The 506,795-nt window shown below is 45.3% G+C and overlaps 5 protein-coding genes across 10 annotated transcripts; 3 read left to right on the forward strand and 2 right to left on the reverse strand.

Moving 5' to 3' along the window:
• Positions 1-32,721: 32,721 nt before the first annotated feature.
• On the forward strand, positions 32,722-165,886 carry SUZ12 (SUZ12 polycomb repressive complex 2 subunit). Of its 3 annotated transcripts, XM_030208390.1 has the most exons (18): positions 32,722-33,357; positions 35,048-35,094; positions 35,219-35,283; positions 60,186-60,254; positions 63,851-63,900; positions 78,764-78,849; positions 84,101-84,193; positions 85,264-85,495; positions 103,677-103,779; positions 116,102-116,207; positions 117,629-117,806; positions 135,478-135,569; positions 135,667-135,810; positions 146,034-146,191; positions 161,537-161,735; positions 162,914-162,993; positions 163,440-163,794; positions 164,863-165,886. In XM_030208390.1, the coding sequence occupies exons 1-17, from the start codon at positions 33,153-33,155 to the stop codon at positions 163,783-163,785; spliced, it is 2,253 nt and encodes a 750-aa protein (XP_030064250.1). In that variant the 5' UTR covers positions 32,722-33,152; the 3' UTR covers positions 163,786-163,794; positions 164,863-165,886. The 3 variants fall into 3 exon arrangements, with proteins under 3 accessions (XP_030064250.1, XP_030064249.1, XP_030064251.1); XM_030208389.1 differs by lacking the exon at positions 164,863-165,886 and having other exon boundaries at positions 32,723-33,357; positions 163,440-164,371; XM_030208391.1 differs by lacking the exons at positions 84,101-84,193; positions 164,863-165,886 and having other exon boundaries at positions 32,725-33,357; positions 163,440-164,371.
• Positions 165,887-181,215: 15,329 nt separating this feature from the next.
• CRLF3 (cytokine receptor like factor 3) lies at positions 181,216-254,206 on the reverse strand. Its single transcript, XM_030208394.1, has 8 exons — positions 253,594-254,206; positions 211,449-211,656; positions 208,176-208,257; positions 201,896-202,073; positions 196,855-197,077; positions 192,204-192,336; positions 183,987-184,099; positions 181,216-181,735 (listed from the first exon to the last, which is right to left on the reverse strand). Exons 1-8 carry the CDS (start codon positions 253,717-253,719, stop codon positions 181,479-181,481), a joined length of 1,320 nt encoding a protein of 439 aa, XP_030064254.1. The 5' UTR covers positions 253,720-254,206; the 3' UTR covers positions 181,216-181,478.
• A 7,013-nt stretch (positions 254,207-261,219) lies between these two features.
• Positions 261,220-432,054, forward strand: ATAD5 (ATPase family AAA domain containing 5). 2 transcript variants are annotated; one of them, XM_030208395.1, is made up of 21 exons: positions 261,220-261,486; positions 262,998-264,793; positions 276,352-276,439; positions 298,884-299,051; positions 299,774-299,891; positions 304,955-305,039; positions 324,717-324,898; positions 325,131-325,288; positions 327,884-328,040; positions 328,500-328,874; positions 363,728-363,824; positions 372,477-372,559; positions 372,784-372,929; positions 373,026-373,176; positions 379,495-379,668; positions 393,106-393,239; positions 393,556-393,649; positions 393,747-393,811; positions 411,652-411,832; positions 429,675-429,850; positions 430,142-430,232. In XM_030208395.1, exons 1-20 carry the CDS (start codon positions 261,436-261,438, stop codon positions 429,806-429,808), a joined length of 4,437 nt encoding a protein of 1,478 aa, XP_030064255.1. In that variant the 5' UTR covers positions 261,220-261,435; the 3' UTR covers positions 429,809-429,850; positions 430,142-430,232. The 2 variants fall into 2 exon arrangements, with proteins under 2 accessions (XP_030064255.1, XP_030064256.1); XM_030208396.1 differs by lacking the exons at positions 429,675-429,850; positions 430,142-430,232 and adding an exon at positions 431,929-432,054.
• Positions 432,055-436,671: 4,617 nt separating this feature from the next.
• On the reverse strand, positions 436,672-447,886 carry TEFM (transcription elongation factor, mitochondrial). 2 transcript variants are annotated; one of them, XM_030208399.1, is made up of 4 exons: positions 447,805-447,886; positions 441,870-442,339; positions 439,192-439,341; positions 436,672-437,896 (listed from the first exon to the last, which is right to left on the reverse strand). In XM_030208399.1, the coding sequence occupies exons 1-4, from the start codon at positions 447,842-447,844 to the stop codon at positions 437,474-437,476; spliced, it is 1,083 nt and encodes a 360-aa protein (XP_030064259.1). In that variant the 5' UTR covers positions 447,845-447,886; the 3' UTR covers positions 436,672-437,473. The 2 variants fall into 2 exon arrangements, with proteins under 2 accessions (XP_030064259.1, XP_030064257.1); XM_030208397.1 differs by lacking the exon at positions 447,805-447,886 and adding an exon at positions 447,690-447,786.
• Positions 447,887-457,197: 9,311 nt separating this feature from the next.
• ADAP2 (ArfGAP with dual PH domains 2) lies at positions 457,198-498,164 on the forward strand. 2 transcript variants are annotated; one of them, XM_030206478.1, is made up of 11 exons: positions 457,198-457,543; positions 466,925-467,055; positions 468,809-468,900; positions 471,979-472,064; positions 477,408-477,520; positions 482,388-482,534; positions 485,896-485,979; positions 492,522-492,584; positions 494,274-494,351; positions 494,437-494,665; positions 498,029-498,164. In XM_030206478.1, the coding sequence occupies exons 1-11, from the start codon at positions 457,456-457,458 to the stop codon at positions 498,055-498,057; spliced, it is 1,140 nt and encodes a 379-aa protein (XP_030062338.1). In that variant the 5' UTR covers positions 457,198-457,455; the 3' UTR covers positions 498,058-498,164. The 2 variants fall into 2 exon arrangements, with proteins under 2 accessions (XP_030062338.1, XP_030062339.1); XM_030206479.1 differs by having other exon boundaries at positions 466,979-467,055.
• The last annotated feature ends 8,631 nt before the right edge of the window (positions 498,165-506,795 follow it).

Genomic DNA, 506,795 nt, shown 5'->3' on the forward strand with positions numbered 1-506,795 from the left:
CCATCCACAGGAGACCCCCGAAGCAGGCTTTTAAGCCGAAGATCGGTCCCGTGTTGGGTCCTGTTTTTCAGTGCTTTTGAGAACCTGTCAGTGCATGAGTGTCTAGTGTTGGAAGACTCATCCTTCAACCCTACATTTCTATTGACTGTACTCTGTAAAAGGTTTTTTTTTTTTGTTCTTCCACCACGGTGGTTATTTCCCTGTGTGTAACTCTGTGCTCTTTTTATCAACTGCCCCTCCTCCTCTTGTAGATGAGGTTATTTTCTGGCCCCATCTCCTGTAAGGAGAGCCTTTACCAAGGGCAGGTAAAAGCTCCAACGCTGGTTAGAAAATAATCCTTGTGATATTTTGGCTTCAGGAGAATTACTGGGGAAATTAAATTGTGCTCTGATTGTTCACTGAAGAGATATAGCATGATATGATACATAAGGCTTCTGGGTGTCTGTGTGACAACATTTTTTTTTTTTTTTCCATTTTGCTCACACCTTTTTCAGCAGTAGCTCAAGGTGAGTTACATTCAGGTGCACTGGATATTTCTCTGTCCCAGGAGGGTTCACAATCTTAGTTTGTAAGGGAGGCAATGGAAGGTTAAGTCAGTGACTTTCCCAAGATCACAAGGAGCAGCAGTGGGATTTGAACCAGCCACCTCTGGATTGCAAGACCAGTGCTCTAACCACTAGGCCACTCCTCCACTCCATTGTCCACTACATCGCTACAGGGTGGCAAGCAAGGGGAGGGCAAGTGCCACCCCAGTTCAGTGCATATACTCCAGAAACAGCAGATTTAAATCTTGCAGTCTGGAGTCCATCTGCCACTTCCTCTCCTGTATCCATCTCTGACTAATCTTTTCCTTTCAGCTTTCCTCCATTTATTTTTCTGCTTCTGTATGTTTCTACTTGCAGCTTTCCATCTCCCTCATCTTTATTCTCCAGGTTTGGGGTGTTTTTTTTTTTTTGTGCTAACTCTCTCCTCCAGCATTTTATCTTTTTAAAATTCAGTAAGCAAACTTAGTACTTACTGCAGCTTAGTAAAAGGACCCCTTAAAGATCTTGCACCTTTGTCTAGAAATACACAAAATAAAAATTACTGTAATTGCTTTTCTGCCTCTTTTGGCCAGGTCCCACAATACACTGCATCATCACCTGGGCAACCAGTTCAGTTCCAGGAAAAGGAGACAGAAAGGCAAACAAAGTAAGCCCTGAAAGGATAGAATCCCAGATTAAATCACCCGTATTAAAAATAATCAAAAGTAGAAGAGTAATAATGGCTAAGTAGTTGATTAAAAAAAATACGTAGAGAGCACACGTTAATTAAAGAGTGGTTTGATTACTGTTGTTGGAAAGTCACGTGTGTAAATGTTGGAAGTTTTGTTAACAAAATCGCCACAGTTTAGAGAATGGTTACAAAAGATAAAAGGCCTCCAACAGCAATCCTACAAAGAAAGGCTTAAAACATCAGACACAGATTTAAGGTGTTGACACCCATAGGCAGCATGAGAGCAGCAGAGAAGGGTGGTTTCTCCCTCAGAGATTGTACAGCTGGATCCTAAAGCAAGCAGAATGAAGCTCCTGTTCAGTCCAGGTTTTTTCCTCCCCAAAATGTGGCACTGTAGGCAGTTGCTATGCACAAATCTGGGCATGTAAAACACCCACAGTGTCCATTACCTAAGGACAAATGGGTTGAGAGGGGAGTTCTTCTAAGGTGGAACCCCCTACTCTGGGGGCCCTTCACTTATGTAGTAAATGATGGCAGATAAAGACCTGAACGGTGTATCCAGTCTGCCCATAAACTTTTTTTTTTTTTTTGCATTTGTACCCCACGCTTTCCCACTTTTGGCAGGCTCAATGCAGCTTACATGGGGCAATGGAGGGTTAAGTGACTTGCCCAGAGTCACAAGGAGCTGCCTGTGCCTGAAGTGGGAATCAAACTCAGTTCCCCAGGACCAAAGTCCACCACCCTAACCACTAGGCCACTCCACTGTTGCTACTATTTGAGATTCTACATGGAATGTTGCTATTACACTAGCAACATTCCATGTAGAAGTCAGCCCTTGCAGATCACCAATGTGGCCGCGCAGGCTTCTGCTTCTGTGAGTCTGACGTCCTGCACGTACGTGCAGGACGTCAGACTCACAGAAACAGAAGCCTGCGCAGCCTTCTACATGGAATGTTGCTAGTGGAATAGCAACATTCCATGTAGAATCTCCAAGAGTAGCAACATTCCATGTAGAATCTCCAGTAGTATCTATTTTATTTTTGTTACATTTGTACCCTGCGCTTTCCCACTCATGGCAGGCTCAATGCGGCTTACATGGGGCAATGGAGGGTTAAGTGACTTGCCCAGAGTCACAAGGAGCTGCCTGTGCCTGAAGTGGGAATCCAACTCAGTTCCTCAGGACCAAAGTCCACCACCCTAACCAATAGGCCACTCCTCCACTCATTTCACATGGTATGTGATACTTTATATGTATACTCGAGATTGATTGGTCCCTGCCTTTCTCAGGGCACAGACCGTAAAAGTCTGCCCAGCACTGTTCCTGTACTTGAACTTCTGCCACCAAATTTAAACATATTGGGGCACTGTAGAAGGTGCTGGTTGTGGAACAGGGTTGATTGAGAAACTGAGTGAATTGAATGGGAATGATGAGGAAGCTGGTGCAGAATTAAGTATGGGAATTTTTACACTGATTTTCCCCAGCAAGGTAGACTAATTAGTCTATCTTCTGTCATCTGATTCTGTGATTCTAAACCTTTGGGATGGGTTTATTGGGGGATGGGACTGTTCATGAGAATACAAGCCCATACAATGAAGGTCAGATTTATAGTTAGTAAAAGTTGGAATATAGGACTATGATTATTTGACCCATTTCTACAATACTTGTGGCCTTCTTATTTCTCAATCCAGCCCTCGGAACAAATCCAGCCAGACAGGCTATGCCCACAGTAAATATGCATGAGATAGATTTGCATGCAATACAGGGAGTGAATGCAATTTTATCTCATGCATACTTATTGTGGGTATCTGAAAAACCAGACTGGTGTGGTGTGTCCCAAGGAATAAGAACATAAGGTTATTCATACTAGGTGTCAAGGCTGCAGTCATGATCTGTGAAGTGGCCTACATGCTGCTGGCAATGGGCCTCAGGGGCAGGCCCTGTGGTTTGTATTGGGGCTTCGGACTACTCCTGTGCAGCGGACCGCTGGTACTCTGGCCTTTTGGTGCGTCACGCTTCCCCACTGCCAGGCAGACTGTTCCCGTGCTGCTTCCCCCGTGCTGGGTTCCCTTAGATGCAAGACCACACTGTGGGGCACCGTTTAAAGGGCCCATGGTGAGAAGATCTCCAGAGAACCTTGTTGGTGACATAATTGCTGGGGCCCATATAAAAATTCCTGGGACTCTACTAAGATGCTTTTGCAACAGGTCACCTAGCCTGGTCTAGAGTCAGTTCCAGCCTTGTTTTGTTCCTGTCTGTGTCTTCCACCCTATTCCAGTTTGTGGCTTTAACCTGATTCCTGCTGTGTTCAAACCTGGTCATATGGCCCTCAGGCATTCAGCTGCCTCGAGCCCCAGGTCTTTGGATCTCCTGGTCTTCAGGTTCTAGCTACTCCCTGAGCTCGACTCTGTTAAGCCAGCCCCAAAGGGCTCTCTTAAGAGCCACTCTTCACCCTGACTTGTCAGGGCACCCCCAAGTTCTCCTTTAAGAGTCTTCCGTGATGTGACTCGCTTACCATCAGCCAGGGCCAGACTAGCCTTCAGGTTGAGTAAGCAGCATAAACTGACTGCGGCCCAAGGGCTCACCTACCCTGAGTTGAGACTAGGTTTGACCAATGGGACATCTAGCCCAGTATCCTGTTTCCAACAGTGGCCAATCTAGGTCACAAGTACCTGATAGAATCCCAAATAGTAGCAAAATTCCATGCTGCCAATCCCAGGGCAAGTAGTGGCTTGCCCATGTCTATCTCAATTGCAGTAACTTGTCCAAACCTTTTTTTAAGCCCAGACATGCTAACTGCTGTTACCGCATCCTCCAGCAACAAGTTTCAGAGCTTAACTATTTGTTCAGTGAAAAAAAATCATAACTTCATTGCATGTCCCCTAGTCTTTGTACTATTTTAAAGAGTGAAAAAATCAATTCCCTTTTACCCATTCTACACCACTCAGGATTTTGTAGACCATAATCATATCCCCCCTCAGCTGTCTCTTTTCCAAAATGGAGAGTCCATCATATGAGAGGAATTCCATCCACTTCATCATTTTGGTCACCCTCCTTTGAACCTTTTCTCATTTTGCTATATCGTTTTGAGATATGGTGACTAGAACTGAATGCAATACTCAAGGTGAAGTCGCACCATGGATCAAATATAGAGGCATAATATTCGTCATCTTATTTTCCATCCCTTTCCTAATAATTCCTAGCAGCCTGTTTGCTTTTTCTTTTGGTTGCCATCACACATTGGGCAGAAGATTTCAGCGTGTTGTCTACGATGAAATGTAGATCTGTTTCTTGGGTGCCAGTGCCTAAAGTAGACCCATCTCACTCGTCTTTGACTGGAGTGTACACAAATTACCTCCAAGTTCTGGCAAAGCCTCAGTCGCTCCCTACAGGTAAAACTGGAATTCTCCTCAGGATACCAACCACAAACTAACGAGCAAACTGAGAGAATGGATCGGAGTCTGAAGGCCTTCTTGTGAGCCTGTATCTGTGTCCTACAGGACAACTGGTCTCAGCTGTTATCATGGGGCAGAGTTCTGTCATAATAATCAGGTCAGTGTATCCACCGGGGCATCTCCTTTTTGGATTGTCTTTGGCCAACACCCCCAGGTACCTATGCCTGTACCCCAGGCCCCAAAAGTCCCTGTGGGTGCAAAGACTATCACCTTGCTTTCTCAGCTCTGGAAGACCACACTGGACCTCCTACTTCAGAAGACCCAGAGATTCAAGCAACAGGCCAACAAAAGGAGATGCCCTGTGCCCTATTTCCAGATAGGGGACCTGGTATGGCTTTCCACACAGAATCTATATCTTAAAACGCCTTCATCCCAGTTTACCCCTTGGTTCATAGGGCCGTACCCTGTGACCCATCAGATGGGCCCTGTCACGTACCAACTAAATCTCCCAGTTAACCTGTGGAGTCACAAAATCTTTCAGAGTTGTGACTTACAAGCCCCCTCCTTGCTCAATATATTTACTGGGGGGGGGGCAAGCAATTAAATAGATTTTATTAGTATCACTGACACCTAGATAAAGGGGTCCACATACTGTGTCGACTGATACTCCTGCTACCAGTGTAACCAAAAGAGATGCAGATATATTATATGCAGGTACTTTGATACAAGTGTCCAAAATGAGCCTGATAGCATGCAGTTATTGCTGCCATACAGTGTGGCCAGACTAGAAAGCTCAGTTATGGGTATAGAATCCAGAGACACAGCAAGATTTCTCCTCACCACATGCACAGAGGTGTGGCAGAGAGAACAAACAGCACTTGCTACTACTACTACTTATCATTTCTATAGCGCTACTAGACGTACGCAGCACTGTACACTTGAACATGAAGAAACAGTCCCTGCTCGACAGAGCCTACAATCTAATCAAGACAGACAAACAGGACAAACAAGGGATAAGGAAATATTAAAGTGAGGATGATAAAATAAGGGTTCTGAACAAGTGAACAAGGGTTAGGAGTTAAAAGCAGCATCAAAAAGGTAGGCCTTTAGCTTAGATTTTGAAAACGGCCAGAGATGGAGCTTGACGTACCGGCTCAGGAAGTCTATTCCAGGCATATGGTGCGGCAAGATAAAATGAACGGAGTCTGGAGTTAGCAGTGGAGGAGAAGGGTGCAGATAAGAGAGATTTACCCAGTGAACGGAGTTCCTGGGGAATGGCGCCTGCATACAACACAATTGCATGAGCTTCAAATATATCACAATAGCCAGGCTTTAAGTGGCAAGAGTATAGTGGGTCTCTCTTCATTAGTTTAGAAACCTGTTTACTTCTATGCTCTTTTTCGACTCCCACTATGTGCAAATGTGTGTGTTGTGTTATACTATAGTAGTGCTCAGTGTCTGGTGTTCTAGTTTTCAAACTAACGGGTAGCTTATACAGGTACACCAGTGGCCGCCATCGTTGCACTCCAACTCCTTTCCTCCCTCCTTGTCCGTTAAATGTTCTAAAATGCTGTACAGGATGGAATTCCCGGCTGTATTTCAAGGTGTAATTCACTGAAGCGCTATATAAGATGTCATTACCAACTGTTTAAGTCATATATGAATGGTACGTTGACTGGACCCGTTACTTATCTTTTAAGAGGCGGCTATCTTGTTCTTTGTGTACTGAATACACTGGCGTGCGTGTAGCTGTCCTTTACGTTGTTATCCTAAGTTCCTTTTTTTTCATCTACTTGTGTCGTGCTCCCCTTAACCTCTTGTGACGTCCTCAACATGCCAGCATATTTCGCCAGGTGGCGTCTTCAGGAGAACGTATGATCAAACCTAAAATATATATACACAGTTATAACCACTATTATGTATAACGTGCTCATTCTAATCTCTTTCTTATTTTTATATATGGCCATGAAAACTCACATTTTCTGGAGACTGTGCGGTGAGCTCAGTATAGTATAGTGGGGGCCAGAAGCAGGTTATGTCCCCTAGGAGCTACAGAGCAATTCTAAGTGCCACCACATGGGGTCATCCTGAGTTATGACAGCACAGAAAACACAGCAGCAGAGGAAGTAGGAAATAAGAGGCATTCTCATTGCTCTGATCTGCTGATCAATGCAATGCTTCAGAACCCAGTCCTTGGTGGGCAACAGTGTACATGGTCTTTCACAATATCCCAAATAACTTACCTTACACTGGCTACTGAGTATGCAAGTATTTGTACATCACAGTCATTGTGTATGTCATTCTAAGCAAAGTTCCTGCAGTTGCCCTATGGACTAGGTTTAGAAACTCTGCATGCCAAGATAGTAAACAGGTGGAGGGAGAATCCACTGACATCTGTAGCCCGAGGTGGGGCTGGTGCGTCCCCTTTAATGTTTATTTTTTGGCAGCAGGCACCTCACCAGGACAAAGATATCATTTGTGACCTTTTTCAGTGAGCAAATCTCACAGAGACCAAGGCCAGGTCCATAGGCACAGGACTAGTTGGGCTGTGGTATTGGCATCTGGGCCTGTACAACTGGAGACATGCTGCCTCTCAACCTGCAAATAGAAATCTACATGCCCCATATAAAGCTGATGCCTTAAAACACTGCCAAGGCATATGTGGCCATTACTCACTAACAGTACCCCTGGAGGAAGTATATGCCTTAACCCAGGGGTGTGCTGGTAAATTTTTAACAACAGGCTCTTTCGCCGGACATAGCCAGCTCTGCAGTTGGAAGGGCCAGGGGTGGCCGAGGGGGGGGAGCAACACTTGCGTCTCTCTCCTCCCTCCCTTCGTGCGGGCACGCTAGGCATACCTTTGCTGGCAGCCAATAAATGGACTGCCACCACTCCCAACATCTTGCTCTGAGCAGCATGCTGAAACTTCTCACACATGCTGGAGAAGTCCCAGCCTGCTGCTCAGAGCTGGAAGCAAGGAGTGGGGAGCAGCAGCAGTCTATTTACTTGGCTGGCAGGGCTCAGCATCCCACCAGCAAAGTAAAAGAGAATTCAGCAGGGGGCCCAAGCCCACATTTTGGGAGCCAGTTGTTAAAGTAGCCATGGAGGGCCCTACTTTAACAACCAGCTCCCAAAATTCTTAAAAACTTAACAACTGGTTCTTGCGAGCCTGTGAGAGCCTGCTCCAGCACACCACTGCCTTAACCTATATAGAATCCAAAACTAATCAGAAGTATTCAGTCAAAATATATTCATATCACTTGCTTAGATACACTACTTCTCTAGCCCACAAAAGATTCTTTATATTCATTAGATCACATTTCATTCCTTCTCTTTTCTTTTAAATGACCTCAGCGATGTTCGTTGCCATCCAACAATTGTTTTTTATGGCAACGTTATCAACATCCACATCTTCATAGGTCAACTATATTGACTATTGCAATTTTTCAAAATTTTAATAAAGCCTTTAAACAGTTAACTTATCTTTTTGAATCCATTTATCATTCGGACCCAGGGGTAAAAATGTCCGACATATGTTTCGCCTGAGACCGAGCTGTCTCAAGGACAATCCCCCTGAGGATTTTTAGCGCCAGGTCAGCTAAAAGTTCTGTTGTTTTGTTTTTTTTTCAAACTGGCCATTTTTTAAGTATTAACCTATATAGTCACACTATCTAGACATGAGTTTACAGTTATGTGTTCCTGTACACCTACCTCTCTGGGGAAGGATGCTACATGATTATAATACTTGTTGACCTTTTCTCACTTGAGAGTATACCTCTCCAGCTCATAATTTGCAGAGGACATAGTAACATAGTAGATGACGGCAGAAAAAGACCTGCACGGTCCATCCAGTCTGCCCAACAAGATAAACTCATATGTGCTACTTTTTGTGTATACCTTACCTTGATATGTATCTGTCCTTTTCAGGGCACAGACCGTAAGTCTGCCCAGCACTATCCCCACCTCCCAACCACTAGCCCCGCCTCCCACCACCGGTTCTGGCACAGACCGTATAAGTCTGCCCAGCACCATCCCCGCTTCCCGCCACCGGCTCTGCCACCCAATCTCGGCTAAGCTCCTTAGGATCCATTCCTTCTGAACAGGATTCCTTTATGTTTATCCCACGCATGTTTGAATTCCGTTACCGTTTTCATTTCCACCACCTCCTGCGGGAGGGCATTCCAAGCATCCACCACTCTCTCTGTGAAAAAATACTTCCTGACATTTTTCTTGAGTCTGCCCCCCTTCAGTCTCATTTAATGTCCTCTCGTTCTACCGCCTTCGCATCTCCGGAAAAGGTTCGTTTGCGGATTAGTACCTTTCAAATATTTGAACATCTGTATCATATCACCCCTGTTTCTCCTTTCTTCCAGAGTATAAATGTTCAGGTCAGCAAGTCTCTCCTCATACGTCTTGTAACGCAAATCCCTTACCATTCTCGTAGCTTTTCTTTGCACCGCTTCAATTCTTTTTACATTCTTAGCAAGATACGGCCTCCAAAACTGAACACAATACTCCAGGTGGGGCCTCACCAACTATTTATACAGGGGCATCAACACCCCCTTTCTTCTGCTGGTCACACCTCTCTCTATACAGCCTAACAACCTTCTAGCTACGGCCACCGCCTTGTCACACTGTTTCGTCGCCTTCAAATCCTCAGATACTATCACCCCAAGATCCCTCTCCCCGTCCGTACTTATCAGACTCTCCCCGCCTAACACATACGTCTCCCGTGGATTTCTATTCCCTAAGTGCATCACTTTGCATTTCTTCGCATTGAATTCTAATTGCTAAACCTTAGACCATTCTTCTAGCTTCCGTAGGTCCTTTTTCATGTTTTCCACCTGGTGCCGAGCTGTGAGCCTAGGCAGAAGACGCAGATTCTCCTTGCTGAAGTGAGGCTTCCTGCTCTTTCCTGGCATCTTAGCAGTATGGCACTTTGTAAGGCAGGATGTGTGGGTGGTGTCATTAACGTGCATGCACAGCTGGTATACATGCGTACATGTCACGGCTACATGTGTGTGCATACACTGAGATGGCCATGATTTTTTTTACCACAAACCCACCTATATTCCAGGCACTAACACAGACTTGGTGAAATGAACAGTGAGGTTGTCATACCAATCATCTTGACCCTTCCTCACCTAAAAGCTTGGATAGCCAGAGATCTTGTGTTGTGTGACAATGTTACATCTTGGCAGCTATATTCAGATCTCTGGGCACATGCAAAACCACTTGATGTAATGTTCAGGACCAAGGGAGTATCACAACTAATAGATTCAGCTGACGGGGCCACCTGTGTCATTAGACCAAAGTGGGTACCTTTAAACACAAAGTAGGAATGGTCAATATATCCATACTAAAGTTAAGGCCCTTTCCCCTTATGCACCTTCACATTTCATCTTGCCCTGCCAAGCATCTACTCATCCACAAAGGCTCCAACCACTTTTTCAATTGATGTGCCCCTTCCCCCTCAATATCTTTACAGTGTTCAAGGAGCAGTGTCACACATCTTATGAACATGTTGATGTGATTATTTATTTATTGCATTTGTATCCCACATTTTCCCACCTATTTGCAGGCTCAATGTGGCTTACACTATTCCGTCATGGCAATCGCCATTTCCAGAGTGAGAGATACACGTGGTATTGCATTAGAACATGATTGGCATAGGAGATTAAACAGTCAGTTACAAAAGAGTTCATTATCGGAATTAGAGATAGGGTGGTATTATTATTATTATTACATTTGTACCCCGCGCTTTCCCACATAATGCAGGCTCAATGCAGCTTACATAGTAATTTGAAATACAAAGTTAATAGAATTTTAATAGAACAGTAGTAAAACAATGTAAAGTTGGGCTTAGTAGTGTATGATAAGTTGAGCTAGATAATATATGACTAGGATAAAAGAGGGTAGACAGGATAGAATAGTGTAATTTGGGAGAAAGGGTAAGGAGGGATTGCATTAAAGTTCATTTGTGGTAGAGTAGTCTTTGGTAGTCCAGTATAGTGAGTTGGGTTTTATCTAGTTCAGGCTTGAGTTTCGTTGACTGGTAGTTAGGCTGTATCGTTGTGGTATGCCTTTTTGAACAGGTTGGTCTTCAGTAATCTCCGAAAGTTAGTTAGGTCGTGGATTTTTCTCACGGCTAGTGGTAAGGCATTCCATAGCTGCGTGCTTATGTAGGGGAAGCTGGATGCATGTGTTAATTTATATTTTAGACCTTTGCAGCTAGGATAGTGGAGATTCAGGAATGTGCGTGCTGATCTGTTAGTGTTCCTGGGTGGTAAGTCTATGAGGTCTGACATGTAGACTGGCGCCTCTCCGTAAATGATGTTATGAACCAGAGTGCAGATTTTGAACGTAATACGTTCTTTTATTGGGAGCCAGTGTAATCTTTCTCTTAGGGGTTTGGCACTTTCGTATTTTTTTTTTTTTCAAATATGAGTCTGGCTGCTGTGTTTTGGGCTGTTTGGAGCTTCTTGATGATTTGTTCTTTACATCCGGTATATAGTGAATTGCAGTAATCTAGGTGACTTAGCACCATTGATAGTACCAGGTTGCGAAATATTTCCCTTGGGAAGAAAGGTTTTACTCTTTTGAGTTTCCACATTGCTTGGAACATTATGTAATGCTGGCTGTGATAACACACCTCTCTGTATGTTGAAACATGAATCTGGATGTTACTACTTACTACTACTACTTAACATTTCTATAGCGCTGCTAGGGTTACGCAGTGCTGTACAATTTAACATAAAACGACAGGCCCTGCTCAAAGAGCTTACAATCTAAAGGACAAGTGAGTAGACGATACGATGGGGGCAGTCAATTTGGGCAGTCCAGATATCCTGAAGGTAAGAGTTAGGTGCCGAAGGCAGCATTGAAGAGGTGGGTTTTAAGGTACTCTCTGTGTACATACTGGGTACACCAGTAGCTTGTGTGCTACAAGGTGCCATCATTGCTACCCAATGTTACATCACACTACTGGCCGGATTGCATGCATAGAAGTGTGTGCTCCAAGTGTCACACTAGTCCATCTCTTCATCTCCCCAAACAACCTAACACAGCAATGTGTATGACCGATTGTTTAGTCAGCTAATATTCATGTGCCCCCTCCACAGAATTTTATTCCCAGCTCACTTGTACACCACCTCCAAATCACGTACTTCTTCTCTGGCCATGAACCCCATTAATGAAGTGATTTACTTATGTTAGAATTGCTGAGGCCCTAGGCTCACATGAAGTGGTCAGTCTATGCAAGGATTTCGAGTCCGGTGTTGTTGGACCCTTCATAGAAGTCTTTATTACCTATTTACCCTATGCCCTCGTGAAGATTGGTGTGACTGACAATATCCTCCTTGTATCGCCCTTGTGCCCAAAATGGATGTTTACATTTTAATTGTCCATTGACTGACACCTTTTCCAGTTTCGACTCACAAATGAATCACATTTAGGAACACCTGAGATTTTGCTGTCTGCATCCTTATGTTTGGTTAACCGAGGCCATGGAGGGTTCAGTGATCTGATCAAGATCAGAAGGCGCTGCAGTGGGATTTGAACCACCCACTGCTGGATATCAAAGCTGGTACTCTAACCACAGGTCCACTCTTCCACTCTATTCTAGTCCTGGCCAAACAGACTTGTGGCCTTATTCTGACACAGAAAAGGCAATGGCTGTGGTGATTCAACTACTCTTAAACTGTCATTGCTTACGGTATTCCAATCAGCAAATAAATATGGAAAATAAGCCTGGTTTGGAAGTGTCATTTCTACTGGCTGATACTGACCATGCAAATCCGTGCTGCAGGGCCCATAATGCACCCAAACAAGGAAGTCAGACTGCGACTATAAACTACCTTTCCCATTATAAGAAACATAAGAATAGTCATACTGGATCACACCAATGGTCCACCTAGCCCAGTAGCCTGCATCCAACAGTGGCCAGTCCAGGTCACAAGTACCTGGCAGTAGCAACATTCCATGCTACCAATCCCGGGGCAAGCAGTGGCTTCCCCCCTGTCCAGCTCAATAACAGACCATGGACTTTTCCTCCAGGAACTCCCTTTTTAAACCCAGATACACCAAACACTATTACCACAGCCTCTGGCAATGTGTTCTACAGCTTAACTGTTCTTTGAGTGAAAAAATGTTTCCTCCTATTTGTTTTAAAAATATGTCCATGTGATCTCAGTGTCCTCTGGTCTTTGTAGTTTTTGAAAGAATGAAAAATCAATTCATTTTTATGCGTTGTATACCACTCAGGATTTTATAGACCCCCCCCCCCCCCCCCCCACTCAGCTGTCTCTCTTTAGCCTTTCCTCGTATAGGAAGAGTTCCAGCCCCTTTATCATTTTGGTTGCCCTTCTTTTCTAATTCCACTATATGCCAGAGGATGTGGTAACTGTTAATGTATCTGGGTTTGGACAAGTTCCTAGAGGGAAAACTCCATAGTTTGTATTGAGATGGACTTGAGGGAAGCAACTGTTTGCCCTAGGATTGGTAGCATGGAATGTTTTTACTAATTGGGTTTCGGCCAGATGACCTGGATTGGCCACTGCTGGAAGCAGGATACTGAGCTAGATTGAGCATTGGTCTAATCCAATATGGGTATTCTTATAGGACAGTTATCAACCACCGGTATGAAAAACAGATATCTCTACAGAAGGAATAGCCTGCATATTTCTCACCATCACTTCTCTGTGGCACGTCCAAACATTTTACTACTTGCAGAAAAGTCATTTCTTTATCCGTAGCTGACTCACAATCCATCAGTGGGTATGTAGGTCAAAGGAAAGTTTATAGTTATTGCGGGTCAACAAAAGCAGCAGTGGGAATTGAACCATATGAAGGCCACTGCACTAACCATTACATCATCTAGGCACGGGCAAACATTTGCCCACATGTGACACTCTGGACCTTACATTAAGCCTGCAGTAAAACAGTGCTTTAAGACCCTAAGCAAGCTTCTCAACAGACTTGTGTGCCTATGGATGAGGACCTTCCTACCAGGGCAACATCCCAAACAATTTCTCTCTGTACCACCAGCATCACTGAAGCACCTCACACACTGCAATTCCAGACCTCCAGTGCTCCACCTCCTTAATAAGAACAGGCACAGGTTTTGCGCAGGAGAATATTACCGCACCAGAATAGATGTGTTTAGCACGCAGAATTGACTGAAGCACTCTGTAGCAAAGGCTTAAACGAAGGCAGTAAATTCTATACTGTGAACACGCCCCTCCACGAGCTACATGTAGAAATGCTGATTTTGCGATTAGCAAGCGCCGATTTCACTGTACGTGCACTCTTAGGGTAGTATTTTTACTGCACTTTAGTAAAAAGAAACTTAAATGTCTGCTAGCCTATACATTAGCGTGCTAAGTTGATTAGCACGCATTACAAATGGTTATTAAAACGGGCTGACAAAAGTCCAAAAATTAGGGAAAAATCCTAAACTAAAATTATTTTGTGCACATCCCTGTCAGATTCAATGAATATGAACATAACCATTTATCAGCATCTTGCTTCACTTCTCGTGGACATGCAACTCAGAAGCTAGCACTTCACAAAACACAAGTAATGGATTATAAATAAATCTAAATGTGGTCCCTCAATTCTCTTTCTACCATTTCATTTGGACCTTCTACTTTTGTTTATATTTGCAATTGTCATTAAATCCCCTGGCTTCATTCCTTTCACTCATCATAGAACTTAAGGGTCTAGTTTAGTCATCCACACAGAGGATTTGTTATTAACATCAGCTTCTTTCCTCTGTCCCACCAGGCCCACTCTCCTGAGAAATCGAGTATAATGCATGGGTTTAGGTTTACACTAATCACACTAGACTCTGCTCAGACCGTACCTTCTGTCCTCTAACCCCCTTACAACCTGCTGCATTCTAATTGTCTTTTAGCCAACATGTAGTATTTCATATCAGAATGGCTCCTAAAATATATAAACTCAAAAGAACTAACATCCACACAAAATTAGCAAAACTAAGCAAAAAAGTGGATAATATAATTCAAAAACCTCTGCACATACAATTGTGCCGTTGTGCATGAAGTATCATTTGTATGTTTTTCTTTTATAATAAAAAATGGAGGAAAAAATGCCTCAACAGTCAAGGCTAAAAGTTACAGCGGTGATAAGCACTAGAGAATGACACGGGACAAAGTTTATCCTCATGGGTTCTGTCTCCATCCCCATGGGCTCTCTCCTGTTGCGTGTCTTGAGGTCAGTGAAGGGGATCTTGGGGGTGGAGCTGGGGGGCGATGTGATTAAAACCCTTGCATTTGCTGATAACATTGGTGGTGTTAACTGATCCCACAAGATCATTGCTCAATTACGCTTAATTCATCATTTTCAGGCTTTACCTACATACAGAAGTCTCAGGCTCTTCCAGTGTTACAGGGTATGCAGCACCAAATGAGGGGGTCCTTCTCATTAGTGTGGGTGGAAGCCTCCCTTAAATGTTTAGGAGTTTATATCACCTGTGACCTGTCTCAATTTTATATGATAAATGTTACTAGATTATTTAATGATACTCGCACAAGGCTGCAAGCCTAGCGGGCTTTCCCTGTCACTGTTAGGACACATACGGGCATATTTTCAAAGCACTTAGCCTTCCAAAGTTCCATAGGTTTCTATAAAAATGATACAATATGCCTTATAGTATTGTTTAATATGTGTTGGTTGTATGCATTTCAAGTTCTAACTTTGTACCTAAAAAAAAATGGAAAAAGTTGAATCAATACTTCCGTTTCCTTTGGCAGGGGAAGAGAGCACGGTTGCCACTGTCTATCTTGCAGATACCTGTAGAATATGGAGGCCTTGGACTCTCAAGCTTGCACCAAATTACCATTGTCAGTGGTATAAGACATATTAATGACTGGTTTCGTTCAACACAGAATTTCTCTGCCACAGACATAGAAAAGAAACTGTCTTCAGAAGTTCATTTCAGCTGTTTACTCCACTCGGCAGAGGGAAGTATCTCACCGGTGCTGCACTACTCCTCTCTTTTTCCAACAGCTAGAGCAGTATGGTAGTGGATGTGTCGACATCATCACTTCTCTGCTAAAGTGACTCCCTACCTGGCTATACATGGTAACTTGGCCTTCGCTCTGCGGAGCCTTTAAGCTGTATTTTGTAGATCACAAAAATTATCACTGAGTGTGTATGGATGAGTAACCATAAAACAAGAGCTGTTGAAATAACTAGGTGGATTAGAGTCTCATATATTGCACACGATTATTCACATCTCGCCCAATGGTGGATCACTTGTACGTGTCTGTTTGCTAATCATTGACTCCACCTCCACCGCCCTACGGCTACCAATTCATTCAGCCCCGTTAGTACAAAATTATTGAGGCTGAATGATACAAGAAACTTGTGACTTTTAAAGCACTCGATACAAAATATACTCAGCGCTTAACTTGTGCAGGCTGGCGAACTCTTGCACCCCAGCCTGCACAAGTTAAGTGCTGAGTATATTTTGTATCGAGTGCTTTAAAAGTCACAAGTTTCTTGTATCATCCAGCCTCAATAATTTTGTACTAACGGGCTGAATGAATTGGTAGCCATAGGGCGGTGGAGGTTGAGTCAATGATTAGCAAACAGACCCGTACAAGTGATCCACCATTGGGTGAGATGTGAATAATCATGTGCAATATATGAGACTCTAATCCACCTAGTTATTTCAACAGCTCTTGTTTTATGGTTACTCATCCATACACACTCAGTGATAATTTTTGTGATATAAGTCTGTAACTGAGTGAGGTCACTATTATATTGCCAATAGTATTTTGTAGATGGCAGCGTTTGGGTGTGGTTTACCTGCTACACGTGGTGACCGAAGAGGGTCGGAGTAAGTCGTTTTCGGATTTGCAACAAGAATTTTCAATACCTTCAACAGACATTTTTTATTATTACCAGTTGCGACACTATGTTACCAGCCTGCCTTGTGCAGACCTAGCCGAGGATGTCCAAGAACTTGCCGCAGCATATACCCTTGGTGCGCAACAAAAAGTGCCCCTGTCATTTCACCATTGCCACATTCGAGACACTATATCAGAACTTAATTTTACTCGACTGGTCAATCTTTGGAATGTGGATCTGGGCATCTGGCTCACGTGCTGTCAATGCGTGGGAAATCGGTAATAACATCTCATTGGAAACGTCAACATAAGTTTGCCTTGCGATTGTATGAGATTGTCTTCAATGGGCGACTGTTTGAAATGTAATGGAGAAGGCGCAATGTTGGGTCATGTTTTCTGGTCCTGCCTTGGATTGCACCTTTTTGGAAAATTTCTTCTGCATCAGACCTCGCAGAGTTGGGCAGCTGGATGGCATTATGATCCCATGCTGCCCTTTGGCCACCTGTGCCTGGGACCCCTGGGGCCTCGGAGAATTTGTGCCACGTGCCACCATAATGGCTAAGGAGCGGAGATTGGGGAAGGAGACTGCTACACTGTGAGCAGCATTGGATACACCGACTGCAGTCCATGGAACCAAAAAGGTTTGAATGAAGCCATTCAGTGGTCAAGTGTCTCTATAATTTCCCCCCCCCCTTTTTTTTTTTTTAAGTAAAACGATTTTGGACTTTGTGTACAATTGTCAGTATTTCCTTACATACAGCTGTTTGTGATTTTAGTGTCAGTAAATTTTTTTGAAATTCTGATGATGTCATTGTTGGTCTCTTAAATAAATTCAGGCCCCATTTTGTTACTCTGTTCCTGCCTAACAGTGTGGTGTGAGTCATTATGAGAAGCATATAAGTAAGACTCTGCGTTTTTGTCAAAACACTCTTTTTGTCACTGTTGGTTTTTCATACATGTCTTTTTTTCATGCAAATTGGATTGTGGGTTATTCCCCTGATGAAGCCTGTGGTATGATGAAATGGGTCCCCATTGGGATCTTCTGTAAAACAAAGCGAGAATTAAATGCTTCTATTTTCTTGCTGCATATCATTTTCCAAAGGCAGTATCCAATTCTTACTCATCAGTGGCTATTTTGAAAAGGATAGTTTTGCAAATGTAATCATTGCATGTAGTCCAAAGTGCTTATCACCGCTGTAGCTTTTAGCCTTGACTGCTGAGGCTTTTTTTCCCCCTCCATTTCTTTTTTAATTATAAAAGAAAAACATATAAAAATGATACAATTGTGCCTCTTTTCCTAAAATATATAAAAATTTGTAACTATTATACTACAAATGGCCAGGCCCAGACTGAAGAATAGGCAGCTTCCTCTGGGACCAACTTTTCATTTACACAGGTGTACGGCCCACTGCCACTGTTTATAGAGCAGCTCCTTTCAGAAAATTCAGCTTAGGTCTGCAAGTCCCCAACAGAGCTACGGAGTCGGTACACTAACCTTTCGACTCCTTTATTTTTCTACTGTCCAACACCAACTCCTACTAAGTTTAGTAAATCTAAGAGAAATTTGATTAGAGAAACATAGGGTATTGTTTTATGTACATATTTAGGCCAAATAGGCCACAAAATATATTTATTTTTAAGTTTCAACAAAGAACCTGAACAAAAAAAAGTGCTATCAAATGAAAATATGCAATACACTGTCATTCATTTAATATTTTTAACAAATCATTGAAGAATTTGTCCTCAGAAAAAGATTCACCTCAGTCAGACCCTCCTTCATGGATGCCCTCACATCGGATCCAATTATTCTCAGAGCAGAGAACAACCTCTCGTCACTACCTTGGGTCAGTGGCAATTAGGATATAATCACCAGATCCAGGGCAAAAAATATGTAAGTATAAAATGATAAATTTACCATATATTATAATGTTGTAAGTTTTTACTTTGAAGCTAGAATCGGAGTCGGTACATTTTTTTTTTAACAGACTTCGGATCCAAGTACTGACACTGGCAGCCCAGTCCCTCGCATAAGGGCCCTTTTATAGTGTTTATAGTGGAGTCCGCAGCAAAAAATACCTTACCACAGGGTGCGCTCAGACATCCCACAGTAATTTTGAGATCAGCGCATGCTACCCTCACACTTAAAAATAAAATTTATTCTTTAGCCCTGGGGGCAGAGAGAGAGAGCGAGCATGTTGTGTGCTAATCAGTTAGCTTGGGGGCACCTGATTAGTGCAGGCTTAGCACATCAGTCCCTACTGCCTACAAAATAGGTGGTAGCAGGGGCTCACGCACTAAGTACATATAAGTACATAAGTATTGCCACACTGGGACAGACCAAAGGTCCATCAAGCCCAGCATCCTGTTTCCAACAGTGGCCAATCCAGGTCTCAAGTACCTGGCAGAAACCTAAATAGTACCAACATTCCATGTAGAACCCCAAAGAGTAGCAAGATTCTAGAATTCTAAAGAATAACAAGATTCCATGCAGAATTTCAAAGTGTATAGCAACATTCCATTTACAACCCTAAAGAGTAGCAAGATTCCATTCAGAATCCCAAGTACATAAGTATTGCCATAATGTGACAGACCAAAGGTCCATCAAGCCCAGCATCCTGTTTCCAACAGTGGCCAATCCAGGTCACAAATACTATTATTACTATTTATCATTTCTATAGCGCTACAAGGCATACGCAGCGCTGTACACCAGACACAAAAAGACAGTCCCTGCTCAAAGAGCTTACAATCTAGATAAATACCTGGCAAAATCCCAAAAAAGTTCAATACATTTTATGCTGCTTATCCCAGAAATAAGCAGTGGATTTTCCTCCAAGTCATTTTAATAATGGTCTATTTATTTATTTGTTACATTTGTATCCCACCTTTTTGCAGGCTCAATGTGGCTTACATATAACTGTTAACGGCATTAGCCGATTCCGGTCTGAACAAATACATGGTATGAATGAATACAAAGTGATATTGTAGTCGAATGAGGTACAGTTGGGGGGGAACAAGAGAGGGAAAGGGGGAAGAAGAGTCAGGTAATGTCCGTTATGGTCTTTGGTTACATTGTGTCACACTTGACCAGGTATTTTTATGTTGGGTCTATGGACTTTTCCTTTAGGAAGCTGTCCAAACCTTTTTTTTAAACCTCACTAAGCTAACCACCTTTACCACATTCTCTGGCAATGAATTCCAGAGTTTAATTACACATTGAGTGAAGAAAAATGTTCTCCAATTCGTTTTAAATTTACTACTTTGTAGCTTCATTGCATGCCGCCTAGTACTAGTATTTTGGGAAGAGTAAACAAACGATTCACGTCTATCCATTCCACTCCACTCATTATTTTATAGACCTCTATCATATCTCCCTCCAGGCATCTTTTCTCCAAGCTGAAGAGCCCTAGCTGCTCACCATCAAGTTTGTGTCACTGCTGATTGAGGTGGAGGGGAGGGAGGAAGGAAGGGAAAAGATAGAGAATGGACCCCAGGAAAGAAAGAGATAATGGATCTGGGAAAAGAGGAGAGGGAAGGAAGAGAAAGGGAGAGATGTTGGATATGGGGGTGGGAGGGAGAGAGATTATCAGTCTTTTAGGGAAGAGAAGGGTGATGGGATTTGATATACCACCTTTCTGTGGTTACAGTCAAAGCAGTTTACATATTATATATAGGTACTTATTTTGTACCTGGGGCAATATGGGGGAGGGTTGTGACTTGCCCAGAGTCACACGGAGATGCAGTGGGAAATAAATAAGTACATACAATTATTTTAATTGTGCACTTAAATCACGATTAAACCCTTAATTGCGATTAAAAAAACGTTATCAAAATGCAGCCCTAAAAATAACAGATGTGAAATAAATGAAGGTAATAAAACTCCAATTAACACCGAAAGAGAATGTTTTGTCTTAGATACTTTACCACAGTCCCTGCTAGCAATCTCCCCCTAAAATCTACTTATTTTTTACCATCTTGTAAAAAGATCTTCCCCTAGGAGAGTAAGATGCTGCTATGCAGTCAATGTTTCATGAGTTCCCTGATGTAAACATTTGTTTCATTTTTCTTACAACCTATATCAGCATAGACAGACAAAATTCAGACTGGAAAATCAAAATGGTCCTTTTCAATAGTGCCTCCTTTTAAAAAGCAAGTCGCCACCATCTGCTCTACCCTATAATTAGACATGCAAAGATAACAATCCCAAGATTATTTGCTATTCTCTTTCACTCACTAATTAGCAAAAGTGCTTTACCTGAAAAAGCAAATTTTATTTGTGGCAAGAGTTTAAAATGACATTCACAAATCTAAAAACAATGAAGGAGAGTTAAGGTAGCTTTTCTTTTTGTAAACCTGTTCCCTTCCACTCCACTACTCCTGGGATTAATTCTCCTGTGATCCCATACCCCTAAGGACAAGCCCTCTGAAACTGAGCCAATCAGCACCAGGCTCAATAAGTGGAGCTCACCTCATCGGTTTCCACTGTCCTGGTCTGTAGTGCATCACTTATGTAAGGACCCCAACCTCTCCTCATGGGGGTGGGGGCGGGGGGGGGGGGAGGACTGAGAAGATTTCCTAATCTCTAGTCAGGTGACTTTCATCACCTTAATTTACAAAAGATTTGCCACAGGCATAGACTAATAGAACCATTTCAACAAAAGGAGCCTTTGGGATGAAGGAGGTGAAAATAAAGCAAAGCTGCCTATCTGTACCACCTATTCTCTGAAGACAGCACACAAGCGGGTCAAATGACTGAATGTTGCTGCCTGATGTAATACCATCCACCATCACAGGTTTATAGTTGTAGTTTATTTAAATTTGATATACCGCTTATCCACAAAAGCAATCACATCAGTTTACATACAATATTTAAAATTAAGAAAAAAAAAGAAAGAAGAGAACTCTATTAAATAGGATCCCACAATCACAATAGACCGTTCAGTCCCACTCAAAGACTCAAATTAAAAAGTTAAAATATATATAAAAAAAAAAAACCCTAAACTAACTCCTCTGGGAGAACAACCTAAAAAGCCTGAGGAAAAAAGTATGATTTAAGGTGACGCTTAAAATGCGGTAACGATGCCTCGCGCATCACAATTGTTCGATCAATTTAAGCTCTCAATGAGGGGTGTAAAAGGGCTAAAACCCTTCTTGCAGCGGGCGGTTCTTATGGGGAAAAAGGTAATTTTGCATCAATGGATGGGGGGGAGCTGCCTACTTTTCAACAATGGAGATCGAGGATGATTTTTCTGTGTGCTCTGGAGCGTAAGGGGGTGGGAGACCTCTCCTCATCTAAGGGGGATGCATACTGTCAAAGGTGGTCACCCTTTTGGGATTCTCTAACTTCAGTAGCACGTAGTAGAATCTTAAATTCATAATAAGTATGTCATGGTATTGAGGTGGAGGGGGAGGGGTGGGGGGAGAAAGAATGGCATTTTTTGACGATAGTATTGTAGGTTGTTGGTCTGGTTACGTGGCGTAAGACTTTCATGTTTATTTTTTCCTATTTTCCTGTTTGCATATGTATACAGCAGCCTTACTAAAGCTGTTGAAATACCAGAGGATTCTCATTCATTGTCCCGGGGGGGTCATCAGAGCCTAGACCTACCGGGGCATGGATGGGGTGAGGGCGTTGGTTGTAGGTGATGAGGGGGGTGTGATTATAGCACTCTGGCCGGCTTGTGGTCAGAGATCTGGTAATGTTCGTTGGGAATAAGGAGAGGGGGGAGGGTTATGTGAGAGGTAAGGGGAGAAAATGTTGATTCCATTTCTCGAAGAACTCACGGAAGAGCATTCCATAACGCTGGAGCTAAATAGAAAAATGCTCCTTTTCGGGTGAATTCCAATCTGGAGTTCATCAACCTCAGAATCCTCAGCAAACAGCCTTCCTCAGAACACAACCCTACAAGGAACATAATAGATCTGCTAAAATTGAAGGCATCTTACTATAGTATGCGCTATGCATGAATACTTGAAATACAAGATGGTACACGCGTTAACCTTTTCTTACATGAGCACGCAGTTCTGGAATACACTGCCACGCAACCTGAGAACGATCTACAAGCAAGCCACCTTCCGCAAATCATTGAAGACCCATCTTTCTGAAAAAATTTACGGAAAGAACCAAAATACATAAAGTCCACAATCACTGTTCATTAATGCATCAATACATCCACTTCTGAACTCTCATCCCCCGTAATCTCACCTCACCCATACCTTTACTCACAGAAATATGTATACCATATGTCTTCGTGTCTTAATATCGCCCTTTTAGCTTCCCGCTTTCTCCTTCCAATGTTATATTCCTTAACGATACTTTGATTGTCTTGCATAACTCTTCACAATGTAATCCATAACCAAGTTGTAACAAATTGTATTTCCATTATTCATAATATATTGTAAGCCACACTGAGCCCGCAAATAGGTGGGAAAATGTGGGATACAAATGCAATAAATAAATAAATAAAAATAAATAAATACCAAACTCTTACCCTATAATATACTGGTAACCAATGATGTATATGATACAAAGGTGTTACATGCTCATATCTATGCACCCACCCCAAAAGATAAAAATCGCAGAATATTGAAGGATCTGCAATTTATTCAAGTCAAACTGGACAAGATCGCGTTAGCATAATCTAAGTCATAAATAAAGCAAGCACCAAAATAAAAAATGCATCATAATCCACCAATCCACAAACTGCTCTTAATTTATAAAGCATCATATAACCTTGCCGAACCTATAATTATAGTTTATTCCACTGCATAAACTTAATGTGAGTTGGCATGTGATAATATGTGATAGAATGCTAAGGAGAAATTAGGTCTAACTTGATAATTGTCCTTCCCACTATTCCAGACCCTGTGGGATAGTTGTGACCATCAACCAGCAGGTGGAGACAGAGAACTGAAAACTGAGCCGAGACATCTATCTCTTGGCATCCATTTCAGCTCCTCAGTATTTACGTAGACAAGCAGTAAGGAGAAAGAAAACTCAGAATAAACACAACAACCTTAAACAACTTGCTAATCTAACACTAACAGATGAGCAAACATATGTGGACATCTCATCTCTAGACAACAGAACAAGAGATATGCAGGAAGCACCATGAAAGGTGACAGTCATTATTTGACCCATTACTTTTCACCAACTAAACATCTCAGAAACCCTTGGGTGGGCCTCTACAATAGTGGGAAGGACTAATGGATATAAAACCATCAGGTTAAGACCTAATTTCTCCTTCCATTTAACACATCCATTTAACACATTTCAATTTTATATGTCTCCAATCTCGTTTCTATTCCCCTCCTCCCCCCTCTTCCCTCCCCTTCTCATGTGCCTAATGGAATGCCCACTCGGTCTGCAACAAACTGCCCTTCACCCACGATCTCTTCATCTCTAGTTCCCTTCAACTACTTGCCCTAACTGAAACCTGGCTCTCCCCTGACAACTCTGCCTCAGTCGTGGTCCTTTGTCACGGAGGTTATCTCTTCTCCCACACTCCCCGCCCAGCTGGCCGCGGTGGAGGCGTCGGGCTACTACTCTCGCCCTCCTGTAGGTTCCAACCCCTCCTCCTACCGCAGTCTCACTGCTTCTCATAATTTGAAGCACACTCCATCCAGCTATTCTACCCATTGCCACTCAGAGTGGCAGTCATTTACCGCCCCCTAATAAATCCCTCTCTTCCTTCCTCACCGACTTCGATGCCTGGCTTTCCGTTTTTCTTGAACCCTTATCTCCGTCCCTCATTCTCGGAGACTTTAACATACACGTTGATGACCAATCCGACCCTCACGCTTCTCAGTTCCTCACTCTAGCATCCTCCTTCAACCTCCAGCTATGCTCCACCACCCCTACTCACCGAGACGGCCATTGTCTTGACCTCGTCCTCTCCTCTTCCGGCTCTCCCTCCAATTTCCTCACTTCAGCCCTTCCTCTCTCCGATTATCACCTAATCACCTTCACACTTCTTCACCCCCCCCCCAGCCCCGTCCAACCTTAGCCACTACCTCCAGGAATCTCCAGGCTATTGACCCTCCCACCCTATCCTCTAGTATTTCTAATCTCCTCCCCTCCATCATGTCCTCCGAGTCTGTTGACAAGGCTGTCTCCGCTTACAATGCCACTCTCTTCTCTGCTCTGGACACCCTCGCACCATCCACTTCCCGTCCCACAAAGCGTACTAATCCCCAGCCTTGGCTGACCCCTTGCATCCGTTACCTTCGCTCCTGCGCCCGATCTGCTGAACGCCTCTGGAGGAAAGCTCGCACCCATTCAGACTTCCTTCACTACAAATTCATACTATCCTCCTTCCAGTCCTCCCTATTCCTTGCCAAACAGGACTATTACACCCAATTGACCAATTCTCTCAGCTCCAACCCCCGTCGTCTCTTCGCCACCCTTAACTCCCTCCTCAAAGTGCCCTCCGCTCCCACCCCCCCCCCTTGCTCTCTCCTCAATCACTGGCTGATTACTTCCGCGACAAGGTGCAAAAGATCAACCTTGAGTTCTCTACCAAGCCATCTCCTCCTCTTCACCCTTCAACCCTCTCCCTCAACCAACCAACCCAGGCCTCTTTCTCCTCCTTTCCTGTCATCACCGAAGAGGAAACCGCTCGCCTTCTTTCCTCCTCGAAATGCACCACCTGCTCTTCTGATCCCATCCCCACCAACTTACTTAACATCATCTCTCATACTGTCACCCCTCCATCTGTAATATCCTCAACCTCTCTCTCTCCACTGCAACTGTCCCTGACACCTTCAAGCACGCCGTAGTCACACCTCTCCTCAAAAAACCATCACTTGACCCTACCTGTCCCTCCAGCTACCGCCCCATCTCCCTCCTACTCTTCCTCTCCAAAATACTTGAGCGTGCCGTTCACAGTCGCTGCCTTGATTTTCTCTCCTCTCATGCCATCCTCGATCCACTTCAATCTGGTTTTCGCCCTCTACACTCGACAGAAATAGCACTCTCTAAAGTCTGTAATGACCTGTTCCTTGCCAAATCCAGAGGCCACTACTCCATCCTCATCCTCCTCGATCTATCCGCCGCTTTTGACACTGTCAATCATGACTTACTTCTTGCCACACTGTCCTCATTTGGGTTCCAGGGCTCTGTCCTCTCCTGGTTCTCCTCCTATCTCTCCCACTGCACCTTCAGAGTTCATTCTCATGGATCTTCCTCCACCCCCATCCCCCTATCTGTTGGTGTTCCCCAGGGATCTGTCCTTGGACCCCTTCTCTTCTCAATCTACACCTCTTCCCTGGGCTCCCTGATCTCATCTCATGGTTTCCAGTATCATCTCTATGCTGATGACACCCAGCTGTATCTCTCCACACCAGACATCACCCGCGGCGACCCAGGCAAAGTTATCAGCCTGCTTACACGACATTGCTGCCTGGATGTCCAACCGCCACCTGAAACTGAACATGTCCAAGACCAAGCTCATCGTCTTTCCACCGAAACCCACTTCTCCTCTTCCTCCACTTTCTATCTCAGTCGATAACACCCTCATCCTCCCCGTCTCATCTGCCCGCAACCTCGGAGTCATCTTTGACTCCTCCCTCTCCTTCTCTGCGCATATCCAGCAGATAGCCAAGACCTGTCGCTTCTTCCTCTTTAACATCAGCAAAATTCGCCCTTTCCTCTCTGAGCACACCACCCGAACTCTCGTCCACGCTCTCATTACCTCTCGCCTTGACTACTGCAACTTACTCCTCACCGGCCTCCCACTTAGCCATCTATCCCCCCTTCAATCTGTTCAGAACTCTGCTGCACGTCTTATATTCCGACAGAACCGATATACTCATATCACCCCTCTCCTCAGGTCACTTCACTGGCTTCCAATCAGATACCGCATTCACTTCAAGCTTCTCCTTCTTACCTACAAATGCACTCAGTCTGCTGCCCCTCACTACCTTTCTACCCTCATCTCCCCTTACGTTCCCGCCCGAAACCTCCGTTCACAGGACAAATCCCTCCTCTCAGTACCCTTCTCCACCACCGCCAACTCCAGGCTCCGCTCATTCTGCCTCACCTCACCCTATGCTTGGAACAACCTTCCTGAGCCCATACGCCAAGCCCCCTCCCTGCCCATCTTCAAGTCTTTACTTAAAACCCACCTCTTCAATGCTGCGTTCGGCACCTAACTCCTACCGTTCAGTAAATCCAGACGGCCCCAATTTGACTGACCTATCGGACTGACCGTTCACTTGTCTTTTAGATTGTAAGCTCTTTGAGCAGAGACTGTCCCTCTATGTTAAATTGTACAGCGCTGCGTAACCCTAGTAGTGCTTTAGAAATGTTAAGTAGTAGTAGTAGTATCTGCAAAATTGATCACTTCACTCTTCATTCCCATTTTCAGATCATTTATAAATATGTTAACAAGCACCAGTCTCAGTACAGAACCCTATGGTACTCCACTAGTTACATTCCATTGAGAGTGTTAATTACCTATCAAATTTATATCCCACAATATTAAAAATGTATCTAAGTCGGTTACAAAACAACATACATAAATCAAATAAACAAAATAACTTACATCATAAAATATAATATATGATCATTATCTGTTTACAACATATCATATATTTACATTAGTCAATGTCATAAAAAATGCCTCATGGAACAAATATGTTTTTACCTGCTCTTAAACACAGACAAATAAGTTATCTGACATAATTTCAGAGGGAGTTCATTTCACATTGTTGGTCCTGCTATAAAAACCATTTGTGAACCATCTTCCTCTAGACCCGGCTTGCCCAACCTGTGGCCTGCCAATATCATTTTTCTGGCCCCCAGAAGCTCAGTAGAAATACAGATTCCGGTATTTCCCGGGGCATGGCAAGATGGTGGACCGAGAGTACCTGGTGCGTGGTTGCTCCACTGCTGGATGGAAAAAGTTTCTTCTTGTTTGAACTTTGAAATGCCGCATTCTAAACGTAAAGAGGCTGCTTCCAGTCTGGACCTCCTCCCCAGCCTCAGCAAACATTGATCCGTTACGCCCACAGAACCTCACAAGTTGAGATTGAAGGTAAGAGTCCGGCTGAAGGGACAGATGAAGGTGCATTTGCGACTCTTGGATTTGACACTTTGTTGTCGCTTCTACTCATCGTTCCACCGCTGTGTCCAGCCGAGCAAAGGATCAAAGATAAGCTCCTACCTACTGCGGAAGTCACAAGTGAGGGAAGCTCTGGTGGTGGTCTTAGACCTGATAAGCTGCAGGTTGAGATTGGAGCATTGCAAGAACTTGCTTCTTCGATGGCGTCGTCACTGGAGAATATCTGGAAGGCTGTACAGCTTCTGACTACAAGGGTTTGGAAAACTAACCAAGAAACATCAATTGTGAGTAAAATGGATAAACTGACAATTTGTGATTAAATAGACAAGGATATCTAAAGTCCTTGGAACAGAATAATAAATATAACAACTTAATCTTCAGTTGCAACAGTTATAAAGACAATACCAGATTTTTAGAAAAGGTGGAACAAATCAAGAATTATAATAGAAGATTAAGCCTTTGAGTATTACATTTTCCTAGGTCACCCATATGTCACTGGTGGAGTTCAAGAAATATTTAAGAAATATTACATTACTAGTAAAACATGCCCGTTTCTGGAGCAAATGAAACGGGCGCTAGCAAGGTTTTCCTCCCGAACCCCCCCTCTGGCGTTGTGAAGCCACTGACCGCCATTGCTCCGCACCTCGTCAACACACGCCACCTTCATCTCCTGAGTCGTGAAACCACTGACGCCATTGTTCCGCCCTCGCTCTGTGACGCCATTGCTCCGCCCTCGACGTCATCACGTTTGACGCGAGGGCGGGGCCCAGAGACTGATTTCGGTGGCTTCACCACCACGAACCCGAAGGAAGTGACACTGACGTCAGTGTCCTCAGAACGTTGAGGGTGAGTTTTATTATATAGGATTCCTCATCCACGATTCCTCCATTGAATAAACTATATCACATACCATCATTGTTAAAAAAAAATCCACCTGAGCTACCAGACCAGTTTAACCAGATTCCTCAACAGGGTCTGGAAGTAATACATACATACATAGAGAGTAGGTGACGGCAGAAAAAGACCTGTACGGTCCATCCAATCTGCCCAACAAGATAAACTCATATGTGCTACTTTTTGTGTATATCTTACCTTGATTTGTATAATACAGAATATATCAGCTATCCTGGAGGATTCTCTTTCTAAAGCAGTAGATCGTGCCACACTCCTGCTATCTTTCGTATTTGAACAGGACCTGAACGTTGTTATGAGATTGTTTTGTAATTCTCAGTCTTTATTTTGTGGACACAATCTGAATATATCCAGATGTGACTAAGAACACTCAAGATAAAAGGAAATTATTCGTGGCTATGAGATCAGAAGTAGAGGCTTTGGGGGCATCTTATTTATTAGCATAACCTTGTAAACGTGTGATACGATATTTAGGTGTTAAATATGCTTTTTTGAACCTCAACAGACGAGATCCTTCTTGGATTTAAAAAAAGATCACCGGTGGTACAACAACTAATGGTAACAATATTTAGTTAAATGGGATATTAGACCAGACTAAAGCTTTCTTCATTTTATTTATTTTCTTCTTTTCATCTCCTTTGATTCATGCTGCCCCCCCCCCCCCCCCCCCCCCCCCCTGGTATTAGTGGTCTAAGAAAGAGTGAATATTTTTTATGCTTTTGGTAGATCTTTATGTGATTATTGTCTCTGTGTTTGTATTGCAAGTGTATACTTATTAAAATGTTATAAATGCTATATATATATATATATACACACAAAAACAAAAAGAAGCACAGATTCCTCCAGTGGGATCCCTGCTTTCCTGCTGTGACTCATCTAACCACGAGCTTTAGCCATGAAGCACCAGAAGTTCGGGTTGGTTCCATTCAAGTCTTGCGAGGCTTCCCTCAACTGGTATCTGTACTCTAGACTGACGTTATGCCAACTTTTAAAATGCAACCTAAAATACTAAACTAGAGTCCAATACTTTTTATATAAATCCCTAATAGAAACTTAAAAGGGTACACTATTGTCTAAACAGACTCTTATCTAAGTAGAAGAATTTAACAGAAAAAGACAAGGAAATGACTTATTCAACCCCAAGTTTACCTTTTCCCAAGTTTGAATACAATTTCCAGGAGATAAGATACACCAGTGAAGTTTTCCTTCCCTCCTCTGGCCCTCTCTGAGCACCTCTTCATCAGGACTAGAAAACACACATCAGCATGAATAATTGCTTCACTCAAAAAATAAAAAAAAAGTTGAGTTGGGGTATTTTGCATGCATCTGTCAATCAGGACCCAATTACTGAATTCTACAAATTTATTTTGTATAGCCCTTGGCGCTGAAAGCCCAAAATACCAACTCAGTGGATCTGGGTAGCTGCACAGAATAAGTTTTAAGGAAAAATCAAGGATAGCGGACCATTTTTGTGGTTGGTGCGCCCCCAACAAAATAACCTCCATAAGGCTGAACCCAAGCTTCCTTATTTCTGATGGTGTGTAGAGGAAATGTTAGGCCATGACCCACAAAAGATCCAGGGAGGCCACCTCAAAAAGAAATGTCATATAGAATATTTTTCAGTAAAAAGGTGATGGACACACAGACTTCCAGCAGGATTTTATAGAAGCCAGACCAGAGGTAGAATTCAAATACTAGACAGACCACAAATGGACTTTCCTAAAAGATCACTGACAAAAGCAAGACCAGGTAAGCACAAACGGCATCATATTATATCAGGTGGTACTGCTGGTAAACCATCAAAATATTTACAATGATTTATTTATTACATTTGTATCCTGCTCTTTCCCACATACAGCAGGTCCAGTGCGGCTTACATAGTAAAAGAAAGCATCTTACATGGTAAAGAATACAGTAAAACAAGGAAATGCAAAAAGAATATAATGAACTGTGGCAACAGTGTCCCGGAATATATGATTTAGAATAGGGAAGGTAGACAAGGATACGATAGGTGAAAGGGAAGGAGAATGGGAGGGAAATGGTAAAGGTAGAGGGAGGAGTGGCCTATTGGTTAGGGTGGTGGACTCTGGTCCTGAGGAACTGAGTTCGATTCCCACTTCAGGCACAGGCAGCTCCTTGCAACTCTGGGCAAGTCACTTAACCCTCCATTGCCCCAGGTACAAATAAGTACCTGTATATGTAAGCTGCATGAGTGGGAAAGCGCGGGGTACAAATGTAACAAAAATAAAATACTCTTGGAGATTCTACATGGAATGTTGCTATTCCACTAGCAACATTCCATGTAGAAGGCTGCGCAGGCTTCCGTTTCTGTGAGACTGATGTCCTGCACGGCCACATTGGTGATCTGCAAGGGCTGACTTCTACATGGAATGTTGGAATAGCAACATTCCATGTAGAATCTCAAATAGTAGCAACAGTGGAGGAGTGGCCTAGTGGTTAGGGTGGTGGACTTTGGTCCTGGGGAACTGAGTTCGATTCCCCACTTCAGGCACAGGCAAATCACTTAAACCCTCCATTGCCCCATGTAAACCGCATTGAGCCTGCCATGAGTGGGAAAGCGCGGGGTACAAATGTAACAAAAATAAAATAGATACTATTGGAGATTCTACATGGAATGTTGCTATTCCACTAGCAGCATTCCATGTAGAAGGCTGTGCAGGCTTCTGCTTCTGTGAGTCTGACGTCCTGCACATACGTGCAGGACGTCAGACTCACAGAAGCAGAAGCCTGCGTGGCCACATTGGTGATCTGCAAGGGCCGACTTCTACATAGAATGTTGCTAGTGGAATAACAACATTCCATGTAGAATCTCAAATAGTAGCAACAGTGGAGGAGTGGCCTAGTGGTTAGGGTGGTGGACTTTGGTCCTGGGGAACTGAGTTCGATTCCCCACTTCAGGCACAGGCAAATCACTTAAACCCTCCATTGCCCCATGTAAACCGCATTGAGCCTGCCATGAGTGGGAAAGCGCGGGGTACAAATGTAACAAAAATAAAATAGATACTATTGGAGATTCTACATGGAATGTTGCTATTCCACTAGCAGCATTCCATGTAGAAGGCTGTGCAGGCTTCTGCTTCTGTGAGTCTGACGTCCTGCACATATGTGCAGGACGTCAGACTCACAGAAGCAGAAGCCTGCGTGGCCACATTGGTGATCTGCAAGGGCCGACTTCTACATAGAATGTTGCTAGTGGAATAACAACATTCCATGTAGAATCTCAAATAGTAGCAACAGTGGAGGAGTGGCCTAGTGGTTAGGGTGGTGGACTTTGGTCCTGGGGAACTGAGTTCGATTCCCCACTTCAGGCACAGGCAGCTCCTTACGACTCTGGGCAAATCACTTAACCCTCCATTGCGCCATGTAAACCGCATTGAGCCTGCCATGAGTGGGAAAGCATGGGGGTACAAATGTAACTAAACTAAATAAAGGATGGAAGGATTAGATGAGGGATTGAGTATAAGGGATTAGTGAAAAAGGTCAAATGTAACAGTGGGGTCAAAGTGAGCGTGGACATCTTATAGCAGGAGTATCGTAGGTGATCTGGTGGAATTAAGCTGGTCCATTAGGGTAAACTTGCTTGGAAAAAAATGGGACTTTAACATTTTCCTGAAAAGTAATGATGAAGTGAATGGTTATATAAAACAGTGTTGCATAAAGACCACTTAACATAACAACTCAGTCAGAATATATAAAACAGCGCTAGGGCAGCTACAGAGCCAACCTGCGCAGGTGTAGGAACCAACTCCAGTCACGTGCTCCAATTGTCGTAAATCGCCCTCCTTCTCTACCGTTAAAAGCTGTTTGCTCTTAATTCAAAGTTGGTTAACCCTGGACAGCTATAGGAGCAGACGATCCACATTTAACAACAGCAGGGGGTCATAGAGAAGTTTAGAGCAGGCTACGTGACGTACAGCTGCGCAAAAAACGAAAGCCGCGCCTTTCCAGCCTGTACAGTACCCAGCGTGCACCCCACTGCTCTCTTCCCGCGAATTCACAGTTCAAAGACGACCAAGGCGCGCGAGCGGCGGCGCGCGTACCTCCACCAAACTTTTCCGAACCGTCGCGTCTAAGCGTCGGCTCCCCGGACCAGTCACGTCCGCCGAACCTCTCTTGCCCGCGCTCTGAGTGGGCCAACCAGACCGGGTGGGCGTGGCCGGAGGCGTGGTCGCGGAGAGCCGTGGGATTAGGTTGTACGAGAGAGAGGGAGAGGGGGGAACGGCCCCCTCCTCGTCCTCCTCCTCCTCTCTCGGAGTTTTGTGTCTGGTCGGGGCACACAAACGGCCTCTCGGTGTTATCCCCCTCCCCACCCCGCCCCCCTCAAAAAAAAGAAACACATCCTCTTCCTGTGCGGGCTGCTGGGGTTCCAAGGCAGTGGCACTCGTCAGTTATTTTTTTTTATGTTCCCCCCCCCCCTTTTTTTTATTTTTAATTAATCCCATGGAATCTGTGTGGTGGTTGGAAACGCTGAGGTAGCGGGCGAAATCCGGGGTTATCTTCCAGGCCGAAAACTCCCCGCCGTTACGAGCCCCCTAAGATTTTTGACTTAAAAAAAAAAAAAAGCCAAAACAAAACCTAACGAGGTCAGGCGGGTGATTGCGCGTCGCGACTGCGCGAGACTGCCTGGTGGTGTGGCACGCGCGCGTGCTGCCGAGGCGGTTCGGTTCCACCAGAACGGATGGCGCCTCAGAAGCATGGCGGCGGCGGTGGGAGCGGTAGTTCCACCTCAGGACCCAGTTCGGGCTCGGCCGGGTTCGGCGGCTCGTCGGCTGGGAAATGCAACAACGCTGCTTACGCCGCCTCGGCCGCCGTGCTGCCCGTGAAGAAGCCGAAAATGGAGCAGATTCAGGCGGACCACGAGCTCTTCCTGCAGGCCTTCGAAAGTGAGTGTCCGGGGATTGGTGGGTGGGGGGGAAGGCGGCTCTCCGGGGTTGTGAATTGCTTTAGCTCCACTTTCATTCCTCTGCCCCCCCCCCCCCCCCACGAGCTCTTCCTGCAGGCCTTTGAAAGGGGGGGGGGGGAACGCGACCCTGCTCTTCCGAGCGCTGGGGGAACGCGGCTCTCCGAGGTTGTAATTTGTGAATTGCTTTAGCTCCACTTTTATTCCTCTTCCCCACCCCCCACGAGCTCTTCCTGCAGGCCTTTGAAAGTGAGTGGCCGGGATTGGTGGGTGGGGGGGAACGCAACCCTGCTGTTCCGAGCGCTGGGGGAACGCAACCCTGCTGTTCCGAGCGCTGGGGGAACGCGGCTTTCGGGGTTGTGAATTGCTTTAACTCCACTTTTATTCCTCTGCCCCCCCCCCCGGGAATAATTTATGTTCTCCCCGCACCATCCTTCATGACCTGGGTTGGAATATGTCCCGTATCGAGATTTGTTCAAAAATATTAATAAAATTTGAATTGATACACGCAGCCCTTTTTATTCCGCTTCATTGAGCTCATAAATAGTTGTACAAGAGTGTTCACAAATACTGTTGTTCTTCGTACAAAGGTAGTGTGTTGTCCTGTTTGAATATGCAGATCCAATGTCTCGCCGTTAAGTTAAAACTTAATATCGCATTTATTGTTATGTTGGTTCTATGGCTGGATTATAGTTTTTTTTGTGTGTGTGATATAGTATAGTTACTGATTTGTCATATTCATATAAATCATTGATTTTAGTTTGTAATAATTTAAAGCATCAAAAACGTATATTAAAACAGCAATATATGTACTTTAAATCTGTTTAATAAGCAGATACATTTTTTCTGCAATGTGCATGCTTTCCAGAGCACGTGTAAATATGTTAGATTCGTTGACCAGAGAGGTTGCCTGATATTAGTGTTTCTTAAATGTATCATCTGTTTTATTGGCTAGCTTAGTATTTTACAGTACAAATGTATGTGTATCATTATTAACTATCTTGTTACAAATTACCAGTGGTTGTTTGCATGTTTTGGAAAACGAGTTCTACTGTAAGTGTGTGATATAAATGCACCCTAGTCTAAAAATCGGACGTTTGTCATCTTTATGAAAGGCAAGCATTTGTAATGAAAAATGTAGTCTTGTTTTAAATATCGGCTTCCAACAGATAAAACAGCAGTAGTGTGTGCTAGATTTCTATTAAGATTCTACAGTTAGCAATACAGTTAAGTGCATACTTATTTGGATGCAATGCCATATTTTAAATGTTTTGTGGAGGCTTCTCTTGTATGCTTGTTAATACACATTTGAGTTCCGAGTTTCCTCTTTGATTCTGGAGTTGTAATCAGTTTGAATAGTATATGAAATTAATGATCATTTGAAAATTGGAATCACACTGTTTGTATGCACATCACAGAAGTATGCACCTTAGATTCCAAAATTTAAAAACTTATGGAATGAAACTAGTTTGATACCTGCATGCAAGAGCCATGGATAAGATTGAGCGATTTAAGTAGAGAGAAGCAAATGTATTCAAGCATAATTTTTGATATACATTTTAACAGTGGCTACAAAATTGAAAATGTATGAAAATTCACAACAAGTATTGTAGTTTTGATGGATTTGTATTTATAAACAGCTGATTGAATAACACACACATTTTATTTTACAGAACCAACACAGATCTACAGATTTTTGCGCACTCGAAATCTTATAGCAGTAAGTAACTTAAGTCAAATAGTTGTCATGTTTATGTAAGCAGAAATTTAGATTTTGATCTTTTCTTCTGTTATTGCTTTTGAATTATAAAAATCCTTAATTTGTGTCTCTTGTTTGCTTTTAGCCAATATTTTTGCACAGAACTCTCACCTACATGTCCCACAGAAACTCCAGAAGCAATGCCAAAAGGTAACTTAATTTATTAGCATGCTTATCTGTTTAGAATTCTTACAAACAAAAGTAGCAATGGATTGCTGGGTAAAGTAAGGTTTAAAAAAAAAACCTTTAATCAATATAATTTGTATCAAGCATTGCATCCTTTGAAGTGTTTTGTTGTATTTACCTTTTGAAAAGGCTATATTTAAATGAATAAAGTGGAGAATTAAATGCATTTGTATTTGGTTAAATGTAACTTTTCTATTTGATGTTTAGGTGTAAAAATAGTATGAACTTCCTTAGAAAATCAAGAAGTGTCAGCAAAACTCAATTGCAGAATTTTTAATTTACCTGTAATGGGTATTCTCCGTGAACAACAGAATAAGGCATCCACACATTGGTGACGACGTCATCTGTCAAAATCACACTCCTAAAACTCAGAAAAACTTTTTTTTTTAAAAAGGTCCTTTTGAGCATGTGCTTGTAGCCCCTGCCACTGACTCAGCACACTTCCTTAGGGAGTCCCCCAGCCTTAGCATCAGAAATGGGGCAAAAGTGTAGGCTTATGCAGCTGACTTATACTTCTGTCAGCAGAGAACATGCATTATAAGTAAGTAACCTCACTTTATCCTTGAGCAAGCAGGATGATTCAGCCATGTGTTCATGACCCCTTAGCTGAAGGATAAAAAGGGTTGTTGCAGTGGTTTTTGATAACTGTCTCTGACCTTGTTGCTGAAGAGATTCTCACCAGAGCTGGGAGCATGGGCCATGTCTTCATGGATGCCATGCACCTGGTTGTGAATGTGCCAGCTGTGTGAGATGTAGTCTCAAAGGCATCAAAAACGCCAAATATATAAGGTGTTTTGTACATTCCTTCATATCGTGGAAGATGGGTGACGAGAGATTTATGGTGTCTGGGGGAAGGGATACCTGAACATTTCTGGCCTTTTCCAAGTAGTGATTCATGGTAGAGGATAAGCTGGAATTGAGAGTTCAGCATGACACTTCGGAATACCTTTTCACTCATTACATCTAGGGTCTTTTTTCTTTTTCAGGGAATGTGTTGGCATGGGCATGAGAGCTCTTGGACTTCTTCATAGCTGACTTGATGATGAATTGATTTGGTAGTTGAGTTTTGTCATATCCAAGGACAGTCTGAACTTGGTATTGACTTTTGTAGGTGGGTGAGTTGGAGAAGAGTGTCTACCAGATTTTGTCCCTGAAGTCCAGGAGAATTGTATGCACAGGAACAGCTACAATAGGTTTTGGAGTATCCAAATATTTGAGGATACTGAGCACCTCATTCCAAGAGTCGTGTGTTGTTGGGTGATAAAGATGGGAATCCAGCTTCTGTAGGAACTTGGGGTAGGTCAGATCCTCTAAATATACCACCTTAACCACTCTGCTTTGCATTAGGTGGAATACCCAGACAATTGTTCAAAGCTGGTGGAGGGTAGAAGTGAGAACATGTTAAAGAGATGAGGCTTCCAGATTCACAAATCTCACCTTCCTTGTCAGATTCCAGAGAGGATATGGGGAAGGAGGTGGGAGAATGACAGCCACATTTGCTGTCTAGGTGTTTGGGATCCCCATGACTGGCTCTCTAGGTTCCATCTGCTGGAGAGGGAGTGTGGGAGTCTGTACAGGGAGATGCTGTGCCGTGAACCTGCTGATGAGGAGGGATGCCTGATCCACTCTTGCTAGTCATACCAGCAACCATGGAAGTCTGTACAGCATGTTCTGTTTGTGGTGGTTAAAGGAGAGGTGGTTGCTGCCTTGCCTATCTCTTGGAGAAACAGAGTAGTAGTGGTGTCTTGAAGACCCAGATATGCTGTGCATCCTGGGCCGATTGTATAAGGAGGAATAGCTGGAAGGGTATTTGTGGTGTTTGGAGCTAGTGGACTTGTTGCTTCTGTTTCCTTGATCCTGAGCATAATAGGGTGTGTGGAGCTGCAAGTCATCCAAGAAATACATGCTGTGAAGGCAGAACAGAGGAATCCCTAGCGTTGTTGGGGATGGCTGGAGTTGAATAGGCAGCACAGGTGTTGATAGAAGCAGCTCTGGGAGATTCCCTACCTGGAGGGGATGAGTTGAAAGTTGTGTGCTAGAATAGACACCATGGCCTGTCTGGGGCAGCACCAAGGAGACTGGGAGGAGGGGCAAAGTTCAGTTGCACCAAGGTAGGTTGCGTCCAGAGCAAGGCTGGATGGGGGATGGGCAGCAGGAAATGTTGGTCAATTTAGAGCCTCTGTAGCTGGGGCAAGGAGCTAGAATGCTTTTAAAGTGTGTTTGTCTCTGGGGCGGTTTCTCCAAGTGAGTTAATTGTGATTCCTGGCATGTGGGGGACATTCTTTTACAGTACAGGCAAGTATCACATGAGTGGGTGCAAGGCAGCGGACAGCTTCCTTGTGGGTGTCCATGACATCCATCTTTTTACTGCAGACCTGGGTGTTTTTTTTTTTTTTTTTTTTAAGCTTGGCTTGGGTTCTGCCACAGTGGAGCAAAGCAGAAGGAGCACTGGATCTTATGTGGCCTGTAAGTTTGTTAGAGAGTCTCCTTTGTAGTAAGAGAGGAGATCAGGGAAATCATCCATTGGGCAGGTTGGATATAGTAGACTGAGGGAAAAAAATGTGCAGTCTCAGTAGCGGGGGTTACTAAGTTTTGTGTGTACATGGGGGAGAGGGATTTGAGTTGTCAGCTATTCAGTCCCTGCAATGTCAGATGATGTCACCAGTGTACGGCTGACTCATCATGCTTGGGAGAATTTTATTTTACGTCTTAAATGATAGCTCTAGCGTTCATTTGTGTACTGAATGATGTGTGGTAGCTCTGAAAGTGAGCAAGTATCATATTACTAGCCATTGTTTCTTAACCATTTCTTTCCTGGGGAGAGATTTTCTTTAAGGGTAAATGAGGATTTTCAAATCATTTAATTTTGCTTTTTGTTGTACAGTGGAGTGGAGGAGTTTGTTAGATCCCTGGGCTGAGACCCAGGGAAGCCAGGTTCTTATTTGGCTGCCATTTGTTGTGATCTTGGGCAAGTCACTTAACCCTCCACTGCCTCAGGCAATCTAGGCACAAAAAATCACTACTACACCTGACTAATTCACCTTGAGCTACTGAGAAGAATGTGACTAAAAAAAATGTGTAGAGTTAGACATTTTAGGCAAGTGTGAGAACAAACAACATAGATGATCACAATATAATTTTAGCCATAGTTACGTTGCCAAGGCATGTTGTCATGACCTAGTGGTTAGTGCAGTGGACTGAGTTCGATTCCCACTGCTGCTCGTTGTGACTCTGGGCAAGTCACTTAACCTCCATTGCCCCTGGTACAAAATAAGTACCTGAATATATGTAAACCGCTTTGAATGTAGTTGCAAAAACCTCAGAAAGGTGGTATATCAAGTCCCGTTTCCCTTTCCCCTTTCTTTGAATATTGGCCTTGTCTCAAAAAACATCCATTGCTATCTTTTAATAGTTGAGAACAAAATTAGTTTTCTGATACTTTTTTTTTTAATCTTAGTTTCTTGGGATAACTAAACTGTAGAAGTGATATTTTACATTTTTTTTCCAAAATTGAGACACAATGTACAGTGGGGATTTCTTGATTGCATGAGCAAAATTATTTATGGTGTTATACTAAATAATTAATTTTAAGAAATTAAACTTTTAAATATAAGTTTTTTTTCTCTGAGGACAAGCAGGCCTTCGTATTTCCTCAGCTGGATGATCTTATTCAATGGAGCTCGAGGCAGATGCTTAACGAGATTAAAAACTTTCAAGTAGTGTCCCACTGTGCATGCGCGTGTCCCTCAGTCTCGTTTTTCCTGTGGAGTAGGGAGGACAAGTGTGTTCTCAGTGGGTGTATCTCTTTCTCAGTGCCTTCCCATGTGGGTAGTTTTCCTTTTCTCAGCTATTTTTTATTTTTTTTAATTTCCCTTTTTTTTCACTAGTTTTTTTTTGGCTCTTAATGTTTCCTTTATTTTACGTGAGCTGCTAAGCCCGTTTAGGCTAGAGCACCGACTTCAATTTTGATGGCTGCCCCTTTTCTGGCTTGCAGCTGAGGAGTTCAGTTTGGCCACAATTTCTTTTTTTGATGGCCAAGGAGACCCCAGTCTCTTCAAGAGGTGCGCCCAATGTAATATGGTGATTTCTATGATGAACCAGCACTCTTGGTGCATTGGGTTCCTTGGGCCTGACCATGAGCCTTACTCTAGTTCTCTCTCTTTAAAAATGCAGTTGCGGACACAGAGGGCGTGGCAGGTCCAACAGGAGAAATTTTAGGCCCCTTGAAGGCTGGTACTTCAGCACTGGAAGCATTAACCTCGATGGCTGCCAAGACTTCAAGGGAAGCCAAAAAGCACAAGCATTGGTCCTCATTGACGCATGGTGCTGGGAGCACCGAGGCATCGACTTTGCCAGTACTCTAGAAGCACTGACACTGGGAGGAGCACTCCCCCTCCTCAGAAGAGGGGAGTCTCCGGGCATCCAGGTCCCTGCTACGGTTCAGCACCGACACTTTCTCAGGCTGCCTCCAACCCAACTCCCCCGCTTTTGCTGATACCTTCCTTTGATGAGCAGTTCGAACCATGCTCAGGGAGAAGCTGGCACAGATGCTGCAGTTGCAAACCGCTCAGGCATCGAGGGCTCTTGCACCAGCTGCAGATTCTTCCTGAGGCTCAGCCTATGCCTGTGCAGAGATCCTCTGTGCTGGCACCTCAAAAGATGTTGACATTGGGAGAGGAAGCTTCCCTGGAGTCAAATGGTAGGGTTGTACCTCAGTGCTCTTCAAGGCATGGACATGGTTCCACTAAGCCGAAGCAGACACGGACTTATTCAGCAAGGTCTGAGTATGGTGAAGAATCTGAGGGGGGGGGGGGAGCGTTCATGGGACTCAGAGGAGAAGTCTTATGGGATACCTTCTGATCCCTCCCCACCAAAATAGAAATGTAAATCTCCACCAGAGGGTGTCTTTTTCATTGGTTTTGTTAGGGAAATGGCTTGGACCATTCCATTTAAGTTGGAGATGGAGGAATTGCCTAGGGCAGAAGTATCAACTGTCCTAGACTGCGAGTCTCCTCCAAAAGAAGGGGTCCCAGTACCATTGCACCATATCCTTAAAAGATGCACTGTCGAAGAACTGGGAATCTTCCCTCAGTGCAGACTGCACCTAAGAAGGTGGATGCTCAGTGGTCAAATCCACCCTCAAACCAGCTAAGAGACTTATGCCTTTGCACCTCCAGGTAAAGAGGCTTGGATACTGGTCTCATTTGGGAGGAAAGCTCTACTCTACATGAGGCTTTGGTCCACAGCACACTTGCGGATTCTCTCCCACAGGATCAGGTCGCAGAGCTTTGCCAGTTGGCAAATAAACATCTGGAGTATTGGAAATATCTGGCCAGGGTGCATACGATTCTTTTGCTACAGCGTACAGACTCTCCACCATGGGTGTGGGGATGCGCAGACTCTCATGGCTCCCTGTCTCTGACCTAGAACCAGCAGTTCAGGAGAGATTGGTGGATGTTCCTTGCTTAGGTGACAACCTGTTTGGAGATAAGGTAGAAGAGATCATAGACTTCATCAAGAAATTTACAGATACCATCCAAACTGTCTCAGCAATTTATGGCTACAGCCTCCTTTTCAATGAGGTTTTCGAGTAGGCCTAGGCGGCAACTCTACTATTCTCAGAGGGTTAGGTTTCCACCACATCTACCCAGAACCCCCAGGCCCAGCATGCATGGGCTGACTGGCCCTGCCCTCAAAGCCCAAGCCAGCACCATGTTCAAAGCAAGGAATGAACTTTTGACTGGCTCCAGGAGAGCATAGCTACTGTCAAAGTAGCTATCCCGGACAGCTTACTGATAGGGGAAAGGCTGAATTTTTACCAATACAGATGGTCCCTTGTAACTTCTAACTGGTGGGTTCTTCAAATAGTCCATCTCGGTTATGCCCTACATGAGCTCTGAGCACAAGCAGGTACTTGTAGAGGGGGAATCTCCGCCCTTCTAAAGGCTAATGAGCTTGAACCCATATCACCAGAGCAAGAAGGGAAGGGATTCTATTCCAGGCATCTTATTGTGCCGAAAACAGATGAGAATTTCATCCATAACCTACGCTCTGAACAAATTTCTGCTCAAAGAAGTTCAGGATGATTTCTCTGAGCACCCTTCTTCCCATGATTCAGGAAAACAATTGGCTATGCTCTCTGGAAAAGGATGCCTATACCCACATTTCGATACTTCTCAGAGGAGGTATCTCCAGATTTTGGATAGGGAAACACCACTATCAGTACTATGTTCTGCCATTTGGCCTTACATTAGCTCCTATGGTATTCACCAAGTGTCTAGCGGTATAGCAGTGTATTTACACAGACTTGGAGTATATGTTCTTCCCTATCTGGACAACTGGCTGGTTAAAAGCACATTGCTGGATGGGGCGTCAGTCATTTTGCTGGCTTCCACTAAGAGATATTACTCTTAAGTAGAGGAAGTTTGATGTCTGGTGTGAGGGTAGAGCCTTAGATCTCCTCACCTGCCCTACACAAAAACTGTTTGAATACCTCCTGCACCTTTCTGAGTCTGGTTTGAAAGCCATCTCTATAAGGGTTCATCTAAGTGCAATTAGTACTTATCATGACCCTGTGGGAGATAAGGCCATTTCTGTACAGTTTCTAGTTGTTCACTTCATGAAAGGTTTGTTAACCAACAAAGCCCCCCGCCAAGCCTCCAGTGTGTCATGGGATCTCAGTGTTGTCCTCACTCAGTTGCTGAAGGCTCCTTTTGATCTACTTGATGCCAGTCATCTGAAGTATTTGACCTGAAGAATTTGTTCAATGTGTAAAATGCAACTCCCCCCCTTCCCAGCCCAGTTTTGTTTAGTTCAGTTCCAGGCTGCACCTAAACAGTTGATATGAGCATATTTTCAGGTTAATTGAATTCAGACCTCGACTTTTCGAATCCCTGTTCTCCTAGCATTGTTGTTTTCAGTAAGCCTGATAGCTAGAGATCCCTGGCTGTGAGAATATAAAGACCTGCTTGTCCTCTGAGAAAGCAAAGTTTCTCTTGCAGGTGTTCTCCAAGGACAGCAGGCCAAGTGTTCTCACACACAGTCCCACCTCCCCTTGGAGTTTTTATAACTGAGGGACCCAAGCTCGTGGGCTGGGCAGGAAAGCATCACAGTATACATGGTGGGACGTTGCTAGAAAGTTCTTAGTCTTGCTAGTCAGCATCTGCACTGAGCTCTGTGGGTTGATGTCATCCAACTGTGAAAATACTTGGCCTGCTGTCCTCGGAGATCATCTGCTACAGGTGAGTAACTTTGCTTTACTAGCAAACCTTATCATTTTTATTTTTTATTTATATCAATTTATATACCGTATCTTATTGCAATTGCAAACCAGAACGGTTTACATATATAAAAAATACAATTTGTATATACAAATAAACAGACAAGGAACTCCATGACAAGAAAGCACAGCAAATCAGAATTAACTACATAGTACAAACCAAGATGGATTATATTTAATAAACAGTGAGGTTACCCTTTTATTTGACCTTATCTCTTATTCTAAGTTCTGTTCTACATAATTTATAAAGATCACATAGTATTTGTAAGAATGGAAAAACCTATATATCTGTTATCTGAAACGAAATATGTTATAGCACTATTCTTGAAACCACTTAGAAAGATCAACAGGAGCAACTTACAGGCATAAGCAGGTATGATGCTTCTTTCACCACAATTAACCAGCTTTGGTCTTTACAATATTCAGACATTCTCTTGATAGATTTTTTTATTACAGTTCTTTGTATCTTCAGATTTACTGTAGAAGGTAAATATAAATAACAAGGTGCCTAAGACTTTGCAATTGGGGTGTCTGGAGAGGGTCCAAACTAGAGAGTGACACGGGGACAGTTTGGCCCTGTCCCCGCGGGTTCTGTCCTCATCAACAGAAGCCTTGAACACTTATGATTTTATATTTAAACTAGTAAAAAAGGCCCGTTTCTGGAACAAATGAAACGGGCACTAGCAAGGTTTTCCTGGGAGTGTGTATGTTTGAGAGAGAGCCAGAGTGAATGTACGGGTGTGTGACATAGAGTGAGACTGTGTGACAGTGTGTGTGTGAGAATGAGAGTGTGCGGCAGGGCCCCCCCCCCCTCTCCTGTTCCTTACGCCCCTCACCCCCTTCCTCCCAGTTCCAGCGTGGCCCCCCCTCCCTCCACCTTTCAGGTTCGTGCCCCTCCCTCTCACCTTCAGGGGCTCTCCCTCCCTCCTTGCCCGTTTCTGTTTGAAAGGAAACGGGCGCTAGCAGACCCACCTCCAAGCCGAAGGAGCCACTGTCCCAGGCACATTAGAACATTGGTGGTGAGTTTTATTATATAGGATATCACAGAAAGCAAGAAGTGCACTATTGAATAGGTTCCAGAGTTGGTTATTTGTTCTCTGCTGGGTTGGGGAGGGGGATTAGGAATAATGGTAGCTCTGGGACCACAGCGGCATGCAGTGAGATAGTGTATGTGTGAGTGTGACAGGAAACTGTGTGTGTGTGTGAGAGTGTGTGTGACAGTGAGACACAGAGTGAAAGACTGGTTGCGTGTGAGAGAGAGCGTATGTGTGTGTGACACAGAGATAGTGTGTGACAGACTATGTGTGTGGGTGTCTCCATATTCTTCTCCTTCCAGCAAGCCCTTGCAGCAGCACAGGGGTGGGCAGTGAAACAGAGTGTATGTGTGACTGACAGTGTGTGTGTGTTTGAGAGAGTGTGTGTCACAGTGACACAGAGTGAAAGAGTGTGTGTGTGAGAGTGTGTCTGTGCATGACCCCTTCTGTCCAAGGTGCAGGGTCGTCCCCCCCCTTTTTTTTAATCCCGCGATTGTACTCTTTTCCCATGCCCTCCATCCATCCATGTGCAACATTTGTCCTCTCCCCTTCCCTCCCGTTCTCTTCTGTCCCCCCCTCTCCATGTGTCTTTGTCTGCCATGTCTCCCCTTCAAGTTCCAGGCCCTCCCTCCCCTCCCCTCCTCTCCTCTCCCTCAAGTTCCTGCCCCCTCCTCCCTTAAGTGTACCTGCTGTTAACCAAGTTTGTCAGTCAGCTTCGTGCAGAGGAGTCTGCAGTTTGCTGTAGCTTCAGGCGCACCCTGCTTAAAGCTTGCGTTATGGTCGACTCCCCCTGGTGAGGCGCCGGGAGGGCGGCTGTGTCTTCACTTTTTTTTTTTTTTTGTTAGTGCGATGGGACGGCGGTATTCGTGTCAGCTGGGCGGCAGGTTCGGGAGTGCGGCAGTGTCTGGGCGGGCGGTCCAGGAGGGCGGCAATATTCTTGTTAGCTGGGCGGCAAGGCATGCTGGCTCCCTCCGTCGTTCATGCAGGCTGGTTCCCTCGTCCCGTCTGTTGAGCGGTTTTGTTGTTTTTCTTTTAAAGGCGGTTAGTGTGCGCACGGGAGGGTCCGTTACGCGGAGGGGGCGGAGTGTTGAACTCAGTGGGAGGGGCGTGAGGTGTAATGTCACTGATGGTGCCTAGCAGACCACGGAGCACGGTCTCAGGCACAGAACGTTGGAGGTGAGAATTATATATATATAGATCTTTTTATTCAAGTATAAAAAGGAACAATATTTTATGCAACTGTTTATATATCACAAATAGAAAACAATAACAAGCAACTATAACCCCCTCACCACCATCCTCTACCCTTCCAACCCCAACAATAGCTGACTTTTACCCCAAGGAACTTTGATCCACCCTGTTTAAAATGTCCAGGGTGCAAAATACAGCCCACTCTGTATTCCCTAGCATGGGAGAAATATGCCCTACAAAGCACTGTTATGAGTTTTTAATCTGTGGATGAATAAGTCCAACAATCTCGGGATTGTCTAACTCTCCTGTCTTCCGCAGTCCTTCCTGCAATAAAAAATGTCTTCTCAGAAGACATGCTGGTAGCAGGAATGCACAGGATCCTCCATTCAAATTGTTCCAGGTGTGGCTAGCACTTGCTTGTTTTTTTAAAAAAATGAAAACATTGTCGTCTGCATCACTCAAACATAACTGTCCAATTCATCAACAGCCTTTGAAGTAGAGAATGACACACGGCCAGAGTTTGGCCCTGCCCTGTCCCCACAGGCTCTGTCCCTGCGGTTACTACAGGGTCCCCATGTCATTCTGTAGTCCAAACATCATCTAGACCACACATTTTGCCAGCAGTGGATTTTTGGAACCGTCCAGAGCCTCTCCGTGGAATTGTGATTTAACTATTCTATGGGGAGCATAACTTCTTTGCAGGTGTGAATACTCTGGCAGTGCTGCTGTTTGGAGATTTGCAGTGGACTCCATCAAACTGTCAACATAAAGGATGGTCTTATAAGGAACTAGAATCAATTTATATTCAATATTTGGTTCAGGTTGGCAAAGTTATTCATTCGAGGCCTGCTTTATCTGTAGGAGAGAATGCTATGTAGTGTACTATAATAAAAAGCACCTCCAATGTTCTGAAGCTGACTCTGTGGCTTCAGTGAAGGGTTTGTAACATTCGTAGTCTGTCAGATCTCTCTCTGCCCCGCCCTCGCGTCAAAACATGATGACGCGAGGGCGGGTAATCAGAGGCAGGACTGAGGGGAACGAACTCACCTCCAACGTTCTGAAGTTGACTCCGTGGGACGCCAGGGCTTTCAATAACACCAGCCGCTTTGACGTACTAATCTGGGATACAGTACAATCGCTGGGTGGCTGGAGGGGGGGGCAGGGAACAGAGCAGAATCGCTGGGTGGCTGGAGGGGGCAGTGGAGAGGAGAATTGCTGCATGGCGTCGAGGGGGGGCAGGGGAGACAGGAGAATCGCTGGAGGGGGGCAGGGAGACAGGAAAATAGCTGGGTGGCTGGAGGGGGGGGCAGGGGAGATTAGAATTCTGGGTGGGTGGAGGGGGGGCCAGCGTACAGAGGAGAATCGCTGGGTGGCTGGAGGGGGGCAGGGGAGAGAGGACAATCACACACACTCTCTCTCACAGACACACTCGCACCCAGTCTCACTCTCTCTCTGTCACACACTTGCACGGTGCTGCCAACCACGCAGAGGGGGGGAGAGGCAGGGGGTCCTGAGACAGCAGGGGAGGGGAGGGAAATGCAGAGGGGGTCCTCAGACCTCAGAGGGGGGAAGGGATCCTGACACCAGAGGGGAGGGGATCCTGAGACCCGGGGGGGAGGGGGTCCTCAGACCACAGGAGGGAGGGGGGGAGGTATCTCACACATACACACTCTCACAGTCATATCTTCTCTCACTCTCACACTATGTTTCACACTGTCACATTCACTGTGTCACACAGGCACTCACACACTCTGTCTCATACACTCTCTCGGTCTCACAGAGGGTCTATGTATTGCACACATACTCTCACACAGTGTATCTGTGTGAAAAAACACTCTCTTTCACAGTCACTGTGTCTCACATACGGACATCGCACACATTCTCATTCAAACACACACATTCTCATTCTCACACACACACTCTCACCCAGACTCACTCTGTCACACACACTCACACATTCACCTCTCTCTCACACAGTCTCTCTCAAACATACACACTCCCAGGAAAACCTTGCTAGCGCCTGTTACATTTGTGTCAGAAATGGGCCTTATTTACTAGTATCTTAATATTTAACACCAAAAGTAACAATAGACCTAATTGAATCTTGGGGGAAAAAAGAAACAATTCAGATATTGTTAGGAGCTAAAGGGAAAGAACTAACCAGTGGTCAAAGAAGTGAGGAAAGCACACTGTAATTAAACTTTTTTTTGCTTGCATGCCTCCCAAAAAATCAATATTTATGTTCCTTACATACTGTGCATAACAAGGTGACAGTTTCTTATAGTAAAGTATCTTGATGTTTGATAAGAAAAGATGGTATGAAAATCTCTTGTCTGACCTTTGTGTGTGCGTGCACTCACTTTATTTTAAGTTAAAACATTTTAAAGATCAATTTGAGACACAATTAATGAAAAGTTAGTCATTGGATCTCCAAGAGAAACTACAAAAGAGGGTATGGGTTCCAAAAGTAGTGTTGTGGTACTGGGTTCTGTGACGAGAGAATATGTTATTGGAAGCCGCTTCTAAGCATTAGATAAGTCTTGTGCTAAAGTAATGGAAACGGTTACACTGGAACATGCAGAGAACGGCCTTAATCTGCTGTACAGTAAATCTGTTTTAATTTCCTTGGATAATGCCAAATGATGGGAGCACTTGTGGCTCATTGACATTTTGCTTGAATAGATCAGATGTCATTAGTACTGCTCCTTTCTGATAAACAAGAACAGATGAACAGTAAATCACTGAATAAACCGTGTTCTAAGGCACTCAGGGAAAATAGATATTTGCTGCATATGTAATTTAGTTAAGCATTGTAGTCAAATAAGACTAACACACAGAATGCATCTGATAATTTGATGTGATTCACTTTTCTTGAAAGGTGAAATTATCAAGGCAAGGCTCCTTTTACCCACCTGAAACTGATGCCTGTATGTCCATGCTTTAAAGCCCCTCTTGCTCTGACATACCTTTTACTAGTTGCCAGGCAACCACAATTGCATATGTTATCCACTGTTGTACCTTCAGGCGGCTTTAGGAAGACTTAAATAGAATTCTTCCTTCTTATCTGTACAGTTAATGCCCTCACCAGTCTGTAGAAATGTAATGTATGGGACGAAGGCAAAAGTATTCATGAATCCAGCTAACAGGCAAATTATAAGATGTATTTGTGTGTGTCCCCCCCCCCCCCCCCCAAAAAAAAAAAAATTACGCGTATTAGGTAACATACAAATAATTGAATTATCGCAAGTTTAAAACTTAGGCAGTAACACAAAATTAATGCTATTGTATACAACCCTTAGGCGAGTGAGAGAGTGGTGTTAATGTGTTTTGGGGAAAAGGATAGCAATGAAGTAATCTTTATTTTATTTTTATTTTTTTCCTCAAAAGAGAGTGCAGCATTTTTCTAAATGGAAAATCATTGTTCTAATAAAGTGATTATATTGGAGAGTGATGCTTCCTTAAGTGTAAGACTGTATCATGTACGCATCAAAAATGTTGAGAATTCTGTAGGAATATTTTTGTAAAAATGTTTAAAAGCCCCATGAAAAAGTTATACATTCAAGGCTATATTTACTAAGCCACGTTATCCCTATAGACGCCTACATGGTTAGCCCATTTGCTAATTGTAGGCGCATTAAAAACGTTAACGCGCCTTAGGAAACAGGACCCTTAATTTGTGTACATGGCTTTGGCTTATTTTGCTTTGTGTTCCAGAGTTATTGAAGTGTGTATTTGATTTCACTTATATGTACAGTCTTTCTATAAAGAGGTCCTAAGATACTAAATTTGAATCTGTGATACATCATATTAGATGTACAGTAAAACTTGGAGTAAATGTTTGCTTAACTCAGATTTAAAGCCTTTTTTATCCTGTATTCCACCTTTTCCGTTTTGCAGTATGAGAGATAACAAATAGTTTCATGTAATTGCTATATGTATTGGGGTGTTTTTTTGTTTGTTTTTCCATTTGGTTTAAGACTTAAATGAGTAAGGTTAATTGGAAAAATCAAATGAGTAATGGAAGGTATGAGGCCACCAAACCAAGAACACTACTAAAATAGAATGTATTCTTGGGGATTTTGGAAGTGAGAGTCCACATTACACAACAGTTTGAGTAGTTTATTATATTTGGATATTGAAATTTATACACTTTTTTGAAATTCTTTATTTATAATTTTAAATTATATACATTCAAGGATAACCTTTGTACAGAAATTCAGGTAGAAATGGAAAACTTATTATTAAAAAAAAAAAAATTGACATTGACTAGCTTTCACTGAAAATTATTTTAAGAATGGAATAATTAAAGAAAATATACACATAAGATAATTATAACCTTTCTTAGACCCCAATAATAAACAGAGGGGAAAAAGAATTAGAGAAGATTAGATACAAGCAATTTTCAAAATAGAAATTCTGGCTACATTTTCCTCCAGGTACTTTCACTTCACTTGTTTCATCTCTACAAACGATTTTAGTTGTTCCGGTGTAAAAAAGATGTATTTAGTTTGCCCTAGCCTCACCACACACTTGCATGGGTAGGCAAGAAAAAAAGAAGCCCCTATATCTATAGTCTTTTGTTTTAATGTCAGAAATAATTTCCTTTTTTGTTGTGTAGCCTTGGTGATGTCTGGATAAATCCATATTTTAGAACCATAGAAATGAGCATTCATATTTCTAAAATAAAGCTTTAAAATAGCATTATAGTCCTGCTCAAATACCAAAGATACGATCGTTGTGACTCTGTTAGTTATAATCTGAGGATTGTTCCAATATATCAGAAATATTTTGTAAGTTTAGGTTATCTTCTTCAGGGCCTTGCACACCTTCTCTATTTTTAGGAATATAGTATATTTTGTTTAGCGGGGGTACACCCTCTGAAGGAAAATGGAGAGTTTCTATCAGGTATTTCTTAAAGGTATCAACCAGAGGTACCCCTGCTATCAATGGAAAATTTAAGAGTCGGAGATTGAGGCGCCGATTAAAATTTTCAATTTGCTCAATTTTTTGCCTCATATTTGTAGAGTCCTTCATAGTCGTGATCTTAAAGGCATTCAAGGCATCAACCTCCTGTATCGATTTCACTTGTGTAGTTATATCATCTTTAACAGAGTCTACTGTCTTTTTTAAGTCCTCAAACTTAGCATTCAGTATAAGTACATCACCTGAGGTCTTCTGAAGTGTAGTGGTCTAATATCACCTTAAATGTTTGCAGCGTCACCTCCGAAGTCTGTGCCATAGGGGAAATATTCCCCCGGCTCCCCGAGTCGTTGCCTGCGCCTCTGGGTCCTCACTGGAAACTCCCTTCCGGGTCGTCAGGGTTTCCCACCAGGGCCGCTCTCGACATCGGGCTTGGAGGGATCAGTGAGAACGATGGTAGCGATAGGGAGACTTCCTCTCCCAGTGGGGCTTCCGCTTCTCCGACCTCCCCACAGCGGGATCCTCTCCCCGAATCCTGGGAGCACCGGGGAAATAACGCTCCAGCGATGTTTGAACCGAAGAGGGAGTTGAGGTAGGTGGAGGCACTATACTCAGAGCTCCCTTACGTTTATGGGGCATTTCACAGGAAAAAGGAGCTATTCAGCTTAGTTCTCACAGAGCGTTTTCCACGTCCACGTCGGTGCGGCAGCCATCTTCGTCCACCCGGTGCGGCAGCCATCTTCGAAATTTATACACTTCTCATTCTTTTTTGAGAGATGGTGACCTGGCCAAGCTCACAAGGACTATCAGTGGGTGAAGTTGCATTCGAACTCTGGTTTCCAGCCCTTTGTTCCAACCAACAGGCCATGCCTCCACATTTATAAAGCATGTAACTTTTAACAGTAACAGCTTTTTCATCAAAAGGGCGGATCTTAAAGCATAAAGTTATATCGGATTCTAAAAGATTGTACTGGATGTCTGCTTAGCAGTCCAAAAGCTTATAAGTACATAAGTAATGCCACACTGGGAAAAGACCAAGAGTCCATCAAGCCCAGCATCCTGTCCCCAACAGCGGCCAATCCAGGCCAAGGGCACCTGGCAAGCTTCCCAAACGTACAAACATTCTATACATGTTATTCCTGGAATTGTGGATTTTTCCCAAGTCCATTTAGTAGTGGTTTATGGACTTGTCCTTTAGGAAACCGTCTAACCCCTTTTTAAACTCTGCCAAGCTAACCGCCTTCACCACGTTCTCCGGCAACGAATTCCAGAGTTTAATTATTGCATTTGTATCCCACCTTATCCCACCTATTTGCAGGCTCAAAGTGGCTTACATAGTATTGATAACATAGTTATTCCAGTGTATCAAGTATAGTTAGTAATGTGTAGAGATTAGTTAAGGGAAGGAAGAAGAAGGAAGGGATTTATTAGGGTATTTATAGAAGGTGGGCTTTCATACCTGAATGGGTTGGTGAAGAAAAAGTTTCTCCGATTTGTTTTAAATTTACTACACTGTAGTTTTCTGCTTTGTTAAGGATTTACTGACTGCTTGGGGGTTGGCTGCTAGCTTATACTGGTTTAAGTTTTAGTGTTCTCAGTCTCCCTCTGCTGGTAGGCGTGCATAACCCAAGCGTCTTGACCGGTCTGGAGGGTCTAGAGGAAAGAAAATTAGCAGGTAAGACCTAATTTCACCTTTTTGTGGTTGCAGGCCAAAACAATTTTTGATAACGAAATGTGGTGAAATTTACCCTTACTGTGCTGCTTAATTAATATTAAAGAATTAGGAAACTATATTCAATACATTGCAAACAATTGTGACTATAAATGAACAGATGATCTTTTTCTTTCCAGTAGACCTTTGAGATCTGTTGTTTTCTCATTGTAAGAACTGAAAACATCAGCTGAGAGATGTTATGTGTTTTCAGAGGCCAGAAACAAATAGATGGTTTTATTCCTTCTAATCTTTTAAGGCCTCTTTTTCTGACCTGTGCGAGTGATACCCTTGCTTCAAATGTGGTGCATTTGCTGCATTGGGAATCACTAGCATGGTTTAGTTAAAAAAAAAAAAAAAAAAAAGCCCTTAGACACTAAAATATTTAATGTCCTCAAATTACAAAAGGTGAAAACTTGAAAGACTACAGCTAAAATTAACATAGAGAAGAGTTTACCTATTCTTGTATTAATAAACTTAATTTTTTGTCTAGGAAACAGCTTCAGTTTTATTGGTGGATGTCAATCAATTGCTTGTGTAATGAGAGATCTGATATTTGCTAACATTTCTTGTCAGCTTCCGTTTTCAGTTCCCTCCAACTATTAGGGTTTCCTTAGCATCTCTCCGGATCGGCCCAGATTGTGACTGATGGGTTGTGCATGCCTTCCAGCAGGTGGAGACTGAGAAAACTGACTCTTCAAAGAGAGCCCTGTAAGAGCCCTTGCTAGACAGAGAAATATCCAGTAATCTCAGTTTCCAGCAGGTGGAAGGTGGTGAGCCCTTCAGTCTCTGTCTTTTTTTTATATATTTTTCTCTTTTGTGGCGGGGGGGGGGGGGGTTCTCTCTTGCAGTAGTAGGCTATGTTTCAGGTAGTTCTTCTAAGTGCATCTGGTGGTGTTTAAACCTGCTTAGCTGAGGCTGAGGTCCATGGGGATCTACTGCAGCCTCAGGGGTGTTACACCCGGATGGCCGAGTTCACCCTCTCCTCCCTATTTGCAGCATTCCATCTGCTGCTTGTATAGCGCCTAGGTCTCTTCAAGGGAAGAGCAGCTAGGCTGGGAGAGGCAGCTATTTTATTTTTTTTAAACCCAGCTTTTTTGCCAGCTTTACACGGCTTTGTAATCATAAGTTAAAGTCTGTTTCTGCCCATTGCGAACCGCGGCTGTCCTCCCTGTTATTCCCCCAGAGCGCAGAACCAAAAACAAAAACCCGCCGGTACTGCGCCGCGTTTGCCTCTTTTTGGTGGCATGGCTGAAAAGTTACAACGCTGCTCCGTGTGTCAGTGCTGTGGCTTGGGTTCTGGATGAGGAGCTTGGCTCTAACCTGGACCTGGAGATGCCATCCCTGGAGGAACAGGAATTTTCTCAGGAGGAATCCATGGAAGGAAGGCCCTGACCAGGGAGAATCAGGGTCCGAACCCTTTGTTCCAGGGGAGGATCCTTCTGTCCTTTGTATTTTTCATAAGGATGATTTGCAAGAATTGATTTATTTGGTGTCCTCCACCCTGCAGTTTGAGGAGGAGGTTTCTCAGGCAACAGAGCCCCGAAAAGCGGATCTACTGATAAAAGGGGTCCGTAAGCCAGGTAAGACTTTTCCTATGCATCAGGACATCAGGGATGTCATTCAAGCGCAGTGGGACATCCCAGATTCAGCCTTTCAACTTCAGCTCTCAGCACAAGCAGGTAGTTGCAGAGGAACTCTTCACCCTTCTAAAGGCCCATGCGGTCAAACCCATTCTACCAGGGGAAGAAGGGATTCTATTCCAGTTACTTCCTTGTTCTGAAGAAAAGGGGGGGGGGGGGGGTGCATCCCATTCAAGACCTAAGGGCCCTGAACAGATTCCTGGTAAAAAAAAAAAGTTCAGGATGGTTTCCCTAGGCACCCTTCTCCCCATGATTCAAGAAAGTGATTTGCTATGCGCACGTTCAGTGAAGGTGCTTAGGAGTCCATCCAGAGAACTATTTGGATGTTGGCGCTGCTAGGGTTTGTTTTAAACTACCCCATCTCCATCCCAGTCAACAATTGGCGTTCATAGGCAGACATGGGCTTTTCTCCCTGTGCCAAGGATGGACACTTGTTGGTCTTGCCACTCAGGTCCAAGCCAGCCAGCAGGTCACAGCTGGTTGAGGTTGTTAGGCCACATTGCCTTCACTCTCCGTGTCACGCCCATGGCATGTCTTCGCATGAGAACTGCTCAGTGGGCCCTAGCTTCCCAGTGGTGCCAAGCCTCGGAGAATGTAGTGGATGTCATCCAGTAACACCAGAGTTGGTTCAGTCTCTACTTTGGTGGACAGTTCAGTCCATTTGACTGGAGGGCTTCTATTCCTTTCAGCCCCTGAAATTGCTGAAGACAGATGCATTCAACCTGGGTTGGGGAGCTCGTATGGATAGGCTTCACACCCAGGGTGCTTGGTCAGCTCAAGAATCAGATCAACTTCCTAGAGCTACGAGCAATCTGGAACGCTCTATAGGCTTTCAGAGATCAGCTCTCCAACCAAGTTACACTCATTCAAACATTCGGGTTGCAGGGTACTACACCAAAGCAGGGGTTATTGGATCACTTCCACTGTGTCAGGAGTCCGGATGTGACACTGAGCACACCAGCATGGGATGCTTCTCAAGGCCACTTACCTGGCAGGCAAATCCAACAGCCTAGCTGACAGACTGTGCAGGGTCATTCAACCACATGAGTGGCCACTCAGCCTGGGCATTGCCCATAAGATCTTCTGAGTGTGGGGCACCCCCTTGGTGGATCTCTTTGCTACTTAATCAGTGTCCCTCAGTTCTTCTCCAGGCCAACAACAGACTAGCGGATGCCTTCCTCACTGGCATCCGGAGGGAGTGGAAAACATGAAAAAGGACCTACGGAAGCTAGAAGAATGGTCTAAGGTTTGGCAATTAAAATTCAATGCTAAGAAATGCAAAGTGATGCACTTAGGGAGTAGAAATCCACAGGAGACGTATGTGTTAGGCGGGGAGAGTCTGATAGGTACGGATGGGGAGAGGGATCTTGGGGTGATAGTATCTGAGGATTTGAAGGCGACGAAACAGTGTGACAAGGCGGTGGCCCTAGCTAGAAGGTTGTTAGGCTGTATAGAGAGAGGTGTGACCAGCAGAAGAAAGGGGTTGTTGGTGAGGCCCCACCTGGAGTATTGTGTTCTGGAGGCCGTATCTTAAGGATGTAAAAAGAATTGAAACGGTGCAAAGAAAAGCTACGAGAATGGTATGGGATTTGCGTTACAAGACGTATGAGGAGAGACTTGCGGACCTGAACATGTACACTCTGGAGGAAAGGAGAAACAGGGGTGATATGATACAGACGTTCAAATATTTGAAAGGTATTAATCTGCAAACGAACCTTTTCCGGAGATGCGAAGGCAGTAGAACGAGAGGACATGAAATGAGATTGAAGGGGGCAGACTCAAGAAAAATGTCAGGAAGTATTTTTTCACAGAGAGAGTAGTGGATGCTTGGAATGCCCTCCCGCGGGAGGTGGTGGAGACGAAAACGGTAACGGAATTCAAACATGCATGGGATATGCATAAAGGAATTCTGCTCAGAAGGAATGGATCCTAAGGAGCTTAGACGAGATTGTGTGGCAAAGCCGGTGGCGGGGAGACGGAGATGGTGCTGGGCAGACTTATACGGTCCTGTGCCAGAAGCCGATGTGGAGGCGGGACTGGTGGTTTGGAGGCGGGGATAGTGCTGGGCAACTTATACGGTCTGTGCCAGAACCGGTGGTGGGAGGCGGGGGCTGGTGGTTGGGAGGCGGGGATAGTGCTGGGCAGACTATATACTGTCTGTGCCCTGAAAAGGACAGGTACAAATCAAGGTAAGGTATACACAAAAAGTAGCACATGTTGAGTTTATCTTGTTGGGCAACTGGATGGACCGCGCAGGTCTTTTTCTGCCGTCATCTACTATGTTACTATGTTACTGTGTATTCATCTCACCCATCTTGTGGGGAAGACTTTGCTGAAACTGAAGCATGATCAAGGAACCATGATCGATTGCGCCATTCTGGCCTAGGAAGATCTGGTTCCTTCTTGTTCCGTAGTTGTCCTCCGAAGAACCTTGGCGATTGGATTGTTTTCCAACCCTCAGCACGCAGAACGAGGGATCTCTACTACATTCCAATCTCTGACCCTCACAGCTTGGATATTGAGATCTTAGAATTTTGCTTCCTTGCATCTTTCTGAGGGTGTCTCCAGGGTCTTGCTGACTTCCAGGAAAGATTCCACTAAAAGGTGTTACTCTTTCCAATGGAGGGGGTTTGCTGTCTGGGTGTAAGGACAAGACCCTAGATCCCTTTTCTCGCCCTACACAGACCCTGCTTGAGTACCTTCTACACCTTTCTGAATCTTGTCTCAAGACCAACTCTGTAAGGGTTCACTTTAGAGTGATTGTGCTTACCATCGTCATGTAGAAGGGTAGGCTCATCTCTGGACAGCCTCTAGTTTGCTTTCATGAGAGGTCTGCTTTGACAAAGCTCCCTGTTAGACCTTCGCCTGTGTTCATGGGATCTCAATGTCGTCCTCATCCCAGCTGATGAAAGCTCCTTTGAGCCACTGGATTCCTGTCATCTGAAGTACTTAACCTGGAAGGTCCGCTTTTCATGGCTGTTAATTCAGCTTGCAGGGTCAGTGAGCTTCAGACCCTAGTGGCGGACCCACCTTACACTAAATTTTATCATAACAGAATAGTTTTTCCGGACACAACCCCAAGTTCCTGCCTAAGGTTAGGTCCGAGTTCCATCTGAACCAGTGATTTTTCTTCCAACATTCTTTCCCAAACCTCATGCTTATCCTGATGAAAGGCCCTATACAGCTGTGGACTGCAAGCAAGCATTGGCATTTTACTTGGAGCTGACTAGGCACTACAGACAGTCTACCCAGCTTTTGGTTTCTTTTGATCCCACAGAATGGGAGTTGCCATTAGGAAATACACAATCCTCCATTGCTGGCAGATTGCTTCATTCACTTATCCCAGGCTGGCTGACTCTTGAGGGTCATGTCAAGGCTCGTAATGTCAGAGAAGCGGCCGGGGTACCCATTTGCAGTCGGCCTCTGTAGAAGACGTTGCAAGGCTGCAACGTGGTCGACATCCACATATTTACATCGCACTTACTGCCTTGAGCAGGGTACCCCACACAATAGTCAGTTTGGACAGACAGTTTTACAGAATTTGTTTGGGTTCTAGAATCCTACTGTAGCGCCCCCCCCCCCCCCCCCCCCCCCCCCCGGCCTGTTTTTTGTTCTGTTCCAGGGTGCACTTTCACACAGCTTTATATAGTTTCACTTTAATTACTATTTTGCCCTCACCGTTGTGAGGTCCAATTGACCTATGGTGGTGTTTTTCGGTGAGCCTGGTAGCTACGGATTCCCACATGTGAGAATATGACCTGCTTGTCTTTGGAGAAAGCGAAGATACTTACCTATAGCAGGTGTTGGCCATTCATTCTTACATAACCTCCCACCTCTCCTTGGAGTTGTTTCCATGCTTTGTTATTGTACTGCTGGTCCTGTGTTCTCTTGGCAGGCAGGAAGGCACTTGCACATGTGCGGTGGGCATGCTGTGTGTGCTCTTAAAGCTGTATTAGGTTATTAAAGCTCTTCACCGGGCGGTGTGGATGATGTCAACCACATGTGAGAATGAATGGCATGCTGTCCTCGGAGAATACCTGCTAGGTGAGTATCTTTGCATTTTTCCCTTTCTGTTTCTGGGTGCAGGGGAGAGGAGAAAGAAACGTTAAAAATAAAAATAAAAAACAGTAAACTTTGATTTACTTTGGTCTGGCAATGAAATATCACAGTAAATTAACTGTTGTATGCACAAAATACCTCAGACCAGTTGTAACTGTATCCATTAGAACCTTAGAAACTTGTTAATTTTGTTACAATGCCTCTTTATTAACCTGTGGTAAAGTGTTTTGTGAGAATTTACTGCCAGATTTGCTGACCCACAATAGTACCATTGCAACTATTGCAACTAGTAATATTGTACGTTCTCTGCTGTAAAAATGCAAGGATATTGAGCTCATGTTAGGTCTTTTATCTTTACAAGGTCCTGGCTGTACTTTCCAAGAAAGGTTATGCTCCCACTGCTCTGATCTGTTCAAGTATCTCCCTTTGTTTGACAGCCTGAACCCCTAGCGATAAGGGACTTTGGTGACCATTTTGAGATAGGTAGCACAGTGGGAGGAACGTGTGCAGATACTACTCCAGATTCCCTAGTATCCACCATAGAACCTGATGGCAGAAAAAGATCATATAGCCTATCCAGTTTGCCCATCCATACCAAATGCTCAGCTTCTGCAATCCCTTTCTTTCCTCTATGGATTTATTTTAAACATTCCTTTTATTTTGTTTTGATGTATTTTATTTTATGTATATTTGGGTGTAATCCATCTACTTGGTACAATGCATAAACTTTAAATCCTTTTAAATAAATTATTGATATTTAATATGTAATGCAAGCTCCATTATTGTCAGTGGGGCTTGTTTACCCACACAGCAAAGATTTAGGAGACATAAATTTCTTTGTTTGATATTACCATACTGACTTGAATAATACTCTTCATGTGACTGAACTGACATACCCTGCACTGTGGGGCCCTTTTACTAAGCTGCAGGTTAAAAACCACTACAGGGTGCACTGAAGCATCCAATAGTAGTTTTGGCATCTACATGCATTTCCCATGTGCTTAAAAAAATACCTTTTACTTTTTAGCACAGGGAGGCAGAGAGTAGGCGTGCTAACCGATTAACACATGAGCCCTATTCGCCTAGAAAATAGGTGTAGTTAAGGGCTCACACGCAAATTCGGGAAATTAGTGCAAGGCCATTATTGCAAAAATGGAAAATGCAGCCACTTTACAGCTGTGCTAAAAGTGGCCTTAGTGCACAGGAAACCCATGCGCTAGTCATAGCATAGATCACTTTTTAGCGCAGCTTAGTTAAAGGGCCCTTATGTGATTGATATAGCATTCTTCACCATATAAGTATAATGTATGTTTACTTTTCTTCAGCATCAAATATTTTGAGGCCTATATTTTCTTTTTCTTTTTTTTTTTTCTTTGAGTATCAGTCAACCAGTTTTTCAGTAATTGACTAACCAGCAGCTGAAAATCATAATTCTTTAGTTATGGGGTATGAATAGAGAAAATACAACCGTCAAGGAAACCAAAACATTAGGAAAGTAATATACAGGAAGATGGGTAATGAAATAGAAACACCTTGAGTGAATAGATATTTATTTTGCCTGATATCTAGAAGATGGTGTGAAAACAGGAACCAGAGGAGGCAATGAAGAGCAAAGCTGAATAGTGATCATGGTGTGAATAAATGGTGATTGGCAGTAATTTTTAAGTCACATTCAAAGTGCAACCAAGAAGGCTAGTTAGTGGTCACCTTTTGCATAAAATAAATGGGAGTATGTGTGAAAAATAATTGGTTTGTAGTTGCAGTTAACTTGAAATGTGGAGATGTGGCAAAGGTTTATGTTCAGAAGGACATCGTGGTTTTGCAGTTGATAGTGAGGTTTGATCGTTCTGTATCGGAGTACACCAAGATTATGGGCTAAACTTGAAGATAAAAGGCAATTAAAGAGGATTAGGAAAGTAGAAGGTTGAGTAGCTGTTTATTGTAGGTTTAATAAAACAAAATAAAAAGCACTAAGAGCCTCGAAAAATGAGACAGATTCCTTAATTCCACAGCAAGGATCAAAATGGTACATCAATCTCCTACAGCGTAGACCCAACACGGGCCATGTTTTGGCACACAGCGCCTGCCTCAGGAATTGTTGGATGTGTGGTTTCTAATGATAAAGAACCAGCTGGAAAGATTAGGTTCATCAATAAAGAGGAATTTGTCCCAGCTTAACTGAAGCCGAATAGGGCCAGGAATCCGCAAGTGTAGGTTTAATGAAACAAGTTGACTAATGTTGAGCTTGGAGACTTAGGGGGAAGTTGTCAAGATAATTGGAGTGAATGACGGGACCAAAAAAATGAGGGCTTGGACATATAAATAGAATTGGTTCTAAATTAACTGCACTTGAAGAAAAAGAGCACAAGACTAAAGGATAGCATGACTTAAAACCAGAATTGTCTTCAGGAAGAAGTGAAGAGTGAATATTACGTGCTTTATATGGTCAAATGCTCTTGAGACAGAGAAGGATTTTTAGCAAGGATGCTAAGAAACCTATTTACTAAGCTGCATTAGCTGATAATGTGGTTCTTTAGCGGTTGATATACAGTAATTTCTGTTTTAACAGGTAATGTAGAATGGGGCAGAGAAAGGGCAGGAATTGCAACCTTCGGTCCACGCAGACACTGTTGCACGCTGTTAATGCAGTTATTGCAATACAGTTTATACTGCTTTAGTAGATATAGCCAACAGCACATTGTTATCGGTAATGCACGTTAATGCTGATGTTACTGCTTTTATGCAAGACCTGCATAAAGGTAAAGAATTTTCTTTTATGTTTGTATGTCATAATCCAGGGAATACTCCTAACCTTTATCAAGTTGATTGATATTAATTTTGGCAATTCCTGCATAGTAACTCTAAAGAGGTTACAACAGTTCAGTAAATAGGCTTCTAAGTGTAAATTGTCTGCAATATAATTTCATCAGTATCAAACATTTCTTATTGACTGTAAATATTTAGAATTCCATGTATTTCAAATTGTTTCCTTGCTCTGCATACCTAATAAATTACTTTCATTCCAACAGGAAAATATTCAGAGTTGATGATATGTTGTCGAAGGTAGAAAAAATGAAAGGAGAGCAAGAGTCACAAAGGTAACACAACCTCTTGTTTCCTGAAATATAGTGATAGCTTTCTGTAGTGCTACATTGTAAAGCATGTTTGGATCCTTTATTTTGTTTAATTTAAATCTTTTAATGGAATTTGGATCCTGTAAAAATGGGAAGTCTCTCCATTATTTAAGCAATAATTTTATTGCTGTGAAAAGACTGGAACAATAAAAGAACAGGGTTGCAGGATTAACTATTTCCAGTTTATGTAAAATATGAGCTTATAAGCAAAATCATGATGCATTGAGAAATTAGATGTAAGCAGTTGAAATCAGCGAAAATGTTCATATATGAAGTTGTTACTTACCCCTCTATTTACTAACCCGCTTGGCAATGCTGACACAGCCCATTTAGAGTGAATGGCTTGTTTTAGTGGCAAACTGGACGGTTCCTTTTTAGCAGCTCCCTCTGATGTGGTCTGTTTCCTACGCGGGGCTCTTCGGCTTCTTCCTCCTCTGCGTCATTCGTGCCCGGCGTGGCATTTGAATGTGGTACTGCGAGCCCTCCAAGCCCCACCGTTTGAGCCATTGAATAAGGTTTCTGAGAAGGATCTAACAAGACAGTGTTTTTGGTGGCCATTGCTTCGGCTAGGAGGATTTCTGAAATTCAGGCTTTGTCTTCCAGAGATCCTTTTTTGCAGTTTTCTGAAGCAGGGGTGTCAATCCGGACGGTGCCATCGTTTCTACTTAAAGTGGTTTCGGCTTTCCATGTCAATAAGGTGGTTTATCTTCCATCTTTTTGAAGAGAAGATTATCCGGGGAGTTTGCCTTGCTACGTTTCCTGGACGTGTGGAGAGCCTTGTTTCGGTACTTGCAGATCTCTAACGAGTTTTGACGCTCGGATCATATCTTTGTGCTCTTGTCTGGATCGAAAAGAGATGAGGTGGCTTCTAAGGCTTCCGTTGCTCGCTGGATTAGGGAAGCCATGGGAGTGGTGTATCTGCTACAAGGGCGGGCGACTCCAGTGGCCCTGAAGGCGCATTCTACTCGGGCACAGGCGGCTTCTTGGGCGGAGGCGTTGGCCTTATCTCTGGAAGAGATTTGTCGGGTGGCTACTTGGGCGTCCTGTCATACTTTTGCGAAGCATTACAGGCTAGATGTGTCTGCTCGGGAGGATGTGCGTTTTGGGGCGGAAGTGTTGGCACGGGGAGCGTCGGCTTCCCACCCTACTTAAGGAATGCTTTGGTACATCCCACTAGTTCCTGGATTCATCTGCTGCAGATGAATCCAGGATACCTCCCTAGTTCAGCCGACGGTTTTTTCATTTTCTGCACAGTGTGGCTATTTTTTCCTTCCATGTTCTCTTTTGCAGAGTTCAGACAGATATGGGAACACTGAAAGGATTCTGATTTCTGGATCAAGTTGCAGTTATTTCGAAGTAATTATTTGGTTCTCTGTTTTTCATAGTGAGGATGGTTTCTGGTTGTTATTGGTTTCATATTTTTGGTCTTGGCAAATGCTTACAAAGGACATACTAACTGAGGAAGGAGCTGGCCGTCTGGCATCACTGCCTTTAGTTTGTTTATCTCTATCTCCACCTGCTGGTAGGTGGACTTAACCCACTAGTTCCTGGATTCATCTATGGGTTGGCTCCTGAGTACATGCTCCCATTGATCGGCCTTCCACCCAGGAATGCCACGCCTGCTGCACAGACATATCTCCATCTACACTTCCCAAATTGTAAGGGTGTCAAGTACAAAACGATTTTCACTTCTTCATTCCGCTACTGGTGCCCTAAATCCTAGAACGCTCTCCCACAGCACATTAAAGCACAAATGGACCACAGCCTTTTCAAGAAGCTGCTGAAAACCCACTTCTTTAGCAAAAGCTACACCCCTAGTTACTCCGCAAATTGATAACCCCCTCCTGCTCCCCACCCTTCTCAGCTTTCTGTTGCTAGTTATTTTTTCCCACCGTCTATCCTCTGTCTCCTCTGCACTGTATTTCTGCTTGGTTGTATATTTGCCTAATTTTTGTAAGCCACATTGTGCCTGCATGAGTGGGAAAATGTGGGATATAAATGAACAATAAATAATAAATTCATCTGCTGCGTTAAAGGAAAGAAAATTATCAGGTAAGACATAATTTTACCTTACACATTGCTAAAATGGCACAGGTTCTCATTCTAAAAATTGGTAGACTAATGAACTAAATTGTCAAAATCTAATAATTTAATCTTGAAATATTTATTTTTACCTAAACATATTTTGATAAAGCCCATGGGACATACTACTTTATCCTTGGATTTACTTGACTCTGTTTTTAAAACAAAAGGACTAAATTCTATATATGGCGCCCAAAAAATGCTCAGCACTGTTCTATAAGCTGCACTTAGGCACGTTTTATAGAATGGCACTTCAGCCCTGGAACCACAGCTACATTTAGGCACAGCCATCTATAATTACATGCGTAACTGAAAGGAGTGCCCCCAATGCACCTGTGACCTTCCCATTTCCATTCCTGTTTTTGACTTGCGTTCACATTTTAATTCTAATTAGTTCTAATTGTTAAAGCCTATTAGTGTTAATTAGCTTGATTGGGCATGTGCCCAAATTTGCATATGTAATTTTTAGGGCTTTTATAGAATTTGGGGGGTAGCGAACAGGTTAGTGGCCTGTTTCTCGTGAAAATTTATTAAATATAAAAAGAAGCTCTGCAACCCGTTTTCACCAGAAATATCACCAGTCTGGCCGTCTCAATGCACCAATTTTTGATGGCTTGTAAATTAATGAGCTGCTTTGCATGATATTGCATAACAACAGCTTATTTAGAAGTTTATTAAACATTTGTATATAGTGGAATGTTTGGGGTAAGATTTTACTATTTGTGAAGAGGAAATTGGCAATTAATTTATTTTGCAAATGGTCCATTTTGGCATTTTTTTGCATGCTTTTTCATAAGACACTTTTTACCAAAAACGGAAAAAAAACATATTGGCTTCATCAAAAGCTGCAGATTTCCCTGGGATGCCTTATGCAGATATAAAGTAATGAGCTCCCACAAATAACTGAAGGTTATCAATTTGCACTGGAATCAACCAAGAGGTATTGGTCTTCCAAAAATGTTTTAGTATGAAGTGATAAATGCAAGAAAACAGAATGAGCTGTTCCCCTTACTTCCATAATCTAATACCACGATACTGGTGAACAGCAAAAAATAAACCCAAAGGGTAAAATAATTTAAAGTTCTTAATCTATGGGTATAGCCCTCAGAGACCAAGGATTAACCAAGGTCTGACCTGCAAGACTCCAATATCTACATAAGATTATAGTGTCCGCAGACACTATAATCTTATGTAGATATTGGAGTCTTGCAGGTCAGACCTTGGTTAATCCTTGGTCTCTGAGGGCTATACCCATAGATTAAGAACTTTAAATTATTTTACCCTTTGGGTTTATTTTTTGCTGTTCACCAGTATCGTGGTCTTCCAAAAATGTTTCTCACTATAGCTGCACATAAATTTACTTGTATATTGGTAGTGTCACTTGAATGAGTTTATGCACATTAGATATTTTTTCACTTTAGCTGCAGCACAGTTATTAATACTGTTCTTTTTTTTTTTTTTTTTTTTTTTTTTTTCAGCTTGTCTGCCCATCTACAACTTACTTTTACTGGTTTCTTCCATAAAAATGGTAAGCATATCCCTTGAAATTCTCTTCATGGAGGATGACGTACACTGTTACTTTTGTACAGAATGTTCATATAGTTAGGCTTTATGGCTTAGGTCCCTGTTTGGTAATAGTGTGCTAAACGCTAAAGACACCCATATACTCCTATGGGCGTCTCTAGCATTTAGCGCGCGCTAAAAACGCTAACGTGGCTTAGAAAACAGAGCCCTTAGTAAATAGGAGGACACACATTGGGGAAAGGGAAATGGGACTTGATATACCACCTTTCTGAGGTTTTTTGGAACTACATTCAAAGCGGTTTACAGTGCACTCCATTTAAGTGCACGTCGGATAAGCGCATGCTGTGTTTAAATGCATGCCGTACTTCAGTCCCATTTTTGGCACCATCAATTTCTATGGGGACAAACGTTGTGCATGGTTCAAGACCGCTTCTCTACAGGAAAGACTCCGCATAAGCGCGCGCATGGAATATGGAAGTCGATTGGCGCGTGACAACCAACGAGATTTCAAATTTACTGCCTCTTTAACTGCCACAGGCAGAATAAGCGAAAGAATGTTGGTAGGGCGTACACCGGGGTCATCGTCGCGGCGGAACTGTAAGACTTCAACACTGGCTGAACGAATAGAATTCTTAAATTAGAAAACAAAGTAAAGCATCTATTGCTAAAGAATATGGTGTCAATCCCAGTCAAATTTCACGTGTCTTGAAGCAGAAAGACCAGCTTCTGGAAGACTGGCAAAACAGCACAAATCCACAATGGAAACGAAAACGGGCAGGAAAAGCTGAGAAGGTAGAAGATGCTCTTCTTCGGTGGTTTTTTCGAGTCAGGAGCAGACAGTTTCCTGTCAGTGGTCCACTGCTTATGGAAAAAGCTAACCAAGGTAGCAGAAAGTCTTGGGCTGACTAAATTCAAAGCCACTGTTGGATGGTTGGAAAGATGGAAGGAGAGGAACAGCATAAAATTCAAGAAGCAGCATGGTGAGAAACAAGACGCTGATGACTTTGGTGCTGAAAATTGGGTTGTTTCAGTTCTTCCTACCATCTTGAACGAGTTTGCACCTCGTGACATTTTCAATGCTGACAAAAATGGTCTCTACTGGCGAGCGATTCCTGATGGAACGCTTGCATTCAAACATGCCGAAACAACTGGCGGTAAAACATCCAAAGACCAACTGACAATCCTCCTTTGCTGCAATATGGGTGGGAGTGAGAAGTTGGAACCCCTCGTCATTGGAAAGGGCAAACAGCCCCGTTGCTTCAAGAAAGTTAAGCAACTTCTTGTGTCATATGAGGCTAACGCAAATTCATGGATGACTGGGGAAATTTGGAAGCAGTAGCTATAGAAGTTAGACACTAGAATGCGGGCACAAAAGCGTCAGATTTTGCTGTTTGGTGATAATTGTGCTGCACACAGGGACAATGTCAGGCTGTCTAACGTCAGGGTGGTCTTCCTGCCACCAAACACTACCTCTCTGATCCAACCTATGGATCAGGGCATAATAGCCAATTTCAAACAACATTATCGGGCTCTTGTGCTACGTCGTCTGATGAGCATTATGGAAGACCAGACTGCCAAGGATAAACGTGCTGTTGAACTGGCTCGTAATCTATCACTGTTGGATTCCCTACATATACAGAAAGAAGCCTGGAATCATGTTACACAGGCAAACATTGTGAACTGCTACAAGCGGGCAAGCTTTGTTAAGGATGTGGAGAGGAAAGAAACAGATGCAGCTGTTGCAAACGCGTCAGATGAAGAGGTTATTGACATCCTAGCCGGTGTTACTGAAGAGGAGTTCCATCGCTACGTAGCTCTTGATTACAATCTACAAACAGCTGAAGACAGCACTGATGTCGAGATATGCGCCTACACGCAGGCAACAACGGCTGATGATGGAACAGATGAAGAAATGAGCAGCGAGGCACATGCTGACGAAATACAACAACCTCCTGTCACTTTTGCAAGAGTGCTGGAGAGTCTCAACACTGTGCAGGCCTATCTGGAGGCCACTGGATGTCAGTGCTATGACAGTTTTTTACCGTCTGGCAGACGTAGTCTATGGAACTCACAGACCCAAGAGTGTACAGAGGACTATAACTGATTACTTCAAGCCAGCCTTATGTCAGTTAACTGAGACTGTATACTGTACGTATAATAATAGAGTACTGTATATACGTTTATCAGATGTCAAGCTTCTTTGGGTCACAACGGTTAAGTGCACGCTCTGGTTAACTGCATGCATTTCTTTGGTCCCAGACCCTTGCACTTAAGCGGATTGCACTGTATTCAGGTACTTATTTTGTATCAGGGGCAATGGAGGGTTAAGTGACTTGCCCAGAGTCATAAGGAGCTGCAGTGGGAATCGAACTCAGTTCCCCAGGATCAAAGTCCACTGCACTAACCACTAGGCTACTCCTCCACTCCACATTGTTGTTTTATGGTAGAAGTATGTCATAGTTACCCTATATAATGGAATATTGCTCCCCCCCCCCCAAAAAAAAAAAAAACACCCTGTATATTGCACTGAGATTGCACTCAGCATTTGAAACTTCTAAATTTTGTTCAAAATATTGGGAGAATTAGTGATTTTATATTTCATAATTTTCTTGTTGAATTTTGCAATTAGTTTTTTGAGGTCCTTTTACTGAGCTGCAATGAAAGTGGCCTTACCACGTCTTTATGCGAGTCTTTCTGCACACCATGGCCATTTTTACCACAGATGGAAAATGGCTGATTTTCTGTGTTTTGAATTAATGGCCATGTGCTAATTTTCCCTTACCATGTGACCATTATCATATGAGCACTTACTGCTACCTATTTTGTAGATGGTAAGGGCTTGCACGCTAATACTGTGCTCAGTTAGTGTGCGGTATTATAAACGCATTACTGATTAGTGCTGAAACACCCACACTCTGCTCCAGAAAATCCCACCCTGTGCACGCAAATCCAAATATTACCGCAGGACGCCTGAGCGCTAGCGTTTCTGCAGCTTAGTAAAAGAACCCTTTAATGATGTGATTATTGGCAAGCAACTTTCCTACCATAGCAGTTGATCTACAAACTTTACACAGTAAGGTGGTCTATAGTTATATTTTAAATACCATACTTTGTTTAATGTCTAATCTCATGCTCTTTCACAGAGCTGAATTGGTTTTACACATTGCTCCTACCTTCACAAATAGTGAAAAACACAGTGGAGCTAGTTAGGCTCAGTATGCTGATGCTTTAGTTGGATAACAATTAAAGCGTTGGCACTACATAAAATGTAGATTCTTTTGTTTTAAATGACTGAGATGATACACTTGAATTTTTTTTTTTTTTTAAGTAGCTTTTGGCTAATCACATTCTGATTTGGAATTAAATTGGGATACTACTTTCTCTTGAGGACGAGCATGCCTTCCTGTTCTCATATCTGGGTGATGTGATCCAACAGAGCCTGGTGCGGACCCCAATTAGCTAGTAAGGTATAAAGTTCTAGCAGCATTCCACCGCATATGTGCTTGTGCCTTCTCACCCAACACACAAGCGCAGGTCCTTCATTTTTCCATGGAGCTGAGAGGACGTGTTTCATGTTCTCTGTCTCACACTGTGCTACTTGTTTTCTTGTGAGTTCCTTCCAGAGCCGGATATTTCATATTTTTATCTTATTATTATCCTCTTCACTTTTGTCTTTCCCTTTTTTTTTTAAGCTCTTTTTCAGCATTTTAGTTTTCTTTATTTTCGCATTTGACTGCGCATTTAGGTCACATTCCGGTCCTAACACTGCCCCTTTTTACCAGTTCAAGATTGAGGAATTTAATTTAGCCAAAATGTATTTATTTATTTACATGGCTTGACATACCACTGTATGCCAGTATAGATCTTTTTTTTCACGTCCCAGAAGACCCTCAGTGGCTTCAAGAGGTGTGGCAAGTGTAGGTGCATGATTTCTGCCACAGAACCGTACAATTGGTGCTTTGGGTGCCTTGGGCCACCCCTCTGTTTGTGAACCATTCCACAGAAATGTCTCATAACATTTGCTTGCTATACTAATATCATGCTTTTTGACTATCATGCTACCCAAAATCCTCTGTAATACTAAATGTTTATTTCTTATACTTCTCCACCATTCATGATGTATTGTAAGCCACATTGAGCCTGCAAAGAGGTGGGAAAATGTGGGATACAAATGCAATAAATAAATCTCTGTTTACAAATACAGGTGAGAACTCAGTGGGTGCAACTGGCTGAAATGGAGCATCATTTTGGCTCTTTGAAGGCCGGACCATCGACTTCGGCACTAGCGGCATTGACTTCCGTGGCTGCTCCAACTTCGGCATCCACTGGGAGTGCACTGGCATCGAGTGGGTCTTCACCTGCTTCGACACTGAACGCTGTTAGCAGACCCCAGGACCGGTCAGCATCAGACCCAACACTGATACACAGGATCCATACAGATTCGGCAGCATCGGGGGGGAAGCCCAAGAATCAAAAGCATTGATCTTCCTCGACACATGGTGCCAGGACATCGGTACCTCTGATACCTGAGAAGCGCCAGCACCAAGAGGAGCACGCCCCCTCCTTACAAGAGGTGGGCCAGTGCGTAAGTCACCGAGCGGCCCGATCCCTGCTACTGGTTCTACTCCAGTTCCCATACCTTTACTGATGGTCACTTTTGATGAGCTGTTTCGCAGCATGTTCCCGGAGGAACTGGCACAGTTACTGCAGGGGGCTCCCACTTTGGCATTGAGGGTGCTTGCGCCACTGCTGGAACAGCCCCAGGCCCTCTCCAAGGTTCCATTGATGCCTGTGCCCAGATCTTCGACGCCAGTACCTCGCCGGTTGTCGATGTCCAGACAGGCAGTACCACCTTCAACATCGGAGGAAAAAGCTTCCAGGGCTGCCCCTTGAAGTTCCTCATATTGTGGACATCATTCCACCAGAGCAAGGTCAACAAAGACTCATTCACCTCCTGAGTATGGTGAAGAGTCAGATTGGTACCGCTCATGGGAGTAAGATGAGGATCCACATTAATTGTCTGAGGAGGAGTCCTATGGAATTCCATCTGATCCCTCTCCTCAAGAGAGTCGGAAAGCTCCACCAGAGATGCTCTCTTTCACCAGTTTTGTGAAGGAGATGGTGAAGGTCGTTCCATTGAAGTTGGAGACGGAGGAGGATCACAGAGCAGAGAAGATGTCTGTTCTGGGCTATAAATATCTCCTAAAGAAGGGGTCACAATACTGTTGCACCTTATCCTTAAGGACGAACTGTTGAAGAACTGGGAGTCTCCTCTCACAGTACAGGTCGCACCCAAGAAGGCTCCCAGATTCGAGAAGATACAGTTGCCCCACAACTCCATGGTGGTCTAATCTGCTGTCAAATGGGCCAAGATTCCTTGGGTCTCATGCCTCAGCACCCTGGGGCGGGATACTAGAACTTTGGATTCATTTAGGCGGAAGACTTTTCATGCCTCGATGCTGGTTACCCACATTCAGTCCTACCCAGCTCTACACGAGCCTTTGCATGGAGTTTCTGGTGAACAGTACATTGACTTTGATGGACTCTCTCCCTTCGGAGCAGGCCACAGAACTTTGCCAGCTGGCCAACAAGCAGATGAAGTGTAAGCATTATCTGGCCAGGGGTCACCTATAATATTTTTGATGTTGTATCCAGGCTGTTTGGAATGGGTATGGGTTTGCACAGTCTGTCATGGCTGCGTGTCTCTCACTTGGAACCAGTGGTTCAAGGGAGGTTGTTGGCCATGCCAAGGGGACAACTTGTTTGGAGAGAAAGTGGAGGAGGTCACTGACCTTATTAAAAAGCATACAAATACTGTCCACACTCTTTTTCTATGTACTCCTCCATCTGCATCTTCTTCAGCAAAAAGATTTTTCTCAGGGTCTAGGCAGGGTTCCTGCTACTCTCAATGGTGTGGGTACCCGCCGCCTCCTTGTTCCATTCAGGTGACTCGGGCCCATCATCCCAGGCCTTACCAGCTCCGTCCTCAGAAGTACCAGCCAGCTCCCCAGTCAAAGCAGGGCATGGGTTTTTCACCAATTCCAGCAGAGCATAGCTGCTCAAAATGTGTCTGTCCCGGATGACCTTCCAGTCGGAGAGAGGTTCATTTTTTACCAACACAGATGGCTCCTTTTAACCTCTGCCTGGTGTGTTCTTCAAATAATCCATCTCGGGTACGCACTGAATAGGCGTCAGAGACTTCAAAATTGCCCACAGAGCGCATTGTTCATCAGCTCTCGGCACAAGCAGGTACTTGCAGAGGAAATCACCACCCTTCTACAAGCCTGAGCGGCCGAACCCCACAGGGATTCTATTCCAGGTACTTTCTTGTGACCAAAAAAATGTTGGGATTCCAATCCATCCTAGACCTAAGGGACCTAAACAAATTCCTAGTCAAAGAAAAATTCAGGATGCTTTCCTTGGGCAGCCTTCTTCCTCTAATTCAGGAAAACAACTGACTATGCTTTCTGGACTTAAAGGATGCCTATACCCACGTTTCAGTATTTGCAAGTCACAGAAAGTATCTCAGATTTCGAGTGGCGAAATGCCAGTACCAGTATCGCGTTCTGCCTTTTGGCCTGGCATCTGCACCCATGTTTTCACCAAGTGTCTGGTAGTGGTCACAAGCGTATATGTGGAAAGTGGATGTATTTCCCTACTTGGATGATGTCTGGTCAAGAGCACATCTCAGGAAGGAGTCAATGAGGATGACTGTTTAGGTGTTGGAAACAGGATGCTGGGCTTGATGGACCTTTGGTCTGTCCCAGTATGGCAATAATGTTCTTATGGGGTTTGTCATCAATTACCCCAAATCCCACCTACAACCAGTTCGTCAATTGGAATACATAACCCTTCAAGATACAGTGCGGGTTCGGGCCTTCCTTTCTTAAGCAAGATCGAATACCCAGCTTTTCATTTCTTTTGACCCCAACTAGTTGGGGTTGGCCATTGGACGCACCCTTTCAAATTGGATAGCAGATTGCATCTCCTTTGCTTAAACCCAGGCTGGGCTGATCTTGAGGGTCATGTCACGGCTCACAATGTCAGAGCCATGGCTGTTCCAATAGCCCATTTGAGATCAGCCTCCATAGAGGAGATTTACAAGTCTGCAACGTGGTCTTCAATCCACATATTCGCTTCTCACTACTGTTTGGATCAGGACATCCAATGAGACAAGTCGGTTTGGTCAGGCAGCTCTGCAGAATTTGTTCAGTGTCTAGAATCCAACTCCACCCTCCTAGGCCCTGTTTTGTTCTGTTCCAGGCTGCACATACACAGCTAGTATGCATATAGTTTAAGGTTGATGAACTTTTAGTCTTGATGTTTTGAGACTCAATTATCCTTGCTTTCATTTTTGTGAGCCTGGTAGCTAGGGATTCCCAGATATGAGAATATGAAGGCCTGCTTGTCCTCTGAGAAAGCTAAGATACTTACCTGTAGCTGGTGTTCTCCGAAGACAACAAGCCAATTATTCTCACATACCCTCTCACTGGTTGGATTTTTGCTTTTTCACCTGAATGGAGGACCCGCGCTCGCGTGTCTCATGCGGGAAGGGACGCTGCTAAAACTTTCTACCTTACTAGTTAATCAGTGTCTACACCGGCTCCATCGGATGACGTCACCCAGAGGTGAGAATAATTGATCTGCTGTCCTCGGAGAACACCAGCTTTATTAGCCCTTATCTGAACCTCATGCAAGTGGCACGCTAATTTATGTCTCACATAAATGTAGCATCAACAGCTCAGGAACAAATGAACTTTAAGAAAGAGGGGTCCCATTAATGGTGGTTTGGTCATCAGTTTAAACAAATTTTACTTTAGCTTCCTGAAGAGACCTCATTCAAAATGGTTTACTGCTATTTCATTAATAGAGGAGGGGGGAAAAAATCTAAAATCCACAGTTCCCATTATCCCGTTCCCCACTAACTCTTCACCTAACCACCCTTGCTACATCCAGCCTCACACATATTCCTCTACCAAGGGAAAAGAGTCTTTTAGTTTATTACGGAACATGAGCAAATCCATCAATCACTGCAGTTCACTGGATAACTCATTCTATTCTTCCATTTGACTCTTAACTTTCTTCATAGTAGGCAATGTCGATTAAATTATCCTGAGCTGAACATAGTCTCCTCCTTGGCATATGTACCTTTACAACCACCTAAGCAAATAACTGGGACCCTGAGTTTGAAATATCTTAAGTCATCACATTTAAAGTGCTGCCTTTCCTGAATAGGGATCCAATACGTTATGGCCATTGATTACATGGTGCTCTCACATCTCTTAGGCCTCACAATATTTTATGCTTCTCTTTTTATTCCAAAATTTGTGAAAATAATGGAAATTTTATATTAAAGCAAAAGTAACAATAGCCATGAAGGCAAGGAAAAATGTTAAATTTTAAAATAGCTGGTCTTTAAACTATTAGCTAATGAACATTAGGCATAATTTTGGTGGAGATTTTCTTTGTTGACCTTTAGGTAAATAGACTATTTTTGGAGCAGCTGTGTGATGATGCAGATCTTAGTTCATTTCCCAGCTTAGGTTATCTAGGTTGGCCAGGGTTGGAGAAGCTGTGGAGGCAGTGTTCACAGTTCCTGTAGGTAGAGAGCTATAGTCACCATGCCAGGGCAGCACCTAATGTCTGGGTAAGGGCCCATGGTTGCATGGTTCTGGAAGAGAGGTCCATCATTGCAGTTTGTGGATTGGGAACACAGACTCATAACACCACGGGGAAATTCATCAAGGCAGGGTTAATGCCTTAAATCACATTATTTGACCCTTAACACAACTTAGCCCTAATGCCACCTGGCAGAAAATTTTGTGGTGATTTCGCCGCAGGTTAAGTTGTAATGAGAAGTAAATTCTGCTTAGGGGGATCAGCAAGGAGGATGCTACTTGAGGGAAGGGGGCATTACTTGCACATCAGGCCTAGAAGCACTGGGCTACAACTTTTGTGGCTCTTGGGCACATAGAATAATGCTGCCTTGTAGGTGGCTCGTCCAGTGCTATTCTTTTTTCCAAGGACAAGTAGGCCCAGACGTATTCTCACATGTAGGTGACGTCACAACGGAGCCCGGTGTGGACGCTGACTAGCATGTAAATGTGTCAAGAAAATTCTAGCAGCGTTCCACCGTGCTTGCACGGGTGCCTTCCCACCTGACAAGCACAGGTCCCTCAGTCTTCGTTTTTCCACAGAGCAGGGAGGACATGTTTTTGCCTTCTCTTCATTATTTTCTCTGTTTTCACTTTTGGTTTATTTTCCTTTTACTTCTTAGTGTTTTCAGCCCTTCCAAGTTTTTTTTTCTTTTGTGCAGCTTCATAGGCCTAAACACCAACCTCAATTTGGACTCTGTCCCTTTTTTGTAGTTCAAAATTGAGGAATTTAATTTAGCTGCAATTCTTTTCTTGATGTCCAAGAAGACCCGCCATGTCTTCAAGAGGTGCACCGTATCTAATGGGGTGATTTCAGTGTCAGACCCGCACATGTAATGCATCGTGTGCCTTGGGCCTAACCATAACCCTAACTCTGCACTCTCTCATTAAACTACATCGCGTCCGCTCTTGGCCCAGGAGAACCGATCGCAGCCTCCTCACACGAGGGACAACAACAACATATCGATTCGGTGATCCTAGAAACCCATGCGGAACCGGTGAACTGCATCGTGGCCTAGGAGAACCGATCGCAGCCTCCTCACACGAGGGACAACACGAGGCCCATGAAATAACGGCCGTGTGCCTGGCTCTTCTTCCCTGCCCATCAACACCCAGGATCCAAGCAGACTCACCCGAGAGAGCTCCGGGCTTCAAGAATAGTGGAAGCAGACAGCGTTAGCGAACGACGTCCTGGGAGCCACAAGACAAACGGAAACAGGCAGCGTATCGATTCGGCGATCCTAGAAACCCGTGCGGAACCGGTGAAGTACATCGCGGCCGCTCTTGGCCCAGGAGAACAGATCACAGCCTCCTCACACGAGGGACAACACGAGGCCCATGAAAGAACGGCCGCATGCCTGGCTCTACTTCCCTGCCCGGCAACACCCAGGATTGAAGCAGACAGCCAACCCTCCCCCGCACAGACTGTCACACAGGACGTGCCGTTGGCGATCGCGCTCCCGGAGTTCTCCCACCACCCGCTTGTGCCAAATCCAGAGCGGAACAGCATCCAGGGAGCTATCACAGGAATATAGAGCGACGGTGGCCGAACACGCGGAGTGGCAGCGTTCGAGGCGTTATTAGTGGCGAGAGGTGTGGGAGCTGTACGAGTGCAGCGCCGCGGTGGCACAGAGCAAAGTTGGTTGAGTCTGCTGCCTCTCATCTGATATCTACCTTCATCCGCTAACACAGCTCCCAAGACCGTGGAGCCTCGATGCCCTGGGCAGCACTACTTCGTTGAGCACCAGCATGAATATATTCTGAGGGAGTATTACCTCCGGACCTCTATACTCAACAAGCTTGACCTTCACCCTTACAAAACATGAGCGGTGTACCGCTGGTGTCCCAGAGAAGAGCTTCATGGGATCCAACACATACTAACTGCGGTAACTAGGCTGTCACTTGTCCCCAATTCCTCCCTCCAACCACTGGAAGCTGGCACAGCCTCCTCTTGTGCTACCCTGCAGCACTCCCACCGGTTGGCACCTTTTGGCGTTGCTGTGAGTGGACCAGTCGGATGCCCACCGAGGCGACAAGGTGAGGGGACAAACGGGGAGTGCAGTGCACAAGGTACAAAGCAGGGGAGGACGGGTGGGAGAGATACCATCCCTTGTCGGATGCTAAAAATCCTATCTCTACCTGATCATCGTGACTCACTGAAGCCGGCACAGCCTCCTCCAGACCCAAGCTGCACCACTTCCCACCGACCTCCCTATTGAATACGGCCCACTAACAGCCCAACTGTATTGATCCCAAGATGAATACCGTCAAATCACTCCTAATCATCTACTCTTTATCACTGATTCACCTAATGCTTACCTCCCCACCCACAGAAAACAACATAATACCCATACTACACAGCAATCTAAAACTGTCCAGTTACTCCATACCTCATCAAACTGCCAACAGCCAAAATATAAGAACACCAACACACAGACATCATCATCTGAACGGAAAGAAAGGTCATAATAAACACATCAAGACACGACAACTAACAAAAATCCACACAACAACAAAAAATGAAACCCTATACCAAACAATTCAAGTGGGTTATATCAATGCCAGATCTGTTGTAAACAAAACTACAGCAGTAACAGACTGGATCACGTCAGAAAACCTTGATTTAATCTTCATAAACGAAACCTGGATCCATGATCTAAAAGACCCCATAATCCTTGACCTTTGCTCCCCAGGATACAAAATCATTCACTGGACCAGAAAGGAAAAGAGAGGCGGAGGGATAGCATTAATCTACCGATCCCAAGGAAAATGGCAACATCCTACTCACCCCAATACCAAAAGATACCCAAAAAACCCCAAATGAAATCACCAATTACCGCCCAGTAGCATCTATTCAACTAGTAGTCAAGCCGATGGAAAGTATGGTAACCAAACAGCTTACCGATTACATAAATTCTCTATACTACATGAATCACAATCGGGATTTCGCCCCCGCCACAGCACCGAAACAGTGTTAACCACCCTTCTGGCCAAATTCAGGCAGGAAATAGCAATAGGCAATAGCATACTTCTCCAATTCGACATGTCTAGTGCATTCGATATGGTTAACCATATTATACAACTAAGACTCCTAGATTACTTCGGGATTTGTGGAAATACACTCAGTTGGATCAAGGGTTTCCTAACTACCAGAACATACCAAGTGAAATCAAATTCAAATATATCATCCCCGTGGAAAGCAGACTATGGAGTACCTCAAGGATCACCACTATCACCAGTCCTTTTCAACCTAATGATGACTCCATTAGCCAAATCCTTATCCATCCAGGGCCTCAACCCATTCATCTATGCTGACGACGTTACAATATACATCCCTTTCAAACATGATTTGACAGAAATCACCAACGAAATCAACCTCGGCTTGCATACTATGAACTCATGGACAAATGCATTCCAACTAAAAATACAGAAAAAAAAAACACACTGCCTCATCCTCTCATCCTGATACAATACAAACATACCCACAAACTTAATCACCCCAGACTACACCCTCCCTATTTCAGATAACCTGAAAATCCTCGGTGTCACAATCGACAGGTACCTTACACTCTAGAGCCAAGTTAACTCTACAATCCAGAAAATGTTCCACTCAATGTGGAAACTTAAATGAGTGAAACCATTCTTCCAGAGGGCAACATTCTGCAACCTGATATAGTCAGTGGTACTAAGCCATGCCGACTACTGCAATGGAATTGCAATGGAATATGCGGGATGTAAAGAGAATCTTATAAAGAAGCTTCAGACCGCTCAAAACACAGCAACCAGGCTTATATTCGGAAAATCACGATTCAAAAGCATCAGATCCCTTCGTGAAAAACTGCATTGGCTCCCAAGAACGCATTACTGGTCCACAAAATTATTTATGGCGATGCCCCGGGATATATGACTGACCTCATAGACCTGCCAATCAGAAACTTAACCAGATCATCACAAACATACTTAAATCTTCGCCACCCTAGTTGCAGAGGACTCAATTACAAATCCGTTTATGGATCCAGCTTCACCTATATAAGCACGCAACTCTGGAATGCACTCCCTAAAGCTGTAAAAACTATGTATGACCACCTCAACTTCCGGAAATCACTAAAGACCAACCTATTCAAAAAGGCATACTCCACTGACCCAACTTAAGTGCCTGAACCCAGCAACACAAAGAAACCTAAACTTGTAATGAACACTATATAACTTCCCTCTACGATTTCAAATGTGTCTGTAACATATTTATCTCATTGACAATTGCATCACTTTCTATTTGTTTCATCACCGGAGGAGGCTATCGCCTCACGGTACTATGTAAGCCACATTGAGCCTGCAAATAGGTGGGAACATGTGGGGTACAAATGTAACAAATAAAAATGCAGTTGAAGACACAGAGGCTGAGTCGGGTCCAACTGGAGAGACTTTTTGGCTCTTTAAATGTCGATCCATCTCAGCACATGTAATTAAACTCTGGAATTTGTTGCCAGAGAATGTAGTAAACACAGTTAGCTTAGTGGGGTTAAAAAAAAAAGTCCATAAGCCATTATTAAAATGGACTTTGGGGGAAATCTACTGCTTATAAGCAGCATAAAATGTACTGTTTTGGGATCTTGCCAGTTACTTGTAACCTGGATTGTCCACTGTTTGAAACAGGATGTCTGGCTTGATGGACCTTCGGTCTTTCCCAATATGGCAATACTTGTGTTCTTATGGAAGCATTGACCTTGATGGCTGCCCTGGCATCATCTACCACTGGGAGTGCACTGGCATCGAGGACGTCGCCACCTCCCTTGACATTAGACTCTGACCGGGCCTGAGACCAGTCAGCATTGGACTCAACACCGAGGACACTTAGGGATTCCACGTCATCCTCATTGGCACCAAAGGACTTCAGTGTCAGGGGAAGCCCAAGAACCACAAGCATTGGTCCTCTTCGATGCATGGTGCCAGAAACGCTGAGTCATCAGCATTGCTGGTACTCAAAAAGTGCCAGCAGCAGAAGTGCTCCCCCTCCATGGTGGAGGTGCTGATGCCCATTAACAGATAGTTATTGTCAAATGCACGCTCTCCAGTTGGCTAGCAGAGTACATCTCCTTCAATTAAGCCCAGGCTGGGCTTACTCTTGTAGGGTCATGTCAAGGCTCATAATGTCTGAGCCTTGGCTACATTGGTAGTCCACTTGAGATCAGCCTTCATTGAGGAAATTTGCAAAACTGCGATGTTGTCTTCAGGTCACACGTTCACATCCCATTACTGGTTTGAGCAGGAAACCAATCTTGACATCCAGTTCGATCAGACAATCCTTCAGAATCTGGTGTCTAGAATCCAACTCCACCCTCCTAGGCCCAGTTTTATTGTGTTCCAGGTTGCACCTTCACAATTAATATATTTATAGTTTGGGGTTAATTGACTTTGAGGTCTCGATGTTTTGAGTCCCTATTGTCCTAGCATTGTTGTTCTCGGTGAGCCTGGTAGCTAAGGATTCCCATATGTGAGAATACAACTGGACCTGCTTGTCCTCTTAGAAAATGAAGTTACCTGTAGCAGATGTTCTCCAAGGACAGCAGGCCAGGTAATCTCACATACCCTCCCACCTCTCTCCTAGGAGTTGTATGCCTTTAGCTGCATTACCTGACAGAGAGGCCAGTGCTCATATGTCAGGCGGGAAGGCACGTGCGGATGTGCTGTGGGACATAGGTAGAATTTGCTCAAAATACCTACGTGCTAGTTAGTGTCTGCACTGGGCTCATTGGATGACGTCACCCAGATGTGAGAACACCTGCTTTACCACCGGATTCAGCAGCCTGCAGTACCAGGATCCTGCAGGTTGCTGAATCCTGCAGGGAACTGAGGTGCAATAAAAGATGAAATTCTGCCTTGCCATGGTTCTGATTGAGCTGAGAACCAAAAGGAGCAGAAGTAAATTGCCGAGTCAAAAAAAACACCATTTTTTTGTTCCATTTATGCACAGGTGCCCGGCTCATAATTATATTGTCTGCTTTAGGAGTACTTTTCAAAATGGTATATTTTTAAATTTTACCAAAGGAAATTAACACAACTTTTTGAATTTGACTCCAGTGGTAAGTTTAGAAAGTTGCCTGTGCCTCCAATTAATTTCTAATAAAACCAGTGGGTGACAATTACATTTTTCTTATACATTGTTCATGTTTTGCTACTGTTTGTAAATTTATTTATTGCTTTTTAAATGTTTAGATAAGCCATCTCAAAATTCTGAGAATGAACAAAATTCTGTAACATTGGAAGTGCTCCTTGTAAAAGTCTGCCACAAGAAACGGAAGGTAACCTGCAGCATATACTTTAATATTATAACTTTTAGAGTGAAATCTGTACTGTTTGACATGGCTTAAATGATGTGTTTTACAAAAAAAAATGGAAGTATCTTTAAAAGGCAATATCAGATTGTGGTTTGAGGTATTACTGAGGATGGTTGTCTGTGGAGTGAAAAAGTCCATACAGGTGTTGATTTTATCCTTTTTCTGTTCAGTATTGTTGCACATTTATTTTGGCATGTTTAGCAGAGAAGGCACTTATACTGATAATTCCTTTAGAATCACACAAATTGTTGACTCCTGATGCAGGCAGCAGCACCAAAACACGGCACCATGTTAATTCCTTCTTCTGAACTCCTATTATTTTGGGGGATTTGGCCTTTTTTTTTTATTTTTTAAATAATAAACTTTGTCATTCTTTGACTCCAGTGTTTCCTTTTTCTACTTTTTGCTGGTCCTCCCCTATTTCCTTTTCTTGGTTTCTGGTACTTGTCATACAGCATGCTACTGTTAATCATTCCATTGCTTCTAATGCTAAGTCTAAAACAAAGTAGAAGAGAAGTTAACTGTTCTTTCAAAATTGAAAACAAGAGTTGATCAATTGCAATACTTTTTCAAGGCTCATAAATGTTTGACCCAAGTTTTTTGGGTCTGTCGTGGTTCTTCTTCAGGCAATGTCCTTTAATGTTAGAAAACCAGATAAGCTTCCCCTGTACCAGTATAAAAAAGAGGATAAAAACTATAGAAGTAGCAGTTCCAAGTGACTATTTTGTAGCATACAGTACAAGTTCAGAAATCCAGACCCTTTAAAATTGCAACATCTAGACAAAAGTGCTGCACACCTTCTCCCTCCCTTCCACATGGTGCAGCATCTGTTCACTCTCGGCCCTGCCTGCGGCATGCTCTCACTCCCCTCCCCCCCCCCCCCCCCCCCCCCCCCCGGTGTACCTTTTCATAAGTAAGCAAGTCTTTCCCACTGACCCATCCTGCCCTTCATAGAGCAGGAAGTTGCATCGGAGGGAAAAGGCTGGGTGCAGCCAGAGGCAGCCTGTGAGTAATCTGCCACTGGTGCTTCAGCACAGAAGACTTGCTTACATCTGAAAAGATACACTAGTGAGAGGGAGAGATGCCAGACATTGCAGGGGGAGGGAAGGAGGACTTAGCCACAAGAAGGGGGGGGCCTTGTGGATCTGGACCCCCTTCTTTGGGCTCGGGCCCCCCTCCTTTGGATGCTGGATGGGGAGAGAGAGATGGTGGATGGGGAAGAGAGACACTGGATGGGAAGATGAAGATGGCGTGATGCTGGATGGGGGGATTAGAGACAGATGGGGGTGATGCTGGATGGGGAAGAGACATGCAGAGAGAGAGACATTGGAAGAAGCATTTGTATTTGTTAATGAATAAATCATCAAAATTTGCCTGTTCATCTCTTTATTCTATTATTTTAAAAGTACTGCATAAAAATACAGAAAATCTGAAAATCCAGATTGACTCAATCCCCAAGCAGTTTGGATTTTTGGACTTGTACTGTATATATGGAGAGAGAGAGCGCAAAATCAGAAGCCAAATTTTAAGGATAGGGCAAGTAAATAAAAGTTGTTTTACTTACACAGTTTTGTAGTAGTATTTCTTTCAGGGCTGTGGAGTCAGTACACCAAACTTTCAACTCTGACTCCTATTTATCTACTCTCCGATTCCTACTGATATTAGGCTTTAACTTTTTTGTTCTGGATCTAAAGTAGGTTAAATATAACTTTTGATCCAGTATAAAGGTATATGTATGTAAGTATAAAATGATAAATTTACCATATGTTATAATGCTTTTTTTTTTTTTTTTTAAAGCTGAAGTCAGTACATTTTTACAGACTCCAGCTGCAGGCAAGATTGCTTCCAATTCCACAAAGGAAAAATATTATGTAAACAGACATTATAAAAAAAAAAAAAAAAGTAATAGAGGATATTTACACAGTCCTTAAAATTTAGCTTGTATAGGCAGAAGTCTTTTAGCATTTGTCTATACACATTTTTGCCTGCACACTTTATTCATTGTATTTTTTTTTCTTCCAGAAGTTATAGAATAAAATAATTAGATGAGAGATGCTGTTTCAAAATGGTACAAGCAGACTGAACCTGCATGCTTTGTACTTTTTTGCTGAATCCCTTAAACTTGACCCCCAGTTATCCAAATTTGGCAAAGTTGTTAAGTGTCTAACTGCTCAAAAGAAAAATGCCTATGAGCCATAGGGGAAGCTACTTTTAGCGTAAGGGTAACTATTAAATATATCTATTCTACTGAGAAAACTGTTATGCTATACTCAACACACACTGACCTAGGAATAAAGTTCATTCCATAGCGTCCCACAGATCATTCCAGAGACTTGTGGTTTATGTCCCTATGCCAGCAGGTGGAGATAGAGAACTTCAAAGGTTTACTATATATGGTCATGTGCAGCTACCTTAACCTAGTATTCTCTCTAACAGGTGGATGGTCATAACCGTGCAGTTCTGGATTGCTTAGCTCCTGGCCTGGTCCCCCAGGTCCAGTAGAGCTTTTTGGGGTCGAGGCAGCCCAGGCTGAGAGTCTAGGTGTACACCTGGTGGCGCCAGGTCCCCCCCTTCCTCCCCCTATCTGTCCCCTCCTAGTCTACCTTTGAGGTACCTTGACTGAGATTTGCCCCAGCTCCCTATCCTGCCTCTTATTAAAAAAAAAAAAAAGTTATAATCTCACAGCCTACCCACATTAGCACAGTAGGATTGTACCAGTTTATAGTCCTGGCTGTGCTGTGAGGGGGTCAAACTTGCCTCCAGTAGCAGATTCCCGAAGGGGTGGGGGGGTGAGGATTTTTATGATGGCAGCACCGGCAGCGTCTTGTCAGAACGGCTCCCGGTGTGGAAACTGGAGAGCGGCATTGGGCGTTTGCTCCTATTGTTCCTGCACAAGCCTGTTGACCACTGTCACTGGATGCCCCTGGGCGGCTTGAAACTGGGAAGTGGAGTTTTGGTTGAGGATCTGTTGCTCCGTGAAGAGTTAGGTTTGACTGCGATGCTAGCAGTTTTGAGTGCTGGCCATTCTGAAGCTGTTGCTGGAGGAGCAGGGGTAAATCGCACCCCCCCCCCCCCCCCCCCCCCCAATCATTTGTTCTTGATTGAGTGTATTTTTTTTTTTTTTCTAGTTGCTTCAGTTTCAACAGGTTCCTTCATTTGATTTTGGCTACAACTCAAAAAAAAAAAAAACCCCAAATCAAACAAAAAGGAAAAACCCTCCTGCAGGAGCAGTTGAGGAGCTAACATGGACTTTATTCAAACAGGAGAGGGCTTACTTTTGGATTTCCTCTTCCTTCTTCCACTGCTTTGGTATCAACAATATTGAGGTTAAGGTAGCTGCACATGACCACATATAGTAAGCCTCTGAATTTCTCTATCTCCACGTGCTGGCAAAGGGACATAACCCACAAGTCTCTGGATTGATCTGTTGGAAAGGGAAGGCCATTTCCAATCTCTGGAAAGGGAAATGGAAAGAAAATTATCAGGTAAGGACTAATTTTACCTTACTTATCACACTGTGTGAAAAAATAAAAAACTTTTGACATTGCCTGAAGATGACTTGTTTGTAATCCCAGAAGCTTTCTTCAAAAATGTTTTTGCTTAATAATGTATCACTTTTCTTCAGCTCTAGTTTTCCTTCAACATAAGCTAAAACAAAGTTTGAAAATTTCACATTTATCTTAAAGCATCCGTCTGCCGTAACTTTGCTCCTTTTTACCTTAAAATCAATAGGTAAAAGGGGATGCAGGGAACGTAGACTTGACATTGTTATAACTGTTGAAAGAGCAGTGATGCACAGGAGTCAGCCCTGTGATTTTCCTGGGAAGAGGCTTTAAACCATTGGAAGGAGAATTGACCATGATATGCTTTTGGTGTGGCATTGCTTTTGCAGCAGACTTAAAAAAAAAATTGCAATTAAAAATTCAGGGGGTGTTCTGTATTTAACTGGGGAGGGAGGGGTTAAAGTTTTGAGTTTGTATTTCTTTGATTCTCTTATGTCCTTTGGTTCCTTTGAAATTGAGGTTGAAGGGTAAGTTATAGCAGAGGCCAGCTTTAAATTGGAATCTGTTTCAACTGAACACCAAACACCGTAAGATGAAAATCTTCCCAAAAGCGAGAGTAGTAAATAATCATGGCAGTATCTTCTGTGCATTTTCAACATTTATTTCCTCAAAGTTGTTTACCTTCCTTCTGATATCTGCCACGGCCTGTGAAGAACAGCTTGGTAGCTCAGAAGTCTGTTCTGACTTCATGTGGGACACTGTGTTGTATTAGCTTCAAGCACTTTACAAGTATTAATGTTCCTATTGCAGTCCTTTGCCAGTTGAGTAGAATTATTCCTTTATTAAGATTGTTTTAGTTTTGAATATATATTTTTAACAGTTTATTTTATAAATATTTTTTTAATACAACCCTGGTCCTTAATGGATTTCCTGAGGATGTTTACACATGTAATTTCTGCATGGTACATAGATGTACAACAAACTTCTGTTTAATGATTTTATTCCTTCGTAGCCTAAAAGCATTGCTTTAACAGTACTATAGTGATGCTCTCCATTTTATCAAAAAACTGTTAGCTTTTCCCTCTAAAAGCTTACCGTAAAGGGTTTTTGGTTGTATTGCAAACTTAATTCTTTTTATTGAAAACAAGTAAAAAGTTGATAATTCAATGGAAAAGTAATAGTTACCGTTGTATTTGTTGTTAACTTGTGGAAAGATGTGTTAGCTTCACTTTCCCTTACCTTTTTCTTTACAATTTTTTAAAAATTATATATATTGTCTTTATTTTATTTTTTTAAAAGCAAAGTCCTGAGGTCATACCCTATTAACCTTAGTACATATAATTTGGGAAAGAGACATTTCATATACCAATTTTTTTATTAGGCTTTTAAAATGTATTGCATCCTGTTCAGAAAGAGCCTTTCTGTAGCAGAAATCCTTTAGAACCTATTCCAGACAGACATTTTTAGTTACAGTGAATACTTTTTGTGCAAGAAAAGTTTAGCAGTCAGTATGGCCAATTTCATGCTTTCATATTTGTAATTCATTAAGTGATAGAAAATGGTTGTCTGGATTGACTTCTAAGGAAATAGGACTTACAGTGGGTTTTGCTTCGCATATATAATTTTTTTTAAAATGTGACTATTTGCTACTTAAGGAAAAAGGGGCGAGCATCAATAGAAACTGAAGTCATGTTTTGTTTTTAAATCCACAGGCCAGGTACAATCAGTCAGTTGCAGTGCGAGATTCCCCACGCTGCCCCGGTAATGACCTCAACCCTGACCTGGAGGGACCACCCTCTCTAGGGGTGAGAAGTAGTTCAGTCTCTATAGCAGCTCAGTATTGGGCATTTCTTGAGCAGAGACTGAGAACTGTGCCACATATGTACTGTAATTTTGCAAATTTGGACTCCTGTTAATGGGGGGCTAAGCTAGAACCACCAAATTTTCTGTTCAGACATTCATGCTGAATGTGAGCCTCTGACTCCAGAGGTTTATGGACAATTCTTTATCCACCAAACAACCCATCTTCTCGCCCCCTCAGTATATTTTTAATCATGCAAACTCTTAGAGCCTTTTGCAGTGCATCACTTTCCATGATCTGTGGATTTAATCGCTATCTTCCCACTCATGTCCTTGAATGAGCTTACTTTCTGCCTGGCAGTCTACATTCTTTTTACAGTGATTTTTACTACTTTTCCTTTGCTATGTGTGTTTTTCATTCTCCCCGGATTTCATTTGTCTTTTATCTTTGGAAATGCATCTTATTGATTTAGAGAGAGAATTTGCTTTCTCTTAACCTTGCTGTGTAGCCTGTGTGTTGGAATGTTACACATGATTATGCTGTAGAGCTTTGGTTGAATTTTTCCGTATTTCTTTATCTGTTTTAATCTGGGGGTAGTGAAATTGATCTCCCTCCAGATTTTTCCCACTCTTGAGCTGCTCTGCTCTCTGTTTTGGTGTTCCCGTTTCCTACTGATCACTTCTTATAGTTAAAAACGGACCAAAGCCATATTCAGTACGCTAAGTTTACTTTCTCCTAGTGAAGTACGCGTTGCCTCAATCACAGTTAGAATAAGAATTTTAGCACAAAACCCTTACCTTGTTTGATCTGGTGTACAGAAATGATTCTATTAGTAATGCACTGGTTTTATCTTGCTTTCTGGTATTGAAAAAAATAGTAAGTCTATGAGAGTGTGCTTTCCTTTCCTTTAGTATTGGTGTAATAAAAAAATATGTACTTTTTTTTTTCCATGGTGATGGTGATGCTTTAAGATAAAATATAAACTGTTAGGATTAGAAATTTCAAAATGTGAACATGCTTTAAACATTTTTACTTAGGAGCTATAAAACATTATTTACTTTTTTCATCCTGTAGGATGTCAGTTGTCCAATAAGGCAGGTTCCTACAGGTAAAAAGCAGGTGCCTTTAAATCCAGACGTCAACCCAACAAAACCAGGAAACTTCCCATCACTTGCAGTTTCCAGTAATGAATTTGAACCCAGCAACAGCCATATGGTGAAATCGTATTCACTACTATTCAGAGTGACTCGATCTGGAAGAAGGGAATTTAATGGACTAATCAATGGAGAAACAAATGAAAACATTGGTAATTGATACTTTAGAACATCTGCCTTTTGTGTGTGTGTGTGTTATTCTGTTTAAGTTTTTAAAAAAAGGGGGGGGGGGGGTTGTTAAAGACACATTATTGTAAATGAGTCTAGCCACTTAGGCTGTGATTTTTGGCAATCAAATTTTTTTTTAAATGTTTTAAATTGCAGGCATTCTTCATTAACATCACAAGCCCAATTCAAGTTGTCGCAATTCTGTAGGTCAGATCTAAACACTGTGTTAAGAGAACTGGGGTGTGCCTTGTGACTCAGGCTGCAGTACTCGAATCCTCTGTCAGGGATCACTTTTGCTTGGATATGCTGCCAGGGTGGCTTACTCGAGTGCAGCGAGGGATGGTGAACTTCAGAGACCGAGTGCCCAAACAGCAACCCAAAATCTAATTATTCATCACGAAGTGCCGGTACTCATTATGAGCGGGGTCACCACATAGGACTCAGCCCCTATGATAGCCACACCCCTTACACCAGCCATGGCGCATATAAACAGACATCATTGAAAATATTATACTAGTATAGGAGAAAAAAATAACATGATTTTCTTTCATTATAAATCATTTCTGTAAGTTGTAACAGCTCCAGTATACCCAGTGCAAAATAAGACAGCAGATGTTGGACATATTCCAAACACTAAAATGAAAAAAAAATGATTTTTTTTTCTACCTTTGTTGTCTGGTGATTTTGTTTTTCTATCCATATTGGCCCTAGTCGCTGATTCTGCTGCTCTCTATCTGTTCTCTTAACTCCGTTTCCAGGGCTTCCTTTCCATTTATTTCTTTACTTTCCTCCTTTCTGCTTCATTTCTTGTCCTCCATCCATGTCCAGCCGCCCTCCTCTCCCCTCCAGCCGCCCATGTTCAGCCACCCTCCTCTCTCCCCTGCCCTCCCCTCCAGCCTCCCTCCCACCCAGCACCAGGCCACCAAGCACCAGGCCTGCCACCCAGCACCAGGCCTCCCTCCCTCCCACCCAAGCACCAGGCCATGCACCCACCCAGCACTCCCACCCAAGCACCCAAGCCTCCCTTCTTCCCACCCAGCCCCAGGCCATCCACCCACCCAGCACTCTCACCCAAGCACCAGGACACCCACCCAAGCACCCAAGCCTCCCTTCTTCCCACCCAGGCCATCCACCCACCCAGGACACCCACCCAAGCACCAGGCCTCCCTCCCTCCCACCCAGCACCAGGCCATCCACCCACCCAGCACTCCCACCCAAGCACCAGGCCTCCCTTCCTCCCACCCACCCGGTATCAAGCATTCCTCCCTCCCACCCGGCACCAGCCTGCCCGGCCTCCATCCCTCCCTCCGAGCACGAAATTTAAAAGTTTTCCCTTGGCCGAGTTAAGGCGGCGTCAGCAGTAGCAACGAAAAGCGTGCTGCTGGCTCGGCGCGCCTCCTTCAGCCTTCCCTCTCTCAAGCTGTGGTCCCGCCCTAACAGGAAATGAGGGCGGGACCTAGAGCTTGAGAGACGGAAGGCTGAAGGAGGCGCGCCGAGCCAGCAGCACGCTTTTCGCTGCTACTGCTGACGCCGCCTTAACTCAGACAAGGGAAAACTTTTAAATTTCGTGCTCGGAGGGATGGAGGCCGGGCGGGCTGGTGCCGGGTGGGAGGGAGGAAGGAATGCTTGACGCCGGGTGGGAGGGACGGCGGAGGGCTGGAACGGGCTGAGACGACCGGCACCGCACGTGCCCTCTCTGCCACGTGTGCCATAGGTTCGCCATCACTGACCTAGGGTGTTCTTGCTAGAGAAAGCAGGACACAAGTAGATTGGCAGGGAAGAGGGAAGCTTGAATTGGGTTTAAGGTGAGGAAGACATGGAAACTAGAAGTTTATATTTTGTCTTTTCTTCCAAAGTTATAACATTATTTGATGATACGGCAGGGTTCATTTACTGTGATGACATTGACATATCAACTGTAAAGCAGTGTTTTATATTTCTTGTAGAATCAAGAATGTAGTGTGCTTTCTTTGTAATCTAAATTTCCTTGTTATCAGCAGCAGATGAATCCATTACGAATGGGTTGTGTCCACCTACCAGCAGGGGGAGATAGAGAACACTGAAAACCATAGTGCCTCTAGGACGGCTAGCTCCATCTGCCTCTCAGTATTTCTGTATCTCCCAGCAGGGTTGGACGCAGCCTGTTCAGCTCCTTGAAGATTCTGCCTGGGGTGGCTCCTGTGCTTTTGCCAGTTGTAGCAGGGGTGTTGTGGCTAAGTGGAGCCCACTTTAAAGGCACATAGGTTTGCCCTTTTCCTGCCTTACCTTTCCCCCTGTGTGGATGCAGGCATATAGGTTCGCCCTTTCCCTGCCTTTCCCACCCTCTTCTGCCTCCGGAGTACCTCTGTATCTGTTTGCCTCCAACTTTCCTCACAGTGTAAAAAAAAAAAAAATTTGCACTTTCACAGCGCTGCTATTTCTGAGGCTTTTCCTGACTCTGCAGTGTGACCGGAGCTCGTGGACTCGGTCCTTTGAGGTAAGAGCGGTACTCAGCTCCTCCGGGGAGGGCCCGCGGATGGCGTTTCAATCGGGATGATTTTGGTGCGAAGCCGCCATTTTGAATTTTATTCCGCCGTTTTTCGGCAATGGCTGCTGAGGGAGTTAAGCGCTGTTTCTGTTGTGGCAAGCGCAGATCACCAGCGGGGCTCTGTAAAACTTGCTGTTTAGACAGTAGAGCCAGTATGAGCATGGCGAGCGATGATTCTTCCCGCTCGATGGAGCTGGCAGCAGGTGCCATCTTGGAAACGCTGCATGGCTCGACCCCCGTGGTTACGGAGGAGTCTGGGAGCAGAGGGGCGCCTCGGGCCGAGGCTACCAGAGGAGCTCCGTTCCCCATGGCTCCTAATTCGGAGACGGGAGGTCAGGGTGAGTTTTTCTCTCCCGAGTTTGTGCTTATTTTACATAAAGCCTTCATGCTGAAAAGAGCTCTGCCACAGGTGTCTCACACTGCGTTGCTACATGGTTCCCCTCCAACTGATGATGGCCCGGGGCTGATGCCAGACGTGGATGCCTCTGAGCGTTGGATGCACGCTAAGCATAGACGGGTAAATTCCCCATCAGAGAGTGCCCCCCCCCCCCTGTGGTCGGACTGTGGGGACTCTGAGGGATCTGGCATGCCTTCGTGGTCTGAAGAGCCAGAGGAAGGGGCCGGTTTGCCACTGGATCTGGATGGATCCCACTGCGGTTCTGATTTTCCAACGCGATGCTGCCAGCACTTATCTCTTCTATTGATGACCCTGTTCAAGGCGAGGCCTCCTCTGGCAATCCGAGGATGGCGAGTACTAAGAAGCCTGCTCGTGCCTTTCCTTTGCATGACTCTATCCAAGAGCTTATTTCTGCTCAATGGGCTGACCCCGAGGGGCCCTTGAAAGTGGCCAGGGGGATGGGGCATCTTTACCCTCTGAGTGAGGAGCACTTGGCCCGTTTTGGGATGCCTAAAGGGGATGCCTTAGTCACGGCGGTGACAAAAAAGACCACCCTCCCAGTAGAGGGAGGGGTCGCCCTGAAGGACATTCAGGACCGGTGGCTGGGATCAGCACTAAAATGGTCCTTTGAGATTTCGGGCCTAGCCTTAAGGGCGTCTGTTTGCAGTTCTTATGCTGCTTGAGCCTGCCTCTCTTGGTTACAACAGGCAGTGGAACAGCCCGTGGATGGTGCGGAGTCCCTCACTGAGGTTGCACCGCGCATGGACTCGGCCTTGTCATTTTTAGCTGACGCCCTCTATGATCTGGTCAGACCTTCAGCTAAACAGATGTCTGTGGCGGTGTCTGTCCGCCCGCCGCCTTCTATGGCTACGGCATTGGGCAGCTGACATGGCCTCTAAGCAAAGGCTGGTGAAGTTGCCCTTTCGGGGCCTTCTGTTATTTGGAGAGGAGTTGGAGAAGATTGATAAAGACCTGGGGGATGCTAAACCCCAGCGGTTACCTGAGGATAGGCCGCAGCCTTCTTCCAAGGGTCAAGTGGTTCCCTCCTCCTCCAGACCTCACTTCCGTGAAGCTAGAAGGTATCGCCCGGAGCGCTCTGCTGGGTTTACTCAACGTGCCCGCTTTCAGCAGAGGAACTCCTTTCACTCGGACAGGCCAGGAGTTCAGGGCCATCCTCCACAATGATGGGATGCTGGTCCACTCCTCCTTTACAGCTGTAGGAGGACGCCTTTCCCTCTTTCTCGAAGAGTGGACCAAGATTACCTCAGATCAGTGGGTCCTGGACCTGATCAGAGAAGGTTACCGATTGGAATTTGGTGCCCCAGTGAGAGACGTGTTTGTGGAGTCCCGATGCGGTACTGCCGTCAGATGGGCGGCGGTAGAGGAGACCTTACAAGTCTTGTTGCACCTCCCGCCGAACACGGCTGCGGTTGTTACTCCATTTATTTTGTGGTGCTGCGAAAAGGCGGGTCTTTTTGGCCCATTCTCAACTTAAAGAAAGTCAACGAGTCACTAAGAGTGCGGCATTATCACATGGAAACCCTGCGCTCTGTCATTGCGGCGGTACAGCCAGGAGAATTCCTCACGTCTCTGGACCTAAAAGAAGCTTACTTGCACGTTCCTATATGGCCCCCGCACCAACAGTTCCTCCGGTCGGGCCTTGCCTTTTGGCCTCGCCACAGCTCCCCGAACCTTTTCCAAGGTAATGGATGTAGTAGCTGCTTTTCTCAGTTGAGAGGGTATCCAGGTTCACCCGTACCTCGACGACTGGCTCATCAGAGCGACCTCTGCAGAAGAGAGTCGTCATGTAACAGCCAGAGTGGTCTCAGTACTGCAATCTCTGGGCTGGGTCGTCAATATACCCAAAAGTCACCTGACCCCCTCTCAATCTCTAGAATATTTGGGAGTCCGGTTTGACACGGCCTTGGGGTTTGTCTTTCTTCCCGACCAAAGGCGGTGCAGGCTTCAGATTCAGGTCCGTCTGCTCCTGAGGATGCCTCGCCCGCAAGCTTGGGACTTTGTCCAGCTGTTGGGGGCCGATGACGGCCACCTTGGAAGTGGTGCCATGGGCAAGAGCGCACATGAGACCTCTGCAGATTGCCCTGCTTCAACGATGGTCTCCTATGTCCCAGGATTATCAACGCAGACTCACGTGGCTCCCTGCGGCCCGACAGTATGGAGTGGTGGCTCTCAGACAGCATGCTGAATACCGCTAGCCCTTCCCGATTGGTGCCTGGTGGTAACGGATGCCAGCCTGAAGGGCTGGGGAGCACATTGCCAGGGAAGCTGTGCCCAGGGTCTGTGGACACTTGAGGAAACCGGGTGGTCCATCAGTCGCTTGGAACTGAGAGCGATATTCCAGGCTCTTCTGGCCTTTCACATGATTCTGGAGGGACTGGCTGTCAGAGTTCTGTCAGACAACACGACAGCAGTGGCCTACATAAATCGACAAGGCGGCACTCAGTGTCAAACACAGGCCGCTCAGATATGGGATGCAATAAATAAATAAAATATGCCACTGGGCCGAGCTACATCTGCAGCTTCTGTCAGCAGCTCACATAGCAGATCAGAGCAACGTGCAAGCCGACTTTCTAAGCAGGTATCAAATCGACCCTGAAGAGCGGGAACTGGCAGACGAAGTGTTCCTTCAGATCTGTGTCAAATGGGGAACGCCCGTAGGGGATCTTATGGCCTCAAGCACAAATGCCAAAGTCCCGTCCTTTTTCAGCAGACGGAGATATCCTCGCTCGGCAGGGTTGGATGCCTTGGCTCAACCCTAGCCCCCGGGCCTCCTGTATGTGTTCCCTCCTTGGCCCTTATTAGGGCGACTCCTCCTGCGAATTCAGCTGCATCAAGGAGTGGAAATCCTCATTGCCCCGGATTGGCCCAGGCGGCCGTGGTATGCGGACCTCCGGCGGATGCTGGTAGAGGCTCTCCTTCCTTTGCCTCTGGTACGGAACCTGTTGACGCAGGGTCCGGTGACCATGGAGGATTCATGCTGCTTTGGTCTTACGGCATGGCTATTGAGAGGGCACAATTGAGAGACAAGGGCTATTCTAACAAGGTCATCTTCACTCTCTTGCAGGCCCGCAAGCTTTCCACTTCCGTTGCCTATTCTCGGATCTGGCGCCAGTTTGAGGCTTGGTGTGTTTCTAAAGCAATCACACCCATGCGGGCTTCTGTCTCGCTGATACTTGACTTTTTGCAGGATGGTATACAAAAAGGCTTGGCCTATAATTCCCTGCGTGTTCAAGTGGCAGCCTTGGCATGTTTTCAGGAGAAGGTCGCTGGCCACTCTCTGGCTGCGCATCCGACATTGCAGGGTTTCTTAGAAGGGTGCTTCGGCTCTGGCCTCCCGTGCGGGCCCCTTGTCTGGCTTGGAACCTGGGGCTAGTATTAAAGGCTCTTGTGTTCGCCCTTCGAGCCGCTGAGGTGAGCTTCGGAAAAGGATGTGACTCTAAAGACAGTCTTTTTGGTGGCCATTACATCAGCGAGACGGGTGTCTGAGCTCCAGGCGCTGTCCTGTCGAGACCCATTTCTGCAATTCTCAGAGTCCGGAGTAACGGTACGTACTGTGCCTTCCTTCCTGCCCAAGGTGGTTTCAGCGTTTCACCTAAATCAGCCTATTTATCTGCCCTCCTTTACTAGGGAGGAGTTTCCAGAATCTTTTGGGCAGTTGCACCTTCTGGATGTGCGCAGAGCTCTGTTGCAGTATCTGCGCATGTCTAATGTTTTCAGGACCTCTGATCACCTTTTTGTATTGTTGTCAGGTCCTCGCAGAGGGTCTCCAGCGTCTAAAGCCACTATAGCCCGTTGGCTTAAGGAAGCCATTTTTTCTGCATATCTGCTATCTGGCCGGCCTCCGCCTGACGCCTTTAAGGCACATTCCACAAGAGCGATTTCTTCCTCTTGGGCTGAAACGGGAGCACACTCTCTTCAAGAGATATGTAGTGCAGCTACTTGGGCTTCTAAGCTCTTTTTTGCCGTCATTACAGGCTGGATGTGGCTGCCAGGAGGGACGCGCGTTTTGGAGCACAAGTGCTTGCGTGTGATGTGGCTTGTTCCCGCCCTATCTAGGGATTGCTTTGATACATCCCATAGGTAATGGATTCATCTGCTGCTGATGACAAGGAAGGGAGAATTAGGTTCTTACCTTGGCAATTTTCTTTCATTTAGTCACAGCAGATGAAACCATGATCCCTCCCTGATTGACTCTGTTTTGTGTTGTTTTTCCTGCAGACATGTTCCCTCATTGGGAGAAGTTGGAAAACAGTCTTCAGAATTTCTGTTCTACTACAGGAGATTGAGTTAGTCCCTCCTTTGTGTTATTGCTCCTGTTCTGGGGCGTTCGTTCGCTGTGAGGAAAGTTCATGTTAAGCTACTTTGCGGTTTAACACTGCTTTGTAAGCTTCAAAATACTGAGAGGCAGATGGAGCTAGCCTTCCTAGAGGCACTATGGTTTTCAGTGTTCTCTATCTCCCCCTGCTGGTAGGTGGACACAACCCATTCGTAATGGATTCATCTGCTGTGACTAAAGGAAAGAAAATTACCAAGGTAAGAACCTAATTTTCCCATGTAGTGACTTTCTCCTTAACAGTATATTATGTTGTGTAGCTTTAATCTCACAATTTATGAAATGTAAAATATAGATGGACAAAAATAAGATAGTTGACCCTTTTGGTGTCAATTACCCAGAGTCTGCAGTGGGACTCTTCATTATCAGTACAAGGTCTTACCATTTGGCTTGGCTTTTAAATATGAGCTTTCCACAGATTGTTTGCAGTAACTAGGAAATTCTATATATGGTGTCTAGCGTTATGCGCTATTTCTGTGACAATTTTCAGCACAGAAAAGTGTTATAATGTAAGCAAGTTGCTGAAATATCCCAAAAACAGCAGATTCAAACACCTAAGTGCCTAAGTGTTTCGGTGCAGGTCTGAAAAGGGGGGGTATAACGATGGGAGGGATATGGGCGGGTCGGGACATTACTTTAAAATGTGCTGAGGGGATCTGCGCCCAGCTTGTGTACCAGGATTTACACCTGGTTTCAACTGGTGTAAATGCTCATGTTCTTGTGCATGGATTCCGGTGATGCGTGCTGTTCTATAAAGAGCACCCATTCCAGAGTGCCCTTTATAGAATACCATTCAGTGCCATTTAACTGAATTTAGCCCTAAATCTTTGAAAAGCTCATATTCTCTGAGGACAAGCAGGCTGAATTATTCTCACACATGGGTCGCCGATGCGCGTCGGCCTGGGAATTGGCATAAAATATAGCAAAAATAAAAGTTTGCTAGAGGGCCTCACTGCGCATGCATGGAGTGACTTCCCGCCCGTCCGCGCTCTTCAGTTATTTTCTTCCGCGTGAGGAGCGACAGCTATTTCTGTGACTCCTCTGTGTGTGCCCGGGAAAGAGCTTTCAAATTTTGAAGTTTTTTCCTTCCATTTTTTTTTCATCTTGTTTAAAAAGAAAACTAAAGTTCCATATCATCATGCTGATCAATCCATAGACTGGTGGGTTGTGTCCATCTACCAGCAGGTGGAGATAGAGAGCAATCCTTTTGCCTCCCTATATGTGGTCATGTGCTGCCGGAAACTCCTCAGTATGTTCTCTATCTCAGCAGGTGGTGGTCACACACAGCAGCAGCTCTGGCTAGGTCTCCAAGCCTAATCTTTAGGTTTTGTTGAGTACCTTGGGTAGAGGGCTCTTCTTGAGCAAGTGCAAACCTGCTGGTGCCAGGTCCCTCCTTTTCTCCCCCCTCCCGCTGGCTCCGTTTAAAAAAAAAAAATTTGGACGTCCTTTAAGGACGTTTATATCAGCGTTCATTGCAGCTGCTCACTGGGACACTAGTTCGTTACAGCTTGGAGCGAAAAGCAGGTAATTTTTTTACCTTTTGTAGCGGGCAGGGGGTTACCCGATCGGTCTCCACGTGGCCTATGGTGTCGGAGGGCGAGGGTGTGAAGAATTGCTCCCCGGACCGCGTGTGCGCATCTAGCGGGGATGCGGGGGTTTCAAAACCTGAATCGCCTTTTTTGGGCGTCAGTTGGGAGGCTGGTCAGTGTCCCGTTCTTCCTCCGGTGCGGCGGTTTTTCCCGCCATAAGCACCCATCCCCCGCTGATGGCCCCCCCCCCCCCCCCCCCCATTTTGGCCGGCCACACTGCTCGGACGGCTTTTTCTGGGGCCGCCCTCGAGGTGGGAGACGTTAATGCTATGGTTGCCCTTGATTCGGGCGACGGCAAAAAAGCAGCCAAAGTTAAGCGCCGTTCTTCCCGCGCGGCTCCTTCTCGGAGTTTCGCACCGGACGCCATTTTGGATGCGCAGCATGTTTCTCCCCCGCTCTCGTGAGCGCCGGTTGAGGGTACGTCTAGGGCCGTGGCCCAGGCTGCTGAAGTGCACAGTCTGGGGGGTTTCTCCCCTGAGTTCATTTTGCTGCTGCATCAGGCTTTCCTTATGCAAAACGCTGCCCCTGCTCCCTTGTCCGATAAAGGGATTGAGGCCTCCGGAAGCAAACGCCCTCGGGTGGATTTCCAGGCCTAGAGGACTCTGTCTCCTCTGATGTAGATGAGGGCAGCGTATCTGAGTTCTCCCAACGGTCCTTTGGGGATTCCTTGGAGGAGACGGATTCCGGCTCGGATGGAGCGGATGACCCCTCTGCAGCGCGGATCTTTCGCTCAGAGGATTTGCCCAACCTGTTAGTGCAGGTCATGAGCATTTTGAAGATTTCCTCTCTGGAGGACGTCTCTCCCTCAGCCTCTGTTGGCTCCGCCATTATGCTGGGGATGAAGCGCCCGCCTAGAACCTTCCACGTGCATGAGGCCATGCGCACCTTGATTTCGGCTCAATGGGATGTCCCAGAAGCGAGCCTCAACGTGGCTAGGGCTATGTCCCGCCTCTATCCTCTGCCTGAAGGTGAACGGGAGGCCTTTCTTTGGCCTACCGTGGATTCTTTAATCACTGCGGTGACTAAGAAAACGGCGTTGCCGGTGGAAGGTGGCACGGCCCTAAAGGACGCCCAAGACAGAAGATTGGAGGCGGCCTTAAGGTCGTCCTTCGAGGCGGCTGCTTTAAGTTTGCAGGCCTCAGTTTGCGGCTCCTATGTGGCCAGGGCGTGCCTGACGATTGTGCAGCGGGCTTCCCCCTCGGATCCTTCCTTGAGGGCTGATTGGCCGGCCCTGGAATCGGGCTTGGCTCAGACAGTCTCTGCACGGCATTGGCTTTGGCTGAAGCATTGGTCTGCTGACCATGCCTCTAAGTCTCGCCTGGCTAAGTTGCCTTTTAAAGGAAAGCTGTTCTTTGGGGTCGAGCTGGACAAAATTGTGACCGATCTCGGCACGTCTAAGGGCAAGAGGTTACCAGAGGTCAGGGCTCGGGCCAATGGTGCTCGCCCCGGTTCCTCCAAAGGACGGTTTCAGGAAGCCCGTCGGTATCGCCCGGGCAAGTCTGGCTCCTCTGCCCCTTCTTCCTTCAAGAGGAACTTCTCCCCCAAGCAGCATTCCTTTCGCAGAGACCGCCGTCCCGGAGGTGCGTCCTCCGGTCCTCCCCCAGGGTCTCGTACCCAATGACGGGGCCCTGGTCCATGGCCCAGTGCAGATTGGAGGACGCCTGTCCTCGTTTCTGGGCGAGTGGACCAGGGTAATTTCAGACGCTTGGGTGCTGGAAGTCATCAGAGACGGCTATAAGCTAGAGTTCTGCCGACCCTTAAGAGACGGGTTTGTGCACTCTCCCTGCAAGTCTCCGGTCAAAGCTGTGGCAGTGCAGCAGACTTTGGACAATCTGATCCGCCTGGGTGCGGTCGTTCCGGTGCCAGAAGATCAGCTTGGCAAGGGACGTTACTCCATTTACTTTGTGGTACCAAAGAAAGGAGGTTCTGTACGGCCTATCCTCGACCTCAAAGGGGTCAATCGGGCCTTGAACGTTCGGCACTTCCGAATGGAGACTCTCCACTCTGTTATAGTGGCAGTGAAGGCAGGGGAATTCCTGTCATCCTTGGACATCAAGGAAGCTTACTTGCATATTCCCATCTGGCCTCCTCATCAACGCTTTCTGCGTTTTGCAGTCCTGGGCCGACACTTCCAGTTCAGAGCCCTCCCGTTCGGGTTGGCTACTGCTCCGCGGACCTTCTCCAAAGTAATGGTGGTCATCGCAGGCTTCCTACGAAAGGAAGGAGTACAAGTCCATCCTTATCTGGACGACAGGTTGATCCGAGCCCCCTCTTATGCAGAGTGCAGCAGAGCTGTAGACCGGGTGATTGCTCTTTTGAGCTCCCTGGGGTGGATCATCAACTGGGAGAAAAGCCAGCTGCGCCAGACTCAGTCCCTGGAGTATCTGGGAGTTTCGACACCCAAGTGGGCAGAGTGTTCCTGCCGGACGATCGGATTGTCAAGCTTCAGGCTCAGGTGGACCAGTTCCTAGTAGCCTCTCCTCTTCGGGCTTGGGACTATGTGCAGCTGTTGGGCTCTATGACGGCCACGATGGAAGTAGTGCCCTGGGCCAGGGCTCATATGAGACCATTACAACTCTCTGCTGCAGCGCTGCACTCCAGTGTCGGAGGATTACGCTGTGCGCCTTCCCTTGGACCCAGCGGTGCGCAAGGCACTGAGCTGGTGGCTAAGGACAGACAAGTTGTCCGCAGGGATGCCTCTTTTGACCCCGGAGTGGGTTGTCGTCACGACGGACGCCTCTTTGACAGGCTGGGGAGCCCACTGCTTGGGAAGGACAGTGCAGGGGCTCTGGTCTCCTGCAGAGGCAAAGTGGTTTATCAACCTCCTGGAACTCAGAGCCATTCGGTTGGCGCTTTTGGAGTTTCTCCCGGTACTGGCGTTGAAGCCAGTACGGGTTCTGTCGGACAATGCCATGGCTGTGGCCTATGTCAATCGCCAGGGAGGTACCAAGAGCGCCCCTCTAGCCAAGGAGGCCATGAATCTATGCCAGTGGGCGGAAGCGAACCTGGAACAGCTGTCGACGGCCCACATTGCCAGAGTCATGAATGTCAAGGCGGACTTTCTCAGTCGCCATACCTTGGATCCCGGAGAGTGGCAGCTATCGGCTCAGGCGTTCTTGGACATCACGAAGCGCTGGGGCCAGCCGAGCCTAGATCTGATGGCGTCATCGGCCAATTGCCAAGTGCCGCGCTTTTTCAGCAGAGGACGGGACCCTCGATCTCCGGGAGTAGATGCTCTTCTCCAACAGTGGCCGACACAGGAGCTTCTCTATGTGTTCCCGCCCTGGCCCATGTTGGGCAGGGTGCTAGACCGGGTGGCAAAGCATCTGGGCCGGATAATCCTGGTGGGTCCGGACTGGCCCAGACGTCCCTGGTATGCGGACTTGATCAGGCTCTCAGTGGACGGCCCTCTGCGGCTGCCAGAGGGGCCGGGCCTGTTGCATCAGGGTCCCGTGGTGATGGAGGATCCCTCCCCTTTTGGTCTTACGGCCTGGCTATTGAGCGGCAGCGTCTGAGGAAGAAGAGCTTCTCAGACAAGGTCATCGCCACTATGCTGAGAGCGAGGAAGCGCTCTACTTCTACTGCTTACGCCAGGGTTTGGCGTACCTTTGCATCGTGGTGTGAGGCAGGCTCACTTTCTCCCTTCACTGCTCCAATTTCTTCAGTGCTAGTGTTCCTGCAAGAAGGTCTGGAGAAAGGCCTGTCGCTCAGTTCCCTGAAAGTCCAGGTAGCGGCTCTGGCTTGCTTCAGGGGTCGCCTGAAGGGTGCTTCCCTGGCCTCGCAGCCAGATGTGGTGCGCTTTCTCAAGGGAGTTAATCACCTACGCCCTCCTCTGCGCTCGGTGGTGCCTGCGTGGAATCTCAATTTGATGCTAAGAGCCTTGCAGAAGCCGCCTTTTGAACCCTTGTCTAGGGCATCTCTGAAAGACCTGACGTTGAAAGCAGTCTTTTTGGTGGCTATCACTTCAGCCAGACGAGTTTCCGAGCTCCAGGCGCTATCATGTCGGGAACCCTTCCTGCAGTTCACTGAGGCAGGAGTGTCTATTCGCACGGTGCCTTCCTTCCTGCCCAAGATTGTTTCTTGCTTCCATGTGAATCAGCAGCTCTGCCTACCCTCCTTTCGTAGGGAGGACTACCCAGAGGAGTACTCTGCTCTCAAATATCTAGATGTGAGACGAGTCATCATCAGATACTTGGAAGTGACCAATGATTTCCGGAAGTCGGATCATCTGTTTGTGCTGTTCGCAGGTCCTCGTAAGGGTCTGCAGGCTGCCAAGCCTACAGTAGCACGATGGGTCAAGGAAACCATTGCAGCGGCTTATGTGGCCGCGGGGAAGATGCCGCCTATCCAGCTGAAGGCTCACTCCACTACAGCGCAGGCGGCCTCGATGGCAGAGGCCGGGTCCGTCTCCTTGGAAGAGATTTGCAAGGCGGCAACTTGGGCATCGGCTCATACCTTCTCCAGGCATTACCGCTTGACTGTGGCTGCTCGGGCGGAGGCCCGGTTTGGAGCTTCAGTGTTGCGGTCAGGGATTTCTATGTCCCGTCCTGGGTGAGTACTGCTTCGGTACATCCCACCAGTCTATGGATTGATCAGCATGATGATATGGAAGGTAAAATTATGTATCATACCTGATAATTTTCTTTCCATTAATCATAGCTGATCAATCCATAGCCCCTCCCAGATATCTGTACTATTTATATTCTGGTTGCATTTCAGGTTCAAGTTTAGTCTTCAGTTCCTGTTCAGGAGAACTTCGTGTTCAAGTTTTTTCAATTGGATTCTTCAAGAGTTGAGACGAGTTTGTGTTACAGTGAGCTGCTGCATTCCTCTCCCCTCCGTTTTACGGGGCTGGATTGAGACCTAAATTCTGCCGGCGCTCCCTCTCGCTTCGTGCGGCTGTAGGGCAGCTTTGTACCCCTCCTGCTTTGGCGGTGTTAGGGTCAGTCAGCTCCTCCTGCAGTTGCGGTTGCAGGATAAGCCAGATCCCCCCGCATCGGCGGGTGTGGTGTCCCTCCCCCGCTCCGCGGGGATGAGCTGGACGGATTCCCCTCCCCCACTTGTGTGGGGATGAGCTGGGTTAATTCCCCTCCCCCGTTTCGGCGGTGGTGAGCTGGGCAGAGTAGAGTGTCCCTTTGTGGGTGTAATTCTCTTAAGTGCTGAGTCCTGCGGATGGATCTTGGATATCGACATACTGAGGAGTTTCCGGCAGCACATGACCACATACAGGGAGGCAAAAGGATTGCTCTCTATCTCTACCTGCTGGTAGATGGACACAACCCACCAGTCTATGGATTGATCAGCTATGATTAATGGAAAGAAAATTATCAGGTATGATACATAATTTTACCTTTTCCCCCTTATTTTCTTTAGTTTTGGTTTTGCCTGTTTCATTTATTTTCAACCGCGTGGTTGGGTCTCTCCCTTTTTGTGCCTCTTTTTTTCTCGGCACAATCGAGCCATTTGATTTCGTCAGTGCGGTCTTCCCTTCCATGTCATCGAGAACTCCCATTGACTTGAAACGTACTCTGTGCAACCGGTCCGTCTTGGGCAGAGATACCCATTCGTGGTGTATCCAGTGCCTTGGGCCAGACCATAGCCCAGTTCGTTGTGTCCTTTGTCTTCATATGAAGAAAAGGACTCAACTTGCTCAAGAATCCCAGAGAGAGAAACTTTTTTGGGGCATGTCATGATGAATCGGTTTGTGCAAAGAGAGTATCCAATGGGGTTTCTTAGAAAGGCATACAAGCGAGCGCTGTATGCTCATAGATCATGGCTGTTCTTGTCTAGGCAAAAACCTGCACATAGGTCTTTAGCCTGTGTGCTTCTGTTTTCTCAACATGCCCCTAAAATAGGACATTTAATACACAAATATTGGCATGTTCTAGCTGTGCATTCAGAATTCAGTGAGCACCCCAAGATTGCTTACCGTCGGAAAGTGAACCTGGGGGAACTGTAAAGAGATCTACTCCTGATAAATCAGCCAACATTCCCCTTGTGGGAAATGTGTTTATTGCAAATATTCAGTTACCACCAAGTGGGTTTTAATACCAGGGTCTACCAAAAATTTTTACCTGCAAGGTATTACATCATGTAACAGTGAAAGAAAGAGTGATGTATTGCATTATGTGTCCGTGCTTGCTATATTACATTGGTCATACTAAGCAACAATTAAAACACAGACTGGCCGAACACATTAGTAATCTTAGAACTCATAAAAAAGCAGCACCCTTGATAACCCATTGGACCATACAAAACCGTGCGATAGAGGATTTAAAGTGTTTAGTATTAGTGCAGGTCGCCCCTTCTAGGGGTGGTGATGTCAGTGCACAATTGCTGGCTATAGAACAGTGCTATATTTTCACATGGGATACGGTGGCCCCCAAGGGTCTTAATCTGGAAGTAGAATGGTTATAACCTTTGGAAATGTTTTCTGAGGGGCATTTCAAACGGGGGGTATTTAATGCCTGGAACAGGAAGGTATGGTTGTAAAGTTTGGGGGTGGACCTTTGGATCCCTTGCCTGCAGAGTAGCCCGAATGGTAAGCAGTCACTAAGCGTATTTACAATTGATACATGGTTAACATTTAGATAGGTTCTTGAGATTTCGAGATGATTTGGAGTGGATATGTATTATTGAATTGTTACGGGGAGTGGTTTCTCCTGATGAAGTAAACCACGAAATGCGGTCTCGCATTGAAGAACTAAAGAGGAATTGAAGTTTAGTCATTTAGGTGACCTTATCAACGGTTTTTCATGGACGCCTTCTAGATGCCGCGCAGTGGAGCCACCAAGATGGCCAAACATGATAACCCAGTTGTGGGTGGTATAACTGTGGTTTGAGTACACATAAAGACTCATCATCATGCTATGCTTTTGGAGTCACTTTGACTTTGAATTTGGGATTACAAAAACAAGGGCCGAGAAGCAAGAGGGGCCCGTGTCAGCCATTTTGGAACTGTTGGATCTAAATGAATGCAGGGAACATTTTTTAATATCTTCAAAAGCCAAGGGAATACATCAGAGTTGAACTCTGAGTGCAAGTATTATAATGCAATTTCTGTGGATTGTAGTATGTGGTGAGCAATATATGAGATTGGTTTAATTGTGTGGATGGCGCTGCGAAAGGCATGTGAAAGTGAGTTACATGGGAACCGAGGGTTATTGTGAACAATGTATGCATATACATGGGTAACAATAAATGTTTTCATGTTTGTTTGAATTTTTCAGTGGAGTACTTTTTGACTAACAATAGGTATTGATCGTACTCTTAATATAAAACCATATACCCCTGTGTGAGTAGGAGTTAAAATTTAATGCCAAGAAGTGTAGAGTGATGCACTTGGAATTCTGAAACCCAAAAGAGAGATACCGAATAGGAGGGGAGAGATTAGTAAACTCGACTCAGGAGAGGGACTTTGGGTTGTTGGTGTCGAAGGATCTAAAGGTGAAGAAATAATGCGACAAGGCGACGGCCGTGGTCAGAAGGATGCTAGGCTGCATAGAGAGGGGTATAACCAGCAGAAGAAAGGTGGTGTTGATGCCCCTCTACAAGTCATTGGTGAGGCCCCACTTGGAGTACTGTGTTCAGTTTTGGAGGCCGTATCTTGCTAAAGATGTAAAAAGACTGGAAGCGGTGCAAAGAAAATGGTATGGGATTTTCGTTGCAAACCATACGAGGAGAGACTTGCTGACCTGAACATGTATACCTTGGAGGAAAGGAGAAACAGGAATGGCATGATACAGATGTTCAAATATTTGAAAGGTATTAATCCGCAAACATCTTTTTCAGAGACGGGAAGGCAGTAGAACTAGAGGACATGAATTGAGGTTGAAGGGGGGCAGACTCAGGAGTAAATGTCAGGAAGTATTTTTTCACAGAGAGGGTGGTGGATATGTGGAATGCCCTCCTGCGGGAGGTGGTAGAAATGAAAACGGTAGTGGAATTCAAAAATGCGTGGGATAAACACAAAGGAATCCTATTTAGTAAGAATGGATCCACGGAATCTTAGCGGAGATAAGGTGGCAACGCTGGTAATTGGGAAGTAAAACTGGTGCTGGGCAGACTTCTGCGGTCTACGCCCTGATTGTGACTGAATAGATATGAATGGGCTGGAGTGTAAATTTTAAGGGGTTTCGACGTTAGCTTCAGAACTTAGTACAAGAACAGTGTTGGGCAGACTTCTATGGTCTGTGCACTGAGAATGGCAAGGACAAATCAAACAAAGTATCACATACCATGTAAAATGAGTTTATCATGTTGGGCAGACTGGATGGATCGTAAAGGTCTTTATCTGCCGTCATTTACTATGTGCTATGTTACTAAGTTTATCAGCAGTGAGGAGCGCCCCTTAGGTGAGCACTTTGAGCAAGATCCATTCCTAGGTGGTATTTGTTGGTCTGTATGTATTGTGAATAGATTAATATGTGTTGCCAAATATCTATTGGGATATACGTTTCAGAATAACAGATTGTTGGAGATGTTCGAAGATTGGACAAGAAAGGACTTCTTGTAGGAGGTGTTAGGGCAGGAACAACTATGATTCAGCTTTCAGATTGAAACTGCTAATCTCACTTGCATTTGAGTTCTGTGTGCTGTGGGAGTTACTACAATAAGTATTGATAGTAAGGAAAAATCCTATTTCACCTTATCCTACACATTTTTACAAGACTTCACATGTAAGATAGTGTCCTAAGTGTATATAGGGGAATCCACTAGTGTACATTGTAATTCCTAACTTTTGCTGTTGGAGGAATGAATGTTTTTGCATGCCATAGCTCTAATTCAGGATGCCATTAACTTATTTTCAGGGGAAAACTGAAAATATCCTGCTGCTTCTACTTATTGGTGATACAAGTAAATATAATATGTATTATTGCACTTGTATTCCACATTTTCCCACCTATTTGCAGGCTCAATGTGGCTTACACAGGTCTGTTATGGCATTGCCATTCCAGGGTAAAAGATACAATTGGTGTTACAAAAGATCATGGATAACAAAAAATATTTGATCAGATAGTTATAGCAAGAAGGCTTTCAGGGAAGGTTGGAGTGATAAGTGATGTAGCTGCATGCTTTAAACATATCACCAGCAATAACTGAAGTCCAATATCTAATTGTATCTTCAGTAAACTTAAATACACTGTGCTGTACCAAATAGGAATATATTTTTCTAGCCTGGATACTTAAGACAACAATTAGAACTTTCTTAAGGATTTATGAAATGTCAGTCTGATGTGTAGATGTTAACCTTCCTTCTACCGACATATTGTTGATAGTCTGAAATATTTTCATTTAGATGTCACTGAGGAGCTTCCAGCAAGAAGAAAACGAAATTCATCAAATCGTGATGATGGTGAAAAAATTTTTGTAGCACAGATGACTGTGTTTGACAAAAACAGGTAAAATTATTCAGACATCTAGACACCCATAGTAAGAGATCATAACACCTAACCTGAATAGGAGAGCCTTCACTGGGCAAACTCGTTTGCTATAAATTGGTTGTGTGTGTGTGTATATATATATATATATATATATATATATATATATATATATATATATATATAGTTTTAAAGTTTTTTTATCTTATTTTGCAAACCAATACAGACTTTAGACTTGCACAACCGTACAAAATAGCATAATCATTATTCTTTTTTGCAATTAACATTTTTATTGAAATTTTTGCGAAAGTAAGATTGAATGCAAATATATCCCATTGATTCTGCACCTGCTGCTTTTTATTCAGCCAAAGAGCAGTAAGGGTTCCTTGAGTATCATATCCCTAAGGTAGGCCTGTCTCACATGGATTGAGGGAATCTCTGATATCTTCCAGTATTTAGCCATGGCCCATCTCCCTGCTACCCAACACATCAGCACTGGTCTATTGGATGATATTGAATCCCCTTCCAGGCTCAGCAGGCAAGGTCCAAAGCAAAAGAAATCCTAAATATCTGTTGCATTTTGTGTTATCCTGTCCCAAAATGCTGAGCTATGGGACATTACCACCGCAAATGGAAAAATGTACCCCGCCTCCCACACCCTCTCCAACAAGCAGGAGAGCTATGAGGAAACATCTTGTGCAAACGTACCACGGTCAAATGCCAGTTCATCAGCACTTTCAGGTTCGCATCTTTAATAGTGGCGGATATTGAGAATTTATAAACTCTTAAGAAGAATATAGGACCATTGGAAGTCAGAAAAAGTAACACCACGGTCACTTTCCCATACCAGCATATAGGGCAACTTTTGAAACCCAGAGGATTTTAGCAAGGAATACAAAGCAGAAATTAAGCCTTTCCTTAGCATCCCTCTGGACCGGCCCAGGATTGGACTGATGGGTTATGCTCGCCTACCAGCAGGTTGGAGACTGAGAAAAAAACTCTGACTCTAGCGAGCCAATAGGAGCCCTGGTCATGTGACCATGGCCTGCTTATAAAAATATTGTCCTTCCATTCTGATGCGTAAGTAAGTGATGTGCAAGATGGACAGTTTCTTCTGTCGTTGCCGAAGCTGTTTAGCAAGGAGCCTGCCTGGTTTATTCTCAAATTCAAAGTGCGTTTGTTGGGCTCTCTGTAACTTACGAGTAAGGTCATCTAACCATAACTGCTGAAGTTCAGTTCTTTTCTGCTGCAACTTCTGTAAAATATTACGTGACCCGTCCTGTTTGTTCTGGCTTTGCAGAAATTTCCGCACTTTAGTCACCCTCCTAATTGCTCACCATTTAATGAACACCCCCCCCCCCCCCCCCCCCGAATAACAGCCTTCAAAACCTCCCAGACCATCCCATCCTGCACATCCCCCTTATCGTTAAACTCCAAATACTCCACTATCTGTCATCTGACATCCACCACCACCTGAGCAACAGACACTCACTCATTCGCCAAATGCCCCTCCTACCCAGATCATTACCCACATTGAAAGTGACCCAGATTGGAGCATGGTCAGGACAGGTCTGGGACTTGATCTTAGCATCCAAAAGACACTGAGACCAATATGGATCCCCCAAAAGAAGATCAATATGGGAATAACTACTATGGTGTGCTAAAAAAATAGGAATAGTCTTTACCTAATGGGTGCTGACTATTCCACAAATCTGCTAAATGATACTCATGGAGAACTGCCAACAACTGCTTATGTGAGAGCTGAGCCCCATCTGTTCCCTGAGAAGTCCTATCCCAAAGGGGATCCAATACCACACTGCATTCCTCCTCACACACAAGTAGATGTCCCCTATCTTGATCTCCCAGGAATGTTCGCAAGGCCACCCAAAATATAGCAGGTGGGTCACAAGGGGCATATACATTTAAGATAGCCACCTGCTTGTCACCTAACTCCCATTACAGCAACAACATTCTGCCCTCCAAACCTCTTTTCACGGCAAATCTTTTTTTCAGCAAAATAGCCATTGTCACAGTCTTCTGAGCCCAACTATTTGAGTCAAAAATATCTGAAGGAAATGCCTATCGATCAGTAGACATTCACATCTCTGGCGAAGATGAGTTCCTTGAAATTTAATGTGGACAAGTGCAAGGTGATGCGCATTGGAAAGAGTAATCTGAATCATAGTTACCAGATGCTAGGGTCCACCTTGGGGGTCATTACTCAAGAAATAGATCTGTGTGTCATTGTAGATAATACGCTGAAATCTTGCTCAGTGTGCAGCGAAAGCCAAAAAAGCAAACAGGATGCTAGGAATTATTAGGAAAGGGACGGTGAATAAGACCAAAAATACTATAATGCCTTTGTATCGCTCCATGGTGCGTCCGCACCTTGAGCATTGTGTTCAGTTCTGGTGGTCGCGGTATCAAAAAAGATATAGTGGAATTAGAAAAGGTTCAAAGAAGAGCGACCAGAATGATAAAGGCGATGGAACTCCTGTCGTATGAGGAAAGGCTAGGGCTCTTCAGCTTGGAAAATTGACAGATGAAGGGAGATATGATTGAGTGGTGTAGAATGAGTAAAAAAAAATCCTGAGTGGTGTAGAATGAGTAAAAGTAAATCAACTTTTTTACTCATTCCAAAAGTACAAAAACTAGGGGACACTCGAGGAAGTTACATGGAAATACTTTTAAAACAAATAGGAGGAAATATTTTTTCACTCAGCAAATAGTTAAACTCTGGAACTCTTTACCGGAGGATGTGATAACAGCAGTTTAAAAAGTTTTAAAAAGGTTTGGACAAATTCCTGGAGGAAAAGTCCATAGTCTGCTATTGAGACAGACATGGGAAGCAACTGCTTGCCCTGGGATTTGGGTTTCTGCCAGGTACTTGTGACCTGGCTTGGCCGCTGTTTGGAAAACAGGATACTGAGCTAGATGGACCATTGGTCTGTCCCAGTATAGCTACTTTTATGTTCTTACTAGTAAAACATGCCCGTTTCACACACAAATGAAACGGGTGCTAGCAAGGTTATCCTCAGAGTTCCAGTTTGGCCCCCTCATCCGAGTTCCAGGCTCCCCTCTCCTCTGAGTTCCAGGCCTCCCTCCCTCTCTCTCGTCCCAGGCCTCCCTCCCTCCCTCTCTCTCGTCCCAGGCCTCCCTCCCTCCCTCTCTCGTCCCAGGCCTCCTTCCCTCCCTCTCGTCCGAGTTCCAGGCCTCCCTCCCTCCCTAACCTCCGAGTTCCAGTTCCCCGCCCTCCCTCCCTCCCTCCCTGACATCTGAGATCCAGTCCCCCTCTTCGTTCCATGTCCCCCTCCCTTTCCTCCAAGTTCCAGGCCCCCCTCTCCGAGTTCCATGCCCCCTTCCTCCCTCTCCTCCGAGTTCCATGCCCCCTCCCCTCCGAGTTCCATGCTCCCCTCCCTCTCTCTCTCTCTCCCTCCCTCCCTCTCTCTTCCCTCCAAGTGGCAGCCCGACCTGCGTTGCTGGCCCTCTTCTCCCAGTCCTCCGCCTGCCTCTCGCCTTCCTGCGTGCCGGCCTGAATTTAAAAGTTTTTACCTTGGGGTTTGGCGGCAGCAGTGAAAGGCAAGCAGGCACGGCGCTTCATCCTGCCTTCCCTTGTGTCTCAGCTCTGCCTCTGGTCCTGCCCTCATTTTTTGTTTCTGGAAGGGCAGGACCAGAGGCAGAGCTGAGACAAGGGAAGGCAGGCTGAGGTGCCGTGCCTGCTCGCCTTTCACTGCTGCCGAGGTAAAAGTTTTTAAATTCAGGCCGGCACACAGGAAGGCGAGGGGCAGGCGGAGGACTGGGAGAAGAGGGCAGGTAACGCAGGTCAGGCTGCCAGTCGGAGGGGGGAGAGGGAGGGAGGCTTGGGGGTCTGGAACTAAGAGGAGAGGGGGGCATGGAACTCGGAGGGGAGGAGAGGGAGGGGGCGGGCCTGGAACTCGGAGGGGAGGAGAGGGAGGGGGCGGGCCTGGAACTCAGAGGACGGGGGGGGAGGGGGCGATTCTCCCACAATTGTATCCTCACCTCCAACATTCTGTGGCTGGCAACGCAGGTCGGGCTGCCACTCGGAGGGGAGAGAGAGGGAGGCGCGGGGGTCTGGAACTCAGAGGAGAGGGGGCATGGAACTCAGAAGGGAGGGAGGGGGCGGGCCTGGAACTCAGAGGAGAGGGGGGCCTGGAACTCTGAGGACGGGGGGGGGGGGGGGAGGGAGGGGGCAATTCTCCCGCGATTGTATCCTCACCTCCAATGTTCTGTGGCTGGCTGGTTTCCCTTCCCTCTCATTGATCCACCTTCTGATGTCATCACGTTCAGACGCGAGGGTGGACCAATGGGAATTGTATTACGAACTCAGGCATCCAGACGTAGAACTTTAGAGGTGCAAATTATTATATAGGATGATGAGCGCTGTATCATAATTAAATCTCCTCAGTTTCTTAATAATCCCCTCACGTGGTGAGTTTAAACCCCTTTACATTGATAGATACCACTTTACAATTATAATCCGCTATCCCTTGAACCCCCCCCCCCGCTGCAGATCAAACTCCTCCTCGCTTCTTCCCTGCATTCCCTGACTGAGACATGTACAGTCATGCACACCCAGGAGAAGTGAGCACCCGAAACAGTATTGCCATGCTTACGCAGTGCTCCACACCTACCCTCCCCCTGTCCCAAAACTAAACCCACACCCCCTCTACACCACTACCAACCCACCTAAAACGCACACCTCTCAAAGACCCAACACACACACAACCCCAACTGTGTTTAACCCCAACAAAAAGCCCAATACCAGCAATACATCCCCAACAAGACAAAGTCCCAAATACTGCAGCTGCAGTCTTCGTGCTGCATGACCATCAGCACTTGAACCAGTTGCTCGTCACTGTCTCGAAGTGCCCTTAACCCTCTGCCACCGGGGGAGGGGGGGTGCTTGGAAGTGTCCTGGGTCGCAACTGGCTGGTTAGCCCCCTCTGGAGGATTCTCTGCCTTCAATGCTACCAAAGCAGCCCAAGCCTCCTCCGGCTCTTTCAGTCGTTTAATTGTACTGCCCATGCTGATCGCAAGGGCAAAGGGAAATACCTGTTTGTACCGATATCCCGCCTCTCACAGGTACCGAGTAACACCTTGAAGCTCTCTCTGTCTCTTAAGTATCACAGGGGAAAGGTCCTCATAGATTTCCACAAGGATTCCCTTTTACCAATAGTCATTCTGCTTGCAGGCATACTGGAACAACTCGTCCTTAACTGCATAGCTAGCAAAGCCAGTCACAGTGTCCTGGGACTTATTCTCTGCTGGTCGGCCCAGTACCCAGTGAGCACTGCAGCAACTGGAACATTCCCCCCCCCCCCCCCCCCCCCCCCCCCCCAATGCTCTCTGCAGCAAGTCTTGACATTCTTGCGCCATCTGTTTAGCTTCCTGGAAAGCAGTTTCCTCAGGGATACCTCTCAGCCGCAAATTACCTCGTCTCGAGCAGTTCTCTAGGTCCTTTATTTATCTCAAAGATCCATGTCGACTTGCTATAGCAAACTGATCTTTTGATGGGACTCCTTAACCTGTCCTTCTACCCTCTCCATCCAGGATTCAACCTCATCTTGACCTCAAATCAGAGAGGTCCTGCCAAATTTCATCTACTGCACTGTGAATATCTGTGTGAATGGACCGGACCTCCTCCTGTAGAGCTTCCAGCACAGCCAGTAAATCCCCAGAAACTGAAGCAAGTAGTACCAAACTCACGCTCCTGCTGGTTTCTTCAGCCATCAAGTTCCGCGGGCTAGTCTTTGCAACTGCCACTGTCTTGTCAGTGCTTCCTCGGCTTGCATGTTTCGAAGTTCCCAAAGTTGCTCTGCTACCGGTGAATTTAAAACTCTCCAATTTTTGCCGGGAATCCATTTCACTTCTTAGCACAGGAATACAGCATTTTCACAGCAAAAGGCACACTGCAAGAGGGTATTATCTCTAAAACACAGCATGGCCCCAACGAAGCTGTACACTAGAGCAACCATCCACTCTGGTGATGTCACTTCCTCCCTTCCATATTTATTTATTTATTTGTTGCATTTGTATCCCACCTTATCTCACCTCTTTGCAGGCTCAAAGTGGCTTACAATACATCATGAGTAGTGGAAGAGTGTTAGTAATATAAACATTTAGTATTGCATGATTTTGGTTAGTATGATGATAAAAACAAGGTAGTAGTATACAAGCAGATTTTAAGAAACAGTTCTGAAATTAAATAGGCGAGTTGTGTAGTGTATATTCACTTGGGTTGGTCTTTTTGGTATGCTCTTTCAAAGAGATGGGTCTTCAGTAATATGCAGAAGTTCGTTCTTTCATAGATCGATTTCAAGTTGCACGGCAGTTCGTTCCATAACTGTGTGCTCAAGTAGGTGAAGTTTGACGCGTGCATTGATTTGTATTTCATTCTTTTACAACTGGGGAAGTGCAGATCGAGGAATGTGCGGGATGATCTTCTGGCGTTCCTAGGCGGTAAGTCTATTAGGTCAGACATATAAGCTGGTGCGTCTCCATGGATAATTTTGTGAACTAGTGAACATATTTTGAACGTGATTCGTTCCTTAAGTGGAAGCCAGTGTAATTTTTCTCTTAAGGGCTTGGCACTTTCAAATTTTGGTTTGCCAAATATGAGTCTAGCTGCCGTGTTCTGGGCTGTCTGGAGTTTCTTGATAATTTGTTCTTTGCAGCCGGCATATAGTGCATTGCAATAGTCTAGATGACTGAGCACTAATGATTGTACCAGGTTACGGAAAACATTCCTTGGGAAGAAAGGTCTTATTCTTTTTAATTTCCACATTCAGTGGAACATCTTCTTGGTTGTTCTAACCTAACTCCTCACATGTAACCATAATCGAGTTGTAACAGATTGTATTTCCATCAACACAATGTATTGTAAGCCACACTGAGCCCGCAAATAGGTGGGAAAATGTGGGATACAAATGCAATAAATAATAATAATAATAATAATGATCAATGGTGACTCCAAGAATTTTTAGGGTTTTTGAAATAGGAAGGTTTAGAGTTGGTGTGTTGATGGCGGTGTATACTTTCTTGTTGTGTTGGGAGGTTAGTATTAGGCATTGGGTCTTTTCTACATTGAGTTTCAGCCGAAATGCATCCGCCCATGAATGCATGATTTTGAGGCTTTGGTTGATATCATTAGAAATTTCTTTTAGGTCTTGTTTGAATGGGATGTAGATCGTTAGTCATCCGCATAGATGTATGGATTGAGGTTTTGATTTGATAGTAATTTTGCCAGGGGTATCATCATTAAGTTGAATAGAGTCGGCGAGAGGGGGGATCCTTGTGGTACTCCGCATTCAGGTACCCAAGCGGCTGAAGTAGTTGAGTTAGATGTTACTTGGTATGACCTTGCGGTTAGGAATCCCTTGAACCACTGGAGGACGTTGCCTCCGATTCTGAAGTAATCAAGGATGTGTAGTAAGATTCCGTGGTCTACCATGTCGAAAGCGCTTGACATGTCAAATTGTAGATGTAATCGATTGAATCGGTACTGTGGTTAGACCTAAACCCTGATTGGGAATCGTGGAGTATAGAAAATGTATCTAGATAGTTTGTAAGTTGCGTAGTCACTAACCCTTCGGTTAATTTGGTTATTAAGGGAATAGATGCTACCGGTCTATAGTTAGTTAGTTCACTAGCGCTGTTCTTTGTGTCTTTGGGTATGGGGGTGAGTAGGATGTTTCCTTTTTCCTTCGGGAAGAATCCATTTTGTAGCATGTAGTTCAGGTGTTTCGTTATGTCGTTTATGAATTGTTGAGGGGCAGATGTCATCAGGTTGTTTGGACATAGGACTAGTTTGCAATGGGATTTGGCAAATCTTTTGAGCGTTTGGGAGATGATGTTCTCTGATAGTATCTCGAAGTTGGTCCATGTCCTGTCCGTTGGATGAATGCCAGGGGCTGGGTCTAGGCAATTAAGGAGTTCAGTATAGTCGGTGGTGCTGACAGGTATTTTAAGTCGTAGTTGTACTATTTTTTTCGTTGTATTTCGCAAGATTGTCTGCTCCAGGAGTGTCTTTGCTGTTGGTTGTGACTGGTGTGGTGTCTATTAGTTTGCTCACGAGTTGGAAAAGTTTGTGTGTGTCCTTGTAGTTTGGTCCGATTAAGGTTTTGTAGTGTAGTCTTTTGGTTTGTCTTAGGGTGTATTTGTATTTTCCTTGGAGTTGTTTCCAGGCGTTTAGTGTGGTGTCGTCTTTCTTTTTAGTCCATGCTCGTTCTAACCTTCTGACTTGTGTTTTAAGTTTTTTCAATTCTTCATTGAACCATGGTGTTGAATTCTTTCTGTGTGAAGATCTCGTTTGGATTGGAGCAATGCTGTCTAGTATAGATCTACATCTGTTGTCCCATTCTGAGAGGAATTGGATTGTGTCTGTTTTTGTTGTCCATTCATTGTGGTAAATCTGTTGCCAAAATTCTATCGGGTCTATTTTTCCTCTCGTGGAGTAAGTTTTCCGTTCTTGTTTAATCGGTGGTCCTTTTGTTCTCCAGTGGAGGGAGATGTTTGCTTTGTAGTGGTCCGACCATGGTGCGGGTGTTCTGATAGATCAACATACCTTTACAAGGGAACTTAAAAAAAAAATCTAGCACCAAGGGCTAATAACTCTAGACTACAAAGTTAAAAAGCTTTCTTCCAAAGTTGAGTTGCCTGTGCCACATCTGGAAATAGCATCACCTTACATCCTTAAGCTATTTGTACTAAAGAAGTACTTTTATAGTTCTCGTAGGCAGAGGTCATCAGGAGAGTGGATCTTACATAAGGATGGAGTGGAGGAGTGGCCTAGTGGTTAGAGTGGTGGACTTTGGTTCTGGGGAACTGGGTTCGATTCCCACTGCAGGCACAGGCAGCTCCTTGTGACTCTGGGCAAGTCACTTAACCCTCCATTGCCCCAGGTACAAATAAGTACCTAAGCCGCATTGAGCCTGCCATGAGTGGGAAAGCGTGGGGTACAAATAAAAAAACCATAAGAGTAACCATGCTGGATCAGACCAATGGTCCATCTAGCCCAGTATCTTCACGTGAGGCGCGCTCTTCACTAGTTTTGTGAGTGACATGGCTGCGGCAATCCCATTTAAGTTGGAAACGGAGGAGGAGCCAAGAGTGGACATGTCTGTCCTGGGTTATAAGTCTCCTCCTAAGAAAGGGGTCACTGTACCTTTGCACCCTGTGTTTAAGTTCACACTGTTGAACTAGGAATCTCCCCTCACAGTACAGGTTGATCCCAAGAAGGTGAATATGCAGTGTTGTATCCAGAAGGCTCCTGTATTCGAGAAGGTACAACTGCCACACAACTCCATGGTGGTCGAATCCGCTCTCAAATGGGCCAAGAGTTCTCAGTGCCCCTGGGATGAGAGGCCAGATCTTTAGATTCATTTGAGAGAGAGACTTTTCAGGCCTCTATGTTCGTTGCCCGCATCCAGTCCTACCAGCTCTAAATGAACCTTTACTTGGAGTCTTTGGTGAGCAGTACACTGAGTCTGGCAGACTCCTCTTCGGCGCAAGCCTCAGAACTTCGCCAACTGGCCAACAAACAGATGGAGTGTAGGCATTATTTGGCCAGAGGCACCAATGATCCTTTTGATGTTGCATCTAGACTCTGGCATTGGTGTGGGGATGCGCAGAGTCTCCTGGCTGCATGTTTCTGACATAGAACCAAGGGTTCAAGAGAGGTTGGCAGACGTGCAGTGCGGAGGGGACAATTTGGGGAGAAAGGTGAAGGTCGTTAACCTCTTAAGAATCATATGGATACTATCCACACTCTCAGCATCCTCCATCTTCATCTTCAACATGATGATTTTCGACAAAATCAAGGTGGCGTTCCTACTACTCTTAAAGGTGGTGTAGGTTCCCGCCTCCCAATTGCTCCAATCAGGCCCAGCGTCTCAGGCCTCGCCAGCCCCGTCCTCAGAAGTCCCAGCTGGCTCCCTAGTCAAAGCAGGGCATGGCTTTTATTTGTCTCCAGAAGAGCATAACCACTCAAAGAGCATCTGTCCCGGATGGCCTACCAGTCGGAGGGAGGCTCATTTTTCACCAACACAGATGCTCCCTTGTAACCTCCAATCAGTAGTCTGTCTTGGGTACGCACTCAATTGGCATTGGAGACCTCCAGATTGCCCACCGAGAGCGTCTTGCATGAGCTCCCAGCACAATCAGATACTTGTAGAGGAAATCTCTGCCCATTTAAAGGTCTACAGGCCCAAGAGGTCGAACCCATACCACCAAGGGAAGAAGGGAAGGGATTCTATTCTAGGTACTTTCTTGTGACCAGCAAACTGGAGGATACCGACCCATCCTAGACCTAAGGGCCCAGAACAAATTTGTAGTCAACAAAAAGTTCAGGATGCTTTCCCTGGGCACCCTTCTTTTTCTAATTCAGGAAAACAACTGGCTATGCTTTCTGGACTTGAAGGATGCCCATTCCCACATTTTGATACTTCCAAGTCACAGGAAGTAATCTCTGATTTTGAGTGGAAAACTCCACTTCCAGTATTGTGTTCTGACGTTTGGACTGGTGTCTGCCTCCAGAGTTTTCACCAAGTGTCTGGTGGTAGTCACAGCATATATATGTAAACTGGAGGTGTATGTGTTTTCCTACCTACACGGTTTGCTGGTCAAGAGCGCATTTCAGGATGGAACCAAGGAGTCATTGTGGATGACTGTTCAGGTGTTGGAGCTACTGGGGTTTGTCATCAACTACCCCAAGTCCCACCTATGTACTCATTGGAGTACATAGGAGCCCTGCTAGATACACGCTGGCTCGGGCCTTCCTTCCTCAAGAGAGAGCAGATACCACTGTGTGGGAGATGAGTCCACCTCTGTACAGCCTTTAGTTGTTCGCTTCATGAGAGGTTTGTTGTTAATGAAGCCCCCTACCAAACCTCCCACTGTGTCATGGGATCTCAATGTAGTCCTCACCCAGCAGATGAAAGCTCCTATTGAGCCTCTGGATACTTGTGATCTGAAGTTTTTGGACTGGAAAGTTGTGTTTCTGGTGGCAGTGACTTTGGATCGCAGAGTCCAGGCCCTGGTAGCTCAACCACCATATATTAAATTTCTTCACCACAGAGTAGTCCTCTGCTCACATCCTATACTGGCAAAAATGTACTATATACTCTAGACTGCAAGTGAGTCTTAGGTGGAGTGGACTCAAGCCCATAGTCCACCCAGCTTTTCATTTCTTTTGACCCCAACAGATTGGGGTGGCCATTGGCAAATGCACACTTTCAAATTGGATAGCAGATTGCATCTCCTTTGCTTAGGCCCAGACTGGGCTGACTTTTGAAGGTCATGTCATGGTTCACAATGTCAGAGCCATGACTGTGTCAGTAGCCTATGAGATCAGCCTCCATAGAGGAGATGTGCAAGGCTACGACATGGTCTTCAGTCCACACATTCACATCCCATTATTGTCTGGATCAGGATACCCAACGTGACAGTCGGTTTGGACAGGCAGTTCTGCAGATTGTGTTCAGGCCCTGTTTTATTCTGTTTCAGGCTGCACCTACACAGCTAGTATGTATATAGTTTCAGGTTAATTTGAAGTTTGTCTTGTCATTTCAAGACTCAATTATCCTAGCATTCTTGTTTTCAGTGAGCCTGGTAGTTAGGGATTCCCAGATGTGCTTGTCTTCGGAGAAAGCAAAGATACTTTAGCTGGTGTTCTGTGAGGACAGCAGGCCGATTATTCTTACATACCCTCCCACTTCCCCTAGGAGTTGAATTTTTAGTTATAGGCTTTTTGCTTTTTTCACCTGACTGGAGGGCCCGCACTTGTGTGTCGGGCGGGAAGGCACCAGCGCATACTTCACTTGCTAGTCAGCATCAGCATTGGGCTCTGTCAGATGATGTCACCCAGATGTGAGAATAATTGGCCTGCTGTTCTCTGAGAACACCAGCTACAGGTAAGTATCTTTGCTTTTCAGTTTGTGAGCTATATATCTGTGACTAGTCAGTGATCCCAGCATTTTTTGTATGTATTTGGTCTGTAGTTAAAACTTCTAGACCTGTTTGACCCTTCCTAGTTTGTGGGGCAGGGTACTTACCCAGAGACAGTTGAAACGCTGCTGGCAGGTTGGCGGTACCAGTGTAGTAGGGAAAAGGCACAGGTCCAGGCAGAACCCTCAGTATCCACAGGGTTAACCTGATATTAGGGGTAGCTCTGAGGCATTACATCACAGTACTTTTTACCCAAATGGGAATATACTTTGAAAGACTGCTTGCAATGTCCGCTTCTTGAGTGTACTAACAGTTGTTTAAAGGTAGCTTTAATTTTCAGATCATCAGTTGTGAATATCCTATTTGTGTTCACATACAGGCGTTTGCAGTTACTTGATGGAGAGTATGAAGTGGCAATGCAGGAAATGGAAGAGTGTCCTGTTAGCAAGAAAAGAGCAACCTGGGAGACTATTCTGGATGGGAAGGTATGGACTATCACTGTATGTCAGTGTCAAACTATACAGCCAAGAGCATAGATCCCATTTTCTATCAACAAGCAGGATTGAATCAGGCATCAGACTCTTGAGGGTCATGTCACGGCTCCATAGTGTTAGAGCCATGGCGGTGTCGGTGGCTCACTTGAAATCAGCCACTATAGAAGAGATTTGCAAGGCTGCGACGTGGTCATCAATTCACACATTCACATCTCACTACTGCCTTCAGCAGGATATCCGACACGATAGTTGGTTTGGGCAGTCGGTGCTACAGAATCTGTTCGGGGTTTAGAATCCAACTCCACCCCCCTAGTCCCATTTTTATTCTGTTCCAGGCTGCACTCTCAGTTAGATGTTCTGGTTTTTAGGTCAATCCTTGTTATGTCCTCGCCGTTGCGAGGCCCAATTGACCTTTTTGTTGTTTTGAGTGAGCCTGGGTGCTAGGGATTCCCCAAGTGTGAGAACAAGCAGCCTGCTTGTCCTCGGAGAAAGCGAAGATACATACCTGTGGCAGGTATTCTCCAAGGACAGCAGGCTGATTGTTCTCACAAACCCGCCCACCTCCCTTTTGGAGTTGTGCTTCTTGTTATTTTTTACTTTTGGATATAACTAAGTGGGAGCACTCATGCGACGGGCGGGAAGACAGCCGCGCATGCACGGTGCACGTGCCCCGCGTGCCAGAAGGCTCTGGCAAAGCTTGATGATTTTTGCTTTGAAAAATTGCCATTCCTGGGGCCGCCGTGGACGTCGACCCAAGTATGTGAGCAATCAGCCTGCTGTCCTCGGAGAATACCTGCTATACAGGTATGTATCTTCGTTTTACTGGGCTATAGATGGGCCTTTGGTCTGACCCAGTTATCAATTCTTATGTACAGAATGAGGTTAGTGTGTTAATAAGTGATAGTCTGAGATAATCAATCCTCTGCAAAATTGACGACAATCTAGCAACTAAAATAAGTGAGTGTAAATCTTTATTTGAATTATATTTGTATTTTCAGAATTCTATTGCATTATTTCCTCCTCATAAGTATGTACTGTACCATAATAATAAGACAAATGGACATTTTAATTGTTATATTTACAGTGAATTTTGTAGTATCTATACTTCAGCATGAATGGTTTTAGAAAATATTGAAAATTGATGTGTGAAAATTTTTTTAAATATAAAACACTTTTATTATGAGATGCAATTCCCCCCCCTCCCCCTCGAACACACACAAATATAAAATGCAGTTTTGCAGGTCCTTTTCAGCAACTTCCTACATCATTGAGTCTTGTTAGAATAGCATCTGCCTCATGATGTGCTGGGAGAATGTAACTGAGTCTTATCTCACATAGATCAGAAGTGAGCTGTGCTTAATTTGAAGCATGTCTTTTTTTTTTTTGTTTTGTTTTGTTTTTATTCCTTGCAGAGGCTTCCTCCATTTGAAACATTTTCTCAGGGACCTACACTTCAGTTCACCCTGCGGTGGACAGGAGAGATGAATGAAAAATCTACAGCGCCTGTGGCCAAGCCCCTTGCAACTCGAAATTCCGAAAGTCTCCCCCATGAAAACAAACCCAGTTCAGTCAAACCTGCACAAACAATAAGTAAATAGACTTTTTAAACATTTTAATCTCGTATTAAAGAATTTGTCGTGCTCTACTGTGATGATTTCACGTTCTGCTAGAAGACCAAATTCAAGAGTGTCTTGCTGAGGATATGAGAAATATAATACATTTTGCTCTGTTAAGACTCCTTAGTTCCAAATATTTTTGAGTCTTGGTGTGTGATGAAGTATTGCCACACTGGGACAGACCAATGGTCCATCAAGCCCAGCATCCTATTTCCAACAGTGGCCAATCCAGGTTACAAATACCTGGCAAGTCCCCCCCCCCCCCCCCCCCCCCCCCAAGAAGTTCAATACATTTTATGCAGCTTATTCCAGAAATAAGCAGTGGATTTTCCCCAAGTTATTTTAATAATGGTCTATGGACTTTTCCTTTAGGAAGCAGTCCAAACCTTTTTTAAACTGCTAAGCTAACAGCCTTTGCCACATTCTGTGGCAACAAATTCCAGAGATTAATTACACGTTGAGTGGAGGAGTGGCCTAGTGGTTAGGGTGGTGGATTTTGGTCCTGGGGAACTGAGGAACTGAGTTTGATTCCCGGCACAGGCAGCTCCTTGTGACTCTGGGCAAGTCACTTAACCCTCCATTGTGCCATGTAAGCCGCATTGAGCCTGCCATGAGTGGGAAAGCGCGGGGTACAAATATAACAAAAATAAATAAAATAAATTTACTACTTTGTAGCTTCATCGCATGCCTCCTAGTCCTAGTATTTTTGGAAAGAGTAAACAAACGATTCACATCTACTCATTCCACTCCACTCATTATTTTATAGACCTCATTTATATCTCCCCTCGGCTGTCTTTTCTCCAAGCTGAAGAGCCCTGACATATGACACTAGACAGACCATGAAAGGGATTGATGAATAGCACAACATATGTATTCCTATTAAGACTAAAAACATATAACTGATAGGTAAAAGGGGGGAGGAAGTTTAAAGACAGCCTGACAGTGGTCCCCGAGGACCACCCTAGTGTGGTGTATAAGCGAGCCACTGCAAGTAAGGATATAAGAATGTTATTGCCTCCCTCCCCTGTATGCCTTAATTGCCTCCTGCAGCCACCACTGTAGTGATGCTTTAATTTGCATGCACTTCAGGTTTGCACCATGCTCTCAGGCCACTCCCTAGTACTTAGCACTATAGCAGGAGCTTGGAGTGCTTCTGCATCTTCAGTGGCTGGGGGGGGGAGGGGGCAGTAGTGTACACCACAGTGTGTGAATGGAGTTCGTAGTAGGCTCTGGCATGGAGCCATGATATAGTGCCCCTTGGTCTATGCGAGAAACTGAGATGTGTGTGCCACAGACCATACTGATTTGAGACACTGCAGCAACTAGGGAAGATTTCACAATTCTCTTCAAATTTGTGGTGCTCCAGCTCTGTCTATGTTGAAGTCTGGAAAAAGAAAGGAGGAATATGTCATTGGCTTGCGTCGGTCCATAGTGTTCTGGCTCCTGTAGAAAGTTTGTGGGAGGGGGGGTTAACTTTGCTTTCCCGCGACTTCTTTAGTTCCAAACTGGTCTCCAATTAGTGCAGACCATTTTAAAGCAGTGTTTTCTGAAGCCCATCCTTAAATACCTCTTAGCCAGTCTGTTTTTTACCATATCTGCAATGAATGTGCATGAGCAATCCTGAAAGCCAGACTGTCTAGGAGGTATTCCAGGACCAGCTTGAGAAACACTGGTATAAGGGGTTAATGTCACCCAATGATAAAAAGTAAAGGAATGAGCTTTTCCATAGTGTCCCTCCAGACCGGCACAGATGGGTTGTGCACGCCTATCAGCAGATGGAGATTGAGAACCACTGAGTTTCAAGTAAGCCTATAAGTGAACTATGCAGTCCCCTGAAAGTCAGTTTGTTCTTTTTTTTTTTTTTTTTAAATCATTTATTTATAATTTTTTCATTTTACAAGGATCACTTGCAAAACAGTAAAACAGAGATGATTGTACATTAAAACAATAATTGAAGAAAACAATCTCAACAAGATAAATGGATTTTGTACAATCTTTCTCTTTCTTAGACCACAAAATAAATAGGGAGAGTGAAACAAGACAAGGAGATCAATTTAAGCAACAGCAAACAAAGAAAACGTGGTATTAACCCGATTATCCCCAGTTATTATTTATCTAAATCATTTTTCCACATTGATCATCTGGTTGGTTTCTTCAAGACCATAACGGTGCATAGTCCATCAATTTCATTGGAAACATACTTATTGTCCAATATTAGTGAAAGTAATACACCTGATTTCATTTTTTTTCCCTTTTAAAACCAGAAATTGTTTAACAATACAAACCCTTGAATCTTCAATCCAATTCCCACTGATTAAAGTAATCCCAGTTTCACAGGCTTCACTCCTTTTGAATTAATATATTAAGAGGAATCATTTCAGAGGAAAAAAAAACATTAGGAGTCATACCTGGAACTCTGGGAAAACAACAATCTCGATATTAATCATCTACAACAATATTCATTTTGTTCAAATTTTTTCTGGTCTTATTATCATTTTCAAATCTTAACCGTTTCCTACTTCAGTAGAACTTCATTTGCTGTATATTCTCAAATGATTCGATTAGATTATCCATGTGGCTCATTAACAAGACTATATCTGAAGCAAAGTCATTCTCTACCACCGTCAGGTCCTGGAGCACCCTCCAGATGACATTCAATGCAACCTCCACGGGAGCCAAAAACTCCAAGCTGATAACTCTTAAGGGTTTAGGAGTAGCACCGCCGGCACGGGTTCAGCTGTAAACGACTTCCGTTTCAGCATACACTCCTGACTCACTCCTCCACCCCTTTGGGCATGGTGGTTAAATGATTTTGAGCGATGAAGTTGTTTCCAGGTCCAAGAGCATCGACGCTCCTTCGTCGGCGCTAATCAAAGGACTCATCAACCCAGTCATCTATGGGCAGCTCGTCATACAGCGGTCCCACACTTGCTGCACAGGGGACAAAACGCTGGTCATCGGCGGCTGACCCCCCATTGTCCCCTTCCTCTGTTAAGGCAACTGCAATGCAGAGAGGAAATTTCAAGTGAACAAAAACTGAACTTCAGAGGACAGCTGGGCCGTTGAGTGTACGAGCTTCAGGTCACCATCTTTCCCCTCTCCCTAATTTGGGACACTCTTTGTCTGGTTTCTCCTCAGAGGCCTGTCTGATATGGGTAACCCTTCAGCATAGCCCTCTGAGTCATTGAAACACGGAAGCCCCTCCACCACCAAGGTGGTGTCCCTTCGGAGGGGAAGTCAGTTTGTTCTCAGTCTCCAGCAGACGGTAGAAGTTGTAAGTCTGTGCAGTCCTAGTCTGGTTAGGCCTTAGGGGGATTTTTTTGCCTGTGGGTTCCTTAGAGCCTATGTTTCTTATTTCTGGAAAGTGAGCCTTCTTGAATGAATAAATAGCTTTTTAAAAATAAACTCAAAAAATTGTTGTTCCCTCTTGGTGCCCGAGTCTTTCACTGTTAGAGTGGGACAGAGACCTGCAGAGATATAGCACCTGGTCAGCTGGGTTCTCTTCCCCCCACCTCCAGTGTCCCCATTTAGGGCTACTGTTCTGTGCATGGATTGACTTTCTCTGCCTTGCAGCACATAAGGCAGTCTAGAGTGCCTTGAGGGTCTGCCATGGTGCATATTTGAAGGAAAAAAAAGGAAGCGGAATGAGACTTTCAGTATTCCTTCATCTTGCAGCCCTTTCTCTTATTTTCCTTTGCAGCATTGTGTTTTTTCGTCAGACTTTTCTGCTTGCCTGGGGAAGCTGTGGTTTCTTCTGCTTTGACCTTGTGCTTTGCCACGATGAACACAGAAAATCTCAAGTGCAGCTCCAAATTCCAGTGGAAAGGTTTAGATGTGGCAGGAATATGCAAGATTTATCCAACCTGTGCAAGTTCTGAGGCCTCCAAGGCAGCAGCAGCTCGCGGTGCTCCCAAGGCCAAGACTCCCCAAGAGGATGTGCCTGAGACAGCTAGTACTGAGGTTCCAGGGTTGGTGGTGGCTCCAATTTCAGCAGGAAACGCTACCATGTTGTCTGCAGAGTCTGCCCCAGAGCAGCCCTCTGCGCTTAGAGCCAGTGTCTCTTATTCTCATGTTGTAGGGTCCAGATGTGCCACAGGAAACTCCTGTCATTTTGGCCATGTATGAGGCCTTTTGTCTGCAGTACTCGGGAGATCAGGTTGCACAGTAGCAAGAAGCTTGTCTGGAGGATGGTTCTCCTCCTCCTCCTCCCAAGCAATAGTGTGGGAATTGGGAGGTGTAAGAAATCCTGAAGGCTCACTCCCTTCTCTCAGAAGAGGAGTGGAATGTGGAGAACTCTTTGGAATAGGAACAGTTGACTGGTGCAGAGAATTGGATGGAAGAGTTGCCTCCAGAGGAGGGACTCCTGTGGTTTGTATTTTCCACTGGGAAGAGTGGGGGACCTTTATTTCACAGCTGACCTGAAATTTGAGAAGGATACCAGTGAGGCATTTCACACTGTGTACCCCTTGTTGATGAGGGGATCAGGAAGGCCTCCAGATCCTTTCCCATGCATCAGGATATACGGGTTGTGTGAAGAAACAGTGTGTTTTATGCCTGTAAAATGTATTGGATATTTTCCTGTTTTAATTGTCTGAAGTGTATTTGGCCAGCAAATGGTGCATGTTTATGCTTAAAACTGTTATTTCTGTTATAGAGAACTGAGTGTTCTTTTTCTTTTAACACAAGCAGGAAGCAAGCAGCAGTATACGTTTAAAACTTGTTGACTGGGCTCTGATTGGCCTGGAGTTTGAAATTACCCAGTAGTGCTGACTGTTGCGTCAGTCTTAGCCTGGAAGTAGAAAGAGACAGATCTTTTTGCTAAGGCTCTGTGAATAATTATATGACCTGGTTTTCCCAGGTACTGTTTAGACAATATGCAAATGTTTGTTAGTTTTCTAATTGATCCATTTTTCAGTTACTTGTTACTGTTTGCCAATTACACATTTTTGTCCACTGTTCCTAGAATAAACACATTTGTTTGTTCGTTCTGCCTGTCTAGACTGATAAAGAATCCTGGTGATTTGTGTGTTGGGTCTATGAATGCTTTCTGGGAACTATGGGACCACTGGGAATGTGGCCCAGTTACTTAGAAATCACTGGGGATAAATTGAACGTGGGAGACTTGCTCAGAGGCAGTTGTGACCCAGTCATTGGGAGGAGAGTGCTAGTGTAGAGCACAAGCGGCAGGTGCTGGGGATAGACCCTCTAAGTGGCCGTGGGGTAACCCCAGGAGGGTGGTTAGGCGTTTCGTGACAGGATGTAATTCAGACTCGGCAGAACTCTCCTGATACTGCTTTTAGAATTGCCAGTATCCTATTCCTGAGGACGACTGGGAGTTCTTACGGCCCTTTGGTTGACGTTATGGGCTCAGCAGTGACCAAGAAGAATACTGTATGTCCTTGAAGGATCCTCAGGGCCATCAAGTGGAAGTTCTCCTCAAGCAGAGCTTTGACCTGGTGGCCCTGGCTGTGCAGGTAGCCATCAATGGGGGCCTGGGCAGATAAAGGTACTAGATAGTGACAGATGGTCCGTGGTAGATCAGGATATGCTAAGATTGAGATGGGGTCCTCCTTTTGGTTGGGGTGCCCTGTATGACCTCATCCATACCTCTACTAAGTCCATGGTGTTCAGTGTGGCAGCTCGGAGGTCCTTGTGGCTTTGAGGATGGTCAGCTGATATGGTCTCTAACTGTAAGCTCTGCAAGCTTCCCTTTTGGGGGTTGATGTTTCGTGAGGACTGGAAGAAATTGGTCAAGAGTTTGGGAGTCAAACAAAAGGAAGAAGTAGGGATGAACTGGTAGGCTTCACTGTGGATAAAAATAGCCAGGAGTCGAAGTAGCAATCATTTATTATATGCAGAGGTTAGGTGTAATAAAACAGATGACACAGAACCGTTCAGCAAATTAATGCCTGCCTCAGGAGTCATTTTCTCTGTCTGGTACTTGGTGAGAAATACAGTTTACACCTGTGTGTCAAAACCACATCACTGGAGGTTAAGAGATGAGAAATTGTACTTATTGTGAGCCTGCGTAATATCTGGCATAGGAAACAGAAAAATAGAGTTTGGGAGACATGAAGGTCCCTCGACTTCTGGAAGATAGTCCGAAGGCGGCTGGTAGAGGTTTTTCTGGCAGAGGTCGTTTCCATGAAGCTTGTCGTTATAGGCCTGACAGATTGAGTGGAGCTTAGCAGAGCTGTCATTTCCAAATGACGCAGCCCTTTTGGGGGGGGGGGGGGGGGGCTCTGGCCCTTGATAGTGGTGCCCAATGAAGGTATGGGGGTATATCCTCTGGTTCTGAGTTCTATTGGAGGTGGATCCAAATTACTTTGGATCAGTGGTGCTCGAGTTTGTTCAAGATGGTTACGCTCTGGAGTTCACGCATCCTATGTCAGATGCCTTTCTGGAGTCTCCCTGTTGGTCCCTATGGAAGGTGAGGACCATCAGGGATAGTTTGGAACGACTCATTGCGCTATGAGCTGTGGTTCCGATACTGAGCAACAAATGTCTGTCATTCCATTTATTTCGTAGTTTCAAAGAAGGAAAGTGGTCCTTCAGGCCAATTTTGGATTTGAAGGGGGTAAATTGAGCCCCCCCCCCCCCCCAACGAGTTCCCACCTTTCACAGGGAGACCTTGAGGGATGATCATTGTAGCAGTGTGGCCTGGGGAATTCACTACTTTGTATCTCACAGAGGTATAGCTACATAATCCAATTAAGAGTCACCAGAGATACCTTCGCTTCATGATTTGGGTATGGCTTTTTTTTTTTTTTTTTGGTTACATTTGTACTCCGTGCTTTCCCACTCATGGCAGGCTCAATGTGGCTTACATGGGGCAATGGAGGGTTAAGTGACTTGCCCAGAGTCACAAGGAGCTGCCTGTGCCTGAAGTGGGAATCAAACTCAGTTCCCCAAGACCAAAGTCCACCACCCTGGCCACTCCACTCCAATTATCAATTCTGAGCACTCCCTTTTGGTTTGGCGACTCCTCCCTGCGCTTTTTCAAAAGTAATGGTGGTGCAGCTCTTCAGAAGGGAGGGCATTGTGGTTCAACCTTACCTGGATAATTGGCTTATTAGCAAAAAATCCCATCAAGAGAGTGTTGCAGTCATGTCTAGAATTGTGCAGGTGCTGCAATTGTTGGGCTAGGTAGTGAGCCTGGCCAAGAGTTGTTTGTAGCTGTCACAGAGCTTGGAATATTTGGGAGTGCAATTCAACACCAAATTAGGCAGGGTATTTCTGTTGGTGGCAAGAATAATCAGGCCAAGGATCATCTTCATGTTCTAGTCTCTGCAAGTGGTGCAGTGCGTCAGCATATTTGCTCAACGGGAAGCCGATTCCGCCATTTGAGAAGACGTCTTCTTGGGTGGAGATGTCCTTGGTGCTTACCCTTGAAATCTATAATGTGGTGGTGGTGGTGTCTTCGGTGCATTTTTTCTGCATCATTATCAGTTGGATGTGCATGCCATCAGAGCAAGAGTCTTGGAGGCATGGCTTCGAGGGTACTTTTCCATCTGTGCCAGTCTGGAGGGACATGTAAGGAGAAATTAGGTCTCTCCTGCGAATTTGCTTTCCTTTAGTCTTTTGAGACCAGCACAGAGCCCGCCCGTCTTTCATCTGATCAATGACATGTTGATTTTCATTATTTGTCTCCTCTTGGAGATCTGCTTGGCTATTCAGAGACTGACTTTCAGGGGACTGCACAGCTCACTTATAGGCCTACTTGAAACTCAGTAGTTTTCATTCTCCATCTGCTGGTAAGAGTGCATAAGTTGTATTAGTTCTTTTGTTTCCTTTTAAAGTGTGGAGCCCACCCTCCCCCACCTGGTTATAAAGCATAGGTGTGGACTAAGCATCTGCTGGTGAGAGCATTCCTTGAGGTCTCAGTTTCTGCCTGAGGAGTGGGACGCACACAGATAAGACTTAAGTCTGACATTTCTATGGTTTGGGGCTTATCTGGTGCATTTCAATACAACTCTAGAGATAGGTTACAGCAAACACACTCCACAGGTCTTAAGCTTTCATACATACACTACTTATCACTAATTAACTCCACCCTAATTACAACCCTATCATAGTACACCTGTTCATACCCAGTTCAACCAACCAATCAAGATTACTTTTATTCTCTGTAATAATTGTTGTGCTTTGGTTTCAAGGCCAATCATCTGGAGACTTAAAGCTTGACCTATGTGTCTTCAGCTTGCTAGTTTAAAACAGGAGCTCAGTAAAGTAAAGCAGGAATTGTATGCACTTAAGCAGCTTCTAGGACTGCACAGAATCATACCAAATTCTCACCACTGCCTCAAAGGATAAAACCACCTAAGAACAGATGGTTCACGGTAGGCTCAGGCAGACTTCGTTATGTGACACAGAAGCATCCGCCCTCACAAGTGTTGCCCCTTCAGAATTCTTTTGCTCCATTACAGCACTGTGATGTTCCTGAAATTAGAACTGAGGCGGAAGAAAAAGCAATGAAGGTGGAACAAAAAGATATGAAGGTACCCAAAGAGAAAAGATACCCCCAAATCACAAATGTTGAAACACATACCAGGAAATGTAGATGGAAAGCGATGACCACAAATGCTTGCAGTCTAAGAAATAAAGTTCATGACCTTCAAGCCTTGATGTTGGAGGCAGACTTGGACGTTGTGGCAATCACGGAGACGTGGCTCAATGGTTCCCATGAATGGGATGCAGACATACCAGGCTATAATCTAAAGGATAGAGATGGTCGTAAAGGTGGAGGAATAGCTCTGTATGTGAGAAATGATATCGCAGCTACTGAAATGACAGGGACCTGGGGAAAGGAAGAAGCGATATGGATCACCTTAAAAAGAGATGATAGGTTGAATGTTAGGGGGGTTGGAGTTGTGGAATAATGTAAAATCTATAAAGGTTGAAGTTCTGTCTGTATATTCTGATCTGGCTATTATACGCCTTGAGTAGTAAGAAGTGTTCAGGTTGTTTGAGTTGAGAGTAGCACCACGTACTGTACTAGTGGCTAGCCATACTCCTAAAGTTGTGTTTATATGGACTGTACTATGACCTGTATGATGTGCTATGTATCAGATTCTCTGTATTATTTTTCAATAAAGACTTCATAAAAATTTAAAAAAATTTAATAAAAGAGATGATAGAACCTCTGTCCACATGGGTGTTGTCTACAGACCCCCGACACAATTGGAGGAACTAGATAAAGATCTGTTCCTCAGCAACCCTCCAGACCGGTCAAGACGCTTGGGTTATGCATGCCTACCAGCAGAGGGAGACTGAGAACACTAACTTCAAACTGAGTACATATAACCTGTGCTAGCCCTCTATCTCCAGTATTTTCTCAGTCTCAGCAGAGGGTAGACATGCAGCCTGTGCAGCTTGTCCGGTCTGGTAGGATTTAGGTCCTTGTTGTGAGATTAGTTAATCTTCAGTTGTGGGATAGATTGATGGAAGAACAGTGTTAATCCCTGTGCCTGGAATAGCTGTGGTGTGCAAGGGGTTGGTAGGTCCGGTGGGGCCTGCCATTGTCCCCTCTGGGGTGTCACACCCGGGTGGCCGGGTCCCTCCCCCCGACTGGCTCTCCCGTTTTGGGCAGCGTTGTGCCTCGGCTGCAGTGTTAATCCTGCAGCCTTGAGTGCCATACAGATAATAGCAGCAGGGCTCAAATAAAGTTTAAAAAAAAAAAAAAAAAAAAAAAAAAAAAAAAGAGCACACCTCGTGTGGAGAGCTGCAGGAGCTGCACTCCGGTGTTTCTGGAGGTGTTCAGCTGGTCTGGGAGAGCTGAGCCACTAATTAAGCGCCGGTGAGTGCTTTTTCTTTTATTTGCTGTTCGCCGGTTGTTGTAATCAGCTGTTTTCTGAGGCGCGAGTATGTCAGGAAAGTTGCTTCGTTGCCGGCTGTGTGCGCGTCGGGGTGTAGACGCGGCTGGCGGTTCCTGCCGGTTCTGTGGAGAGCCCAAGGCCCTATCCCCCGCGCCACCGGTGTTAGCAGCGGAGGTTCCTTCGGCGGGATCGCAGGAGGTTGCGGCGGCTCAGTTTGGCGCTTCAGCGGCGGTTCCGATTTTGGCGGGAACCGCCGCCATCTTGGATTCGGGCCTTTTGGGCGCTGAGACGGTCGTGGGGCCTCAGTCTCTCCCGATTTCGAGTCCCGCTGGGGGGGAGGCCTCGGGCAGCACGGGGTTCCCTCCAGAGTTTGTTTGGAGTTTATTTCAGGCTTGGAAGGCGGGACCATCGGGTGCGGAGTCCCTTAGTCCTAGATTGGGGGGGGCTACCGCTAAAAGACCTCGAGTGGAGTGCTCGGAAGAGGTAGAGGTCTTTTCCCCTCCGGATTCTGAGGGTGATTTTAGCCCCCTGGAAGAGGAGGAGGGGTCGGTGGCAGGGCAGGATGGGGACCTGTCTTTGCCTGGGGAAGACCCCTCTGTGGTTAGGATTTTTCACAGGGATGAATTATCTGACCTCATTGAGCAGGTGTCCGCCACTTTAAGGTTTGATCCTGCGGCGGCTCCCATTGGGGATGGGAAGCAGGTGGATCCTTTGGTTAAGGGGATCAGGCGGGTCTCTCGTTCTTTCCCTATGAATGCGGACTTGAGAGACATGATCACGCAGGAGTGGCATTCGCCGGAGGCTCAGTGTAAGGTGGCTCGGGCTATGACCAAGCTCTATCCTATTCCTCAGGAGGACAGAGAGTCTCTCAGGCCCCCGACGGTGGATGCCGTGGTGACGGCAGTGACTAAGGCTACTGCTATTCCAGTGGATGGGGGGGCCGCGTTGCGGGACCCTCAGGATAGGAAATTGGAGACCTTTCTAAAGCGGAGTTTTGATCTGTCTGCCTTGGCGCTTCAAGCGTCTGTTTGTGGAGGTCTGGTGGCTCGGGCCTGTTTTCGCTGGGCGGAGAGGCTCCTGGATAGCCCGCAGGCTGATAGGGCTTCTCTTGTTCAAGATCTGGCCAAGTTGGAGATGGGGTCGTCGTTCTTGGCGGATGCGCTGTACGATTTGTTGAGGGCATCTGCTAAGAACATGACCTTTGCGGTGGCAGCTAGGCGGGCCCTGTGGTTGCGGGGCTGGGTGGCCGATGCCGCCTCCAAGACTAAACTTTGTTCCCTCCCTTTTAGGGGCTCTCTGCTCTTCGGGGAGGAATTGGATAAGTTGGTGAGGGGTCTGGGTGATGCTAAGGCCCCCCGGCTTCCTGAGCTTCGTCCCAAGGTGTCTAAGGGGGCAGCAGGGCGGGGGCGTTTTCAGGAGGCTAGACGTTATCGGCCCGGTAGGTCTTCTGGGGGGACTAGGGGTCGGTTTTTCCAGAGAACCCAGCCCTTTCGAGGTGGCCGTCGCGGGGGGCGAGGCTTCTCGTCGGGAGCGTCTGGTACGTCCCGTGGGTCTCAATGATGGTTTGGGGACCCAGCCTCTGGTTCGCGTGGGGGCTCGCTTGCGCTTGTTTTACCAGAGGTGGGTCCAGATTACGTCAGACCAGTGGGTCCTACAGATAGTGCGAGACGGGTACGCCCTAGAATTCGACAGTCCCCTCTCCGATTTCTTTCTCGTGTCTCCCTGTCATTCAAGATACAAGGCAAGAGCAGTACGGACCACTCTGTCGCGTCTAATCGATTTAGGGGCGGTGGTACCTGTCCCAAGGTTAGAAAGGGGTACGGGCTGTTACTCCATTTACTTCGTGGTGCCCAAGAAGGAAGAGGGTGCCTTCCGGCCCATTTTAGACCTCAAGAAGGTCAATGCTGCTCTAAAGGTTCCCTCCTTTCGGATGGAGACATTGCGCTCAGTTATTGTAGCGGTGCAAGAAGGAGAGTTTCTGACGTCTCTAGACCTGACAGAGGCTTACTTACACATTCCCATTCTAGAGGCGCACCAGCGTTTTCTTCGCTTTGTGGTCTTAGGGAGACATTTTCAGTTTTGTGCGCTTCCATTCGGTCTGGCGACTGCGCCTCGCACCTTCTCCAAGGTGATGGTGGTGGTGGCGGCGGCGCTACGCTTGCAGGGCATTTTGGTTCATCCGTATCTGGACGACTGGTTGATTCGGGCCAAATCAAGGTCAGAGAGCGAGGAGGCCACCGGCCGTGTGGTGACCTTCTTACAGTCGCTCGGTTGGGTGGTCAATCTGGCAAAGTGTCACCTGGTGCCTTCCCAGTCCCTAGAGTATCTGGGAGTTCGCTTCGACACGAAGAAGGGCCGGGTGTTTTTGACAGCTCCTCGCATTTCCAAGCTGCAGGGACAGATCCGTCTGCTCCGAGCGCAGAGGGCGCCTTCGGCTCGGGCGTATCTTCAGGTGTTGGGGCTGATGGCAGCAACAATAGAGGTGGTTCCTTGGGCCAGGGCCCATATGAGAGACTTACAGAGAGCCTTGTTGTCTCGTTGGTCCCCGCAGTCTCAGGACCTGGAGGAGAGTTTCCCTCTGTCGGGGGTTGCCCGTCGCAGCCTCCGCTGGTGGCTCCACTCGCCGAATCTAGCGAAGGGCATGTCGCTGGACGCTCCCAATTGGACAGTGCTGACCACGGATGCGAGTCTCTCGGGCTGGGGAGCGCATTGCCTGGGTCAGGTAGCCCAGGGCCGATGGACGTTGGAGGAAGCATCTTGGTCCATCAATCGCCTGGAGACTCGAGCAATTCGGTTGGCTCTTCGGTCCTTTCACAGCCTGTTAGAAGGCAAGGCAGTCAGGGTTCTTTCCGACAATGCCACGGCCGTCGCATATGTAAATCGGCAGGGGGGAACGAAGAGCCAAGCGTTAGCTGTGGAGGCAGCGGAGTTAATGTTGTGGGCAGAAGCTCATCTTCAGGGTCTCTCGGCGGGACACGTGGCAGGGGTGGACAACGTGAGCGCGGATTTTCTAAGCAGGCACACGTTAGACCCCGGGGAGTGGTCCCTCCATCCCTCAGTGTTCAATCGTCTGGTGTTGGCATGGGGTCGGCCGGTGCTGGATCTCATGGCATCGGCCGACAATGCTCAGGTCGCTCGCTTCTTCAGTCGTCGAAGAGATCCTCGGGCCGAGGGCATCGACGCGTTAGTGCTCCCGTGGCCGACTCAACAGTTGCTCTATGTATTCCCGCCGTGGCCGCTGGTGGGCCGCGTGGTGCAGCGGATCGGGCGCCATGCAGGTCTAGTGGTTCTGATTGCGCCCAATTGGCCTCGACGTCCGTGGTACGGAGACCTGGTTCGGTTATTAGTGCAGGCTCCGATTCCGTTGGGGCCCAGGGTGAGATTGGTTCAGGGGCCGATCGAGATGGCCGACCCTGCTCCATTCTCGCTTACGGCCTGGCTCTTGAGAGGCTCAGATTAAGGAAGAAAGGTTTTTCGGCCAGGGTAATTGATACCATGTTGCGCTCTCGTAAGACGTCTACTTCTTTGGCTTATGTGCGGGTGTGGCGCATTTTTGAGAACTGGTGTCAAGAGCGGGATTATGTTCCTCTACGTGTTTCGGTCGCGGAAGTTTTGGAGTTCCTGCAGGACGGTCTTGACAGGGGGCTCTCGCTCTCCTCCCTGAAAGTACAGGTTTCAGCGTTGTCTTGTTTCCGGGGAAAGATTCAGGGGTTTTCCTTGGCGGCTTCGCCGGACGTGGGCCGGTTCTTGAAAGCTGTCAAGTTGCTTCGTCCGCCTCGTCGGCCGACGGTTCCGCCTTGGGATTTGAATTTGGTCTTGGAGGCTCTGGTAGGCCCTCCGTTTGAACCGTTGGCTTCCATCTCGTGTAAAGATCTTACTTTAAAGACAGTGTTTCTGGTGGCCATTACGTCGGCGCGTAGAATTTCGGAGCTACAGGCTTTGTCTTGTAGAGAGCCTTTTCTCTCCTTGGCTAAGGAGAAAGTGACTTTGCGGACAGTTCCTTCGTTTGTTCCTAAGGTGGTATCCTCCTTTCATGTAAATCAGGTGATCTCGTTACCAGTGTTGGGGGATAGGTCTGGTGATCTCTCTCAACGTCGTCTGGCTAAGTTGGACGTTCGACGCATCTTGCGGTCGTATTTGAGCAGAACGCAGGCCTTCCGAGCGTCGGATCGTTTGTTCATTTTGTTTGGAGGTCCCAGAAAGGGGGAAGCGGCTTCCAAGGCTACTCTGGCTAGATGGTTGAAGGAGACTATTGCCTCGGCGTATTTGTTGAAGCGTCGGGCAGTTCCCTCGGTACTGAAGGCACACTCTACTCGGGGGGTAGCCGCTTCTTGGGCGGAAAGTAGTTTTATTCCTCCGCAGGACATTTGTAAGGCGGCGGCGTGGTCGTCCATTCATTCTTTTGTAAAGCATTATAGGATTGATGTGCAGGCAAAAGAGGATGCTCGGTTTGGAGCGGCTGTGTTGTCTTCTGCTTTTCGTGGGTCCCACCCTTAATGTGTCTACTGCTTTGGTACTTCCCAAGCGTCTTGACCGGTCTGGAGGGTTGCTGAGGAAGGTGAAATTAGGCCTTACCTGCTAATTTTCTTTCCTCTAGACCCTCCAGACCGGTCAAGAGCCCGCCCTGTCTCTTATCAGAAGTATTTTTCAGCCGTGTCAATTATCAGAAGTATTTTGAGCCGTGTTCTGCTATGTCTGTTCATTTATATTCAGTATGGTCGGAGAATTTTCTTTGACTCTAATATTCTGCAGAGTGGGACGCCTGGGCGTTTCATCTGTTTAAGCACACTGTTGGTGTTTAACTGTTAGTTTTCCAGGTACAGGGGTTTCATTAGTTTCAGAGTTACTGTTCCAGGGATTTGTTTCTCTGCTTTGCTAAGTGTATACTGGAGATAGAGGGCTAGCACAGGTTATATGTACTCAGTTTGAAGTTAGTGTTCTCAGTCTCCCTCTGCTGGTAGGCATGCATAACCCAAGCGTCTTGACCGGTCTGGAGGGTCTAGAGGAAAGAAAATTAGCAGGTAAGGCCTAATTTCACCATCGCAGATATTCAAAAGTTGAGAAAGAAGAGAGAGGTACTGTTGCTGAGAGATTTCAGTCTGCCGAATGTAGATTGGAAGTTTCCATCTGCGGAATCGGAAAGAAGTAGAGAGATCGTGGATGCTTTTGAAAGTGCTTTGCTCAGACAAATGGTGACGGAACCCACGAGGGAGGGAGTGACGCTGGATCTGGTGCTCACAAATGGGGATAGTGTGTCAAATGTCCGAGTGGGTGCCCACCTGGGCAGCAGTGACCATCAAACAGTTTGGTTTGATATGACAGCTGAAGTGGAGGGCGGCCACTCAAAACTCAAAGTCCTTGATTTCAAGCATGCTGACTTTAGTAAAATGGGGGAATATCTGAGGAAGGAGCTGATGGGCTGGGAGGGCAAACGAGAAGTGGAAGGACAGTGGTCCAGGCTGAAAGAAGCTATAAATATGGCCACAAACCTTTATGTAAGGAAAGTAAATAAAAGCAAGAGAAAAAGGAAACTGATATGGTTCTCCAAGCAAGTGGCTGAGAAAATAAAGGCTAAAGAGTTGGCATTCCTGAAATACAGAAAAACTCAAGAAGAGGAAGGGTATTACCTTGAAAATGGTTGCCTTAGTCGCCATCTCTTCGCTCAAAGGATCTTGGAGTTGCAGGCCTTGTATTTGGAGCCTTAGTGTTTTCCAGTGAAAAGGTGATCTTGTGGCTGGTTTCTTCCTTTTTTTCCCAAAATAATTTTGGCTTTTTGCGTGAATCAGTCTGTTTCCCTGCTGGTCTTAAGGCACGCAAGAGGCAATAAGGGGCAGAGGTGGTTGTTGATGTGAGAACTAGAAGAGTCCTTTTAGAGTATTTGAGAAGAATGGAGGAGTTTAGGCACTCTGATTAATTGTTTGTGCTTTTCGGTGGTTAGAACAAAGGAGCAGTGGCATATAGGGAGACTATAGCTTGATGGCTTAAAGAGGCCATCGCGTCAGCATATCATCTCATGGGGGCATCCAGTTCCGCAAGCTCTTAAACTAGCAGTACACAGTGGGAAATACCAGACAAATGAGTGAATGGTCCAAATGTAGCAGCTCTTTATTATAGAACTTGTAAAACGGACTGGACACAAGTCGTGTTTCAGCACAACTGCCTTCCTCAGAAATCCATACACTAGACAATATTATAATGCTGTATAGAAATGGAGAACTGTATCAGATAACAAAATAACGCGCATTCAGCGTATTTTTTTTTCATTGCATCAGTTGTACTGAATGCTGAACGTGTATTCATTTTGTTATCTGGTACCAGCTTGTCCATTTGTTACTTTTTACAGTTCCATTTCTATACATCATTATAATACTATATGGTTTATAGACTCCTCAGGAAGGCAGTTGTGCGAAAAAATGACTCTTGTTGAATCCTTTTAAGTTTCTACAATAGAGAGCTGCTACATTTGGACTATAGTATTTGCTCATTTGTCTGGATAAAATGTTTTGTACTTTTTTGGGATCTTGCCAGGTATTTGTGACCTGGATTGGCCACTGTTGGAAACAGGATGCTGAGCTTGATGAACCTTTGGTCTGTCCCAGTATGGCAGTACTTATGATTTCCCACTGTGTACTGCTGCTGCTTGTATTTTGTGCACTTCCTTTTATTTTTCTCAACTTGTATTTTGGCAAGCTCTTAAAGCACATTTCACGAGAGGGGGTTGCAACCTTGTGGGTGGAGAGCAGTCCTGTTCTGCTGCAAGATATCTGTCGGGTGGTGGTGGTGGTGTAGTTGTCCTTGCACTCATTTTTAAAGCATTATCAGTTCGATGTGCAAGTGAGGCAGGATGTGACCTTTGGCTCTGGAGTGTTGACTTCTGGCCTTTAAGGGTCGCACCCTTCTGCTGCTTTGGTACTTTCCAAGCATCTAGACTGGTCTGGAGGGCTGATGAGGAGAAATTAGTTTTTAACCTGCTAATTTTCTTTCCTTTAGTCCCTTCAGACCAGTCTAGAGCCCACCCTTCTATTATATTTGATAGGAGGGCATGGAAGTGCAGTCGTCTATACCAGGTTAGATCAAGGGGGACACTTAGTACAGCTGGCTGCAATGTGTATAGTTTACTAGTTTATTCTCAGCGTATGTTGCTGTGGTTGTCCAAAAAAAAAGGGAACATTTCACGAGTCAAGGGAACAGCCACTGTTAGTCTTGTTTTATATGGTTTTGTTATTAATATAATAACCTCCATATTACCCACATATCTCTCACGCCTGAAATGAACTGTTTATCTAACTTACTTTATAATTTATTTCAACATTTATGAACCTAATTTCTCCATTTCATGCAATTGTAGAGACTGGCAGTGATGCTAGACCACTAGAAAGTGGGAGGAGGTTATATAGAAATATGTGGCTTAAGTGTTTTGATATATACCTCCTGCAAACATTAAGAAGTGGGTACTAGAGGGGAAGGTATTTAGCAGTTTTGAGTTCTTTGGGGAAGAGGATGGGGATAGTTCTAGCTAAAGGCTTAGTTTGGGAAGTAGGATGGGGGGTGACTGCATGAGAGTGCAGGGAACAGAGAATATTTATTTAAAATACTTAGTCCTGGAGAACCTTTAGTACTTATTAATGGCATGGTTGTGAATGCTGTTGTGTGGTTACTGTAAACTGTATGCTCTGTTACTGTTGTTACTAATTGCCTTCTATTGTGACACACCATATTTCCTCTGTTCAACTGAGACAACTTTGAAAATGCTACCTTCAGTCCCTGTGTAACAATACTGTAGTGTAAAAAAAACATAATACCTTATTGATGATTTTTTTTTTTTTAAAGCTGTAAAAGAACCTTTGTCAAGAGATCTACAAGCACGAAAAGAAAAAGAGATTTGTAATGAACCTCGACAGAAGTTACGGATATTTTATCAGGTATAAGTGCTGATGCACATTTAGACGCAAAAATGCTAACAGCTTAATAATACAATGTAATATGGATATGTAAATATTTTTTGCTTTCTTATACCAGTTCCTTTACAACAACAACACAAGACAGCAGACAGAAGCCAGGGATGACTTGCATTGCCCATGGTGTACACTGAACTGCCGCAAGCTCTATAGTTTACTCAAGCATCTTAAACTTTGCCACAGTCGATTTATCTTCAACTATGTAGTAAGTTTTTATTATATAACATGAAACCTAAGCCTAGAAAATATATTTTCATAAGTAGAAGAGCTTAAATTCAAGACCTTTAAGATCATATAAAGTGTCATACTAGATTAGACTCCTGGTCTATTGAGCCCAGCATCATGTCTCCGCAGGTGGCCAGTTCAGGTTACTTGGAAGTACCTGGAAATCTTAATGGGAAGTACCCCTTCTTCCGTATTGTCCCACCAGAGAAGTCCAAATGGTTGGGTTTGTGCTGTCCTGTCAGCAGATGGAGACTGAAAACTACTGTACAGCCTGGTGTGATAGGGCTTTATTTCTTTCTCCTGGGTTAGCCATATATAAAATAGAGAAGGTATAACACCTGGGTCCCTCCCTCCTTCCCCCAACCAACCCTTTTCCTAAGAGGTTAGGTTTTCATGTGCATTGGACCTTTCCCTTGGGAGAAAACCCTTGAGTTGCTCAAACTTAAATTGCTGCTCAACAGATAGTTTGGCAAGCAGCTGCGTGTATTAGTGCTTCTTTGGTCTTTATTTACTCACTGTCTGTGGTTTACTTTTGGGGGGAGGGGGGACTTTTGTTTTTGACTGTTGGTTTTCTTTGTCAGACTAGTCTTCATGCAGGGTCGCTGGGGTGTTTTCACCATGGTGATGCTGTAGAATAAAAACAAGTGCTGTTTTTGGAGCATGATGTTTGGCTACCACAGGGGCTGCAAAAAGGCCAACAATCTGAAAACTGGTTTCCTTTTCGCTCGAAGCCAAAGGATTGTTGGATGAGCAGTACTCTGGTTCTTGCTGAGCAGAACTGGCAGCTAACATGGCTGAAGCAGCAGCAGACCTAATTTTGGTGGGAACTGCTGCAAAGTTTGCAGTGCCTTGTGGTGGTTGCAGCCAGAGATAAGCCGTCTCAGTTGTCTCCCTCCTCTCTGGCAGCAACAGATCCTCCTTTTGCCAATCCTCAATCTCAAAGCAGTCAACATATTTCTCATGGTTCTAAGTGTTCAGATGGAAACTTTAAGATCAGTGATTGTGGCGTTGCAGCAAGAAGAGTCTCTTACTTTAGATTTAACATCCCCCATAAGGAAGTCTTATCAACATTATTAGAAGTTCACAAGCTTGGGACAAACATTTTCAGTTTTGTGCTCTTTTGGATTGGCCACAGCATGCTGACTTTTCACAAGTGTGATGGTGGTGGTGGCAGCCACCTTAAGCAAAGAGGGAATTTTGGTCCACTTTTATTTAGACGATTGCCTAATAAGAGCAAGGTTTTTCCAAGAATGCGAAAGTGACATAATGAGTAGTGCACTTCTTATAAGAGTTGGGATGGATTGTCAATTTCTGCAAGAACAAACTTACCCCATCCCAAACATTGGAATATTCTGGGGCAAAGTGTTTCTCCCTGCGGCGAGAAGGGAAAAGCTATAGTCTCAGATCTGAAACCACACTCTTTGCAAAACAACAGTTTGGCATTACCTTCAAGTGTTGGAATCAATGGGTGCAACCCTAGAGCAGGGGCGAAGGCAGACCTGCCATTTTGGGTGGGCCCAAAGTTAACCTGGGTGGGCCCTTCCCACCCCCACCCCTACCCCTGTGCATACATACAATATAGTTGTTATTTTTAATGACCCAACGTCTGCCCGTTTCTCTCTGAACCCTCTCCCCCAGTTCTACCTCAGAGCCATTGCAATTCCTATAGTCAAACTGCGCCGGCCCTGTAGGCTTCTCTCTACCATGTCCCCCACCAAAGAAACAAGAGGTGACATCACTGAGTGCAGGACATGATAGAGAGTTGCCTGCAGGGCCAGCACAGGATGCATATAGGAATTGCCGCCAGCAGTAGCTCTGAGGTAGACCAAGGAGGGTGGGGGGTTTCAGAGAGAGACGGGCAGATGCCAGTCCACGAGTGGAGAAGAGGGCGAGAGAGTAGTGAGGTGCCGCCACTGAAGAGTTTTGGGGGCCTCATGGGCTGCTGACTGGTGGGCCTGAGGCAAGAATGGCTGGGCCTGTGCCCACCAAGGCCCAGCCTTAGCTATGCCACTGCCCTAGAGTTAGTGCCATGGGTCAGGATGCACATGAGACATTTAAAGAAGTCTCTTCTCAATTTTTTCCACAGTCAAGAATTCTGCCTTGTACTACCACTTGCTCCAGAGGTCAGAATCTCAACTGGTGGCTGCACAGCAATAAGCAGTCCAAAGAAAAGAGTTTGGAAAACTCAAATTAGATCCTTGTTAGTGCAGTGACCTGAGATCCAGGGGAACAGGGTTTGATTCCCATTGCAACTCTTTGTGACTCTGGGCAAGTCACTTAGCCCTCCATTGCCCCAGATACAAAATAAGTATCTTTATATAATGTAAACCGCTTTGATTGTAACCACAGGAAGGCAGAATATCCCTTTCCCTTGTGATGATGCATGCAAATTTCACAGGTTGGAAGGGCACATTTTCAACAGTGAGCACAAGGTAGATGGTCCTTGGAAGCTCAGTGGTTGATCAAATGTCTGGAAGCATGGGCTATCCATGTAGTCCTCTTGGAGTTTCATCGGCTAAAAACAGCAAGAATTCTATCCGACAATGCGATGGCAGTAGCCTGTGTCGTCAAACAAGTAGGAACAAGAAGTCTGTGAATAGAGGATCTATCTCTGGCAAACATGGAGAATCTGTTGGTTCAAGGTCCAATCAGCATTCCAGACACATTTCACTTTTGTCTTGAGAAGGCAAAGTGCAAGAAGAAAGGCTTTTCGAGTAAGGTGATGGCTATCTTATTACATTCTAGAAAATGGTGTACCTTATTAGTTACATAAGAGTTAGAGGATTTTTGAGAATCGGTGTAAAGATAAGTGTTTTTCATCTGCATTCTTCTGTTCCAGATATTGGATTTCTTGCAGGATGGTTTGGACAAGAGGATGGTGTTTGAAGGTACAGCTAGCTGCTTTGTCCTGTTGTGGAGATCTAGTGAAGGGAAAGAGCTATTTTGCATGGGGTTAAACTTTTCAGTCTGCCAAGTCCATTGATTTCATCGTGATATTAAAACTTGGTCATGTCTACCTTAGTTCAGCCTCATTTTTAACCTCTGGACTCTGCAACTTTAAAAGATATCATGCTTAAGACAGTTTTTCTTATTTGTTCAGCTCGGTGAATTTCAGAATTACAGGTCTCGTCCTGTAGAGAAACTTTTTTAGTCTTTAGAAAAGACCTTCCTTCCCTCCCAAGGAGCTGTCATCTTGCCATCTGAATCTACCTTTCTTTTTTTTCTTTTTTCTTTTTTTTTTGGGGGGGGGGGGGGGGGGGGGGGGGGTTGGATCTTAAAAACAAAGGTAGTATAGATTGAATGTGGGGCACACATTGAAGTACCTGAAGAGTACAGAGGCAATAAGGGAAATCAGATAAATTCTTTATTCTGTGTGGTGGAACCCGTAAAGGGGCAGCCGCATCAAAAGTGATAATTGCTATGTTAGAGGCCATTGCTTGGGTGTATCCATAGTCATCTAATTCTAGAAGTTTTGAAAGCTCATTTTACAAGGGGTCAGTCTTCTTGGACCGTGCACTCTTTAGCTCCTTCTCGAAATTTGAACAGAGCAACCTGGAAATATGTTCATTCCTTTATCCATCACTACAGATTAGGCATTCAGGCTTGAAATGATGTGGCTCTTGAAGAAAGCTGCTGTTTCCTTTCTGTCAGTGCTATAGGACCATCGGATGAGCAATGCTCTGATTCTTCTGGCTGAGCACAGCCGACTGAAGCAGCAGGGATTTCAGGGTCCCACCCTCAGTAAATACAGCTTTGGTGCATCCTAAGCATCTGTGCTGATCTGGTAGGACGATAAGGATGGGTAAATTAGTTCTTACCTTCTAATTTTCTTTCCTTGAGTCACCTCCAGACAGTCCAGAAGCCATCCATGGTTCTTAGCATCTGTCTGTTTTCTATCTCCTGAAGTGTAAAGATTTTTTTGTTTTAATTTTATCTAGTCCGTTTTTCTTTTGTCTCTTTGATGGTGCCCAGAACCTACTCATGGTATAGTTGTACCAGGGATTTATACAGAGGCACTATATTCTCAGTTTTGTCTATTCCTTTGTGAATAGTTCCTAATATTGTATTTGCTGTGTGATCACTGCTGCACACTGAGCTGAAAATTTCAGTGCATTATCTACAGTAAGGCTTTCCATCATAGCCAGTCAAGTTTTCAGGATAGCTATATTTTATTTCTCATTTCGAAGACTCCTATTATCTAGGCAGGTTACAATAAAACACATAATTTTAAAAGAAATCTAACATCGCACACATTCTGCTTTATCTACATCCTAAAATGACTTTAGCTCGATCTTAAATTGTAAGTACTTGTGAAAACAAATATGCTTTTAACTGCTTTTTGAATCTAGAGAATCCTACAACTAAGATTTTGGTACTAACTTAGATTTTGGCTATTTATTTAGTACCAAAATAAAAAGATAAATTTTCAGTCCCATGCGGAATTGTAAACAACTAGAAATCACACAAACTTATTCAGGTATGGAATTCTACAACTTACTAGCCTGAAAAGAAAAAGAATCGTCGTGGATTCTTTTATAACAAATGTTCCTAACAGATGGAAACCCCAACAACAAAGTAGAATAGAAATGAGAGCTCCTTTGCAATGCTGGATAAGCTATCAACTGCGGAAGGAGAGAGGAACACTTCCCCTGCAGTATGTTAAAAGCAATCTTAAAAACTATCTGAGCAGAAACTGGTAATCAAATGTCACATGGTTGTAACCATATTTATTTATTTATTTATTTGTTGCTTATATCCCACATTTTCCCACTTGTGCAGGCTCAATGTGGCTTACAGTAAGTTAAATAAGAGTACAAACTCAATTTAGCTTCGGTATTTTGCAATAATTGCAACTTCTTAATTAGTTGTGAATTTATTCCACCATATAAAGCACTGCAATAATCTAGCAGAGTGGCAATATTATAGCCTGGACCAGTTGATGAATTTCCTGGACCTTGTCATATACAGCCAGAACTTTATGAATAAGGATTAACAGTTTAAACCAGATCCTTTAATAAATAGGTAGTCAATTTAATGAGATAAAAGCAGGGGTAGCATAACCAAACTGACCTATCCCAACCACCAACCTCACTGCTGCAGTTTGTATAATTGCACGCCTTACATTGCACTTGCATCAAACCCATATACAGAAAGAATAGTCTAATTTTGATAACACTAAACTGTGTACCGCTATCTGAAAACCGGTCCTGGAGATCAGTTTTATTTTGCTTAACACCTGAAGCTGATTGAACAATGATGGCAAATCTTACACATCCACAAGACTCAATATCTGATCCTTCACAGGAAGGGACACTTGTTGAAATATTAGATTCTTGATATACTGCTTTCTGAGGTATAGCCAAAGCTTTTTGCATATTACATACAGGTATTTTTTCTGTTCCTAGTGAGCTTACAATCTTTTGTACTTGGAGGGTTATGTGATTTGCCCAGGGTCACAAGGAGCCACAATGAGAATTGAACCCACTTCACCTGATTCTCAGCCCACTGTGCTAACCATTTGGCTACTCTTCCACTCTCCTCCTAGAACAGGTTTGGGAAGTCGTGGTCTGTAGTGGTCCCATGGTCCTTTCCTTGGCTAATAAATGCCTAATATGGAACCCATCATTGTAGACCTATAGTTAGGATTATTTTTCCCTATGTGCACCACTTTGCACTTGAACAGCAGAAATGGAAAGAAAACGACACAATATAGAAAAATGCATGTTGAAGTATATGACGTTGCGATAGCAACGTCCTCAACTTTGTCCCTATTTCTAGGGCCTTATATGCCAGCGATGAAAAACCAACCCTACTTTTTTAAGGGGTTTGAAACATGCTCTTTCTAATGAAAATGATTAAAAAGAGTTTCCAGAAGGTCTTTTTTTTGTAAAAGTGGGCTAAAAATACCCTATTTTTGGCATTTTTGCAAAAATCAACTTTACATTCAATTTGTGAACTAATGGAAAATATTAGGAGAATGAAATTTTATATTCGAAAACCTTGTGTTGTTTGCAAAGTTTCACGTTTTCACACCTTTAATTCCAGAGATATAAAAAGGCAAACTTTACAATTTTTTCGTGCCGCAAATTTTTCGGACCAAGTTTGCGCCAAGGTTTCTTCATGGAAATCGCTCTTGAAGATTTTTTTTATTATTTTGTTTAATAGAGCGCAAAAAGTTGTACAAGATGGCCAAGTTTTGTTTCTCTCAACAAAATATAACCCATATACAACATGCCTATCAACCACGATCACCATCAACAGAAAAGAATGAAAGGACTTAACAAACGTATACATCCAGAAGACAGACAACTGATAAAAATTAACACTACCTCAAATCCAACTGATCACTACCAGCAAATACAAATAGGATACATCAGCGCCAGATCGGCAGTCAATAAAACCATGACACTAACCGACTGGATCACAGATGGCCATCTCGACCTCCTTGTCAGCGAAACCTGGATCCATGACCCCAAAGACCCAATAATCTTAGAGCTCTGTCCTCCAGGATACAAAATTATCCACTGGACAAGAGAAGGAAAAAGAGGAGGAGGTATAGCAATAATCTATAAATCTCAATTCTCAGTCACAACAACAGCAGAATCTATTCGCCCCCAACTCGAAATAGCCTCAGTCAGAATTAACCACCCCAACCTACATGAACACCTAAACCTAATCCTATTCTACAGACCCCCGGGCAATTGGCAAGACTCACAAATGCACTTTCAAGATTTCATATTGAATACTTGCTTGTCCACCCAGAACCTTATCGTAGCAGGTGACATCAACCTTCACCTTGAAGATACTAACTCAAGCAATGTACGCGAATGCATAGACTTCCTCCAACTATGGGAGCTCCACTGGCCAAACACACAACCCACCCATAAAAAAGGACATACACTAGACATCACCCACAAATTCTCATCAGATCCAAATCTCACAATAACAGACACAAAATTGGCAGCCAGACCATGGTCTGACCACTACAGTGTTAACCTCTCCCTCCACTGGAGAACAAAAAAGACAACAAAAACAACAAACCTACACTACGAGAGGCAAAATAGACCCACTAATATTCTGGCAACAACTTTACACCGAGGAATGGACAACACCTACAGGCTCACCTCAATTTCTTCAAGAATGGGATAACAAATGCAGAACAATACTAGACAATATAGCACCACTTCAAACCAGAACCTCACACAGAAAAAACTCAATACCATGGTTTAACGAAGAATTGAAAGAACTAAAAACTCAGGTCAGAAGACTAGAAAGAGCATGGAACAAGAAAAAAGACGAAAACACACTCAAAGACTGGAAACAACTACAAAGAAAATACTAATACGCTATCAGACAAACTAAAAGAACATATTACAAAACCAAAATAGGACCAAACTACAAAGATATACACAAACTCTTCTCATTCATAAACAATCTCCGAAACACCACTACAGCCACCTCCAACAACACAGAAACCCCATCAGCAATCAATCTCGCAAATTACTTCAAGGAAAAAATCATAAAGCTCAGACGCATGATACCTACAAATACAACGGACTACACAAACATACTTGAATGTCTAGACCCGAAACCCGGGGAATGCCCAGCAAGACCGATCATGGACCAACTTTGACAAGCTCTCATCAAAGGAAATCTCACATTGGCTCGGAAAATACGCCAAATCACAATGCAAATTAGACATATGCCCTAATAGTCTAATAAGATCTGCACCCAAACAATTCAAAACAGACCTCACGAACCACATAAATCACAGGCTTCAAAATGGGCTCTTCCCCACGGATAAAGGAAACATCCTACTAACTCCGCTACCGAAAGATGCTAAGAAGAACACAATGGACTTAACCAACTACCGCCCAGTAGCATCTATCCCACTCTTAACCAAACTCATGGAAGGCATAGTGACGAAACAACTCACTGAATACCTAAATAAACACTCAATCCTGCACAAATCTAAATCAAGATTTCGGACAAACCACAGCACAGAAACTGTTCTAGTAGCCGTAATGAATTCATTCAAACAAGCAATCGCAACTGGTAACAACATACTCGTCCTACAATTCGACATGTCCAGTGCCTTCGACATGGTTAATCATGAAATACTATTACATATACTAGAATACTTCGGAGTAGGAGGCACAGTAATCAAATGGTTTAAAGGATTTCTAACCACAAGATCATACCAAGTAATAACGAACGTGGACAGATCCCCCCTATCACCAACCTTATTCAACCTAATGATGATACCGTTAGCCAAACTGCTAGCCAATCAAAACCTCAATCCTTACATATATGCAGACGATGTCACTATCTACATCCCGTTCAAACATGATCTAAATGAAATCACCAACGAGATCAACCAAAGCCTCCAAATCATGCACACCTGGGCGGATGCATTCCAACTAAAACTTAACGCAGAAAAAAACACAATGTCTTGTACTCACCTCCCAACATAACACAAAAAACTTCTCTACCATAATCACACCATACTGCTCTCTTCCAGTCTCACAAAACCTGAAAAATCTCGGAGTTACTATTACTGAAGCTTAATTTGTCCAATCACTTAATGCCTTATCTCCTATCACCTTGTATTTGTCTCTTTACCGGACTTGGCGAATGCCGTTATTCAACCACACTATCACCTTGTATTTGTTTCTCTACCGGACTAGGCAAAAGCCTTTACGGTACTATGTAAGCCACATTGAGCCTGCAAATAGGTGGAAAAATGTGGGATACAAGTGCAACAAAAATAAATAAATTATATTTTGTCTCTTATCTGGTATTCAACTCTGACCTCTAAGGTCACCTTCACATAATTCTGCTTCTTTGGTATTTTTCCCAAGGTTTGGCAATTAAAATTCAATGCGAAGAAATTCAAAGTGATGCACTTAGGGAATAGAAACCCTCGGGAGATGTATGTGTTAGGCGGGGAGAATCTGATAGGTACGGACGGGGAGAGGGATCTTGGGGTGATAGTATCTGAGGATCTGAAGGCGACGAAACAGTGTGACAAGGCGGTGGCCGTAGCTAGAAGGTTGTTAGGCTGTATAGAGAGAGGTGTGACCAGCAGAAGAAAGGAGGTGTTGATGCCCCTGTATAAGCCGTTGGTGAGGCCCCACCTAGAGTACTGTGTTCAGTTTTGGAGGCCGTACCTTGCGAAGGATGTAAAAAGAATTGAAGCGGTGCAAAGAAAAGCTACGAGAATGGTAAGGGATTTGCGTTACAAGATGTATGAGGAGAGACTTGATGACCTGAACATGTATACTCTGGAAGAAAGGAGAAACAGGGGTGATATGATACAGACGTTCAAATATTTGAAAAGTATTAATCCGCAAACGAACCTTTTCCGGAGGTGCGAAGGCAGTAGAATGAGAGGACATGAAATGAGATTGAAGGGGGGCAGACTCAAGAAAAATGTCAGGAAGTATTTTTTCACGGAGAGAGTAGTGGATGCTTGGAATGCCCTCCCGCGGGAGGTGGTGGAAATGAAAACGGTAACAGAATTCAAACACGCGTGGGATAAACATAAAGGAATCCTATTCAGAAGGAATGGATCCTAAGGAGCTTAGCCGAGATTGGGTGGCAGAGCCAGCCGGTGGTGGGAGGTGAGGATAGTGCTGGGCAGACTTATATGGTCTGTGCCAGAGCCAGTGGTGGGAGGTGGGGCTGGTGGTTGGGAGGCGGGGATAGTGCTGGACAGACTTATACGGTCTGTGCCCTGAAGAGGACAGGTACAAATCAAAGTAGGGTATACACAAAAAGTAGCACATATGAGTTTGTCTTGTTGGGCAGACTGGATGGACCATGCAGGTCTTTTTCTGCCGTCATTTACTGTGTTACTATGTATTCATCATTTGCCCTTTGTAACCTCAAATCTCCCTTAATATCACTCATATTTGTCCTTCACTGAAAGTGTGTCTCTGCATTATGTTCAGAGCCTGTTTGAAACAAACGGAGGTTTGTTAAAGTTTATGGCCCATTACTTAGGCCAAGCAAGCCTGTCTGTTAACTTGTCCTTGAAAAGGCCAAGAAGACACAGGTTAGCTGTAGATCATAGATAAGGGAATAAGTTATATATACTAAGCTGGCTGATCTCTGCAAAACCAGGCAGCTCTATACTGCTAAACTCTGATCATCTTTCATCTTTTAACCAATGGTATAACAGTCTTATCTTTCTTATTCTAGTATCATCCAAAAGGTGCTAGGATAGATGTTTCCATCAATGAGTGCTATGATGGCTCCTATGCAGGAAACCCTCAGGATATTCACCGACAGCCAGGATTTGCCTTCAGTCGCAATGGACCAGTCAAGAGAACTCCTATCACGCACATCCTTGTATGCAGGTAGCACAATCAATATCAGCTGCTTATCTCTGAACATATAGTTGTAAAGGCGTAAATCTCAAATGTATTTAGAGACAAAATCCTAACACAAAAATGCCTAGCTGAGTACATTCAAATAGGACAAAAAAGTTTTCACGTGCAGGGGCAATCAAAACTTCATAGAAAAAATCTCCCAGCAACACAAACATTTATCTGTCACCAAGCATTCAATACATTTAAATAAATTCTTATGTATGTAGGATCTTCAGATATGACACAGATGCTGCAGTTCATAACTTAAGCTGCACCGTGCAAATCCTCATTGATCCATATTTTAAATATTTTGTGAATTGAATTGCAAATTTTAAGTAAAAAAGTGAATAGAGCTACTTAGCTTCCACACACAAACAGAACCTCTGCCGACATGGCCAGGTTTAGATTTCGTCAGGGAAGAGGTACGATTTATTACATCCGAAAACCTTTTTAGCTTAGGGAAAGATACTGAAAAGGTTTTCGGATGTAATAAATCAGACCTCTTCCCTGATGATGAAGAAAACTAAACCTGGCCATGTCGGCAGAGGTTCTGTTTGTGTGTGGAAGCTAAGTAGATCTATTCACTTTTTTACTTTAAATTTGCAATTCAATTCACAAAATATTTAAAATATGGATCAATGAGGATTTGCACAGTGCCGCTTAAGTTATGAACTACAGCATCTGTGTCATTTCTGAAGATCCTACATAAATTTGTTCAAATTTATTGAATGCTTGGTGACAGATAAATGTTTGTGTTGCTGAGAGATTTTTTGTATGTAGCTTGAGCACATCGACATGTTAAACGTACAGAGAACTGCAGAAAAAATTCCAGAGATCTGCTTATTCTTTTATTAGAACAGTAATTCAGCTTTAGACTACTTTTGTTTTCTGTACAGGCCTGTTTTCTCTTAGGAAATGGAGAATCATTTTTTTTTAAAGATAAGCGAGATCTGTGCTTATTTTAGTGTGGTGCAAAAATAAACTAATGGTAGTTCTTTAAAAATCTACTTAGGACATGTGGAAAGTATGTTGCAGAATTTAAGCCAGCAGTCCAAAGATGAGAGTTAGACCAGGTGCTTCCAGATTTTAAAACATGTAGTGCATAGATTCACATTTAAACTGACAGTAGTGTTCACAAAACACAGTTGGGTTAGTTTGTTAGGAATGCTTACTTAGTCTAATGGCTTTTCCTTATTGTCAGCAACAGATGAATCCATATACAAGTGACTGTGTTCATCTTACCAGCAGATGGCGATAGAGATCACTGACTTTCACATAGTTATATAGCATGGCTAGCTTCTCAGTGAGTCAAGCAGGACAAGCAGGCTGCTTGTTCTCACGACTGGGTGACGTCCGCGGCAGCCCCCACCAACCAGAAAAAAGCTTCGCGGGACGGTCGGCACGCAGGGCACGCCCACCGCGCATGCGCGACCGCTCCCGCCAGTTCCTTTTTTTCCGCGTCTGGAGAGAGTCGTGCTTTGCCGCTCTCTCTGTTTTCAGCCGCCGGAAAGCCGTTCGCGTTTACGCGAATCGTTTATCTTTTTCTATTTTAGTTTGATACACCGCCCGGTTTCTTTTTGTTAAAAAAAAAAAAAAAAACCTGAGCGTGTGGAGCACGCGCTCCCCTTTTCCCTCGCTTCTAGCGGGGACGCCACGTTGCGGCCTAGTGGCCGCACGGTCGTTTTTCCCTTTTTCGAGGTGTGATTTCCGCCACCATCGACGACTTTAACTTCGCCGACGCGATTTTTCCGTCGATGTCCTCGAAGGTCCCGAGTGGATTTAAAAAGTGTGGTCGGTGCGGCCGGCCGATCTCGCAGACCGACACCCACGCTTGGTGCCTCCAGTGCCTCGGGCCGGAGCACAATCTCAAGTCGTGTCCCCTGTGTCTCGGTCTCCGGAAACGGACTCAGGTTGCGAGGCAAGTTCTACGGGACCGTCTTTTTGGAACTTGCGCCGGCCCCTTGACGTCGACCTCGACGGCATCGGTTTCGACGCCCGGTCCTTCGGTACCGGTATCGATGCCCGAGACATCGGCACCGATGGCATCGACCCCAGGAGAACAGGTCCCGTCGGCCCGCCGGTCCTCCGGTGAGAGTGGAGGTGAGAGGCCACGTGGGCAGTCGGCCCCGGTCACTCCCTCGGCTCGTGGCCCACGGGACCGAACCCTGTCTGACCCGGTCCCTCGAGACCGAGGGGGATCGACCTCCTCCTCCTCCATGCCTTCCGGCGCCGGTGACGGGCATCGTAAGAAAGATAAGAAGCGTCGTCACCGGTCGCCCTCGGTGCATCCGGACATCGGAGAGGAGGCGACGCCGAAGCGTCTACGTCGAGAGGAGAGGTCCCCGTCGGTTGTGGAGGTACCGACGCGTCGGGGTTCCGGCACCTCGGTGCCGTCTCCTGGCTCCCACCAGCTTCTGACGCCGACACCCCTACCGGCCCCACCGCCTTTCCCGGCAGCGGGCCTGGACGAGTGCCTCAGAGCCATCCTTCCGGGGATCCTGGAAGGGCTGATGCGCCAGGCTGTGCCGGCGCCGGGGGTGCTTGCGCCCTCGGCGCCGATGTCTGTGGCGCCGGCGAGCTCTAGCCCGGCGCCGGGGCCATCGACACCGCCGCCGCTTGCGGCGCCGGTCTCGACCGCCACGCAGGTGGAGTCCCCGTCGACGTCGATGGAGGGAGCTCCGTCCCCGCCGGCGCGGGAGTCCACCGCTCGACGACACCGAGGCCTCGGTGCCTCGACGTCGAGCCGGGCCCGGTTCAGGACTCAGCTGCATGAGCTTATGTCCGATACCGAGGAAGAGGACTCGTGGGGGGGAAGAGGAGGACCCTAGATATTTCTCCTCAGAGGAGTCTACGGGCCTTCCCTCGGACCCCACGCCTTCACCGGAGAGGAAGCTCTCACCTCCCGAGAGTCTCTCCTTTGCCTCCTTTGTGCGGGATATGTCTATTAGCATTCCCTTTCCCGTGGTCTCTGTGGAAGAGCCGAGGGCCGAGATGCTCGAGGTCCTCGACTATCCATCACCACCTAGAGAGTCCTCCACGGTGCCGCTGCACAATGTCCTCAAGGAGACACTGCTTCGGAACTGGGTGCGACCATTAACTAACCCCACCATTCCCAAGAAAGCAGAGTCCCAGTACAGGATCCACTCCGACCCAGAGTTAATGCGGCCCCAATTGCCCCATGACTCAGCGGTCGTGGATTCTGCTCTCAAGAGGGCACAGAGTTCGAGGGATACCGCCTCGGCGCCCCCGGGGCGGGAGTCTCGCACTCTGGACTCGTTTGGGAGGAAGGCCTACCAATCCTCCATGCTCGTGACCCGCATCCAGTCATACCTGCTCTATATGAGCATTCACATGCGGACCAATGTGCAACAACTGGCGGACCTGGTCGAGAAGCTCCCGCCGGAGCAGTCCAGGCCTTATCAGGAGGTGGTCAGGCAGCTGAAGGCGTGCAGAAAGTTCCTGTCCAGGGGTATCTTTGACACCTGTGACGTGGCATCTCGTGCTGCGGCCCAAGGCATAGTGATGCGCAGGCTCTCATGGCTGCGTGCCTCTGACCTGGACAACCGCACCCAGCAGAGACTGGCCGACGTCCCTTGCCGGGGGGATAACATTTTTGGTGAGAAGGTCGAGCAGATGGTGGACCAACTGCACCAGCGGGAAACCGCTCTCGTCAAGCTCTCCCACCGGGCGCCTTCAGCATCCACCTCAACAGGTGGACGTTTTTCCCGGGCCCGGCAGGCTGCACCCTATTCTTTTGCAAAGCGTAGGTACAACCAGCCGGCCCGAAGGCCTCGTCAGGCACAGGGACAGCCCCAGCGCGCTCGTTCTCGTCAACAGCGTGCGCCTAAGCAGCCCCCTGCGCCTCCACAGCAAAAGCCAGGGACGGGCTTTTGACTGGATCCATGGGAACATAGCCGCCCTAAAAGTGTCCGTACCGGACGATCTGCCGGTCGGGGGGAGGTTAAAATTTTTTCACCAAAGGTGGCCTCTCATAACCTCCGACCAGTGGGTTCTCCAAATAGTGCGGTGCGGATACGCCCTGAATTTGGCCTCCCTGCCTCCAAATTGTCCTCCGGGAGCTCAGTCTTTCTGCTCCCATCACAAGCAGGTACTTGCAGAGGAACTCTCCGCCCTTCTCAGCGCCAATGCGGTCGAGCCCGTACCACCCGGGCAGGAAGGGCAGGGATTCTATTCCAGGTACTTCCTTGTGGAAAAGAAAACAGGGGGGATGCGTCCCATCCTAGACCTGAGAGGCCTGAACAAATTCCTGGTCAAAGAAAAGTTCAGGATGCTTTCCTTGGGCACCCTTCTGCCAATGATTCAGAAAAACGATTGGCTATGTTCCCTGGATTTAAAGGACGCATACACTCACATCCCGATACTGCCAGCTCACAGACAGTATCTCAGATTCCGCCTGGGCGCACGGCACTTTCAGTATTGTGTGCTGCCCTTTGGGCTCGCCTCTGCCCCACGAGTGTTTACAAAGTGCCTCGTGGTGGTAGCGGCCTACCTACGCAAGCTGGGAGTGCACGTGTTCCCATATCTCGACGATTGGCTGGTCAAGAACACCTCGGAGGCGGGAGCCCTCCGGTCTATGCAGTGCACTACTCGACTTCTGGAGCTGCTGGGGTTTGTGATAAATTACCCAAAGTCCCATCTCCAGCCAACACAGTCTCTGGAATTCATAGGAGCTCTGCTGAATGCCCAGACGGCTCAGGCCTACCTTCCCGAAGCGAGGGCCACCAATCTCCTGGCCCTGGCTTCGCAGACCAGAGCGTCTCAGCAGGTCACAGCTCGGCAGATGTTGAGACTTCTGGGTCATATGGCCTCCACAGTTCATGTGACTCCCATGGCTCGTCTTCACATGAGATCTGCTCAATGGACCCTAGCTTCCCAGTGGTTCCAAGCCACCGGGAATCTAGAAGATGTCATCCACATCTCCACCGGTTGCCGCACTTCACTGCTCTGGTGGACCATTCGGACCAATTTGACCCTGGGACGTCCATTCCAAATCCCGCAGCCCACGAAAGTGCTGACGACGGATGCATCTCGCCTGGGGTGGGGAGCTCATGTCAACGGGCTTCACACCCAGGGTCTGTGGTCCCCCCAGGAAAAGGATCTGCAGATCAACCTCCTGGAGCTCCGAGCGATCTGGAACGCACTGAAGGCTTTCAGAGATCGGCTGTCCTACCAAATCATCCAAATTCGGACAGACAATCAGGTTGCAATGTATTACACCAACAAGCAGGGGGGCACCGGATCTCGCCCCTTGTGTCAGGAAGCCGTGGGGATGTGGCGTTGGGCTTGCCAGTTCGGCATGCTTCTCCAAGCCACATACCTGGCAGGTGTAAACAACAGTCTGGCCGACAGACTGAGCAGAGTCATGCAACCGCACGAGTGGTCGCTTCATTCCAGAGTGGTACGCAAGATCTTCCGAGAGTGGGGCACCCCCTCGGTGGACCTTTTCGCCTCTCAGACCAACCACAAGCTGCCTCTGTTCTGTTCCAGACTACAGGCACACGGCAGGCTAGCGTCGGATGCCTTTCTCCTCCATTGGGGGACCGGCCTCCTGTATGCTTATCCTCCCATACCTTTGGTGGGGAAGACCTTACTGAAGCTCAAGCAAGACCGCGGCACCATGATTCTGATAGCGCCCTTTTGGCCCCGTCAGATCTGGTTCCCTCTTCTTCTGGAGTTGTCCTCAGAAGAACCGTGGAGATTGGAGTGTTTTCCGACTCTCATTTCGCAGAACGACGGAGCGTTGCTGCACCCCAACCTTCAGTCCCTGGCTCTCACAGCCTGGATGTTGAGGGCGTAGACTTCACTGCGTTGGGTCTGTCTGAGGGTGTCTCCCGGGTCTTGCTTGCCTCTAGGAAGGATTCCACTAAAAAGAGTTACTTTTTTAAGTGGAGGAGGTTTGTCGTCTGGTGTGAGAGCAAGGCCCTAGAACCTCGTTCTTGCCCTGCACAGAACCTGCTTGAATACCTTCTGCACTTATCAGAGTCTGGTCTCAAGACCAACTCAGTAAGGAATCACCTTAGTGCGATTAGTGCTTACCATTATCGTGTGGAAGGTAAAGCCATCTCTGGAGAGCCTTTAGTAGTTCGATTCATGAGAGGCTTGCTCTTGTCAAAGCCCCCTATCAAGCCTCCTACAGTGTCATGGGATCTCAACGTCGTCCTCACCCAGCTGATGAAACCTCCTTTTGAGCCACTGAATACCTGCCATCTGAAGTACTTGACCTGGAAGGTCATTTTCTTGGTGGCAGTTACTTCAGCTCGTAGGGTCAGTGAGCTTCAAGCCCTAGTAGCTCATGCTCCATATACCAAATTTCATCACAACAGAGTAGTGCTCCGCACCCACCCAAAGTTCCTGCCGAAGGTGGTGTCGGAGTTCCATCTTAACCAGTCAATTGTCTTGCCAACATTCTTCCCCAGGCCGCATACCCGCCCTGCTGAACGTCAGTTGCACACATTGGACTGCAAGAGAGCATTGGCCTTCTACTTGGAGCGGACACAGCCCCACAGACAGTCCGCCCAATTGTTTATTTCTTTCGACCCTAACAGGCTAGGGGTCGCTGTCGGGAAACGCACCATCTCCAATTGGCTAGCAGATTGCATTTCCTTCACTTACGCCCAGGCTGGGCTGGCTCTTGAGGGTCATGTCACGGCTCATAGTGTTAGAGCCATGGCAGCGTCAGTGGCCCACTTGAAGTCAGCCACTATTGAAGAGATTTGCAAGGCTGCGACGTGGTCATCTGTCCACACATTCACATCACATTACTGCCTCCAGCAGGATACCCGACGCGACAGTCGGTTCGGGCAGTCGGTGCTGCAGAATCTGTTTGGGGTGTAAATCCAACTCCACCCTCCAGGACCCGAATTTATTCTGGTCAGGCTGCACTCTCAGTTAGTTGTTCTTCGTAGGTCAATTTTCTGTTGTACCCTCGCCGTTGCGAGGTTCAATTGACCTGGGTTCTTGTTTTGAGTGAGCCTGAGAGCTAGGGATACCCCAGTCGTGAGAACAAGCAGCCTGCTTGTCCTCGGAGAAAGTGAATGATACATACCTGTAGCAGGTGTTCTCCGAGGACAGCAGGCTGATTGTTCTCACCTACCCTCCCTCCTCCCCTTTGGAGTTGTGTTTCATATTTTATTGCTTGTCATTCAACTGGCGGGAGCGGTCGCGCACGGGCGGGAAGACGGCCGCGCATGCGCGGTGGGCGTGCCCTGCGTGCCGACCGTCCCGCGAAGCTTTTTTCCGGTTGGTGGGGGCTGCCGCGGACGTCACCCAGTCGTGAGAACAATCAGCCTGCTGTCCTCGGAGAACACCTGCTTACAGGTATGTATCATTCACTATATCTCCAGCATGTGGATGGACGGATCTCACTAACTCCTGGATTCCTCTGTTGGAGTGCTCATGGCCTGGGTCTCCAGGGCAATTGAGCGTGGGAGTGCACAGCGCCAGCTTTTGGGGGAGGGGGGGCATATACCTGGTCACCCCAGGCGTCTCCCTGCCTATTTTTATCACCATGGCCACTCATCTCTGCCACCTTTTTCCTCCAACCCCTTTGTTTTTTTTCTTGGTGGGGATTCTGTCAGGAGATGGCCTGAGTATGTTTTGTTCCCTGTGTGAGCTTTTGGCTGGCTGGGCTATAAGGAGCTGCCTGGCCCTTTATTTAAAAAAGAAAGGCACATTTTTCAATCCAGCAGCAGTGCACCTTGGTAGGGCAAGAGCTGAGAGAGTGCACAGGAGGACTCGTGCTGTTTGGTGTGTACAGAGCATGTGGCTGCTGGGTGTTTCTTTGCTTCTTTCACCTCGCAGATCTGGTGGTAGAGCCCAGGCAGCGCTGCAGTAAGCGACAGGCAGCACCCTGGTGACTGTGGGAGCGGTTGCACAGATTCCACCATGGTGGATACCACAGTGAGGATGGCGGAAAACATGGCACTGGTAAGAGTGGGATTTCCCGCATGCACTCTCCTCCTCTGTAGGGCAATGTAGCACCCTCCATGGCCATTTTGTCTGCGGACACCCCCACCCCCGCTTCAGGGCATTTACCCTCTGGGAGGGATGTGGATTTGACTGTTCCCAGATCCTTTGTGGTCTCTGATGCAAGGATGGGGAGTTTGGGGGCTCCATTTTCCACGATTTTTGTCCTATTGCTTCATCAGGTGTTCCTGATGAAGCAGGCTCAGCAGCAAACAGGGATTCTTGGGCAGGATACCCTCGTGGTCCCTGCACAGCCTTTGCCACTGGACCCCTCCCCCTGCGAAAAAAAGTGGCGGCTGGGTTCTCTTGCGTCTGAGGTGGGGTCATTGGGGCCTCCCCCAGTTCAGAATTTGCACTGTGGCCAGTCTCTGCGGGGGGGGGGGGGGGGGGGGGGGGGGGAAGACTTGAATGAGGATGAACTGCCTGTGGAGCTTGACTACCCCTTGACAGAATTGCCCTGTTTTATTGTCCGCACCCTTCAAACCTTTAATATTGCAGTGGATGACTCCCCCTGCACTGGCCGCAGCGAACCCTAAGATGGCAAGCACTTGGCTAAGTCTTTTCCGTACATGAGGTTTCGAGGAACTCATTGTGGCACAGTAGGTCACACCAGATGCAGGGCTCATGGTGGCAAAGGCCATGGCACACCTGTATCCGGTGCCCCAGACCTATTTGGAGAAGTTACAGCTCCCATGGGTGGACACCTTGGTGGCGGCAGTAACTAAGAAGAAGATACATTGCCCTAAAGGATGTGCAGGACCGGAAACTGGAGGCATCCCTGAAGCAAGCCTTTGAGTTCTCGGCTCTCTCTTTCCAGACTGCCATCTGCAGTTCCTATGCGATGAGAACTTGTCTCTTCTGGATGCAGCAGGCGGTGGGACTTTAGCTTCCGAGTAGGAGTAGTCAGGGATGGACATACTGTCCCTGGAATTGAGCGTAGCCTGTTTCGCAGATATGCTGTACGACCTCATGCATTTGTCCACTTAGCAGATGGCATTGGCAGTTATGGTCCAGCGGCTGTTGTGGCTTTGGCATTTGTCAGCTGACACTTCCAAGAAGTAGCTTACCAAGCTCCCTTTCGGGGCCGTTTGTTTGGGGAAGACCTGGAAAAGCTGGTCAAGGGTTTGGGTGATTCCAAGACACAGCAATTGCTGGAGGACCAGAGGAAGCTGGTCTTCACAGCAAGGGCAGCGCAGCCTCACTTTAAAGCAGTCAGGAAGTATCAGCCGGGCCAGGGGACTCTGGCTTCGGCTCCCTCGGGGGGGCTTTCATTGGCCCCAGTTTCAGCAGTGGTCCTCCTTTCGTGGTGACGAGGGGTTCGAGGACTGGATCCCGGACTGCCTCTCTGACACGGTCTGTTGAGCCTCTGTTCAATTCTGTGTGTAGAGCATTGGCTGACACTCTTCTTTGAGCAGTGGGCCCACATTACGTCAGACAAATGGGTTCTCAACATTATCAGAGAAGGCGGCAAGTTAAGAGTTCTCAGGTCAGAGATTTTTTTCTTGGACTCCCTGTGCAGAGGGCCTTCTAAGCTCTTGGTGGTTCTCGCCATGCTGGCAACCTTGTGGAACCTTGGGAACGGGGTAAAGGATGCTATTTCATCTAATTTGTGGTGCCCAAAAAAGGAGGGTCCCACCGGCTTGTGGTGGACCTAAAGCACAAGAACAGCACGTTTTCTCAAGGTACAGCATTTTCCGATGAAGACTCTTTGCTCCATGCTGGCAATTGTACAGCCAGGGGAGTTTCTCATGGCTCTGGATCTCAAGGAAGCATACTTGCACATTCCTATCTGGCTCCTGCATCAGCGTTACCTGCAGTTTGCAGTGTTGGGCCACCAGTTCTAGGACTTTCTCTTTGGCTTGGCGACTGTGCCTAGGACATTTTCCAAGGAAGCATGGCAAGATGGTGGCATGTTTCTGACTGCGACTGAGAGCTCTCTCTTTGGCAGCTCTGTGTTTTTTTTCTTGTATATTCATTTGCCGTATACCAAACGTAAGGGGATGGATAAGGCTGGTTCCTCGATGGCCAGGACCTCCTCACCGCAGCAGCTATCCATTGAGAGGTTCACCACTAGAACCCCTGTTCAAACTGTGAGGAGCCCAGCTGCTGCTCCGGGAGGAGGATACCCCAGAGACTTGGGGCTAGATGTCACTCTTTCTCCCCCGGGTCTCAATCCACTCTCCCCGAAGGATTAGCATCTCAGCAGAGGTCTGCTGAATCGGAAGACGTTGAGGGTAGGCCTTTGGTTCGAGGAACAAAGAAGGTAGGTCCTGACAGAGGATTGAGTGCTGTGGGAGTTCCAGTTGAGCGTGCTGCTCCAATACAGGTCCAAGATGGCACAGTTTTACACTCTGGGTTGTGAGCTCGGATCTGAGGATTTGGATGCGCTGCTGCAGCTCTGGCCGGCGGAGGACCTCCTGTACATCTTCCCCCTATGGCCGATCATAGTCAAAGGGAGAGTACTGCACGGGACCGGGTGATTCTAGTGGCTCTGGATTGTCCCATACAGCCGTGGTATGCGGATCTCATCTGGCTGCTAATGGATTAGCCCTTCCGGCTGCCAGTAGTTCTGGATCTCGTGTGTCAGGGCCTAGTCCTCATGGAGGAGACCTTCTGCTCCTGCTTTGGTCTTACAGCCTGGCTCTTGAGCGGTCGTGCTTGAGGAGAAAAGGCTATGTGGAGGTGTCATCACCACTCTCTTCTGCAAGTGCATAAGCGCTAGACCACGGCGGCTTACGCTAGGGCCTGAAGGATGTTCGAGGCCTGGTGCGTCAGGCAGGGAGTGTTACCTATGATAGATTCTTTGCTTTGCATTCTGGCCTTTTTGTAGGAGGGGCTGAAGAAAGGTTTGGTGTGTAGCTCGCTCCGGGTGCAGATGGTGGCTCTGGCTTGTTTTCTGGGCCAGGTGGAACATGCTTTGCTGGCCTGTCATGCAGATGTGGGTTTTCTGAACGGGATTGGTCATCTCAAGCCTCCTCTGCGCCTGCCTTGTCTGAACTGGAAGCTTAATCTGGTACTCCGCGTGTAGCAGTAGGCTCCTTTCAAGCCATTGAAGGCCATTTCTCTCAAAGATCTGACTCTTCATGCTTCCTTTCTGGTGGCCATGGCTTTGGCACGTCACATGTCGGAGTTTATAGGCACTCTCTTGTAGGGACCCTTTTTACTGAACATACGGACGGTGCCTTCTTTTTTTGTCAAAGGTGGTGTCTGCATTCCATCTCAACAAGCTTCTGTTTCTTCCTACATGGAAAAGGATTATCTGCAGGATTTTGCAGCTCTGTGGGGTTTGGACATATGCCAAGTTCTGCTCCGGTATCTCCAGGTGACGAATGAGTTTCATAGGTCTGATTACTTGTATGTATTGATGGCGGATCCCAGGAAGGGTCTGGCTGCCTCCAAGGCAACAGTGACGCGAAGGATCAAGGAGGTGATTGTCAGCTTATATGCTGGTGGATCGGCAGGCCCCAAGAGGCTTGTAGGCACACTCCACGCATTCCATGGCTTCCTCCTGGGCTAAGTCATGACTTTTTTTTCTCTGTAGGATATCTGTCAGGTGGCCACCTGGGCCTCTGTACACTTTCTGTAAACATTATAGATTGGATGTGGCAGCGCCGCATGAGGCTTGTTTCAGAGCGACGATCCTGTCTGCGGGGTCTTCGGATTCCTCCCCTTTTAGGGACTACTTTACTACATCCCACTTGTTCCTGGATTCATCTGCTGCTGATGGTAAGGAAGGGAAAATTGTCATACCTGATAATTTTCTTTGCTTTAGTCACAGCAGATGAATCCAGCATCCCTCCCTATCTGATGGTTTTCCTTTTCTGGTTTTGGGTGTAGGTTTCTGTCATGCAAGATGACACCGCTTTCACAATTTACTACCAAAAAAAACACAGAACACATGACCAGTCAAGACAAAATGGACAAGGGTAAATTCCGCTTGTGCCTTCTCATGTACAAATAACTGGGAAGTTGTTTATCATTCAGCTTTGGTCCAATGGGCCCAGGTGATGATGTGGTGTGGCTGGATCAGAAGATTGTAGCATTGATCATGGGCCGAGTAGGCCATCCCAGTGAATGCGGGGGACTTTAGGACCTGGTTTGGTGGGCTGCTTTGGAAGATAACATACTGATTCACTGAGAAACTAGCCATGCTATATCACTGTGTGAAAGTCAGTGATCTTTATCTCCCCTGCTGTTAGATGGACACAATACTTCTTCATGAATTCATCTGTTGTGACTAAAGGAAAGAAAATTATCAGGTAAGACATAATTTTCCCTTACATGACATACTGGGGTGATCTCCAAACAACCACTGATCACTGGTTTAGTACCAGCTTGTGATTTCGCTGTATAACATAGCATAGTTTTTCTGGGGTTTCTGAAACATAGAAAATGACAGCAGATAAAGACTATACAGCCTATCCAGTCTGCTCATCTGTACCATCTACTATCCATTCCTGTCCCTTAAAGATCCTATGTGTGTTCCGTGAATTCTTGAATGATGGTCTTTGTAGCACACCACTGGTAACATCCCTTTCCTCAGAGTTAACACTGTTTACCACTATCCTTTGTCACCTTCTGCTTAACTAGTTTGTAACCCAGTCGGTCACTTTAAGGGCCATACCGAGGGCAGTTAGTTTATTCATAAGTTGCCTAGGTGGACGCATGAAAGAGGCTTTGCTAAATGTAAGTACACTACATCTAGAGTTCTCCCACGATCCAGCTCTCTAATCACCCAAATAAATTAATCAGATTTGTCTGACAAAGACCTACCTCTAATAAAACCATACTTCCTTGGGTCCCACAATCCATTGGATTCCATAAACCTCATTATCCTCTGTTAGAAGTATTTCTGTTAGTTTACTCATCACAGAGTTCAGACTAGGCCTGTAGTTCCCAACTATCTCCTGCTTTGGTGGAAAAGGACCACATCAGCCCTTCTCCAGGACCACTCCCAACTCTAAAGAAGCATTGAAAGCTGCCAGAACTTTCCTAATTTCCTTCAGTACCCTTGGATGTATCCCATCTGACCCTATTGCTTTGTGTACCTTTAGGTAGCTCCTCATGAACACAGTCCTCTGAAAATCATTCAAGATCTATCACACTTCTACTCCTACAGTTTCTCTTCTGCAGTCCTAACTCCCAGCCCTTCATCTGAACACAGAACAGAAATATTTGTTAAGGAATTCTGCTTTATCCTTACCAGCTTCTTCATATTCCTCCCCTTCACCATTGAGCCTCACAATGCTTCTTTTGCACTTCTCCTATCACTAAAGGGTCAAGAATGTCTTGTCTTCCAGTTTTACTGTATAGGTTATTTTTCTGCATCTTTGCTTTCCTATCTACTTTACCAACTTCATGGTTTTTCCAGATATTGTCGCCTGACTTCCTCTTTCTGCGATCTCTTGTAGTTTATAAAAGCTAATCTCTCTCTCCTTACCTTTTCAGCTACTACTTTTGAGAACCAAAGTGGCTGCTTGTTTTCTCTTACTTTTATTTACTTTTCTATCAAAAAGGTTTGTTGCCTTTTAAATTGTTCCTTTCAGTTTTGCCCAATGCTATGCTACTTTCCTCAGGTATTCCCATCCAGCTAACTACTCCTTGAGGTATTTCCCTATCTTGACAGTTTTGTCGGAGGAGGGGTGTTTGGGTTTTTTTTGTTTTGAGTTCTCTTTAAGTCTAGAATCTTCACTTTTGATTAGACCCTCTCCATGAGTGTCTTAATATTGAATCACACCATCTGATCTCTGGATGTCAAATGATCAGACTATCCAAATAGTAGGGGTGGACCAAGAATTCTTCACAGCCAAGTAAACTTTAACAAGCTTTTCTTTGCAAATGTTGTATTTCTCTTGATCTTGTGAATTATATTTTTTTTACTCCCAAAAAATTGCTAGAATTTATTGAAAAGGTTGCTTCCACCATGGAGGCACTCCCCTAGATAAAAATGCTGTATAAAATCAGCTGTGAACATCCGTTAATCCCCTCAGTTGTAAATTAGTTTAATTTACAATTTATTTCCATTTGAAAATATTTCTTAGTTTCTTGACTCAGATTATGTTGTACAAAATAAGTTTTTAGTCTTATATTGTTATGATATATATTGCTTTATTATATTTCTGATATTTCCAATACATTTATGTTTGTGGATGTAAATGTGAAAAATTTAATACATTTTTTTTTTTTTAAACCAAGCTTTTATTTTTTATTTATGGTCAAATACACGAGTGATGCTGAATAAAAGCTTGTTAAAGTTTACCTGGCTGTGAAGATTTCTTGGTCCACCCCTACTACTTGAATTTTTACTTGGACTACACGTAGTGGGGTTTATCACCTTTACCTTTGGGTTGGTTTTTAGATGATCAGACTATAACTTCAGAAACTCTTCCTATTCATAAGCACTAGTCCAATGGAATAGTTCTCCACGTAGAGAATCCAGGATCTCTTTACTTTTCCCCTTTCATACTTATATTGTGAATATCTTCAATTAAATCTCTATCCGCTGCTTCTGCCTATGAAGACGGCCTGAATATCACACCAGTGTAAATAGATTTTCTATTCCCTCATACCTCTGCCTTACCCTGTAAGTCCTGCAATTCTGTCTCTTTCATATTATCTTTAACATATTATTCCACTCCTTCCTTTCTTCTTACCCTGCCCTTCCTGAATAAATTATAGCCTAATATAAATATATACCAGTCTTGGTTCTTCATGAACTACGCTTCTGTGACTGCCACTGAATCCAAGTCAGCCATTTCCATCGCAGCCTGTAGATCCAAAAACCTTCTTTCCCATACCACAGACATTAGTATACACATTTTCCAGATGTTTCCCTTTTCTTCCATTTCCATACAAGTATTTAATGATTAACTTACCTGGGAGCTTTGTTCACCCATCTTCACTGATTCTAGTTTAAAGCCCTTTTCAGTGGGTTAGCTAGACTGCTGCAGAAGATACTTAGTCCCTTCTTTAATAGATAGACACATCCTAAGTTCCAGAAAGCCAAAACCCTCTCAGTGACACCATCCACACAGCCATTCATTTACCTCTGGGATGTGAGTTTCTCTGCTTTGGCCTATACCCTCGACAAGTAGGATTGGCAAGAACACCACTTGTGCACCTATCTGCTTCACCCTGTCTCCCAGAGTCATGAAGTCCCTTTTGATATGTTCAGTGGGATACCAATCAGTATCATTCATGCAAATATGGATGAGCAGCAATGAATACTTGTTTTGTATATAAACTTAAAACAAATATTTGTATTTTTCAGTTTTCTTTTGTATATAAATTAAAATAAAAGTTTTTAATATTAACATGTAGGGTATTTCCTTTTGCTTGTTCTTTTAGGCCAAAGCGCACAAAAGCCAGCATGTCAGAATTTTTGGAGTCGGAAGATGGAGAAGTAGAACAGCAGAGGACGTACAGCAGTGGTCACAATCGATTGTATTTTCATAGTGACACTTGTCTACCTCTCAGGCCACAGGAGATGGAAGTAGACAGTGAAGACGAAAAGGATCCTGAGTGGTTAAGAGAGAAAACCATTACTGTAACTATTAATCTCCCAAAATTATATTTGAGTCCCTATACCTTTGAGTTATATAACCTTGCAAGCAATTTAATGCTTGGCCTGCCCCTTTCCCTTGTCGTCCAGCTCAGTCAGAACTAGCCTGTATTAAGCCTGCAGCACAGTGGCATTTTAACCAAGTTGCATTAGGTGCTAACATGTGCCTAATGCAGCTCAAAATGGCATTCTGTGATACCTGCCAAATGTGTGTGTGCTAAGCACATATTACAAAAAAAATTTTTTTTTGAGGGGATGTCTGGTCAGAGTGGGGCTTTTTTCTCTAACCAGTTAGTGCAGCTATATTACTGCGAGCTAACTGATTAGTGCATGGATACGGCATGAGCCCTTATCACCTACATAATGGATATGGCCATTAATACAAAAAAATAGGGGAAAGCCATTTTTATAGCTGTGTTAAAAACCAGCATATGGGTGAACTAAGGCTACTTTTTACTGTAGCGTAATTAAAGGACCCCTAAATTTGCAATTAGTTGAGGGTGGAGGTTCCCTCTTGCCCTTTTAATTTATGTAATTTTTTTGTAATGACGCTGACAACACTGTTTCCCCACCCCCCCCCCCCCCCCCCCCCCGATTTCAGCCCAGCTATTACCTGGGTCATGATTCCAAAACTGCAGCTGTGAGCACTGCCTCTGTAGTGCCCTGGGTCTTTTGTATAGCACTGCATACCACTTAGCACTTGCTGCTGAGCCACCACACTGCCCTGAGTTGGCCCATTAGCAATTTGTCTTGACAAACTAGCAGCTATAGTTCCCAAACTTCCCAAACAGTGGATTTTTTTCATTTTATTTAATCATCACCAAGTTGCATCAAAATTTATATTCTGTTTGGATTTATTTCAAAGATTAAACCCATCAAAGGGTTTTGTGTTTGTGTATTTTGTAGAGGTGAGGAGGGTACAGGTCTGTTTATTATGTCCATATTTTCTGCAGACATTTGGTACTATGGGCTGCTGGGTATGAGTGTCTGAATGGAACACTGTATTTTAGCTTAATTTGTGCTTGGATTGCCATTTGTTAGAATGCCAACCTACTCTTCTTTCTGACACTTGGATCATTAGTATATAGTACCTAAAGCTTCTGGGCACAAGTGAACAACAGCATCTGATTTCTTAAGGCTATTTCAAATGCATTTCATTACAGCAAATTGAAGAATTTTCTGATGTTAACGAAGGTGAGAAAGAAGTAATGAAGCTGTGGAACCTTCACGTTATGAAGCATGGGTATGCAGCTAAACTTGTTGAAATGTCATTTCCAGTGCTCCTAGAAGACGAAATAAGGAATTCTAGAAAGCAAATGAGTAGGGATTATGTTTGTGCTGTCTTCTGTAGCTGTAACTTAACATGCAAGTATAATCTGCATTATTAATTGCAAAATAGCCTATAAAATATTCATACACGCATTTAATATGTATGTGTATGGTTCATACTGAGAGATGGTCAGCAGTGTTCTTTTGGCAGTTTCAGAATGTAGATAGTTTAGTTCTCCCTTTCTTGATCAGATAACACCATGTTTATTTGCGGTTCTAACATACTCTTTATTTCAAACTGAGTTATAGCACCTTCTACACTGTATCCTGAAGGCAACATATGCACACTTCACTAATGTAGTAGATATATATGCTTGTAAAAGAGTTTCAAACAAGTTTGTTGTTTTTCTTTTGTGCTAGGTTCATCGCTGATAATCAGATGAATTATGCCTGTATGCTTTTTGTGGAAAACTATGGACTGAAAATAATCAAGAAGAACCTGTGTCGAAACTTCATGCTTCATCTAGTCAGCATGCATGACTTTAACCTTATTAGCATAACGACAATAGACAAAGCAGTGTCTAAACTTCGGGAAATGCAGCAGAAAGTTGAAAAAGATGAAACTGTTGGCCCAACAAGCAAAGAGGTTGCTGAGGAACAGAATGGGACAGTGAATGGTTATAGCGATACCAATGGAAAAGAGAAAATTCTAGAACCAGAATGTGTCTCAGCAGCTCCAAAACAGAGCAAGAGGCAAAAGCTCTAAAACAAAATGGTAAAATGTATGGACAAACACTGAAATAGCCAATGGGCAGCAACTAGCTCTAGAGAAGAAAAGGGTTCCAAACAGGCACAAGAAGGTGGCATGTATGAGCTCTGCAAGGATATCAGTGGCAGGGTTCCTATATTCAGTCCATTGTACAAGTACCACATTCTTAGCAGTTTTGGTGATGTGATAAAATATTATGGTGTTGAAGCATGGAGCAATACAGTAGACTTTTTATAAATTTGTTGAACTTATCAATATAATAATTTAAGTACTTGTAAAAGAGATTTTGATAAAGTTTTTCATCTGTCAACTGATTTCTTATAATGGAGTTATGAACTTTTTGGTTTATTTTTGAATCTGTAATTGGAAACTGAGGTTTAAGTATATTTATCCTTGGGAGACTTTTTTTTGTTTCTCCCCCTTCAATCTTGATCTTTCAAGAAATTAATTTTTATCCTGAAACAACAAATTGAGAATTTGTTTTTGTACTGAATACACTTTTTAATACCTTAGAAAATAAAAAAAAAGCACTTTGTCTTGTGCCTGTTTGGAATTTCCTTGGCTTTTTCACATTGCCGACAAAGAAATAACATTAGCTTTTTGAGGTTAGTGGCAATGTTTGTGGCAATGTTTTTGTGAATTAATCTGATTCATACTCATTGTGCTCATTTGAACTTGAATATTGCTGTACATTCTATATTTTTTATTGCTGAATTTACATAATGGCCACATACACCAAGGATTTTTCCCATGAGCACAAAATAGATAAAAAGTGTTTGGACCAGAGCCTAGAAAGTTTTCAAGTGTCTAACACTTATTTTTATTCGGGTTGCATCCTGATCTCATGGGCTAAATTTTTTTTTTTTTAGCTTGGGGTTGTTGAGTTGCCATTGAGAGGAAAAATGCACTGTAAAACTGGACCAGAAAATGTGTTGCACTTTTTATACAAGTATTCTGTGATGTAGTGTATCCTTTGTGTAGGATATGTAATACAGACACTAAGAAAGATGACAAAATGTTTTGTGAGCAGTATTGGACTGCAGCTGAGAACACATTTTATGCATATGTTTACAGGTTTTTCCAGTGGAAAGTACTTTCACTACTGGCACAATACCAGCAACGGAGGCTTTATTCCAGCAAGCACTGTGGTCATGTGACATCACCTCAATATCTAGTTTCCTTTTTTTTTTTTTTTGTAAACTATCCTTTAAAATGTTGCTTTTTCATATTTTTTTTATTTATAAAGAAACAATGCTGCTCTAAATACAGGTATTTTAATTTTTTAATTTCATTCCACCACCGTAAGATACAGTACCCTGTTTGTTTGAGGGATATTTTATCTTTGGTGTCTTCAGACATTTATATACTGTAAATAATGATTTGGATGGTCTTTAAGACTTGTGTATAACTGTGAGGCTATTTAACTAATGGTGTGGATGTGATTGGTCATCCAGTATTAAGTTTATAGTCACTGAATCTGTGTAAGAATAGGAAAGAGGAAAGCAATAGCTTTTCTTTAGGCTCCTGGATTTGCCAGCTCACTAAATGGGTTTCAGTAAACCCTTTAATTATGCCTCTGAAGGACAGTTCATGAAGCATTTCTCTATGGCTTTAATTTGCTAAAGCTCTGCACATATGTAAAAAAAATAGATTATTTTAGGGAGCTCTAGTTCTAGATATATTGCTTTTTGTCATTTCTTAAGCAATTATGCTCTTAATGCTTAAAGGAAGGCTGGCATTGTTTGCACATAAAGTTGGTGATGGCCCCCTCCCAAAAAGTAATTAAATTACTTATGTCCAGTTAAACTTGTCATGTTAATTTCTAATAAAAGCTAGAAAAAAAAGTCTTGTTTATCTTTATAATAAGCCTTTTTCTAGGTGCTGGGGGAATTTTTTTTTTTTTTTTTAAGAAATCATGTAAGCTGGTAAATGGTACAGAAGTTGTAAGAAAACAAGTCCAGTTTAAATGAACTTTGTTTTTATATTAAATGTTATATTTGGAAAGTTTGTACATACAAATCAGTAATATAAAAATCTGTCTTGATAGTCCAGTCCTTTTGTCTGAATTAAAGCAAGAAGCCAGTACTGTATACAGATCCTAACAAGAGTGTGATTCATTTTCTCTTGTGATTAATTTTACCAGGTACATGCATTAAAAAAATGGTTTATAAAATGGCCACTGTAGAGAAAAGTTTATAAACCAATGTTTTTATAAGTGTGGGATAAGTCCTGTTGCAGTGCCTTCTCTGAGTAGTGCTTGGAGATTTTAAGAGCTATAGCTGGGTTAAGTATATAAATAGAGTCCACAGAAAGAGTAAGCTACTTTAATCCTCTTCTGGCAGTGGTAATTGCATCATCATTCCCTTGGCGTTTGGATATTAATCCCTATTTCCTTAGCGTCCCTCCAGACCATAATGCGACTGATGGGTTGTACACACCTACCAGCAGGTGGAAACTGAGAACTCTTGACTCTAGAGAGCCAATAAGAGCCCTGGCTAACTGGAGATAGGTGGTGAGCCCTTGAGTATCTTTCTTTTTTGGTTAGTTGTAATAAATAGATAAGATTACTTAGGGTAAAGAGTATCTTTATTACAATTTTCTTTTGATTTTATCATCTCGGGCTCTGGCAGAGGAACGGCCAGCTGCTCCTCCGCTGCAGTCTCCTGAGCAGTCAGACTTAGCTTTGCCCATGTAATCAGGACTGTCACTGGGAGGTTTCCCTCCTGAGTTTGTTTTACAGATGTACAAGGCCTTCATGTTACAGAAGTCAGAACCTCTTTGAGCTTCTTTGGGAGGGGGCTTGGAGAGACAAATGGTCTCTGCCAAGCGTCTCAGGGGGTCCTGGGATCTTGAGGAGGATATGGTTTAAGAACCAGATCAGGAGATGCCCTCTTTGGAGGGAGATGATTATTTAGGGCAAGGTCTGGTGGAGCCAGGTGCAGAATTTTTACTCCAAGGTGAGGATCCTTTAGTAGTTAGAATTTTTCACAAGATTTACAGGCGCTTATTTCGTTGATGGCATGCATTTTGAGGATGAGGAGTCCACAGCCGTGGAGGGCCGTAAGGTGGATCTTTTAGTAAAAGGTATCAGAAGACCATGTAAGACCTTTCCTATGCACCAGGATATTAGAGCTATCATTCAGGCTTAGTGGGATGTTCCAGATTATCCTTTTTGGCTTCCAAGGTCAATGGTTCATCTCTATCCAGTTCAGGATTCTGATAAGTCCCTTCTTCAGCCTCCAGAAGTGGATGCGGTGTTATCGGCTGTTACTAAGAGAAATACTGTTCCTGTGGGTGGAGGCACAACTCTTAAAGATGGAGACCCTTTTGAAGAGCTGTTTTGATGTCTCCGCTTTCGCGGTCCAGGCAGCTATCCAAGTGGTGGCGGATACGATGGACGATTTGCTGATAGCCTGTTCTAAGTCCATAACTTTAGGCATAGCCATGGGGTTGGTCCTTGGATGCAGATTCTAAATCTAAGTTGAGTAAGTACCTGTTTTGGGGATCCTTTCTGTTTGGAAAAGACTTGACAAGTTGGTCCGCAGCCTGGGTGATACTAAGGTACCTCGACTTCCTGAAAACTGGCCTAGGGCGTCGGGTGGTGTTCCACTTGTTAGTTGAGCCTGGGGACAAGACTTTTGTTGATATAGAGCAGGTAGAATGGCTCTGGTTCAGTGGTTCCACTTCCTTCAGAGAAATCATTCCATTTGAGGGGAAGCAGGAGCTTCTTTCCAATCCGCAGCCCGTCCTGCCCAATGAAGGTTTCCAGGTCCAGGCTCTGATTCCTGTGGGAGCTCATTTGACACAGTTCTATTGGAGGTGGACCCAGATTACCTCCAATCAGTGGGTGCTAGAGGTTATTCAAGACGGGTACATAAGTATTGCCCTACTGGGAAAGACCAAAGGTCCATCCAGCCCAGCATCCTAACAATGGCCAAGCCAGGTCACAAATACCTGGCAAGTTCCCAAAAAAGTACAAAACATTCTATACTGCTTATCCCAGAAATAGTGGATTTTCCTCGAGTCCATTTAATAATGGTCTATGGACGTTTTCTTTAGGAAGCCGTCCAAACCTTTTTTAAGCTCTGCTAAGCTTAACCACCTTTAACACATCTTCCAGACACCGTTTGGAGTCTCCCTGTCGTTCTCACCTCAATGCGGGCATGGTCTGAGATACTCTGAAAAGACTTCTCAATCTACAGGCTATTGGTCCAGTTCCCTCAGCAGAAATCAGACAGGGTCGCTTTTCCATTTACTTTGTCATCCCAAAGAAAGGAGGATATTTCCGACCAATTTTGGATCTCAAGGCTGTCAATCGGGCCCTCAAGGTCACCAGTTTTCATTATGGAGGCTCTTTGGTTATAGTGGTGATCCAGGGAGTTTTTGTCCACACTGGACTTAATGGAGGCCTATCTGCACATTTTGATTTGGCCCATGTACCAGTGTTTTCTTCGCTTTGCGGTTTGGGCAAGCATTATCAGTTCTGGGCTCTACTTTTTGGGCTCGCTACAGCTCCTTGCACGTTCACAAAGGTTATGGTAGTGGTAGCAGCGGCTTTCAGGAAAGACTGTATTCTGGTTCATCCATATCTGGACAATTGGCTAATCAGGGCAAAGTCGTATCAGGAAAGCCCACAGGTCATAGCTCAAGTGGTTCAGTTCCTTCAGTCCCTTGGTTCAGTGGTAATCTCTCAAAGGTTGTCTAGTTCCATCTCAGTCCCTTGACTACCAAAGGGTCTCCATCGATATTATTCAGGGAGGAGTGTTTCTTCCCCAGGCCAGGATTCACAAGTTGCAGGTTCAAGTTCAAGCATAAGTTCAAGCATTTCTGCACAGGGCAGTGCTGTGTGCAAAGGATTATCTTCAAATTTTGGGCTCCATGGTGGCATCGACGATAGAGACGGTGCCTTTGGGCAGGGCATACATATGAGATCTCTGCCAAAGTCCCTTCTATCCAGATGGTCACCGCAGAGGGATTTCCTGCAGGTGAAGTGGCCACTGCAAGCTCGGGAGTGCGGCAGCCTCAGTTGGTGGCTGCGGACAACTAACCTGACAAAGGGGGATGCCTGCGGATCCACCACTGGATTGTTCTCACAATGGCTGCCAGCCTCAGGGACTGGGGAGCTCACTATCAAAGACGGTATGCACAGGGTCTGTGGTCTCAGCCGGAGACTTCCTGCATGATCAACCTCTTGAAAACCAGAGCAGTTTGGTTGGCGCTGGAAGCATTTTGTCCTCTGCTAGTAGGTAAATCAATTCACATCCTTTCAGACAACGCCACAGTGGTAGCTTATGTCAGTCGACTGGGGGGGGGGGGGGGGGGGGGGACGATGATGAGTAGCCAGTTGGAACAGGAAACAGCGCAACACATGAGTTGGACGGAGCTTCATCGGACCGTGACGAACTTCCAGGCGGACTTCTTCAGTCGCAATGTTCTAGACCCGGGAGAATGGGCTCTCGGTGTAACAGCGTTTCAAGCAATAGTCGATCACAGGGCTGGGCTTCCAGTCATGGATCTCTTGGCCACAAATCTCAGTGCAAAACTGCTGCAATACTTCAGTCGCAGAAGAGATCTCAAAGCTCAGGGCATAGATGCTTTTCTCCAACCTTGGCCATCGGGAGTTCTGTATGCATTTCCTCTGTGGCCCCTTCTAGGGTACCTAATTCAAAGGATCAAGGTGCATAGGGGTCTTGTAATCTTGGTAACACTGGATTAGCCTCACAGGCCTTGGTATGCCTACCTCATGCGCCTTCTTGTCAGCTCTCCGCTCAAATTGCCGGAGTCTCACGGTCTCCTAGTCCAATGTAGAGAGTTGCACGGGGACAGAAATCTGACCCACCCATCCCCACTGGAATCCCATCCCCATAAGAATTTATTGGTACGTAAAAGAAATTTTCGGTCAGCTCACTCAGTCTCTCTCTGGATTTGAGCCACAGCACTGTAGGCAAGGAAGGAATGGAAGTTGAAACTTGGAACACTCTGATGTGTACATCTAAGATTTGTCTCTGATTTACTGGCACTGTGTGCTGAGAGGTCACCACATGCAAGCACCAGTAGGTCAGGTGACATCCGATACCTATGTCAGAGCTGAGGTCTACACATCAGCCCGGGAGCAAAGAGGATTAATTGTAACATAGTAAGTGACAGCAAATAAAGACCTGAATGGTCCATCCAGTCTGACCAATAGTCACACTTATTATCAATTCATGATTAAATCAACGTGTGATATACTTGATTATAGTCTTTCGTGTTTCTGGAACATAGACCATAGAAGTCTATCTGGCCTTATCCTTATGTTCCAACTGCTGGAGTTGCCGTTGAAACCCACTCCACTCTATTCATCATCTCAGTTGTGGGACATAGACTAAATCTGTCTAGCACTGTCGTTGCTGTCTAAGGCCTTTCCAGTCCACCCTAAACCAGATTGTCAAGTATGAGACAGACCATATAAGTCTGCCTGGTATCAGCCCTAGTTCACCACAGCCAGAGTCGCCGTCTAAGCATCACTTGACACATCCACACACATGCAGCCATTTAAGGTTAGGTATTTTTTATAACTTCCATTTTCGAATTAGAGATCCTCTGTGTTCATCCCATTACTTTTTGAATTCCGTCATCATTTGTGTCTCTACCACCTCCTTATTTCAATATCTGTTTATTGTGAGTCATGCAATCATTCACATCATATCAAATAGAGCAGCGAACTGAAATACAGTGTACAAAATTGAGATAACATCAACAGCTATTGGAACATGAAATGTAAACACTGTTTTCTCCCACATGGCTACACACTCTACAAAGTGCAAGAAAAGTGCTCACAATTTTCTCCCTCCCTAACTCCCCCCTTCCCTTGATCAGATACACGGGGACCATACATTACTCTTGGTATCTCACTGGGACTCGCATGTTCATTAAGTGTCCTTTCCCCGCCGGGGTAAGCGTGTGCCAAAAAGGTGTCCAGACACGAAAAAAGGCTAATTCCGAAGCCTTCGAATCAGACCCAGCCACTCTCCACTCAAACTTCATATATTTTATCATTTTGCTGCGCCATTGTGGGACTTTTGGGGGTTATCCATTCTTTCAAAATGACTGTTTTAGCTATTGTTGTTGATCTGCAGATAAATCCTTTATATTCTGCTGGGAGAGGAGCAATCAATAATGGTTGGCCAAACAATAGAAGAGGGGTATGCCTCCACGTAGAGTGCCACAATGTCGAAATATAATGAGTAAGGGTACTCCAGAATTCTGTTATCTTAGGACAAGACCAGTACATATGGTCCCAAAGTAGCACCCTGGGCCAGACACTTAGGACATGCACCATCTGGGGACACTCCTACATAGAATGCTCATTTAGGCGACATGTGCATCTGCATTGCAAACTTGTAGTCCATCTCTTGAAGCGACACCAATTTTGAAGAGTTCCTGATACTGAGAACAAAGCCCTGAAAAGTTGACCTGGACACTGACACAGCCAGTTCCTCACTCCAGGATGCCGCCAGTGCAGTGTAGTTGGGCTCTTGAACTGAGTCTCTAATATGTCTGTGGTGCATTCGCATTGGAACTTTTGTTTGTCATTGCAAAGAAAAGGCAGAAGACAGTTCCTCTTGTACATCTTCCGTGAGCGTCACCCAGGGGATACTATGGATATAATGTCTCAGCTGGTAATAATGGAAGCAATCAAAGGGCTGAAACCAAAACTGGGCTTGTAACTCCTCAAACGATCGCATCTGGCCTTCCTCCGTTTGAACTTGAACCAGATAAAGTAATCCATTCCTCCGCCATCTGACAAAGGCAGGATAAATGTCCCCTGGAGGAAATTTGGGGTTACCACAAATCGCCATGAACGGAGTCATTCTTGCGGAAAACTGATGGTGTCGACAAATCCACTTCCATGTTGTTTTTGCAGTGGGGAGAATATGCAAATCAGTCAAAATGGGGGGGGGGGGGGGGGAGAGGGCCCCCTCCCACATGCAGCAGGCAACTAAAATGGGTGTTATGAGTGAGTGCTGTCTCTATTGTGGTAGCAGAAAAGGTGGATGTTGATCGGAACCAGTCTGATATATGCCTCATGCTGCTAGCTATAGTAAGGTAACGAATGCTCAGCAGACCCAGCTCTCAATGCTCCACTGGGACACATAGAGACTTGATAGAGAGGCGGGCCCGTTTCCGTCTCCACAGAAAGCATTGTAAATGTTTATTCAATTTCTTCTTGTCTTCTGGTCTGAGGTAGAGTGGCAATGTCTAAAAAATATAAATCCACCTCGGCACCAGCAGGATATTGTACAGCGCTATTCTGCCTAACAGGGACAAGGGGTAATCAGTCCACAACCTCAACTTTTGACAGGTCATCTCCATCAAGGGAGTTACATTCTCCTGATACAATCCCGACATATCCTGGGTTATATACGTGCCCAGATATTTAATTCTATTCTCTTCCAAGGTCAGAGGAGTACCCCATTCCCTTGTGCCCTCATCTGTAGGAAAAACCCTCATGCCTATGGATTTATGCACATTTAGAGTAAAACCTGACATTCTCCCAAATACTTGAATCATGTCTAGCAGCCTTCCCAAAGAAGACTGCGGCTGGGCAGTGATAATCAGAAGATCGTCTGCAAAAGACTGGACCTTAATCAGTTCACCCCCTACTCGAACCCCTGGGACTTCCTCCGATCGCTTAATATCTCGCAGGGGTTCCATGGCCAAAATAAAGAGCGATGGTGAAAGGGGACATTCCTGTCTAGTGCCCTTTTGTATTTTGATTGGTTGAGATTGTACTCCATTAATGATCACCGATGCCTCTGGACCCTTGGAGCCATAAGAGCCCTATATTCATGCCCACCCACCGATTCCCATGTGGACTAACACTGTGAACATGTATTCCCATTCTATCTTATCGAATGCTTGTTCAGCGTCGAGGGAATACAGGCAGGTTGGAATTTGTTGTTGAGTAAATGCCATGGCCAGTAGCAATCTGCGAACATTACTCGCCGCTTGTCTAGTTTTAACAAAGCCCACCTGCTCCTCCCCAACCAATCGGGGCAGTATATTGGACAGTCGATTCGCTATGACTTTAGCCAAGATCTTGATTGACATTTATCAAAGAGATAGGTCTATAAGAGTTAGCCTGATCTTCCGGTCGGCCTTGCTTGTGAATTAACGAGATGAATGGTGGAAATGTGCCCTCCATAATGGTCTGTTCATAAAAGTCATGTAGACAGGGGTAAAATGAGGGCAGCAGCTTATAAAACTCCCCTGAGAATCCATCTAGCCCAGGAGCTGATCCCAGGGGTAGCGATTTAACTACTACTTGCAATTCTTTAAGATTTAAGGGGAGATCAAGGGCACTCTGTTCCTGTTCTGTCAATTGAGGCAGGCCCACTCGTTCTAAAAATTTGCTCGTCTCTTTAGACCCTGATGTTGGGGACGACTCATAGAGCAAGCTGAAAAAATTCTTGAAAATCTCAGCTATCTTCTCACTCTTATTGTGGAATTTCCCTTTGTGATCTCTAAGGGTGGCAATTAACCTCTGCGTTCCCCCTAACTTAACCAATCTCGACAAAAGGTCCCCGACCTATCCCCATACTATTGGGATACCCAGGCGAACTAGCTGGGCTAAAAATTGAGGGTCATAAGTATTTGGGCCATATAATCCCAATATCATAAGTTCCCTATCTTGCACCCACAACCGGATCAAGACATAGCGCCCACACTGGTCCTCTTCAACTACCTCTGACTTAAATGCCAACCCTTTCCTAATTAATATGGCCACCCCTCCCTTACGATCACTGGATGCAGATAAGTGGACCTCCCCCACCCATTGGCGTTTTAACATTACATGCTTCACCTCCGAGAGTTTGGTTTCCTGTAGGCAACCAATATCCGTCTTATGCCTATTCAAAGCTGCCAGTATTTTCGCTCTTTTAATCGGAGTTGTGATGCCCCCCACGTGGTGAAACGAATGGGCTTAACCGTTAAATTTTATACAAGTTAGCTGACGCGAATGATGAAATATTAATACCATTCCTCAGGCACCCAGCCTCACCTAAGGAATCTTGTGGCCTAATTCATCCCCCCGTATCCATAAAGCCCCATTGCACATGTGCGACCCATGTAGACCCAATCAATCCCAGAAAGTGTACAATGATCATGTATCTTAACCTAACTCCCATCCCAACCCTCCCCCCCCCCCCCGACCCAAACCCTTATCGAACTTAGTGCTACCCATGAACCAAACTTTAACCAGTAATCAATGATGGTGGCCTCCCCTCTCCCCGCAACCCAAAACAGCAAGATATTTAAACTGTTCGTTATGCCAGCCAGCTCCATTAACATACTCACAATGCCAACATTAAGTCTCTTTATCACCCCAGATCTCTCTGACTGTTAAGATCAGTCCTCACGGTGGAGGGGACTTAATTAAGTCCGCTGGAACCTCCTGTGGTGCTCTGTAAGACTGCCATTTCTCCTGGTAATATACTTTTAATATCGCAGGGTATGTTAAAGCAAATCGTTGTTTAGTGAGAGCCAAAGATTTGCATACAGACCCAAATGCTCGATGACGTTCTTGCAGCGCAGCAGAGACGTCCTGGAATATTTTAATAGGGTTACTCTCAAAAGATAAGGTGTCTCTCTTCTGCCGCATCCCACGTAGAATTTCCACTTTGTGGATATAGTTATGGACTTTTATCATAATTGCTCTCAGTCGCTGCGCTGGGCCTGATTTGCGTCCAACTCGATGCGCTCGTTCAAGGCATAATGGCTCTACACTGTCTGACAAAGCGAATTCCAGTTTCAGCCATTTCTCCAACACCTCTGATAAATGATGTTCCGGGGTGGATTCCGGGAACCCGATGATCCGTAGGTTGTCCCGCCGCGACCGATTTTCCAGATCATCCACAAGCTGGGTATGTTTCTGCACCAGATCTGTGAGTTCCATCAGTCGCAACGCCATTCCGGCCTCTTCGTCCTCCACCGCCGACATCCGCTGCTCTAACTCACCTGTTCGCTTTACAGTTTCTGCCAGTAGCGATCCAAAAGAGGTGAGTTGGCTTGAGAGTTGCTGAAGTTGTTGGAGTTGGGGTTCCATTGCGGACTTCACCACTGCAGTCAGCTGTTGAAGTTGCACGTCTGTGAACTCCACAGAATTTTTCTCGAGAGCTGGGCTTGCGGCCATCTTGTTAAGAGGTCGCGTCTTCTCGTTTTTTTTCCCGCTTTTTGGAGGCATATTTAACTCTGAACGAGTGACAAATTGGTCCATAAAGACCCCTTCACTCTCCTCCGCTTGGGGTGGTGATTAGGGACCATGGCCTTCTATGCGGGGCGCGGGTGAGAGGGCTAGGCCGTAGAGAAGAGCTGTTCCACGTCCGCTCCCCTCAGCTCATCACGTGATCTCTCTACCACCTCCTTAATGGAAGACTTTACACATTTGTGCTGTCAAAGCAAGGGAGACAGCACTCAAAGAACTTGGTACTCGGTAGATGAGAAGCTGGTGCAGCTTACACTTCCTCGGGAACCCTGCAGAACTGCTTCCGTCCCTGTGGGTTCTGCGGGATTCCTGCAAATCCCATTCCAGTGCAACTGTCTAGTCCAGTGGTTTATCCAGCCCCGGCTCAATTTTTGCCTTGCAGCTTGTCTCTTGGGCAGGTTAGGTTGACTAATAAGGGTTACTGAGGCAATGTGATGATTGCCACGATGCTTTGGTCGCGTCATTGTTTGACTTCTGAATTATGTCAGGACTTGGTGGATTTTTGAGGCCTGGTGTTCAGATCAGGACATTTCTCCATTTTGTGCTTCAGTGGCAGAGGTTTTTAATTTTTTTACAGCGAGGTAAGGGCCTGACGCTCGCTTCTCTTAAAGTCCAAATTGTGACACTGTCTTGTTTTGGGGGTCAAAGTCAAGGAAAGGCCTTAGCTAGTCATCGGGATATTTCTTGGTTCCTTCTCAGAGCAGGCCTCATTCGTCCTACTCATAGGGCTATCTTTCCAGCTTGGGACCTTAATCTGGTTCTCTGTTCTTACTAGGTCTTTCTTTGAGCCCTTGGCGTCCTGTTCTCTGAAAGATTTGATGCTCAAGACCATATTTTTGGTAGCCATTGCTTCAGCTAGGAGAGTATCAGTTGCAGGTGTTTTTCTGTCTGTCTCCCTCCATTGTTGGAGTTTTCTAAGAAGCGGGTGGTTTTATGCCCTGTCCCTTCCTTTCTCCCTAAGGTCTTGTTGCAATTTCATTTGTCCTAATCAGTCATTTTGCCTGTTAGATTCTTCCTCTGGTTTGGAGGATCAGCGACGCTTGCAGAACTTAGACATTGGAAGAGTTCTAACACTATTTGAAGACTACGGAGGAATTTAGATGGGACTAATCATCTGTTTCTGCTAATTGGTGGTTCCAGTAAAGTGTTGGTGGCATCTAAACCCACCATTTCTCGGTAGCTTAGAGAGATGATTGCTTTCACTTACCTTCTGTCGAGGAAACCTATACCAGAAGAGGAGAAAGCCCATTCTACCAGAGGCCAAGCTGCATCTTGGGCAAAGCGTTTTTTGGTGCCTCAGAAAGTTGTAAAGCAGCTACTTGGTCGTCCTTGCATTCGTTTTCTAAGCATTACAGACTGGATGTTCAGTGTTGTCAGGATGCTGTTTTTGGTGAGGACATTCTCACGGCGGGTTTACTAGGGTCCCTCCCATGAGGATACTGCTTTGTTACTTCCCATCATTCACATTCTGGGTCGGTCCGGAGGGATGCTAAGGAAGGAGAAATTAGTTCTTATCTGCTAATTTGCTTTCCTTTAGTCCCTCTGGACCGGATCGCTCCCTCTAATTTCAGGTGATGAAGTTTGTATTGTTTTCGGTTTGTGCATTTGCAGTTTTATTTACAAAGGTTATCAATAGAAATCAAACAAAATAAGATACCTTTTTTATTGGACATAATACATTTCTTGATTAGCTTTTGAAGGTTGTTGTTCTTCGTCAGATCGGAAATCGTTATTTACAAAAAAACCAAACACACTCAGAAAAATGTGCACAATGTACTCATTTCAGGCACATTACACAAGAGACACATGCTGGTTTATGTCCTGACTAGTTGCACAGAATATGGCTCGCTCTTTCTGCTTTATGTTAATACTGAATCTACCTCTAGTTAGCCAGGGCTTTTATTGGCTATCTCTAGTCAGAGTTCTCAGTCTCCACCTGCTGGTAGGTGTACACAACCTAGCAATCACATTCTGGGCCAGTCCGGAGGGACTAAAGCAAATTAGCAGATAAGAACTAATTTCTCCATTGCACATGTTCTTAATCTTAGCTAAGAAAGGGACTATCCTCACATCCAGACTCCATGCTTGGACTTCATTCAGAAAAGGCTGAGCTGCACCAATGCAAACTTAAGCTTGTGCTTTTAGCCTAGCGCTTAAGAGGTTTGATTACACATTTTAACACACTTGAACCCTCAAATACTGCAACACAGAATCTAGCAGGCCTCTTCTTCACAGTAAGATAATAGTGCTGCCAGGCTTCTAAATAACAAAGGACTAATTCATAATGTAGCACATTGCAACATCTTTAATAGAGAAAATATTAATATACAAACAATCTCCTGAAGGAAAGTATAGGAAAGCTAAAGTGCTCCTCTCTTAAAACAGACCTATCTTACAGGAAGAGATATTCAAGCAGTCTTTTACCAAGTCCAGTTCTATTGTTTCCTGCTGGTGCCCATCTGAATTTTGCCACAGCTTAAATATGTAAGTGGGAATCACTGCTTTTCAGAAGAGTTGGCTTATATACAGGGCCAGCGTTGCCTTCAGTCACTGTGCTGCTCCCTACTACCTCTCCACTCTTGTCGCTCCCTACGCCCCCCCCCCCCCCCCCAAAAGGTTACTCTGTTCTGTAGATAAATCTCTCATCTGTCACCTTCTACTCTACTGCTAATTCTAGACTCTGTTACTTTTGTCTTGCTGCACCTCACGCCTGGAATAGACTCCCCGAACCTGTGTGTCTAGCCCTGTCTTTGGCTGTTTTCAAGTCCAAACTTAAAGCCCACCTCTTTACCACTGCTTTTCACTCCCAACCATTACTCACTTGCCCTGTCCTTATCCTTACCTATTTATTCCCTTACCCTTATTTGTTCTGTCTGTTTACCTGTCTTATCTAGATTGTAAGCTCTTTTGAGCAGGGACTGTCTTTTTGTGTATGGTGTACAGCACTGTGTATAAATAGTAGTAGTAGAAAGGTTTGAAAGTCAAATCACTCCTTTAAAAATATGGTGCTTGGGCTGAGAATAGGTGGCACCCTGCTGCTGTTGTGCAGTTTAAACATAGTAACATATTAGATGATGGCAGAAAAAGACCTACATGGTCCATCTAGTCTGCCCAACAAGATAAACTCATATGTGCTAATTCTTGTGTATACCTTACCTTGATTTGTATCTGCCATTTTCAGGACACAGACCGTAGAAGTTTTGCCCATTAGACACCCACATTAGGCAGGTAAATCCTAAGCCACTGATGGTCAGTAGTGGGTTGAGAGCCTGGGGAACCAGGTTAAATTCCCTCTGCAGCTCCTTGTGACCCTGGGCAAGTCACTTAACCCTCCATTGCCCCAGGTAAAAATAAGTACCTCTATATACTATAAAAAAAAAAAAAAAAAAAACACTTTGAATGTAGTTGCAAAAACCACAGAAAGGTGGTATATCAAGTCCCATTTCCCTTTTTGAGATTCTAGCAGGAATGTTGCAAGTGGAGGAGTAACCTAGTGGTTAGTGCAGTGCACTTTGATCCTGGGGAACTGGGTTCAATTACCACTGCAGCTCCTTGTGACTCTGGGCAAGTCACTTAACCTCTGTTGCCCCAGGTACAACTGTGGTACATTATACTACTAAGATTGTGAGCCCACTAGGGACAGATCCAGTACCTGTAAAATGCAACTGTGAATCGTTTAAAGTCTAAGGGAGTCCTGTGTGTGCGATTCCCTTGCCTGGTTCCTAATGTACACAACCATTGTGTAACACTATGAGACTGCACACCTACCAGGGTTGAGGAAGAAGGTAGAGGCTACCTGGAAGGAGAGTAATAAAAATGAAAACTCTGTGTAACCCCCCCCCCCCCCCCCCCCCAAAAAAAAAAAAAACCCCCAACACTAACCATGGGAAAGCAATATATTTCCCTCTATGAATGTGTTAATAGACAAATACCTGAGCTCATCAAAATTCATTCTATATATAATTGCAAAAAAAGTATTTTTATACAAAAATATCAATAAAAACACATTAGCAAGTCAAAAATTGCATGCTACTACTCTGTCAGCATTTATATCTGGATAACCAACAGGTCAGCAGACATAAGTAAACTACATGATTGCAACTTACACAGAAGATAGTTTAATAAGATTTGATAGAACATTCGTAACTTTAAGAAATGATAGTCTAATCATCTAAAGCAAATAGTTTTATATAAGCTGTGTTGAATAGCAAAAGCTCTTTTTCTAAAGAGAAAAGAATTCACATTGGCTGTTCCCTTCAGGGATGAGCTCACCAGTCATTTCTCTTGAATTATTTTAACCCCCCCCCCCCCCTTTTTTTTTTTTTGTTTGGATTAGGATATAATAAATATGTTCCCTTCTGTCCCTAGAACAGTGGTTTTCATGATACCCAAGATGAATGAAATAGATTTGCATGCAAGTCTCTCATGCATATTCCTATCCTGAAAGCCTGATTGGTTGAGTATACCATGAGGACTAGTTAGAGAACCAGTGCCCTAGAACCTTTTATGCACAGACTTTCTGGACTCAGCTCATCTTCCTTGAATGATGGTATATAAGTCATATGGGGGTCTTGTGGCAGTGAGTGTTTTGCTGACTGCTGCCCAAATTATTCCTGGCTATTCAGCACTGAATATCCAGTTTATGTGGAGCTGGTTAATGCACAGCTAAATAAGGTGATGTTCAGAATTTAAGCAGTTATGGGTTAGCACATAATTGATGTGGTCCCATTTATGCTGTTACCCCCAAACTAGCCCGTTTTCACTTAGGCACTAACAAACTGGCACCAGCTGGTTAATCATTTTGAATGTTAAGCCCCCTTGTTTTTTTTTTTTGTCTTGTCTAGCACCTGTTAAACTTTCACTAATGGAGAAAGGTGTGGTGATTGGCTCTCTTCCGCGAGCTATGAGTACTGAAGCCCCTGCTGCCACGCCTCAGTGCAGTTCCAGATCTAGGATTAGCCCATTTAAAAATAAGGCTGCATAAGACTTCATCAAGAATGATGTGCTCTGCAGGTGGCATGCTGTTGGCTATAGTGCATCCTGGTTTCAAATTTTAAGGGTTGCCCCTAAGACTTCTAAAATAGCTCTTGCCGTTAAGATACAAGTTTGATGTGGACAGAACAAGTGCCTTTCTGAAATCAAATCAGTTGTGTGTGGTAACTGCTGGTGGTAGAGAGGAATTACTGATAGCTGACTTAGCCCAAGTACTGTATTGTAGAAGCTTATAACAGACTCGTATATACTCTCAGGAAAAAAAATGCATGCTGATGGCATGAAGGCAGTTGCATCTGTTCTTAAAGCACTACAGTAAGGCCTTTATTAAGCAGGCAGAGGCCCCCTACCATTTTCTGACAATACAGCTGGGTTGCAAACCTTGAACTGGTGGCAGTAATAGCAAGCAACCTAGGTGCTGCACCTGAGACTAAGTGATTCTAGCAGCAGTATGAGCCCTGCTGCAGTCAGCTATTTTGAGAAGGGGGGAGAGAGTGAGAGAAGTGGCTCCCTATCACTCTGCTGCAAGCTTAAATTAATGGACACGATAGATCAATAAATGGCCCCTTAAATTGTGTGGTTGAGCTGGCTTCAGTAAACACTGCTTACGTTCATCCAGATCCTATTCCATCCATAAAGTAACCTTTCCTGGTATTTTCAGTAGTGAGTTTTGCTATTTAGCAATGTTCTGTGTATAATATTTTACTACCTGGCAATGTGGTTGTAGCCTAGTGTAGCAAACTGGTTTATTAACACGAGGTACTAGTTTTAATCCCTAAAGCTGACCAGGCACTTTACCCTGACTGCTGTAAAGCAATGGTAGACAAACCTGAAGTCCCTTTTCAAGCAGCAAAATTTGCAGGCTCTACATCAATACTTATAAACTAACACTTTAATACCATATGTGAAAATAATTTTCCCTACCTAACCCACTTCCCTTTATGCCCTGTTTTTAGGGAACTAGCATTTGTACAAAGTAACACTGTAGTTGGCAGATAGAACAGTAATCCTACTGCCAGTATAATTTTAGCATTTTATACTAACCACTTCTGTGGGTTTAGAGACAATACTTAAGCACTATTATTCTGTACCAGGGGCATAGGAGTTTTTGCTTGCTTTTTTACAAGACCAGCTGGAAGTACCCCCCCCCCCCCCCCCAAAAAAAAAAAAAGAGTAAGGATAGTGACAAAGTAAAGTTTTCTCTCCCACAGTCTTAGGTGCAGCTGCTAAAAATAAAGGTCCTTACAGGAGGAGACAAAAAGACAATGGGGGGGGGGGGGGGGGGAGGGAAGCAGCAATATTTGTCCAAGTTATCACCTCAGTTCCAAATAACCAAATTGTACTTAGTACAATACAAAGAAGGTTCAAACAGTTCCATCCCAAAGAGTCTAACAGGTGTACAGTACTTTGTTAAATATGTTAACATTTTTGCTAACAGATGAACACTTTCATTTTAGAATACTAGCACTTTCCACCCAGGATTGGTGAACGAACATCCAAAGTAGAGTTTGTCACATAACTGATTAAGTACCCAGTCAAACACAACTTCTCTGTTGTTAGAGCTGACGGTGACTCGGAGTTTGAAGGCTCCTCCATTGCTGTTAATAGCAGGACCTAGATATACAGCTTCTACATCAAAAGTGACTGTGGATCCCGCAGAAACAGGAGGCAGTTGGTTGGTCATCTCTTTTCCATTTACGAATACTGCACCTGCAAGGATCAGGGTGGATAAACATGGTCAAGGTCTTCTAGGCGTAACCTGCACTGATGATTTAAAGTTTCAACCTCAAGTAAAAGTAGCAGCACTTAATTCAACTTTCCAAGCTGTGCTTTTTAAGAACTGTCATATCTGCTTTTTCTGAAGGCTAATCACAGCCCTATACCTTACAAGAAAAACACCATTTTAAAGTCTTTCTGGAAAGTGAAGTAGAAGAATGCTCCTAATCTTTTTGTGTTGTACCAAATCATCAACGTCTCCCACCCCTCTGGGAAATGGCATGTACTCGTTATCACAGCAGCAATTACTCCCCGACTAAGATGAGAAGTCAGGATTTTGCCACCAGCAGCTTCAGCTGTATTTTTTTTTCTCTACATGCAACAACAATCCTTTGGCACAGCAGCTGGGACTCTGATCTAGAAGGTGCAATGTCACTAAGGTCCTAGTAGATTCATGCCATCCTATGATACAACAGAACTTTGAATCAGCATTGTGTCTGGAGCTGCCATCCAAACACTCTGCAATTTAGTACTGATAAAGATACCTCCTGCAGTACATGGATAGGAGCTAAAACCAAGAACCGAGGAGAGCAAACATTAGAGCAGTTTTCTAGCTTCGCAATACTGACCAGATGTATACTACCCCATTCCACTACAGACGCGAAGACGGAAAAAAAGAATAGGTAGATCTAAGGCTTTCTTTTTCCCTTCCCTTCTATATTTTGAAACTGTACTACTAAACCACCTAGCTATGCCACTGTAGGTAGTATATCAACTGTTAAATAAATAAATCTGGCCCTATGAAAAAAAAAAAAACTACCGTATTTTTCGGACTATAAGACGCACAGGACCATAAGACGCACCTAGGTTTTAGAGGAGGGAAATAGGAAAAAAAAATTTTCCTCTTTCCCTCCTCTAAAACCTAGGTGCGTCTTGTCCGGGTTTTGGACCTCCGTCCTGTACTTACATGATTCCATGTTCCCTGGTGGTCTAGTGACGTCGGGGCAGGAAAGAGCCCCCTCTTTCCTGCCCATCGCGCTGCTCTCCGTGCTTCTCAATGCTTTCTGATGGTCTCGGCGAGATTCAAAATGGCCGCCGAGAATCTCGCCAAGACCGTCAGGAAGCAGTCAGGAGCACGGAGAGCAGCGCGATGGGCAGGAAAGAGGGGGCTCTTTCCTGCCCCGACGTCACTAGCCCACCAGGGAACATGGAATCATGTAAGTACGGAACGGAGGTCCAAAAACGCTACCTTCGGACTATAAGACGCACCCCCCATTTTCCTCCCAAATTTTTTGGGGAAAAAAGTGCGTCTTATAGTCCGAAAAATACGGAGAATTTCATTCTTTACATCTCTGCAACTGGCCTTGGCCTAGGATAAGTTGTTATGATTTAATCCTATACCAAGTCGCCATCTCAAAAAGCAAATGGCCCCAGTGTAAATAAAGGGGTTTCACAGTACAGCACTAAGAACCATGGGCATAGCTAGACCTTGACAGGAGGGGGGGGGGTGGGAAGAGGCCAAAGGTGGGGGAGCACATTTTGGCCTGCCTTCCCACTGCTGCCCTCCTGCTACCACTTCTGTCCCCACTGCCATCCCCCTGCCCCCCCCCCCCCCCCCACTGGAAGGTACCTTAGCTGGTGGGAGTCCCCAACCCCCGCCAGCTAAAGCATTTGGCCCTCGCTGGTCTCACATTGCCTGGCGCCCAGGCCCCTGTGGCCCCCCCATAGCTATTCCACTGCTAAGAACAGCAAACTCTCCATCTATGCTGCTCTCTGCCACACCCACCCACCCCCCTTTCCATGGAAGGATACTAAAAGATCACTCTCCAAAAAACCCATGGGCATAGCTAGACCTTGACAGGAGGGGGGGGGGGGGGGGGGGAAGAGGCCAAAGGTGGGGGAGCACATTTTGGCCTGCCTTCCCACTGCTGCCCTCCCGCTGCCACTTCTGTCCCCACTGCCATCCCCCTGCCCCCCCCCCCCCCCCCACTGGAAGGTACCTTGGCTGGTGGGAGTCCCCAACCCCCGCCAGCTAAAGCATTTGGCCCTCGCTGGTCTCACATTGCCTGGCGCCCAGGCCCCTGTGGCCCCCCCATAGCTATTCCACTGCTAAGAACAGCAAACTCTCCATCTATGCTGCTCTCTGCCACACCCACCCACCCCCCTTTCCATGGAAGGATACTAAAAGATCACTCTCCAAAAAAAAAAAAACAACAACAAAAATTTTGATGACATTTTCTCTTACCATTTGTACTTATGCACACTGCTTTGTCCCTCTGTAAAGATTCATGTCCATTCTGCTGTTCTACACAAACGCCTAAACTGTCCTGTTTATCTGGCTGTCCAATAGAGTCAATTCTAGAAAGAAAGAAAAATAATGTTTGTACGTTGAGTGCAATCAATCGCTTTAAAATGAAGCAGATGATTTTGCCATATTTCAAAGCACTGATACGTTGCCTCTGTTCACGGGACTCAAAGCATCTAATTGCGGGGCCTTCTGGCACTGTGCTGGTATCCTCGGAGCCCAGCTTAGACAAGGAGTAGTTTAAGGGTTTCATTGATCAGTTGACCTTTTCTGGGCTCCAAGAAAGCACAAAGGCAGACGGTCTGCAAGCTCCAAGATGGAAAAGGCACAAAGCAGATCGTTAGGAACGTAATTTATTAACACAATTCAAATAAAAATATATACACACACATATATAAATAGCCCATTCCATCAACTTACTGATGACGATATTAATGATGCCATTCAATGTATGATAGCCAACAAGGCTCCAGGACCAGATGGCCTCCCTATAGAATTTTATTCCTCTTTCAAAACATTATCTCCTATCCTATGTGATTATTATAATCATATCCTGTTGCCTGATACACACCTACCTCATCAGACCACATTACAACCTGTATTTGTTATCAACCGAACTGGCGAATGCCATTCCGGTACTATGTAAGCCACATGGAGCTTGCAAATAGGTGGGAAAATGTGAGGTACAAATGTAACAAATAAATAAATTCCATTTCTTTAATAAAAGGCAGTGTTTACCAGCTAATGTTTGTACTCGACACTAGAAAATGGTGCAGGAACAACTAGTGTTGAATACTGGTAAATCTATACAAAACATCACTGTTACACCAGTCTAAATAGCTATCCAAAGATAACAAATATTTATGTAGGAGGAAAACCCCTCAGAACCTATCAGACTTTACGTCCTAGGTATACAACAAGCCAAGAAAAATTGACCGTTGATAGTTTCTATCGTGGGGGTGGGGTTTAAATTCCTCCGATTTTTTTCTTTTGCTTCTTTATTCTAACAATGTGCTTTTTACGTGCCTCTATCGTGCCTCTACTATGCTTTAAAAATCACTGTTTTAAACTGACAATCAAATCCTTGTTTTAGAAAAAGCACCCATGGCAGCGAACAATATTCTATTGTGTCTTAAAGAGTAGCACTTAAATTATTAGCAAAAGAACACTTCTTATAGATCAGTCAGACGTTAGTAAATTCAATTTTTAGAAGATTCTGAAAGTTGGGATTAGGGTATTAATGAAGGGTTGTGTTAGGTCTAACATAAGTACATAAGTACATAAGTAGTGCCATACTGGGAAAGACCAAAGGTCCATCTAGCCCAGCATCCTGTCACCGACAGTGGCCAATCCAGGTCAAGGGCACCTGGCACGCTCCCCAAACGTAAAAACATTCCAGACAAGTTATACCTAAAAATGCGGAATTTTTCCAAGTCCATTTAATAGCGGTCTATGGACTTGTCCTTTAGGAATCTATCTAACCCCTTTTTAAACTCCGTCAAGCTAACCGCCCGTACCACGTTCTCCGGCAACGAATTCCAGAGTCTAATTACACGTTGGGTGAAGAAAAATTTTCTCCGATTCGTTTTAAATTTACCACACTGTAGCTTCAACTCATGCCCTCTAGTCCTAGTATTTTTGGATAGCGTGAACAGTCGCTTCACATCCACCCGATCCATTCCACTCATTATTTTATACACTTCTATCATATCTCCCCTCAGCCGTCTCTTCTCCAAGCTGAAAAGCCCTAGCCTTCTCAGCCTCTCTTCGTAGGAAAGTCGTCCCATCCCCACTATCATTTTCGTCGCCCTTCGCTGTACCTTTTCTAATTCTACTATAGATAGAAACCTTGTTACTAAAATTTTTTTTTGTTATTTTTTGTTACATTTGTACCCTGCGCTTTCCCACTCATGGCAGGCTCAATGCGGCTTACATGGGGCAATGGAGGGTTAAGTGACTTGCCCAGAGTCACAAGGAGCTACCTGTGCCTGAAGTGGGAATCAAACTCAGTTCCTCAGTTCCCCAGGACCAGAGTCCACCACTCTAACCACTAGGCCACTCCTCCACTGTTGCTACTATTTGAGATTCTACATGGAATGTTGCTATTCCACTAGCAACATTCCATGTAGAAGTCGGCCCTTGCAGATCACCAATGTGGCCGCGCAGGCTTCTGCTTCTGTAAGTCTGACGTACTCACAGAAACAGAAGCCTGCGCAGCCTTCTACATGGAATGTGGCTAGTGGAATAGCAACATTCCATGTAGAATCTCCAATAGTAGCAACATTCCATGTAGAATCTCCAATAGTATCTATTTTATTTTTGTTACATTTGTACCCTGCGCTTTCCCACTCATGGCAGGCTCAATGCGGCTTGCATGGGGCAATGGAGGGTTAAGTGACTTGCCCAGCTGCCTGTGCCTGAAGTGGGAATCAAACTCAGTTCCTCAGTTCCCCAGGACCAAAGTCCACCACCCTAACCACTAGGCCACTCCTCCAATCTAACTGTAAAACCACAATCACTACCCTTTTTACAGCAGCATTAATCATGTTGGCAGGTAAGAATGACACTCATAGTTGTGTGAACAGGCAGAACAGAGGGAAACTGCAACACAAACAAGACATCACTACTACTACAAATCATTTCTATAGCGCTACCAGTTGTACGCAGCGCTTCACAATTGAACATGAAGAAAAGACATTCCCTGCTCAAAAGAGCTTGCCATCTAAATCAGGACAGACAGGACCAATAAGAATAAGGGTAGGACAGACAGAAGGACACATAGGGAAAGGGACTATGGAACAGAGGAAGACAAGATAAAGGTTACGAGCAAGTGACAAGTTAGTAGTCAAAAGCAGCATCAAACAGGTAGGCCTTTAGCCCGGATTTGAAGGCGGCCAGGGATGGAGTTAGACGTAATGGCTCAGGAAGCTCATTCCAGGCATAAGGTGCGGCAAGACAAAAGCAACGGAGTCTGGAGTTAGCGATGGAGGAGAAGGGTGCAACTAGGAGAGATTTGCCTAGTGAACGGAGTTCCTGGGAAGGAGTGTAGGGAGAGATGAGGGTGGAGAGGTAGTGAGGGGCAGCAGAGTGAATGCACTTATAGGTTAATAAGAGGAGCTTGAATTTTATAAGGAAACGGATGGGGAGCCAGTGAAGTGACTTCAGGAGAGGGCTGATATGGGCATAACGACTTTGGCGAAATATTAGTCGTGCAGCAGAATTTTGAACAGATTGAAGAGGAGAGAGATGGCTGGGTGAAAGACCTGTGAGAAGCAAGTTGCAGTAATCTAAGCGAGAGGTGGGTCACAAATGGGACAAAAACTGATTTGATAACTCTCTTGATTCACTTGGAACACACTTACTATTAAATTGTACAGGAATAATTTTGTGCAGACACTACCATATAATCTCTGACGCAGGCATTTCGCCAAAACCCAAGCTGCGTCAGGTCCCTCAAATACTGCTTCCTCTACATGAAAGCCTTTGGCTTCTTTGTCCCATTTGTGCCCCAGTGAATTTCTGCGACCCATAGTTGAATGCACAAATAAGTCAAATTAAAAAAAAAAAAATGGTCCCAGCTTCCATGAAGTGTCATAGTGCCAACACTATGCTCGATGCAAAGCGCTCCTACCTCTCAGAGAATGAGTCCATTCTCTTGAGGCTACAGTAGCCGACTTGGAGGAGCTACGGGAGACAGAGATACAGAGGAGGCCTACAGGGATGTTGTAGTGAAATCCCACCTCCAGTCTTGGCAACCCCTGTGCTGCCTTGGAGAGGGGAGATCTAAAAGGAGCACATCACCCTGTTGCAACTGGAAATAATCCTGTAGCCAGGAACAGACCACCAGGGGATGCAATATCCTCTCGCACCGAGGACGCATCTCCAAGATTCTGCCCAGGAGGGAAGGGTTAGGACGGCTGTTGTAGTTGGTGATTCGATTAGGCATGTAGATAGCTGGGTGGCTGGTGGACGTAAAGATCGCCTGGTCACTTGCCTGCCTGGTGCGAAGGTGGCGGAGCTCACGCATCACCTCGATAGGATTTTAGATAGCGCTGGAAGGGACCTGACTGTCTTGATACATGTGGGTACCAATGACATAGGAGAATGTGGGAGAGAGGTTCTGGAAACCAAATTTAGGCTCTTAGGTAGAAACCTCAAAACCAGAACCTCTAGGGTAGCATTTTCCAAAGTGCTCCCCATTCCACCCGCACGCTGACGAGGAAGTCAGAGCTCCGGAGTCTCAATGCATGGATGAGGCGATGGTGCATGGAGAGGGTTTTAGATTTGTAAGGAACTGGGCAACATTCTGGGGAAGGGAGGGGTGCTATTCCAGAGTGATGGGCTCCACCTTAACCAGGGTGGGCAAGGAGATAGAGCAGCTTTTAAACTAGAACCTGGGGGGAAGGCTGACAGTCACTCAAAAATGCAAGGTTCAGAACAAGGTATCTTTCAAAGATAACACCAAAACAGGGAAGATAGGATATCCAGACAGTGGGTTTGCAAAAGAGACCATAGTAGATCAGGTGTCTTTAAATAAAAATCTGACAAAAGTTTGCAAATTAACACTGTCAACTGCTGAGCAAGATGTAAATAGGAACAACAAACAGTTTGAAATGTCTATATGCGAATGCCAGAAGCCTAAGAAATAAGATGAGAGAGTTAGAATATACTGCACTAAATGAAGAATTAGATATAATAGGCATTTCTGACCAGTGGGACACTGTCATACCAGGGTACAAATTATATCATAGTGATAGGGTGGATCGAATTGGTGGCGGGGTAGCATTGTATGTTAAGGAGGGCCTTGAAAATTCTGCAGGAAACAGATCTTGGAATCCCTATGGATTGAAATTCCATGTGTAAAGGGGAAAAGGATAGTGATAGGAGTGTACTATCGTCCACCTGGCCAGGATGAAAAGACACATGTAGAAATGTTATCAGAAATTAGGGAGGCTAACAAACTGGGCAACACAATAATAATGAGTAACATCAGGGCAAGCTAGGGAGGAAAACTTCCTTGACAAAATCAAGGAGTGCTTTATGGAGCAGCTGGTACAGGAGCTAACAAGAGGAGGAAAACTTCTAGACCTAGTCCTTAGTGGAGCGCATGATCTGGTGCAGGAGGTACTGGGGCCGCTTGATAACAGTGATCATAAAATGATCAGATTTGATGTCAGCTTTGGAGTAAGTACACACAGGAAATCCAATACGTTAGCATTTAGTTTTCAAAAAGGAGACGTAAAATGAAAAAGTACAGTGAAAAAAAAAAATACTTAAGAAGAGCAGCTGAGAAGGTCAAAAATTTACATCTAGCTTGGATGCTATTCAAAAATACTATCCTGGAATCCCAGGCCAAATATATTCCGTTATTTTAAAAAGGAGGCAGAAAGACGTGTAATGAAACTCTGGAATTCATTGCCGGAAAATGTGGTGAAGACGGTTAACTTAGCAGAGTTTAAAAAGGGGTTGGACGGTTTCCTAAAGGACAAGTCCATAAACCGCTACTAAACGGACTTGGAAAAATCCAAAATCCCAGGAATAACATGTATAGAATGTTTGTACGTTTGGGAAGCTTGCCAGGTGCCCTTGGCCTGGATTGGCCGCTGTCATGGACAAGATGCTGGGCTCGATGGACCCTTAGTCTTTTCCCAGTATGGCATTACTTATGTACTTATGTACTTATGACCAAACAATAGCTGGCATGGTTAAAAGGTGAGTTGAAGGATGCTATTAGAGCTAAAAGAAAATCCTTCAGAAAATGGAAGAAAGATTTGACTGAAAACAATAAGAAACAGCATAAGGAATGGCAAGTCAAATGCAAAGCGCTAGTAAGGAAGGTGAAGAGGGCCTTTGGGGGGAAAAAAAAAAAAAAAAAGATTGCATTGGAGGCAAACACACATAGCAAAAAAAATGTTTTCAGTATTTTAAATGCAAGAAGCCAGCAAAGAATTAGTTGTACCGCTAGATGACTAAGGGGTAAAAGGGGCACTCAGGGAAGACAAAGCCATAGCGGAGAGATTAAATTAATTATTTGCTTCCGTCTTCACCGAGGAAGATTTGGGAGAGATACCGGTGCAAGAAATGGTATTCAAAGCAGACAAGTCAGAGAAACTAAATGAAATCTCTATAAACCCGAAGGATGTAATGGCGCAATTTAACAAATTGAAGAGTAGCAAATTGCCTGGACCGGATGGTATTCATCCCAGAGTACTGATAGAATTGAAAAATTAACTTGCAGAACTATTGTTAATAATATGTAATTTATCTTTAAAATCAAGCATGGTACCAGAAGATTGGAGGGCGGCCAATATATCGCCCATTTTTTAAAAAGGTTCCAGAGGTGATCCGGGAAATTATAGAGCCTGATGTTGGGGCCAGGCAAAATGGTAGAGACTATTATAAAGAACAAAATTACAGAGCATATTCAAAAGAATGGATTTAGTGAAGAGATATCTTGCCTCATCACTCTATTCTATTACTTTGAAGGGGTGAACAAACGTAGATAAAGGTGAGCCGGTCGATACCATGTATCTGGATTGTCAAAAGGCACTTGACAAAGTACCGCATGAAAGACTCCAAAGGAAACTGGAGAGTCATGGGATAGGAGGTAGTGTTCTATTGTGGATTAAAAACTGGTTACAAGATAGAAAACAGAGAGTAGGGTTAAATGGCCAGTATTCTCAATGGAGAAGTGTTGATAATGGGGTTCCCCAGGGGTCTGTGCTGGGACTGCTGTTTTTTTTAGCATATATATATATAAATGATATAGAGATGGGAATAACTAGTGAGGTAATTACATTTGCTGACTACACAAAGTTAATCAAAGTTGTTAAATCGCAAGAGAATTGTGAAAAATTACAAGAGGACCTTGGGAGACTAGGCATACGACGTTTAATGTGAGCAAGTTAAAAGTGATGCATGTGGGAAAGAGGAACAGAAATTATAGCTACGTCATTCAAGGTTCCACATTAGGAGTCACCGACCAGGAAAGGGATCTAGGCGTTATCGTTGATGATACATTGAAACCCTCTGCGCAGTGTGCAGCGGCGGCTAAGAAAGCAAATAGAATGTTAGGTATTATTAGGAAAGGACTGGAAAACAAAAATGAGGATGTTATAATGTGGTACGACAGCACTTCAAATAGTGTGCAATTCTGGTCACCGCATCTCAAAAAAGATATAGTGGAATTAGAAAAGGTACAGAGAAGGGTGATGAAAATGATAAAGGGGATGGGACAACTTCCCTATGAGGAAAAGCTAAAGCAGCTAGGGCTTTTCAGCTTGGAGAAAATACGGCTGAGGGGAGCTCTCGATAGAGGTCTATAAAATAATGAGTGGAGTGGAATGGGTAGACATGAATCGCTTGTTTACTCTTTCAAAAAAATACTAGGACTAGGGGGCATGCAATGAAGCTACAAAGTAGTAAATTTAAAACAAATTGGAGAAAATATTTCTTCACTCAACATGTAATTAAACTCTGGAATTCGGATAAGGGGGAGGAGGGAGTAGCTGTAATGAAAGATGAACAACTTGCTAAAGAATATGGCTGTAATGTTTTATTGCATGTTCAATAAAAATTGTTTAAACATAAACTCTGGAATTCATTGCCAGAGAATGTAGTAAAAGCAGTTAGCTTAGCGGGGTTTAAAAAAAAAGGTTTGGACAGCTTCCTAAACGAAAAGTCCATAAGCCATTCTTAAAATAGACTTGGGGAAAATCCACTGCTTATTTCTAGGATAAGCAGCATAAAATGTATTGTACTGTTTTGGGATCTTGCCAGGTACTTGTAACCTGGATTGGCCACCTTGATGGACCTTCGGTCTGTCCCAGTATGGTAATACTTATGTAACACCAAATACTGTGCTACTGACACAATCTTTATCAATACCACACCACTGCAATTGCTCCTCCCTCGCAGGAGCTAACTGAATACCCTGGTAGAAAAAAAAAGCAACGTGTCAACTGTTAAAACCAGACAGATTACACATCTCTCTCCAAAACACAACCTTAATTCTACATCACAACTACAGAAAAGACAAGATGAGTAAAGACAGCTTTGCATGGGTGGAGGAGGCTGGATGATATTATTATGTGCGCTGAAACAAGGAATGTGCAGTTGGAGTGTGAATCCTGCATGTGTCATGCCTTGAGTACTTGCCTGAATGTTAAGGTCTGCCCACAGTAGTATGTGGGAGCTTTGGAGTAGAGAACACCGCAGTAGGGAGAGTCATTTCGAAGTGCGATATTTCTTCGGCTGCTCAGGCTGTACCCTTCCAAGCCAGTTGTCCATTCTATTAAAAAAAAAAACACATATGACATACCGCACTCCGATTTTTACTTACATTTACAGATGCAACATCTGTTACAGGATAAATTGATAGCACCCCACTTGTGTGGCCCTCTCACCCCTTTTTGAAGAATTTGTTCAATTTGCAGCGACTCGGAGAAAGTTGATGTCCACATTGTATAATCTAATGATAGGGGGAGAATCTTTGAAACTTAAATACCGGACAATGTGGGAGCAGGATATAGGGGTACAATTGTCTGAACAAGAATAGTCTTATACACATCAAAACACATACAAATCATCTATTTCAACTAACTTATTTTTTATTATTGCTACATTTGTACCCCGCGCTTTCCCACTCATGGCAGGCTCAAGGAGCTGCCTGTGCCTGAAGTGGGAATCAAACTCAGTTCCTCAGTTCCCCAGGACCAAAGTCCACCACCCTAACCACTAGACCACTCCTCCACTCCAATGCCCCCATCACCAATGTGGCCGCGCAGGCTTCAGACTCACAGAAACAGAAGCCTGCGCAGCCTTCCACATGGAATGTTGCTAGTGGAATAGCGAGTCTGACGTTCTGCAGAAACAGAAGCCTGCACAGCCTTCTACATGGAATGTTGCTAGTGGAATAGCAACATTCCATGTAGAATCTCCAGTAGTAGCAACATTCCATGTAGAATCTCCAATAGTATCTATTTTATTTTTGTTACATTTGTACCCTGCGCTTTCCCACTCATGGCAGGCTCAATGCGGCTTACATGGGGCAATGGAGGGTTAAGTGACTTGCCCAGAGTCACAAGGAGCTGCCTGTGCCTGAACTCATGTCCCCAGGACCAAAGTCCACCACCCTAACCACTAGGCCACTCCTCCACTGTTGCTACTATTTGAGATTCTACATGGAATGTTGCTATTCCACTAGCAACATTCCATGTAGAAGTCGGCCCTTGCAGATCACTAATGTGGCCGTGCAGGACGTCAGACTCACAGAACCAGAAGCCTGCGCAGCCTTCTACATGGAATGTTGCTAGTGGAATAGCAACATTCCATGTAGAATCTCAAAAAGGGAAAGGGAAATGGGACTTGATATACCGCCTTTCTGAGGTTTTTGTAACTACATTGAAAGCGGTTTGCATATATTCAGGTACTTATTTTGTACCTGGGGCAATGGAGGGTTAAGTGTAAGTGACTTGCCCACAGTCACAAAGAGCTGCCTGTGCCTGAAGTGGGAATCGAACTCAGTTCCTCAGTTCCCCAGGACCAAAGTCCACCACCCTAACCACTAGGCCACTCCTCCACTCCACTTTGAACCCCAACAAAACCTTGTTCTCTGTTTAAATGTATCCTTAATGTATTTGGGCTTTGGGCGTGCTTTTCAGTAACGTTGGTCTGCTGACACTTTGAAGTCCAAACATGAGTTTTGCTATTATGTTTAAATTATATACATATATATTTTTTTTTTGCTTTAAATTTTATTGATAGAAACTTCTAAGCATACAATTTCAATACAAGTGTTCAACATTACAAACAGAGCTCAAAAGGTTTTTGTGAATGAAAAACTGCTAAACCCCCTACATTCCCTCCACCCCCCAGGAACACCATGAAAACCCCATTCTGTAGCACTTAAAAGTGAGTCAAGCTTTCAGAATGCACCATAGCCATTTCTGAACAGGTGAGAAGCCCTTTTGGTGGTGGTGGGGGGGGGGGGGCAGGGTGTATGAGACTGGGCTGTGCCTATTGAAGCTCAAAAGAAACTGGAGGAATTCATAAGCCTAAGCAAAAGGAGACCTTCATATAGCACTGGTAAAGTTTACCCTTCTGAAGGACAGGGGCAGCCTATCGATAGCCAGAGTACTTATGGCCTCTATGGCAGATCATTGTAATTAACTCATACCATTCCAGCTTTCTCAATGTTCAGTGAGGGGAATAAAGACATATCGTTTCTTGTTATAAGGGCTGGGCAAGCATTTTCTCAGGACTAGATTACGGCAAACTTTGTTGCCGTAATCTCATGCACCCCTACCAGCTGGCATCATCAGGAATACTACTTGCATTGGAAAAAGACCGGAGTGCACAGTCAGTGAGCTCAGCTCCAGCCAATCAGAGAAACTGTGCCTGGGATTCAGTCCTGTCAACAGCACTGATAACAGAGAGGCAACCCCCTCGAATCCGCCAAAGTCCTCTGCTGGTACAGCGAGTATTTCATTGCCTCTCTTCCAGGACCTTTGGGTTTTTTTTTCTGTTACGTTATCTCCGTTGGGATTCTGCACAACAGAATGACCGTGTACGGTTTTTCTTTCCCTGAAACTGGACTGTGCAGACACCATTCGGCACAAAGAATGTAAGTCTGCATCACCTGTTCATTCTTGTTTGGAAGTGGCGAAGTAAATTTTCTGGAATGTGAGCCGGAGCTGCGCCACTGCAGTTGCCACGCATTCTACTAATTATAGGATTTTGTCATTTTCTTTCCAGGAAATATTTATAATTCTACTGATTGCTTGTTCTGTCTTGAAATATTTGCTATAGTTTTGCAGTTTTCAGTCAGTGGCGTAGCGAGGGGGGCTGCCAACCGGGGCGGGGCACCGTTGCACCCCCCCCCCCCCCGGGTGCAGCACGATGACATACCCCCTCCCCCCTCGGTGCATCGACACCCCCCCCCAGTGCCCACCCTCCTCCGTCCAACCAGCTCCCTCTACCTTAAAAAAAATATATCGGAATCCTCGCGCCTGCACGTAAAAGAAATGTGCAGTGTCTCATCGGGCCTTCCCTCGCTCTGTCTGTCCCGCCCTCCGCTGACGCAACTTCCTATTTCCGCAAGGGCAGGACAGACAGAGCGATGGAAGGCCCGATGAGACGCTGCACATTTCTTTTACGTGCAGGCGCGAGGATTCAGATATTTTTTTAAAGGTAGGGGGAGCTGGTTGGACGGAGGAGGGTGGGCACTGGGGGTGGGGGGTGTCTATGCGCCGAGGGGGGGGGAGCTGGCAGGGAGCACCCCCCCCCCCCCGTCTGAGCTGACACCCGGGGCGGACCGCCCATCCCCCCCCTTGCTACGCCACTGGAGCCAGTCCTTCTTACCAATACACCGAGAACTGCGGGGGCAGGGGAGGAGGTGTAGTTTTACCTAGCTGACCCATGAAAGACTGTAGAGAGCATAGCACTACCTGAACCAGCGTAAACCTACAAGCATGCATGGTCGATCATGCAAAATTGAAAGACCTACAAGCCAGGAATGGCCTGTTGTCTTTCAACAATTTTTTAGTGTTGTTGAGTTTGTAGTTTGTTTGTAGTTCCCAAACCTGGTCCTGGAGGCACCCCAGCCAGTCAGGTTTTCAGGATACCCACCATAGTTTAACCCCAAATTTGTTTTGAACATGTTGACCAGGAATCCGGATTCTAGCAGCGTATGGAAATCAAGCGTACACTTTGTAGCGCTCTAGAAATGTTAAATAGTAGTAGTAGTAGTAAGTTACTTGCCCAAGATCTCACAGAGTGTGACAAATAGGGGCCTTTCTCACAAACTGTAGGCCATGTAGTATAAGGCAGCAGCTTAAAACCTCATACATATCACAGATTTTAAAGCACCAAACCAAGCTGGTTATTGGCACAGCTCTTAAAACATGGCAGAATTTTTCCCCCTAAACCCTCCTCCCCTCTTCCCCCATTCTCTATCTCTGTTAATGGCTCTCATATCCTCCCTGTCTCCTCGGCTCGTAACCTTGGAGTCATCTTCGACTCCTCTCTCTCCTTCTCTGCTCATATTCAACAAATCGCCAAAACCTGTCGCTTCTTTTATCTTCAACATTAGCAAACTTCGCCCCTTCCTTTCTGAACACGCCACCAAAACCCTTATTCACACCCTTGTTACTTCTCACTGGTCTTCCGCTCAGCCATCTCTCTCCTCTCCAATCTGTCCAGAATTCTGCAGCTCGACTTTATTTTCCGCCAGAATCGTTATGCCCACACTAGCCCACTCCTCAAGTCACTTCACTGGCTCCCTGTCCGCTTCCGTAAACAGTTCAAACTCCTCTTACTGACCTTTAAATGCATCCACTCTATGATCCCTCACTACCTCTTCCTCTCTCATCTCTCCCTACATTCCTCCCCGTTAACTCCACTCTCTGAACAAATCTCTCTTGTCGTCCCCCTTCTCCTCCACCGCTAACTCCAGACTTCGTTCCTTTCATCTTGTGGCACCTTATGCCTGGAACCGTCTTCCCGAACCCATACTTCTAGCTCCATCTCTACCTGTCTTCAAATCTATGCTGAAAGCTCACCTTTTCACTACTGCCTTTGGTTCCTAACCGCTACTCATTTGCCCTCCTCCCCTGTTCCTCTTTACCCTGTAATTTCCTTGCCCGTAATGTCTTGTCTGTTTGTGTTACCTAGATTGTAAGCTCTTTGAGCAGGGACTGTCTCTCTATGTCAAATGTACAGCGCTGCGAGCGTCTGGTAGCGCTATATAAATGCTATTAGTAGTAGTAGAATTCAAGGGAAGCACTGGCTTCCAAAGCCTGGCACGTACCATGAGGAACCAACGTAGTGTGTCCCAGCTGAGGAACACTCCAGGGGCTCCACTCCTGCCGGCCATCTCCACGGGCGCACACGCGAAATTGATAATCCACTTGAGGGTCAATCTGCAATACGAGGAATTCTGTTTCAGAGCCAACGTACACGTCTTCAAAGTGATCAGCAGTGCTTTTACGGTATTGAAGGCGGTAATCTTGAGGTACAAAGTCGTCATCAACCTAAAAATAACAAAATCCAAAGAACATCTGAGTAGGTCAGCAAAAAAAAAAAAAAAAAAAAAAACCCTGTGCTTTTATTGGCTAACAAGGAGAAACCAGCAAAGAGAGCCACTGCAAGGGTTGGGGCAAGCAAGTTGAAGCCCAGGGTGGCAAGGTAGGAGGAAGGAGGATACCTAACACTCTCCCGAACATTACTAAAAACCAACCTGTTCAAAAAGACATACCACAATGATCCATCCTAAATTCCAGACAACGAAACTCTTCCAGAACTAGACAAAACCGAACTCTCTATACCTGACTCTATCACTAACGAACGTTAACACACTATCACCTTATTTCTCACGCCGAAATGAACTGAATTATCTAATTTAATCTATAATTTACCATCTATGTACTTAATGCAATACCACTTTGTATTTCTCAATCCGGAAATGGCGATCGCCATTACGGCGTACTGTAAGCAACATTGAGCCTGCAAAAAAGGTGGGAAAATTTGGGATACAAATGCAACAAATAAATATTTCCTTTTCAAGTTAGTCTAAGCCTACAGAGCACACAAACCCACAAATGATGGAAGGCACCCAAATTAATCCTTGCGTGATTACCATTTTGTCCTGAGACTGCACCAACAGCGAGAGTAAAAAAGCTTCATGATTTCGTCCCATCAACAAGACAGAGAATGTAACAATGATTAATGTGGAGTCTTCTCATAGCCAGCTGAGTTTTCAGGATATGCCCAAGGAATAAATCTATAATATATGCAAATCTGGCTCATGCATATTCCTTGGGCATATACTGAACAATTTATTATAGGGTCACCAACCCAGGTCTGTGAAGCCCTGCACTAATGAATTCTTGCCATTTATATTCTTGGAAGGGGGTATTCTAATTTAAAGGACAAAATTTCAGTTCACTGCAACACCAAAGTCTATTATTACACATCTAACCCTATAAAAGACCAATTGCTGTTCAGAATCCCTTTTGAGTTAGACCGACCACAAAATGAGGTTTTAATGCGCACGTCCAGTTGATCAAATGGAAGCCTTCAGTTATCCACATAAAAGGTACAGCAGGATATAAGCACTAGGTCAGCCACTTCACATTAGATTTTTATTTATTTTTTTTATTTTTGTTACATTTGTACCCTGCACTTTCCCACTCATGGCAGGCTCAATGCGGCTTACATGGAGCAATGGAGGGTTAAATGACTTGCCCAGAGTCACAAGGAGCTGCCTGTGCCTGAAGTGGGAATTGAACTCAGTTCCTCGGTTCCCCAGGACCAAAGTCCACCACCCTAACCACTAGGCCACTCCTCCAGTCCAGGCACTTTCTGTACTATTATGCCAAAAAGTGTACCCTGTAGTCAAAACAGCCCTTGGGATTGACTTTTTATGGAAATGCTTATGCTCCAACCTTAAGGTGAGGTTAGGACAAATGCAGTCAAGTTTTTAATTAGCCAAAACAAATACAACAAGGGAAACAGATTTTGCCCTTGTGGATACACATTCCTGCATCTCGGACATTAAAGCCAGAGAAAAGACAAATGTGCAACCACCTCAGGGATGGCATCAAGGTGGCATCCATTCCAATCCCCTCCATGGCAGGGAGGATACAAAAAAACAAACAAACCCAGAAGCCTGGAATGCAGGACAGTTAAGCAGTAGTTGGAAAGTGGGACCGGTGCCGGGCAGACTTTTAGATCTGTGCCCCAAAATTGGCAGAGAGAGATCTTAAACATACCAGCGTTTAATCATGAAAAAGTGTAAACCCAGTGGCGTAGCTATAAGTGGGCACAGACCTGCCTATCCTTGACTCAGGCCAACCCAGAATAGCCCACCCAAAAAAGTTCAGCCCCGGATCGGCCATTCCTCTCCTGTAGCCTGTCAACTCCTCCTCCCCCCCCCCCCCCGCCCTCTCTGATCTACCTCAGCATCTCCACTGCCTGTGTCAGCCCTGCGGGATTCCTTCTGCCGCGTCCAGCCCTCGCTAATGTCATTTCCTGTTTCCTGGATGCTGCAGAGGGAAGCTTGCGAAGCCAACACAGGCAAGATTAACCCGGGGGGGGGGGAGGCGCTGGGCTAATGCTAGATCCGGGTTTGGTGAAGAAGCAGAGAGAGATGCAGGACAAAGGAAAAGGGAGAGGGGTAGGGTTACCATATGTCCGGATTTACCCGGACATGTCCGGGCAACCGGGCGGGTTATGCCAATCTGCCCATTTGTCCGGATTTCTGGACAAACGGGCAGGCTGGTGGGCGGGCCGTCCCGCCAGCCTGCCCGTTTGTCCAGAAATCCGGATAAACAGGCAGATTGCTGGCCTCCCTTCCCCTTACTTACTACCGCCCTGGTGGTCTAGTGACCTCTTCCGCCTTCGGGGCAGGAAAGAGCCCCCTCTTTCCTGCCCGGAGCACTGCCCTGCATGCTTCCTTCCTGTTGCTGATCTCGGCGCCGATTCAAAATGGCCGCCGAGAGTTGACGTGACCTCGCGAGACTTCAACTCTCGGCGGCCATTTTGAATCGGCGCCGAGATCAGCAACAGGAAGGAAGCATGCAGGGCAGTGCTCCGGGCAGGAAAGAGGGGGCTCTTTCCTGCCCCGAAGAGGTCACTAGACCACCAAGGCAGTAGTAAGGTAAGGGGAGGGGGGAGGGAAACATGTGACGGGGGCTGAGTGAGTGAAAGGGGGTAGGGCAGGTGTGTGATAGGGGCGGGGCATGTGTCCTCCTTTTGGGGGGACAAAATATGGTAACCCTAGAGAGGAGGGAAGTTTTGGAAGGCCCAGCTATCACCCAAAATGATCCCTGGCTATGCCACACTAAGTGCCAGACACAACTCTGGCTACCTGTTGGATGGACTGTGCGGGTTTTTAAATCTGTCGACATTTACTATGTTACTATGCTGAATCAGGAAGAGACAGAGCATCTTCAGAGCTATTATAGGGCTGATTTCAATGACTATACCAGTGGTTCCCAAACCTGGTCCTGGAGGCACCCCAGCCAGTCAGGACTTCCGTATATCCACAATGAATATTCATGAGATAGATCTGTACGAAGGAGGCAGTGCATGCAAATCTTGCTCATGAATATTCATTGTGGGTATACTGAAAACCTGACTGGCTGGAGTGCCTCCAGGACCAGGTTTGGGAACCACTGGACTATACTGAAAGGTACAGCAGAATATTAATATAGACAGACTCTCTCTCGGGGAAATACAGCGGCACTTCAATCATTGAGTGGAGGAGTGGCCTAGTGGTTAGGGTGGTGGACTTTGGGCCTAGGGAACTGAGGAACTGAGTTCGATTCCCACTTCAGGCACAGGCAGCTCCTTGTGACTCTGGGCAAGTCACTTAACCCTCCATTGCCCCATGTAAGCCGCACTGAGCCTGCCATGAGTGGGAAAGCGCAGGGTACAAATGTAACAAAAATAAAATAGATACTATTGGAGATTCTACATGGAATGTTGCTACTATTGGAGATTCTACATGGAATGTTGCTATTCCACTAGCAACATTCCATGTAGAAGGCTGCGCAGGCTTCTGTTTCTGTGAGTCTGACGTCCTGCACATACGTGCAGGACGTCAGACTCACAGAAGCAGAAGCCTGCGCGGCCACATTGGTGATCTGCAAGGGCCGACTTCTGCATGGAATGTTGCTAGTGGAATAGCAACATTCCATGTAGAATCTCCAATAGTAGCAACATTCCATGTAGAATCTCCAATAGTAGCAACAGTGGAGGAGGAGTGGCCTAGTGGTTAGTGCAGTGGACTTTGATCCTGGGGAACTGAGTTCAATTCCCACTTCAGGCACAGGCAGCTCCTTGTGACTCTGGGCAAGTCACTTAACCCTCCATTGCCCCATGTAAGCCGCATTGAGCCTGCCATGAGTGGGAAAGCGCGGGGTAGAAATGTAACAAAAATAAAATAAATGGGATTGAAATAGTGGTTTTCCAGCCTTACATTAAAAGCACCACTTAACTGTATGCATTGAATATTTAGAAATGATCATGGAATAAACGCATCACACAATCTACTGTTTGTAACTGAAATACAAAAGGCTAACTTAAAAGAAAACAGTGTTATGTTGTTGAGACAAGAATGCTTGTTCTACAGTTTTGTTTTGTTTTTAAGTTCTCCTGCAAATGTTTGTTCTCATATCAGAGGAGGAAATTAGCCTGGATGCCAAACATTTGGAAACATTTATTTTGGATGGGGAAGGTTTAATTTGGAATCTTAGGATTTGTGGACAGAGGTGAAGGGAGTGGTTTAGAAGAATATTCATTGGGGGGGGGGGGGGCACATTAGGGTCTGCCTCCTCGCTGCCAGCCCCCTCCGCTGCCACAAATACCTTAGCTGGCGGGGGGTCCCCAGCCCCCACCAGCTGAAGCCTTTGTCCAGCACCGGTCTCCAGCGCTTCCGCATTGCCTGTCCTGCTCTCTCTTCCCCTCACGTTCTCGTCCTGCACGCTCCTTTTAGTGAAATCGAGCAAGCTTAGTTTCACTAAAAGAAGCGTGACGGACGTGAGGGGAAGAGAGAGCAGGGTAGGCAATGCGGCAGCGCTGGAGACTGGTGCTGGACAAAGGCTTCAGCTGGTGGAGGTTGGGGACCCCCCTGCCAGCAAAACCAGAGGCCCAGAGGAAATTTGGGGGGGGCCCAGGTCCCCATGGTCCCACGTACCTACGTCACTGACACAGACTAGACTTTAATGGAGAAAGGGCACTTTAAAACGTCAAGGGGAAAAATGTATGCATAAGAAGTTTGGTTTTGTTTTAAAGGGCTTCCCTTTTATTATCAAAGTCTCCAGAAATTAAAATTATGATGTACCAACCTTACACCAGCGCACCAGAATGCCTCCAGGCCTCTCCACGAGTTCCTCTATCTGCACGGGCGGCTGAGATGCAATCGTACCATGGATGAGGATTCGATCTTTTACAACAGTAAGTAAAGAGTCGTCCAGCTGTGCCGACAGACAAGGCACTTCCACCAGCGAAGGGACTTCTGGTAAACTAAAAAGACACAGGTCTGCAAGTTCATTCTGACCTACATACAAACTTCCTAAAGGCCTGCTGAAGCCCAAGTGTTACAATAAGGAACACTCACTTCTGTATTTTCCAAAATCCGATCAAAGGCTTATTTAAAACAAAAAGAAGACAGGAGCATGGGCATTTTCTGAATGTGCAATGACGGGGCAAACAATAATAGAGAAAAACTTGCCCAATTCCTAGGCTGGGTACTTAGGGATATGTGCATTTGCCGTGTTAACATACCTTAATGAATTAACGTACCGTAAGTCAATTAGAGCACATTAAAAAGTTCCAACATGCAGTTTAAACATTTGTTTATTAAAATGCACGTGTGAATTAGGCCAGGTCTCAATTTCCTGGTTTCGTAAGGAATTAACTAGACGCTCTCAGGGCTTGGATTTCCAGGGACTGGTGGTGAAGTGGAACAGGATCCGGGACGACCTTCTCGTGTTGTGCTCATGTCAGCTGCCCTTTGTGGACTCCGAGACTAATTCATAGTGCAGAGTTTGCAGGAATGCCATTTTCGAATACTTCATAGCAAGCCTAGTATGTAGGGAGTGCGGAGTCTCCCCCCCCGTCTGAAATGTGAGCTGGAAGATAATTCCTTTCCTCGTGGTCTGTGGCCACATAGGAAAATTCAAACCTTCTGGGAAGCTCCATTCACCTTTCTCCAAACTGTTCTGGGCCGGCATCCTGGGGTCACCTTTGAGGTGGTATTATTTGGTTCAGTGGCTGCCATGGGAGTGTGAACACCTAGTGAAAAATTGTTTGTGGGAAAGTCCTGGGGAAGAAATGCATTCTCAATCATTGGTTATTGACTGATCTGCCCTCTGTATGGTATTAGAGAAACAAGCTTCATGAGCTCACGTTTGTGAATCCTATAGGGCTCATACGACTCCAAAAAGACAAAAGAGATTCTTGGCTGTTTGGGGAGCATAATTACAGATGAGGTCTCCTTAAAGCTCATAGTCAGGTGCTGAATAGGTTTTCTGTAACCCACTAATATACATTCTCATTCCCTAGCTTCTCAGGTGGGGGAGGGGATTCTTTATCTAGCAAGGGGGTAGTCTGGGGTTCTCAGAATCACGGATCTAGACACTGGATTAGAGAGTTGCACGGGGACAGAAATCTTACCCATCCCCGCCCGTCCCCACTGGAATCTTACCCATCCCCACCCATCCCCGCAAAAATTTAAACCATCCCAACCCGTCCCCGCAAGAATTTAACCCATCCCCACCCATCCCCGTAAGAATTTAATAGTACATAAAAGAAAGTTCCAGTCAGCTCCCTCAGTCTCTCTCTGGATTTGAGCCACAGCACTGTAGGCAAGGAAGGAACGGAAGTTGGAACACTCTGGTGCGCACATGTAAGACTTGTCTCCAATTCACTTGCACTCTGTGCTGAGAGGTCGCCACATGCACGCGCCAGTAGGTCAGGTGACATCTGATTCTCGTGCCTGTGTCAGAGCTGAGGTCTGTGCACCAGACTGGTAGCAAAGAGGATTAATAGTAACATAGTAAGTGACAGCAAATAGACCTGAACGGTCCATCCACTCTGCCAATAGTCACACTCATGATCAATTCATCATTAAATCAACGAGTGTGATATTATATACTTGATTATGGTCTTTCTTTCGTGTGTCTGGAACAAAGACCACAGAAGTCTATCTGGCCCCATCCTTATGTTCCAACTGCTGGAGTTGCCATCGAAGCCCACTCCAGCCTATTCATGTTCTCATTTGTGGGACACAGACCATAAAAGTCTGTCCAGCACTGTCCTCATGTTCCAGCCACTGAAGTTGCTGTCTAAGCCCTTTCCAGCCCATCCTACACCAGATTGCCATGTATGAGACACAGAACATACAAGTCTGCCAGGTATCAGCTCTAGTTCATCACAGCCAGAGTCCCCATCTAAGCGTCACTTGACACATCCACACACATGCAGCCATTTAAGGTTAGCTTTTATATAACTTCCATTTTCTAATTAGAGATCCTCTGTGTTCATCCCATGCCTTTTTCAATTCCGTCATCATTTGTGACTCTACCACCTCCTTAATGGAAGACTTTCCACATTTATGCTGTTAAAGCAAGGAAGAAGAGGAGGAGGAGGAGGAGGAGGAGACAGCACTCAAAGAAATTGGTATTCGGTAGATGAGAGGCTGGTGCAGGTGGAGCTTACAATTCCACGGGAAGCCCACAGAACTGGTTCCATCCCCGCGGGAACCCCGCAGGAACTGACTCCGTCCCCGCGGGAACCCCGCAGAACGGCTTCCATCCCCGCGGGAACCCCGCAGGAACTGCCTCCGTCCCTGCGGGAATCCCGCGGGTTCCGCGGGATTCCCGCGGGGACGGAAGCCGTGCAGCTCTCTACACTGGATCTGCTTTTTCAAGTGTATTGTATAGCCATTTTGTATTATTTAGACGTTGGGAGGGGGTAACAGTGGAAACAGGGTTTCAGTTATATAAAGTTCTCATGTTATATGTTTAACCTTCAATAAAAAGATGTGAAAAATAAATAAAATGCATGTGTGAAATGAGCTGGAAAATGTCTGAAAACAAACAAAAAAAAGACATGAAAAACTGTGGATGGGGCAGGATGCATTTTAAATCAGGGGTATTCAATATGTCCTCGAGGTTCACAACTCAGTCGGGTTTTCAGGATTTCCCCAATGAATATGAATGAGATCTATTTGCATGCACTGCCTCCACTGTATGCAAATAGACCTCATGCATATATATTGGGAGAAATCCTGAAAACCCAACTGGGTTGCAGACCTTGAGGACCGACATGGACTACTCCTGTTTGAAATAAAAATTACGTTCTTATTGCATAAGTGATTCATATTATGATGCTGTAGAGACTGTTCCTCACTTAGAGTATTATGAACTTCACAAGTAATAAACTGTTTAAATAATGTTTTCACATAAAAACCATGACTGTTCGAGATGAATATGAAGTGTGATGGAACTGATCAATGTGTTCTGTCAGGTACTTGTGGCCTGGATTGACCACCATTGGAAGCAGGACCAGTGGCATAGGAAGGGGGGCGGTGGGGCGGTCCACCCCAGGTGCACGCCGCTGGGGGGGGTGTCGGCTCCACTGGGTCCCTGCCCTCTGCCCCGGAACAGGTTACTTCCTGTTCTGCGGCAGAGAGCAGGGAATCAGCGGAGCCGACGCAGCTCCCAGCGACGTGCACTCGGAGGCGGATTTTTTTTTTTTTTTTTTGTTACATTTGTACCCCGCGCTTTCCCACTCATGGCAGGCTCAATGCGGCTTACATGGGGCAATGGAGGGTTAAGTGACTTGCCCAGAGTCACAAGGAGCTGCCTGTGCCTGAAGTGGGAATCAAACTCAGTTCCTCAGGACCAAAGTCCACCACCCTAACCACTAGGCCACTCCTCCACTGTTGCTACTATTGGAGATTCTACATGGAATGTTGCTATTCCACTAGCAACATTCCATGTAGAAGTCGGCCCTTGCAGATCACCAATGTGGCTGCGCAGGCTTCTGCTTCTGTGAGTCTGACGTCAGACTCACAGAAACAGAGGCCTGCGCAGCCTTCTACATGGAATGTTGCTAGTGGAATAGCAACATTCCATGTAGAATCTCCAATAGTATCTATTTTATTTTTGTTACATTTGTACCCCGCGCTTTCCCACTCATGGCAGGCTCAATGCGGCTTACATGGGGCAATGGAGGGTTAAGTGACTTGCCCAGAGTCCCAAGGAGCTGCCTGTGCCTGAAGTGGGAATCGAACTCAGGTCCTCAGTTCCCCAGGACCAAAGTCCACCACCCTAACCACTAGGCCACTCTCGCCCGCCCCTCGCTTCCTAATTCAATGTAAGAATGCGCTCCGGGGGGGGGGGGGGGTGCGCAGCGGCGACCCGCCCTCGCTACGGCACTGAGCGAATGCCTTCTCGGTACTATGTAAGCCACATTGAGCCTGCAAATAGGTGGGAAAATGTGGGGTACAAATGTAACAAATAAATAAAAACCATGACCGAGTTGAATATCAAGTGTGATGGAACTGATCAATGTGTTCTGTCAAGTACTTGTGGCCTGCATTGGCCACTGTTGGTCCATCCAGCCCAGTGTCCTGCTCAGTGGACACTGGGCTGGATGGACCAACAGTGGCCAATGCAGGCCACAAGTACTTGACAGAACACATTGATCAGTTCCATCACACTTGATATTCAACTCGGTCATGGTTTTTATTTATTTGTTACATTTGTACCCCACATTTTCCCACCTATTTGCAGGCTCAATGTGGCTTACATAGTACCGAGAAGGCATTCGCCATTTCGGTTGATAACAAATACAAGGTTATATTGTGGTCGAATGAGATTGGTGTGAATCAGGCACCATGATGGTCGGAGGGAATGAAGATTGTATATTGTCCAGTACGATCATTAGTTATGTGGTGTTACATAGTAACATAGTAGATGACGGCAGAAAAAGACCTGCATGGTCCCATCCAGTCTGCCCAACAAGATAACTCATATTTGCTGCTTTTTGTGTATACCCTACTTTGATTTGTACCTGTGCTCTTCAGGGCACAGACCGTATAAGTCTGCCCCGCACTATCCCCGCCTCCCAATCACCAGCCCCACCTCCCAACCACCGGCTCTGGCACAGACCGTACAAGTCTGTCCAGCACTATCCCCGCCTCCCAACCACCAGTCCCGCTTCCCACCACCGGCTCTGGCACAGACCGTATAAGTCTGCCCAGCCCTATCCCCGCCTCCCAACCACCAGCCCCGCCTCCCGATCTTGACTAAGCTCCTGAGGATCCTTAGTGAAGATCGGTTGCTGGGTGTGGGGAATTACGGTGGGCCAGTGGGGTAAGCTTTTTTTGAAGAGGTTGGTTTTTAGTGATTTCCTGAAGTTTAGATGGTTGTGGATTGTTTTCACAGCTTTTGGGAGTCCATTCCATAGTTGTGCGCTTATGTAGGAGAAGCAGGATGCGTAAGTGGTTTTGTATTTAAGACCTTTGCAATTCGGGTAACGTAGGTTTAGGTATGATCGTGATGATCCGATTCTGTTTCTGGTTGGTAGGTCTATGAGGTCTATCATATAGCCTGGGACTACACCGTAGATACTTTTGTGGACCAAGGTGCAGATTTTGAAGAAGATCCGTTCTTTGATTGGGAGCCAGTGCAGCTTTTCTCGGAGGGGTTTTGCACTTTCGAATCGTGTTTTACCAAATATCAGTCTGGCTGCTGTGTTTTGGGCGGTTTGGAGTATTTTTTGTGAGTTGTTCTTTGCATCCCGATTAAATTCTGTTGCAGTAATCTGCATAGCTTAGGACCATTGACTGTATTAGGTTTCGGAAGATTTCTCTCGGGGAAGAAAGGTTTTACTCATTTAAGTTTCCACATTGAATAGAACATTTTCTTTATTACGGAGTTTACTTGGATCTCAAGGGTAAGGTTGCGGTGGATTGTGACGCCGAGTATTTTTAGGCTGTCTGAGGTAGGGAGGGTGTGTCCTGGGGTGTTTATGGTTGTGGGTATGTGAAAACATTATTTAAACAGTTTATTACTTGTGAAGTTCATAATACTCTAAGTGAGGAACAGTCTACAGCATCATAATATGAAATCACTTATGCAATAAGAACGTAATTTTTTTTTCAAACAGGAGCAGTCAATGTCAGTCCTGGACACTGCGCTGGACGGACCATCGGTCTGACCCAGTATGGCTATTCTTATGTTCTAAGCCAACATCAACAGAAGGTGACCACTCTCCACCAAAAAGTGAATGCCAAGAAAAGTGGATCCAAAAAAACCTCTCTCAGATGGTGTTCTGAAACAAGGTCTTTATTCAATGCGATAAAATAACGACCCGACACAAGTCGTGTTTCGGCCTTACCGGCCTGCATCAGGGGTCGAAGTAAATTTTTGATACAGTATGCTTTCCTAGAACGATGTGTTTTTCAGTCAGTTTCCTATGATGTGTATAACATCACACACGAACCTCCAAACAACGAAGCTCGAAGGCTGCGAGATTTGTTGTTTGGAGGTTCGTGTGTGATGTTATGTTCTTATGCTTTTAAATTACAAACCAGCAGCATCTGCAGGCTCTGACCTGTCCAGCTGAATGTGCAGGGCCTTCTTAGTAAAGCTGCAGAGCTTCTCATTCTCTTCTCCACCACCTATGGCAATCTCTCCTGTAATCACACAGAAAGAGGTACATCACCTGCTAGAAATGCCCAGCTCATCCCCCAAAACACAGCAACATGCTCATACCCAGCCCAAAGCAACAGGCAGATCACCCCGTTACTGGAATTCACAGAATCCAGGGCCGGTCTTAGGGCGAGGCGACCGAGGCAGCCGCATAGGGCCCCGCGCTCAAGGGGGCCCCGCGCGGTGCGCCTGGGGTCGCCCTGCCCGCCGCTCCCCCCCGACGATCGATTGCTGTTCCGTAAAAAATTTGAGAAGCGCCGAGTAGCAGGCAGCGCCTCGCGTCTGCCTTGCTAGTAAAAATCTCCTGCACGTCGTCGGGCCGGCCTTCCCGCATTAAGTCCCGCCCTCCTCTGAGGTAATAGGCTATTACCTCAGAGGAGGGTGGGACTTAATGCAGGAAGAGCCTATTACCTCAGAGGAGGGCGGGACTTAATGCGGGAAGGCCGGCCCGACGACGTGCAGGAGATTTTTACTAGCAGGGCAGACGCGAGGCGCTGCCTGCTACTCAGCAATTCTCAATTTTTTTTAAAAAGTTAGTGGGTGCAGCAGGAGTTGGTAGGTGGGTCGGGTCGGGGGGGGGACTCAGATGGGAGAAGGGTGTGGGATGGGGGTTCTCAGTTGGGGGGAGGGGGTAAGGGGGACAGATGGGAGAAGGGTGTGGGATGGGGGTTCTCAGTTGGGGGAAGGGGGTAAGGGGGACTCAGATGGGAGAAGGTTGCAGGGTGGGGGTTCTCAGATGGGGGGAGGGCTAAGGGGGACTCAGATGGGAGAAGGTTGCAGGGTGGGGGTTCTCAGATGGGGGGAGGGGGGAAGGGGGACTCAGATGGGAGAAGGGTGTGGGATGGGGGTTCTCAGATGGGAGAAGGGGGCTGGAACTGGGGTTTGAGAAGGGGCCATATGGGAAATGGGGGCCATGCATGGGGCTGGTGGGAAAATAGGGCATGCGTGGGTCAGGTGGGAGAATGGTTCTGGGCTGAAAAGGGGGGCTCTAATACAAGGCATTTGGATGAAGGGGGCTGGAACTGGGGGCTGAAAAGGAGGGTAGGTGGGATAAGGGGGCTAGTACTGGGACTGGAGGCTGAAAAGGGGCAGGGGCTGAAACTGTGGGTACTGGGGGCTGAAAAGGAGATAGGGAGAAGTGGCTGGGGCTGAAGCTTGGGACTGGTGAGAGAAAAGGGCTGGGGCTGAAACGGGGGACTGGTGGGATAGTGGGGATGGAACTGGGGGCTGAAAAAAAGGGGCAGAGAGAGGGGCAGATCCTGGATGGAAGGGGGAGCGAGAGGGAGGGCAGACCCGGATGGATGGGAGAGGGAGGGCAAATGGTGGATTGAAGGGGCAGAGAGAAAGGGCAGACAGTGGATGGAAGGGATAGAAAGGGCAGACAGTGAATGGAAGGGGCAGAGATAGAGGGCAGATGTGCACGAAAGGGGCAGGGAGAGAGGGCAGACATTGGATGGAGGGGACAGCAGAGAGGGCAGACACTGGATGGCAGAGAGAGGGCGAAGACAGATGCTGGATGGAAGGAAGACAGTGAAAAGAAGATGAGGAAAGCAGAAACCAGAGACGACAAACTGTAAATAAAATATATATTTTTCTTTTTTTGCTTTAGGATATAGTATTGTAGCTATGTTAATAAATGTTTATAATAGAACATGCAAACAAGGTAATCTTTTTATTGGACTAATTTTAATACATTTTGACAAACTTTCGGAGAACAAAGCCCCCTTCCTCAGGTCAGGATAGGATACTGTAACAGCTCTATACTGTTGACCTGAGGACGGAGGTTTTGGCCTCTGAAAGCTAAATGTATTAGTCCAATAAAATGGTATTATTTTATTTTCTATATTTGTTTTGTTTCTATTTGTTAATTTGTAAAGTGGTGATTGGTATTTGTTAGTTTTTTTTCAAATTTACATCTGTTGTTTTTATATTTTGCACAGTACTAGGGGACATTTTCTGTTTCTGTGGTGTTGCATTGTATGCAGAATCTGGCATCTTGGGGGTTCAGTTTAATTTTTGTCTAAATAGAAAGTTTAAATATTACTACTTATTCTATAGTGGATTAGGGTGTATCTGTGTTTGTGAAAAAGACATGGTTTTCAGTTGGCATTGACTGTGCAGGATCGACAAGCCCTGGAGCTGGGGGCCTTGGAGCTTGGAGGGAGGGGTGGCCGGCTCTGGAGTTAGGGTGGGTGTGGAGCTAGGGTGGGGGCGGAGCTAGGGTGGGGCCCCGTCAAATTGGTCTGCATAGGGCCCCGCACTTGCTAAGACCGGCCCTGACAGAATCGATGCTCTGATCTCCCACTGTACTTAGCTGATCCATCTTTTCATTTGTTTCCAAAGTTAAAGAATCTTACGTGATGCTGATGTACAGTACTTTATGTATGTACCTCTCTTTGCGAAGCTATGAGAAAGGTGTGTTATCATACTGAGGGGCCCTTTTACTAAGCCGCGGTAAAAAGTGGCCTGCGTTAGTAGGCACGCGCAAGGCCAGTTTTTACAGCATCTGCAAAAAACCCCGAGGGTTTTGTAATGTGAAGGGAAAAGGGAATGCGGTAAAACTGAAACTAGCGCGCGTCTAAAACCATCCTGAGCCCTTAACGCCATCCATTGATCTAAGCGGTAAGGGCCCAAGCGCTACACGCTGATTACCACTGGAAATGACGCATGTGGCAGTAAATAAATAAATAATTCATCCAGGTGTTATGGGCGCGCACCAAATCTGAAATTACCACCGGGGGTGTGCCGGCCTGGCGGTAGTCTCATTTGGGTGCGTGCTGCACGTGCGTAGAGCCTACCAACAGTGGCGTACCAAGGGGGGGCGGTGCCGCTGGGGGGTGCCGCTGCGCGCACCTGTCAGCTGAGTTCGATAACTTCGCTAACTTCACTGCAGCTCCCTCTGCCCAGGAACAGAGGGAGCTGCTGCGAAGTTAGTGAACTCAGCTGACAGGCACGCGCCGCAGCACCCCCCCCCCCCAGCGGCGTGCACCAGGGGGGGGTGCCGCGCTGCACCCCGGGGGGGGGGGGCGCATCGGCGATCCGCCCCGAGTGTCATGCAGGCTAGGATCGCCACTGCCTACCAAGGCTTGGTAAAAGTGCCCCTGAATTAAATAAAGCAGCAATCAAGCAAGCCTTGTGATTCTTAATCGCCATTACTCTCTGTCTCCCGTCCCACCTTCACGAACGAGGTCTTCCGCCGTGCTGACTCCATGTTCTATCAGCTTCTGGCAATCGTCCAGCGGTTTAATGTTCTCCTGTTCGATGGAGTCCACCTGCTGCAGCAGGGAAGCCAAGCGCTCGTCCAGCAGCTTCAGCAGCGCCCCCTTCAGATGACAGAAGTGCTGCTGCACCACATGCCTGCTCTGGGCAGCGCTCTCTCTGATCTACAAGAGAACGAACAGAGGTTCACCCACAAGCAGAAAACAAAACAAAAAATAGATATAAGTAACCATTGAGAGCAATGCAGTTACACCACCACACTACATCAACAAATCATAGTTTACAGATACAGTTTATTTATCATTTCATATACCGTTATTAGAAACAGCAGCTGTCAAAACACAGCGCCAAGTACACCAGTAAGTATGTTTTACCCAATGGCATGACTTATACATTTTACACCCCTTACAAAGTCCTCCTTGTCCCAAGATCAGAAAGTCATCTTGTCACCATCAACTGCAGGTTAGAGAGACACATTTTATAACTACTACTACTACTACTACTAATCACTTCTATCAGGGCAGGTCTTAGGCAGAGGCGACCGAGGCGGCCACATAGGGCCCCGCGCGGTGCGCCTCAACTCCGCCTCGCCCTTGCTCCGACCGCATGCATGATGCGGCATCATCATCACATCATCAACCGTGATCTTCCTGCTCATGCCAATTCGCTCCGCTGCCTCCCGCCGCCACCGTGCCCACACAGCCCCCCCCCCCCGCTCAGCCCGCCGTCAGCTCCCACCTCCCAGACAGTCCCAGCCGCAGCACAACGCAACAGAAGTGCAGAACTCAACGGCCCCGCCCCGACGCAGACAGACAGTTGCAGCACAGCAGGCACAATGAACGGCTCACCCCAGCTTTTCCCTTCCGCCTTCCCGCTCAACGTCCTGCCTCCTTCTGATGGTATTTCCTGTTTCCGCGAGGGAGGGCGGGAGACAGTCACTGAGCGGGAAGGGAAACGGAAAAGGTCAAAAGGAGCTGGAGCATGGCGGTCGGACTCGGAGCCTCGGTGAGCCATCGTCGATTCGCTGGTGAGTCTTGAAGTGATGTCTGTGCCGAAGTGCAAGTGCGACTAGTCAAGAAGAACTAAAGAAAGTCTCAAGTGGAGCAACCCACACCCACTGACCAGACCCACCGCCGCCGCCTGGAGCAAGTCTGCCCAGTGATTCGGGCAAGGAAGGTATGAACGATTGATGATGCTAGTTGCTAGACTTTTGGTTGAGACATCAAGTTCCTTCTGGAACCCTGCGTGCTTAGGTGTGTTAGAAGCTTAGCTCTGGTCTCTGGAGTCAAACCCAGGTCTTCTACATAGCAGATCAACTGTCTGGGCTGGCCTCTAAACCAAACTTTTTAATGCATAAAGAGGTTCAAGACAGTGATTATTTATTTATTTATTTAAAATAAAAAACCAAACCAAGTTAAGGAGTGGCCTAGTGGTTAGGGTGGTGGACTTTGGTCCTGGGGAACTGAGGAACTGAGTTCGATTCCCGGCACAGGCGGCTCCTTGTGACTCTGGGCAAGTCACTTAACCCTCCATTGCCCCATGTAAGCCGCATTGAGCCTGCCATGAGTGGGAAAGCGCAGGGTACAATGTAACAAAAATAAAATAGATACTATTGGAGATTCTACATGGAATGTTGCTACTATTGGAGATTCTACATGGAATGTTGCTATTCCACTAGCAACATTCCATGTAGAAGGCTGCGCAGGCTTCAGTTTCTATGAGTCTGACGTCCTGCACGTACAGACTCACAGAAGCAGAAGCCTGCGCGGCCACATTGGTGATCTGCAAGGGCCGACTTCTACATGGAATGTTGCTAGTGGAATAGCAACATTCCATGTAGAATCTCAAATAGTAGCAACAGTGGAGGGGTGGCCTAGTGGTTAGGGTGGTGGACTTTGGTCCTGGGAAACTGAGGAACTGAGTTGGATTCCCGGCACAGGCAGCTCCTTGTGACTCTGGGCAAGTCACTTAACCCTCAATTGCCCACTGCATTGAGCCTGCCATGAGTGGGAAAGCGCGGGGTACAAATGTAACAAAAAAAAAAAAAAAAAAATCTAGCATGGAACCAGATTTTTGTTGGTGGCAAGTTTCTAAGTCACAAGACAACTAACAATAGAAAATGTTTTTTGCTTGTGCGATTGTAATAACTGCTTTGAGTTTTTGTGAAAGAAAGCAACAGTTTATTTAAAGGCAAAGTGCTGTGTGGTGTACCACTCCGGTAAGAGGAAGCAGAGTAAAAATTTTGATAGAAATCAGAGGGTTTTTTTTTTAATATTGTGAAATGTATTGTATTACATATGAAGTATACTGTTATTAAACTGTGGTGAAAAATCGTGGACTGTTTGTTGTATGGGGCTTATAAAACCAACACTTGGAGTCCTGTCGGAAAACTAATGTTATTAAAATTGAGATGCCTTTAATCCACCAAACTCCAGCTACGCTAGGTGAATGTGATTTTCACATTGGTAAACCTCAAAGATTTCAGCTGTCAGCTATGGCCCTTGTTTTGAAGGTCTATATAACAATCATGATCCCGCTCGCGCCGATTCGCTCTGCTGCCTCCCGCTGCCTCCTATCTGTAATATAGCTGATTTATGGAAACACTAGTAAAAAAGGTCCGTTTCTGGCTGAAATGAAACGGGCGCTAGCAAGGTTTTGCGCGGAGTGTGTATGTTTGAGAGAGTGTCTGTGAGAGTGACTGTGTGAGAGTGAGAATGTGCAAGTGTGTGTGTGTAACAGACAGTGGGTGTGAGTGTGTCTGTGAGAGTGCGCGTGTGTATGTGAGAATGAGTGTGTGCGAGTGTGTATGTGAGACAGTGAGTGTCCTTCCCTGTCCCCCCTGTCAGGTGTCAGGACTGGGGGGACTGTGGACGGTCATGAAGGCAGCCCCTACCAAAATAATGAAAGCAAGACCATTTGTATAATAATCACTGCATTCCAGAGAACAAAATGGAGCAAGTTCCCACATGCTAATCTTTTGCTTTCTGTATTCAGTAGCTGACAGGCTTGCTAGACTTACCTAAGTGGCCGCAGCTGCAATACACTGAAATGAAAGCAAGGAAACCTATGAGATGTAGATACGGGCGTCCCCTTGGCCTCTGACGCTCCTCCCTTCTTCTATTTGACTTCCCTCTGATAGGTCCGTTATTCGGTGTGACGCTCCTCCCTTTTCCTGTTTCAGTTCCCTTTGATAGGTCAGAGCGGTGCAGCTGTGACACTCCTCCCTTCTCTGATAGGTCAGGGCGGGGCAGAGATGTAGTGTGCTTAAAAATGGTTACAGAGCTTCGAACATACGAACTGTTGAAGCCTCAGAGTGTGCTTTAGAACGCTGAGGGTGCTTTTTATGTGCAGATGGGACATGGCCTACGGCCCAGATGGGCGTGGCTGAGACTGAGGGTGAGTAGTCCGAATAGCCTAGCCTACCAGGAGGACAGGAGTTCAGGACAGATGGAGTGAGCTTCAGAACATCTGAGGGGGGATTTTATTTATATAGATTTGGTACTGTAAATGTGTTGTAAATGTAGATTTGGTACTGTAAATGTCTTGACTACTGCAACCTACTCCTCACCGGCCTCCCACTTAGCCATCTATCCCCCCTTCAGTCCATTCAGAACTCTGCCGCACGTCTTATCTTCCGCCTTAACCGATATACTCATATCACCCCTCTCCTCAAGTCACTTCACTGGCTTCCGATCAGATACCGAATACAGTTCAAGCTTCTCCTACTCACCTACAAATGTACTCGATCTGCAGCCCCTCATTACCTCTCTACCCTCATCTCCCCTTACGTCCCTACCCGTAACCTCCGCTCTCAAGACAAATCCCTCCTTTCAGTACCCTTCTCAACCACCGCCAACTCTAGGCTTCGCCCTTTCTGCCTCGCCTCACCCCATGCTTGGAACAAACTCCCTGAGCCCATACGCCGGGCCCCCTCCCTACCCATCTTCAAATCATTGCTCAAAGCCCACCTCTTCAATGTCGCCTTCGGCACCTAATCACTTCATCTCTTCTCAGGAAATCTCATCTACCCCAACTTGACATTTCGTCTTTTAGATTGTAAGCTCTTCTGAGCAGGGACCGTCCTTATTCGTTAATTTGTACAGCGCTGCGTAACCCTAGTAGCGCTCTAGAAATGTTAAGTAGTAGTAGTAGTAGTAGAATAGCCTAGCCTACCAGGAGGACAGGAGTTCAGGACAGATGGAGTGAGCTTCAGAACGTCTGAGGGGGGATTTTATTTATATAGATTTGGTACTGTAAATGTGTTGTGGTTGTGGTTTTGTCTTTAATGGGAACCTTGCACTTACCTCTTTTTTTTTGGCTACTTGCCTCTCTGGTTTGATGGGTTACAGAGTAATAGGGGAATTTGAAAGTACTGAATCTTTTCTTAATATTTTTCCTTTATTCTCCTTTGTTATGAGAATTGGAACTACTAATTGTAGTGGACTTGAACTGAATAATTTCTGGGGAGGGGAGGTTTCATGATAGCATTGTGCTTATTATTTCAATCAGTTTTTTTGTACAAGTTTAGCTTCATTTGTCTTTAGTTGAAATTTCATAAATAAAAAAATTTTCTAAAAATGGAATAATCTTATCAATGGGGTGGAGCTCGGGTGGGGGTGGGGCTATGGCAGGGCGGGGCTAGGATGGGCCCCCACCAAATTGGTCTGCATAGGGCCCCGCACTTGCTAAGACCGGCCCTGACTTCTATAGCGCTACAAGGCATACGCAGCGCTGTATACCATACATGAAAGACAGTCCCTGCTCAAAGAGCTCTCAATCTAAATAGGACAGACAAACAGACAGAACAGCTAAGGGAATTAAAGAGGTGGGGATAAAAGGGTACAGGGCAAGTGAGTAGTGGTTACTACTACTACTTGACATTTCTAAAGCGCTACTAGGGTTACGCAGCGCTGTACAGTTTAACATAGGACAGTCCCTGCTCAAGGAGCTTACAATCTAAAGGACAAATGTACAGTCAGTCAAATTGGGGCAGTCTAGATTTCCTGAATAGGTTAGGTGCCAAGTTAGGAGTCAAAAGCAGCGTTAAAGAGGTGGGCTTTTAGCCTGGATTTGAAAACGGCCAAAGACGGGGCTAGACGTACAGGCTCGGGAAGTCTATTCCAGGCGTGAGGTGCAGCGAGATAAAAGGTACGGAGTCTGGAATTAGCAGTAGAGGAGAAGGTTTTCATACCAGATCAGTCATGTGCTACACAAGTAAAAACGGTAATACAGAAAATGTTCTACTCAATGTGGAAACTCAAACGAATAAAACCTTTCTTCCCAAGGGATACCTTTCGTAAACTAGTACAATCAACGGTCCTAAGCCACGCAGACTACTGCAACGGTATCTATGCGGGTTGCAAAGAACTCACTAAAAAAAACTCCAAGCCGCCCAAAACACAGCAGCCAGACTGATATATGGTAAAACACGATTCGACAGCGCCAAACCCTTTCAAGAAAAGCTGCACTGGCTCCCAATCAAAGAACGGATCTTCTTCAAAATCTGCACCTTTGTCCACAAAATCATCGACGGCATAGCCCCAGGTTACATGACAGACCTCACTGATCTACCAACTAGAAACTGACTCGGATCAGCACGATTGTACCTAAACTTACATTACCCAAACTGTAAAGGGCTAAAATACAAAACAACTCACGCATCTAGCTTCTCCTACATGAGCGCACAACTATGGAGTGGACTCCCGTATGCAGTGAAAACAATACATGACCACCTAAACTTCAGGAAATCATTGAAAACCCACCTCTTCAAAAAAGCTAGGCCACCAGGGCTTCTAAGGTAGGCACAGGGATGGCGGCTTTTTGTTTGGGGGGGGGGGGGAGGGTGGCATGTTGCCTTGGTTTCAGCCAACATTGTGTGTTGAATTTCAGCGACAGATTCAGTGTTTCAGTTGCACTTAAACTCAGTGGCATTCCTGGGGGGGATGGCACCTGGGGCGGCTCGCCGATGCGCCCCGCCCCCCGGGTGCAGCGCCCCCCCCCCAATGAAAGGACACCCCCGCACGCCGCTGGGGGGGGGGGGGGGGGTGCCGCGTGCACCTGCCCTCCGTTGGACCATGCTTCTTCTCTGCCCCAGAACAGGAAGTAACCTGTTCCGGGGAAGAAAAGAAGCTTGGACCAACGGAGGACAGGCGCGTGGCACCCCCCCCTCCCCCCCCCAGCGGCGTGCACCCGGGGCGGACCCCCCCCCCCCCCAGGAACGCCACTGCTTAAACTACACCAATATTGTACACACTGGGGAAAAATAAGTTCAACACAATCAGCTTTCAAATGAGCTACACCAAAAGATCCACTTCAGATAAATTACACCTGCATCCTGCTGACCATTGTCAGACACATGGATTAAAGTTTATTTCAGATTAACTTGTTGCTCAGTGTGTGTCAGGATCACAATTTAACTAGAAAAACTACTTTCAAAAGTATGGATTTTCTCTTTAAACTGAAACAGAAATCAACAGAAAAAGGTGTATCAGTTTTTTTAGTCCAACAGCAACAATTGTATTGCTCAGTTTTCAGAAAATAAACTCCCATTGTCAGGTAAAATACACAATGGGAGTGTAAGAGCAAACAGCCATGATGCTCAGTGTCACGAAACACCTAGTAACCTGCCTGGGGTTACCCTGCGGCCACTTAGAGCGTCTATCCCCAGCTCAGGTCAGCCTGCACCTGCCACTTGTGCTCTACACTAGCACCCTCCTCCCACCGACTGGGTCACAACCACCTCTGGGCGAGTCTTCCGCTCTTCAATTATCCCCAGATCTGTCTCTTTTTTTCTCCCGGGCTAAGACTGAAACAGCAACCAGCAACAACTGCTGGGTAATTTCAAACTCCAGGCCAATCAGAGCCCAGTCAACAAGTTTTAAAAGTATACTGCTCACAGTACTGTAGATTCACTTCTTCACTAAGTGAAACTAAAAGAGGGCATGTACTTTTCTATAACAGCTTTAACATAAAATATGCCCCACCTGCTGGCCAAACTAGAGAAATGCACTTCAAGAGTTAAAGGCAATTTTACAGGTTTCAAACACGCCGTTCTGTTACACTCAGGTACAGAAATGAGGCATAATGTTTGTTGTGTGTTGACCTGGGAAATGACTAATATCCAAAAGTCTGTCAAGAAAATTATTAAGTTAGAGGCATATTTTCAAAGCACTTAGCCTTCCAAAGTTCCATAGGTTTCTATGGAACTTTGAAAGGCTAAGTGCTTTGAAAATATGCCTCTGACTTAGTCAACTAAAAATACCTTACTACTCCTTAAACAAATGTCTTTATGCAGGCTCTAAATTCAGTTTATCACATGAGAGACAAAACATGTGATAAATTGTGACAATAAAAGTCCTGAACCTACATAGGAAATGTTGGGGCTTTTTTTTTTTTTTTTGGAGGGGAGTGTTTTCAACTTATATGTGCTTAAGGGAAATGATGAAAGGTCGTCACACTCCAGAAAGGATGCTCATCTCTCGACCAGCAACGGCTGCAACCAACACAGGAAATTCTCTGGTTAAGTTAAGTAAATTTCCTTTTCAAGTCATAAATGTGAGCCTCCGAACCACTCTCACAGCTTCCAGCCCCTCCTCCTCTTTTAATCTAATGAAGAGAAGCAGGGCAGTACCATTTCCTGAAACGTCTTCCTTCACACTAATCAGCTCCAACTGTTCCAAGTGAACATCAACGATTTGTCTCCATTACAGTTTCCCAAACTGGGGGGGGGGGGGGGGGTCGTGAAACTTTGGGGTTGTAACCATGGCAGGTGCTCCACAGGACGTCACTGTCCTGTACTGCCCACTCAGATACAGTGGGGGAAATAAGTATTTGATCCCTTGCTGATTTTGTAAGTTTGCCCACTGACAAAGACATGAGCAGCCCATAATTGAAGGGTAGGTTATTGGTAACAGTGAGAGATAGCACATCACAAATTAAATCCGGAAAATCACATTTTGGAAAGTATATGAATTTATTTGCATTCTGCAGAGGGAAATAAGTATTTGATCCCTCTGGCAAACAAGACCTAATACTTGGGGGCAAAACCCTTGTTGGCAAGCACAGCGGTCAGACGTCTTCTGTAGTTGATGATGAGGTTTGCACACATGTCAGGAGGAATTTTGGTCCACTCCTCTTTGCAGATCATCTCTAAATCATTAAGAGTTCTGGGCTGTCGCTTGGCAACTCGCAGCTTCAGCTCCCTCCATAAGTTTTCAATGGGATTAAGGTCTGGTGACTGGCTAGGCCACTCCATGACCCTAATGTGCTTCTTCCTGAGCCACTCCTTTGTTGCCTTGGCTGTATGTTTTGGGTCATTGTCGTGCTGGAAGACCCAGCCACGACCCATTTTTAAGGCCCTGGCGGAGGGAAGGAGGTTGTCACTCAGAATTGTACGGTACATGGCCCCATCCATTCTCCCATTGATGCGGTGAAGTAGTCCTGTGCCCTTAGCAGAGAAACACCCCCAAAACATAACATTTCCACCTCCATGCTTGACAGTGGGGACGGTGTTCTTTGGGTCATAGGCAGCATTTCTCTTCCTCCAAACACGGCGAGTTGAGTTCATGCCAAAGAGCTCAATTTTTGTCTCATCTGACCACAGCACCTTCTCCCAATCACTCTCGGCATCATCCAGGTGTTCACTGGCAAACTTCAGACGGGCCGTCACATGTGCCTTCCGGAGCAGGGGGACCTTGCGGGCACTGCAGGATTGCAATCCGTTATGTCGTAATGTGTTACCAATGGTTTTCGTGGTGACAGTGGTCCCAGCTGCCTTGAGATCATTGACAAGTTCCCCCCTTGTAGTTGTAGGCTGATTTCTAACCTTCCTCATGATCAAGGATACCCCACGAGGTGAGATTTTGCGTGGAGCCCCAGATCTTTGTCGATTGACAGTCATTTTGTACTTCTTCCATTTTCTTACTATGGCACCAACAGTTGTCTCCTTCTCGCCCAGCGTCTTACTGATGGTTTTGTAGCCCATTCCAGCCTTGTGCAGGTGTATGATCTTGTCCCTGACATCCTTAGACAGCTCCTTGCTCTTGGCCATTTTGTAGAGGTTAGAGTCTGACTGATTCACTGAGTCTGTGGACAGGTGTCTTTCATACAGGTGACCATTGCCGACAGCTGTCTGTCATGCAGGTAACGAGTTGATTTGGAGCATCTACCTGGTCTGTAGGGGCCAGATCTCTTACTGGTTGGTGGGGGATCAAATACTTATTTCCCTCTGCAGAATGCAAATAAATTCATATACTTTCCACAATGTGATTTTCCGGATTTAATTTGTGATGTGCTATCTCTCACTGTTACCAATAACCTACCCTTCAATTATGGGCTGCTCATGTCTTTGTCAGTGGGCAAACTTACAAAATCAGCAAGGGATCAAATACTTATTTCCCCCACTGTATGTTCTATGATGATTGACAATATAATTTAATTTTATTTCTTCATATAATTTAAATTCTTTATTGATTTAAAGTTATATATTCATATTTTTATTATATATACCTTTCATTTTTCATTCTGATGTTTTAATGGTTTAAATTTGTATAAGAAAGTTTAGATGTATGTTCATGTTTTTATTTATGTTTTTAATTATATTTGTATTTTTATGCATGTTTATGTATATTATATTATTTCATAGACCCCTGACGCAGGCCTCATGGCCGAAACACGTCACGTGTCGGGTCAATTCTGCTACTGTTAATAAAGACCTTATTCAGGAAGACACTCATTGTGAGAGGACTTTTTTGGATCCACTGTGTGTTTTGACAATATATCACGCTATCACAGATACTCTACAATCAATACAGATAAACTCAATGTGTGTAAAGCAGAGTTGTTTGACTATGAGGGAAAAGTCTCAACCGCTACAGCTATATTGTATACACCTAAGTGTTCATTTTATAGCCTGTAGAAAAAGTCATCATAGACTTGAAAAAACCCTCAATTTTTTACTTATATAGAATTTTTTTTATTTGCTTTGTTTGCTTGATCAAAAAAGTAAAATCATCACTTATCTTGCCAAAATATTTCTTTTGAAAAGGCGCTTAGTCCGGTTAAATAATGAAAATGCAATGGTTCCTACGGTCCCGTTTCGAGTGTCTTCGTCAGGGAACCTCCTTGCACCTTTGTTCAAATTGCACCTTTGTTCAAATTGCACCTTTGTTCAAAATCTTTGTTCAAAATCTGAATTAGTTTTTCTCTGAGGAAGACACGATCTTCCTCAGAGAAAAACTAATTCAGATTTTGAACAAAGATTTTGAACAAAGGTGCAATTTGAACAAAGGTGCAAGGAGGTTCCCTGACGAAGACACTCGAAACGGGACCGTAGGAACCATTGCATTTTCATTATTTAACCGGACTAAGCGCCTTTTCAAAAGAAATATTTTGGCAAGATAAGTGATGATTTTACTTTTTTGATCAAGCAAACAAAGCAAATAAAAAAAATTCTATATAAGTAAAAAATTGAGGGTTTTTTCAAGTCTATGATGACTTTTTCTACAGGCTATAAAATGAACACTTAGGTGTATACAATATAGCTGTAGCGGTTGAGACTTTTCCCTCATAGTCAAACAACTCTGCTTTACACACATTGACAATATATCAAGCATTAAACAAACTTGGAAATTTGAGTTGTGGCTGCAGAAAGATTGGCGAGCGCTGGCCTTGATGGACTCTTTTCTGTGCATCACAAAATGACATTGCAGAGGAACCTAGTAAAATGCTAAAGCAGTCCAAAAGCACAACGTTACATTAAAAAAAAAACATGTTGTCCTATGAAGCACCACAAATGAAGAAGTGGGAAAACGGCATCAGTTTTAACAGCTCAGACGATCTTAAATAGAAACAGAGGAAAATAAAGGCAGATAAAGACCATATGGCCTATCCAGTCTGCCATCCACGTCATCTGCTATCCCTTCCTCATCCTTAGAGATCCCATGTACTTGTCCCAAACTCTCTTGAATTCAGATACTGTTTCCATCTCCACCACTTTCACCAGGAGGCGGTTCCACTAATTCACCAATCTTTCTGTGAATAAGTATTTTCTCAGGTTACTTCTCAGTCTGCTCCCTTTCAATTGAAAGAGACTCGCTATGCGCTATTCTATAATAATAAGAACATAAGCATTTCCATACTAGGACAGACCGAAGGTCCATCAAGCCCAGTATCCTGTTTCCAACAGTCGCCAATCCAGGTCACAAGTACCTGGCAGAAACCCAAACAATAGCAACATTCCATGTAGAACCCCAAAGAGCAGAAAATTCTAGAATTCTAAAGAATAACAAGATTCCATGCACAATTTCAAAGTGTATGGCAACATTCCATTTAGAACCCTAACGAGTAGCAAGATTCCATTCAGAATCCTAAGTACATAAGTGTTGCTATACTGGGACAGACCAAAGGCCCATCAAGCCCAGCATCTTGTTTCCAACAGTGGCCAATCCAGGTCACAAGTACCTGGCAAGATCCCAAAACAGCACAATACATTTTATGCTGCTTATTCTAGAAATAAGAAGTGGATTTTCCCCAATTTCATTTTAATAATGGTCTTATGGACTTTTCCTTTAGGAAGCTAGCCAAACCTTTTTAAAACCTCGCTAAGCTAACTGCTTTTATTATATTCTCTGGCAACGAATTCCAGAGTTTAATCACACGTTCAGCGAAGAAATATTTTCTCCGATTCATTTTAAATTTACTACTTTGTAGCTTCATTGACTGCCCCCTAGTCCTAGTATTTTTGGAAAGAGTAAACAAGCGATTCACATCTACCCGTTCCACTCAAATCCTCCCAAATCTCATAGTGCACAACCCAAAGGGGGGCATGGCCATGAGGGGTGCATGGGCGGGTCAGGGGCATTCCTAAAATTTGGGCCAAGTGTTGTAGAGTACTGGGGATGTGAGCCCAAATTGTGCCCCGGGAATTACACCTGGTTTCAGCAGGCAGAAGTCCTGGCACTCAAAAGATGAGATCTATTGTGGAACAGCGTCGAGTGCTGATCCGGATGCCAGGACTTACAGCTACCGAAACTGGGTGTAATTCCCGGTGCCGAAATTGGCATTCAGTACTACTCTACAATGGGTCTCATTTGACGATTTTTTCGGTGCCAATTTTGAGCACCTTTTACTGAATTTATTTGGAGACATTGCCCTAGAGGTAAACCTGTATTAACCTCTTTTCAGTGGTCACTTGCTAATGATAACATTAGCACATGGCCATAAATAAAACAAATAGAAAAGAGGCCATTTTATGGCTACGCACATTTTTTTTAATGTAACATAACATAGTAACATAGTAGATGACGGCAGAAAAAGACCTGCACAGTCCATCCAGTCTGCCCAACAAGATAATGTACATCACTGGTAAATACCGAATATCACTATATCAAATTTTACATAAACTTGGAACTTGGTAAGGTGCACAAAGCCCATTTCGTAGCACAGCTTAGTAAAAGAGGCCCTTAGTTTGCTTATTAACCTAAATACACTGAATACAGTCAAAGACACGGAAAAGCTCACATAAGATCAGAAAACACTCAGATTGCAATAGACCCCAAAACTCTTCTCAGAATGTCACTTTCAGGTGTTCTCTAATTTTGCGCAGACGGCAGCATCCTTCACAAACTAGGGATCAAAAATGCCGATTTATTTGATATTTGATATATCACTTTTTGTACGAATATCAAGGCAGTTTACAAAATCCATCACAAAATATAGCCCGAAATAAAAAGAACAAAAACCAGAGACAAACAGACGTAAGACAACAACCTGAAGACATGAGGAATGGGGAAAGCACCTAGCAGGACAAAAAGCAGAGATGGCTAACCATCACGAATAGCTGCTGGGGGAAATTAACAGAAGCATGGATACAAAGGTTAATTATAGCAAGACTTGAAAGACTGAAGAGAGCATTTGCTTTCAAGCTGCAGTCTCCTGCAGTGCTGAAGGTTTTGCTCAAATTTATCATATCTCCACAAACACTCACCTGTGGCTTAATGACTCAAAGGCTTTGAGCTCTGAAGTATACCAGGGACAATTATGGCAATTGTGCCTTGAAAGGACAAGAGTGGATAATAAGCACAAATTGGATACTTTATCTAGAGGAAAATCAGGTGGCAGAAGCAGAGACAGAAAAGACAAGCATTTAGAACAGAAAAGCTCTTTGTGTAAAGCAAAAGTTCTCAACCCAGTCCTCGGGACTGGCTAGATAGCCAGTCAGGTTTTCAGGGTACCCATAATGAATATGCGTGAGATAAAGTTGCATATACTGCCTCCTTGGTATGCAAATCTACCTTATGCATATTCATTGTGAGCATCCTGACTGGCTAGGTATGTCCCGAGGACTGTGTTGAGAACCGTTGGTCTAAGGTATGCAACTGGTGAATGTAGCAAACGGAAGTAGGGGCAGGAGAACAAAGGTTAGAAAGGAAGCAGCTGAAGGCAATCAGGTAGCGATCAGAGCAGGATAAAGGGACTGTAAGAGAGGACTCAAACTGAGAAGGAAAGTCCCTCATGGCCACCAGATCTAAGCAATGACCTGCTCTTTTAAGTTGGGGCCATGGATAATGAAATGAACTTTAGATCACTCAGAAACTACAAAAACTCGAATTATAGCTGAGAAGCAGGTTTATCCACATGAACATTAAAATCCCTACATAGAAGTAGGGGTCCTAGATGGACAGCAAAATCAGCTATATGGAATTAAGGTCATCCAAGATACAGGAACATAAGGGAAGTGACGATAGACTAAGACAGTGAATAACAGGCATGGAGTGGAGTTAAAATAAAAGGAAGTCCACAGAGGAAGAGGAACAGGAGCAAAGTTCTTTAGGTTATAAGGAGCACAGACAATAAAGGCTACACCACCACCACCACCACAGCAGAACATGAACCAGAGAAGATGCCCACTCAAGACATCCACCTGATGGTCTTAAGGATTTGCCCACTTCATCTGCTTCCAGTATCAGTTGGCTTACTTGAGTGACAAGTACATGCTAAGTGGAGGAGTGTCCGGTTAGTACAGCGAGTTGCGGACCCGGGGAACCGGGTTCTATTCCCGCTGCAGCTCCGTGTGACCCTGGGAAAGTCATTTAGCCCTTCATTGCTCCAGGTACAATATAATACTACACTGTGAGCCTATTAGGGACAGTGCAAAGTACCTGAAAAAGAAAAATTGTAAACCGCTTAGATCTAGGTGGTACCTAAAGACTGAAAATAATACAGTCTCTCTATTTCTAATTAATACTCTAGAGATTTTACTTGGTCCCTATATTTGGGAATTGTCAACAAAGCATCTGACATGTTCTGAGTCTGGTACAATGCAACATTTACCTAAAGTTTTCTTCAGCTTACAAAAAAAAAAATAAAATCACAAGGTGTGCTAGGATTGCCACCAGGCTCCAACTTTGCGCAATAGGGTCGATCAGGTGCTGAGACTAACACCCGCATGTAATGGGATCAGGACTGGATTCACCTTCATAGGTAAATCTGGAGCCCAACTAGCAAGCTTAAGCACTTACAAGACTGGGAGACTGGGCATCGAAATGGGAGATGACGTTTAATGTGAGCAAGTGCTAAGTGATGCATGTGGGAAAAAGGAACCCAAATTACAGCAATGTCATGCAAGGTCCCATGTTAGGAGTCACCAACCAGGAAATGGATCTAAGCGCCATCGTTGATGATACATTAAAACCCTCTGCTCAGTGTGCGGCTGCGGTTAAGAAAGCAAATAGAATGTTAGATATTATTAGGAAACGAATGGAAAACAAAAATGAGGACATTATAATGCCTTTGTATCGCTCCATGCACCTTGAATAGTGTGTTCAATTTTGGCCACCGCATCTCGAAAAAGATATAGTAGAATCAGAAAAGGTACAAAGGGTAGTGAAGGTGTGGAATGACCTCCCGGTGGAGGTGGTGGAGTCTAGGACTGTTCCAGAATTTAAAAAGGCATGGGATAAGCATTTGGGATCGCTCAGGAACAGGAAGAATTAGGGGTTACAGAGGATGGGCAGACTGGATAGGTCATATGGCCTTTATCTGCCGTCATGTTTCTATGTTTCTACAGAGAAGGGTGACAAAAATGATAAAGGGGATGGGATGACTTCCCCATGAAGAAAAGCTAAAGCAACTAGGGCTCTTCAGCTTGGAGAAAAGACAGCTGAGAGGCGATATGACAGAGATCTATAAAATAATGAGTGGAGTGGAACAGGTAGAAGTGAATCGCTTGTTTACTCTTCCCAAAAATACTAGGACTAGGCGGAACACAATGAAGATACAAAGTAGTACATTTAAAATTAATTGGAAAATAATATTTCTTCACTCAATGTGTAATTAAGCTCTGGAGAATGTAGTAAAAGCAGTTAGCTTAGCGAGGTTTAAAAAGGTTTGGATGGCTTCCTAAAGGAAAAATCCATAGACCATTATTAAAATGGACTTGGGGAAAATCCATTGCTTATTTCTAGAATAAGCAGCCTAAAATGTATTCTACTGTTTTGGGATCTTGCCAGGTACTTGTGACCTGGATTGACCACTGTTGGCAACAAAATACTGGGCTTGAAGGACCTTTGGTCTGTCCCAGTATGGCAATACTTATGTACACAATTTCATGACCACAAACACAGATGACAAAATACTTTTTAAACAAGGCTTCTCTCTCTTTTTATTTTTTTTTTCAACCTTCTCAATTGACATTACTTTGAGAGACAAGATCTCTGTTGATCTCCAACATCCCTATCTGTATAGTCAAATCTTTATAAACCGTTTAAATATTAATGATTTGCCTTGTATCAGGATCATAGTTTTCTGATTACTTCTTTTTTTCTTCTTCTTTCTTCTCCCTTTATTAAATCTCCACTTCTCAATTGTGGACTTTAGATTTCACAGCGGACAACGTACAATAATTTTAGCCCAATGGTTCTGTAATTAATCAGCTTCAAGAGAACAGGTATTAAGATTCTCCAGTAACTCTTCTAGCTGTTAAAAAGTCTGTGAGTTGGCAAGGTTCGAAGAAAACATACTTTACCGACCGAAATTTAACAACACACTTACAAGGGTATCTTAGAAAGAAAGTTGCCCCTAATTGAAGGACCCCTGGCTTCATGAGAAGAACTCTCAGCTACAAGTCAGGCACTAGAAAATTTAAAAATATTTTCTAGCGCCAGGAATTGGCGTGGAGCGGGAGTCAGACCTCCCACCGGGTTCCCCCAGGAGCCGCGTGGTAGGGCAAAATCACCACACACCAAGCTAGCGCTAAACCTACTGCCTTTTTGTAAAATGGCCCCTAACCTAGCAGACAATTCCCACTGCCCCCCCCCCCCCAGGGGATCCCCATCTAATTTGGGGTCCTGTATTCTTCTCTTTTTTTTGAGAGAGAGAGGAGTAAGGAGGAATGTTTCTATTGTTCAAATTTACAGCTGCTGACAAACCAGGAAATTCTGAATTTTAGGCCCAGGCCAGTGCCTGCAATCTAATATTTTTTGGGTTGCAGCCACTCCTCTGTGATTATAGAGGTACTATATACACCAAGTAACACTCAGTGGTTAAGAGCAGTGGTGTGCTGGAGCAGGCTCTCACAGGCTCGCAAGAGCCGGTTGTTAAGTTTTTAAGAATTTTGGGAGCCGGTTGTTAAAGTAGGGCCCTCCGTGGCTACTTTAACAACTGGCTCCCAAAATGTGGGCTTGGGCCCCCTGCTGAATTCTCTTTTACTTTGCTGGTGGGGATGCTGAGCCCTGCCAGCCAAGTACATAGACTGCTGCTGCTCCCAGCTATTTGTTTCCAGCTCTGAGCAGCAGGCTGGGACTTCTCCAGCATGTGTGAGAAGTTTCAGCATGCTGCTCACAGCAAGACGTTGGGAGTGGTGGAGATCCATTTATTGGCTACCAGCAAAGGTATGCCTAGCGTGCCCACACGAAGGGAGGGAGGAGAGAGAGGCAAGTGTTGCTCTCCCACACCCCGGCCACCCCTGTCCCTTCCAACTGCAGAGCTGGCTACGTCCGGAGAAAGAGCCTGTTAAAAATTTACCAGCACACCCCTGGTTAAGAGTCAAAACGGGCAAGATTGAATTGTAAGCAAAATGGGCAACGTAAGCAGTTCAGAATCATGTTTCCTCCACTAGTGGCCTACTGATATAGAGAAGAATTTGTTCTCAAAATATAATAGAAATCATCCCACAGCAAAATTATATATGAACTGGCAGGAAAGGAAGAAGCCTTTAAGAGCTTCTAGGGACCATCTCCCCTTTCAGGCTATAGCGCCTTCTATTGGCTCAAATCATTCATCATCAGCTTCTCCTACTAACCTACAAATGCACTCAATCTGCAGCCCCCCATTACTATTTACTATTTAACATTTCTAGAGCGCTACAAAGTGTACGCAGCGCTGTACAAACACAGAAGAAAGACAGTCCCTGCTCAAAGAGCTTACAATCTAATAGACAAAAAGTAAAGCATTTAAATTTAAAATATTTAAGCAGTCAAGCACAAGAGAACAGTCACAGAAGGCCAGAAGATGTTGAAGGGTGGTCAGTGTGATTAGGTGTAACTCTGGTTGGAGTAGTGCGAGAAGGTGATAGAAGAATAGAAATGGGTGAGGTAAAGTAATGAGTGGGTTGATAGGGAGGTTATATAAGACATGTCACTCTAGGGGTGGGTGGGTAGAGGGGTAGGGTGGGTAGGATTAAGTCTAAAGCAGGAGAAGGTATTCTCTGCAGCCTATCTGTGAGATGGAAAATGCTCTCTGAAGCTGCTGCTATAAGTTGTTAGTTTTCTCTCCCTGAAAGAGATCCAAGCCACACCCACGAAGTTCAAACTGTCAAACTGTCATTACCTCTCTACCCTCATCTCCCCCTTCGCCCCTACCCGTAACCTCCGCTCACAGGACAAATCCCTCCTATCAGTACCCTTTCTCCACCACCGCCAACTCCAGGCTCCGCCCTTTCTGCCTCGCCTCACCCTATGCTTGGAATAAACTCCCTGAACCCATACGCCAGGCCCATCTTCAAATCCTTGCTCAAAGCCCACCTCGTCAATGTTGCTTTCGGCACCTAACCATCGACCTCTATCCAGGAAATCCAGATTGCCCCAATTTGATTGACTGCATTTTTGTCCTTTAGATTGTAAGCTCCTTTGAGCAGGGACTGTCCTTCTTTGTTAGACTGAACAGCGCTGCGTAACCCTAGCAGCGCTTTAGAAATGTTAAATAGTAGTAGTAGCATTAAAAAAAAAAAAAACCTTCCTCCGTCAGTCAATTGAATTAAATGCAAAAAAGAAGCAGCATAGCAGTCAATCCTGCAAAACTTTTTCTACCTAGCTTTAAGTTACTTCAGACTGCTTTTTACTTAAGATTTTAGTTGCTTTAGACTGCTCTATGTCAAAGCTTGCTTGCTGTGAGATGATTTCTATTATATTTTGAGAACAAGTTCTTCTCTATATCAGTAGGTAGCTATAACTTCTCACCTCATTCCACTAGTGGCTCATTCCTTAAAGAAATATGTCATCCGCAAAGGATCAAACTTGGTTCAGGCTCTGAGGACAGCTAAAAGGCAACCAGTGGTACCAGTGGAGGAGTGGCCTAGTGGTTAGGGTGGTGGACTTTGGTCCTGGGGAACTGAGTTCGATTCCCACTTCAGCCACAGGCAGCTCCTTGTGACTCTGGGCAAGTCACTTAACCCTCCATTGCCCCATGTAAGCCGCATTGAGCCTGCCATGAGTGGGAAAGCGCGGGGTACAAATGTAACAAAAATAAAATAGATACTATTGGAGATTCTACATGGAATGTTGCTACTATTGGAGATTCTACATGGAATGTTGCTATTCCACTAGCAACATTCCATGTAGAAGGCTGCGCAGGCTTCTGTTTCTGTGAGTCTGACGTCCTGACTCACAGAAGCAGAAGCCTGCGCGGCCACATTGGTGATCTGCAAGGGCCGACTTCTACATGGAATGTTGCTAGTGGAATAGCAACATTCCATGTAGAATCTCAAATAGTAGCAACAGTGGAGGAGTGGCCTAGTGGTTAGGGTGGTGGACTTTGGTCCTGAGGAACTGAGTTCGATTTCCCACTTCAGCCACAGGCAGCTCCTTGTGACTCTGGGCAAGTCACTTAACCCTCCATTGCCCCATGTAAGCCGCATTGAGCCTGCCATGAGTGGGAAAGCGCAGGGTACAAATGTAACAAAAAGAAAATAGATACTATTGGAGATTCTACATGGAATGTTGCTACTATTGGAGATTCTACATGGAATGTTGCTACTATTGGAGATTCTACATGGAATGTTGCTATTCCACTAGCAACATTCCATGTAGAAGGCTGCGCAGGCTTCTGTTTCTGTGAGTCTGACGTCCTGCACGTATGTGCAGGACGTCAGACTCACAGAAGCAGAAGCCTGCGCGGCCACATTGGTGATCTGCAAGGGCCGACTTCTACATGGAATGTTGCTAGTGGAATAGCAACATTCCATGTAGAATCTCAAATAGAAGCAACAGTGGAGGAGTGGCCTAGTGGTTAGGGTGGTGGACTTTGGTCCTGAGGAACTGAGTTCGATTTCCCACTTCAGCCACAGGCAGCTCCTTGTGACTCTGGGCAAGTCACTTAACCCTCCATTGCCCCATGTAAGCCGCATTGAGCCTGCCATGAGTGGGAAAGCGCAGGGTACAAATGTAACAAAAAGAAAATAGATACTATTGGAGATTCTACATGGAATGTTGCTACTATTGGAGATTCTACATGGAATGTTGCTATTCCACTAGCCAACATTCCATGTAGAAGGCTGCACAGGCTTCTGTTTCTGTGAGTCTGACGTCCTGCACGTTTGGATACAGAAAGTGAAAGTGCCTTGGTGCTTTGTAGCTTTTACTATATGAGACGTGGGGTAAGGAATAATATATTTTAGAGGAATATATTTGAGTTATTCCCCAAGTTTTCCACGTCATCACTGTGACCCCTGACGCAGGTGCTAGTCACCGAAACACGGCCCGTGTCGGGTCTTTTTGTCAAGGCTCATTCATTAAAGAACCGTGTTCCATTTTTAAAGGCCCGTAGTGCTGTTTGTTTTTGTTTGGTCTTTATCTGCTGTCATTTACTGTGTCACTATGACTAAACTGCTAAATATTTTTGACACTCCTGCAGCAGCCCTTAGGCATGTGGACAGCTGGCTGCTCTTTCCCCCTCCCTTTCCAGTTTTAAACAAGAGGCCCAAGGCACAGCTGATTATGTAAATAAGAGACACAAGTGTTGCACCCCTTCCAGCAACTGGGCAAAGACATTTGTCTACTCTACCTAGAGGTAAATCTGCCCCTGTCTGAGAGAAGATATTGCATGTTATTTGTTTTATTTCATACATTTAGGAGCTATTTTCCAAAACAACAACAAAAAAAAGAAAGTTTAAAAAATGTCATAAGGTGAAAGGAGGGCATTTTTCTCTCAAAAATATCAAGATTCAATTTTTGACACCTGGATGCATAGGCACCGACTCCATGGGTGCTGTGGGTGCTCGAGCACCCCCAATATTTCACCCACCGGAAGTTCCCTTCGTCCCTCCTCCCTTCGAGTTCCAGGCCCCCTCCCTCCGAATTTTAAAAGTCATCATCTTACCTTGTCGGGGTTATGGCGGCAGCAGCGGTGAAAAGCGTGCAGGCTCGGCGCTTAGTTCAATCTTCCTTTCTCTCTCTCTCAGCTCTGGTCCCGCTCGAGAGAGAAGGGAAGACTGAGCAAAGCGCAGCCTGCACACTTTTCACCGCTGCTGCCACCGTAACCCTGACGAGGTAAGATGATAACTTTTAAAATTCGGAGGGAGGGGGCCTGGAACTCGGAGGGACCCTGGAACTCGAAGGGAGGGAGGGAGGGAAAGGAGAGAGAGAGAGAGAAAGACCAGTTGCGGGGTTTGGAGAGCAGGAGAGACACAGGACCCAGGGAGGGAGAGATGCCAGCAGACCATGAAGAGGGGGGTGAACAGGAGAGAGACAAGGAGAGATCCTGGTCCCAGGGTGGCCTCTTTGGGAGGAAGGGAAGAGAGAGGGGAGGGGGAGGGACAGAGAAAAGAGACACTGGGACAGTTGCTTGTAGAGGGGTGGGTTTTTCCTCTGTCAAAAAGTTGGCAACCCTACCCTGGAGCAGAAATTCTGTTCTTAAAATGTACATGACTGCAAAAGATACATCTGGACCTGAAGTGAATGAGTGAATTACCCAAGAAGTTTTGACTGGTGAATGTTGGTCTTTTCATCAACGAACAGTATATCTGACTTTGATTTATGGAAGAACATTACAACATCTTTTCGGGAAAATAAGATAAGTTTAAGACTATATATATAACATGCAAAATTCTGGAAGATGTGACTTGGAAAGTACTGTTGTATGTCATAGTTGATAATTATCCTGCTTCGGTGGGAGTGTTGAATCTCCATTACCAATTTTAGAATTTGTGTTTAATGTTAATAAAGGTATAGTTTTGATATATTAGTAGTGGTTGAAAATTGTTTTGTAAATTGTAAATTTAGGTTATAATAGAGAATGCATAGTCATTGGGGATATCCTGAAAACCTGACAAGGGGGTAAAACTCCAGAACCGAATTAGGGAAACACTGGATTATCACATCAATACCCAGCCAGTGTCCGTCGCAAGTAAGACCCAGACATTCCATGCTGGGTCCTATCAAGGAACCAGCACTGAATAGCGGGTCTTTGGTGACGCCTGGCAGTTATACATTTTGTGCAGTCCTGTGGAGGAGTGGCCTAATGGTTAGAGCGCTCGTCTTGACATCCAGAGGTGGCCGGTTCAAATCCCACTGCTGCTCCTTGTGAATCTTAGGCAAGTCACTTAACTTGCCATTGTATCAGGTACAAAATTAGGTTGTGAGCCTGTAGGGATCCTAGAGGTACTTATATCAGAGAACACTGCAAGGTAACAATACTCTGGACTCGTGTCTAGGGGGTGTACCTCTTATAGCCCATATGACAAGCTAGCCGTTGTGATAGGAAATGAACAATGCCGCAGATTAAATATATTATTTTTATTAAAGAAAAAATATATATAAATAGTTCTGAAGCGAAGTGCCAAGCAAAATACAAAATAACTAGCTATAAAATTAGATTATCACCAAAATATATTACCATCTGATTATCCTAATGCACTAACTAAAGGAGTGATTACACAACACGGTACAATCATGAATTCCTAATGATTGATATAAGAACTTATCACACGTCTTATGCAAAACGCAGTGATCAGCTGACTACACAGACCAAAAGTCCTGCCATAAACCTATCTGTCTCAGACAACCTAAGGCCTAGTTTCCCCCGACTATAGGTAATAAATCCTGAATCTCACCTTGCCGTCTGTGAAAGACTCCCGATGGTGGAGAAGCAGATTTTTCCTCTGACTGGAGCTGAAGTCTCAGCGAGTCAGTCCGGGAACAGGTCCAAGAATTGTATCTCTGAATGCAGATTACACAGTCTTCAGTAGGGCCTTGTGGTGACAGCTGAGCTGGCCTTGTCAGTTTGTTACAGCAGTTCACTGGGATTAGGAAAACAGTCTCTTGCTCTCTTTAATCCTTTTTGTTCACCTGCAAATCTTCCGGTGTGTCGTTCTTCTGGGCTTCTTCCAACTTCTCCTTCCTGGTAGTCTCCGACTAACTCTGGTGGTCTCACCCAGCTGTTCTTCCTCCGACCACCTCTCTAACCGAACTTTCTTCAGTCCAAACCTCTGGTATCCATACCGTCAGATGATACCTGTGGACCAATTCCAGACGAGGACAAAATGCCCAGCCAGCGTCATGGTCAAGAAGAGAGCCTTCGTTATAGATGGCATGCAAACTCCCTCTCTCCTGATACTTTTGGCCATGGGTGTTTTTCTCCTCCAAGCTTCCCAGGAAGATAACGGGGCTAGTTTGAAACAATGAATGCGTCCTTGGCTGAAGTAATCTTGCAATGCTTCAGCGGTATTTTTTCCTTTCTGTAACCAAGCTGGTTTCTGATAGTTACAGAGGTATTCCGGTCACATGCTGTAGAATCCATATTGTTATGAAAGAATGGTTCAGGCTTGTATAGGCCAAGACCAGCAAAGGTGAGATCTCAGGTAAATACCCCTACAAGCCCTCCAGGGACAGAGAAATACCCAGTGTACCTGAATGTAACTCACCTTGAGCTACTACTGAAAAAGGTATGAGCAAATTTAAAGTAACTAAATAAATAAATGTCTGGTTAGCTTGCAGGCACTAGGACCACGTATCAGCAGTATCCACATATCTCCCAGCTCCTCCCCGACTTCAGCTGTGGACTGCCCAGGCTGTGCAATCAGATACTCTCCTCAAGACCCTTCACTGGCTCCCTATCCGTTTTCGCATCCTGTTCAAACTTCTTCTACTAACCTATAAATGTATTCACTCTGCTGCTCCCCAGTATCTCTCCACACTCGTCCTTCCCTACACCCCTTCCCGTGCACTCCGCTCCATGGATAAATCCTTCTTATCTGTTCCCTTCTCCACTACTGCCAACTCCAGACTTCGCGCCTTCTGTCTCGCTGCACCCTACGCCTGGAATAAACTTCTTGAGCCCCTACGTCTTGCCCCATCCTTGGCCACCTTTAAATCTAGACTGAAAGCCCACCTCTTTAACATTGCTTTTGACTCGTAACCACTCACCTCCTCCTTCCTGTACACATTAATTGATTTGATTTGCTTACTTTATTTTTTGTCTATTAGATTGTAAGCTCTTTGAGCAGGGACTGTCTTTCTTCTATGTTTGTGCAGCGCTGCGTATGCCTTGTAGCGCTATAGAAATGCTAAATAGTAGTAGTAATACTCAGTGGTACTGACCAGTTAAAATGCTGCTGGGTATTACTTCTGGGCCACCCAGCATGATTTAACCAGGTCAAAACCTCTCTGGCCTGGTTAAATCACTTTGAATATCAGCTCCTGAGCTTTTTCTCCTATAGGCAGAGAATGGGAGAAAAGCCTCAGTAAATCTGACCCGCATTTGTGAGGAGGCGTGAAATACTTCTTTCCATGCTACCAAGAGCACCATCTTGCTTACTGTGTTCCCTAGCAGAAAAGCAACAGAAAGTAACATATATGTGAGGTTATATATAGAGTTAGAAAAGGGGAAGTAAAAACTGGAGTCATGAAATGCAGCAGCACAGCCCTTGACAGCTGCTGCGTGTAAAGTTCATGAGCTAGTCTCAAGTGTATTGGAAAAAAAAAAAATCTTATTTTTGGCAAAACACTGATGATCACAACACAGGAAAGTTTTAGTGAAGAGATCCTGTATTTCAGAATAAGTCTTCCACCGATTTAAAAGTAAAAGTCTGACTTTCAAACATTTGCAACTAGCTTTTGAACGTTAACACCCAGGGCAATTTTCTTTAAAAAGATATCAGGTTGGAACTAGCCCTGGCCTTCATCATCCACTGTAAGGAGTTGAAGGAAGCAAATTCCGGGTCGGTGAAGTGGCAAAATAAATAATTAAATACATCACTACAGATCGAGACACACTTCCCCAGCCAGGTCAGTACATTACTTAAATTGAGAAAGTGAATCTGTGTTACACTGCTAAGCATTCTTTTACCTCCACTTTCCATAACCCTTGAGTCAAACACCCACCAACCTGTTATCTCCTAGGAGCAATAAAGCCAAACACCCTTTACAGCAGGCTGGATTCTTTGCCTATTACAGAACCAACAGGTACCTTCTTCAGATCGAGAGCCTCAAACGCTAATCTGACTGCTGGCACCAAAGAAGATTTGGCATGAGCTAAATCAGCTCCACCCTTTGCTTTGGTTTTCTGACTGATGTGGTGCCACTAATCCACCGAGACACACAGGGTTAGATTTACTAGCCTGTGCTTTTACACACGCTATTAGTGAATAGTCTGTTCCCACTGAAATTAACGAGAGCCGTGTTAAACAATGCATTAATACAGGTAGGTAAACCTAGCCCACACAGACTGCAAGTGATAATCCAGGAAAAAAAAGGGAAAGGGAAATGGGACTTGATATACCGCCTTTCTGAGGTTTTTGCAACTACATTCAAAGCGGTTTACATATATTCAGGTACTTATTTTGTACCAGGGGCAATGGAGGTTTAAGTGACTTGACCACAGTCACAAACAGCTGCAGTGGGAATCAAACTCAGTTCCTCAGGATCAAAGTCCGCTGCGCTAACCACTAGGCTACTCCTCCACTAGCAACATTCCATGTAGAAGCCTGCTCTTACAGATCAGCAATGTGGCCGCGCAGGCTTCTGTTTCTGTGAGTCTGTACGTGCAGGACGTCAGACTCACAGAAACAGAAGCCTGCGCGGCCGCATTGCTGATCTGCAAGGGCAGGCTTCTACATGGAATGTTGCTAGTGGAATAGCAACATTAACATTCCATGTAGAATCTCAAATAGTAGCAACAGAATCTCCAATAGTAGCAACATTCCATGTAGAATCTCAAATAGTAGCAACATTCCATGTAGAATCTCAAATAGTAGCAACATTCTATGTTCCACTACACTGAAAAAGGTCTTCATCATCTGCAACTTGCATGTCAATCATTATTCCTTGGGGTCCAGACTAAAATGTGCGTGCAATAAAAGATCAAAACAAATCACCTTTAATTTATTTCTAGCTAAGCAGACCAACAAAAAAAAAAAAAAAAGTGACCCCCCCCTGACCACAAATCACACAATGTATGAAAATGAGGGGGGTGGGTAGACCAAATGTGTATCCAAAAAGCAGACTTCTTCTCACATGAAAAATATATCAAACACTTGACACACTTCTGTGTTTTGGCGCTAACCACGCCTGCCTCAGAGTCAGTCAGTGTCAATTATCTCAGCCACTGACCAGAACAACACATAAATGGGGTTGAGAGTTCAATAATACAGAATTCAGTGAAAACACATCACAGCAACAAATGCGAGTCAACCATTACTGGACTCTCAAGCCCATTTATCTGTTGTTCTCGTCAGTGGCTGAGGTACAACGATTCCTGAGGGAGGCGCGGTTAGCGCCAAAACCCAAGACTGCATCGAGTCTTTTGATTGATATACATAGTAACATATATAGTAACATAGTAGATGACGGCAGAAAAAGACCTGCATGGTCCATCCAGTCTGCCCAACAAGATAAACTCATATGTGTATACCTTACCTTGATTTGTACCTGCCTTATTCAGGGCACAGACCGTACAAGTCTGCCCAGCAGTACTTCCCGCCTCCCAACCACCAGTCCCGCCTCCCATCACCGGCTCTGGCACAGACCTTATAAGTCAGCCCTCCACTATCCTCGCCTCCCAACCACCAACCTCTCTTCCCCCACCTGCTCCGCCACCCAATTTTGGCTAAGCTTCTGATATATTTTTTATTGACATCTCCCCTTACATACACACTGTAAGTAAAGTGTTTCAGGCACTCAAGAGGCCCTTTTAATAAAGCTGAGTGCACGTTTTTTTTTTGTTACATTTGTACCCCGCGCTTTCCCACTCATGGCAGGCTCAATGCGGCAGGCAATGGAGGGTTAAATGACTTGCCCAGAGTCACAAGGAGCTGCCTGTGCCTGAAGTGGGAATCAAACTCAGTTCCCCAAAGTCCACCACCCTAACCACTAGGCCACTCCTCCACTGTTGCTACTATTTGAGATTCTACTATTCCACTAGCAACATTCCATGTAGAAGTCGGCCCTTGCAGATCACCAATGGACATCAGACTCACAGAAACAGAAGCCTGCGCAGCCTTCTACATGGAATGTTGCTAGTGGAATAGCAACATTCCATGTAGAATCTCCAATAGTATCTATTTTATTTTTGTTACATTTGTACCCTGCGCTTTCCCACTCATGGCAGGCTCAATGCGGCAGGCGATGGAGGGTTAAGTGACTTGCCCAGAGTCACACGGAGCTGCCTGTGCCGGGAATCTAACTCAGTTCCTCAGTTCCCCAGGACCAAAGTCCACCACCCTAAACACTAGGCCACTCCTCCACTCACGTTAATGAAATTAACACACGCTAAATGCTAACAAGCCCATTTTGGGCCAGATTCTGTATAAGGCACGACGAACAGCACATGTTAAATTGTACGCATGGCCAATTTACGCACGCAACTCGACTGGCAATAATTGGAATTTACGTGCCCTTCTTTTTAGGCATATTCTAAAAAGAGGTCGCAGCCGTGGGAGGAGTGTGGGAACGTCAGGCGCATTACTCAAATTTAGATGCGTCGTTATATAATGTAGGGGAACACGTTTAAAATTTGGCACAGGTGCTTTTAAAAACCACATTCTCTGGCAATGAATTCCAGAGTTTAATTACGTGTTGAGTGAAGAAATATTTTCTCCGATTTGTTTTATGGTTTAATGGTTTTTATTCAGGATCAAACAAAGTCAACATCGAACAATTAAACAACAAGTCCAGATAAAGACAACAAGTGATTACAAAACAGTGGGCAAGCATAACAGAATAATAAGCAAAGACATCTTACTGCAAAAACTGTGAAACGCATGATCGCTTTTTTTTTTTTCATTAAGTTTTACGAAAAACCTCCCGCCGCCCTCCACCCTCACTACCCTGGTTTCCGTACAAATATATTCAAGAGCACCCCCTCCCCCCAACCCTACCATAACTCAATGATTTGTTTTAAATTTACTACTTTCTAGCTTCATTGCTGCCCCCTAGTCCTAGTATTTTTGGAAAGAATAAACAAGTGATTCACGTCTACCCATTCTCACTCCACTCATTATTTTATAGACCTCTATCATATCTCCCCTCAGCTGAACAGCCCAAGCCATTTCAGTCTTTCCTCATAGGGAAGTCGTCCTATATTACTACTACTAATCATTTCTATAGCGCTACTAGACGTACGCAGCGCTGTACACTTGAACATGAAGAGAGAGTCCCTGCTCGACAGAGCTTACAATCTAATCAAGACACAAACAGGACAAATAAAGGATAAGGACAAAGGGTAGCAAGATTCCGGAATCCCAAACAGAAGCAACATTCCATGCAACATTCCATGCTTATTATTTCTATAGTGATACTAGATGTACACTGAACATGAAGAGACAGTCCCTGCTCGACAGAGCTTACAATCTAATCCCCTTTATCATTTTCGTCACCTTTCTCTGTCCACTATATCTTTTTTTAGATGCGGCGACCAGAATTGAACACAGTATTCAAGGTACGGTCGAAGCTACTCCAGCTCCTTCCCCAGGGATGGTAAGTCCATCACCGCTACAGAACCACAACTAATGACTGACCTGAGGACATACTTGTATCAGGTTTCTGATGCAAACTACAGCCTGTGGCTGCTGGCCAAGGAGCAATGGTGCAACAAACTGTTAGGCGAGGGACCAGAGGAAAAGGAGGTAAAGAAACACATTAACTATGAGTGAAGGTTTGTGGCACTGTGGCCCTAAATAAGCTGGAAGCCCAAAACCAACATTTTTAACAATTACAAAATAAAGTTCAACCATTTTTACCAACATAACACGAGCAAATTCAACACCATAAACACTTCAAACCTGTCCCTTCCCATCTCGGACACCCTGAAAATTCTTGGAGTTACCATTGATCGACATCTTACACTTGAAAATCACGTGAAAAATACAACCAAAAAGATGTTCCATTCAATGTGGAAATCCCAAGGACCATTTTTCGCAGCCTAGTACAGTCAATAGTGCTCAGTCACCTAGATTACTGCAATGCACTATATACGCTGGCTGTAAAGAGTACATCATCAACAAACTTCAAACCGCCCAGAACACCGCAGCCGGACTCATATTCGGAAAAACAAAATATGAAAGTGCTACAGTGGCGTACCAAGGGGGGGGGGGGAGGCGGTCCGCCCCGGGTGCACGCCGCTGGGGGGTGCCGCGCGCACCTGTCCTTCGTTCGTTCCGGGGCAGAGGGAGCATGGAACAAACGAAGGACAGGCGCGTGCGGCACCCCCCCAGCGGTGTGCATCCGGGGGGGGGGGGGTGCATCTGCGATCCGCCCCAGGTGTCAGCCCCCCTAGGAACGCCACTGAAGTGCTAAACCCCTAAGGGAAAATTTACACTGGCTTCCACTTAAAGAAGGAATCGCGTTCAAGATTTGTACCTTAGTTCATAAAATCATTCACGGAGATGCCCCAACCTACATGTCCGACCTAGTAGACTTACCACCCAGGAACGCTAAAAGATCATCCCGCAAGTTCCTCAATCTTCACTTCCCCAGTTGCAAAGGTCTAAAATACAAACTAATGCATGCGTCAAACTTTTCCTATCTGAGCACACAGTTATGGAATGCGTTACAGCGCAACTTAAAAACTATCTATGAACTAACTAACTTTCGTAAATCTCTGAAGACCCACCTCTTCAACAAGGCATACCATAAAGATCAACACATGTAAAAGTAACGCACCTCCACCTTACCTACATTCAGAACTGCTTTTTCATATATCTGCTTGCTTAATTTTCTATTATGTTATTCACGCTCTTTATGTAACACTAACTTTCTACCTTCTAATCTATTATCCACCAAGACCGACACATTGTAAGCCATATTGAGCCTGCAAAAAGGTGGGAAAATGTGGGATACAAATGCAATCAATAAAATAAACATTGCATTTTAAACACTAGTGGTTTTGTTTCATGAATAAGGTGTTATATTGTCAAGGATATCTTAGTTCCACAATGTTCTAGAATGTTTCAGTATTTAAAAGAGCCACAGAGGAGATTAAAGCAGCAGTTTTCATTCCTGTGAGAACTGCTGTTTTAATCTCCTCTTGTGGCTTTTTTTCAATACTGCACTCGTTTCAAGGGACTTTAATACGATTTTGGTTTAAGACAGTTTGATGACTCACTGTGGTGACTGCCTAAGGAATTTTTATTTGTAAATCTTGTTATTAAATTCCAACACGTTAACAATTGAAGTACAATAACAAAACCCCTCAGCAACCCCTCCCCCTATGCAATTTCCAAACACTCCAGCAAGATGAAATACACGGCACTGAAAGCAACTGCAGCGGTTGGGGGTCTTGGCTCTTACAACCCCAACCCGTCGGAAATTAGAAGACACAAACACCCTCTCCCCCACCTCACCGTGCCCGAGACCCACGGATCATTGACGCTAGTTAGTGGCCTAGTGAGAACAGATTTAAAACCTATGTGCTATAGGGGAAATCTTCTGCAGATAGGCATTCCATATAGCAAGAAATGTCTTTGGCCTCTTCGGCAATAAATGGACCCTCTGTGATTCCCATAAGTTCATGGAGTTTATTCCTCCAATACCAAAAGGACGGTGGGTCATTCTATTACCAATGGATGAGGATGCATTTTTCGCCTAGGATACACGACTTCTCCAAAAATAACTTCTCACCAGGGGTTCCAACTCTCAGAGTAGCCTTCGAGCTAAAACAGGTGCCCTCAAATGTGAAGACCAAAAGACACTCAAGGACAGACTGAAGAAACGAAAATACAGATTCCAAAATGACTGAATTTGTCCACCACACCTAGGTGATATGCTTGCTTTTGAGAAAAAAAGACTCTATGCACAGTTCTAAAATGACACCTCTGGAGTCCCACAAATAGTGGCCGATATAATCATAGTACAAACTGGTCTACCCAAGTCTTGCCCCCCCACCTCTCTTCAACTCCCTGAAGGTCCAGAATTGGGGAACATCGAATGATCTCCCTACGGAGCCAAGAAATTGAAATTTGGCCCAAAACATCCCCTTCTAAAAATTCCCTAAGTTGAACCCCAAATGTCAGGGATACACTCCGGGTGGGCGGAGACGCCAGATAACGGGACAGCTGAAAATATGCAGAGGTGGCGGCCGGGCTAAGGGTACACCGTTGCAGTAATAGCTGGTAAGTAAGAAAAGGTCCTGTCTTCTTTAACCAAGTGTTCCAATAAGGAAACACCTTGCTCCCCCAGCTGCCAGAACACCGTGTTGTCTCTACCTGGCAAAAAGTCCACATTATCCCCCAGCAGCAGCAAGACACTACAAGAAGGATCCTGCTTCCACAACGGAAGCAAGTCTCTCCATAATAACCAGAGGGACCTAAATAGAATGCTATGGCAGACTTGAACCAGTAGTTTTGCCAACGGGGAATGCAGAAGGTAATTCAGATGAAAACAGGCCCTCTCCAGGGCTACGTCCCTAAGGAATTTTTTTGTTAGCAAATACAGGGAGTGTATCTGTCTCTGAATTATGCACTGGACTATACCAAATATCTCCCGTTAAAGGTTTTGAATCATTGTGCACTCACTGGAGTACGGACCTCGGAATAACGCCAGATGCACTCAATTTTTACTAATTAATCAAAAGAGGATCCCTGAACATTCATTGAATGCAGAATCGTGAGAAGGCCAATTTCAGGTGTTGTTCCGAGCTTAATTTTACCCAGCAGCAGGGAAAGTAGCCACACCGAAATGTTTGAAATGCGTGGTGCAGGTTAACTCCTTTTTCCATGCTCTGTGGGTTTGCCTCAAAATGAAATACCTTGGGGGAGTCACTAATAAGATATCTTGAAAAACATACAAATCAAAATTCCCTTTTTTTCCAGCTGGACGGGTATGGGATAAATATGAATCTTTAATAATACAGAGAAGAGGAACTTACCTATGTATCTGAAAGGCATTGATAGGGGGTAAAATTTATTCTGAATATGTGGGATAATGAAGCACCTCCATCATTTTGGGAATTACATAATTGTCTCCATGCTATGATGATGCCGGAGAGACATTCTGTGAGAACGTCCCCAAGAAAAGAAAAAAAAAACTATTTTTGGATGAGGAGTGACATAGTAACATAGTAGATGACGGCAGAAAAAGACCTGCATGGTCCATCCAGTCTGCCCAACAAGATAAACTCATATGTGTATACCTTACCTTGATTTGTACCTGCCTTTTTCAGGGCCGTACAAGTCTGCCCAGCAGTATTTCCCGCCTCCCAACCACCAGTCCCGCCTCCCATCACCGGCTCTGGCACAGACCATATAAGTCTGCCCTCCACTATCCTCGCCTCCCAACCACCAACCCCTCTTCCCCCCACCTGCTCCGCCATGGGCTACACATACTGCGGCAAGGCATGTTGGCATGTTTATCCACTCCTACCCTAGCTGAGATAATATTTAATCACCTCTCTGACCTCATGTGCAACTTTCTTTAAATTAGTCCCCTTATTTTCTGACTCCACTTACTCTCTTACCTATCTATATGTCCCATCTTTGCTTATACCCTACGCTGTCTATTAAAATGTTTTATTACATATTGTGTTAGCATTGTAAGTATGGATAACAAAGCAATTGCGTATCCTCCTGAGTTTTCTCATCAGTGAAACTGGTGTACTTTTATTATGGGAAGATACAGAACAAATTACATTTTTGGATGCTAAAGAGGCGTATTTTCAAAGCACTTAGGCTTACAAAGTTCCATAGTAACCTATGGAACTTTGTAAGTCTAAGTGCTTTGAAAATGAGCCCCAAAGTCAACAAAAATGATACCGGTTTAAAATCTTCGGTGTTTTCAAACCCAGCTGACAGGAAATTAAAAATAGTCTTCCTGTCTCTCAATTTCCATGATATAGAAAGATTTGTTCAACATTATGAACATTTAAGGAAAGTGCAAAGATCTAATGATTAACTTTAAAACACACAGTTATCCGTTTCCATAATCAGAAAAGCTTACAAAACAGATTCTTTTGTAGTAATCAAGATTTCCTAAAATGAAAATTCACTGGTATGTTTTGTGATCAGGGACATAACCAGAACTTGATTTTTTTTTTTAAGATGTAAGGGGGCCAAGCATTTCCTCTCAGTCACCAACCCCCCCCCCCCCCCAACACAATCACCCAGGTCCCGACAGGAGCGGGAGAGAGACAGACCCCAGTGCCAGGCCCTCCTTAGAGGCTAAGGAGCAGACACGGTTAAAATCGGGGCCCCTGGTTTGGCTGGCAGGGTCCCCAAGCCCCACCAGAAGCCTGCCCCACCTCCGCTCACATCACACATGCTCGGTGTTGATGAAACTGAGCATGCGCAAGGTGAGGAGAAGCAGCCGCACTGGGCAGGCAATACAGCGGAGAACAACACTGGAGGGAAGGCTGCTGCTGACAGAGCTTGGGAACCCCCATCAGTCAAGGTATGTAGAGGTGGAGTTGAAGTGGGGGTCAGGGAGATGGGGCAAAATGTCCCCCCCCCCAATCTGGCCTAGCTACGTGGCATCTGGGGAGTGGGCAGCAGTAGCTGCAGTGGCGTCCTGGGAGGGTGGTGTCTTGAAGAGGGTTTCAGCATCCTGGGGGGCGGTGTCAAGGAGGGCTGTGGCAGCGGCAGTCCTGCCCCGGGCCCGGCTCAGTCTCTCGGCGGCCCTGAACACTGAAAAGTTACCGCCAACTGCGGAGCTGCACTGGAGAGAGTTCAGGGCTTATTTGAAGAGGTCTTCAGCTAGCGGGGATTGGGAATCCCTGCCAGCTGCAGCAAGAGTACACCACTGTTGGGTGGGCCCTTGCCCTCCTGGGCCTATCCATGGCTAGGCTGCCTGCTGCTAACAGTTGCTGTAGTACTTGGCATCATGCCACAGAGAGCTTTCTTCAGGAGATCAAGAAGTGCAACATGTATAGGCAACCTTGCAAGAGTGCTTGAAAATTACTGTCATCAAGTCTGTGGCTCCCATACAATGGGAAATATTTCTTTATTTTTTTCTGATGATACATTTTCTTGGTCTCTGACTGCATTTCTTGTTATTTAAGGATCTTCGCCCTCTCCGCAGAATAATTATTTGGAACCGACACCTCTACAATTAATGCTATTCTGATGTTTTTCTTCTTCACCATGATGTCTGGTGGGGGGTTTTTCCCAAATTTTTTTTTTTTTTGCAACAACCTTTTTGTTCCATGGAATGGGAACATTCCAGGTGATCATAACTTCTACATCTTCTATAATTCTTTTGGGGCTGTGACTCCAATGCTTTTTGTGGTATACCGCTGGTGTAAGGTTTACAAAGCTTTCAACGGATAAGATTTGAGGCCTTCCGCTTGTTGGAATACTGGTTCAAATTTAATGATAGAGATGGATTCTGGACATTTACTTTCGTACTTCAATACTTCTTGCACATTTATATCTGCTGAAACTGTTAAGTGGGTTAGGAGGCTATCAAACATATAAACGGCAAGTGACCGACTCACCTGCAAATGCGCAGTAGAGACGTCCCTCTCTGTCCCATCCTCGCGTCAAGACGTGATGACGTCAGAGGGCGGAACAGAGAGGGAAACGGAGTCGGAGTCACTATCGGACGCTGCCGCCTGGAAATGAACATCGCACGCACCAACCTCCACCCCGCCGCTTCCGCCCTCCTCCGTATCGGGCCCCCTGCACTGACCTGACACCTCTCACCTCCGTGTGGAAGTGCTGCAGGCAGCAGCAGAGTGATCTGCTGCTGCCTGCAGCGCTTTCACACGGAGGTGAGAGGCACTGTCAGGTCAGTGCAGGGGGCCCGGCACGGAAGGAGGAGGGAGCGGTGGCGAGGAGGGTAGCTGGAAATCTCGCCCGTTTTAACGGGCTTAAAGGCTAGTAATAGTAGATTCTAGATGTATAATTTCTATGAGGACCCTGAGCTGCATATATACATTGCCTTGAGTGAATTCCTGCAAAAAGGCGGTAAATAAATCCTAATAAATCAATCATAATATTGTATATTTAAAAGGTGAAATCTCAAAAACCTCAAGGGTAGGTAAACAAATCTTATGAGACCAGCGCAACCCTTAATTAGAGTCCAATACTATCACAGATTTCTGTGTGTACCTGGAAAAATGGGAAGTCACAAAAAACACCAGAGAAAAAGTGACTGCCCCAAAAAAATACAGTCGCACACACATACAAACCCAGAAATCTGTGATAGTACTGGACTCTAATTATGGGTTGAGCTGGCCTCGTAAGGTTTGTTTACCTAGCCTTGGAATTTTTGAGGTTTCATTCTTTAAATATACAATATTATAAGGTCACGTGATGCTAGGCGAGGGGAAGGTCGCCGCTTGAGAGAGCTCCAAGACCCCTCGTAAAACAACATCCCCTAGCGCTGACCACAGCGGCAGAGAGCCCACAAAATCGAGCTGGAAAAGCGTGGGAAACTCCCTTGGTGCAAACGACGGCGAGTAAACAGCGATTCGGGTCGGAATGGCCACAAAAATCAGCCGGAAAGACAGCACAAGGAGCCGCACGGGTGAAAACAAAATGGCGGAGGTCGGCGCGTCGAGCGAGGCGGTGAGTTCCGCCTGGGCGGCAGAGATAGCCGCGGAGGTTTCCGCTTTGCTGGAGGCATCTGTCGACAAAAAACTACAGAAAATCTCAGATCAAATAGTGCAAATGGACGGCAAATTAGAAAGCTTACGCACAGATTTGACTGGGTTTCAGCAGAGACTGTCGGACGTGGAAGATCAGTGCCAGCAGAGAGATAAGAAACAAGAACAAATGAGGGAGCAATTGAATAAACTGGAAGCCAAAATAGAAGATCTCGAAAACAGATCGCGCCGGAACAACCTCAGACTGGTGGGGCTCCCGGAGTCAATACGCGAGGTAGAGTTGAGGGACTTTCTCGAAACATGGCTGCCTAAGGTCCTGAACCTACCAGAATTGGAGAAGGAGTTCAAAATTGAGCGAGCGCACCGGTTGGGCCGTGCGGGACAGAACTTGGAAAGACCTCGTGTGATAATATGTAAAATCCTCAACTACACTCACAAGCAAGAAATATTGCGGGCATGGAGAGGGAGAGGCAAGGTGCAGTACGAGGCCCGCAATGTCCTATGTTTTCAAGACTTCTCAACAGCAGTAGCAGCCCAGCGCAGGCAATTTGTAGAAGTGTGCAAGAGCCTGCATGAAAAGAGAGCGAATTTCGCTCTAATGTACCCTGCCAAACTAAGAGTTCAGTATAAGGGCAAACAACACCTTTTCAGTTCACATGTGGAAGCCCTGCATTTTGCCAACAAAATGGAGCAGAGACCGGAGGAAGGGAGTGAGGCCGCAAGGAACAACAGCCCAGGAGATTAGGGATAAGGCGGTGATAAAGGCTTGATTGGAGTAAGCCCGGACACTAAATCTCTGCTAAGCTGACAGGACTGTAAGGTCTGTGCAGAAAGGTAGAATGCTTGAATAACTGCAGGTATTATCTAGGCCTTAGCAGGGACATACACCGTAGATTTTTGTATTAAAGGCTGTGTCTAAGTTCACATAGAAAGGATGTAAATCTAAGGCTAATACTATGTATAAGAAAATGCAGGTCTGCATAAAAGTTAGAAGTTTATAATTAACAAAGGGTGAAATATAACATTTGGGGGTCAGCGCTGGGGGGAAAAGGGGGGGGCGTGACTCGTTCTCTAGCGAGAACAACAGGACAGGAAAGAAGGAAGACAGAGGAGGGGGGAGGGAGGGTTAAGGGGCAGATGGGGAAGGGGAAAGGGGAACTACGGAAAGGAGCAATGAGTGTAAAGGGTTTTTTTTTTTTTTTTATTATTATTGGTTTGGACAGCCGTACATGGATACAATTGCAGGTCAAAGAAAGGAGGGTGCCCTGGGGCTGGGGGGGTGCTCTTCAGAATACGAAAGTTATCAGATATAGTAATGATTGTAAAACAAGAAGATGACCCCAATTAGGTTAATATCCTGGAATGTGGGGGGGATCTCCTCTCCGGTGAAACGTTCTAAAGTACTGCAGGCGCTGCAGAGACACAGAGCTGACATGGCATTCCTTCAGGAGACCCATCTCTCAACTACAGAGCATAAAAAATTTCAGAAGGGCTGGGTAGAACAGGCAGTAGGATCACCAGCACAAGGGAAAAAAGGAGGAGTGTTGATACTAATAAGGAGGGGCCTGCAAATGCGAACAAAAAGAATAAGACGAGATGAGGAAGGCCGAATAGTGATAATGGAAATAGAAATAGGCACGACTTCATATATTCTGTGTAACATATACGCACCCAATGTGTATGACAAGAAATTCTATAGCAAATTATTGGAACTGCTGGGCCCCTATCAGGGGGGCAATGTAATACTCGGAGGGGACTTTAATATGGTGTTGGACCCTGAAATGGATAGAAGTGGTACACTGGGACTACTGCATAGATTTCAATCAAGGGGTGTGCCTTTCCTCTGCTCCGCCCTCAACCTGATAGATGTGTGGAGGATATTACACCCTTCGCAGAGGGACTATACACATACCTCTAGGGCGCACTTGACCCAGTCCCGTATAGACTACTTTCTCATATCCCCAACATTGTTTTCCCAAGTGCCAAAAGCAGAGATAGGCCCATGCGAGATATCGGATCACGCGATGGTATGGTTTGAATTACAAGTTACGGGAAGGGGGCATGGGAGGGGAGGATGGAGATTTCCGTTTGAATTGTATAGAGACCCAAATTTCAAGCCCTTTATCAGTGAAAAATGGCAGGACTTCCAGCAATTTAACGAGGGCCATAGGCAGGAGGTGGCACTATACTGGGAAACAGCCAAAGCTGTAATGAGGGGGGAGGTGATAGCCTACAGAGCCAGAGCTAGGAGACTGAGGGATAAAGAGATTCTCCGCTTGGAAAGGGAGGTTCGGACAAGAAGGAAGAGACTAGGGGAGGAAGTAACGGACGAGAACAAGAAGGAACTGCTCATAACTCAGAAAAACCTAAACGAGCTCCTCCATCAAAGAGCACAAAAAACGCAAATGTACTATAAATATCAATTATTTCAATACGGAAATAAAGCAGGTACACTTTTAGGCAGGTTAGTGCAAGGGAAGAAAGGGCCCTCAAGGATCTTGCAAGTGAAGGATGGAGGAGGGAACCTTATAAAAGAAACTGGAGGTATTATAGGGAGGTTTAGGGACTATTTTAGGGCCCTATATGTAAAACCTACTGATATTATAGAAGACAGTAACCTATATTTAATAAACCAAAATTTGCCCAAGATTACTGAGGTGCAGAGGGAGACTTTGAACAAACCTATTGAGGAAGGGGAATTGATGCTGGCCTTACAACAAAGTGATTTGCACAAAGCGCCAGGGCCAGACGGGTTTAGTGTAGCATTTTACAAGATCCTACAAGAACAGGTTACACCTCCTCTGCTAGATTTATATAATCACATGATCACAACTGGGACAACGCCAGACTCCATTAACATAGCAAAAATCATACTATTACGAAAGCCAGGGAAGGATGATACTGACGTAAGTTCATATAGACCAATCTCCCTTTTAAATAGTGATCTAAAACTATATGCAAAGATCCTAGCCAATCGACTGGCAAAGCTTTTGCCTGGGTTAATAGCATCCCCTCAAGCTGGGTTTGTGCGAGGGAGAACAGTGGCAAAAAATGTGCGGGCCCTGTTGGCATCCTTGGAGACAGTGGATAGACAGAAAAGGCCTTCTCTGGTGGTCAGTTTTGATGCAGAGAAGGCCTTTGATAAGGTGGTGTGGGGCTTTCTGTTTGCGGTGCTGACAAAGATGGGCATTGAAGGGGCTTTCCAGGACGCGATAGGAGCACTATATGTAAACCCTCAGGCATATTTATGGATCAATGGGGAACAATCGCCCTTGTTTCCGATAGAGAGGGGCACGAGACAGGGGTGTCCTCTCTCGCCCCTGCTATTTGTCTTGGCCTTAGACCCGCTGATTAGGGAAATTATGGACCATCCAGAAATAGAGGGGGTAAAATGGGGACCTGAAGGGTTTAAGATATCCGCATTTGCGGACGACCTGTTGGTTCATTTAACGCAACCAAAGAGCTCATTGGAGGCCCTATTAGAACTCTTTAGGGAATATGGGGATTTCGCCGGCTTTAAAATAAATTTTTCAAAATCATTAGCACTGGCCACAGATAATAAGGTAAGGCAGCTGTGGGGAACAGAGTTCCCGCTGCGATGGGCATCAGAGTCACTTAAATACTTGGGAGTACAGATTCCTAAAAAAACATCGGAAATACATCTGATGAATATTGGTCATAGGATTGCAGCTTTGAAGGATCGATTAGACGGATGGGGAGCCCTGCCACTTAATCTGCATGGGAGAGTGCATCTATTTCGTATGGTGGAATTTCCACGATGGTTATATCTATTTCAGGTACTCCCTATACGATTACGGGCTAAAGACATAAATCAAATCGGTAAATATGTCAGGAAATTTATCTGGAGAGGAGCAAAGCCAAAACTCCCCTTGAAGTTAATGATGGGGTCATGGAGAGAGGGAGGCATTGGGCTACCAAACCTCCGCCGTTACAATCAGGCAAGTTTACTAAGGCACCTGGGTGATTGGTTACTAGACAGGCAAGACTACACTCCCCGTAACTTGGAGCAGGAATGTTTTAAACCATACCATTTATATTTCATGTTACAATGCCCAAGCCGACAACTCCCGCCATGGGCAAGCAATAGCATATTGGTAAGACCTCTGAGACAAATGTGGAGAGAGTTAAATGAGATCTGGGGGCTAGCAGCGGATGGGACAGACCTTCTACCGCTGCAGGGCAACCCACAGTTTTTACCAGGTACGGAGAACAAAGTAATATGTAGGTGGGCAATGATGGGGATCACCAGATTAGAACATGTACTGGATTCTAAGGGACGACTATTGGAGCTTGGAGCCTTGGGGGTGGGTATAACTCAAAGCCATCAATTTGCGTATTACCAGATAGCACATTATGTCAGATCTCTAGAACAAGGGAAATTGAGTAGTGGGCATGGGCGCCAGATAAGGGCATTCTTTAGTTCTATACGAGGGGAGCGTTTATCGGTCTCTGGTTTACAAAAAGCATTGGGAGAGACGAACAGGAGTAAAGATACAGGCTATATTCTAGGGAAATGGGCCCAAGATCTAAAGCGTCCAAACCTGAAACTAGACTTTCAGAAACTATCTGCTAGGATTCCCACCATATCGAGAAATGCGGCTATGAGGGAATGTCAATACAGGATCTTACATAGGGCTTACATGTCCAAGCAGCAACTATCCAAATTCGGAGGAGGAGCTGATCCTTTGTGCACTAAGTGTGGGCAGAGGGAAGGCACATTATATCATTACCTTTGGGAGTGTTACAAGATCCAGAATTATTGGAGGCAAATTGTGGGATTTTTAGAGCGGATATTAAAGAATAAGATTCCACTTACTCCGCAGGGTCTCCTTTTGGATCAGTATGAGCTCTTTGTCTCGCACAGGGGGGGAACCCGGCAATTCATCAGGAAAGCCAGCCTGGTAGGCAAGAAACTGATCATGCAGGCCTGGGTACACTCTGATCCGCCGGAGTATTGGCATTGGAGAAATAGATTGTATGAATTACTGTTGATGGAGAGAAGAGAGGTGGGATCCTCCCCCAAGGGGAAGAAGGCATTCTTGAGGATCTGGGAACCCTATATCCAGTCCCTGGCACCCAGGGCGAGGAGTTATATTCTGAATCGACTATAAGCGGCTATGTCCTCCTTTTTTTTTTTTTTTTTTTTTATTTGGCATCAAGTCGTATCATAAGGTTGTAACAGAGTTTTCTTTAATATGCTGTAGTGCTGTATAAGCACTAGAGGAACATTGTTTGCTTCGCAGGATCACCAAGAAAATCTGTTGATCTTTATAATTATAAGGACGGGAGGGTGGGGGGAGGGGGGGGTCTAGGGATAAAAGAAGAAAATGAGTTGAAGTATGCGGAAGGATCACAAGTGTCCGTGGTATCAGAAAGGCCATCTGTCGAACATTAAGTAACAGGTTTCATACAATGAGACAATGAATAGATGAAACTTAATGACTTTCAAAGGAGACAAGATATGTGATCGTATATAACATGTTTATTGAGAATTCAACATTTGTAGCATATATTGTGTTTTTCAAATGTCATTGGTTCTTTGTTGTATTCTTTATACACTTCAATAAAAAAGATTTAAAATAAAAATACCATAAATAAGTAAATAAATATACACTTTTAACGTTGAGCACCTGATTCTCAAAGTGGACATATTCCAAACACTATAATGAAAATAAAATGATTTTTTCTACCAAAAAAAAAAAAAAAAAAAAAAAATATACAATATTATGGTTGAATGCAGCTCGAGTTCCACTAGACTGATTTTTAACAAATTATATATGATTGATATTTTTTTTAATTGCTTTCTTTTTTTTTTTTTGGTGTGTAATCTCTATGAGGTCCATTCCTCCTTGGTGTGGAGGAAGGAAGATATAATTTTGGCATTCACCGATTCTTATAAATTACTTCAAGGATATGGAGTTTTCTGGTTCATGTATTCACTCTCTGTTGTATAAAACTTTTGCTCACTTTCAATTCAAGAAAGTGGTTCTAGAACACTGGAGGTTCCCCACACCCAATCTGATTTACAGGATCTCCACAAGAAAAACCCATGAGATAAACTGGGGTCTTCAGCGCCTGCCAAATGTATCTGGATACTCTGAAAGCCACAGTGACTGTAGGGTCAGCACAGTAGGTCTAGAAATCACTGTTCTTGGAGGGAAACTCTTCAAAACTGTTATATGGCCCTTTGTCACCAAATCATTAAACTGTTCCATCATTCTGAGTAATTTCATTCATTCCATAACCTGTTTGGAGTTTCTAAGAGCGTCTCCTCCTTTAAGTGCATGTAGGAATAATAGTCAGAACTGTTTCAGCAATAGAGAAAACGAACACTTTAAAAGTGGGGATCGGTTCTTTAAACGCTGCACCCCTTTAATTCCTCCACGGCACTTAGAGGACAGATGAGAAATACGACCAAATACGGAAGCAGCAGGACATTTTGAGCACTCTCATTAGCAATTATTCTGCCATTCCTCCAAAAAGCCCTCCACGCATGCAAAGTTTTCCAATTTCGAGATCTAATACTTCTTGTAACCACTCACTGACTGTGCTCTTCTGTCCTGTCAGTGCGGGACGATCCTGCTGTATCCGTCTTTTACCTTAACCTACTCCCCCCCCTCCCCCCTCCAAAACAGCCGGTTTCAAAGAACGGATTCGGCAGCAACCGAATGCGCTGGCCGAAAAGCTCGTGGCAAGAGTTGCCGGACGCTGCGCGCGTGTCCCAGTTTCCCGGACTCCACCACGCGCCACTGAGCCGCCCGCTGGAGCTCCCGAGCGCTGCGCATGCCCCAGCCCCAGGATTCCGTCTCTCCCTCCGCCACGCGCCACTGACTGACCTGTCCGCGCGCCTGCTGCAGCCCCTGGAGGCGCTGCCGCAGCTCGCGCCCGTAGTTCCGCGCTGCTTCGATGCTTTCCTTGGCTTCCTGCAGCAGTGTTTCCGCTTCTTTTTCCATCCCCCGCATGGAGCCGTCCGCTAGCCCAGCTTCCGAAACGGGACACCCGCCTGGCCTCTCTGCTACAAGACCCGCCCTCCCGGTCACTGGCGGCGGAGGCGGAAGAGCTGCGCCTTCACAGGATCTCGCCTCGCTGCAGACGGCTGGAACGTTAGCAGCGTTCACTGACACGAGGCAATCCGTGCCCTGCCTGAGGCTGTCTGCAAAAGCTGCTAAAAAAATCAGGGAAATTGAGCAAGACTACGAGGAGGATGCATGCATCTCTTTTCTGCAGAGCTTCTGAAGATGCGTCTGTTGTGCCGTTAACTCCAGGACAGTTAGGCAAAGATAAGTTCACTAGCTTGTTGGAAAACTTCCTAATAAGGGAAAGGAACGGATTTTGCGCACGCCTCTTTGAGTAGCAGCTCAGGTACCTTATATTCAGGTGTTGACAAAATGGGCCAGAGTACTTAAAGAACAAGTTAGTCCTTTACACGCATCTAAGGTCCTCTCAAGGATCATCACTATTTGTACCCTCACCCAGTGGCGTAGGAAGGGGGGGGGGGCGGTGGGGGGGTCCGCCCGGGTACACGCCGCTGGGGGGGGGGGGGGTGTCGGCTCCGCGGGTTCACTGCTTTCTCTACCCCGGAACAGGTTACTTCCTGTTCCGGGGCAGAGAGAGCAGAGAACCCGCGGAGCCGACGCAGCTCCCAGCGACGTGCACTCGGGGCGGAGCGGCCCTCCCACCCTCTTTGGTAAGAATGTGCTCCGAGGGGGGGTGGGTGCGTGCTGCACCGGGGGGGGGGGGGGGGGGGGGTGCGCAGTGGCAAACCGCCCCGGGTGTTAGCCGCCCTCACTACGGCAGTGGCGTACCAAGGGGGGGTCGGTCCACCCCGGGTGCACGCCGCTGGGGGGGTGCTGCGGCGCGCGCCTGTTGCCCTGTCTCAGTCCGAGAAAGTTCGCAATTCGTATGTGTTCACTACTCCCTCTGAGTCTGCCCCGGAACAGGTTACTTCCTGTTCCGGGGCAGACTCAGAGGGAGCAGTGAACACATGCAAATTGCGAACTTTCTCGGAGACAGGGCAACAGGCGCGCGCCGCAGCACCCCCCCCCCCCCAGCGGCATGCACCCGGGGGGGTGTCATTTCGCCGGGGGGGGGGGAAGAGGTGTCATTTCGCCGGGGGGGGGCACATCGGCGATCTGCCCCGGGTGTCAGCTAGGGTCGGAACGCCACTGCACTACGGCACTGCCCTCACCCAGGGTAATGCTTGGATATTTCACTTATATATACTACCTGCTACCACATTTGCTTATTTCCGATCTGACGAAGAAGGGCAACCTTCGAAAGCTAATCAAGAAATGTATTAAGTTATGTCCAATAAAAAAGGTATCATCTTATTTTCTTTTCCATGTTTTATTTTGATTGATTTCTATTGATAACCTTAAGAGTGGACTACACGGCTACCACACCTCTCTACCCTCACCCAGAAACGTAGCCAGGTTGAGGTGGGGAGGAGGGAGCAGAAAGCGGACTGCTGACGGTGCCAGCGCCTATTTTTCATGCAACAGATTGCGTGAAAAATAGGCGACAGTGCTGTCAGAAGTCTGTTTGGGGAGCAGTCGCTCCCCTGGTGACCCACCTAGCTACGCCTCTGCTCTCATCAAAAGAAATTGTACGATGTGATGCCTGCCAGGGAGCCTTCTCAGGAGTAACTGCAACACTCTGGAATTTACGCACACAGGAGCGCTTCTGCAAATAATGTGCCCCTGCCCGCTCATGCTGCTGCCACCTCACCCAGTTCAGTATCTCTCCTGTCTTTCCCTCCTCCCCTCAACAGTGCTCCTGCAGGCTACTGGCAGTATCAAAAAAGAAGCAAGCTGCCTTTGGCTGTAGAGAATGACATGGGGACGGGTAACCGCGGGGATAGGGACGGGGACAGACCTCGCGGGGACAGATCCCACGAGGATGGGTTGGAGATGGGGGACGGAGCCCACAGGGCTTTGTCCCCATGTCATTTTCTACTTTGAAGCCTATGAATGAACTGGACTGTTATTTATGTTTAAGTGATGCCTACAAAGATATTTTGATTTTTTGGAAAAAAAAAAAAACAAGCAAACATACTGGCCACAACTAGCAAAATTTGCATGGGGGATCCTGTACATCCTGCCACCAGCACATCTTCTAAGAAGACAACTTCTAGTCCAGAAAGGACTGTGGAAGACAGGAGAGCTAGACTGAATCCTGAGATTGTTGATGACTTCTTATTTATCCACAGTTTAAACAAAAAAAAAAGGAACAGTGCCTTATAGGGTATATTTTTCTCCTCTAGGACATATAGAACGGGTTGTATTTTATACCCCTGGCCATTTTAACAGTGTGAATTAAGATTCCTTGGTGCAGTAGAAATCACCTATTGTTGGGGTTGGAAGGGTAGAAGGTTGTGGTGAGAAGGAGGATTATCATAGCTGCTCATTGTTATTATTGTTCTCTGTTTGTAATTTACATAGTAACATAGTAGATGACGGCAGAAAAAGACCTGCACGGTCCATCCAGTCTGCCCAAGATAAACTCATGTGTATACCTTACCTTGATTTGTACCTGTCTTTCTCAGGGCACAGACCGTACAAGTCTAACCAGCAGTTTTTCCTGCCTCCCAACCACCTGTCCCACCTTCCATCACCGGCTCTGGCACAGACCGTATAAAAGTGTGCCCTCCCCTATCCTCGCCTCCCAACCACCAACCCCTCTTCCCCCCACCTGCTCTGCCACCCAATTGTAGCTAAGCTTCTGAGGATCCATTCCTTCTGAAGCTTAGCTACAATTGGCGTAATTTATACACAACAGTTGCACAGCAAATTGTTCCTTTTTATACTTTAATAAAAAAGATTTAAATATAAAATCATAAGTGTTCAAGGCTTCTGCAGATGAGGACAGAACCCACGGGGCGGGAACGGAGACAGGGCATGCGAGGACAGAACCTGCGGGGAGGGGGTGGGGACGGAAACAAAATCTGCGGGGATGGAGACAAACTTTGTCCCCGTGTCATTCTCTATTTGGCTGGCTTCCAAAGTAGTATTTCCTCTGCTAGTGTCCTGCCTGTGCAGACACAGGAAGTTGTGTCAGAGGAGGCGGGACAAAGCAGAGGAAACACTTTGGATGCCAGACAGAGACAAGTTGCTTTCTTTTTGTTGCTGCCAGTAGCCTGCGGCATCACTGCCAAGAGGAGGAGGGACCAGAGCTGAGAGAGAAGGGAAGGCTGAAGCTGAGCATGCTCGCCTTTCACTGCTGCTGGGACCCGAGGTAAGATGAGTTTTAAATTCAGGGCGGCAGGAAGGCGAGGATGGAGGACTGTTGAGGGAGAAGAGGGCAGGCAGGTCGGGCGGGCGGGTTAAAATATTGGAGATGCTCCAGCACCCACGGAGTCGGTGCCTATGCTTCACTCAATGTGCAATTAAACTCTGGAATCATTGCCAGAGAATGTGGTAGAAGCAGTTAGCTTAGTAGGTTTTAAAAAACGTTTAGATAACTTTCTAAAAGAAAAGTCAATAAGCCATTATTAAGATGGATGGGGGAATCCGCTGCTTATTTCTAGAATACTGCCTAACAATTTACGGCCTCACTCAGTATCAAACAAAATTACAAAAACTGCTAACAGAGTGTGTTCAACAAGTCAGCTATATAGTATTACGTGAGGTAGAGTCTCATATGCACTGACACGGCTGTTTTCATTTCACTCTGAGGTGAATCACTTGCTCGTGTTCTCTTCTTAATCATAGACTCATCCCCCACCTCCTAATATATTCGCTATTTAAATTATGTGTCAATTCACTTCTAGCAATTCAAAATCTTGACCATAGCCATTCTTATAACTATGCACACAGCACTTAACTTATTTACATTGGTGTACTCTTGCACCCCGACAGGTCCCCGTTTCGTAGCACTTTCTCACGGGGGAGTATCACCACATCTGTCAAAAAAATAAAAAAGAACAGCATAGGTTCTATTCTTATGACTACCGCTCGCTGCCTCATTGCATTTTACAAAACAAGCTCCCAGCTTACCAAGTTCTTTACCACAGCGTCTGTGTGTGCCTCATCTCTCTCATTGCAAAATGGCGCGCTCTTTTCACTCACTCAGTACCGGAAACAGCTGACTCACGTTTCCGTTGCTAATAAACACTTGATCTCTGATTTCACTTTGCTTCTTTTATTATTTGTTATATTAAACTGAATGCACGTTATTTGTATTCGGCATTCGTATTCAGCTGAATAATATTTTTCATTATTCATATTCAGCCGAATAGTAAAACATTCTGAACAGCTCTAGAACAGTGCAGAGAGCTTATCAGAAAGGGGTTTGTTAAAAATCCTGAGAAGAGAAGACGGAATTACTTGATAGACATATTGAACATAAGAACAGCCATACTGGGTCAAACCAATGGTCCATCTAGCCCAATATCCTGCTTCCAATAGTGGCCAATCTAGGTCACGAGTACCTAGCAGAAACCCAAATAGTAGCAAGGTTCCATGTAGAACCCCAAAAAGCAGCAACATTCCATTCAGAATCCCAAATAGTAGCAACATTCCATGTAGAACAAATGCTTATCCTACCACACCTACACTACTGTAATGTCCTATTTCTCGGCATTAAGAGCAAATATCAAAGAAAACTACAGATCATACAGAACACTGCAGCAAGATTATAATTTACAAACTGAATAAATATACTAGTGTTTAATCTTACCTTACAAGACTACACTAGTTACCAATAGCTGAAAGAACTAAGTTCAAGGTCACTTGCCTAATCTTTCAGATTCTTCAAAGTACCACCTCAGAACTGCTGATTAACATCTCTTCCATCTATACTGTCCACTCCAACAGACTGAAAGAGCAACTGATTTTAGCCACCCCGTTTCACAAAGGAATCCGATCAAAGAAGACCTATAACTTGCTCTTCTCGGTATCAGGGATTGCAATATGGAACTCACTCCCTACGGCTATTAGATCAGAGAACAATTACCTCAGTTCCTGGGAAAAAAATTAAAAACTTTCTTCTTTCCAATGTCCAATACATAACAATCACCGATCTTGATCCCCTAACAAACTCTAGAATTATTATACATAACACAACTACATGACAACCACCAATCATGGTTCCCCTAACGAACTCTAGAAACACCAGACATCAGTCTGATAATAGTCACAACTTTAATGCCATACTTCCATAGTACTCAACCAATGCCCTACTTATAATATTGTTCCAATAATGATGTAAACCGCACTGAACCCTAAATAGGGGATATTAACAGTATAGAAGACATAAATTGAATTGAACTCCAAAGAGTAACAAGATTCCATTCAGAATCCCAAATAGTAGCAATATTCCATGCTACCAATCCCAGGGTAAGCAGTGGCTTCCCCACGTCTATTTAAATACTGAAATACAGAATTAGGGTTATAAAGTAGATGATCATTGATCACATGTTCCTCATTTCTATAGGACAGTGGAGGAGTGGCCTGGTAGTTAGGGTGGTGGACTTTGGTCCTGAGGAACTGAGTTCAGTTCCCACTTCCCACTCCTTGTGACTCTGGGCAAGTCACTTAACCCTCCATTGCCCCATGTAAGCCACATTGAGCCTGCCATGAGTGGGAAAGCACAGGGTACAAATGTAACAAAAATAAATTATTAATTTGCAGCAGGGGAGGTTTAAGTTTATTTATTTAAGTTAAAACATTAGGAAACATGACCTGTATGGTCGTTCAATTGGTCAATTACTGTGGTAGAAGCTGTGTGCTAAGTCCTTCGGCATGCAGCTCTACTGTGTTGCTTTCTGTACCAGCCCACATGTAGTACAGTAACTTGGGTTTAGCCAGGTAAAGTGGACTCTGCTTGGGGGGCAGGGAGATCAGCTTTTCTCAAATGCAGCCTCAGATGAAGTAAACTAAAGTTAGCTGAATATTTGGAGTAAAAACATAAATTAGAGCTAGCGGACTGCACCCCTGAGACAATAGGAGGTCTCTCTCATATGACTAAGTGTTAGTGTAACCCTTTGCTATATTGGAGCCCCCTGGGTGGGAGGAGTCATGAGTCCATCTAACACTTGAGAGTGCCCTGTGGAATCTCAGCGTAGGGGTGGAACTGATAATTATTATATAAGGGAGGACAATATTATAGAATTTGTCCTTGGTTACCTGCATTTGAGAACTTCTAAACCCCTGCTAAGTGACCTAGTGGAAAAGAGAGAGAGAGAGAGAGGGTACCTGCTGAGCCAATCATGACATTGAAGTGGAATCAGGGTCATTGCTGTTAATCTCCTTAGCCAACAGAGGAGCTGACCTGCGGGCTGAGATTGGGGAGTCTTGCTGGTTATCAATAGAAATCAAACAAAATTAAACATGGAAAAGAAAATAAGATGATACCTTTTTTATTGGACATAACTTAATACATTTCTTGATTAGCTTTCGAAGGTTGCCCTTCTTGGTCAGATCGGAAATAAGCAAATGTGGTAGCAGATAGTATATATAAGAGAAACATCAAAGCATTACTTTGACAGTCTGACAGAGTGGGAGGGTGGGGGTATGCATGGGGACATCAAAGCATTTCATTAATATTCTAACAGAATGGGTGTTGGTAGGTGAGAGGAGGGTGATAAACAGAGAAATACAACTTTATAGTTTATAATGGGTTAGAAAACCCAGATCCTTGCTGCAAACCGGGTTTAAGGGTAGGATGCTGTCTGCCCGCGGCTAGTGATTTCTTTGGTTTGGACAGTTAATGCTGGATCCAAATCTCCTACATCGGAGAAATTAATGTGAGGTACCATCTGGCTACAGGGCAGGCAAATGGGGTTTTGCACATGTGCATATCCCAAGAAGGAAAAGTTATCTATTCTTGTGACTCTATAAGACCAAGCTTGAGATGCCATCAAAACTGTATGCTTGCTGGGGACTATCATGTCAACAGTTACTTGGTTTTAATTTGTTAAATAAAGTTCAGTTGATTTTCTGAGTCTCATAACACGTGGTTCCTGGGCTGGATTCGGAGAGAACCTGAAGTGAGCAGTGTGCACACCCAGTCTCCAAAACGCCAAGGTCAGCTCTGGGAGGAAAAACTAGAGAGCCTAACCCGGTTAACACACTAGGAAGGAGCGTGAACGCTTGACAGGTTTGTTGGAACTTCTTCAGTGGGTGGGGTTCAGTTCAGACATTTCCCCAAAGCCCATGGAGATCATTTCAAGAGCTCCGCTGGGGATAACAAGCACGCCTGGCCCAAGAAGCAAAACACACAAGTTTGTCTCCTTTAGCCTCCCGTCCGACTCCTTGCGTCACCGCTGTCGGGCGCTTCCCCCGCGTCCCTCACGTCACAACAAACTACCACAGAGAGCGCGCGGCGCCCCTCCCCCTCCGCTCTGGCGCGAAAACCCAACTGACAACCAACCGACGGCTTCTGTCGGTTTCTAGGCCGAGGAGCGGGAACGGTTCCTGCGACGCTCTTATATAGTTTTCGCGTCCCCACCCCGGCCTCGACGGTGTTTTAATGTATTTTTATAGTCCATATCTTGGTTATTTTTTTTTTAACAGGGCGGGTTATTGTTTGTTTCTTGTAATTCTTCTGTAGCTGAGAGAAAAAGGAGCCCGGTCTTGTTCCCAAAATGAAAGCAAAGTAACCCCGGATATATTGTGCTTGGCTTCATCGCGCGGGGCATGAGGGCGGCCGCGCTCCCCAGGGTGCTGTAAGCTGCGGATATGGTCGGGATCCTGGCCATGGCCGCTGTCGTGGAGGACTACGAGGTGCAGGTGAGGCTGCTCTCGCTTCTGTCTTCTTGAGCTGGTTCACTTTTGATCATTATTATTGTTGTGGTTGAGGGAGGGGAAGCAGGAGAGAGCAATCTTTCTGACTAGGCTGTTTGCTTCCTTTTATCATTTGCCTCTAGTGTTTTTAGCCATTAAAGTACACATTGTTGTAGGTTGTTCATCTCCCCCTCAGGAAAGCAATCTTGTGTTCCATCAGGTTGAACGGTGCATGTGGAAGTGGATCGTTGGCAAGCTCGTCAGCCCGAGTTTCAATGTACTTGAGAGATTTGGAGGCAAATAGACTTACAAAGTTACGTAGGTGACTTTTAGGCATATTTTCAAAGCACTTAGCCTTCCAAAGTTCCATAGGTTTCTATGCAACTTTGCAAGTCTAAGTGCTTTGAAAATGAGCCTCTGTGTAACTTGATAAGTCATAGGGCTTTGAAAATGAGCACCTTTATCAATCTACTTAAAGGTGCTATTTAGCAAGCATGCCCCCCCCCCCCCCCCCAAGACCTAGAGTGGGATAAGAATCTCAATAAATCAAGCCCTAGTTGGTAGTTAAAACAAAGAGACATCTAAATCCTGATGTACCAATCGTTTTTCGTATATAACTATCTTTTTCTTATGCATGCAACAGGGTAAAACCATAACTAGGGTCCCTTTTTCTATTGTGCACAAACAAATGAGTATGCCTGTCATATCCATTAGCATACCCTTGTAAAAGGACTCCCTAAAGTAATTTCTTTCTCTCAATATGGAAACTGTGTTTATAGTCTATCAAAGCTGCTGCTCCTTTTCCTCCTTAGTCTTGATCATAATAAATGTTGGTGCCCAAATATTTTTAAAAATTATTAGGAAAAAAACTATCTTGGTCTAGGACCAGAAGAAATTCTTAAGTACAGTGCAGCATTTAATAAGATTTACTATACTTCCTTTTAAAGTAAACAACAAAGTGGTTTTCAGCAACTAATTAAAAATGAAATCACTGCATCTCAAGTTTTATAACTTTATCTTGAATGTAAACTGCATTCTGAAAAAGCCTTGTGGTATATCAAATGTTAATAAACATAATAAACAAAAAATAAATATCAGGATGCTTATATGGAGTCTCCGATTCACTAAGCTTTCCTCCTCCCCCCCCCCCCAATAGATGTTGAATGAGAATAAAGCCTTAATGAATCAGGTCCTCAGTAACTCCTTATCCCAATAATCATATTTAGTTTTCTGTTTTGATGTCAACTAAATAATTTTCCATCTTCTTTAATTCAGCTACATAGATATTTATATTTCTTGGTTTGTGTCAAGTTTTGTCCTTCAGCAAATATTGTTAACATTAAAATTGATTTTGCTGATCAGCATGAATTTATAGTAGCAATAAATAGGTAAGGCATTATGTAAAAGAAGCTTGAACATTGTATTTTTCTATATTTTATTGTTGTCATCTGGCTCTAATTTTTTGTACAGGAAGCCATTCTATTCAGCCTTATTAACATATTTTATCTTTCATGCAGCCATGCAAGAGATTACGCAGAGAGGAAGAGCCCCCAGCAAAAACGATCACAAACTATTTTTCACCATTAGCAAAAGCAGTGGATAAAGTGTTCTCACCACCAAGATCGAGCAGTATTCGGGATTATTTTAAAACAACTCCTCCCACTAATAAGGATTTGTCTTCAAATGCTGCTAAAAACAGTAAAAGCAGACAAATTAGTCATTCTTCAGCTAATAATGGCACAGAGCCTAAAACGCCAGTGACACCTTTATCTCAGACAGCATCAAAATGCAAGAGAAGAGGCAAGAGAGTCAATTTGCAAAGGCGTTTAAGTGGTCTACAGCACTCAGAAACTGAATCGCTTGTTCAGGTTATTAGTGACAATGAGAGTAATGAAGATTTGGAGTCAAGGACAGACATTGTGAATACTGGCTTCCTGGGAAGTGACACTGCAGCTTTACTTGCTCAGATTTGTTTTGAAAATGAGGAATTACAAGAATCTAGCACTACCATATCAACCACTATCACCTGTTTAAATCCAGCAAACAAAATGTGTACTGAGCCACAGAAATCTATAAATGACTGCAAAAGGAAATTTGTGAGTGGTAAGAATTTGCCTCAAACTGTCTCCTTGAGAAAGCAAATAAATGAAGAATGTGAGATAGATTCTAAGGAAAAACACTTCACGTCTGCTGTGATAAATGAAAGCAAGAGCACTATAAGTGATTCGTGTCTTGATGTGAGTATAGATGAAGCATCGTTTTTAAATGACAGTGTGGTAACTGTATCATTTGAGGACTTTTTGAAAAGCCAAGGAGAAAGCAACAGTGATAAGCCCCGGGAAGCAAAGGCATCAACCCTTAATAACTCTGTTATAATCAATGAAGCTGAGCAAAGCACTAGTGTTGGTGGGTCAGAAACTATTCATGCCACTTCACCACTGATGCTTAACACAGTAACTGTTCTAGCACAAGTTCATTCATCTCCACCTAAATCTGTCACTGTTTTGAAACGAAGAAAGACCCCGAAAAGAATAGCCTCAATCTTTTTGAAGAAAAAATATAGTGAGGCAGATAATTGTGCCCAGGCCTCTGAAACTGAGCAGACAGAGCAAACAGTACAGAAAAGAAAATCAAATGTTGTAATTGAAGAGGAAGAATTGGAGTTGGCTGTACTGGAAGACGGGTCTGAATTTGTGAAAACAAGATGCACTACAGAGGAAAGGCAACAGTTTATGAAAGCCTTTAAGCAACCAACTTCAGAAGCAACCAAAAGTGGAACTAAGAAAGCATCTGGCAAGCTTAAAGGTTTGAAAAATAAACGATCTAAAGAGATAAAAGACATGGAAATAAATGCAAATGATACAAATAAAAAAACACCATCAAAATCTATTAAAGCTGAAAAGCAGAATATCAAGAGAAAAAGAATGTCAGAGGGTAAATTAAAAAAATTAAAGAAAAAACAGAAGAAAATAGTTGAAACTAACGAAGGAAACTTTGATAATTCTGCCATTGAAAAGGGTCAAAGCAAAAGACATGAAATGAAAACCCAGATTAACACAGATGACCTAAATGGCATAGAAACCCAACAAGTTCAAAAGGCAAATCAAAATAGTGCTTTAAGAAGGAGTGCAAGGCAACAGAAAACTGAAATACCCAAATGTAATACTGTGAAAAAAACTGTTTCTGAAAACAGGCCAGATAATGATCCATTACAGGTTTCCTCACCAAAAGTTAACCGTACACCTATAAGTAAAAACAGCTTCTATAAGGCTGAAATGATAATGATATCATCTGAAAGCAACAGTCCAATTAGGTAAATACAAACAAAACTTTGGTTCTGTGTTGGTTTCTAAAATTTGACTAGCCTTTTGTATAATTGATAACCTAGGGGTAAATTTTATTACCAGGTGCCTATAAAAATAATCTTGGAAGATATTTTTTTAATGCCTGTTATATAAAGGCTGCCACTCAGCATTAAGGCAAGATAAATCTTTAAAAAATGGATTATTATAAATAGTTGTTATTATCAATTAGAAACTAGAAAAAGAACCGGTGAAGAGCTTGATGTTATCTGAAATCGCTATATCCCAAATGGATAGCGATTAACATCACTGAGGTTCTGGGACAAATTTATGATTTGATTTTGAAGTATCTGTATTAGGAGCTGTGTCCTTTTGGAAAAAGAACCTTATTATATTAAAGATCTAAAAGTATTGTTATATAAAGGCAACATACAGTTTGTGTATGTGCCTTTGTGCAATAGGATCATAGAAAAACCTTTAGTAGCATAAACATGCTCCTGCTCAGAGGCAGATGTAGCTTTCTGTGTGTACTTAGTGAGGGTTGGTGCATATTTTATAAAATGTCAACCTTGTAACTCTGCCTTTGTGCTGGCCGGACCACACACACAAAAAATAAAGTATGCATTCACAATGCACAACTTTATAACAACCATTTTCTATGAAAAATGCTTTACAAAATTACATTGACATGCTTACAGCCATAGAGACTTTAGCAGAGCTCTTGCTTTAGTCTTTCAGAGCTGTAAAACCTGGATTTGAGTCTGTTTAGTTGTAAGTAAAATTAAAATACAGAGGATAGTAGCCACTAAGGACCATTCATTGTCAGCTTTCCAAACTAGTTCAGATGAGTGGGTTGTGCCCGCCTGCCAGCGGATGGAGACATACTACTAAGGCTCTGATATTGCTATATAAGGGGTCCTGTACATGCCTGAACCAGCCAGTATCCTTAGTCTCCAGCAGATAGTAGGTAGGTCCTGTGCATCCCGGTACTGATGTGGGAAGACTGATTTGATATTCCCTTTTGGACAAGCATAAAAAAGAGAAGAAAAAGAGAGTGCACTAATTTAAATAGGAAAGAAAAATCTCAAGGAGAAAACGGAGCCTCTCTGTTTATGACCTAGTGTGCTGGGTACGGTAGAGCCGTTGCTTTGCTGTGCCTGGACCCCCCTTCCTCTTCACAGTCTGGGAGAGGTTCCTGAGTGCCCTCCCCAGTTGCTGGCAAACAAAGCAAACCCCCCTCCCCTCCAACAACAACAAAAAAAGAGGCAAACTTTCTCAGCTGGCACAAGCTGGATCCTAGAGAGTGGGTCCTATTTCAATATCAATTTATTGTTTGTATCTGCCATATCCCCTAGAAGGGTTCACTGTGGTGCACAGTAAACTATCCTTGGCAATTTCATATTTTTACATTAGACATTTAACGAACATTACAAGGCCTTTTGGCAGATAGTGAATAATTTGGGGTCTGCTGGGGATGGACATGAAGGCAGTCAGGTTTTTCAGTTGCAGACAAGAGAGAATGTCAGAGGGTGTTGATGCCCGTTGATAGGATGCACCATTGAGAGGATAGATTCTCATCCGGGACGCGTGATTCCGGTAACACTGGACTGGCCCAAGCGCACATGGTACAGAGATCTCATCCCATTGAAGGTCGGTGAAAACCCTAGCTCTTCCCATCTCGAAGGGACTTCTGAGTCAGGGTCCAGTATTCACGTAGAACATAGAATGATTTTGTCTTATGGCTTGGCTCTTGAGAGGGCCCACTTTTTAAAGTGTGGCTACACCATGTGGGTTATTAATATCTTGTTGAGTTCTAGGAAGCTATCCACGTCCTGGGTTACATGCGAATTTGGAGTCTTTTCAAAGCTTAGTGTGTCAAGCGTGGTGTTTTTGCTGGTCAGGGCATCAGTGAGTAAGATTTTGGAGTTCTTCACAGGGAGATGAGTACAGGGTCACTCTTTGACTGTTCACCTGGATGTGACTTGGAGGTTAAGCACCTTCATTCTTCAGTTAGGCCAGTGATGTCCCCTTGGGATTTTAACTTGGTTTTGTTCGCTGTAGTGCAGACACCCTTTGAACTGCTCAGGCAGTTATTTATCAAGGATCTTACTCTCAAAGTGGTCTTTTTGGTGGCTATTTAATCAGAAAGATGGATTTTGGAGTTGCAGGAGTTAGTACATAAGTACATAAGTAATGCCATACTGGGAAAAGACCAAGGGTCCATCGAGCCCAGCATCCTGTCCACGACAGCGGCCAATCCAGGCCAAGGGCACCTGGCAAGCTTCCCAAACGTACAAACATTCTATACATGTTATTCCTGGAATTTTGGATTTTTCCAAGTCCGTTTAGTAGCGGTTTATGGACTTGTCCTTTAGGAATCCGTCCAACCCCTTTTTAAACTCTGCTAAGCTAACTGCCTTCACCACTTTCTCCGGCAACGAATTCCAGAGTTTAATTACACGTTGGGTGAAGAAAAATTTTCTCCGATTTGTTTTAAATTTACTATACTGTAGTTTCATCGCATGCCCCCTAGTCCTAGTATTTTTGGAAAGCGTGAACAGACGCTTCACATCCACCTGTTCCACTCCACTCATTATTTTATATACCTTTATCATGTCTCCCCTCAGCCGTCTCTTCTCCAAGCTGTATAGCCCTAGCCTCCTTAGTCTTTCTTCATAGGGAAGTCATCCCATCCCCGCTATCATTTTAGTCGCCCTTCGCTGCACCTTTTCCAATTCTACTATATCTTTCTTGAGATGCGGCGACCAGAATTGAACACAATACTCAAGGTGCGGTCGCACCATGGAGCGATACAACGGCATTATAACATCCTCACACCTGTTTTCCATACCTTTCCTAATAATACCCAACATTCTATTCGCTTTCTTAGCTGCAGCAGCACACTGAGCAGAAGGTTTCAGTGTGTTATCGACGACGACACCCAGATCCCTTTCTTGGTCCGTAACTCCTAACGTGGAACCTTGCATGACGTAGCTATAATTCGGGTTCTTTTTTCCCACATGCATCACCTTGCACTTGCTCACATTAAACATCATCTGCCATTTAGCCGCCCAGTCTCCCAGTCTCGTAAGGTCCTCTTGTAATTTTTCACAATCCTGTCGCGATTTAACGACTTTGAATAACTTTGTGTCATCAGCAAATTTAATTACCTCGCTAGTTACTCCCATCTCTAAATCATTTATAAATATATTAAAAAGCAGCGGTCCTAGCACGGACCCCTGAGGAACCCCACTAACTACCCTTCTCCACTGTGAATACTGCCCATTTAAACCCACTCTCTGTTTCCTATCCTTCAACCAGTTTTTAATCCACAATAGGACATTTCCTCCTATTTCATGACCCTCTAATTTCCTCTGTAGCCTTTCATGAGGTACCTTGTCAAACGCCTTTTGAAAATCCAGATACACAATATCAACCGACTCCCCTTTGTCCACATGTTTGTTCACTCCTTCAAAGAATTGAAGTAAATTGGTCAGGCAAGATTTCCCCACACAAAAGCCATGCTGACTTGGTCTCAGTAATCCATGTCCTCGGATGTGCTCTGTAATTTTGTTTTTAATAATAGCCTCTACCATTTTCCCCGGCACGCACGTCAGACTCACCGGTCTATAATTTCCCGGATCTCCCCTGGAGCCTTTTTTAAAAATGGGCGTTACATTGGCCACCTTCCAATCTTCCGGTACCACGCTCGATTTTAAGGATAAGTTGCATATCACTAGCAGTAGCTCCGCAAGCTCGTTTTTCAGTTCTATCAGTACTCTAGGATGAATACCATCCGGTCCAGGAGATTTGCTACTCTTCAGTTTGCCGAACTGCCCCATTACGTCCTCAAGGTTTACCGTGAAGTCAGTAAGTTTCTCCGACTCGTCCGCTTGAAATACCATTTCCGACACCGGTATCCCACCCAAATCTTCCTCGGTGAAGACCGAAGCAAAGAATTCATTCAGTCTCAAGTGAAGAGCCATATTTGAGTGTCTTTTGTGAGAAGGTAACATAACAATGTAACTTATATTCCGCCTACGCCTCGTGGTTCAAGGTGGATCACAATAAAAGAAGCTGATCATATCCAGGAATCTACATTAAAAAAAGAAATACTCCTACTTCAGTATTAGATTGAATAACAAATTTCTGAAACAAGTAGGTTTTTACAGTTTTTTCAGAATTGTAAATAATTTGTTGTAGAGAGCTGTAAGGTTATAAAAATTCTTTTTCAAGATGAACTGCTTGAAATGAGAATAAAGTGTCAAGCAATCTAAATCTTCATATTTTTAAGAACAGGAAAAGTAAATAAGGTTAATGATGTTGGTGGTGGTTTTCGTCAGGTGCTGTCCTTTCTTACGAAGGTAGTATCTCCTTTCCATTTCAATCAGACTATTTTGCTTCCAGTTTTGGAAGATCCTCAGAATTTGAAGAATGGGAGCCAGCTTCATTAGCTGGATGCATGGAGAGTGTTGCGAGTCTCCTTCAGGCACACGGAGGAGTTTAGGTAGTCTGACAGCTCTTTTTTTAGTTTAAGGAGCTGCGTAAGGGTTGTGTTTCTAATTGGTAAATCGATCAGATCAGTCATGGATTATTTTATGCACCAGGGTACAAATATTGAAGGATATATGTTCTTTGATAGGTATCTAGTGTGGTTTTTCACGAAGGGGTTTTGCTCTTTCAAATTGTGTTTTTCCGTAGATGAGCTTTGCTGCTGTGTTCTGAGCAGTCTGAAGTTTCCTTAAGATTTATTCTTTGCATCCTACGTATATTCCGTTGCAGTAGTCAACGTAGTTTATACCAATGTTTGAATCACGTTACGAAACGTTTCCCTCAGGAAGAATTGTTTTACGTGTCTTAAGTTTCCACATTGTGTGGAACATTTTCTTTGTGGTGGCTGTGGCTTGGTTCTCTAGAGTTAAATTGATGTCTGAGGTAATTCTGAGGATTCTCAGATTGTCTGAGATTGGGAGAGTGTAATCCAGGGTGTTTATGGTTGTGGGGGAGGGTTGTGCTATGTTGGGATGCAAGAATGGGGCAGTGTGTTTTTTATTTGTTGAGTTTTATTTGTAATGCTGATGCCCAGGCATCCATGATGATGCTGTTCGGAATTATGTTGGCGATTTGTGATGGGTTTGATTTGAAAGGTATATATATTGTGACATCGTCCGCGTACAGAAAAGTGTTAAGGCCTTGATTGGATAGGGACTTGGCTAATGGTCATCATTAGGTTTAATAGAATGAGAGCGAGAGGTGAACCCTACCTTGTGGTTAGGGACCCCTTGATCCATTTGAGTATATTCCCTCTGATTCCTATCTTGTCGAATATTCTTAGAAGTATATTGTGGTCTACCATGTCGAATGTGCTAGACATGTCTAATTGGAGCAGGAGGATGTTTTTACCTATTGCAATTTCCTGCTTGAATTTGGCCAGGAGTGTAACTAGTACAGTTTCTGTACTATGTAGGGTCCTGAAACCAGATTGCGATTTGTGCAGTATTGAGAATTTATTGATGTATTCCTTGAATTGTTTGGCTTCAATGCCTTCCATCTATTTGGTTGTCAGTGTGATGGATGCTACTAGACAATAGTTGGTGATTTCATCTATTTTTTTCTTGGTGTCTTTTGGTATTGGTGTGAGTAAGGTGTTGCCTTTATCTTTGGGGACTAGGCCTTGCTGGAACATGTAGTTTAGGTGGGATGCTAGATCTGCAATGAATCGGTCTGGAGGCGTTTTCATTAAGTAGTTGGGGCATGCGTCCAGTAGACAGTAGGTGGTGGAGAGCTTTCTGGTCGCCTGTGCACCTGCTTCAGCTGTGATCTGAGTGAAGTTTGACCAAGTTTGGTCTGCTGGGTATTCTCCTGAGCATGGGTCAAGTACATCGAGGAAGGTTTCAAGGTTGGTGTTCTCCTGGGAGATGGTTTTGAGTAGGTTGACAATTTTTTCTTTGAAGTATTTGGCAAGTTCGTCTGCCAGTGGAATGTCCGTTTTAAATGAGGTAACTGATCTGGTGTCTAGTAGCTTGTCCAATAGATTATATAATCTTACATGTGTCTTATAATAATTCCGTTTGGATTGTTTTATCTCATATTTGGGGTTTTTATTTTGCGATTCTTTCCATATGTTTAGAGTTTGAGCATTTTTGTTTTTTCTCCACACTCGTTCGAGTCTTCTGGATAATGTTTTTAGTTGTTTCAGCTCATCGTTGAACTATGGGGGTTTTGTTCGAATGGGGGCTATTTCGTTTAGTACAGAGTTCCATCTCTTTTCCCATTCCGCGAGGTAGTTTATAGAATCAGTTGGTGCTAATTGTCGTATATTGATTGCCAGAATGTTTTTGCGTCTATATGACCTCTTGTGCTGTGTGATGTGCGTACATTGGCTTGGTGATGTCCCTTCTTCAGCCACTGTAGAGTCAGATTTAGTTTAAAGTGATCAGACCATGGTGTTTCCGACCAATTATGTTCTGTTATTTTGAAGTTTCTTTCATTTGCGAATTTGTGTGCGAGTAGATCAAGTGTATGACCTTTTATGTGTATTGCCTTCATAAATGGCCATTTTAAGTCTTATTTTGGAGAAATTCCTTACATTCATGCTCACCGTTTGTTTGGGTCTTCTAAGTGAAGGTTAATATCTCCTATGACCAGCACATTTGAGTTAGTTGCACATGTGGCAGATATGAAGTCTATGAAGTTAGTCTGTGCTTCGTTCCAGTTACCTGGTGGTCTGTAGAATATGTAGATTACTAGTGAAGGACCCCTAAATTAACAAAAAAACATTGTTGTCTTGGGTAAGAATTGGCCTGGTACTGAAATATATTGTACAATCAGAGCTCTGATGAGAAGGTTTATTAGCTTTACCACCTTCCCTACCATTATTGTTGAGGGCTGTATTGACTTAGAGTAGTAGTCCAGGATTAAATTTTTAGTCAGTGCAAATTATAACATTCACAATTTTAAAATAATCTTTAAAGAGAGATGGTACTTCAACACAATTTCAGTGAACAGTAAACCTGACTAGTTAATGTATGCAGTTAATATTACTACTATAGAATTGACAAACATTAAAATGTTACTAACAGTATTTGGTATTTTTAATATGTATAACAATTTTAGTACTGTGGATTTCCTTTCTAAGGTGTCCAACTTGTCCCTTAGAGTGTATATATCAATATATCTCCAATGTATCTTTCCTCTCACTATTGGTCACATACATTATACAACTTACCAATCAAAAATAAGTTTGAAAGGGTAGTGCTATTTCACTCATGCACATACAGTCGAGAGTAAGTTCTAAAGTGGTCTATGTGGTTGTAAAGTATGTGACCAGTTTTATAGCATGTTCTTACAGGTAATTTTTAAAGAGACCAGCTATGTAATTTTCCTCCTCTGACCTAAACACACACTATAGGAATGCCTCTTTAACCTGGTTAAATGTACTTATTGTGGACCAATTTCTCCAAATGAGTTAGTTTTGGGCATTCCATGACAGGAATGAGCCTTATCCTAAGCCATGGCATGTGAAGTATGATCTCACTCTCTCAAATGTACTGCTAATGCTCATTGTAAAATTGCATTTTTCCAAAGAGAGCTTCCCTATGGAAGTTCGTAAGGTATAATGTGTATAGGCCATTTATCCAGGTGTGTTTGGAAATTCTTTTTGATCAATCATTAATTTTCTTTGTCTTAGACTGCATTTCTTGGTACTTGAGGATCTTATTTCTCTCAATTTGATTCACAGAATAATCATTTGGGACTGACAGCTTTATGATTAATGCCATTCTGGTGTTTTTCTCCTTTACCACAGTGTCCAGTTTTCTCACATCTAGCTTATTATTAGTGTGGAAATCTACATGTACTTTTAGCCAGACAGAAGGTGGCAGTTTTCAGTCAAGCCATTTTACACAGGTGAATGGCTTTGAAAATTGCCCTAATTGTAAGGAACGGTATAGTAACTTGCACAGTTATTGGTGGTTCTGAATGCATAACCAGTGTCCTAGTTTTGATGTTTTAACAGCCCTTCTTTATAACTGTTTATATCAGTTGTACACTTTGCAATAACTTCTTTCAAAATCCCTTGTATATTATTTCCTTTGGAAAGTTATTTTACAAAGGACATTTGTCTGTTGGTGTGTTCTGATTCATAACTGTAATTTAAACTGACTTCTGTCTGAACAAATGTGTACTAGCAATGGAAGCTAATGGGACTAGACTGAGGAGTGGTTGTTGAAGTGGTATTGGGAATGGGTAACCCAGACTTCCTTAGCGTCCCTCCGGAAAGGCCCAGAATACAACTGATGGGTTGTGCACGCCTTCCAGCAGGTGGAAACTGAAAAATCTGACTTTAGAGAGCCAATAAGAGCCCTGGCTAGCTGTAACTAGTCTCAGTATTATCAGTCTATCAGGTGGAAGGTAGTGAATCCTTTCAGTGTCTCTATCTCTACTCTTTTACTTTTAAATAGATATATCTGGGGATTTGTTTGGGGAGTACAGTGTGCCTTAGGTTTTCCTTGAGGCACCTTTCTCCTCAAGATTCAGGAAAATGATTGGCTATGCTTTCTGGACTTAAAGGATGCCTGTATCCACATTTCGATACTTCCCAGTCACAGGAAGTATCTCAGATTTCTAATAGGGAAATGCCATTATCAGTATCACATGCTGCCATTTGGTCTTGTGTCAGCTCCCAGGGTATTCACCAAATGTCTACTGCTAATAGTGGCATATCTTTGCAGGCTGGGAGTGTACATGTTTCCCTGTCTGGATGATTGGCTGATCAAGAGCACATCACAGAAGGGGGCATCAGCCTGTGCACCTAACTGTTTGGGTGTTGGAATTAATAGGGTTAGTCATAAACTACCCCACATCCCACCTTCTCCCAGTCCAGTGATTGGAATTCATTGGAACCTTGCTAGATACATTGCAGGCTCAGGCTTTTCTTCCACAAGTGGGAGCAGAGACCAATGCTCGCCTTGCAAGTCTAAAGCAGCAAGCAGGTCACAGCTTGGCAAATGTTGAGATTGATGGACCACATGGCCTCAACAGTGCACGTCACTCCCATGACACATTTCCACTTAAGAGAAGCCAGTGAACCTTAGTTTCCTAATGGTCTCAGGCGGCCGAGAACCTAGAGGTTGTCATTCAAGTTTCTCCAGAGTTGACTCATGCCCTTCTCTGGTAGACAATTCGGACAAATTTGTCTGTGAGACTACTATTCCAAATTTCACCTCCTCAGAAGATGTTCACAACAGATGCATCCAACCTAAGATGGGGAGCTCATATAGATGGGCTTCACATGCTGGGGACTTGGTCTGCTCAGGATACCAATCTCCATATAAATCTCCTTGAGCTTAGGGCCATTTGGAACGCTCTAAAGGCTTTTTGAGATCAGCTGCAAAACCAAATTCTCATCCAAATGGACAATCTGGTTGCAATATTTGATGTAAACAAGCAGAGTACGGGATTGTACTCGTGTCAAGAAGCAGTTGTGATGTAGCAGTGGGCCCTCCTTTACGGAATGGACCTCCAGGCCACATACCTCCAAGGAAAGGACAACTGCCTGGCGGACCGACTGAGCAGGGTTTTGCAACCACATAATGGTCTCTCAATATGAGTCTAGCACACAAGATCTTCTGAGAGTTGAGCACCCCCTCGGTGGATCTTTGTGCCACTTATCTCAACAACAAGGTCTTCCAGTTCTGCTGAAGGCTCAGATTGCATGGCAGACTAGCATTGGATGCCTTTCTTCTACATTGGGGGGAGGGTCTTCCTTCAGTACCTCTCATAGAGAAGACTTTGCTGAAACTCGAGGAAGACCAAGGAACTATGATCCTAATTGCACCTTACTGACTGAGACAGATCTGGTTCCCTCTTCTGGAATCTCCGAAGATCTATGGAGATTGGACTGTTTTCTGGCCCTCACCATGCAGAACGAGAAGTCTCTTCTATAGCCCAACCTCCAATTATTGGCTTTCAAGGCTTGGATGTTGAGAGCATAGAATTTGAAACCTTAGATTTGCTGGAGGGTGTCTCTTGCATCTTGATGGCTACCAGGAAAGACTCTACTAAGAGGTATTACTCATTTAAGTGAAGGAGGTTTGCTGTCTGGTATGAGGGCAAGGCCTTAGATCCCCTCACTTGTCTTCAAAAACTGCTTGAAGACTTCCTTCACCTGTCTGAGTGGTTTGAAAACCAACTCTTTAAGGGTTCATCCTAGTGCTTATCATCAGTCTGTAGTTCGCTTCATGTGAGGTTTGTTATTGATAAAGCCCCCTATCAAACCTCCAACTGTGTCATGGCATCTCAATGTTGTCCTCACCCAGTTGATGAGAGCTCCTTTTGAGTCTCTTGATTCCTGTCAACTGAAGTATTTGCCCTGAAAAGTTTTGTTTCTGATGGAAGTCACTTCAGCTTGCAGGGTCAGTGAGCTTCAGGCCCTAGTAGCTGATCCACCTTGCACCACAATAGAGTAGTTCTCCGCATGCATCCTAAGCTCCTTCCTAAGGTAGTTTCGGAGTTCCATTTTAATCGGTTAATCGTTCTACCAACATTTTCTCCCAAACCACATGCCAGTCCTGGTGAGAGTGTACTTCATACCTTGGATTGCAAGCGAGCCTTAGCCTTCTATCTGGAGCAAACTAAAACCCTTAGACAGTCCACCCAGCTTTTTGTTTATTTTGACCCAAACAAAATGGGGGTAGCCATCGGCAGATACACAATTTCCAATTGGCTAGCAAATTGCATCTCATTTGCTTTTGCCCAGGCTGGACTGGGCCATGTCAAGGCTCATAATGTCAGAGCCATGGCTATGTCGGTAGTCCACTTGGGGTCAGCACCATATAGGAGATTTGCAAAGCTTTGATGTGGTCATCAATCCACACATTAACATCTCATTATTGCCTTGAGCAGGATACTCGATGAGACAGCTGGTTCAATCAGGGAGTCCTACAGAATATGTTTGATGTCTAAAATCCAACTCCACTGCCCTAGGCCCAGTTTTCTTGTGTTCCAGACTACTTTCACAACTAGTACACAATTTGTTTCGGGTTGATTGAATAACAGGGCTCAATGTTTCAAGTCCCTATTGTCATAGCATTGTTTTCTGTGAGCCTGGTAGCTAGGGATTCCCAGCTGTGAGAATATGACGTCCTGCTTGTTCTATGAGAAAGTAAAGTTACTCACCTGTAGCAGATGTTCTCAGAGGACAGCAGACCAAGTATTCTCATATACCCATCCACTTCCCTTTGTTGTCTTCTTTAGCTAATCAGAAGGACTGAAGGACCCACGCTTACATTTCAGGTGAGAAGGCACCAGCACATGTGCAGTGGGACACTACTAGAAAGTTCTTGATCTCACCAGTCAGCGCCTGCACTGGGCTTTGTCAGATGATGTTACCCAGCTGTGAGTATTTGGCCTTCTATCCTTGGAGAACATCTGCTACAGTTGAGTAACTTTGCTTTATGTGGCAACTTTTTGGCACTGTACCTCACTAAAGCTGAAACCATTATCAGGTTAGGTGTGGCAGTAACATCCTTTTAAATAACATGTAAATGAAGTTTTTGTATCATTTTAGAATGCGATTTACTCGGATTGACTCCAGTAGTACTGAAAAAAGTGTGAGTTCTGAAACTGAAGAGGATTTTACTCCAAGAAGTAGAAAGGTAATTTTCAGTAGAAAGCCTGCCATTATAATTTTTTGTTTACTTGCCAGTTGAGATGTTGGGTCATACATTTCTAGGTAGGCAATGTTTTGGTTGCCTTATGTTAGTTTGCTGTTGGATGATGTATTACCCAAATGATTTTAATTGGTCATGCTCTATTATCCAACCTGCAAAGATCTTTCTTACAAAGCAATCCTTGCTGCAGGCTTCACAGAGTACCAAACTTTGGAATGTTCTACCCAAGCAATTAAGGTACTTAGAAGATTATCTGAGATTCCATAAATTACTAAAGGTTTTTATATTAAGTACATATCTTATTAAAAAAACAATAAACTAATGTTGCCATCTCTCTTATATGTTTCAACATAACCAATACTCTAGCCTAGTTTAATGACAAACACACAATTTATTCCTAAAATGTTATAATAGACTGTATTATGTTTTTGATGTTTTTTCTTGAATGTAAGCCACATTGAACCTGAACTTATTTGGGATAATGTGGGATACAAATATCATAATAATAATTATTATTCCTTGTCATCAGCAGCAGATGAATCTATTAACTGATGGGTTATGTCCGCCTACCAGCAGGTGGAGATAGAGAACACTGAAAAACCATAGTGCTCTAAGGACGGCTAGCCCCATCTGCCTTCAGTATTGCTCTATCTCCCAGCAGGTGTGGACGTAGCTTGATCAGCTCATGGAAAAATTCTGCCTGGGGTGGCTCCTGTGCTTTTGCCAGTTGTAGCAGGGGTGTTGTGGCTGGTGGTGCCCACTTTGAAGGCATATAGGTTCGCCCTTTCCCTGCCTTACCTGTCTCCCTGCCTCCCGGATTACCTCTGTTGCTGCCTGCCTCCAATTTTCCTCACAGTGTTAAAAAAAAAAATATGCATTGGATCTGCGTGGCTGTTCTGAGGCTATTTTCCACGTGCAGCCTGACCGGAGCTCGTTTGACTCGGTCTTTTGAGGTGAGAGTGGTGCCCAGCTCCTCCGGGGAGGTCCCGCGGACGCCATTCTGATCGGGGTAAGTTTTGGCGCGAAACCGCCGTTTTACTTATATAATTCCGTCCAGTCGGACGATGGCTGCTGAAGCAGTTAAACTCTGCTCCTGTTGTGGTAAACGTAGATCAGCAGCGGGGCTCTGTAAGACGTGCTCTTTAGACGCTAGAGCTGGTACGAGCATGGCGAGTGATGATTCTTCCCGCTCAATGGAGCTGGCAGCGGGCGCCATTTTGGAAGCGCCGCACGCCTCGACCCTTGCTGTTGCAAAGGAGTCTGAGTGCAGGGGGACGCCTCGGTTAGAGGCTACCAGAGCAGTTCCCGTTTCTCCTGAGTCGGAGAAGGAGGGTCAGGGTGAGTGTTTCTCCCTGGAGTTTGTGCTTTTAATGCATATAGCTTTCATGCTGAAAAGAGCTCTGCCACACTTGTCTGACACTGCGATGCTACCTGGTTTCCCCCTGGGTGTTGATGGCCCGGGGCTGGCTGATTCCCCCGAGCGTTGGAAGGACGCAAAACATAGACTGGTAAATTCCCCATCAGAGAGTGGTGCACTTCCCCCCCCCCCCCCAATGGTCGGGCAGTGTGGATTCTGAGGGTTCTGGCAGGGCCTCTTGGTCTGAAGAGCCAGAGGAAAGTGCCGGTTTGCCACTGGATCTGGATGATCCCAATATAGTGAGGATTTTCCACCGCGATGAGCTGCCAGCGCTCATTTCGGATGCCTTGCAGGCCTTCTCAATTGATGATTCTGCCAAGGGCGAGGCCTCCTCTGGTAATCCGAGGATGGTGAGTACTAAGAAGCCTGCTCGATCCTGTGCATTACTCCATCCAAGAGCTTATTTCAGCTCAATGGTCTGAACCCAAAGGGCCTTTGAAAGTGGCCAGGGCTATGGGTCAGCTTTACCCTCTAAGTGAGGAGCACTTGGCCCCTTTGGGGATGCCTAAAGTGGACGCCTTGGTCACGGCGGTGACAAAGAGGACCACCCTCCCCGTAGAGGGAAGGGTTGCCCTGAAAGATATACAGGACCGGCAACTTGAATCTACGCTGAAACGGCCATTTGAAATCTCGAGCCTCGCCTTAAGGGCGTCTATATGCAGTTCTTATGCTGCCCGGGCCTGCCTTTCTTGGTTACAACAGGCAGTGGAACAGCCCGCAGATGGTGCGGAGTTCCTCGCTGAGGTTGCACCGCAGATGGAGTCGGCTCTGTCATTTTTAGCTGACGACCTCTATGATCTGGTCAGAGCTTCGACTAAACAGATGTCTATGGCGGTTGCGGCCCGCCGCCTTCTATGGCTACGGCATTGGGCAGCTGACATGGCCTCTAAGCACAGGCTGGTGAAGCTTCCCTTTAGGGGCCACCTGTTATTCGAAGAGAAGCTGGAGAAGATTGTGAAAGACCTGGGGGACCCTAAACCCCAGCGCTTACCCGAGGATAGGCTGAGGCCTTCTTCCAAGGGTTCTGTGTGGCCCTCCTCTTCCAGACCTCGCTTCCGTGAAGCTCGCAGGTATCGCCCGGGGCGCTCTGCTGGGGTTTCTCAACGTGCCCGTTTTCAGCAGAGGAACTCCTTTCGCTCGGACAAGCGTTCCGCAGCGGCCGGTTCTAGGCCTGGAGTTCAGGAATGGCCCCCTCTAATGACGTCCATTCCTCGATTCCTACAGTAGGAAGACGGCTTTCCCTCTTGAGGAATGGACCAAGATTACCTCCGATCAATGGGTCCTGGACCTGATCAGAGAAAGTTACCGATTGGAATTTAGCGCCCCGGTGAGAGACGTGTTTGTGGAGTCCCGATGTGGTACTGCCGTCAAACGGGCAGCGGTAGAGGAGACCTTACAAGTCTTGTTGCACCTTGGAGCGGTGATCCCTGTGCCTCCCACCGAACGCGGCTGCAGTCGCTACTCCATTTACTTTATGGTGCCTCGAAAAGGCGGGTCTTTCCGACTGATCCTCGACTTAAGGTCAGTCAACGAGGCTCTAAGAGTGCAACATTTTCGCATGGAAACCCTGTGCTCCGTTATTGCGGCAGTTCAGCCAGGAGAATTTCTCACGTCTCTGGACCTAAAAGAAGCTTACTTGCACATTCCTATTTGGCCCCGCATCACCAGTTTCTCCGGTTTGCAGTGTTGGGAAAACATTTCCAGTTTCGGGCCTTGCCTTTTGGCCTCGCCACAGCTCCCCGCACCTTTTCCAAGGTTTTGGTGGTAGTAGCTGCTTTTCTCAGGCGACACGGTATCCACCCGTACCTCGACGACTGGCTCATCAGAGCGGATTCGGCAGACAAAAGTCATCTGGCCGCAGCCAGAGTGGTCTCAGTACTGCAATCTCTGGGCTGGGTCGTCAATATACCCAAAAGTCACCTGACCCCCTCTCAATCTCTTGAATATTTGGGGGTCCGGTTCAACACGGCCTCGGGGTTTGTCTTTCTACCCGACCAAAGGCGGTGCAAGCAGAATCAGGTCCATCTGCTCCTGAGGATGCCTCACCCGCGAGCTTGGGACTTTGTCCAGCTGCTGGGGTCGATGACGGCCACTTTGGAGGTAGTGCCATGGGCGAGAGCGCACTTGAGACCTCTGCAGATTGCTCTGCTTCAGCGATGGTCTCCAATATCCCAGGATCATCAACGCAGACTCATGTGGCTCCCTGCGGCCCGGCTCAGTATGGAGTGGTGGCTCTCTGACAGCATGCTGCGGTGAGGAATGCCGCTGGCGCTTCCCTCTTGGTGCCTGGTGATAACCGATGCCAGCCTGGTCAGCTGGGGAGCACATTGCCAGGGAAGCTATGCCCAGGGTCTGTGGACACCTGCGGAAACGGGGGTCCATCAATCGCTTGGAACTGAGAGCGATATTCCAGGCTCTTCTGGCCTTTCACAAGACTTTGGAGGGGCTGGCTGTCAGAGTTCTGTCGGACAACATGACAGCGGTGGCCTACATAAATCGTCAGGGCGGCACTCAGTGCTGAGCACTGGCCGCGGAGGCCGCTCAGATTTGCCACTGGGCCGAGCTACAGCTGCAGCTTCTGTCAGCAGCTCACATAGGTCAGAGCAACGTGCAAGCGGATTTTCTAAGCAGGCATCAAATCGACCCAGCGGAGTGGGAACTGGCAGACGAAGTGTTCCTTCAGATCTTTGCCAAAGGGGGAACGCCCATAGTGGATCTAATGGCGTCAAGCGCAAATGCCAAAGTCCCGTGCTTTTTCAGCAGACGGAGAGATCCTCGCTCGGCGGGGTTGGATGCCTTAGCTCAACCCTAGCCCCCGGGCCTCCTGTATGTGTTCCCTCCTTGGCCCTTGATAGGGCGAGTCCTCCTGCGAATTCGGCTACATCAAGGAGTGGTGATTCTCATTGCCCCGGATTGGCCCAGGCGGCCGTGGTGCGCGGACCTCTCTTGGCGCTAATCCTCGACTTCTCTTCACCACATTGAACTCCCTCCTCAAGGTGCCCCCTCCCCCAACTCCCCCTTCATTATCTCCTCAGACCCTTGCTGAATTCTTTCACAACAAGGTTGAAAAGATAAACCTTGCTTTCTCTACCTCACCACCTCTCCCTCCACTAGTCCGTTCCCCTCTCTCTCCTTCCCCTCATTCCCTTTCCTCCTTTCCTGAAGTTACTATTGAGGAAACTACACTTCTCCTTTCTTCCTCAAAATGTACCACCTGTTCCTCTGATCCCATTCCCACCCACCTTCTTAATGCCATCTCTCCTGCTCTTATTCCTTTTATCTGTCACATTCTCAACCTCTCACTTTCCACTGCGACTGTCCCTGCTGCCTTTAAACATGCTGTGGTCACACCTCTCCTTAAGAAGCCTTCACTCGACCCTACTTGTCCCTCTAATTACCGACCCATCTCCCTCCTTCCTTTTCTCTCCAAATTACTTGAGCGTGTTGTTCACCGCCGCTGCCTTGATTTTCTCTCCTCACATGCTATTCTTGACCCACTACAATCTGGTTTTTGCCCTCTCCACTCAACCGAAACTGCGCTTACTAAAGTCTCCAATGACCTATTACTGGCTAAATCCAGAGGTCAATATTCCATCCTCATTCTTCTTGATCTTTCTGCTGCTTTTGACACTGTCGATCACAGCATACTTCTCGATACCCTGTCCTCACTTGGATTCCAGGGCTCTGTCCTTTCCTGGTTCTCTTCCTACCTCTCCCTCCACACCTTTAGTGTTCACTCTGGTGGATCCTCTTCTACTTCTATCCCTCTGCCTGTCGGCGTACCTCAGGGTACTGTTCTTGGTCCCCTCCTCTTTTCTATCTACACTTCTTCCCTTGGTTCATTAATCTCATCCCATGGCTTTTCCTACCATCTCTAAGCTGATGACTCCCAAATCTACCTTTCTCACCTTGCATCCAAACCAAAGTTTCAGCGTGCTTGTCTGACATTGCTGTCTGGATGTCTCAACGCCACCTGAAATTAAATATGACCAAAACCGAGCTTCTCATTTTCCCCCCCAAACCCACCTCCCCACTCCCCCCGTTTTCTATTTCTGTTGATGGCTCTCTCATTCTCCCTGTCTCCTCAGCTCGAAACCTTGGGGTCATCTTTGACTCTTCTCTCTCCTTCTCTGCTCATATCCAGCAGATTGCCAAGACCTGTCGTTTCTTTCTTTACAACATCCGTAAAATCCGCCCCTTTCTTTCCGAGCACTCTACCAAAACCCTCATCCACACCCTTGTCACCTCTCGTTTAGACTACTGCAATCTGCTTTTTGCTGGCCTCCCACTTAGTCACCTCTCCCCTCTCCAGTCGGTTCAAAACTCTGCTGCCCGTCTCATCTTCCGCCAGGGTCGCTTTACTCATACTACCCCTCTCCTCAAGACCCTTCACTGGCTCCCTATCCGTTTTCACATCCTGTTCAAACTTCTTCTACTAACCTATAAATGTACTCACTCTGCTGCTCCCCAGTATCTCTCCACACTCGTCCTTCCCTACACCCCTTCCCGTGCACTCCGCTCCATGGATAAATCCTTCTTATCTGTTCCCTTCTCCACTACTGCCAACTCCAGATTTCGCGCCTTCTGTCTCGCTGCACCCTACGCCTGGAATAAACTTCCTGAGCCCCTACGTCTTGCCCCATCCTTGGCCACCTTTAAATCTAGACTGAAAGCCCTCCTCTTTAACATTGCTTTTGACTCATAACCACTTGTAACCACTCGCCTCCACCTACCCTCCTCTCTTCCTTCCCGTTCACATTACTTGATTTGATTTGCTTACTTTATTTATTTTTTGTCTATTAGATTGTAAGCTCTTTGAGCAGGGACTGTCTTTCTTCTATGTTTGTGCAGCGCTGCGTACACCTTGTAGCGCTATAGAAATGTAGTAGTAGTAGTAGCTAACAGTAAAATGGAGGACGGCAGTCAAGCATGTACAGCTGACAGCTGGAACATCTCGTAGCACAGTCGGGAATAGCAAGGTCACGGAAATGTGCCAAGCAGAGTGAGAGCAGTGTAGGCAGAGACTTCTGGTCAGACCGAATGGATCAAATGGTCATCTGCTAAATCTCCCTTGTTTATTTTGTTTCATTTCACAGATCTATATCTCGCATTATCTATACAGATTACCGGTTACATTTTCATTTTAACAATGAATCAAGAAGTATATAAAGATACCATCATTTTCAGAGGCATTGAGGCAGATTTATAGCTGACATCTCCCTTTTTTGGTGCAATGCATTACAGATTTTAGAGAGGTGATCAACACACATGGGAAGACGTGAGCCGAGTCAGGATGCTTGCGGGTTCATGTACAGGGCTTGTGTTTATAATCTGCTGTAACGAAGGGAAGGGAATGGGACTTGATATACCGCCTTTCTGTGGTTTTTGCAACTACATTCAAAGAGGTTTACATAGTATATACGGGTATTTATTTGTACCTGGGGCAATGGAGGGTTAAGTGACTTGCCCAGAGTTACAAGGAGCTGCAGCGGGAAATCGAACACAGTTCCCAGGATCAATGTCCGCTGCACTTCCTCCACTATTCTTTGAGATTCTGGAATCTTGCTGTTCTTTGTGGTTCTAAATGGAATGTTGCTACTCTTTGAGATTGTGCATGGGACTTGATATACTGCCTTTCTGTGGTTTTTGCAACTACATTCAAAGAGGTTTAGACAGTATATAAAGGTACTTATTTGTACCTGGGGCAATGGAGGGCAACTCCAGACTTTGCGCCTTCTGTCTCACTGCACCCTACGCCTGGAATAAACTTCCTGAGCCCCTACGTCTTGCCCCATCCTTGGCCACCTTTAAATCTAGACTGAAAGCCCACCTCTTTAACATTGCTTTTGACTCGTAACCACTTGTAACCACTCGCCTCCACCTACCCTCCTCTCTTCCTTCCCATCCACATTAATTGATTTGATTTGCTTCTTTATTTATTTTTTGTCTATTAGATTGTAAGCTCTTTGAGCAGGGACTGTCTTTCTTCTATGTTTGTGCAGCGCTGCGTATGCCTTGTAGCGCTATAGAAATGCTAAATAGTAGTAGTAGTAGAGGCCCCTCTTCCTTTGCCTCTGGTACCGAACCTGTTGATGCAGGGGCCGGTGACCATGGATTCCTGCCGCTTTGGTCTTACGGCATGGCTCTTGAGAGGGCACAATTGAGATACAAAGGCTATTCTAACAAAGAGGCATTTCCTCAGCGACCCTCCAGACCGGTCAAGACGCGTGGGTTATGTACTCCTACCAGCAGAGGGAGACTGAGAAACCACTGAGCTTTTGATACTGTATATATAACCTGTGCAGCACCCCCACTAGCCAGTATTTTCTCAGTCTCAGCAGAGGTAGAAGGACAGCCTGTGCAGTCTTCACTGGTCTGGTGAGGTAGTTTTCCTCATAGGAAGTAGAAATTGGGTGGTTTGTTCCATTTTGGTTCATTCTGTGTCTCCCTGTACGTGGTTAAAAAAAAAAAAAAAAAAAGTGTGCTTCGGGGCCCTGGGTCCGGTGGGGCCCAGTGTTTCCCCTGGGGTGTTACACCTGTGTGGCAGGTCCCTCCCCCTAAGCTGCTCTCCATCTCTGACTAAGTGGCAGCTCTGTGCCTCGGCTGCTTTCTCTGGACTGGAGCCTTGAGTGCCTCACAATTGTCAGCTGCCAGCAGTGTTCTGGCCCTTTAAGAGCCTTTTATTATTTATTTAGTGCGGAACTGAAGAGGAAATCAGTTTCCCTGCACTAGACGGGAGAGCAGTGCGAAGTTACTTGACAGGGGCGCCGGAGTTCATAATTAGCGCGGAGGCGGACTGTGTGTGTGTTTGATTATGACCGGCAAGCTACTTCGTTGTCGCGCCTGTTCGCGGCGGGGGTTAGAGACGGCGGGCGGTCAGTGCCGCCTCTGTGGCGAACCTAAACAGTCAAGTTCGGCTCCCCCCGTGTTGGCCGCAGAACTTCCGACGGGATCGCCGGTGTTGGTGTCAGCGGGATCGCAGGCAGGCGCAATGTCGGCAGTTGCGGTTTCGGCGGGAACAGCCGCCATTTTGAATCCGCCGCGATCCGCAGATGCGCTTAGTGTGGGGCCAGCTTCCTCCGGTTTAGGCCAGAAAGTCCCCTCTGAGAGCTCAGGATGTGTCGGTTTTCCTCCAGATTTTGTATGGTCTCTGTTCCAAGCCTGGAAGGCCGGACCTCCTCAGGTGGAGGAGGGGCATGGCTCTATGCTAACTAAAAGACCAAGATTGGAATGGTCAGAAGATGGGGACTGTGTGTCTCAGCTGGGTTCGGAAGACCCAATAGGGATTGAGGAGGAGGTAGAGGGGTTTGAAGACTCTCTTAACCTGATTGAGGCATTACCTGGGGAGGACCCCTCCGTTGTCAGAATTTTCCATAGGGATGAGCTTGCGGAGCTCATAGACCAAGTCACGGTGACACTTAAGTTTGAGCCTGAGGTACCCGTGGGTGAATCAGGGCAGGACCCTTTGGTAAAGGGTATTCACAGTAAGGCACGGTCCTTTCCTATGAACAAGGACCTCCGGGAGATGATTTCCCAGGAGTGGAAGTCACCGGATGCTCCATGCAAGGTCTTTAAGGCAATGGCGCGGCTCTATCCTCTTCCTCAGCAGGACAAAGATTCCTTGAAGGCCCCTACGGTGGATGCAGTGGTTACAGCAGTGACTAGAGCGACGGCTATCCCGGTAGACGGCGGAGCCGCTCTCCGCGACCCACAGGATAGGAGAATTGACGCCTTCCTTAAGCGTACTTTTGATTTGTCAGCGCTCGCGCTCCAGGCCTCGGTATGTGGGGGCCTGGTGGCCCGAGCATGTTTTCGCTGGGCCGAGAAACTCCTGGATGAGTCAGTGGAGGTTGGGGCCTCCGGAGTTCAGGATTTAGCCAAGCTTGAGATGGGTTCGTCTTTCTTGTCGGATGCCCTTTATGATTTATTGAGGGCGTCCGCCAAGAACATGGCTATGGTAGTTGGAGCGCGTAGGGCCCTATGGCTGAGAGGTTGGGTCGCGGATGCAGCTTCTAAAGCGAAGTTGTGTTCTCTGCCATTTAAGGGAACCATGCTCTTTGGAGAGGATTTGGACAATTTGGTGAAAGGCCTTAGTGATGCTAAGATTCCTCGCCTGCCGGATTTACGTCCCAGGTCGGGCACCAGAGGGGTGTCTACTCGTGGTCGTTTTGCTGAGGCCCGCCGGTATAGGCCGGGACGGACTAGTGGGCCTTTTAGAGGACGGTTTTTTCAGCGCACACAGTCCTTTCGAGGGAATCGTCGCGGAGGACGTGACTTTGCCTCGAGAGGACAGGCGTCCGGACGGAATGTGCAATGAAGGTGTTCGGACCCAGGCTCTGGTACGAGTAGGAGCTCGGCTGAGTCAGTTTTATCAGAGCTGGGTCCAAATCACGTCCGATCGGTGGGTTCTCGAGGTAATTCGAGATGGTTATGCGCTGGAATTCGAGGAGTCGCCCCCCGAGAGGTTTCTGGAGTCCCCATGTCATTCAAGAATCAAGAAAGCAGCAGTTCGAGACACGTTGCGTCGCCTTCTGGCTCTGGGAGCAGTGGTTCCGGTTCCTCCAACGCAGAGATGCTTAGGGTGCTATTCGATCTATTTTGTAGTACCAAAGAAGGAGGATGCCTGGCGTCCGGTGTTGGATCTCAAGGGAGTCAATTCAGCGCTCAAGGTTCCCTCATTTCGCATGGAGACGTTGCGGTCCGTTATTGTCGCGGTACGGCAGGGAGAGTTCCTGACGTCGCTGGATTTGACGGAAGCTTATCTTCACATTCCCATTCGGACGGCGCATCAGCGTTTTCTACGTTTTGCGGTCTTAGGAAAGCATTTTCAGTTTTGTGCTCTTCCCTTCGGGCTAGCAACAGCTCCCCGCACCTTTTCCAAGGTGATGGTAGTAGTGGCGGCGGCTTTGCGGAGACAGGGCATTTTGGTGCACCCGTATCTGGACGATTGGTTGATTCGGGCCAAGTCTCAGGCGGAGAGCGAAGTGGCTACAGCGCGGGTGGTAGCCTTGCTGGAATCGCTTGGTTGGGTAGTGAACCACAGCAAGAGCCATCTCGTCCCGTCCCAATCACTCGAGTATCTAGGAGTGCGCTTCGAGACGCTCAACGGTCGAGTGGTGTTGCCGACTCTGCGGATCCGCAGGTTACAGGATCAGATTCGTCACTTCCTGGCAGGGAACAGGCCGACAGCGCGTGCTTACCTTCAGGTTTTGGGCATGATGGCAGCGACTATAGAGGTGGTGCCCTGGGCCAGAGCGCACATGCGGCAGTTACAGTCGGCACTGCTCAGTCGGTGGTCTCCTCAATCACAGGGGTTGGAGATGCGTTTGCCTCTGACTGCTCTTCCGCGTCTCAGTCTCCGTTGGTGGCTAGACGCTCGAAACTTAGTGAAGGGAATGCCATTGGAAGCTCCAGAATGGGTCATTCTCACCACGGATGCCAGCCTGTCCGGTTGGGGGGCTCATTGTCTCGGTCAGGTGGCGCAGGGACGGTGGTCTCAGGAGGAAGCCCAGTGGTCCATCAACCGGTTGGAGACACGGGCCATTCGTTTGGCTCTTCAGTATTTACAGACGCTGCTTCAAGGCAGGGCTGTCAGAGTTCTCTGCGACAATGCCACGGCCGTAGCTTACGTCAATCGGCAAGGGGGCACAAAGAGTCGGGCGGTCGCAGAGGAAGCAGAGCTGTTGTGCCAGTGGGCAGAACTTCATCTTCAGGCCTTATCGGCAGCTCATGTGGCCGGGGTGGACAACGTAGACGCCGATTACCTCAGCAGGCATACTCTAGACCCCGGGGAATGGGCGCTTCATCGCTCGGTTTTCAATCGCATTGTGTCAGTGTGGGGAATGCCTGTAATGGATCTCATGGCAACGGCGTGCAATGCGCAAGTGCCGCGGTTCTTCAGTCGCAGAAGAGACCCGCGGTCGGAAGGAATCGACGCCCTGCTGATGCCGTGGCCTCAGGAGTTGCTGTACGTGTTCCCTCCGTGGCCGTTAGTGGGGAGAGTAGTTCAACGCATCGAACGTCATCCGGGGCGGGTGATTATGATAGCTCCAAATTGGCCGCGTCGCCCGTGGTACGGAGACCTAGTCCGTCTGGCGGTGGCGGATCCCCTGCCATTGACAGAGACAGTGTTGTTGTGTCAAGGTCCCATCAGTCTCCCAGATCCGGCTCAGTTCTCGCTTATGGCTTGGCTCTTGAAAGGAGCAAGTTGAGGAAAAAAGGTTTTTCTTCCAGAGTTGTTGCTACGATGTTGAGTTCCCGGAGGCAGTCCACTTCTCTGGCGTACGTTCGAGTCTGGAGGCTTTTTGAGCACTGGTGCCTAGCTCGGAATTTGAGGGCTATACATGCTTCGGTCGCGGATGTGCTAGAATTTTTGCAGGATGGTCTGGACAAGGGGCTGGCCTTGTCTACTTTGAAGGTTCAGGTGGCAGCATTGTCCTGTTTTCGTGCCAAGGTTCAAGGTAAGTCGTTGGCTTCGTCTGCGGATGTGATTCGATTTTTGAAGGGAGTGAAATTGCTTCGGCCTCCGCAACGCCGGCTCGTTCCTCCGTGGGATTTGAATCTGGTTTTGGAAGCGTTAATTCGGCCTCCATTTGAGCCTTTGGCTTCGGCTACGGACAAGGATCTAGCCTTAAAGACGGTGTTTTTGGTAGCCATTTCATCAGCGCGCAGAGTTTCGGAACTCCAGGCGTTGTCGTGTAGGACGCCCTTCTTGTCTTTTTCCAAGGAAAGGGTTTCTCTGCGTCCGGTGCCCTCCTTTTTGCCCAAGGTAGTGTCCGACTTTCATATGAATCAGGTCATTTCTCTGCCAGTATTAGGGAATCTAGCTGGAGACTCGGAACAGCGTCGGCTGGCCAAGTTGGACGTGAAGCGAGTGTTGCGGTGTTATCTATCTAGAACTCGAGGATTCAGAACTTCGGATCGCCTGTTCGTTCTTTTTGGCGGTTCAAAAAAGGGAGCAGCTGCGTCCAAGGCAACGATAGCTCGGTGGTTGAAGGAGGCGATTGCGTCTGCGTACGTTTTGAAGGGTCGTGCGGTACCTAAGGGTTTTTCGGCTCATTCCACCAGGGGAGTAGCAGCCTCTTGGGCGGAAAGTAGTATGCTTCCTCCTCTAGAGATTTGTCGGGCGGCAGTCTGGTCCTCTTTGCATTCGTTCGTTAAACATTATCGGATTGACATTCATGCTAAAGAGGAGGCAGGTTTTGGGGCTGCCGTGTTGACCTCTGGCCTAAGGGGGTCCCACCCGTAGAGATTTACTGCTTTGGTACGTCCCACGCGTCTTGACCGGTCTGGAGGGTCGCTGAGGAAGGTGAAATTAGATCTTACCTGCTAATTTTCTTTCCTCTAGACCCTCCAGACCGGTCAAGAGCCCGCCCGGTGTTTTTCTGTAGGCCAGGAGGTAGACGTTAGTAATTGGATATCTCTTGGCAGCTGATGATTGTAGTTTACATAATTCAGACTCTTGGGTTTTTTCTGATGATTGTTACTATGAGTCTGAATCAGGTGTGGTTGGATAGCCCACCTGTGGAAGCACAAACAGAATCCAGTGAGTAAAACAGTTAAAAAGAACATATAGTGGTTCTTCCATTTGGCAATGTCCACGTACAGGGTTGATAGTTTTGTTTAGTGTTTTAGTTTCTCTGCTTTGTTACGGTTATACTGGCTAGTGGGGGTGCTGCACAGGTTATATATACAGTATCAAAAGCTCAGTGGTTTCTCAGTCTCCCTCTGCTGGTAGGAGTACATAACCCACGCGTCTTGACCGGTCTGGAGGGTCTAGAGGAAAGAAAATTAGCAGGTAAGATCTAATTTCACCATTTTCAAAGCGCTTAGCCTTCCAAAGTTCCATAGGTTTCTATGGAACTTTGGAAGGCTAAGTGCTTTGAAAATATGCCTCACTGTCATCTCCACTCTCTTACAGGTCCGCAAGCGGTCCATTTCCATTGCTTATTCCCGGATCTGGCGCCAGTTTGAGGTGTGGTTCGTTTCAAAGTCGATCACACCCACGAGGGCTACAGTCTCGCCAATACTGGAGTTTTTACAGGATGGTTTACAGAAAGGCTTGACCTACAATTCCCTGCGGGTGCAAGTGGCAGCATTGGCATGCTTTTGAGGAAAGGTCTCTGGCCTTTTCCTGGCCGCTCATCCAGACGTTGCCCGATTTTTAAGAGAGGCGCTCCGGCTTCGCCCTCCAGTACGGCTGTCGTGTCCGGCTTGGAACCTGGGGCTGGTGTTGAAAGTGCTCCAGTGTTCGCCCTTTGAGCCGCTGAGGCGAGCTTCAGAGAAGAATGGGACTCTAAAGACAGCCTTTTTGGTGGCCATTACTTCGGCGAGACGTGTGTCTGAGCTCCAGGCTCTGTCTTGTCGAGACCCCTTTCTGCAATTCTCAGAGTCCAGAGTAACGGTACGCACTGTGCCTTCCTTCCTGCCTAAGGTGGTTTCAGCGTTTCACCTAAACCAGCTCATTTATCTGCCCTCCTTTACTAGGGAGGAGTTTCCGGAATCTTTTGGGCAGTTACATCATCTGGATGTTCGCAGGGCTCTCTTGCAGTATCTACAAATGTCGAATAACTTCAGGACCTCTGATCACCTGTTTGTCTTGTTGTCAGGTCCTTGAAGGGGGTCTCCCGCATCTAAGGCCACTATAGCCCGTTGGCTCAAAGAAGTCATTTTTTCTGCGTATCTGCTGTCAGGGTGGTCTTCGCTTGACGCGTTTAAAGTGCATTCCACGATATAGAGGAAGGCGGGGGAAGCTAAGTATCTTTGGAGTGAGGGTGGTCAGTTGGAGAATGCACAGCTAGGGAGGTCCGCCTCAGAAAATGTTGTAAAGTACCAAAGGAAGCAGGTCACGACAACCTACACTCTGGCAGTAATAACACGTGGAGAGGTAGAGGTAGCACCATGAAGTGAAAAGATGGTTCGAGAGAATAGAGGGTGGGGGAGGGGGGGTATAGTTTTGGGAAGGGCAGTATTCCTTGCATATTGGAGAGTCATGTGCAATATTAGCTCGGAGAGAAATCTTTTGAAGGAACATATACAGAGGTGTTGCCTGCAAATACTGTTGGGATATAAACAAGGCAATAATACACAGAGTAAAACACGAGACATAATTATTGGAGTTTAATATAAAAGTTTATTGGTTATAGTTATGCAATTTACTTGTAATTGTACAGGAACACATTCATGAATATTTAAGAAGAAAAGAAGGAAGGAAAAGATTGGGGGGGGGGGAATGGATGATAGAAGTTTCAGGTTCATTAATACATGACAGAATTATTTATCAGATTTATATTGATTGATATGGAATTGTCTACCATGCGATCTCATCAATAACAATCGTTGAAACATAAAAAGTTAAACATAGAATGCGGTTGGGGGGGGGATAAAAGTTATAAAAGTTTGATGGCTGTAAGTAATGCTGTATTTTTGAAGTGTTGCTCCACTGAGTTCTGTAAAATTGCATTGACGCCGCTATGTTAAGGTGGATTTGTACTTTTTGACTTGTCATCAATAAAAACCGTTGAAACAAAGCACATTCCACAACGAAGTTGGAACACTTGTTACAGGAAAATGGAGAAATGTTGCCATATGAAGTCTTACAAGACAAGATAGGGTCTAACTGGGGAAATAGGTTTGCCTATATACAGGTTAAACACTATATGAAGACTTTGAATCAGGCCTCCTTGGGAAGTCAGGGGGCAAGGCTCCGGGGCTTTTTCAGTGAATTGGCGACAGACATTCGGTTTCTGATTTATATGGGGCCCTGGTCCGATGTAGGCCTACGAGACAATACGACGGAATTAAACACAAATGGGAACATGACTTAGGATTTTCGTTAGCGTCATGGGACGTGGCAGCTACCTTGAGGGGGATCCGATGGTTAGTCACGGATGAAAGACTGCGAGAATGTGGTTACAGAGTGCTTCTATGGGGCTACATGACCAAAGCACAGCTGGCTCACATGTTGGAGCCGGAGAGCTCCAACTGTTCCAAATGTGTGTGTGTGTGTGGGGGGGGGGGGGGGTCTCGGCTCTTTCTATCACGCAATGTGGCAATGCCCAAAGATACAAGCATTCTGGCAGCGGGTACATGGATTCCTGATCCGTCTGCGGAATAAAATTCAAGGAACAGTAAGGCAATTCCTGCTAGACCAACCTAGGGCCTTTGCCCCTTTACATGTCTTCTATACAAATTTGTATTGTTGTGCTGTTAGAGATGTCAATAAAAAAATATTTGAAACATAAAGCGCATTCCACGAGAGTGATTTCCTCTTCATGGGCCGAAACAGGAGCACTCTCTCTTGATGAGATCTGTAGTGCGGCTACTTGGGCTTCTAAGCTCTCCTTCGTCCGGCATTACAGGCTGGATGTTGCAGCGAAGCGGGCGCAATTTGGAGCGCAAGTGCTTGCTCGTGGAGTTGCATCTTCCCGCCCTAACTAGGGAGTGCTTTTGTACATCCCATCAGTTAATGGATTCATCTGCTGCTGATGACAAGGAAGGGAAAATTAGGTTCGTACCTTGGTAATTTTCTTTCCTTTAGTCACAGCAGATGAATCCATGATCCCTCCCTGTTTGAATCTTTTTTTTGTTTTTTTGTTCAGTTTTTCCTGCAGATATGTTCCCTCATTGGAAGAAGTTGGAAAACAGTCTTCAGGATTTCTGTTCTGTTACAGGAGGTTGAGATCGTCCCTCCTTTGTGTGATTATTGCTCCTGTTCTGGGACATTCGTTCGCTGTGAGGAAAGTGCATGTTATTCTATTTTGAGGATACACTCTGCTTTGGAAGTTTCGAATACTGAAGGCAGATGGGGCTAGCCGTCCTTAGAGCACTATGGTTTTTCAGTGTTCTCTATCTCCACCTGCTGGTAGGCGGACATAACCCATCAGTTAATGGATTCATCTGCTGTGACTAAAGGAAAGAAAATTACCAAGGTAAGAACCTAATTTTCCCTTCAGTTTACATACTGCCATACCGTGAGCCTTCAAGTTGATTTGCAAATAAATGTAACAATACAAATAGATATGAGACGATATACAATAACAAACAAAGTCCATATTTAGATAAAACTGGTCAAAGCGCTTTACACAGTTTGCAGAAAGAAAGCAATTTCCAAGGTTTTTAACCCAGTGTTAATGCATTGGGTCCAGTTGGAGGTTGAAACAGAGCTTAAAGAAAAGTTTCACTATTTTTTTTTCTCCTGTGGTAAGTTGGATAATGTTAAACAAGTAAGCAAAGTAGATTTTCTTGTGTGTTGCACACCATAACCCCAGTCTTAAATACATAGTGAAAATAACTTGTGAAGTAGCTGATGACAGAGGCTTGTAGCTTGTGATAAAATGTTCTTCCTCAGCGACCCTCCAGACCGGTCAAGACGCGTGGGTTATGTCCTCCTACCAGCAGAGGGAGACTGAGAAAACACTAAGCTTTTGAAGCCTGTATATATAACCTGTGCAGAACCTCCACTAGCCAGTATTTTCTCAGTCTCAGCAGAGGTAGCAGTTGACAGCCTGTGCAGTCTCCAATAATCTGGTGAGGTAGTTTGTCATTGGGTCGTAGGATTTTTTCCTTCCAAACTTTATTCTGTTGCAGTACCCTGTACGTGTGTGTGTAAAAAAAAAAAAAGTGCTTTGGGGCCCTGGGTCTGGTGGGGCCCAGTTTTTCCCCCTGGGGTGTTACACCTATGTTTGGGTCCCTCCCCCTGTGCTGCTCTCTATTTCTGTTTGCTTGGCAGCTTTGTGCCTCGGCTGCTTTCTCAGTATTGTAGCCTTGAGTGCCTTACAATTTCCAGATGCCAGAGTTAGAGTAAGATGCCTTTAAGGTCAGTTATTCTATTTCATTTTGCTTGCCAGCTTTGTGCCTCGGCTGCTTTCTCAGTATTGTAGCCTTGAGTGCCTTACAATTTCCAGATGCCAGAATTAGAGTACTGTGCCTTTAAGGTCAGTTATTCTATTTCGTTTTGCTTGGCAGCTTTGTGCCTCGGCTGCTTTCTCAGTATTGTAGCCTTGAGTGCCTTACAATTTCCAGCTGCCAGAGTTGGAGTACTGTGCCTTTAAGGGCATTTATTTCTTTATTTTCAGCGGACCGAACGGGGGTTTTGATTCCTTGCTGGAACGAGAGAGCAGCGCTTTCTCCAGTGCTTTTGCAGTGTGAGTGAGTTTTTGGTTTGGCGCGTTTGCGGAACAGCTTTTCCCTTCCCTCGTGGTTTATGGCGGCCCAGCTCCTCCGATGTCGCGCGTGCTCGTGGCGAGGGGTAGAGGCGCCAGGCGCTCAGTGTAGCTTTGCGGTGCACCTATAAAGGTGGCTGCGGCACCCCCCGACTTGACCGCGGAGGGATCGATGGTGTCGGGAGTCTCCGGGTCAGCGGGAGCGTAGGCAGGGCTGCTGTCAGCGGGAACAGTTTCGGCGGGAACAGCCGCCATCTTGAGTCTGACGCGGCCCGTGGAGCCAGCTGTTTTTGGGCCTGCGGCCTCCGTTTTTGGCACAAAAGGGCCTAATGACGGTCCAGGAATGGTGGGCTTTCCTCCAGATTTTGTCTGGACGCGGTATTAGGCTTGGAGATCGGGACCCCCCCTCCCCCCCCCCAATTGGAAGAGGGGGCTATTTCCGTCTTGGCTGAGAGACCACGGTTAGAGTGGTCAGAGGACAGGCAATGTTTTTTCTCCTGTAGCTGCAGAAGCTGCGCTTAGTGATCTGGGGGAGTCAGATGGAATTGACGGCTCTCAGGAGCAGGATTGTTGGATTCCTGGAGAGGATCCTTCAGTAGTGCGGATTTTCCATAGAGATGAGCTGTCAGAACTCATAGATCAGGTGTCGTCCACCCTTCAGTTTGGTCCTGAGGTGGCTTTGGGGGAAACTGTCCAGGATCCGTTGGTGAAGGGCATTCAGCGTCAGGCGTGATCCTTCCCTATGAACAAGGATCTCCGGGAGATGATTTGTCAGGAATGGGATTTGCCGTGTAAGGTGGCAAAGGCAATGGCGAGGCTTTATCCCCTCCCTCAGGACGATAGGGATTCCTTTAAGGCTCCCACGGTAGATGCAGTAGTGACGGCAGTAATTATAGCTACGGCTATCCCGGTTGATGGAGGAACGGCCCTCCGTGATCCTCAGGATAGGAAGTTGGGATCTTTTCTCAAGCGTAGTTTTGTTTTGTCGGCTCTAGCCCTGCAGGCCTCGGTTTGTGGGGGTCTGGTAGCTCGGGCATGTTTTCGTTGGGCCGAGAAGCTCCTGGATGATTCGGTAGATGTTGGTTCTTCTGGGGGTCAGGAGTTAGCCGACTTGGACATGGGTTCATCCTTTTTGTCTGAGGCTTTTATGATTTGTTGCCTACTTCAGACAAAAAAAAAAAATATGGCTATGGTTGTGGGTCTCTGCCACTTAAGGGAGCTATGCTCTTTGGAGAAGATTTGGACAAGTTAGTGTGAGGTCTTAGTGATACCAAGGTTCTATGGCTTCCAGATTTTCGGTTCAAGGCAGGGGCCAGAACTAGTTCCTCTCTGGGACGGTTTAGGGAGGCTCAGCGGTATAGGCCGGGCAGATCGAGTGGGACCTACCCCTAGCTGTCTGTTTGTCCAATTTAGATTGTAAGCTCTGTTGAGCAGGGACTGACTTTTCATGTTAATTTGTACAGCGCTGCATAAGTCTAGTAGTGCTATAGAAATGTTTAATAGTAGTAGGACCTCTAGGGGTCGGTTTTTCCAGCGCACACAGTTCTTTCGTGAGAGTCGTCGCGGAGGGCGTGGCTTTTCCGCGGGAGGTTAGTATTCAGGCCACAATTCCCAGGCTCTGGTGCATGTTGGGGCTCGGCTGAGTCTGTTTTACCAGAGTTGGGCCCAAATCAGGTCAGATCAGTGGGTTCTCAAGGTGTTTCGAGGCGGATGTGCGCTGGAATTCGAAAGCTGTTCTCCCGAAGTGTTTCTGGAATCCCTCTGTCGGTCTTGGAGCAAGAGGGCAGCAGTGAGGGACACTCTGCGGTGGCTGCTCGCGTTGGGAGCCGTGGTTCCTGTTCCTTCAGATCAGCAACGCTCAGGGTGCTATTTGATCTATTTTGTGGTCCACAAGAAAGAGGACACTTTTCGTCCCATTTTAGATCTCAAAAGGGTCAATGCGGCACTCAAGGTGCCCTCTTTCCGGATGGAGACGTTGCGGTCGGTCACTGGTGCGGTCAGGAAAGGAGAGTTTCTCACTTCCCTGGATTTGACGGAAGCTTATCTTCACTTTCCTTTGTGCAGCCTTTTGGTTCCAAGTTACAGGGTCCGATTCGTCGGTTCCTTGCAGAGAAGGCGCCGACGGCCCGTACTTATCGTCAGGTCCTGGGCCTGATGGCGGCGACCATAGAGGTAGTTCCGTGGGCCAGGGCGCACATGCGTCAGGTACAGTCAGCTCTGCTCAGTCGTTGGTCCCCTCTGTCGCAGGACTTGGAAATGTGTTGTCCGCTGTCGGTGGCCCCTCGTCTCAGTCTCCGCTGGTGGCTCAGTCCGCGCAATTTGGGAAAGGAATGCCGTTGGAGTCCCCACGGGGGCTGATAATGGTCACGGATGCCAGTCTGCAAGGTTGGGGGGCACATTGTCTCAGTCAGGTAGCTCAAGGCCGGTGGTCTCGGGCAGAAGCAGAGTGGTCCATCAACCGGCTGGAAACTCGGGCCATTCGGGTGGCGCGCCAGGCCTTGACGTCGGTGGTTCGCCACAAGGCAGTCCGAGTGCTCTGTGACAATGCCATGGCAGTAGCATATGTCAACCGTCAAGGGGGGAACAAAGAGCCTTGGCGGCGCAGTTGAACTCATCTTCAGGCTCTCTTGGCAGCGCATGTGGCCGGGGTAGGTCACATAGATGCAGATTATCTCAGCAGGCACACTCTAGATCCCAGAGAGTGGTCTTTTCTTCGGTCAGTGTTCCAGTGAGTTGTGTCGGTCTGGGGACTTTCGGTGATCTTAGCGCAACGGCTCGCTATGCGCAAGTTCAGAGATTTTTTTTTTTTTTTTCAGTCGCTGAAGAGACCCTTGAGCGGAGGAAATCGACACTCTTCTGTTGCCTTGGCTTCGGGAGTGACTGTATGTGTTTCCTCTGTGGCTGTTAGTCGGTCGAGTAATATAGCGCATCGAACATCACTCCGGTCGGGTGATTCTGGTAGCTTCGGTTTGGCAGCGTCGACCATGGTATGGAGACCTGGTGCGGTTGGCAGAGGCGGCGGCCCTGCCTTTGTTGGGATCAGTTCTGTGTCAAGGTCCGATAATCATGCCGGATCCGGCTCGGTTTTCGCTTATGGTTTGGCTCTTGAGCGGCACAAGTTGAAGAAGAAGGGGCTTTCGTCCAGTGGCTTTGCTACGATGTTGAGTTGCCGTAGACGATCCACTTCCTTGGTGTATGTCCGGGTTTGGAGAATCTTTGAGCACTGGTGTGAAGACCATCGAGTTCGGCCGTTTCACTCTTCGGTGGCGGAAGTTTTGGAATTTTTGCACGATGGTGTTGATAGAGGTCTGGCCTTGTCTACACTGAAGGTTCAGGTGGCAGCTTTGTCATGTTTTCGTGGGAAGCTTCAGTGAAAGTCCTTCGCGTCTGTGCCTGAGGTAGTGCGTTTTTTGAAGGGTGTTAAGTTGCTGCGTCCGCCTCAGTGACGGATGGTGCCTCCGTGGGATTTGAAGCTAGTTTTGGATGCTTTGATCAGGCCTCCGTTTGTGCCTCTGGTATCGGCATCTTGTAAGGATTTATCTTTAAAGGCGGTCTTGTTGGTGGCGATTACTTCAGCACGGAGTGTTTCAGAGCTTCAGGCTTTGTCTTTTAGGGAACCATTTTTGTCCTTTCTGAGGGAAAGGTTTCGTTGCGGACGGTGCTTTCCTTTTTTGCCCAAGGTGGTTTCCGAGTTCCATGTTAATCAGGTCATCTCTCTGCCAGTGTTGGGTGATATGGCTGGAGATTCGGAGCAGCGTGGTATTGCCAAGCTGGATGTCAGGAGAGTTTTGAGTTGTTATCTCTCTGGAACTCAGGACTTCAGAGCCTCTGACCGTTTGTTCGTTCTTCATGGTGGCCCAAAGAAGGGTGCAGCGGCTCCTAAGGTGACCATAGCACGGTGGTTGAAGGAGGCGGTTGCATCTGCTTACTTGGTGAACGGTCCTGTGGTGCCTAGGGGCTGGTCTGCTCATTCCACTAGGGGAATGGCAGCCTCATGGGCGGAGAATAGTATGATTTCTCTGTTAGATATTTGTCGGGCTGCGGTTTGGTTTTCGTTGCATTCCTTTGTGAAGCATTATAGGATTCCTGTGCATGCAAAGGACGAGGTGCGCTTTGGGGCAGCAGTTTTGACCTCTGGCCTTAGTAGGTCCCTCCCATAAGTTAGTTACTGCTCTGGTACGTCCCACGCGTCTTGACCGGTCTGGAGGGTCGCTGAGGAAGGTGAAATTAGATCTTACCTGCTAATTTTCTTTCCTCTAGACCCTCCAGACCGGTCAAGAGCCCGCCCTGTCTGTATTGGAGGCCAGGAGGTGTATTTGTTGGATAATTCTTGGCTGCTGTAAATTGTTGTTTCTCTAATTGCAGACTGTTTATTTCTGTTTTGTGATAGGAGTCCGGGACAGGTGGGGCTCTTCTTTGATAGTCCACCTGTAGAAGCCCAACTGTTTTATCAAAGGCAAAGGAACATGTTTCCGTAAGAGCAAGCGGAAGATGTTTCTTGTTTTTTGCAGTTTACTGTGACCACGTACAGGGTTGCTAGTTGTTGTTAGTGTTTTTTGTTTCTCTGCTTTGTCAGGGGTATACTGGCTAGTGGAGGTTCTGCACAGGTTATATATACAGGCTTCAAAAGCTTAGTGTTTTCTCAGTCTCCCTCTGCTGGTAGGAGGACATAACCCACGCGTCTTGACCGGTCTGGAGGGTCTAGAGGAAAGAAAATTAGCAGGTAAGATCTAATTTCACCTTGCTGTATACCTTACTGCACACTTTAGATTACATTAAAAACAGTTTAGTACTTTTCTCAATCTTTTATTAACAATACTGTTAAACTGATTTACAATTGTATTGCTAGATATCATCAGGTATCAATAAAAAAACATCAAAAGCAAAGAAACTGATTGAAAAAGCAAAGGCTATGCAGCACAATATATCAAAGGGGAATGTGGAAACACCAGCATATCTCAGACGGTCTTCTAGGCAACAGGCTCTGGCTGAAAGGAAATATTTATGTGAAAGTGAGGTAAGCTCCAGTTTGGAAGAAAAATAATTGTATTATTTAGGATGAGTAGTTTAAAGTGATTCTTTATAGGGAATACCACTTCACCTGATGCATTGGTTGGGCAAACAACACAGATGTTACACAATTTGTAATAAAGATTTATGTTAACTATATAACAGTTCCCCAAAGATTTTATTAATAATTATCCCTGGAAACCTTGTTCCATCTAAATCTCTGTCTTTCCTAGGAGAAGCATCCAGTGATGCTCCATTGAGAGTGGATCATCCAGCTAAGAAAAAGGCATTAATATCGGTTTGCATGGAAGAAGAGCTGTGCCAGCATTTTAGATACAGGGCATAATTTTCTTGACCAGTATTTCTCTGCTACTTGAAGCTGAATGGCTAGTTTAGCCCCAGGCAACTGAAAGTGCAGTATATTAAGAACTAGCCAAGACACTCACTCTTCCCAGACCCCTCCCCCCCCCCCCCCCCCCCCCCCCCACTATAGAGAAATTTGCTTTATAGAAATTGTGCCTGTGGGGAAAATATGTTTTATAAAGGTTATAGAACTTGTAAAGAATTATCACTTTTTTTTTTTTCATATCATAATGCTGCTTGTTGATCTGCAGCATGATCTCATTAAAGAGCAGTTTGACCTTCTCGGTCCTGCATGTTATACAGACCTCATGTATATCCTTAGAGGAAAGGTGAAACCAGACTCATAATGTTCTGTTTCCTTGTCAGGATCCGTGCTCTAATAATACGCCTTCTCTTGGATGTGAAGGTCCAAAGAAACTTAGAAGTTTAAACGATGTGTTGGGAAAAAGCACTAAACCAATTAAAACTGTTAAAAGCTCTTCTGGTAAGTTGACAATTCATAACTTTAACCTTAATGTGTCATTCGTTAGCATTCATACCAGACCAGTCCAGAACATTTGGGTTATGTCCATCAATCAGTAGATGGAAACAGAGAAAGAGAGTTCTATGTGATTCACCCCTTAAAGGCACTATGCAGCCTCAGAATGCTTAGTATTTCTGTTTCTAGTGGATGGGATGGATGGACCATGCAGTTCCTACACTGGTTACTGAGGCAGCTCCTGTCCATTTGAAGAACTGTGTCAATAGTGCAGGAGGTGTGTGCTGTTTTTTGAAGAGAATTGCAGCTTGGGTGATACTCGGAGGAATCCTAGTTCTCCCTTCCTCCCCTCATTGACTACACTGCTATGTCTAGAAAGCATGAAGTGAGAGGCAAAGATCATTAGATGATAAAACTTCCAAGTTCCTTTTCTGTCAGTGCTTTTAAGACGGATTTGACTGTGGCTTCGGGCTGTTGGTGACAATGGGCTTTTCAGTGAGGCTGTTTGGCTGTGCCCAAGGTTTTTATGCCAAGAATGTTTTCCATACAGTAACTTTTCCTTTGTGGCACATAGACTGCACTGGCAGGCTTAATTTCCTTTCCAACCGTGTTGCACTGATGAATTAGGCTAAATAGCTTGGGCAGACCACACGAGCGACTGTCTCTCTGCCAGTATCTATAGCGGGTCCTCAGCAAAACCTCCTACTCGGGTCAGCTCCTCCATCTCTCCCATTTTATAAGTCTCCGAGGCAGTTTCTGCTGATTTTAAACTATTCTGTGTAACTTTTAGCTTGTACACCACCTAGACACTTGCCCTGATAGGTGGGACAGTAAACCTCTAAAAAAACTTGAAGCTTGATTTTACACACGTAAACCATATCAGACAACATTTTTGCTTCTTGGTGCAAAAGTTCTGTTGCTACTTTGCATTCCTTTGAGGGAGCTCTCTTATGCCAAATTAGTTTATTTTGACTGGTCCAGAGGGAACTTGGGTTCTATGCTGCATTTCTATAGCGAGTGGAGTTTAAAAAAACAACCAAACAAACAAAAAGTTAGTCTCCTCTGACATTTGGGGGGTGGGGGGCACAGAGTTAACATGGGGGGTCTCTAGGCATATAGGTGTGAGTAGGGCTTGGTATACTCCTAAATAATGGTTCCATGACCTCTTGGAAGGTGACTGTAGATTTCAGGTTTTCCCAGTGCGAGACTGTGCCATTCTTGATTCATGTCTTGAGCAGCTCCGACCTATCTTTAAAGCCAGTCCTGATGAAAGCATCTTCAGCGTTGGCATCGGAAAAATGTCTGCACACTTTGCAGAACACTGCATCTCTATCTACACTAAATTCCAACCAGTGAAATTTATACCAGTGAGAGGAAAAGGTTTAGGACTTGTCACCAATTGTACAAACAGGGAAAGCCCAATGTTAGATAAATCAGAAGGTAATTCTTTTAGTTCCATTCCAGATCTAATCTGTGGGTATAAAGTGGAACGTAGAGGGACCAGCCAGTGATGCATTTCTATCCCACCCCCCCTCACTCTCTCCTCAATCACTGGCTGACTACTTCCGCGACAAGGTCCAGAAGATCAACCTTGAATTCACCACCAAACCCTCCCCTCCTCTTCATCCCATTACCCACTCCCCCAACCAACCAACCCAGGCCGCCGCCTCCTCTTTTCCTGATATCACCGAAGAGGAAACCGCCCATCTCCTCTCCTCCTCGAAATGCACCACCTGTTCCTCAGACCCCATCCCCACCAACTTACTTAACACCATCTCTCCTACTATCACCCCCCCCCCCCTATCTGTCATATCCTTAACCTCTCTTTCCACTGCAACTGTCCCGGACACCTTCAATCATGCCGTAGTCACACCCCTCCTCAAAAAGCCATCACTTGACCCTACCTGTCTCTCCAACTACCGCCCCATTTCCCTCCTACCTTTCCTCTCCAAGATACGTCCACAGCCATTGCCTCGATTTTCTCTCCTCTCATGCCATTCTCGATCCGCTTCAATCCGGCTTTCGCCCCCGCACTCGACAGAAACGGCACTATCTAAAGTCTGCAATGACCTACTCCTCGCCAAATCCAAAGGTCACTACTCCATCCTCATCCTCCTCGACCTATCCGCCGCCTTTGACACTGTCAATCATAACTTACTTCTTGACACTCTGTCCTCCTTTGGATTCCAGGGCTCTGTCCTCTCCTGGTTCTCCTCTTATCTCTCCCATCGTACCTTCAGAGTACACTCTCAGGGTTCGTCCTCCTCCCCTATCCCACTCTCTGTCGGAGTCCCCCAGGGATCTGTCCTTGGACCCCTCCTTTTCTCAATCTACACCTCTTCCCTGGGCTCCCTGATTTCATCTCATGGCTTCCACTACCATCTCTATGCTGACGACACACCAGACATCACTGCGGAAACCCAGGCCAAAGTATCGGCCTGCTTATCCGACATTGCTGCATGGATGTCCAATCGCCACCTGAAACTGAACATGGCCAAGACCGAACTTCTTGTCTTCCCACCCAAACCCACCTCTCCTCTCCCTCCACTCTCTATTTCAGTTGATAACACCCTCATCGTCCCCGTCTCATCTGCCCGCAACCTCGGTGTCATCTTCGACTCCTCCCTCTCCTTCTCTGCACATATCCAGCAGATAGCCAAGACCTGTCGCTTCTTCCTCTATAACATTAGCAAAATTTGCCCTTTCCTCTCTGAGCACACCACCCGTTCTCTCATCCACTCTCTCATTACCTCTCGCCTTGACTACTGCAACCTACTCCTCACTGGCCTCCCACTTAGCCATCTATCCCCCCTTCAGTCCATTCAGAACTCGGCTGCACGTCTTCCGCCTGGACCGATATACTCATATCACCCCTCTCCTCAAGTCACTTCACTGGCTTCCAATCAGGTACCGCATACAGTTCAAGCTTCTCCTACTAACCTACCATTGCACTCGATCTGCAGCCCCTCCTTACCTCTCTACCATCATCTCCCCTTACGTTCCTACCCGTAACCTCTGCTCTCTAGACAAATCCCTCCTTTCAGTACCCTTCTCCACCACCGCCATCTCCAGGCTCCGCCCTTTCTGCCTCGCCTCACCTCAAGCGTGGAACAAACTCCCTGAGCACATACGCCAAGCCCCCTCCCTGCCCATCTTCAAATCACTGCTCAAAGCCCACCTCTTCAATGTCACCTTTGGCACCTAACCACCACACCTATACTCAGAAATCTAGACTACACCAACTTGACATTTTGTCCTTTAGATTGTAAGCTCACCTGAGCAGGGACCGTCCTTTGTTAAATTGTACAGCGCTGCGTAACCCTAGTAGCGCTCTAGAAATGTTAAGTAGTAGTAGTATCTGTATCCTCACCATGTTCTTCTAGACATGGTTTTTTGAAGTAGGTTAGCGAAGAACTTTGTTTTCGCCATGGGGGTAGACTAAGGAACACTATCAAGAAATTATTTTTTTTTTCTTGGGAACACTGTCAAGAACTTTGTCTCTCTTCTGAAAACAGGCCAGATAATGGTCCATTACAGGTTTCCTCACCAAAAGTTAACCATACACCTATAAGTAAAAACAGCTTCTATAAGGCTGAAATGATAATGATATCATCTAAAAGCAACAGTCCAATTAGGTAAATACAAACAAAACTTTGGTTCTGTGTTGGTTTCTAAACTTTGACTAGCCTTTTGTATAATTGATAACCTAGGGGTAATTTTTATTACCAGGTGCCTATAAAAATAATCTTGGAAGATATTTTTTTAATGCCTGTTATATAAAGGCAACATACAGTTTGTGTATGTGCCTTTGTGCAATAGGATCCTAGAAAAACCTTTAGTAGCATAAACATGCTCCTGCACAAAGTTACACCTGATCAGAGGCAGATGTAGCTTTCTGTGTGTACTTAGTGAGGGTTGGTGCATATTTTATAAAATGTCAACCTTGTAACTCTGCCTTTGTGCTGGCCGGACCTTACACACAAAAAAATAAAGTATGCATTCACAACGCACAACTTTATAACAACCATTTCCTATGAAAAATGCTTTACAAAATTACATTGACATGCTTACAGCCATAGAGACTTTAGCAGAGCTCTTGCTTTAGTCTTTCAGAGCTGTAAAACCTGGATTTGAGTCTGTTTAGTTGTAAGTAAAATTAAAATACAGAGGATAGTAGCCACTAAGGACCATTCATTGTCAGCTTTCCAAACTAGTTCAGATGAGTGGGTTGTGCCCGCCTGCCAGCAGATGGAGACATACTACTAAGGCTCTGAGATTGGATAGCAGAGCCGGTAGTGGAAGGCGGGGCTGGAGGTTGGGAGGCAGGGATAGTGCTGGGCAGACTTATTCGGTCTGTGCCAGAGCCGGTGGTGGGAGGCGGGGATAGTGCTGGGCAGACTTATATGGTCTGTGCCAGAGCCGGTGGTTGGGAGGCGGGGCTGGTGGTTGGGAGGCGGGGATAGTGCTGGGCAGACTTACACGGTCTGTGCCCTGAAGAGCATAGGTACAAATCAAAGTAGGGTATACACAAAAAGTAGCACACATGAGTTGTCTTGTTGGGCAGACTGGATGGACCGTGCAGGTCTTTTTCTGCTGTCATCTACTATGTTTGGAAGCTAAAATCATAATGAACTTTTATAAATTTTGTGATAAATATAGAAGATTCTTACCTCCTAAAAAGTAGGTAGTGGAAGCATAATAAAATGACACCATGGCCAGTAGGAGTCATATTCATAAAACAGCAGTTTTGACCCTGTCAGCACTTCCTCTACCAAACATTCACCAGAGATTCTGACTGCACTTCAATAATAGCAATGCAGAAACTCTTCAATGCCACATACTTTATTAAGTAACAGTAAATCCTGCAAAGATGCTTCTCGGGATTGTAAATCAGCAGCAAGTACTTGGTGCTTTATGAAGTACACCTTAAGCTACTGTTTAAAATGCAAGTTCTTCAGACTCATGGGAAAGCAAGAGAGCACAGAATACTGGATGAAATTGTGACCATGACTGTGTGGAATGAAGATGGAAAAGAGCTTTAATAATAAACAAACCTTCCTTTTCTAAAGGGCAAAAGAAAACGGCTTCTTTATTCTTTCGGGGAAAAGCTCAAAAACAGACAGCTGGGACAGTCACAATCACTGATGAGAGCAGGTCAGTATAACACCAGTTATATAAAATAGATATTGTCATATCTTCACAGATGGAATTGAAAAGCCTTGGTTTTATCCCACCCCATTTTTTCTCTCTTAATTTTTCCTTTTTTAATTTGAATGACAATGTGGAATACTTTTCCCAGGTAAAAGAAGAGCATGGTTCAAGGCAGAGTTAATCAGTTCTGTTCCACAAATCTATATAACGGCTACTAACTAGTCTAACTTTGTCACCCAAGTAGTTCTCAAAACATGACCAGAATACCTTGAAACAGACTAATGTATCAAAGCACTTAACTGTATTTTCAAGCCACAGAATTGTTTCAAGTCACAGAATTGAACCATGGCATTTTTGGTATGAGGTCCGATTTTGTGGAAACAAACAAAACGGATCAATTGGAGATACAATAAAATCTTTATTGGTGAAACACAAACCAAAGTAATGCCTGACACAGGCCTTGTTTCGCTTATACACAGGCTTCGTTAGAGGCTGAAAATTAATAAATAAAATTACAAATGAAATAATAAAGCAAACAAGTAAAAGCAATAGAAACCGACATGTATAAAAAATACAATTAAATACTATACTTAATAAATATAGTATAAAAAAACGTACATAGTATCATAAAAATTCAAATCAAGTTATCTAAACATTTACAGTAATTACAAACAGTAATATGTGTAAATCAAATATGCAGACCATAACCTGACTGTCTATATGTTTGTATCCATGGAATATATAAACCATCATTCATTCATTGTCGAACCAGAGTGTCTCTGTTTTCAGTTGGAAAATTGCCCTATTTTAGATGTTTTTGTGCTCGGTTCATCTTTTTTTTTTTTTTAATTTGTCGAAGTCTTTATTGAGCAATATAAACAGTACACATATTATGCAACATACGGTTCATCTTTCTTTTAGGGCTATTTTCAAACAAAAAAAAAACAACCAAGGGAAAAACTCACAAAAATGAGCCACTGGGATGTCTAGGGGCCAGAAGTCTTACTAGTCTGTCCACACAGACTTCCCAGCAGAGTAATGGGGCAGTCTAGGGGGCACTGCAGTGAACTTCACATAAAAGGTCCCAGGTACACTTCATATTATAACCCCCTTATATTATATGGTGAGCCCTCCAGGAATAGCAAAAAATGTGCTGTACCCAACTGTACACCACTATGCCTGCAGGTGTCACCTATATGTGGGTTCAGTAAGTATTTTGTGTTTTGGGGGCACTCACACTTTCTACCACAAGCGTACTAGTTAGAGTGGGATATGGGCCTAGGTCCAAAGGCCCGTGGGAGGTGGTGGAGATGAAAACGGTAATGGAATTCAAACATGCGTGGGATAAACGCAAAGGAATCCTGTTTAGAAGGAATGGATCCACGGAATCTGAGCAGAGACTGGGTGGCAATGCTGGTAATTGGGAAGCAAAACCAGTGCTGGGCAGACTTCTATGGTCTATGCCCTGATTGTGACTGAATAGACATGGATGGGCTTAAATGTACATTCCTTAGCGTCCCTCCGGACCGGACCAGGATTGGACTGATGGGTTGTGCTCGCCTACCAGCAGGTGGAGACTGAGAAAAAACTCTGACTCTAGAGAGCCAATAGGAGCCCTGGTCATGTGACCTTAGCCTCAGTATTTTCTCAGTCTCCCAGCAGGTAGGAAGTGAGCCCATTAGTCTCTCTCCTTTTCTCTTTAGATATTACAGATATTTGTGATAATTCTTCTGTGCCTGGAATCTTATTTAGAGGCTTGACAGGGTTTCCTTTCTCTTCTTTCTTTGACAGCCTCGGAGGTGTTAAACTCGGGTGTCTCGAGTCCACCCCCCTTCCTCCCCATCTCCCTGGCTTAGCAGGGAAGGGCCGTCCCTTTCTCTGGAAAGGTGTACCGTCTTTGGGAGAGGCAGCCACTTTTAACAGGCAGCTGCTTTAAAAGAATTAAATCAAATAAAAGGAAATTCAAAGAAGCAGCCTTTCTTTCCCCAGACTTCTAACGAGCAGGCAGCTCCAGTGTTTTATTATGATTGAGGGGTTATAAAAAAAAAAAAAACAAACAGAAGAAAATAATTCAGTGTCTGTGACTTTAAACAGCGATTTTTCTCGTCAGATTTAATTTCCTCCATTTTCTTGCGTTTTGGCGGCGGCAGTTTAAACAAATTAAAAAAAAAAAAAGGTGCGAACCGCGTAAGCGCGGCCACCTGTTTTTTCCGATATGGCTTAAAAGTTCAAACAGCTGCTGTCGGTCAGCGTCACGCGGTTCACGCAGCCGGAACGTGTAAATTTTGCTCTCCCTTCAAGTCCGGTGCTGCCTCCGGTTTTTTCGAGGCCTTTTTCGCCGGCTGTTGTTTCTTCGCCGTTCCACTGGGCTCCGCTTGTTCGGAGGTGTCGGGTGCGCTGTCGACGATCGCCACGGGGCCAGTGGCGCGAACGGCGGCCATTTTGTTTCTCCCTCCGTCTTTTCAGTCGGGGATCTCTCTGCTGAGGTAAGGCTGCAGTTCATAGAGCAGTTCGGCTCCAAGATGTGTACACTTTTGTATGTGCTGAACGGCGTATTCTAAAATGCTCTTCACATCAGCAGGCAATATTTGGTTGAAAAGGGGGCTCCTTTCATATATGGATATATAACAAGCTTTTCTTGTTTTAAATTTCTATGTATCACGGGGCTGTTAACATTAGTTTTTTCTGGTGCTCAGTCATTTTTCATTGCCTGGTGGAAAATCTACATCTTATCATCTCTCTATATAAAACGCACCTCCAACGTTCGAATGAAGCCTCTGTTAGCCAAAAGTGAAGGGGGTGAGATCGCATTGTGTCTGCCCCGCCCACGCGTCAAACGTGATGACGTCGAGGGCGGAGCAATGACACTCATCCAATCGCAACGCTCGGCAGCGAAGCGTCAGGGAAGGAGGCGGCGCTCTCAACGTCTAGCCTTCCCTTCGCTGTGTTCCGCCTTCTTCTGACGTCAAGGATGACGTCAAAAGAAGGCGGAACACAGCGAAGGGAAACCTAGACGTCGGGAGCACCGCCTCCTTCCCTGACGCTTCGCTGCTGGAACCACGGAGGTACATTTAAAAACAAGAAAAAAAAATAAAAACCATGTTGGGGGGAGCGAAGAGGGTGGCCACAAAAGAAAAACAATGGGAGCGGGAACGCAGGGGAGAAACGACACCATGGATGCGAAGGGGGGGGGGGGGGAAAGAAGAGGGCGGCCCAGGCTGGGACATGGGAGAGAGAGGAGCATGGATGCAAGGGGGGGTCATGGAAGGGAGACAGGGGACTTGCTGGAAAAGGATGAATGGAGGCGCCAGGGGACAGAGGAGCATGGATGGCCATGGATTGGGAGGGCAGGGCTCAGGGAGAGAGGGAAATTGCTGGATAGGGATGAATAGAGGGGGCAGGGGACAGAGGAGCATGGATGGGCATGGATTGGGAGGGTAGGACTCAGGGAGAGAGGGAAATTGCTGGATAGGGATGAATAGAGGGGACAGATGGGCATGGATGGATATGGATTGCAGGGCAGGCCTCAGGGAGACAGGGCAATTGCTGGATAGGGAAAAATGGAGGGGCCAGGTGACAGATGGGCATGGATTGGAAGGGCAGGACTCAGGGAGACGGGAATTGCTGAATAGGGATGAATGGAGGGGACAGATGGCCATGGATGGATATGGATTGCAGGGCAGGCCTCAGGCAGAGAGGGGAAATGCTGGATAGGGAAAAATGGAGGGGCCAGGTGACAGATGAGCATGGATGGGCATGGATTGGAAGGGCAGGACTCAGGGAGAGGGGAATTGCTGGATAGGGATGAATGGAGGGCACAGATGGGCATGGATGCATATGGATTGCAGGGCAGGCCTCAGGCAGAGAGGGGAATTGCTGGATAGGGATGAATGGAGGGGCCAGGTGAAAGAGGAGCATGGATTGGAAGGGCAGGACTCAGGGAGAGGGGAATTGCTGGATAGGGATGAATGGAGGGGACAGATGGCCATGGATGGATATGGATTGCAGGGCAGGCCTCAGGCAGAGAGGGGAAATGCTGGATAGGGAAAAATGGAGGGGCCAGGTGACAAAGGAGCATGGATTGGAAGGGCAGGACTCATGGAGAGGGGAATTGCTGGATAGGGATGAATGGAAGGGACAGATGGCCATGGATGCATATGGATTTCAGGGCAGGCCTCAGGGAGACAGCGGAATTGCTGGATAGGGATGAATGGAGGGGCCAGGTGACAGAGGAGCATGGATTGGACTCACACTTTCACTCTGACTCTCAAACACTCACTCTCACATACACTCTCCCAAACACACACACTCCGAGGAAAACCTTGCTAGCGCCCGTTTCATTTGTGTCAGAAACTGGCCTTTTTTACTAGTAATATCATAATTCATTTCAAGCATTTTCCTCAATAGCTGTAGTATTATACAGCGTTTTAAGAACTTTAGAAACTTTCTCTATAGGCATAGAGTAAATTTCTGTTTTTCTCATTCCCTGGTGGATAGGACTACATTGTCTAAGAGTCAATTGATTGGAACTTAACAGACAATCACTCTCAATGGCTGTAGTGTTATACAGTGTTTTCTTTTTCAGACTTTAAGAAGCCTTCTCTTGAGGCATACAGTAGATTGTTCAGATGCCATGGGGATATATCAGCTCTTTCATATTCTCTGAGGGACAGTCCTGTCTACCAAGCTCCCAATCACTCAGCTGCCTTAGCAGGCATGCTTTATTCATGTCTTCCCTTCTTTTCCAACTGCCTTGAAGCCTCTCATATTTCATTTTAGCTTTCTTCTGGGTTTTACAGGACATATGGTCACTTAGAGAATAAAGTCATCCTTTCATTTTGCATATTTCCCACTTAAAGATAGTGGAAGGTCCTCAAACCATCTACTCATGTTTGTCTCTACTCTATCAGTTCAGCAGATTATAAACATCCTGGTTTGGTCCAGTATGCCTATACATACCATCTGCTATCTCTTCCTCTTCCTTAGAGACCTGATGTTATATCAAGCTTTCTTGAATTCAGATACAGTCTTGTCTACACTGCCTTCACCAAGTGGCTGTGGCACAACTTCACCTTTTTCGTTACAGGTATTTTCCAAGTTTGTCCTTTTTCATTTTCATTCTATGCGCCTTCACTCCAGAGTGTTCTTTCAATTGGAAGGGGATTCACTCACTTCCTGTGTATTTATGCCATAGGTACATAAGTATGGTTATGCTGGGTAAGGCCTAAAGTCCATCAAGTCCAGCATTCATATCTAATGGGCATAGGTACATAAGTTTTGCCATTCTGGGAAAGCTCAAATGTCCACCTTTCTACAACCAGAACAGCATTAAAGAAAAAAAAACAAACAAAAAAAAAAACCTCTCACGAGAGTATCGAACAGAAATCTCTGCTCCAAAAGCAAGGCTTTGTAGTAATTCTGCAAACTAACGCATACAATATTTGCCATGGCTGTTCACCACTAGGAACACCGGGGACCCTGGGCCTAGGTTCGGTGTTTTAACCTGAAACAAGCTCAACATTCATATCTATTGGGTGTGAGTCTGGTACTACTACTACTACTACTTAACATTTCTAGAGCGCTACTAGGGTTATGCAGCGCTGTACAAATTAACAAAGAAGGACGTTCCCTGCTCAAAGGAGCTTACAATCTACATCTCAGTGAGGGAGGACGCATGACCGTGGTATGTGGATTAGTGGTATGTGGATAAGGGAGATCCAAGAAATTACAGGCCAGTGAATCAGACGTTCATACTGGGACAATTTTTTCTGTCCAGAGCGTACTACCATAGCTGGTGGTCTCCTATATTCAGAACTTTCTATATTCAGAACTTACCCAACTATGGAACGCCATAGAGATAGGGTTGGAGTTTGTAGCCCTATTTAGCTGGTTTCCTTGGTCACCCTTCCTCTTCTCCTCAGGATCCAGAGAATGGCTAGTTTTTTGCTTATGCATTAACCAGTCATTTTCAGCAGTACTATCTCTTCCGTTCTTTTATAGATCTAAGAGGATGTTCATTGCGCTCTTAGGGTCATTTCATTCTTACCTAGACGACTGCCTAATTGGAGAAAGCCTTATCAGCAGAGTTCTCAGGTCACGCACCTGGTGTTGCATTTCTTACAGTCTCTAGGTTGGGTGGTGATTGTAGCCAGGCCTCTCTTTTGATCTCTCATTTGATCTCTCATCAGATATCTCTGATTTTCTCTTTGTTTAGTCAGGTGGGCGCACAGTCTTTTGTCTCCTCTGCAAACATCCCAGTTTATATTTTTCTTGGTGACCTTGGGCCTTCGGCCATTTCCTCGCTCTATTCTGCAGAATGCAATTTTACTTTCTAATGCCCAAGAAGGAATTTTCCTTCATCCTATTGCGAATCTCAGGGTCATCAATCGCGCTATTTAAGTGTCATCTAGTTATCTCAAGAACCTTAGTTCTGTCATTGGGATGCTTCGTGCAGTACACTTTTTGGCAGAAGCTTGTTTGTATATATTTTTTTCTGGGGGACCTCAGCAATTCGTTTTACCTTCGGCTGAATTTTGTTTTCCCTACTGACAAACAAGACGGAGAGAGCTATGTTGGTCCTTGCCATGGCAATGGGTTATGTCATTCGCCAAGGAGGAGTTAAGAGTATACTCTTGAGTTTGTAGTCTTTTTTTTTTTTTTTTTTTTTTCTTAGTTGTCTCACCCTGCATTTAGGTGAATGGACTCTCATTTTTTCAGCCTTACTTCCTCACTGCGACACTTCAGGGCTATCTCTTTTTGCCTTCAGGCTCATGAACATTTCTTGCTTCTTCCGTTCAGCAACAGTCTTGACAGAGACAGGGTCAGATGCCAATGTCCAGCAGGGGTTTTTCAACCTTCTATATGCATTTCTTCCGTCATCTCACTAGGTGTTCACGCAGAACCAAGGCACCTTTCTACATCCGGACCCCTAGTCACTCAAACTTATGGCGTGGTTACTGGGTCCGCAACGTCTTTGATATTTTCGCAGGAAGTACTTCAAGTTTTAATTGCTTCCAGACAGAAATCTACATTAAAGTCCTATGAATCAAAGGGGCGACGGTTCACTCTGTGGTGCTCCTCTCGCCACTTCATTCCACAAACAGTATCCATTTCGCAAGTTTTGGAATATCTTCTGCATCTGGCGAAATCTGGTCTGTCTTACTCATCCATTAGAGTTCATTTGGCAGCTCTATCAGTGATGCATGATACTGTTGACAACCACACGCTTATGCAGCATCCACTGTCAAAGCGGTTTTCTTAAAGGAGTCCAGCACCTGTACCCCCCGCTTCATCCACCAGCTACGTGAACTACGTGAACAGACTCTTTAAAGTTCTGATTTCTAGTAGCCATAACTTTTTCTATAAAGTTTTCCTCTTCGAGCAGTGTTTCCTAGTAGCCATTGCAGCAAGTACATCTATGTGTGGAATACTTCTACGGTTGGTAACTTCTTTTCGGTCTGCTGTAGTTTAAAGTTTTCACCTTTCCCAATCGGTTTTTTCTTATTGGTTTGGTCCTTCTAGCCAGTAGGCGTAAAAGTTTTTCATTGTTTCTAACCCGCTATATCTCGAAGGATCAAGGAAATGAGAATGTCTATTTCTCTTCTCGCTGAGAGGGCAGTTCCACAGCGTATTACAACATATTCCACAACTTCAGAAGCGGGCTCTATTCTTACTACAGCGATTTTTGGTGCTCTCGGTGCACATTGGTAAGTTGGCAACTTAGTCCTAGTTTCATTTTATTTTGCTCATTGGGACACACTACATGTTAGTTGTCGCCAGGTGGCCTATGCAGCATGAACATTTCTCTGCAGTTTTCATAGGGTCCCTCCCTTCAGATTACTGCTTTGGTACTTCCCATCAGTCCAATCCTGGTCCGGTCCGGAGGGACGCTAAGGAAGGAGAAATTAGATCTTACCTGCTAATTTGCTTTCCTTTAGTCTCTCCGGACCGGACCAGGCCCCTCCCATGTTCTCTCTACTCTTTAGCTTCTTTTATTAAGTAGGAAGTGTATTCATTCCTTTACGATTTGTGGAACAATACTATATATATACAGAACTTTACGTGGTCTATACCACTTCTCTGGTGGTTGCTGGTGAACTCAATTGCTGGAATCTATCTATAAAACCTTAAATACGCCATACCACTTCTCTGGTGAGAGTTGTGGCTGAGCTCAGTTGCTGGAATATCTATAAAACCTTAAATATGATTTACCACTTTTCTGGTGAGAGTTGCTGGTAAGCTCAGTTGTTGGAATATATATAAAAATCTTAAGTGGGCCATACCACTTCTCTGGTGAGAGTTGCTGGTGAGCTATAAGACAAGTGAGCCATACCACTTCTCTGGTGAGAGTTGCTGGTGAGCTATATTATACGTGAGCCATACCACTTCTCTGGGGAGAGTTGCTGGTGAGCTATATTACATGTGAGCCATATCACTTCTCTGGTGAGAGTTGCTGGTGAGCTATAGTACAAGTGAGCCATACCACTTCTCTGGTGAGAGTTGCTGGTGAACTGTAATACATATCGGGCCATACCACTTCTCTGGTGAGAGTTGCTGGTGAGCTCTGATACTTGGCATTGCCGAGTGCTTTGTGGCTGCTAGGATTCCAAACGGCACAGAAGGTCTTTCTTTCTTTCCTGCTTTGTTATTCAAATACTGAGGCTAAGGTCACATGACCAGGGCTCCTATTGGCTCTCTAGAGTTAGAATTTTTTCTCAGTCTCCACCTGCTGGTAGGCGAGCACAACCCATCAGTCCAATCCTGGTCCGGTCCGGAGGGACTAAAGGAAAGCAAATTAGCAGGTAAGATCTAATTTCTCCTTTTTAAGGGGCTTCGACATTAGCTTCAGAACTTTTAGTACAAGAAGAGTGCTGGGCGGACTTCTATGATCTGTGCCCTGAGAATGGCAAGGACAAATCAAACATAAAGTATCATATACCACGTAAAATGAGTTTATCTTGTTGGGCAGACTGGGTGGGACCGTACAGGTCTTTATCTGCTGTCATTTACTATGTCCCCTTCTGTGCAGTCTACTGCACAGACCACTAAGCTACTCCAGGGATCTGCTTGCTGCTCTAAGAGGAATGGTCATTATATCTGCAGCTGTCATAGAGCCTGGTATATACTATCACTTTCACCTCTTAGTGGGGTGGGAGAGGGTGTGACCACTGGGGGATTAAGGAGGGGTCATGCCTTTATCTCTTCTGTGGTTATCTGGTTAATTTGGTCACCTTTTTGGTGCTTAGTCATTATTGAAACAGGTCTAGTCAAAAATGTCCTATATTTTGCCCTGGATGTTTTTACAATGTTCCATCTTAAGTAGAGAGGTGTGGTAGCCGTGTTAGTCCACTCTTAAAGGTCATCAATAGAAATCAAACAAAATAAAACATGGAAAAGAAAATAAGATGATACCTTTTTTATTGGACATAACTTAATACATTTCTTGATTAGCTTTCGAAGGTTGCCCTTCTTCGTCAGATCGGAAATAAGCAAATGTGTTAGCAGATAGTATATATAAGAGAAACATCAAAGCATTACTTTGACAGTCTGACAGAGTGGGAGGGTGGGGATATGCATGGGGACATCAAAGCATTTCATTGATATTCTAACAGGATGGGTGTTGGTAGGTGAGAGGAGGGTAATAAACAGAGAAATACAGCTTTATGGTTTATAATTGGTTAGAAAACCCAGATCCTTATTAAGTCCTGTTTGTTGGGTGTCAAAATATTCAATCATTCTTATTTCAAAGGTCTTACGTTCCTGTATTGTTTTAAAATTACCTTTCAGTATTCTTACTGTGAAATCACTGGTGCGGTGTTCTGGTCTTGTAAAGTGTTGGCCCACAGGGGTGGGGGCTTGACTGGCACCGGCTATTTTCATATGATGTCTGTACAGATTGAATCTTGTCTTAAGCATCTGGCCTGTTTCTCCAATATAGCATCCTTTGTTACATTTTTTACACTGAATGATATATGCCACATTGGAAGATGAGCATGTAAAATCGTCCTTTATGTTGAATATTTTTCCTTTGTGAATGACTGTGAGGTCTTGTGAAATGTTTTGGCATAGTTTGCAGCTGGCTGTGTTACAGGGAAACGCACCCTTTTCTTTTTCCGTCTGTGTTGGGAGTTTACTTCTGATCAGCTTGTGTTTTAAATTTGGTGGCTGTCGGAAGGCCAGCACTGGTGGGGATGGGAATATCTCTTTCAGTAATTCATCTTCCTGGAGTAGAGGCTGTAGGTCTCTTATGATTTTCCTCAGTTTCTCCAGCTCTGGGTTGTATGTCACTACAAGGGGAATTCTGTCTGTGGCAATTTTTTCTTTGTACTGTAGCAGATTTTCCCTGGGTGTTTTGAGGGAGGAGGCAATATTCTTGGAGTTTATTTTGGGGTTGTAGCCTTTCTGTTTGAAGGATGCAGTCAGAGTTTCAAGGTGTCTGTCTCTATCCTCTGGGTCTGAGCAGATACGGTGGTATCTTGTGGCTTGGCTGTAAATAATGGATCTTTTTGTATGTGAAGGGTGGAAGCTGGAGTTGTGGAGGTAGCTGCATCTGTCTGTAGGTTTCTTGTATATAGATGTTTGTATACAGCCATCACTGATTGAGACTGTGGTGTCCAAAAAATTGACTTTTTCTGGGGAGTAGTCAATTTTTAATCTGATTGTAGGATGGTATGTATTGAAGGAATAGTAAAATTGTTTCAGAGTTTCTTCCCCCTCCGTCCAAATCATAAAAATGTCATCGATGTACCAGTAGTATTTTAGAGGTTTGGTCTGGTATGTATTCAGAAATCTCTTCCAGCTCAGCCATAAAAAGGTTGGCATATTGGGGTGCTGTCCTGGTGCCCATTGCAGTGCCCATTATTTGTAGATAGATATCATTGTTAAAGCAGAAGTAGTTGTGAGTTAAAATGAATTTGATTAATTTTGTAATAGTTTCTGGTGAGTATTGATGGTCCAGTGTGGATTTTTTTAGGAGTCTTCCACATTCAGCTATGCCATCCGCATGTGGAATGTTGCTGTATAGTGATTCAAACAAAAAAACAGCACCACGGGCCTTTAAAATGGAGCACAGTTCTTTAATGAATGAGCCTTGACAAAAAGACCCGACACGGGCCGTGTTTCGGTGACTAGTACCTGCGTCAGGGGTCACAGTGATGACGTGGAAAACTTGGGGAATAACTCAAATATATTCCTCTACAATATATTATTCCTTACCCCATGTCTCATATAGTAAAAGCTACAAAGCACCAAGGCACTTTCACTTTCTGTACCCAAACGTTTTTTTTTCATCCATTTGGATACAGAAAGTGAAAGTGCCTTGGTGCTTTGTAGCTTTTACTATATGAGACGTGGGGTAAGGAATAATATATTGTAGAGGAATATATTCGAGTTATTCCCCAAGTTTTCCACGTCATCACTGTGACTCCTGACGCAGGTGCTAGTCACCGAAACACGGCCCGTGTCGGGTCTTTTTGTCAAGGCTCATTCATTAAAGAACTGTGTTCCATTTTTAAAGGCCCGTGGTGCTGTTTTTTTTGTTTGGACTTTAGTTTGTACTTCGTTCCCTCTCTTTTGTTATATCGCTGTATAGTGATTCTACATCCATCGTGACCAGAAGGGTGTTTGGTGGTAGTTGCTTGATATTTTTCAATTTATTCAGAAAGTCTGTGGTGTCTTGTATGATGCTGTTAGGTTTGTGCACGAGAGGTTTCAGAATTCCCTCTATGAGTCCACATATTTCCTCCGTGAGCGTGCCAATACCTGATATGATTGGTCTGCCCGGGTTATACAGTCTTAAACAAAAGAACACTTATTTCATCCCACAGGTGGGATAAAACTACAAGCTGGATAATTACATAGAAGGTTTCAGACATAGGGTTAAATCACAACTCTCCAACAAACAAAAAAGAATTCTGTACAATCTTACCCCACCAGAAAGAGCGGCCATAAGAACTGTACAAACTAACAAACGCATTATCATCAAACCTGCAGACAAAGGAGGCACAGTGGTAATTATGGACACACAAAAATACATTGAAGAGGGACACAGACAGCTCTCAGACAACAAATACTACAGGAAACTAACTGAGGACCCCACACAGGATTATACAAAGCAGCTAAAAGATCTTATCAGAACATTGCCTACACAAGCAGAACCACATCTGAAGAAGAATCTCATACCAAACCAGCCTTCTGTGGGCACATTCTTCATGTTACCCAAAATCCACAAACCTGGAAACCCGGGCAGACCAATTTCTTACTCAGGAACTTTCATGTGCTACCATAATTTATTCTTCTTTTCCTTAGCATCCCTCCGGACCGGCCCAGGATTGGACTGATGGGTTGTGCTCGCCTACCAGCAGGTGGAGACTGAGAAAAAAACTCTGACTCTAGAGAGCTAATAAGAGCCCTGGTCATGTGACCCTAGCCTCAGTATTTTCTCAGTCTCCCAGCAGGTAGGAAGCGAGCCCATTTAGTCTCTCTTTATAGGATTTATATCTATATAGATTGGTATTCTGGTTTTCTCTCTCGTTTATTTTTGTGCTTGGGGAAGTTTATTAGAGGCTTTTTGGTGCTGTTTCTCTACTGTTGTCAGCCTCTGGGGTGTCACACTCGGGTGTTCCCGGGTCCCTCCCCATCTCCCTAATATTCTCTCAAAATTATTAAAGGAAGGGAAGGGCCACCCTTTCTGAGGAAAGGTGTTTTGCCTTTGGGAGAGGCAGCCAGGTTGTAAAAAAAAAATCGAGAGAACATGCCCCACTGACTGAATGAGCAGACAGCTCTGTTTGATTGCAGAGGAATGCCTTGTTGGCTGTGATTCAGCTGTGTGGAAAAAAAAAAAGAGAAAGAAAACGGAAAAGTAAAGCTGCAGCATTTTGTTTCAGCCCTCTTTCAGAGTAGTGCTGTTTTTGCTTTAGCAGTGCCGTTTGTAGTTTTATATTGTGGAATTCTTTATTTATTTAGAAATTACCTCGAAGGGAACTCGCGCGAACCGCTTCGGCACGTGCACGTTTTTTCCCTCCGAAATGTCAGAGAAGTTGAAGAGGTGCGCTGTATGTCAGCTTCGAGGCATTAATGCCTCAAGGGCTTGTAAATACTGCACGGCGATTGATGTTTCTTCTGCCCCTCTCCCTCCGTCGACTTTGGGGTCCGTTTTGGCGGTTGGCCCTTCTTCACCCGCGACGGCGTTAGCGTCGACGGCGAAGGCCTCAGATTCGGGGGTGGTAGCGCTGGAATTTTGGCGCGAACGGCAGCCATTTTGAGTCCAGCTCCGTTTGTTACTGCAGGGGGTCCGTCTGCTTTGCGCAGCTCTGCGACCTTAGCTGATACGGAATCGGGGGTTATGTTATAGGCTGCCAGCTCTCAGGCAGGGGGGTTTCCTCCTGAGTTTGTTCTACAGATGTATCAGGCGTTTTTAATGCAGAGGGGCAATTCTAGTACAGCAGTGTGACAAGAGCCTGTCACTACTACCCTCCCTCCCAAGAGACCTAGATTTGGGACATGCAATTTGAATCTCTTTCAAATCAGGATCATGATTTAGAGGAGGAAGAGGAATTAGTGGACAATTTTTGGGAAGATCCTTCTTCTCTAGATCAAGACGCTGTACCTTTGACTCAGGGGGAGGATCCTGCGGTGGCTAGAGTGTTCCATAGAGAGGATTTGCAGGATCTCATTTCTATGGTATCCTCTACTTTGCATTTTGAGGATCCTCTTCCTGACTCAGGGGTCCGAAAGGTGGATATTTTGGTTAAAGGCTCCAGAGCCTCCACAAAAACTTTCCCTATGCATCAAGATATTTGGGAAGTTATTAAACCTCAATGGGAGGTCCCGGATGCGGCCTTTCGTCACTCTAAGTCGATGCAGCTCCTTTATCCTGTGCCAGAGGCTGATAGAGCCTTACTTAAGCTTCCGGTGGTAGATGCCGTGGTTTCGGCTGTTACCAAGCGCAACACGGTTCCGGTGGATGGCGGAACGGCGTTGCGCGATGCTCAGTACAGAAGACTTGACACTCTTCTAAAAATAGTTTTCATGTTTCTTCTCTGGCTGTTCAAGCGGCTATTTGTGGTTCTCTGGTGGCCAGAGCTTGTTTTCGTTGGGCGGAAAGAGTTTTGGACCGCTCTTCCGATGATCTAGGAGCCATTGATGTGGAAGTGGCTAAGATTGAGACGGGCTCTGCGTTTTTAGCAGATGCTCTGTATGATCTGTTGAGGGCTTCTTCTAAGTCCTTGGCCTTGGGGGTCGCAGCCCGTCGCTCTCTTTGGTTGAAAGGTTGGTCGGCGGATGCGGCCTCCAAGTCTAAATTAAGTAAATTCCCCTTTAGAGGCTCCTTTTTATTTGGTGAAGAGTTGGATAAGTTGGTTCAGTCCCTGGGGGATTTTAAGGTCCCACGTCTTCCGGAGGATAGACCTCGGCAGTCTAGTCGCGGGGCTTTGTTTGGTCATGGTCGCATGCGTTCTTTCCGTAGATTTCAATCTGATAGGGATCCTCAGACTCAGAAACCTCGGTTTTTCAACAGGACTCAGTCCTTTCGCAGTTACCGCAGAGAAGATAGATTCTCAGCTGCAAGTTTTCGCTCCCCATCGCGGGCTTCCCAATGAAGGTGCGAAGGGCTCTCCTCTGATTCCCGTAGGAGCTCGGCTGGCTCAGTTCTATCAGAGGTGGGCCCAAATTACTTCGGATCAGTGGGTCTTGGAAATTATTCGAGACGGTTATGCCTTAGAATTTGCAAGGCCCATTTCAGACGCCTTTCTGGAGTCTCCCTGTCGCTCTCGTCTCAAGGCAGCGGCGATTCGGGAGACTCTACAGAGGCTCTTGGACCTTCAGGCCATTTGCCCTGTCCTGCTGGCGGAGCGCAAGCGGGGTCGCTATTCCATTTATTTCGTGGTCCCAGAGAAAAGATTCCTTTCGTCCTATTCTAGACCTCAAAGCTGTCAACCGGGCGCTCAAGGTTACAGGTTTTCGTATGGAGACTCTTCGGTCAGTAATAGTAGCAATGCGCAAAGGGGAATATCTCACTGCATTAGATCTTACAGAGGCGTATTTGCATATTCCCATTCGTCCGGCTCACCACAAGTTCTTGCGATTTGTGGTTCTAGGCCGTCATTTCCAGTTTCAAGCGTTGCCTTTCGGTCTTGCGATGGCACCGCGCACATTTACCAAGATTATGGCGGTGGTGGCAGTGGCCCTCCGGAAAGAGGGCATTCTCGTCCATCCTTACTTAGACGACTGGGTGATAAGGGCAAAATCTTATCAAGAAAGTTGTCAAGTCACGGAACGAGTGGTAGCGTTCTTACAGTCCCTAGGTTGGGTGGTGAATCTATCCAAGAGCAGTTTGGCTCCCTCGCTGTCTCTCGAGTATTGGGAGTCATCTTCGATACGGTGAGGGGTCGAGTTTTGCTTCCGCAGGGCAGGATTCTAAAGCTCCGGTCGCAGATTCTGAATTTGATACATCACAAGGTCCCTTGGGATTATCTTCAGGTTCTCAGATCCATGGCAGCCACGATAGAGGTGGTGCCCTGGGCCAGAGCTCACAGGTCTCTTCAGTGGTCTCTTCTGTCTCGGTGGTCGGTGCAAACGGATTCTCTTCTGAAAAAGTTGCCTCTGCGCAACCGGGAATGCATCTCACTATTTTGGTGGTTAAGGATGCAGAATCTCACTGTAGGGATGCCATTGGAGTCTCCTCGGTGGATTCCGTTGACGACAGATGCCAGTCTCTGAGGCTGTGGGGGGCTCATTGCCTAGATCAGTGGACCCAGGGTCTCTGGTCTCCGCTGGAAGCAGCTCAATCCATCAATTTTTTGGAGACCAGGGCGATTCGGTTGGCTCTTCAGCACTTCAAGTTTCTCCTGGTGGGCAAAGCAGTACGAGTTCTCTCGGACAACGCCTCAGCGGTGGCTTACATCAACCGCCAGGGAGGAACGAGGTGCCGTCTGCTGTGTCGAGAAGCTGAAAGTCTTCTCGCCTGGGCAGAGATGCACCTCACGAACCTATCAGCTTCGCATGTAGCAGGAGTGGACAATGTCCAGGCAGGCTTTCTCAGTCACACTCTCGATTCAGGGGAGTGGGATCTCAGCAATCGGGCGTTTCAGTTGATAGTAGACCACTGGGGTCCTCCAGTTTTAGATCTTTTCGCCTCAAGTCTCAATTCCAAAGCTCCTCGCTTCTTCAGTCGCCGAAGAGATGCAAGAGCAGAAGGGGTCGACGCCCTCTTGCAGAGGTGGCCCTCCGGTCTTCTTTACGCATTTCCTCCATGGCCACTAATAGATCGTCTCCTGCAGAGGATCGAGGAGCACGGGGAGCCGGTAGTGTTAGTAGCACCGGACTGGCCTCAGTGTCCTTGGTATGCGGATCTGCAACATCTTATGGGGGCGTCTCCTCTCCGACTTCCAGTGCACAAGACCTTGCTGGTACAAGGGCCCGTTCCTCATCCAGATCCGGCTCGATTTTGTCTTACGGCCTGGCTCTTGAACAGGCCCGCTTAGCTAAGAAGGGTTTCTCAGCCCCAGTAATTTCCACCATGCTTCGCTCTCGTCGTCGTTCCACCTCTCTGAGCTATGTTCGCACCTGGAGAATTTTTGAGGCTTGGTGTACAGATGCTGGCATTGTTCCTTTTCGGGCGTCGGTGCCTCGGATGTTAGATTTTCTGCAGCGAAGCTTTGATAAAGGACGTTCGCTTTCTTCACTAAGAGTGCAGACGGCAGCTCTATCCTGTTTCAGAGGAAGGATTCGTGGTAAGACTTTGGCCAGTATTCCCGAGGTGGCCCGGTTTTTGAAGGGAGTTGGTCTTCTTCGTCCTTTGGTCAGGCCAATTTTTCCATCTTGGGACCTTAATCTGGTCCTTTCGACTAACGAAGCCTCCTTTTGAGCCGCTACAAGCATGTTCTCTGAAGGATTTCATGATTAAGACAGTGTTTTTGGTGGCTAATGCGTCAGCCAGGAGAGTCTCGGAGTTGCAAGCCTTTTCCTGTAGATCTCCATTTCTGGAATTTTCTAAAGAGCGAGTGGTACTTCGGCCGGTTCCTTCTTTTTTACCCAAGGTCATGTCTCGGTTTCATATGTCCCAGTCGGTTTTCCTTCCTGTGCTAGGATCGGCCTCAGGCACGAGGGAGCAGCAGAACTTGCGTACTCTGGATATTAAGAGAGTTCTTAAACAATATATCGCAGTTACGGACAATTTCTGTCGCTCGGACCGTCTTTTTCTCCTTTTTGCTGGTCACCGCAAGGGCTTGTCAGCTTCTAAGCCCACTTTATCTCGGTGGATTAAGGAGATGATAGCGTCTGCTTATCTTTTAGCAGGCAAAACGGTTCCTGAGGCGCTTAAGGCTCATTCAACACGAGGGCAGGCAGCCTCGTGGGCGGAGTGCTCCTTGGTGCCTCCAGAGGAGATCTGTAAGGCGGCGACTTCGTCTTCTCTTCATTCCTTCTCTAAGCATTACAGACTTGATGGTCAGTGTCGTCGAGAGGCGGTCTTTGCATCCCGAGTGCTCACAGCGGGTTTGCTGGGGTCCCTCCCGTAGGACTACTGCTTTGTTACGTCCCATCAGTCCAATCCTGAGCCGGTCCGGAGGGATGCTAAGGAAGGAGAAATTAGACCTTACCTGCTAATTTGCTTTCCTTTAATCCCTCCAGACCGGCCCAGGCCCCTCCCGTGTGCTATCTTTCAGTATCTACATTGCTGTGTACAGATATTCAACTGTCGTCTTCAGAGCTGTTCTGCAAGTTAGACAGTTAAAGGATTTGCATACTGTTCTCCAAGTTAAATGGTTAAATACTTCATTATGTTATGCAAGTTGAACAGTTTCAAGAATTTCATAGTTTTATGTTATGCAAGTTGAACAGTTTAAACAAATACATAAATCTGTACGTAATTGGCCATACCTCAGCTCTGAAACGAGTTGTTGGTGAGCCCAGTGTCACGGCTAAGCCGTAGTTGTAAGCACGTTTATCTGGTGCTTCCTGGCTGCTTGGATTCCTCACGGCACAGAATATAGGTTCTTCTTTTCCTTTCTGATTTGTTATTCAAATACTGAGGCTAGGGTCACATGACCAGGGCTCTTATTGGCTCTAGAGTCAGAGTTTTTTTCTCAGTCTCCACCTGCTGGTAGGCGAGCACAACCCATCAGTCTAATCCTGGGCCGGTCCGGAGGGATTAAAGGAAAGCAAATTAGCAGGTAAGGTCTAATTTCTCCTACCATGTATATGCACATCTATATATATAAAACTCACCCTCAACGTTCTGAAGACAGTGACGTCAGTGAAGCCAAGCCCTGACTTCCCTCAAAAAGGTTCGAAGGTTCGTGGTGGTGAAGCCACCAAAATCGCTCCGGGCCCCACCCTCGAGGGCGGAGCAAGGGCAGAACAATGAAGGGGATGGCAGGGAGGGAGGTAGGCGGGGGGGGGGGGAATCGCTACGGGCCCCGCCCTCGCGTCAAACGTCATGACGTTGAGGGCGGAGCAATGCCACAACAACGAAGGGGTTGGCGGGGGGGGGGGGGGTGTTGCCGACGAAAACCTTGCTAGCTCCCATTTCATTTGCTCAGAAACGGGCCTCTTTTACTAGTGATATATATGTTATGCTAAATGTATGTTACCATGTATGTATGCAACTTAATGCATTACCACTTGTAATCTGTTATCCGGAAATGGCAACCGCCATTACAGCAAATGTAAGCCACATTGAGCCTGCAAATTGGTGGGAAAATGTGGGCTACAAATGCTACAAATAAAAATAAATATGTCTGTGTCAGGATTGGGCGAGTTTGTGTGTTCCTGGTTGCTGATTGAAGACTAGGTGAGACTGCCTGTTAATCATGGTGGAAACTTTTTATTTTGCTGGCAAAATATGCAGCAAAATCACTGCAGTTCAGTTGTGACTGGGCAGGCTAGTTCTGTTGTGGGGGTTGCAGTAGGCTGTTTACTGAACAGCTGCTTGGTTAAATTGGCAGCCTGTTCAATGCCCTGAGAGAAATGTTGTTTTCCTCAGCAACCCTCCAGACCGGTCAAGACGCTTGGGTTATGCATGCCTACCAGCAGCCTACCCAAGCGTCTTGACCGGTCTGGAGGGTCTAGAGGAAAGAAAATTAGCAGGTAAGGCCTAATTTCACCTTTTTGGCTGCTGTTAAGGCTTGGTGGTACTTTGTTATATGATTCCGATTCCTACAGTTTATGCCATCTCCATTCCAGTTTCCATCCTTCGTGCTTATGGGTCCGATGTTCTGGAGAAAACCAAGGATTTTAGTTTTTTAAGTAAATTGGGGATGTTTGTCTTAATTATAGCAAGTTAGGTCATGTTATACGGCATGGGTGGGCAATCTCTGTCCTTGAGGGCTGCAACCCAGTAAGTTTTCAGGATTTCCTCAATGAATATGCATGATATCTATTTGCATGCATTGCCTCCATTGTATGCAAATAGATCTCATGCATATTCTTTGCGGAAATCCTGAAAAGTGAACTGGCTCGAGAGCCAAGGTTGCCTACTTCCTTTTATGGTATATGTATGTATACATGATCATTTTATTATTTTATGTGTGTTAAGATGTTTTACTATTGTGGTTGTAAGAGAATTACGTATTTGAATTTGTGATCCGCATACATTTATTGGTGAAATACACATGCGTAACTAAAATAATGAGTTCCCAGGAATACAAATTGTCAATAATGGCATTTTTATTCCATTTAAAGTCAAGATGTATCTGAAAATTCTGAGGACGATGAACAACTAAAAGCTAGGCATGAATTTCTGATGAGTGGCTTGCCAGACTCTCTAAAACGATACATAGCAAAGACAGAAGCGGCAAAGGAAGCATATTCTGCAACAAGTTCATCTTTCCAAACTGTTACCCATGTGCAGCAAAAGGATGATGGTAAGTTCCAATGTATTCTCTCTGAGACTTTGTTTAAGCCACACAAACAGCAAGCTGTACATTCAACACCAAGGTCTGACATGAACAATCATGCTGGATTGCTCCATCTCTTTTATTTCCATGACTACATGATATTTTATTTTTAATATCAAAGGCAATGCATTGGCTGGTGTAAAGAGTATATCTGCAATATGTTAAATCATCTTTATATGTTTACTTTCTTTTTTTATAGTTTGCCCTCTGTGGAGGTTGACATGGCCTTCCTGCCCTCTTCTGACTGTCCTTCAACATATGAATACTGAATTGACTGATACCATAAAACTCACAGCTTCAGTCAAAGAATTCTTAATTATGAAACCTTCAACAAGCAGCAGTATTTCTGCTGTTATGGTTAGTAAACAAATTCTTGAAAATAAGTGCCTTCTAGGTTAGTTCATGCTCATTGCTGATCACTGAGCCTTGGCATTCACTGTCTATATAGGTCAGTTAACTGTTTTGGTTATAAGTTTTTAAAACCCATCTTTCCAACTGAGGTAAATAGTCCCTACATTTTGCATGGTCTCTTATCACATCAGATCATTTGTCAGGAGTAATCTTGGAAGCCCTTGTTTTGAGAGAACCTATACACATACTGTATGCTGGCCTCAAGCCATTGAAATGTATGCATGATGTAGGAATGAAACTCAGTAACTACTGATATGAAAGCAGACTTTAGAAAGAATGTAGAAATTGGAATTGAGATGTTCAAGACATCTCAGATTCCACTAGTATTTTAGAACAGGATCTGCCAACAAAGAGTGTGTTCTAAAATACATGCCAGTTATGTGCAGCAAGCGCATCCATTTTAGAATCATAAACTTCTGAAATAACAACAGGGCCAAAACTAGCAAACAACTATGTTCCGAAATACCAATATACACCTTTATGTGGTAGAACATAAACATTTATGTTGGTCATTTTGAAACATAAAGGTTTATTTTCCCTCAGCTGTCATAGAGTCCGATATCCCTTTCTAGTTTTGCATTTTGGAGGACATAACCACTGGCGTATTAAGGGAGTGACCTCCTGTAATTCCTCCAGTGGAGTTCTGCTTAATATGAGCATTTCAGTGAAACCTAGACATGCATGGTAGCTGGACTATCCAGACTTCAGTCTTTTTTTGGGCATAGATGTGCATTCCCGTTCTGAAATGAAGAATACAAGTTTATTTTATGGCTTGCACAAAATAGGCTTAGACCATGCCTCCTTCCTTATATGCATGTTTTTCGATTTTTTGACATGTAGTGGCTTTGTAAAATCAAGATTTAAACATTTATACAATATAAACTTCTAAATGCTGGTCTATGCTTGTCGAAAATGTGAATAGTTTTTTTAAAATAAGCACCATAATGTGATAGTCAAGTCATCATCTGTGACTTTTGTTGACAAATTTTTGAACATTCTACAAATTTTATATTTTCAATATGAAAAATACCAATAGTACATTTAAATGAATTAGATTCAAATGAATTAGATTTCAATGAATTAGATTGGATTTTCAAAAGGCGTTTGACAAGGTATCTCATGAAAGACTACAGAGGAAATTGGAGGGTCATGGGATAGGAGGAAAAGTCCTATTGTGGATTAAAAACTGGTTGAAGGATAGGAAACAGAGTGGGGTTAAATGGGCAGTATTCACAATGGAGAAGGGTAGTTAGTGGGGTTCCTCAGGGGTCTGTGCTGGGACCGCTGCTTTTTAATATATTTATAAATGATTTAGAGATGGGAGTAACTAGCCAGGTAATTAAATTTGCTGATGACACAAAGTTATTCAAAGTCGTTAACTCGCGACAGGATTGTGAAAAATTACAGAAGGACCTTACGAGAATGGGAGACTGGGCGGCTAAATGGCAGATGACGTTTAATGTGAGCAAGTGCAAGGTGATGCATGTGGGGAAAAAAGAACCTGAATTATAGCTACGTCATGTGCAAAGTTCCACGTTAGGAGTTACGGACCAAGAAAGGGATCTGGGTGTCATAGTCGCTAATACACTGAAACCTTTTGCTCAGTGTGCTGCGGCGGCTCGGAAAGCATATAGAATGTTGGGTATTATTAGGAAAGGTATGGAAAACAGGTGTGAGGATGTTAAAGTGCCGTTATATTGCTCCATGGTGCATCCGCACCTTGAGTATTGTGTTCAATTCTGGTTGCCGCATCTCAAGAAAGATATAATGGAATTGGAAAAGTTGCAGCGAAGGGTGACTAAAATGATAGCAGGGATGGGACGACTTCCCTATGAAGAAAGACTAAGAAGGCTAGGGCTTTTTAGCTTGGAGAAGAGACAGTTGAGGGGAGACATGATAGAGGTATATAAAATAATGAGTGGAGTGGAACAGAGGTGGATGTGAAGCGTCTGTTCACGCTTTCCAAAAATACTAGGACTAGGGGGCATGCGATAAAACTACAGTGTAGTAAATTTAAAACAAATCTGAGAAAATTTTTCTTCACCCAACGCGTAATTAAACTCTGGAATTCGTTGCCAGAGAACGTGGTGAAGACGGTTAGCTTGGCAGAGTTTAAAAAGGGGTTAGACAGTTTCCTAAAGGACAAGTCCATAAACCGCTACTAAATGGACTTGGGAAAAATCCACAATTCCGGGAATAACATGTATAGAATGTTTGTACGTTTGGGAAGCTTGCCAGGTGCCCTTGGCCTGGATTGGCCGCTGTCGTGGACAGGATGCTGGGCTCGATGGACCCTTGGTCTTTTCCCAGTGTGGCATTACTTATGTACTAATATGCTCAAAGGCATATAAGAAAGGCTTAAAGATGCATTTTTAAAGATTAAGCAGAATTAAAAATTGTTATAGCCAAAATAAGATGCTTTAGCATTTCTTATAAAAAGGGCAAATAAATTCTGAAAGACTACATATCAGAAAGTATGACAAACCTTGCAAATTCCTTTCGCAAAGGTAAAAGCACTGTAATATTCTTTTTTTTTTCCAGCCAGGTGGATGGCGAATAGATTTTCCAGAAGCAGTAAGGAAGTGTTTGTTAGATGAGATCAAGTCTTGTAATCCTCAGTTCCCCGTGAAAAGATATTTTAGGCAATTCCGACAAAAGCAAGCGGAATACTGTGCACTTTCTGAAGATAGCAAACAAGGTTAGTGTTGTAAGAAAGTATACTTTGTTTCATATGGTTCCTAATGAGGACCATTAAGTACATTGTCTGAAAAGCTGTTAAAGATAATGATTTTTGTCACCCTTGTTTGTGACTGTGAAAAATGGCTATTGTAGTTGGCTTGAAGTATCAGTGTAGCCCATTCTAATTTTGCTTCACAATAACCTTCAGATTTCTTGATTTCTGTGAACAGTCTTACATTTATAATTTTCTTGGAGAGTTTAATTACAGAGAGGTATGTTAGTTTGTACATGACTAGCAATGTGGGTGATAGTTTTTATCAAAACTGTATGGTATTTCTAGCTTGCAAGCTTCTACTTGGATCATATGATTTCAAAGCCAGAAATTAAATGTTAGTCCTATTAGAAGATGACATATTAACCAATTTCAAAGTATGCTTTAAGTTTGTTTTTTGTTTTTTTTTTTAATTTCATTAATTAGTAAAGACTGGCGAATTCACAAATTATAATGTAGTATGTAAGGAAATAATGGATTCCAATGACACTGAAGAAGAAAACCAGCTGAAAAAAGGGAATAACAAAATACACGATTGTAAACTTAAGAAAAAGAAACCAAATGACAGTGCTCAAGATTTCATTGAGATATTGGACATTAAGGCCACCACAATCAGAAGCAAGAGAAAAGGTGCAAGTGAGATAAAACATGAGGCTCTCACTAAAGGCCAGCGTACGCAGGCAGCCAGGAAAAAAACAAAAGGTGTGGAAAGTGGGATGCCCACATCTAAAACCAAATTGCAGGATACTACTGTAGTAGTAACAGAGAAATTTGAAATGACTGAAGCTAAAGCCATTCCAGGTAAGTTTCATTTATTTTATTGTGTCCTGGAATCCGTTGCTTATATTTATTTACTTTGTTTGCAGTTCCTTTTACAATGCTAAAAAAAATATATATATATATATATATTTTTTTTTTGTGCTTTTCATTTGGACAGCATCCCAACATTCTTTGCAAGTAGAACTTAGGCAACTGGATATGAGAGAGAAATAAATACTAACAGAGCAGTATAGTAGAGGATTGGGATGGAAATACAGACTATATAAAAGAATGTTTAAAGGGACATGCCATGTGTATGCTCTCAATTTTTATTGTATAGTTTACAAGACAGCATGTTTCTGTAAGTTAAAAATATGAGCTGGTCATAACAGTAAAACTGAGCTTAAAGGTTGTTTTCCAGAATGATTTTCTGATACCTGGGGCTTTGGGCCTCTGTTCATAAGATGCATGGAACCATCCGCCTTGATACATCCTCTCATTTCCTTATCACCAGTAGCAGATGAATCCAGGAACTGGTGGATTATGGCTGCCTACCAGCAGGTGGAGACAGAGATAAACAGAACTGAAGGCAGTGATACTAGATGGCCAGCCCCTGCATCAGTTAATATATTTCTGTCTCCAGCAGATGGTGGATGGCTTCTCTCCAGCTCCTGGATTCAAGGCTTCTGAGGGTGCTCCTGGGCTGGAGGCCATTTGAGCTGAGGGGTGTCTGACTGAGGGTGTCAGTGTTAGTCATACTTTGTCTCTAGGTCCCTGCCTCACCCCATACTTCCCTCTCTACAGGCTTCTTTTCCCTTGCATTTTTCCCTCAACTGTCCTCTGAGAGGTCCTGCGTCCTTCTCTGTCAGCCGCTGGTGAGCTCTTCAGCCTTCTACAAGCTCTGGGGGAAATTGGGCTCTTTTGGGAATGTTACCTGAAGAAGTATCCTCTCTTAAGAAGCATAGGACATTTTCAATTTCTGAGGGGGGGTCCTTGCTTCCCGTGCCTATGACCCCGTCCTTAGTGGCTTCCTCAAAGGGAGACAGACAGACCTGGATGGTGTGGAGGAGGGTGAGCTTCTCCAGGATCAGCTGTTCCATAAAGAGGAATTGTCCTCTTTTATTTCTCAAGCCTTAGAGGCTTTATGTTTCAACGGTTTTTATTGATGACTTGATGAAATACAACTCCAACTCAGCATCTTAATGGTGTTATAACATTACAAACTCAAAATCATAACAGGACAGGGGATCTACCCCATTACTTACAGTCATCATATTTTTCAACATTTCTATCCCCCCCTTCCCCCCCTAGCCATGCTTTATCAACGGTTTCCACCATGTCCAATACACAAATAACAACTTTCATGGTGTGTTAGCACAGCCTTCCCTTCTCCCGTATCCACATTCCAAAACAATATATTCAAAACACATATGTTCCCCCCATCGCACATCAAACTCCACCACTTTTAAAACCTTTATGAGGAGCATACTATTACCAAAAAGTTTGTGACATAGTGAAACAACTAAGAAAATCCCTTCCTCCCCCCTCCCTCTACCTCCCACCCCTTGTTGAGAGATATCTAGCTTTTAACGTATTACCACAAAGGATGATCCAATTTCAAGATACATCTAAAGTGAGTTCACCATTAAACTGCGTCCTTTGGGAGACAGAGTATGAATATATGGCCCCCAAACATCCAAAAATCGCTTCAACCTCCCAGGGGAGCTTCCCACCCCTCTCCTCTCAAACAATACAAATTCGTGTAACTTGTTGCGCCAGTGCCAGAAGTCCGGGGGGGTCTCCGCCATCCACTGACTCATTATTAGTCTTTTACCAATCAAGAAGGCCTTCCGAACCATTTGACGGGCTGATCCCCTCTGCAACAGAAAAGCTTCATATTTATCTAACAAGATTCCCATCGGAGAGCACATGATTCTCAAGTCCAAAAGATCCGCCAAATATTGGGCAATAGTATCTCAAAAGTGTCTCACTTTATAGCAGCTCCATAAACAGTGAAAGAAAGATCCCGGGGCCCTCCCACACTTCCCACATAAGGGTGTAGAAACTCCTCCCATCTTGAATACCTGAGCCTTCGTCAGATAGGCCCGATGAAGAATGCGATATTGGCACTCTCTAAGCCCTGCATTCCCCGTTAAGCTCCGTATCCTGGCCGTCAGAACATTGAAATCTAAAGAAAGATGTGGTCTTTCCAAGTCTCCTGCCCATCTCTGACGAATGTTCTCCCGATCCCTGGGCGCCAAAAGTGTCCCCAATGCCTTATTCAACCCAGAAATAGATAAACGTTCACTTTGTACCGAGTGAAAAAACTGTCTCAATAGGCGACAGTGTCCAGCGCCCAAAGCCTCCATCCCCAATGAGTCCACATAGTGTTTTAACTGGGCATAGGCGAAAGCACCACCCATATCATATCCCAGCCCTAGGGCTCCTAGGTTTAACATACGACCTTGTCTATTTAATACATGCTCCAACCGATTTATCCCATGTCTCGACCAGGTCCGAAAAACCGCGTTCTCTAAACCCGGCCGAAACAGCAGGTTACCCTGAATAGGGAGCAAATCTGATACACACCTATTCAGGCCATACATCCGCATCATGTCTCTCCAAAGCATCCGTAAAGGGACCACAAGTATACTAGAACGTAGATCCGGAGGAAGTGATTTGCTAGGAGCCTGCAAGAGAAATGAAGTGACACGGTGCATAATATTGGCTTTCCAATCTCCTCCAAGTATAATCATCTCGCGCCAAAAACCAATCTCCAAGATGACGTAGAAGGCAGGCCCAATTGTACCTCCTTAGATCCGGTAGCCCTAGACCTCCCTCCTTCCAAGTCCCCTGCAGCATATGTAGTGGCAATTTTGCTTTTCTACCTCCCCAGCAGAAGCATCTGATCATTTTGGTCAACGTATTCACATCTTTTGTTTTCAAATAAAGGGGCAGCATATGCAATAAATACAACCACCTAGGAAACTCTACCATTCTGAATAATTGAACCCGTCCACTGAGAGACAGAGGCAACGACCGCCAAGCACGTAATCTCTCCGTCGTGTTCCCTAACAGTCTAGAGACATTCAGATTATATAGCTCTGAAACTTTCATCGAGATATGTAAACCCAGATATTTAAAAGATCCCGGTGCCCATCGAAGAGGAAATCTCTCTCCCCACGTTTTCTTTAGGTCTTCCACCGAGGGTAGTGCCAATGATTTACTGTAATTAAGACGGAACCCTGCAAAATCCCCAAACTCCGTAAATAATTCCAAGAGGGCCGGTAAAGAAGAGTGTGGCTCTATGAGATGTACTAGTAAATCATCTGCAAAGGCAGAAAGTAAGAACTCAGAATCCCCTATCTGTACACCTCTAATCTCCGGGTGTTGTAGTATTTCTCGGAGAAGAGGATCCAAGGATAAAACAAACAAAAGAGGAGATAAGGGACATCCCTGTCTCGTCCCTCTATAGATCCGGAAGGATCTCGAGCGCTCTTCATTTACCCATACATAAGCACTCGGCATCGAATATAGGACCTTGACCGCTTCTAGGAAAAAGCCCTCAAAACCATAAGCACGTAGTACCGCAAATAAATGTGACCAACTGACCCGGTCAAACGCCTTTTCCGCATCAAAACTCACTAAGAGCGACGTGAGGCGGCTGTTGGTTACAACTTCTAAAGATGTCAGTAGAGACCGAACATTTTTCACTGCCGTCCCTTCCCCGCACAAAGCCCACCTGGGACTCCTCAACCAGGGATGGTAAACCAATGCTAATCGATTGGCTAAGATCTTAGCATATAGTTTTGCGTCTACATTGATCAAAGAAATGGGTCTATAAGATCCCGGGTCCATCACATTTTTCCCCTCTTTAGGTATCACAACAATTTGAGCTTCTTGAAATGTAGCAGGGAGCGTCTGCTTAGCCACCATTGAGTTAAACAAATTCAATAAAGGCCCCTGAATCTGATCGTAAAACTGTTTATAAAATTCCACTCTATAACCATCAGGTCCAGGAGCCTTGTGAGAGGCACTCTGTTGTAAAGCCAACATCAGTTCTCCCTCTGTAATTGGTGCATTCAATCCTTCTTTCTGCCGATCAGAGAGGCCAGGTAAATCCAAATTATCTAAATACAGCGTGCTATCTAGCACTACGTCTCGATCCGATGCATATAACGCCTCATAGAATTTACCAAAAGTGTCTGCAATATCTCTAGCCTCTCTCACCATCTTTCCATCTCCTGTTTTCAACTGTGAAACCCGGTTGATCCCTTCCTTCCTACGAACCATTCTAGCCAACATACTGCCTGCCTTGTTACCATATTGGAACAGGCGATATTTATAATACAACTGAGTCTTGGTCGCCCGTTGATGTAAGAACTCATTGAGTTCTTTCTGCGCCTCCAATAAAGCCCCTCTATTTGAGACCGTGGGGGAATGTCCATATATTCTCCGCAACCTTTGAACCAAACCTCCCAGTCGAACAATTTCTCTATCCCTCATTCTCTTTTTATGCGTTGAATAGGAAATGATATCTCCCCTTAACACCACCTTTGCTGTTTCCCAAAACAGAGCCGGCTGATCTGTGTGAGCTCCATTATGATAAATATAATCCTCCCATCTGTTTGATAGGTGCTTATGAAATCTCAAATCTCTCACCAACTCCAGGGGGTATCTCCACATCCAATTGCCTCGACCCTTCAAGTGACTCGTCAATTTTAACCATATCAGAGCGTGATCCGAGACTGCATAGGGGCCAATCTCTGCCTTTTGCACCTGAGAAAACAAGGAATGTGAGACAAACAAATAGTCTAGGCGGGACTGAGAACCATGTGCCCTGGAGAGATGGGTATAATCCCGCTCAGATGGATGCAACACCCTCCAGACATCTACTAATGCTAGGGCTTTACATAAGGAGGACAGCGCTTTACGACTCCCTCCCGGACTCTGGCAAGCTAGGGTGGAACGATCCATGAGAGGGTCACATACCAAATTGAAGTCTCCCCCCACAATTAGTCCTCCTTCTGCATGCGGAGACAGCCTCTTAATCAAATCCTGCAAAAATTTTTCATTAAACACATTGGGGGCATAGACATTGCAAAAGACCAAAGGGCAGCCGTTAATTTCTACTTTAGTCAACACCCACCTGCCCTCCGGGTCAGCCCAGACGGAGCCGATCCGAAGCGGAATGCCTTTTCGAAAGAGAATCAGCACTCCCGCCTTCCGACCCACTGCCGGGGCCTCCACCAAGGATCCCACCCATCCCCTCTTAAATTTAGCATGTTCTCCAGAGGAGAGATGTGTCTCCTGAAGCAAGGCCACATCAGCCCTCTGTCTCTGTAACTCCTGCAGTACTTTAGTTCGTTTAATAGGGGAGGAAACCCCCCCCCACATTCCACGAAACTATTTTAAGTGAACTCATAATTCCAGTAGTCGTACATTTGAATTGCAAGGTTAGTTTTTCCAAATATCAAAAGAGGAGACCTCCCAGCCCGTAGGCCTCCTCCCCTCGACCATCCATTCCAAATACTTTTTCCCCTTGTTCTTCCCGGATATCTCTTCAACCCCTCCCTCCCTCTTCCCCCCCCTTGTCTATCCCCTGTCATACCCTTCATGGCTCCTAATGAGAAGCCCAATCACGCGAGCTCCTCCCCCCACCTATATATGTTCCCTTGGCAATCTCACTTTTTCATGTCCCTACTATCTTCCCAATCAAGTGCAGCTCGGGTATTCATAAAAACAAAACAATCATTTATCTAATCCTTATCTTGAAGACCCTAAGAGATAATCTAAATAACATTGCATTAAATCACATGATATGGTATAGGTCTCTTCAAATGTTCTCTCAGGAACATCGAGCTTTAGATAGTCGTCAGGCAGCAAAATCTTGCACTCCCATTGAGTTCCGAAAGTTCTGGTTTACCAGGCTGGATCATTCATGCCGGTCCCTCCGCTCTCACAGCCTGCTGTGCAAATTTCAGCGCCTCCTCCACCGTGTTAAAAAACTGTTGGGACCCTCTGTACCAAACCTTCAGCCGGGCAGGATAAAGTAAAGCAAATTGGATCTTTTTCGTGAACAAAAGTTGGCACACATCTCGATATGCCCTCCTCTGCTGAGACACCGCCATGGAATAATCCTGGAAACAGCGTACCACACAATTCTCATATTTCAGCTGCTCTACTTTCCTAAGTGCTCGAAATATTTCTTGTTTATGTGCAAAATTGAGCACTTTAAAGATCACCACTCTGGGTCTCTGATCTTCTTTTCTCAGAGGGCCCAGTCTGTGAGCGCGTTCCACGCGAAGCGGGCCTGTTACCAATGTTAATTTAAGTGCATCAGGAAGCCAGGATTCCAATACAGATCTCAGGTCTGTTTCTTTGATATTTTCTGGCAAACCTATCATTCTGATATTGCTTCTTCGTGACCTGTTTTCAAGGTCCTCTAATTTAGCCTCTAAGCGTTCCACTTTTTGTTTCAGGGTTTTATCTGCTTGTTCCTGTCTCTGCACATAATCTTCCACATCCGATAGTCTCTGTTTGTACTGGGCAAACTCCGTCTGAATTCCGCCCAACTTATCGTCTATTCCCTGTAGTTGTTCTGTGATTCTTTGTAATTTTAAATCTACAGAGGCCTCCAGCATTAAAGATACTTCTGCCGCTACCTCTGCAGCCCACGCGGAGCTCACCGTCGGAGGACTCCCGCTCCTTGCGTCCGCCATCTTGGATTCAACGATCCGGCTTCTCGTCCCCTCTTTCTTTCCCGATTTCGCTGCCATCCGCTTTTTCTTAGCCGCGGTTTATTAGCACTTATATTAGCTCGGGACTTCGCTTATATTTCAGGTGAGTCACCAATTTCGCCGATGCGTTTTATCGCTGTTTTATCTCAGGCAGGGGGGGAGCTCAGCACGACGACAGCCTCCCTCTAGCCGTGCATCACGTGACCCTCGCCTTAGAGGCTTTAAATATTGCTGATCCGGAGGTTGCTGCTTCTCAGGCTGTTAACCCTAAGATGGCTAGTACCAGATGCCCGTCAAAGGCTTTCCCAGTGCATGAAGCTATTCAGGAATTAATTTTGTCCCAGTGGGCGGACCCTGATGGCAGCCTTAAGGTGGCCAAAGCCTTGTCTCGCCTTTATCCGGTTACGGCAGATCGTGCGGAGCAGTTTTCCCTCCATAAGGTGGATGCTCTGTTGACGGCTGTCACTAAGAAGACGATGTTACTGGTGGAAGGTGGGGTTGCCTTGAAGGACATGCAAGACAGACGTTTGGAGGCTTCTTTGAAACGTGCCTTTGAGGTGACCACCCTAGCACCCCAGGCTAGAGAGCTGCATGGGAAGAGGGTTCGCGGGAATCCTGCAGGGACGGAAGCAGTTCTGTGGGCAGACTTGTATGGGGTTCCCGCAGGGATGGAGGCAGTTCTGCAGGATTCCTGTGGAAGTGTAAGCTGCACCAGCCTCTCATCTACCGAGTACCAAGTTCTTTGAGTGCTGTCTCCTCCTCCTCTTTTTCTTCCTTGCTTTAACAGCACAAATGTGGAAAGTCTTCCATTAAGGAGGTGGTAGAGACACAAATGATGACTGAATTCAAAAGGTGGGATGAACACAGAGGATCTCTAATTAGAAAATGGAAGTTATAAAAAACCTAACCTTAAATGGCTGCATGTGTGTGGATGTGTCAATTGATGCTTAGATGGCGACTCTGGCTGTGATGAACAAGGGCTGATACTGGGCAGACTTGTATGGTCTGAGTCTCATACATGGCAATCTGGTTTAGGATGGGCTGGAAAGGGCTTAGACAGCAACTTCAGTGACTGGAACATAAGGACAGTGTTGGACAGATTTTTACGGTCTGTGTCCCACAAATGAGAAGACAAATAGACTGGAGTGGGCTTCAATGGCAACTCCAGCAGTTGGAACATAAGGATAGGGCCAGATAGACTTCTATGGTCCATGTTCCAGAAATACGAAAGACCATAATCAAGTATATAATATCACACTTGTTGATATAATCATGAATTGATAATGAGTGTGACTGTTGGGCAGACTGGATGGACCGTTCAGGTCTTTATTTGCTATCACTTAGTTACAATTAATCCTCTTTGCTCCTGGGCTGATGTGCAGACCTCAGCTCTGACACAGGCATGAGCACCTGACCTACTGGCACGTGCATTTGATGGTCTCTCAGCACACAGTGCCAGTAAATCAGAGACAAATCTTACATGAGCACACCAGAGTGTTCCAAGTTTCAACTTCCATTCCTTCCTTGCCTACAGTGCTGTGGCTTAAATCCAGAGAAAGACTGAGGGAGTTGACCGGAATTTTCTTTTATGTACCATTAAATTCTTGCTGGGACGGGTTGGGATGGGTTAAATTTTTGTGGGGATGGGTAAGATTCCAGCAGGGACGGGCGGGGATGGGTAAGATTTCTGTCCCCGTGCAACTCTCTACTCCAAGCTTCTGTTTGTGGCTCTTACGCAGCTAGAGCCTGTCTTAGTTGGCTCCATTCTGTTCTCAACTGATCAAGAGTCTGCCTCTGCTGGAGCTCTTGCGTTTTGTCAAATGGACACAGGGCTTGCCTACCTGGCAGATGCCCTTTATGACTTGGTTTGGGCTACGGCCAAACTCTTGGCTCTGGTCGTTTCCTCTCGCTGTCTGTTGGTGACTGCGACATTGGTCAGTGGACATGGCCTCCAAGCAACGTCTGATCAAGTTATCCTTTTGAGGTAAATTGCATTTTGGAGACAACCCCAAAACTAGTTCCAGGCAGGGATCCTCAAAATCTCGGTTTCGGGAGGCGCGTTGGTATCAACCTGGTCAGTCTTTAGGGTCTTTCCAGTGTTCTTGTTTCCAGCAGTGATCTTCCTTTCGCACTGACAAACGAAGGTCTGGAGCCCCTACTTGTCAGGGGACAGCGCCTCAAACCTCCCAATGAGGGGACGCTGGCCCATTCTGCGAGGGAACAGATCGGGGGTCGGCTCTCTACATTTGCAGAGTGGGTCAAGATCACTACAGACCAACAGGTCATCGATGTGGTGCGGGAAGGTTACAAACTAGAATTCATCTCTCCTGTCACAGAATTTTTTCTGGAATCCCGCTATGCCACGCGCTCCAAACAGGCAGCAATCCTAAGCACTTTGCAGGATCTCGTGCAGTTGGGGGCTATCGTGCCCCACCTCCATTGTATGCAAATCTATCACATGCATGTTCACTGTGGATATCCTGAAAACCTGACTGGCAAGGTGTGTCCCGAGGACTGGGTTAAGAACCCCTAATCTACATAGAGGTAACAAATTATTAAATATAGCTGACAAACAAGATCCTTGTGGAACCCCAGTTACACAATCGGTTTCTATTGATTTTACAGCATCTTTCACTACACAAAATTTTCTCTCAGATAAAAATGAGTGGAACCAATTTAAAACTGAGCCACTGAAACCTATAGACTGTAAACGGTTAATTAGTATTTCATGATCAGTAGTATCAAAGGTTGCTGAAATATCCAAAGTTATCAACAGAAACTGTTTTCCTTTATCAAGACCCACACTCGCAATATCTCAGGTAAAAATTAACAATGTTTCTGTATTATGCTGTGCTCTGAAGGCAAATTTATTATTGTCTATTAGTGGTTCCCAAACCTGGTCCTGGAGGCACCCCAGCCAGTCAGGTTTTCTGGATATCCACAATGAATATTCATGAGAGAGATTTGCATTTAGTGGAGGCAGTGCATGCAAATCTCTCATGAATATTCATTGTGGATACTCTGAAAGCCTGAATGTCTGGGGTTGCCTCCAGGACCAGGATTGGGAACCACTGGTCTAGATTATTATGCAGATCAAGAAATTCCAATAAATGATCATAGACAACTTTTTATGTTTAAATCATTTTTATTCAAACAAATCCAAGTACATTGCTATATCAAATATCTGTAGTAATATCCCGTTTGTAAACTAACCTCCCAATTGCTACCCACTACACCCTTCTCGTCCCTACCCTCCATCCTCCCTCTCAAAACATCCCACCTCATCATTAAGTCTATAAGTTCAACAAATGGCTCCTGGCTGCGGGTGTTAGTGTTCCAGAAAGGGCTCCAACTCTGCTGAAAACTATCTCCAGCTTTGGAATTGAAATCTGTAATTCCCACCCGCTCAAATACGCATTAGAAATAGCATGCGCATACGCCACTGTTGTAGCGAGGGGTATTTATATGTCAGCCACTCTGCCAGAATGGCCTGCTTGGCTACAATAATGGCCCCAGAGACAAAGGATGTAAATCCACGCGGCATCGGGCGTCCCAACTTAGGCTGTCCAAACAAGAATGCAGGGTCGTAATGCCAACCTGTCTTCCACAAGCTAGATACATGAAACATAATTACTTTCCAAAAACTTGCAATGCCTTTACAGGACCAGAACATATGTCCTAAGGTCACACCATTGGCTCCACAGTTCAGACATGACCCCCAAGTAGAAAGTCCCATATGAAATGCCCTTTGAGGGGATATATATAATCGGAGGACAAATTTGTATTGTAACTCCCAATGTAATGCCAATGGAGATAAACATCGAATCAAAAGTATATGCGATTTAATTTGTGCTGCAGTGATGTTGACTTGCAAATCCCTTTGCCACAGAAAACAATCTCGAGTAGTCCAGCTCAGATATTGAGTCCCGTATATGCCTGTGGTGAAAAGAGAGCGACACTCTCTGCTGCGTTTCTAAAGAGAAAGCAGATGAAAGTTCTTCTTGTACGTCCTCTGTCAGTGACTCCCAAGGCAGCGATGATACATAATGCCGCAGTTAAGCATAATGGAACTCATCAGAATGTGGTGACAAATTCCGCTTGGAGATCTTGGAATGTTTTTATACGACCTTCTTTGGAGACCACGTGTAGTAAGTACACAATACCTTGCTTCTTCCATCTGCGGAAGGCAGAATACAGTTGTCCAGAAGCAAAGGCTGCATTATCACAAATTGCCAAATATGGCGTTACCTTTGCAGAGAAACGATGTAATCGACAAATCCACCTCCAAACTGCTTTTGCGGACTTCATAATCAATGAATGCTTTAACACATTTGGTATGGACTCTCCAGTTGTGTGTAAATAACTACTGAAATGAACTCCCGGGGAGAGTTTTAACTCCAAATTTGTATTAGAGTAATCTTGAGTGTCTCTGAACCAGTCATTCCTCATCAACCCTCCAGACCGGTCAAGACGCTTGGGTTATGCTCGCCTACCAGCAGAGGGAGACTGAGAACACAAACTTGAAACTATGTACTTATAACCTGTGCCTAGCCATCTATAGCCAGTATTTTCTCAGTCTCAGCAGAGGGTAGACAGGCAGCCTGTGCAGCTTGCCCGATCTGGATAGGTTTTTGAGTTAATTTTCAGAGTTTTCCTTTGTTTCTGTGCTATTTTGGTGGATCCCCTGTGCCTGGAAGACTTTGGTGTGCTAGGGGTTGCGGGTCCGCTGGGGCCCGTCATTGTCCCCTTTGGGGTGTCACACCCGGGTGGCCGGGTCCCTCCCCCGGTCTGGCTCTCCGTTTGGGCAGCTTTGTGCCTCGGCTGCAGTTTGTATACTGCAGCCTTGAGTGCCGAATTGTGTTAGCAGCAGCAAGGCTCAAATGAAAGGCTGCAGTAAAGTTTAAAAAAAAAAAAAAAAAAAAAAAAGTCAGACCCAAACGGGTGAGAGCGATTGGAGCTGCACTCCGGAGCCTCGGAGCTGTTCAGCAGTGAGTAAGGCGCTGACTTTCCTGCTCGGGTGAGTTTCTTGACTTTTACAATCGGGGCTCTTGTTTGGCGGTCAGCTGGGCTTGCGCTAATGTCAGGGAAACCGCTGAGGTGCCGGTCATGTGCGCGTCGGGGCGTCGACGCGGTGGGGAGCGTTTGCCGGTTTTGTGGGGAACCTAAGCCTCAATCCTCCGTTCCGCCGGTGTTGGCGGCGGAGGTTCCCGCGGCTAGCGTCTCGGAGGTTACGGCGCCTTTGATTAGCGGCCCTGCGGCGGTGCCGATTTTGGCGGGAACCGCCGCCATTTTGGATTCGGCGATACTCGGGCCTGGGAGAGTCGGAGGACTGCCGGGCAGCCAATTTCCAGCGCCTTCGGGGGGTGATGCCTCAGGTAGGAGCGGGTTTCCCCCGGATTTCATTTGGAGTTTATATCAGGCTTGGCAGGCAGGGCCGTCCCGAGCGGAGCCCCTTAGCCTTGGAACGGGGGGGGGGCTGGCGCGAAGAGACCACGTGTAGAGTGGTCTGAGGATTTTGAAGGTTTTTCCCCCCCCGGATTCGGAGGGCGACTTTAGCCTCCTAGAAGAGGAGGAGGGGTCGTTGGCTGGATATGATAAGGAGCTTGCGCTGCCTGGGGAGGATCCCTCGGTGGTGCGCATTTTTCAGCGAGATGAATTGTCGGATCTTATTGATCAGGTGGCTGCGACCCTCAAATTTGATCCGGCGGCAGCTCCGTTAGAGGCCGGAAAGCAGGATCCGTTGGTTAAGGGGATCAGACGGGTGTCTTGTTCTTTCCCTATGAATGCGGATCTGAGGGAAATGATTACTCAGGAGTGGCAGGCGCCGGAGGCGCCATGTAAAGTGGCTCGGGCCATGGCTAAGCTTTATCCCCTGCCGCAGGAAGATAGAGATTCGCTCAAGCCCCCGACCGTGGATGCCGTGGTTACGGCAGTGACCAAGGCCACGGCGATTCCGGTGGACGGAGGGGCTGCGTTGCGAGACCCTCAGGACAGGAAATTGGAAACTTTCCTGAAGCGCAGTTTTGATTTGTCGGCCCTGGCGTTACAGGCGTCGGTCTGTGGAGGGCTAGTGGCGCGGGCTTGTTTCCGCTGGGCGGAACGGCTCTTAGATAGCCCGCCAGGGGACAGAGGCTCTTTGACTCAAGATCTGGCTAAGTTGGAGTTGGGTTCCTCCTTTTTGGCGGATGCACTGTATGATTTGTTGCGGGCCTCGGCGAAGAACATGTCTCTAGCGGTGGCAGCCTGTCGGGCCCTGTGGTTGCGAGGCTGGATGGCGGATGCTGCGTCCAAGGCCAAGCTGTGTTCGCTCCCGTTTAAAGGCTCTTTGCTGTTTGGTGAAGAGTTGGATAAGTTGGTAAGAGGTCTTACTGATGCCAAGGTCCCTCGGCTTCCGGAACTTCGCCCTAAGGCTTCTAGAGGTTCCGCAGGTCGCGGTCGTTTCAGGAAGCAAAGCGGTATCGGCCGGGTAGGTATTCTGGTGGGACTAGGGGTCGTTTCTTTCAGAGAACTCAGTCCTTTCGCGGTGGCCGTCGTGGAGGGCGAGGTTCCTCTTTGGGAGCGTCCGGTGCGTCCCGTCCTTCTCAATGATGGTTTGGGGGCCCAGTCTCTGGTTCGCGTGGGGGCTCGCTTACGCTTGTTTTACCAGAGGTGGGTCCAGATCACGTCAGACCAGTGGGTGCTGCAGATAATCCGAGACGGGTACGCGCTGGAATTCGACAGGCCTCTGTCCGACTTCTTCCTAGTGTCTCCCTGTCATTCAAGGCGCAAGGCGAGAGCAGTCCGCGATACTCTGTCACGTCTGATAGCTTTAGGGGCTGTAGTCCCTGTTCCTCCAGCAGAGAGAGGAAAGGGATGTTATTCCATATACTTCGTGGTACCCAAAAAAGAGGACGCTTTTCGTCCCATTTTGGATCTCAAGAAGGTCAATGCAGCCCTAAAGGTTCCTTCCTTTCGGATGGAGACGTTACGCTCAGTCATAGTAGCGGTTCAGGAAGGGGAATTTCTGACTTCTCTAGATCTGACGGAAGCTTACTTGCACATTCCCATCCTGGAGGCGCATCAGCGTTTTCTTCGCTTTGTGGTGCTAGGGAGACATTTTCAGTTTTGCGCGCTTCCCTTTGGACTGGCCACCGCTCCTCGCACCTTCTCCAAGGTGATGGTCGTGGTGGCAGCAGCTCTTCGCTTGCAGGGCATTTTGGTGCACCCGTACCTAGACGACTGGTTGATTCGGGCCAAATCAAAGGCGGAGAGCGAGGAGGTCACCGGTCGGGTGGTGTCCTTTTTGCAATCTCTGGGCTGGGTTGTCAATCTGGCCAAGAGTCACCTAGTGCCGTCGCAGTCTCTCGAGTATCTGGGAGTCCGGTTCGACACGAAGAGAGGTCGGGTGTTCTTGACTCCCTCTCGCATGTCCAAGCTGCAGGCTCAGATCCGTCTTTTCCGAGTCCAGAGGGCGCCGTCGGCGCGGGAGTATCTTCAAGTGTTGGGTCTGATGGCCGCATCGATAGAGGTAGTTCCTTGGGCCAGAGCGCATATGAGGCAGCTGCAGGGTGCTTTGTTGTCTCGTTGGTCCCCTCAGCTTCAGGATCTGGAGGAGAGGCTCGCTCTGTCGGAGGTTGTGCGTCGCAGTCTCAGCTGGTGGCTCCATTCTCCGAACCTAGTGAAGGGCATGCCGTTGGCCGCTCCTCAGTGGGTGGTGATGACCACGGATGCGAGTCTGTCAGGCTGGGGAGCGCATTGTCTGGGACAGGTGGCCCAGGGACGTTGGACAGTGGAGGAGGCGTGTTGGTCCATCAATCGTCTGGAGACACGTGCAATTCGGTTGGCTCTTCGGTCCTTTCACTGTTTGTTAGTCGGCAAGGCTGTCAGGGTTCTGTCCGACAATGCCACAGCCGTGGCATATGTGAATCGACAGGGAGGAACGAAGAGTCCCGGGTTAGCACTAGAGGCGGCAGAGTTGCTGGTGTGGGCAGAGGCACATCTGCAGAGTCTCTCGGCGGGACACGTGGCAGGGGTGGACAACGTGAGCGCGGATTATCTAAGCAGGCACACGTTGGATCCCGGAGAGTGGGCTCTCCACCCCTCCGTGTTCGAGCGGATAGTGGTGCAGTGGGGTCGGCCGGTGTTGGATCTCATGGCGTCGTCCGCCAATGCGCAGGTCCCTCGGTTTTTCAGTCGTCGAAGAGATTCTCGAGCCGAGGGCATCGACGCGTTGGTCCTTCCGTGGCCGACTCAGCAGTTGCTCTACGTGTTCCCGCTGTGGCCGCTGGTAGGCCGAGTGGTTCAGCGGATCGGTCGTCACGCGGGATTAGTAGTCCTGATAGCGCCCAATTGGCCCCGGCGTCCGTGGTACGGAGATCTGATGCGGTTGCTGGTGCAGGATCCGATTCCCCTGGGGCCTCGGGTGAGATTGGTGCAGGGGCCGATCGAGATGGCCGACCCCTCTCCATTCTTGCTTACGGCCTGGCTCTTGAAAGGCACCGTTTAAGACATAAGGGTTTCTCGGCCAGGGTGATTGCTACGATGTTGCAGTCCCGTAAGAGGTCTACTTCCTTGGCATATGTGCGGGTGTGGCGCATTTTCGAGAATTGGTGTCAAGAGCGGGGCTATGCCCCATTGCGCGTGTCAGCGGTTGAGGTGTTGGATTTTCTTCAGGATGGTTTGGACAGAGGGCTTTCGCTTTCCTCTCTGAAGGTGCAGGTTGCAGCCTTGTCTTGTTTTAGAGGTAAGGTTCGGGGAGTATCCTTGGCGGCTTCTCCGGACGTGGGGCGGTTCTTGAAGGCAGTGAAGTTGCTTCGGCCGCCTTGCCGTCCGGTGGTTCCGCCTTGGGATTTAAATCTGGTCTTGGAGGCTCTGGTGGCGCCTCCGTTTGAACCTTTGCCTTCCATTACGTGTAAGGATCTTACTTTAAAGACAGTCTTTTTGGTGGCTGTTTCTTCGGCACGTAGGATTTCGGAACTTCAGGCTTTATCTTGCAGAGAGCCTTTTCTGTCCTTTGCCAAAGAGAAAGTGACTTTACGCACGGTTCCTTCCTTTGTTCCTAAGGTGGTGTCTTCCTTTCATGTCAATCAGGTGATTTCGTTGCCAGTGTTGGGTGATCGTGCCGGGGATTCCACGCAGCGTCGTTTAGCTAAGTTGGATGTGCGGCGCGTGTTGCGGTCCTATTTGAGCAGAACACAAGATTTTCGATCCTCGGACAGGTTGTTTGTTTTGTTTGGAGGTCCCAAGAGAGGAGAAGCTGCTTCCAAGGCCACTCTGGCTAGATGGTTGAAGGAGACTATTGCTTCGGCTTATTTGTTGAAGCGTCGGCCGGTGCCCTCTTTACTTAAGGCACATTCTACGCGGGGAGTAGCTGCTTCATGGGCAGAGATTAGTTTTATTCCGCCGCAAGAGATTTGCAGGGCTGCGGCGTGGTCCTCTATCCATTCCTTCGTGAAGCATTACAGACTTGATGTTCAGGCGAAAGAAGATGCTCGGTTTGGAGCGGCGGTGTTGTCTTCTGCTTTACGAGGGTCCCGCCCTTAGTTGGGATACTGCTTTGGTACGTCCCAAGCGTCTTGACCGGTCTGGAGGGTTGATGAGGAAGGTGAAATTAGGCCTTACCTGCTAATTTTCTTTCCTCTAGACCCTCCAGACCGGTCAAGAGCCCGCCCGTTCTTTTCGCAGAAGTATTCAGCCGTCCGTTCTTTTCGCAGAAGTATTCCTCAGCCGGGTCTTTGCATAGCAGTATTTTGAGCCGTATATATGGATAGCAGTATTTTGAGCCGTGTTCTGCTAGGACTATTCCTTAAGGTTTGTGTGGTCAGAGAGAATTCTTTGACTCTAAGACATTACAGAGCGGGACGCTGTGACGTCTCGTCTGTTTTCAGCACACTGTTGGTACTTGTCCTTGGGTTTTCCAGGTACAGGGGTTTCTAGTTTCAGAGTTGTGTTTTTATTCTCTGCTTTGCTATGTGTATACTGGCTATAGATGGCTAGGCACAGGTTATAAGTACATAGTTTCAAGTTTGTGTTCTCAGTCTCCCTCTGCTGGTAGGCGAGCATAACCCAAGCGTCTTGACCGGTCTGGAGGGTCTAGAGGAAAGAAAATTAGCAGGTAAGGCCTAATTTCACCTTAATATGCTTCATGCCACTGGCAATAGTAAGATATCTTATGCTAAGTAACCCAACCCCCCATACTCCACCGGTATATATATAAGGTTGATGTGGGAAGACGAGCTCTCCTACCTCGCCAGAGAAAACATTGAACCAATGTGTTCAGTTTCCTCTCATCCCCCCATTTCAAATACAAAGGTAGGATCTGAAAGACATAAAGCCATCTGAGGACAATAAACATATTGAATAATGCTATACGTCCTAACAATGAAATAGGTAAGGAGCCTATGCAACCTCAATTTTGTCTCCTTTAACAACCACTGAATATTTTTTTCATCTAACAAATTTAAATCTGCTGGAATGTATACTCCCAAATATTTAATTGAGCCCTGTGCCCTGTTAAGAGGAAACTGTCCTTTCCAAGTTATTTGCCTTCCTATTAACACAGGAAGAACAAAGGATTTATTTAAGTTCAACTTGAAGCCAGAAATTTGCCCAAATTGTCTAATACTTGTAAGCATCAATTCTAGTGATTGGGGTGGATTTGTCAATATCAGTAATAAATCATCAGCATAAGCCAATGTTTTGATACATTGATCTGCAAGAGGGATGCCCTCTATCCCCTTTGAAAGCGAGAGCACCCGGAGCAGTGGCTCTAAGGATATTACAAAAAGTAAAGGAGAGAGGGGTCATCCTTGCTATTTAAAGAAACTAACATTAGTAAAGGGATATCCCCTATGCCATTCCTATCCCCTCCAGTGAAACCTGTAAATTCAGCAACATATTCATACGGATTCAATGCAATTTGGACCCTTCCTGCCCAGATTAACAGTACCTTCAGCCCTTCTATTTCCCGAGAACCCCCCCCCCCAAGTAACCATTGTAAAGCCAGTACAGGTCCCCTCACCCTTCCCACCTTCCCTCCCCATTCCCCCCCAACCCTTAACTTAACCCAATCCATCTACCCAGAGAACAGATCTGGGGATGGAAACAAAGATCACATTGAGTGCTAGGGACCCCAACCTCCAAATACAACTGTTTATTAGCTATGTTACCATAATACTCACTATGTTAAAGCAATTATTAATATATTTACTCCTTTACCACACCAACAAAGGCAACAGGGATTAATCCACATCAATCAATCTGTTGTCCAATAATGCTGTTTTTGCCTCTGCTACAGTCTTGAAAGCTTGCCATTGACCTTGAATTGAAACCCTTAATTGTGCTGGATATTGTAATGCAAAACGAATTCCTTTATTTATAAGAGCTGAGCAGACAGGATGAAACTGCCGATGCTGCTCTTGGACCGTGGGGGAGAAATCTTGGAAAATCAATATGTTGCACCCTTCGTGTATCAGTGAGTCTCTCTGTAATTTAAACCCTTGAAGAATTTCAGCTTTATGTCTGTAATTCAGTATTTTTGCCATAATTACTCTCGGTTGATTCTGATCCTCCGATCTGCGCCTGACGCGGTGTGCCATTTCCACTACTACCGGGCCGGGCCCATTGTGTCTGTGAGGGCCAACTCCTTAGCTAGCCAATCTTCCAGCCAAGTCGCTAGGTTCAGTTCAGGGATTTTTTCTGTTAAGCCCACTATATGCAAGTTTTTTTCTGGAACGATTTTCAAGATCTTCCAGTTTGTTCATATGCTCCTTTAGTTGCTGATTTAGACTCGCTATGTCCGGGCCGTACACGTGGGAGTCATCCTCCAGAGCCGAGATCCTGGCTTCTAAATTCCCCCTGCGGGTCCCCAAGCCATCCAGCATCATTTGAAACAAATCCAGCTTTTGATCCATCATTGCCCACTTCGGCTCCCATGCTTTCTCTACTGCCGATGTTAGCTGCAAGAGCTGGGTGTCTGTAAAGGCTGGCGGTGGCAAGGGAGGATCCTCCGCCATCTTGGCCTCCACACTTCCAGGTTTACTTTTTTCTTTTTTAACAGACTTATGTGCCATCCCAGCGAGTGATTTGTTCAAATATTTGTCCATAAAGAAATGTCCCGCTACCATCCAGCACCAAACAAAGATATAGTGCAGCGATTTAAGATGATATGGAGGGGGGACTTCCGGTGGAGGCATGGAGCGGTGAAGACGTGAGACAGAACTGCTCCGGGGCGCATACTTAAATCGGCGCTCGTAGAATCGAACACCCACCCAAAAACTGAAGCAAATACTAGCAAAGACATTTAACACATAAATTGGCTGTAGGTGGCGGCTGAGGCGACGCGGATGGCTGCGAAAGTGGCTCGAAAAGATCCCAAAGAAAAAGCCCGCACCGCGGAGAACAAAATGGCGGACAGGGCCGCGCCAGCATCGCCGTCGCCAGGCACATCGTGGGCTGCAGAAATCACGGAAGAGGTGAGGGCAGCGGTGGAACAAGCGGTGGGCAATAAATTGCAATTAATATTGGACAAACTAGAAGGGCTGACTGAGAGGCACACGCAACTGTTTACTGAGCTTCAGGAAGTGCAGCGTAGAGTCGGGATAGCAGAGGAGGATATCCAAAAGGTCTCAGAGGAGCAACCGAGAATGCGGGCGCGCCTCGCAGAGGTGGAGGCAAAGCTCGACGATCTTGAAAATCGTTCGAGATGGAACAATCTGCGCCTTGTGGGGCTGCCTGAAACCCTGCCTGAGCGGAATCTCTGTGTATTTTTAGAAAAATGGCTGCCGGTGGCGCTTAGCAATGAGGAGTTGGCAACAGCATTAAGGGTGGAAAGAGCGCACAGACTTGGCCAGAGGAGAGAGGATACAGGAAGGCCCCGAGTGGTGATCCTGAGGATCTTGAATTATGCCCATAAAATGCTCATCTTACAAGAACTGCGTGCAGGCAAGCAACTGGAATACAAAAGCAAAAAAATCCTCTGTTTTCAAGATTATTCCAATGCAGTGTCCACAGCAAGAAAGGGCTTTGCACCGCTATGCACCAAACTTGTTGGGCTTAAGTACAGATTCAGCCTTCTATACCCAGCTAAGCTCAAACTGCTGGAAAATGGCCAAGCAGTCTACTTTGAGAAAGTGGAGGAAGCAACTAAATATGTAGACCGGATGCTAGCCAAAGAGCGTGAGGGCTGAGACAAAAAGGAAGCTCTATTAAGGAAAGAAGAGACTACACTGAGCATTGGTCACAGGTCAAAGGCCTCAGTGGAGATGGACTGGTCCATACAAACGCGAAGTATAGTCATGTTTGGACTATATGAATATTGTTATGCAAGTTAAGCAAGTAGCAAGTTATAAGGGAGACTGGCTGGCTTGTATCGGGAGATGAGCCGTTGCCTACTCTTGTTGTTTGAATTTTTGAGAGTTTGTGGTTGGCTCAGTTGCTGGAAGCATCAAGGACACTTGGCATAGCAGATAACTAATGACAGAGGCAAGAAGGAGGAGTAGCGGACATAAAGACTGCAGACAGTGGTTGTTTGAATCTCCACTAGAGAGTTATTGTGCGCCAAGTACAAGCAAAGCGGAAAAATGTGGTTGTTTGGGCTAACAGACATGGTCTTTTGAGGACTATAGCTGGCCAAATGAATACTGGTACAGTGAAGGGCTGGCACAGCTATGAGCCTGAGGAGAACTGAGGGTACTTACGAGGGACATGAACAGAAGAGACATTTTCGTTTATTTGGTTTTAATATAAGAAGCTTGGTGAGAAATAAGTTCTGGTGACGGGTTGGGTGGGTGGGGATAGCCACAGATACGTGAGGCGCCCTAGCCTTGGAAAACAGGAAGTTCTGCCAATAGGCAAGGGACGACAGATGGTGGGTATAGAGGGAGAAGGGGATACGGGGGGGAGGGAGGGTGGATGGGAGGGAGGGGGAAGGGAAGGGGAGAGGAAACCCTTGTATGCATGGAATTGGAAGGAGAGAAGTATGAAAGAGAACTTAGGGGTGGCCCAAAGAAGCATGAGGGAGGGGAGGGCGGAGGCTGGGACGCTCTCTCTATGTGTAAGAAAGAAGAGTGTACGTAAAGCTTTGCAAGTAAGACACAAAACTGAGAGAGGTGTGACATGACAACTTTGCAATGCATAACATGGAATGTGGGGGGCATTCACTCGCCGATTAAGAGGCAAAAAATCTTGAAAATGTTGAATGATAAAAAAGCGTCCATAGCGTTCTTACAGGAAACACATCTTACGAGGGATGAGCATAAGAAGTTGAAAACCTGGTGGGTGGGAGAGCTATATGATGCACCAGCAGTTGGGAAAAAGGGAGGAGTGGTGATATTGATAAGGAAAAACTTGAATGTAGAGGTTAAGAAGGTGGTGGCTGATAGAGGGGGGAGATATGTTATAGCTTCAGTGGTAGTGGAGAGGCAGCCACTCCTGCTGTGCAATATATATGCTCCCAATACCTATGATAGGAAGTTTGTCACTCAAATCACGCGCAAAATACATAGTTTGGGTGATATACCCTTATTGGTAGGAGGAGACCTGAATGATGTATTAGACCCGACTTGGGATAGGTCTCAACCAACTGGGAGGGATCTGGCCAGAAAGGAGAGAGGTAACTCTAGAATTTGTGACATGTTAGAACTGGTGGATGCATGGAGAATATTACACCCGGTAGACAAAGATTTTACGCATCTTTCCAGAGCACACCAAACGTTATCTAGAATAGACTATATATGGATCTCTAGAGAGCTACTAACAAAAGTGGAGGAGGCACAGATAGGCCCCATAACGATTTCTGACCATGCATGGGTGAGAGTTCAGATTAAAGTAGGAGAAGGAGGATATCAACTAGGATCTTGGCGGTTTCCAACTTATCTTTACTGTGACCCCCAGTTCTTGCCCTTCCTGGTGGAGAAATGGAGAGATTATAGCAACAACAATGAACAACATAGGATAGATCCTATACTCTATTGGGAAGCGGCGAAGGCGGTACTACGGGGGGATATAATATCCTATCTAGCTTTCAAAAAACGGGCCAGAAATAGGGAGGTGATGAGGCTGGAAAGACAGGTAGTAGCGCTGCGGAAGAAATATGGGGTACATCATGAACTAAGATTTAAAAGGCAGTTATTGGAGACACAACAGGCCCTTAATGAACTTTTGCATGAGCAAGCGCAGAAAACGAACATATATTATAAGTACAAGCTGTATAGGTTTGCTAATAAAAGTGGCAGACTGCTAGCTCGAATCGCTCATAAGCGATTTAGTGCCAAAAAAATACTTGCAATGGAGGGTAGTACGGGAACACGGGTAAATACGGATGAAAGTATAGTTAAAATACTGGGGGACTTTTTCGGCAGCCTATATGCAAAACAAAAAGACCTAGCGAGACTTATCTTCATAGTGTGGATCTGCCACAGATTTCAGAAGAGGATGCAGAGGTATTAAATGCTCCTATTACAGAAGAGGAGGTAGTCCTTGTAATTAAAGGGAGCAAATTGGGGAAGGCACCGGGGCCGGATGGCCTGAGGAATGAATTCTACAAGCTCCTAAATAGTGAGATCAGCCCAGTATTGACCGAAGTGTTTAATGATAACATACAACAAGGACAACTGCCTAGGCACCTAAATAGAGCGCAAATCAGTGTATTGCCAAAACCAGGTAAGCCAACTGATAAACCAGACTCGTATAGACCAATATCGTTACTGAACACTGAATTAAAACTTTTAGCAAAGATATTGGCAAATCGGCTAGCCAGATGTTTACCATCACTAATTATAGACTCACAAGTGGGGTTCACGTGTGGGAGGGTTATAGCTAAGAATATGCGTAGAATATGGGTCGCCTTGGAAAAAATAAGAAATGATAGGAGCAAAGCCCTGCTTATTAGGTTTGACGCCGAAAAGGCGTTCGATCGCGTTGATTGGACTTATTTGTTTGCAGTATTGAAGGCCTATGGGATCACAGGCCCATTTGCGAGGGCAGTAAGAACTTTGTATACAAATCCGCAGGCTCAGATATTTGCTAATGGGCTACGGTCTGACTGGTTCCCAATAAAGAGAGGCACGAGACAAGGATGTCCACTGTCGCCTCTACTTTTCATATTGGCATTGGATCCTCTCCTCAGAGAAATCCAATACAATACTGATATTCAGGGAGTCAAGATACGCGACCATAGTTTTAAAACAGCAGCCTTCGCGGATGATCTCCTGGTATTAATCACTGATCCAAAACGATCTCTGCCACATCTCATGGAAAGTTTAAAGGAGTACGGGGACTATTCAGGATTCAGATTGAACCTCCTGAAATCTGAAGCACTAGCTAGTCATGCAGAACTCGAGGGAGAGTGGGGAGATAGATTCCCTATAAGGTGGGCAAGGGGTTCCTTTAGGTATCTGGGAATACAGCTCCCTATGGACACCAGACAAATTTATGACTTGAATGTTGCTAAATTACTAAAGGATACTCAGGAGCAATTATCCCGTTGGGCTGGGCTACCTGTGTCCCCCCTTATGGGCAGGATACAACTATTTCGAATGATAATTTCCCCGCGCTGGCTTTATGTACTGCAAGCGTTACCGTTACGCCTGGGAAGGCGAGAGTTGGTAGCTTTGCGAAGACTAGTAGTGAAGTATTGCTGGGCTGGTAGAAAACCTAGGATGAAGTGGCACTATCTAATAGGAAATTGGAGGCAGGGAGGGTTAGGCATTCCAGACATGAGGATATATAATCAGGCATGTTTATTGCGGCATTTGAGGGATTGGGTCCTTGATACAAACACCTACACGGATGTGGATCTAGAGAGGGCATACTTCCATCCCTGGCACCTGAATTACCTAATCCATGTTAGGAGAAAAGGGCAACTACCGGAAAAAGTTAAAGATAGTATGTTGCTGGGCCCGCTATGGCACGTGTGGCGGGAACTGGTACAAAGGTGGGGTCAGGATCCAACGGTTAGCAGACTATTACCTCTTGTTGGGAATAAGGATTTTACACCGGGAAGTGATAATGCAGTGTTTCGCACACTTCAAGGTCAAGGGGTGGAACTATTGGGTAGCTTTCTCAGGGACGATAATACTGTGATTTCCATAGTTGACTTTCAACGTAAGTGTTCAGGGGGGCCATTGGGGATATTGGCTTATCATCAGCTCGCCCACTACATACTTAGTATCCCAAAGGAAGGATTAACTCATAGATTTGAGACTAAGCTGAGGGAGTTTTTGGAAGGGGATGCGTTGGGACAGGTCTCTGTATCTTGGTTTGTTAGAGAGCTGGAGAAAGGGCTACCACGGAGGCGGGTAACTGAGGTGGCAATGAAGTGGGGAACTGAAATTCATAGGAATATCTCTGAACACCATTTACAACAATCATTGAGGGGCATGCAGAAGGTGATACATAGTGCAGAGTTACAAGAGTGCCACTATAGAATAATCCGTAGGGCATACCTCTCTCCTAGAAGGGCATTTCATGCACGGGTGGCAGAAACGGATAGGTGCCTAAAATGTGGACAGGGCAGTGCAAATCTAACACATTGTATATGGCAATGTGCGACCATAAAGGCATTTTGGGGGAGAATAGGCCAATTTGTAAGGGAGGTTACAGGATGCCAAGTTCTAATTACGTTTGAAAGAATGCTGCTGAGTGTGCCTGAACAATGGGGAGTAGGGACACAGGGAGAAAGAGTGTTCCTGAGCAAATCCTGTATAGTGGGGAAAAAATGTATTATGAATCACTGGATATTGGACACCCCCCCCCCTTCTTACTGGTACTGGCGAAATAAGATGCATCAATTGATGTTATGGGAAGCGAGAGGGGCTAGAGTGACACCAAAACGACAAGCACGGTTTTTGACGGTGTGGGGACAGTACATAAATATGATTTCACCGAAAGCAAGAAGTCAAGTGCTTAATGGGCTGCCATGGGGAAATGGAGAAGATAGGTCGAGATAAGGAGGAACCATGCAACAAGAGGGGGGCTGGGGGGGGGGAAAGGGAGAAACATAAGATTTGGCCAATAAGGTTGAGACTAAGGTATGCTGGATGATAAAACCTTTGAACCATCAGAATGTATGTCAAGGGAATGGGGGGGGGGGTAGGGAGGGGGGGGGGGAAAGAGGATCGTTGATAAATCAGTTTATGTTATTCTATTGTTGATAGCACTATGATAGGAAATGATGTGCAATTGGATTAAGTGTTGTACTATTTTGGAGTATACTCAATAAAAATGCTTTAAACTAAGATGATATGGAGGTGAGGGCCCCAGGGCCTCAGCAAAACACTGCTGCTCAGCTCATAGCATCACGTGATCAAAGACAACTTTTTAAATTATCTTTGAGAGAAAAGGTAGAAATGAAGTAGGTTTGTAATTTTCAATCAAAGAAGGGTCCAAAGAATAATTTAATGGTGTCACTGAAGCTATAGTCAAAGATGCAAGATAGATTACCTTTGGCCGGTGATTTAGTAATAATACAATTGTAAGTATTAATAACTGGTTCTTTCAAAGCTTTTCGATGGATAAACTGGGTCTAGGCAGCGAAATATATTCCTAATTTTGGAAAGAACTTTCTTTTCTTGTTGGGATGTCACTAGTTCAAAATTTGACCATAGCTCATCTGATAATGGACAGATGACCTCAACTGGCAAAGCTTCTAATTCAAATTGACAATTTTTTGTACTTTTAAAGCAAATCCCGATGCAGAATCCTTGCTGGTAAGAGGAACACTAGAGTGATTTAAATTTTTAGGATCATTTAGTAATGCAAATAATTCTTTGGATTCTGCAGTTTTCTATATTTTATTGAAATGTCATTTTTTTTTTTAGCATTCAAACATGCCAAATTGTAAATCTGGACCTTCAGATTATATTGTTCTAATGTATGTCTAGATGGGTATTTCCTCTGTTCTCTTTCAGTGTTTCTAAGTTTACATTTAAGCTCTTTCAAGTCATTTGTAAACCAGAGGACCCAATGAGATCAGGTTACCTTATGTTCTTTCCTCAGCGCAATGGCCTCTAATAATTTTAACAATGCTGTATTCCATGTATCTATAACAATTGTAACATTGAATATCTCAAGATTAATCAAGTTGACAGAAGCAATAGATTTTATTTATTTATTTGCAGCATGTGTATCCCCCATTTTCCCACACATTAGCAGGCTTAATGTCGCTTACAAGTCACCGTATTTGGGACCTCCAATACGGCCAATGTTAAACAAATACAAATAGAATCAGGGTAAGGGAAGGTATGGGTAAATGTGAACAATAAATGGCAAAGATATAAGAAATAACAGTGTCTTTTAAATCAGTGCAGAGGTGAGGTTGCTTATCAGAAACAGCAGGGTAGGCCTTACAAAACAGATAGGTCTTCAAAGTTCGCCTGAATTGTAGATGGTCATGTATCGTTTTCACTGCTTTTGGTAATGCATTCCACATTTGCGTACTTAAATAGGTGAAATTGGACGCGTAGGTCACCTTCAATGCAAGTAGGATAGTGAAGATTTATATAGGTACGAGATGAGCTGATACTATTCCTGGCTGGTAGATCAATGAGGCCAATCATATAACCAGGGGCATCACCATAGCGTATTTTGTGAACTAGAGTACAAAGTTTGAAGGTAATGCGGGACATCATAGGGAGCCAATGCAGTTTCAGGCGAAGAGGTGTGGCACTAACATATTTTGTTGTGTTGTATATCAATCTGGCCGCTGTGTTCTGGGCAGTCTGCAGTTTTTTCCAGAAGCTGGGCCTTACAACCTGCATATAATCCATTACAATAGTCCAAATGGCTTAGTGCCAGTGACTGCATCAAATGGCGGAATATTTCCCTCGAGAAGTAGGGTCTTATATGCTTAAGTTTCCACAGGGAATAAAACATCCTCCGTACCCCTGTGCCCCCCCTGCTGCCCCCCCTTAGGACATCGACGTTGCCCCCCCTCGGTCTGCCACCGGGCCCTCACAACGCCTCTCACCTCCGTGTGAAGGCACTGCAGCAGGCAACAGCTGATGGCTTTCCTTCAGACTTCCCTCCTTTCCTCTCTGGCCCGCCCTCGTCTGACGTAAGTAACCTACGTAGGTAACTTACGTCAGACAAGGGCGGGCCAAGGAGGAAAGAAGGGAAGTTCGAAGCGAAGCGATCAGCTGTTGCCTGGTGCAGCGCCTTCACATGGAGGTGAGAGGCGCTGTGAGGGCCCGGTGGCAGACGGGGGGGGGGAGCGGCGGTGACGACCTCAGGGGCGGGGGTGCGGAGGATGGCGGGGAGGCCGGTGCTGAAGCTGTCATTTCGATGCGGGGGGGGGGGGCTGAACTGAGCAGTGAAAAGGAAGGCACAATATCTAGTTGACTTGAGTCTTGTATGAGACATGGGTGTCTTCACTTACTTTCAAAATCTCATCATATAATATATCTTCCAATAACTCCACAGGCAGTATGGTACAAAGTTTGGCCCAGCCACCAATAAAGCACACATATACCGTTCAGGTCTTTATCTGCCGTCATTTACTATGTTACTATATATTTTCTACCTTACATACCAGAAGGTATTTCCATATATTGCTTATTAGTGGTGCACAGGATTCAACCAGGTTTATAGACATTAGTAATATATCTAAAAGATATGAACACAAGTAATGCTTAAAATTCAGCATAACTATCTTAAATTTGGAGCACCAAGCTATGGGGTAGCCAGTGAAGAGTAATGTGATCCTGATGTGGGTAGCATAGTAACCGATGAGCATGCAGCATTGACTGGGGATCTTTCAGATATATCCCAAAAGAGAGTTCAGCAGAGATCTGATGGAGGCAGAGGCAATTGAGGCTAGTTTGCAACAGTAAAAGAGGAATCGGGGATTAAAAAGGATCTGCAGATCCCAGAAGCAGAATCTTAAGACAAGGTCACAGTACCGCTGACCTCATCTTAAATATCTCTGTTACTGATGTCACTGCCTTTTCCTGCCTGATTGGCCAGGTAGGCCCAGGATTCATGCCCTCCCCACTGACATGAAACGAAATAAAAATCTGCCTGCAGTGAGGGGAAGGAAGGGTAAAAGTTAGTCTTCCCAGTCATGTAGAGAGAACAACAAGGATTAACCTTGGCTCCTTGTATCATGGAAAATAAGTAAAAGAAGGGAATATTTTCTTACAGTATAAGCACTCTCCCCTGTGTATGCCTTAGGCCTTCATTCCTTCTACAGTATATAGGATATTAACTTCTGATAAATGAAAATTATGAGATATGAAGAAATACAAATATAAAATAAAAACACCAGACTTGAAGTGTATGGTGTAAAGATATGAAAATAAGGCTTTTGGACTTGGAAAACAGAATCCAAGTTTCCTCAGCAACCCTCCAGACCAGTCAAGACGCTTGGGTTATGCATGCCTACCAGCAGAGGGAGACTGAGAACACTAACTTCAAACTGAGTACATATAACCTGTGCTAGCCCTCTATCTCCAGTATTTTCTCAGTCTCAGCAGAGGGTAGACATGCAGCCTGTGCAGCTTGTCCGGTCTGGTAGGATTTAGGTTCCTGGTTGTGAGATTAGTTAATCTTCAGTTGGTTTCTGGGGATAAATTGATGAAAGAACAGTGTTAATCCCTGTGCCTGGAATTCTGTGGTGTGCAAGGGGTTGGTAGGTCCGGTGGGGCCTACCATTGTCCCCTCTGGGGTGTCACACCCGGGTGGCCGGGTCCCTCCCCCCGACTGGCTCTCCCGTTTTGGGCAGCGTTGTGCCTCGGCTGCAGTGTTAATCCTGCAGCCTTGAGTGCCATACAGATAATAGCAGCAGGGCTCAAATAAAGTTAAAAAAAAAAAAAAAAAGCACACCTCGTGTGGAGAGCTGCAGGAGCTGCACTCCGGTGTTTCCGGAGTTGTTCAGCTGGTCTGGGAGAGCTGAGCCAGTAATTAAGCGCCGGTGAGTGTTTTTTCTTTTCTTTGCTGTTCGCCGGTTGTTGTAATCAGCTGTTTCTGAGGCGCGAGTATGTCGGGGAAGTTGCTTCGTTGCCGGCTGTGTGCGCGTCGGGGTGTAGACGCGGCTGGCGGTCCCTGCCGGTTCTGTGGAGAGCCCAAGGCCCTATCCCTCGCACCACCGGTGTTAGCAGCGGAGGTTCCTTAGGCGGGATCGCAGGAGGTTGCTGCGGCTCAGTTTGGCGCTTCAGCGGCGGTTCCGATTTTGGCGGGAACCGCCGCCATCTTGGATTCGGGTCTTTTGGGCGCTGAGGCGGTCGTGGGACCACAGTCTCTCCCGATTTCGAGCCCCGCTGGGGGGGAGGCCTCGGGCAGCATGGGGTTCCCTCCGGAGTTTGTTTGGAGTTTGTTTCAGGCTTGGAAGGCGGGCCCATCGGGTGCAGAGTCCCTTAGTCCCAGGTTGGGGGGGGGCTATCGCTAAAAGGCCACGTGTGGAGTGCTCTGAAGATGTAGAGGTTTTTTCTCCTCCGGATTCTGAGGGCGATTTTAGCCCCCTGGAAGAGGAGGAGGGGTCGGTTGCAGGGCAGGATGGAGACCTGCCTTTGCCAGGGGAAGACCCCTCGGTGGTTCGGATTTTTCACAGGGATGAATTATCTGAACTCATTGAGCAGGTGTCTGCCACTTTAAGGTTTGATCCTGCGGCAGCTCCCATTGGGGATGGGAAGCAGGTGGATCCTCTGGTTAAGGGGATCAGGCGGGTCTCTCGCTCTTTCCCTATGAATGCGGACTTGAGAGATATGATCACGCAGGAGTGGCAGTCGCCGGAGGCTCAATGTAAGGTGGCTCGGGCTATGACCAAGCTCTATCCTCTTCCTCAGGAGGACAGAGATTCTCTCAGGCCCCCGACGGTGGATGCCGTGGTGACGGCAGTGACTAAGGCTACTGCTATTCCAGTGGATGGGGGGGCCGCGTTGCGGGACCCTCAGGATAGGAAATTGGAGACCTTCCTAAAGCGGAATTTTGACCTGTCTGCCTTGGCGCTGCAAGCGTCTGTTTGTGGAGGTCTGGTGGCTCGGGCTTGTTTTCGCTGGGCTGAGAGGCTCCTGGATAGCCCGCAGGCTGATAGGGCTTCTCTTGTTCAAGATCTGGCCAAGTTGGAAATGGGGTCGTCGTTCTTGGCGGATGCGCTGTACGATTTGTTGAGGGCGTCTGCTAAGAACATGACCTTTGCGGTGGCGGCTCGGCGGGCCCTGTGGTTGTGGGGCTGGGTGGCCGATGCCGCCTCCAAGGCTAAACTTTGTTCCCTTCCTTTTAGAGGCTCTTTGCTTTTCGGGGAGGAATTGGATAAGTTGGTGAAGGGTCTTGGTGATGCTAAGGCCCCGCGGCTTCCTGAGCTTCGTCCCAAGGTGCCTAAGGGGGCTGCAGGGCGGGGGCGGTTTCAGGAGGCTCGGCGGTATCGGCCCGGTAGGTCTTCTGGGGGGACTAGGGGTCGGTTTTTCCAGAGAACCCAGTCCTTTCGAGGTGGCCGTCGCGGGGGGCGAGGCTCCTCTTCGGGAGCGTCCGGGCCGTCCCGTGTGTCGCAATGATGGTTTGGGGACCCAGCCTCTGGTTCGCGTGGGGGCTCGCTTACGCTTGTTTTACCAGAGGTGGGTCCAGATCACGTCAGACCAGTGGGTACTGCAGATAGTGCGAGACGGGTATGCCCTAGAGTTCGACAGTCCTCTCCGATTTCTTTCTCGTGTCTCCCTGTCATTCAAGATGCAAGGCAAGAGCAGTACGGGCCACTCTGTCGCGTCTAATCGGTTTAGGGGCGGTGGTACCTGTTCCCATGTTAGAAAGGGGTACGGGCTGTTACTCCATTTACTTCGTGGTGCCCAAGAAGGAAGAGGGTGCCTTCCGGCCCATTTTAGACCTCAAGAAGGTCAATGCAGCCCTAAAGGTTCCCTCCTTTCGGATGGAGACATTACGCTCAGTTATTGTAGCGGTGCAAGAAGGAGAGTTTCTGACTTCTCTAGACCTGACGGAGGCTTACTTACACATTCCCATTCTAGAGGCGCACCAGCGTTTTCTTCGCTTTGTGGTCTTAGGGAGACATTTTCAGTTTTGTGCGCGTCCCTTCGGTCTGGCGACTGCGCCCCGCACCTTTTCCAAGGTGATGGTGGTGGTGGCGGCGGCGCTGCGCTTGCAGGGCATTTTGGTTCATCCGTATCTGGACGACTGGTTGATTCGGGCCAAATCAAGGTCGGAGAGCGAGGAGACGACCGGCCGTGTGGTGACCTTCTTGCAGTCGCTGGGTTGGGTGGTCAATCTGGCAAAGTGTCACCTGGTGCCTTCCCAGTATCTGGGAGTTCGCTTCGACACGAAGAAGGGCCGGGTGTTTTTAACAGCTCCTCGCATTTCCAAGCTGCAGGGGCAGATCCGGCAGATCCGAGCGCAGAGAGTGCCGTCGGCTCGGGCGTATCTTCAGGTGTTGGGTCTGATGGCGGCAACAATAGAGGTGGTGCCTTGGGCCAGGGCCCATATGAGAGATTTACAGAGAGCTTTGTTGTCTCGTTGGTCTCCTCAGTCTCAGGACCTGGAGGAGAGGTTCCCTCTGTCGGGGGTTGCCCTCCGCAGCCTTCGCTGGTGGCTCCACTCTCCGAATCTAGCGAAGGGCGTGCCGCTGGACACTCCCAATTGGACGGTGCTGACCACGGATGCGAGTCTCTCGGGCTGGGGAGCGCATTGCCTGGGTCAGGTAGCCCAAGGACGTTGGACGTTAGAGGAAGCATCTTGGTCCATCAATCGCCTGGAGACTCGAGCAATTCGGTTGGCTCTTCGGTCCTTTCAGAGCCTGCTAGAAGGCAAGGCAGTCAGGGTTCTTTCCGACAATGCCACGGCCGTCGCATATGTAAATCGGCAGGGGGGAACGAAGAGCCAAGCGTTAGCTGTGGAGGCGGCGGAGTTAATGTTGTGGGCAGAGGCTCATCTTCAGGGCCTCTCGGCGGGCCACGTGGCAGGGGTGGACAACGTGAGCGCGGATTTTCTAAGCAGGCACACGTTAGACCCCGGGGAATGGTCCCTCCATCCCTCAGTGTTCAATCGTCTGGTGTTGGAGTGGGGTCGACCGGTGCTGGATCTCATGGCATCGGCCGACAACGCTCAGGTCTCTCGCTTCTTCAGTCGTCGAAGAGATCCTCGGGCCGAGGGCATCGACGCGTTAGTGCTCCCGTGGCCGGCTCAACAGTTGCTCTATGTCTTTCCGCCGTGGCCTCTGGTGGGCCGCGTGGTGCAGCGGATCGAGCGCCATGCAGGTCTCGTGGTTCTGATTGCGCCCAATTGGCCTCGACGTCCGTGGTACGGAGACCTGGTTCGGTTATTAGTGCAGGCTCCGATTCCGTTGGGGCCCGGGGTGAGATTGGTTCAGGGGCCGATCGAGATGGCCGACCCTTCTCCATTCTCGCTTACGGCCTGGCTCTTGAGAGGCTCAGATTAAGGAAGAAAGGTTTTTCAGCCAGGGTAATTGATACCATGTTGCGTTCTCGTAAGAGGTCTACTTCTTTGGCTTATGTGCGAGTGTGGCGCATTTTTGAGAACTGGTGTCAAGAGCGGGATTATGTTCCTCTACGTGTTTTGATCGCGGAAGTTTTGGAGTTCCTACAGGACGGTCTTGACAGGGGGCTCTCGCTCTCTTCCCTGAAAGTGCAGGTTTCAGCGTTGTCTTGTTTCCGTGGAAAGATTCAGGGGATTTCCTTGGCGGCTTCGCCGGACGTGGGGCGGTTCTTGAAAGCTGTCAAGTTGCTTCGTCCGCCTCGTCGGCCGACGGTTCCGCCTTGGGATTTGAATTTGGTCTTGGAGGCTCTGGTAGGCCCTCCGTTTGAACCGTTGGCTTCCATCTCGTGTAAAGATCTTACTTTAAAGACAGTGTTTCTGGTGGCCATTACTTCGGCGCGTAGAATTTCGGAGCTACAGGCTTTGTCTTGTAGAGAGCCTTTTCTCTCCTTGGCTAAGGAGAAAGTGACGTTGCGGACAGTTCCTTCGTTTGTTCCTAAGGTGGTATCCTCCTTTCATGTAAATCAGGTGATTTCGTTACCAGTGTTGGGGGATAGGTCTGGTGATCTCTCTCAACGTCGTTTGGCTAAGTTGGATGTTCGACGCATTTTGCGGTCGTATTTGAGCAGAACGCAGGACTTCCGAGCGTCGGATCGTTTGTTCGTTTTGTTTGGAGGTCCCAGAAAGGGTGAAGCGGCTTCCAAGGCTACTCTGGCTAGATGGTTGAAGGAGACTATTGCCTCGGCGTATTTGTTGAGGCGTCGGCCAGTTCCCTTGGTACTAAAGGCACACTCTACTCGGGGGGTAGCCGCCTCTTGGGCGGAAAGTAGTTTTATTCCTCCGCAGGACATTTGTAAGGCGGCGGCGTGGTCGTCCATTCATTCTTTTGTAAAGCATTATAGAATTGATGTGCAGGCAAAAGAGGATGCTCGGTTTGGAGCGGCTGTGTTGTCTTCTGCTTTTCGTTGGGTCCCACCCTTAATGTGTCTACTGCTTTGGTACTTCCCAAGCGTCTTGACCGGTCTGGAGGGTTGCTGAGGAAGGTGAAATTAGGCCTTACCTGCTAATTTTCTTTCCTCTAGACCCTCCAGACCGGTCAAGAGCCCGCCCTGTCTCTTATCAGAAGTATTTTTCAGCCGTGTCGATTATCAGAAGTATTTTGAGCCGTGTTCTGCTATGACTGTTCATTTTATATTCAGTATGGTCGGAGAACTTTCTTTGACTCTAATATTCTGCAGAGTGGGACGCCTGGGCGTTTCATCTGTTTTAAGCACACTGTTGGTGTTTAACTATTAGTTTTCCAGGTACAGGGGTTCTATTAGTTTCAGAGTTACTGTTCCAGGGATTTGTTTCTCTGCTTTGCTAAGTGTATACTGGAGATAGAGGGCTAGCACAGGTTATATGTACTCAGTTTGAAGTTAGTGTTCTCAGTCTCCCTCTGCTGGTAGGCATGCATAACCCAAGCGTCTTGACCGGTCTGGAGGGTCTAGAGGAAAGAAAATTAGCAGGTAAGGCCTAATTTCACCTTTCTCTGCATTGGGCATTCAGTTGTATTTCAGCTTGCAAGAATTTCAAATTAAGTGGCAAATTGACAACACAAGTAATGAAGGGAAAATGAAAGTGCATGTAAGTAATAGCAAAATCCATAGTTCGAAAAAAATCATTACAAAAGTGGATCAAGATTTGAGGTCCTTTAGTATTTCAACGGTTTTTATTGATGACAAGTCAAGAAGTACAAATCCACCTCAGCACAGTGATGTAAGTACAATAATGCAGCACTCACAGTAGTAACACAACAAATATACAATACTGCTTACAGTCATCAAACTTTTAACATTTTTACTCCCCCCCCCCCCTTCCAACTGTGCTTTATATTTAGTTTCAATAATTTTTCTTTGATGAATCAACAGTTACAATACAACCTTTAAATTCAAGATTTGGGGTCCTTTAAAGGGCAAACGATTGTCTACAGCATTGGGCTGTTATTTCAAGTCGATTGCTTTTTTGAGTCTTTTAGTACATCTTTCTTACATGTACAGTCATATTCCAGATGTAATGACAATAATGTTCAGATAAGGACAATGTACCCCCATTTTTGTGTACATTGTTTTAGTTTATTCCTTTTTTATTAATTTTGTTTTCTTTGTATTATTACTAAAATACTTAAATAGAAGGAGGTTGTCTATAGCATTGACATTTGTAATAGACCAATGTTCACATTTAAGGCCGATGAAGGGTTCATATTGTTTCATAACTATGCTTTCAGCTTGTATGTTGTGTCTTCCCTTATACCTTTTTTGAAATAAAAAAAAATAGCAAGATCATACTTTGATATCATTTTGTCACATGGCCCTATCAAGAGCAAGCTATGTCAACAACAACTACTACTACTACTTCTTATCATTTCTATAGTGCTACTAGACGTACGCAGCGCTGTACACTTGAACATGAAGAGACAGTCCCTGCTCAACAGAGCTTACAATCTAATTAGGACAGACAGGGCAAATAAGGGATAAGGGACAAGCCTGAATTTTTCTTATTACACTTTAGGAACTGCAGCTTTGTTTTCCTTATGGAAGGCAAGTAGTACAGATTTATACAAGCAGTGAGACGAGTCTTTAAAAACCAGTGCTAGTCATCTCTGTCCTTTTAATGTCAAGAGCCATGTGATAACTATTAGTTGTAAGCGAAGATTACAGTTTGGGAGGATATTCAGTAAGTATTTTTATCCATTCTTTGCCTTAGATTCAGCATCTGAAGATGTGCTGTGGACAGAAAAATATCAGCCTCAAGACTCTAGTGAACTTATAGGGAACTCTGGAGCAGTGAAAAAATTACACAGGTTGGCATTGACCACATTGATTATTCTTTGTTGCATCGCATTCTTTTTTTTGTATTTTTATAATTTTACTTGGTTACTTGTACACTGTTTAGATCCACTTGTTTGGTATATGCAGTCTAAAAAGCTTTTAATAAACATTACAAAGTAATTAAGTTTGAGCTCAGATTTGGAAGAGGCGAGTATTACATTTTTTCTCAGCATCCCTCCAAACCAGCCCAAACGCATGGGGTTTACACACTCCTACCAGCAGACAGAGACACAGAACTACTGATTTAAAAGTGATCGTATAGGTATCTTGTGCAGTCCACAGCCAGCCAGTACTCCATCTATTTGCTGATGCCCACAAAGGAAGGCATCTTTTGGCCCATATTAAACTTCAAGAGGGTGACCACATCTCTAAAGGTACCAAGTTTCCATAAGGAAACATTCTGATCTGTCATTGTGGTGGCCTGATTGGGAGGATCTTCCTCACATCTGTGGATTTGATGGAGGTGTATCTGCATTCTAATTTTGCCAATTAATCAGATTTCCGATCTGACGAAGAAGGGTAACCTTCGAAAGCTAATCAAGAAATGTATTAAGTTATGTCCAATAAAAAAGTGTAAGAACTGGTCAGCAAGCACCTCTCCGTGCTGTCTGCTCTCGACCTGCACCTCTCCGTGCTGTCTGTCTTCACCCACACAAGAGCTTGTGAGCATGACACAGGAGACCTCATGGCACTCTGCTGACTTGCCTCTGGAACTCGACCGCTCCCACTATCCCCACTCAGGAGACCTCCTCTGGAGACTGACGCCTTTTCCACTCAGCTTCACTTTGAGTTCTCTAGTCCCCCAGAACCCGCCTGTAGTCAGTGGGCCTTTCTGCACCCTTCCCTGGGGATACAATTATTGCCTGGGTCCCACCAACCCTCTGCTCTTCCCTTGGTTTCAACTTTCAGTCACTGTTATTCCACTGTCAAGGGTAGCAGGGATTCTCTGGTGTCCTTGTCTTCAGGGGGTTATTCAACAACAAGGTCCCATCTAGGATAGTGCCCTTTGTAACCCCCACAGGGGCGCTCTCTGGTGTGCATTGGCCCTCTAGTGGCTCCTGCCTGGCCTCACCAGCCTTTTGCCTCAGGGAACCACCTTGAAACCAGACTTCTCTGTGACTACATTCATTCAGGCCTCTAGGTTTGGTCCTCCCCTTTCCCTCAGGGTGACCTCTTCCTTAACCTGCAGTCCTGGCCCGGCCTCCCCGCTGTATCACCTGGTAACCAACCCACCTTACCAGTTCTTCTGGTGGGGCCCCCAGGTCACCCTTCTCTGGAAGATCTCACAGCTTTCTCTGCTTGCAAAAATATGCAAATTAGCTGGTTGCATGTAAATTCAGTTTATTAGCTAGGTTACAGTCTTGTGGGAACCTGGCTTGCCCACTATTAATCTGTTACTGCGATTCACCCCTGAGACCATTTACTGGGGACATCTGGGTCTCAGGGTGTAACAGCCTCCTCCCCTGGATAGGACCTTCTTTATTCACATTAACCTTACGGTCCTATCCTCCACCCCATGGCTGTTTGTTCTTTTAAACACTTCAGTAGCAATTGTTCATACCCCTAGTACCCAGTGCCTGGTCCCCACCAGGTAAGTACCTCATTGGGTTTGGAGGGAACCTTCTCCTAACCTTTCTCTTGAGCTCTACTTCAGCAGGCCTCTTTCCTCAGTCTTCCTGCGAGTAATCCTCAGGCTCTGGGTGTTGCAGGTTCCCCCATCTTCTCTCCCTTGGGCAAAACTTCTCTCTTTCGGGCAAACCTCTCTCCTCTACTGAGAGGAAGCTCTTTATGAGGTGTCCAATAAACCTCCCCACCTCTTGAGACCTCGCCCCTCTGGTTCTAGAAAGATCTGGGTCCAGAAGTCTCTTCTCACTCCCCCAGCTATCTCTCTGGAGCTCCCTCTACTGGCCCATACATGCCAATACTCAGCTCGATCCCTGGAGCTCCCTCTAGTGACCAGAATGGGCATTTTCCTGATTTCAGTGGAAGAGCGCCCTCTGGCGGCCACCTCCTGTAAGGGCAGACCCTGTGGTTATCACAAAAGGTATCATCTTATTTTCTTTTCCATGTTTTATTTTGTTTGATTTCTATTGATAGCCAATTAATCAGAAATTTGTTTCACAGTTTTTAGACAGCATTATCAGTTTTATGCTTTTCTTTTAACTTGTTGATGATACAGTGGACCTTTTCCAAGTTTATGATGGTTGTGACAGAGGTATTGCACAAGAAAAAAGGAGTTTTTGTCCACCCCTATGCTGACAGTGGATTGATTCAAGCAAAGTCCTTCCTGAGAAATTGAAGAGAGTTACAAACTAGGTGGTTCGGTTTCTGGAGGAATTGGGCTGGGTAGTCGACTCATCCAAGAGCAAGTTTTAGGTGTATGTTTTGATACGTCTCTGGTAAGAGTATTCCTGATGAAGAAGTGCATGAGGAAGCTGAAGGCTCAGATCCAGGATCTTCTCATCAAGTAGAGGCTTGGGATTACCTTTAAGTCCTTGGCTTGATAGCAGCAGCAGTGGAAGTAGTGCCTTGGATAAGAGCACACAGGCAACCTCTGCAGTAGGCACTGTTGTCTCGGTGGTCACTGCAGTCGCAAGAATTGGAGGTGAGGCTGGCGCTTCTGAGGTAAGCACAGGACAGCCTGGAGTGGTAGCTGCAGAGCACAAATTTGAAGAAAGGAGTGAGACTCGACTCCAGTATGGATGGTCATAGCCACAAATGCCAGCCTGTGGCACAGGGCTGTGGTTGGAAATGGAGGCTGCTTGTTCAATCAACAGGCTAGAGTCAAGAGCAATTTGGTTACCTTGAGGGTGTTCTGCCCATTGCTTTGGGCCAAAACAGTATGAGCCATTTTGGACAATGCGACAGCAGTGGCTTATGTGGACTGACAGGGATGCACAAAAAGCTGGCAGGTAATGGTAGTGACAGAAGAGTTGGAGTGGGCAGAAATCCATCTGCTGGATCTCTCGGCAGTCCATCTTGCCAGAGTGGAGAACACACAAGCAGACTACCTAAGTAGAAATATTCTAGATCCTGGAGTCTGGTGTCAAAGGTCTTTCTCAGCATCATGCATCAGTGGTGTTTGCTAGTGATGGACCACTTGGTTACGTTCCCAGATTCTTAAGCGATGGGAGGGAAGGTAATTTGGAAGGGATAAGCACTGATCCAGTTGAGGCCCAAAGCATCCTTTTTATCCTTGTTTTTTCCGTGTCCTCTGCTGGACAGGATCATTCAGGCCAGTGGTCCTGATAGCGCTGGACTAGCCAAGGAGGCCCTAGTACTGGGATCTAATGCGATTGACAGTGGATGATCTGCTCTGCTTCACTGTAGTGGAAGAGTCCGGTGTAAAAGGTCTTTCTCAGCATCATGCATCAGTGGTGTTTGCTAGTGATGGACCACTTGGTCACAGTATCTAATGCAAATGTTCACAGGTTCTTAAGCCATGGGAGGGAAGGTCATTTGGAAGGGATAAGCACTGATCCAGCAGAGGCCCAAAGCAACCTTTTTATCCTTGTTTTTTCCGTGTTCTCTGCTGGACAGGATCATTCAGAAGATAGACATAGAAGGCCAGTGGTCCTGATAGCGCTGGACTAGCCAAGGAGGCCCTAGTACTGGGATCTAATGTAATTGACAGTGGATGATCTGCTCTGCTTCCCTGTAGTGGAACAGCTGCTGAGTCAAGGGCTGGTGAAAATTCAGGATACAGCTCCATACTGTCTTATGGCCTGGCTTGAGAACGTACTTGAGCAAGGTAATCTTCACCTTATTGGGCTATAGAAGGAGGTTTACTTCTTTGGTGTATAGAAATGTGAAACATGTTAGCAGTAAGGGTCAAAAGGCCCATCCAGTCTGCCCATCTTCAGTAACCACTAACTCTTTCTTTCCTAAGTGATCCCACATTCCTATCCCATTCTTTCTTAAACTCTTACACAGTCCCTGTCTCCTTGACCTCCACTGGGAAGCCATTCCAGGCATCTACCACACTTTCCATGAAAGAGTGTTTTCTTAGATTCCTCCTAAGCCTATTTCCACTTCATTGTATGCATTCCAGAGTTTTCCTTCATTTGAAAAAGGCTCACCTCCTGTACATTAACACCACTGAGGTATTTAAACGTCTGTCATATCCCCTCTTTTCCGCCTCTCTTCCATCTTATACATGTTGAGGTTCCTAAGCCTGTCCCTATATGTTTTATGACCAAGGCCTCTTACCAGTTTCATTGCTGCCCTCTGGACTGACTCCATCCTGTTTATATCAGTTTTTAAAGCAGTCCGTCACTTTAGTTCCCATACAAAGGGCACTCAGTTTATTTATGTCACCTGTGTGGAACTGTCAAAGGCTTTGCTAAAATCCAAGTACACCACATCTAGCATGCCTCCCAAGTCCACTTTTTTGGTCACCCAGTCAAAGAAATCAATCAGATTCGTTTGACGCAACCTGCCTCTAGTGAAGCCATGCTGCCTCTGGTCCTGTAGTCCATTTGATTCGAGAAACCTCACAATCCTCCTCTTTAGAAGCGTTTCCATAAGTTTGCTCACCACTGAGTTCAGACTGACAGATCTATAATTTCCAACCTCTTCCTACTCTTGTGCAGAAGGACCACATCCGCCCTACTCCAGTCCTCTGGGACCACTCCAGACTCTAAGAAAGCATTGACAATGACAGCAGAGCCGCCAAAACCTCTCCAAGTTCCTTGAGCACCCTTGAATGTATCCCATCGGGCCCCATCGCTTTGTCTACTTTTAGTTTAGCTAGCTCTTCACGAACACAGTCTTCTGAGAATCAATCCTGTTCTTTCATATACATCCATCCCCATTTGCATTTGTTTTCTGCGGTCCTACCCCCGGCCTTTCATCTGTGAACACAGAACAAAAATAATTGTTAAGCAGTTCAGCATCCTTATCAGCTTCTACATATACCTCCCCCCTGTAAGAGTGTGTTGTGCTTTAGAGGATTGGTGTTAGGAACGACAGCTTTTTCCCTTGCAGGCTTCCAAAGGTGATATTCTGGAGATTTTAGAAGATGGTTTGACAAGTGCTTTGTGGTGTCTTTACTGAAGGTACAGATCTAAGCTCTTGCTTGTTTTTGGTACTTGGTTAAAGATAAGCCAGTAGCTTCCCATCTGGATATGGTGCAGTTTCTATAAGGTGCTAAGATGCTGAGGCTCCTCAGGCGTCCTGTAGTGCCTCCTGCAATTTGAATCTGGTCTTGTCAGTCTTGGTAGTGCTGGTCTTTGAGCCCTAGAAGAAGGCATTGTTGAAGAATATAACCTTGAAGATTTTTTTTTTTCTGGTGGCTGTGCAGGTGTTAAGCAGGAGACCCTTCTGATGTTTTTCAAGGAAAAGGTGATTCTGAGGACTGTTTCTTCTGAACATAGTTTCTTCTTTCCATATGAATTGGTATTTCTCTCCTGGTTCTGGGAATAGATTCAATTCAAATTAATTCTTCTATACCGCTAATATCCCCTTTCCAGGGTTCAGTGCGGTTTACATTCTAGGTGAGACGAAAACAGAAAGTGTTAGTATGAGGTTTGAGAAACATTAGAGACCATTGGATTAATGCATGAGACTAAAAACATTAAGGAAAGGATAATGGATGATACTAGATGGAGATGATGAAGAGCAAAAGCAGTTGCATCATTTGGATGTTAGGAGAGCCTCGTGCAAATATATTAAGAGAATTGAGTTCCATAAGTTGGATCATTTCCTCTGCCCTCCCAAAAAGCATAAAAGTGAGGTGGCATGAAAGGCCACATGGATACAATGGATTAAGAAGGCCCTTGCTTGAGCATATATTCTGAAGGGACAGCAGGTCCCTGGAGTGCTAAAAGCACATTATACTAGAAGTCAGGTGATGTCGTGAAATAGAAAAGAGTGCAAAAAGAGAAACACCGAAGAGATTACCAGATAAAACTGAAATAAGTGAAGAGAGAAATTCAGCTGGCAAAAGCTCAGGCAGAACAAATGGCTAAATACATAAAGAATGGGTGACAAGACTCTTTTCAGGAATATTAGTGAACCGAGGAAGGCTAGAAATGAATGATACTATGAACCATTATGTGGAGAGTGATGAGGAAAAAGCGGGTGGGCTTGAGAAATATTTCTGCCTTCACAGAAGAATATCCTGGAGAAGGACCTCAGTCAGCTGATAAAGGTACGTATGGGAATGAAGTATGAAGTAGATATTGCACCATTCATGGACTAGTGTTTATGAGCAAGTTGAAAAACTAAAAGTGGACAAAGCCATGAGGCCAGAGATACAACCCAGTATTTTGAGGGAGCTCAGTAGGATTCTGGTGGGTCCTCTTAAAGATTGTTTAATAAATCCTGGGAGACGGGAGAGGTTCTGAGGGATTAGAGAAGAGAGGCTATGGTCCCTCTTCACAAAATGGAGACAGTGGATATGGTAAACTACAGGTCAGTAAGCCTTACAGCGATGATTGGGAAGGTAATGGATGCTGTGCTCAAGGAAAGGGTAGTGAATTCCCTGGAATCCAGAGGGTGTTATGGTTTTACCAGAGGAAAATTGTGTGAAATGAATCTGAGTGACCAGAGAGTTGTATTGTGAACATGCAAGATGTAGTCTACTTTGATGTGACACAGTTCCTTATAGGATGCTCTTTAATAAACTCAGAGTATACTTGATCTGCATAGCCAAACCTGGATGCTCCTAGTGATGAGGGCGCCATGAGCATGGGATGATATGCAGGTTCTCAGGTCCATGGTGGAAATTGTCAGCTTGGTTCCTTGGACTTGAATTCACATGCATCCTCCTCAACAGTTGCTTTTGATCTGTTGGTTGGCACATTCTGAATTCTTGCAGTCTGGCAAAAGGCATAGATTTGTCATCCCCCACTTGGTTGATGCTGATAAAAAATGCTAGACTGAACAATTAGGTAGCACATAGAACCAGGTGGCTCAGATGAGCTATCCAGAGGGCACTGCTGGCTGGCTGGCTGCCTACCTGCTTCTGGTTTAGGGCAAGGTAGTCAGAATCTTATGACAGTTCCACATTAGTGACTTGGGTCTGTTGTCAAGGCAGTTCAAAGAGTGCAATGGCAGCTATGGAGGCCTCACCAATTTGTTGAACAAAATCTCATCTTCAAGTCGTATTGACAATACCACAACGTGCAGGTAGACTTCCTGAGTAATTCCTAGATCTGGGGAAGTGGGAGCGGTTGGGGGGGAGAGGCATTCACGTTCATCAAGGCTCAGTGAGGCACTCTGGTCATGGATTTGATAGCAACAAGAGAGAATATGAAAGTACCCCAGTTCTTCATCCGCTGAACAGAAAGGGGGAGCATGTTTGATGTAATGCTTCAACCATAGCCTGTGTTGGGGGATAGAGGTGTCCACATGGCTGCTTTTGGGCTGTTCATTGGAGAGGATAGCCTGTCATCTTGGTCTGATTATCCTGGTAGTTGGCCCAGGAGACCATAGTATGTGGATCTGAATCACCTCAAGGTGGGGAAAGGCAGGTTACTTCCTCAGAAGAGAGATCTTTTTGTGTAGGGTCCAGTACAGATGGATGACTGGTATCACTTCTATCTTACAGCTTGGCCCTTGAAAGGTTTGAGGTTGTAAGGATTACTCAGTTTCAACCCTCTCACAGGCACAGAAAAGGTATACCTCCTTGGCTTATGCATGGCTGAGCTATTCAGAGATTACCAATGAGTTCCATAGGTCTGATAGATTGGAGGTGCAAAAAAAGAGAAGCAGCACCAAAGGCCACCATTGCACACATCAAGGAAGTTATTTCATCAATATGTATACTCCAGGGTCGAGTGCCTTCTTAGTCTCTTAGGCCATATTCTACCTGGGAATTTGCAACTTCATGAGTGGAGTCACATTTTCAGTTTCTCATGAAGATATGTGAATTAGTAGAAATCAGACTATAAAGGAATGGACCTTGTTTACATTATGGGCCAGATTCTGTAAACGGCATCTAAAATCTAGACGCATCCAATTAACGCTGCTAACGCTATTCTATATAACATGCCTAAAGTTAGGCACGGTGAATAGAATAGAGCATAGGACTGGGGAACACCTTTACATTTAGGTGTGTCCATTTACACCACTGAAAATCTGGTGTAAATACCTGTGCCTAAATGTAGGCGCGTTCCCCCAAATTCTATAACAATGTGCATAAATTCAACTATTTCCCCTGAAACACTCACACTCCCATGGCTGTGCCCCTTTTTCAGCGACACGCATTGGAATTTACGCGTGCTTCTTTTTAGAGTATTCCTAAAAAGAAGCACACGTAAATTCCAATTATTGCCAATTAGTGATAATTGGTTGTTATTGGCCACTGATTGGTTCGTTACTCAGTTGAGTAGCACATGTAAAGTGGCCGCACTCGTTAGTCTCAATGTCTTATATAGAATCCGACTCTATATGACTAAAATTGCAGGTAGAAGCAATTTGGGTTTTGAAGGGTTATAAAGAAGGAAGTAATATATCAAGAGTAGAACGGATTGGTGATGGAGGAGAGGTGGGTGTGACAAAGAAGGGTATTTATAGCTAACCCAGAAGTGCATTTCACACCAAAATAATTTAAAGAAGTTTTCTGATGAGCAGCCTGCATGCTAGTAATGTTTTGTGCCTTAATCTCTGTTCTTCTGCAGCTGGCTGACAGAATGGAAAACAAAAGTTAATAAAGAAGAAGCAAAAACACAGAAGGAAAAGAGAGTCAAAGACAAGCAGCAAGGTGCTCGGCTTTAGCTTTTCAGAAACTGTATTAAGTAGAATAAAATAAATGACTGCATTACTGTACCATTGTTTCTTTAGGATATTTCAAGTCTGTGATAATTTTTTCAGCTTGCTGGGTGGAGTTTTTGGGTTTTAGCTTACATTCATCATGGCTCAGCAGTTTGACACCACTTATAATAATCCTTTGGTTAACAGTTTTCTTTGGTTGCTATAAATTTATAGATACTTGCGACTGCAGTGATTTTGAGGATAGCAACATTGACAATGAAGAGGAGGATTTGCTTTGTAATACTGTATTGATCACTGGCCCATCAGGTGTGGGAAAGACTGCTGCTGTATATGCTTGTGCTCAGGAGCTTGGTTTTAAGGTTTGTTGCCATTTGATACTTACCCCAGTACCAGTAACATTGATTATTAATGAAAGAATGTAGCCTGATTCATATGTGTATTTCATGGTCTTGCAGGTATTTGAAGTGAATGCATCTTGTCAAAGAAGTGGGAAACAGATTCTAGCTCAGTTAAAAGAAGCAACTCAGTCTCATCAGGTGGACAAACAAGGTGTCAATGCACATAAGCCTTGTTTCTTTAATATTTCCAGTGGAATTAAGTCACCAGGTAAGTGAAGTAATAGTGCTGCAAGTTAACAAAGCTAAAATTTATTTTCCATAGCATCCCTCTAGACTGGCACGGATGAGTTATGCACTCCGACCAGAAGATGGAGACTGAGAAAAAAACTGTGACTCTAGAGAGAGCCAATAAGAGCCCTTGCCAGCCAAAGATCTAGTTACCTCAGTCTCCAGCAGGTGGAAGGTGGTGAGCCCTTCAGTCTCATTCTGTATTTTCTGTATTTTTTTCTATATTTTCTCTTATTGGGTTTATTCTCTGTGCACCCTTTTATTTCGGACAAGCAGAAAGCCTGTTATGTGGAGGCAGAGGTCCGTGGGGGCCTTTTTAGTGCTTCTGGGGTGCTAAACTCGGGTGGCCAGGTCCCTTCTCCCTTGTTCTCCCTGATATTGTTTCTGAGTTTTGTTTAAAATGTCCCCATATGTTTGATTTAGGGACTGAAGTTTAATTGGCACTGTTTCAGCCCCTGAAAGCCAGGAGAGACAGCCACACTGATTCTACATTGAAAGTAAATAATAAAAAAATTAATAATTATAGCTCAGTTAATTTTTCTGTACAGTCAGTCTATTCTGTACATTATCAGCTTCCTCAGGGGAAAAGCCTTAGAGGCAGGGAGAGGCAGCCACAAGTTAAAAAAAAAAAAAAAAATCCTAAGGTCAGAGCTCTGATTGTTTTGTTTCCTTGCAGTATAAGGCATTACAGCTCCCGTTTTGATTTTCCCTGTGGTTTGCCTCTGCAGTGCTGGACTGTGTGTACCGCTTTAAAGAAATATAAATAATTTAATAGTGATGGCTGAGTAACTCCACCGCTGTTTAGTCTGTCAGCGGCGTGGTGTTGTAAATTCTACACCGCTGTGGAAGCTTCTTCGGGGGAAGGGGTAGGGACGTCGCCTTCGTCCTCAGCGGCGGCGGGGAGGGTCCATTTCGGCTGATTCTGTAGCGGCAGGCTCAGCTCCATCGGCGGCTTCGATTTTGGCAGGAACCGCCACCATCTTGTCTCCCTCCTCGTTCGTTCGCTGCATCCCTGCCTACGGTGCTGGTTGCGGTCCCTCCCCCCAGTCCTCCCTGCTCTTGGCTGGCTCACTATGTGGGTCCTGTAGTGGCTCAGACTCTTTGGGGGAAGAGACTGAATTTGGGAAAGGCAACCACATTTCTTTCTAGTTTTGGAAGACTTCTCGCTCTGCCGATTTGGCGCTTCTCTTTGAAATGTCGCACGTTTATCCTCTTGCCGCTAGGGAAGCTCTGACAGCTGCGGTTTCAATGTCGGCGGGGAAACACCGCCATTTTTACAGAAGGTCCTGCCGAGGCAGAGCAGCCAGTTTCTTTCACGGTTGCATTGGTGGAAGTTTTTTTCTTCTCAGCCCTTATTTTCTCCAGTAGCACCATCTGGAGGGATGAATTCCATATTACTAATTATTTCTTTAGTGTTACGGGATGTGGGCAGCGCTCTACATGTTATAGGCAGGTATTTTTGTCCTGGGGTATTTGTTTGGCTGCGGTACTAGCCATATTATCCCTGCTTCCTCTACTTTATTTTCTTCTACTGCTGAGGGTTTTTTTTATTCTTATCTCTGTGCGTTCCATGGTTCTCTCGAATCTGGTGGGTGACCCTGTGTCTGATTCACACCCTGTTATCTTGCTAAAGGCCCTGTTATGCCTTTTCTATGAGATGATAATTGTTCGCAGATCAAAGAATTTTCTGGGAACGCTGAGTCCATGGTTTTGATTCAGAATGGTTGGCTACCGGGAGAATTTCCTTCTGTAGGCAGATTCCATATCTTCTAGCTGTTCATGCATGGCTGTTCTGGAAATTCAGTCTCTCGGACTCAGAACATAGAATGCCACAAAAAGGGGCAATTCTGTGCCTTGATGCTTCAGTTTAGGGTGAGTTTGGTGCTCAGCATGGCAGGTAGGCACATTTACGATAGACTTACTAGTGCAAATCCGCTCTCGTACCAGTTCTTAGGTAAAAAAAAAAATCTCCTTTTCTCTGGGTGCAGGGGTTTACCCCAGTTCCCCGGGTTCTCAGCTAGCTATACTGCCCGTTGGGGTTTTTATTTTTCCTCTCCGATCTTTATACCATGTATTCCATGGAGTGGAGGAGTAGCCTAGTGGTTAGTGCGTCAGTCTTTGATCCTGGAGAGCTGGGTTCGATTCCCACTGCAGCTCCTTGTGACTCTGGTCAAGTCACTTAACCCTCCTTTACCCCAGGTACAAATAAGTACCTGTATATATGTAAACCGCTTTGAATGTAGTTGCAAAAAAACACAGAAAGGCGGTATATTAAGTCCCATTTCCCTTTCCCCTATATAACTTTATATGGATACCCAAGTTTGGTTTGTCTTTGCCATTCTCAGGACTTGTCCATGGTCTCCCCGTGCTCCTCCCATATATTTGGCATTTTTTCGTTTTTCTTTTGAAAAATGTCAATTGAAGCACCTTTCACACGCTTGCATGTGGCACACTCTAGGCATAAGTCTGTAGCGCTGGGCAAGGCCATAGTTAGCACTATTTCCATAGCTGATTTCACAGTTCTTCCACTTTTCTTATGATTTGCAATTCTTCTTCCTTCCTGCATGTCACTGACTTTCAAAGCCCTTAGATTCTCCATAGTCTTCTTATAAACCAGTCAAGGTCTCTCTCCTGTAATGCTTAATCCTGTTGACACTCCCTTCTTACTAGTCTTTGCTTTTGTTAGTGTTTCCAGCTTTGTTTTATCAGCTCTGCTGGTTTGGAGAAGACAGAAGCAAAGTGCATTTGAGTTTGCGAGGAAGTTGCCAGTTACTCTCCTGGAGTCTCCCTGTCATCCGTGTCTCAAAGCGGAAGCTGTCAGGGCTGTTTTCCACAAGCTTCTCATCCTTCAACCGTTGACACAGTACCTCTGGTAGCTTACCTGGATTACTCTTGTGTCTGCTATCTATCTACCTCTTGACTCTGCCTGTACCTGCATTACTCTCATGTCTGCTATCTACCTCTTGACTCTGCCTGTACCTGCATTACTCTCGTGTCTGCTGCTTGCCTACTGATTCTGCCTGTACCTTGATTGTCTCTTGCCTGCTGCCTGTCTGGCTGTCACGTTCATCACCCCGCTTCCTACTCCTCGTAAGCCCTGCAGGCCGCCTGCACCTAGGGGCTCAAGCTCTGGGGAACGGCGGTCAGTGCAGGTGACACCTGGGGTTGTCCGGCTGCTAAGCAGAGCCTGGTCCGAGTTCTGTGTTCGGCAGCGCTCTATAACAACTCACAGGTCTGACATCGACCTTTCTCCAACTTCATGGTAGTAGTGGCTGCAACTTTCAGGTTGGAGGGTATTCTAGTTCACCTTTAGTGAGATGATTGGTTGGTCGTTGCTAAGTCACTCCTAAAGAGGCTGCAAGGTACTTCGCCAATTACCCAGTTTTTTCTTCTGTCCTCGGTTACGTAGTAAACCCCGTTGAAAGGTGTTTTGGAGCTCTCTCAGTTCCTCCTTCTTCGATTTTGAGCCCTCTCAGTACCTTCTTATATTCATCTTGCCAGGGGAAGGCCGCTGGATGCTCCACAGTGGACAATAGTTACGATGGATGTCAGTCTGAAGGACTGGGGAGCACATTGTCTGGGACAATTTGCTCAAAGTCTCTGGGTTCTGGAGGAGACAAATAGCTCCATCAACCTCTTAGAGTGAAGGACAATATGCTTGGCGTTTTGAGCCTTTTGTCCATTCCTAGAAGGCAGGTCAGTCTGCGTCATGTCTGAGAATGCCACGGTGGTGGCCTATCTCAGTCGCCAAGAAGGAACAAAAGTCTTCAGTTGGAGCTAGAGGCCAATTCTTCTTCTAAGCTGGGCGGAGAATCATCTGCTAGATCTGTTGGCGGTCTTTATGGCAGGGGTGGAACACGTGCAGACGTACTTTCTCAGTCGCACCTCTCTGAATAGCAGGGAGTGGACTTTTAGCGACGACACATTCGAGTCTTGTGCTTCGCTGGGGACTCCCGTCAGATCTGTTTGTCTCAGCGGCCAATGCGAAAGTGCCGGCATACTTCAGTCACCGTGGAGACCCCCTGGGGCCAGGGATTCGAGGCGTTGCTTCAACTGTGGCCAGAGGGTCTCCTCTATGCCTTCTCGCCATGGTCTCTTTTAGGTCGTCTGATCTAGAATATAATAGCTCAGGGGTACAATGATTTTGTTAGCCCCGGATTGGCCTCTCAGTCCCTGGTACGCTGATCTTCGGAATCTGTTGGCTGGTTCCCCTCTCAGGTTCGCAGTCCTTCCAGGTTTATTAGTGCAGGAACCGGTTCTTCATCCAGACCCCGGTCGATTTTGTCTTACAGCTTGGCTGTTGAGCGGGCAAGGTTAGTTAAGAGACGTTTCTCAGTGGGAGTCATTTCTGCTATGCTGAGGTGTAGGCGCAGTTCCACTTCTCTTTCTTGTAGATCGTTCTTGGAGTTCAGCTTGGATCGGGTGTTCCTGTATCCGGTCTCCTTTTTTCCGCCTGAAGTGTTGTCTCGTTTTCATGTTTCTCAGCCGGTGGTACTGCCTGTGCTAAGTTCTTCCTCTGGAATGGAGGAGCAGCGTTGCCTGAAATGTTTGGATGTCAAGAAGGTTCTGAAGCATTACGTCAAGTCTACCGATGGTTTGCGTCTTTCCGATCGGTTGTTTATTTTGCTGGGCGGTTTGCGCTGGGTCCTTATAGCTTCTAAGTTCACTATTTCCAAGTTGCTTAAGGAAATGGTTGCTTCAGCTTACCTTCTTTCTGGAAAATCCATTCCGGAGGGCATTGAGGCGTATTCTACCAGAGGACAAGTTACTTCGTGGGCGGAGTGGTGTCTTGTGTCTTCTGAGGACATTTGTAGGGCAGCAACTTGGTCTTCTTTGCATTCCTTTTCAAAGCATTATCGTTTGGATGTATTCAGACGTCAGCAAGCTGGTTTCAGGGCACAAGTTTTGACGACGGGGCTGCTAGGGTCCCTCCCATGATCGTACTGCTTTGTTGCTTCCCATCAGTCACATTCTGGGCCAGTCCGGAGGGACGCTAAGGAAGGAGAAATTAGGCCTTACCTGCTAATTCGCTTTTCTTTAGTCCCTCCGGACCGGCCCAGATCCCTCCCCTCAGATATTCAGATTTATTCGGTGATAGTTCATGATTATTTCTTGGGAGCTGTGTTGCTTGTTTACGATTTCTTACAAAAAAAAAAAATATATATATATATATATATATATATATATATATATATATATATATATATATATATATATATATATATATAAAATGAATAACAGAATTGGAAGAAATTTCTAGTCTCTCAGTTCAAGCCATATTTCAGTGGTTATGGGGACATTATTTTCTTCTGCGACATGTACCCTGTGTTGGCAAGGTGCCGGTGGCTGCTCAGGCTTTCGGATGCACAGACGGTTCTTTGGCTTCTTTCTGCTTTGGTACTTAGTTACTGGATCTTTCTCTGGCTGGTAAGGGCTCTTATTGGCTCTCTCTAGAGTCAGTTTTTTTCTCAGTCTCCACCTGCTGGAAGGCGTACACAACCCATCAGTCACATTCTGGACCGGGCCGGAGGGACTCAAGGAAAGCAAATTAGCAGGTAAGGCCTAATTTCTCCTTAATTATAACATGTTAACATATTAGAAATTGTGTGTTTGTCATGAAGCTAGGCTAGAGTATTGGTTATGTTGAAACATATAAGAGAGATGGCAACAATGTTCTATTATATATTGTGTTGACATTGTAAGTAGTTTACTATGCTATACTTTGTATTGTGTTGTTTGAATATTTTTACTGCTGTAATTGCCTATTGCTCATGTTTGATCTATTCTTACTGTACACTGCCTTGAGAGAATTCCTTCAAAAAGGCGGTAAATTCAAATAAAATAAATAAATATGAAAGAACTTCTGTAGACTAATCAGATACTGGATCAGGAAGGTACATGGGACATTTTAATAACTACTCTTTGTTTCATACCTTACCACAATTAGGCTCCAATTTTAATATATTTTGCACTAAAGCTTATTTTTTTTTAAACATAGTATATAATGGATTCAGTTATGGAATGTTTTAAGATTAAAAGAAGATGACATGAAAATGTGACTCTTTGAGACTTAGATTACTGAGTGACATGCATTAAGAACCACTAACATAGACAGACATTTAGGAAAGATTCTGTGGTCACAGCTGCTAGATCATTAGGGACTGCTTTGTTAAATTTTTGTTTTTTCATGGGAACATACCTGAGCTGAGACTGATGTAAAAACCTGTTTTTTTGTCTTGTTTTTGTTTTGTTTTTGGGGGGGGGGGGGGGGGGGGAATTTTTTTTTTTTTTTTTAAAGCAAAAGTAAATTCTCCCAAGAGAGTTGTTGCATCACCCAGGAAACCACCTCTTTCTCCCAGAGGAGCAGGATCTAAGCAAGGGTTGGTACCAAAGACTTTGGCAAATTATTTCAAGATATCATCAAAACAGAAAAAAAATGAAGAAAGAGTTCAACCACCAGAAGATGCTAAAGGTAAAAAGATAACATTTGTTTGAAAATAAACTCAAAGTATGTTTTCTTTCAAAGTTTTTTTCCTATTTAAAATTTTTTTATTTTATACTTGTCCTAATTGTTCCTTTAGCCCAGTCCAGGCATCTGGGTTTACGCTTTCAAGCCAGCAGAACCACTGGTTTGATGGCATCACCTTATAGAGATCCTGTGCAGTCCACAGCTAACCAGCATTTCTCAGTCTCCAGCATAGACATGTGCAGTCTGAGGCTGGTCTGGAAGTTCCTGAGTATTCCAGGCCATGGGGCAAAGTGAATAGGGAGAAATGTTAGCAAGTCAAGAGAGCTTGGAGTAGCCCAGGAGTGCTGAAACTAGTGGTTCTGTCCCTCCTCTTGGAGGGTGGTTTTTTTTTAATTTGAGGAGGTGGGGTAGTGTTTTGCTGCTACTACTCCTTCCCTCCTCCCCAACTTTTGAGAGGTGGCTAAGAAGCCTTTTTTGGGAAGACCTGTATAATTTTTTTTTTTTAAAGTGGCTTCCGATCAGATACCGCATTCAATTCAAGCTTCTCCTTCTTACCTACAAATGCACTCAGTCTGCTGCCCCTCACTATCTCTCTACCCTCATCTCCCCTTACGTTCCCGCCCGTAACCTCCGTTCACAGGATAAATCCCTCCTCTCAGTACCCTTCTCCACCACCGCCAACTCCAGGCTCCGCTCATTCTGCCTCGCCTCACCCTATGCTTGGAACAACCTTCCTGAACCCTTACGCCAAGCCCCCTCCCTGCCCGTCTTCAAGTCTTTGCTTAAAGCCCACCTCTTCAATGCTGCGTTCGGCACCTAACCCTTACCGTTCAGTGAATCCAGACTGCCCCAATTTGACTGCCCCTATCGGACCGACCGTTCACTTGTCTATTAGATTGTAAGCTCTTTGAGCAGGGACTGTCTCTCTTTGTTAAATTGTACAGCGCTGCGTAACCCTAGTAGCGCTCTAGAAATGTTAAGTAGTAGTAGTATGTAAGCATGGACTATGAGGGAACCAGTGTTCTTCAAAGAACCTATTTGAAGGGTGGGAGGGTTTGTCCTAGCTGAGTGTAACCATACCAGAGAAGGGGTGCTACTGTAAATGACTAATCAAGCAGAGTGTAGCCAGCACTGTGCAGTCTGTGGCATCTATCTCTGACGCATAAGTACATAAGCATCGCCATGCTGGGACAGACCAAGGGTCCATCGAGCCCAGCACCCTGTCACCGACAGCGGCCAAAAGAACAAGCAATTTGTCCCGCCCATCCTAGAAGTACTGTATTGTTCCCTCGTCCATTTAATAACATTCTATGACTTTTTCCTCCAGGAGGCCGTCCAACCCTTTTTTGAAGTCCGCTAAGTTAATCACCTTTTCCGACCGCGAATTCCAGAGTTTAACTATGCATTGAGTGAAGAAACATTTCCTCCGATTCGTTTTAAATTTACCACACTGCAGCTTCATCGCATGCCCCCTTGTCCTAGTATTTTTTGAAAGCGTAAACAGACGCTCCACATCGACCCCATTCCACTCATTAACTTATAGTCCTCTATCATATCTCCCCTCAGCTGCCTGTTCTGCAGGCTGAAGAGCCCCAGCCTCTTCAGCCTATCCTGATAGGGAAGTCGTCCCATCCCATGTATCATCTTTGTCGCCCTTCTCTGCACCTTTTCCAATTCCACTGTCCTTTTGAGGTGCGGCGACCAGAATTGAACACAATACTCGAGGTGCGGTTGCACCATGGAGCAATACAACGGCAGAATAATATCCTTATTTTTGTTTTCAATCCCTTTCCTAATGATACCCAACATTCTATTTGCTTTCCTAGCCGCAGCAGCACATTGAGCAGAAGTTTTCAATGTATCATCAATGACGATACCTAGATCCCTCTCTCGGTCCGTGACTCCCAACGCTGAACCTTGCATGACGTAATTATAGTTTGGGTTCCTCTTTCCCACATGCATCACTTTGCACTTGTTCACATTAAATGTCATCTGCCATTTATACGCCCAGTCTCCCAATCTCGTAAGGGCCTCTTATAGTTTTTCACAATCTTCCCGCGATTTGACTACTTTGAATAACTTGTGTCATCGGCAAATTTGATTACCTCACTAGTTACCCCCCATCTCTAGGTCATTTATGAATATGTTAAAAAGCAGAGGTTCCAGCACCGATCCCTGAGGGACCCCGCTAACTAGTATTTTTATTGGATGCAAGGCCCAAGTCCTGAAAAAACTTCAAACTGCCCAAAACACAGCAGCCAGACGCGGTTTGAGAGCGCAACACCTCTCCGTTTAAAACTTCATTGGCTCCCTGTTATGGAACGAATAGATTTTAGAGTCCCATGATGATTCACGAAGATTATCTACGAAGAATCCCCAGCCTACATGTACAATCTGATTGACCTTCCAACCAGTAATCGCTCTAGATCTTCTCGAACTTATCTAAACTTACAGCTTCCCAACTGTAAAGGAATCAAGTTCAAAACATATTATGCATTCAATTTCTCCGTTATAGGCAGCAAGCTCTGGAACGCCTTACCAAGATCGATTCGAATAGTCAGTAACCATTTACCCTTCCGGAAGCTGCTAAAAACTCACCTTTTCAAGCAAGCCTACACATATGACGACTTAAATTAGGAATCCATCTGCGATACCTGGATCTGATTATTTGACAGAACTTGAAATATGCTTCCTCATTTATCCTTTTTGAATTCATTCCTCTTCCAACCATCATTATACATTCTTCCTTAATTACAACACATTATCCCAATTTACACCCTCTTCCCGCTCCCTACCTCTACTACCTTCCTCCCTTATCCTTTTTATTGTCCACCTCTTTATATACTATATTTAGCTGTTTTATCCTACTCTCTACATAAGTAATGCCACACTGGGAAAAGACCAAGGGTCCATCGAGCCCAGCATTCTGTCCACGACAGCAGCCAATCCAGGCCAAGGGCACCTGGCAAGCTTCCCAAACGTGCAAGCATTCTATACATGTTATTCCTGGAATTGTGGATTTTTCCCCAAGTCCATTTAGTAGCGGTTTATGGACTTGTCATCAGGAAACCGTCTAAACCCTTTTTAAACTCTGCCAAGCTAACCGCCTTCACTACGTTCTCCGGCAACGAATTCCAGAGTTTAATTACGCGTTGGGTGAAGAAAACTTTTCTCTGATTTGTTTTAAATTTACTACACTGTAGTTTCATCACATGCCCCCTAGTCCTAGTATTTTTGCAAAGCGTGAAGACGCTTCACATCCACCTGTTCCCCTCCACTGTTTCCTATTTTTCAACCAGTTTTTAATCCACACTAAGACACTACCTCCGATCCCATGTCCCTCTAATTTCCTCTGTGGTCTTTCATGAGGGACCTTATCCAAACGCCTTCTGAAAATCTAGATACACAATATCAACCGGTTCACCTTTGTCCACATGTTTGTTCACCCCTTCAAAAAGTGCAGCAGATTGGTGAGGCAAGACTTCCCTTCAGTAAATCCATGTTGACTTTGTCCCATTAGTCCATGCTTTTGAATGTGCTCTGTAATTTTGTTCTTGATTATAGTCTCTACCATTTTGCCCAGCACCGAAGTCAGACTCACCGGTCTATAATTTCCCTGGTCTCCTCTGGAACCTTTTTTAAATATCGGCGTTACAGTGGCCACCCTCCAGTTTTCTGGTACCAAGCTTGATTTTAAGGATAAATTACAAATCAATAACAGTAGCTCTGTCAGCTCATTTTTTAGTTCTATCAGTACCCTAGGGTGAATACCATCTGGTCCAGGAGATTTGCTACTCTTCAGTTTGCAGAACTGCTCCATTACGTCTTCCAGATTTACAGATATTTCAATACGTTTTTCCAACTCTTCAGCTATGAATACCCTGTCCGGCACCAGTATCCCACCCAAATCTTCCTCGGTGAAGACCGAAGCAAAGAACTCATTTAGTTTTTCTGCTATTTCTATGTCTTCCTTGATCGCCCCTTTTACACCCCGGTCATCCAGCGGGCCAACCGATTCTTTTGCCGGTTTCCTGCTTTTAATGTATCTAAAAAAAACTTTTACTGTCAGTTTTCGCCTCTAACGCTATCTTCCTTTCAAAATTCCTCTTTGCTTTTCTTATCAGTGCTTTGCATCTGACTTGACATTCCTTATGCCACTTCTTATTTCCCTCATTCGGTTCCTTCTTCCATTTTCTGAAGGATCCCTTTTTACCTCCAATAACCTCCTTTACCTCACTTTTTAACCACGCCGGCTGTCCTTTGGTTTCCCGTCCTCCTTCCTCCTTTTCTGATACGTGGACTATGTTCGGCCTGGGCCTCCAGGACAGTGTTTTTGAACAGCATCCACGCTTGTTGTAGGTTTCTTACCCTCTCAGTCGCTCCTCTTAAGTTGTTTTTTTTTTTTTTTACCGTTCTTATTTTATCATAACTTCCTTTTTTAAAGTTAAACGCTAACATATTTGACTTCCTATGTTTACCTTTTTGAAAGCAAATTTCAAAGGCGATCATGTTATGATCACTGTTGTCAAGCGGCCCCCGGACCACTACCTCCCGTACCAGATCATGCGCTCCACAAATGACTATGTGAGATGTGCCAGCTCAATGTTTCAGCAATGCCGGAGGATCAGATTTCCATTGGCAGCAGTGTTGGAGAGCAAATGTGAGGCAGCGGACCAACAGGACAGCACATATGAGTGATTCATATCCACGGGTGTGGGGACCATGTTTTTTGGCATCGGGTGCATTGGTCCCTATGGCTGCGAGACACAAATCTGACACTGCCTCTCCACCTGCCTCAATGCCAACCACTGTGCAGGGCCTCCAGAACAGGTCAGCATTGGACCCAACACCGAGGATGTGTAGGGATTCGACAACGTTCTTGTCGGCACAGAGTAGTGTCGATGCTTGGCATCGGGTGAAGGCCAAGAAGCGCAAGCATCGACCCCCCTCGATGCATGATGCTGGGGGCACTGAGGGATCCATTCCCTGAGAAGCATCGGTACTGGGAGGAGTGCTTCCCCTCTATTGTAGAGGTGCTAATGCGAAGATCTCTGTGTTGCCAGGACCTGGTGCCTGCACCAATCCTGTCAGATCAGCAGGCTGCCTCTGAACCGATGCCTCAGCTTTTCCGAACGTTGGCCCTCGATGAGTACATCCAGGCCATGCTCTGTGAGCACCGGTGCCGCATACAGTACCTGTATCGACAGCTGCCCGTGCTGGCACCCCCTCGACATCAATGGATGAAGCTTTGCTGGAGTTGAGGGTGCAGCCTACACCCTGATGCTGTCTCAGAGAAGGACATGGTTCCTCTCTCTATCAAGGCAGGCTCGTTCTCAGCTCTCCCATGAGGAGTTCTTTACTAACACAGGTGAGGGTGTGCTCATGGATGTCTGATGAGGATCATAGGTACTTCTTGGAGGATGAGTTCTATGGCATCCTATCTGACCCTTCCCCTCCAGAGGAAAGGAGGAAGTCTCCACCTGAGAGCCTTTCCTTCCCTGCTTTTGTCAAGGAAATGACGGCTGCCATTCCAGTTTGGTTGGAGATGAAGGATGAGCCCAGGACTGAGATGTTCGAGGTCCTGGATTATAACTCTCCTCCTAGAGAGGCTGTGACAGTCCTGCTTCACAACATCCTGTGAGACCTTCGAATAAAGAACTGGGAGTCCCCTCTCAAATGGTCCGTGTTAGTTACGCTCTTCATTGGCGTCACAGACCACCAAATTGCCCTCTGAGAGCATGTTCCTTCAGCTCTCAGCACAGGGAAGTACTTGCAAAGGAACTCTCCGCCCTTCTAAAGGCCCACGTGGTTGAGCCCCTTATACCAGGGGACGAAGGGCAGGTGGTACTTGTGCCAAAGAAGACAGGGGGATGCGTCCCATCTTAGACCTAAGGGCCCTGAACAAATTCCTGGTCAAACAAAAGTTCAGGATGATTTCCCTGTGCACCCTTGTCCCAGTAATTCATGCTCAAGATTAGCTGTGCTCTCTGGACTTAAAGGATGCCTATACTCACATCCCAATACTTGCAAGTCACAGGAAGTAGCTCGGAGTTTGGGTAGGAACATGCCACTTCCAGTACTGTGTGTTGCCATTTGACCTTGCATCAGCTCCAAGTGACTAGCAGTAGTCGTAGCGTCGCTATGCAGACTGGGAGTCCATATTTGCCTACCTGGATGATTGGCTGGTGAAGAACATGTTGAAGGACGGTGCTCAGGAGGCCATGCGAAGAACTAGTCGGGTGCTAGAGCTACTAGGGTTTGTTTTAAATTACCCCGTCCCATCTGCTCCCAGTTTAGGCAGTTGGAGTTCATTGGAGTCCTGCTAGATGTACAGCAGGTATGAGCCTTTATCCCCGTGCCGAGGGCAGGCAAATCTAGTCACGCTCACCACTCAGGTTTTGGGCCAGCCGACAGTTTACAGCTCGGCGAATGTTGAGGTTGCTAGGCTATGTGACCACCTCAGTGCATGACACACTCATGGCACGTCTTCACATGAGAACTGCTCAGTGGACTGTAGCTTCCCAGTGGTGCCAGGCATGTGGGAGCCTAGCGGATATCATCCAAGTAACACTGGAGTTGGTTCAGTCCGTCCTCTGGTGGACAATTTGTCCATTCCAAATTGCTCTGCCCCAGAAGGTGCTGACGATGGCTGCATCCCGCCTGTGGTGGGGGGTCTCATCTGGATGGGCTTCACACTCAGGGTGCTTGGTCAGCTCAGCAAGCAGATCTTCAGATCAACCTCCTGGAGTTACGGGCAATCTGGAACACTCTAAAGTCTTTCAGAAATTGGCTGTTCAATCAAGTTACATAAGTACATAAGTAATGCCACACTGGGAAAAGACCAAGGGTCCATCGAGCCCAGCATCCTGTCCACGACAGCGGCCAATTCTGGCCAAGGGCACCTGGCGAGAAACGTACAAATATTCTATACATGTTATTCCCGGAATTGTGGATTTTCCCAAGTTCATTTAGTAGCGGTTTATGGACTTGTCCTTTAGGAAACCATCTAACCCCTTTTTAAACTCTGCCAAGCTAACCGCCTTCACTACGTTCTCCGGCAACGAATTCCAGAGTTTAATTATGCGTTGGGTGAAGAAAAATTTTCTCCGATTTGTTTTAAATTTACTACACTGTAGTTTCATCGCATGCCCCCTAGTCCTAGCATTTTTGGAAAGCGTGAACAGACGTTTCACATCCACCTGTTCCACTCCACTCATTATTTTATATATCTCTATCATGTCTCCCCTCAGCCGTCTCTTCTCCAAGCTGAAAAACCCTAGCCTCCTTAGCCTTTCTTCATAGGGAAGTCTTCCCACCCCGCTATCATTTTAGTCGCCCTTCGGATTGCACTGTATATATAGCATGTTCATAAGGGGATACGGGTTGTTAGGTTCAGGGAATGGGGATATATCTCTACCTAAAGGTTTTATCCCACTCCATCAAGGGAGTCAATGTAGTGTTTTATCTGTTTCCCCAGGTTGAACCTATGCATCACTGAAGTTCCTGAAAGGTTATTAGACTCCCTTCTCTATCTAGGAGATGTTCTAGGAAGATTATTCCCTTCTTCTCCCAGTCTACTAACACAGTATTGTCCATCCCAAGTTCAAAATCCACATTTCCTCTTAATGACAACTGATCTCCCCCTGTATTTTAACGAGCATGCTCCACACACCCCTTAATGGTTGAAGTAGTAAAATACGTCAATGCCTGGAAAGCTGAGTGCTCGTGGTATGAAGTAAGGAATAAAAACTATATGGGACATAATATGCTTGTTCTATCTCAGTTGGAGTATAATATTAATGCACAAGCATCCAGTCCCCAATGTGTCGCAACAAACAAATGTGATTATAAAATATCGTATTTGGTAATCCCAGCCCCTCTTAACTCCAGTCCCCCAGCAGGAATTGGAATTTCATTTTTGGCTTCTGCAACAATCGGAGGGGAAGTGTTTGCAAAAGGTAAAGCTATTTGGGGAATATTACCATACGTATCAAACTATTCTTAATAGACTTCTTTAATCCACTTTTTGTGGGCCAGAGTGTAATGGAACACAAAGCTCAAAGTTATTATTGGAATCATCTTCATGCAATACAGTGGCCTTGACTAATGATACAACTTCTGTAAGAGTGGTCATCAGACTCAGAAAGTTTTACTGTATAGTAACTGAATGGGGAGTTGGGGAGGAAAAACAGGAATATTTTTAACTAGTGGTCTTTTTGTCAAAATATACTCATAGAAAATTAGGGCTGCAAGATGGCCGCCTAAAAGGTCACGGGAAAAGCCAGCTCCGGCCCCCAAACGGAAAAATCAGCGAAAAATCAGCTGAGGGGGACCGTGCGACCTGATGTAAGGAGCGGAATCATGGCAGTTTGGACCTGAACCGACAGTTCTTCCGAACAGACCGTGCGATCTTGCGGCTTCCCTGGGCAGATCGAACGACCCACAGTCGAACCGCCGATCCGCTCACAGGACTCGGACTCCCAGGAAGCCTAGGACGAATCACCGAACCGAGAGCTCAATAGCGGCATGAGCCGTAGCAAAGCAAGGATCACGGCCGGAGTGGAATGCCAGAGCCCGGGTGGAATACCCCACTAAACCCTGCACGGACGAAACGCCGAGCACCTCCCTACCTTTGGGAACTCTAAGAGTGCTTGAAACCACGTGTGGTGAGGCCGAGGAGCAGCCGAGACGACCGACTGGCTTCTCACTGGACGAATCGGTGGGCACCTCCAAAAAAGGACCCCGACTCAACGTCGGAACGAGAGCTGACTCGACCCCAGCCCACCAGATGGGTGGCAGAGGCAACGGCAGACGGAGGTAGCTGACAAGAGAACCGGAGGCCACCAGCTCCTGTGACCCAGCTCGGAGACGGAGGGCGGCTGAGATAGTGGCACCCACCCGAGCTCCTCCAGTCCTGAGCCCGTCCGGAGTCCTGTGACCGAGATTGAGGGAGAGACGCCGGGTGCAGAGTGAGGATTGGAGCCGCAATTGGCCATGTGCACTGCTGATGCCTGGTGAGTAGTGGGCCTGGTGAGTGGTGAGGAGCCGAGGACTGCGGAGGCCGCCGGGCACTGATCCGAACGCCAAAGTCTAGTGAGACCGGCGCTGCCCAGGGTTGTGACTGGATCCTCTCCCACGCTGAGCCCAACGCGAGCCGGGAGCCGAGGAGGAACAGCACCGCGCACTGATCAACTCCCCCACCTCCCAGACAGGACGCCGAGGGAGGACCACACTACAAAAATCTATGATTTCAGTGCATAATAATGACGCATGAGCAATACCAAATTTGACCCTTCATCCCAATATTGTTTGATCCAAATTATACGCTTAGATTACTATATGCAGGGCTAAAAGACCCCAACAACTGCTTGCTGCTAACTACAAAAATCTATGATTCCAGTGCAGAATAGTGACTCGTGAGCAATACCAAATTTGACCCTTTATCTCAATATTGTTTGATCCAAATTATGCGCTTAGATTACTATATGCAGGGCTAAAAGACCCCAACAACTGCTTGCTGCTAATTACTGCTCAATGCTGATAATGCTTGATACTACATTTACTTAGTGCATAATTGTTCATACTACTTGTTGTGATACTGCTTAATACTGATACTGCTTGATGTTCATACAAAATCGCTTAATATACGTTCAATGTTGATACTGCTTGATGCTCACACAAATTGCTTAATATATGCTTATGTATACTTATATAGGCATAATGTTGATACTGCTCGATGTTCACGCATAATCACTCAATGTATGCTTATATATGCTAAATGCTGACACTGCTTGATATTCAGACAAAATTTCATTCACAAACACCACCAGGCATCACCAACCACTACCAAATACAGCCAACATGAATATCAACAAATTGCTCATGATAATCTACTTCCTTCCCCTAATATACCACGCATGGACCACTCCCAATATAAACAACAATCTACCCACAGCACATAAACCCTACAGACAACCCAACTACAACTCACCAGTCCAAAAGAATAAACCAACTAAAAGGAAAAACAAATACATTCAGACATAACCAACAGAAAGGGAAGAAAGGACACAGCAGAACCAAATACCAAGAAAGCAGGCAAATAATAAAAATTAACACAACCAGGTCCCAAACTGAACCTTATCGACCAATCCAAATGGGATACGTAAACACCAGATCAGTAGTACAGAAATTATAACAGATTGAATCACCACAGACAATCTTGACCTCCTATTCTTCACTGAAACCTGGATTCATGATCTTAAAGACCCCATAATCTTAGATCTGTGCCCACCAGGATACAAAATTACCCACTGGACAAGAAACGGAAAAAGAGGAGGAGGAATAGCCATAATATACAAATCTGAGTTCACCATCACAACCACAGCCAAATCCATCCTGCCACAACTTGAAATCGCCTCGGTAAGAATTAATCACCCTAATTTGCAGGAACACCTTAATGCAGTCCTGCTGTACAGACCGCCAGGCCACTGGCTAGACTCCCAAATACACTTCATGGATTTTATCTCAAACACTTGTATCTCAACCTCAAATCTTATCATAATAGGATATATCAATCTGCACCTTGAAGATCTCAACTCAACAAGCACCCAAGAATGCGAAGAGTTCCTACAACTATGGGATCTTCAAAGGACAAAGCAGCCAACTCACATCAAAGGACACACACTCGACGTTGTCACACACAAATTTGATCCCGACTCAAACCTTAAACTAACAGACACAAAATGGACACCTGCACCGTGGTCTGACCACTATAAAGCAAACATCTCCCTCCAATGGCGAACGAAAGACTCGCCGAATAAACAAGAAAGAAAAACCTACACCACGAGAGGAAAAATAGACCCAGTAATATTCTGGCAACAGATCTACTATAACAAATGGACAATAAAAACAGATACAATCCAATTCCTCTTAGAATGGGACAACAGATGCAGAGCCATATTAGACAATATTGCTCCAATCCAAACCAGAGCCTCAAATAGTAAGAACTCAATACCATGGTTCAATGAAGAGCTGAAAAAAACTTAAGAGACAAGTTAGAAGGTTAGAACGTGCATGGAATAAAAAGAAAGACGAACCCACACTTAACGCCTGGAAACAACTCCAAAGAAAATACAAATATACCATAAGACAAACCAAAAAATTATACTACAAAACTGTAATTGGTCCAAACTACAAGGACACGCATAAACTCTTCCAACTCATGAATAAACTGCTAGATATTACACCAGTCACAACCAGTAGTAATGACGCACCAGGAGCAGACAATCTCGCGAGATACTTCAATGAGAAAATTGTACAATTGCGACTCAAGATACCTGTCAGCACCATTGACTATACGGAACTCCTAAACTGTCTAGACCCAGACCTTGGCATTTGCCCAGCAGACAGAACCTGGACCAACTTCGAGACATTATCAGAGGATATCATCTCCCAAACGCTCAAAAGATTTGCCAAATCTCATTGCAAACTAGACATATGTCCAAACAACCTTATGACATCTGCTGCTCAAGAATTTATAACAGACATAACAAAACACTTGAATTATATGTTACAAAATGGACTTTTCCCGAAGGAGAAAGGAAACATTCTACTCACCCCCATAGCCAGAGACGCAAAGAAAAGTGCCAGTGAACTAACCAACTACAGACCAGTAGCATCCATTCCCTTAATAAACAAACTAACGGAAGGATTGGTGACCAAACAACTCACAAACTATTTAAATAAATTCTCAATACTCCACGACTCTCAGTCAGGATTTCGGTCTAACCACAGTACTGAAACAGTACTAGTTACTCTCATAACCAAATTCAAACAAATGATTGCATCTGGAAAGAACATACTTCTTCTACAATTTGACATGTCAAGCGCTTTCGACATGGTTGATCATGGAATACTACTACATATCCTTGATTACTTTGAAATTGGAGGTAACGTTCTCAACTGGTTTAAGGGATTCCTAACCACACGATCATACCAAGTGACATCTAACTCGACTACCTCAGCCCCATGGATACCAGAATGCGGAGTCCCACAGGGAACTCCCCTCTCACTGTCTCTATTCAACTTAATGATGATACCCTTGGCTAAGCTATTATCAAACCAAAACCTCAACCCATATATGTACGCAGATGACGTAACGATCTACATACGATCTACATCCCATTCAAACAAGATCTAAAGGAATTTTCCAGTGACATCAACCAAAGCCTCCAGATCATGCATTCATGGGTGTATGTATTTCGGCTGAAACTTAATGCAGAAAAACCTCAATGCCTAATACTCACCTCTCAACATAACAAGAACAAATTCACTGCTATTAACACACCAAATCTGAACCTGCCAATTTCAGACACCTTAAAAATTCTCAGAGTTACCATCGATCGACACCTAACACTTGAAAGCCATGCGAAAAACACAACCAAGAAGATGTTCCACTCAATGTGGAAACTAAAAAGAGTAAGACCTTTCTTCCCAAGGACTGTTTTCCGTAACCTGGTACAATCAATGGTGCTCAGTCATCTAGACTACTGCAATGCACTCTACGCCGGTTGTAAAGAGCAAATAATCAAGAAACTTCAGACAGCTCAGCACACTGCAGCTAGACTCATATTCGGTAAAACAAAATATGAAAGTGCTAAACCCCTACGAGAAAAACTACACTGGCTCCCACTTAAAGAACGCATCATGTTCAAAATATGCTCCCTAGTTCACAAAATCATTCACGGAGATGCGCCAGCCTACATGTCAGATTTGATAGACTTACCACTCAGGAATGCCAAAAGATCATCCCGCACATTCCTTAATCTGCACTTCCCTAATTGCAAAGGTCTAAAATACAAACTAATGCATGCGTCAAACTTTACCTACTTGAGTACACAGTTATGGAACACATTGCCACACAATTTAAAAACGATCCACGAACTAACGAGCTTCCACAAACTACTGAAGACCCATCTCTTTAACAAGGCATACCACAAAGATCAACCAATGTGAATACACACAACTCACATATATTCAGGACTATCTTACAATATCTGCTTGTAACACTACTATCATGTTTTATCATTATCATGTTGACCAAGATCTTTCTGTAACACTAAATGTTTAATTTCTAATATATTTCCACCATTCATGTATTGTAAGCCACATTGAGCCTGCAAAGAGGTGGGAAAATGTGGGATACAAATGCAATAAATAAATAAGGCAACTGAGTGTTCTGATTCATACAAAATGGAGGTTTGTGTTTAAGTTTTGCAGCATAACATTGTGTATGAATCTTTGTCTTCTGGCTTCATCTGTGCTTAGTATTTCATGTTGAAATTTTATTTTATAGAAAGTAAGTTTTCTAAACTTCAAAGGGATGTTTGTTTTAAATAAACTAATCTTACAGCATATCCTAATCTTTTGTTGTATGCATAGATAAGAAGTCATTTAAAGAAAATAAAGATATACAAGATCAAGTAACAAAGACCAGAGCTCAAGTGTTAAACAAGGAGTTGGGAATGGAAGAACCACACAAGAAATGTGCAACATCTCTTATTCTCTTCGAAGAGGTAAAGCTGAATCTTTGGATTATTGCCTTCAAAACTGGTGTAGTCCTACTTCTTTCTTCATTTATAAGAAACAACATACTTGCGCTGATAGTTTTTGCTTTCACACAGATCTCTGGATTCACAGTGTATTTCCTTGTCTTAGTTTGCATAGAAATAGTGAATAAGGACATGGGTTCATAGATCACACAAATTGTAGAAGACCTACTGTGGATTCACTCATTAAGGCACAAAGACTTTTCAAATTACATCCTAGGTATAAGATAAATTGTGTGTGTATGTATGTAAATCATTTAATTTTATTTTTCATTTGCTATAGGTTGATGTCATATTTGATGATGATTCAGGGTTTTTAAGTGCAATAAAGACTTTCATGACCACTACAAAGAGGCCTGTCATTCTTACTACAAGTGGTGAGTAAGAGTACTATGAAATAGTAAAATATGGAGGCGGGAAAAGGCCTTTGTGAACTTTATGTAAGCAGCTTTTCTTTAATTCTTTTTTGTGTAGATTCCACATTTAGTTTAACGTTTGATGGCTGCTTTGAAGAAATAAACTTCAAAACACCTTCATTGGTAAGTGCTTTACTCTTACTGAAAGACATCTCTCATTAAGGTAACTTAGGAAGAAATGTCTAAGGCCCAGAATTTTACAAGCTTTTTATCTTCTGGGGATTATACTGTTCCTAAGACACATTCTAGGATTTGGAATGTAATGGTTTATATTATGTGTTAATTTTAATGTCTCTAAAATAAAAAGAATTAGGTTGATAGGCTTGTATTGTCCTTATTAACATCTCCCATTACAAATGCTGTAGTTTATGGTTTGACTTTGTAGTTTGTACACTGCCCAGAGCTCTGTATGTGTGTGTGTATATGTGTATATATATATATATATATATATATATATATATATATATATATATATATATATGTATATGTATATATATATGTGTGTTTGTATGTGTGTATATTATTATATTTGTATCCCACATTATCTCAAATAAGTTCAGGTTCAATGTGGCTTACATTCAAGAAAAAACATCAAAAATATAATACAGTCTATTATAACATTTTAGGAATAAATTGTGTGTTTGTCATTAAACTAGGCTAGAGTATTGGTTATGTTGAAACATATGGAGAAATTAGACCTTACCTGCTAATTTGCTTTCCTTTAATCCCTCCGGACCTTTAATCCCTCTGGATCGGCCCAGGACTGGACCGATGGCCCACGCACGCCCACCAGAATATCATAGCTTCTAAAATACTTTTTCCTTAGCATCCCTCCGGACCGGACCAGGATTGGACTGATGGGTTGTGCTCGCCTACCAGCAGGTGGAGACTGAGAAAAAACTCTGACTCTAGAGAGCCAATAGGAGCCCTGGCCATGTGACCTTAGCCTCAGTATTTTCTCAGTCTCCCAGCAGGTAGGAAGTGAGCTCATTAGTCTCTCTCCTTTTCTCTTTAGATATTACAGATATTTGTGATAATTCTTCTGTGCCTGGAATCTTATTTAGAGGCTTGACAGGGTTTCCTTTCTCTTCTTTCTTTGACAGCCTCGGGGGTGTTAAACTCGGGTGTCTCGAGTCCACCCCCCTTCCTCCCCATCTCCCTGGCTTAGCAGGGAAGGGCTGTCCCTTTCTCTGGAAAGGTGTACCGTCTTTGGGAGAGGCAGCCACTTTTAACAGGTAGCTGCTTTAAAAGAATTAAATCAAATAAAAGTAAATTCAAAGAAGCAGCCTTTCTTTCCCCAGACTTCTAACGAGCAGGCAGCTCCAGTGTTTTATTATGATTGAGGGGTTATAAAAAAAAAAAACAAACAAACAGAAGAAAATAATTCAGTATCTGTGACTTTAAACAGCGATTTTTCTCGTCAGATTTAATTTCCTCCATTTTCTTGCGTTTTGGCGGCGGCAGTTTAAACAAATGAAAAAAAAAAAAAAAAAGAAAGGTGCGAACCGCGTAAGCGCGGCCACCTGTTTTTTCCGATATGGCTTAAAAGTTCAAACAGCTGCTGTCGGTCAGCGTCGCGCAGTTCACGCAGCCGGAACATGTAAATTTTGCTCTCCCTTCAAGGTTTCTTCGGGTCCGGTGCTGCCTCCAGTTTTTTCGGGGCCTTTTTCGCCGGCTGTTGTTTCTTCGCCGTTCCACTGGGCTCCGCTTGTTCGGAGGTGTCGGGCGCGCTGTCGACGATCGCCACAGGGCCAGTGGAGCGAACGGCGGCCATTTTGTTTCTCCCTCCATCTTATCAGTCGGGGATCTCTCTGCTGAAGGTAAGGCTGCAGTTCATAGAGCAGTTCGGCTCCAAGATGTGTACACTTTTGTATGTGCTGAACGGCGTATTCTAAAATGCTCTTCACATCAGCAGGCAATATTTGGTTGAAAGGGGGCTCCTTTCATATATGGATATATAACAAGCTTTTCTTCTTTTAAATTTCTATGTATCATGGGGCTGTTAACACTAGTTTTTTCTGGTGCTCAGTCATTTTTCATTGCCTGGTGGAAAATCTGCATCTTATCATAATATCATAATTCATTTCAAGCATTTTCCTCAATAGCTGTAGTATTATACAGTGTTTTAAGAACTTTAGAAACTTTCTCTATAGGCATAGAGTAAATTTCTGTCTTTCTCATTCCCTGGTGAATAGGACTACATTGTCTAAGAGTCAATTGATTGGTACTTTGCAATTCTGACCATAATATCTTAGTTCCTTTCAAGCATTTTACTCCATGCGTATGATGTTATATAGTGTTTTAAGAACTTAACAGACACTCTCAATGGCTGTAGTGTTACACAGTGTTTTCTTTTTCCGACTTTAAGAAGCCTTCTCTAGAGGCATACAGTATATTGTTCAGATGCCATGGGGATATATCAGCTCTTTCATATTCTCTGAGGGATAGTCCTGTCTACCAAGCTCCCAGTCACTCAGCTGCCTTAGCAGGCATGCTTTATTCATGTCTTCCCTTCTTTTCCAACTGCCTTGAAGCCTCTCATTTTTCATTTTAGCTTTCTTCTGGTTTTTACAGGACATATGGTCACTTAGAGAATAAAGTCATCCTTTCACTTAAAGATAGTGGACGGTCCTCAAACCATCTACTCGTGTTTGTCACTACTCTATCAGTTCAGCATTGGCAGATTATAAACATCCTGGTTTGGTCCAGTATGCCTATACATACCATCTGCTATGTCTTCCTCTTCCTTAGAGACCTGATGTTATATCAAGCTTTCTTGAATTCAGATACAGTCTTGTCTACACTGCCTTCACCAAGTGGCTGTGGCACAACTTCACTTTTTTCGTTACAGGTAATTTCCAAGTTTGTCCTTTTTCATTTTCATTCTATGCGCCTTCACTCCAGAGTGTTCTTTCAATTGGAAGGGGATTCACTCACTTCCTGTGTATTTATACCATAGGTACATAAGTATGGTTATGCTGGGTAAGGCCTAAAGTCCATCAAGTCCAACATTCATATCTAATGGGCATAGGTACATAAGTTTTGCCATTCTGGGGAAGCTCAAATGTCCACCTTTCTACAGCCAGAACAGCATTAAAGAAAAGAAAAAAAAAAAAAAAAACCTCTCACGAGAGTATCGAACAGAAATCTCTGCTCCAAAAGCAAGGCTTTGCAGTAATTCTGCAAACTAACGCATACAATATTTGCCATGGCTGTTCACCACTAGAAACACCGGGGACCCTGGGCCTAGGTTCGGTGTTTTAACCTGAAACAAGCTCAACATTCATATCTATTGGGTGTGAGTCTGGTACTACTACTTAACATTTCTAGAGCGCTACTAGGGTTACGCAGTGCTGTACAAATTAACAAAGAAGGACGTTCTCTGCTCAAAGGAGCTTACAATCTACCTCTCAGTGAGGGAGGACGCATGACAGTGGTACGTGGATTAGTGGTATGTGGATTAGGGAGATCCAAGAAATTACAGGCCGGTGAATCAGACGTTCATACTGGGACAATTTTTTTCTGTCCGGAGCGTACTACCATAGCTGGTGGACTCCTATATTCAGAACTTTCTATATTCAGAACTTACCCAACTATGGAACGCCATAGAGATAGGGTTGGAGTTTGTAGCCCTATTTAACTGGTGTCCTTGGTCACCCTTCCTCTTCTCCTCAGGATCCAGAGAATGGCTAGTTTTTTGCTTATGCATTAACCGGTCATTTTCAGCAGTACTCTCTCTTCCGTTCTTTTATAGATCTAAGAGGATGTTCATTGCGCTCTTAGGGTCATTTCATTCTTACCTAGACGACTGCCTAATTGGAGAAAGTCTTATCAGCAGAGTTCTCAGGTCACGCACCGGGTGTTGCATTTCTTACAGTCTCTAGGTTGGGTGGTGATTGTAGCCAGGCCTCTCATTTGATCTCTCATTTGATCTCTCATCAGATATCTCTGATTTTCTCTTTGTTTAGTCAGGTTGGCGCACAGTCTTTTGTCTCCTCTGCAAACGTCCCAGTTTATATTTTTCTTGGTGACCTTGGGCCTTCGGCCATTTCCTCGCTCTATTCTGCAGAATGCAATTTTACTTTCTAATGCCCAAGAAGGAATTTTCCTTCATCCTATTGCGAATCTCAGGGTCATCAATCGCACTATTTAAGTGTCATCTAGTTATCTCAAGAACCTTAGTTCTGTCATTGGGATGCTTCGTGCAGTACACTTTTTGGCAGAAGCTTGTTTGTATATATTTTTTTTCTGGGGGACCTCAGCAATTCGTTTTACCTTCGGGTGAATTTTGTTTTCCCTACTGACAAACAAGGCGGAGAGAGCTATGTTGGTCCTTGCCATGGCAATGGGTTATGTCATCCGCCAAGGAGGAGTTAAGAGTATACTCTTGAGTTTGTACTCATTTTTTCTTAGTTGTGTCACCCTGCATTTAGGTGAATGGACTCTCATTTTTTCAGCCTTACTTCCTCACTGCGACACTTCAGGGCTATCTCTTTTTGCCTTCAGGCTCACGAACATTTCTTGCTTCTTCCATTCAGCAACAGTCTTGACGGAGACAGGGACAGATGCCAACGTCCAGCAGGGGTTTTTCAGCCTTCTTTATGCGTTTCTTCCATCATCTCACTAGGTGTTTACGCAGAACCAAGGCACCCTTCTACATCCGGACCCCCAGTCACTCAAACTTATGGCGTGGTTACTGGGTCTGCAACATCTTTGATATTTTCGCAGGAAGTACTTCAAGTTTTAATTGCTTCCAGACAGAAATCTACATTAAAGTCCTATGAATCAAAGTGGCGACGGTTCACTCTATGGTACTCCTCTCGCCACTTCATTCCACAAACAGTATCCATTTTGCATGTTTTGGAATATCTTCTGCATCTTGCAAAATCTTGTCTGTCTTACTCATCCATTAGAGTTCATTTGGCAGCTCTATCAGTGATGCATGATACTGTTGACAACCGCACGCTTATGCAGCATCCACTGTCAAAGCGGTTTCTTAAAGGAGTCCTGCACCTGTACCTCCCGCTTCGTCCACCAGCTAGGTGAACTAGGTGAACAGACTCTTAAAGTTCTGTTTTCTAGTAGCCATAACTTTTTCTATAAAGTTTTCCTCTTCAAGCAGTGTTTCCCAGTAGCCATTGCAGCAAGTAGATCTATGTGTGGAATACTTCTACGGTTGGTAACTTCTTTTCGGTCTGCTGTAGTTTAAAGTTTTCACCTTTCCCAATCGGTTTTTTCTTATTGGTTTTGTCCTTCTAGCCAGTAGGCGTAAAAGTTTTTCATTGTTTCTAACCCGCTATATCGCGAAGGATCAAGGAAATGAGAATGTCTATTTCTCTTCTCGCTGAGAGGGCAGTTCCACAGCGTATTACAACATATTCCACAACTTCAGAAGTGGGCTCTATTCTTACTATGGCGATTTTTGGTGCTCTCGGTGCACATTGGTAAGTTGGCAACTTAGTCCTAGTTTCATTTTATTTTGCTCATTGGGACACACTACATGTTAGTTGTCGCCAGGTGGCCTATGCAGCATGAACATTTCTCTGCAGTTTTCATAGGGTCCCTCCCTTCAGATTACTGCTTTGGTACTTCCCATCAGTCCAATCCTGGTCCGGTCCGGAGGGATGCTAAGGAAGGAGAAATTAGATCTTACCTGCTAATTTGCTTTCCTTTAGTCCCTCCGGACCGGACCAGGCCCCTCCCATGTTCTCTCTACTCTTTAGCTTCTTTTATTAAGTAGGAAGTGTATTCAGTAGGAAGTGTATTCATTCCTTTACGATTCGTGGAACAATACTATATATATATACAGAACTTTACGTGGTCTATACCACTTCTCTGGTGGTTGCTGGTGAGCTCAATTGCTGGAATCTATCTATAAAACCTTAAATACGCCATACCACTTCTCTGGTGAGAGTTGTGGCTGAGCTCAGTTGCTGGAAAATCTATAAAACCTTAAATATGATTTACCACTTTTCTGGTGAGAGTTGCTGGTAAGCTCAGTTGATGGAATATATATAAAATCTTAAGTGGGCCATACCACTTCTCTGGTGAGAGTTGCTGGTGAGCTATAAGACAAGTGAGCCATACCACTTCTCTGGTGAGAGTTGCGGGTGAGCTATATTATACGTGAGCCATACCACTTCTCTGGGGAGAGTTGCTGGTGAGCTATATTACATGTGAGCCATATCGCTCTGGTGAGAGTTGCTGGTGAGCTATAGTACAAGTGAGCCATACCACTTCTCTAGTGAGAGTTGCTGGTGAGCTGTAATACATATTGGGCCATACCACACCACTTCTCTGGTGAGAGTTGCTGGTGAGCTCTGATACTTGGCATTGCCGAGTGCTTTGTGGCTGCTAGGATTCCATACGGCACAGAAGGTCTTTCTTTCTTTCCTGCTTTGTTATTCAAATACTGAGGCTAAGGTCACATGGCCAGGGCTCCTATTGGCTCTCTAGAGTCAGAGTTTTTTCTCAGTCTCCACCTGCTGGTAGGCGAGCACAACCCATCAGTCCAATCCTGGTCCGGTCCGGAGGGACTAAAGGAAAGCAAATTAGCAGGTAAGATCTAATTTCTCCTTTACTAAGGCTGGCACATCACTGTTACACTGACATTGGCAAAACGTTTGTGAGACAGCAGTGCCAACAGCCTTGTCCTGACCAAACTACTCTTCCCATTTCCCATCTCCTTTTTGGAATCCTGTGGGCCCACAGCCCTACTCTTTTCTCCAGCTGACTGATCTATCTGCCGCCCCCACCCCACAGCTTTGCAGTAAGCGTGGTACCTTTCACTCTTTGCAGAAGGTTTTGGCTTATGGCAAATAGCACCCCTTTGCTTTAGGAGGCAAAACAGCCATAGACAGTATTAGATTATTGTATAAGAACTGTGTTCTTATATTCGTTTCTCAAATATTTGCAAGTAACAATATACATAAAGAATGATAACTATGGAAATGAGAGAGAGACCAGAGTGATATGAACATTCTTTAAGGGAATGGGACTTGATATACCGCCTTTCTGTGTTTTTTTGCAACTACATTCAAAGCGGTTTTCATAGTATATTATAGGTACTTATTTGTACCTGGGTTAATGGAGGGTTTAGTGACTTGCTCAGAGTCACAAGGAGCTGCAGTGGGAATTTAACCCAGTTCCCCAGGATCAAAGTCCACTGCACTAACCACAAGGCTACTCCACACATAACTGGGCTTTAAATCCCTTTCCCAGGAATCCTTCCCACTATGTAATGATCTCTAAATATATTTCGCTTGCATAGTTCTTCTGTTGTGTTGAAATTATAAGCTTCCTTAGCATCCCTCCGGACCGGCCCAGGATTGGACTGATGGGTTGTGCTCGCCTTCCAGCAGGTTGGAGACAGAAAAAACTCTGACTCTAGCGAGCCAATAGGAGCCCTGGTCACGTGACCCTAGCCTCAGTATTTTCTCAGTCTCCCAGCAGGTAGGAAGTGAGCCCACTAGTCTCTCTCTGGTTGTTACAGTTGTATGTGTGCTGGCTGTTTAAAAAAAAGATAAAAGACACTGAAAGATTCAATAGCGTTACCTTGCTCTTGCTGGCCTGTTTGTTTTCGGGGGTGAATTTCTAGTTTACCGCTATTTGACGGAGCAAGGCCCTCCTTTATAAAAAAATTAAAAAGGATTTTTGGCGCGAACCGCGTACATGTGTGCACGCAATGTCCGAAAAACTCAAGCGATGCGCCGTCAGCGTCAGGGGGTTTCCTCTTCTGGCGCTTGCAAGTATTGCACGGCGCTAGGGGGAACGTCGGGTCCGGTTCTTTCTTCCTCTTCGGGAGGTCAGTCGGCGATTTCGGCCTCCTCACCGTCGCGCTCGGAGCCAGTAGTTGTGGAGGGGGCAGGCGCGCCCCCGGACACTGGTACAGTGATTTTGGCACGAACGGCGGCCATTTTGAATTCTTCTCCGTCTTCACAGACGCAGACTTCAGCTGTAAATGCTCCAAATTTGGATTCCCTTTCTTCAGGAGCTCTGGTGCAGGCTGGGCCTACTCAGGCAGGGGGTTTTCCTCCTGAGTTTGTGCTCCAGATGTACCAGGCTTTTTTGATGCACAAAGGTGGGGCAGGAGTTTCTAGCAGACCGGCTCCTCCACCTCCTAAAAGATTTAGAGAAGGTGTTTTGCATGATGATTTTTGGGACGATCAGGAAATGCCCTATTTGGAGGAAGAGGAAGATCTAGAAGAAAATGTTTGGAATGATCCTGATCTCTCCTCTGCAGATCCTGAGGCTGCATCTTTTGTCCAGGAGGATGATCCTTCAGTGACTAGAATTTTTCACAAAGATGACTTGCAGGAGCTTATAGCTATGGTCTCATCTACGTTGAACTTTAAAGATCTTCCGCCGGTTTCTCAAACCCGAAAGGTAGATTCCTTGATTAAGGGGTCTAGATCCGCAGCCAAAACTTTTCCCATGCATCAGGACATTTGGGATGTTATTAAAGCGCAATGGGAGGTTCCCGATGCGGCTTTTCGTCCGACTAGATCTATGGCTCGTCTCTATCAGATTCCGGAAGTGGATAAGACTCTGCTTAAGGTGCCAGTCGTGGATGCAGTGGTGTCGGCGGTTACTAAGCGCAATATGGTCCCCGTGGATGGGGGAACGGCTTTGCGGGATGTTCAGGACAGAAGGCTGGATTCTCTGCTCAGGAATAATTTTGATGTTTCTTCCTTGGCAGTGCAGGCTGCCATTTGTGGTTCCTTAGTCGCTAGAGCCTGTTTTAGATGGGCAGAGAGAGTCCTGGACAGGACTTCGGATGATCTGCAAGCTATTGATTTGGAGGTGGCCAGGATTGAGTCGGGGGCGGCTTTTCTGGCTGATGCCCTGTATGATTTGCTCCGAGCATCTTCTAAGTCGTTGGCTTTGGGGGTCACTGCTCGTCGATCTTTGTGATTGAAGGGTTGGTCAGCGGACGCGGCCTCCAAGTCAAAGTTGAGCAAGTTTCCCTTTAAAGGTTCTTTCTTGTTTGGAGAAGAATTGGATAAGTTGGTTAATTCTTTAGGAGATGCTAAGGTTCCTCGCCTACCGCAAGATAGGCCTTGTCTGTCTGGCCGAGGTTCTTTTTTTGCTAGAGGTTCAGGGAGAGTTTTCCGTAGGTTTCAGGCTGGTCGGGGTTTTCAACCTCACAGGTCTCGTTTTTACAATAGGATTCAGTCCTTTCGGGGTTCTCGCAGAGGAAGGGGTTTCTCCAATCCAGGTATTAGATCCCAGACCTGTCCTACCCAATGAAGGTGCGAGGGCCTCTCCTCTGGTCCCTGTCGGAGCTCGGCTTTCTCAGTTTTATCAGAGGTGGGCCCATATCACTTCACATCAGTGGGTCTTGGAGGTTGTTCGAGATGGTTATGCCTTAGAGTTCGCAAGGCCTATTTCAGACTACTACTACTACTACTTAACATTTCTAGAGCGCTACTAGGGTTACGCAGCGCTGTACAATTTAAAAAAGAGAGACAGTCCCTGCTCAAAGAGCTTACAATCTAATAGACAAGTGAACGGTCGGTCCGATAGGGGCAGTCAAATTGGGGCAGTCTGGATTCACTGAACGGTAAGGGTTAGGTGCCGAACGCAGCATTTCTGGAGTCTCCCTGTCGCTCTCCTCTCAAAGTGAAGGCGGTTTGGGACACTCTAAAGAGGCTTTTAGATCTTCAGGCTATCTGTCCAGTCCCTCCTTCCGAGTACAGACAAGGCCGTTATTCCATTTATTTTGTGGTACCCAAGAACGAAGACTCTTTTCGCCCTATTCTGGATCTCAAAGCGGTCAATCGCGCTCTTGAGAGTCACAGGTTTTCTCATGGAGACCCTGCGATCGGTCATAGTGGCTGTCCGCCAGGGAGAATATTTGACAGCCTTGGATCTCACGGAGGCATATTTGCATATTCCTATTCGTCCGGCACACCACAAGTTCTTGCGCTTCGCAATTCTAGGGCAACATTTCCAGTTTCGCGCCCTACCCTTCGGTCTTGCGACAGCTCCACGCACCTTTACCAAAGTTATGGTCGTGGTGGCCGCGGCCCTCAGAAAAGAAGGGATCCTTGTTCATCCATACCTAGACGATTGGTTAATCAGAGCGAAGTCTTATCAAGAGAGTGGTCGTGTCACGGATCGAGTGATGCAGTTCTTGCAGTCTCTAGGTTGGGTAGTGAATGTCGCCAAGAGTCGGATAGTTCCATCTCAGACTCTGGAGTATTTGGGGATCAAATTCAATACAGACATCGGTCGAGTCTTTCTACCACAGGCCAGGATTGTAAAGCTCCGGAATCAGATACGGGACTTTCTTCAGCAGCAGCGTCCCTGTGCTCGGGATTATCTTCAGGTTCTTGGGTCCATGGCAGCCACTATAGAGGTAGTGCCCTGGGCCAGGCTTCATATGCGTCCTCTTCAGTGGTCCCTTCTATCCCGATGGTCATCTCAGAGGGACTCTCTACTGAGGCGTCTGCCTCTTCGCCACCGAGAACGCAGCTCTCTGTTTTGGTGGCTGCGAATGAAGAATCTCACAGTAGGAATGCCTTTGGAATCGCCTCGGTGGATACCGTTAACGACAGATGCCAGTCTCCGAGGCTGGGGGGCGCATTGCCTAGGCAAATGGACCCAGGGACTCTGGTCTCGTCTGGAAGCAGTTCAGTCAGTCAACTTTCTGGAGACAAGAGCGATCCGTTTAGCTCTGCAGCACTTTACTCCTCTCCTGATAGGCAAAGCGGTGCGAGTTCTTTCGGACAATGCCTCGGCAGTGGCCTATGTCAACCGTCAGGGGGGAACGAGATGCCGTCTCCTGTGTCGGGAGGCGGAGACTCTCCTCGCCTGGGCAGAGGTTCATCTCTCGGCCATTTCAGCTTCACATGTAGCAGGAGTGGAGAACGTTCAAGCCGACTTTCTCAGTTGCCACACTCTCGATCCGGGAGAATGGGCTCTCAGTGCTCAGGCGTTTCAGTTGATAGTGGATCGCTGGGGCACTCCAGTTCTAGATCTGTTCGCCACCAGTCTCAACTCGAAGGTACCTCGATTCTTCAGTCGCAGAAGGGATGCAAGGGCAGCAGGGGTAGACGCTCTCTTGCAGCAGTGGCCCTCCGACCTTCTTTAAGCGTTTCCTCCTTGGCCGCTCATAGGTCGCCTCCTTCAGAAGATCGAGGAACACGGAGGACCGGTAATTTTGGTGGCACCGGACTGGCCTCGGCGTCCGTGGTACGCGGATCTGCAACATCTGTCGGTGGCGGCTCCTCTTCGGCTCCCAGTTCACAGGGCTCTGCTGGTACAAGGGCCCATTCTACATCCAGATCCGGCTCGATTTTGTCTTACGGCTTGGCTCTTGAACGAGCCCATTTAACTAAACGAGGTTTTTCAGCACCAGTGATTTCCACCATGCTTCGGTCTCGTCGGCGTTCCACTTCTCTAAACTACATTCACACTTAGAGGATTTTTGAGGCATGGTGTGCAGAGTCTAGCATTCTTCCATTTCGAGGTCCGTACCTCAGATGTTAGATTTTCTTCAACGAGGATTTGATAAAGGGCTATCTCTTTCCTCTCTTAAGATGCAAACGGCAGCTCTTTCTTGTTTCAGAGGTCGGATTCGGGGAAAATCTTTCGCCAGTCTTCCTGATGTGGTCCGTTTTTTGAAGGGAGTCAGTCTTCTTCGTCCTCCCATAAGATCAGTATTTCCATCTTGGGATCTTAATCTCGTTCTTTTGTCTCTGACGAAGCCACCTTTTGAGCCGTTGCAATCATGCTCTTTGAAAGATTTGACTCTTAAGACAGTGTTTTTGGTGGCTATTGCCTCAGCTAGGAGGGTCTCGGAGTTGCAAGCTTTTTCCTGTAGTGCTCCTTTTCTGGAATTTTCTAAGGAGCGAGTAGTGCTTCGTCCTGTTCCTTCCTTTTTGCCTAAGGTATTGTCTCGGTTTCATCTGTCCCATCCGTTTTTCTTCCAGTTCTGGGATTGGCCTCAGGGACACAGGAGCAGAGACGGTTGCATACTCTGGATGTTAAGAGAGTGCTTAAGCGATATCTCTCAGTTACTGAGGGCTTTCGGCGCACAGACCGTCTTTTTCTACTCATAGCCGGTCACCGTAAGGGGTTGTCGGCTTCTAAACCCACATTGTCAAGGTGGATTAAAGAGATGATAGCGTCGGCCTACCTTCTGGCAGGTAAAGCAGTCCCAGAAGCTGTTAAAGCTCATTCGACTAGAGGTCAAGCAACGTCCTGGGCCGAGTGTTCCTTGGGTACCGCCTGCGGAGATTTGTAAGGCTGCAACTTGGTCCTCTCTTCATTCATTTTCTAAGCATTACAGACTCGATGTTCAGTCTAAACAGGAAGCGGTCTTTGCATCCCGAGTGCTCACGGCGGGTTTGCTACGGTACCTCCCATAGGACTACTGCTTTGTTACGTCCCATCAGTCCAATCCTGGGCCGGTCCAGAGGGATGCTAAGGAAGTAGAAATTAGGCCTTACCTGCTAATTTGCTTTCCTTTAATCCCTCCGGACCAGCCCAGGTCCCTCCCTGTTCTAGCTTTCTGTCTCAGTTTGCATGTTCTATTTATGTGTTTGCAGAGCTGTTTTTTGCTAGTTAGTTAAAAAAAAAAAAAAAAATCATTGATATTCTGTTAAGGCCATACCGCTACTCTGGTTAGGGTACGTGGTGAGCCATTTCAGTGAGGCCATACCGCTGCTCTGGTTAGGGTACGTGGTGAGCCATTTCAGTGAGGCCATACCGCTGCTCTGGTGAGGGTACGTGGTGAGCCATTTCAGTGAGGCCATACCGCTGCTCTGGTGAGGGTACGTGGTGAGCCATTACAGTGAGGCCATACCGATGCTCTGGTGAGGGTACGTGGTGAGCCATTACAGTTAGGCCATACCGATACTCTGGTGAGGGTACGTGGTGAGCCATTACAGTTAGGCCATACCGATACTCTGGTGAGAGTTGTCGGTGAGCCTTTATTAGAGCACGTTCGCAATAGTGCTCCTTGGTTGCTGGAATTCCTTGAGGCACAGAATGTATTGTTCTTCTTTCTGCTTTGTTATTCAAATACTGAGGCTAGGGTCACTTGACCAGGGCTCCTATTGGCTCGCTAGAGTCAGAGTTTTTTCTCAGTCTCCAACCTGCTGGAAGGCGAGCACAACCCATCAGTCCAATCCTGGGCCGGTCCGGAGGGATTAAAGGAAAGCAAATTAGCAGGTAAGGCATAATTTCTACTTTTTTTCTATGGAGTGATTACATAATGTATCAGACAATCAGAAGGCACAAATAAACATTTAGTTCTGGTTTAGCCTCATAGAATATAATATATCTAGACACTCTGGTAAAAGTCGATGTGTTTCTGAAGCAGATGTTTGTTGGTGAGTCCAGCTTGAAGCCACTGTCATGTTTGTAATGTAAGTTAGAAAGTTAAATGTGGTTTAAAATATTTATTTAGAATGTAAACCAGAGGAGTTGCCTACAATCACAGGGACTCTAAGAACTTGGGAATTCCAAGTGGGTCAAGCCAAAAGTCTGTCTATTCAGTGTTCTCAGCAGCATAGCTAGTCAGAATCCAGGAATTAACACGTGTTTCTAATATCAGTTCCCTGCCATTACAGATTAAGAAACAATTATAGGCAGGTATGGACGGCCATACCAGGGTCAGACCACCATAAACTAAACGTAGCCCTACAATGGCGGAAAAAAGACACACACCCCAAGCAAGAATGCACAACCTACACCACCAGAGGACAGATTGATCCTGTTATATTCTGGCAACAGATCTACAAAGATGAATGGTTAACACAGACAGACTCCAAACACTATCTCCAAAACTGGGACGACAGATGCAGGAACATACTAGACGAAATTGCACCGCTACAAACAAGAACCACTTGAAGACAGAGCTCAATACCTTGGTTCAACGAAGAACTGAAAAAACTAAAAACACAAGTCAGGAGACTTGAACGTGCATGGCAAAAAATGAAAAATGAACATACACTTAAAGCTTGGAAACAAATGCAAAGAAAATACAAATATACAGTAAGACAAACCAAACAAGCATACTACAAAACCAAAATAGGACCAGATTACAAAGATGCACATAAACTATACCAACTCGTGAATAAATTAATAGACACCACACCGTTTACCACAGCCGGCACAGAAACCCCATCGGCAGATCAACTTGCCAAATACTTCAATGAGAAAATTATAAAACTTCGATCCACATTACCACTCAACACCACTGATCACAGAAAATTTATGGATTGCCTGGACCCTACTCCCGGTGAATACCCAGCAGATCGAACCTAGAATGACTTTGATCTGCTAACCGAAGAAACCATCACTCAAGCACTCAAAAATTTCTCCAAAACCCACTCCAAATTGGATATTTTTTTTTTGTTACATTTGTACCCCGCGCTTTCCCACACATGGCAGGCTCAATGCGGCTTAAATGGGGCAATGGAGGGTTAAGTGACTTGCCCAGAGTCACAAGGAGCTGCCTGTATTTGCCCCAGTAGCCTAATAAGGTTCGCCCCCAAACGCTTCATAACAGACCTCACGTCAAACCTGAACTACATGCTACAACATGGACTTTTCCCCAAGGACAAAGGAAATATATTACTTACACCCATACCCAAAGATTTAAAGAAAAAACTAAATGACACAACCAACTATTGACCAGTAGCATCCATCCCCCTAATAGTAAAATTGATGGAAAGTATGGTAACCAAACAACTCACCGATTACCTAAACAAATTCACAATACTACATGAATCACAGTCAGGATTCCGATCCAACCATAGCACTGAAACAGCGCTAACTACTCTCATAACCAAATTTAAACAATTAATTGCAACTGGAAACAATGTGCTACTCTTACAATTTGATATGTCCAGCGCGTTTGACATGGTCAGCCACCAAATACTTTCGAACATCCTAGACTACTTCGGGATCGGAGGAAACGTTTTAAGATGGTTTAAAGGCTTCTTAACAGCAAGAACTTATCAAGTGATTTCAAACTCAAAAACGTCAACACCATGGAAACCTGAATGCGGAGTACCACAAGGATCACCGCTCTCACCAACCCTTTTTAACCTAATTATGACACCTTTAGCCAAATCGCTATCCAACCAAGGACTCAACCCGTACATCTATGCAGACGATGTCACGCTATACATCCCGTTCAAACAAGACAAAACCAAAATCACAAATGAAATCACACACAGCCTCCAAATAATGAACTCATGGGCGGACACATTCCAACTAAAGCTAAACGCAGAAAAAACACAATGTCTCATCCTGTCCTCACAATACAACACAAACAAACCCAATACCACAAACACCCCAGATTACACCCTTCCGGTCTCAGACAGTCTGAAAATTCTGGGAGTCACAATTGACCGGAATCTCACACTCGAAGACCATGCAAAAAAAACAGCAAAGAAAATGTTCTACGCAATGTGGAAACTTAAAAGAATCAAACCTTTCTTCCCAAGGGAAGTATTCCGCAGCCTAGTACAATCAATGGTGCTAAGTCATCTAGACTACTGCAATGCCATCTATGCCGGATGCAAAGAACAAATCATTAAGAAGCTTCTGACTGCTCAAAACACAGCAGCCAGACTCATATTTGGAAAAGCGAAATACAAAAGCGCCAGACCCCTAAGAGAAAAACTACACTGGCTCCCACTAAGAGAACGAATTGCGTTCAAAGTCTGCACCCTAGTCCACAAAATCGTTCACGGGGAAGCCCCGACATACATGTCGGACCTTTTAGACCTGCCTATTAGGAATGCAAAAAGATCATCACGCACACTCCTCAATCTCCATTATCCTAACTGTAAAGGGCTAAAATATAAATCCACTTACGTGACCAGATTTTCATACATCTGCACGCAGCTATGGAACGCACTACCGAAGGCCATAAAAACAACTCAAGACCTAACCATCTTCCGAAGACTACTGAAAACAGATCTTTTCAAGAAGGCATACCATAAACATCCATCTTAAATACTAAATAATAACACTATACACGATCTATACATAACCGAACTCTTACCACATGACTGATTAACCTCTTTGATATTAATGATCAAGCACTACCACTTTAACCTTATGTTGAATAGGGTCTCTCTATAGTCGTTGACCTAATATATGTTATAATCCAATTTATTACTCAGGAACCTTCATGCAAGACCATAATATATTTTTCTTTACCATGTATGTATGCACATGATATATATACCATGATTTGATCCATATATGCTATGTTCCATATGTTACCATGTATGTATGCACCTTAACGCAATACCATTTGTAATTCTGTTACCCGGAAATGGCAACTGCCATTACGGCAAATATAAGCCACATTGAGCCTGCAAATTGGTGGGAAAATGTGGGATACAAATGCTACAAAAAAAAGAATAAAAATAATTTTGTCCGAAGTCCTATGGACCTCCTGCTGCCATAGCAAAATTGAAAGAAACCACACTCTGCAGATACCTTCAGCTGGCAGTGTAAACATTTAAAGTCTGCAGGATTGGTGACCTGGAATACAGTGCCAGGCCCTGCAGGAGTCCTGCCCTCTGTTTCTGCATGGACTTTTTACCAAGGAAACTGGTTGGGAGGCCTGTACAAATTTTTCTTTCTTATTGCTACCATGCCACCTGAAGATATTTATCAGGCTTGGGATCAGTCAAAAGTAGCCAGAATGGAGAATACCTGGAAGGGGCCATGGATACAGGGTGAGAGAGAAGGAGATGTCTGATAGATTATATATTGTTGCATACACAAAATCCTTCACTTAATTAGCAGAAGCTATCTGTTAAAGAGGTATAGGTGGTTATTTTAGAAGCTCTAGTTTTGTTTTGAACATCTGAAAACTGCCATTTAGACATCCATATTGCATGGATGGCAAAATCCCAGTTTTACAAAGGTAGGAAATAGATGTCTAACACTGCAGTATGGCCATATATCAAGAGAGCATGGTCTTGGTCTTTTTTTGGGTGGGACTAGGGAGGGCCCAAAATATGGACATCCAACTCTGATCACAGAAAGGGAAGGGACTACTTCCATGTGTAAAAAGATCGACATCTGTATTTAGACCTGGTTACTGCCCACTGGAGGGATTAAGGCAGGATACCACCTTAATCCATTAGCGATTGCTTTCCTCCTCCCTGTTCCCTGAATGTGAAACAACCAAGAGATACCAGGCTGTATGACGGCGTCGGGTATTATGGGCATTCTTAACAGAGCAGCATGCAGATCTGAGGCATAACCTAATGGTTAGTGCAGAGGACTGAGAACCTAGGGACCAGGTTCAAGCTCCAATTCAGCTCTTTTTATTTTATATTTATTTTAATTTATTTAAATTGTGAGCCCTCCAGCAACAGAAAAATACCTATTGTACCTAAATATGCAAGACATCTGTAAGCTTGAGAGCTATTGAAGTGGTGTGTATTCAGGTACAGTAGATATTTTTCTGTTCCTGGAGGGCTCACAATTAAAAATAAATAATCACTAACAGCTGAAGTGGGGTTTGAACCTGGATCCTCTAATTCTCAACTCACCGCTCTAACCATTAGGCTGCCCCTCTGCTCGGCATGGATGTCTGGCCATTTTAATAAGATGGACATTTATATCCTTCCACAGAGATGCTCATGTCCCTTGTTTCCCCCTGTTCATAGTTTGGATGTTCCAATTTGTAAAATGGATGTTCATACTGAGTGTTTCCAGTACATAGACGTCCATTTCACATGTATTTTAGAACAGGCTGTTCTAAAATACATGTGAGATGGACGTCCATTTGTGACTTTGAGTTGGACGTTCTTTCTAAAATGCCTTGTAATGTGTGGTAATCTCTCATTATGTAAACTGTATTATTCTTAATTCTGTCCTCAAGGGCTCTAACTGCAGCACTAGGACACTCAGCATATTGGTATTGTTTGTAATTTAATAATCTTTGATAAATTTCCTGTGTATGTTTCATGTTTTAGATAAATGTTGCCAGCTATCTTCAAGTGCTTTGTTTGGCTGAGAATTTACGAACTGATATTAAGGATTTTACCACCTTGTTAGCCATGAACAGCTGCGACATCAGACAGAGTATTCTGTTCCTTCAGTTCTGGATTCGGAGTGGTGGTGGATTTTTGAAAGGAAAACCTCTCTCAGCAAATGGTAGTTACGTTTAATTAAACACCTTTTCTAAATGTGAATTTGGCTTTGCACCAGAATCATTTTTTGTAAATTTTTTAATGATCCACTAATAAATATGGGTACTTAGTGGAAGAAACAGCCATAAAATGACATCATTGTGTTAAACACAAATAAAATGTCTTCTAAGGAAATCATTATAACTTCAGTCCTCCACGCCTCTATTAGTATGAAAATCAATAAGATTCTTAAAGCTTACCTTGTATTTTTGTTTTTGAAGGTAAGTATGAATTGAAAGTGGTCATGGTTTCCTTTTATAAAGTTTGTGCAGCGATGAAACCTAGAGATTCATTCTTGCCACTTAAATGCCTACATTGAGCTTATGTAGTTTTATTTTGGTACTACTGAGGATGGCTTTAAAGCTGAGGATCTTGCTGGAAAACAATGCTGACCAATAAATGAAAATAATGGTAGGCTTTGCTACCTTTGAGCAACTTGAATTTGTAAGATCACAGGATGTTTAGTTTAATAATTGAATATACTGCCATTTAATAAACAGTGATTTACACAGCTTTTAAAAACAAGAGAAGAGGAAGTGACATCACAGAAGAAAATGCCCAACCTGCATGAGTTCTTCAATACTGGGCTATACTGCACCCAGTATGGCAGGGAATTATCCACATGGCCTCACAACAAGTGGGAGGGCAGCCAAGAGAGGTCTCCCAAGTCCAGCAGTGCAGGAGCACATAGTGCACAGCAAGCTTGAGAGTAAGGTTCTAGGACCCAAAGAATGATATTGCAGCATTTTGTGAGGAAATTACAATCATAAAGTCTGCTTAAATTAGGCCTAAAAACCTTTCTATTTAATGATGCCTATAGTTCTTAACTCTGTCTTCACACTGTTTTTAATTACCCCTCTCTAGACCCCCGCAGGACCCTTGCCCACGGAGGTGGAGAGAGGGTTTCAGAAGGCTCATAATAAGTCTCTTAAATATGACCTCTGTTTTCTGGCTCCTAATTTCCAAGGACATCCTAGGGCATCTATTCTCCCACAAGATGTACTAGAGTTTAAAAGATAGTCTATTTATGTGATATAAGGTGTGAAATGAAACAGAGAAATTAACACAGAGACTAGGGAATAGTGAGATAGAATGTCTGTGAAACAGTTTAAAGAGAAGAGATTGAAACAGAGACTGGAGCAGGTTAGTGAAAGAAATAGTCTTTTATTCTCACCCAAATCAGGACTTCAAGTTGGTACAGACATCAGACAGATTCTGGGTTCAACCGGCCAGAGCTTCGCCGTTGTCCGAGGCAAGTTGGGGAGGGACTCCAACGATAGCTCTGATTCACAGTTCTTATATAGTATTTGGTCCCCATACAAGTCTATGGAGAGGGATTTTTTTTATCTTAACCACAGATCAGGTGTCCACCTGTTTCTTAATCTTTTTCCTGTCTTGCAACTAACTCCTAATATGACCAACTCCTAATATGGACTGTTCCTAATCTTATGCAACCATCTCTTCTAAGATGAAGAGATCAGTTCCATATCTTGTGACTCTGGCTGCCATTTTACCTGTATCAGCCGCCATGTTCTGAACCAAGTTTTTAGGATTTTAGCCATCAATTCCTTGATCTTGGCTTTTGCACTGCTTTTGAATGTCACACTAAATTCTAATAAGGCTTATCAAGCAGCCCTGCTTCTGCAGATGCTCAGCAACAAGGCCATCATCAGATTTTTAGGCCTAGTCAGTGCCTTTTAGCAGTTTAAGCTGTTTAAGGTATGTAAATTGACCCACCACTATTCCAGTGGATGGATCCCAAGCTGGGACACGTATTAACTTGCTGGAAAAGCAAGTCCTTGCTCAGCCAGTCATAGATTTTTAAACCTAGCTGGTATTTTTACAGCCTGAGTCCTAAAATCTGGCCTTCCACCCTTCCGGTGGGCATCCAGTGAGGGCTCTTGCTGTACTATAATTATACAACACTCACTAGATGGAATGTTTTGGGCATTGTTGCACTAGATACCTCTCTCTTTGACTCTACTTTTCCTATATTTGATGTATTTCTTTTCTGTCATATGATGATTACAATATTGTAAACCACTCTGAAGGTTTACTCAATGGGCTGTATATCAAGTGCTATTAAACTTGAAACTTGACTGGTCCCACAGAAATCTGCAATTTTGAGGAATCTGGAGGATGCGGTCTACATTGCCTGTATAGAAGTAGCAACTAAGATCTGGAGCTCTGTTTGAGGTGGAATGTGAACTGGTAGAGGGCTCCAGATAGAGCTGGAAAGGACCCACAGAGTGCTAGGGTTGCAGAAAACTAATGGGTGTACGGATTTAATAGCATACTTTCATAGCTATTGCATTAAAAAGAAATTGGTGTATACTGCCTATAAACAAATGAAGTTTCTGTGGGACTGCTAGTGCATTGGGGTGTTTTCAGACCCCTAGTCCCCAGGATACTGACAGAGATTTTACCCTGAATCTACAGAAGAAACATGAGATACAAATGGCTCTTTCCCTTCGGTTTGGCCTACACTATTGAAGGAGTGAAATCCCTTATACAAAAATATTTTTGTACGATGAGGAAATTGAGGGCAGTTCGCAAGTATTTTGAGTTTAGTGAGTTGATTGTTAGTTCAAGACCTAGTCTTATCTAGAATAGATTATTTCAATATAATTTATTCTTCGAGGACAAGCAGGCCATTAAGTCTTACAAGTGGGTAACACAGTGCCATGTTGCCAGGTACAAGCTTTATAACAAGCTTTAAGAGCTTTGTGGAGTGTGAAACATGCTCCTCCACCATGCATGCGTAGGTGCGTTCCCGCCCACTGTGAGGTTGCTGTTACCGCAGTTTTTTTACCGCTGTGAAGAGAGGATTGCGTTTCTAGTTTCTCTTCAAGCCTGGTTTAGATGGGCTTTTTGGTGCCTTTACGGCTTCTTTTTTTTGCGCGTTTTTTTTTGCTGTTCATTGTCAGGCTTTTGTTCCCTTCTCTTCCTGTACATTTTTAGTTATTTTTTGCCGATTTTTACGTTTCCTTTATTTTCCCTGCCATAGGCTGTATTTAGGCCTACTCTCCAGTCCTAATTAGATTGTAAGCTCTGTCGAGCAGGGACTGTCTCTTCGTGTTCAAGTGTACAGCGCTGCATACGTCTAGTAGCGCTATAGAAATGATAAGTAGTAGTAGTAGGTCTTTCCTGTGAATTTTTCTGTGGTGCCTTGCCCTTTTTTCAGGCACCATCACGTCTTTTGATTTTGCTTCAGAGGTTTTTCCTTCCATGTCCACTAAAGTTCCCAGTGGCGTTAAGCGCTGTTCCTGGTGCAGTCAGATGATCTCTGTCAAAGACACCCATTCTTGGTGTCTTCGGTGTTTAGGGCCCAACCATAGCCCTGCCAACTGTGTCCTTTGTCTTCGGATGAAGAAACAGACCCAGGTTGCCAGAGAGGCTCAGTGCGAGAGGATTTTTGGAGCCAGATCTGAAGCATCGGCATTGAGGGTGGCAGCAGCATCAATGTCGAAGACTACATCAGCATTGGGACATCAGTCCATATGTGGCTGCTTTGAGACCCATTTACACTGGGAGCAGTGGTGCATCGAGTGGGTCTCCACCTGTCTCGACGCCGACTGCTGGACAGGGCCTCCAGGACTGGCCAGCGTAAGACATAACCCTGAAGCAACGTGATGATTCAACTTCGTCCTCATCGGCACCGAGGAGTCTTGACGCCAAGCTTCGGGCAAAGACCAAGAAGCATCGGCATCAGTTGTCCTTGACGCATAGTGCCAGGAGCTCCAGGGTGTCAAGGGATTCGGCACCCAAGAAGCATTGTGCTGGGAGGATCGCTAACCCTCTATCCAGGAGGTGCTCATGCACCTGTTTCCAGGCAGCCAAGACCCGGCTCCCTTCTCAGCCCCATCATTTCTGCAGTCTGTCTCGGAGCTGGCACGCCAGCCTTTCCTGGTGTCAGCCCTCGATGAGCATATCTAGGCCTTGCTGCCTAAACAGCTGGATGGCATTCTGCAATGGTGTGCATCGGTATCGAGGTGCTTGCACCCACCATGGTAAAATTATGTATCATACCTGATAATTTTCTTTCCATTAATCATAGCTGATCAATCCATAGACTGGTGGGTTGTGTCCATCTACCAGCAGGTGGAGATAGAGAGCAATCCTTTTGCCTCCCTATATGTGGTCATGTGCTGCCGGAAACTCCTCAGTATGTCGATATCCAAGCTCCATCCGCAGGACTCAGCACTTAGAGAATTACACCCACAAAGGGACACTCTGCCCAGCTCACCACCCGCCGAAACGGGGGAGGGGAATTAACCCAGCTCATCCCCACACAAGTGGGGGAGGGGAATCCGTCCAGCTCATCCCCGCGGAGCAGGGGAGGGACACCACACCCGCCGATGCGGGGGGGATCTGGCTTATCCTGCAACCGCGGGAGGAGCTGACTGACCCTAACACAGCCGAAGCGGGAGGGGTACAAAGCTGCCCTACTGCCGCACGAAGCAGGAGGGAGCGCCGGCAGAATTTAAGTCTCAATCCAGCTCCGTAAAACGGAGGGGAGAGGAATGCAGCAGCTCACTGTAACACAAATTCGTCTCAACTCTTGAAGAATCCATTGAAAAACTTGAACACGAAGTCCTCCTGAACAGGAACTGAAGACTAAACTTGAACCTGAAATGCAACCAGAATATAACAATACAGATATCTGGGAGGGGCTATGGATTGATCAGCTATGATTAATGGAAAGAAAATTATCAGGTATGATACATAATTTTACCTTCCATATCATCATGCTGATCAATCCATAGACGGTGGGATGTACCGAAGCAGTACTCACCCAGGGTGGGACATAGAAATCCCTGACCGCAACACTGAAGCTCCAAACCGGGCCTCCGCCCGAGCAGCCACAGTCAAGCGGTAATGCCAGGAGAAGGTATGGGCCGATGCCCAAGTTGCCGCCTTGCAAATCTCTTCCAAGGAGACGGACCCGGCCTCTGCCATCGAGGCCGCCTGAGCTCTAGTGGAGTGAGCCTTCAGCTGGATAGGCGGCACCTTCCCCGCGGCCACATAAGCCGCTGCAATGGCTTCCTTGACCCATCTTGCCACTGTAGGCTTAGCAGCCTGCAGACCCTCACGAGGACCTGCAAACAGGACAAACAGATGATCCGATTTCCGGAAATCATTGGTCACTTCCAAATATCTGATGATGACTCGTCTCACATCCAGATATTTGAGAGCAGAGTATTCCTCTGGGTAGTCCTCCCTACGAAAGGAAGGGAGACAGAGCTGCTGATTCACATGGAAGCGAGAAACAACCTTGGGCAGGAAGGAAGGCACTGTGCGAATAGACACTCCTGCCTCAGTGAACTGCAGAAAGGGCTCTCGACATGAGAGTGCCTGGAGCTCGGAAACTCTTCTGGCTGAAGTGATAGCCACCAAAAAGACTGCTTTCAACATCAGGTCTTTCAGAGATGCCCTTGACAAGGGTTCAAAAGGCGGCTTCTGCAAGGCTCTTAGCACCAGGTTGAGATTCCACGCAGAGGAGGGCGCAGGTGATTAACTCCCTTGAGAAAGCGCACCACATCTGGCTGCGAAGCCAGGGAAGCACCCTTCAGGCGGCCCCTGAAGCAAGCCAGAGCCGCTACCTGGACTTTAAGGGAACTGAGCGACAGGCCTTCTTGCAGGAACGCCAACACTGAAGAAATTGGAGCAGTGAAGGGAGAAAGTGAGCCTGCTTCACACCATGCTGCAAAGGTACGCCAAACCCTGACGTAAGCAGTAGAAGTAGAGCGCTTCCTCGCTCTTAGCATAGTGGCGATGACCTTGTCTGAGAAGCCCTTCTTTTTCAGACGCTGCCGCTCAATAGCCAGGCCGTAAGACCAAAGGGGGAGGGATCCTCCATCACCACGGGACCCTGATGCAACAGGCCCTGCTCCACTGGCAGCCGCAGAGGATCGTCCACTGAGAGCCTGATCAAGTCCGCATACCAGGGACGTCTGGGCCAGTCCGGACCCACCAGGATTATCCGGCCCGGATGCTTTGTCACCCGGTCTAGCACCCTGCCCAACATGGGCCAGGGCGGGAACACATAGAGAAGCTCCTGTGTCGGCCACTGTTGGAGAAGAGCATCTACTCCCAGGGATCGAGGGTCCCGTCCTCTGCTGAAAAAGCGCGGCACTTGGCAATTGGCCGATGACGCCATCAGATCTAGGCTCGGCTGGCCCCAGCGCTTCGTGATGTCCAAGAACGCCTGAGCAGATAGCTGCCACTCTCTGGGATCCAAGGTATGGCGACTGAGAAAGTCCGCCTTGACATTCATGACTCCGGCAATGTGGGCCGCTGACAGCTGTTCCAGGTTCGCTTCCGCCCACTGGCATAGATTCATGGCCTCCTTGGCTAGAGGGGCGCTCTTGGTACCTCCCTGGCGGTTGACATAGGCCACAGCCGTGGCATTGTCCGACAGGACCCGTACTGGCTTCAACGCCAGTACCGGGAGGAACTCCAAAAGCGCCAACCGAATGGCTCTGAGTTCCAGGAGGTTGATAGACCACTTTGCCTCTGCAGGAGACCAGAGCCCCTGCACTGTCCTTCCCAAGCAGTGGGCTCCCCAGCCCGTCAAAGAGGCGTCCGTCGTGACGACAATCCACTCCGGGGTCACCAGAGGCATCCCTGCAGACAACTTGTCTGTCTGCAGCCACCAGCTCAGCGCCTTGCGCACTGCTGGGTCCAAGGGAAGGCGCACAGCATAATCCTCCGACACCGGAGTCCAGCGCTGCAGCAGAGAGTGTTGTAGTGGTCTCATATGAGCCCTGGCCCAGGGCACTACTTCCATCGTGGCCGTCATAGAGCCCAACAGCTGCACATAGTCCCAAGCCCGGAGCGGAGAGGCTACTAGGAACTGGTCCACCTGAGCCCGAAGTTTGACAATCCGACTGTCCGGCAGGAACACTCTGCCTACTTGGGTGTCGAATCGAACTCCCAGATACTCCAGGGACTGAGTCGGGCGCAGCTGGCTTTTCTCCCCGTTGATGATCCACCCCAGGGAGCTCAAAAGAGCAATCACCCCGGTCCCCAGCTTGCCGCACTCTGCATAAGAGGGGGCTCGGATCAACCAGTCGTCCAGATAAGGATGGACTTGTACTCCTTCCTTTCTCAGGAAGGCCGCGATGACCACCATTACTTTGGAGAAGGTCCGCGGAGCAGTAGCCAACCCGAACGGGAGGGCTGTGAACTGGAAGTGTCGGCCCAGGACTGCAAAATGCAGAAAGCGTTGATGAGGAGGCCAGATGGGAATATGCAAGTACGCTTCCTTGATGTCCAAGGATGCCAGGAACTCCCCTGCCTTCACTGCCGCTATAACAGAGCGGAGAGTCTCCATGCGAAAGTGCCGAACTTTCAAGGCCCGATTGACCCCTTTGAGGTCGAGGATAGGCCGTACAGAACCTCCTTTCTTTGGTACCACAAAGTAAATGGAGTAACGTCCCTTGCCAAGCTGATTTTCTGGCACCGGAACGACCGCACCCAGGCGGATCAGATTGTCCAAGGTCTGCTGCACTGCCACAGCTTTGACCGGAGACTTGCAGGGAGAGAGTACAAACCCGTCTCTTAAGGGTCGGCAGAACTCTAGCTTGTAGCCGTCTCTGATGACTTCCAGCACCCAAGCGTCTGAAGTTACCCTGGTCCACTCGCCCAGAAACGAGGACAGACGTCCTCCAATTTGCACTGGGCCATGGACCAGGACCCCGTCATTGGGTACGAGACCCTGGGGGAGGACCGGAGGGTGCACCTCCGGGACGGCGGTCTCTGCGAAAGGAATGCTGCTTGGGGGAGAAGTTCCTCTTGAAGGAAGAGGGGGCAGAGGAGCCCGACTTGCCCGGGCGGTACCGACGGGCTTCCTGAAACCGTCCTCTGGAGATACCGGGGCGAGCACTGGCCCGAGCCCTGACCTCTGGTAACCTCTTGCCCTTAGACGTGCCGAGATCGGTCACAATTTTGTCCAGCTCGACCCCAAAGAGCAGCTTGCCTTTAAAAGGCAACTTAGCCAGGCGGGACTTAGAGGCGTGGTCCGCAGACCAATGTTTCAGCCAAAGCCACCGCCGCGCAGAGACTGTCTGAGCCATACCTTTAGCCGAGGCTCTCAAGACATCATACAGCAAGTCTGCCAAATAAGCCAAGCCCGATTCCAGGGCCGGCCAATCAGCCCTCAAGGAAGGATCCGAGGGGGAAGCCCGTTGCACAATCGTCAGGCACGCCCTGGCCACGTAGGAGCCACAAACTGAGGCCTGCAAACTTAAGGCAGACGCCTCGAAGGACGACCTTAAAGCCGCTTCCAATCTTCTGTCTTGGGCGTCCTTTAGGGCCGTGTCACCTTCCACCGGCAACGCCGTTTTCTTAGTCACCGCAGTGATTAAAGAATCCACGGTAGGCCAAAGAAAGGCCTCCCGTTCACTTTCAGGCAAAGGATAGAGGCGGGAACATAGCCCTAGCCACTTAAGGCTCGCTTCCGGGACTCCCATTGAGCCGAAATTAAGGTGTGCATGGCATTATGCACATGGAAGGTTCTAGGCGGGCGCTTCGCCCCAGCATAATGGCGGAGCCAACAGGGGCTGAGGGAGAGACTTCTCTCGAGAGGAAATCTTCAAATGCTCATGGCCTGCACTAACAGGTTGGGCAAATCCTCTGAGCGAAAGATTCGCGCTGCAGAGGGGTCATCCGCTCCATCCGAGCGGGAATCCGTCTCCTCCAAGGAATCCCCAAAGGACCGTTGGGAGAATTCAGATACGCTGCCCTCATCTACATCAGAGGAAACAGAGTCCTCTAAGGCCTGGGAATCCACCCGAGGGCGTTTACTTCCGGGGGCCTCAACCCCTTTATCGGACAAGGGAGAAGGGGCAGCGTTTTGCATAATGAAGGCCTGATGCAGCAGCAAAATAAACTCGGGGAGAAACCCCCCAGACTGTGCACTTCAGCAGCCTGGGCCACAGCCCTAGACGCACCCTCAACCGGCGCTCGCAAGAGCGGGGGAGAAACATGCGCATCCAAGATGGCGTCCGGCGCGACACTCCGCGAAGGAGCCGCGCGGGAAGAACGGCGTTTAACTTAGCCGCTTTTTTGCCGTCGCCCAAATCAAGGGCGTCCATGGCATGAACGTCTCCCAGCTCAAGGGCGGCCCAAGAAGAAGCCCGGCCGAGCAGAGTTGGCCCGCCAAGATGGCGATGCGAGCAGCGGGGGATGGGCGTTTAGTGCGGAAAAGGAAACCGCCGCACCGGAGGAAAGACCGGGGACACTGACCGGCGTCCTCCAAGAACTGACAAGGACCCCAACAAGGGCGAATCAGACTTTAATACCCCCCGGCCTCACCGCTAGGAGCGCACACGCGTAACCGGTGAGCGATTCTTCGCGCCCACTCGAAGCCATCCACCGACCCATAAGGCACGTGGAGATTCATCTGGAACCCCCTGCACGCTATAGAAAGGGAAAATTACCTGCTTCGCGCTCCGAGCTGTAACGACCTGGTGTCCCAGTGAGTAGCTGCAATAAACGTTTAAATAAACGTGCGAAATAAAACGCCTTTAGAGGACGTCCAAAAAAATTTTTGTTTCCTTTTGTTTTAAACGGAGCCAGCGTGGAGTGTGGAGAAGAAAAGGAGGGGACCTCGGCGGCCACGCAGGTTGGCACTTGCTCAAGAAGAGCCCTCAACCCCAGGCACTCAACAAAACCTAAAAATTAGGCTTGGAGGCCTAGCCAGAGCTGCTGCTGTGTGTGATCACCACCTGCTGAGATAAGAACATACTGAGGAGTTTCCGGCAGCACATGACCACATATAGGGAGGCAAAAGGATTGCTCTCTATCTCCACCTGCTGGTAGATGGACACAACCCACCAGTCTATGGATTGATCAGCATGATGATATGGAAACAGCCCGTTGCAGCCCCACTTGGCCCTCAGCCTGGGGTGCTGGTGCCTCATACAGCCCCAGTGTCGACTGTCACCCAAGCCGGTACCCCTTCAGCGTCTATGGAGGAAGCTTCACCGGAGTCAAGGCGGGAGCTGACTCCTAGAGACACCACTTGAGTAAGTAGGGGGAGAGTAGAAATGAGTGTAGCACTGCATGGAACTGAAGATGATTGGGTTGAGTAATCTAGAATAGTATCCATTAATGCTAAGTGCTTGAACTCCCTGTTAAAATGCTGATAGAAACATGATGGCAGATAAGGGCCCAATGGCCTATCCAGTCTGCCCATCTTCAGTGACCACTAGTTCCTCCTTTTCCCAAGAGATCCCATGTGCCTGTCCCATGCGTTATTAAATTCTGACATAGTCCTTGTCTCCACAACCTCCACCAGGAGGCCATTCCACGCATCCACTACTCTTTCTGTGAAAGAGTATTAGATTCCTCCTAACCTATTTCCTCTTAACTTCATCCTTTGCACTCCCATTTCAGAGTTTTCCTTTATTTGAAAAAGGCTCACCTCCTGTACATTGATGCCACTGAGGTTTTTAAATGTCCCCTCTTTCCTGCCTCCCTTCCAGTGCATACATGGATTTTGATTAAAGAATCAACCCAGTTAAAACTATCTGGTACAAGTAGCCCATTTATTACCCAAAGCTGCACAAACACTGGTGACTACAGTTTACTCAGATGGCTTGAGCTTTCAGTTGCAGGGAAAAGGAAGGGTGGGTGTCCTAATATCAAAGGAAATGCACGTCACAGTTCTACCCCCCAGAGGAAACACTAGCAGACAGGACTTGGGTGACCTTCACAAAACTCACTAACAAGACAGTAACGTAAGCGATAAGAAAATTCTCTGCTATACACAGTGCCCTTGACACATGTCCCAACTACATTATGAAAGACCTTCCAAATCGCTTCATAGACCAACATCTCATGTAAACTTCATGTTTCAAGAAGGCCAGTTCCGAAAAGAAAAAGGCAACATAATACACCAAGTCCAAAGGACCCTGCCCCCCTCAAAACAAAGAAAATTGACACCACAAACTACAGAACAATAGCATCTATACCTCTGACGACTAAAATAATGGAAGGCATTATAGCCAATCAACTAACCGACTACCTCAACAAATTTTCCATATTACATGAATCCCAATCAGGCTTTAGGCCCCACCACGGCACAGAAACAGTACTAGTCACACTCTTAGCTAAATTTAAAAAAAAAAAAAAATCTCAACCGGGAAAAGCATCCTTCTATTACAGTTCGACTTGTCTAGCGCATTCGGCATGGTTGACCACATCATTCTACAAAGAATCCTCAACAAAACAGGAATGGGAGGTAAGGTGCTTGAATGGTTCAGAGGATTTCTGACCACCAGGTCCCCACGGAAAGCAGAATGCAGAGTCTCCAAGGGTTCAGTGCTGTCACCAATACTTTTCAACCTAATGTTGGTCCCCCTTGCAAGATCTCTATCAAGTAAAGGCTTCAACCCCTTCATATATGCCAACAAGATATATAGATATAGAAACATGATGGCAGATAAAGGCCCAATGGCCTATCAGTCTGCCCACCTCATTGACCACTAATTCCTCCTTTCACAAAGATATATCCGAAATTGCTACCAAAATCATGGGACAGCATAAACACCTTGGAAGTTTGGGCATCAGCCTTCAACAGAACAGAGAAAAAACAATGCCTAATAAATCGCCATACAACACTGAAACGCTTCTCATCCATCACTATGATGGGTACAGCTCTTCCTATAGCAGTCCTGCCTGAAGATTCTAGGCATCACCATAGATCGAGAATCATCCTTCGACAAACAGGTAGCCAACACTACAAAGAAAATGTTACACACACAGCGTATAAAAAAACTATCTCCCAAAGGTTAAGACGACTAAGGTCGAGGCCAATGTGCAGGATGTATTTGCATTGTGGTTTTGTAGTTCATATATCATTTGCCCATGTTATTGTCATAATTGGAAAAAGTTTTGTATGAAGGATGTTAAAAGTATTAAAAAAAAGATTTTTTTTTAAATTGTTATATATCTCCCACAGAATGTTTTTTCGCACACATGTCACAAACCATGGTCTTTGCTCATGCAGATTGCTGCAATGGAATCTATGCAGGATGTAAAGAACAATATTAAAGAATTAAAACTGTGCAAAAAACAGCAGCAAGGCTCATGTATAGGAAAAAAAATATTTGAAACGCAAGATCCTACCTACTCACTCACTTCCTCACATGCCCAAAGGCATGAAATACAAAGCACATATGAAACAAGTTTTGCGTACGTCTGCACAAAAATGTGGAGCTAACCTTCCGAAGAGTAAAACACATGGATAACTACTCAACCTTTTGTCATATCCCGTCACACAGAAAACTTTATCACGAACATAGCAGACACACAGTTTTCATTTCAAAGCCCAATTTGATATAATTCCTTACCTTCTCATTTTAGACAACTCACTTCACTACCCCTTTTCAAAGCAGAGCTAAAGACTTTCCTCTTTCAGGATGCTTATACCTAATTCATCAGATAAAGTCACTCGTACCTGACTGACCACTTTCCCCACCATATTGGGGTTTTTTTCCCCATATTTCCTTTCTTTCCTGTTAGTATTGTAGTTCTACCCTAGCTCCTTTTTGTTTCATGTTAATTTTGTATGTCTGTTTTTCCTCTTTTTTTTTTTTTTTTTAGATTGTAAACCACCCAGATGGTTTGTTCTGTTGGGCGAGAGAAATTCTTTAATAAACTTGAAACTTTATGGGGACGTGCTGGGGCTGCAGGTACCTTTAGACCCATATGTATACCTGTTGCAAGGATTAGGCGATGCTGGATTGATCTGTCAAGTCAGCAAATGGGAAAGGGCAGCCCTTTGCTAGAGTGGTTGCATTGGCTACCTATACAAGCATGAACTCTGTTCAAATTATGTGTGCTAATTAATGTTATTTATGATTTAGCTCCCGAGTCATTTATGCCAATTCTGTCCTTTTCTTCATCTGGCAAAGGTCTTCATTCTAAAATCAATTAAAACGCAATTCCTTCCGTTGCTCAGGTAACATGCTCATACTTGCTGATTTCTTATCAGTCTGCTAAGATTTGGAATGTCGTTGCCATGTATGATTAGGTTGGAAACAAACTTTAAGAGATTAAAAATTAAAAACTTATCTGTTCAGCTGATGTTTAGACAATCTATTATAATGGAATTTCAATTTATGTTGATTCCCAGTTTTAAATTTGCTGGATATTCTTATTGTAATGTGCACTGAACTTTGGTAAATATGGAGTAACAACACCTACTACTACTACTACTACTACTACTATTTAGCATTTCTATAGCGCTACAAGGCATACGCAGCGCTGCACAAACATAGAAGAAAGACAGTCCCTGCTCAAAGAGCTTACAATCTAATAGACAAAAAATAAATAAAGTAAGCAAATCAAATCAATTAATCTGAACGGGAAGGAAGAGAGGAGGGTAGGTGGAGGCGAGTGGTTACAAGTAGTTACGAGTCAAAAGCAATGTTAAAGAGGTGGGCTTTCAGTCTAGATTTAAAGGTGGCCAAGGATGGGCAAGACGTAGGGGCTCAGGAGTTTATTCCAGGCGTAGGGTGCAGCGAGACAAAAGGCGCGAAGTCTGGAGTTGGCAGTAGTGGAGAAGGGAACAGATAAGAAGGATTTATCCATGGAGCGGAGTGCACGGGAAGGGGGGTAGGGAAGGACGAGTGTGGAGAGATACTGGGGAGCAGCAGAGTGAATACATTTATAGGTTAGTAGAAGAAGTTTGAACAGGATGCGAAAACGGATAGGGAGCCAGTGAAGGGTCTTGAGGAGAGGGGTAGTATGAGTAAAGCGACCCTGGCGGAAGATGAGACGGGCAGCAGTTTTGAACCGACTGGAGAGGGGAGAGGTGACTAAGTGGGAGGCCAGCAAGAAGCAGATTGCAGTAGTCTAAACGAGAGGTGACAAGGGTGTGGATGAGGGTTTTGGTAGAGTGCTCGGAAAGAAAGGGGCGGATTTTACGGATGTTGTAAAGAAAGAAACGACAGGTTTTGGGCGGTCTGCTGGATATGAGCAGAGAAGGAGAGAGAAGAGTCAAAGATGACCCCAAGGTTTCGAGCGGAGGAGACAGGGAGAATGAGAGAGCCATCAACAGAAATAGAAAACGGGGGGAGCGGGGAGTGGGTTTGGGGGGGGAAAATGAGAAGCTCGGTTTTGGGGTCATATTAATTCAGGTGGCGTTGAGACATCCAGACAGCAATGTCAGACAAGCACGCTGAAACTTTGGTTTGGATGCAAGGTGAGATATCAGGGGTAGAAAGTAGATTTGGGAGTCATCAGCATAGAGATGGTAGGAAAAGCCATGGGATGAGATTAATGAACCAAGGGAAGAAGTGTAGATAGAAAAGAGGAGGGGACCAAGAACAGAACCCTGGGGTACGCCGACAGGCAGAGGGATAGAAGTAGAAGAGGAACCACCAGAGTGAACACTAAAGGTGCGGAGGGAGAGGTAGGAAGAGAACCAGGAAAGGACAGAGCCCTGGAATCCAAGTGAGGACAGGGTATCGAGAAGTATGCTGTGATCGACAGTGTCAAAGCAGCGGAAAGATCAAGAAAGATGAGATGGAATATTGACCTCTGGATTTAGCCAGTAATAGATCATTGGAGACTTTAGTAAGCGCAGTTTCGGTTGAGTGGAGATGGCGAAAACCAGATTGTAATGGGTCAAGAATAGCATGTGAGGAGAGAAAATCAAGGCAGCGGCGGTGAACAGCACGCTCAAGTAATTTGGAGAGAAAAGGAAGGAGGGAGATGGGTCGGTAATTAGAGGGACAAGTAGGGTCAAGTGAAGGCTTCTTTAGGAGAGGTGTGACCACAGCATGTTTAAAGGCAGCAGGGACAGTCGCAGTGGAAAGTGAGAGGTTGAGAATGTGACAGATAAAAGGAATAAGAGTAGAGAGATGGCATTAAGAAGGTGGGTGGGAATGGGATCAGAGGAACAGGTGGTACATTTTGAGGAAGAAAGGAGAAGTGTAGTTTCCTCATAGTAACTTCAGGAAAGGAGGAAAAGGGAATGAGGGGAAGGAGAGAGAGGGGAACGGACTAGTGGAGGGAGAGCTGGTGAGGTAGAGAAAGCAAGGTTTATCTTTTGAACCTTGTTGTGAAAGAATTCAGCAAGGGTCTGAGGAGATAATGAAGGGGAGTTGGGGGAGGGGGCACCTTGAGGAGAGAGTTCAAATGTGGTGAAGAGAAGTCGAGGATTAGAGCCAAGAGAGTTGGTCAGTTGGATATAATAATCCTGTTTGGCACGTAAAAGAGCAGATTGGAAGGAGGTCAGCATGAACTTAAAGTGTAAGAAATCAGCAAGGGCCCGAGATTTCCGCCAGAGGCGTTCGGGCGGAGCGGGTACAGGAACGTAGGTAGCGGATATTAGAAGTCAGCCAAGGTTGGGGTTTTGTACGCCTTACAGGGCGGGTCATCAAAGGTGCAAGAGTGTCTAAGGCAGAGGATAGAGTATTGTTGTAAGAAGAAACAGCCTCGTTGACAGACGTGGATGGTGCCACAGTAGAGAGGAGGTTTGAAACATGGGAGGATAGAGATGAAGGGTCAATATCGTGAAGATTCATAGATAAATTAGATAGGATAGGACGGGACTGGGAGGGAGGAGATTTAAGTGTGAAAGTTATAAGATGGTGATCAGAGGAGGGATGATCAGAGGCAAGGAAACTAGAAGGTGAACAGTTGGAGGAGAAGATGAGATCAAGACAGTGACCATTTTGATGAGTGGGGGAGGTGGAGCATAGTTGAGATTAAAGGATGACGTTAAAGCGAGTAACTTGGAAATATAAGAGTTGGAAGGATCATTAGCAGGAATATTAAGTCACCAAGGATGAGAGAGGGGGAGGAAGGATCATGGAAGAAGGGCAAGCCAGGCGTCAAAGTCACTGAGAAAGGATGAAAGGGACTTATTAGGGGGACGATAAATGACCGCTATTCGAAGAGGCAGAGGAGAGAAAAGGCGGATAGAGTGGACTTCAAAGGAGGAAAAACAGTGAGATTGAGGTGGAAGAAGGGGTTGAAATCTGGAGGAGGGAGAGAGAAGTAGTCAACACCGCCCCCCACGGCCAGCCAGGGCGAGGAGTATGTGAAAATAGATAACCGCCATGGCACAGGGCTGCGACTGAAGCAGAGTCATCAGGGCAGAGCCAGGTTTCTGTTATGGCGAGCAGATGGAGGTGACGCGAGATAAAGAGGTCCTGGATATAGGGGAGTTTGTTACAGATAGAGCGGGCATTCCATAGGGCGCAAGAGAAGGCAGAGAAGAGGAGGGAGTAGAGGAATAGAGATGAGGTTAGAGAGGTCACGGTGAGATCTGTAGAGTTTGGATAATAGTTGGTGAGGAGGGCAGGATTGGGATTGATGTCACCAGCTGAGAGTAAGAGAAGGAGTAAAAGAGAGCGGAGGAGAGTAGGAGAGGTGTGGCCACGAAGGCGTCAAAGGCGAGAGGTATTTAGGTGGAATGGGGAAGGCAAAATGGACGGAAGAAAGAGGCGGAGATTAAAAGCCAAGAGGGAGGAAGAGGGTAGGAGAGAAGGTGAGGTGATGAAGTCGATGGATGGGCAGTGAGTTTCTGTAGCGGAGAGAGGTAGGGGGTGAGGGAAAAGATTAGGAAGGGACAGAGCTAGGAAGAGAATGTGAATAGGGGCCATAAACGATTAAGGTACTTTAGCAACTGGAAAAAGATTAGAGTACAAAGAGAAAATGCCCGCACCTAGAGCAGAGACCCTGAGTGGATCGGGGTGGACCTGGTGTCACCCCGGAGAAGGCTGTAAGGATATGCAGATGAGCTGCAAGTCCTCCACAGCACCTGAAAGGCAGCCGGTGGTAGAGGGTGGGCACCTCTCAGCTGAGGAAAGGCTTACCAGGGGTTAGGCCAAAGCCAGCATTCCTCCCCCTGAGGGTCACCTGATCCTAGCCAAAAGGCACCTGGAAACTCTGTGCACTTGGAGAGAAGGCCCTGGAAGATCGGGGTGGAACTGGAGTCACCCCGGATACAGCTGTGAGGAAATGCAGAAGGGCTGCAAGTCCTCCACAGCACTTGGTGGGAGCGCTGGGCACCTAGAGCGGAGGCCCTGAGTGGATCGGGGTGGACCTGGGAGTCACCCCGGAGAAGGCTGTAAGGATATGCATATGAGATGCAAGTCCTCCACAGCACCTGAAAGGCAGCCGGTGGTAGAGGTGGGCACCTCTCAGCTGAGGAAAGGCTTACCAGGGGTTAGGCCGAAGCCAGCATTCCTCCCCCTGAGGGTCACAGCAGTGAGATAGATAGCGAGAGCCCCATACCCTGTAGGTTAGAATTTGGAACATATATACAAAGAGTGAGTTAACAGCCATCCAGAGAAATTGAATTGGGAGATTTGACCGGATGTAGAAACCTTTTGTAGTCTGGTACACTAAACGCACAAAGCACACAATATAACCGGGTAGTCTTTATTGGACTTGATCAGGATAGGAACAAGTAGTGTGTGGTTGTTAGCAATATTGATTGTCCCTCAGATGGAAGGAGTGTTTAAAAAGAAATAAGGGAATGGGATAAAGGGGGTGAAGGTTAGGTGGAAGGATGAGAGGTATAGGGAATGTGATGTAGCAAAGCAAGTGGAAAGTTGAAAAAAAAGTTTAAAAAAGAATAAAACCATGAGAAAGGGAGGAAAGAGAAATTTTTTTAAAATAGAATAAAAGAAAGAGATTTAAAAAGGAAATTATGGACATATTCAAACCAGGCTTTTCTGCTAATGATGCTGGTAGGTTGCAGATTTCCGTGCCAGTGGCAATCCTTTCAGTAGTATGTGAACGCTTTATCGAAACATTTTGGTTTTTTTGTGCTTATAAAGGAAAAATTGATACTGGAACTGTGCCCATGGTCTGCAGTACAGATTCTACAATCAACTCTCTTCAAACTGCCATGAATCCTCAGGATCTCCCAAAATGTGACTCTGGCCTTATTGAGAGCCTAATTGGGTCTTAAAACATAATTCTGCCTTCAGAAGATTTGATGACATTTGTCAAGGTACTGTCCTAAACTGAATACACCTCCCCCCTTCTGATTTCTAGAGGTTATGCAATATAGTATATATATTAATATGCCAAACACATGTCATGCAGTATAATATTGTTTGAAGAATAACATGGTTAAAATAAAATGCTGTTTTCATGCAGTGTTACTTGCCTAGGAACTGTGTCAAACATAATACAGTATTAGTGATATCCTGCCTTCCCCAGTTCACTCTCAGTATTCATGTATTAAGTGAATTGATATACGATAATGTTAAATTGACAAAGCTTGTTTAATTTCTTTCAGTCTAACATTACACAGAAAGAAAAATTGAATCAGTTGATACAGCTGCTTACAGAGTTTCAGAAGAAGAATGTGAATTTTATTTATAACAATCTAGAATTCCTTCTGCCATTACCAATTCCTATTCTTCCAGAACCTGAGGAGATTGCTTCAGTTCCATCCAACTCCAAAGCATTACAGGAAAATATAAGAAGGCCTGTGGACATGAGTCCAGTGCGATCATCTTCCCATGTGAAACTAAGCAAGAAGTGCATTATTCTTGATGATTGTGACTTATTTGAATGTGAATCAAACTCAGGTGATGGACATTTAACTTTGACCTCAGGCATTGCTGCTTTGAATTCCAAGGAAAGCAGAGAGGATACAAAACAGGATGATATAGAGGTGCAGAATTCCCTGCAGACCAACATCTGTTTTCCAAAAGAGAATTCACAAACTCCTGCAGATCAAAAATGTTCTGCCCTGATAACCCATTGCCTAGACTCACTGACTGAATTTGTGGATACCATGTCTTTTTTAGACTGCAGTCTATATGCAAAGGAGCAAAACGAGTTCTGTAAAAACACAGAATACAACTGGACAGATGGAAAAATAAAAAATGGCCTCTGTGATGGTGTTAATCTAGAGGTTAGAGACTGGTGGAGTACCCAAAGCTGTGCAGAACTGAAAGCAATGATAGAAGCACTCAGTTTTCATAAGTGTTATTCTAGCATATCTCAATCTATGGAAACATCTTTAAATTTATGCAGGAACTTAGGAAAAGATCCAACTGAAGAACTTACTTTGCATATGCCTAAACACAGAGATGATGTGTTTTTTAGTCAGACAGTAGTTAATACAAGGTAAACCTAAAATGTTGTTTAATATTCCATATGCATAACAACTCAGATGATGATATATTGGATGTATATAGCACCTTTAATCCAAACAGGTTACCAGTTTTAGGTGCCTGATGTATATAACTGCTTCCAAATTATCATTATTACCCATTTAGACAGAGGCATGGGACAATTGTGACCTGCTGAGTATGTATGATATGTTGGGCACTGATGAAAGCTCAGCACTGTAACCAGCAGGCCACACCTTTGCGTGTGGTTTTAGCAGTTAAAACACGATTCACTACAGGTGCATGTATAACAAAATTTACAAAAAAAGGGCTGTGATTGCAGCATACAGCGGAGAGGGTCAAAGTACGCAGCACAAGCAGTCCAGAAAAAAAGCACAAAAAGCTGTCAAGGATGGAACAAATATGCTTTATTGATGACCTGATATGGGCCGTGTTTTGGCATTACTAATACCTGCTTTAGGGATCTTTTCAAGCAACACTAGGTACATGAATTGTTGCTCAAACAACAGCTGTTGTAACACAGTGTAATAATCTGCTGTGGAGACAAGCAATGGATGACTGAAGCAGATAAAAACACTGAAGAAAATGTGGGTCATCAGTAAAGCAAAGCAAGAGTTCCACTCTTGAGAGCCCTTTGTGCTTTTTTTTCCGGACTATTTTATGCGATTGAGCAGTTCAGAGAGACTGTATGTACATTTTGCCAAATATTAACTCCTTATAGAAATCTGTAAAGATTCACAAAAGATTTTTATCAGCCTTTTAAGTGTTTCAAAATGTAAAGACTCCATAAAAAAAAAGCTCTGGCCATGTTCTGCTTATATAGAACTCAAACTAAATCTTCAGGTGTAGCGGGGAGGTGTTTACAGCCTTAACTGAAGTAGTTGACCTCTGTATTTTTCTTGCACAGGAAATCTCTAATAGGATTGTTCTGTTTTATTTACAGCACTGCACAGGAAAAACTGGCACTGATAAAAAGTGTGTTTTCACACCGATCATTTGTAAACATGGGGAACAGGCAGGCCAGCATAGTAGAATATCTGCCTACCCTGCGTAGCATCTGTAGGTCAGAGAAACGCAAAGAACAAGGGAAGACAAAAAGAAGGTAAGCTCTTCAAAAGTGCTTTTTAAGCTGTAGATAAAGAAATTAGCACTCCATACTGCTGAATAGACGTTCAAGGTTCCAGTTACATGAGCTGGACAGGCATGTGCAGTTATACAACCTTTTGTGTAAGAGCCCAGCTAAACATTGTAAGGATGGGGGGGGGGGGGACGAACCCAGCACATATGCATTGGCCTCGCTCCTTCCCCTTGTGAATTTCAGACACAGAATTAGTTTGAGCCTGGAAACTTGACTGATAGCCAAAAGAGTCATACGAAGAAAAAGTCCCAGTGCTTTTTTTTCAAGGGCCTGGGATCAGTTTATAGAGGTCCCCGAGGCATTGTGCAGGCTAGCAATCCTGGAGCCAGAACTACATTTCCATGCAAGGAATCAATCAAAAACAGCACAAGTTTCTACCTTCCAAAATATTGGTAGGCCAATCCAGCAGGATTTGTGCAAATTCCAGCAGGATTTCAATGTCTCAGACACCCTAAAGCTAGCGCCAAACTGGTGTAGGGGTTATGGTGTTAGGCGCGCCCTTGTGAGGCACGCAATTCTCTTGAGCATTGCAGATGAATAGGTAAGTACTTCATCAGAATGCTGTTGAATATATTGGCATGCCCATTGTGCTGGAAGCCGGCGAGCTGTTTGGTTCACGTGCTCGCCAGCTCCCAGCATTCAGTGCTGGCAAATGTGGGTGCTGGTCTGGTGCTAACAGCCCTGTTATAAAATTACCATCCACCTGACTGTGTAAAGAGCAGTCTTGTAAGTATGTGTTCATCTTCTTGCCCCAGAAGGCCACTGTATTGCTTATGGTTCCCTATAAGAACACTGGGATCTTGCTTCGGAAGGTTTAAAAGAAAAATATGATTCTGGTGTGCCAAGTACCAAGCATTTGCTATTTAATTACAGTAGTAAATGACTTTTCTCATTGATTCTGTTCACAGATTTCTACATTACTTTGCGGGAATACATCTGGAACTCCAGAAACCAATTTTGAACAAGCTGGCAGCTGACTTTCCTTAAGAGTTTTTCTGCACAAATGGCCATTATCCAGATTGTATTTTATGTAAGCCTAAAGGTCAAATGACCCCTATGGCTACAAATCACTGAAAACATGCCTTGGAGCAACTGACATTTTGTCTTAAGAGTGAGTTAAGTACACAGCTTGCTTCTGTGACTTAATTTCCTAGTGTTCTTAACAGAATTCTAACCCAATGCCTTGGTCAGCTTGTGCCTTATTTCCATCTCTACATTTGTTTTATTTTATCTTAAACCCCTGAAAGTACATATCACAGCTTAAAATAAATCTGTATCACTTATTTTGATAGTGATGAATAAGCTGGTTGCAAAGCAGAGGGGCATGACAAAAAGACTGATGCATCATCGACAAGTGCTATAAAGTTAAACTGCTTCCCTGTAGGAACTAGTTGTTTTGAATATGTGACGAGATCAGGGAATATTCAGCTTCTTTTCCTTAGGGGAAATATATCCACCCCTGCTAGTCAATTGTATATATGAAGTCAGTACATAGAATTACAATGGAAAGCTTCTAAATAAAATATTTAAATAGATTCATTGATTTTCTTATAGTAGTTTCATAAAGTTTGGTTCCCACTACATTAGCAGGAACTGATACGACTCAGGCATAGTCCACACCTTTTGGCAGGTGAAAAAGGCCAAGTAGTAATACAGACTAGCAGTGTGGATGGGACAGGATTTTCACCACCTCGTTCATGTTGAAAAATGATTCCATGGAGACTTCCTATTTTCTATGTGGTAAAAATAGATGTAGAAACTTTGGCTGTCAAACAGTTGAAAGAAAGCTTCTTTTGGAAAATTTTGTTTTCATTCTAGTTGGTGTATTATTTACTGTGCTGTGCCAAACCAAACAACTTAGATTTTTCTTAATTTAGCATAGGACTGTTCTACAGCTGACGGCTACAGTTGTTTTATTATAATTGTGTTTATTTAATAATTTCTTTCTGGTAGTTGTATATATTATCCCATTGCTACATGTGTAATGATTTTGCCACTCTCACCTGTCCCCAACTGACTTGGGCAATCAAACTGGGGATTTTTTGCATGGCACTACACAGCATTTGGCACCGGGACCACTGAGCCAGGCCTACTGCTCTTGTTCTGAATAATCCACTCATTTAAATCTTTTGGTTTGAAACTCCAGTTTTTCACAATATCAAATACTTATTTCCACATGTACTACTGCTTGGAATGTACTTGATAATAAGCATGCGCCAACATTTCTTAAAGGCCCGTCATCAAGCCATATTTGCTGCACACAATGACAGCATGCTTCCTTTATTAACTTGCATATTTGTGATCACTGAAATCAGGAGTTAGTAATTTTTTGGCACTACCAGAATCCCCTGCAGTTTCTTCTTAAGAAATGTTAGCTGCTAGGAGAGAAGGGGGGCTGGATCTCCTACTGCCTCTGTTGCCTACACCTGGCTTCAGTTCACACTACTCTATTGTCAGCATTTTCAACATTCATGGGCTGCCTCTAGTGATCTTATATATCCTACTTTGGAAAATGCTTACAATACTGGCATTGTAAAACAGTTGGTAAGACATGGCTTGGAAGTTTCTGAGCATTGGAAGAGTAGAACTGGTTTAACATTTTATGGCTGGACACTAGCCATACAGTGGTGGTGCTGATGCCTAACCAGAACACACAGAAACTGGAGCAGTTACCATGGCAGATACAACAGCTGTATGTGCTCCTTAGCTTGAAAGTTAGACTGGGGGAGGGATCTGGTTATGCATGAGTTAGTGTATATGAACTTGAATGTGACTAATGTATCATTAGTCATAAAATTGTACAGTTTGTTAATTTTGTACAGGTTTTTATGAACATTAAAGCATGCCTACTGCTTTTAAAATGTAAACTATTTTTGTTTCTGCAGTAATTTATGGCGTATAAAACTATCTTTATTAACTACTGGCTGTCAACTAAAAGTGTACACTAATTAAAAGAGATTTGAAATATTCAATAGTAGTGATTTGCTGATATTAAAGTGATCAGTGATGATTCTTCTATCCTTAAAAGATAAAAACTACTATTGTACTTATCTGGTAGTCTGTCCTTATGTAGAATGCCTTACATGAAGAGTTTCTACACTGTATCCTATGGATCCTGTTTTTCTACCAACCCAACATGCTTTTTCCTTTCTGGAGATTTTATTTCCTCCCCACATGCAACAGCGAGGCTGATGGGGTTCCATCAGCTTCCAAAGATGGCCTTTCTTCAGTAAGATTTAGTGTGTCCTATATGGCCCTTCTCTTGCAAAGTTTGGGGACCCTAGACTCTTACACATGGAAGTCTACAGTGCTACCAACAAGCAAAGGCAAGAACTAAGACATATAAATGAGTCATGGATTTTAAGAATTCCACAGCTGAACATGCAAGTAAAGAAATTTATTGTACAGAAAAAGCAGACTGAGGTATCCAAAAAGAAGTTGACATGGTAAGAAGGAAGAATTGAGCATTATACTCTTAGCGGATTAAGGGAGAAAGCAAACCGGGTTTGCAACATTTCATTTAGACTGGTTTTAGCCAGTCTAAATGAAACATTATTTTGCAGCTAATGCACAGAGGCTTTCAAACACTGCTTTACTATGCATGGAAGCAGTGACTGAAAATCCTATGCTCATGAGCTTGCTGGTATTAAAATTAGCTCATTAGCGATTCTATGCAGTGCACAGAAAACTGGCTCACAAAACCCCCCCCTTCCCTAAAGACTAGAAATTAACAGCAGCTCTTAAGCTGTCATCAAGGTCCTGTGCTAACTTTCCTGTCAGTGCCTGAGTGCTGATTGGCTCCAAGCCTCAGCCTTCCCCCAACCAGGCACTGACCCCTTACCCCCAAACCCTTTCCCAAGCTTGAGCCTTCCCCCAACCAGTCAAAACAGTAGCACCCCATGGCTTGGCTCCTTACCCCTTTCCCAAGCTTAAGCCTTCCCCCAACCAACAAAAATCCCTTGTAGTTCAGTGGATCCTTCCCAATCCCCCCTCCCAGACCTTAAAAAAAAAATTCTTGGTGGAACCCTCTTCCCCTCCCAGGGCATCTCAGACTGCACTGGACAGGAACATGGTGCTGCCATTTTGAAGAGGGCAGTCTCAGAGGCAGAAGGGGAGTAGGCATCCCTCCTACCAAACGTTGTTGGTGGGGGGGAAATTCCACTAGACCAGTGGTTCCCAAACCTGGTCCTGGAGGCACTCCAGTTTTCAGGATACCCACAATGAATATTCATGAGAGAGATTTGCATGCACTGCCTCCACTATGCAAATTATCTCATGAATATTAATTGTAGGTATCCTGAAAACCTGACTGGCTGGAGTGCCTCCAGGTTTGGGAACCACTGCACTAGACTAACAGGGCCAGTGGTGACTAGGGGGCTGGGCTCAGCCTGCCAGGTCTGGTCAGGCTCTTTTTTTTTTTTTTTTTTGGGGGGGGGGGGGGGGTGTCAGAAGGGGCCTACCAGGGACTTGTTTTAGGTTTGAGAGGACTTAAGTGCATTAGGAGCCCCCCCCCCCCCCCCCCCCCAATTCACTGGACATGTACCAGGAACGTTTGGACCCCTTTACTGACTACTGCTCAACACTAACAGTGTGAATATAATTTGCATGCTGTTAGTGTTGAGCACTGGTCGCTCAAAAAAACCAAAAACAATCTGTGTTCCAGCTGGTGTTTTACAGTGCTGGTGCATCTCCCCCTAAGAGGCTCATTTTCAAAGCACATATAGACTTATAAAGTTACTATGTTATTTTGTAAGCCTATGTGCTTTGAAAATTAGCATCTAAATCTTGTTTTTACAGCATTGTTTTAATATTAGCTCAGGTTTACTTTGTGAATTGTGTTTTAAAAAAAAAAAACCCCAACAAGCACTTGTAAAACACAAAACTGAATTGTTAGCTGTGATACTACTAGAACCTGGAGTGAGCCAGTATGTCTTTCTGTCCTTGCATCATAAAATTGTCTACTTAATTTGCTGCTGTGGCTGCACACCACGTTAACTTACACAAACCTTTATTCTACACAGGTATTTTATTTGAGCAGCAAGCTAACAGACAAGCTGTACATCCCACTGATACTTCCTGTGACCTTCCATTACCTTAGTTACAAACTTTGATGACAGGCACACTAGGGAAATATCTGTTGGATCTGAATGTAACTCACCTTGAGCTACTGATAAAAATACATGAGATACATTTAAATAACTGTTCTCCAGACGGGAACCAGTAGCAGATCTCAGCACTGGGATTATACTCAATTTAAAGTTTCATACCTTCCAATTCTGCAAAGTCATTTATTGAACTTTTTTTTTAGTGTTTTGTTCAAGTAAAATGTGAACTATGCACTAAGATGCCATTAGCCTACCAAGTCATAGAAGGCAATGGCTTGAAGAAGAGCATCACACATCTCTTCTTCTCTTTTCCGTGATCCTGCCTGAAACCGGTTTCTGTGCTGCAGTAGCACATCCTGTGGAAAAGAGACTCTGGGCTGTGACTTGGTAACAGCATCCAAAAGCAACTGCTTTATGAGGTCTAAGCCACTGGTCCTTGCAGCCCCTACCATCAGGTCAAAGTGCTTTCCTACTGCATTTCGTGCCATGGTTAGCACTCTGTGCTGGCCATCTTTCATGAAGGTTCCATCTAGTAATGCAAACAACATAGCTTCCACAGTACGCAGATGTAACATCACAGGGAACAGGTTGACATGTTGAACAGAAATTCCTGATTTCTCTAAGATGTAAAAATCAGCTTCAGGAATCTTGGATACTACTGCAAGAATCTAAAAACCAAAACAGTCAATCAAAACTAAGCAAGCTCTGTAATGCTTATGCATTTAAAGAGGGAGGGACAGCAGTGGTTCCCAAGGCAAAGCCCCATTACAAAAACAACTTGAACATAAAAATGCAGAAGTAAATGGTTGAAATCTGTTATAGTCTTAAAGTTGGAGAACTGACCCTACTTTACTTTGGATTTTGGAAAGTCCTGTTGTCAGTGGTTAGCACAGAGAGAACTATAAGATTTGCTGGAACATTTTAAAAATCAATGTGTCCCAGTAAATATTTCCTGCACACCATGAGGGTGGGCACTGCATAGCGTTATATAGCTACCGGATCCTTGTGCAGAAATGTAATTTTAGCAGATTTTCTGATCATAATATTTAACTGATGGAGAAATCTCATACCAGCTCTTCAGTACAGATAGCAGAACATTATAGAACAAAGCTCCCACAATTCAAATGGGGTCACAAAACCAGTGTTCGGGGTTATGACCTAGGAGGGCTCTCCACAGGTGCATCATTATTCTGCATCTCTGGCTGGTCACAGTTTTATTTAGCCACAATCATGGATTCACAGCCAAAAAAACCCATTGTGAAGCACTGTTAGATATTTGTGCAATTAAAAGTTTTTTGTAATGAAGATGGTTGTATGATCTCCAGTATATATATATATTTCCCTTCCTATGAAAAGGTAGTCAAAACTCAGATGATAGATACAATATAGCTGGTGAGACTTGAACATGTAACTTCAGCTTGCTCAGTTTCAGCTCTAATACTCTGGACATAGATTATACAGCAATTAAATGAGGATCACAATACAAACTTTTTATTTATTTTATTTAATGCCCTTTTTTTTTTTTTTTAAGAAATAGCAGCTCCAGAAATAATGCACATCAGCACTGGAAAGCATAGGGCTCAGTTCTGATGCCTGGCACACAGGAAAGAAAAAGGGTGAAAATATCAAATTAAAGCTGGCAATCCAGATATAAAAACTGAAATAACGTGGTTACGTCAGACAGCAGAAACTTCAAACGTGCCCCTAGTCCTGCTTCTTTCCTCTGAATTCTGAATAAACATATTAGGTCCTTGAGAAATCTGGACTTTGCTGTGGGTTATAAGAAGGGACGATCATTTTAAAATCTTAAAACATTTGTGATCACCGTTTATTGTACAATACAGGTATATTCAAACCTACAAAGAATCTGGTTTCCACTACACCTCCCCCCTCAAGATCAATGGGGAAAAAAAACAAACAGAAAGAAAGATTTCAAATGATCCCAAACAGACACCCTACTTACATCTTCCAAATAGGCAGATGCTACATAAGGTCCTTTCATGAAGCTATAGCATTCTTCTCTTTGCCAATCAAGAACAGACAGATTTCGAGTGACATGAGCCCAGGCCATTGTTTGAGTCCCAAAAACAATAGAGACAATGCTCTCTGCAGACTAGAAAAAAAAATAACATTTTATTAATCTTTTAAAATGCAGTCTTACAAAATAGGATGTACAAGAACAGCAAGGCATTATCCTATATAATAATTCTCACCACCTACGTTCTAATGTGTGACTGCCTGTATCCGTGGCTCCTGAAGTTGCTGAGCTAGGCTCCGTAGCCAGGTTGACGTCACTCACAGCTGATTCCCAGGCAGGGGGAGGAGTAGGGAAACACGCAGCGCAACTTGCTCCGCGTGTTTCCCTACTCCTCCCCCTGCCTGGAAATCAGCTGTGAGTGCGCCACTCCCTGCCACTTGCTCCGAGCAAGTGGGAGGGAGCGGCGCATCAAAAAACTACAAGCACAGCACTGCAGACAACCCCCTCGCCACCCGCAGCTGCCACTGGTAACGCTGTTGAGCAGCAGCGGCTGCTACAAAAAGAAAAAAAATCATAAATGTTTTTAAACATCAAGCGCGGCACCGCAGACAGCCATCAGGCATTGGCTGTCGGCTCTGCAGCCACTCCTCCACTTCGCCTCCATGTCACTGCCCCTGGATTAAGACCCCGGAAGAGCACAGCGACGTGAGAGGAGGAGCGGCTGCAGAGCCAACAGCCAATGCCTGATGGCTGTCTGCGGTGCCGCGCTTGGTTTAAAAACATGGCTTTTTTTCTTTTTGTAGCGGCTGCTGCTGCTCAACAGGAGAAGCAGCAGCGGCCGGACAGCGTTACCGGTGGCAAGGGGGAGGGGAGGGTCGCTGGACATGGGTGGCTGCAGGGGGAGAGGAGGGTCGCTGGACATGGGTGGCTGGAGGGGGTCCTGAGACCAGAGAGGTGGGGGTGGGGGGGCCCACACTCACTGTCTCACAAACACTCTCTCTGACACACTCTATCTCTGTCACACACACAGACACTCTGTCTCTCACACAAACACTGTCTCATTCTCTCTCTGACACACACACTCCATCTCTCACACACACACACACACACACTCTCTCTCTCTCTCTCTCTCAAACATACACACTCCGAGGAAAACCTTACTAGTGCCCGTTTCATTTGTGTCAGAAACGGGCCTTTTTTACTAGTTATTAATAATCAGTATTTTTAGTAAACAGGAAGCTGATCAGAAAATAGGAGATAAGGGGAAAGAGCAATCAAAAACTTGAGTCACAGATTTCTGTCATAGTGTGGTAACATTGTCATGGTATGCTAGAGGAAGGGAATAAAATTTCCATGAGCAGCTGAAAAATCTGTGCATCCTCTTCTATTCTAAAACTAGAGCCAAATTAGTTTTTTTTTTCCCTAAACTTGTATTGACTACTTACGGGGGCTGACAACTATTCTAGCATTTGTTTACCAAATACCGAAAAGAATCCTAAATGTGGAATCTGTCTGTGGCCTCTTTTCAGCAAACAAACCACAGAATCAAAGGAGATGCCATTGAGGACAAAACCGCAGTAAGCTCAACATGGGCTTACCGCTCACTAAAAAGGAAGTACTGCCGGTCTACCGCAGCTGCCCGATGGTAGTTCCCACCACCAGCGTGCCGTCATAACCAGCACTACAAAAATATATTTATTTTTGTAGCGCAAGTGTGTACCCAGCGGTAATCGGGTAGTATCGAATGCTGCCCAGTTACCGTCGGGTTAGCAATTAAGCTGCACTATGTAGAACAATGGATCCACATAGCATGTAAAAGGACCTCCAAATGGGAGTAGCATTCATTTTATATATATCTTTCTTTTTTTTTTCTTTCATTAAAAATCATAGCCATCATTTCCCCAGCATGAATACTAGCTCTGGGTATTCGTTTCGCTGACTTCCATATGACTGGTGGTGTTTTTTTTTTTCCTTACTTGATTGTATACCATTGATATGCCTATACACAGAATACAATATAGCAACTCCCATATTAAACATTTTTAAATAATGTGTAAGGGGGGTCTACAGAACACTGCCACTCTCCCTTGAGAAAACTCCCTCCGATAGCCTGGGACACCTTAAGAACAGTTCCTCCCATAGCCTGGACCACCTTAAGAGCATGAAACCCACCCGGGAGGAGGTGAGCTGGGAGGGACAGAGCCCATACCTGGGAGTATAGAGGACAGAGCTAGGCTGAGGCCCAGGGAAGGCAGAAAAGAAGCCCCAATCTATGCCCTGGCTGAATACATCTAGCTGTTTTGACTTGGTTGATGTAAGCCAACCTTGTGCTTTTGGTTAAGACTTGCAAGCTTTGCTGAGGTCTGGCTGGAGCCAGACCTGGACCTCTGAGGGAAAACAAGAACTACAGGCTGTGGGTTGGGGCATGGCAATCCCAGCAGTCACAACTTGAGTTAGGCCTGCTGCTAGAGGCCTGCTTAATAATTATGCTTCCTAAACCACCAAGGTTTACCCACACTGTGTTTCAGGCCCTGTGAAGGAACAGGCCCCGGGAGTTCTGTAAATAAATACTTATTTTGTGTTCATCCCTTTTGTCCGGCTGCATTATTTCTCTGGCCCATTCCTAACCGTCGCTCGCTGTCTCATAATGGAAAACAAATTACCTGTAACTTCTCTTGCTTTATTTCGGGCCCCATAAATTTCACTACTAGCCTGCTTCCCTGTATTTTTCTCTCTCCTTGTTCACTTGCAGGTGGACTGAGGATAAGATCACACAATTTAACTGTAGTTTTATACTTGAATTGTGGCACTTTCATTAAACTTTGTAAATCCTGGAAAGGGCCGTGCTTTGTCCTGTAATCAACAATACTGACTGACTTCTTGCCTCTCATTAGTTTGAGCAGCTCTTTTTCTGAGGCAGTGTTTAGCATTTGAAGGATGGCTGATCGCTGTTCAGTTGTATATTGGTCATCAATTTGGCTCTCAGGCTCTTTGGATCTTTCCTCTGATGATAGGGAATTTATAAAGCCGTCTTCTGCTGGAGCTAGTGCTTTGCCCCAGCTGCAAGAACAGTGCAAAGTCCTACACCTTAAAGTTGAATAGAGCTCTTGATTGCCCTGCAATAAGATAGTCCCTTTAAAAAAAAATAATAATAATAATTACATTCATGGAGATTTACCTGCTCAGTTCCCATCTTTAGTTTTATGGTTCTGTTTTTAGGTAAAGATCAAATAAAACACGCTGCCCCTTTTATGCACTTCTGTATTCCAAACCACACTGTGTACCTTATAGAACAAAAATCCTAGAATGAACCACTGAAAGTGCACAGGTACCTGGTAACCAAGCACCCAAGCAAAGGAATTTAGATTCCTAGACATTGATCCCTGTATGTTCATCTATCACTGTCCCCCTTGTTTACTAAGCTAGCTCTTTGCAACATAAATGATAGAATTTATATGTGAACCTGTGCACTACACCCATGTGTGTGCCCACTAGCAAAATACACACTATCAAATCATAGTGCTAGGCAGTATTCTATAATAAGAGGTCATTTACATGCATAAATGGATAGAATACTGTCATTTCACACCAGAGGCGTAGCCAGCAGCCTTTGGGGGGAGGGGGGCACCCATTCCTCTCTGGTCCCTCCCCCCTCCTGGTTACAATTTTTACCTTTTCTGGTGGGGATACCCAAGCCCCACCAGCTAAAGAGCTTCGTGGCCCAAACTTCCCTCGGTGCAAAGAAACAGATGCTGTGCTTTCCCGCCACCAATGCCAGCACTCCTCATGCCTGCTCAATTCACGAGTGTGAACAGAGCATGCACGAGGAGCACAGGCATCACTGGCTTGAAAGCATGCCATTGACTTCCTTACAGCGGGAAAGGTTCAGGCCATGGAGCTTTATGGCAGGTGGGGCTCAGACATCCCTGCCAACCATAAGAACGTAAGTGTTGCCATACTGGGACAGACCAAAGGTCCATCAAGCCCAGCATCCTGTTTCCAACAGTGACCAATCCAGGTCACAAGTACCTGGCAAGATCCCAGAACAGTATAACAGATTTTATGCTACTTATCCTAGAAATAAAACCAGGCAATATATTTGCAGTGAAACAATACATACAGCCACAAATTCAATCCCACCATCAAAGAGACCTATTATGAATTTTGAAAACCTCAGCAGTGCAACTTTGCCAGCAAACTTTCATTGTTGCAAGATCTGCAGCCCCCACCCTGTCATTAGTTCTCAATCATATCAATTTTTTGCAAACTAGTTTTGTGGTTTTATAGTTCAATATTAACCTCAATCATCTTCATAATTATACTTATAATTCAATACTCATCTTAAAAATACATATTTGCAATGCCCCCATCTAACATTGCAAATATATATTTTTAAGATGAATATTGAATTATAATTATGAAGATTAAAGTTAATATTGAAATGTACAAATATAAAAATAGTTTGCAAAAATTGATATGATTGACAACAGACGACAAGGTGGGTGCTGTAAAGCAGTTTGTTGGCAAGTTGCACCGCTGAGGTTTTCAAATTTCATAATAGATCTCTTTGATGGTGGGACTGAATTAGTGACTGTATCCTAGAAATAAAGCAGTGGATTTTCCCAAGTCCATCTTAATAATGGCTTATGGACTTTTGTTTTAGGAAACGATCCAAACCTTTTTTAAACCCTGCTAAGCTAACTGCTTTTACCACAATCTCTGACAATGAATTCTAGAGTTTAATTACAAATTGAGTGAATAAATATTTTCTACGGTTTGTTTTAAATTTACTACTTAGTAGCTTCATTGCATGCACCCTAGTCCTAGTATTTTTGGTAAGCGGTAACAAGCGATTCACATCTACCCGTTCCACTCAACTCAGTATTAGACCTCTATCATATCTCCCCTCAGCCATCTCTTCTCCAAGCTGAAGAGCCCTAGCTACTTTAGCCATTCAGGGTACGGCAGGTTTTTTGTTGTTTTTTTTGGGGGGGGGGAGACCCCTCCCCTTCCCACCCTCCATGGTTATGTCACTGCCTAACACTAGGTGGCTCCTTAAAGAACTACCCTTCATTGTACTGAAAATTTTCTACCTCCATATTTGCCAAATGGACATGGTATGGTACTGTTCTGTTAAGTCAGCAATGCCCATGAAGCTTTAAACTGCTTCTGAAAATCTTTTGCACAATTCCCAAAGCTGGTCCTGGAGCTACCCCAGCCAGTCTGGTTTTCAGGATATCCACAATAAATATTCATGAGAGAATTGCATGCACTGCTGTGATTGTCTTATAATCATCCATATTTATATAAAATGCTTTGATGATAATAAAGCCTCTCCAAAACAATTACTCTACAATACTTTCAGAGAGGTCATATAAAGCTGTTATAACCAATCCTAACTCCCAGCCTATTTATTACAGAGGTACCAAAGCATTTTCTTCTCCAGTAATGTAATATCTATAAAATTAGATTCAAAAGTTTTAAAAGATTATAGCACTTCCCATACTATATTTGACTGCTTCTTACTGCACCTGCTGATAGTCAGGAGAAAAAAAAAACTTGCCCTGCCCGTCTTTCCTGTAACATAGTAAATGATGGCAGATAAAGACCTGTATGGTCCATCCTGTCTGTCCAACAAGATAAACTCATTTTACATGGTATGTGATACTTTATATGTACACCCAAGTTTGATTTGTCCTTGCCATTCTCTGGGCACAGACTGTAGAAGTCTGTACTGTTCTTGTACTAAGTTCTGAAGCTAACGTAGAAGCCCCTTAAAATTTCCACTCCAGCCCATCCCTATCCAGTCACGATCGGGGCATAGACCATAGAAGTCTGCCCAGTTCCTGTTTTGTTTCCAAGTTACCGGCGTCGCCACCCAATCTCCGCTAAGATTCCATGGATCCATTCCTTCTAAACAAGATTCCTTTGTGTTTATCCCACGCATGTTTGAATTCCACTACCATTTTCATCTCCACCACCTCCCGCGGGAGGGCATTCCACGTATCCACCACCCTCTCCATGGAAAAATACTTCCTGACATTAGTCCTGAGTCTGCCCCCCCTTCAATCTCAATTTATGTCCTCTAGTTCTACCGCCTTCCCGTCTCCGGAAAAGGGTTGTTTGCAGATTAATTCCTGTCAAATACTTGAACGTGCGTATCATGTCACCCCTGTTTCTCCTTTCCTCCAAGGTAGGTACTTCTGCTGTAAACCAGCACAGCTGCAGGGGTACAATTAAAGGGAAGGAAGATGATGGGTAAGAGTACAAAGAGCCGAGGCCCTATACAAAGACAGGAAGAAGAGGAGTATAAGCAGACCGAGGTGCCATAAAACAGGGAGGCGTTCCAGGGCTCATTTCTTATAATGAGACCCCTATGTATTGTACGGTTCCTCCTCTTTCTCTGCTGTCCCGCTTTCTGTTCCAAACAGATGGGCACCAGGACAGCACCCCAATATGCCAACCTTTTTATGGCTGAGCTGGAAGAGACATTTCTGAATACATACCAGACCAAACCTCTAAAATACTATCGGTACATCGATGACATTTTTATGATTTGGACGGAAGGAGAAGAAACTCTGAAACAACTTTACTATTCCCAGAAAAAGTCAGTTTTTTGGACACCACAGTCTCAATCAGTGATGGCTGTATACAAACATCTATATACAAGAAACCCACAGACAGATGCAGCTACCTCCACAACTCCAGCTTCCATCCTTCACATACAAAAAGATCCATTATTTACAGCCAAGCCACAAGATACCACCGTATCTGCTCGGACCCAGGGGATAGAGACAGACACCTTGAAACCCTGACTGCATCCTTTGAAACAGAAAGGCTACAACCCCAAAATAATCTCCAAGAATATTGCCTTCTCCCTCGAAACACCCAGGGAAAATCTGCTACAGTACAAAGAAAAAAAAAGCCACAGACAGAATCCCCCTTGTAGTGACATACAACCCAGAGCTGGAGAAACTGAGGAAAATCATAAGAGACCTACAGCCTCTACTCCAGGAAGATGACTTACTGAAAAAGATATTCCCATCCCCACCAGTGCTGGCCTTCCGACAGTCACCCAACTTAAAACACAAGTGGTATATATCATTCAGTGTAAAAAATGTAATGAAGGATGCTATATTGGAGAAATAGGCCAGATGCTTAAGACAAGATTTAATCTGCACAGACATCACATGAAGATAGCCGGTGCCAGTCAGGTTCCCACCCCTGTGGGCCAACACTTTACAAGACCAGAACACTGCACCAGTGATTTCATAGTAAGAATCCTGAAAGGTAACTTTAAAACAATACAGGAACGTAAGACCTTTGAAGTCAGAATGATTGAATATTTTGACACCCAACAGACAGGACTTAACAAGGATCTGGGTTTTCTAGCCCATTATAAACCATAAAATTGTATTTCTCTGTTGATCACCCTCCTCTCACCTACCCACACCCATCCTGTTAAAATATCAATGAAATGCTTTGATGTCCCCATGCATACCTCCTACCCACCCTCACCCTGTCAGACTGTCAAAGTAATACTTGGATGTTTCACTTATATATACTATCTGCTACAGTGGCGTAGCTAGGGGGGTGCCAGGGGAGCGGCCGCTCCCCCAAATGGAGTTCTGCTGGCACTGGCACCTATTTTTTTCTCAATGTGTTGCATTGAAAATCTGCGCCAGCGCTGGCAGAAGTCCGCTCTCGCTCCCCCCCCCCCCCCCGCGCCATCAACCTGGCTCCGCTTATGATCTGCTACCACACTTGCTTATTTCCGCTCTGACGAAGAAGGGCAACCTTCGAAAGCTAATCAAGAAATGTATTAAGTTATGTCCAATAAAAAAGGTATCATCTTATTTTCTTTTCCATGTTTTATTTTGTTTGATTTCTATAGATTCTACATGGAATGTTGCTATTCCACTAGCAACATTCCATGTAGAAGTCGGCCCTTGCAGATCACCAATGTGGCTGCGGCCTGCGCAGCCTTCTACATGGAATGTTGCTAGTGGAATAGCAACATTCCATGTAGAATCTCCAATAGTAGCAACATTCCATGTAGAATCTCCAATGGTATCTATTTTACTGTCATAGTAATGCTTGAATGTTTTCACTTATATACACTGTCAGCTAGCACATTTGCTTATTTCCGATCTGACGAAGAAGGGCAACCTTCGAAAGCTAATCAATAAATGTATTAAGTTATGTCCAATAAAAAAGGTATCATCTTATTTTCTTTTCCATGTTTTCTTTTGTTTGATTTCTATTGATAACCTGTTTCAAACAGGAAGCCCAACACCACACAGCTTATATAGGTTTACTCTTTAACCCCACCATCCCTTAACTTTCAGGTCATTAGCTTGCACCTCCCCCCCATCATTATTATCTTTGTAGGATGTTCCATAATTAGGATCTACTGTTTTACTTTGATGACTGCCTAGTTTTCATTTAACTAATGTTTGGGCCGGTCCTGGATTTGCTTCTACCTCGTGGGCCACGGCCCCTAGTGTACTCGTTGTTCCTTGTGGGAAATGGCTGGTAATGCATTAAATCCTCTTTCCCCCTATCCGATCCTCCAGCCCGTGTCCCTGCGGCTTTTACCTGCTCGGAAACGGACTAGAAGCGGCCATAGCTGCAACATGATGATTGCGTGCGTGCGTGCGTGCGTGCGTGCGTGCGCATCACTCAAGAGCTTCCCCCTGCGCACGTCTCCCGCGCAGCCCAAAAGTTCCCCCTTAGAATAGGGTCGCGCTTAGCCCAGCCCCCACTGCTGGAAAAAGCGGAACCGAAAATGCAAATGAGCAGCATTCTGGGCTTCTCGCTCGTGCGGCTGGCTGGGACGTTTCTGGGCTCTGATCTTATACAAATAGAAAACTCCACTTTCACTCTGCAAAGGAAAACAGTAGAATACAGCACTGCTGAGCCCATTGTGCTAGGGTTAGATTAACTGGGGATTCTGTTTTTCACTCCTTAGAATAAAAGAAGTCGAATCAAATGAAAATAGTATTTTCTTTGTCAAATGCTTTTATTGTGTGGTGTGAATGTGCTCTTATTCCTTCAGAATAGTTCTGATTCTGTTTTTTCTTTACGTTTATAAAAACAAAATATTCTTTCATATAGCATAGAGTTTGTTTCACTAATGCTCAAAATGTTAATAAAGTACTTAAAACTGAAATACTCAGAAAATAGTTCTCATAAAATATTTTATATTTGAAAGAATTACCTACTTAAATCACGTTGTTTTAACTCCAATCCCAAAAGATTCCTCAGGGAACCTGTTTTATCGTCCTGTTGCCTTCAATCCCTTTGTTTGCTAAGATCAGGGAGGGCATAGTAACTGTTCAATTGGTTAGTCTTGCACCCATCTCAATCTGGATTTAGAGGAAAACATTGCACAGAGACTGTTCTGTGTTCTTTAGTAGTTATGGCTAAGATGTGGTTGAGTAAATGGTGTAAGTTCTACTAGTCAATTTGATCTAGCTGTAGCATTTAATGTGGTGGTCCATCAGGTTTTATTATATCTACTTGAGGAAAGTAGTTATACTGTAAAGATTAATAATGCTTTTTCTGCGCCATGGTCAAATGGATGTGATGTGCCCCAAGGATCCCCTATAGGTTAAAACTGAATGTTGAGAAGGCTGTTGTTATCGCTAACCGAATGAGTCTGTAGTAGTTAGGATATATTATTGGAGTCAGTTCTTGAAGTCTTTCAAAGGTGACTGGAGTTTGAGAAATGTTAAGAATATTAATTTCTGCAGTCACAAGATGAGGATTTATTTTTAGAAGCTCTCCATATTTATGTAAGAGTGGATGGATGCCACTTTTGTCACACCTTAAAACAGAGTCACAGGCTTCAGCAATTTTCATTGATTCTTTTGAGAATCGTCTGTCTAATTCAGAAACTATGGCATCTAAAACAGGGAAGTACAACTGCTCACGCCACCTATTTCTTTCTGTGGTTGATGTAGTTTGTGTTTCATCTTTACTTAGTGTCTGCTCTTTGTGTTCTCTTTGACCCAGAGTTGTTGTAACAAAGAAATTGGTAAGAGCTACTGAGGTTTTACAAGCTCTTTTTCTTTTTGTAGAATCCTCATCTGATACTGCAATGTTGTGACTTTGACAGAATGCCATGATTTCTTTCCATAAATCATTCCAGTCATCAGCTTTCTATGAGAGAGGAAGCTTTTCCAAGTGTGATATCAGTGCTCTGAAGTCCTTTATGGGCAACATGGATAATCTTCATTATGTCTTCAAAGATAAAAATCAAACATGCAATGAATGATACCGTAGTCATGTGATGATAAAGGCCACTTGCTTCCACAGACCACTTTTCACCTTTTTCTGTCAGATCTTGTAGACAATTCATGATGGCAGCATATTGTGTTTTAACTGCAAAAACACTTCTCCACTTATGTGCCCAGCGTGTTTCACTTGGTTGCACAATCTCTTTCTGCTTTAGACCTAATGCTTTCTGCATGTCAATAAACTTTTGATGATTGGTCGGCTCAGCAAAGACAGAGTAAAGTTTATCAAGTACAGTTAGAAATCCCACAATACTACGATTTACTCTGCAGCATTCTACAAGCACTAAGTTGAGTTTATGTGCCATGCAATGAATGTATACTGCAAACTGGTGGTCTTTCATTCGCTGCTGTACTCCGGTCACATGTCCTGACATAACACAAGCACCATCATAAGACTGGGCAACAATTGGAATATTTTGCATTCCACTTGTTTCCAAACCTCTCTTGATGGCAGTATAAATCTCATCTGCATTCTTTTTGGAAAATCATGCAGATGTGGTTGATTTGGTCCATTACATTTTTCTCCAAGGTCTGAAGCAGCAGCTGGGCTTCTTATATCAACTGTACTTGTACTCAGTACATCTAAGGAGAGTAGCATTGATGTGGAAGCAGCCAGGGCTTGCTCTGGAGTTGATGCTAAATGCTTATGGGAATCAAGTGTCACGTCTGTGGTCGTGACCCCTCTCAGACTTACCTTATTTCTGGGGGTCAGCTTCTGAGCTGGCTTCTGTCTGTCCTTTCTGAGTTAGTTCTGTCTCTGTGTGCTGGCTGCTTCCAGCATGGCTCTAATTGCTCCACTATACTGCACCTGTGTGTGTTGCCTGACTTAGCTCTGTCTCTGTGTGCTGGCTGCTTCCAGCATGGCTCTGATTGCTCCACTGTGCTGCACCTGTGTATGTTAAGCCTTTCTGTGCTTCAGTATGCTTTCTGCCTGCTTCTTGGTTTGTGCTCCCCTCACTCTCTGGTGACCAGAACCGGTGGCTGCCATAGACTGTCTTGCTGTCCCTACCCATTTCAGGCTTCAGCCCAGTCCGGTCCGGATCTTCTAGGCTGCCAGACTTGTCTTTCTTGTTTGTGCCTGAACAGCACCCGTAGTTGCCTTGAGATTGCTGCAGCTGAGCCTCAGGTGATGATGGGATTTATTAATCACCTAGAAATTTCTGTGTTTGCCTTTGCATCGCCTAAGGTCCCTGGTATGCTGGTGAGCTCTGTGCACTTCTGCCTAGTCCAGTTTATTGTCTAAGATTCTTGCCTGATTCTAGTCTAGTCTTTGTGTAGTTTATCTTGTACTGTATTGCTTGTTTCCCAGTCTTGTTAATTGTTTGTATTTCTCTGTCTAGTTCTTGGTTGTCTGTGTTTCTTGTTTAGTGGCTGCCTGGCAGCTTTCAGTTCTGTCTCTTACCTGTCTGTGTTTCCTTTCTTAGTGGCTGCTTTGTAGCTTTCAGTCCTGACCCTTAAGCCTGTCCATTTCCTGCCTAGTATAGTATTGTCTGTCTGTGAGTCCTAGCCCAGTTTCCTGCCTTGCTGCCCATGTATATTCCTCTCCCCTCTGATCCTTAGTCCTACCCTGTTCAACCTAGTTGGTTTCCAGTTCCTGCCCTGTCCGGTAAGTCCTGCCGGCCACCTGCACCTGGGGGCTCAACCCCTGGGGAATGGTGGTCAAGTGCAGGTGAAGTCTAGCTGTCCCTGCCAGAGTTCTGCCTTGTCTCTGGTGTGGGGTGGTTTTGCCTGCCACTGCCACTCCTTGGCAGTGGCCCAAGGGCTCACGAACCCAGGTTCTGCTTTGAAAGCCTGACATCAAGAACTGGTAATTCAGCACTCGCTTTCACAAAAAAATTTCTAATATCCATTTTTTGCATTTGATGCGTCAAAGGTTTACTCTCTGGTATATTTAGAGAAATCCAACAGGTTCAGAATAGAAGTACTAGATTTCCAAGAGGAAGGAAATCTAGTACTTCTATTCTGAACCTGTTTTAGTGATATTCAATTATTTATTTTCTCCTCCACCTTGTAAGGCACTGCCAACCCAACAAAAACAGTGTTAGACTTGATAAAGATGGACCAACAATAAAGAACGACAACGTGGATGCAGGCAGCAGCTCACAGGTTTGCTTGCTGTGTTTTGAGTGAACGGCGACGGCTGCGCGGGGGAGTGAAAACAGAGATTTTCCAAATGGCTTCCTTACTTCTCTAGTTGCAGCAAGCAGGCAGGCTTGCCTCGACTCCATCATTTGCTTCCCTGCCCTCTTAGCGTCCCGCCCGCCCGCCCAAAAGGAAATGACATCAGAGGAAGGCGGGACACAGAGAGGGCAGGGAAGCGAAGGACGGAGTCGAGCCTGCCTGCCTGCTTGCTGCTTTTACTACTGGCACCCCGCCCCACCGCCCGCCAGTTCACAGCTGCAAATTTGGGTAAGAAGACTAAGTGACTAAGTAATTGGGGGGGCAATGCCCCCCTCACCCCCCCAAACTACGCCCATGAGTAAAAGGGGCAACCAGTGAAGACAGAGCCATAGCGGAGAAATTAAATTAATTCTTTGCTTCGGTCTTCACCGAGAAAGATTTGGGTGGGATACCAGTGCTGGAAATGGTATTCGAAGTTGACGAGTTGGAGAAACAATGAATTCTCTGTAAACCTGGAGGATGTAATGGAGCAGTTCTACAAACTGAAGAGTAGCAAATCGCCTGGACTGGATGGTATTCATCCCAGAGTACTGATAGAACTGAAAAATTAGCTTACGGAGATATTGTTAGTAATATGTAATTTATCCTTAAAATCGAGCGTGGTACCAGAAGATTGGAGGGTGGCCAATGTAACGCCAATTTTTAAAAAAGGTTCCAGAGGAGATCTGGGAAATTATAGACCGGTGAGTCTGACGTCGGTGCCGGGCAAAATGGTAGAGACTATTATTAAGAACAAAATTATAGAGCATATTCAAAACCATGGATTAATGAGACAAAGTCAACATGGATTTAGTGAAGGGAAATCTTGCCTCACCAATCTACTACATTTCTCTGAAGGGGTGAACAAACGTGGATAAAGGTGAGCCGGTTGATATTGTGTATCTGGATTTCCAGAAAGCGTTTGACAAAGTACCACATGAAAGACTCCAGAGGAAATTGGAGAGTCATGGGATATGATGTAGTGTCCTATTGTGGATTACAAATGGATTAAAACATAGAAAACAGAGAGTAGGGTTAAATGGTCAGTATTCTCAATGGAGAAGGGTAGTTAGTGGGGTTCCCCAGGGATCTGTGCTGGGACCGCTGCTTTTTAACATATTTATAAATGACTTAGAGTTGGGAGTAACTAGTGAGGTAATTAAATTTGCTGATGACACAACGTTATTCAAAGTCGTTAAATCGCGGGACGATTATGAAAGATTACAAGAGGACCTTACAAAACTGGGCATCTAAATGGCAGATGACGTTTAATGTGAGCAAGTGCAAAGTGATGCATGTGGGAAAGAGGAACCCGAATTATAGCTACGTCATGCAAGGTTCCACGTTAGGAGTCACAGACCAAGAAAGGGATCTAGGTGTCGTCGTTGATGATACGTTGAAACCTTCTGCTCAGTGTGCTGTGGCTAAGAAAGCAAATAGAATGTTAGGTATTATTAGGAAAGGAATGTAAAACAAAAATGAGGATGTTATAATGCCTTTGTATCGCTCCATGGTGCGACCACACCTCGAATATTGTGTTCAATTCTGGTCGCCGCATCTCAAAAAAGATATAGCGGAATTAGAAAAGATGCAGAGAAGGGCGATGAAAATGATAAAGGGGATGGGATGACTTCCCTATGAGGAAAGGCTAAAGCGGCTAGGGCTCTTCAGCTTGGAGAAAACGCGGCTGAGGGGATATGATAGAGGTCTATAAAATAATTAGTGGAGTTGAATGGGTAGATGTGAAGCGTCTGTTTATGCTTTCCAAAAATACTAGGACTAGGGGGCATGCAATGAAGCTACAACGTAGTAAATTTAAATTTTCTTCACTCAACGTGTAATTAAACTCTGGAATTCGTTGCCGGAGGATGTGGTAAAGGCAGTTAACTTAGCGGAGTTTAAAAAAGGTTTGGACGGCTTCCTAAAGGAAAAGTCCATAGACCGTTATTAAATGGACCTGGGGAAAATCTACTATTTCTGGGATAAGCAGTATAAAATGTTTTGTACTTTTTTGGGATCTTGCCAGGTATCTGTGACCTGGATTGGCCACTGTTGGAAACAGGATGCTGGGCTTGATGGGGGTAACTAGTGAGGTAATCAAATTTGCCGATGACACAAAGTTATTCAAAGTAGTCAAATCGCGGGAAGATTGTGAAAAACTACAAGAGGACCTTACAAGATTGGGAGACTGGGCGTCTAAATGGCAGATGATGTTTAATGTGAACAAGTGCAAAGTGATGCATGTGGGAAAGAGGAACCCAAACTAGGATAAGGGGGCATGCGATGAAGCTGCAGTGTGGTAAATTTAAAACGAACCGGAGGAAAATTTTCTTCACTCAACGCGTAGTTAAACTCTGGAATTCGCTGCCGGAAAAGGTGGTTAAGGCGGTTAACTTAGCGGACTTCATAAAAGGGTTGGACGGCTTCTTGGAGGAAAAAATCATAGAATGTTATTGAATGAACGAGGGAATAATACAGTATTTCTAGGATGGGCGGGACAAATTGCTTGTTCTTTTGGCCGCTGTCGGTGTCAGGGTGCTGGGCTCGATGGACCCTTGGTCTGTCCCAGCATGGTGATGCTTATGTACTTATATCAGGGGTGGGGCAGCAATATTGTACTTTCAGTCAAACAGTGTGGGTAAGTTCTGTGGGACTCCTAGGGGTTGTGCCTGCTCCCTGCAACTGAAACTGTGACACCGCTGCACCTCCCTTGACAACAGAACTTGGAGCATCTTTGAGGTATCATCCAGGATAATGGTTTGTATATACCAGTGGTTCTCAACCAGTGTGTCACCAAGAACTGAGAGGTGTGTCTCCAAAAATGTGGCAGACAGCATGTCCCTGCTTTACTTAACAACTATGTATGCCTGAGGGCTGAGAGCAGAGCAGAGCATAGAATCAGGTACTTGAAATCCACATAACTGGTCCTTTGTGCTTCACCATCACCCACAATGCTCACTGCTGCCACCAGCCTCAACTGGAAAAGTTGCAAGTCTGCTTTTCCCCACCCAGCAGTCACCACCTTTCTGTGCATCATTTTCATCAATAATGATATATAAGGGATTTTGTTTTGTTCAGTCAATGAACTGCAGTATTCAGTGTGTCCTGGATGTGTGTCACAGTGGACGAAAGGTTGAGAACCATTGGTGTACACTAAAATCAATATCACAACAAAATAGGGGAAAAAGTAGATAAACCAGAGTCAAATATTTACTCTTCAGCTAACACAAGACTCCAACATATTCCTTTGTATCAAAATGCTTGTATTATTTATTATTATTTTATTTATTGCATTTGTATCCCACATTTTCCCACCTCTTTGCAGGCTCAATGTGGCTTACAATAAGTCATGGATAGTGGAAATGAGAGGAGAGAAGACATTTGGTGTTACAAAAGGAATTGGGTTGCATGGTAATGTGATGCATAATGGTAGGAAAAAGAACCAAAAGAAGGTAGTATATTACATTCAGGGTATACTGTATGTGAGAAATTCAGATGTCTTGGTCTTTGTGATAGGTCTTGTCGAAGAGATGGGTCTTTAGCAGTTTCCGGAATTTGGTCCGTTCGTAAACCGCTTTCAGATTGCGTGGCAGTTCGTTCCAGAGTTGTGCACTCATATAAGAAAAGGTTGATGCGTGCATTAGTTTGTACTTTAGCCCTTTACAACTGGGGAAATGGAGATTGAGGAATGTGCGAGAGGATTTTTTTAGCATTCCTGGATGGTAGGTCTATCAGGTCTGACATGTAGGCTGGGGCATCGCCATGGATGATTTTATGTACTAGGGTACATACTTTGAACATGATGCGTTCTTTGATTGGGAGCCAGTGTAGCTTCTCTCGTAGGGGTTTTGTTTTATTACATCGTCTGTGCCCTTAAACAGCACTCGACATCATTAACCTAATCAGACAGTCACTCTTCCACATTCATTCACCAATCACCCTCTGTACCTTGTAATTAAAATACAAATTAAGTCATATAATACAGCAAAAAGCACATTTAGCAATGTCGTTTACACACAGTATACTAAAATACCAGATTTGCTAAGGTGGCTCACTCCTCCAGAGGGTTTTAATTTTTCTCCCCCTTCAACACTGGTTAAACCTATTCTGAAATTTAATTCTGAGCTTGTCTTATATGAGAGTGTGTGTGTGTGGTCGAAATGGTTTGTAGATATAATATCGTGTTTACACCATCACAACCTCTTCTGCTTTGTTTCAGTTTTTTAAAAAGGGGAAATCAGCACAAAGTAAACGGAAGGAATAGGCAAGGCAGCACTGGTATCCAGAGGGCTGCCATCCTGTGCCCGCTGCAGTAATCACTCTTCACTGGACTCACTGCGTCTGCCACCTGCTGCAGTGACAAACGCACACCCTCTTGCTGGCACTGCAAGTCTATTCCTGCTGCATTAACCGCCCCCTCAATCCCTGCATGCACAGCATTCAGCACCCGATGCAAAAACTACCAGCTACTCTATCTCAGAGCCTTTCCTCTCCTTCACTGCATCTCTGCGTCTCTCTCATCTTCCACCTCACTCACAGCCTCTCTCCCCTCCCACTGCGCTCACCGCATCTCAGCTACTTTGCTTTCCTGCTGCATTTATTGCTTCTGGGCACTCCTTCTGAAGTTGGAGAAATCACAACCCTCTGTTGCTTCTAGACTGTAAGCCAGTGGCGTAGCCATAGGTGGGCCGGGGCCCACCCATTTAGGGCTCAGGCCCACCCAACAGTAGCACACATTTAGCAGTAGTTGGTGGGGATCCCAAGCTCCGCCAGCTGAAGACTTCCACCCTGATGGTAATGAAAACGCTACTCTCCACGATCCCGGCACCTGCACATGCTCCGTTTTCAGCGCATTCCTGCTGCAGACTGCCAAGGTGGAAAGAAGTGTTTTCCTGCAGCGCTTCACACTTGAACATGGAGAGACAGTCCCTGCTCAATAAAGCTTACTATCTAATTATGACAGACAGATAGGACAAGTAAGGGATAAGGGTTAGGACAGACAGGACATATCAGGGATAGGGGACAGTTGAAGGTTTAGGTTTAGGAGTTAAAAGCAACATCGAAGAGGTGGGTTTTTAGCCTAGATTTGAAGATGGCCAGAAATGAGGCTTGGTCTACCGGCTCAGGAAGTTTATTCCTGAGCCGGTTTATTCCTGAGCCAGCTGAGATATTTGTTGGTGGGGTGGGGTGGGGAGAGAACCTTTGGTGGCCACCCACCTCTTGCCTAGGCCCACCCAAAATCTGTTTTCTGGCTACGCCCCTGCTGTAAGCCCACTGGGGACATGCGTGTAAGCTCACCTCGAGCTACTACTGAAAAAGCTACATCCAAATGCTCTTCCTTTCTTCTCTCATTGCATTTCTGCCCCTCACCACTGCACTTACTTGCATCATCTCAGCCCTCTTCCCTGCCCCCCCCCCTCTCCTCCCACTGCTGTCACTGCATCTTAGGCTGACTTGCAATGCACAGACACGGGGAAACCGGGTCTCTTCCGCTTTTCGGTGTATCCACTTGAAGTTGCTGGACGGGACAAACGCTGCACTTGGGGCAGCTACGGAGAACCTGTCCGTCTTGTACCAAATCCACTGAATCCTCCGGCTGCTCCCACGTGGGTTCCGGGGTCCTTTGCAGACACGGCAAAATGCTGTTTTTCGTGTTTCTGAACGGTGGCTTTGGACCCAGCTGCCCGCATTGTTAAGCCTTCCTTTGCCAGCCCCAGCCCGAGTGGACTTGACAGTCAAACCCTGTTTGGGAGCAGAAGCTCTTGGGGACAGGGGAAGAGGATCGTCGATGGCTGATCGGGACGGAAATAGGAAAGAGCTGCTGGAACAGCTGACGATGCCCGGGAACACGAGGTGTGCCGACTGCGGAGCTCCAGGTGAGGGCACCGGGGGGAGGGGGAGAAGGAGCCGGGACACGGTGCAGGGATTTGGACAGAGGAGGATGCAGGTACAGGGCTCCGGGTAGGAGCTGGTCGGGGGCAGGGGGGGGGGGCATCTCCTGCCCTCTGTTGCAAGCATGATTTTCTCTGAACTATGCAGTGCACTCTTGTGGCAGGAACCACACGTGAAAGGGGGATTTGCCTCACCCCCCCCCCCCCCCCCCCCCGCCCTGTTGTTTTCTGAGGGCTACCGATTATTCCTAAACATCCCCAGAGCCAAGCGCCGCAGCTCCTAACTTGTCCTCCTCGGATCTTCACTTTCTGCATAGTGACGACCTGCCCCCCCCCCCAGTACCTGAAAGAGATTCGGCCGTCTGCTTCCTGGAAAAAAAAGCGATGACCGGATCCTATTTCTTCATTACTTTATGCTATTGTGTGTCAGCAAAAGAGACAATAATAGCTCTGCCCCTTTTCATCATTGAGTAGGATACTCGTCAGTACAAAAATGGTATGGGATTTGCGTTACAAGACGTATGAGGAGAGACTTGTTGACCTGAACATGTATACCCTGGAGGAAAGGAGAAACAGGGGTGATATGATACAGACATTAAAATTTTTGAAAGGTATTAATCCGCAAACGAACCTTTTGCGTAGATGGGAAGGTGGTAGAACTAGAGGACATGAAATGAGATTGAAAGGGGGCGGACTCAAGAAAAATGTCAGGAAGTATTTTTTCACGGAGAGAGTAGTGGATGCTTGGAATGCCCTCCCGCAGGAGGTGGTAGAAATGAAAACGGTAACAGAATTCAAACATGAGTGGGATAAGCATAAAGGAATCCTGTGCAGAAGGAATGGATCCTCAGGAGCTTAGCCGGAGGTGGGGATAGTGCTGGGCAGACTTATACGGTCTGTGCCAGAGCCGGTGGTGGGAGGCGGGGATAGTGCTGGGCAGACTTATACGGTCTGTGCCAGGAGGCGGGGCTGGTGGTTGGGAGGTGGGGATAGTGCTGGGCAGACTTATACGGTCTGTGCCCTGAAAAAGACAGGTACAAATCATGGTAAGGTATACACAAAAAATGGCACATGTGAGTTTATCTTGTTGGGCAGACTGGATGGACCGTGCAGGTCTTTTTCTGCCGTCATCTACTATGTTACTATGTCAGTCTGGACAAAAGGTCCATCAACATACTTTCAGTTTTAGGAGCCAATTAAGAAACTCCAGTAAAATGCACACGGTCCTCACAAACAAACAACATTACCCCCCCCCCCCCCTGTTTTCATAGCTATCCTCTCTTATTTATATAGGCACAACAGGTGTTTCGTGCAAACCTTTGTATAAAGAGGGTAAAGTACACCTATTCATTTTAGAATTACCCATTTTAGATTTGTTTTTAGGGTGGGAGGGGGTTAGTGACCACTGGGGGAGTAAGGGGAGGTCGTCCGCGATTCCCTCCGGTGGTCATCTGGTCAGTTCGGGTACCTTTTTCAGGCTTGGTTGCAAGAAAAAATGGATCAAGTAAAGTTGGCCAAGTGCTCGTCAGGGACGCCCTTCTTTTTCCCATTATCGGTCGAGGACGCTCATGTGTTAGGCACGCCCCAGTCCCGCCTTCGCTATGCTTCCGACACACCCCTGTGAATTTTGGACGGAAAGCAGTTGAGGACACCCAAAATCGGTTTTCGATTATGCCGATTTGGGCGACCCTAGGAGAAGGACGCCCATCTCCGATTTGTGTCGAAAGATGGACGCCCTTCCCTTTCGAAAATAAGCCTGCATATGGTCTTTATCTGACTTCATTTTTCTCTGTTTCTGTGTATAAAACTCAGTTTAATATTTAAAAGTGTGATATCCAGTTATATATTTCACAGGATTGTTCTGGACAGGGTGATGCTGGGACCATCAGGCCTGATCTTGAGGGAGAGGAAGTAGGGCTAAGGTATGAGTTAATTGGCGAGGGCGCAAGGCTAAATGCTTGCCTAGGCACCTAATACTCTTCACCGGCAGGGTTTTAGCTACAGGGATCTTAATGGGAGGGGGCACAAGTCACACTAGGAGACAGGATGGCTGAGCTCTCCATACGTGATAGCAGAGCTGCTATGGACACCCACTTGGTGAAAGGGAGGGGAATTGGGGGCACTGTTCACATTCTCATCAAAGGACTCCCAGTTCTGTCGTTAAGGTGAATATTTCTTTCTGCACAGTGCTGAACATTAAATAGTGATGACTGGTCAAAGTGTCCCTGAGTCTTTTCTGATTTTAATTACTGCCAGTGAGGCATGAACACAAACTAATAAACCAGGCAAAGCAAGGAGGCTGGAAACATTGAATTACAGATTCACATAGGTGCATATTTATTTATTTATTTATTTATTGCATTTGTATCCCACATTTTCCCACCTCTTTGCAGGCTCAATGTGGCTTACAATACATCATGAATAGTGGAAATGAATTAGAAAATAGACATTTTGTGTTACAGAAGGGTCTTGGGTAACATGATAATGAAAAAGAAAAAAAAACATACCGAGGCATATTTTCAAAGCAGTTTGGGAGGCTAAGTTCCATAGGTTTCTATGGAACTTTGGGAGGCTAAGTGCTTTGAAAATGAGCCTCAATGTGTTTCCCTGAAAATAAGACACTGTCTTATATTAATTTTTGCCCCCCCAAAATGCGCTAGGTCTTATTTTCAGGGGCTGTCTTATTTTTCGGGGAAACATCGGGGTTGGATCGGGGTTGGCCCACCCGCCCTCCGTTGCTCCCGGAACTAACCTTAAATGCCTCCTTTCACCTTCGCAGCAAGCAGCAGCAGGGCAGGCCACCCCTTCCTTCCGCCCTCGCCTTATGTAACGTCCGCAAGGGTGGGGCACGGAAGGAAGGAGAGGTCTGCCCTGCTGCTGCTTGCTGCGAAGGTGAAAGGACTGGGAGGCGTTTAAGGTTAGTACCGGGAGCGACGGAGGGTGGGGGGGGTGGCGGCCCGGGGGTGGCCTTGTCCGGCTCTCGGCGGCCCTGCTTTCAAACAAAAATTTGCTAGGTCTTACTTTTGGGGGAGGCCTTATATCTACCAATTCAGGAAAACCTCTACTAGGTCTTATTTTCAGGGGATGTCTTACTTTCGGGGAAACAGGGTAGTAGTGGTATAATAACAAGCAGATATTATAAGACAGTTCTGAATATATGTGAAGGAGTTGTGTATATTCACATTGGTTGATCTTTGTGGTATGCCTTGTTAAAGAGATGGGTCTTCAGTAGTTTGCAGAAGTTCGTTAGTTCGTAAATCATTTTTAATTTGCGTGGCAATGCATTCCATATCTGTGCGCTCAAGTAGGTAAAGTTTGACGCGTGCATTAGTTTGTATTTTAGACCTTTGCAATTAGGGAAGTGCAGGTTAAGGAATGTGCGGGATGATCTTTTGGCATTCCTGGGTGGTAGGTCTATCAGGTCTGACACGTAGGCTGCTGCGTTTCCGTGAATGATTTTGTGAACTAGGGAGCATATTTTGAACGTGATGCGTTCTTTAAGTGGGAGCCAGTGTAGTTTCTCTCGTAGGGGTTTGGCACTTTCATATTTTGTTTTACCGAATATAAGTCTGGCTGCAGTGTTCTGGGCTGTCTGAAGTTTCTTGATTATTTGCTCTTTACAGCCGGCGTAGAGTGCGTTGCAGTAGTCTAGATGACTGAGTACCATTGATTGTACCAGGTTACGGAAAACAGTCCTTGGGAAGAAAGGTCTTAATTGCAGATTCTGATGTTTGGCTTTTAAATGTACTTACAACCCGTGAGGTAGTATCTGCTACTCATGTCTGTTTGCTTTATTGAACTCAAATAAAAGGATTTATTAGAAGGATATGGTGGTCTTGTCTGTAAATTATGATTTTAGAAGCATTATTTTTGGTTTTTGAATTTAAAGACAGCGATTTATTTGATTTTGTAGATTATACACAAAAAAACGGGCATCAGGTGAGCCTGAGTGGGTTGGTTGTCAGCTGTGCTCACGTGGCACAGGACAAAACTCGCATTGTCTGCTATCTTTGTTTATGCCAAAATCTGCCACGGACAATAGTCATATTGTATTGTTTCTGTGAAACATGTTGGTTAGCGGCAGACAATGTTACTAACAGCTCAGTGATAAATCTCAGCTATGAGCACATGATGGAGGTTTTCTTTTCCAGCTATTTTAAAACAATAGTTTACTGTGGGCAAATTTACTGCTGCTGTTAGTTCTGTAACACGCTGTAGGGAAGCATTATACACTTCCAGGCAACCTTATTTTTTAAAAGACCTTTTAGGTTCTCAGCAAAGTTCAAAAGGAGAGGCAGCCCTTTCCAAACCTGATCTGATCTGATTGATTTATTTATTTGCAGTATTTGTATCCCCCATTTCCCCACACACTAGCAGGCTCAATGTGGGTCGATGTTAAACAAAAACAATCAGAAATAGGGTAAGGGAAGGTAGAGGTAGATGGGAACAATAAATGACAAAGGAAATGAGAAATAAGATTGTCTTTTAAATCAGTGCAGGGTTGAAGCAGCTAAGCAGATTCAGAAGGGTTAGCACTTACGAAACGAATAGGTATTTAAAGTTCGCCGGAATTCTAGATGGTCATGTATCGCTTTCACTCTTTTGGGTAATGAATTCCTCATTTGAGTACTTAAGTAGGTGAAATTGGATGCGTAGGACGATTTATAATTAAGAGCACTGCAATTAGGATAATAGGTACGAGATGATCTGATACTATTCCTGGCTGGAAGATCAATCAGGGCAATCATAGAACCAGGGGCTGCACCGTAGATTATGTTGTGGACCAGAGTACAAAGTTTGAAGGTAATGCGGGCCATGATAGGGAGCCAGTGCAGTTTCAGTCGAAGAGGTGTAGCACTATCATATTTTGTTTTGTTGAATATCAATCTGGCCGCTGTGTTCTGGGCAGTCTGGACTGAGCTGTGAGATTGGGGAGAAACTCAGAATGAGGGAGCAGATGATGTATGTAAGGTTCCTCCAGTCTCGGTCTCTTTCTCCCTCCACTGCTAAGCATCCTCTGAGCTTGTCCACCAGTTCTTCCTCTAGGGGATTGTAGCATATACTGGCTGAAACACCAAGTAATGCACCTTAGTAAACATACCCCCTAGTCTCATTCCATAAAATGGGACCTGTACTGAAATAGAACACGGTAGTAGTAAAATAATCTTAATGGTAGCCCATGTTGATAACTTCCCCCTTAGTGTGAAGAGTTTCAGTCTCTGGTAAAAGAACTAATACTGTGATGTCATAATACTTCATTCAACCAATGCCTAAGAGCCTACCTCATCAGTGATGTCACAATGGCTTGATTGTCCTATACTTGGATCACTTTTGTTACATATAGCAGTGATTTTGATCTGAAGAGACATTTCTCTTTTCTTTAATTAAGGGATGTAGTTATCAACATGGGTTACCATTGAGATGTGTTATTTCACTTTTAACCCAGGTTATTAGTAACTAAGTCTCATTCCATAAAATGGGACCTGTACTAAAATAGAACAAGTTAGTAGTCAAATAACCCATCTGAATGGTAGCCCATTTTGATTACTACTCCTGTAACTCATGCTATTTTGTGCAGTGAGATCTAGGAAGGAAGTTATCAATATGAGCTACCATTTAAGAAAGGTTATTTTACTGTTAAGCCCAGTTATTAGTAACCAGGCACGTAAATATGGAATGAATGACCAAAATCCATAAAAACAACACATGACATAAATAATTTCCGAAAATGACTGAAAACCAATCTATTCAATAAGGCATACCACAAAGATCCATCCTAACCACCAGTAACAAAATTTACACCAGAATTACACAAATCGTAACTCTTTATTCCTGATTGTTCGAGCTAATCTATCACGATTGAAGTTTAATCCAATACCTTTTATTACTTATTATGAAAATGAATTTTCTTTATCTGACTACCTAATCCACTCTGTTACCTCCATTTTACTATGTATTTCTCTTTTCCGGAATTGGTGATCATCATTATGGAACAATGTAAGCCACATTGAGCCTGCAAATAGGTGGGAAAATGTGGGATACAAATGCTATAAATAAATAAATAAATGCATTGTATAAAATGGGACCTGTGCTAAAATAGCATAAGTTAGTGATCTGTCTTAGCAGATAGCCCCCTTTGATAACTATGTCCCTAAATAGAGTTACTATATTTGGTCCCCCCCAAAAAAGAGGACACATGCCCCGCCCCACCACACTCACCCCACCCCTTTTACACCCCGCCTGCTCCCTTTCACACCCTCGCTCCGCCCCTTCACACCCTCGCACTGCCCCCAGTCACATATTCGCATCCCCCCTGTCACACACCCCGTCACCCCCCCTCCCCGTCACCCCCCTTCCCTTACTCTACTGCCCTGGTGGTCTAGTGACCTCTTCGGGGCAGGAAAGAGCCCCCTCTTTGCTGCCCAGAGCGCTGCCCTGCATCCTGTTGCTGATCTCAGCGCCGATTCAAAATGGCTGCCGAGAGTTGAAGTCTCGCGAGGTTGCTTCAGCTCTCGGCGGCCATTTTCAATCCGCGCCGAGATCAGCAACAGGATGCAGGGCAGCGCTCCGGGCAGGAAAGAGGGGGCTCTTTCCTGCCCCGAACCCTCTTTCCTGCCCCAAAGGCGGAAGAGGTCACTAGACCACCAGGGCAGTAGAGCAGTAAGTAAGGGGAGGGGAGGGCTGGGAGGCTAGCATAGGACGGCCCGCCCACCAGCCTGCCTGTTTGTCCAGAAATCCGGACAAACGGGCAGATTGGCAAAACCCACCCGGTTGCCCGGGCATGTCCTCAAAAAGAGGACATGTCCGGGTAAATCCGGACATATGGTAACATTACCCCTAAATCTGTCTTGTGTGTATTCATTAGGGATGTCCTGAAAACCTGACTGGCAGAGTGCCCCCCCCCCCCCCCACAAGGATAGCTTTGAGAACTAGTCACCTACAATGTACAAATGTTGTTTAAATATTTGTCTTATGTTTAACTAAATATTTCTCTACTAGACTATTTAGGGCAGCTCTTATAGTCGAGGACAAGGTGCTGTACAGAATCAGTCAAAAGGCCAAAGAAAGCATCATAAGTACATAAGTACATAAGTAATGCCATACTGGGAAAAGACCAAGGGTCCATCGAGCCCAGCATCCTGTCCACGACAGCGGCCAATCCAGGCCAAGGGCACCTGGCAAGCTTCCCAAACGTACAAACATTCTATACATGTTATTCCTGGAATTTTGGATTTTTCCAAGTCCGTTTAGTAGCGGTTTATGGACTTGTCCTTTAGGAAACCGTCCAACCCCCTTTTAAACTCTGCTAAGCTAACCGCCTTCACCACTTTCTCCGGCAACAAATTCCAGAGTTTAATTACACGTTGGGTGAAGAAAAATTTTCTCCGATTTGTTTTAAATTTACTACACTGTAGTTTCATCGCATGCCCCCTAGTCCTAGTATTTTTGGAAAGCGTGAACAGATGCTTCACATCCACCTGTTCCACTCCACTCATTATTTTATATACCTCTATCATGTCTCCCCTCAGCCGTCTCTTCTCCAAGCTGTATAGCCGTAGCCTCCTTAGTCTTTCTTCATAGGGAAGTCGTCCCATCCCCGCTATCATTTTAGTCGCCCTTCGCTGCACCTTTTCCAATTCTACTATATCTTTCTTGAGATGCGGCGACCAGAATTGAACACAATACTCAAGGTGCGGTCGCACCATGGAGCGATACAATGGCATTATAACATCCTCACACCTGTTTTCCATACCTTTCCTGATAATACCCAACATTCTATTCGCTTTCTTAGCCGCAGCAGCACACTGAGCAGAAGGTTTCAGTGTGTTATCGACGACGACACCCAGATCCCTTTCTTGGTCCGTAACTCCTAACGTGGAACCTTGCATGACGTAGCTATAATTCGGGTTCTTTTTTCCCACATGCATCACCTTGCACTTGCTCACATTAAACATCATCTGCCATTTAGCCGCCCAGTCTCCCAGTCTCGTAAGGTCCTCTTGTAATTTTTCACAATCCTGTCGCGATTTAATGACTTTGAATAACTTTGTGTCATCAGCAAATGTAATTACCTCGCTAGTTACTCCCATCTCTAAATCATTTATAAATATATTAAAAAGCAGCGGTCCTAGCTGTATCTTGTTCAAACTGCAGTCCTGGAAGTTTTCAGGACATTGCTAGGGAATAGACAAGGCAATGCAAATACATCTGTGTTCGGAGTTACAGGGAAAGCTCAGGCTGTCCATTCCTACTCCGGCTGATAGAAAGTGCTACAGGCCATTTCATTGCTGTAGGTCAGGGGTTCTAAACCCAGTGCTCGGGACACACACCAGGCCAGTCAGGTTTTCAGAATACCCATAATGAATATGCGTGGGACAGATTTGCATACAATGGAGGCAGCTCAGGCAAATTGATCATTTGTTTGTGGATATCTTTGAATACCTGACTGGCTAGATGTCTCCCTAGGACTGGGTTGAGAAGCACTGCAGTAGGTAAAGGTCAAAAAGGGAAACAATAATTAATTTCCAGCTTTCTCAGTGGTGCAGCCAACCTAGCAAAATGGTTTTCTATTAGGCCTCTGTATATTTTATAGATGGGACAAAATCTGGACTGGCTCATATTATGCTTGATCAGGGGTTCTCAGCCCAGTCCTTAGGGCACACCCAGCCAGTCAGGTTTTCAGGATATTATTATTAACATTTGTATAGCGCTACCAGACGCACGCAGCGCTGAACTCCTGACACAGAGAGACAGTCCCTGCTCGATAGAGCTTACAATCTAAAAAAATACAGACAGACAAGACAATTAAGGGCGAGGGAAGTACTGGGTGAGAAGGAACAAGGATAGGGGAATTGAGTAGTGGTTAGGAGCCAAAAGCAGTGGTGAAAAGGTGGGTTTTCAGCATATCACAATGAATAATAGTGAGAGAGGTTTGCGTGTACTGCTTCCTGTCTATGCAAATCTCTCTCATGCATATTCCCGACTGGCTGGGTTCAGAACCTCTTGTTTTGTTCAGAATAGATTTTGATTCCTGCTTTCACAGTTCCAACTGATGAGCTAACCTTTAGACCAGGGGTGGTCATCCTCGTTCCTCAAGGGCCACAACCCAGTGGGGTTTTCAGGATTTCCCCAATGAAAATTTGTGACATCTTTTTGCATACAATGACAGCAATTCATGCAAATAGGGCTCATGCCTATTCATTGGGGAAATACTGAAAACCCGACTGGGTTGTGGCCCTCGAGGACCGGGGTTGCCCACCCCAGCTTTAGACATTGTCTGTTAGTGAAACTGTTTCTGCATGTTTTGCTACATTTATGAGCAGGTCTTATCCAATACTTGTATTTAATTTGTGTCCCTGATTTTAGATCCGGACTGGGCATCCTATAAATTAGGCATCTTTGTTTGCTTGCATTGCTCAGGCATTCATCGCAACCTCCCTGAGATCAGCAAGATTAAATCTATCCGACTGGATTTCTGGGACGATGATCTTGTGAAGGTATGAGTCCAGGAGAAGTTGTGCTCGTGCTGGCTTTGTTTTTTTTTGAGTCATGTGGTGTTCGGGAACAGGCAGATTTGGTGCACTGAAATACATCACAGGGGTCCTAATTACTTTAGTTAACAACCTGCCTAATGCAGAATATGGACTCCCATCCTGGGCCTGCCATAATTTATAAGAGTCAGCCTTTAAAATTCCCCCCTCCTCTCAGTTGTGAAAATCCCTGGTGGGGTATTTCTTTCTTTCTAAAATTTACAGCCGGAATAATCTAAAAAAACAAAAAACTAAGTAGTTTACAACGTACATACATAATCAATTAAAAATCAAATAATAAAAAAACAATGAAATTATCAGCTAAACTAATAACATAAAACGAAACTCATAAGATTTACATTAAAATTAATAAAGAAATGACTAGGAAGTGATGCTAGAGAGGTAGGAGTGGAGTGGAAAGAGTAGACGTGAAGCGTCTGTTTACTCTTTCCAAAAATACTAGGACTAGGGGGCATTCAATGAAGCTACAAAGTAGTAAATTTAAAACAAATTGGACAAAATGTTTCTTCACTCAATGTGTAATTAAACTTTGGAATTCATTGCTTAACTGAGATTGGATAGCAGAGCCGGTAGTGGGAGGTGGGGCTGGAGGTTGGGAGGTGGGGATAGTGCGGGGCAGACTTATACGGTCTGTGCCAGAGCCAGTGGTGGGAGGCAGGACTGGAGGTTGGGAGGCAGGGATAGCGCTGGGCAGACTTATACGGTCTGTGCCAGAGCCGGTGGTGGGAGGCGGGGATAGTGCTGGGCAGACTTATACGATCTGTGCCAGAGCCGGTGGTTGGGAGGCGGGGCTGGTGGTTGGGAGGCGGGGCTAGTGCTGGGCAGACTTATACGGTCTGTGCCCTGAAGAGCACAGGTACAAATCAAAGTAGGGTATACACAAAAGTAGCACACATGAGTTGTCTTGTTGGGCAGACTGGATGGACCGTGCAGGTCTTTTTCTACTATGTTACTATGTTACTATTGCCAGAGAATGTGGTAAATGCGGTTAGCTTAGCAGGATTTAAAAAGGTTTGGATGGCTTCCTAAAGGAAAAGTCCATAGACCATTATTAAAATGGACTTGGCGAAAATCCACTGCTTATTTCTGGGATAAGCAGCATAAAATGTTTTGTACTTTTTTGGGATCTTGCCAGTTATTTGTGACCTGGATTGGCCACTGTTGGAAACAGGATGCTGGGCTTGACGGACCTTTGGTCTGTCACAGTATGGCAATACTTACGTACTTATGAGCAGGTGGGGATTTGTCATATACCCATTGCTCCTCCTGGCCCAGTACCTGTAGAAAGGTGATGGGGTTGGAGGGTGGGGGGAGTCACCTGAGTGAGGCTCTAATTTTTTTTAAGGGGGTGGAGCTAATGGGGACACTTGCTTACACATTCACTCACTGGATGGGGTGAATAAGGTATATCCCACTACTCCACCAGGGATTTTCAGAATAGGGAGAGGAGATTTTAAATGCCCGCAGGAGTGCACAATACAATGAGAACCAGAGCAGGATTTCCTAAATTGTGGGATTTGTGTATTGTGATTTAGTATATCCCATGGTAATTTTCCTGCCGTAAAGTGGGACAGTAATGTAATATTTTAATGCAGCTTATCTGAACTAAAAGTTTATTGTCATTATTTTGCTTCATTTAATTTTCCGTATTATCTAACTCAGCTCAGTGAAGTAATTTTGCACTGCTTGTGTTTTTCAGTATATGAGAACACACGGAAACCTCAGTGCTAAAGCCAAGTATGAGGCTGTCGTCCCCCCATACTACTACAGGCCCCAGGCTACGGACTGCCTGTGAGTCGCTGCATCCTTCCAATTAGAACTGTTCCTGGGTAACAGCAGACTGCTTTTTCCTTGAAATATTTGCTTACTCCTGATGAGATGGAAGTAACTTGGTGCATTTTGTAAACTTTTTCTCTCTAAACTGGTCCTAAATATACTCCGTGCCACATCCAAAATCTGAATGAAACAGGGACAGTGCTAGGTGAGGGAGGGGCAACGGGGGGGGAGAGGGAACCACTGTATCCACAACTGAAGAACGTACCTTGTATCCTGAGCAAGAGCAAATGTTTAGGCACTGAAAGAGGAACCAGAAATGTGAGTGAAAATAATGTGAAGTGGGTTAGTCACAGGTGTGGTGCTTAGGTTGGTATCTGATTACAGAATGCACTGTGGCCTTTCAGCTTTTTCAGGGCATCTTTCTAAATATGCTGTGAACTGTGATTTCTCTCCTTCTCTTGTGCTCACCTACATTTTCGTAGAGCCACAACCCCCTGTTATCAAAACTCACTTTTGCTGAGCCACTTTCTACTACTACTTATCATTTCTATATCGCTACTAGACGTACACAGCACTGTACACTAAACACGTTTGAGACAGTCCCTGCTTGACAGAGCTTAAAATGATGCACATTGGGAAGAATAATCCAAATCATAGTTACCTGATGTTAGGGTTCATTTTAGGAGTAAGCACTCAAGAAAAAGATCTAGGTATCATTGTAGATAATACTCTCAGCGGCATACCAAGGGTGGGGCGGTCCACCCCGGGTGCACGCTACTGGGGTGGGGGGGGGGGTGCTGTGCGCCTGTCAGCTCCGCTGGTTCCCTGCTCCCTCTGCCCCGGAACAGGTTACTTCCTGTTCCGGGGCAGAGGGAGCAGGGAGCCAGCGGAGCCGAGAGCCGCGCGGCTGCTCCCCGCAGGTAAAGATGCACCCGGTGGTGGTGGTGGTGGGGTTTGATGCGCCGGGGGGGGGGGGGGTTGTGCTGCACCCAGGAGGGTATAAATTGGCAATCCGTCCCGGGTGGCAGCCGACCTAGGATTGTCACTGAATACGCTGTATCTACCATCTTGAGTAAAGTGATGTGGTAGCCGTGTTAGTCCACTTTTAAAGGTAATAAATAGAAATAAAACAAAAACATACATAACGTAAGAACATAAGAGTAGCCATACTGGGTCAGACCAGTGGCCCATCTAGCCCAGTATCCTGTTTCCAACAGTGGCCAAGCCAGGTCACAAGTACCTGGCAGAAACCCAAATCGTGGCAACATTCCATGCTACCAATTCCAGGGAAAGCACTTGCTTCCCCTTGTCTGTCTCAATAGTAGACTACGGACTTTTCCTCCAGGAACTTGCCCAAATATTTTTAAAATCCAGATATGCTAACCGCTGTTACCACATCCTCCGGCAAAGAATTCCAGAGCTTAACTATTTGTTGAGTGAAAAAATATTTCCTCCGATTTGTTTTCAAAGTGTTTCCATATAACTTCCTTGACTATCCCCTAGTCTTTGTACTTTTGGAACGAGTGAAAAATTGATTTACTTCTACTCATTCTACAGGATTTTGTAGACCTCCATCATATCTCCCCCTCATCCGTCTCTTTTCCAAGCTGAAGAGCCATAACCTCTTTAGCCTTTCCTCATACGAGAGGAGTTCCATCCCCTTTATCATTTTGGTGGCTTTTCTTTGAACCTTTCTTAATTCCGCTATATCTTCTTTGAGATACGGCAACCGGAACTGAACATAATACTCAAGGGCATTGTGGTATTTTCAGTCTTACTCACCATCCCTTTCCTAATAATTCCTAGCATCCTGTTTGCTTTTTTTTGTCCACTGCTGCACACTGAGCAGAAGCTTTCAGTGTATTATTTACAACGACACCTGGATCTTTTTCTTGAGTGCTGACCCCCAAGGTGGACCTTAGCATCAGGTAACTATGATTCGGATTATTCTTTCCAATGTGCATCACCTTGCATTTGTCCACATTAAATTTCATCTGCCATTTGGATGCCCAGTCTTCCAATTTCATAAGGTCTTCCTGCAATATTTCACAGTCCGCACGTGTTTTAACAACCTTTTTTATTCTTTTGTTACATTTGTACCCCGCCTTTTCCCACTCATGGCAGGCTCAATGCGGCTTACATGGGGCAATGGAGGGTTAAGTGACTTGCCCAGAGTCACAAGGAGCTGCCTGTGCCTGAAGTGGGAATCAAACTCAGTTCCTCAGTTCCCCAGGACCAGAGTCCACCACCCTAACCACTAGGCCACTCCTCCACTGTTGCTACTATTTGAGATTCTACATGGAATGTTGCTATTCCACTAGCAACATTCCATGTAGAAGTCGGCCCTTGCAGATCACCAATGTGGCTGCGCAGGCTTCTGCGAGGACGTCAGACTCACAGAAACAGAAGCCTGCGCAGCCTTCTACATGGAATGTTGCTAGTGGAATAGCAACATTCCATGTAGAATCTCCAAGAGTAGCAACATTCCATGTAGAATCTCCAGTAGTATCTATTTTATTTTTGTTACATTTGTACCCTGTGCTTTCCCACTCATGGCAGGCTCAATGCGGCTTACATGGGGCAATGGAGGGTTAAGTGACTTGCCCAGAGTCACAAGGAGCTGCCTGTGCCTGAAGTGGGAATCAAACTCAGTTCCTCAGTTCCCCAGGACCAAAGTCCACCACCCTAACCACTAGGCCACTCCTCCACTCCTTGAATAGTTTTGTGTCATCTGCAAATGTAATCACCTCACTCATTCTGATTTCCATATCATTTATAAATATGTTAAATAGCATCAGTCCCAGTACTGATCCTTGCGGCACTCCACCCTCCTCCATTGAGAGAAATGACCATTTAACCCTACCCTCTGTTTTCTGTCCAATAACCAATTCCTAATCCACACCACAACCTTGCCTGCTGTCCCATGACTCTTTAATTTTCTCATAGAAAAGAATATGCTGAAATCTTCTGCCCAGTGTGTGGCAGTGGCCAAAAAAAACAAACAGATGCTAGGAATTATTAGGAAAGGGCTGGTAAATAAGAACCCTTATAGCAGAAACTAACCTCAGTTTTATAAATATTCCATCTTTCTAGGGTGTTGAAAGAACAGTGGATAAGAGCCAAATATGAAAGGCAAGAATTTACTGCAGACCAAACCGGCAAGAGTAGAGAATCAGCAGGTGAGTGACCAGAATAGTGAGGGTGTGACCGCCACGTTAAATACCGTAAAGACAATTCGATAAACTGGCACCTATATTTGGGTGCGAATAGGTGGTATTCTAGAAAGTGCGTCTTAATCTCTTAGGATGAAATTCAGAACATGGTACCCAAATTTGGGCACCGAAAAAAATGAGTACTGAGCGCTAGTGGAATTAGAAAAGGTGCAGAGAAGGGCGACGAAAATGATAAAGGGGATGGGACTACTTCCCTATGAGGATAGGCTAAAGCGGCTAGGGCTCTTCAGCTTAGAGAAAAGGAGGCTGAGGGGAGATATGATAGAGGTCTATAAAATAATGAGTGGAGTTAAACGGGTAGATGTGAAGCGTCTGTTCACGCTTTCCAAAAATACTAGTACTATGGGGACATGCGATGAAGCTACAATGTAGGAAATTTAAAACGAATCGGAGAAAATGTTTCTTCACTCAACGTGTAATTAAACTCTGGAATTCGTTGCCAGAGAATGTGGTAAAAGCGGTTAGCTTAGCGGAGTTTTAAAAAGGTTTGGACGGCTTCCTAAAGCAAAAGTCCATACACCGTTATTAAATGGACTTGGGGAAAATCCACTATTTCTGGGATTAGCAGTATAAAATGCTTTGTATATTTTTGGGATCTTGCCGGGTATTTGTGACCTGGATTGGCCACTGTTGGAAACAGGATGCTGGGCTCGATGGACCTTTGGTCTTTCCCAGTATGGCAATAATTATGTACTTATGTATGCCTATGCTGCCTAGAGACTTCAAGTGGGAGTGAAGCTTGATGCCCCAAGGCAAGTGTACTGCTATGGATTTACAGCCTGTCTCACTGACACAGATTACTCAATAATTACTGTAGATTATTTTGGATTCGTATTAGGTAAATTAGACCTTTATTAGAGGTGCCAAAATGTACAATGATTAAGATATATATACAATGATTAAATCATCTAACTAAAAGAAAGCTATAAGACAGATATATACATATTATACATACAACATCACTGGTCAGGAATTTCAGGACCTTATCTCATCAACTGGGAGGCCCGTTGCAGCGAAAGCCCGAAGTTTCCTTATGACCAGGAACAAGTCTTTTCTGCACGATGCGTCCACTCACAGATGAGCCTCAAAGCTCTGCTGCAAGAAGCCCCCCCCCCTTTTTATTAAGCTAAAGCTTATTTTCAGAGCCAAGGAAAATTACAGAATGCTTGAGAATAGGTAAACAAGCCATACTGTGGGAACGTGGTCACATGCTTTCCAAGTTTAGGTGGCCAGGCTGAACTGCGAAAACAAGCACCATCCTCCTCTTCACATACCAAATTAATTAGAGCTGTGTCTTATCTTCTGTATTCCAACTTATTTTCACACAAAGTTAAACAATCATTTTTAAACAGAATTACTTCTAATCAACAATACAGACCCCTAGTGCACTGGTCGGTCAAGACAGAGTTGAAAAACAATCTTTACAATTCACTTTTATTACAGCAAGCTACTCACCATAGGTTGACTTTTGTAATTATGCTGTAGCAGTGCTGGCTCAAGGCAAGATGCTGCCTGAGGTGGAGCTAAGATGCCCCTAGGGTTACCATGTGGCTCCAGAAAAGGAGGACACATTGATCCACTCCGGGTTTTGCTTCCATTGAAAGCAATGGAAGTAAAACCCAGACTAGCTCAATCTGTCCTCCTTTTTCTGGAGCCATATGATAACCCTAGATGCCACACCCCTCCCCCTCGTTCACAGCATTTACCTGTTTCTTCGTGTTCTAAACTTGGCAGCGGCAGCAATTCCCATACGCTGCCCTGCCGCCGACACCTGCCTCTTCCCTTTACTGTGGCTGCCTGAGCCTCTGATGAAACAGGAAGTTACATCAGAGAGGTGGCCGCAGTAAAGGGAAAAGATGGGTGTTGGCAGCATATAGGAATCACTGCTGGGTTTGGAACATGACGAAACAGGTAAACACCACGAATGGGGTGGCCACTCCCCGAAGAGTGGAGAGATGCCGCTCCTGAAGTGTGCCGTCTGAGGCTTCCGCCTCAGGTGGCCTAATGGTCGTGCCACCCCTGTGCTGTAGTCTTCATTAGTTTATTGGGAACTTTCCCTATAGACCCGTTTGTATGTTAGATGGGGGGGGGGGGCGGGAGGGGGGTTATGTGGGTGAGATGTTGTTACTGCAGAGCTGTTGTTGGTTCTAGCTATCTGTGGTATTTATTTTACATTCTTAAAATAAAAGTTGAAAGAAAAAAGAAGGGGGGAGGGGCACAGCAAAGAGAAGTTCCAGCGTTGGTGGACCAGGCCTCAGGATAGCAAGTTTGGACGGCTTCTCCTTCCCGCATGGATTAGAAGCTCCTTTCTCGCTCCGGGGCGTATTTTGGAGCATGGGAGGGGGAGAGAGAGAGGAGTGTTTATAAGACCAAACAATAGAACATAGCAGTAACACTGGAGCAAAAATGTAACCTAATACAAAATTGAAGTTCCAGTGACAATTAGCGTGCTCATTAGAAAATGAAGAAAAAGCCCTCAGAAACCGGGGGTAAAGTACCCAGGGTTTAGTATAAACTTTTATAACACACACCACGATTCGATCATTGGGCTAAAAAAACTTCATTCTGTAGTAAGCTTGCAATTTTATAGCTTTTTTATACTATATTGTTATTGTTATTTTTAAATTATTTTCTAATGCATTCTTATTCTTTCCCACGTTGGAATAATCAATTCAAATATCCAATCACTAAAATGTGGCAGTAAGGCATAGAATATTGCGCTACTTAGCTTTGGAATCGGGCACTCTTCATTGTCCGTTCTACGGGAACCCGTTTCGCCTAGAAACGTGGCTTCTTCAGGAACGGAGTGCTTTAGAAGTACTGAAACATAAGACATTAGATGAAATTATTATCGTGGAAAAAGAATCTAAAGTACAATGGCACATAATACATCAACCTGAGGTCAAACATACTTTAGGGAAGCACAAACATGATTCAAAAATGGCGCCTCAGCGTTCACGTAGGTCCTGTTGTCTAAAATACTAACGCTTACGTTACGTGATGACGTCAATAAAAGTTGTGCCAATCTATGGAGCTGTTGAGAGGGATGTTTGGACACGTGGGACAGAAGAACTGGGTCCCCCACTGCCCTGGTCCCTCACATATTGAATTAGCAACCAAAACAACATATTTACAAGTTGATATTCAAAGCGATTTAACTGACCTAAAATGGGTCCTGGCTGGTTATATCGCTTGTTCGGGGCTAACTGGTCATTTTCACTGGCACTTAACCGGTTAGTACCATTGAAAATGTCCAGTAAACACCAGAGCCGCCGAAAGGGAGGGGGGGAAGATTCCCCTGGGTCCGGCCTCCACAGGGGGGGGGGGGCAGCGCTGGGGTCTGTCTCTCTCTTGCTCCTGACGGGACCCGGGTGATTGCGTCTCGACAGGAGCAGGAGAGGGAAAACTCCAGTGCTGGGCCCCCCTTAAAGGCTTGGGAGGAGCAGACACAGGGCTTTGGGGCCTCTGGTTTGGCTGGCGGGGGTCCCCAAGCCTAGAGTTACCATATTTTGTCCCCCAAAAAGGAGGACACATGCCCCGCCCCACCACACACCAACCCCGCCCCCTTTCACACCCCATCCGCCCCTTTCACGCTCCCTCGCTCCGCCCCCTGTCACATTTTCCCCTCCCCCCTGTCACACACCCCGTCACCCCCCTCCCCTTACTACTTCCCTGGTGGTCTAGTGACCTCTTCAGGGCAGGAAAGAGCCCCCTCTTCCCTGCCCGGAGCGCTGCCCTGCATGCATCCTTCCTGTTGCTGATCTCGGCGCCGATTCAAAATCTCGCAAGGTCATTTCAACTCTCGGCGGCCATTTTGAATCAGCGCCGAGATCAGCAACAGCAAGGATGCATGCAGGGCAGTGCTCCGGCCAGGAAAGAGGGGGCTCTTTCCTGCCCCAAAGGCGGAAGAGGTCACTAGACCACTAGGGCAGTAGTAAGTAAGGGGAAGGGAGGCTAGCAATCTGCCCGTTTGTCCAGAAATCCGGACAAACGGGCAGATTGGCAAAACCCGTCTGGTTGCCCGGACATGTCCTAAAAAAGAGGATATGTCCGGGTAAATCCAGACATATGGTAACCCTACCCAGTGGCGTAGGAAGGGGGGCGGGGGGGTCCACCCCGGGTGCACACCGCTGGGGGGGGGGGGGGGGGGTCGGCTCCGCTGGTTCCCTGCTCCCTCTGCCCTGGAACAGGTTCCTGTTCCGGGGCAGAGAGAGCAAGGAGCCAGCGGAGCCGACGGAGCTCCCAACGACGTGCACTCGGGGGCAGATCGGCCCTCTCGCCCGCCCCTCGCTTCCTAATTCATGTAAGAATGCGCTCCGGGGGGGGGGAGGGTGCGCTCCAGAGGGGGGGGTGCGCAGCGGCAACCTGCCCCGGGTGTCAGCCGCCCTCGCTACGGCACTGACCCTACCCAAGCCCTGAGAGCAGAAGCCTTCCTCCAGCGCTCTTCGCCTCATTATCTGCCCTGCAGCTGCTTTTCCCGTGCGTGACATGAGGGGAAAAGCATCTGCAGGACAGGCAATGTGGTGGAGAACAGCGCTGGAGGAAGCCTTCTGCAGGTGGGGCTTGGGGACCCCCGCCAGCCAAGGTATGTGGAGTTGCAGTGGGAGCAGGGAGGTGGGGCAAAATGTGCCCCCCCTGCTTTGGGATCTCCCCCCCCCCCAACAATTTTTATAGTCTGGCTATGCGGCAGTCTGTGGAGGTGACAACAGCGGCGGTTCTAGGGGGGGCGATGGCGGCCCTGCCCCTGAGCCCAGCTCGGTCTCTGGGCAGCCCTGGTTAACACCTATCTCAAAACCGGCTATTTTGGGTGCATTCTGGGGGTGGAGTCAGCCCTTGGCCAGTTAAAATGCCTATACAGTAATACCTCGGTTTTCATTGACTTCGGTTATCGTCGGTTTCGGTTTTCGTCAATTTTTTTCAGCGGAAAATTTGTCTTGGATTTCGTTGGTTGCCTCGGATTTCACCGGCGTGCCCACATGACCTCGCTGCTAATTTTGCGAAAACAAAGGGCAACCCACGTGTTCTCCTGTGCAGGAAATAATTGCTTCGGTTTTCGTTGGTTTCGGATTTCGCCGATTGTTTTCGGACGGATTATCGACGAAAACTGAGGTATCACTGTATTCAGCTTTTAACTGCCTATGCTTTAGCCGTCTCCGCAAACCCAGAAATTCAATGCCAAAGCCTGGGCATAACACCAACAGCGGTCAGCAAAATGCTGATCACCACTGGCTGAATAGTGTCTACTTTTTCCCTTTAAACCCCTCCCCCAATATACTGTTTGTTTTTAAGGCAACAAAGAAGGTTTTCTCTGGAAACGGGGAAAGGATAAAGCCCAGTTTCTGTTGAGGAGGTTTGTGTTGTCAGAGAGAGAAGGAGTCCTCAAGTACTTCACCAAGGAGGAAGTGAGTATTCAGTTCAATAATTAAACCACCACCAAATTCAGCGAGTCTGGGCTGTTACTGCTGTGTCCCTTGCCTACCTCACAAATTCCATGCTTGCAGAAATGAGCACATACGTGGAGCACTAACCACATGTGCCCCAGCTGTTCAAGAACCAATAGGAAGAGCCTATTGGTTCAAGCAGCAGGGAAGCCAGGATTCAGACCCCCTGTTCCTTTACTGACGCTTCTTGTGACCTTGGGCAAGTTATTTTCTAACTCCTCTTGCTCTCATATATGCTCCTTCTTTGCTTATACCCAACGCTGTCTATTAAAATGATCTATTACGTATTGTGTTGACTTTGTAAGTAGTATACCATGCTATACTTTGTATTGTTATTTGAATATTTTTACTGCTGTAATTGTCTATTGCTCATGTTTGATTTATTCTTACTGTTGTGAATTTCTGTCGCTTAGCCCCCACAGGGAGAGAAAGCACTTCAGCCCCAACAGCTGGAAAAATAAGAAAGAGAACTTAGACTCCATTAGGCACAGCCAGTAAATTACCTTTATTAGCATCTCACAGAGCCAAAAATACAAACAATAGTTCTCTTCCCTGGAGCAGGTTGTCAGTCAGTAATGCACATCCTGAAAGACAAGGGACTGCTTGCAAATTACATTTCTCATAAATCATGTGATGTCCCCTAAACTGAAAGTAGCCTATACCATATATGGGTGTATCAGTCTATCCTGACATTGTGGGCACATGCACCCTTAGTGACCATTGGCTAATCGGTTATCTGTTCTTCATGCACAGCCAGAACAATACCCTTGTGTCCTCTCTCTGTCTATCTCCCCAAATGAAACATTCTGGACATGTTAGTCTCACACTGTGTCCTCAGCCTGTCTCCTAGCAACTTACAAGGTTACATCCACCCTATATGAAAAACATATTCAGCTAAAAACAAATGTTATGAAGTGTCAGTTCTCAGCTCCTAAGAAAGCAATGATTGCTAGACAAGATGCTGAGTTAGTAGGCTATCATGTGAGAACCAAACTGACAGTACAGGCCTTAGGCCTAGCCCTTAGTAACAGGCCAAGCATAGGAAGGCATATACATTGTACACCACCTTGAGTGAATTCTTTCAAAAAAGGCAGTAAATAAATCCTAATTAATATATAAATAAATAAGGGGCCCTTTTACTAAGCTATGGTAAAAGGGGGTCCCTGCACTAGTGGTGGCAGCTGCTTTTGCTGCGCGATGAGGTCCTTTTTACTGCAGCGGGTAAAAAGCCCAAAAAAAGAAATGGGCATGCGGTAAGTTTGCACTTACTCTGCGGCTGTTTCAGGGGGAGCACTTACCACCACCCGTTGAAGTGGCGGTAAGGGCTCCTGCACTAACCCAGCGGTTGTGCTGCCTGATACTGCCAGGTAACCCCCTGCAGCAATATTTTTCTGGGGGCAGAATTACCACCGGAGGCTGTGTTAGCCCTGTAGTAATTCTGATTTGCTGTTCAAGCCCATTACCGAACAGTAACCCTTTAGTAAAAGTGCCCCTAAGAGCAGGGGCGTAGCCAGACTTCGGCAGGAGGTGAGTCCAGAGCCCGCGGTGAGGGGGCACATTTTAGCCCCCTCCCTGGTGCCGCTGACCCCCCCCCCCCCCCCGCTGCCATTGCTGAACCCCCACTCGCCATTGCTAACCCCCCCTGCCATTGCCGACTCCCCCTGCCGATGACCCGACAACCCCTCGCTCCCGCCTACCTTTGCTGGCGGGGGACCCCAACCCCTGCCAGCCGAGGTCCTCTTCTTCCCAATCCCGCGCAACGCTTCGTTCTAGTCTGAACGAACCCTTGCGTGGGATTGGGAAGAAGAGGACCTCGGCTCGGCTGGCGGGGGTTGGGGTCCCCCGCCAGCAAAGGTAGGCGGGAGTGGGGGGTCGTCGGGTCGTCAGCAGAGGGGTCCAGGGGCAAATCTACGGGGGCCCAGGCCCCTGTGGCCCCATACTTTCTGCACCCCTGCCTAAGAGTGGAAGGAAATAGATCCTATGAGAGTTGACCGATATTCACTTTCAGCCTGGATTTGGAAAAACAAGTTATTCATTTCAAAATTTCATGTTTCATTGTATAGTTCTGAATATGCAGCCAATCATAGGCAGTCAGTGACTCAGAGTTGGGGTGGGTCTAGGGCAGGGTGAGATAGGGGTGGGGCTAGGAGGGGTAAATCCTTGGTGTGGGTGCACGTTTGAACACAACAGGGAAGGACCCCTTCACTGTATCAATCTGGTGCAGCTGTACTAGCTGCCTCCCCCTCCCCCACAGAATGATGGTAATATGTCCAGTGAATGCATTCCAAGGAATTATGTCCAAAAATCAAAATAACGCACCAACATAATACAGCATATTAAACAGAACAATATTTGCACTATTCTGAAAATATATGCAGGTACATTAAGTCAGGCTTAGCACACTAACCCAGCATCTTCCTGTTGGCTACGTGAACAGTGGTGTTCAGCAGTACTGTAACAGAAATCCTGTGGTTGCTGGTAACCATAAAATGATTTGCCTATCAGCTTTCTTGGTAGGTTGCCAAATGGCTACCAGACTTCAGATCTGTTGGCCTTTAATTTATTGCTGAGTTACCAAACATATTTAGAATATGTATTACCTACTGGTTAGAGTGGTGGGCTGAGAACTATGGAAGCCAGGGTTCAAATCTAATTTCCGCTCCTTGAGGTATTAGACAAGGCACTTAAGCCTCCATCGCCCCAAGTACAAACTTTTGATTGTAAGCCCCCTGGGGAAGGAAAATACCTATTCACTTTGAGCTACCAAGGGCATAAGCTAAGTCCAAATCCAAAATCCAAGCCCAGATTCAAAATCTAGTAGTAGGCATATTGTGAAGTAATACAAAACCTTACAAAAGCCACTCAAGACCTATAAAGTAATTCTACCATGCCTTAATAGCAGGAATCACAAATGAAAGGCTTACCTAAGAAAAGGCAGCACTGCAAACACTGCACTGGGAGTTGAACATCAATACACCTGTTAGGAAAAATAAACAAGCCAGATTAATATGGATCGATCTTTGCCTCTGCTATCCAGCATCTCCTCTCTGTCACTTTCTCTCTCCCCCCCCCCCCCCCCACCACCATCCAGCATCACCCCCATAGGCACCCCGTATAAGAGGCTTGGGGAGGCTAAGCCTCCCCAGCCCAGTTGTGACCTTCGCCGCCTGCCTCCCGCCCCCCCCCTCCAAAATTTAAAACTTGATACCTGCTCGGGGTTAAGGGAAGGCGGCGTCGGCAGCGACACAGCACGTCAGCACCAGTGAAACGCGTGCTGGCTCGGCGCGCCTTCAGCTTCCCTTTGTTCTGTCTCTCAAGCGCTGGTCCCACCCTTGAAGGGAAGCTGAAGGCATGCCGAGTCAGCACATGTTTCACTGGTGCTGACGTGCTGTGTCGCTGCCAACGCCGCCTTCCCTTAACCCCGAGCAGGTGTCAAGTTTTAAATTTCGGAGGGGGGGGGGGCGGGAACTGGACCTGGTGCTCAGTGGAAGGGAGGGAAGGAGGAAGGCCTGATGCTGGGTGGGTGGGAAGGAGGAAGGTCTGATGCTGCTGGGTGGGAGGGAGGGAGGAAGGCAGGAAGGCCTGATGCTGGGTGGGGTGCCTGGTGCTTGATGCTGGGTGGGAGGGAGGGAGGGAGGGAGGGGTGCCTGCCTGCTTGCCTGCCTGCCTGCCTGATGCTGGGTGGGAGGGAGGGAGGGAGGGGTGCCTGCCTGCTTGCCTGCCTGCCTGGTGCTAGGTGGGTGGGAGGAAGGGGTGCTTGATGCTGGGTGACAATTATGGGTTTAAGCTTCGCCCCCAACCCCACCCCCTTTAGCCTCCCCAAACAGTTGGGCCACCGACCGCCTATGATCACCCTTTTGTCTCTCTCTCTCTCTCCCACAATCTACCATCACCCTGTCTCTGTCTGTCTTCCCCTTCCAATATTATCCCATCTCTATTTCGCTCTTTATCTTCTTTGCCACCTTCCAGCAACACCCACGTCTCTCTCCCCACCATCATCCAGCATTGCCCCATCTCTTTCTCTTTTCTCTCACCTCATTCCTACTTGATCATAGCTAGCCTCTGCCAAGCTTGCTGCCTCCCCCCCACCCCCGAGTCTGTGATGGCAGCAACAAGTATAAACCAGGCATAGACTCATAGTCTTATGTGTGCTGCTGCTGCTGGCTATGCCGGTCCTGTCTCCTCTGACGTAACTTCTTCTTTCAGAGAGGTGGGACTGGCAGTGCCAGCAGTAACACTCATAGAACAATGGTCTTGTGTCTGGTTTCTCTTTGTAGTATGCTGCAGTGGTGTACCAAGGGGGGGGGGGGGGCGGTGGGGGCGGTCCGCCCCGGGTGCACGCCGCTGGGGGGATGCCGCGCGCCTGTCGGCTCTTCGTTTTCATGCTCCCTCTGCCCTGTTCCCCCCCCAGCAGCGTGCACCCGGGGGGGGGCTCTTTCACCAGGGGGGGTCACGCTGCACCTGGGGGGTTATTTCGCGGGGGGGGGGGTCGCGCTGTTCTTGGGGGGGGCATTGGCGATCCACCCCGGGTGTCAGCGCCCCTAGGAACGCCACTGGTATGCTGCTGCCTCTGCAGACCTGGGGAGAAAGCTGGCATGGCAGACAAGTGAGTGGGCGGCATGGTTGCAGGTAGGCCTGGGGAAGCAAGCTTCCTCAAGCCTCTTATACAGGGTGCCTATGCAACCGACTCTTATTGAAGGTTCCTCAGGTTCAATTATACAGATTTCAGAGTTCAGTGCAGTCAATCACTTGTTGGAATTGCTTTTGCACTTCTCTGACTTAGATTTCTCATTGATTCAATTGCTCTATTGTAACGTTGTATACACAGATCAAAGGTGCAAAGGCTACCATGTCCCTGAAGGACCTGAATGCCATGTTCCAGCCGGAGAAGATTGGAAACCCAAATGGGCTGCAGATCACATACGTTAAGGGGATTCAGACAAGAAATGTCTTTGTGTATCATGAAAGTAGAAAGGTAAAAAAAAAAAATTAGTTATACAGGTTTGGCCTTGTGTGGATGACGTTGGGGAGAGGGCAGAAACGAGAGGGAACAGAAGGGAGAGAGAATGAGGATAAAGAGACAAAAAGGAAAGGATGGGATCATTTAACTTCTGCTGAAAAATTCTGCACAATTTTAGAGGCCGCAAAACCTCATTTCACATCCCGTTTTTTGGGGCATTATTTCATTTCTTATGTTTGTTTTTACGTATGTTACAGATCAGTGGCGTAGCCAAGGGTGGGCCTGGGTGGGCCTTTGGGCTCAGGCCCACCCAGGAGCAGCACACCTATGATGTAGCTGGCAGGGATCCCCAAGCTCCGCCAGCTAAAAACTCCCAACAGCTGTCCCTCCTGCGTACCTTGTAAACAGCAGATCTTTGCCTGCAGCGAGAAGCAACTGATACATAACTGCTCGTACTGGCCCCACAGCCTTCTCTCTGATGTATTCCCACCTATGTGGAAACAGCAGTGGCGTTCCTAGGGGGGCTGACACCCGGGGCGGATCGCCGATGCGCCCCGCCCCCCAGGTGCAGCGCCCCCCCGGAACAGCGCACCGCCTCCCCCCCCGGCGAAAGAACCCCCGATCCCCCGGCGAAAGAACCCGCCCCCCCCCCGGGTGCATGCCGCTGGGGGGGGGGGGGGTGCCGCGCGCCTACTGGCTCTTCGTTTTCATGCTCCCTCTGCCCCGGAACAGGAAGTAACCTGTTCCGGGGCAAAGGGAGCATGAAAACGAAGAGCCGACAGGCGCGCGGCACCCCCCCCCCAGCGGCGTGCACCCGGGGCGGACCGCCCCCACTGCCCCCCCCCTTGGTACGCCACTGGGAAACAGGAAGTTGCATCGGGGAAGGCTGTGGGGCCAACATGAACAGTGTGTATTAGTTGCTTCGCGCTGCCAGTGAAAATTGATTTAAAAGGTATGCGGGGGGAGGGAAGATGTTTGAGAGACCATATGGCATGCAGGCGAGAGAGAGAGAGAGAGAGAGAGAGAGAGAGAGAGAGAGACACACACACACACACAAAATCATTTGTGGGACAGGGCCCACCCATCTTGGGCCCAGACCCTCCCAAAATTGGGTGTCTGGCTACTCCCCTGTTACAGATAATATAAGTAGCACAGACCCAGTGATGTTACGGGAGGTGCTGGAGGAGGACTGGGATTCTTTGGGGAAAATGCATCCTCAAGGTGGTCAGAGAGGAGACTCCAGTAGACTGAAAGGGAGTGAGTTTTAGAAGTAGAGGAAGGTGAGAGGGATTGAGGGAACCAAAGAGCCCTTCTGAAGACACTTTCTTTTATTGACCCAACAATTTCCTCTTTGACCTTTGTACTTCCAGCTCAGTTTACTCCTGGGGGAAAATTTAGTGCACAATATTTTTAAAATCTGTAAAATTCAGCAGCTTATTTGTCTTGTTTTGCACAGAATTCCTCTTTCAGGCTTCAATAGAAATCAAACAAAATTAAAACATGGAAAAGAAAATAAGATGATACCTTTTTTATTGGACATAACTTAATACATTTCTTGATTAGCTTTCAAAGGTTGCCCTTCTTCGTCAGATCAGAAATAAGCAAATGTGGTAGCTGACAGTGTATATAACAGTCTAGCAGGGTGGGTAGGAGATGTGTATGGGGACTTCAAAGCATTCCATAGATAGTCTAGCAGGATGTTTGTGGGGTGGGGAGGGGAGAGGAGGGGAGGGTGATAAGCAGATAAATACAACTTTATGGTTTATAATGGGCCAGAAAATCCAGATCCTTGTTAAGTCCTGTCTGTTGGGTGTCAAAATATTCAATCATTCTGACTTCAAAGGTTTTGCGTTCCTGTATTGTTTTAAAGTTACCTTTCAGTATTCTCACTGTGAAATCACTGGTACAGTGTCCTGGTTCTGTGAAGTGCTGTCCCACCAGGGTGGGGGCCCTCCTGGCTGTATTGTTCATGTGATGTCTATGTAAATGAATCCCCCACCCCACCTTTTCCTATGGGCATAGTTTAACTGTTTCATTTGGGTGGGGGGGGCAGTGGGATGTGGCATATTAATTTGCATACATACATCTCATATGTATTCATTATGGTTCAGTTTGTTCTTAACTGAATAGGAAGCCAGTATATCAAAAGACTGAATATATACACACAATTTTTTAAACTGAAAATTAGCCAACAATGGGAAATTTTCTCTTATTATGCCCCCTCTCACATGCGCATGAATTAGCAAGAAACTGACATTTTCTCCTGTACAAAAACTGATAAGATGTGCATTTCTCAAAACAAACACATTCCATTAAATAATAATTTTTTCTGTCTTTGTTGTCTGGACACTTTTAGCTGGTTAGTGGACTGAATATCGCCACTAGCCACAAGTACTGGCTCCAGGCAAACTCCATTCACAGACTGCCCTGCACTAACCGGCCAGTACAGGGCAGTTAGTGCTGATCTATCCAGTTATGTGCCACTGATTATCAGCGGATAGGCAGACACAAGCGATTTAACGGAGTAGGAAGTTCTCCTGCTCTGTTAAATCACTTTGAATATCAACTATATTATATTTACAATCTATGCAGAATAATTTGCATTTTTTGTACCTGTAGCAGAACCATAAAGCAGGGGGAAACCACGGATCTTTTAAAACTTCTCCTTTGTTGATCATTGATTTCTTTTTTTTACTGTATCAGGAATCTGGCTTTTTTTTTTTAATCAGGGCTTATGTAAATAAACTCTGGCATTCATTGCTAGAAAACAAAATGTGGTAAAAGCAGTTACCTTAGTAGGGTTAAAAAAAAAGGTTTAAAAAAGTCCTTAAGCCATTATTAAGATGGACTTGGGAAAATCCACGTCTTATTCCTGGGATAAGCAGCATAAAATCCGTTTTTCCTCTTTTGGGATCTTGCTAGGTACTTGTGACCTGGATTGACCACTGTTGGAAACAGGATGCTGGCAGAGATGCCAATCTACCCATTTCCAGGCTGGAGATTTTGGGCATTCCTGGTTTTGAACGCACATCCCAAAGCAGTATGGGTTTTGTAGTGCCTGATTCTGCCCATTGAAATCAGTGCTGCAGCTGCAAGTCCCATAATGCACCAGAATGGGGTGGCCAGAAATCCAGGACTGACTTAAAATCTCCAGCCTGGAATTCGGTAGATTGGTGTCTCTGTACTGACTTGATGGACCTTCAGTCTGACCCACTATGGTAATGCTTATGTTCTTAAGAGAATGGGAACCTCTGTCACTTTTCCACATGCAGTTCACGTTCCACTGTAATTTCTAACATGTGCTTGGTTAGGATGCAGACAGAAATGCAGCCGCACTGCTCCGAGCCTTCTCCCACTGATGTCTGTCTTCACACAGGAAATTGTGGACTGGTTCAATGCTATTCGAGCCGCTCGCCTACGTTATCTGAAGACTGAGTTCCCCACGACAGCAGAGTCAGAGGTAAGCAAACAGCCCTGACTCCAAAACTCTTCTGGCAAATGGCACAGAAGCTGAAAACTGGCAGACACCAGCTCACATCTTTATTTACAGTAGGTTCGTTAGACTTCTCATCTGCCTTTCCAATGTTAGCTCAAGATAGGAACGACAAGAAACAAAATCACAGTGCAGCAGAATAAACAGCTGAAAAACAAGTTTCAAATAATCTGCCCCGGGTACTACAATAACATGAACATGTCTAAATCAAAAAAATAAGTAAAATCCAGTACACACTAACATAATAAAACCTATTCGAGGCAACCCATGATTTTGCTGTCTTGACTTTTTCTAATACTGAAGAAGCTTCACCACAATATTTTCTTACAGTGAAACCATGACTTTCACTTTGTATTTCAGCTCCAAGCCCATCCTGCTTTCCTTGTGCTTTCTGGAGCTAGCTGCACATTCTAGTGTGAAGTAGAAAAGTAGAATGAAAAGAAAAATTCTACAAGATTTTAGAATTTCAGAGAACTATCTTTCTGAATTTTCACTCACGGTTCTTCTTCAGTTAACCCCCCTGCCAGCTCAGACAAAGACAATTCTTCTACTAATCAAGTACTTTCTCTGTCTCTAGAGGGCTCACAATCTAAGGGCAATGGAGAGTTAAGTGACTTGCCCAAGGTCACAAGGAGCTGTACTGCAACTTACTCCTCACCGGCCTCCCACTTAGCCATCTATCCCCCCTTCAATCCGTTCAGAACTCTGCTGCACGTCTTATATTCCGCCAGAACTGATATACTCATATCACTCCTCTCCTCAGGTCACTTCACTGGCTTCCAATCAGATACCGCATTCAGTTCAAGCTTCTCCTTCTTACCTACAAATGCACTCAGTCTGCTGCCCCTCACTACCTCTCTACCCTCATCTCCCCTTGCGTTCCCGCCCGAAACCTCCATTCACAGGACAAATCCCTCCTCTCATTACCCTTCTCTACCACCGCGAACTCCAGGCTCCGCTCATTCTGCCTCACCTCACCCTATGCTTGGAACAACCTTCCCGAGTCCTTATGCCAAGCCCCCTCCCTGCCCATCTTCAAGTCTTTCCTTAAAGCCCACCTCTTCAATGCTGCGTTCGGCACCTAACTCTTACCGTTCAGTGAATCCAGACTGCCCCAATTTGACTGCCCCTTTTGGACTGACTGTTCACTTGTCTTTTAGATTGTAAGCTCTTTGAGCAGGGGGACTGTCCCTCTATGTTAAATTGTACAGCGCTGCGTAACCCTAGTAGCGCTTTAGAAATGTTAAGTAGTAGTAGTAGTGGGAATGGGCCAGGATCAAAGCCCCATTAGGCTACTCCTCCACTTCTGTTTCATGCTAACAAAGTTTGACAGCTCCTTTGTGGGTATTACACAGAGACACACAGGGTCTAAGGACAGCATGAAGGACCGAAGGGCTAAACTGTGGGAAAGAACAAAGACTGAAACAGGGGAGGTCACTATAAATAAAAGTAATTTCTCAGCAATAGAAAGACAGAACAAACGAACGCTTATCACAATGTGCAGCGGCAGCTAAGAAAGTAAATAGAATGTTAGGAATTATTAGGAAAGGAATGGAAAACAAAACTGAGATTGTTATAATGCCTTTGTATTGCTCCATGGTTCAACCGCACCTTGAATACTGTGTGCAGTTCTGGTCACCGCATCTAAAAAATATATATAATGGAATTAGAAAAGGTATAGAGAAGGGCGACAAAAATGATAAAGGGGATGGGACAACTTTCCTACGAGGAAAGGCTAAAGTGGCTAGGGCTGTTCAGCTTGGAGAAGAGACAGCTGAGGGGAGATATGATAGAGGTATTTTAAAACTGAGAGAAGTGGAATGGGCAGATGTGATTCGCTTGTTTACTCTTTCCAAAAATACTAGGACTAGGGGGCATGCAGTGAAGCTACAAAGTAGGAAATTTTAAATGAATCGGAGAAAGTATTTCTTCACTCAATGTGTAATTAAACTCTAGAATTCGTTGCAGAGAATGTAGTAAAAGCAGTTAGCTTAGCAGGGTTTTAAAAAAGGTTTGGCTAATTTCCTAAAAGAAAAGGCCATAAGCCATTATTAAGATGGGCCTGCGAAAAAACCCTTCTTATTTCTAGGATAAGCAGCATAAAATGTATTGTACTGTTTTGGGATCTTGCCAGGTACTTGTGACCTGGATTGGCCACTGTTGGAAACAGGATACTGGGCTTCATGGACTTTCGGTCTGCCCTAGTATGGAAATGCTTATGTTCTTATGTACAAGTGTACCTGCTTCTACACTGTGCACATATGTATTTTACATGGGTAAACCATGCTTGCCCATTCATAATGCATAAGCAGTTCACATCTCTGTGTCCCATGATAAAAGTTGTTCGTATTGTGTTTCATGTTCAGTTAAAGTTGGCAACAGACAATGTTTGGTGGGTACAGAGAGTAGAGCCTAAGGAGAAGTCGTTCGTTGATTGTCAGAAGACTTGTGAGAAACCCACAAATGGAGAAAGTTATAGACGGGGGGGGGGGGGGGGGGGGGGGGTCAATATTCAGACTGTGGGATGCAGCCTGGCTAATTCCCGCAGTTGGCAGTGAGACCAGATATTCAATTCCGGGCCATTTCCGGTGACCGGAAATGAATATCCGGTTTTATTTTTGCCAGTTTCAACTTAACCAGCAAAGTCAATATTCAGCGCTAGCTGGTTAAGTTGAAACTGGCCAAAGATAGGCCTGCTATTTCGGCGGCTCGATTTGGCAACCAAGGTTGGCGATGTGCTGAATATTAGTGGATGGTCAGTTATATTGCGCAATATAGCTGGTTATCCGCTAAGCGCTGACCGCAAGTCTTCAGCGGGAGAAAACCAGCTGTTTCCCGCTGAATATTTGCGGATAGCCGGATAAGCATTATTTAAACTGCCAGAGCCGTTTCTGACCGGTTAAATAGCGCTGAATATCAGGGGGAGAGATTCAAGCTGTTATATGTGGCATGTTAATATATCTCAGGCATAACTAATCTGTAACCACATATAATAATAATATACCAGGGGCGTAGCCACGGGTGGGCCTGGACGGGCCCAGGCCCAGCCACTTTTGCTCCAGGCCCGCCCAGCCTCTTCTGCCCACTCTCCCCATCCACGTGGTCTGCTCACTTTTACTGCCCTGAAGCGCCGTTCTCCCTCCAGCACCGGCGATTCCCATAGCCAGCCTTCTGCCAGCGTGCATCATCAGGGCCTCTTCTCAGGTGCGTCCCACCTACTCTGCAACTTCCTGCGTCCCACCTTTGCGGAAAACAGGAAGTTGCAGAGTAGGCGGGACGCGCCTGAGAAGAGGCTCCGATGACGCGTGCTGGCAGAAGGCTGGCTATGGAAATCGCCGGTGCTGGAGGGAGAATGGCGCTTCAGGTCAGTAAAAATGACCAGAACTGACCATGTGCAGGGGGCTGTCGTGGGGGGGGGGGGGGGGGGTAGCGGATGGAGAGGAAATGCGGCGGCGGGCGGATGGAGAGGAAATGTGGCAGCAGTGGCGGGTGGGGGGGGGAGTGGTAGCGGGTTGAGAGGAAATGTGAGGCCTGTGCCCACCCAGTCCACCTCCAGGCCCATCTAAAAATTAAACTCTGGCTACACTACTGTAATATACACAGAGTTCTGGTAGAAGCGAGAAGGTTCTTGGAAATTAGTGGGATTAGAAAAGAAACCACTTCCTTACTGATGAAACTACAGGACATGAGATTGCAAGTTGAAAATAAACACTGGAGTGAAACTGGGAACTTCTTTTGCAATTCTGCCTCAGCTAAGGAGAGCAACCAGCTCCTTGGACGTGTTTGCAGGCAGAGAACCCTTGACGCTCATTCTAGTTTTCCTCCGGGCTGACCTGTGGCTCAGTGGGAAGCCTGGGTTTGATTCCTGCACCAGATTTCCGCTCCTCTGCTTGGCCAGGGTTGGGATTCCCAGCCATTGCTCCGTGGTAGCGCATGAAAGACAAGCGTATAACTGGTTGCCCACCGGTTGCTTGTGTCACTCTCGTGGGTTAGTGTGTAACCGGCAGCAAGTGAAGAAGTGCTATTCTGAAGGGTGTTGCATACGTGTCACAGTGCAAAAATACAAGGGGGTGGAGCATGGGTGGGGCCTGCTGCTTGAACACCCCACTTAACAGAATACAGGAAGTAGCAGGCTGCAAGGCAGCCAAGTGGCAGGGGAGCAAACTTCCCCAGGCCCGGCCCCAAGAGGGGCCTGACGCCAGGATCTGTCTCTCTCCTGTTCCTGCAAGGACCCGGGTGATTGCATTAACGTGATAACCTGGTCTAGGCATACAGGAGGAGAGAGACAAACCCCGATGCCGGGCCCCCCCTTGGAGGTCAGGGAGGAGCAGATGCACTGACGCAGGATGGCGGGGGATAGTGGGCAGTGATGGCCCGAGTGAACGAGGGACGGCAGCAGCTGTGCAAGGAGGCTACAGCTGCATCACATGGGGGGGGGGGGAAGGGCGGCAGCTGTGTCAGCCCTGCCCCGGGCCCGGCTCTGTGTCTCGGTGGCCCTGCGTTGCTGTATTTAGGCATCTGCAGTTATGCCAGGTCTCTGGCCGGTGTAAGTGCAGGTATTTAAATTTTAGATGCACCTATGCCGGGTTAAGCTAGTATTCTTGATATAATCAATGGTACTAAGCCATGTAGACTACTTCAACGGAATTTATGCGGGATGCAAAGAACAAATTATAAAGAAACTTCAGACCGCTCAAAACACGGCAGCCAGGCTTATATTTGGAAAAACGCGATTAGAAAGCGCCAAACCCCTCTGAGAAAAACTGCACTGGCTCCCAATCAAAGAACGTATTGCTTTCAAAATCTGCACCCTGGTTCATAAAATCCACCCTTCCCTCCTCTCCACAAAATCCACCCTTCCCTCCTCTCCCCCCCCCCCCCCCCCCCCCCCAGTTTCCCTTCCCCATCTTCCCCATTATTTCTTATGTAGGTTTTCTGTTGTATTAGCTTGATTTTACTGCACTGGCGTCTGCCTCTGCGGTGCGCTGTAAGCCACATTGAGCCTGACGCTGTTGAGAAAATGTGGGGTATAAATGAGATAATAAAATAAATAAAATAAAATAAATCTACGGCGATGCCCCGGGATACATGACAGACCTCATCGTCTACCAACCAGAAACACAACAGGATCAACACGAACATACCTAAATCTCCACTACCCAAGCTGCAAAGGACTCAAATACAAATCAACCTATGCATCTAGCTTTTCCTACATAAGCACACAACTATGGAACGCATTACCAAAAGCCGTGAAAACAACTTATGATCACCTAAACTTCCTGAAATCATTAAAAACTAACCTGTTCAAAAAGGCATACCCTTCCGACCCAACTTAAATGCCTGTACCCTGCAACACAACGAAACCAAAGCTCGTAATGGACATATAATCACTCCTCCTCTCTACGATTCCCTAATGTGTCTGTACACACGAACCTTATTCTACCACAACATGACTGTATTTGTTCATACCGGAATTGGCGAACGCCTTTACGGTACTATGTAAGCCACATTGAGCCTGCAAATGGGTGGGAAAATGTGGGATACAAATGTAACAAGTAAATAAATAAATAAATAACTTCTATAATGGAATCTGGGTACCATTATAAAATAGACTCTCACTTTCTAGAGTACCAACGGCTGGGAAGTGGGGGTGGTCTGCCCTGGGTCCAGGGAGGGTATGGAGCAGGCGCGTGGCTGTTGACTTTGCCAATCCCCTGCCCCCTCTGGCATCAACTTCCTGTTCTGGGGCAGGGGACTGGCAGAGCCAACAGCCACACGCCTGCTCCATGCACCCCCTTGCTCGGAAGAGGGGGTGCTCTGCCCAGGTGGCAACTAATGTAGGTATGCCAGTGTTCTTACTGCAGTGCCCAGACTGAGGGTCCATATTACCACATTCTGGAGGTAGTTGCTGCCTGTGGCCCCTAACCAAGGGGCCATGAAAGCTGGAAGGAAATCTACAAATATTCAGGTCATTATGAATGAAGGCTACCTCCGATTAAGCTGCAAGCCCAACAGAGCTAGAGGGGACTCAAGCAGCGGTGTAGTCTGGTGACCAGGCCCACCCACTTTAGGCTCCGGCCCACCCAGCAGCAGTGCATCCTTGTTGCAACCGGTGGAGATCCCTACACCCCTCATCCAAATACATCTGCAAAGAAACCCCCTACCCCCTCCAGAGCAGTTTGGTTGGTGACAGCTTACATGAACCGTCCCTGACAGTGGCAGGTGGGGCTTGGTGATCCTTGCCAGCTCAAGTTGGGGTGGGGGTGCGGAGAGCAGAGAACACCAGAGAGGACATTGTGCCCACCCAATTTGGGGTCTAGCTACACTACTGAAAAGAAAGTATAGAATAACTGTTGGATTCTCTTCTGGAGAGACCCTATGTGCTTATTCGAAAAAGACAGCAGGCATGTTGTAGACCGTGTTCAGCTGTCGTTGGAAAGGTGGGCTAAAAATACGAGATAGAACCCATGAATTTACAAGTGATCTGTGTTTTATTTCTCTTCTGCCAGATCATCCCCAGGATCACGAGGAATTATTTGAAAGAAGGCTACATGGAGAAGACAGGGCCGAAAGTATGTCTTCTTCCCACTTTTGAGAAATACCATTCTAGAGCGTGTACAAGGCAGAGAGACTGCACGCAGGGAGGAGTGAGACAGTGGGTGGAAGAGCTGGGCTTTAACTTCCAGCTCAGGTTGTCTGCTTCCAGGTGAACTCAGGGGCCCTTTTACTAAGCTCAACACGCGCCAAATTGGAGTTACTGCCCGGTTACCGCGTGGCCCCTGCGGTAATTTCAATTTTGGCGCATGTCCGCTACGCGTGTCTGAAAAAATATTTTTTATTTGCTGACGCTTGGCAGCTATGCGCGTCTAGTGGAATTTGACACGCGTAGACCATTTCTGCCCGGTTACTGCATGAGACCTTACCGCTAGGTCGATGGCTTGCGGTAAGGCCTCAGACCCAAAATGGACATGCGACAATTTTCATTTTTCTGCATTTCTATTTTCGGCAAAAATTTTATAAAGGCATTTTTTGTAGGTGCGATTAAAAACTAATTCTGTGCGCGCCCAAAACACACGTCTATACTACCGCAGGCCATTTTTCAGCACACCTTAGTACAAAGACCCCTCAGCTTTCACAGCCCCTACTGGGGGAGGAAGGAAACCATCCTCATTCTGGAACAGTGACACCTAGTGGGTGGATTAAGGGAATCTGATCACCAGCTCTGGAAGGAGACTTGTTGCACGGTTCCTGGCTGAAGATTGTCACTGCAATGGAGTGAACCAAGAGCTATAATCCTCTTTTACCAGCAGAAATTCTGCCCGTTTGCTTTTGACTTTTCCTACTATTAAGGGTTTAAGATGCAGGCCAATTTATGAGAAATCTTTTCCCTTTTATGCAGTGAGAATTTGGAACTGTTTCTCATTAAATGTTCATCTTGCTTCTACCTATGTTAGTTTTCAGAAGTTATTGAAACATCTGCTTAAGAAATGTTATGAAGTTGTAGAATGATAATTCTTGGGGGTTTCTTTTTAAGTATCTGCAATATTTGTTATCTGCCTTGAACCTACTATGGTGGGGTAGAAGCATTTTAGTATACTACTAGTAAAAAAGCCCCGTTTCTGATGCAAATGAAACGGGGGCTAGCAAAGTTTTCTTCTGTGTGCATGTGGGAGTGTGTGTGTCCCTGCCCTCTGCCCTCTCTCCCTTCCCCTGTGCTGTCTGTCCTCTCTGTTCCCTCCCCCCTCGGAGTCCTTCAGTGTTAAGTTTCCTGCTGTGCTGTGTTTATGTTACAGAGATAGTGAGGGCTTCTGCCCTCTCTCCCCTCCCCCCTCTGAGTCCTTCACTGTTACAGAGAGAGCGATTTGATTTCGTGCTTTGCTGTGTTTTCCTTCACTGTTTGTGTTACAGAGAGAGCGAGGGCGGGGCAGACACTCATGGGGAAACCGGATATCTCTCCCCCTTCACACTTCCGGCTGGAGGCTTCATTTAGAACGTTGGTGGTGCCTTTTATATAGAGAGATAGTATAGTAGCAGTCATGAAAAAAGGGGAAAAGCAACTATTGGGTGAAAACAAAAAAGAAAAACGCTTAATTTAAAATAAGTCTTTTTGAAATCTGAAAATTCCCTCACTGCTTCTGTATTGCTCAACATGACAACCTTCATCTGCAGACCCCATTCAGTGGAATGAAAAGATGCTCTGGTGGTAACAGCTGTATTTTCTAAACGGGTTCTAAAGCCAGTGCAATATTCTGTCTTGTCAGCAAAGAGAAGCTTTCAGGAAACGATGGTTTACCTTGGATCTCCAGGAGAGGAAGCTTCTTTACTACAAAGACCCCATGGTAAGGAGGCTTTCTTTTGGATTCTTGTCTGTCTGTTTGTTTGTCCTGCCTCAGGTGATCTGCGATTAGGCTGTTTGTTTCACAGGATCCGTACGAGCAGGGAGCAGTCTTTATTGGAAGCAGAGATCACGGCTACCAGGTCAAAGAGGGCTTACCCAAAGGAATTAAGGGGAAGAAATGGAAAGCTGGGGTGACCATTGTAACCCCAGGACGACAATTTCTGTTTACCTGTGAGAATGAGAAGGATCAGAGAGCGTGGATGGAGGCCTTAAATGAAGTCATCTCCCGACCTATGACACCTCAGGACTACGCGGGTGAGTCTCACTCTAAGGACACGTCAGTCAGGGGTTCGGCTACATCCTAAACATTGGAAGTGAAAAGTTACAATGTACAGGTAGCAGAAGGGAGTGGGCCACTGTGGACCTGGCCTGACCAACATTTTTCCCCACACAGCACCTGCAACTGTGGAGCTTGGGGGTCATAAACAGAGGTTAGCTAAGAACGCAAGAACAGCCATACTGGGTCAGACCAATGGCCCAGCTAGCTCAGTATCCTGTTTGCAATAGTGGCCAATCCAGGTCACAAGTACCTGGCAGAAACCCAAATTGTGACATTATATGTAGAAACCCAAATAGTAGCAAGATTATGTGCTACCAATCCCAGGGCAAGCAGTGGCTTCCCATGAACTTGTCCAAATTCAAACTGTACACAGTCCCCCAATTCACCTTTCAGCCCTTGGCTGGGTGAAAGCATAAATGTGATCTTGGTAGACTCAGGCCTGCTGATACACCTCTACTATATAAAGCATTAACATTTTTGAAAGAGAAGTCAGTGTCAGACTGGATGGTTTTATATACAGACCTGAAGGTGCGAGGGGTAGGAAAAATGTCAAAGTATGGCTGTTATTCACGTGATATTTTTTCGGCATCATTTGCAAATATAAATGGTGTTTGCAGAGGCGGCATATTATGATGTGAGCTCGTTCCCTTTTCAATTAGACATAGAATGAGTTAAATTAATTAAAAATAACTTTAAAAAAATGGAATATTTTTTCGAGTTTGCAGCTGACACATTTGTATCTCCTCCCAAAGTATTCAGCCCTTGGCTGATCAAGTAACATTGCAGCTTTAAATGATCTTTGCTGTTGAAATCTGCTTGGGAACTGTTTTCCATTATTATTATTACTAGTAAAAGAGGCCCGTTTCAGAGCAAATGAAACGGGCGCTAGCAAGGTTTTCGTCGCCAACACCCCCCCTCCCTCCCTGGCCAACCCCTTCGTTGTTCTGCCATTGCTCCGCCCCCAACGTCATGACATTTGACGCGAGGGCGGGGCCCGGAGTGATTTCCCACCCTCCCTGCCTCCCTCCCTGCCAACCCCTTCGTTGTTCTGCCATTGCTCCGCCCTCGAGGGCGGGGCCCGGAGCGATTTTGGTGGCTTCACCACCACGAACCTTCGAACCTTTTTGAAGGAAGTCAGGGCTTGGCTTCACTCACGTCAGTGTCCTCAGAACGTTGAGGGTGAGTTTTATTATAGTAGATTATTATTATACTTAGCACATAACACAAACAGAGAGATTTGTCTGGTATCACTGGAGAATTCGAGCTTCATCCAGAAGCTTAGGAATTATCCAGGTATCTTCATAAAATATAGCTTGAACCCAGAAAAACCGTCTTCTTTAAGCCTGCTGTTTCAAATCTGAAATTTCGTGGTTTTGTAGAAGTTTGTCCAGCCTTGGTGTAACGCTGCTTAAGGCTCCCACAATAGGGATGACCCAACTTGGCTTGTTCCAGAGTCTTGCCATTTCTTCTAACAGGTCTCGATACTTTGTTCATTTTTCCCAGTTCGTTGTCTTTAATTCTTGTGTCTCCTGGTACTGCAGTGTTGATGAAAATCACAGTATTGTTTTCGATTACCATAATATGTTCTAATTGCCGGTCTGTTTGAATTTGAAAGGCCCCCCCCCCTCCCTTGTCGATACTGTGTCTCCTTTGTATCCATCCATAAGTGGGTTATGGGGCTCAGCTGTGTCTGCTGGGCAACCAGGGTGGTCAGCTGCAAAGCAACTGAAGAACCATCAAAGTGGAAAAATTAACTATCAAAGAAAATTGTACAATTATTATTATAAATCTATATACTGAAAGTTTGCTTATGAATTTCAATTTCTGATCACACAGTTGCAAACTGCTATACCTCATACAGCTTATTGTTTTTAGAGGTAAGGGACTTCAGATTCCCGGCGCAGTTTCACTCCATATGGAAAAGCACCGCTCTGCTGTACCACTGGATCTCTGTATTTCCAGTGCGGTAACCAGCAGGAATCCTCACTAGTCTTTCTCCCTCTGTTAAGTGCTAAATCTTCTATTTTTTTAAAATATTTTTATATAGGAATTAGCACTTATCATGTACTGGGCGGTTTTTTTGTAGGTTCGCTCTACAGCGAGCTCCTGTTTCGCTATCGCTTCCTTAGGAGCCGGGCCCCCGATATTCAAGCCCTCTCTCCGTGTCTGCCACTTTTCTATTGCAGAAAGCAGAAAAGTGGCAGGCACAGAGAGAGGGCTTGAATATTGTGGGTTCGGCTCCTAAGGAAGCGATAGCGAAACAGGAGCTCGCTGTAGAGCGAACCTACAAAACAAAACGCCCAAAGAAAACGCCCAGTACAAGATAAGTGCTAATTCCTATATAAAAATATTTAAAAAAAATAGAAGATTTAGCATTTAACAGAGGGAGAAAGACTAGTGAGGATTCCTGCTGGTTACCGCACTGGAAATACAGAGATCCAGTGGTACAGCAGAGCAGTGCTTTTCCATATGGAGTGAAACTGCGCTGGGAATCTGAAGTAGTGGTTAGGGTGGTGGACTTTGGTCCTGGGGAACTGAGTTCCATTCCCACTTCAGGCACAGGCAGCTCCTTGTGACTCTGGGCAAGTCACTTAACCCTCCATTGCCCCATGTAAGCCGCATTGAGCCTGCCATGAGTGGGAAAGCGCAGGGTACAAATGTAACAAAAATAAAATAGATACTATTGGAGATTCTACATGGAATGTTGCTACTATTGGAGATTCTACATGGAATGTTGCTACTATTGGAGATTCTACATGGAATGTTGCTATTCCACTAGCAACATTCCATGTAGAAGGCTGCGCAGGCTTCTGTTTCTGTGAGTCTGACAAACTGAACGTATGTGCAGGACGTCAGACTCACAGAAGCAGAAGCCTGCGCGGCCACATTTGTGATCTGCAAGGGCCGACTTCTACATGGAATGTTGCTAGTGGAATAGCAACATTCCATGTAGAATCTCAAATAGTAGCAACAGTGGAGGAGTGGCCTAGTGGTTAGGGTGGTGGACTTTGGTCCTGAGGAACTGAGTTCGATTCCCAGCACAGGCAGCTCCTTGTGACTCTGGGCAAGTCACTTAACCCTCTATTGCCCCATGTAAGCCGCATTGAGCCTGCCATGAGTGGGAAAGCACAGGCTACAAATGTAACAAAAAAAAGAGTCCCTTATTTCTAAAAACAATAAGCTGTATGAGGTATATCAGTTTGCAACTGTGTGTTCACAATTATTATTATGAAAATATGTATAAGTTGCTCATCATTACCAGTCCTTTTTCTGTAAAGTCTGGAGCACTAACCTCTTTTTTTTTAATGTATTTGTTTTTTGTTTTGTTTTTTTTACAGCAGAAGCCAATTTCAGGCGACAAAGTTGACAGAGAAGGACGACCCTCTGGGGCACTTTAAGCTTGAAGACTTTTTTAAGTCATATCTATTGCTGCTGCATTTGGACACCAACCCCCGGATTCTACATAACATGACTTAAGTTCATAAGTACATAAGTAATGCCACACTGGGAAAAGACCAAAGGTCCATCGAGCCCAGCATCCTGTCCACGACAGCGGCCAATCCAGATCAAGGGCACCTGGCAAGCTTCCCAAACGTACAAACATTCTATATAATCAAGCCATTGTGACATCACTAATGAGGTTGGCTCTTATTGGTGGAATAAGCCACTATGACATCACAATAGGTTAAATCACTGCTCTATGTAATAAAAGTGAGCCAAGTAGAGGACATAAGTACATAAGTAATGCCACACTGGGAAAAGACCAAGGGTCCATCGAGCCCAGCATCCTGTCCACGACAGCGGCCAATCCAGGCCAAGGGCACCTGGCAAGCTTCCCAAACGTACAAACATTCTATACATGTTATTCCTGGAATTGTGGATTTTTCTCAAGTCCATTCAGTAGCAGCCTATGGACTTGTCCTTTAGGAAACCGTCTAACCCCTTTTTAAACTCTGCCAAGCTAACCGCCTTCACCATGTTCTCCGGCAACGAATTCCAGAGTTTAATTATGCGTTGGGTGAAGAAAGATTTTCTCCGATTTGTTTTAAATTTACTACACTGTAGTTTCACCGCATGCCCCCTAGTCCTAGTATTTTTGGAAAGCGTGAACAGACACTTCACATCCACCTGTTCCACTCCACTCATTATTTTATATACCTCTATCATGTCTCCCCTCAGCCGTCTCTTCTTCAAGCTGATTTGCACACGCAAATCCAGTTGTATTCTGGATTTGCGCAATTAGTTAAGCCAATCAGCACTAATAATTGCCAATTAACAAGCAATTATTGACACTAATTAGCATTAATTAGAATTTATGCGCACAACTGTCTAAGCATATTCTGAATGTGATGGGCATACATTATAAATTGCATAGTTGAAATGGGGGTATGGCCATGGGTGTGGAATGGGGCGGATCATGGAGTTTTCTAAAATCTTTGTATATTGTTATAGAATACACCAGGGGTGTAGCCATACCTCACGGTGGGAAGGGGCCAAACCCCGAGGTGGGGGGGCACATTTTAGTCTGCCGCCTCACTGCTGCCCCCTGCTGCCTCGCCGCTCCCCCCCCCCCACTGCCTCGCCACTCCCTCCGCCGCCCTGCCGTACCCCACAGCTGCAAATACCTTTGCTGGCGGAGGTCCCGAACCCCCGCCAGCTGAAGCCTTCTGCAGCACCGGTTTCTGGCGCCGCTGCGTTCCCTGACCTGCTCTCTCTTCCTCACGTCCTGCACGCTCCTTGCAGGATGCGAGGAGGAAGAGAGAGCAGGGCAAGCAACAAGGCGGCGCCAGAGACCAGGGCTGAACAAGGCTTTAGCTGGTGGAGGTTGAGTACCCCTGCCAGCAAACTAGGGGCCTGGATGAAATTGGGGGGGGGGCTAGGCCCCCGTGGCCTCATGTTGCAACGCCACTGGAATACACCCGGTCTGCACCTAATCTAGGCGTCTGGATTTAGTGCTCACAACTAAATTTAATTAAGTAGACCTTAACTTATAGTGTGGGGAGTACTTCAATCATCAGTTCAATATCTTCCCAAACACATATTTATTTACTTAATTTCATTTAGATTCATCAAACATTTCATTTTCCAGTGTAGCTACCAACCATTATTTCTTAATAATCGGGGATCTTCAGATTTTCAGACAATTTCCACCATGCGGGGATTATACCCCAAACTCTAATGGTGTTCCTTACATCTTCATGGATCAACCCGTAAAGAAACTTTTTTTTATCAAGTTTCCTATTTTTTTTTTATATATCTAAATTATTATTTTAATCTTATAAACATTATAAGTGATTAATAGCAGAGCAGCGATTTTTCTTCCAACTCAAACCTCTGCCAACACGGTATAACGAAACCTGGCCATGTCGGCAGAGGTTTGAGTTGGAAGAAAAATCGCTGCTCTGCTGTTAATCACTTGAAGTTAAGTAACGTTAGGAATGGCTGATTTAGAACATCTGTATTACAAAAAAACAGCACCAGGGACTACAAAAAGCATACTATGTTTCTCTTTAATTAATCTATTTATTTGGTTCATTTGATATACGGCTCACTTGATCCTTAACAGGCGACTAAGTGGTTTACACACATAGGGCCCTGTTTACTAAACCCTGCTTTAGGCTCGCTAACTTTATAATGCACGCTAAAAATGAGCATGCGCTGTCTTTAGCATTAGTGCATGCTAATTTTTAGCATGCATTAAAAATTTAGCGAGCCTACAGCGTGGCTTAGTAAACAGCCCCCCCCCCCCCAAAAAAAAAATACAGGCCAGAACTGATGCCAGGAAGGGCTAGGGGAGGAAGAGGGAGGGGCATAAGGAACAAGGGGGAGGGGGAGTGGAAGGGGGCAGAGGAGCACAAGGCTAAGGCAGAGAGGAAAGGCCAAAGAGACAAACTTGCCTCCTGTTCCAGCTTCCTGGAGTTATTGGTCCACTTCCCACTTCACTTGTATTTTGACATTCATGGGATTTTGTGTTCATCCACCCTGGTGGGTCACCTATCAGAAAAAATGTGCACACGTTCCAAAGAGTGCTCACTATTGTACAACATTGGTGGGAGGCGGGGCTGGTGGTTGGGAGGCTGGGATAGTGCTGGGCAGACTTATACGATCTGTGCCAGAGTCGGTGGTGGGAGACGGGACTGGTGGTTGGGAGGCGGGGATAGTGCTGGGCAGACTTACACGATCTGTGCCAGAGTCGGTGGTGGGAGACGGGACTGGTGGTTGGGAGGCGGGGATAGTGCTGGGCAGACTTATACGATCTGTGCCTGAGCTGGTGGTGAGAGGCGGGGCTGGTGGTTGGGAGGCTGGGATAGTGCTGGGCAGACTTATGCGGTCTGTGCCCTGAAGAGGACAGGTACAAATCAAGGTAGGGTATACACAAAAAGTAGCACATATGAGTTTATCTTGTTGGGCAGACTGGATGGACCGTGCAGGTCTTTTTCTGCCGTCATCTACTATGTTACTATGACTCTGAGAAAAGTCCCGTCCACAACACAGGAAAGTAAACAAAGTGAAAAATGTTGGGCTGCACACCCCAGGTACACAGCTACTGTAGCCCTATGCTATCGGATTACACAGTGGGTTTTGTGCTCATTGGCACGGGAACCAGAGAAGGCGATCAGTACATTAATTTATCCTGTTCCTTTTGGTGAGTCCGTACATTGCTTCTCACCTTCGTAGACATTGTTCTGCCACACAAATCATATCCTGGAACGACACGTTCCAAGTTCTGTGTAATTAGGCATCCTGTGACCATGTACTGTTTGGTACTAAGGTCACAAAGACATTTTTTAATACTAATAAATACATACTAATACACACGGTGTCACTGTCTCTCTGTGACTGTTTCTAATAAGGTACAGAAGTGTAACAGAAGATAATAACATTTTGCATCCAGGACTCAAATGTTTTAAGTGCTTCACTACAAGTTTCTGGTATGTAAGGTTTTAGTTGTGTGATGATTTAAGTCATTAATTTGTGAAGGCAGCTTGCAGGGTGCCATTAAGAGACATTTTCTGATCAGCAAACATCCTACAGACTAGAAACTGTTCAGCATCTCATGACATTTTCAACAGTTCCCCTTGTGATTACAGAAGAGGCTGAAATCAAATATGTGATGAGCTCTGTTTGTCCAGGACCAATGTGAATATTAAACATAGGTATTACATAGAAACCTAGAGGATCATATTCAAAGGGTTTATGCTCCTAAGATTGATAAGATCCTAAATTGGCCTCTTTGAAAATATTTTAGGGCTGAGTTCCTACATTTAAACTAAAATATTTCACTAAACTCCTAGTTCTAGGAACCTAAAAAGTGGGTAGCAACATGGGGCAGATTTAGGATGGGGAAAACATTAGGAGCAATGCACCGCTTTTCTCCATTAGCAAATGAACGGTAGGCGTAAATTTAGCTGAATTTTCAGTAGCAAACTTAGCTTCTATGTTTGACTGAAAATAAGGGACAGATTTAAGGGCCCTTTTACTAAAGGGCGTTAAGGGGGAGATTCTATGGCGCATAAAAAATCAGTATGGAAATCAGTGCTAAGTGTATTCTATAAGTGGTGCCTACATTTAGGCACAATATATATAATACGCTTAGTTGATATCTCAGCGTCTAAAACTACGATCCTCCATTTACACCAATGAAAATGTGGCGTAAATACCGGCAAGTAGATTTAGGTGCACTGGGCCATATTTTATAACTATGTGTGTAAATTTAAGAACGCCCATTTCCCCATCCATAACCAGGCCCCTTTTTGCCTGCACGCATTATAAGTTAGGCACAGTGCATTACAGAACGCGCTTAGTGAGATGTACGCATAAATTCTAATTATTGCCAATTACTGCTCATTATTGCTTAAGAGCTGTAATCAACACTAATTAGTTTGTTAAGCCAATTAAGTTATGCACATCGTTACAGAATACACTTGGATTTCATGCGGATCTCTAGGTGCGCTATATAGAATTTGGGGGTAAACCCTAACAAGTGGTTAGCAGGTCCAAAAAGGATTACCGCAAAATGCACTGAAGTGTTTTGCGGTAAATTTTCTGTTTGTGTGTGTAAACCACACATTTACATTATTTTCTGGATGGGGAGGAGTGGCCTAGTGGTTAGCACGGTGGACTTTGGTCCTGGGGAACTGGGTTTGATTCCCACTGCAGGCACAGGCAGCTCCTTGTGACTCCGGGCAAGTCACTTAACCCTCCGTTGCCCCTGGTACAAAATAAGTACCTGAATATATGTAAACCACTTTGAATGTAGTTGCAAAAACCTCAGAAAGGTGGTATATCAAGTCCCATTTCCCTTTCCCTATTTAGATTCTAAATGGAATGTTGCTACTATCTAAGATTCTACATGGAATGTTGGCTACTGTTTGAGATTCTGTTGCTACTATTTGAGATTCTACATGGAATGCTGCTTTTCCACTAGCAATATTCCATGTAGAAGCCTGCCCTTGCAGATCAGCAACGTGGCTGCGCAGGCTTCTGTTTCTGTGAGTCTGACGTCCTGCACATATGTGCAGGACGTCAGACTCACAGAAACAGAAGCCTGCGCGGCCGCAATGCTGATCTGCAAGGGCAGGCCTCCACATGGAATGTTACTAGTGGAGGAGTAGCCTAGTGGTTAGTACAGTGGACTTTGATCCTGGCGAACTGAGTTCAATTCCCAGTGCAGCTCCTTGTGACTCTGGGCAAGTCACTTAACCCTCCATTGCCCCAGGTACAAATAAGTACCTGTATATAATATGTAAGCCGCATTGAACCTGCTGAGTGGGAAAGCGCAGGGTACAAATGTAACAAAAATAAAAAATAGGCAGAGAATGGGTGTGGAAGCATTAATCAGCTACCACATTCACATTAGCTTACGCTAATTGGCTAATGCCAGGTTCCCCTCAGAGCACCGAATGCCTCCAAAACAGGAAGTGATAAGTTGCTCCTACATTAAAAATTTTTTTTTTTTGCAAAGTTCACATGCCAATGAAAAAATTATTATGGGACCTGCAAAAGAAAAAAAATTCTTATTTTAGGGATTCTCTAGAAATGGGCTTAGCTTGCGTGAACGTCCTGCATTAAACATGCTAAACCCATTTCTTAGCGCACCTTAGTAAAAGTACTCCTTAGTAACTTTGCTTAGGGCCCCTTTTACCAAGCTGCGGCAAAAAGGGGCCAGCGCTGGCGTCAGTGAGTGTTTTACTCGCGTGCCGAGACCCCCTTTTACCGCAGCTGGTAAAAGGGAAGTCTCGCTTTCCTACAGGAAATGGCCAGGTGGCAAGTAAAGCACTTGCCGTGTGGCCATTTTTTTTTTTTGGGGGGGGGGGGGAGAGCCCTTACCGCCACCAATTGAGGTGGTGTTAAGGGCTCCTGCGTTATCCTGGCGGTAACACCACTGGATACACTCTGGCGCTACAACAATAAATACATTTTTGTAGCGCTGGAAGTGACAGCACGCTAGGAGTGGGAAGTACTGCCGGGCTGCTGTGGTAGCTCAGCAGTACTTCCTGTATAGTGAGCAGTAAAAGGAGCTCTTAGGATCTGTACTGCTATAGATTTACAGCCTGCTTCACTGACACAGACTACTCAATAATTACTGTGGATTCTTTTGGATTCATATTAGGTAAATGAGACCTTTATTAATGGTGCTAAAATCTACAATGATTAAGATATATATATACAATGATTAAATCATCTAACTAAAAGAAAGCTATAAGACAGATATATACATATTATACATACAACATCACTGGTCAGGAATTTCAGGCCCTTATCTCATCAGGTTGGAGGCCCGTTGCAGCGAAAGCCTGAAGTCTCCTTATGACCAGGAACAAGTCCTCTGTGCGATACATCTACCCACAGATGAGCCTCAAAACTCTGCTGCAACAAGCCCCCCTTTTTATTAAGCTTAGAACTAATGTTCAGAGCTAAGGAAAATTACAAGAATGTACATGAGGATGAAGTCACATGCTTCGGCCCAAGTAGCGCTTTAGAAATGTTAAGTAGTAGTAGTAGTAGTAAACAAACCACTGGCCAGGTGGCTCATCTCCTGAACTCCGAGCATATCCTGTTTCCCTCCCGCACAAACTGAATTGGTCTGAGATGTGCCTTATCTTCCACATTCCAACTTGTTTTTATATTTACAAGGAAAGTTACTTTCAATCAACGACAGAAGATTTCAGAGTGTATTATCGGACAAAGCAGGGTTGAAAAGCAATCCTTTACATCTTCCATTACAGGATCCTAAATGTAGGAACTACTTCTTTAAATGTTGGCCCAGAGATTTGATGGCAGCAGAGGAGCATAAGCCCCTCCTTTTCTACAAAATCCTGGGTGGTGTAGAATGAGTAGAAATGAATTGATTTTTTACTCTTTCAAAAAGTACAAAGACATTCAATGAAATTATATAGAAATACTTTTAAAACAAATAAGAGGAATTTCACTCAATGAACAGTTAAGCTCTGGAATTCATTGCCAGAGGATGTGGTAACAGCGGTTAGAATTTTAAAAAGTTTCGGCCAAGTTCCTGGAGGAAAAGTCCGTAGTCTGCTATTGAGATAGACATGGGGAAGCCACTGCTTATCCTGGGATTGGTAGCATGGAATCTTTCTACTATTTGGGTTTTGGCCACTGTTGCAAACAGGATACTTTGCATCTAAGGATCCTTTGGCTCATCCCAGGCCACCCTGACTTTTGTAAGTTTTTGCTTCCATCATCTCCACTGAGCGGCTGTTTAATCCATCTACTCTTCTCTCTGAAATGAGTGATGTCATTTCTCAGCATACCCCTTGGTACCTTTTATCCTGGCCTCTTGTTTTCAAATTCCTTTCCCACTGAAAATAATTTGCTTCTTCTACATTATATCTACCTATAAAAGTTATTTTAATGTTTTTATCGTATCCTCCCTCACTTTATTTTATTTCAAAATTTGTTTATTGGAAGTTATCATTCCTTTACATATATTCACAGGTGATTTACATGTGACTTATGCATTGTTACTTTGTATCAACGTGTACACTTACCCCTTACTTATTCTACTGCTGATCTTCTCTACTTGAGCTAAACAGCAGGATTTCTAGGAAACATGTTAACTTGTCTCACCTTATCATCACTTACTTATTAAACTGAATAACTTTAATCAAATCAAACTCTTTCTATTTCCTCCCCTATTCTAACCCCTTCCCTCCCCCCCACAAGCCAACCCTCTATCTACCCCACCCCGGGAGGATGCTTAGATTAACTTTTGTCATAGTCTCTTGTCATCAGTCATTAGAGGTTGAGAATTCGAGTTCTGCCCCCCTTAGGTATTGTCTGCCAGAATGGATGCCAGATTCTGAAGAAATCTTTCTCTGTAAAACTGGAGTCATGCTGAAGTTCTGCCATTCGTCGTTCAAATTTCATAAAGTCCATCATGCAGCCACGCCACTGTTGTAACGTTGGTGCTTTATTTGTAATCCATTCTCGGAGGATAATTTTCTTCGCCACTACTGTGGCTATCCTCCCTCACTTTATCTTTTAGCATATACTTTTTGTTATATTCATTCAATGACTTTTCAAAATCCATAAAACATCAAAGTGGAGTAAAATCAAAGAAAAGAGAATCAACAAAGCCTAGAGAACCCTTAACTAACTATAACATAACACCTATCCAGCTTTATTTAGAATGTATCCTTCTACAACTGCTTGAACAATCCCTCTTGTCTTCTTTAACTTCTTTGTAACACCAATTGTATGATGTAACCTGGCATGGCGATGCCATAACAGGTCGCTGTAAGCCACACTGAGCCTGCAAATAGGTGGGAAAATGTGGGATACAAGTGCAATAAATACTACTACTACTATTTAGCATTTCTATAGAGCTACAAGGCATACGCAGCGCTGCACAAACATAGAAGAAAGACAGTCCCTGCTCAAAGAGCTATGTAATAAAAGTGAGCCAAGTATAGGACAATCAAGCCATTGTGACATCACTGATGAGGTTGGCTCTTATTGGTGGACTGAGGCATTATGACATCACAATATTAGCTCTGGTTACAAGAGACTACTACTACTACTTATCACTTCTATAGCGCTACAAGGCATACGCAGCGCTGCACAAACATAGAAGAAAGACAG

The sequence above is a fragment of the Microcaecilia unicolor genome, chromosome 6, assembly GCF_901765095.1.
Source record: "Microcaecilia unicolor chromosome 6, aMicUni1.1, whole genome shotgun sequence".
Lineage (NCBI taxonomy): Eukaryota > Metazoa > Chordata > Amphibia > Gymnophiona > Siphonopidae > Microcaecilia > Microcaecilia unicolor.

Coding starts and splice junctions, on each gene's coding strand:
- ATAD5 (XM_030208395.1), top strand. CDS start 261,436: ATGGTCGGGATCCTGGCCATGGCCGCTGTCGTGGAGGACTACGAGGTG. Junction 299,892..304,954: donor AACTGTTAAAAGCTCTTCTG/GTAAGTTGACAA, acceptor CCTTTTCTAAAG/GGCAAAAGAAAACGGCTTCT. Junction 363,825..372,476: donor GCAGTGAAAAAATTACACAG/GTTGGCATTGAC, acceptor GTTCTTCTGCAG/CTGGCTGACAGAATGGAAAA.
- SUZ12 (XM_030208390.1), top strand. CDS start 33,153: ATGGCGCCTCAGAAGCATGGCGGCGGCGGTGGGAGCGGTAGTTCCACC. Junction 135,811..146,033: donor GATTTATCTTCAACTATGTA/GTAAGTTTTTAT, acceptor TTCTTATTCTAG/TATCATCCAAAAGGTGCTAG. Junction 162,994..163,439: donor CTTCACGTTATGAAGCATGG/GTATGCAGCTAA, acceptor CTTTTGTGCTAG/GTTCATCGCTGATAATCAGA.
- ADAP2 (XM_030206478.1), top strand. CDS start 457,456: ATGGCTGATCGGGACGGAAATAGGAAAGAGCTGCTGGAACAGCTGACG. Junction 467,056..468,808: donor GGGACGATGATCTTGTGAAG/GTATGAGTCCAG, acceptor TGTGTTTTTCAG/TATATGAGAACACACGGAAA. Junction 485,980..492,521: donor CCACGACAGCAGAGTCAGAG/GTAAGCAAACAG, acceptor CTCTTCTGCCAG/ATCATCCCCAGGATCACGAG.
- TEFM (XM_030208397.1), bottom strand. CDS start 447,750: ATGCATTACCAGCCATTTCCCACAAGGAACAACGAGTACACTAGGGGC. Junction 442,340..447,689: donor TAGGGGCCGTGGCCCACGAG/GTAGAAGCAAAT, acceptor TTTTTTTTAAAG/GGACTATCTTATTGCAGGGC. Junction 437,897..439,191: donor CATCTGCCTATTTGGAAGAT/GTAAGTAGGGTG, acceptor TTTGGTTTTTAG/ATTCTTGCAGTAGTATCCAA.
- CRLF3 (XM_030208394.1), bottom strand. CDS start 253,719: ATGCGGGGGATGGAAAAAGAAGCGGAAACACTGCTGCAGGAAGCCAAG. Junction 211,657..253,593: donor TGCAGCAGGCGCGCGGACAG/GTCAGTCAGTGG, acceptor GTTCTCTTGTAG/ATCAGAGAGAGCGCTGCCCA. Junction 197,078..201,895: donor TTCTGGTGCGCTGGTGTAAG/GTTGGTACATCA, acceptor TGTTATTTTTAG/GTTGATGACGACTTTGTACC.